We start from the raw sequence: 576,716 nt of genomic DNA, 5'->3' as shown, positions 1-576,716 counted from the left end.
CACATATTGTAGGAATGAGAAAAGAGTGAACGGCCAGAGATCCTGATACTGGATATGAATCCCTAGTGTTGTTGGAGGAACCTTTGCTCAAGGCTCTGGACCTTTACAGCCTTGAATAAACAGTTGAGGGAAGGGTTGTGAGCAGGTGTTCCTCTTTTCCCAAAAATATTGTTGTTAGAGGGGGATTCCTTGTTCAAATAACACTCGTTAATTCAGGTTGATTTGAGTGAAAGTAGTTCTTTTTTATTCACCACATTATTGTATTCATTCACTAGTTTTGGTTTTTCGTAAAGAAAATTTTTAGGGAAAGTGAACAGCCGACACATTTTTCGCCCTATATGGCTGGTAGAGCCAGGGCTTTCTCAAGGCTAGTTTATACATTCTAACATCATGGTATCAGCGATGAGTCCGTACATTTTCAAGTTAGTAATGGAACATTGTGATTAATATCCAATTGTTGGTATTCATTAGAAAGTCTCTCGTCGGGTCCTGGAAAGGAGGAACACCTGCTCACAACCCTTCCCTCAACATATTGTAGGAATATAGGCGTTGTAGAATACGTACCTGTCAGGCCATTCGGTGGGAGTAGACTCTTAAACAAAGATCCTTTAGCAAAGGAACATGGGTGAGTTTGAAGGAACAGTTTCTCATGCGGATGTTCCCAAAGTAACAAAACTTGTATCAAATAGTCCTTGTATGCGAGTGGGAATTCTCGAAACAAAACATAGTTTCAATTCACTTTGCAATTTCAAGATACTTTCAGATGAGAAAAAAATTGAGCAACCAAGAAGTAAATGCGTGCAAGCAGTCAGGCCTACGAGTGAATTTAGGCTAATATAAGCAAGAATATAAAATACTGGAATATACATTTTCATTGGGAAATATAACATTCAGATATTGATTTCGTCTTATTAGCATCTAGAAAGCAAGTTAATTTCATTGTAAATAGCATGTGTAATTATAACGTATTACTGCATTTTCAAAGTCCCAATGTATAAAATACTTCCAAAATCGTAATATCTAATATAGTTTTAGGTGAATTACATTAGTACATATATGAAGATCATGGGCAGTAATTAAATCTTATCAGTTGGCTCCTCCTTTGCCTCACCTTGCTTGCACATATTCCTTACACCTAAAACAGAGATTTGTGGCACTTAGGCTGGGTGAGTGGTATTTTTTTGAAACACATACCTCCCTGGTGGTGTACTTCAGGCGAGGTTGTGTGTAGGGGCTGTGGAAAATCAGACAAATCTCTGGTGCACGTGGTATGCCTCTGCCCAGCACTGATGGACTTGCGCAGATCAAAGCTGAGGCCCGAGAGGAATACTATGTGAAGGGTCCGGAGACCTGGTGGGTGTTGTGTGGTTACTGCTTACTAAGTCAGTGTGTACCAAAAATGTAAGAAAGAAAAATTTCTTTCTAGAGTCCCCTCACTCACCGGGGTTGCCCCACGGTGACATGCTTCATCATTGGGGCCATCCCAGTTCTCTACGAAAAGGGGCGTGCTGCGACAAGGCGACTACGCTGGAGCACTGGTTCTGTGAGATGACTATGTGTGGTGCTAGTGTGGTGATGGTGGAGTGGGTGTGAAATTAAAAATACCGTGCTAGTGGGCCTCAACAATTTATTTTGCTCCTAGTGTGGTATAAAAATTAAAAAGGGGTAACACTGTGTTCTAACTTTTACTGAGCTAGATCAGTGTTAAGGTCGACATGTTTCAAGCTCCCCCAAGCTCTTCCTCAGGACCATACAGGGTCCAGCCCTGTATTGCCACTCCTGTTTTCAAATGAAAAAGTATAATAATAAATACTAATTATTTATATTAATAATAAACGCTGTTGATAAAAAAACATGCGTGTAGTTGTACATACGGTTGGTATTGTACTCGTAATGCTGTAAAAGAGAAGAACAGTTGTTTAATGGTAGACACCCCCTCCCGAAAAAGGGGGGAACAACTCACATGCATCTCACTTCCTCTAGGGCGTGAGTGTGCCCTGGGCACCATACTGGTGCGTGCTGGTTTTCAAACCGGTGTAGAAAAATAAAGCACTGTGAATCAAGTGGTTTAGTGATTTTACACACAAGACAAACAGACTTAATGTGACTACTGACAAGACACACAACACATACACACAAATAAATAGCATGGCTGATGGTTATATTTACATAAACGAGTGTTTTTTAACACCCCATGGTCTTAGGCAAGGGCAGGAACGCCTCGTGGAAACATTGCTGAAAAAGGAGTTTCAAGGTTAGAGTTAGACGGGCTCCCTTACTATGTTGCCTTTTAGAATTGCTGGTATCCCTGCAACCTAGCCTCGTTGTATACTTACTTCCTATCGGCAGACCCGCTCGGTAATACCTGATGCTTCCTCACCCGACCGCATACTAAAGAAAAACGGGCTCCCGGTGTGTTTTGAAGGCGCGAGCTTCCGGGTTGCACTGAAGTGTCTGTACACTAGAGCGCTTGCTTGTGGCGGCCATCTTGGGAGGATGTCATCGCGCTTAGCGCGAGTGATCAAGAGTTTTCAGTATTACTTTGGTATTATACCGATTTAGAAGGTGTAAAGCAATTTACAATGATGCTGGATATGGGGGTATATTTATAAGACAATTTAGAACCCAGGTATTAGGACTCGGAAAACTGTTGTTTTTGCAAAATAAGATTAACATAAATTCAGAAAACGGATTAGGGACATTGGGCTGACAGGCTATGTTGCCTAATGGCAGTGGTTAGTAAATGTAGAAGGTCTTATTTATGGTTCGTGGGACACTATCTCGGAGTGTTGGATTGGTTTCAGTTTTACAGTTCATTTCGTATTAGCAACTGGCCTAAGGGCGAAAAGCCCCCCACGGGATTTCATCATTAAGCCCAAGGGTGTCTGTACGCAGACGGAACACCCATCTTTGCTCTTTCTCATGGAGGATTCGTTCCAGGTTGTCTTTGTTTTTGACTGCCTCTATGACCACCCAGGTCAAGTCGTTAGGTGTATGGTTCTGTTCAATGAAGTGGGTGGTCATTCTTGTTGTGGCTCTTTTGCACCTGATGTTACTTCTGTGTTCTACTATGCGGGTACTGACCTTTCTCGTGGTCATACCCACATAGTGTAAATTGCATGTGCAAGTTATCAAATACACCACTCCACTGGTATTGCAATTGGAAAATCCCTTAAGCTCCCATTTCGTAGTGTTGTTGAAGGTTATAGTTTTGGTTGGGGAAGTCAAATGACAGACACTACAATTGTTGCATGGGAAATGACCATTAGGTAATGGTTGGGATCTTACTGTCTGGGTTATCGATGTAGGACGGGTATGTACCAAATAATCTTTCAAGTTTTTACCCCGCCTATGGCTGAACATTGGGGTTGGTATGTTCAGGCCGCCGCTATTGAGTATTGGCCAATGTTTTTTGATTATTTTGGACACACTGTCAGAAACTTGATTGAATGTAGTGATACAGATGGGTTTTTTGTTCTCAGGTTGTGTTCTTTCCTTGGGTTCTAATAGGGCTTCCCTATTGTTGTTGGCCGCCCGCTTCTTAGCCTCTTTGATCAATTTATTAGGGTATTTTCTGTTTCTCAGCTTGTTGCTCAAGTCCTCCGCTTGGGTTAGGTAGTCAGATTTTTTACTGCAATTCCTGCGTAAACGGAGGAATTGCCCAAACGGGAGGTTTTGTTTGAGATGACGAGGATGGAAACTATCAAAGGTTAAGAGGCAATTACGTGCTGTCTCTTTGAAGTGGGTTGTTGTCATCAGTCTGCCTGACTCAGCATGAATGTTTAGATCCAAGAAAACTAGATCAGTCTTGCTCATTGAGCAAGTGAACTTCAGGAATGGGTCCTGTGTGTTGAGCCAAGTTAGAAAAGTCCGTGCGTCTTCTTCCGTGCCTTCCCATATCAACAGAATATCGTCGATATAGCGTTTCCAATGCAGGATTCGGTGTCTGTGGGGATTTCTCTCATTCAGTATTTTGTTTTTCTCCAGTTGATGGACGTACAGTCCGGCTATGCTCGGCGCAAATGTACTGCCCATACTGGTCCCGTGTTGTTGTTTGTATAGGGTTGATTCGAAACGGAAGAAGTTCTCACACAGTGCTAATTGGCAGCATTCCAGTACTACATGGCGGGGGGTGTGGAATTCCCACTCGCTCTCGTAAAGTACTTCCTCCAGAATCTGTAATATCTCTCTGTGTGGTAAGCTGGTATATAGACTTTCGACATCCAGACTTATCAGAAGACTGGATGTCGCGTCAAAAGTTAGATTTTGTAAGAGGCACAGTACGTCCTTAGTGTCCCTCAGATAGGTATCTGTTTTTTGCACTAAGGGTCTGAGGAAAGCATCCGCGAATTGTGAGAGAGGCTCTAAGATTGAACCTATCCCCGAGACTATAGGCCTCCCTGGTGGATTGTCTAGTCTCTTGTGGATTTTGGGGATGGTGTAAAAGTATGGTACTGTTGGCTTCTTATTTGTTAGGAACTCAATTTCTTTCTTACTTAGCCAATCGTTGGCTTGACATTCCTCTGTTAGATATGCAATTGAGATTCTCAATCGTTCTGTAGGGTCTTCATCCAGTATGGCATAGTTCCGTGTGTCTCCTAGTAGGCGGAGGCACTCATTTCTGTAATCCGTGGTATTCTGTAGTACAATTGCACCGCCTTTGTCGGCTGGCTTGATGGTAATGAGGTTGTTCTTTGACAGTTCTTGCAATGCTGATTGTTCAGCTTTGCTAGTATTATGAAATACTTTGATTGTGCGTGGGTCTAACTCCTGTGCCTCTCTCATGATCGCTTTTTCAAAAGTTAATACTTCCACCGGTAGGCTGTGTGCTGGAGGGACAAAATTCGATTTTTTATGCAGTCCTGTGTCACTCTTTGTTCGTTCTGTAGGATCTTTGTCTTGGAAGAATACCTGCAATTTGACTTTTCTCAGGAACTCCTTTAGTTCAACACACAGTTTGAACTTATCTGTGGTAGGGGTGGGAACAAATCCTAAACCCTTATTCAGCACTTGGTTCTGTGTGGCTGTGAGGCTTAGTGATGATAGATTTACCACTAAATCGGGTTGGTGCTCGTGGTTGCTTCCGGGGGGCCTTTGCTCCGTGTATGACGTGTTGTTGTCACCACTGGTTCTGCCCATTGTACTCCCTGGCTGGGTTTGTTTTTTGCTCTCTGCGTCTGACGGCCTCTCCCTAAAAAAGGTTTCCTTTGGTTGCCTTGGTTTCCTTGGTCATTTCCCCAATTCTGATAGTTGGGTTGATTGTACATTGGTGGGCCATAGAAAAAAGGCGGGGGAGGAGGGCAGAAATTATTATATGGGTCCTGGACATTGGCCACATTGGTGCTTGGTTGCCTCTATTCCCTCTTGTGTTGCCTCTTCCTCTTCTGGGTCTTCTGTTGGGGGTGGTGTTATAATTGCTTGATCCCCCAGAGCTACTTGATCCTGTGTCAGAGCCATCACTGTCGGTGTTGTATCCAGGGTTTCTGTTGCTGGTTCTGTAATCGTCCCTGATATAGGGATATACTTTATCATGAGCAAAAGATTTCTTGTCTTTAGACAGTTTTATGTATTTTGAATCCTTTAGGCTGATTTCAAATTCAGACATGGTTTTGTTGAGTTCATTTAGTCTTTTTGTGAGTTCAGCTGGAGTCTGGAAAGACTTGAGGCGGATCTCCATGGAATGGATCTCTTCCTTCAGGGAGTCTACTAATCTGGTTGCGGTTTTTATAATTAGGACCAGCCAGTCTCTGGTACAGTGCCAGGATATTTGTGACCAATCTAGTTTAAATTGTTTATCATGCTGGAAAATGAAAGGTTCATTCCTGACTATAAGGCCTCTTGGTGCTGCGTTGGCTTGTAAATATTCCGCTATCATGACACCATGGATCAGTGTTTTTATCTGAGTTCTTTTTAATTCGGTCAGTTCGTCCCAACATTGGCTTGCATCACTGTTTTCTCTTGTGGGTGCCCCTGCATGTGGTAGCATGGAGGCAATAGCTCTATCAACTTCATCTTCCGAGAATGATAATCCTGTGTTCTGTGCCATGGTTTCTTTTTAGTGAGAATTATTGTGTGTGTGATGTCTAGTCACTTGATCAACCAGGTGTGTACCTTTCAGTTGACCTTATCTTTAAGAAAAGACTCCCGCAGCCCGTGGCTGCTTGATGCATAAACAAAAAATAGAGGGAGAAGGAGGTTAAACCCAACCAGGTCGGCCTCCAGTCAGTATTTGCAATACAGGAACCCTATGTGAAGGGTCCGGAGACCTGGTGGGTGTTGTGTGGTTACTGCTTAATTTTTATACCACACTACGAGCAAAATAAATTGTTGAGGCCCACTAGCACGGTATTTTTAATTTCACACCCACTCCACCATCACCACACTAGCACCACACATAGTCATCTCACAGAACCAGTGCTCCAGCGTAGTCGCCTTGTCGCAGCACGCCCCTTTTCGTAGAGAACTGGGATGGCCCCAATGATGAAGCATGTCACCGTGGGGCAACCCCGGTGAGTGAGGGGACTCTAGAAAGAAATTTTTCTTTCTTACATTTTTCGTACACACTGACTTAGTAAGCAGTAACCACACAACACCCACCAGGTCTCAGGACCCTTCACATAGGGTTCCTGTATTGCAAATACTGACTGGAGGCTGACCTGGTTGGGTTTAACCTCCTTCTCCCTCTATTTTTTGTTTATGCATCAAGCAGCCACGGGCTGCGGGAGTCTTTTCTTAAAGATAAGGTCAACTGAAAGGTACACACCTGGTTGATCAAGTGACTAGACATCACACACACAATAATTCTCACTAAAAAGAAACCATGGCACAGAACACAGGATTATCATTCTCGGAAGATGAAGTTGATAGAGCTATTGCCTCCATGCTGCCACATGCAGGGGCACCCACAGGAGAAAACAGTGATGCAAGCCAATGTTGGAACGAACTGACCGAATTAAAAAGAACTCAGATAAAAACACTGATCCATGGTGTCATGATGGCGGAATATTTACAAGCCAACGCAGCACCAAGAGGCCTTATAGTCAGGAATGAACCTTTCATTTTCCAGCATGATAAACAATTTAAACTAGATTGGTCACAAATATCCTGGCACTGTACCAGAGACTGGCTGGTCCTAATTATAAAAACCGCAACCAGATTAGTAGACTCCCTGAAGGAAGAGATCCATTCCATGGAGATCCGCCTCAAGTCTTTCCAGACTCCAGCTGAACTCACAAAAAGACTAAATGAACTCAACAAAACCATGTCTGAATTTGAAATCAGCCTAAAGGATTCAAAATACATAAAACTGTCTAAAGACAAGAAATCTTTTGCTCATGATAAAGTATATCCCTATATCAGGGACGATTACAGAACCAGCAACAGAAACCCTGGATACAACACCGACAGTGATGGCTCTGACACAGGATCAAGTAGCTCTGGGGGATCAAGCAATTATAACACCACCCCCAACAGAAGACCCAGAAGAGGAAGAGGCAACACAAGAGGGAATAGAGGCAACCAAGCACCAATGTGGCCAATGTACCAGGACCCATATAATAATTTCTGCCCTCCTCCCCCGCCTTTTTTCTATGGCCCACCAATGTACAATCAACCCAACTATCAGAATTGGGGAAATGACCAAGGAAACCAAGGCAACCAAAGGAAACCTTTTTTAGGGAGAGGCCGTCAGACGCAGAGAGCAAAAAACAAACCCAGCCAGGGAGTACAATGGGCAGAACCAGTGGTGACAACAACACGTCATACACGGAGCAAAGGCCCCCCGGAAGCAACCACGAGCACCAACCCGATTTAGTGGTAAATCTATCATCACTAAGCCTCACAGCCACACAGAACCAAGTGCTGAATAAGGGTTTAGGATTTGTTCCCACCCCTACCACAGATAAGTTCAAACTGTGTGTTGAACTAAAGGAGTTCCTGAGAAAAGTCAAATTGCAGGTATTCTTCCAAGACAAAGATCCTACAGAACGAACAAAGAGTGACACAGGACTGCATAAAAAATCGAATTTTGTCCCTCCAGCACACAGCCTACCGGTGGAAGTATTAACTTTTGAAAAAGCGATCATGAGAGAGGCACAGGAGTTAGACCCACGCACAATCAAAGTATTTCATAATACTAGCAAAGCTGAACAATCAGCATTGCAAGAACTGTCAAAGAACAACCTCATTACCATCAAGCCAGCCGACAAAGGCGGTGCAATTGTACTACAGAATACCACGGATTACAGAAATGAGTGCCTCCGCCTACTAGGAGACACACGGAACTATGCCATACTGGATGAAGACCCTACAGAACGATTGAGAATCTCAATTGCATATCTAACAGAGGAATGTCAAGCCAACGATTGGCTAAGTAAGAAAGAAATTGAGTTCCTAACAAATAAGAAGCCAACAGTACCATACTTTTACACCATCCCCAAAATCCACAAGAGACTAGACAATCCACCAGGGAGGCCTATAGTCTCGGGGATAGGTTCAATCTTAGAGCCTCTCTCACAATTCGCGGATGCTTTCCTTAGACCCTTAGTGCAAAAAACAGATACCTATCTGAGGGACACTAAGGACGTACTGTGCCTCTTACAAAATCTAACTTTTGACGCGACATCCAGTCTTCTGATAAGTCTGGATGTCGAAAGTCTATATACCAGCTTACCACACAGAGAGACATTACAGATTCTGGAGGAAGTACTTTACGAGAGCGAGTGGGAATTCCACACCCCCCGCCATGTAGTACTGGAATGCTGCCAATTAGCACTGTGTGAGAACTTCTTCCGTTTCGAATCAACCCTATACAAACAACAACACGGGACCAGTATGGGCAGTACATTTGCGCCGAGCATAGCCGGACTGTACGTCCATCAACTGGAGAAAAACAAAATACTGAATGAGAGAAATCCCCACAGACACCGAATCCTGCATTGGAAACGCTATATCGACGATATTCTGTTGATATGGGAAGGCACGGAAGAAGACGCACGGACTTTTCTAACTTGGCTCAACACACAGGACCCATTCCTGAAGTTCACTTGCTCAATGAGCAAGACTGATCTAGTTTTCTTGGATCTAAACATTCATGCTGAGTCAGGCAGACTGATGACAACAACCCACTTCAAAGAGACAGCACGTAATTGCCTCTTAACCTTTGATAGTTTCCATCCTCGTCATCTCAAACAAAACCTCCCGTTTGGGCAATTCCTCCGTTTACGCAGGAATTGCAGTAAAAAATCTGACTACCTAACCCAAGCGGAGGACTTGAGCAACAAGCTGAGAAACAGAAAATACCCTAATAAATTGATCAAAGAGGCTAAGAAGCGGGCGGCCAACAACAATAGGGAAGCCCTATTAGAACCCAAGGAAAGAACACAACCTGAGAACAAAAAACCCATCTGTATCACTACATTCAATCAAGTTTCTGACAGTGTGTCCAAAATAATCAAAAAACATTGGCCAATACTCAATAGCGGCGGCCTGAACATACCAACCCCAATGTTCAGCCATAGGCGGGGTAAAAACTTGAAAGATTATTTGGTACATACCCGTCCTACATCGATAACCCAGACAGTAAGATCCCAACCATTACCTAATGGTCATTTCCCATGCAACAATTGTAGTGTCTGTCATTTGACTTCCCCAACCAAAACTATAACCTTCAACAACACTACGAAATGGGAGCTTAAGGGATTTTCCAATTGCAATACCAGTGGAGTGGTGTATTTGATAACTTGCACATGCAATTTACACTATGTGGGTATGACCACGAGAAAGGTCAGTACCCGCATAGTAGAACACAGAAGTAACATCAGGTGCAAAAGAGCCACAACAAGAATGACCACCCACTTCATTGAACAGAACCATACACCTAACGACTTGACCTGGGTGGTCATAGAGGCAGTCAAAAACAAAGACAACCTGGAACGAATCCTCCATGAGAAAGAGCAAAGATGGGTGTTCCGTCTGCGTACAGACACCCTTGGGCTTAATGATGAAATCCCGTGGGGGGCTTTTCGCCCTTAGGCCAGTTGCTAATACGAAATGAACTGTAAAACTGAAACCAATCCAACACTCCGAGATAGTGTCCCACGAACCATAAATAAGACCTTCTACATTTACTAACCACTGCCATTAGGCAACATAGCCTGTCAGCCCAATGTCCCTAATCCGTTTTCTGAATTTATGTTAATCTTATTTTGCAAAAACAACAGTTTTCCGAGTCCTAATACCTGGGTTCTAAATTGTCTTATAAATATACCCCCATATCCAGCATCATTGTAAATTGCTTTACACCTTCTAAATCGGTATAATACCAAAGTAATACTGAAAACTCTTGATCACTCGCGCTAAGCGCGATGACATCCTCCCAAGATGGCCGCCACAAGCAAGCGCTCTAGTGTACAGACACTTCAGTGCAACCCGGAAGCTCGCGCCTTCAAAACACACCGGGAGCCCGTTTTTCTTTAGTATGCGGTCGGGTGAGGAAGCATCAGGTATTACCGAGCGGGTCTGCCGATAGGAAGTAAGTATACAACGAGGCTAGGTTGCAGGGATACCAGCAATTCTAAAAGGCAACATAGTAAGGGAGCCCGTCTAACTCTAACCTTGAAACTCCTTTTTCAGCAATGTTTCCACGAGGCGTTCCTGCCCTTGCCTAAGACCATGGGGTGTTAAAAAACACTCGTTTATGTAAATATAACCATCAGCCATGCTATTTATTTGTGTGTATGTGTTGTGTGTCTTGTCAGTAGTCACATTAAGTCTGTTTGTCTTGTGTGTAAAATCACTAAACCACTTGATTCACAGTGCTTTATTTTTCTACACCGGTTTGAAAACCAGCACGCACCAGTATGGTGCCCAGGGCACACTCACGCCCTAGAGGAAGTGAGATGCATGTGAGTTGTTCCCCCCTTTTTCGGGAGGGGGTGTCTACCATTAAACAACTGTTCTTCTCTTTTACAGCATTACGAGTACAATACCAACCGTATGTACAACTACACGCATGTTTTTTTATCAACAGCGTTTATTATTAATATAAATAATTAGTATTTATTATTATACTTTTTCATTTGAAAACAGGAGTGGCAATACAGGGCTGGACCCTGTATGGTCCTGAGGAAGAGCTTGGGGGAGCTTGAAACATGTCGACCTTAACACTGATCTAGCTCAGTAAAAGTTAGAACACAGTGTTACCCCTTTTTAATTTTTATACCACACTAGGAGCAAAATAAATTGTTGAGGCCCACTAGCACGGTATTTTTAATTTCACACCCACTCCACCATCACCACACTAGCACCACACATAGTCATCTCACAGAACCAGTGCTCCAGCGTAGTCGCCTTGTCGCAGCACGCCCCTTTTCGTAGAGAACTGGGATGGCCCCAATGATGAAGCATGTCACCGTGGGGCAACCCCGGTGAGTGAGGGGACTCTAGAAAGAAATTTTTCTTTCTTACATTTTTGGTACACACTGACTTAGTAAGCAGTAACCACACAACACCCACCAGGTCTCCGGACCCTTCACATAGGGTTCCTGTATTGCAAATACTGACTGGAGGCCGACCTGGTTGGGTTTAACCTCCTTCTCCCTCTATTTTTTGTTTATGCCCGAGAGGAATAAACTGGGAGTCCGGACCTGTAGGCAGGGTTTCATCACGGCCTTAAATCCAGAGAACACGGATCTAAACATTAGCTTTACGATCTTTATCCACATGGCATTTCATAAATTCAAGCAACCCATTAGCATTAATAAAATCACTTCAAAATGAGGTAACCGCCACAGGTGGTTGTAACAATTGGATCATAAAAGAAGTAGCTGCTGTCTCTACCTGTAAGCTTGGCAGTCTCCAACTAAGTTTACTACAAGGACCTAGGCTAAAAATAAAAAACTGCCTCGGACTGATTTCTGCTACTGATTAACACCATTGTAGGTGCATTAATGATCTGTTCTGTAGAGTGCCAGCTGCAGCCCCCTGCGTGGAAACATTCTGTACGTCTTTGATCTGCCTAGAGGTCTTTTTAGGTCTCGCCTGTCAATGCGCTTGCGCATTGAGCTTGCGAGAATATAGGGGCTTATCCAGAGGTTAACCAAACTGGCGATTTCATCCAGTGCCCGTGAAAAGCAAGCTCAATGCGCAAGCGCATTGACATAAAGCGCGTGCACATCAAAGCCAGCCATCTGTTCCCCAGATCCTCCCTCCTCCCCTAATTATTCACGGCCGGCCGTACTTTCACTTTCACGGCCGCCAGGCCGTGTCTCGCGTTTTATTTTAACTTTTTTTTTTTTACTTGTTCCCCTAGTTTTGGTGATCACAAAGGGACACAATTCAACTAAATTTTAAGAGTCATGCGTTGTGACTTACGTATAACATAGTTTGCCACTCTGCTTGTCGTTGTCAGCTCGAGGCGTTGACGTCGCGTGACTCATGAAATGTATGGGCTGTGCATTTAATGTGAGCTTCACTTCACCCCGGTCCCCCTGCACCTCACTCTCTCCCTCCCCTCTCTCTCCCCGCCCACAGCCTTACTCTCATTTCTCCTCCCCCTCCCACCCCTGCTGTTGCTGCCCACGGCCTCCAAAGGGAGTGGTAAGAACACAATTCAACTAAATGTTAAGAGTCATGCGTTGTGACTTACGTATAACATAGTTTGCCACTCTGCTTGTCGTTGTCAGCTCGAGGCATTGACGTTGCGTGACTCATGGAATGTATGGGCTGTGCATTTAATGTGAGCTTCACTTCTCCCCGGTCCGCCCGCACCGTAGGTCCTTATGGCGTGTCATATGACCTGTAAGGCTGTCTGTAACACCGAGGAGGTGTTGTTTCTCCCTCTCCCCATCTCCCCCTCTGCCTGCTCTCTCTCTCCCTCTTGCCCTCCCCTCTCTCTCCCCGCCCACAGCCTTACTCGCATTTCTCCTCCCCTCACACCCCTGCTGTTGCTGCCCACGGCCTCCCCATCCGCAGATAACTTTCTCTCGTGCTCTTTTAAACTTGTTTCGTTTTCGCCTTACTCGCATTTCTCCTCCCCCTCCCACCCCTGCTGTTGCTGGCCACGGCCTCCCCATCCGCAGATAACTTTCTCTCGTGCTCTTTTAAACTAGTTTTGTTTTCGCTACAGTTTCCCCAGCATTTGGACACTTCTTTTCATGATGAGTCCAAGCAGCCTTTCTTCCTTCCGATATCGAGTGTACTTTTAAAGCGAACCGTGGTGGGTGTACATAATTGTTAAAAAACATAGGAACCATTTGGCCGAACATTCACAAACGTGCACTTCAAGATTTCATGCTGCTGAGGTCGATTACATGCTACGGTGACCAGGGATCCCACTTTTTCACGATCTAGGCCACTTTTTCACTTGGTGTATGGCCTATTTCAGGGACATTTTAACTCCAGTCCTCTGTTTGACAGAGGGGCAATTACATAATGTTGGAAGTGTTGCTTCCTTAAAGTGGAGTAATGTGTCTGTGATTTTTTTTAATTATGCATCAAGCTGCTAAACCAAACGTGCCTTCCTGGTATTTCATGGTGCTGGAGTCGATAACATGGTTCTCACTCTCTCCTCCTCTATCCCTCTCCCTGCTCTCCTCTCTCTCTCTCTCTCTCCCTCTCTCACTCCAATCCCTCTCCTCTCCCTCCTTCCCTCTCGCCCTCCCTCTCTCTCCCCCCTCACTCTCTCACTCTCCCTCTCTCCATCTACCTCTCTCTCTTTCCCTCACTTCCCTTTCTCCTCTCTCACCCTCTCCCTCTCTCTCTCCCCTCTCCCCCTCTCTCTCCTCTCTCCCTCTCTTTACCTTCCTCCTGCTCTCCTTTTTCTCCCTCTCCCCCTCTGCCTGCTCTCCTCTCTCTCTCCCTCTCTCCCTCCCCTCTCTCTCCCCTCCGTCCTTCGCTCTCGTCCTCCCCCTCTCTTCTTACCCTCCCTCTCTCCCTTTACCCTCTCTCCCTTTCCCTCAATTCCCTCTCCCTCTCTCCCTTTCCCTCTCTTCCCTCTCCTCTCTCCCCGTCTCTCTCTCCTCTCTCCCCCTCTCTCTCTCCTCTCTCCCCCTCTCTCTCCTCTCTTTCTCTATTTACCCTCTCCCTCTCCCTGCTCTCCTTGTTCCCACTCTCCCCATCTCCCACTCAGCAGCACCACCACAGCATCACTCAGCACCACCACAGCATCACTCAGCACCACCACAGCATCACTCAGCACCACCACAGCACCACTCAGCACCACCACAGCACCACTTAGCACCACCACAGCACCACTCAGTGCCACCACAGAACCACCACAGCACCACACTGCACCACCACAGCACCACTCTGCACCACCACAGCACCACTCTGCACCACCACAGCAGCACTCTGCACCATCACAGCACCACTCAGCACCACCACAGCATCACTCAGCAACACCACAGCATCACTCAGCACCACCCCAGCATCACTCAGCACCACTCACCATCACCACATCATCACTCAGCATCACCCCAGCATCACTCAGCACCACCACAGCACCACTCAGCATCACCACATCATCACTCAGCGCCACCCCAGCATCACTCAGCACCACCACATTATCACTCAGCACCACCACATTATCACTCAGCTCCACCCCAGCATCACTCAGCTCCACCCCAGCATCACTCAGTGCCACCCAGTGTCATGTCGTGACTCTAATAATGACAGACAAGTATATATTATTTGCAGGAGCTTTATTACTTGCTTCCTCTCGTGTCCCTGTCCCTACTCTAACTAACCCTTTCCTGTTATTACTCCTCCCCTTCCCCCAGCCCCGAAACTCCTCCCATCCCAACTACTAGAACGTGTACAACATCACATCTCCCCCTTTGTTAACAAAAGAACTTGAGCTACTTCTAGTCCATTTCCTCAATCAGTCTCTTTGGCTTGAGTATGTCTCTTCGTGGTCTGAGACGTATTTCAACATCTGTAGGCGCATTTAACTGTGACCTGTCAAGTCTCAGAGTCGGACTTGGTTGACTTAGTCCGCCAACATCTCGTTGTGCTGTGTCTCTCTCAAGTGTTTCTTTCATGCTTGGTGTGCATTTCTGAAAATGAGACACATTTCGGGTAATCCTTCTCTGCTCAGACTCGGCGGTGATCATGGTGCCTTTATGCTGAGTAACAATTAGAGGTTCGTCCTTGAACCGACAATCCGTTTTCTTGGTCTGCTCTTGTTTGACCACTACACAATCTCCGGTCTGAAGGGAGGGAGACTTGGCGCGCTGTCTGGTGTCCGCATATGTTTTCATCCTGCTCTTCTCCGCATGGTCAGCCCCTGCTGTTTCTCGATGGGTGCGTGTTGGGGACACCGGTGCCAGAGCCCCTTCCCACGTCGGGATCCTTGTCCTGATGGGTCGCCCTAGCATGAGTGTGGCAGGGCATTTTCCGGTGGTGGTGTGCGGAGTGGTTCGATACGCTCGTAGTACTTCGTTCAAAGCTATTTGTAAGTCTTTCTTTTCTAATGTGGCCTGTTGAAAGGTCTTTTTCAGGGTGGCCATGAACCTCTCAATGGTGCCATTGGCTTGGGGCCACAACGGTGTAACCTTTCTATGTTGAAAATTGAGATGCTTCGCAAATTCACTGAATTCATGGCTATTGAAAGGAGGACCATTGTCTGTTTTGAGTTCCTTGGGAACGCCCCATGCGGCAAAGACTTTGTCCAACACAGCAATTGTGCTGACGGCATTGGTGGAAGACACAAACTGAGCTATCGGGAATCTTGAGTATTCGTCCATGATAGCCACCACATACCGGCCTGATTGGAGGGGTCCATAGAAGTCCATGGCAAGTTCCTGCCATACCCCTTCAGGCAATGGAGTCATTTGAAGAGGAGCTGGAGGCTCTCCTGACTTCACCAGTTGACATTGGGGACAGTCTTTCAAGGTGAGCTCAACCATTTGATCAAGTTGCGGGAACCAGACTCTCTCCCTTAATGCTCTCTTTGTGGCAACCACTCCCCGATGACCTTCATGCGCAAGGTTGACCACTCCTTGACGTAGCTGCCTCAGGATGACAATCCGATGGTCCCTCAGCAGGAGCCCCTCTGAGGTGGTTGACAACTCGTCACTGACATGTCGGAAAGCTTGTATTTCCTGACGTATTCGTGAGTCACTCGTTTCGTCCTCGCTCTCATGTCTCCAGCGATGTGTGCGCAGTCGGCGCATTACCTTCTGAAGGATGTTGTCCTGCGCCGTCGCATCCTTGATTGCTTCTAGTGGGACTGCCGGTGGTCGGGCTACACCTACCACAAAGTGTATATATTCCTCAGCCATCGATGGATGTGATTCATGAGATGCTTGGGGGTGTCTGGACATGTAGTCCGCCGGATTCTCACCTTTCCCGGGTTTGTGAATGATGGTGAATGTGTACTCCTGCAATCTCAGACCCCATCTTTCAATGCGGGGCGGCATCTTGGCTTTGGGATTGCCGAAGATGGTGACCAGGGCCTGGTGATCCGTGATCATGGTGAAGTGTTTGCCAAAGATGAACACATGGAAATGTTCACATGCCCACACGACCGCAAGGCTCTCCTTCTCGGGCTGAGAATAAGCCTTCTCAGTGTCGGAGAGGCTGCGGCTGGCGTATGCCACAATGTGACGTCGCTCAGTGTCGTTGTCATATTGAGCTAAAATGGCACCCAGACCTACGGGACTGGCATCCACCGTTATCTCTGTCTTCCTTTTGGTGTTGAAATAGGCCAGATTGTTCGCTGATTCCACCGCTTGCTTAGTTTCTTGGAAAGCCCGCTCGCACTGGGGGCTCCACACAAACGGTTGTCCCTGTTTCGTAAGGGCACGAAGGGGGTGACTGATTGTTGCATAGTCCTTGATGTATCTGGAGCAATAGCTGGCCATGCCCAGGAATGATCTGACATCGCTGACATCTTGAGGGCTCTTGTTGGTGTTGAGCGCAGTTACTTTCTCGGGGTCGGGCTTCATTCCAGCCCCTGAAAACACGTGACCAAAAAACTTGAGCGTGGACTGATGGAATTCACACTTGTCTTTGTTCAACGTTAGATTCGATTCCAGGAGAGCATGGCACACTCGATCCAGGGCTCTATCGTGTTCTTGTGTGTTTGATCCATACACCAGGATGTCGTCACTGTAGTTTAGGGAATTCGGGATATGCCTGATGGTTTGACGTATCACCTCTTGAAAGATTTCCGCTGCGGAAGAGATTCCGAAGCTCAGTCTTTTGTAGCGAAATAGACCCAGATGGGTTGCAAATGTTGTAATGTATCTTGATTTTTCGTGCAACTCCAACTGATGGTATCCCTTGTTGAGATCTAGCTTTGAGAATACCCTGGCTCCATTCAATGCCGCTATCATGTCGCTCAGGTGAGGCCCTGGATGCCGCTCCCGTTCTATGGCTGTGTTGGGAAGCCTCATGTCCACACACAACCGTACTTTATCAGGGGTACCCTTTTTGGGGACAATTACAACTGGTGACACCCATGGTGTGGGACCGTCCGTTTTTTCGATAATGTCCGCTTGAAGCAGTTCCTGAATCTCGTCCTCTACTGCCTGCTAAAGGTGGAAAGGTACTCGCCTTGGGTGTTGAGCAATGGGTCGCACTTGGTCGTTTATGTGTAGGCGAATCAGGCACTTGTTCATCTTGCCGAGTCCGCTGAACAGCTTGGGAAACTTTCGGACAATGTCTGGATTGTCATGTACCCGGTATAGTATTTCAACCAGTCTGTGTCTCTCCGCCGTGGGAAAACTGAGGAGGCAATCAGCCTCCGGTCCCTCAATGACGTGGATATAAGCCTGTACTGCTGTGGACTCATGTTTGAGCGTCGTTGCAAACTTGCCCAGACAGGGAAGTGGTTTTTTCGCCATCCAGGTGAACACTCTGACGTGTGCGGGAGGCGGTCTCATCTTGTTGTATTCGGTCACGGGCATGTAGTTCAATGATGCCCCACTGTCAAGTACAAATTTGGTGGCATGAGTCCCCACTTCGATATCCAGCGGAGGATATTTTTTTAGTTGATCCGGGTCAGCCACCATACATATATATTCATCCGTGTATGTCGTCTCTCGAGAATTCGACCTCGATTCCCTCGACAGTGACCTTCTGGTCCATTGAGATCTGTGAGATTCTCTGCTGGAATGTGACGAGCCAGAAGACGACAGTGCTATGTCTTGCACAGCCTTCGCGTGGTGTCGCTTTTCGTCTGTTCGAGATCTGGTTTTCTCACTCTTTCTCTCCATGCTGTACACTCCACACATGGCTTCGAAATGGTTCATGCGCCCACATTTTCGGCACTGTTGGCCCATTGCTGGACAGGTGTCTGTGTGTGGGAAATCGTACCCACATCGGTAACATTTCCTTGGACGTTCTGGCTTCTTGGTGTAACTCGATCTCTTTTCTCTCCTTCTTGATTCGTGGTGTCGATGACTCCGGTGGGTGTGTCTAGATGCCGGACGAGACCTCCTCTGATGGTCGCTTGATCTTCTCTGAGGGCCAGAGCTTTGAGTCCAGTATGCTTGCTCTTTTTTCTCGCCCCGCCCTGTCTCCATGGTTTTTGCGTGCTCTTCTGCCTGGTCGTATACTCTCGTCATTTCCTCAATATCGTCGAGATCGTGGCTCTTTCTTAGCAATCGCCTGCGGAGGGTCTCTGAATGACAGCCTTCGATGACTCTCAGTCGGATGGCATCTTCCGTTGAAAATGAGTCAAAATTGCAATACTGCGACAGTCGGCGCAGTCGTGAGATGAAGGTGCTCATCATTTCATCTTTGTCTTGACGTGCCTGATGAAACACGTACCTCTCATAGTCCACATTTCTTTTGTGCACAAACTTCCTGTTGAGTGCATCACGTACTTTATCATAAATTCCTTTGTCATCCGTCGGTAATTCTTTGATTACCTTCCCGATCTCTTTGCCAACAAGATTGCGGAGTGCAATTAGTTTGTCTCTGTCTCCTGTGACTTTCGACCCTTCTAGGTAATCTTCAAAATCCTCCAGCCACTCCTGCCATCTCGGACCCATACTTCCGCCCGCCACCAGGGTCAATGGTTCCGGGGGGCGTAGATGTGAGACGATGGGCGCGACAGGGGCAGCCGCAGCCGCTGCTGCACCACCTCCGTTCCGGGTGGGTGAATTCGACATGGCTGGGCTGAAATGCTAACGACGCACTTGTATTTTGAATAGCGCTCGCTTTTGCAATGCTCACTGCTTGTTTCTGCAATTCTCACTTTTCTTTCCCCCTTTTTTTTTCACTTGCACTCGCCAATGCTTGTCTTGCACTTGTCAATACTTGTCCTGTACACTCACCAGTGCTTGTTTGGCAACTATCACTATTTGTCCTTGCACTCACCAGTGCTTGTTTTGCATCTATCAATGCTTGTTTTTGCCTTTTCAATGCTTGTTTTAGCCTCAAACTTGGGATGCCGGACTTCAAAATGGCCGCTCATGCACTTCACAGGGATGTCCTTCACAACCGCCTGACTCTAAGATGGCCGCCACATATCACCCACGAGGCTTGAATCTTCATTCATTCTGCAGCTCACTCGGTCTCATTGGACACTAACCGAGGATCTCTTCTCCAAACAGCAGGAATTGTGCAGCTCAGCTCCCACTTCCAGGCCACTTTCACCATCCAGGTAGGCCAGGGGCGAGCTCCGGTTTCTTCCGTCTGCCGCGTGCCGTTCCTCACGCATCTGGGGTGAGACCCGATGTCAGTAAAGTCGGCGCTTTCTTCCGGTGCCTCCGCGGGGGTCCCTTGCTTCTCCGGACGCTCCCCACTCCTTCAGGGCACTTCAGGAGGACTGAGGTGGGCTCTCAGTTCCTTCTCTCTTGGCACAGTCGTCAGGGCGCACTCGCGACTTTCTTTTGGCGCGAAGGAATGCGTCGGGTGCCAGAGAGGCAGCGCTGCACTCACGCTTTTCTGGATGGGCTCTACACGATCGCCTGATCGTGGAGCAGTTCATTCACCGCTGGCCTAGGGCTGTAGGCGGCGGCTTCGTCGGGGCACACGTGTCCTGCAGACAAAATTTCTTTTCTTCGTGGTGCCTAGGGACAGGACGCTTCTTCTGGGGTTCTGGGGTGATTATCTTCACATCCAATCCTCGTCGCCAGTTGTCATGTCGTGACTCTAATAATGACAGACAAGTATATATTATTTGTAGGAGCTTTATTACTTGCTTCCTCTCGTGTCCCTGTCCCTACTCTAACTAACCCTTTCCTGTTATTACTCCTCCTCTTCCCCCAACCCCGAAACTCCTCCCATCCCAACTACTAGAACGTGTACAACATCACACCCAGCATCACTCAGCACCACCACAGCATCACTCAGCGCAACCACAGCATCACTCAGCGTAACAACAGCATCACTCAGCGCACCCACAGCATAACTCAGCGTAACCACAGCAACACTCAGCACCACCACAGCATCACTGGTTCAAATATGTTCTTTCAATGTTTCAAGCAGTTTTCAAGCTTTCAAGCTGTATTACAAATCACAAAAAGATGTTAATATTTCACTTCTGTTCTTGGATTTTCGTCACAATAAAAAACACTGAACATAATCTTCACAAAAGTTATTTACAAAAGTTTAATCTATTGACATTACAAATTAAATAAATTATTTAACTATTAATTATTCTAAAAAATTAAAAGCCATTGTTATTTGTAATATCAATACATCTAAGTCACGTAAATACAAAACATGTTGCATTACAAATGCTATAGGTGTCACATTTGCGAAAGTTATAACTATTGGCATTGTAAATGACAAAGCTATTAATTTAGCTATTTTAAAAAACAACACATAAATTTAAAAAAATTCATTTCTAAGACCAATAGCTCAAACTTTCCTAATGCGAGACCTATTGCATTTCCAATGCTAGTTTACCATTTTTTTGTAGACCTAATTAACAGATTGGCCAGTCGGCTGTAAGTGTTGCCGCAATTCAACTCTCTATGGTCTTGCTGGACTGTATCCACGTATGCACTTTAGAGTACCTCTGATTCTGCTCTTAAAATATGGCTACCTCGTTTTGTGAAAGCATTTATCACCAAGTGTATACTTTAATATATAAATGTTATATTTCTTGCCAGTGATGAGAGCAGCGAAGCGTCAACTGCTTAATTACTGTTTCCTCACTACTGTAATGACCTTTACATTATATATACCTTTACGGTATATTATCAGCTGCTGCCTGTCGCTGAGCTCCGTTTCAACTACAAAAGCACTCTTAATAGGACTCCTTTTTTATTTAACTCCTAATGTACGTTAGCTGCTGGAGATCGTGTATTGCTTACTTGCACATGGTTTTAACGACAAGTGCATCCTTTTTTTATTTTAATTTGCATTTGCATTGTGACCGTTATCATCTAAAAGGCTGTAAGACGCAAGTCATATTTTCTGGTCCTTCTCTTTTATTTTATATAATTATATCTGTATGGTTAGTCTAGCAAACTGACATAAGAGAGAGACCCTGTATTGAGTATGATTATTTGCACATGGATTGTCCTTGCGGGTAGACATCCCTTTGCTTTTAACCAATTATGGCTAGTGCACCTAGTAATTAGAATTTCATATAAAAAGTTCTAACCATGCAGCCATGTATAAATCTATGTGTAACTATTTATTTTGTGTTGTTATGCATTGCACGCTGCTTTTAAGATCCTGGAGATTAAATAAAGCTTATTATTATTTTTATTATTGTTATTATTATATGAAGATCATTCTATGAGAATTCAAGATCCGTAGAGTTAATTAGGAATGTGCAGCACCATTTTCTCTTTCCTCACTCGAAGCACCTTTTCTCATATGCAAAAGAAAGGGTTTAGAATGAAACTCTCCAATAAACATTCATAGTGTTATCTAGTTTTCATTTAGTTTTTTTGTTTTTTTCACATAAATTATTAATTACTAAGGATGGTTAATAAAATCTCTATAACACGAGAATCATCATATTCACATTTCCTATTACATGAATCCACCAGTGCAAGTTTGTAAAACCTGAACCTATGTTGTTCAAACTACTAATTGCGTCTAGTCTACACTCTTCTGCATGCTTCTACGATGCAGTAACTATTCCCGAGATTTTCCTCATATTGTCTCTAAAGTGCATTTTGTACATGCTTATCAAAATGTCTTTAATAGGTGTCAAAATCGATTTAGCAGTTTTTCAACTGCATCAGTGCCACGGCGCCTTGATTTTACAACACTTCTCATTACTCTTTGCTGGGTCACAACATTGTGTGCCTGTGCCCCAGACAGTAGCCAAACACTTCTTGGATTTTTTCTAACATTTAAAAAAAATACAAAAATCTTCTGGCTCCATGCTTGGGCACGAGCACACAACTCTTCCATTTCAGAATGCTTCTCATGTACATAGACGCATTCTGAGACAAAGGAACTGTGTGTAATGAACCAGGAAGTGGACATTGGACTTAAGGGACTAGGAAGAAACAATCCTATTCCCTCTGCTTTCAGTCCTCTCCTCCCAGGTTATTTCTTTTGTCGGTGGGGAGGGAGGGGTAGTAGGCGAGAGGGTGGGAGGAGCCGAGCTGCTCTATGGCACCCTTTCTCCCTTCTCCCTCTCCCCACCTCATGGTAAACTCTTTCAAAAAATATCCAACAGCAGTAGGAATATGTACATCATAGGGCATAGTGGCAATTTGTTTCTTAAAAACTTGGTGCTGGCTCAATGAAGAGCAAGAAAAATAATCCTGTCTATGGTTTGGGTAAATAAAGATTGCATCAAGAAGGTGCCCGGACTGGTGTGTGGGTTGGCTGTTTGACAAGTTGAGTTTGTGCACCTTAAAGCCATACAGCCTCAATATTTCAATTTATGTATTTCATTTATTTAGCATTTGCCATTCACAAAACCCAAGCGTAATTGTAAAGAAAAGGAAAAAGAAAATTAATAATGACCACTGTTATCTAAAACCCCTGAATAATCAAATATAATGAGAAAGTCAGTCTGACAAAAATTAAGCCCTTGAATGCTTGTTGCTTGGTCACCAACATTCAGAACATGGGGCCAGATGTAGGAAGGCTATTACCGGTTGGTAACAGGCATTTCTGATGTAGGTGGCAAATTTACCAATTCGGTATTTACTGAATCATCATTTACCGATTCGGTATTTACCGAATCGGTAAATGACATGTAGGAAGCACTTTAAAGAGTGCTCCTGTGCTTTAAGGATTCGTTATTTACCACCAACTATTAGTTGGTGGTAAATAGCGAATACCTTTGAAAATGCAAATTTGTGCATTTGCAACTGTGCCATGTGACAGAAGCATGTATGTGTGCCACATGTGCACACAAGCACTATTCGGGGGTGCAACAGGGTGTCAAAGTGACACCCTGCCATCCTTGACCCTTTCCCTATTTTACCGAATCGATATTTACCGATTCGGTAATTGACATTCATTCCTATGGGCCTGCAGGCCCATAGGAATGAATGGCAATTACCTTACCGATTCGTTAAATACCGAATCTTAACGATTCGGTAATTTTTACCGAATAATTACCTACATAGGATTTACCGATTCTAAAATACAGAATCGGTAAAATTCGGTATTTTAGAATCGGTAAATCCTATTTACTTACATCTAGCCCCATGGTGAGGTACAATAAGAACAATGCTTTTTAATGATTACCCTAAAGTGAATTTCATGTCGTCTTTGTTCCCACCAACAATATTTAACACATTTTTTTAAATGGTAGACTTGAAAATCTCAATATGTATCTGAAATGGCAAAAAAGCAAAAATCACCCAAAATAAACTATAGTTGAAAAACGAACCTTGCCAATTTTCATGGGTACCAAACAGCTTTTTTGATTCAACAGTGCACACAGTGGTTCAAGGAGATAATGTCCCCTCCTTGGCTAGTAATTGAAAGATACCTAGTACTTCCACTATGACTATATTCAGTCCTCAAAATGAAATCAAAACAACTCACTCCAAGAACATAATTTCTGATACAAACACGCTTTATTACAGCTGCTTAAGGGAGTTTCAAATACAATGTCAGAACACACTCTAGCTTTTATATGGTACAGAGAACACATCTGAACATTCTGCACTTATCTAAGCCTTTGGAAAAACTCTCCCTTTCTCGTTATTTGGCCTCTAAGATTTATAAACTTCACTCATCTACTACATCTTGTCTTGAAGTAAAATTAAAAAAAATGAATTAATCTTAACTTGCCATTGTCCTACAATCTTCAGCAAACAAACAATGGAATAACATTTGGAAACATGCGAGCTGAGCTAAGTCTATCCCTATTCTATTACAGTGTTGATACTGTATCATTCACAGGGCTTACTGGTTCCATAGAGATGGTTTTAGTTATCTATTTTACCATCAGACACATCTTCGAACTGCCATCAGTCAAAATATGATCTGTACTGTATGATGTATGGATGTAAGTTAATCCCCACATTGGGTGGGAGATTCACTCATACCTGGAAATGTTCTTCAATCTCTACATACCAGTTTACTTCTTTACAACATTTTTACCTGGCTTTCTTCTAACTTTAGGTATAAAAATATGATTGGAAGGAAGTAGACTGCCTACTGTTTAAATCTAGTACATCTTCTCTCGGGTGGTTGATGACACAATTATCAATAACTCAAATCTCTGGGGATAAAAATTGAAAAACTGTAGACCTCTACATAGAAAAGACCAAACCACCTTGAAATACGACAGCTGATATAATTCCCATGTAAACAGTGACTGAATATTTTATTCCAAGGTGGAAATAACACGTTCCCTACTAATACATTTCCTTTATTCGTAGGGATTTGGGGGCATATTACCAACAAGTAGCGATATTTATCGCTAAATAGGCTTAGCGACGATTTTTTTATCGCTGAGCATCACCGGAATTTATCGCTGAGATAACGTGCTATTAGCAACGTTTATCTCCAAAGCGATACATTTTCCGGCGATAGCTCCGAAATGCGTGAATATCGCTGAGAATACAGCGATATTCACGCATTAGCAACGAAATGCTCTTAGCCATGTTATCCACCTCCCATTGGATAACATGACTAAGAACTGGTCTGGGCAGGTGTTAGTATTTGGAGATATTCGCGCTTAGCGCGAATATTTCCATCGCTACGCCTGCCTTGCTAATAGGCAATAGCGATGTTAGCGACTGTTTTCAGTCGCTAACAGTTTGGGTACGCCCACTTTGCATGTCATTAGCGATAAATATCGCTAACATGCAAAGCGGGCCCCAAACCGCTCGCTATCACCTAAAAGCTGTCGCTAACTGCTGTTAGCGGCAGCTTGCTAATAGGGCGATAGAATTATCGCCGCTTAGCTGCCGAAAACAGACGCTAAAGCGGCGGAAATTCCCTATCGCCACCCTTCATAATATGCCCCATGGTTTGGCAACAGGCAGGCGGGGATGACCTAGGTAAAATGGCAGCATTTGTCTCTTAATAAATGTGTGAATACAGGAGAAGTATTACCAGCACTGCTGATACAAGCCAAATCCACCCTGCATTAGAGTGCTCCAAAAAAAGGAGAAAACACTGCAGGCATTAGATCATTAGGCCTCGTTTATGAGCATGGTACATTTGTTTAATTAGGCAGAGAACGTAGGAGCCCGCTAAAAGGATGTTGACCCAAATGGACTTTGAATCCAGCTGGAATATGTTGACTTATCTATATGGGTAGTTGAACCATTGCAGTTCTACCACTACCCCTCTGGTCTCAACCATATGTAAGATTCCCTACGAATAAAGGAAACACCTTTGGGTAAAACCTTATTATATTTTTATCTTACCGAACCTCTGCTTTAAGCCAATAAATACTTGTCTAAGAACTCCCGTCAAAGGTTAAGTCCACCAGAGTGGTATATACCAACTCTGGTGTGGTTAGGTCGCCTATGATTAAGCATGTCACAATAAGTAGTTGGTGAGGAGACCTTTCCAGACTCTCAATTTTCCTGCTGGAAAACATATTTTCCACCTTAGAATAAATGTTTTTCTGCCTAGGCATTACTAGTGTGAATATGTTTTTTTTTTTAATTGTTTTTATTGTTGCTCTGTTGCTTCAGTCACATGCACTACATCAATACTACAATTTCCAGCATTATTACAGTGCTTACAAGACAGTTTGAAAAAGACATCGCAATTTTCAATTTTCTTTGTATCCATTGAACACTAAACTTTGCGAAAACTCCTATCCCCCCTCCCTCCCCAGCACTTACGTAACAAACAATTCTCATTCTTACAGGTAACGACCTTCAAATTAGATTAGTATTATTGGTACATTTGTCAGCCTCCCTGTTTTATCAATGCATTCGTTGCTAAATCGATTAGTTTCTGCTGCATCCTGTCCTGTGAGAGATCTTCAATTGCTCTTCACATTACCAACATCCCAGCATTACACGTTGACAAGGCTGAGTTGCCGAGACAGAAAAAACAGCCACTACAGTGTGTTATCATTCAATGTATGTCGGGGTGTTTAATTCGAAGTCCAGCAATATCGAGTTCCAGTCTAGTGAGATATGCGTTTTCCTGAGCCCCCTACGTTCCTCTAGATGTAGTTCTAGTCCTTCTGCCTTTCCCCATCGGAGCACCTCCCCATGCCAGATGGCGGTATCTGGCGGTCTAGCTGACTTCCATTTCATTGCTAACGCTCTTTTCGCCAGCAACAAAGCCATATCCACGAATCTAGTGGCAACACTCCTCTTTTTTTCTGTGTGACCTAGACCTAAAATGCCATACAACGTGGTCTCATACGGTCTGCCCGGTGCCACTGTTGCCAGGGCCTTCCGTACCGTCTCCCAATAGTATCCAATTTTAGGACATTCCCAGAACATATGCAAGAGACCTGCGTCATCTGCGTCGCACCAGGGGCAACTACTCGGTACTGCCGGGAACATCGCATGCAGCCTGTGTGGTGTTAGGTATGCTCTGTGAATTATCATTAACTGGATGTATTCGAACTTCGGGTTCCGCGCTACTTTCTTGGGGTACTGTAGCAACTTTTTCCACTCCGTGTCCCTGAGTGCTCTGCCCACATCGGTTTCCCAGCGGGCCCGAAGGGGCTGCAAGGTCACCGCTCTGTCCACCCGTATCCCGCTCGTCAGCCACTTTGTCAGGCGACTGCCCGATCCCATTAGGTATTGCATCGTGAGCAGTGCGTTCGTGGCTGGTTCTGTTCCGTCTCTCGCCCAGTGTGTGGAAATGTAGTGAGTCAACTGTGCGTGCATGAGGAATAGCCCTCTCGGGGTGTGATGCAATCTAAGGAAGTCTGCATGTGTCATTAGGCTACCCTCCGAGAAAAAATCCCCTACTTGTACCACCCCGGCATCATGCCACTTTTGTAGTTTACGCTTTGTGAGCATGCCGGACCCCAATGGGATTCCCAGTAATGGTATCGTGGGTGCGTAAGTAGAACTTCTATTGGCATATCTCACCGCCGCTATCCACAGTTTAAGCGCCAGTCGGAGCAGGGGAGGGGCAGTGTCCGGAGTCCTAGCGCCACGGAAGCAACAAGCTGTGTATATCTCCTCTTGCTCTATCAGAGTCTGTCATATTAAGTTCATGACGGTTACGACCCGCCAGCCTATAGGCCAGCCATTGGAGTTGGCACACATATGCATATGCGGTCAAGTCTGGGACACCCATTCCGCCCCTGTCCGTCGGCAACTGCAGTTTGGCTAGGCTGATGCGCCGCCTGCCCATGCCCCATATCAACTCCGACAGTGCCGAGTTTAGGGCTTTAAAGAAAGGGGTGGGTATCTGCAGAGGTATGTTGGTGAAATAATACAACAATCTGGGCAGGACCACCATTTTCGAAATCGTCACTCTGCCTGCCACAGAGAGCGGTAGTGTGGTCCAGAAGCGGATCTGTGCCCTTAAGGTGGTAAGGGCCCTGCCCAGGTTACCCTCTATCATGTCCTGTGGCCATCTGTAGATCTGTAGACCAAGATATTTGAATGTCACGGGCTCAACCCTGAAGCTATGCGGTGGAAACTGCAAGTACGGGTTACCTTGAGACTCTTGGAAACAGCACCCATAGGATTTATTTTCGTTGATCGTGAGGCCTGATAAGTCCCTAAAATCTTGAAATATTTCTGGAAGTGGAGTCAGTGGGTTTGTTACGTCGTTGAGGAATAGCAATATGTCATCCGCATAAGCGGAGACGACATGCTGGGTGTGCAGACAGGAGTTCGAATCTTTACCAGAAGGGGTTCTAACGCTATGATGAAGAGCAGGGGCGACAGGGGGCAGCCCTGCCTAGTACCCTTCTGAATGTCAAACTGCTCCGATATACATGCATTAGTTCTGGCACGCGCTGTGGGGCCAGAATAAAGTAATTTAATCCATGCTACGTATGCAGGCGGGACGCCGAACCTGTCCAGTACTGAGAACATGTAGTCCCACCTCAGCGAGTCAAAGGCCTGTCTAAGGTCCAGGGAGATACACCCTTCCTTTCCCCCGGTTCCAGCAACTGACATCATTAGTTGACTCAGTCTACGTAAGTTTAGTGCCGTACTCCTCCCTGGCACGAATCCACATTGGCCTGGGTGTATGATCTCTGCAATGTATTGAGACAGTTTGGACGCTAACAGTTTACTGAGGATTTTGTAATCTGTATTTAGTAAGGACAGTGGCCTATAGTTCTCCAGCAGTAAGGCGTCCCTACCTGGCTTCAGAAGGGATACTATCATCGCCTGTAACGTTGATCCCGGCAGTGCGTTGCTTGCCAGCGCCTCAGCATATAACGTGTGTAGTCTCGGAGCTAGGGTGTCAATGTATGTTAGGTAGAATTCCGCCGGCAGTCCATCGGCCCCAGGGGACTTGTTTCGTGGCAGTGCCTTAATGGCTTGTCTAATTTCTGGGATCGTGATGGGTTTCAAGAGTTCGGTCTGTTGTGCAGGTGTTAATTGTGGGAGTTGTATGTCTGAAAGAAAGAAGTTCAGTTTCTGTTCCTCAATGGGGGTGTGCGGGCCATACAACGTAGCGTAATATGCCTTAAAGACAGTGTTGATATCCAGTTGAGATTGTGTTATCCGCCCATCCGTGTCCCTTATCTCCGTTATTGGGGCGTACTCAGGAGTATTACGTGTTAATCGCGCCAATAGTGGACCCGCTCTGTACGCCTGTGTGTGCTGTCGACATGTATATTCCCTATAGTCAATCACACGTAGCTCCTCTAGTAGTTCCGCGTGCCTGATCCGTGCTTCTTGGAGTTGGGTGAGATTGCCACCCGTGCCCGCCGCTTCGGTCTCCAACCCTGCCAGACCACCCTCCACTGCTCTAAGTTGGTCTAGAATCTCATGCCTAACCCCCACTCTCTTTCCCATTGCAACCCTCGAATAGTTACTTTAAACGCGTCCCATTCTATTTGCCTATTGCTAGCCGTGTTTTCGTTATCAGTGAAATACTGGGTAGTGGCATCCTGCAAAGCTGAGCGAAAGACCGAGTCTTCCAGTAAGCCGGGCGTCAAGCGCCACGTCGGGATCGGGGTGGGTAGCCTTCTCCAACGTACAGTCAGTTCCACTGGGTTGTGGTCTGACAGAGTTTTCTCCATATGTAATACTGTCGTTATGGCCTCAGACAATGGACGGGAACAGAAAATGCAGTCTATCCTAGTATGTAGGCTGTGAGGTGGGGAATAAAACGTGTATTCTCTGTTGGTAGCATTCATTATCCTCCATGTGTCTACCAGGTCCCACCCCTTTGCCCAAGCCGCCAATGCCTCCGCCTGTCTTCTACTTTCTGTGGCGTGTAGTGGGGGGTGCGACCTATCTAGCGTGAGATCCAACACCGCATTGCAGTCTCCACCCACCACCCAATTTTGCGCTACCCAACCTGATAAAACCCCACTTACATCTTGGAAGAACTGGGATTGTTCCGAATTAGGCGCATAAATACAGCCCAGGACTATACACAGGCCGTCTAGTACCCCTCTCAGGAACACAAATCTCCCATCCCTGTCAATCTTTTGTTCTAATACTCTGAAGGGGACATTATTCCTTATCCAAATAGGGGCACCCCTAGAGAACGCTGAGTATTCTGTGGCATATAACTGACCCTTCCATTTTCGTAACATTTTGTCACCCTCCCCTTTATTCAGGTGAGTTTCTTGTAGAAACGCTATGGACACTCGTCGCCTGTTCAGTTGTGCCAGAACCCTGTGCCTCTTATGTACTGAACCCAACCCTCTCACATTCCATGTGCAGATTTTATAATTATTAGGGGTCGACATTGGGAAGAATGCATTCCACTATGGACGTTGCCCTGCTTCTCAACAATTCTGACATATTCCAATATAATGTAAGTGCATAACTTGTACTGATCTCCCCAACTATAAGGTCCCCCTCTCTAAACTGTAAAGGACCAAACCATCGCACCCAACTGGGGTACAAACTGACCATAGTGGTGCCTATGCCTGGGGGGGTGTGCCCAGCCGATGTCCTGTAGTGGTTGTCCACTTAAAGTCTCACCTTCGTAACATCCCAAAAGCAACATATGACTCAATAACGGTTCCCACCCTCCAAGTAGGCAGGTCGAATTTGGGCTACTTTACCAAACTGCATTCCCAGAGTCAAAGTTCACATGTCTGCTGCCATCTGAGCCGTTATGTGCGGGAACAGTTGTACACTTGTGTCCGTGTCCGATGCAGCGGTGCGTGAGCTGGACTGGCTATTTGTCACCACATCACAGATCGCATCATGTTCTGCCAGCGCATCTGATGTCAGAACTGCTCCTTTATGGGAGGACCCTGCGGCCCCCTGGTCTCGCCTACTAGGGCGAGGGTGTCCCATGTCTACCTCCATTGGTTGGTCCGTGTGCAGCTGTAGCGTGTCCCGACCGTGCTCATCTTGTTCCCGCAGGCCATCTTCTCTGGACTGGGGTGGCGTGAGTGATATCTCCATCCACTCTGAGGCATCCTTCGGAGTGTCAAAGAAAAAGGTCTTGTGGTCATGGACAACTCTTAAGTCTCGCTGGGAAAAAAAGAGAGTATTGTATGTTCCGTTCCCTCAGCGACCGTTTCACCTCCCAAAAGGATGCACGGGCCCTCTGCACTGCTTGGGTGAAATCCGGGTAGATGGAAATTGTCCTGTTTTCATATTTCAACGGGGCTTTCTCCCTTGCGGCTTTCAGTATTATATCCCGGTCTCTGTAGTGCAGATGTTTTGCTATTAGTGGACGAGGGGGCGCCCCCGGCTTCGGTGGTTGGGGTGGTACTCTGTGCGCCCTTTCTATGCTATACATCGGGGTGAGTTCCTCTGGGTTTACAATCTTCTTCAGCCAGTCTCCACAAAGCCGGTCGGGTTAGTCCCCTCACTTCGTTCCGGCACACCTATAATGAATATATTATTGCGCCGGGAGCGCCCCTCGGTGTCATCCACCCTGTCCCTTAAGCCTTTGATTTGTTTCTCCAGTACTTCCAGTTGGGTGGAGTGGGCCGTCTGTTGGGGGATCAGGTCATCAAGTGCGAGTTTATGTTCGGCCACTTTTTTGGATAACTTTTTGTGGTCGTCTTTCAGTAGTGAGAGTCCTGTGGACATCGAGTCTATTCTGGATTCAAGGGCTTCTCTTGTGGCCCTAATTTCGGTTAGTATAAGGTCCAGTTTGGCGTCCTGTGCTCCCACTCCCGTCGGTGGGATGATGTCTTCGGCGGAGGAGGCCAAAGGATCCTCTGACCCAGAGGAGGGGGCCATTGCGCGGCGGGGGCCATTGCGCACCATTGCGCGGTGTCTCCGCTCGTTCCACGTATAATATCTCAACTCCGCGTGCGATCACTAGTTCCCGGCGGGCGACTCTGCCGTGTTCTCACCCGGTGGTACCTGGTGTTAGGACAGTCGCAACACGCGGCTCAAGACCCCCACCGTCGCCTCTGCTGTCGTGTGCAGCAAGCCCAGGGTCGTCCAGGGTTGGTAAAATTTCGATGATCAGGAGTGAGTAACCACCACCGCCTCCGGAGAGTGTGAGCAGGCTCGCAGTGGTCACTGTAGCAGTACAGGTCTCTCCCGTTCCGAGAGGGTAGGTGGTCCACTCTCCTCCTAAACCAGTCCAGTGTATGGGCAGCACCCAGGGCGGACACCGGGCGCCAGACACAATGTATGCGGCGAATGCAAGCGTTGTCCGGGGGTGCCCCTCAGGTTTCTATTCACTCGCATTCAGTCTCAATGCAACTGCGCCAACTCTTAATGGCCGCCTTCGCCGTCCGTGGGCGTGCCCCCGCCCAACAGGTTCCCTCTGTGTTGCCGCCTCCGTCGGCACCCAAGGCTCCCCCCACGAGGCCGCCCGACTGCACCCAATCCACCACACAGTGTGTCCCCGTTGTGCTGCCGTCCGGGTAGCGTGTGGGAAGGGGGGAGTTGCGCCCCGACTCACCGTCGATGTACGGCTCAGGGTGCCGGGCGCTATCACCTCTACGTCGGGTCACTGGAAGGCAGCGCAGTCGTTCTCCCCGGGCTCGCAGACACCTGGTGACGAGGGGCGAGGGACACAAACCCCATGGGGCGGCAACGGCAACCTCCGACGGAGGCCTCGCGGGAAGCGGCGGGCGCGCCTTCTCGCCCGCTGGGCACAGCTCACTTCCGGCCCGTCCCTGTTCGCACTGTGGGCCGGGGTCGGCGTCCTGCGCACAGGCCCCGCATACGTCTCAGGACGGCGTCGAGCATAAACGATCTCCGGACCTCAGATCTTCTCACCGCTCTCGCCGACAGGTGTTCCTTGCCCAGTATGCACAGGGGAGAGGGTACTGAGTTCGAGTTTTGATAAATGCCAGAAATGGGGGTTTTTAGACGGAGCGAGCTCGGCTCACGTCTTACATGGACGGCTGCTAGCCACGCCCCCCTACTAGTGTGAATATGTTAAAATAATGATTATATGACTGGGTAGTATCCTCCCTCTCTGCCCTTTTGCATAGAAATAATATTGTGTACTATGAGAATAACTCAACAAGATGAATTTTGAATTTTATGTTAGCCCCTTTTCTGGTACACTTCTTCCCCTTCATCTATGCCCCATTCTTCTCTATTTAAATCTCCCAATTCTATACAAGTAACCTACATGGATATTTTATCTTCAAAAGAAAAGTCACATTTGGTGTGACAGTACATTTGTGTCAGTAATTACACCCATGATTCGGGGCTTGCAGTCTTGTCATTCAATTTGAATGCAATAATGCTCTTCTTCAGTTTTGTTGACTCTGTATTCTCTTTGTAAAAAAACTCAATAAAACTATTTGAAGAAAACTATTGAAACCCTTAAACATTACAATGAGATAGGCAGAAAGAAAAGAAATAGTCTTAAAGAGAGAAGAGCAGAGGGCGTAGCCTTGAAGAGGGGTCAGGAAAGAAAAATACATATGGAGAGGGAGCAAGTACGAAGTAGCAATTCGTAAAATTTGAATGTGTTTGTCTGTTAAGGCTATGGAATCTTTGTGCTCATGTTTCATAGTTGAGTCTGGTTTAAGAAGCCCAATGTGAGAAGTAGGTAGGGCAACAAGTACTGTTTTCACCATCGCGTTCCACCCACCTGTTTGATGTCTTTATTTAACATTCCCCTTTGTCTACATCTGTCAAGACCGCCAGGCTTGGCCAGCAACCTATCTGTTTTATTCTCTTTGTACCTCATTTTGTTTGCCTTATTTTTGGTTGTTTCTTTCATAAGTCAATTAGGAAGGCAATTACTCTCCCTGTGATGTCCTGGATTCGGTCTGGCAATAGGTAAATCATCATCTCATGCCGTTTTTGTGCTACCAGCGATTCTTAATAGCTGCTTTAATTTATTTTACCAAGAAATCTTGTAAAGTGAGCACAGAAGAATGATGTGCTTCAGTGATTTTGTCATCCACATTTTAAGGTGTGTTTCTTGCTCTTAGCTGTGTTCTGAATTCCCGTGTCTGCCTTAAAGAAAAAGAAATTATGCATGTCAGAAAATGTGTTTGTTAGACCAATCGAAAAAGCTCTGGTATCCTCAAGGGATGTCTTTGTCAATGGTATCACATGGTGTTGAGCAGTCTAACAATATCAAGGTGACCTTGGTGCATCGACCACATATCTACAAATTCTGATTCTGTCTTGGTTAAAGAGTACTAAGCAGATTACATTTCCACCTTTGGTAAGAACGGTGGTGGTTTAACTTTAAGAGAGGGACATTCATTTTCCTCTTGCTGCCTACAATACTGCACGCACTCAAGCTCGTTTGCTGCTCCTCCCCGGTCCACCGCAGCATTAGACCGTTTGAGTGGAGGGAGAGCAGCACGACTTCTGGTTCAGAGGCTGTTGGCGGTATAGCGGCCCCAATCCCTCTATGAAACCGGATGTCCGGCAAGACGCGCAGCTGACGCGCGCAGCGGGCGTGCCGGCAGCGCACCAAAGGCAAGCCCGTCGGCACCAATCCGCGCCCGACCGGGCCCAGGGGCCAGAACCCCTGTAGGTTTGGAACCCCTGATGAGAATCAAGTATTCAGCAGAGGACTTACATAGATGGTCTAAGCCTATCCAAACAAAATGTAAACACAATATCAACGTAGATAGGAAATCACTGAAGTGTGATTATTGTAACTATAACATATCAAGCAGGAACCACTCCAAGAAACAGGAGGAAAAATAGTTTTTAATGTCTGTCCATGATTAAACACAAACATGAGATTTGTGATATCTTAAGGGAAAAAAAGCCAGATACGCTGTTTTTAACTGAGACCTGGCTAAATGAAAGCTCTGACCCTGATATTTTAGACACACTCCCGGAGGGATGCGAGATACAAAGACAGGACAGAGTGGAACAAAGAGGAGGGGGAATTTTAATAATTCATAAATCCTCTTTGAAATGCAGCGTAAGTGATGCAAATATAGAACACTGCGAAACACTCCTCTTCAGACTCTCAGTGGCGGATAACATAATCATAGTAGGCTTCCTAATTTACCGACCACCGGGCCCAGTTGCCAAATTTATAGTGAGTTTAGGAGAAAAAAGTTTCTCAACAAACTCAACTATCCCCAGGAAGTTCCACAGGGATCAATCCTAAGTCCCACACTATTTAATCTATACATGGGACCACTGGCAGAGTTAGTGGAAAATAATAATGTTACCATTGTATCGTACGCTGATGATACTCAGCTGATTGTGACACTATTCCAAAGTAGTGAACAAGCAGCGGGAAACAACCTTTACAACGCAACTTTTACAACGCACAACCATTACAAAGAAACTTTTACAACGCAACATCCATTACATTGCATGCCATGACAACGCAACCATAACAACGCATGACACTACAACTCATACCACTACAACGCCTGTCATTACAACGCATACCATTAGAACGCATAACATTACAACACATAGTACCCTTACACTATCCAACACTTACCCTACTGTTGCACCGCCCTGGAGTTAGAATAGTAATTTTTACCCCTACACTATCCAACACTTACCCTACTGTTGCACCCCCCTGGAGTTAGAATAGTAATTTTTACCCCTACACTATCCAATACTTACCAAACATGCGTTGTAAAGGTAGTATGCGTTGTAATCGAATGTGTTGTAAAGGTAGTTTAAAAAAATTCTTGTAATGGCATGCGTTGTAATGGAATGCGTTGTAATGGATGTTGCGTTGTAAAAAATGCATTGTAAAGGTATGCGTTGTAAAAGTATGGGTTGTAACGTCATACATCCACAGGCAGCGCCCAATTTTGCCAGGTGTTTAGAAGGGATAGCAGAATGGCTGTCCAATCACTGCCTAAAGCTGAACGGAAATAAAACAGAGGTAATGAAAGTGGGCAAAGCACCAAATATATGGTCCATTGCATGGTGGCCGGAAACACTACAGTACCAACTCCCAAAACGGAAGTAAAAAATTTGGGAGTATCTTTCGACCCTAAATTGTCCTTCGACGCCCAAACACAGAAAGTAGTGGGTAAATGCTTTGGTACTTTAAAAATTCTGAGAAAAATTCTGGACTTGCTACCAACCAAGGAAAGGAAAACCATAGTACATGCCCTGGTAACTTCTCAACTGGACTATGGGAACATCCTCTATTTGGGAGCACCAAAAAAGGGCTAGCCAAATAACAGCTGGTACCAATAGCAGCAGCCAGGCTGGTTCTGAGTCTCCCCAGAAGAGCTTCGACAAAGAAAGCCCTAGCAGACTTACATTGGCTGCCGGTGGAGAAAAGAGTACTATTCAAGTCAATGTACAATTGCCATAACATTTTAGCAAAAAAAGGACCGCAATACTTGCACCCTTTAATAACACAATATATTCCTGGCCGGAATCTGTGATCTAAAGGAAGGGCATTGGTGACTGTTCCAAGAATACATAGTGCACGAACGGGGGCGCAGTCCTTCAGATACCTTGCGGCCAAGTCCTGAAACAGGCTCCTGAAAGCCCTAAGAATGGAACCATGTGAATTGAAATTCCTAAAAACATGGTTATTCCCTCCAGTACCCTAATGGACAGTGTTTTGGGTTCTCGTGTAACTCAGGGATGTTCCTCTGTATGTCTTATACGAGTAAGTCCGTCTAGCGCGGAGACACGCCAGTGGCGTAACGATGTGCTATAGAAATGGATAAATAAATATATTCCTTTTCTATCATGGTGATCATTGTGGCCAGCTCTACATTTTGAATTACAATCAGACCTTAAGGCAAATGGGAAAGGTGGAGGACTGGCAAGTTCAAGTTCGGACATTTGTATAGCGCACTACTCACACATAGGGTCTCAAGGCGCTTGGGGAAGGGGTTCATTATTTGTCAAATAGCCAAGTTTTAAGTTCTTTTCTGAAGGAGATGTGGTTTTGAGTAAGGCGGAGGTGGGTGGGGAGTGAGTTCCAGGTCTTGGCAGCTAGGAAGGAGAAGGATCTGCCACCCATGGTGGATTTTCAGATGCGCGGGACTGCGGCGAGGGCTTGATTTGACGATCTTAGTTGGCGGGTGGGTGTGTAGAAGGCCAGTCGAGTGTTGAGGCATTCGGGTCCTAGATTGTAGAGTGCCTTGTGTGCGTGGGTGAGAAGACGGAACGTAATTCTCTTGTTGACGGGAAGCCAGTGGAGGTCTTTTAGGTGACCGGTGATGTGATCTTGGCGAGGGATGTCCAATATGAGTCTCGCTGATGCGTTTTGGATGCGTTGGAGTTTTTTCTGTAGTTTTGCTGTGATTCCGGCGTATAGTGTGTGACCATAATCCAGTCGACTCGTGACCAGTGCGTGGGTGACAGTCTTTCTAGTCTCGAGGGGGATCCAGCGGAAGATCTTTTTGAGAATGCGGAGTACGTTGAAGCAGGAGGATGAGACTGCGTTGACTTGTCTGGACAACGAGAGAGAGGAGTCTAGGATGAAGCCAAGGTTACGTGCGTGGTCTGTGGGTGTGGGTGCTGTGCCCAGGGCGGAAGGCCACCAAGAGTCGTCCCAGGCAGAGGGGGAGGATCCTAGAATGAGCACCTCCGTTAAGTCTGAGTTAAGTTTTAGGCGGCTATGTTTCATCCATTCGGCTACTTCTTTCATGCCTTCGTGAAGATTGGTTTTGGCGGTGTTAGGGTCTTTGGTGAGGGAAAGGATTAACTGGGTGTCGTCGGCGTAAGAGATGATGTTAAGGTTGTGTTGGCGCGCGATGGATGCGATTGGGCTCATGTAAACGTTGAAGAGGGTGGGACTGAGTGATGATCCTTGTAGTACTCCACAGATGACTTCAGTGGCCTCTGAGTTGAATGGGGGAAGTCGGACTCTTTGAGTTCTCCCGGCGAGGAATGAGATGATCCAGCTCAAGGCTTTACCTTGTATGCCGATGTTGCTGAGGCGTTGTATAAGGGTGCTGTGGCAGACTGTGTCGAAAGTGGCGGAGAGGTCGAGTAGAATGAGGGCTGCTGTTTCTCCGTTATCCAGTAGTGTTCGGATGTCGTCTGTCGCTGCAATGAGGGCGGTTTCGGTGCTGTGTTTGGCTCGAAAGCCGGACTGTGAGGGGTCGAGGGAGTTGTTGGATTCAAGGAAGGCGGCGAGCTGGCTGTTGACGGCTTTCTCAATAACTTTGGCGGGGAAAGGGAGGAGGGATATGGGTCGGTAGTTTTTAAGTTCAGAGGGGTCTGCTGTGGGTTTTTTCAAGAGGGCGCTGAGTTTGGCGTGTTTCCAGCTTGCTGGGAAGGTGGCAGAGTTGAACGAGCAGTTGATGACATCACGGAGATGGGGTGCGATGATGGAGTCAGCTTTGTTGAAGATGTGGTGGGGGCAGGGGTCGGTTGGTGAGCCAGAGTGGATTGAGTTCATTAGGCGGATGGTGTCTTCAGTAGTGATTGGGTTCCAGGCGCTGAGGTTGTTAGTTGGCGGTGTGGGATCTGGGGGGGGTGGGGAGGGTTGATCGCTGGGAGTGTTCTTGAAGCTGTTGTGAATGTCTGCAATTTTGTTGTAGAAGAAGGAGGATAATGCATCGCAGAGGTCTTGGGAGGGAGTGATGTCGTTAGATGCTGCGGTGGGGTTGGTGAATTCCTTGACGATGTTGAAAAGTTCCTTGCTGTTGTGGGTGTTGTTGTCTAGACGATCCTTGAATGCTGATTTCCTGGCGAATCGAATCAGTTGGTGGTGTTTGCGGGTGGCTGCCTTGAGGGTGGCCATGTTGTCGGTGGTTGGGTTTTTTCTCCATGTTTTCTCCAGGGTGCGGCATAGCTTCTTGGATTTTTTAAGGTCATCATTGAACCAGGGAGCCTTTTTGCTGGCTGATTTGGTCTGGAGCTTTTTCAGGGGTGCTAATTCGTCAGCACTGTGGGTGATCCATTGCTTGAGATTGGTGGCTGCTTCATTTGGGTCCAATGAGGGGGTAGGAGGGTTTTGGTTGAGTGATGTGAGGAGTTGGTCGGAGGTGATTTTGTTCCAGTTTCTCAGAGGAATACGTTGTGGGTGGTTGTGGGTCAGGGAGGTTTTGTAGCTGAAGTGAACACAACTGTGGTCCGTCCAATGGAGAGCTGTGGTGCGATCGAAGGAAATGTGCTTGCTGGAGGTGAAGATGGGGCCAAGCGTGTGTCCGGCTAAATGGGTGGGGGTGTCCACAAGTTGTTTGAGTCCGAGATTGGCCAGGTTGTCCAGAAGGGTGGAGGTGTTGCTGTCGTGTTTGTTTTCAAGGTGGTAGTTGAGGTCTACAATTTGCTACCTACGAGACACCACAACCACAACAGAGCCGCCTACCTGGCTGCCGGCGAGCTGCGCTCCTGTCTGAAAACCTTTCCTATGGGATCTGCATAGTTTTATCTTCAGGAAATGTGTTTGGAAGGATTGTGGCGGAGGAATTCTCCCAATCATGGTCACAGGCCATCCCTAGGCCAGAGCAATGTGTAAGGATGTCAACCCGGAGTCTAACTTGTGTTCAGAGAGATAGACTCCATTCAGTGCATGGCTGCACACAACCCTGAAAAGGGCACCTAAACAGATAATAGCCCTACCCCTCTCAGCTACCAACGGAACACAATTGAAGAGAAAACAAGCAAATTAGAGTGACAATAAAATAAGCCAATGATAATCAATGGGGAGGTAAGCTCTGGGGAAGGCCCAAGAATGGTTTTGTAGCCGTGCTGTCTGGTAGGCTTGACCTAAAAAATGACTATATCTAATTTTTGGTCTCTTTTCATATTTTTTCAACTGGAAAAAAGAGGCTGAATAGAGTTCGAAACCCCTTTTCTCATCTTTTAAGATGTCGGTTAGAGAGGTAGTCCCCCACAGCATTTTTTAAGGCATGAAAAAGTACTTAGTTTTTAAACTAAACGTAATTTTAGCTTCCGCTTTGATATGTTATTATTTATTACAGTGTAGAAAAACAGCCAATCTCTTAACGAATACCCAGGCTGTTTGGCGCAAGACGCCTCTAATTCCCAATATCGATAGTTACCAAAATAAAGAGGCAGGCGCTGGAAACTGGAAAGCAAGAACAGGTTTATTTGCTCTAGAGGAGAACACGTCAGGTCTGACACAAGGGATGTCTTCAAGAGGTGTTCTAACAACTTCTCTGCTGCTCCCCTTTTTATACAATTTACAGTGACTTTATTGGTGGTCAAACATCCTAGGAATTCCTGCCTCCAGCCGGTTCCCACACAGACCCACCAGCTGTTGTTCCCCCTCCCAAATCTAGCAGATGATTGCCATCTTGCAGCTGGACATTCCGACAGGACATAAAAGTGTGTGGGATCGGTCAGGTTATGCAAGTGATAAGATCAAGCATTTCTGTTCGTGCAACAAGTATTGCTGTGTGGGGGCAATTAAGTACGTTCGCAAGGCTTGGTTTACAGCCTGGGACCGGATCAAGTGGCCAGGTGCAGTTGGGGGGTTATCAGAAGGCCTTGCTCATGTGCAGGGGATGAAAGGACAAATGTGTTTTAGGGTGGGAAGTGGCTCCTGGGCTTTGTCAGGCTGACCAGGTTTTATGACCTCAGTGCATTTGGTCATGCTGAATCAGGGCACCGGGGATGGTTGCGAGGTCAGGGTGAATCATAGGTGACTCGTAAAGCGCGAGATGGCCGCGGCACCTAAAATATATGCCGTTTACGTGCGGACTGTGGCTCTTGTTAGGCAAGATGGCGCCGGTGATGTTCATGATTGTTGATTATGTTTTAACAGTCGCCCCTTTGAACATTCCCAAGACATCTTGCTAGTCTATTTTCGATCAGTGTCATATATTGCTACAGTCTTAGGGCTCAAAGGGTTCAGACATAGGGAACACAAGGGCGGTGTGCAGTTGGGCTGTCCATTGCGGTCTTTGGTGGCAATAACCTTATGCAGTCAATGTGACAGGCGAGGAGGCAGTGCATACAGAATGACATTTGTCGTATCATACGTTTAGACCTGGAGATGGGCATAATTCTTAGACGATGCAGTAAGTTCATTCAAATACAAACATGTTATCATACAAATTGTTCTGGTAGGATAAGGACCATTAAGTGCATTATTTTAGGTCTAGACTCCATGGGGATCCAAACTAGAAAGCATATTCATGTGGACAACTGGTATTCTACAATTATACTTATTCATATACAGTAAAAGCGACCGATGTAAGGTTTCAAAGGAAAATCGTTTTCTTGTCCAATTGGAGCATAATCAATACAAAGTGATTGGGAGAGAAATTCAACCTAATATAAGTGATGGTCAGGGAGTGATAATGTTCAAAGGCTTTTCTTTCCAGTGTCTTTTTACAGCGAGCCATCACTGGTAGGCTCCCATTGTTCTCTTCTTTTGTTGGCACTGTTGAGCACCGGCAGTGGAGCCATGCGTCCGGTTCGGATCCAGATTCCATGTTGCAGGGCGAGGTCGTTCTTTGTTCTCGGACCACAGTCCTTTTTGCCCTGTTCCCTAACTAATCTATCATAGGTACCTTAGACAGGGTACCCGCACCCTATTCTTAATCCGTGAAGTCCATCCCTACTAACCTACTCTATCTTCGGGCGGTGCTTCTTATCAAGTCAATTATGAAAAACTCCATATGAAAAGGGGGGTGTGTTTGGGAGGTCGAGGGAAGAGAGGGCGGAGTGGGGTCAGATCCGAAATGGACCAAGGGGGGTAGAAATTCCACGCAAGTGGGCACATCAATTAGGCTCAATGGGCTAGGACTTCCGGCACAGGTGGATCAACCGGTTAGAGGCTTCTGGACAGCCCTTCTTTCTTTCATTTTCCATGTTGGGAATGGTGCCTCGTCCAGCATCTCTTTGCTCTGCGGATTCACCTTGGTCGTGGTCATAGGTGTTCCATGATCTGCAGCCAGGCTGTGCGTCACGTCCGGCCCCTCTCCTCCGACGACTGCATGATATCTTTAAATATGTATAAAACAATTTTTAGAGAACTGGCAGGGGAAGACGTTTACACAATTCAAGTTCTCTCCCAATCCCAGGTAGCCGGGGAAACATTTATCGGTTACTTAAAAATGACGATAGCGTGGATGTTCTTTAATCCTTACATCGGTGCATATCATTAACTCATAAACCATTACTGTGGTGCAGGTCTGCGAGCATTTTTATGAATTTCCACTATAATTTCTATCTTTGGTGTCCATTCCTTTTACATTCGTGATTGTGGCAAGAAATCTAATATCTATCAATTATATGGTCTTTCAAATTTAAACCGGTTCTTCCGGCAGAGACTCGTCGTTATAAACTAACTCCTGTTGAGCTATATTTTTCTCCAAGGTCTGTTAACTACAAAAAGTGTGATGTGCTATTATCATGGGCATATAGGTACCCTTCCTAGCTATTGTTTACCATAAAGTACACAGACTAAGCATCGTTCCATCCTGTCAATGTTCCTTTTAGCTAAAGATTTTGGTACTCATTCAGCAGGGCTTACAACAACATTCCTTTCACTTTGGTTCGAATCATTTTTTATAAACATTATTCTTTTTTCTGCATCATCCTTTACAACCTAGCTACTTCATTAGTTAATGAGGGACTTGCGATGTCTATACAACTTATATCTAGGGCGACCAGAATCTTAAAGTAAAAACAACTAGGGACATTTCACAAAATTGGGAGTAGAACTACGATCTTACTGCAAGCTACGAGTGCGTTCCTTAGCAGAGAGCTACAGAACGGTCAGTAAGAACTTACATAAATTGCGAATTTTAAACCTGGCGGCTTGCTTGTCAATTAAATATTTTCTGGAAACAACAGCTAACTTCTACCAGTTTTAGTCAATTTATCTTTAAAAACCGGGACATGAGCTACATTTCTTAAAATTTTCTGGGACAGCTGGTACAAAACTGGGACCATTCTGGAAAAACGGGGATGTTTTAGTCACTCTACTTATGTGCAATGGGCGTGGTAATATGAACGATGAAGGTTGTGTCACTAAGGCACTAAAACAAAAGCCACTGACATATAGCTCCCTTTGAAGGGCCAGATTAGGGGACATCAGTCGTCTTACTTGTCCTTTCATTCTCAGCCAATTAAGTTACATTATTTTACAGAAAGGAGAGGTAGTAATATGGCAAAATAAGATACTTTGTTCATGTCAATTTGTTCAAACACTATCGTGTTTAAAGCCAATTAGACGTGTACCGTGAGGTACAGTGTCGTCATTTATTAAAAAAGTGAGCTCTCAGAGAGAGAGAGAGAGAGCGTTGTGCACAACAATAGGCTATTCAGTACACGTACAACATAGAACAGTACAGGACGATTTACATATAAAATACACAAGCCGAGGAAAAACATAAATGCATAGTTTAAATACACACAAATATCGAATAGGACGCGACAGTACATGCATCAAGTACAAAAACCGAAGACAAAACACAGAGTTATTTTGGACAAAAGGACTTTTTCAAGTACGTTGCGTATTTCAAAATTTTACTTAATTTTACTCGGGGGTCAGGCTCCTTCTTTCCCTTCTTCCTAATAGTCGATAATTTTAGCAGGTGACCTATTTTGAAAATACTTATTCCCTTTAATTGGTCGGACACTAGCCCAGTCGTACTGATACTCACAGTGGGGTCCCCCAACATCTAGCAACGATGGTCCAAGCTGAGGTAAAGGAGGGATGCCAGTCAGACGTGCAACGGTACCGTTCTTATCTTTCTATGTGGATGGGAGAAGAAGGGGTAAATATAAAACATGACAATATCTCTAACTTCTGGGTGGGGGAGGATTTGGATGAATTTCAACCCAGGGGACTCTTCATTTCTCTATTTGGTCAGTACATAAATCAGCTCACTTGTGCGCATTATTTTGGTCTATAAAGGGTGGGGTGGTGTTCCTGGAAAACGGTCACATACTTGGGATATCGGTTGGAGTCGGCCTGTTGTACTGCAATAGTCCTTCAAGCTCCTGGTGTAGGCTACCCTCCCATTCACTGGCTTCAGAGAGAGACTCGTTTCTAAGTAAGGAATGTGCTATATTTCAAAAATGCCATTTGTTACTGTGCATTTTGGCACCATATTCAGGCTTATTTTTCTCATCCCATTGACTGCTCGATCAACACCTCAGTCATACAAAAAGCATTCTCTTATCGACCCAGGCGCACATGATACATACGTATTCATACCATACACATCATGGCACACACGCATTCATACCATACAAATCAGGACACACATGCATTCATACCATACAAATTTTTCACGCCCCCAGAGATAGCCTCTGCATACAACATACCATCTTACAGTACTAGCCTATTTTTCACGTGGAATACGGTGCATTTAGGCCTTCTCCATTCTTCAGCTGAAACTCCGATGTAACCAAAAGAAAAAGAAAAGAGGGGGAGGGGGCAGCATTCAAAGCACATCAGTGCGCGTGATAACGAAAATATTTTTACTTACCATATATCTGACTTATCTCTTGGGATGCAGTCCTTGGCATCTCGGCATTGAAGCCCAGGATAGCTGTTAGTGCGGCAAAGATAACCAATGGTAGGACGCTCACTACATAGATCGTTCAAGTGCGGTATTACGGACCGTGTGTAGGAAAGAGTCAGAGGCAGGAGGTACTCAGTATATGGTGGGGGGTGATGGATCAATGTTTTCATTGAAGAAAAACGATCTACAGTGGCCTGGGGCCATTCCTATGCGTGGAGCACAGAAACTATAGGAGGTAGCGAGTTTCACTGGGTGCATTCGTGCTTTCAATGGTATGCATTTTTGCTACACGGTAAGACCACTAACAGACTTGTCTAATGTCTGCATGGAGATCAGTTTTGCGGGCGGGTGGAGGACACAGCGCAGTTCTAGTTCGATAACGCGGGAGCACAGTTGTGCCAGAAAATCACAGATTCGTAATTGCCAAAGCTGGCAGACCTATTCATGGGGTCCATTAACACGGACTAGGCCATGCCTGAAATCTATAACACACAAAAGAAACTGTGCCTTTCTAAAAACCGGTAATATGCATTTGTGCCCGACTGCCAAAATACAGTGCCTAGAAATGTTTTTCATATATAATCTAAACAGATGATTGTTGCGTTAGGAGATTACAAAAAGGCTAAAACAAAGCAGGACTTTTCCTAAAAATGTTCATTCTAATCATATAACTTGTGCAAGGACATCAAACGCTAACAATTAAAACAAGCTTTCTTGCGATGTTTTTCGAGCCCTGGCTTTTGGCCATGCAGGCAAATATATTTAGAGAAGATTTCTCTCTCCTTTTTACTTTTTTTTTTTTTTTTAATATATTTTTATTGCAGACAATAGAAAAGTTACATGTAATCACTTTTTACATTTCCAAGCATAGTGGCTGCCAATTACCCCTCTTCCAGAATCTCGTTACACAGCCCGTGTGCCCACATCCCGGAGATCGGACGGCGTTAACCACAAGAAAATAAAGGGCTCAAAGTAAGAGTCGATCGCAGCCGTCTAGTGGAAATATCTCAAGTCCGCTTTTCTATTTATGAACAACCCCTCTTCGGAAAACTCCCCCCCTCCCAACAACTCCCCGCTCTTTAGCAACTTTAGGAGACCATCATGTGGTACTGAAAATTTTGGACCTGTGTCATAAACATCGTCGTATCATGACGATTTTGATATCAGCAGACCGAGAATGGCTAGTACACTATGCACAAGCATTTTCGTCATATTCAAATGACAGAATCACCCTGAAATCAGAGTTTTCGTCCTGAACCCTCGAGTTCCATTTTGTGAACGGCAGCCATTTTGTGATTGCCCTCACATAGGCAGATGACCTAGGCCAAGCGAGTCTTAAGGACACGCACACCTTCTTTGACTTCTGTGTGACCTGGGCAAGCTGACTCCACTGCCCGAAGCCAAACCTGTTCGACCAGTTCCTTTCCCAGTAGCTGATCAAGATTAAGCATTAAGGCACAGGAGATCGTAAACCTTTATTGCACACAACTATGTCTTATCTTACTCACACCTGTCTCTGCTCTGGGGATGTGCCGGGTTTTTATTATGGGTTTCTGCAGCTTGTGTAAGAAGGAATGTTGGGTTTTTGCATGTTTGCAAAAGCTAGAACTGCCCCTTACTTTTTGTACTGAGTCATGTAACGCTAAAAACATATAAAAGGCCTCTGTCCTCTGTGTTCCTCAGACTACCTCATTCACTTGCTACGGCTTCTGGGTGACGTGGCCTCACTATGTTAAATTTAATAAAGATGTCTTTTCATATTACAGCTTCTGTGCCAAGTTTTTGTTATATCAGTAAGTATTCCCTGAAAACGAAATTTTCAAGTTCTTCAGTTGGCGCCCAACGTGGGGCTCATCAGAGAAGTGGCTTTCTGTGGGAGTGATCGTGCCAGGAGACTGAAATAAACTGAGGAGGACAGAACAGGATTCTACTAAGAAGGTACTCTGTGCACCGGGATTCTGGAGATTCTTTGATTCTGCAGCCCAGTATATTTCTGATCTTCCTGATTTTTGATCCTCCACATGATGTCACTCCTGACTGATAACCTTTTTGGCGTGAGTATTCTTAAAAAGACCATTAGGTCATGTAGAACTTGACAGTTAGAATCTGGATAACATTTTGATTAGTAAAAGTAAGAGTTAAGTATAAGTGGGTCACTCCCAGTCCTTTGTTCTTTGCTTCCTTAGTCTGGTTCTTAGTTTGATTTGTCCTTAGTTTTATTTGAAGATTGCAATTTTCGAAAACCGAGGGTCTTGTATATTTACGAGTGTATCGATAGAGATAGCCCCTTGAAGTTTGAAGCTAGATTAGTGAGCTATAAGATGCCTGATCTTAGCGAATTTGGAGATTTGTGTTGGCCAACTTTGTATACGTTTGCATTAGCCGGCTTCCCCTAAAGGGGATATCTAAATAGGTTTAGATTTTAAAAAAAACATATTTCTTCCTTGGTGATTTTGTATCCCCAGGGAATTAAAATATGACATAATACAAAACAAGGATCCTTTGTTCTGCGCAATTTTATGAATGGAGATATGCAGAACGATTTTGGTGTTCTGCCAGCCAAAGTTAGTGAATTAAGTGTATTGTGGCTTCGTGCACATACAGCAGTCTGTTGGGCTGTGTTTTTTGCAGTCGTTTGGAACCCTATTGAGACGTGTTTCTTGTAAATATGACTTACAGCTAGTATTTACAAATGGCTTTGTTTTCGTCCTCAATCAATCAATCAAAGCATTTGTATAGCGCGCTACTCACCCGGAGGGTCTCAAGGCGCTTGGGGAGGGGGGGTCCGCTACTGCTCGAACAGCCAGGTCTTGAGCTGCTTCCTGAAGGCGAGGTGGTCCTGGGTCAGGCGGAGGTGGGTCGGGAGGGAGTTCCAGGTCTTGGCGGCGAGGTAGGAGAAGGACCTTCCCCCTGTGGTGACTCTTCGGATGCGGGGGACGGCGGTGAGAGCGTGGCGGGTCGATCGGAGCTGGCGTTTGGGAGCGTAGAAATTGAGGCGGCTGTTGAGGTATCCTGGTCCTTGGTTGTGCAGGGCTTTGTGTGCGTGGGTGAGGAGACGGAAGGTGATTCTCTTGTTGACCGGGAGCCAGTGCAGGTCTCGCAGGTGTCCGGAGATGTGGTTGCGACGGGGGATGTCCAGGGTGAGCCTTGCTGAGGCGTTCTGGATCCGCTGGAGTCTCTTCTGGAGTTTGGCGGTGGTTCCGGCGTAGAGGGCGTTGCCGTAGTCCAGTCGGCTGGTGACAAGGGCCTGGGTGACCGTCTTCCTGGTCTCGGTGGGGATCCACCGGAAGATCTTGCGTAGCATGCGTAGGATGTTGAAGCATGACGAGGAGACGGCGTTGACTTGTCTGGTCATGGAGAGGGATGAGTCCAGGATGAAGCCCAGGTTGCATGCGTGGTCTGTTGGTTTGAGTGCGCTGCCCAGGGCGGGGGGCCACCAGGAGTCGTCCCAGGCGGAGGGTGAGGATCCCAGGATGAGGACTTCCGTCTTGTCCGAGTTCAGTTTCAGGCGGCTGTTCTTCATCCATTCGGCTACCTCCTTCATCCCTTCATGTAGGTTGGCTCTGGCGGTGGCGGGGTCGTTGGTGAGGGAGAGTATCAGCTGGGTGTCGTCGGCGTAGGAGATGATGTTGAGGTTGTGCTGTCGTGCGATGGCTGCGAGGGGACTCATGTAGACGTTGAAGAGGGTTGGGCTGAGCGAGGAGCCTTGAGGAACGCCGCAGATGACTTCGGTGGCTTCTGATCTGAACGGTGGGAGGCGGACTCTCTGTGTCCTTCCGGCGAGGAAGGAGATGGTCCACTGCAGCGCCTTCTCCCGGATTCCGACGTTGCTGAGGCGCTGTACTAGGGTACGGTGGCAGACGGTGTCGAAGGCTGCGGAGAGGTCTAGGAGGATGAGGGCCGCTGTTTCTCCGTTGTCGAGCAGGGCTCGGATGTCATCGGTGGCTGCGATCAGGGCGGTCTCTGTGCTGTGGTTGGTTCTGAAGCCAGACTGCGAGAGGTCGAGGGATCCGTTCGTCTCGAGGAAGGCGGCCAGCTGCTTGTTGACGGTCTTCTCGATGACTTTTGCGGGGAACGGGAGCAGCGAGATGGGTCGGTAGTTCTTGAGGTCGGAGGGGTCGGCTGATGGCTTCTTTAGTAGGGCGCTGAGTTCGGCGTGCTTCCAGCTCTCCGGGAAGGTAGCGGTGTCGAAGGAGGTGTTGATGATGTCCCGCAGGTGGGGTGCGATGACAGCGTCGGCCTTGTTGAAGACGTGGTGAGGGCAGGGGTCTGTCGGAGATCCGGAGTGGATGGTGTTCATCGTGCGCATGGTGTCTTCGGTGCTGATCGGGGTCCAGACGCGGAGGGTGGTGGTGGGGGGCGGTGGTTCGGTCGTGGCGAGCGTCGGTTGAGTGCTGAAGCTGTTGTGTATGTCCGTGATCTTGTCATGGAAGTATGAGGCGAGGGAGTTGCAGAGGTCTTGCGAAGGGGTGATGTCGTTGTTTCCGGCGTTGGGGTTGGAGAGCTCTTTGACGATGTTGAAGAGTTCCTTGCTGTTGTGTGCGTTGTTGTCCAGTCGTTCCTTGAATGCAGTTTTCTTGGTGGTGTGGATCAGTTGGTGGTGTTTTCGGGTGGCGAGCTTGAGGGTAGTCATGTTGTCCGATGTTGGTTCTCTGCGCCAGGCTTTCTCAAGGGCTCTGCAGTTCTTCTTCGAGTTCTTGAGTTCGTCGGTGAACCATGGGGCTTTTTTGCTGCCGGGTCTGTTAGGCGGGGTCCTCAGAGGGGCGAGGTCGTCTGCGCAGTCGCTGATCCACATCGTGAGGTTGGTGGCCGCTTGGCTGGGGTTCGCTGCGCTGGTGGGTGGGTTCCTGCTCAGGGAAGTTGCGAGTTGATCGGCTGTGATCTTGTTCCAGATTCTGCGTGCAACCTGTTGCTGGTGGTGGTGGATCATGGTCCTTTTGAAGCTGAAGTGGACGCAGCTGTGGTCCGTCCAGTGGAGTCCGGTGGCGTGGCTGAAGGCGATGTCCTTGCTGGAGGAGAAGACGGGGTCGAGAGTGTGTCCGGCGTAGTGGGTGGGGGTGGTCACCAGTTGCTTGAGTCCGAGGTTGGCGAGGTTGTCCAGCAGGGTGGTGGTGTTGCGGTCGTTGTTGTTCTCCAGGTGGAAGTTGAGGTCCCCAAGGAGGATGTAGTCAGCGGAGAGGAGGGCGTGCGGGCTGACGAAGTCGGCGATGTCCTCGCTGAATTGTGTGCGTGGTCCCGGGGGTCTGTAGATGAGGGTGCCTCTGAGGGTGGTCCTGGGGTTGAAGTGGATCTGGAAGTGCAGGTGCTCGGCAGGTGCGAGGGTGTCGTCGGTGTTGGTCGTGATGCGGATGGAGTTCCTGTGGATGATGGCAATGCCTCCTCCGGTCTGGTTGACGCGGTCCCTCCGGATGATCTTGTAGCCGTCCGGGATGGCGATGGCGATATCGGGCGCTGAGGAGGCGTTCATCCAGGTTTCCGTGAGGAAGGCGATGTCTGGGGCTGTGGTGTCGAGCAGGTTCCAGAGCTCGACGGCGTGTCTGTGGACCGAGCGGGTATTGAGCAGGATGCAATTCAGGTGGCTGTTGCTGATGTTCGTCGAGGTCTTGGGCACTGCTGGAGTGGTGCAGGTCCGGATGCAGGCGAACTTGCAGGCGTTGCAGCAGAAGGGTCCGCGGGTGCGTCTCGGGGTGGCTCGGTAGCAGCCCGGGAGTCTGCCGGCGTTGAGTGCGTAGAGGTCGGTGGCGGCGTAGGTCCGGCGGGAGGGCTGGTGGCTGCGGGGGCCAGGGGTCCTGGCACTGGGCGCGGTCCAGGCGTGGACGGGCGCAGACGGGCTTACCTTTGGCGCACCTTCGGCACTCAATCGGTGCTCCCGCTGCGCGGTCGCTCTGGGGGCGTCATAAGAAGGGTGCCGGTAGGGAGGGTCTGCGGGGAGGCGGGAGCGGGTTAGCCAATCGGCTGGCGGGGGGGGCGGGGCCGCGGGCTGGCAGCGGCGGGAAAAAACGGGTGCGGGCGGCCCTGCGGCGGCTGGGGCGCTGGAGGAGGGAGGAGGGAGCAGGCGGCGGCGGCAGGTAGGCACAGGAGCAGGTAGGTGCTGGAGCGGGAGGCAGGAAGAGCGTGGGGGCGACCAGGCCGGTAGAGGCTCTGTGGTCGCTCCCTAGGTGGAGTTTGGGTCCCCTTAAGAAGGGTGCCGGTAGGGAGGGTCTGCGGGGAGGCAAGAGCGGGTTAGCCAATCGGCTGGCGGGGGGGGCGGGGCCGCGGGCTGGCAGCGGCGGGAAAAAACGGGTGCGGGCGGCCCTGCGGTGGCTGGGGCGCTGGAGGAGGGAGGAGGGAGCAGGCGGCGTCGGCGGCAGGTAGGCACAGGAGCAGGTAGGTGCTGGAGCGGGAGGCAGGAAGAGCGTGGGGGCGACCAGGCCGGTAGAGGCTCTGTGGTGTCGTTTTGTGGGTTCAATGGTTCAATGTCTGTTTCAATGTCTATGTGGTTTTTCTCATTAGTGTAACTTCAGTAATAGCTACAGCGCTGTATTGTGTGTCCTGAGTGTTCGAATCCTTTCTCTTTATGTCTGCAATGAGCTCTCAATGTGTGTTTGTGGGTTTCTTGATGTTTTCAGTCTGTAAAGTAAAATGTCAGATTAATTAATATTAAGTAGAAATTAAATAACACTCCAGCAATTTACTATGTCACATGATAAAATCGCTATGTGTTGCTATTTAATTTACAGACTAAGCAAAAACGCATATGTGCAAACTGTTAAATGCTTAAAATAGATAAGTTAAAATTCACATTCACTAGGAATATGAAGGGCCTCAAAAATAATTGTGTCTTTTGTAGCAAAACGAATTTGTAGCGTTTTTTTTACTTACATGCATTACAGTACATGTAAAAGGCAAACACTTCAGCTAAAGTGAATCTTTGCTCGATTTAAATGCATCTTATTGCATGCGCATTTTTAAAAAAAAAATGTTTTAACTTGAAATGTCTGTTTTCAGTAAGACTGAAAGCGTGCTCAGGGTTCAGTTTCAGCCCTGTGCAGGGCCTTTCCTGCCTTAAGGCAGCAGATGTTGTTTTTTGAAGGCCATAAATAGCATTGGAATGTTTATTTAGACCAGGACTTAGCCGTTAGTTAATCACAGTTGGCCTTTTTCATTTCAGAATAGTGTTTTAGAGGGTTACAAAAATACGGTTCATCACTTTGTATCACTGGAAGACATTCCAAATACGGTTTTCCTCTCTTAAAGCATCTTTTTCAAAGTATATTTTTGGTTCTGTTGAAAATACTGATTGCCCTTTAAAAATGGCGCGACAAATGTCATGTTTTAAGTTAGGCTTTTGTGCTTAGGCGCATAAATGAATGCATCTAAAAATGATAGGCAAGGGATGCAGCTTACCTTTACATGTGGAATTATCATAAAAACAGATAATTGGTTTCATTGAACGAAAAATTATTAATTATGCAAAAATTATTTGAGAAAAAAAAGAAGTGCTTTTTAAAATCGTTTTTTGATATTTATAAAGCTTAATACTCATACTATGACCTCCTAGTATTAAAATTTGATTTAAGTTATGTGTTACGGTGTAATTAGGTAATTTGCATGTTGGTTTTCACTTGGCGCAGGCGTAAAAACTCATTTTTTCAAAGGAATTAGATGTGATATGCTTAATGTCCAGTCTTTGCAATGTGTAAAGAACATTCTGAGGATGATTAATAAGTAATATAATTGTAGGATTTTTATTTTTAAGTGCCCCAAAGATAAAAGTCGAAATTGAGTCAAATGGGTTTTTAACACAGATTCTTGTCATTTACCATAGCTTGAAAGTGTCTCTGGCTTCAGTAAATGCATACATTTGTGCATAATACAAACTTGTGGGTTGTTATTGAGGTTGTTTTTCATAGCTCAGTGAGCCAATGTGCCCGGTGCAGAGGTTTGTGTTTAATATCAGGGTTGAAGGTTCTAACTTTAGCGGGGCCCATTCAGACGTTCATCAATGTTAGGTTTCTAAAATGAGTACCATTGTATAGGGTGGTAGCAAACATTTGTTCTAAAAACTGGTATGTGTGAATCCTTCACACAGTAAATGTAGTAGGCCTTCTGTCCTTGTCAGCCTCGAAATGAACAGAAACTGTGGGCTAGGAGAACAGGCTGCTCGAGTTGCGTTAAGATGCTATCTTTAGTTTTCCTGTAAACAATGGAGGAGGCTGTCATGTTGACATTGTGACCTTTTATATTCGAGCCTTGTCTCTGTGTAATGCAGAATAACCTTGCTAAACAGGCCTCTGAAAGGTGGAATTTCTGGTTTAAAGTTAAAGACTTAATTCCAAAGGGAAATATAAAAAGGTTTCTTGAAAGGTTTCTTTAAAAGTCCCAACATCATGACATTTGTATTTCTGCTCTAAAAAAATAATGTCTGCTAGTACAGAAAACGAAGTGTTGCATTACGTCTTAGACAAAAAAATAAGATGCAGCCTTTTACTAAAATTTTGAAGCCTACATGAATAAGTAAGAACGATTTGCCAATTAAGATTTTTTTTTTTTTATCGTGGAGATTGTGGCACAAGGCTAGGTGTCAGGGAAAGGATTTTACCTCTAAAAGTTAAAAAGGCTTCATGTTGCAAGGTGACTGACAAGATGGTAACAGTTAAGTAATGGAAATTTATTTTTGTGTTTGTTAATGTGTATCATGTTTTGTCTTCTGCTTAAAGTTACAATTGATGTCTGTTTATTATCAGAAATGTCTCTCTTTTGTGTGCTGTGTATTTTTTTCTCTTTTCGCTTCTGCTCACAGATCATTCATGGATTGCTCTGGGGGACTTTAAGCCTAACAAGACACGTGAGTTTGGTTGGTTGAAATGAGATGGTTTTTTTTGCGCAACTCCTTTGAAAAGAAATGTCCATGCGTTTTTCATGTTTGTGTATTTTGTTCTATCATGAATTGTTCTTGCTGGTCCTGTGTGTCCGAAAGTTGTATTTGACAGCAGATACCCACTATTGGTGATCTACTGTCAAAAAGGAGGGTATCTTTACACGGTATTATGCGTCACCGCTCATTTATATATGCTATTGTTTTACAGCGAGTATATCTGATGGCTTGACGTCCGTTTTGTGCATTTTTGCATGTTTTATGTTGCTTTCCTTAAGAAATTAGTACAAATTCACCCGTGTTGTTGTGAGGGGACATGTATGATGATACGTGTCGCAGTTGGGTAAAATTTTCGCTGATACTAAAATTCACAGATATGATTTTTTTTTTTTTCATATTGTGAACCAGACAGACAACACTTCACCAGTGTATGTCAAATTTGGCTATAAGTATTGAAGAAAAATAAACAGCAAATTGTGTCATTTGTAGTCACGATACTGCCCTTTCCTGTAAGGAACAGGCAGCCCTAAAATTATATATCCTGATTGGACGTAAGGATAAATTATAGATTTGTGACTCTTGTACATGGTGACCTAATTTCTATATCACATTAATCAGTTTTATTCTGCTTCCTAAGTGGCCTTCCTATGGCTCTGGACCGTAAAAGAAACCAGGTTTCATTTTTTCCTGAAGAAGGAACTGGAACATTAGCTGAGATTACCGTATCTGGTGCAGAGGGCCAGCGGTAGAGTTAAAATTGTAAACTATTGTGATTTTTTTTTGTGTATCACCCATACTCTTGGTATTGTGTCACATGCCTGACTATCACCCAAGCACATCAGGCCTAGTTATTGGGGATTTTAGATGTGTCCTATTCTCTTTTCCGTATTCCTTTCACCAGTCAGCTTTTATTATTATTAGTGTATTGTTCAGGTTCGCACTTTCAGATTGCAGTAATGTACCATGGACCCCCATTTTATGTATAATTCCCTGTTGCATACCTAGACTGGTTTCTAAGAATTTTCTTTAGGCCTATTCTGATGTTTTTCCAGTCTGACTGTTAGGACTGTTAGGACTGATTAACTGACTCAATACTATGGTAAGATAAGCTTTCCACCTCAATAGGAGACACATTACGTTTTTTGAATATGACAAATTCAATGCCTATTCTAAATTGGTTTTTAGTTCCTTTTTTTACTGCTTTAATTTTTGATGGACCAGATGTATTATAAATAATGGAAATACCAGGACTCTCTAGTTCTTGTCTTTTGTTTCCACATCTTGATAATTAGCTTTTGTATTGCATAGTCCACCTGATGCACAATTAGTAAAAGAAAGTATCTACATGTCCCTGATAATATGTATGTGATCTCTCTTTTGAGATGTGCTAGATGAGGAATTTAGGAACCCCTATATGAAATCATTGAGATAAAATGTGTTTACCCAATTAGAAGATGCCACTATGTGTGAGGACATCCATTCAGATAGAATTCCCATGTCGCTATGATGATGAAAGATATGCTCTCACACGGAAACCCAATTGAAGAGCCTAGAGGCACTGTTTTGCCTATTGCCTTTGAGAATGACAGTGTATTTCAACACAGAATTGTCCCATGGCGTGTGGCCACTCCTTTGAAGATCGCAGGCCACCTGTTTGCAGTCCCCTTGTTGTACAATGAACTGTTTAAAGCATCGCACTTGCTTCATCAGAAGGCGTTCAACATCAGAAAAGAAGAAGGAGCTGGTTTTGCCACTGTCCCTTGAGATTTCAGTGCAAAAGAGCGCCTGTCATGTGCTGGTTAACCTCTGACAGTGTGCAGTCCCTTGAGATTTCAGTGCAAAAGAGCGCCTGTCATGTGCTGGTTAACCTCTGACCGTGTGCAGTCCCTTGAGCCCCTTGGCCTGAGTTTTGGCCACGCACCCCTTTTTCCCTTGCTTCAACGGAAGTGCAGTGCACCGGAGGATCCAAGAGTGGAAAAAGGCACTCAATTCTGGTGCCCATGAAAGAGCGGCCTGAGCGTCCTCTGACACTGAATGATGTCTGTTGGAGTCTGAGAATGGTCCCGGGTCTGCACGAGATGATCTGTGCCCATTGACCAATGAAGAGCAGAATATCTGTAGTGTCTGCCGCAGAGGAGAGATACGGTGCACTGCCTTGAGACACTGAGACTTTGTGAATGAGCTATGAGTGTTTGCCAGGAGGGCACTCCAACAGATACTGAGCATCAGAGCATGGGAGGCCTGAATCCAAAGGCCCATGCAACAACGGGAGCAGACTTGATTGGACAATAGAAGCCTGCCAGAGAGGCTTTTTGAACAGACTCTGGGCATAATTGGTTTCACAAGAGGTTTCCGTGTGATTGTATAGACTAAGTGTTAGGAGAATAATTTTATTGTTCAACTGGCATTATTTTTAAGTAGTATTCTGTTTAGTAAAAGCAGAATAAAGTCCATTTCCTGTGGAAGAGTATCCCCTTTTTCACCTCAGAGCATTAATGAGGGTCACCACTGTTTCACTTATAATAAATTACAGAAAATGCATAGGAAGACCTACAATGTTACTAGATAATTTTAGGATTTACCTTTTGCTTAGGGTTGTGAAAAATTCTGATTTCATTTGTAATAGCGGTCACTACTTTGTCTATATGTTCTTAATGATGTGTTTTCTAGTGTTTTTTAAACATGGCATTGTCTTTTATGGGGTGGATTGTTTTTGCTGCCCAATTCACATCTGAACCCACCTCCCAACCTATGTCTCTTCCTACTTCTACTTCTTTGCATTCTTTCCAGATTTTACCTGAACATGGACTAGTTAGGAGGTCAGAGTTTACTGATAATTCCTTTTGTACAGTTTCTGCATCGACACCAGTTAGTAGTGAACATCACTAATTGTTGGGTGTGTGGTCTTATTCCACATACTACAGATAGAGGCATTCCCTATTTGGTCCTGCCATATATGGCCTTTGTGCTACTGCGTGTGTAAGGAGACCTGTCCCGAGAGAGTCGCTAAGTAATAGGATTATGCTTCAGCAACATCTTGATGATTTGATAAATATAGACCTGGACTCAGACTAGCGTGAGTATAGCTTATTGCCTATGTGAGGGCAAAAGGAGCGTCTGTGGTACTGAAAATTTTGGACCTGTGTCATAAACATCGTCGTATCATGACGATTTTGATATCAGCAGACCGAGAATGGCTAGTACACTATGCACAAGCATTTTCGTCATATTCAAATGACAGAGTCACCCTGAAATCAGAGTTTTCGTCCTGAACCCTCGGGTACCATTTTGTGAACGGCAGCCATTTTGTGATTGCCCTCACATAGGCAGATGACCTAGGCCAAGCGAGTCTTAAGGACACACACACCTTCTTTGACTTCTGTGTGACCTGGGCAAGCTGACTCCACTGCCCGAAGCCAAACCTGTTCGACCAGTTCCTTTCCCAGTAGCTGATCAAGATTAAGCATTAAGGCACAGGAGATCGTAAACCTTTATTGCACACAACTATGTCTTATCTTACTCACACCTGTCTCTGCTCCCTTCTTTATGGCCTGTTTACGATGGGGATGTGCCGGGTTTTTATTATGGGTTTCTGCAGCTTGTGTAAGAAGGAATGTTGGGTTTTTGCATGTTTGCAAAAGCTAGAACTGCCCCTTACTTTTTGTACTGAGTCATGTAACGCTAAATACATATAAAAGGCCTCTGTCCTCTGTGTTCCTCAGACTACCTCATTCACTTGCTACGGCTTCTGGGTGACGTGGCCTCACTATGTTAAATTTAATAAAGATGTCTTTTCATATTACTGCTTCTGTGCCAAGTTTTTGTTATATTAGTAAGTATTCCCTGAGAACGAAATTTTCAAGTTCTTCAATCATAAGCAACTGGATGCGCCTTAATGCAGCTTGCCCTGGCACTTCGCCCCCTAATCTTGCGTGCCCTTCAGTGGGCGGCTATGCCCGATATGAAACTCCCTACCCCCGGTCAAGTGGAACAACCTTCGTAACACTTCTTAAGAGTGTCCCTCGTCGATCTCATAAGGTCATGTGTCGTGGTCTAAGGGTTCCTTCTACAATGTGCATTAGGGGCGGTGCTATACTATTTATAGTCCCTTAGTGCTCTCGGTGGGGCTTCCCCACCCCCATCCCCCCTCCCCAACTTCCCACCACTTCTGCGTGCCATCTTGGTCGGTCTTCTAGAGCTATGTGCCAGGAGCGGTACGTGTTTCTGAGTGTGATGTGTCCTGGGTGTGTCGGAGGGGTTCTCCGTCATTATTCTGTTCCTCCTCCTCGCCGTGCGTCTCAAGGTCCCTTAGGGCTTGTACTAACACCTCCCACGCTGTCGCCCCGTCTAGTGCTTTGTCATCCTGCCGCCTACGCGCCATCTGATATCTAAAGGAGCTTTCGCACGCAGCCCATTTTAAGAATTCGTTCATCCAACGTCTGTAAGAAGGACCAGCTCTTGCCTTCCAGTGTCGAGTGATTTCGCGTTTGGCTAAAATTAGACCCATGTCAATAATTTTACTGGTGTTCTTGTGTTTGGGGGTATGAGGGAACCAATGTAGGACACAGATAGCCATGTCAAACTGCAACTGTCTCTCCGTCACCTCATTCAGTGTGTCTCCTATCGTCTTCCAATAGTCGCCCAGCATTGGACAAGTCCATAGCATGTGGTCCAGTTCGACCGCCTCTCTAGTGCATCTAGGACATGCGGCCTCACTCGCTCCAAAATATCTACGGATTTTCCCTGGGGTTAAATATGCTCTATGTAAGATGAAAAAGTGCACTAGTTGGAAGCGTGCATTCCTAGTACTCTTGCGGGCTCGTCGCACTATCTGCGCCCACGCTGTATCCGGGATCTCCCTTCCTATATCTGCTTCCCATTTGGTTTTCAACCCGGTCAGAGGTGGCAAGTTTTCTCGGAGCATTCTAGCATAGAGACATGTGACCGCCTTGTAAGTCCCCGCCGCCATCATGGCATATTGGCAGGCCATAGATGTCGCGGGTTCCAGTAATCCCTCCTGCCAGTGCGCTTGTATGGCTCTAGTGATTGCAGCATGCAATAAGAATCCCCCTTGGTAGGTCAAACCTGTCTTGGAGCGATTGATAAGGCAGAAGCGCCCCGTCCTCGTACAGATCCCCCACCACATGTAGACCCGCCTCTTCCCAGACCTGTAGCTGTGACCAGTCCCCACCATGCGGCAACGCCGTCACCATTCCAATAGGTATTTCCGGCGCGTACGGGTGACGCACTCCTGCCAGCCGTTGGGATCTGTTCCAGCAAAGACGGAACGTTTGTTCCTCCATGGTTAGGTCTCTCACGTCTAGCTTCTGTTGTAGTGTTATGTATGGCAATACATGGCGTGGTGTACCTCCCTCCCTCTCCTGTTCCGGGCCTCTGAACACTCTCGCCACTTCCTGTGTAAAGAGCTGCAATTGGGCTGCCAAGTAGTAGAGTTCAAAGTCCGGGACTGCAAGTCCCCCCTCATCTCTCGGTCGGAGGAGCGTGTTCTGGGCGACCCTGCATCTCCCTGTGCTCCAAAGATACGAGGATATCTGCAATTTTAATGCCTTGAACAGGGAACAAGGTATCCACACAGGCAGGGTACGAAAATAGTACAGAAGTCTCGGCAATGCCACCATTTTCAAGAGGGAGATCCGGCCCATCAATGACAGTGGCAGAGTCGCCCAAAAGGCCATACTGCCCTTCAGTGTCCGTATACAACGACCCACATTGCCTTCCAACATGTCCGCTGGTGTGTGGTATATGTATACCCCGAGATATTTCAAACAGGTAGGTTCCCATTTTATCAACGGGTGGCCATCTGGCCTAACCTCCCCCTGCCGTACTGGAAACATACATGTTTTGGACCAATTGACTTGAAGGCCTGAGAGCTCTCCAAAACTTTGAAGTAGTCTTTCCGCCCCAGTCAGAGCCGCCTCCGCATTCTCAAGAAATATTAAGAGATCATCTGCATAAAGGGATATAAGGTGTCGCCCATCCCTGTCGTCCAGCTCTCTATAATGTCTCCCTGTCCTGATCTCGCTAGCAAGTGGTTCCATAGCGAGGGCAAACAAGAGGGGCGATAACGAGCATCCCTGCCTCGTCCCGCAGGCTACATTATGCACGTTTAAAGCTCTGTAAAGCCACATTACTTACATGTTCGACAGGTTTAAGATAAAAATTAACAAAAGTGAAGGCATTAGACCAAGCTGCTGCCTTGAGGATATCTGAAATAGAACCACCACTCCAAAAAACCTTGCTGGCCATAGCCCCTCGAGAAGAGTGAGCACCAAATTTGGATAAGTCAATGCCAGCTTCAAGCATAACAGTTCTCACCCATCTCGAAATTGTAGCAGAAGAGACTGCCGAAAGGGTTTAACATACGAAATCAGTAGCTGATTTTCATTTAAAGGTCTTAGAACACTCATCTTTTGCTCATATGCTTTGATACAGTTAACAACACAAAGTTTGGGACAATCCAAAAAGTAAGGATAAAAATATTTTCAGACATAGTTTTAGTTCTTTTCCAAATTTTAAACAACACACCATCAGGAGAATACATTTTAATACAAATTTCTAAAGCCTTAACATCAGAAACACGTCTAAAAGAAATCAGACAAAGGAGTGTAGCTAATTTAATAGACAGTTGTTTCCTGGAAAGGTTATCAGGCCATGAGGTAAAAAGATAAAAAACAAGGTTAACATTCCATAAAGAATTATACTTAGCCTTAGGAGGACGTTTGAGTCTTATACCTTTCATAACTCTACGAACTAGAGGATCAGTGCCAATAGAAAAATCATTTGATAGAGAGTGACCTGCAGAAATTGCCGATCTGTAACAATTAACTGTTCTATAAGAAAGTCCAGACCTAAAAAGATCTGCAAGAAAATGTGCTACTTCTACAGGAGGTCTGGGAAAGACATGGCTTGGTAGTTCGGACTGGACTGTTCCCATGAGGCACAGGGTCAGAGCTGATTTGCATATAGCCAGTGTCTAACCCAGGGTGGTGTGGAGTGCAAAAAAACGATGGATTTAGGCCCAGATCCTTGTACTGGGGTGAATGTATGACATTGTTCTACATTCTGTCCATCAACGGTGTTTTTTGCAATTTCACCCTGAGTGTGCTGGGGATGCTCAGACGTGAGTCCCAGGCTCTCCACACCACTGGAGTCAAGCTATCCAGGCTGATGAAGGCTGTTAGCCAGAAACCGGTCCTTGGATGCTTGATTCCGGTCTGGGAAAGACATGGCTTGGTAGTTCGGACTGGACTGTTCCCATGAGGCACAGAGTCAGAGCTGATTTGCATATAGCCAGTGTCTAACCCAGGGTGGTGTGGAGTGCAAAAAAACGATGGATTTAGGCCCAGATCCTTGTACTGGGGTGAATGTATGACATTGTTCTACATTCTGTCCATCAACTGTGTTTTTTGCAATTTCACCCTGAGTGTGCTGGGGATGCTCAGACGTGAGTCCCAGGCTCTCCACACCACTGGAGTCAAGCTATCCAGGCTGATGAAGGCTGGTAGCCAGAAACCGGTCCTTGGATGCTTGATTCCGGTCTGGGAAAGACATGGCTTGGTAGTTCGGACTGGACTGTTCCCATGAGGCACAGGGTCAGAGCTGATTTGCATATAGCCAGTGTCTAACCCAGGGTGGTGTGGAGTGCAAAAAAACGATGGATTTAGGCCCAGATCCTTGTACTGGGGTGAATGTATGACATTGTTCTACATTCTGTCCATCAACTGTGTTTTTTGCAATTTCACCCTGAGTGTGCTGGGGATGCTCAGACGTGAGTCCCAGGCTCTCCACACCACTGGAGTCAAGCTATCCAGGCTGATGAAGGCTGTTAGCCAGAAACCGCTCCTTGGATGCTTGATTCCGGTCTGGGAAAGACATGGCTTGGTAGTTCGGACTGGACTGTTCCCATGAGGCACAGGGTCAGAGCTGATTTGCATATAGCCAGTGTCTAACCCAGGGTGGTGTGGAGTGAAAAAAACGATGGATTTAGGCCCAGATCCTTGTACTGGGATGAATGTATGACATTGTTCTACATTCTGTCCATCAACTGTGTTTTTTGCAATTTCACCCTGAGTGTGCTGGGGATGCTCAGACGTGAGTCCCAGGCTCTCCACACCACTGGAGTCAAGCTATCCAGGCTGATGAAGGCTGTTAGCCAGAAACCGGTCCTTGGATGCTTGATTCCCGTCTGGGAAAGACATGGCTTGGTAGTTCGGTCTGGACTGTTCCCATGAGGCACAGGGTCAGAGCTGATTTGCATATAGCCAGTGTCTAACCCAGGGTGGTGTGGAGTGCAAAAAAACGATGGATTTAGGCCCAGATCCTTGTACTGGGGTGAATGTATGACATTGTTCTACATTCTGTCCATCAACTGTGTTTTTTGCAATTTCACCCTGAGGGTGCTGGGGATGCTCAGACGTGAGTCCCAGGCTCTCCACACCACTGGAGTCAAGCTATCCAGGCTGATGAAGGCTGTTAGCCAGAAACATGTCCTTGGATGCTTGATTCCGGTCTGGGAAAGACATGGCTTGGTAGTTCGGACTGGACTGTTCCCATGAGGCACAGGGTCAGAGCTGATTTGCATATAGCCAGTGTCTAACCCAGGGTGGTGTGGAGTGCAAAAAAACGATGGATTTAGGCCCAGATCCTTGTACTGGGGTGAATGTATGACATTGTTCTACATTCTGTCCATCAACTGTGTTTTATGCAATTTCACCCTGAGTGTGCTGGGGATGCTCAGACGTGAGTCCCAGGCTCTCCACACCACTGGAGTCAAGCTATCCAGGCTGATGAAGGCTGTTAGCCAGAAACCGGTCCTTGGATGCTTGATTCCGGTCTGGGAAAGACATGGCTTGGTAGTTCGGACTGGACTGTTCCCATGAGGCACAGGGTCAGAGCTGATTTGCATATAGCCAGTGTCTAACCCAGGGTGGTGTGGAGTGCAAAAAAACGATGGATTTAGGCCCAGATCCTTGTACTGGGGTGAATGTATAACATTGTTCTACATTCTGTCCATCAACTGTGTTTTTTGCAATTTCACCCTGAGTGTGCTGGGGATGCTCAGACGTGAGTCCCAGGCTCTCCACACCACTGGAGTCAAGCTATCCAGGCTGATGAAGGCTGTTAGCCAGAAACCGGTCCTTGGATGCTTGATTCCGGTCTGGGAAAGACATGGCTTGGTAATTCGGACTGGACTGTTCCCATGAGGCACAGGGTCAGAGCTGATTTGCATATAGCCAGTGTCTAACCCAGGGTGGTGTGGAGTGCAAAAAAACGATGGATTTAGGCCCAGATCCTTGTACTGGGGTGAATGTATGACATTGTTCTACATTCTGTCCATCAACTGTGTTTTTTGCAATTTCACCCTGAGTGTGCTGGGGATGCTCAGACGTGAGTCCCAGGCTCTCCACACCACTGGAGTCAAGCTATCCAGGCTGATGAAGGCTGTTAGCCAGAAACCGGTCCTTGGATGCTTGATTCCGGTCTGGGAAAGACATGGCTTGGTAGTTCGGACTGGACTGTTCCCATGAGGCACAGGGTCAGAGCTGATTTGCATATAGCCAGTGTCTAACCCAGGGTGGTGTGGAGTGCAAAAAAACGATGGATTTAGGCCCAGATCCTTGTACTGGGGTGAATGTATGACATTGTTCTACATTCTGTCCATCAACTGTGTTTTTTGCAATTTCACCCTGAGTGTGCTGGGGATGCTCAGACGTGAGTCCCAGGCTCTCCACACCACTGGAGTCAAGCTATCCAGGCTGATGAAGGCTGTTAGCCAGAACCCGGTCCTTGGATGGTTGATTCCGGTCTGGGAAAGACATGGCTTGGTAGTTCGGACTGGACTGTTCCCATGAGGCACAGGGTCAGAGCTGATTTGCATATAGCCAGTGTCTAACCCAGGGTGGTGTGGAGTGCAAATAAACGATGGATTTAGGCCCAGATCCTTGTACTGGGGTGAATGTATGACATTGTTCTACATTCTGTCCATCAACTGTGTTTTTTGCAATTTCACCCTGAGTGTGCTGGGGATGCTCAGACGTGAGTCCCAGGCTCTCCACACCACTGGAGTCAAGCTATCCAGGCTGATGAAGGCTGTTAGCCAGAAACCGGTCCTTGGATGCTTGATTCCGGTCTGGGAAAGACATGGCTTGGTAGTTCGGACTGGACTGTTCCCATGAGGCACAGGGTCAGAGCTGATTTGCATATAGCCAGTGTCTAACCCAGGGTGGTGTGGAGTGCAAAAAAACGATGGATTTAGGCCCAGATCCTTGTACTGGGGTGAATGTATGACATTGTTCTACATTCTGTCCATCAACTGTGTTTTTTGCAATTTCACCCTGAGTGTGCTGGGGATGCTCAGACGTGAGTCCCAGGCTCTCCACACCACTGGAGTCAAGCTATCCAGGCTGATGAAGGCTGTTAGCCAGAAACCGGTCCTTGGATGCTTGATTCCCGTCTGGGAAAGACATGGCTTGGTAGTTCGGACTGGACTGTTCCCATGAGGCACAGGGTCAGAGCTGATTTGCATATAGCCAGTGTCTAACCCAGGGTGGTGTGGAGTGCAAAAAAACGATGGATTTAGGCCCAGATCCTTGTACTGGGGTGAATGTATGACATTGTTCTACATTCTGTCCATCAACTGTGTTTTTTGCAATTTCACCCTGAGGGTGCTGGGGATGCTCAGACGTGAGTCCCAGGCTCTCCACACCACTGGAGTCAAGCTATCCAGGCTGATGAAGGCTGTTAGCCAGAAACATGTCCTTGGATGCTTGATTCCGGTCTGGGAAAGACATGGCTTGGTAGTTCGGACTGGACTGTTCCCATGAGGCACAGGGTCAGAGCTGATTTGCATATAGCCAGTGTCTAACCCAGGGTGGTGTGGAGTGCAAAAAAACGATGGATTTAGGCCCAGATCCTTGTACTGGCGTGAATGTATGACATTGTTCTACATTCTGTCCATCAACTGTGTTTTATGCAATTTCACCCTGAGTGTGCTGGGGATGCTCAGACGTGAGTCCCAGGCTCTCCACACCACTGGAGTCAAGCTATCCAGGCTGATGAAGGCTGTTAGCCAGAAACCGGTCCTTGGATGCTTGATTCCGGTCTGGGAAAGACATGGCTTGGTAGTTCGGACTGGACTGTTCCCATGAGGCACAGGGTCAGAGCTGATTTGCATATAGCCAGTGTCTAACCCAGGGTGGTGTGGAGTGCAAAAAAACGATGGATTTAGGCCCAGATCCTTGTACTGGGGTGAATGTATAACATTGTTCTACATTCTGTCCATCAACTGTGTTTTTTGCAATTTCACCCTGAGTGTGCTGGGGATGCTCAGACGTGAGTCCCAGGCTCTCCACACCACTGGAGTCAAGCTATCCAGGCTGATGAAGGCTGTTAGCCAGAAACCGGTCCTTGGATGCTTGATTCCGGTCTGGGAAAGACATGGCTTGGTAGTTCGGACTGGACTGTTCCCATGAGGCACAGGGTCAGAGCTGATTTGCATATAGCCAGTGTCTAACCCAGGGTGGTGTGGAGTGCAAAAAAACGATGGATTTAGGCCCAGATCCTTGTACTGGGGTGAATGTATGACATTGTTCTACATTCTGTCCATCAACTGTGTTTTTTGCAATTTCATCCTGAGTGTGCTGGGGATGCTCAGACGTGAGTCCCAGGCTCTCCACACCACTGGAGTCAAGCTATCCAGGCTGATGAAGGCTGTTAGCCAGAAACCGGTCCTTGGATGCTTGATTCCGGTCTGGGAAAGACATGGCTTGGTAGTTCGGACTGGACTGTTCCCATGAGGCACAGGGTCAGAGCTGATTTGCATATAGCCAGTGTCTAACCCAGGGTGGTGTGGAGTGCAAAAAAACGATGGATTTAGGCCCAGATCCTTGTACTGGGGTGAATGTATGACATTGTTCTACATTCTGTCCATCAACTGTGTTTTTTGCAATTTCACCCTGAGTGTGCTGGGGATGCTCAGACGTGAGTCCCAGGCTCTCCACACCACTGGAGTCAAGCTATCCAGGCTGATGAAGGCTGTTAGCCAGAACCCGGTCCTTGGATGGTTGATTCCGGTCTGGGAAAGACATGGCTTGGTAGTTCGGACTGGACTGTTCCCATGAGGCACAGGGTCAGAGCTGATTTGCATATAGCCAGTGTCTAACCCAGGGTGGTGTGGAGTGCAAATAAACGATGGATTTAGGCCCAGATCCTTGTACTGGGGTGAATGTATGACATTGTTCTACATTCTGTCCATCAACTGTGTTTTTTGCAATTTCACCCTGAGTGTGCTGGGGATGCTCAGACGTGAGTCCCAGGCTCTCCACACCACTGGAGTCAAGCTATCCAGGCTGATGAAGGCTGTTAGCCAGAAACCGGTCCTTGGATGCTTGATTCCGGTCTGGGAAAGACATGGCTTGGTAGTTCGGACTGGACTGTTCCCATGAGGCACAGGGTCAGAGCTGATTTGCATATAGCCAGTGTCTAACCCAGGGTGGTGTGGAGTGCAAAAAAACGATGGATTTAGGCCCAGATCCTTGTACTGGGGTGAATGTATGACATTGTTCTACATTCTGTCCATCAACTGTGTTTTTTGCAATTTCACCCTGAGTGTGCTGGGGATGCTCAGACGTGAGTCCCAGGCTCTCCACACCACTGGAGTCAAGCTATCCAGGCTGATGAAGGCTGTTAGCCAGAAACCGGTCCTTGGATGCTTGATTCCGGTCTGGGAAAGACATGGCTTGGTAGTTCGGACTGGACTGTTCCCATGAGGCACAGGGTCAGAGCTGATTTGCATATAGCCAGTGTCTAACCCAGGGTGGTGTGGAGTGCAAAAAAACGATGGATTTAGGCCCAGATCCTTGTACTGGGATGAATGTATGACATTGTTCTACATTCTGTCCATCAACTGTGTTTTTTGCAATTTCACCCTGAATGTGCTGGGGATGCTCAGACGTGAGTCCCAGGCTCTCCACACCACTGGAGTCAAGCTATCCAGGCTGATGAAGGCTGTTAGCCAGAAACCGGTCCTTGGATGCTTGATTCCGGTCTGGGAAAGACATGGCTTGGTAGTTCGGACTGGACTGTTCCCATGAGGCACAGGGTCAGAGCTGATTTGCATATAGCCAGTGTCTAACCCAGGGTGGTGTGGAGTGCAAAAAAACGATGGATTTAGGCCCAGATCCTTGTACTGGGGTGAATGTATAACATTGTTCTACATTCTGTCCATCAACTGTGTTTTTTGCAATTTCACCCTGAGTGTGCTGGGGATGCTCAGACGTGAGTCCCAGGCTCTCCACACCACTGGAGTCAAGCTATCCAGGCTGATGAAGGCTGTTAGCCAGAAACCGGTCCTTGGATGCTTGATTCCGGTCTGGGAAAGACATGGCTTGGTAGTTCGGACTGGACTGTTCCCATGAGGCACAGGGTCAGAGCTGATTTGCATATAGCCAGTGTCTAACCCAGGGTGGTGTGGAGTGCAAAAAAACGACGGATTTAGGCCCAGATCCTTGTACTGGGGTGAATGTATGACATTGTTCTACATTCTGTCCATCAACTGTGTTTTTTGCAATTTCACCCTGAGTGTGCTGGGGATGCTCAGACGTGAGTCCCAGGCTCTCCACACCACTGGAGTCAAGCTATCCAGGCTGATGAAGGCTGTTAGCCAGAAACCGGTCCTTGGATGCTTGATTCCGGTCTGGGAAAGACATGGCTTGGTAGTTCGGACTGGACTGTTCCCATGAGGCACAGGGTCAGAGCTGATTTGCATATAGCCAGTGTCTAACCCAGGGTGGTGTGGAGTGCAAAAAAACGATGGATTTAGGCCCAGATCCTTGTACTGGGGTGAATGTATGACATTGTTCTACATTCTGTCCATCAACTGTGTTTTTTGCAATTTCACCCTGAGTGTGCTGGGGATGCTCAGACGTGAGTCCCAGGCTCTCCACACCACTGGAGTCAAGCTATCCAGGCTGATGAAGGCTGTTAGCCAGAAACCGGTCCTTGGATGCTTGATTCCGGTCTGGGAAAGACATGGCTTGGTAGTTCGGACTGGACTGTTCCCATGAGGCACAGGGTCAGAGCTGATTTGCATATAGCCAGTGTCTAACCCAGGGTGGTGTGGAGTGCAAAAAAACGATGGATTTAGGCCCAGATTCTTGTACTGGGGTGAATGTATAACATTGTTCTACATTCTGTCCATCAACTGTGTTTTTTGCAATTTCACCCTGAGTGTGCTGGGGATGCTCAGACGTGAGTCCCAGGCTCTCCACACCACTGGAGTCAAGCTATCCAGGCTGATGAAGGCTGTTAGCCAGAAACCGGTCCTTGGATGCTTGATTCCGGTCTGGGAAAGACATGGCTTGGTAGTTCGGACTGGACTGTTCCCATGAGGCACAGGGTCAGAGCTGATTTGCATATAGCCAGTGTCTAACCCAGGGTGGTGTGGAGTGCAAAAAAACGATGGATTTAGGCCCAGATCCTTGTACTGGGGTGAATGTATGACATTGTTCTACATTCTGTCCATCAACTGTGTTTTTTGCAATTTCACCCTGAGTGTGCTGGGGATGCTCAGACGTGAGTCCCAGGCTCTCCACACCACTGGAGTCAAGCTATCCAGGCTGATGAAGGGTGTTAGCCAGAAACCGGTCCTTGGATGGTTGATTCCGGTCTGGGAAAGACATGGCTTGGTAGTTCGGACTGGACTGTTCCCATGAGGCACAGGGTCAGAGCTGATTTGCATATAGCCAGTGTCTAACCCAGGGTGGTGTGGAGTGCAAAAAAACGATGGATTTAGGCCCAGATTCTTGTACTGGGGTGAATGTATAACATTGTTCTACATTCTGTCCATCAACTGTGTTTTTTGCAATTTCACCCTGAGTGTGCTGGGGATGCTCAGACGTGAGTCCCAGGCTCTCCACACCACTGGAGTCAAGCTATCCAGGCTGATGAAGGCTGTTAGCCAGAAACCGGTCCTTGGATGCTTGATTCCGGTCTGGGAAAGACATGGCTTGGTAGTTCGGACTGGACTGTTCCCATGAGGCACAGGGTCAGAGCTGATTTGCATATAGCCAGTGTCTAACCCAGGGTGGTGTGGAGTGCAAAAAAACGATGGATTTAGGCCCAGATCCTTGTACTGGGGTGAATGTATGACATTGTTCTACATTCTGTCCATCAACTGTGTTTTTTGCAATTTCACCCTGAGTGTGCTGGGGATGCTCAGACGTGAGTCCCAGGCTCTCCACACCACTGGAGTCAAGCTATCCAGGCTGATGAAGGGTGTTAGCCAGAAACCGGTCCTTGGATGGTTGATTCCGGTCTGGGAAAGACATGGCTTGGTAGTTCGGACTGGACTGTTCCCATGAGGCACAGGGTCAGAGCTGATTTGCATATAGCCAGTGTCTAACCCAGGGTGGTGTGGAGTGCAAAAAAACGATGGATTTAGGCCCAGATCCTTGTACTGGGGTGAATGTATGACATTGTTCTACATTCTGTCCATCAACTGTGTTTTTTGCAATTTCACCCTGAGTGTGCTGGGGATGCTCAGACGTGAGTCCCAGGCTCTCCACACCACTGGAGTCAAGCTATCCAGGCTGATGAAGGCTGTTAGCCAGAAACCGGTCCTTGGATGCTTGATTCCGGTCTGGGAAAGACATGGCTTGGTAGTTCGGACTGGACTGTTCCCATGAGGCATAGGGTCAGAGCTGATTTGCATATAGCCAGTGTCTAACCCAGGGTGGTGTGGAGTGCAAAAAAACGATGGATTTATGCCCAGATCCTTGTACTGGGGTGAATGTATGACATTGTTCTACATTCTGTCCATCAACTGTGTTTTTTGCAATTTCACCCTGAGTGTGCTGGGGATGCTCAGACGTGAGTCCCAGGCTCTCCACACCACTGGAGTCAAGCTATCCAGGCTGATGAAGGCTGTTAGCCAGAAACCGGTCCTTGGATGCTTGATTCCGGTCTGGGAAAGACATGGCTTGGTAGTTCGGACTGGACTGTTCCCATGAGGCACAGGGTCAGAGCTGATTTGCATATAGCCAGTGTCTAACCCAGGGTGGTGTGGAGTGCAAAAAAACGATGGATTTAGGCCCAGATCCTTGTACTGGGGTGAATGTATGACATTGTTCTACATTCTGTCCATCAACTGTGTTTTTTGCAATTTCACCCTGAGTGTGCTGGGGATGCTCAGACGTGAGTCCCAGGCTCTCCACACCACTGGAGTCAAGCTATCCAGTCTGATGAAGGCTGTTAGCCAGAAACCGGTCCTTGGATGCTTGATTCCGGTCTGGGAAAGACATGGCTTGGTAGTTCGGACTGGACTGTTCCCATGAGGCACAGGGTCAGAGCTGATTTGCATATAGCCAGTGTCTAACCCAGGGTGGTGTGGAGTGCAAAAAAACGATGGATTTAGGCCCAGATCCTTGTACTGGGGTGAATGTATGACATTGTTCTACATTCTGTCCATCAACTGTGTTTTTTGCAATTTCACCCTGAGTGTGCTGGGGATGCTCAGACGTGAGTCCCAGGCTCTCCACACCACTGGAGTCAAGCTATCCAGTCTGATGAAGGCTGTTAGCCAGAAACCGGTCCTTGGATGCTTGATTCCGGTCTGGGAAAGACATGGCTTGGTAGTTCGGACTGGACTGTTCCCATGAGGCACAGGGTCAGAGCTGATTTGCATATAGCCAGTGTCTAACCCAGGGTGGTGTGGAGTGCAAAAAAACGATGGATTTAGGCCCAGATCCTTGTACTGGGGTGAATGTATGACATTGTTCTACATTCTGTCCATCAACTGTGTTTTTTGCAATTTCACCCTGAGTGTGCTGGGGATGCTCAGACGTGAGTCCCAGGCTCTCCACACCACTGGAGTCAAGCTATCCAGGCTGATGAAGGCTGTTAGCCAGAAACCGGTCCTTGGATGCTTGATTCCGGTCTGGGAAAGACATGGCTTGGTAGTTCGGACTGGACTGTTCCCATGAGGCACAGGGTCAGAGCTGATTTGCATATAGCCAGTGTCTAACCCAGGGTGGTGTGGAGTGCAAAAAAACGATGGATTTAGGCCCAGATCCTTGTACTGGGGTGAATGTATGACATTGTTCTACATTCTGTCCATCAACTGTGTTTTTTGCAATTTCACCCTGAGTGTGCTGGGGATGCTCAGACGTGAGTCCCAGGCTCTCCACACCACTGGAGTCAAGCTATCCAGGCTGATGAAGGCTGTTAGCCAGAACCCGGTCCTTGGATGGTTGATTCCGGTCTGGGAAAGACATGGCTTGGTAGTTCGGACTGGACTGTTCCCATGAGGCACAGGGTCAGAGCTGATTTGCATATAGCCAGTGTCTAACCCAGGGTGGTGTGGAGTGCAGATAAACGATGGATTTAGGCCCAGATCCTTGTACTGGGGTGAATGTATGACATTGTTCTACATTCTGTCCATCAACTGTGTTTTTTGCAATTTCACCCTGAGTGTGCTGGGGATGCTCAGACGTGAGTCCCAGGCTCTCCACACCACTGGAGTCAAGCTATCCAGGCTGATGAAGGCTGTTAGCCAGAAACCGGTCCTTGGATGCTTGATTCCGGTCTGGGAAAGACATGGCTTGGTAGTTCGGACTGGACTGTTCCCATGAGGCACAGGGTCAGAGCTGATTTGCATATAGCCAGTGTCTAACCCAGGGTGGTGTGGAGTGCAAAAAAACGATGGATTTAGGCCCAGATCCTTGTACTGGGGTGAATGTATGACATTGTTCTACATTCTGTCCATCAACTGTGTTTTTTGCAATTTCACCCTGAGTGTGCTGGGGATGCTCAGACGTGAGTCCCAGGCTCTCCACACCACTGGAGTCAAGCTATCCAGGCTGATGAAGGCTGTTAGCCAGAAACCGGTCCTTGGATGCTTGATTCCGGTCTGGGAAAGACATGGCTTGGTAGTTCGGACTGGACTGTTCCCATGAGGCACAGGGTCAGAGCTGATTTGCATATAGCCAGTGTCTAACCCAGGGTGGTGTGGAGTGCAAAAAAACGATGGATTTAGGCCCAGATCCTTGTACTGGGGTGAATGTATGACATTGTTCTACATTCTGTCCATCAACTGTGTTTTTTGCAATTTCACCCTGAATGTGCTGGGGATGCTCAGACGTGAGTCCCAGGCTCTCCACACCACTGGAGTCAAGCTATCCAGGCTGATGAAGGCTGTTAGCCAGAAACCGGTCCTTGGATGCTTGATTCCGGTCTGGGAAAGATATGGCTTGGTAGTTCGGACTGGACTGTTCCCATGAGGCACAGGGTCAGAGCTGATTTGCATATAGCCAGTGTCTAACCCAGGGTGGTGTGGAGTGCAAAAAAACGATGGATTTAGGCCCAGATCCTTGTACTGGGGTGAATGTATAACATTGTTCTACATTCTGTCCATCAACTGTGTTTTTTGCAATTTCACCCTGAGTGTGCTGGGGATGCTCAGACGTGAGTCCCAGGCTCTCCACACCACTGGAGTCAAGCTATCCAGGCTGATGAAGGCTGTTAGCCAGAACCCGGTCCTTGGATGGTTGATTCCGGTCTGGGAAAGACATGGCTTGGTAGTTCGGACTGGACTGTTCCCATGAGGCACAGGGTCAGAGCTGATTTGCATATAGCCAGTGTCTAACCCAGGGTGGTGTGGAGTGCAAATAAACAATGGATTTAGGCCCAGATCCTTGTACTGGGGTGAATGTATGACATTGTTCTACATTCTGTCCATCAACTGTGTTTTTTGCAATTTCACCCTGAGTGTGCTGGGGATGCTCAGACGTGAGTCCCAGGCTCTCCACACCACTGGAGTCAAGCTATCCAGGCTGATGAAGGCTGTTAGCCAGAAACCGGTCCTTGGATGCTTGATTCCGGTCTGGGAAAGACATGGCTTGGTAGTTCGGACTGGACTGTTCCCATGAGGCACAGGGTCAGAGCTGATTTGCATATAGCCAGTGTCTAACCCAGGGTGGTGTGGAGTGCAAAAAAACGATGGATTTAGGCCCAGATCCTTGTACTGGGGTGAATGTATGACATTGTTCTACATTCTGTCCATCAACTGTGTTTTTTGCAATTTCACCCTGAGTGTGCTGGGGATGCTCAGACGTGAGTCCCAGGCTCTCCACACCACTGGAGTCAAGCTATCCAGGCTGATGAAGGCTGTTAGCCAGAAACCGGTCCTTGGATGCTTGATTCCGGTCTGGGAAAGACATGGCTTGGTAGTTCGGACTGGACTGTTCCCATGAGGCACAGGGTCAGAGCTGATTTGTATATAGCCAGTGTCTAACCCAGGGTGGTGTGGAGTGCAAAAAAACGATGGATTTAGGCCCAGATCCTTGTACTGGGGTGAATGTATGACATTGTTCTACATTCTGTCCATCAACTGTGTTTTTTGCAATTTCACCCTGAGTGTGCTGGGGATGCTCAGACGTGAGTCCCAGGCTCTCCACACCACTGGAGTCAAGCTATCCAGGCTGATGAAGGCTGTTAGCCAGAAACCAGTCCTTGGATGCTTGATTCCGGTCTGGGAAAGACATGGCTTGGTAGTTCGGACTGGACTGTTGCCATGAGGCACAGGGTCAGAGCTGATTTGCATATAGCCAGTGTCTAACCCAGGGTGGTGTGGAGTGCAAAAAAACGATGGATTTAGGCCCAGATCCTTGTACTGGGGTGAATGTATGACATTGTTCTACATTCTGTCCATCAACTGTGTTTTTTGCAATTTCACCCTGAGTGTGCTGGGGATGCTCAGACGTGAGTCCCAGGCTCTCCACACCACTGGAGTCAAGCTATCCAGGCTGATGAAGGCTGTTAGCCAGAAACCGGTACTTGGATGCTTGATTCCGGTCTGGGAAAGACATGGCTTGGTAGTTCGGACTGGACTGTTCCCATGAGGCACAGGGTCAGAGCTGATTTGCATATAGCCAGTGTCTAACCCAGGGTGGTGTGGAGTGCAAAAAAAAGATGGATTTAGGCCCAGATCCTTGTACTGGGGTGAATGTATGACATTGTTCTACATTCTGTCCATCAACTGTGCTTTTTGCAATTTCACCCTGAGTGTGCTGGGGATGCTCAGACGTGAGTCCCAGGCTCTCCACACCACTGGAGTCAAGCTATCCAGGCTGATGAAGGCTGTTAGCCAGAAACCGGTCCTTGGATGCTTGATTCCGGTCTGGGAAAGACATGGCTTGGTAGTTCGGACTGGACTGTTCCCATGAGGCACAGGGTCAGAGCTGATTTGCATATAGCCAGTGTCTAACCCAGGGTGGTGTGGAGTGCAAAAAAACGATGGATTTAGGCCCAGATCCTTGTACTGGGGTGAATGTATGACATTGTTCTACATTCTGTCCATCAACTGTGTTTTTTGCAATTTCACCCTGAGTATGCTGGGGATGCTCAGACGTGAGTCCCAGGCTCTCCACACCACTGGAGTCAAGCTATCCAGGCTGATGAAGGCTGTTAGCCAGAAACCGATCCTTGGATGCTTGATTCCGGTCTGGGAAAGACATGGCTTGGTAGTTCGGACTGGACTGTTCCCATGAGGCACAGGGTCAGAGCTGATTTGCATATAGCCAGTGTCTAACCCAGGGTGGTGTGGAGTGCAAAAAAACGATGGATTTAGGCCCAGATCCTTGTACTGGGGTGAATGTATGACATTGTTCTACATTCTGTCCATCAACTGTGTTTTTTGCAATTTCACCCTGAGTGTGCTGGGGATGCTCAGACGTGAGTCCCAGGCTCTCCACACCACTGGAGTCAAGCTATCCAGGCTGATGAAGGCTGTTAGCCAGAAACCGGTCCTTGGATGCTTGATTCCGGTCTGGGAAAGACATGGCTTGGTAGTTCGGACTGGACTGTTCCCATGAGGCACAGGGTCAGAGCTGATTTGTATATAGCCAGTGTCTAACCCAGGGTGGTGTGGAGTGCAAAAAAACGATGGATTTAGGCCCAGATCCTTGTACTGGGGTGAATGTATGACATTGTTCTACATTCTGTCCATCAACTGTGTTTTTTGCAATTTCACCCTGAGTGTGCTGGGGATGCTCAGACGTGAGTCCCAGGCTCTCCACACCACTGGAGTCAAGCTATCCAGGCTGATGAAGGCTGTTAGCCAGAAACCAGTCCTTGGATGCTTGATTCCGGTCTGGGAAAGACATGGCTTGGTAGTTCGGACTGGACTGTTGCCATGAGGCACAGGGTCAGAGCTGATTTGCATATAGCCAGTGTCTAACCCAGGGTGGTGTGGAGTGCAAAAAAACGATGGATTTAGGCCCAGATCCTTGTACTGGGGTGAATGTATGACATTGTTCTACATTCTGTCCATCAACTGTGTTTTTTGCAATTTCACCCTGAGTGTGCTGGGGATGCTCAGACGTGAGTCCCAGGCTCTCCACACCACTGGAGTCAAGCTATCCAGGCTGATGAAGGCTGTTAGCCAGAAACCGGTCCTTGGATGCTTGATTCCGGTCTGGGAAAGACATGGCTTGGTAGTTCGGACTGGACTGTTCCCATGAGGCACAGGGTCAGAGCTGATTTGCATATAGCCAGTGTCTAACCCAGGGTGGTGTGGAGTGCAAAAAAACGATGGATTTAGGCCCAGATCCTTGTACTGGGGTGAATGTATGACATTGTTCTACATTCTGTCCATCAACTGTGTTTTTTGCAATTTCACCCTGAATGTGCTGGGGATGCTCAGACGTGAGTCCCAGGCTCTCCACACCACTGGAGTCAAGCTATCCAGGCTGATGAAGGCTGTTAGCCAGAAACCGGTCCTTGGATGCTTGATTCCGGTCTGGGAAAGATATGGCTTGGTAGTTCGGACTGGACTGTTCCCATGAGGCACAGGGTCAGAGCTGATTTGCATATAGCCAGTGTCTAACCCAGGGTGGTGTGGAGTGCAAAAAAACGATGGATTTAGGCCCAGATCCTTGTACTGGGGTGAATGTATAACATTGTTCTACATTCTGTCCATCAACTGTGTTTTTTGCAATTTCACCCTGAGTGTGCTGGGGATGCTCAGACGTGAGTCCCAGGCTCTCCACACCACTGGAGTCAAGCTATCCAGGCTGATGAAGGCTGTTAGCCAGAACCCGGTCCTTGGATGGTTGATTCCGGTCTGGGAAAGACATGGCTTGGTAGTTCGGACTGGACTGTTCCCATGAGGCACAGGGTCAGAGCTGATTTGCATATAGCCAGTGTCTAACCCAGGGTGGTGTGGAGTGCAAATAAACAATGGATTTAGGCCCAGATCCTTGTACTGGGGTGAATGTATGACATTGTTCTACATTCTGTCCATCAACTGTGTTTTTTGCAATTTCACCCTGAGTGTGCTGGGGATGCTCAGACGTGAGTCCCAGGCTCTCCACACCACTGGAGTCAAGCTATCCAGGCTGATGAAGGCTGTTAGCCAGAAACCGGTCCTTGGATGCTTGATTCCGGTCTGGGAAAGACATGGCTTGGTAGTTCGGACTGGACTGTTCCCATGAGGCACAGGGTCAGAGCTGATTTGCATATAGCCAGTGTCTAACCCAGGGTGGTGTGGAGTGCAAAAAAACGATGGATTTAGGCCCAGATCCTTGTACTGGGGTGAATGTATGACATTGTTCTACATTCTGTCCATCAACTGTGTTTTTTGCAATTTCACCCTGAGTGTGCTGGGGATGCTCAGACGTGAGTCCCAGGCTCTCCACACCACTGGAGTCAAGCTATCCAGGCTGATGAAGGCTGTTAGCCAGAAACCGGTCCTTGGATGCTTGATTCCGGTCTGGGAAAGACATGGCTTGGTAGTTCGGACTGGACTGTTCCCATGAGGCACAGGGTCAGAGCTGATTTGTATATAGCCAGTGTCTAACCCAGGGTGGTGTGGAGTGCAAAAAAACGATGGATTTAGGCCCAGATCCTTGTACTGGGGTGAATGTATGACATTGTTCTACATTCTGTCCATCAACTGTGTTTTTTGCAATTTCACCCTGAGTGTGCTGGGGATGCTCAGACGTGAGTCCCAGGCTCTCCACACCACTGGAGTCAAGCTATCCAGGCTGATGAAGGCTGTTAGCCAGAAACCAGTCCTTGGATGCTTGATTCCGGTCTGGGAAAGACATGGCTTGGTAGTTCGGACTGGACTGTTGCCATGAGGCACAGGGTCAGAGCTGATTTGCATATAGCCAGTGTCTAACCCAGGGTGGTGTGGAGTGCAAAAAAACGATGGATTTAGGCCCAGATCCTTGTACTGGGGTGAATGTATGACATTGTTCTACATTCTGTCCATCAACTGTGTTTTTTGCAATTTCACCCTGAGTGTGCTGGGGATGCTCAGACGTGAGTCCCAGGCTCTCCACACCACTGGAGTCAAGCTATCCAGGCTGATGAAGGCTGTTAGCCAGAAACCGGTACTTGGATGCTTGATTCCGGTCTGGGAAAGACATGGCTTGGTAGTTCGGACTGGACTGTTCCCATGAGGCACAGGGTCAGAGCTGATTTGCATATAGCCAGTGTCTAACCCAGGGTGGTGTGGAGTGCAAAAAAAAGATGGATTTAGGCCCAGATCCTTGTACTGGGGTGAATGTATGACATTGTTCTACATTCTGTCCATCAACTGTGCTTTTTGCAATTTCACCCTGAGTGTGCTGGGGATGCTCAGACGTGAGTCCCAGGCTCTCCACACCACTGGAGTCAAGCTATCCAGGCTGATGAAGGCTGTTAGCCAGAAACCGGTCCTTGGATGCTTGATTCCGGTCTGGGAAAGACATGGCTTGGTAGTTCGGACTGGACTGTTCCCATGAGGCACAGGGTCAGAGCTGATTTGCATATAGCCAGTGTCTAACCCAGGGTGGTGTGGAGTGCAAAAAAACGATGGATTTAGGCCCAGATCCTTGTACTGGGGTGAATGTATGACATTGTTCTACATTCTGTCCATCAACTGTGTTTTTTGCAATTTCACCCTGAGTATGCTGGGGATGCTCAGACGTGAGTCCCAGGCTCTCCACACCACTGGAGTCAAGCTATCCAGGCTGATGAAGGCTGTTAGCCAGAAACCGATCCTTGGATGCTTGATTCCGGTCTGGGAAAGACATGGCTTGGTAGTTCGGACTGGACTGTTCCCATGAGGCACAGGGTCAGAGCTGATTTGCATATAGCCAGTGTCTAACCCAGGGTGGTGTGGAGTGCAAAAAAACGATGGATTTAGGCCCAGATCCTTGTACTGGGGTGAATGTATGACATTGTTCTACATTCTGTCCATCAACTGTGTTTTTTGCAATTTCACCCTGAGTGTGCTGGGGATGCTCAGACGTGAGTCCCAGGCTCTCCACACCACTGGAGTCAAGCTATCCAGGCTGATGAAGGCTGTTAGCCAGAAACCGGTCCTTGGATGCTTGATTCCGGTCTGGGAAAGACATGGCTTGGTAGTTCGGACTGGACTGTTCCCATGAGGCACAGGGTCAGAGCTGATTTGCATATAGCCAGTGTCTAACCCAGGGTGGTGTGGAGTGCAAAAAAACGATGGATTTAGGCCCAGATCCTTGTACTGGGGTGAATGTATGACATTGTTCTACATTCTGTCCATCAACTGTGTTTTTTGCAATTTCACCCTGAGTGTGCTGGGGATGCTCAGACGTGAGTCCCAGGCTCTCCACACCACTGGAGTCAAGCTATCCAGGCTGATGAAGGCTGTTAGCCAGAAACCGGTCCTTGGATGCTTGATTCCGGTCTGGGAAAGACATGGCTTGGTAGTTCGGACTGGACTGTTCCCATGAGGCACAGGGTCAGAGCTGATTTGCATATAGCCAGTGTCTAACCCAGGGTGGTGTGGAGTGCAAAAAAACGATGGATTTAGGCCCAGATCCTTGTACTGGGGTGAATGTATGACATTGTTCTACATTCTGTCCATCAACTGTGTTTTTTGCAATTTCACCCTGAGTGTGCTGGGGATGCTCAGACGTGAGTCCCAGGCTCTCCACACCACTGGAGTCAAGCTATCCAGGCTGATGAAGGCTGTTAGCCAGAAACCGGTCCTTGGATGCTTGATTCCGGTCTGGGAAAGACATGGCTTGGTAGTTCGGACTGGACTGTTCCCATGAGGCACAGGGTCAGAGCTGATTTGCATATAGCCAGTGTCTAACCCAGGGTGGTGTGGAGTGCAAATAAACGATGGATTTAGGCCCAGATCCTTGTACTGGGGTGAATGTATGACATTGTTCTACATTCTGTCCATCAACTGTGTTTTTTGCAATTTCACCCTGAGTGTGCTGGGGATGCTCAGACGTGAGTCCCAGGCTCTCCACACCACTGGAGTCAAGCTATCCAGGCTGATGAAGGCTGTTAGCCAGAAACCGGTCCTTGGATGCTTGATTCCGGTCTGGGAAAGACATGGCTTGGTAGTTCGGACTGGACTGTTCCCATGAGGCACAGGGTCAGAGCTGATTTGCATATAGCCAGTGTCTAACCCAGGGTGGTGTGGAGTGCAAATAAACGATGGATTTAGGCCCAGATCCTTGTACTGGGGTGAATGTATGACATTGTTCTACATTCTGTCCATCAACTGTGTTTTTTGCAATTTCACCCTGAGTGTGCTGGGGATGCTCAGACGTGAGTCCCAGGCTCTCCACACCACTGGAGTCAAGCTATCCAGGCTGATGAAGGCTGTTAGCCAGAAACCGGTCCTTGGATGCTTGATTCCGGTCTGGGAAAGACATGGCTTGGTAGTTCGGACTGGACTGTTCCCATGAGGCACAGGGTCAGAGCTGATTTGCATATAGCCAGTGTCTAACCCAGGGTGGTGTGGAGTGCAAAAAAACGATGGATTTAGGCCCAGATCCTTGTACTGGGGTGAATGTATGACATTGTTCTACATTCTGTCCATCAACTGTGTTTTTTGCAATTTCACCCTGAGTGTGCTGGGGATGCTCAGACGTGAGTCCCAGGCTCTCCACACCACTGGAGTCAAGCTATCCAGGCTGATGAAGGCTGTTAGCCAGAAACCGGTCCTTGGATGCTTGATTCCGGTCTGGGAAAGACATGGCTTGGTAGTTCGGACTGGACTGTTCCCATGAGGCACAGGGTCAGAGCTGATTTGCATATAGCCAGTGTCTAACCCAGGGTGGTGTGGAGTGCAAAAAAACGATGGATTTAGGCCCAGATCCTTGTACTGGGGTGAATGTATGACATTGTTCTACATTCTGTCCATCAACTGTGTTTTTTGCAATTTCACCCTGAATGTGCTGGGGATGCTCAGACGTGAGTCCCAGGCTCTCCACACCACTGGAGTCAAGCTATCCAGGCTGATGAAGGCTGTTAGCCAGAAACCGGTCCTTGGATGCTTGATTCCGGTCTGGGAAAGACATGGCTTGGTAGTTCGGACTGGACTGTTCCCATGAGGCACAGGGTCAGAGCTGATTTGCATATAGCCAGTGTCTAACCCAGGGTGGTGTGGAGTGCAAAAAAACGATGGATTTAGGCCCAGATCCTTGTACTGGGGTGAATGTATAACATTGTTCTACATTCTGTCCATCAACTGTGTTTTTTGCAATTTCACCCTGAGTGTGCTGGGGATGCTCAGACGTGAGTCCCAGGCTCTCCACACCACTGGAGTCAAGCTATCCAGGCTGATGAAGGCTGTTAGCCAGAAACCGGTCCTTGGATGCTTGATTCCGGTCTGGGAAAGACATGGCTTGGTAGTTCGGACTGGACTGTTCCCATGAGGCACAGGGTCAGAGCTGATTTGCATATAGCCAGTGTCTAACCCAGGGTGGTGTGGAGTGCAAAAAAACGATGGATTTAGGCCCAGATCCTTGTACTGGGGTGAATGTATGACATTGTTCTACATTCTGTCCATCAACTGTGTTTTTTGCAATTTCACCCTGAGTGTGCTGGGGATGCTCAGACGTGAGTCCCAGGCTCTCCACACCACTGGAGTCAAGCTATCCCGGCTGATGAAGGCTGTTAGCCAGAAACCGGTCCTTGGATGCTTGATTCCGGTCTGGGAAAGACATGGCTTGGTAGTTCGGACTGGACTGTTCCCATGAGGCACAGGGTCAGAGCTGATTTGCATATAGCCAGTGTCTAACCCAGGGTGGTGTGGAGTGCAAAAAAACGATGGATTTAGGCCCAGATCCTTGTACTGGGGTGAATGTATGACATTGTTCTACATTCTGTCCATCAACTGTGTTTTTTGCAATTTCACCCTGAGTGTGCTGGGGATGCTCAGACGTGAGTCCCAGGCTCTCCACACCACTGGCGTCAAGCTATCCAGGCTGATGAAGGCTGTTAGCCAGAAACCGGTCCTTGGATGCTTGATTCCGGTCTGGGAAAGACATGGCTTGGTAGTTCGGACTGGACTGTTCCCATGAGGCACAGGGTCAGAGCTGATTTGCATATAGCCAGTGTCTAACCCAGGGTGGTGTGGAGTGCAAAAAAACGATGGATTTAGGCCCAGATCCTTGTACTGGGGTGAATGTATGACATTGTTCTACATTCTGTCCATCAACTGTGTTTTTTGCAATTTCACCCTGAGTGTGCTGGGGATGCTCAGACGTGAGTCCCAGGCTCTCCACACCACTGGAGTCAAGCTATCCAGGCTGATGAAGGCTGTTAGCCAGAAACCGGTCCTTGGATGCTTGATTCCGGTCTGGGAAAGACATGGCTTGGTAGTTCGGACTGGACTGTTCCCATGAGGCACAGGGTCAGAGCTGATTTGCATATAGCCAGTGTCTAACCCAGGGTGGTGTGGAGTGCAAAAAAACGATGGATTTAGGCCCAGATCCTTGTACTGGGGTGAATGTATGACATTGTTCTACATTCTGTCCATCAACTGTGTTTTTTGCAATTTCACCCTGAGTGTGTGGGGATGCTCAGACGTGAGTCCCAGGCTCTCCACACCACTGAAGTCAAGCTATCCAGGCTGATGAAGGCTGTTAGCCAGAAACCGGTCCTTGGATGCTTGATTCCGGTCTTGGAAAGACATGGCTTGGTAGTTCGGACTGGACTGTTCCCATGAGGCACAGGGTCAGAGCTGATTTGCATATAGCCAGTGTCTAACCCAGGGTGGTGTGGAGTGCAAAAAAACGATGGATTTAGGCCCAGATCCTTGTACTGGGGTGAATGTATGACATTGTTCTACATTCTGTCCATCAACTGTGTTTTTTGCAATTTCACCCTGAGTGTGCTGGGGATGCTCAGACGTGAGTCCCAGGCTCTCCACACCACTGGAGTCAAGCTATCCAGGCTGATGAAGGCTGTTAGCCAGAAACCGGTCCTTGGATGCTTGATTCCGGTCTGGGAAAGACATGGCTTGGTAGTTCGGACTGGACTGTTCCCATGAGGCACAGGGTCAGAGCTTATTTGCATATAGCCAGTGTCTAACCCAGGGTGGTGTGGAGTGCAAAAAAACGATGGATTTAGGCCCAGATCCTTGTACTGGGGTGAATGTATGACATTGTTCTACATTCTGTCCATCAACTGTGTTTTTTGCAATTTCACCCTGAGTGTGCTGGGGATGCTCAGACGTGAGTCCCAGGCTCTCCACACCACTGGAGTCAAGCTATCCAGGCTGATGAAGGCTGTTAGCCAGAAACCGGTCCTTGGATGCTTGATTCCGGTCTGGGAAAGACATGGCTTGGTAGTTCGGACTGGACTGTTCCCATGAGGCACAGGGTCAGAGCTGATTTGCATATAGCCAGTGTCTAACCCAGGGTGGTGTGGAGTGCAAAAAAACGATGGATTTAGGCCCAGATCCTTGTACTGGGGTGAATGTATGACATTGTTCTACATTCTGTCCATCAACTGTGTTTTTTGCAATTTCACCCTGAGTGTGCTGGGGATGCTCAGACGTGAGTCCCAGGCTCTCCACACCACTGGAGTCAAGTTATCCAGGCTGATGAAGGCTGTTAGCCAGAAACCGGTCCTTGGATGCTTGATTCCGGTCTGGGAAAGACATGGCTTGGTAGTTCGGACTGGACTGTTCCCATGAGGCACAGGGTCAGAGCTGATTTGCATATAGCCAGTGTCTAACCCAGGGTGGTGTGGAGTGCAAATAAACGATGGATTTAGGCCCAGATTCTTGTACTGGGGTGAATGTATGACATTGTTCTACATTCTGTCCATCAACTGTGTTTTTTGCAATTTCACCCTGAGTGTGCTGGGGATGCTCAGACGTGAGTCCCAGGCTCTCCACACCACTGGAGTCAAGCTATCCAGGCTGATGAAGGCTGTTAGCCAGAAACCGGTCCTTGGATGCTTGATTCCGGTCTGGGAAAGACATGGCTTGGTAGTTCGGACTGGACTGTTCCCATGAGGCACAGGGTCAGAGCTGATTTGCATATAGCCAGTGTCTAACCCAGGGTGGTGTGGAGTGCAAAAAAACGATGGATTTAGGCCCAGATCCTTGTACTGGGGTGAATGTATGACATTGTTCTACATTCTGTCCATCAACTGTGTTTTTTGCAATTTCACCCTGAGTGTGCTGGGGATGCTCAGACGTGAGTCCCAGGCTCTCCACACCACTGGAGTCAAGCTATCCAGGCTGATGAAGGCTGTTAGCCAGAAACCGGTCCTTGGATGCTTGATTCCGGTCTGGGAAAGACATGGCTTGGTAGTTCGGACTGGACTGTTCCCATGAGGCACAGGGTCAGAGCTGATTTGCATATAGCCAGTGTCTAACCCAGGGTGGTGTGGAGTGCAAAAAAACGATGGATTTAGGCCCAGATCCTTGTACTGGGGTGAATGTATGACATTGTTCTACATTCTGTCCATCAACTGTGTTTTTTGCAATTTCACCCTGAATGTGCTGGGGATGCTCAGACGTGAGTCCCAGGCTCTCCACACCACTGGAGTCAAGCTATCCAGGCTGATGAAGGCTGTTAGCCAGAAACCGGTCCTTGGATGCTTGATTCCGGTCTTGGAAAGACATGGCTTGGTAGTTCGGACTGGACTGTTCCCATGAGGCACAGGGTCAGAGCTGATTTGCATATAGCCAGTGTCTAACCCAGGGTGGTGTGGAGTGCAAAAAAACGATGGATTTAGGCCCAGATCCTTGTACTGGGGTGAATGTATAACATTGTTCTACATTCTGTCCATCAACTGTGTTTTTTGCAATTTCACCCTGAGTGTGCTGGGGATGCTCAGACGTGAGTCCCAGGCTCTCCACACCACTGGAGTCAAGCTATCCAGGCTGATGAAGGCTGTTAGCCAGAAACCGGTCCTTGGATGCTTGATTCCGGTCTGGGAAAGACATGGCTTGGTAGTTCGGACTGGACTGTTCCCATGAGGCACAGGGTCAGAGCTGATTTGCATATAGCCAGTGTCTAACCCAGGGTGGTGTGGAGTGCAAATAAACGATGGATTTAGGCCCAGATTCTTGTACTGGGGTGAATGTATGACATTGTTCTACATTCTGTCCATCAACTGTGTTTTTTGCAATTTCACCCTGAGTGTGCTGGGGATGCTCAGACGTGAGTCCCAGGCTCTCCACACCACTGGAGTCAAGCTATCCAGGCTGATGAAGGCTGTTAGCCAGAAACCGGTCCTTGGATGCTTGATTCCGGTCTGGGAAAGACATGGCTTGGTAGTTCGGACTGGACTGTTCCCATGAGGCACAGGGTCAGAGCTGATTTGCATATAGCCAGTGTCTAACCCAGGGTGGTGTGGAGTGCAAAAAAACGATGGATTTAGGCCCAGATCCTTGTACTGGGGTGAATGTATGACATTGTTCTACATTCTGTCCATCAACTGTGTTTTTTGCAATTTCACCCTGAGTGTGCTGGGGATGCTCAGACGTGAGTCCCAGGCTCTCCACACCACTGGAGTCAAGCTATCCAGGCTGATGAAGGCTGTTAGCCAGAAACCGGTCCTTGGATGCTTGATTCCGGTCTGGGAAAGACATGGCTTGGTAGTTCGGACTGGACTGTTCCCATGAGGCACAGGGTCAGAGCTGATTTGCATATAGCCAGTGTCTAACCCAGGGTGGTGTGGAGTGCAAAAAAACGATGGATTTAGGCCCAGATCCTTGTACTGGGGTGAATGTATGACATTGTTCTACATTCTGTCCATCAACTGTGTTTTTTGCAATTTCACCCTGAATGTGCTGGGGATGCTCAGACGTGAGTCCCAGGCTCTCCACACCACTGGAGTCAAGCTATCCAGGCTGATGAAGGCTGTTAGCCAGAAACCGGTCCTTGGATGCTTGATTCCGGTCTTGGAAAGACATGGCTTGGTAGTTCGGACTGGACTGTTCCCATGAGGCACAGGGTCAGAGCTGATTTGCATATAGCCAGTGTCTAACCCAGGGTGGTGTGGAGTGCAAAAAAACGATGGATTTAGGCCCAGATCCTTGTACTGGGGTGAATGTATAACATTGTTCTACATTCTGTCCATCAACTGTGTTTTTTGCAATTTCACCCTGAGTGTGCTGGGGATGCTCAGACGTGAGTCCCAGGCTCTCCACACCACTGGAGTCAAGCTATCCAGGCTGATAAAGGCTGTTAGCCAGAAACCGGTCCTTGGATGCTTGATTCCGGTCTGGGAAAGACATGGCTTGGTAGTTCGGACTGGACTGTTCCCATGAGGCACAGGGTCAGAGCTGATTTGCATATAGCCAGTGTCTAACCCAGGGTTGTGTGGAGTGCAAAAAAACGATGGATTTAGGCCCAGATCCTTGTACTGGGGTGAATGTATGACATTGTTCTACATTCTGTCCATCAACTGTGTTTTTTGCAATTTCACCCTGAGTGTGCTGGGGATGCTCAGACGTGAGTCCCAGGCTCTCCACACCACTGGAGTCAAGCTATCCAGGCTGATGAAGGCTGTTAGCCAGAAACCGGTCCTTGGATGCTTGATTCCGGTCTGGCAAAGACATGGCTTGGTAGTTCGGACTGGACTGTTCCCATGAGGCACAGGGTCAGAGCTGATTTGCATATAGCCAGTGTCTAACCCAGGGTGGTGTGGAGTGCAAAAAAACGATGGATTTAGGCCCAGATCCTTGTACTGGGGTGAATGTATGACATTGTTCTACATTCTGTCCATCAACTGTGTTTTTTGCAATTTCACCCTGAGTGTGCTGGGGATGCTCAGACGTGAGTCCCAGGCTCTCCACACCACTGGAGTCAAGCTATCCAGGCTGATGAAGGCTGTTAGCCAGAAACCGGTCCTTGGATGCTTGATTCCGGTCTGGGAAAGACATGGCTTGGTAGTTCGGACTGGACTGTTCCCATGAGGCACAGGGTCAGAGCTGATTTGCATATAGCCAGTGTCTAACCCAGGGTGGTGTGGAGTGCAAAAAAACGATGGATTTAGGCCCAGATCCTTGTACTGGGGTGAATGTATGACATTGTTCTACATTCTGTGCATCAACTGTGTTTTTTGCAATTTCACCCTGAGTGTGCTGGGGATGCTCAGACGTGAGTCCCAGGCTCTCCACACCACTGGAGTCAAGCTATCCAGGCTGATGAAGGCTGTTAGCCAGAAACCGGTCCTTGGATGCTTGATTCCGGTCTGGGAAAGACATGGCTTGGTAGTTCGGACTGGACTGTTCCCATGAGGCACAGGGTCAGAGCTGATTTGCATATAGCCAGTGTCTAACCCAGGGTGGTGTGGAGTGCAAAAAAACGATGGATTTAGGCCCAGATCCTTGTACTGGGGTGAATGTATGACATTGTTCTACATTCTGTCCATCAACTGTGTTTTTTGCAATTTCACCCTGAGTGTGCTGGGGATGCTCAGACGTGAGTCCCAGGCTCTCCACACCACTGAAGTCAAGCTATCCAGGCTGATGAAGGCTGTTAGCCAGAAACCGGTCCTTGGATGCTTGATTCCGGTCTTGGAAAGACATGGCTTGGTAGTTCGGACTGGACTGTTCCCATGAGGCACAGGGTCAGAGCTGATTTGCATATAGCCAGTGTCTAACCCAGGGTGGTGTGGAGTGCAAAAAAAACGATGGATTTAGGCCCAGATCCTTGTACTGGGGTGAATGTATGACATTGTTCTACATTCTGTCCATCAACTGTGTTTTTTGCAATTTCACCCTGAGTGTGCTGGGGATGCTCAGACGTGAGTCCCAGGCTCTCCACACCACTGGAGTCAAGCTATCCAGGCTGATGAAGGCTGTTAGCCAGAAACCGGTCCTTGGATGCTTGATTCCGGTCTGGGAAAGACATGGCTTGGTAGTTCGGACTGGACTGTTCCCATGAGGCACAGGGTCAGAGCTTATTTGCATATAGCCAGTGTCTAACCCAGGGTGGTGTGGAGTGCAAAAAAACGATGGATTTAGGCCCAGATCCTTGTACTGGGGTGAGTGTATGACATTGTTCTACATTCTGTCCATCAACTGTGTTTTTTGCAATTTCACCCTGAGTGTGCTGGGGATGCTCAGACGTGAGTCCCAGGCTCTCCACACCACTGGAGTCAAGCTATCCAGGCTGATGAAGGCTGTTAGCCAGAAACCGGTCCTTGGATGCTTGATTCCGGTCTTGGAAAGACATGGCTTGGTAGTTCGGACTGGACTGTTCCCATGAGGCACAGGGTCAGAGCTGATTTGCATATAGCCAGTGTCTAACCCAGGGTGGTGTGGAGTGCAAAAAAACGATGGATTTAGGCCCAGATCCTTGTACTGGGGTGAATGTATAACATTGTTCTACATTCTGTCCATCAACTGTGTTTTTTGCAATTTCACCCTGAGTGTGCTGGGGATGCTCAGACGTGAGTCCCAGGCTCTCCACACCACTGGAGTCAAGCTATCCAGGCTGATGAAGGCTGTTAGCCAGAAACCGGTCCTTGGATGCTTGATTCCGGTCTGGGAAAGACATGGCTTGGTAGTTCGGACTGGACTGTTCCCATGAGGCACAGGGTCAGAGCTGATTTGCATATAGCCAGTGTCTAACCCAGGGTTGTGTGGAGTGCAAAAAAACGATGGATTTAGGCCCAGATCCTTGTACTGGGGTGAATGTATGACATTGTTCTACATTCTGTCCATCAACTGTGTTTTTTGCAATTTCACCCTGAGTGTGCTGGGGATGCTCAGACGTGAGTCCCAGGCTCTCGACACCACTGGAGTCAAGCTATCCAGGCTGATGAAGGCTGTTAGCCAGAAACCGGTCCTTGGATGCTTGATTCCGGTCTGGCAAAGACATGGCTTGGTAGTTCGGACTGGACTGTTCCCATGAGGCACAGGGTCAGAGCTGATTTGCATATAGCCAGTGTCTAACCCAGGGTGGTGTGGAGTGCAAAAAAACGATGGATTTAGGCCCAGATCCTTGTACTGGGGTGAATGTATGACATTGTTCTACATTCTGTCCATCAACTGTGTTTTTTGCAATTTCACCCTGAGTGTGCTGGGGATGCTCAGACGTGAGTCCCAGGCTCTCCACACCACTGGAGTCAAGCTATCCAGGCTGATGAAGGCTGTTAGCCAGAAACCGGTCCTTGGATGCTTGATTCCGGTCTGGGAAAGACATGGCTTGGTAGTTCGGACTGGACTGTTCCCATGAGGCACAGGGTCAGAGCTGATTTGCATATAGCCAGTGTCTAACCCAGGGTGGTGTGGAGTGCAAAAAAACGATGGATTTAGGCCCAGATCCTTGTACTGGGGTGAATGTATGACATTGTTCTACATTCTGTGCATCAACTGTGTTTTTTGCAATTTCACCCTGAGTGTGCTGGGGATGCTCAGACGTGAGTCCCAGGCTCTCCACACCACTGGAGTCAAGCTATCCAGGCTGATGAAGGCTGTTAGCCAGAAACCGGTCCTTGGATGCTTGATTCCGGTCTGGGAAAGACATGGCTTGGTAGTTCGGACTGGACTGTTCCCATGAGGCACAGGGTCAGAGCTGATTTGCATATAGCCAGTGTCTAACCCAGGGTGGTGTGGAGTGCAAAAAAACGATGGATTTAGGCCCAGATCCTTGTACTGGGGTGAATGTATGACATTGTTCTACATTCTGTCCATCAACTGTGTTTTTTGCAATTTCACCCTGAGTGTGCTGGGGATGCTCAGACGTGAGTCCCAGGCTCTCCACACCACTGAAGTCAAGCTATCCAGGCTGATGAAGGCTGTTAGCCAGAAACCGGTCCTTGGATGCTTGATTCCGGTCTTGGAAAGACATGGCTTGGTAGTTCGGACTGGACTGTTCCCATGAGGCACAGGGTCAGAGCTGATTTGCATATAGCCAGTGTCTAACCCAGGGTGGTGTGGAGTGCAAAAAAAACGATGGATTTAGGCCCAGATCCTTGTACTGGGGTGAATGTATGACATTGTTCTACATTCTGTCCATCAACTGTGTTTTTTGCAATTTCACCCTGAGTGTGCTGGGGATGCTCAGACGTGAGTCCCAGGCTCTCCACACCACTGGAGTCAAGCTATCCAGGCTGATGAAGGCTGTTAGCCAGAAACCGGTCCTTGGATGCTTGATTCCGGTCTGGGAAAGACATGGCTTGGTAGTTCGGACTGGACTGTTCCCATGAGGCACAGGGTCAGAGCTTATTTGCATATAGCCAGTGTCTAACCCAGGGTGGTGTGGAGTGCAAAAAAACGATGGATTTAGGCCCAGATCCTTGTACTGGGGTGAGTGTATGACATTGTTCTACATTCTGTCCATCAACTGTGTTTTTTGCAATTTCACCCTGAGTGTGCTGGGGATGCTCAGACGCGAGTCCCAGGCTCTCCACACCACTGGAGTCAAGCTATCCAGGCTGATGAAGGCTGTTAGCCAGAAACCGGTCCTTGGATGCTTGATTCCGGTCTGGGAAAGACATGGCTTGGTAGTTCGGACTGGACTGTTCCCATGAGGCACAGGGTCAGAGCTGATTTGCATATAGCCAGTGTCTAACCCAGGGTGGTGTGGAGTGCAAAAAAACGATGGATTTAGGCCCAGATCCTTGTACTGGGGTGAATGTATAACATTGTTCTACATTCTGTCCATCAACTGTGTTTTTTGCAATTTCACCCTGAGTGTGCTGGGGATGCTCAGACGTGAGTCCCAGGCTCTCCACACCACTGGAGTCAAGCTATCCAGGCTGATGAAGGCTGTTAGCCAGAAACCGGTCCTTGGATGCTTGATTCCGGTCTGGGAAAGACATGGCTTGGTAGTTCGGACTGGACTGTTCCCATGAGGCACAGGGTCAGAGCTGATTTGCATATAGCCAGTGTCTAACCCAGGGTGGTGTGGAGTGCAAAAAAAAGATGGATTTAGGCCCAGATCCTTGTACTGGGGTGAATGTATGACATTGTTCTACATTCTGTCCATCAACTGTGCTTTTTGCAATTTCACCCTGAGTGTGCTGGGGATGCTCAGACGTGAGTCCCAGGCTCTCCACACCACTGGAGTCAAGCTATCCAGGCTGATGAAGGCTGTTAGCCAGAAACCGGTCCTTGGATGCTTGATTCCGGTCTGGGAAAGACATGGCTTGGTAGTTCGGACTGGACTGTTCCCATGAGGCACAGGGTCAGAGCTGATTTGCATATAGCCAGTGTCTAACCCAGGGTGGTGTGGAGTGCAAAAAAACGATGGATTTAGGCCCAGATCCTTGTACTGGGGTGAATGTATGACATTGTTCTACATTCTGTCCATCAACTGTGTTTTTTGCAATTTCACCCTGAGTATGCTGGGGATGCTCAGACGTGAGTCCCAGGCTCTCCACACCACTGGAGTCAAGCTATCCAGGCTGATGAAGGCTGTTAGCCAGAAACCGGTCCTTGGATGCTTGATTCCGGTCTGGGAAAGACATGGCTTGGTAGTTCGGACTGGACTGTTCCCATGAGGCACAGGGTCAGAGCTGATTTGCATATAGCCAGTGTCTAACCCAGGGTGGTGTGGAGTGCAAAAAAATGATGGATTTAGGCCCAGATCCTTGTACTGGGGTGAATGTATGACATTGTTCTACATTCTGTCCATCAACTGTGTTTTTTGCAATTTCACCCTGAGTGTGCTGGGGATGCTCAGACGTGAGTCCCAGGCTCTCCACACCACTGGAGTCAAGCTATCCATGCTGATGAAGGCTGTTAGCCAGAAACCGGTCCTTGGATGCTTGATTCCGGTCTGGGAAAGACATGGCTTGGTAGTTCGGACTGGACTGTTCCCATGAGGCACAGGGTCAGAGCTGATTTGCATATAGCCAGTGTCTAACCCAGGGTGGTGTGGAGTGCAAAAAAACGATGGATTTAGGCCCAGATCCTTGTACTGGGGTGAATGTATGACATTGTTCTACATTCTGTCCATCAACTGTGTTTTTTGCAATTTCACCCTGAGTGTGCTGGGGATGCTCAGACGTGAGTCCCAGGCTCTCCACACCACTGGAGTCAAGCTATCCAGGCTGATGAAGGCTGTTAGCCAGAAACCGGTCCTTGGATGCTTGATTCCGGTCTGGGAAAGACATGGCTTGGTAGTTCGGACTGGACTGTTCCCATGAGGCACAGGGTCAGAGCTGATTTGCATATAGCCAGTGTCTAACCCAGGGTGGTGTGGAGTGCAAAAAAACGATGGATTTAGGCCCAGATCCTTGTACTGGGGTGAATGTATGACATTGTTCTACATTCTGTCCATCAACTGTGTTTTTTGCAATTTCACCCTGAGTGTGTTGGGGATGCTCAGACGTGAGTCCCAGGCTCTCCACACCACTGGAGTCAAGCTATCCAGGCTGATGAAGGCTGTTAGCCAGAAACCGGTCCTTGGATGCTTGATTCCGGTCTGGGAAAGACATGGCTTGGTAGTTCGGACTGGACTGTTCCCATGAGGCACAGGGTCAGAGCTGATTTGCATATAGCCAGTGTCTAACCCAGGGTGGTGTGGAGTGCAAAAAAAAGATGGATTTAGGCCCAGATCCTTGTACTGGGGTGAATGTATGACATTGTTCTACATTCTGTCCATCAACTGTGTTTTTTGCAATTTCACCCTGAGTGTGCTGGGGATGCTCAGACGTGAGTCCCAGGCTCTCCACACTACTGGAGTCAAGCTATCCAGGCTGATGAAGGCTGTTAGCCAGAAACCGGTCCTTGGATGCTTGATTCCGGTCTGGGAAAGACATGGCTTGGTAGTTCGGACTGGACTGTTCCCATGAGGCACAGGGTCAGAGCTGATTTGCATATAGCCAGTGTCTAACCCAGGGTGGTGTGGAGTGCAAAAAAACGATGGATTTAGGCCCAGATCCTTGTACTGGGGTGAATGTATGACATTGTTCTACATTCTGTCCATCAACTGTGTTTTTTGCAATTTCACCCTGAGTGTGCTGGGGATGCTCAGACGTGAGTCCCAGGCTCTCCACACCACTGGAGTCAAGCTAGCCAGGCTGATGAAGGCTGTTAGCCAGAAACCGGTCCTTGGATGCTTGATTCCGGTCTGGGAAAGACATGGCTTGGTAGTTCGGACTGGACTGTTCCCATGAGGCACAGGGTCAGAGCTGATTTGCATATAGCCAGTGTCTAACCCAGGGTGGTGTGGAGTGCAAAAAAACGATGGATTTAGGCCCAGATCCTTGTACTGGGGTGAATGTATGACATTGTTCTACATTCTGTCCATCAACTGTGTTTTTTGCAATTTCACCCTGAGTGTGCTGGGGATGCTCAGACGTGAGTCCCAGGCTCTCCACAACACTGGAGTCAAGCTATCCAGGCTGATGAAGGCTGTTAGCCAGAAACCGGTCCTTGGATGCTTGATTCCGGTCTGGGAAAGACATGGCTTGGTAGTTCGGACTGGACTGTTCCCATGAGGCACAGGGTCAGAGCTGATTTGCATATAGCCAGTGTCTAACCCAGGGTGGTGTGGAGTGCAAAAAAACGATGGATTTAGGCCCAGATCCTTGTACTGGGGTGAATGTATGACATTGTTCTACATTCTGTCCATCAACTGTGTTTTTTGCAATTTCACCCTGAGTGTGCTGGGGATGCTCAGACGTGAGTCCCAGGCTCTCCACACCACTGGAGTCAAGCTATCCAGGCTGATGAAGGCTGTTAGCCAGAAACCGGTCCTTGGATACTTGATACCGGTCTGGAAAAGACATGGCTTGGTAGTTCGGACTGGACTGTTCCCATGAGGCACAGGGTCAGAGCTGATTTGCATATAGCCAGTGTCTAACCCAGGGTGGTGTGGAGTGCAAAAAAACGATGGATTTAGGCCCAGATCCTTGTACTGGGGTGAATGTATGACATTGTTCTACATTCTGTCCATCAACTGTGTTTTTTGCAATTTCACCCTGAGTGTGCTGGGGATGCTCAGACGTGAGTCCCAGGCTCTCCACACCACTGAAGTCAAGCTATCCAGGCTGATGAAGGCTGTTAGCCAGAAACCGGTCCTTGGATGCTTGATTCCGGTCTTGGAAAGACATGGCTTGGTAGTTCGGACTGGACTGTTCCCATGAGGCACAGGGTCAGAGCTGATTTGCATATAGCCAGTGTCTAACCCAGGGTGGTGTGGAGTGCAAAAAAACGATGGATTTAGGCCCAGATCCTTGTACTGGGGTGAATGTATGACATTGTTCTACATTCTGTCCATCAACTGTGTTTTTTGCAATTTCACCCTGAGTGTGCTGGGGATGCTCAGACGTGAGTCCCAGGCTCTCCACACCACTGGAGTCAAGCTATCCAGGCTGATGAAGGCTGTTAGCCAGAAACCGGTCCTTGGATGCTTGATTCCGGTCTGGGAAAGACATGGCTTGGTAGTTCGGACTGGACTGTTCCCATGAGGCACAGGGTCAGAGCTTATTTGCATATAGCCAGTGTCTAACCCAGGGTGGTGTGGAGTGCAAAAAAACGATGGATTTAGGCCCAGATCCTTGTACTGGGGTGAATGTATGACATTGTTCTACATTCTGTCCATCAACTGTGTTTTTTGCAATTTCACCCTGAGTGTGTTGGGGATGCTCAGACGTGAGTCCCAGGCTCTCCACACCACTGGAGTCAAGCTATCCAGGCTGATGAAGGCTGTTAGCCAGAAACCGGTCCTTGGATGCTTGATTCCGGTCTGGGAAAGACATGGCTTGGTAGTTCGGACTGGACTGTTCCCATGAGGCACAGGGTCAGAGCTGATTTGCATATAGCCAGTGTCTAACCCAGGGTGGTGTGGAGTGCAAAAAAACGATGGATTTAGGCCCAGATCCTTGTACTGGGGTGAATGTATAACATTGTTCTACATTCTGTCCATCAACTGTGTTTTTTGCAATTTCACCCTGAGTGTGCTGGGGATGCTCAGACGTGAGTCCCAGGCTCTCCACACCACTGGAGTCAAGCTATCCAGGCTGATGAAGGCTGTTAGCCAGAAACCGGTCCTTGGATGCTTGATTCCGGTCTGGGAAAGACATGGCTTGGTAGTTCGGACTGGACTGTTCCCATGAGGCACAGGGTCAGAGCTGATTTGCATATAGCCAGTGTCTAACCCAGGGTGATGTGGAGTGCAAAAAAAAGATGGATTTAGGCCCAGATCCTTGTACTGGGGTGAATGTATGACATTGTTCTACATTCTGTCCATCAACTGTGTTTTTTGCAATTTCACCCTGAGTGTGCTGGGGATGCTCAGACGTGAGTCCCAGGCTCTCCACACTACTGGAGTCAAGCTATCCAGGCTGATGAAGGCTGTTAGCCAGAAACCGGTCCTTGGATGCTTGATTCCGGTCTGGGAAAGACATGGCTTGGTAGTTCGGACTGGACTGTTCCCATGAGGCACAGGGTCAGAGCTGATTTGCATATAGCCAGTGTCTAACCCAGGGTGGTGTGGAGTGCAAAAAAACGATGGATTTAGGCCCAGATCCTTGTACTGGGGTGAATGTATGACATTGTTCTACATTCTGTCCATCAACTGTGTTTTTTGCAATTTCACCCTGAGTATGCTGGGGATGCTCAGACGTGAGTCCCAGGCTCTCCACACCACTGGAGTCAAGCTATCCAGGCTGATGAAGGCTGTTAGCCAGAAACCGGTCCTTGGATGCTTGATTCCGGTCTGGGAAAGACATGGCTTGGTAGTTCGGACTGGACTGTTCCCATGAGGCACAGGGTCAGAGCTGATTTGCATATAGCCAGTGTCTAACCCAGGGTGGTGTGGAGTGCAAAAAAACGATGGATTTAGGCCCAGATCCTTGTACTGGGGTGAATGTATGACATTGTTCTACATTCTGTCCATCAACTGTGTTTTTTGCAATTTCACCCTGAGTGTGCTGGGGATGCTCAGACGTGAGTCCCAGGCTCTCCACACCACTGGAGTCAAGCTATCCAGGCTGATGAAGGCTGTTAGCCAGAAACCGGTCCTTGGATGCTTGATTCCGGTCTGGGAAAGACATGGCTTGGTAGTTCGGACTGGACTGTTCCCATGAGGCACAGGGTCAGAGCTGATTTGCATATAGCCAGTGTCTAACCCAGGGTGGTGTGGAGTGCAAAAAAAAGATGGATTTAGGCCCAGATCCTTGTACTGGGGTGAATGTATGACATTGTTCTACATTCTGTCCATCAACTGTGTTTTTTGCAATTTCACCCTGAGTGTGCTGGGGATGCTCAGACGTGAGTCCCAGGCTCTCCACACCACTGGAGTCAAGCTATCCAGGCTGATGAAGGCTGTTAGCCAGAAACCGGTCCTTGGATGCTTGATTCCGGTCTGGGAAAGACATGGCTTGGTAGTTCGGACTGGACTGTTCCCATGAGGCACAGGGTCAGAGCTGATTTGCATATAGCCAGTGTCTAACCCAGGGTGGTGTGGAGTGCAAAAAAACGATGGATTTAGGCCCAGAACCTTGTACTGGGGTGAATGTATGACATTGTTCTACATTCTGTCCATCAACTGTGTTTTTTGCAATTTCACCCTGAGTGTGCTGGGGATGCTCAGACGTGAGTCCCAGGCTCTCCACACCACTGGAGTCAAGCTATCCAGGCTGATGAAGGCTGTTAGCCAGAAACCGGTCCTTGGATGCTTGATTCCGGTCTGGGAAAGACATGGCTTGGTAGTTCGGACTGGACTGTTCCCATGAGGCACAGGGTCAGAGCTGATTTGCATATAGCCAGTGTCTAACCCAGGGTGGTGTGGAGTGCAAAAAAACGATGGATTTAGGCCCAGATCCTTGTACTGGGGTGAATGTATGACATTGTTCTACATTCTGTCCATCAACTGTGTTTTTTGCAATTTCACCCTGAGTGTGCTGGGGATGCTCAGACGTGAGTCCCAGGCTCTCCACACCACTGGAGTCAAGCTATCCAGGCTGATGAAGGCTGTTAGCCAGAAACCGGTCCTTGGATGCTTGATTCCGGTCTGGGAAAGACATGGCTTGGTAGTTCGGACTGGACTGTTCCCATGAGGCACAGGGTCAGAGCTGATTTGCATATAGCCAGTGTCTAACCCAGGGTGGTGTGGAGTGCAAAAAAACGATGGATTTAGGCCCAGATCCTTGTACTGGGGTGAATGTATGACATTGTTCTACATTCTGTCCATCAACTGTGTTTTTTGCAATTTCACCCTGAGTGTGCTGGGGATGCTCAGACGTGAGTCCCAGGCTCTCCACACCACTGGAGTCAAGCTATCCAGGCTGATGAAGGCTGTTAGCCAGAAACCGGTCCTTGGATGCTTGATTCCGGTCTGGGAAAGACATGGCTTGGTAGTTCGGACTGGACTGTTCCCATGAGGCACAGGGTCAGAGCTGATTTGCATATAGCCAGTGTCTAACCCAGGGTGGTGTGGAGTGCAAAAAAACGATGGATTTAGGCCCAGATCCTTGTACTGGGGTGAATGTATGACATTGTTCTACATTCTGTCCATCAACTGTGTTTTTTGCAATTTCACCCTGAGTATGCTGGGGATGCTCAGACGTGAGTCCCAGGCTCTCCACACCACTGGAGTCAAGCTATCCAGGCTGATGAAGGCTGTTAGCCAGAAACCGGTCCTTGGATGCTTGATTCCGGTCTGGGAAAGACATGGCTTGGTAGTTCGGACTGGACTGTTCCCATGAGGCACAGGGTCAGAGCTGATTTGCATATAGCCAGTGTCTAACCCAGGGTGGTGTGGAGTGCAAAAAAACGATGGATTTAGGCCCAGATCCTTGTACTGGGGTGAATGTATGACATTGTTCTACATTCTGTCCATCAACTGTGTTTTTTGCAATTTCACCCTGAGTGTGCTGGGGATGCTCAGACGTGAGTCCCAGGCTCTCCACACCACTGGAGTCAAGCTATCCAGGCTGATGAAGGCTGTTAGCCAGAAACCGGTCCTTGGATGCTTGATTCCGGTCTGGGAAAGACATGGCTTGGTAGTTCGGACTGGACTGTTCCCATGAGGCACAGGGTCAGAGCTGATTTGCATATAGCCAGTGTCTAACCCAGGGTGGTGTGGAGTGCAAAAAAAAGATGGATTTAGGCCCAGATCCTTGTACTGGGGTGAATGTATGACATTGTTCTACATTCTGTCCATCAACTGTGTTTTTTGCAATTTCACCCTGAGTGTGCTGGGGATGCTCAGACGTGAGTCCCAGGCTCTCCACACCACTGGAGTCAAGCTATCCAGGCTGATGAAGGCTGTTAGCCAGAAACCGGTCCTTGGATGCTTGATTCCGGTCTGGGAAAGACATGGCTTGGTAGTTCGGACTGGACTGTTCCCATGAGGCACAGGGTCAGAGCTGATTTGCATATAGCCAGTGTCTAACCCAGGGTGGTGTGGAGTGCAAAAAAACGATGGATTTAGGCCCAGAACCTTGTACTGGGGTGAATGTATGACATTGTTCTACATTCTGTCCATCAACTGTGTTTTTTGCAATTTCACCCTGAGTGTGCTGGGGATGCTCAGACGTGAGTCCCAGGCTCTCCACACCACTGGAGTCAAGCTATCCAGGCTGATGAAGGCTGTTAGCCAGAAACCGGTCCTTGGATGCTTGATTCCGGTCTGGGAAAGACATGGCTTGGTAGTTCGGACTGGACTGTTCCCATGAGGCACAGGGTCAGAGCTGATTTGCATATAGCCAGTGTCTAACCCAGGGTGGTGTGGAGTGCAAAAAAACGATGGATTTAGGCCCAGATCCTTGTACTGGGGTGAATGTATGACATTGTTCTACATTCTGTCCATCAACTGTGTTTTTTGCAATTTCACCCTGAGTGTGCTGGGGATGCTCAGACGTGAGTCCCAGGCTCTCCACACCACTGGAGTCAAGCTATCCAGGCTGATGAAGGCTGTTAGCCAGAAACCGGTCCTTGGATGCTTGATTCCGGTCTGGGAAAGACATGGCTTGGTAGTTCGGACTGGACTGTTCCCATGAGGCACAGGGTCAGAGCTGATTTGCATATAGCCAGTGTCTAACCCAGGGTGGTGTGGAGTGCAAAAAAACGATGGATTTAGGCCCAGATCCTTGTACTGGGGTGAATGTATGACATTGTTCTACATTCTGTCCATCAACTGTGTTTTTTGCAATTTCACCCTGAGTGTGCTGGGGATGCTCAGACGTGAGTCCCAGGCTCTCCACACCACTGGAGTCAAGCTATCCAGGCTGATGAAGGCTGTTAGCCAGAAACCGGTCCTTGGATGCTTGATTCCGGTCTGGGAAAGACATGGCTTGGTAGTTCGGACTGGACTGTTCCCATGAGGCACAGGGTCAGAGCTGATTTGCATATAGCCAGTGTCTAACCCAGGGTGGTGTGGAGTGCAAAAAAACGATGGATTTAGGCCCAGATCCTTGTACTGGGGTGAATGTATGACATTGTTCTACATTCTGTCCATCAACTGTGTTTTTTGCAATTTCACCCTGAGTATGCTGGGGATGCTCAGACGTGAGTCCCAGGCTCTCCACACCACTGGAGTCAAGCTATCCAGGCTGATGAAGGCTGTTAGCCAGAAACCGGTCCTTGGATGCTTGATTCCGGTCTGGGAAAGACATGGCTTGGTAGTTCGGACTGGACTGTTCCCATGAGGCACAGGGTCAGAGCTGATTTGCATATAGCCAGTGTCTAACCCAGGGTGGTGTGGAGTGCAAAAAAACGATGGATTTAGGCCCAGATCCTTGTACTGGGGTGAATGTATGACATTGTTCTACATTCTGTCCATCAACTGTGTTTTTTGCAATTTCACCCTGAGTGTGCTGGGGATGCTCAGACGTGAGTCCCAGGCTCTCCACACCACTGGAGTCAAGCTATCCAGGCTGATGAAGGCTGTTAGCCAGAAACCGGTCCTTGGATGCTTGATTCCGGTCTGGGAAAGACATGGCTTGGTAGTTCGGACTGGACTGTTCCCATGAGGCACAGGGTCAGAGCTGATTTGCATATAGCCAGTGTCTAACCCAGGGTGGTGTGGAGTGCAAAAAAAAGATGGATTTAGGCCCAGATCCTTGTACTGGGGTGAATGTATGACATTGTTCTACATTCTGTCCATCAACTGTGTTTTTTGCAATTTCACCCTGAGTGTGCTGGGGATGCTCAGACGTGAGTCCCAGGCTCTCCACACCACTGGAGTCAAGCTATCCAGGCTGATGAAGGCTGTTAGCCAGAAACCGGTCCTTGGATGCTTGATTCCGGTCTGGGAAAGACATGGCTTGGTAGTTCGGACTGGACTGTTCCCATGAGGCACAGGGTCAGAGCTGATTTGCATATAGCCAGTGTCTAACCCAGGGTGGTGTGGAGTGCAAAAAAACGATGGATTTAGGCCCAGAACCTTGTACTGGGGTGAATGTATGACATTGTTCTACATTCTGTCCATCAACTGTGTTTTTTGCAATTTCACCCTGAGTGTGCTGGGGATGCTCAGACGTGAGTCCCAGGCTCTCCACACCACTGGAGTCAAGCTATCCAGGCTGATGAAGGCTGTTAGCCAGAAACCGGTCCTTGGATGCTTGATTCCGGTCTGGGAAAGACATGGCTTGGTAGTTCGGACTGGACTGTTCCCATGAGGCACAGGGTCAGAGCTGATTTGCATATAGCCAGTGTCTAACCCAGGGTGGTGTGGAGTGCAAAAAAACGATGGATTTAGGCCCAGATCCTTGTACTGGGGTGAATGTATGACATTGTTCTACATTCTGTCCATCAACTGTGTTTTTTGCAATTTCACCCTGAGTGTGCTGGGGATGCTCAGACGTGAGTCCCAGGCTCTCCACACCACTGGAGTCAAGCTATCCAGGCTGATGAAGGCTGTTAGCCAGAAACCGGTCCTTGGATGCTTGATTCCGGTCTGGGAAAGACATGGCTTGGTAGTTCGGACTGGACTGTTCCCATGAGGCACAGGGTCAGAGCTGATTTGCATATAGCCAGTGTCTAACCCAGGGTGGTGTGGAGTGCAAAAAAACGATGGATTTAGGCCCAGATCCTTGTACTGGGGTGAATGTATGACATTGTTCTACATTCTGTCCATCAACTGTGTTTTTTGCAATTTCACCCTGAGTGTGCTGGGGATGCTCAGACGTGAGTCCCAGGCTCTCCACACCACTGGAGTCAAGCTATCCAGGCTGATGAAGGCTGTTAGCCAGAAACCGGTCCTTGGATGCTTGATTCCGGTCTGGGAAAGACATGGCTTGGTAGTTCGGACTGGACTGTTCCCATGAGGCACAGGGTCAGAGCTGATTTGCATATAGCCAGTGTCTAACCCAGGGTGGTGTGGAGTGCAAAAAAACGATGGATTTAGGCCCAGAACCTTGTACTGGGGTGAATGTATGACATTGTTCTACATTCTGTCCATCAACTGTGTTTTTTGCAATTTCACCCTGAGTGTGCTGGGGATGCTCAGACGTGAGTCCCAGGCTCTCCACACCACTGGAGTCAAGCTATCCAGGCTGATGAAGGCTGTTAGCCAGAAACCGGTCCTTGGATGCTTGATTCCGGTCTGGGAAAGACATGGCTTGGTAGTTCGGACTGGACTGTTCCCATGAGGCACAGGGTCAGAGCTGATTTGCATATAGCCAGTGTCTAACCCAGGGTGGTGTGGAGTGCAAAAAAACGATGGATTTAGGCCCAGATCCTTGTACTGGGGTGAATGTATGACATTGTTCTACATTCTGTCCATCAACTGTGTTTTTTGCAACTTCTACAGGAGGAGCAGCCACGGGATCCAAATCCCGTTCCAAGCACCAACTACACCACTTTTTCCAGGAACCAATATATCTTCTCCTTGTTCCCGGAGCCCATGTCTCATCCAAAAGATCTTTAGCCTCTCCTGAAAGGCCAGAGTATCTTCCCGAACCCCTGAAATCTTCCAGACAAGAAGGTCCATTTTGTCTTCTAAGAGAAGAGGATGAAATTCTCCGTCGGGACCCTGAAGAAGAACCAAACTCCCGGGGATAAGGCGAGGAAAGTCTATTATTAATTCCATCACCCCTGGGAACCAAATCTGAGAACTCCAAAAGGGAGTAATTAGAACAGTTTGGCAAAGCTCTCTTCGAACTTTCAAGAGAACTCTCTGAATTAGGGCAAAGGGAGGGAAGGCATAGGAGATCAGGGACTTCCAAGGTTGGAGAAGACCGTCCACTGCTAAGGCTAAGGGGTCCGGCCTCCAACTGAAGAAACGATCTACCTGAAAGGTAAGTCTGCTTGCAAAAAGGTCTACTTCGAAAGGACCCCACAGCATTGAAATTTTCTGGAACACTGAAGGATTCAGTGTCCAGTCGCTGGAGTCTCTCAGAAACCTCAAATTCCAGTCCGCCCTCGTGTTTAGAAGACCCAGAATAACCTCGGCTCTCAGAGAAATCTTGTGATCCCAGCAGAAATACCAAATCTTCTCTGCAAGATCCGCTAGAGGTTTCGACCTTGCTCCCCCTAGCCGATTGATATAAGTAACGGCTGAGAAATTGTCTAGCTTGATCAGGACCACATTGTTTTGGAGGATAGACTTGAAGCTCATCAGGGCATTCAAGCACGCTAACATCTCTAGAGAATTTTTGTGAAGGGTTAGCTCTTCTCTCGACCATTTCCCCCCAGTTTCTACCTCTCCAAGTCTGGCAACCCAACCAAGATTGCTCGCGTCGGATTCCAAGACAAAACTTGGGGAATTCCCGAAAATTGCCTTTCCATTCCAACTGTCTGAGTTGTTTCGCCACCATAGAAGGTCCTCTCGAGCATCTTGGGACAGGGGAACTACGTCCGAGTACCAAAGACCCCTCCTCAGACCTGAAGCTTTGAGTCTCTGTAAGGCCCTGTAGTGAAGAGGGCCTGGAGAAATAGCTTGAATGGATGAAGATAAAAGACCCACTATTCTTGCTAATTCTCTCAAACTTACCTGGTCCTTGGATAAGACATAAGAAACTTCCTTCTTTATTTTTGTTAGTTTCTTTTTGGGAAGTTGTAACTGGGTTAGGGTTGTGTCCGCCGGGAAACCTAGAAATTCTAGATTCTGTGAAGGCGTCGTAATAGACTTTTCCATGTTGATAATAAAGCCAAGACTCTCCAAGAGACTCACAGTCCAGTCCATGTGGGACAGGAGTTCCTCCTTGTTCTGGGACATCAATAAGATGTCGTCTAGATAGATAATAAGGCGAACCCCTCTTCTTCTTAAAGCGGCGACTACAGGCCTGAGCACCTTGGTGAAACACCAAGGAGCCGAAGATAGGCCGAAAGGGACACATTGGAACTGGTAAGTTACATTCCTCTAAACGAACCTCAGGAACTTCTGAGAAAAGGAATCCATAGGGATTGTAAAGTAAGCGTCCTTGAGATCCAATTTTATGAGCCAATCTCCTTTCTGAAGAAGATCCCTCAGGAGGTGTATACCCTCCATTTTGAAATGGCGATAAACAAGAAAAGAATTCAGTTCCTTCAGGTTTATTACAGGACGCCAACAACCATTTTCCTTTTTCTTCACTAAGAAGATTGTACTCACAAAACCCTGACCAGAATTTTGGACGATGCGGATCGCACCTTTCTCTAACATTTGATTCACCTCTGCATCTACCAAAACTGACTGTTCTTGGTCTTGTGAAAGCTCCCTGGGTTGGTTGGCCTGAAAAGGAATCAATATGAAATCTATCTTGAATCCCCTCACAGTCTCCAAAACCCAAGCATCGTTTGTTATAGAAGGCCAAACGTGACTGAAGAGGGAGAGTCTTCCCCCTACATTTGGAAGGGAAGAACCAAGAGGAGGAAACCTTACCTTGTCCTCGGTACTGGAATCTTCCACGACCGGTACCACCTTTGTTACGATTGTTCCGGCCTCTTTGGGGAAAGAAATTGCCGTATCCCCGGTAGTTCCTTGAGTAGCCACGTTGATTCTGTTGGTAATAGGATCTGTTATAACCACGGCCGACAGCCGATCCTCCCCTGCCGACCCTTCCAAAAAATCTTCCGCCAAACATGTGTCTCATATTTGTCTGTGCTTTGTTAAAAGCTGCAACGGTGGATACATATTTGCCAAGAGTTAATAAAGGCCTCTCCGAAGAGAAGACCATTGGGAACCCCTTGCACATCTTTGTTTGCCAAATCCCCTAACTTGGGATTCATACGCATTAGAATCGCTCTCCTCCTCTCCGAGGTAAGGTTAGCGTTAGCGTTACCCAAAAGGCAGATGGCACGCTGGCTCCACCCTCTAAGAACTTCAGTGTCAACTGGAGTGCCATGCATAGAGACCTCTTCAGCCATGTCAAGGATCCTAGCCAAAGGACCGAGGGTATCCAAAAGCTTATCCTGACACTGCTTAAGGCAGCGTTCCAGGCCTTTGCGAGGATCTCTCCCAGTTTTAAACAAAAAGGTCAAAAGTTCAGGATCAAGATTAGGAGCTGATCCCGCTTTGTTATCCAAAAAGGGTTTTGGGCATTCAGACTTCATAAGGTTACGCGAATCTTGTTCAAGTGGTTTGCCAATCCAGGCTTTTATAAACTGAGAGACGTGGTCCAAAGGCCACCAATCTGAACCTCTAGGATGGGTGATCTTAGAGGGATTAAACATTTCATTCCCCGATGGGTCTTTAATAGTGTTGAAATTAGTAGAAGATTGAGCCAGGTCCTCATCAAGGAGGTCGTCCTCAAACTTTTCTTGAGGATCAAATATATACTCATCAACCTCCTCTTCCAAATCCAATGGGGATAAGTAATCATCATCATCATTGACAAGGTCAATTGTGCCGCGATGGACACCTAATCTCTGCGTGCCGCAAGGGACACCTGTGCTCTTTGCGCCATTAAGGCCGCTTGATCTTTTTGTGCCGCTCGGGACACCAGCATCACTAGTAGCGCAAAGGCTACCAACAGATAAAACTATCAGACGTTCCCCATGGAAGATTTTGAGGTTCAATATGTTTAGATTTTTTAACAGCCTTACCGCCCTTAGAGGGGAGTGGGTCCACCTCATCATCATCCGATGAAAAGAGCGTTGGCTCATTAGGAGTGGCCCTTTTCCTCTTATTAAGAGCAGCTTCGATAGCTTCTTTAAGGGAAGACTTCAAATGACTCTCAAAGAGACCCATAAGGGAGGCTTGAGTAAGGGGGGGATCATTAACAGAGGAATCTCCCTGTGACATAATGCAACAAAGGGATGCCAAGTAAATAAACAATAAATAAAGGCAATCTCTCCAAAAATAATCTGTCCCCCTTTTTTCTTTATTTAACTTATAATCAAGTATTCCTTAATAAAAGGAAATCCGCTGAAAAACGTTACTTAAAATAAACAAATCTAAGGGTTCAAGGCCCAAAAGGTCAGAAATGCGAGGGTAGGCAGCCGAAATCGTTACACGGAGGCAGAAGACAGGCAGTTGGAAGAGCGCTGAGAGGGAGCGCGAGGACGAGTCCCGAGCTCTTTTTACCTTCAAATTTTTGCTTTGCGGGTCACGGCAAAAGCAAAAAGGAGTCATTTTGGCCAAGCGGGTCACCTCCGTGTAACGGGAGGGACCCGGAAGTAGACCGCATAAGACGGAGCGGGTCTGAGTCAGGAGACGCTCGGAGCCCGCCAAAGAATCACCGTCTGGCGTGAGAAATGGAAATATACTGAAAAAAGACTCGAGGTGAGAAGGGAAAAGGGTAGCGCCAGATAATAGAAAGAAAGGGAGAGAGAAGGACCCAACCGAAAATTGGAAGGCGTCTCTTGTAAGATAATGAAAAAAACTAACCTTATTATAATATAGAAATACACATTTGCAAAATACAAAGATGTCAGATTTTCTTTTAAGGTAAAAACAAACGACAAGAAACTATAAAAGGCTATGAAAAAGCACATTATTCTTGATAAAAAAAGTAAGTCATGAGAGACAAGAAGAAGTTGTACTTAACTGTCCGTGGGCAGCGAATAAAAGAGGAAGATTGCTGGTCGTCATGGTGCTTTATTGTTGCTATGGAATGTTTCTTTATGATGTTTATTGTTACACTTTAAAGGGCTGCATGTCCTGGGAGCAATAAAAGTTATTGCATAATGTAGCCTCCAGTCTTGTAATGAAATCAGCCTCCCCACTCGCACCCTCGCCACCGCCGAGGTACATAATACTCTCGTCCATTGTATATACTCCTCCCCGAGCCCGAAGCGCTTCAAAACATTATATAAGTAGTCCCATTCCAAGCTATCAAAAGCTTTTTCTATGTCGACGGACAGGATTAATGGTAACTGTGCCTCAGGGTCATCGTCGCTCATAAGACGTGTGAGTCGTCGAATATTCGAGGTGGTGTTGCGCGTAGGTATAAAACCCGACTGATTTTTGTGGACCAACGAGGTCATATACGGCAGTAGGCGGGCTGCCAATATACTACTAAGAATTTTGTAATCAGTCGTCAACATGGACAACGGCCTATACGAACCCGTGCTGCTACTGTCCCTTCCTGGCTTCAACAACGGGACCACCAGCGCTTCTCTCATTGATTGGGATTTAGCCTCCCTATACACTACCAACAATCGTGGTGCCAATAAATCTACATATTTACCATAAAATTCTATCGGCAGACCATCCATCCCTGGTGTTTTATTGCGGGCCATGTGCTTTATAGCGGTTCAAATCTCCCCTAGCTCTATATCCTTCCCTAGGTCTTTCGCTTGCTCGTGGTCTATTTGTGGTAAATCCAGCTCGCTCAAAAAGGCGTCTAGAGCCGGGTCTCCGTTCACCAGCATGTTTTTATAGAGCTTCTCGTAGTAGCGAGTGAAGCCCTGTAGTATTTCGGCCTGAGTATGCACCATTTTATCCCCGTCTGTCTTCAAAGCCAGGAAGGGGGAATGTCGCCGTGTGGGGTTGGCCAACTACGCTAGCAGTGTGCTCGCTTTATCACCTTCTGCATGTACCCTCACCGAGTAGGCCTTGTAGTCGAAGCTACGGAGTCTCTCTACTTCGACAGCCACTGCCTCCCGAGCTGTGTCAACTCTCTCTTTTAATTCAGGGTGCCCAGGTCTTGCTAATTCTACGTCTCTCAGGTTTTTCTCCGCTTTATCGAGGTCTCCCAGGAGAACCTTCCGTACCCCCGCCTGCTTCCCGATACAGAGCCCTCTAATGACGACCTTGAAGGCGTCCCACTCATTGGCCCTGGATGCGGTGGTGCCAGCATTATCTGCAAAATAGTGCGTAATTCCCTCCTCTAGCAATGTATGAAAGAGCGGGTCATCTAAGGCGTCAGGGCGTAATTTCCAAGTGGGAACACATGGAGTCTCAGACATCCAGTCTAAAGTGATCAAAAGGGGGTTGTGATCCGAAATGGTCCTGGCGAGATACTCAGCGCGCACCACAGATGGAATCACCAGCGGAGAGCACAGCATTGCATCCAGCCAAACATGCAGCTCATGTACACTAGAAAAAAAGGAGTAGTCCCGGTCTGTCAGGTGTCGCACACGCCAAGCGTCGTCCAGAGTCCAGTGTGCCTGCCATTCTAGTCTACCCTTGGCCAGCCGATGTACCAGGGAGTCATCAAGCGGTGGGTGAGATCTGTCCAGCGAGACGTCTGTCACCGAGTTGAAGTCCCCTCTAACCACTACAGGGCCCGTCAGGAAGTGTGCAAGTGTCCCCGATAATTTACCCAAGAAAGCCAGTTGTTCTGTATTGGGTGCATATATGCTGCATAGTGTAATATCACGGCCCCGCAGTTTACCCGCAACAGCCACAAACCTGCCCTCAGGGTCAATCACCTGTCGTGCGATCTGGAATGGTACTCCAGCTCTCGCCCAGATCAGTGTCCCTCTAGCAAATGCAGAATAGGTGGTATTGAACACTTGACCTCGCCATCTACGCTGCAGCGCTAGCCCCTCAGCCGCTGTCAGGTAAGTTTCTTGAAGAAAAGCAATCTGGACTCCTCTACAAGTTAAATAAGAGTGGACCTTGTGTCTCCTCGCCATCGTATGGAGCCCCCTCACGTTCCAGGTTATACATTTCAAATTATCAATTTCAGCCATTGTCCCACTCCAACTCACAGTTGTCCAAACCGGCCGTTGACTCCGCTTCAGTGGTGGAACCCGCCCAACAATTCCCCTGCTGCCCCTCCCCTTCCATCCCCCAAACAAATATCAGCATTCGCCTCAAAGGAACTTTCCCAACAATTACCCCCCTCCCCACCCCCAGAACAGGACCTAACAGCAACCCATCAGACCCCGTCCAAACTGCCACCATACAACTCTAGCTCCCATCTATCCTGCAGTCGCTGCTGCAGGGGCCTTAAGGGCCGTAAGGGGATGGTCCTAAACCGACAGGCAGCTGGGCCAGCCCGTAACCCTCGCCCCTAAATCCCCCATAAAGAGCTTGCGGCAGTCCCGTTCGTGCTAACAACCCCATCTATTCCACTCCCAACACCCGTAAACAGTTACATCAAGGACAAAGTTCCAAGGTCTCACGTGTCAAGCATCTAGGATGTCTTCCGCTGACTTGGGCGTCACCTTCGGACCCTTGGCACCATGCGTCTCCGATAAGTCCGTCTCCGAGCCTGTATGATTGCCCTCGGATTCTGTGCCGTGTTTCAACAGAGGCGGGCTAGCGCCCAAGAGCGCCACCACTGCTTGCAGTGCCGCCTTCCGTTCTTGCCCCGCCTCCATCTGCGGAGTCTCTGTGATTTTCGCACCTGTGTTGGCCTCCGTGTTTCCTCTTCCTGACGGTGCGTGCGGTCAGTTCCCGCTTGTAGGTTTCAATCCAGGACCAGGCCTCTTCTGGTGAATGGAAAAAGCGAGCCGTGCCGTCCAGTTCGACTCGCAATATGGCCGGGAAGAGCAGGGAGTATTGTATTCCTTCATCTCGGAGTGCTCGCTTAACAGAGAGGAAGGAGGCTCGGAGCCTCTGTGTTTCATAGGTATAGTCAGGAAACAAAGTCAGAGCTCTCCTCTCCAGTGTTTGTATCCGAACTAGGGCAGCGTCCACCTTTACTTCTAGGGCTGAGTGAGCGGGAGTCAACTCCTGTAGTGCGACCTCATTCTGCTTGACCCTATCCGTTAGCTTGGCATGATCTGCTCGGAGCAGCCCCTACCCAGATGCCACTTGCCCAATGTCCTGCTGTAATGCGTCTCTTGTTGCCGCAATGGCCTCCAGTATGTGGTCTTGCAGTTGCTGGAGATCTGTGGGCCCAGACGTGGAACTCTCCTGCGCCTCTGTGGTCGTGGTGGTATCCACTTTCCCCTTAGGCTTTCCCATGATGCAGGGCTCCCCACAACCTCAACGTATCGTAAGTGCCGCCTGGGGCAGTACCAGGCCAAGGGTGCAGGACGGGATCCCCGCGCCCACCGCACAACCTGTGGGGCACTGCCAAATGTCGTTCCACTGCGCAACTCCGATATCGGTGACCGCCACACCTCCCAAGCGCCAGCTTCCTCCAACCTCGTGGCCCAAGCTGCAGCTCCCAACTCGGGACTTCTTCGCAGCAGGCTAAGGCCTCTATCCCCTCCGCTCCCAAGAAGGAGGCCCCCAGTGCTAGCATGCGAGTCCCAGTCGTCCACCTGCACGCGGCACTGCGTACTGCGATGGGCTCACTCCCTGCGCATGAAAACCACCAGCGGGACAAGAGATACCTCTAGTTTGGCGTGCTGGTGGCCCCCAGTGTCTCCAATCTCCCCGCACCTCAACCTGGCTGCCCGTTGTCTGGCCCGTCCTCCAGTCTGTCAGGGGGCCACTCTCTTTTGCGACCACAGCAGTGCTCCACTTCCACCGGGGGAGGTCGCAGGAATTCACTTAACTCCCTCTGGCAGGCCCCTATTGAGTCGAGCCCAGGACGTACTTCTCCTAAATGGGACCGTTGGCAATTGGCGCTCCAGCCCACCAGTCTATTGGCCTCAGTGTGACATGGGGCTCAGCTCAGACACTCTCCTGCCCCTTGTTATGAGAAAGCAAGTGCCTCTTGGTAGGCGGTCAGCCTTCTCCCAGTGTCATTGGCCCCCACTCAGCGCCAGCATACCACACCGACCTCTGCATCCTCAGCAGGCCACACTCCTACCGCCAGGCCATCCGCCGGTACCAGGTCTCCACTCCCTCACGGCCGCGTCGCTCCACCTCACCCGCACGGATGTATGACGTTACAACGCACACTTTTACAACGCATACCTTTACAACGCATTTTTTACACCGCACCATCCATTACAACGCACACTTTTACAACGCATACCATTACAACGAATTCTTAAAAAATACCTTTACAACGCATTCCACTACAACACATACTACATTTACAACGCATACCATTACAACGCATTACATTACATTACAAATAAGGTAAGTGTTGGATAGTTTAGGGTTAAAATTACTATTCTAACTCCAGGGGGTGCAACAGTAGGGAAAATATTGGATAATGTAGGGGTTAAAATTACTATTCTAACTCCAGGGGGTGCAACAGTAGGGTAAGTATTGGATGATAAGTTTTGCGTTGTAATGGTATGCGTTGTAATGACTGCGTTGTAATGGTATGCGTTGTAGTGGTATGCGTTGTAGTGTCATGCGTTGTAATGACTGCGTTGTAAATGTATGTGTTGTAATGGATGTTGCGTTGTAAAAGTTTCGTTGTAATGGTAGTGCGTTGTAAAAGTTGCGTTGTAAACGTTACATACCCACCCGCACACCGCGGGGCTCAGCTCCCTGGCTCTTCGCTTGTCTCCCCTCTCTGTCGGCCGGCAGCCGTTTCGCCTCTCTACGAAGTCCACCAAGCAGGGAGGTGGCGCACACTGGGAATCGGCCGTGGAGGGGTCGTGGTGTTCTCCCGCCTCGTAGCGCAGCCCGCACTTCCGAAGTATGCGGCGGTCCCGCTCTCCGTTGCCGAACCGCAGCAGAGCCTCCGCACATCCGCTAGGGTCGCCGACTCCGGGAGTCCGATCAGCCCGTGGGAGCCATTTTGCTTCTTCGCCGGCCCCAGGTTGCTCCGATCACGCACCTCCGTTTGCACGCTTGCGGAGTGTCCCCGCTCACTCCAGACAGTGCCGCCACAGTCCTGGTCCCTGTCGCTGTCTAGGCTGTCGCATCCGAAGGGTCAGCCGCTTCAATATACAGGATAACAGGGGGATCCGGCGCAGAACTCCGAGCTCGCGCCGCCATTCCCATCGGCAATCAAGCCACGCCACTCTCTCTCCTTTTTACTTAATACGTTTATAACTTACTTCTGCCTAATGTTAGACTGGATGGCATTCCTTTGGTGAGGCTTAGGAGCATTTGAAAAACTCCTCTGAAACACGTGGTGTGCAAAATAAAGATTAGGATGTTTTAGGACTCCAAGAACCAGAATGCACCTGGGGTTCATAGCTAACCAATTTCGGGCTAATGTACTTCTTTGGGGACCTTACAACAAAAATTCCAAATTTGAAAAAGTCGCTCTTTTGCTCCTCCGAGGGAGCTGATAAGTAAAAAGAGGTTCGATCTACTATCCCCCTCATAGATATATCTAAATGTCAGGATCTTTACCGATTGCTTATGTTGGAAGAGTGCAAAATACAACAGATCTTGACTATTCTTTTGACATTGTTTCTGCGTACTGTATCTTTTTAACTTTTTAGAATCGAGTTACTTCATTTTACTGGCCATTTAAATTCGAGTTTCTTCTTTGCGTGTTTGTTCCACAATGAGTCATGCATTATGGGACAAATACCATACTTTTTATTCGACAAACAATTCAAGCTAAAACAACCATTTTCCAATAACTTCAGAAAAGACAGGCATGATGGATAGTCGGTCAAAACAAAGCTCTCAATTAATCCTAAATTCAGACAAGAAGTCTGCATTACCTGTCCTTTACTATTTGCAAATAGTAACCATTATTTAAAAACTACCAATCAATCAATATTTACGATGCTAATTCCATGTTTCTTGTGAAGGGCTATTCCTAGCGTTTCTATTTTAGCGGGGTCAAAAGATCCCATCAGTGGCCTACTGATTTTCTCGATTTTTCCTAGTGAGTTTTATGCCATAGTTTGCTAAATGCTACAGCGATTAATCTGTATTTCACATACATGTCCTTTTTATTAGGGGTGCCCTCCGGTGGAGCCGGATGACCGACCTCTAATAAACGGTCCAGGTTGAACCAATTACCAATCAGTGGGGAGAAGATAGTCATGACGTATAATCGGACAAATGAAGATCTCAAACAATTGTGGACAAAGGTCCGCACTACCTATCCTTCGCTGTCTGCAAAGAGAGAGAATATTCCTATTCTTTGTTGTTTGAAAGCAGGGAATACCTCAAAGAGAACCAACGTACCAAATAGCTAACGAGCTAAACGAACCAATAAAGTGTAATACTAGTATTCAATCCAAACAATTCCAATACAAACAATCAATCAATCAATCAGATGAATAAACCATCCTACCAATCAGACGTAAAAAGGTCCTACTTAACCTTACCCGGACTATGTGGACAGTTCTTCGCCTTCCCCTTCCAGCGCCGATCGTCCTCTTACTCCAATTTTACCGCAGCACTCCTGTGGGATTCCAGTCAGGACCGCAGGTCACTCGAGAGAGGTCCGTTCGGAACCGGTGAAGTTCGGATGATCGGCTGCCCAGATGAGGGTCTCTTTCAGGCAGGTGCACTTTCCCGATCGTTGCAGATGTTCACTCCGTCGTTAGGACCTCTCTCACCGGACCCACATGTCTCTGATGGGCCCCACGTTGGGACGCCAATTGTAGAAAAACAGCCAATCTCTTAACGAATACCCAGGCTGTTTGGCGCAAGACGCCTCTAATTCCCAATATCGATAGTTACCAAAATAAAGAGGCAGGCGCTGGGAACTGGAAAGCAAGAACAGGTTTATTTGCTCTAGAGGAGAACACGTCAGGTCTGACACAAGGGATGTCTTCAAGAGGTGTTCTAACAACTTCTCTGTTGCTCCCCTTTTTATACAATTTACAGTGACTTTATTGGTGGTCAAACATCCTAGGAATTCCTGCCTCCAGCCGGTTCCCACACAGACCCACCAGCTGTCGTTCCCCCTCCCAAATCTTACAGACAATTGCGATCTTGCAGCTGGACATTCCGACAGGACATAAAAGTGTGTGGGATCGGTCAGAGCTAAAGGTTATGCAAGTGATAAGATCAAGCATTTCTGTTCGTGCAACAAGTCTTGCTGTGTGGGGGCAATAAAGTACGTCCGCAAGGCTTGGTTTCCAGCCTGGGACCGGATCAAGTGGTCAGGTGCAGTTGGGGGTTATCTGAAGGCCTTGCTCATGTGCAGGGGATGAAAGTACAAATGTGTTTTAGGGTGGGAAGTGGCTCCAGGGCTTTGTCAGGCTGATAAGGTTTTATGACCTCAGTGCATTTGGTCATGCTGAATCAGGGCACCGGGGATGGTTGCGAGGTCAGGGTGAATCATAGGTGACTCGTAAAGCGCGAGATGGCCGCGGCACCTAAAATGGATGCCGTTTACGTGCGGACGGTGGCTCTTGTAAGGCAAGATGGCGCCGGTGATGTTCATGCTTGTCGATTATGTTTTAACAACAGTCAAGACTTAAGAGTGGATCACAGTTTTCTTGACAGTTGAAAAAAGGAGCAGAAGGGGAGTGCCCTGGGAAGACACTTCAGGCTGTGTTTTCAACCAATCACAGAGTTAAAGCACAGGCTGAGTTAAGGGTCACCTTCTCCCCTAAGCCGGCGTGCAAGGTGATACTATATTTTTAAGGTTATTTAACCACAAATATATTTAGCCATCTACTAGCCTTTGCCACAATACAAACCAAGATTAGCAACCACATGGCGATGGCTACTAAGCGGTCACAATTCCAGACCTTTAACATCCTATCCTCACTTCAGTGCCCAAACATTAGCCATGCTGAGTCCACATCCAGTCCTCAGTGCTAATTAAATTCCTGTCTATGCCCTGCCACAGCCCTGCTGCTTCCGCCCTCTCTTTACCATCGCTGGATATCCTGTACCCACGTAGGACTGTGCAAGCATGCAGTTTTCCCTGCAAGGGATATTGCATACAACACACCAAATACTAAGCCTGAGGTTCTAGCACCCTAAAACTATGAGGAGGTTAAGACCATTTCAGGGACTGTACAGATTCACTGAGTTTATATACTGTCTGTCTATTTGGATGTACCACTCTTAATGTTTTCAATTTTTCATTTCAGATCTTTTTATTCACAAGAAAGTGGAGAAAAACATTTAAATAGATTCAAGTTATTCCTTGTGAGGGTAAAATGCACAAGAGAGAGACAGACTGTAATATAATAGTAGTCTTATCCTGGTATATAATAAAAGATTTTTTTTGTTTAGATGGATTACGTCATCTGATAATCCTGCCAAAGTTGTTTTAAAACGTATCTCTCTCTTCAGTTATTAGAGAAGTTATCCCATGGTATATATTTATGGATCTATGAGTCAAACCTGTAGGTGTAGACCCTACCACACATTTATGTATCAGCCATACAAATGGTCATTGATTAGAAAAGTTGAAGATCGTAAAGAAACACATAGGAAATAGCCCAGGAGGAAGAAGGGAGATTTAGGACAGTAAAAAAGAAAGAAAGTAGTAAACATCCTAGACCCCAGTCCAGAGGAACCGCATAGGCTTGAACCATGTTTTATGCTGTACTCAAGTACTAAAAATAAGGTTGTCTCTGTGAGTCTTCTGGATCTCTAAGGTATTCTTTACGAATTGATAACACAATTATAAAGGTGTGGGACGAAAACAAGTTACTTACCTGTAACTGTAGTTCTCCAGTATTGGAAGCTTTCATAGATTCACATGCCTCAATTATTCCCCGTCCTCGACACGGGAGTCTCCGGTACATAAAAAAGCAATGCTTAGTAGTATAGCAAACTGAAAAGAGGCCTAGGCCCATTTCCCTTTTGCAACCGATAGCCTTTGTTATGTAAAAAAGGCCCAAACTTTTCCCTGAACCAATCAGCTCTCCTCAGCCTCTAGAACACTCCTGATGGAATCTCTTGCCCCTTAGATTTTCGCGCACTTGTGTATACCAAACACTTTTCGTGCCAAATCCAAGGTGAGCCTCTTAGGAGGGGAGGGTGGGTGCATGTGAATCTATGAAAGCTTCCAATACTGGAGAACTACAGTTACAGGTAAGTAACTTGTTTTCTTACTCCAGTATTGGAACTTTCATAGATTCACATGCCTGAATTAGAATAGTGAGCAGTGACATTACAAAGCACATTTGTTTCTTACATTTCATCACCCTGTAATACAGCATGTACATTATCAAGCTTAGTACCATACCATAAATGTGTCTTTGTAAATAAGAGAAAAGGATGGAGGGATGCAAAAAAGGCTCACCGTTACTGGATGATATTTCTCAGTACCGCTTCTCCCACAGCCGCATCAGTCTCTGCGGCTGCTTCCAAGCAGTAGTGCCTGGTGAATGAGTGCGTAGATGCCCAGGTCGCTGCTCTGCAGATATCCTGTATAGGCACTCCTGCAAATAACACCGTGGATGTGGACACTACTCTCGTCGAATGTGCACGAACTTGTGCATTTAGAGGTTTCCCAGCAGCCTGATGACAGTAGACAATTGCACTGGAAATCCATCTAGCAATCCCCTGTTTTGATAAAGGAAAACCTTTCCTGGGTGCACTGAAAGCAACAAAGAGTTGTGAAGATTTGCGAAAACCTCTGGTCTCTTTTAGATAGAATTTGAGACATCTTTAAACGTCCAGCGAATGCAAAACTCTTTCCACCGCTGTTGTCGGTTGAGGAAAGAAACGTTTCAACACCAATGGTTCATTCAAATGAAAGTCAGTTGGCACTTTAGGAATAAATCTCGGATTAGTCCTAAGAATCATTCTGTCCTCCTTGAACTGCAAGAAAGGATCTCGAATTGTGAGAGCTTGTAGTTCTCCTACCCTCCTAGCGGAAGTTAGGGCGAGGAGAAGCGCCACCTTCCATGAAAGGAATTTAAGGTCCGCCCTGTGTATGGGCTTGAAAGGTTGTTTCATCAATTGTGACAGTACTATGTTGAGATTCCAGAGCAGTGGTGGAGGTTTAATTGGAGGGAAAACTCTGAATAATCCTTTCATAAATTGTTTGATGATCCTAGCCGACCATAAGGAAGGGCCTGAGGCAGATCTCCTGTATCGGGATATTGCGGCTAAATGCACCTTTAGAGAAGCGTGAGCTGATCCAGACTTGGCTAACAGAAAGATGTATGGTAAGATTTCATGAGGTGCCGCTGTCAGAGGATGGGTTTTATTCCGTTGACACCAGAGACAAAACCTCTTCCACTTCATCCTATAGGTTTTGTTTGTGCTCTCTGCCCTAGCCTTTGTTAGGATGTTTCTACACTCTGTTGAAATATTCAGATGCTGGAATTCACAGTGCTCAGGAGAAAGGCTGCCAAGTGCATGGATTTCGGGTCCGGATAGAGCACTTGTCCATGGGACATTTTCAGAAGTGATGGCATCGGTTGCAGGCGAATCGGTCGAGCCTCCGACATCAGTAGAAGTTCCGCGAACCAGTGTTGCCTGGGCCACCATGGAGCTATCAGGATCAGCCTGCACGGTTCCTTCTTTATCTTCCTCAGCACTCGCGGCAGGAGGGGAATCGGAGGAAAATCGTAGGCAAAGACGTCGGACCATGCCATCGAAAACGCATTCCCCCAGGATCCCCACTGGGGAAGCCAGCTTGTGAAGAACTGGCATTTCTTGTTCTCCCTTGTGGCGAAGAGGTCCATCGTTGGTTTTCCCCATGTTTGGAAAATGTTGTCCAGGACTCCCCGGTCCAACTCCCACTCGTGGCAGGAAGATTTGAGCCTGCTGAGAGTATCTGCTTTGGTGTTCTGATCCCCTGGTAGATGTTCTGCTGAAATGAATATTCTTTGTTGTAGAGCCCATTCCCATATTTTCTGTGCTTCCTGAGAGAGGGAGAGAGATCTTGTTCCTCCCTGTTTGTTTAGGTAGTGCATCGCAGTCGTGTTGTCTGTCCTTATCAACACTGACGAACCTCTGATCCTTGGTAGGAAAGCCAGCAACGTGAGGCGCACTGCCCTGAGTTCCAGCAAGTTTATGTGCAACTGCTGCTCGTGCAACTTCCATCGACCGCTGACCTGCAGGTCTTGCAGAAATACTCCCCACCCTTCTAGGGACGCATCTGTAGTCACTACCAATGGGGCTGAAGCCTTGAGGAATGAGAGTCCTTGAGAGATATTTTGTCTTTGTGTCCACCATGCCGCCGCCTGCAGCATGACCGGTGTTACTTGGACCACATCTTCGAAGGATCCCTCTGCTTGACGCCATTCTAGGTCGCGCTGCTCTTGCAATGGTCGCATCCTTAATCTGCAGTGAGGCACAAGGGGGATGCAAGATGACATTATCTCCAGCAACGATTTGTATCTGAGTACTGAAAGATATTTTCGTTTTAGAAACTTCTGGAAGTGAGACGCCATCTTTAGCTGTCTTTTTTTGGAGGCAAACGCTTTGTTTCTCTCTGTGTCTAAGATTGCTCCCAGAAAAGTGATCCGTTTCCTTGGTTGAAGGGATGATTTTTCCTCGTGTAGAGTCAACCCCAGCTTGGTGAACAAGTCTGTGCAAGCCCACGTTGACGCTCTGGCTGGTGCTTCTGTTGGTGCCTTGACTAACCAGTCGTCTAGGTAAGGAAATACCCGATGTTTTTGTTCCCTTAAAACAGCCGCCACTGGAGCCAGGCATTTTGTGAACACTCTTGGGGCTGATTTGAGGCCAAATTGCAGTACCTTGAATTGGTAATGTTCTCCGGCCACCATGAACCGAAGGTACTGCCTGTGTGAAGGATGGATGGGGGCGTGAAAGTACGCATTCTGTAGGTCTAAGGTGGTCATATGATCCCCCGGGTTTAAAAGTAGAAGGATGTCCTGCAGAGAAATCATCCGGAAAGACTGCTTTTTGAGATAGGTGTTTAGGGATCTGAGATCCAGAATGGGATCCCATTGGAGAATGATCTTCCTGACTAGAAAAAATCGGGAGTAAAATCCTTCTCATTTTTGGGAATTCGGCACCGGTTCTATTGGTCCCTTTCGGAGCATTGTCCGAATTTCCTTACGGATTTGATGCAGATGATTGACCTTGTGATGCATCGGTGGCGTACAAGGGGGTGCTTGAAGAAATTCTAGAGTGTGGCCAAATCGAATAATGTTGAGGACCCATCGGTCCGTGGTTATTACTTGCCAATTTTGAAGAAACCTAGCAATCTTTCCACCCAGGGGAACATGCGATCTCAGTATATCCGACGTGGTCATCATTCGAAGGCTGTCATTGTCGTCGGGCGTTGTCTTTCCCCTGACGACCTCCTTTACCTTTTTGGAGTAGATTTAGTATAATCTCCTGACTGTCGCTGTGTATAATGCTGACGGTAGGGCTGAGAAGTGGTGGGATAAGATGAATATCTCCCTTGTTGATATCCTCCTCTGTAAGAAGATTGGCCTCTACCTTTAGAGCCTTGAAAAGGAACCCTCCTGTATTGCAGAGTTCCTAAAGCTTTAGCAGTATCAGTGTCCTTCTTGATACTCTGCAGCGCGTCATCAACGTGCTTGCCAAATTAGTCTTCGCCGTTGAAAGGAAGATCCAAAATCTTATTCTGGACCTCCGGTCTAAATGCCGTTGCTCGTAACCATCCTTGCCTGCGCAGCACCGCTGTTCCTCCTAGAGATCTGAAAGCTGTAGTCGCTATATCCATAGTGCAGTCTATGACTTTAGCCGAAGTCCTCTCCCCCTCCTGAAGAATCTTTCTGGCTTCTTGCCTTTCCGCTTCCGGCACACGATCAATATATGGTGACAGGTCACACCACATTTGCCTCTCGTACTTTCCCAGGATGGCCAGAGCATTAGCAGCCTTTACCAACAGAGCTGACATCGAGGAAAATCTCTTCCCTGCGTTGTCCATCCTTCTTCCTTCTCTGTCCGGGGGTGTCTTAATTGGAGCCGACGGGTTTCTTGACTGTTGCTGCGCCGCTTGTGTAATCACCGAGTCCGGTTTGGGGTGACCCAAAAGATAGGCCGGAGCATCTGCAGGCGATTTATACTTTTTATCCAGTCTTGCGAGTACTTGAGTCACTGTAGCTGGTGATTCCATAACCTTTAGGCCTTCCTCCCAAATATGACTTACAACCGGCAAAGACCGAACAGATCTCCGATAGGTTTCTTTAAAGTCCTATGAGAAACATTCAGCCTCATCATCCGTCATGGAAAGTGTGAATCTTTTAGTGGCCCTTTCCATCAGGTTATGTAACCCCCCAATGTCCTCTGGTGGGGAATCTACAGGTTTCGGTGAAAGGGACGAAGGTGAAGGAATGAGGTAATCGTCCCACTCCTTGCTAGGATCCGTAATCTCCCCATCCTCATGTTCATCATCAGTAGTGTCAGGATCCCACTGAGGTCTTGGAGGTGGAGAATTAGGCAGAGGCTCTGGTAATATCTCTCGCCTACGCACCGGCGTAACCAGGTACAGAGTGTGGTGGAGGTGTAACGTCAGGAATTTCCCTAGAGGCTTGAGGTGCAGAATATCTTTTTCTATAATCCTCCAGCATGGATTGAAGATCCTTCAATAAAGAAGATGCGTGTTGTTCCTGCTGGTGGTGCTGTTGGGGATGATTCTGAAAATCCTCATACTCATCTTGTGAGTCCTCCTCTTGGTACTTCACCCTCAGTTGAGATGGGCTACTAGCATATCCAAAAGGGCCACCATCATCTTCTTCCTCCGAATCTTCCTCCTCAGAAGGTGTGAAGGAGCCAATGGCGACGTACTTCTGGCGTTATCTCTCTTTTCCAGGCCAAAAAACGCTTCTCCGGGGCTTTTCCGCTCGTCGCCGAGATCGATGTCGACGGGGTTGACGAAATCATAACCGTCTACACTACCGTCGACGTTGTCGTCACCGTCGTCATCGTTGTCGTCGACGGTCCCATGGTCCGCGTAGTCATGGTTGGCAATGACTTCGTCGACAAAGGACTCCTCGTCGATATCGTCGTCGACGGTGTAAGAGCTGACGGCGATACAGCTTTAAACTCAGCCTTTACCTCAGGTTTCGATGCTGTCTTCGTTGACGATGATGCTCTCCTCGTCGACGATGCAGATTTTTTTTTACCTCAGAAGGTGTAGAAGATGATTTTTTAATGGTGATTTTGACCCTGGGGGGAGATTTTGAAGGCTCTGAGGTAGTTTTCTTTACCTGTTTCTCCTCTGAAGCATGACCCTTCTTCTCCTTAGCTTTACCTGAAGGAGATTTTGAGGGACTGCGGCCCGAAGACCCTGGTGTGGTCTTTTTAGGGGTCTTCTCAGGTCTCTCACCTGAGGTATGAGCCTGCGGAGATCTGCTCCTTTTTTGAGATCTACTGGATGAGGCCGACTCCTCCTCACTGTCACTTGAGAGGATCTCCTTCCTGGCCTTCACCTTCTGGAGCCAGAGTAGAAGCCTTCCTTCACGATCCCTCAAGGTCTTATTGGAGAAAGTGCGACAAATCTTACAATCCTTTACTTGATGATCTGGGTAAAGGCAATATATACAGTCTTCAGGGGGAGTGTCTGTATAAAGCCTTTTCTTAGAGCAGGTGGCACAAGCTCTAAATAAACTTTTCTTCTCCTTGTCTGCCATGGTAGAAGAAAGAGAGAAGCTTCCAATAACTCAATCTGGAAAAAGATAACCTCAAATCCCAGCCAAAGTGAGTAGATAATGAAGATTTTGAGCAGAGCTCAAAGGAGACTCCATAGCACAACGTGCAGTAGAAAATCTGAGGGGCAAGAGGTTCTCTCAGGAGTGTTCTAGAGGGTGAGGAGAGCTGATTGGTTCAGGAAAACGTTTGGGCCTTTTTTATATAACAAAGGCTATGGGTTGCAAAAGGGAAATGGGCCTAGGCCTCTTTTCAGTTTGCTATACTGCTAAGCATTGCTTTTTTATGTACCGGAGACTCCCGTCTCGACAACGGGGAAAAATTCAGGCATGTGAATCTATGAAAGTTCCAATACTGGAGTAAGTATTATTGTTTTCAACACAACCAACAAGGTAATTCCTCTTAACCTTAATTAACATTTATTCTTCTTATTTAACAAGAGAAATTCTTTCAACACAAATTACATTAAATCATATTACAAAAAAAGTCATAATGTACAATTTATCACAAATGGTTCACAAGATCACAGATTCCATGTAATCTTTAAACAGCATACTTCTTGTTATTCATAGTTCATAAGAAAACAGAACATGTACAGCCAACATGTGTCTTACGGAGAACTTCAATTATATAACATAACTGCAAAATGTCAAAACTCTATTAAAAGTCACAGTGACATCATAATAAATGATGAAATTAAAATTTTGAAATAAACCATTGAAGCTGGCCTGATATAAGATGTCCACTAATGTAAGTGGGCACCTTGCACAAGTCCAGACAACCCTTATGGTGATTTAAGAGGTCTTAGACAGCTTTAGAAAGCTCTCTAAGTGGTAGCTGTGGAGAGAAGCATTCAGGCTTAATCCAGAAGGACTGTAAAGCAACTTGTTCTACCAGAATGCAATCTTATAGTATAAATGATGTGAAAAAGAACCGCACAAAGTATTTATAAAAATAGGTATTTATTTTATTATACTCTCTAACACATAGAAATATCTCCTACCAAGAGATATACACAATGCACACAATACTTCAGCAAAGAAACACAGTAATGGCCCCGGGGGGACCAAACCATATACTAAGAAAGTGCAAACCCCCCGACTCGAGTCAAGACAGTGTCGGGAGGACGTAGAAGTGCTGGGACCCCAAGGAATTACCCAAGGGGAATAGATTGGGACCCTACGGAGAGCGTGTGCAGTGTGGGAACATGACCACGTGCTCCGTACAACTCTATGTGTAAGTCGTGGTTGGATTTTTAAAGATTAAGGACCCTTCCCAGTGGACCCAGAAGAAACCCCGTGGAAGACAGAAAGTTGGAGAGCCACCGCACCCATGGATGCCCTAGTACCCACGTACAACCAGAAAGCCGGTGCATATGTGTGGAGTGGTGTCGAAAACCACAGTTGAACCCAATGGAGAACTTCAGGAAAGTGCCGCTGCTGGATGAGGAGAAAGTGTCCGGTGGAATATGAAGATGGATTCTGGATGAGAAGTACCTGCAAGCTGAGGGGCCAGAGTCTATGTCACTCAGGAGTGACCAGGAGACTTGGAAGACGAATGCCCTCCGATGTCGGGTGTTGCAGGATGGATGACGATGACCTTGACTCTGCAGCTTTGAGCACCAGGTGATGCTGAGGAGGACCAGGAGCCATGCACGAGCTGTCCCAAGAAGGATGTCGAGTGCTGAGGGGTCGGTGTCTGGCGGGAGCACCAAAAAGCCTTGGCAAAGGAAAGCAAAGCAGGACTCAAAGAAGGAGCAACGTCGGGACCAGCAAGGTCCAGGGGACTCACCAAAGGCAGGAGTGTCAGGGCAGGCCCGATCAATCAGGGGAGCCTAATAGAAACAAAGGTGATCCTCAAATGGACCCACAGGCAGAAGGCACTGGAGTTTCGAGAGGGCTTTAGCAGCTCACCAAAAGATGCAGGCCACCATGCATACAATGTGGTGTGGCTGAAGATTCTGGTCACTGGAGATGTTCGAGGTTGGGGCTACTTGGAGCCCGAAGATCTTCTTGGAACGAAGTCAACAAGCCTTTGCAACTGCAAGTTGGCGCGGTGCACAGGGGGTTGGTTATTGCAATCCTCATGAGGGATACTGGCCTAAACTTGGTGAGAGGGCAGGGCATGCCTCGGGGGCTGTGGAAAACCACCACCTGTGTTGCAGAACCTTTCGGAGTCCGGAGGAGTGTAGGATCAGCAGACCGGTCGACTTAGTTGCGGTGCCTGTGAATGCAGGGTAGTGACTCCTTCACTTCAAGGGAGATTTCTCCAAGTGTCTTTGATGCTTCACAGGTCTTGGAAGGTTCCTGTATGATGCACAGGCACAGACAATGCAGCAGACTGGAAGGGAGACGAAGTCAGGCCCAAATGAAGTCCAGCGAAGTCCAGAGTGCCCAGACGGTAGAAGAGCAGTGGTGCCTGATCTGAATCTTATCCCATGACAAATCTAGGGACCTACACCCAGGTAAACCCTTAAGTACCCTAGGGAAAGGGTTGGGAATATTTAGGGGACCCTCCCCGGGGAGGGTCTGGACAGGGAGGAGGTTACTCCCAGGTCCTTTGTCCTGTTTTGCCCAAGAGCGGGAGCCAGCGGCTCTCAGAACTGGTTTGAACTGGACTATGCACAGGGACTCCATATGTGCCCCTCATGCAGCACACCCACCCCATCCCAATATACTAACACCTGTCTGGGAGGTGGTCACAGGATACCTATTATTCTGCCTTCCCCTGATTGAGCTTAGCTCAGCAGCAGGAGGGCAGAATCGTATCTCTGGGCGGCAGCAACCATTTTGTACTGTCTGGTTCAAGAAGGTTGGTACCGGAAACACTGAGAGCCTAACGGAGGGCTCTTCCAGTACTTGGAATCACACTTCCCACACTGTTTACAGGGGGTATGATTCCAACATGTTTGATACCAAACATGATAGGATTCGTTGCAGCCGTTTTCGAGATGGTCATCATGTAATTACATCATAGAATATGGCCGCTTCACTGACAACCCGGGAGAATGGACTCGTAGGCTGTAGGGGTGTCCTGCTCATGCAGGGACACCCTCTCACTTAGAACCAAGCACCCTGACTTCAGGATTGGAAAGGCCTGCTATAGGGATGACTTATAGGTTTTAAGTGCAGTGACCCTAGATATAGGAAACCTATATCTTTAGCACGTGGTGCTAGCACCAACTTACACAGGCTGCAATGGCAGGCCTTTAGATCCACTTTGAATGGTCGCTCATGGGTGGCATAATACATGCTTCAGCCCATGGGAGACCTCTGGGGTACCTATGCCCTGGGTACCTTAGTATCATATACGAGGGACTTAGAAGGGTACCCCAGTATCCAATCTGGGATGTACCTAAGTACTGAACACAACAGTTTAGAGAGAAAGCAGATAGACTGGGGTCCTGATTAGCAGGATCCCAGTCAGACTCATTAAAATACAGCTTAGCACCAGGCAAAAAGTGGGGGTAACCATGCAGAAGGATCCTACCTTCCTACAACCATATCGAAAGAGTACTCTATTATATTGAATATTTGTATGTCCTCTCAACATAATTCTAACATGAAAGGATTTACTCCTCAAAAGACAGAAAAGAGACTAAGTAATAGGACAACCTAGATAAGAGAGGAATATACACACTGATATTAAGGTCAATTAACCTAAACTGCTTACCTCTAAAATTGTCTTTGATAGTATAATTGTCCATTATTAATAAACATTGATTAGAAGGTCAACTGGGCCATCCCCAGTAAGATTTCTGATGATATCTCCACATCACTGGTTACAGTTCACCCCATACAAACATTGTAAAATCTACAGATCAAACATCACAAGAATTCCATAACCATCGCTCAGGGTCAGTTGTTTAAGATCCCAACATTGACAAATATTCATTACAAATTGGGGTATGTCATCCAGAGCTGTAACTCTGGGTGAAATACCTCAAGTTGAAATTCAAAGTGTGTCGGGTCTCAAAACTCAAGACCTGATAATTACGGGCCCAGAGATACCAGGCATGGCAAAGTTTCTGCAGGGTAGGTGGGGGCTATGGGAAGCAGCATAGTTCGGCCCTAGCCCCCCCCCCTCTGCAACATGTCAGGGGGAGGAGAAAATGTTCACCCTTGCCAGGCACAAGAGTACCCTTCATGCCTGGCATGCACCGCACTGCCCGACCCCCAGCAGCACTCCCATTGCCACTTTCCACCTGCTCAAAGTAGGGGGAACATGTCTACCTGCTCAAAGTAGGTGGAAAGTGTCAGCACTGTTTTCACCAAAATAAGGAAACACTGCCTTGCAAAGCATCCTGTAACTCTGGGTCCGAGTAGTTATTCCTCATTTTAGGTGGGAAATCTCGATGGCCAGACTTTGGTGAGGAGAAACCGGTCAGACGTGGAGATTTCAGACCCCCCCCCCCCCCCCCCCCCTCTCCATACCTCTTCACCAAAATCTGGGCCACTAATAAAATTAACTTAAGTGTTCTCTAAAAATATAGGGGGCAGAACAAGTTTCCTGGAGGTTTTGCACTTTGTACATAAAGGTCTAATTTATCCTGTAACCAGACCTGTCAACTCTAAAGGTGCCACTGTTTGTTGCACTATATTGGCTCCCTTCACACGGTCACCCAGTGAGGAGCCAATATCACATGGTGGCAGGAAAGACTAACTGAATCACTATAAACAGTTGATTTGCAGATCTTTTTCGGAGGCTTTGAACTGCTGATGTCCATTTAGGGGTGGGAAAAAAAACCCAGAACGTTGGCACCAGCCTCAGCAAGCTTTTTTTCTTTTTTTTGGAGGAAGAAGTTTGGAGGCGGGAAGGGGACAAAAGTGCCTTTTATGTTCTTTTCAGCATGAGTACCCACCCCCTCCAAGCCCCAGCCCCCTCCTCACATGATAACATTTTTGTTTTAGTTGGCATGTCTGCATTGCTTGTCTCTATTAATGTAAAAAATGGATTTGCTGATCAGATCGAACGCAGTTTTCAGGCATAGCCAACCTATGACACAGCAATGGATGAAAGTCTGTTTACAGTTTTTCTGTGTCAGGGAACTGATTACAATAATTCTGCCAAAAGGATGCCCAACAGAGATAGGTCCATTTCATCCTATAATTGGTGTTGTGTGTTTACATAAGCTTCCAGACTGGCTCATTGCAGAATGATGTCAATGTTATGGCATGACACGGAGGCTAACATTATGTAACTCTCCTTTATTGCCAGATCACAAAAGCAACAATTGAAGAACTTCAAGGAAACATGCTAAGCCACTATAAAGTCCCCTCAACCAAAGCCATCTTCCGTCTTTGGTCCTGCTGCTCACAAGATAAGTACCTCTTAATTTCCTTTGGGTTACTTGTGTCTTATGTACTTTATTATACTATATATTTTATGTTGTATTCTAATGGGGCTGGGTTTCCTTGCCACACTCTTATGCCTTCTTTCAGACTATTGAGGCTAAAAAGATGACCCCGTAAAACTGGACTGGCTTTACTTAAAAAGCCCTTTCTTTCCCCCCCGCCCCCCCCCCCCCCCCCCCACCCAGACCTAACAAACACCGACGGACCCCCTTTAATCCCTACCAGCTTTTCCTGAAGGACCGGCTTTACTTCATGAGGCCTAAACAGAAGAGGATTGGCTTCACTTCAAAAGCTGCTCCCGCATTGCCTTGGAGACATGTCTTCAGACCGTGAGCTCTGACTGATGGCTCCGGCGGTCTTGCTTCATCTGCTCCGTTCCGGCTAGACTCCTGATGGGGCAGCGGGGATGCGTGGTGAATCTGCTACCCCCTCTTCCTGCTACTGCTGTGTAGCATGTAACGGCTGCACCGTCAAAAAAATAAAATAAGGGGAAAGAAAACAAAGCTGGGCCTACGTCTTTAGCAGAAAGGCCATGAGCAAATGGTCACACACAACAAATACATGCGTGACCACCATCTTAACAATTGGGTTAACACAATCCAAACTAGCACGACTGCCATTTTAGATGATTGGTCACCATATCTAAGCAACAGTGACAGTTGGGACTTGCAGTTTTTTCTCCACACAACGCCGAACTGCCGATCAGCTGACACCATATTCGTTAACCAGAAATACTTGTTTAACAAACCCACCATAGAACCATGGCTGTGCCAACCTCAGAGCTAAATTTAGTAGAGAATTTTGAACAACTGGTAAATAAGGCCCTAGACAAAGTAATAGGGTTCCTTGATGATACCATTAATAAAAAACTAGAAACCTAGAAAGGATGGCCCACGACGAGCACACATCACCCCAAAGGGTTAGAAGGGGCAATTCAGGCCCCAAGAAAGAGGGCTGCAGGAGGAACCCTACAAAAAAGGGCCAAGAAGACAAAGACTATCCAAGGGGACCCCTCATGCTTTCTGGGCGGTGACAAGAATGGTGCCTAGGGCGCCACAGATGGGCAAGAAACAAGCCTGAGCTTCCCATCCCCATCAATAGTGATGAGGCACTTGAACCAGAAATTGAACTTTCATTCGATACAGATATGGAGGAGGTGGAAGTAAAAAGAATGGGAAGCTCCGACAAGGCATGTAAGGCCACAGGATCTAAGATGTGCTTGTAGATCCATTCGGAGATGATATGTTTGACCCTCTCCAAATCAAATGCCCCTTATCACCTGAGTGGGCACCCTCACAACATGTTGCGGACTACCTTTCTTTCTGGTTCAGAAAGGAAATTCCCAAAGAAGTGGGATCCAGGTTACATTCCGAATGCCCACACTACTCCCTTCCTGACAAGGTGGCCATGACTCCTGAGCTAGATCCCAAGGTGGTAGCATTCATAGCTAAGGGCATCAAGAAAAGGAATTGACAAAGGTCTGAAATCCTGCCAAGACCACCTTCTAAACATCATAGTGCCACTAACAAAAATATTTAAATGGCAATAGTAGCCTACCTTGGTGAGACCCCAATCGATCCCAAAGAACTACATCAATGGGTCCAAAGGACAATCTGCCTCTTAGGGTATGCAAACACTGCAATCTCCACAGAGAGAAGAAAGGGCATTTTACTAAAGATAGCCCTCAAACTAGTATAACTAACCAATAAGGATGGGGCCTATCTCCCAAGGACTCCTCTTCAGAGAAGACTTTACAAGAGAAATGGCCAAATACGTAGGAGCATTTAGCAGTCCAAAGGGAAATCAAAAAAGTGTTCCCAGAAAGGGTTTTTATCAGGGCAAGGAGAACGCGGGGTTGGCTCCTCAGCCATGGCCAAACCTCAACAATACCCTTCCTGGGCAATGGCACCAGATTATCTCAATCAACCTTTACCCCCAAAGACAACAAAACTGTGGAAGATCTTCCAGGGGTGAACAGAGACAGAGAGGATTCTCCACAGGTAAGAATCTCGAAAGATCCATCAGATACCCATATAAAGGTGGGAGGCAGACTGGCCCAATTCTCTGGGAACTGGAATCTAGTGACGCATGAGCCCTGAGTTCTGAGTACAGTCAGGGGATACAAGATAGAGTTCCTGAATACCCCTACCCAAGTGACGAGACCACGAGAGATGTCTTTCTCACAGGTAGACAAGAACCTAGTGCCCCAGGAAGTATGGATTTAATAGCATAGGGGGCAATTAGAGAGAGCTCAGAGTTAGGTTTTGTCAGCAATATCTTCCTCATGGAGAATGACAGAGGGTTGAGACCAGTAATAAACCTAAAAGACCTAAACAAATGGGTAACATACCACCATTTGAAAATGGAAGTGATCCACCTTATAAGGGACATACTGAGAAAAGGGGACTGGTTGGCAAGACTAGACCTAAAGGATGCCTACTTCACTGCTCCAATTTAGTGTCCACACCAAAGATTTCTTCAATTCACTTGGTAGCGAAAACTCTGGGAGTTTTACACTCTCCCCTTTGGACTGTCGTCGGCCCCGTGGTGCCTCACCAAAGTCCTATGACCTGTAGGGGCCGGGCTCAGGGAGGGAGCAGTAAGACTGATAATATATCTGGATGATATCCTATTAATGGCTCAATCCAAACTGGTGGTCTCCCGCCACACATTCCTTACCGTACGCTTATTAGAACATCTAGGATTTATAATAAACAAGAAAAAATCATGTCTAGTTCCGAACCAAAAGACACAATTCCTGGGCTTTATTGTAGACACAGTAAGAGCAGAACTACAACTCCCAGGAGAGAAGGTAAGGAAAAGTTTGCAAAGAACTGAGAAAAATAGTAGCAAAAAAGGAATTCCCTTTAAGGTTTCTAGCAAGGAACCTGGGTCTCTTGTTGTCCACAATCCAAGCCATTTTCCCATCCCTTATACTACCAAGCTCTCCAGAGACTCAAAGCAAGGACACTGAGAACAACACAATCGTACTCCCAGATGATAAGAACTCCTATGGTAGCCGAAAAATGCTGAGGCATGGAATGGCAGAGCCATTTTTGGAGAGGAACCAGAGTTAATAATAGAATCAGATGTGAGTTTAGAAGGTTGGGGTGCAAGATGTGGCAACTCATCAACAGGAGGTCTCTGGACAGATAAAGAGAAGGAATTGCACATCAACTGCTTAGAATTACAAGCAGGTTCATTTGTAGTTTGTTGCTTCACCCAGAATTCAATGAAATACGGTGTGATGCTACGCATGGATAATGTGTCAGCAGTGAAGTATGTCAACAAGTTCGGAGGGCCTCACTCCAAGGGACTTACAAATCTAGCGAAGGGTTTCTGGGGATATTGCTTGAGCAAAGGACTTTCGGTTATAAAGGAAACACATTCCTGGTTTAAGCAATTTTGTGGCGGGCTGGTTCTATAGGAATATCAAGGACTCCATCAACTGTTGACTAGACAGAGGGATATTTCTGACTATCCAAGCCAAATAGAGTCCCTTCAGGACAGACCTCTTTACGGACAGACTGAACACACAGTTGAAGAAATTCTTCAGCCTGCGGCTGGACCCTCAAGCTCGAGGGGAAGACGCATCCCTCCAAGACTGGATGGCTTTAACACCTTATGCTTTCCCTCCATTTTCCATGCTACCATGACTACTTCTGCATGCATGACAGTGCAGAGAGAGTCTGGTAGTAATAACACCCCTTTGGAGATCACAGGCCTGGTTCCCAATCCTTCTGGAAATGACCATAGACTTCCCCATCCTAATACCATCATTCAGGGAAATTCTCTTAAACCAAGAAGGAGAGTTACACCCCCTCTCCAAACATGGACTACTGGTACTGATGGCCAGGAAGAATTCAGGAGACAGTGGTAAATCCCATGCCTTTCGCCAGATACTTTCAGACTCATATCTGAATTGTGGGCTTCTGGAACAAGGAATGCTTATTGACTGGCTTGGAACAAATGGGCTCGTTGGTGTTTTCAACGACATTAAAATCCTGTTTCAACTGATCCAGTACATGTTGTAAACTACCTGTCAGAACTATTTACATCAGGCCTAAGTTACAGAACAGTTAACGTTTATAGATCAGCAATAGCTCCTTATTGGACGGTATCTCTGTGGATTTAAACTTATTGACTAAGAAAATAATGAGAAGTATACGGGTACTAAACCCACCAACTGCAAAATTGCCTGCCTTATGGGACGTTAAAGATGTTTTACGGGTTGTAACTTCCTGGGGCGACAACTCAAAACTGTCTCTCAAACGTATCTCTTATAAACTTATAGTACTACTCTGCCTGGTGTCTTTTAGGCAGGCTTCAGACGTTAAAGCCTTAGATGTCACTAGCAGGGCTTATCAATCTGAGGGAGCTTGCTTCTACCTCAAAAAGACAACCAAGACTATGTCATCTTCTATTTTCTATCCTTCTTTCCATCGAATGAAAGACTTTGCGTTGTGAAATGCTTGAAAGAGTATGAAAAGAGAACTGAAAGCTTGAGAAGAAATGCAACACAATTAGTAATATCCCATAAATGGCCTCATGAGGCCGTTTCTTCACCTACACTAGCGAGAATGGTGAAAGAAGTTATGAGCGAGAGTCCTTTGGATGTCTCTATTTTCAGGGCACACTCTCTTAGGGGTGCATCAGCTTCCAAGGCTTTTATCTTGGCAGAGGTCTGCAGGATATTCTTAGAGCTGCAGACTGGTCGAAGGAAATATGTTTAAAAACTGTTATTTCAGACTAATTACGAACACGATTGATAATGTGTTAGATACACTTTGAACTTGTATAATGTTAGCATCTGTGTCAAGCCATAAAATGTAGATTTTTCACAACCTGTTGGGCGGAAAATCTGGATTTTATTAAAGACACGGAGGCTAAGATTATCCATTCACATAACATTGTTGCCCACCCCAGTGACATTAAAGGGACTAGCTAATTGTTCTTGTTTATTCTTCTTTCAGAATAAGAAGTCTCCTCTGGTTGGTTTTGTTACAAGGAACCGTTTTCCACTGAAGTTTAAGTTTCTCTGGAGTTATCTTGCTCGCAGGTCCAAAGAAGGAAGGCAACGCATGAGGGGACTTTATAGTGGTCTAGAATGTTTCTTTGAAGTTCTATATTCTTCAATTGCTGCTGCTGGGAGCTGACAATAAAGGAGATGTGCATAACCTTAGTCTCGGTGTCTTTAATAAAATCCAGATTTTCTGCCAAACAGGTTGTAAAAAATCTAGATTTGTGACCCAAACATTTCAATCAATATTTTGAGCTACCTATTTAATGTTTAAGCAATCATACAATATGTGAAGTAAACAACCCTACATCTCGTTCCCGTGCCAACATGAATCACTTTGTAGGTTGCACAATTTGTACATTTTGCTTACGGCCCAAGGATCACTATGTATAATTAAGAATCTGGTTTGTGAGATATTAGTTGAAACCTTTGATTTAAATGATGAGACGAGTGTATTTGACCATGTATATTTTTCCAGTTTCATTTAGTTTATTTCTGTTTACCAGTGCTCCCTTAATTTATATATTAGACAGTGGTTGGGCAATTTTACCATATTGTAAATTGAGGACACCCCTTATCTTTCTTGATCAATGGGCAGAGACGTTTGAATAAATCTACTGAAGTTTTTGACCATGAGTATTTAAATAGAGAGCTTTTAGGTTTGATACAGTTGTAGAATTCAATGTTTTAAAGATTTTTGAAGACATGATTTTATTTGTTCCATTTCAATGTATCAATCACCCTGTTTTCTTCTTATGCAGTGCAACTAGGGTTCGCTATGTTTTAATTGCTTGTTCCATCCATTGGGCTTCCATCGCATTTAATAGGTTATCTTCCCCACTCCTGGTATTTGGCATGTCCCTTTACGTGTGAGCAGGTGCATTGAATGAATTATACCATCATTTGGATAGATTTGTGTGTGTCTGTTCCATTGATTACAGTTGTCTGGTGGGTGCTGGCCGGTGAAATGGGCGAACACTCGTGGGAAGTTACCACAAAATTCTCTGATACCTCCAACTAAGTACCAAAGTCTGTTGAAGTGACTTACAAGGTCATTTAGGCCCACCCAGTCAGCGGAAGATATAGCCTCTGCACTTCTGACAGGAGACCTCCCTTCCCACCAGGCTGGCGATGCAGTGAACTATGATGAGCAGGCACCATACTTGTTGCACCTGCTTGGTAAGGGTTTTAGAAGCCTATTTGTCGAAAGACACAAAGGGCAGCAAGTCACCTTGCTGTGCCAGGCTGCGTGACAGGGTAAGGGCGGGATGCACCATATTTAACATAGTACGGCACATTCCTGCTGGCACACAATGTGCTGCCTAGCGCCAACACAGTTACTCTTGCATCATGGTGCAACGGTGCCTGCGTTGTAACAGGATAGGTTTTGTGCAGGAAGAGGCACCGTCCTGCATAAAAACAATCCTGAGGCATTTTCCTCTTTCTATGTGTGCTGCAGAATGTAGCACACATAGAAAGAGGAGAAAACAAGGATAAATAAACGTATTTCTCCTTGTTATGCCCCACCTGGGAGGCATACCAGTTTTGATGCATTCCCAGGTTTACCAGCAATGGTAAATCTGGGAATGCGTCTAAATCCATGGGTGTTGCGTGGGAACACCCAGGCACCACCCATGGAACGCCTCCCTGAGGCTGTGTAATGCAGCGCAGTGATTTGCGATGCATTAGGATGCTCTGGATTAATAAAGCCACACAAGGTGGCCTTGCGTGACTTGATGAATTGCACTTAAGGGTTGCGTTGCACTTGCACCCTGTTGCGTGGTACGAAAGCGACGCAACCCTTTAATAAATATGGCCCTTAGTTTTCAAGAAACAAACTTCCAAAGCGCAAGTTTGTTTCTTGAAAACAAAAGCTATGGCCCCAACTCCCTGATCTTTGGGTCACTATTTGATTACCCTGCCCAGGAGAGGGAATGTACAATGTGAAAGCCAGTGCCCCCACTGTAGCTGTGGTCATTGGCCATAACATTACACTCATGGTAACTGTGTTTCCATTCAGCCAATAATATTCTTGTCATCTTGTCCCAACTGCTAGGGTATGCTTTTCAACCAAAACCAGAGTGTGACATGCACTGACATGAAATGGAGAGTGTTTAAAATATTATAAATGTTTCATATCGCTTGATGACCTATAGTCAAAAGCTTGCTACAAAAACACAATAGGAAAAAGAGGCCTCAGCCTAGAAAAAGCCCTATTAAATAATGATGTACCTAGCTGTCCTTTCATGGGGTTACAACCTCATAATACAGGGAATATTTTTAGGATACATGGTGGTTTCCCTTCCTTAGGTTGAAATTTGAAGATCCAATTCAAAGTTAAAAGGCCTGAGTGCAAAATGATGTTCACAAACTGCTAGTTAAACATTAACCTGGGCCTATGTTGGCCTAGTATGAAAGAATAGTTATATTAATTAGTATGCGCATCCTCAAACTAATGCACCTCTAAAATCCTAAATCCATTTTTACTGGACAAAATAATCAAATTCAACTATGATCATGTTACTAAATGTAACACATTTTAAAGCATGTCAGATTAATCTCCATAAAACAGGGACCAATCTATTTAAATAGTCTACACAACAAAGCTTAAATATGTAAAATCGGGTGATTAATTAATGAGTAGTAATTCTCAACATGTAAAGTAGTTGGTTAGAAAAGGAAAGCTGAGTTAAACCTGCCCCCCATCACAAAGTTCCTGCCCCAAGACACTTTCTCTCCTAATGAAAACCACTTTGTAACATTCTATAAATGCCCTATTGGGAGCACAGAGAGGCAGGCAATAACCCAGAGAACACGTGAGGGAGAGCAGAGGCAGACACCACACTAAAATGAAATCCGAACCATTCACAACTAGAGAACACGACGCCTGAGGAAGGCTGTTCTAGAGTCACTGAACCAGTCGCAGCTGGCATGGCTCACCGGTAGGGGCTAGGAGTGGGGGTTGCGCGGGGGTGGGTGGGCAAGGGGGGAACGCGGTAAGTCACATGGAGGTTAATAAAAAACTTACCTTGAGGCTGGGTCCTGCGTCTTCTCGGCTCCTGCTCTCCTGCCTCCGACAGGAACAGGAAGCAGGCAGTCAGGCTCCCTCCCCGAAGCTAATCGCAACGCTGCAAGCAGTGTTGTGATTGGTCAGGACGGAACCCAGCCAGGGGCTTATGGGGTGGGCATGTTCTCCATGCAGGCTGCATTGCAGCCTGCATGGAGAAGGGAAAAGTGTGCATGAGTGGTTTGGGCGGCCCAACAGTCTTTGGGAACTCAGGAGTGGGCACACCACTCCTACCCTACCCTGCTCGGAGAGCAGAGCAGTCCCAATGCAAACATAAAATGGTAATAATTAAAAGTTATTACCATTTTATGTTTCTGCTTCTCGCACTGCGAGAAAGCAGTGAACGGCGCTTCAACGCCATAGCGGAGGAGCTGCCCCTGCATTGAACCACCCCTGCTTACTTTGGATTAATTGCGTTTTCCGTTGTTCCCTTACAACAGCTTTGTAATAATGATATTTACTTTTGTATTTGCATTCTCCCAAGCATCCATGAGAGACTGCACAAGAAAACTATACCTATATACTTACCTCTACCTACCTATTTATGGTTGTCCTTGGTTCAACGTTCGAATTCCACCCTCCATCTTTTCCTCAGCTTAACCGTCTCCTTGAGTCAGTTGCTCCTGGCCATTAGATGGCCCAGGTGCGCTGGTCGTGGGCACCCTGTGGCTTTATTAAACTTCATTTTAAACCATTTATTTGTGTGGATTTCCTCTTACAAGCTTTAAGTCGAGCAGTCTCCGTCACCATATTTGGATTTTTGGAATGGAGAAGGTGCTGTGACTAGAACACCTACTACAACTAACTTGATGGTAATCAGGAGCCTTTTCTAACCAAGTTCCCTCTCATGTCATCATCAGCCCTCCAAAGCCGCGATTCTCCACCCATTTTACAGTTTGCAGAAGTTTAATGGGGACACGTGGTCATCACTCTAGATAACACTGGACCCAGTCTAAGTGTTGGGGCGATATAGGAGTGGATTTATTATTTCTCTCATCTTCAGAGAGGGCAAATCATCTATACTAATATAATAAAGAGAGAGCCCAAACCTTTGAGGCGGGTAATCTCAGGAACCACAGCACCAATCACAACACCCAATACAGCGTTGGAAAGGGCAGTTGCAGCAGAAGGACATAGGCTATGCAGACGCCCACCATATACATTTAAAAGGTAAAAGAACCGTGCCAGCAAAGTAGTCCCTTGTGGGCATGTCTGCGATGTGCTGTGGGTGTGACAAACGCTGGGGGCGTGTGGTACGTTCCGCCCTTCATGCCATGTCTCATATCATGTGCTAATCCCACCCTGCTCCCTTTAAATACCCCTGCACCCCATAATCATAATCCACCCGTACTCCTTAAAATACCCCAATACCCTTAAACACTAACCCATCTTAATCCTATAAATATACCCTGTACCCCAAAACCCAAACCTATCCCTAAACCCTAAAAACACCCCTGTACCCCAAAACCCAAACCTAGCCCTGAACCCTATAAATACCCCTGTACCTCAAAACCCAAACCTACCCCTGAACCCTAAAAATACCCCTGTACCCCAAAACCTAGCCCTGAACCCTAAAAAAAACCCTGTACCCCAAAACCCAAACCTACCACTGAACCCTCAAATACCCCTGTATCCCAAAACCCAAACCTAGCCCTGAACCCTAAAAATACCCCTGTACCCCAAAACCCAAATCTATCCCCAAAACCCTAAAACTACCCCTGTACCCCATAACCCAAAACTATATCTGAACCCTTAAAATACCCAAACACCCCAAAATATATACCTCAGTACCCCAAAACATATACCCCTATACCCATACTTACCTTATCCAAAGATTTTAAAAAAAGAAACATGCTTTTACCATTCATGTATTTACAACGAATTTCGTTGTAAATGTATGCGTGGTAAAAGCATATAAAATGTAATGCCATGCATTATAATGGCATTGCGGAGTCATGGTACTTTCGTAATGAAAATATGCGGAGTGAGGGTATGCGGAAAGAAAATTGCGCAATCATGGGTGTTTACCCTCCCCGGGTAAGTACATTGGTGGCACAGTGGCTCACATCTCCAGCAACATACTCATATTTTTTCACCACCCATTTGAAAAATGCACAGGTCTCTCTCATTGATGGCCAGCACCGACATACACTTTTAGACACACTGCCCGCCACAAGTTCTAGAATTGCGAACTTTAGAGCTGGGGAGCTACGTTCGAATCTCGGCCTCAGCTCAACATCCTGTGATTCCAGGCAAATCGCTTTGTCTCCCCGTGCCTACCACAAATGAATGTGTTCTTCTGTAATGTAAATTGTGCTCATGCCATGTTGTCGAATTTGCGATATATAATATTGCAAGGAAAAATAAAGTAGGGAAACTCGAGTTCACACACTACTGAACACGCACTCTTAAGTGCATCAGCAGTGCACTGTGAATCGGAGCGTTTCACAGTCCTGTCACAGATAAGAAATGCTATCAAAACGAAATCCTACAAAACAATATACTACTGACCGGCAGCAATTCATACCCGGACAACGTCGGGACGGGCTGCTAGTTTAATGATAACTTAAGTGCCCTCTCAAGCTAGAGGGCATGGATTTTAGACTATTAAAACCTTCCAAAAGCATTTGTAAAACTCGAATGTAATTTTTTTCAGTCACTGTTCTAACTAGTCCTGCAACCTATTTGAAGGCTAAACAATGAACCCTTTGATAAGCATTCATACACATTCATAAACATTCAAAATTGACTTCCCAGTCTCCAGTCCATACTGATCCTCTAAGAGTTAGGCCCAACATTCTATCACTACTACCACATTCCGGGTACTATATTTTCTAGAAACAACATCCTACCAATACTCTATTCCACACATTACAGTTTCTAGGTGTGAGAAAGTGCCCTCTTTCTGCATGGTATGCCTCCACTTTTTGCTGAATTGCTGATGCTCTTTGACTCATTGGGCCCTGGGCTCTTGCTAATCAGGTACCCAGGGACTATGTTCCTTCCCTAAAATTGCATTGAAGACTAAATCCAATTGGTGGACCCACCCCAGGGAAGGAACTCGTTGGTCCCTGCCCTTTACCTACCTGTAACACCACTATAACTAGTATTTAGGGGGCACCCTGAACTTTGCTTCCTCAGATCCAGAAACAACAAGAAGAAAAGAAGAAGGACCAAGCAGCTGTGCAGCCAGCTAACAGGAGGAATACGCCCACTGATTTGGTCCCAGCCCTTCAGGCCTGTCTCCCCCCTCGAATCTGCTCCTGCAAAATCCCGGTGTATCCTGCAGCCAGCAACCTCGAAAACCCAATAGGACCTGCCTGCCTTCACTTCAAAAGACTGCTTCTCCCGTAAACACCGGATTTGTTCAACTGCAACCTCTGGCAGCAGCCGGAAACCGCAAATCCAGTTCACTCTGCACCTGCCGAACCCGGCCCGAGTTCGAGTGGAAAAACACCACAAGGAGGTCACCCCGGCGATCCAGAACCGAGATACGGCAACGCCTGACCTGCCTCAAGCCTCCAGCCGACGTCTGCAGCCTAAGTACAGAAGGCACCCCTAACCTCGACCAGAAGCTGGTAAGAAGATATGATCCCCAAAAGGTCCCCCTGCACCCGACGCCCCACGGCCTTATGTGCCCAAGCCAACAGTGATTAACCAACCCTTAAATTCCCAACTTAACTCTCATAGTGGTGGTCGCACCCAGAAGTCCTTCGTCTGCCTGCCTGCAGTGAATTTACAAATTGGAGGTTCTCCATTGAAAACAACGAGGCACCCGACGTCGAAACAGCACTCTGCACCCGGCCGCCTCTGTGCCGCTGAGGGTGCACCTTTTGTGCTACTTTGTTTCCCCATATGCCCTGACCTAAACCCTAGTAGCTTTGCTCCCACAACCCAGTGGCCTGCTTGCCAGCAGCCACCAATCGGAGGCCCCCTCTCCCCCATTGGATAACATTGGGCCTCAACACTCTGCACTCGGCCGCTTTAGTGCCGCTGAGGGTGTAACAAGAGTGCATCACTGACCTTAACGGACCCCTGAGTCTAACCCCAGAACCTTAACTCTAACAGTCGATAACTTACCTGTGAACCAATAACCTGTTTTTCCTCCATAGGATAACATTGACAATTTTCTTCCAAAAAGTTTTTATGTGTGAAGCTTTGAAATCTAAAAATATTCTTTAAAAATCGCACGAATAACCAACACGTATTTACTTATCTGTTTGCAGGAAATGTCCCAGTGCTGAATCCAGGTATGCAGCACTGAGTTCGAAAAGTAACGTAAAAAGTAACTTACCTGTAATTTACTGAAAAAGCCTATTCATTTCAATGTACTGTATTTGCTAAGTATTGCAACCTACTGCATCCCCTGTAAATCAAACAAAGTGCAATTCCTATTGCATTTTCAAACTGTTCTACAATCAGCAACTTATTACTGTAAAGTATGTAATGCTAACCTGTGCCAGGCTTGCCTGGTTCTAAAAATAAAACAACAGTATATTTTTTACACAAAAACAATTGGTCTAGAGTTCAGTTCTTGAGTGTGTGAATTCATTTGCTGACTGAGTGTGTACATCAAATGCTTAACACTGTCCTCTGATACTGCCTTACTGCTCGACCACTCTACCACAAATAGAGAGTAAGGTTCTATCTAACTCTAACCTCTGCCTACCTCTGGGATAACCTGGACTCCATACACACGATACCTCATTTTGGTGTAGTACATATAGAGCCAGTTTCCTACACTAGTTACTGTATTCTATTGTTACTAGAGTCCGAAACTGCTTTTTCAGGTACTATCATTCTAAAATTAATCTATTCCAGGCAACACAATTTCTAGGTATTAGAGTCTATTACTACTCTATTTCAGTCACTACATTTTCCACATTTTACTGATATTTTATTATAAACAACATGAGCATGTTGGAATGGAAATGTCCCCTGCATGGTAAATAAGTCCTGAGTGCATGTCTACATGTAAAACTGTTTCCAGACTTGCATTTTGGCCTTGGTGTAAAGTAGTCTAAAGTGAGAGCAGAGGCCTAGGCCTGTCTATGACAACGCGAGATCCCGGCCCTGTCCTGAGACCTACTGGAGGTCACCAGTCATACCCCATGGTAGAGAGCGGACGACAGTCCCTTTCCTGGGTGTATAAAGGAAGCAGTGGTGGCAATGTACCATGTTTTGTGATTTATTCTGTAACCATACCTTTTTCTATATGTTAGTGAGAGGGAGGTCTACAGGCCCCTCTCAGGTAAAGTTCCACGTGAAATCAAGAACTTGGCACTGACATCTTGTTTACATGTCACGTGCATGTGCGTCCAGTGAGCGTGTGATACATGTATTGTAGCAGGACTCTGTGTATGAGAGTCTGTGTACTAAAGCCAGTGGCATCCATTTTGGATGATGTGTTGTCTAATCAAGGCCCAGGTCTCCCCGTGCTGCTGCCCTGCTCCTGCTCCTGTCTTCTCTTTGATTTTCCCCTGCTTTTTGAGTGCCTTCTCCTTGCTTTCTCTTGCTTGTTCCCTGTTTTTTGAGTGCCTTCTCCTTGCCTTCTCCTAATCTTCACTGCTTTCTCTTGCTTTCCCCCTATTTTTTGAATGCCTTCTTGCTTTTCCTCGTTTTCACTGCCTTCTCCTTGTTCCCCCCTGCTTTTTGAGTGCCTTCTCCTTGCTATTCTATTATTTTCACTGCTTTCTCCTTGTTTTTTCCCTCATTTTTTGAGAGCCTTCTCCTTGCCTTACCCTCGTTTTAATTTCTTTCTCCTTGTTTGTCACCCGTTTTGTGAGTGCCTTCTCCTTGTTTTTATTGCTTTCTCCTTGTTTTTTTCCCTCATTGCAGCTCCTGCCTGCCGCCTTAATCCCACCTCCGCCTAACCACACCCACTGCTTTCTGCACCCCTCCCTCCTCCCAGGACATACTCAATGGAGGCCGCAGTGCAATCCCATTTAGAAGCCCCAAGTCCAGCTCTCACTGTGCTGGTGATTCGCTCTTTCCTTCTCCTTGCTTTTTCCCATTTTTTGAGAGCCTTCCGGAAATCCGAGTCGAATTCCTTTCTGACCGAGCCCATCGGAATGGCTCAGTCGGAAAGGAATCCGGCATGCACATTTCGATGCGGGCGGAATGCCGCTGGCCGCGCGACGCGAAGGGGAGCTAAGCGAGACAGCATCTTAGTCCCACATTCCGCGCGAACAAACGGTGCACGCAGCTCTGGGCCGCCCCCTTTCAGGCGCGTCCAATGGGCGCGGGCCACCAGGTGGGAGGGGCAGCCCTTAAGGGGTTTAAGTTCAGCGCGGCAGCGAGGCTCGGTCTTTCCTGCCGTCGCGTTCCTGGCTGCTCTGCGCCGTCGCGTTCCTGGCTGCTCTGCGCTGTTCGTCGGTTTAAAGAAGGTATGTGGTCACTACTAGGCCTCCCCCCGGCCCCGTCCCTGGGCATGACCAGGTCGATGGGGCCCAGTGGTGCGACCACGGGAGGGGTTGGTAGTGGCGGGCCGGGATCTGATTGAGCGGCGGGATGGTATGACCGGCAGGATAGGATGTTTGATCCGTTTTCTTGTCTTTCGGGCCTTGGTAGTGGCGGGCCGGGATCTGATTGAGCGGCGGGATGGTATGACCGGCAGGATAGGATGTTTGATCCGTTTTCTTGTCTTTCGGGCCTTGGCCTAGACTGCACCGGGGAGGGTGCTTTGGATAGGATGTTTGATCCGTTTTCTTGTCTTTCGGGCCTTGACCTAGACTGCACCGGGGAGGGTGCTTTGGATGGTGCTTTCTGTTCCGGTGCAGACGGGGGGGGCCGTTGTGTGTTTCGGCCGTCTTCGCGGCCGCGTGTGTTGGGCTTTGTGTTGTGGGCGATCTTGCCGCCCTGGGCCCTGCCCGCGTGGCTGCGTTGGCTGACGGGGCGGCTCTGTCCGTCTGTACTCGGGGTGGGGGGTGCGGTTCGGGCTGGCCCCCCGGGTGTGGCGGGGTCGGGGCTGGGCCTCTTTGGGACGGCTGGGGCCGTTTTCTAGGGTCGCGCCTCGTGGGTAGGAGCACTTAACGGCGGCACAAATTGCAGAGGGGCCATGGGTTCGAGCCCCACAGGGGGCGAAAAGCGAATAATTTGCCAAGCGAGTAAAAGCTCGAGTCGGGTGAACAGGCGAGGCAGGTTCGGGTACCGACTCCTCCGGGGGTCGTGCTCTCACGGTTAAGGGATTCCGGGTGTAAGGTAATGTCTGGTATCGGCTTACGAACCTGAGGCCGTCGATGGTGTTGACTTCCGGTCTCGCAGTCGCCATCTTAATGACTGTTAGCCGACATGTTTCGAAGGACAGAAATTGTGACTAATCCTCACATTAGATTGCCGGTAATGTGGTAAGATAGACGGTTTAGGCTGGGGTCGGATCCAGGATGTGAATAATATATATTTAATCGTCGATTAAATCTGAAAATAAGAGATTCGGAATGCTTGGTTTATGTTTCAAATATGTTTAAATATCATGTCTCAAGCCCCAACACCCTTCCGCGGTCTCACACCCACCGTCACCACGAGACCACGATGTAAGCACCATATAACCTATAATATATATTTAATCGTTGATTAAATCTGAAGATAAGAGATTCGGAATGTTTAGTTTATGGTTCGGGTATGTTTAAATGTCATGTCTCAAAGCCCCAACACCCTTCCGCGGTCTCACACCCACCGTCACCGCGAGACCACGATGTAAGCATCATAGCACCCCGGTGTGTTCCTTCTATGTAGTATCTACTTCGAGCCATGAGCTCTGCCCCGTGACAAGCGGTTCCATAACGAGAAACAGCAAATGAAGTTCCTAGATCATTGGGTCCCTTAACAAGGTTGATAAAGTCAATTGCTGAAAATAATAACAGATCCAGGCGTTGTGCCAACGGCTGGTCGCGTCCAGGGAGACGAGTGTAGAGCGGGGTCGGGTAGTGATCGTGAAAGCGGGTGCGCGGGTTCGGGAATAATTACAAAGGGCTGTCCAAAGCGCGTCGCGAAGCAGGGTGTAATGGCAACTGCCGCGAGTACCCGCCGCCATTGCCGACCACGAGGCGGGTCAAGTGGCAGTGTGCAGTTAAGGGCTGGATTAGCAGCTCGGGGGGGGTTCAGTCTATTCGGTAATTTTCAAAGCATTTGAAAACAAGAAATTGACACAGTATTACTATTTGTTGTTGATACACTTGCAGCTTGTACATACATGCAATGCCAATGCGTTGATTGGAACGAGTGTAGTATATCCGAAAAGTCTCACACGGTTCGATCCCCGGCTCCGGCAGCAGACTGCCCAGCACCACGTGACTCCGGGCAACAGCCCGCCCAATCTCCCCGACGGCCCCCCCCCAGCGCCCAGAGACCCCCATGGGCCTGGAAGGTTTGCACGAGGCTTTCCCCAATTAGTTGACTCTTGGAGCTATTCACCATTACATTGGTTTAGTGTTTTACGTTCCAAGTGTGTCACGGGTTAACTTCTTTCACTCAGTCGGGAGGAAGGCTGGCAATAAGTGGAAGCCTGAAATTAATGCTCCGAAGGCATTTTGTCAATTTTGTTGTGCCGGGCATTGAGGGGAGACCTGGCTATTGATAAACTTAAGAGGTATTTGCATCTGTGGTGTTACCTCTGATAAACTTAAGAGGCATTTGCATCTGTGGTGTTACCTCTGGGCATATTAGTCACATTAATGGGACTTTTCCATGCAGCTTTTCTGCTTCTTGAATTTGCACACTGTCTTGTGTACAAACATGTCAGCTCTTCGCTGGCTCCTCGTAAATGTCTGGCGCCACGTAAACGACGAGCTCTTCCCGAACTGGAATAATTATATTTTCGTTTGTCCATAATATACAGAAGTATTGACGGTGCAGATTAAATTTCCATGCTTCGAAAATCAAAATTAAGCAAGGTTCGTATTGTAATGGTCGAGCCCTTGGAAGGGTTTGTAAGAGCGTGTGGCCTGGTGGCGAGCAGGTCCTCATCGCTTTAAAGAGGGAAGTGTATTCTGGCTGCAAGGCAGCACAGTGCCAGCAGGAGGGAAAGCGGTGATCCTGGCTTTAATGGCTATGGCCCATGGAAAGAAGTAGTGTCTGGAGTCCCATGGCTCTGGACGCCCAACGTTCCAGCCAATATGTACCCAGAGTCGTCTACGCCAGAAATGTGTATAAGACTTTCAGGCGCCTCTAGATTAAGCCTTCGGGAATAGAGCAGACAATTGGAGCACTTTCCTACCAAGGGAACAACAGTGCCCTCTTTATTTTACATTCGAAGTAACGAGAACTAGCTAGATGAAGGGAGTATAGCGGCCAGATCGGTTGACCGCGAACTGGGCAACCGAGTGCGAGTCTCTGCTGGGACGCCATCGTCCTGCTGTTCTGGACAAATCACTTAATATCCCGCGAATAACAAAATAAATGCGTCCTTGTCCAAATAAAGCGCATCGGGACTTTCGCGTGTTGTAGCTCTCAGAGAACACGGTGCTACCCTCACTACCATCAATGCACCCAGTTTCGGTAATATAGCATATAATTTTCACTGGCAGCCAAAGGAGAACGCGGAACGTAGTGCCTCTGTGGGCATCCTAGAAGCACGGAGCGACATTTAGGGGCAAAAATGACTCGTGCAATCCAGCAGGTGAAATGCTTTCAGTTGCCACAAGCATTTGCAATGCAATAGGCCTCGCATCAAGAGAGTCTGAGCTAGTGGAAATTAAATGACACAATTTTATCATGTGGTAGTTTTGAAAGGAGCGAGATTAATAGCTGGGTGGCCCACGGGGTTAGGGAGTCACAGGGCCAGCGGGATCGGAGGTCACACTAAAGTTGTTGGCGCATAGGTGCATATGCCGGTGAATAACAGTGTTTGTTCTTTCAGGTACCTCACGGTAGCAGCCACTAGGGGGGAAAGGACTGGCAGCGGCTGAATTTTAAGGAGTAGCAGGTAATGCACGTATTGCATACGTCGGTTGAGAGCGGGGCATCGTGTGGCGTGGTGGACTGGCTAAGATTGGTTTGTCCACAAATAACACAGTGTTGTATTACAGATTCCGTTAAGGACCGAGGGTTGGGACAGGCAGCGGCTGCCTTGAAGGAGCAGCACATTGCCAGGATCACGGGCAGGGATTGTCACCGGCTATCTTTGAGGGAGCAGCAGGTAATACGGGGTTGCATAGGTCGGCAGGGAATGATGCAGCGTGTAACGCGGGTTCTTTTGCAGGTGTGCTGGCAGGGAATACGTTCCAGCAAAATGGGTTGTTAAACTCGTGTACTTTCTCATCCATAGGGACCCGGAAGGGCAGAAGCATTCGCGATGAGTTCCCACGGCGCTGCGTTGCCGCAGGATGGGCTATGGGCTGAATTCTTGGCGATCGCGCAGGCTAAGGGGCCAGCTTGGGCACAAGGCTTCATCGAGGGGCGCCGGCTCGATGAGGCTGGCAGTCCTGCGACCCCTGAGGACGCCCCGGGCACTTCAGGAGAGGGAGAGGGGACTCGTCGGTCCACCCGCAAACGGAAGGGCACACGGAAGGAATTCCCGGCCGCGCCAGCACGCTGTAATAAAACGAAACAATCCGCTCCAGCCGGGCCGCCAGTTGAGACTGTGGCCGTACCTACCGTGGTACATGAGACAGTGGCAGGAATGACGGACTTAGCCCAAATGGGTAAGACAATGGACGATATGTTGGGGTTGATGAATATATTTCAGAAGCGTTTAGACACCATGGCGGCTGCACAGGAAGGGTTGGTCCCTCTGCCAGGGTCGGCATCAAGGGATCCGGTGAGTCAAGTATGGGCTCAGTCAGGGCCGCCATCGTTAGCAGGGTCACCGCTACTGGTCGGGCCATCAGTATTGCCACCCGCCAACGGTGCCTATGCTCCTACCACGCAGAGTGCCCCACCAGCTAGCCAGCAGAGCACGGCAAATAATGTTCCCCAAACGGTCGCCCCGATTCTCACGGTCACCCCGCAGATTGTTAACACGTTTAATTCACAGAATGTATCAGCAGTTGCCCAGCTGACTGGTACTCCCGCTGTTCACCAAAGTATGGCCCCCATCTGCCCCCTAACGGTGGCCCCTCAGATCGTCAACGCCCTTAATTCACAGGGCGTGTCAGCAGTCAGCCAGCAAAGCGTGGCTCCCGTTGTTCCCCAGAGTGTGCCCCCCATTATTCCTTTAGGTACCCCACAAGTCCTATCCCAGACCGCCGCTCCTGGCACACAGGCAGCGGGCCTGGCACCGGCTGCGGAGGGAGCAGCGGGAGGCGCAGGGAATGGTACAGGTGGGCCAGTGGCTGGGGTCCCTTCAGTTCTGGCAGGAGAAGGGCAGCCAGTGGGCGTAGGGAAACAGGGCATCAAAGCGAAAGGGGGATGCTCCTTGGCCAGGCAGGTGCCTCAAGCGGCAAAGGAAGGTATATGGAGAAGGGAGTACATCGACATCCTGACCTTATTAATGCACGATAATGCGGGGGCTGACACAAGGAGGATGGGTAAGAAGGAGGAGGACAAGGTTCGGTTTCAGCGATGGCCGGAAAAGACCATTGAGAACTGGACTGAGGCATTCAATATATTGGCAGCTATCGTAGTGCAGAAGGACCCGGCTCAGAGTGAGGCCCTGATGGAGTATGCAAACTCCATTCAACAAGGTGCAAGGGAATCCAGAGGGATGGGTTGGTTTTCATACGACCAGGAATTCAGAAAGACCATGGCTAGCTGCCCGGAAATAGGGTGGGACCACACTAACATTCAGCTCTGGTTCAAACACATGTGTAGGACTGGGAACAGCAAGAGGGACGCACCTCATAGGACACAGAGCGAGGGTAGTGATGCTAAACGGTGGGAGCAGGATCAAAAGTGGGAACAGTACCCAAGACGGTCCTTCCAACAGCCCTTTCGGGGGGGGCGGGGAGGGGTCAGGGAGCGGGTACAAGACGCTTCAACTCAGGGACATGTAGACTTTTTAATAATGGGGCATGTACCTGGGGGAGGGCGTGCAAGTTCGCCCACGAGTGCAGCAAGTGTGGTTCCCAACATGCAGCAATCTCCTGCACCGGCGGCCAACATCCACCCCCCACAACAGCGCAAGGAACAGAGGGTGTCCGGCAATAGGTTACTGGAAGGGCAGACTGGACAGACTGAGCAGGACAACGAGACAATTGGCAGATTCCCTTGGCAACACAGAGAGCAGGCAGGACACATCAGGGGCCTACCGTCCAGCGAAGATCAGGGCAAGGGTCAATCGGACAGCTACGATCCAACAACCAACGACGCATTCTCCCAGCAGGGAGGCGGGACGGAGCATTCCAAGGGTCCATCCCCCATAGTGCTGCAGAACATTCTACCTCTGCTCAGGGTGTATCCACTCGTAAAAGAGCGGGAGATATTGGTCGACGGATTTGTGGACGGCTTTAAGATCCCTTACAAAGGCCCCCTGGGTCCCAGGGACGCCCGGAATTTGAGGTCAGCTAGGGAATTACATCAGGTGGTCAGTGACAAGATCAGGAAGGAGGTTGACCTGGGGAGGGTGGCTGGGCCTTTTCCTTCTCCCCCGCTACAGAATTTCTTAGTTTCCCCGCTAGGCGTGGTCCCAAAAAAGCAGCAAGGGTCATACAGACTGATACACCACCTGTCGTATCCAGAGGGCAATTCAGTAAATCATTGGTTGGAGGAAGGGGCGTGTTCAGTCTCATATTGCTCGCTGGACATGGCCATTGATCTGATTAGGAGAACAGGCAAGGGAGCGTGGCTGGCCAAGGCAGACATCGAGTCAGCGTTCCGCCTCCTACCCGTTCACCCAGACAGTCAGCACTTGTTGGGTTTCAGGTGGGAGGGGGCATTCTTTTTCGATCGCTGCATGCCAATGGGTTGCGCGGTCTCATGTGCTTTCTTCGAGGCATTCAGCTCCTTCCTGCAGTGGGCCCTCACAACCAGGCATGGCATTTCACAAGTCACTCACTATTTGGACGACTTCCTGTTCTTCGGCAGGGACGGTTCTCAGGAATGCGCCGATGCCTTGCTGGCCTTTGAGGCCCTGTCTGAGCATTTGGGAGTTCCTTTGGCACCAGGGAAAACTGAAGGGCCCGCGCAGGTGCTCACATTCCTGGGCATAGAACTCGATACAGTTAAAGGTGAATCCAGACTTCCAGTAGAAAAAGTGTGTGAACTGCGAAGGGACATCAGTGCAATTATTGGAAAGGGCAGCGCAACGCTGGAAGTAGTGCAGAGCCTGTTGGGAAAATTGAACTTCGCTGCAAGGGTCATTCCGGCTGGCAAAGTGTTTTCCCGCAGGTTGGCGAAGGCCACGGCTAGTGTAAAGAAGAAGCATCACCTGGTACGTCTGGGACCGGGACTGAGATCAGACTTGTGCATGTGGTACGAATTTTTAAAGAATTTCAATGGTACAGTAATATGGAGGGCCCCCTGGGAAAGCAGCCAGGGCCTGTGTCTCTTTTCTGATGCCTCCGGTAGAGTAGGTTTCGGGGTGATCTTTAGAGAGAAGTGGTGTGCAATGAAGTGGCCGAATGCTTGGCGCAAGAAAGGTGTGACGGCAAATATCACGGTCCTGGAGCTGTTTCCCATTGTTGTGGCACTGCACCTATGGCCAGAAGGATTGGGCAACAGGAAGGTGGTGTTCTGGTCTGACAACCTAGCTGTGGTCCAGGCAATCAATGGTTCGACTGCTAACTGCCCGCTAGTTTTAAGTCTGCTGAGAGAACTGGTCAGGGCTGGGCTGCGTAACAACATTGAGTTCAGGGCTAGACATGTCGAAGGTGTCAAGAATGTGGCAGCTGACGCTCTCTCTCGCTTTCAGCTGTCACGATTCCGGGAGGCATGGCCGCAGGCAGGGGAGGACTATGGCGACTACTTCGGTGGGGGAACGGCTGAAGAGGATGGGCCAACGTTCTCTGGCCCAGTCAACTAGGAGAAGATATGAGGCCCAACTGACAACTTTCCAAGCAGTGATACAGTCCTTGGGAGCAGCAACTTTGAGTTCAAGGGAACAAGTGGAGGGTTTTGTAGTTTGGGCTAGGGAGACGGGCAAGTCCCACTCTTGGGTGTCCAGCCACCTGGCAGCGCTCAAACACGAGACACGTTTAAATGGCGAGCAGGACACAACTGGGGAGTTCAGGATAAGGGCTGCACTGAAGGGGTGGGCCCGGGACGAAGTCAGGTCCCCAGACAAGAGAGCAGGGATAGAGTTCCCCGCCCTGCAGCGCATGGTAGACACGCTGCCGTCTGTCACAAATTCAGCTTTTGAGACGCAGCTTTTTGCAATAGCCTTCTGTTTGGCGTTCTTTGGTGCCTTTCGGGCCAGCGAGCTGGTGGCGAAATCCAAATTGGACAAGTCAGGGAGGGCGCTAGACATGATAGACGTTTGTGCCAGGGATTCATTAGTTCTGTGGCTGCGCAAGTCCAAAACGGATCAGGCTGGCAAAGGTGTGGCCATAACTTTGCATTCATTCGAGGACCCTAGATACTGCCCAGTCACCTTAGTTAGGGAATACCTGAAAATAAGGCCCTTGCTAGCGGGCACCTTCTTAATTCACGCTGATGGCACGCCACTAACACAATTCCAATTTGAGCGAGTGATGGCAAAGGTGTTGGTCAAATCAGGCTTGTCGCAGACAGAGGGAGGCCGAAAATTTTCAAGCCATTCGTTTAGAATAGGGGCAGCCACGGCTGCATATAGGGCTGGGATGGGCGAGGAAGGTGTCAAGAGAGTGGGGAGGTGGTCATCCTCTTGCTACCAGCGATATGTTCGCCCTTGAAGATGCCTGGAGCCTAGAAGGCCCAGGGCGGTAGGTCAACGGGGCCCTGCAAAGCCAAAATTCAGCGTGTACAGTTAAAGTTAAGTTTTGTTTCTGTGCAGTGTTCAGTTATAAAGAAAGGACTAATGCCAGCGGTGGTACAGTTTATGTTAAGTTTGCTTGTGTGCAGTGCTCAGTTATAAATAAAAGAGTAATGCCAACGGTGTCTTTTCTTGCAGCTGACTGTTGCGTATGGGTGATGGGCCATTCGTATGTTACAAGGCTGGAACAGTGGGCGTCTTACAGGAAATGGGATGCAGCCTTAACAAGGACACGAATTTTATGGCTGGGTTTCCCGGGTATGAGATGGGGCCAGCTGAGGCGCAGGATTGACCAATGTTTAACAGCGCAGGGTGGGCCTCCCAACATCCTCATCATCCACCTGGGCGGGAATGATCTGGTCACGATGGGGAGGAGAGCGTTAGTAGATGCCATTCAGAGGGACACAATTGCCATAACGAACAAATTGGGTGCCACTGAGCTAATATGGTCGGAGATCATTCCCCGGAGGGCCTGGAAGGGAGCGCGATCAGCTGTTGCCCCAGAGCAAGGCAGGAAGAGGGTCAATAGGGCTATGCAAAAATTCATGGAAAGGAGAGGTCTGGGGTTCATCAGGCATGCGTTGATACAGGAAAGGACTGTGGGTTATTACGAAAAGGACGGGGTACACTTGTCTGGGCTGGGTATGGATGTCTTTCTCCTAGACTTAGAAGAGTGCCTAACAGCAGCAGGGTGCCAGTGATCTTGCTGACTGGGCGAGACACAGAAAGATACAAGTGATGAGAGCAGTAACGGGAAGTAGGAGGTGGTGGGGGGCTCTGTCATCGACGGGGGCCTCCTCCAGAGCTGTGGCGGAGTACAGGGCGATCTGGAAGCAGATGGACAGTAGGGGTACCTCTGCGGCAGAAGGACACAGTCAATACCTCTGCCGGGCACAGTAGGGGTGCCTGAGCCAAGAACCAGGAGCCGAGGGGGTTCCAGGAAACAGCGTCGGCGCCCCGTTAGTCCTTCGGGCGGTCGGGGGGCCTGAACCGATCGGGGGTGTGCCTCATCGCTCCGCCCTGACAGGGGGGGCGGGAGTGAACGAAAGAAAGTGATAATGGACTGCACCGTCAGAGCATCGACTCGCCGTGCAAGAATGGCTCATTAGGCATGCGGGTCAGCGAGGGGCTGCTGCATTGGATCGCCTGTAAGATGACCCACCTTATTTCCACTTGTTGTGCAAAATAAACCTGCACCACTGCTTTCCCACTAATTTGCCTCATGAGTTTCCTTGGTATGTAAGTGTTATGGGGCACAGAGTGGAGTAAGCGCTGGGAGTGTGGGCACTATGCCGCTGGCCGCGCGACGCGAAGGGGAGCTAAGCGAGACAGCATCTTAGTCCCACATTCCGCGCGAACAAACGGTGCACGCAGCTCTGGGCCGCCCCCTTTCAGGCGCGTCCAATGGGCGCGGGCCACCAGGTGGGAGGGGCGGCCCTTAAGGGGTTTAAGTTCAGCGCGGCAGCGAGGCTCGGTCTTTCCTGCCGTCGCGTTCCTGGCTGCTCTGCGCTGTTTCCTCCCTGGCCCAGACCCAGCGGCAGAGCGGCAGGCATGTTTTGAACTGTTAACGGTCTGTTTTGTGTTGCAGGCGGAGTCACAGGGCGATCTGGAAGCAGATGGACAGTAGGGGTACCTCTGCGGCAGAAGGACACAGTCAATACCTCTGCCGGGCACAGTAGGGGTGCCTGAGCCAAGAACCAGGAGCCGAGGGGGTTCCAGGAAACAGCGTCGGCGCCCCGTTAGTCCTTCGGGCGGTCGGGGGGCCTGAACCGATCGGGGGTGTGCCTCATCGCTCCGCCCTGACAGGGGGGGCGGGAGTGAACGAAAGAAAGTGATAATGGACTGCACCGTCAGAGCATCGACTCGCCGTGCAAGAATGGCTCATTAGGCATGCGGGTCAGCGAGGGGCTGCTGCATTGGATCGCCTGTAAGATGACCCACCTTATTTCCACTTGTTGTGCAAAAAAACCTGCACCACTGCTTTCCCACTAATTTGCCTCATGAGTTTCCTTGGTATGTAAGTGTTATGGGGCGCAGAGTGGAGTAAGCGCTGGGAGTGTGGGCACTAGGGCTCTAAACATTGTTCGTAACCCTTCTGACCGGATTCAGAATCGGCCCCATAGAATGGAAAATTGTGCCAAAGCCCTTAGAAAGGAAGAAGTTGGAAAAAAAATCACACGGGGAGACTTTTGCAAACAGAGTAAAACTCTGGATCATATTGATGTTAGCTTAAAGCCTGGGGCTGGAAAAGACTTGTTGGTTCCCAAGACAAATCTAGAGAAGAAAACCAAGCACACCAGCTGTCCGTTGTTATAATTTCTATCATATCAAGAGCCCAAATACAACACCTTCCTAAGAGACAAATTAAAAAGTCGAATCAATAATTGAAAAGGAGGTGCATTCTTCTACAACGGATGCCAATGGCAACACATTACATTTCAAGCAAAGGGCATAATGTATCCAATGAAGCAAGCAGATCCCTGTTTAAATCTTTGTCCTACAAGATATTCTCTGTTCCTAAAACATTATCTTGTGATTGTCTCTCTAACCCGACCATAAAGGATAATTTGCATGTCAGTTAATACACTGGAAACACATATGAAACACTGGCCAGCTCAAAGAGGACTTCAGACCCGCAACGGGAAGAATCTGAGAAAGTGGTTGAAAGTGGGAAATTAACTGACCCAGACACCGAAAGTGGGATTTTTGCTCAATTTCCTACTTCAAATGAATGGTCAATATATTATATAAATAGTCCATTTAAATTACGACATTATTTTGCTGATTATCCCACTGAATAAAAACCAATTCAGAAGTTTAATTCTATAATGACACCACCCCAAAGAACAATGAGTGGTCGAAGTAAAAATATAATTGAATGGATAAAAGTTTATACCATGAATAAATCCATTCCTCCAGGTGTGTTTGAGGAAATCAAAAACCGATAATAGGTCTATATTATTGCGAATTATTCATTACAAGACATTGGTAGTTAGCCAACATTGACCCAAAAGCCGTTTTCCAGCAGCTAAAGGGTGGGAACCTCAAAAACATTGAAATTCAATCACTTGTGATAACAGTAACACAAACTTAAGTGAGAAACAGTTTGACTTCAAAATCTAATACCGGATTACTGACACAAATGGAAATCTTACAGCGATCACCACCTTGAAATAGAAATATATTTTCAAAACAATCCCCCGATGTGACATTGGCAGCTGCTGACAAAAATCTCGGCTCAACTGCCTTACTGAAACATCATCTTGTGATCTTGCTAGAACAATATGATTGAAAATCTTGTTGTGAAGAGAACGGTTATATTTCAGAGAAACCCTGCTCCTAATGAGCCTCTGCTAGCGCCAAAAGACCCACAGATGTGAGAAACTGCCACTCTTGCAAAATATCATGATGCTCAGGGTCAATATAATGCTCAAATAAAAATAAATGCCAACATTAATTTGCCTTACATTGATATTAACCAAAGAAAGGAGTTTTAGGAGCAAAAGAAAGTTATTATGTCTATGAAAAAAGGCTGCCTACAGCATCCCCTTTGGCAAAACCAAACTGTAAACTTTATATACTTTGGGCTCATTGCATAATATTATTAAGTGGTATAACTGTTTTGGGAACTTTATCCTTTTTGACCTGTAACTTCAATGGTCTGGTGGTGTTGGCTTCCACCCACATCTCAATCAATCAATCAATCATTGGCACTTATAGAGCGCGCTACCTACCCGTAGGGTCTCAAGGCGCTGGGGGGGGGGGGGGGGGGGGGTGCCGCTACTGCTCGAACAGCCAGGTCTTCAGCTTCTTCCTGAAGGAGAGGTGGTCTTGGGTCAGGCGCAGGTCGGTCGGGAGGGAGTTCCAGGTCTTGGCGGCCAGGTAGGAGAAGGACCTTCCTCCTGTAGTCGCTCTTCGGATGCGGGGGACGGCGGCGAGGGCATGGTTGGCTGATCGGAGGTGGCGTTTGGGAGCGTAGAAGTTGACTCGGCTGTTGAGGTAGCTCGGGCCTTGGTCGTGTAGGGCTTTGTGTGCGTGGGTGAGGAGGCGGAAGGTGATTCTTTTGTTGACGGGGAGCCAGTGAAGGTCTCTCAGATGTCCGGAGATGTGGCTGGTTCGTGGGATGTCGAGGATGAGTCTGGCTGAGGCGTTCTGGATCCGCTGGAGTCTCTTCTGGAGCTTGGCGGTGGTCCCGGCGTAGAGGGCGTTGCCGTAGTCCAGTCGGCTGGTGACGAGGGCCTGGGTGACGGTCTTCCTGGTCTCGGTGGGGATCCACCAGAAGATCTTCCGTAGCATGCGTAGGATGTTGAAGCACGCCGAGGAGACGTTGTTGACTTGCCTGGTCATGGAGAGGGAGGAGTCCAGGATGAAGCCCAGGTTGCGTGCATGGTCTGTCGGTTTGGGTGCGGTGCCCAGGGCGGGGGGCCACCAGGAGTCGTCCCAGGCGGAGGGTGAGGAGCCCAGGATGAGGACCTCCGTCTTGTCTGAGTTCAGTTTCAGGCGGCTGGTCGTCATCCACTCGGCTACCTCTTTCATCCCTTCGTGCAGGTTGGCTCTGGCGGCGGCGGGGTCGTTCGTCAGGGAGAGGATCAGCTGGGTATCGTCGGCGTAGGAGATTATGCTGAGGTTGTGTTTGCGTACGATGGCCGCGAGGGGGCTCATGTAGACGTTGAAGAGGGTGGGGCTCAGAGATGATCCTTGGGGGACGCCGCAGATGACTTCGGAGGCCTCTGACTTGTACGGTGGTAGGCGGACTCTCTGTGTTCTTCCGTCGAGGAAGGAGATGATCCATTCCAGTGCCTTCCCCTGGATTCCGGCGTTGTTGAGACGCTGCACTAGGGTGCGGTGGCAGACCGTGTCGAAAGCCGCGGAGAGGTCTAGGAGGATGAGGGCCGCTGTTTCTCCATTGTCCATCAGGGTTCGGATGTCATCGGTGGCGGCGATGAGGGCGGTCTCGGTGCTGTGATTGGCTCGGAAGCCGGACTGTGAGGGGTCGAGGGATCCGTTCGTCTCGAGGAAGGCGGCCATCTGCTTGTTGACGGTCTTCTCGATGACTTTGGCTGGAAACGGGAGGAGCGAGATGGGGCGGTAATTCTTGAGGTCGGTGGGGTCCGCTGTTGGTTTCTTGAGTAGAGCGCTGAGTTCGGCGTGCTTCCAGCTCTCCGGGAAGATGGTGGTGTCGAAGGATGTGTTGATGATGTCTCGCAGGTGGGGTGCGATGACAGCGTCGGCCTTGTTGAAGACGTGGTGAGGGCAGGGGTCGGTCGGTGATCCGGAGTGGATGGAGTTCATCGTGCGGATGGTGTCTTCGGTGCTGATCGGGGTCCAGGCGTGGAGGGTGGTGGTGGGGGGTAGTTGTTCGGTCCTGGTGTGCGTTGGTTGGTTGTTGAAGCTGTTGTGTATGTCCGCGATCTTGTTGTGGAAGTATGAAGCGAGGGAGTTGCAGAGGTCTTGCGATGGGGTGATGTCGTTGTTTCCTGCCCTGGGGTTGGAAAGCTCTTTCACGATGTTGAAGAGTTCTTTGCAGTTGTGTGCGTTGTTGTCCAACCGGTCCTTGAATGCTGTTTTCTTGGCGGCGCGGATCAGCTGGTGGTGTTTCCGGGTGGCAAGTTTGAAGGCGGTCCTGTTGTCTGGTGTCGGTTCCCTTCTCCAGACTTTCTCGAGGGCTCGGCAGTTCTTCTTGGAGCTCTTGAGTTCGTCGGTGAACCATGGGGCCTTCTTGCTGCCGGGTCTGCTAGGCGGGGTCCTCAGTGGGGCGAGTTCGTCCGCGCAGTTGCTGATCCACTTCGTGAGGTTGTCGGCGGCCTGGCTGGGGTTCGCTGAGCTGGCAGGAGGGTGCTGGCTCAGGGAGGTGGCGAGCTGGTCTGCCGTGATCTTGTTCCAGCTTCTGCGGGCGGCCTGTTGCTGGTGTTGGTGGGTCGTTGTTCTCTTGAAGGTGAAGTGGACGCAGCTGTGGTCCGTCCATTGAAGCTCTGTGGCGTGGCTGAAGTCGATGTCTGTGCTGGAAGAGAAGACTGCGTCGAGTGTGTGTCCGGCGAGGTGGGTGGGGGTGGACACCAGTTGCTTGAGTCCCAGGTTGGCGAGGTTGTCGAGCAGGGTGCTGGTGTTGCGGTCGTTGTTGTTCTCCAGGTGGAAGTTGAGGTCCCCGAGGAGGATGTAGTCGGCGGAGGGGAGGGCATGCGGGCTGACGAAGTCGGCGATGTCCTCGCTGAATTGCGTGCGTGGTCCAGGGGGTCGGTAGATCAGGGTGCCTCTGAGGGTGGTGTTCGGGTTGGTGTGGATCTGGAAATGCAGGTGTTCGGCGCTGGTCAGAGTGTTGTCGATGCTGGTCGTAAGACGGATGGTGCTCCTGTGGATGATGGCGATGCCTCCTCCCATCTGGTTGGCGTTTCGGTCCCTCCGGACGATCTTGTAGCCCTCTGGGATGGCGATGGCGATGTCAGGAGCTGACGAGGCATTCATCCAGGTCTCCGTGAGGAAGGCAACGTCAGGGGCTGTGGTGTCTAGGAGGTTCCAGAGTTCGATGGCGTGTCTGTGGACGGAGCGGGTGTTGAGCAGGATGCACTTGAGGTGGGTGCTGCTGGTGTTCGACTTGGCGGGTGCTGGTGCGGGGCAGGTCCGGGTGCAGGTGAACTTGCAGGCGTGGCAGCTGAAAGGTCCGTGGGTGCGTCGTGGAGTGGCTTGGTGGCAGTCTGGAAGTCGGCCGGTGTTGAGTGCGATGAGGGTTGCGGCGGAGTACGTCAGGCGGGTAGGTCGGGGTCTTCGTGGGCCAGGGGTCCTGGCCCTGGGCGCGGTCCAGGCGCGGACGGGCGCAGACGGGCTTACCTTTGGCGCGCCTTCGGCGCACAATCGGCGCGCCCGCTGCTCGTGACCGCTGCGCGTTCGCACGGTCGCCATTTAAGGCGAAGTGCGCGGGTGGGCGGAGCAGCTGGGAGGCGGGAGCGGGGAGGGAACAGAAGAGAAAAGGGGCGGGGCCAATGGCGGTGGCGGGAAGCGAGAGCGGAGGGCGGCGAGGTAGGCGGGCAATCAGGAAGGAAACTGGACACGGCACAGAGGATGCAAATTAAATTAACAGGCACAAATGGAGGGCAAAACGAAGGAAACAGAAGGAAAAACGGAGTTACGGCAGAAGGAAATGCAGGCACAAATTATGGCCAAAACAAAGAAAAACAGCTAAATAAACGAGCAGACGGCAAAAATAAACAAGCACAAATATCAGGCAAAACAACTGGAAAACCAGAGGGGAGCGACCACGGCGTCAGCGAGGCCGGCGGCGAGGCAGAGGGCAGGCAGAGGGAGACACACGCAGCAGCTGGTGGCCGTGCGGCGCGGGGGTGTCTCACCCTGCTCAGCCTGTGTAGAGTGTCTCAGAAGAGCTGGGGTGATCAGCAATAGGTGGGAGCAAGTGCCCTCTACCTCCCTCTCCAGATTAGTTGACATTACAGCGGCGGCTCCTCCGCTATGGCGGAGGAGCATCGCCTCACCTGCCAAAAAAATGACAACTAAAATTATAATAAACCCTTGTTCATTATCGTTTTTTGTTGTTGCTCTCAGTCAATCAATCAGGGTTTGGTGAAGAGCAACTACTGACCCGTTAGGGTCTCAAGGCGCTGGTGGACAGGGATGGGTGGGGCTCGGTAGTGTGCTGAGGTCATCCAAAGGACCAGGGGCCATATGTATCAACATTCCGTTTTGCGATTCCTAAATAGCGATTTTTAAGGAATCGCTATTTAGAAATAGCAAAATGGTATGTATGTAGAAATCAGCTTCCTTTTAGCGATTTCCTAAAATTGCTTAATGGCGATTAGCAAATTGCTAATCGCAATTAAGGAATAATTTCCCATTCATTTCTATGGGCCAGGAGGCCCATAGGAATGAAGGGGAAATTTGCGAATCGCAATTTGCTAATCGCAAATTGTGAATATTTTCAAGGGTGCAGGGGTGTCCAAAGGACACCCTGTTGCACCCTGAAATCGGCATGGATGCACATGTGGCGCACATACATGCCCTAAGGGCATGTGTGTGCGTCACATGGCACTTAGAAAATTGAGAAAATATGCATTTTGAAAGGAATTCGCAACTTACCACCAACTAGAAGTTGGTGGTAAATTGCGATTCCTTAAGGCCAATTTGCTTATTTTTTTGGCTTCTTACATTGCATTTAAGGAATCGCAAAATTTGCGATTCCTTAAATACAATCGCAAGATAAGGAATCGCATTTTTTGCGATTCCTTATTTTTCATGCACATTTGCTTGCTGCATACCATTAGTCCAAATTGCATTCGAAACGCGACGCGTTTGCGAAGTCAATTTGGCTTGATACATACGGCCCCAGGTCTTGATGTCCTTCCTGAACTTGGGCAATGTGGGAGATTGCCAGCGGTGTATGGGTAGGGTGTTCCAACTTTAGCTGCGAAGGAGGCGAAGGACTTTCCTCCCATTCTAGTCTTGTTGATACGAGGGACAGTAGCCATAGAAAGCTGGGCTGATCGCAGGTGTCTTTTACGTGCGTGGAAGTAGAGGCAACAGTTTAGGTATGCGGGTCCGGTGTTCTGTAGGCATCAGAAGCCTTCCGAGGTCCCGGACACCTAATATGCAAATGAAGTCTCCATCTTACCAACATTTATTTGTAATTTCAGGGCATATTCAGTATTTCATTTGAGATCTTGTAACCTGTGTTTCTTCTTTGATACAAAGATGATTTACTGCTGTTATTGGTGTGGTAGTGTGAAATTTTAGTTCACAGAGCAGATAAAAAAAGCTTTATAAAGATAAATAGAAATGTACTGCCCGCAATTGTTTTTTAATGTTCTTGGAAATGAAGTAATATGGTACAATAAGATTATATGGTTGTTATAATTCACATATGCCAATGTTATAAAACACTGAACTGCAACACAGACTAGCGCAAATTATTGACAGACTCAAAGGCAACAAAAAACAAAATAAATCAAGTTATATTTTACATTGAAATGCACACTTCTTCTCAGATCAAAGCAAAATTGCATAATTTGAGGGTTTTTTTCCAAGGCTCTATGGGTATCCATACTTTTTGAAAATAGTAACCCCCAGATTCATCAAAGTCCCGTTTTGCAAGTCCTTAATAGCGATTTTTAAGGAATCGCTATTAAAGACTCGCAAAACGGGATGCATGTAGAAATCGCAATTATTTTTGCGATTTCTACTGCTTCCTTATTTGCGATTCGCTAATTGCTAATCGCAAATAAGGAATGGCTTTCCCATTCATTCCTATGGGCCCAAAGGCCCATAGGAATGAATGGGGAGTAATTCCTTATTTGCGATTAGCAATTAGCCAATCACAAATAAGGAAGCGATTTCAAGGGTGCCAGGGTGTCCGAAGGACACCCTGTTGCACCCCTGAAATGCTAATGTACACTGGTGTTGTGCACACACATGTCCAAAGGACATGTGTGTGTATAACATACAACTTAGAAATATTCACTAAAGTGCATATTTCTAAGTTTTCGCTATTTACCACGTAGTTTGACTTCGCGGTAAATAGTGAAGTGAAGTGAAGTGAAGGGGTTTTGTAGAGCGCGGCTGTTGCCCGAAGGCGTCCAAGCGCTGGTAGTGGAAAAGAAAAACAGATTCTGAGGGGGGGGGAGGAAGCAGGGAAGGATTAGTTTCTGAATAGGAGAGTTTTGAGTTCTTTGCGGAATAGCGGCCCCAGATTGCGAATTCGCAATCTTGGAATGGTTCATGCATTGCATTTAAGGAATCGCAAATTGCGATTCCTTAAATGCCATCGCAATTTGAGAAATCGCAAATATTTGCGATTTCTTAAATTGCGATTGCATGAACCCTTGATGCATCCCAAATGCTATTTTTGCGGGCGCAAACGGCCAAATTTTGCGATTCGCACCGTTTGCGCTCGCAAAAATGCTTGATGAATCTACCTGTAAGTCTCTTCCAGTTTTGAACCTATCCAGTCTCAGTATCCCGACTCCCCTATTTCTTGTAGTTTATTCTTGCCCCCACCACTTAAGAGTTAGGGTAGAGGTGTTTTAATGGGCCGTACAGTTTAGCAAGATATTCTGGCCTTTGTCCCTGGGAGCCATGGCACAAGTCAGGATGCACAAGGGTACACGGCGTCCACCCACCATCTTTACGGGGGGATGCCGTCCACCCTGCCAAGAAGTTGAGCTTCACAGAAATATGCAGAACTTGTCCCAGTGTCACTTTCAGACACCGGGACATGTTCAGCAGCGCCTGCACGTTGTATGATTTCCATTCCCAGCAGCAAAATGCAGGAACCAGTTTTTTTTTATTATCACCTCTTGCTGTATCCTGAATGGACGCGGCCTGGACCCTCGCACTTAAATGATAATGCAAGGGAAAGGAAACAAAAGCACACAGCTTGTTATCGCTTCACAGGTACTTAAGAGACGCATAATTTTCACTTTGTTCAGTTCCTGTGTATAAGTGAAAGCACTGTAAGAATGTCAGCTGTGTTAGTTTGTCCCAGTATTTACACAAATAACAATTTAAATAGCATTATCTTATTTATTTGATAGCGCTACTCATCCCAATGCAAGGTGTCAGAGCACTTTACATAACATAAGCATTATACATTGACAAAAAAGTAAGTTTGTAAATCAATGTACAAGGTATGTTACATGAGACAATGATGGTTACAAGATATAGGAGTAAAATGTCCATCATAGCTCACTGTGCTATATTAGAAGGATTTCTGTGTTCAAAGCAGTAACTTACCTAGCTTCCTAAAATAAAAATCTCTCATCTGACTGTTACATGATCTGCTTTGCAGGAGACACATTAACCTTCTGCACTACTTTGATTCAAATCTGGGACTACACAAAACACAGATCTCTCCAACAAAAGCGTTAACCTCCAGAGTTATATCACCATTATTTTTATCCCCTGAAATGTACTGGGCACCTCTGAAGCACACGTGTTAAACCATTAAATATTTTAAAATGCAGACTTTGAAACCAATTAATCAGAACAGATCTACTATCATGCTTCTCCTTGTTGCCAATTTCTTTGTGGGAAGGTTTAAAAAAAATGTATTAGTTGAGGCCCAGATTTTGCATGGGATTGAGCCACTTTTTGATACAACTCCGATGCAAAATCTAATTTCTTAAATATCATAGTGTGCTTAAATGTATTCATGATAAAGCTGATAAACATGTGTGAGGTCTTCATATCTGATGTGGCATGCACCATGATGTCACTGGCATACTGCCTAACTTGGTTAGTCCCCCCACTTCTTTTTTTTAAGACTTGTGCCCTGCTGCGAGCTGATTCTCAAACTGTTGTTGAGTGGTCAGCTATCCCAGTGTTGAGATTGTTTAAATCCCATAATATTTTCCTAATCCTAGAAGTAACGTACTCTTCTTTGTTTCTGCATATACTGGGATTTCGAAATGGATTTTTTGGTGAAACCAAAATATGGGGCCTTAAAATACTGTAGTCTTGACTTCACAGCACCTAGGATTAGAGGCAGTACATGCCTCTCCTAGAAGAGGGGACATATTTAAGAAAAACTATACAGATTAAAATATGCTTCATTTCAATGTAATTGAGCGGCTGTTCAAATTTTACTACTCTTCGCGGATGATGCCCATATTTCTAGCACTAGACATGGAGGTTGTCCTAGAAAAACAGACCACTGCCACAGTGATGTTTCTGAGGTTGTGCATCTCATGAGAAGGCCCCTCATTGGTCTTATAATCATCATGACATAACCAAAGCCTTCGTACATTGTGGCACCACCTTTAAACAGCTACTTAACCTTGACTGAAAGATCCATATTTACTAACATCTGATGCAAAGCAACGCAGCAAGACAATTTGCTGCGCTGCATCAAATGGAGAGAGCAGGAAGGCGCCATACTTACTAAGATATGGCACATTTCTGCTCTCTGTCTGCACTTGCGCACAGAGTGCAGCCAAGCGCAAACGCAGGCACTCTTGCGCCAAGGTGGAAGGTAGTGCCTACATTACAGACAGGATTGTTTTTGTGCAGGAAAGGACACCTTCTTCCAGGGCTAAATCCAAGAGATGGAAGCCATTAAAAGGCATGTCCAAAAGCGATCCTTGGACATCCCCAGAAAAGCCAGTTGTCCTCGGCTAGGTGCCGTAAGGGCAATGTCAAGGAAACCGCTCTGCCCAGTGAGTCGGTGGTGTCCAGTCCACTTCGGATCATGAACTTAGCAGCGTCCCTCCCGTTGGCAACTGCCTGGGAGAATACTGCCTGGGCATAACCTCTAGGACAGTTGGCAGCACCTGTACAACCGTATTCCACAGAGCATGGGAATAGCGCCCCAAAATGCACATGGTATTGACGGACCGCAGTGCCAGGATGGCGGAAGAAAACCTCTTCTTGTCTAAGTTGTCCAGACTTTTAGATTCCAGATCCAATGATACGGTTGGGATTGCGCCAGGATTTACATGGGAAGTGGAGGCTTGGACCATCAGGCTTTCTGGGGGATGTATGACGTTACAACGCATGCTTTTACATCGCATGCCTTTACAACACGGTTTTTACATCGCATACCATTACAACGCATAGCGCTTTTGGGTGTTGGATAGTGAATAGTTTAATTTACTATTCCAACTCCAGTCCCCGTGGACACTAGGGAAGATTATTGGATAGTAAATTAACCTATTCCCTATCCTAGAGCGCCCCCCCCAGCGCAATGCGTTGTAATGGTTTGCGTTGTAATGACCGTGTTGTAATGGTAGTGCGTTGTAAAAGTTTCATTGTAAGTGATGTTTCCCCTTTCTGGGGTAGGGAGCTGGGTGAGGAGGGGTGGTGGTGGAGGGCAACCGTCCAGTTCACAGGAGCCCCTTGTTAGGCCAGGCCCAAGTCCCAAGCACGATGTCAGTAAGAGCTTCATTAATCGGGAGAAGTGGTTCTGAGGGGGACACTCTTGATTGAAGCACTTCTGTCATGATGTTTCACTTAACAGCCACTGCCGGCAACCTAAGCTCCAGGACCTCTGCCCCCTTCCTCACCACCATTACAAATGATGCTCCCTCCTCTGTAGTCATAATAGGGGGAGAAAGCATGCCAGCGTCTGGAGAGATATCCAGCCTGCTGACATCGAACAAGTACTCGCACCAGTCTATGTTTGTGACATAAGGCTGGTATTCCTTAGGGTCCAATAACCCCTCCCACTCATCACTGAGTTGTAGCCCATAAGAATAGGACCCAGAAGGCATGGCTCCAGTCAGTAACGAGTCGGCGTAGGATGATGCTCCTCCAGCTCCATGTCCGAGTTAGGGATCAGAATGGGGACTGCACCACAGGTAGCATCAACATCATTTCCTACTATCATATCAATGCAATGTATTACCTGCGGGAATCTATATATTATAAGATGAGCATTCAAGTTCATTGTCTCCACAGAAGGTTGAGTAGTAACAGACCAGTTTCTCTCTGATATATGGTTTAATTCATTTAACCTATTAACTGTGGTTAGCTATGAAGGCAGGGGTCTGATTGTTACTAGCTTGCAGTGTGAGTAGTGTCCTGTTTGAGATGGGTTGAGTGTGAGAGCCGTTTAGTGTTCAGGTGGATGACTTCCGATTCAATTACACCACTACAAAGCCTGCACCAGCATGAAACTCACGAGGCCCTCACTCCTATTCGACTATGGCACGGGTTTGGCATTGAGGTCTTGGGAAATCTCTTTGAGGATGGGTCATTGTTCTTTGTTGATGTCCTTGTGGAAAATTACAGGGTACTCCCGGGGCACTTCATAGTCTATAGTGCACTTCGGCATGTGCTACATCGTTATTGGCAAATAACCACTCATGAACTGCCAATGCACAAAGTTCACCAGTCAAGTCACTTTCTGGGCAAAATTAGCTGGATTGTCTTCTCTCCTGCATCACACACATTGGCGCTCCTTGACGCACTGCGAGCCAAATGGGAAGTGGAACTTGAAAGAATGCTCAGCAATGCTGAATGGAATTGTGTTCTAGCTCATCAGTACCTAAGTGGGAATGCCCAACTGAAACGTATCCAATTTTATGTGTTGCACAGAGCCTACCTGACCCCAAGGAAAATGAATGCCCTCTTTCCAGGAGTCAACTATGTCTGCCCTCGCTGTCATTTCACAGGCACCAGCCTATATCACAATCAAGAAGCGACTGGGCAACCTTACCTACATAGATGAGAGGTCAGTGCTCTAGGCCTTTTTACGTGCTCCAATTCAGACTGTGCCCTTTCTCGTTTCCTCAACCTAGCACTTGTCCTTGCGACCTGCTCAGTAATGCCATCTAGAAAGCTTGGGTGCCACCAGATTTTGGTGCTTGTCGACAGGGACTTATTTTGTGACCGGATACAGAGAGTGCGCTACTCTGTCACAAAAAAATTCTGGGACCCCGGAAATACCCATTGCCAATAAGCTGATATACCCACCTAGAGGCATTTCAAGCTCAACACGATGACAAGTTCCCACCATAAACTATCATGCTAGGACTACTGCCTAAAAGGACAATAGCTACTGACATCATTCCGCAACTAGGTTCTGTTTCCTTACTCTGCTTGCCACACTTAGCAGGGGCTAGCAGATGCTGTGCCCCTTTATCAACATGCACAGCGCTTGCGGCGATTGTCCAGATAAATTAGATTCTTATCCCAACTGACAAGCCGAACAGATTTTGACTGTCATGTATGACACCTGCTACTGTTCCGAGTGGATTTATCTCATTGCCCTGCTCCTTCACCTGTGCCGCTCCTTCATACCCACCACGCCCATTGCACGCCATTACAATATACCTCAATTGTCTTATCGCCGTCCTTCTTCTTAGTTTTTTTAGTTCTCATTGTTGGCTGTTTGCATCACAACTCTCTCTTACTTGCCTAGGTGATGTCACACTTTATGCATTCCTTATTTCTTTGTGCTGCAGCATATGTTGCCTGTACACTGTATTGTAATGCACATTGGAAAAATAGGTGTTTGAGTGGATGACTCCGTAATCGTCTCTATGAGTCAATGGGTGTGTGTGAATGACTGGAGGTAGGCGTCTGAGAGATTAAATGACTTTAGGGAAGTCAGTGTTTTGGTGTAGCCTGATTGCCTTTGGGTGATGAATTATGCATGTTATGGGACAGGTGTGGCTAGTTGTACAGTGGTCAGTAGTGCAGATGGCCAATATGTGAGTTTTCTTTGTTTGTGTGCAAAGCCTAGCATTTATGAGTGGCTGCTTGAACGTGTTTGAGGGTGGTTGGCTGTTTGTGGGTGGTTTATCATAAGTGATTTTATATGAGTGGGTGACATAACTGGTTTACAGTAGGTGGTTGTAAAGGCTGTATAGGGATGGTTGGCTGTGTGAGAGCAGATCTTGTGTTAGGTACTGAATACATGTAGCATGTTTAGGGATTGAGTGGTTGACAGAGGTATGCAATACATGGCTCTGTTTCGTGTGTGTGTATTGGGTAAAATTATTAGTCTTAAGGCAATAAAGTATTAACGGAAGCAGGGACATTTTCATGCCAGGTTTATTTAAACCAGTCTGATGTGGCCACTGTTAGGGCAAGTAGCAGAGCTTCCTCCTTTGGCTCAACCGCATGTCCAAGTTTCGTAGCTGTTGGAGGAATCCATCATTTGGTCGGATGTACCTCTCTCTGGTCACTAAACATATGGCCTCCATCAAGGTTCGATTGCGATAGATCATTAAGTAGGCAAGAACGATGGTGGAGTTACGGCTTAATCCAATATCACAGCAGTGTACCAGCACCTTGCCTGGAAGAGAATAAAGAGTTGGCTCAGTCTGATGTTCGTGTACATAAGAGACAGAAACAGGAGAACAACTGTTTGAAGAGAGCTAAAGGAGAGTTAAGAGAAGACAGTAAAGGGGAAGCAAAGGAGATGTGAGAGCGGAAGTAGAGCAAAGAGAGGCAGGAGGACACTTGAAGAGAGCCAACCCTAGCTCGAAAAAAAAGAGACATCTTCTTCAACCTCATCAATGCACTCAACATGGTACAGCATGCCACACAACCAACATACTTCAAAGGCCACATCCTTAACTTTGTCTTCTCAACATCACCAATATTCCAATGCAACCCACCCATAACCCTGGACTTGACCAACCCCCTTGCCATCCCTATTGCGATGCTTAAGGACCTACCAAGAAACTAAGGTCAACACAAAAGAGAAGACCAACCCTTCAGATCCTTCAAAGACTTCTTCATAGACAACCTAATGCTTAACCTCATCTCTCCCACGCATTCAACTTCATGTCCCACTCTAACACTCTTTGGAACAACTTCAACAGTTTTTTAGAATGCTACATGAACATCCACGCCTCCCAATTATAAAATGCAAGAACAAGCCAAAGCTTTCAGCAACCTGGTAATCTAAAGACCTTGCTGACAAGGAAAGATCCATTGGCAGATAGGAAGAAAATGGAAAATAAAACAGATATCCCAAGGAGCTTTTGATACTGAAGACCCTCCGTTCAATATGCAGACAGCTCATCACATTAGTCAAAGCAAGGTAGTATACGTGGAATACAGTTCAAGATAATGGAGAACTGCATCTACCTCCTGCGTGACCCACCTATTCTTCACTCCACAGAGAAGTGAAATGCTATCAATCTCTACTTCTGTTAAAAATCCATAAGGTATGAAAGCACATCAATGACATCCAGCCTGCTGGATTTTTGACACCCACTTCTTCCCATAGAATCCTGCAATGGTCAGCCTTACAAACGCTATCTCTTCCATATCTCACTGGTATAGTCGAGTACCTCAAAGCTACTTCTTATGAAGATGTTTTACCATTGCCATTCATCAAAGCTCTCTCTGAAGATGCTATCTTACCCCCCCCCTACTTATCATAGTTAATGCCTCCCTCACTCAAAGCATCTTCCCAGAAGCAGGCCAAACCGTTCCACTACTAAACAAAGCTACACTATGCCAACTACCAGCCCATCACTCACTTACTATTCCTCTGCAAGATCATTGAAAAGAGTGTATTCAGCACCAATACTTCATTAGTGTAACTACCTCCAGCACAACTACCAGCCTGGTTTCAGAGTGCACTGCAGCATGGAGACAGTTACCTTACATACTGAGTTCAAGACTCACCTCTTTAAAGAACACACTACATGGCTGTATATCAACCATTCACAACCCAGCTTTCTCTCCTCTTTCTCATTGAATTTATGCTTGTCTTTGTCTATATTCCATGTTAACTCAGCTGTGTTTTGGCTAGGTTCATGCTAAAGAAATACCATAAACAAACATACATACATACATAGATACATACATACATACATACATAGATCAAAGGGCAATGGGCCAGGGAGTTGAAGGGATGGGCAAAGTGGACACGAAAGTAAAGGCTACAGAAAAGGGGAAGTTAATATACAGAGCAAAGCAAAATGGAACTGAAAGTGAAGGGGGAGTAAAACTGGAGAGAAAAGGGTGGGGTAGGTAAAAACACCAGAGAGAAGAGGGCAGAGCAATTGTATAAAAGAATAAAGAGGAAGAGAGGAGGGAGACAAACGGTAGAAGCATGCATACGGAAGCAAGCTAAGTGACTGAAAAATAGGTTGAGAGCAAGAGGGAGGAAAGGACAGAAGACTAAAAAAATGAAAAATAAAAAAATAAAAAGAATGTGCAAAAGGGGGTAAATAGAGCAAATGATGATGTGAAGGAGAGGCCAAGAGTAGAGAAACATTACCAAGTTGGAATAGTGAACAAGATCAAGTTGGAGCAAGTAGGACAGGATGAGAGAGCGATCGCGAAGCAGACAGTGAAAAGGAGAAAGACAGACAGAGCAGTAGGAGAAATTAAAAGAATGTGGTCTTGGGACAAAAGGTCATGGAATGCTATAAGGCACAGAGAAAAAGGAACATGCATTGGCAACGCCAATAGGTCTCGCCTATGCTAAAGCTATTGGGTTTGCCAGTATGTTTAAAGCCATGTTGTACACTGGCGTGGCTGCTGCTCAGCACAGCAAAAAGTTCTTGGGGTAAAAAAGAGTGGGGTGGAGTGGCGTAAAGTGGAGTGTTATGGAGTGGCGTAGAGTAGTGGAGAGTAGAGTTGAGTGGCCCGCGGTGTCATGGAGTGTTGCAGAGTGTCTTGGAGGGAGTAGAGTGTTGTAGAGTGGTAGGGCGTAGCGTGGAGTAAAGTTGAGTGGGTAGAGTGAAGAAGAGTGTTGTGGAGTGGTGAACAGCAGCATGGAGGTGCATAGAGAGTGTTGTGTAAAGTCGGGTAGAGGGTTGCAGAGTTGAGTGACGTAGAGCAGAGAAAATGTTCGTTAAGTAGAGTGATACAGAGTGGAGTAGTGTAGGAGAGTGCAATGGGATAGAGTGGAGTAGAGTGTTGTAAAGTTGAGTGGCGCGGGTATCATAAAGTGGAGTGGAGTAGTGAGTGAGTAGTAGAATAGTGTGGAGTAATGGAGTGGTATAAATGTAGTTGCGTACAGTTGCAGAGTGAAGTAGTGTTGCAGAGTGGCGTACAGTGGAATAGAGTTTAATGGAGTAGAGCATCGTAGAGTGGAGTATGGTAGAGTGTAGAGTTATAGAGTAGGGTACAATGGCCTGGATTGAAGTGGCATAAATTACAGTGGTGCAGAGTAGAGTGGTGTCGAGTGCATTGGCATATAGTGCAGTGATGGAGTGTAGAGTGACATACAGTAGAGTGGTCCAGAGTTGAGTGCAGTGAGTGCAGTGGCGTAGAGTAGATTGTTTCAGAATACAGTGAAGTGACATAGTGTGTGGTGGGTTCGGGGTAGGGTGGAGTGGTACAGCGTAGAATGTGGAGGTTTACAGTACAGTGACGTAGAGTTTAGTGATGCAGAGTAGAGTGCAGTGGCGTGGAGTGCAGTGGTGCAGAATAGAGTAGAGTGGCGCGGAGTGATGCAGAGTGCACTGGTGTAGAGAGCAGTACAGTGGAGTGTCATGGAGTGGTGTGGAGTCTTGTGGAGTGTCTTGGAGGGAGTAGAGTGCAGTAGAGTTGAGTGGCGTACAGTGAAGTAGAGTGTTGTGGAGTGGTGTACAGTAGAGTGGAGTTGCGTAGAGGGTGTTGTGTAGAGTGGAGTAGAGTGTTGTAGAGTAAAGAGCCGTAGAGCAGAGTTAATTGTCATAGAGTGGAGTAGTGTAGGAATGGAATGGCATAGAATGGAGTAGAGCGTTGTAAAGTCAATTGGCATAGTGTCATAGAGTGGAGTGGGACAGAGTGAAGAAGAGTGGTGTGGAGTGGTGTGTCACAGATTAGAGTGGAGTAATGGAGTGGTATAAAGGTAGTTGCGCAGAGAGTGGTGGAGTGAAGTAGCGTTGCAGCGTGGCATAGAGTGGAGTATAGCGTTGTAAACCGGAGTGGTATTGATTGGAGTAGTGGGTCATAGAGTGGAGTAAAGTTTAATAGAGTGGAGCATCGTAGAATGGAATACGGTAGAGTGTAGTGTCATAGGGTGGAGTAGAGTGGCCTGGAGTGAAGTGGTGCAGAGTAAATTGGCATAGAGTGCATTGGTTTTGAGTACAGTGGTCTAGAGTGCATTGGCGTAGAATGCAGTGATGGAGAGTAGCATGGCGTACAGTAGAGTGGTGCAGAGTAGAGTGCAGTGGTGTAGAGTAGACAGTTTCAGAGTACAGCGAAGTGGCGTAGAGTCGGTTCAGAGTGGAGTGGTACAGGGTAGAATGCAGTGATGAGGAGTAGAGTGGAGTAGAGGTTAGTGGCACAGAGTAGAGTGCAGTGGCGTGGAGTGCAGTGCAGTGGTGCAGAATAGATTAGAGTGCTGTGGAGTGATGCAGAGTGTAGGGGTGTAGAGTATATTGGTGTAGAGTGCAGTACAGTGGCGTAAAGTTGAGTGGCATAGAGTGCAGTGGCATTGAGTAGAGTGGTGCAGAGTAGAGTGGTGCAGAGTATAGAAGACCAGAGTAAAGTAGAGTGGCATAGAGTTGAGTGATGTAGAGTGCAATGGTGTAGAGTGGCATAGCATATAGTGGCACAAAGTGCAGTGGTGCAGAGTAGAGAGGGTGTCTGGCAGAGTAGAGTGGCACAGAGTGCAGTAGAAGAGAGTCGCGCAGAGTAGGGTGGCGCAAAGTCGAGTGGTGCAGAGAGCAGTGACGTAGATCACTTGGGTGCAGAGTAGATAGAGTGGCATAGAGTGCAGTGACTTAGAGCGCAATGGTGTAGAGTGGCATAGCGTGCAGTGGCTTAGAGTGCAATGGTGTAGAGTAGAGTAGTGTGTAGTGCAGTGGTGGAGAGTGCAATGTTGTAGAGTGGCACAGAGTAGAGTGTGCAAAGAACAGTGCAATAAAGTACAGTAGTGCAGAGTAGAATAGAGTGGCTTAGCCTGCAGGTGCATGGGGTGCAGGGGCATAGAGAGTTGCAGGATAGAATATAGTGACATTGAGTGCAGTGATGCAGAGTAGCTGGCGTAAAGTGCAGAGTGCACCGCCTTTACAGACAACACATCTTCATTGAAATGATCATTACATTTGCACAGACATACAGTTTTACTGTTGTGCAGATTCCAAATGATAACATGAGGAAATGTCATCACCTAGTGGATTGATTGTTTTGATTGGATTAAAATATTTGTTTCCACCACACTTCAGGACTACCAGAAAATTTGCTTCATTTGTGTTTTTCTAATTATGATATATTCTGAAATATCTGAAAACTTCATTTACAAACATTTACATTTCGTTGTATGCTAGGAAAAAAATAACACTGTACAGCCTTCCTCAAGCACTCCTCCATGAGCCAGCATGATTGTCACATAAATCTTCCTACTTTGAAGTCAGAGAAAGAAAAGTAAACACTAAGCTCCCTGGAAGACAGTGTCTGACATTTAACCTCTGTCTTTGTATGCACAGCAAATGTGGCACTATGAGAACAAGATTTAAAGGTTGTTTTCAGAAATCCAGTACTGGAGGATGAATACAGTAAATACAGTTTGGGCAAGGCAAGGGATAAACTCAAGCTGGACAGCCTAAAACAAACCGAGCCAGCAAAAGAAGACCGCGTCGCGCCTTTCTTTTTTTAAAACTTTCAACCATGCGCCACAGCAGCCGCGCTAATGTAAACATGGCTTCAAAAACATTGTAGAGCTATTAGTCCTTGCCAAAATATATATGTGTAGGTGTGTGGTGTGCGTGTGTGTCTGTGTGTGTGTGCGCATCCACTCCGGATCACCGACCGACCCCTGCCCTCACCACGTCTTCAACAAGGCCGACGCTGTTATCGCACCTCACCTGCGAGACATCATCAACACATCCTTCGACACCGCCACCTTCCCTGAGAGCTGGAAGCACGCCGAACTCAGCGCTCTACTCAAGAAACCCACAGCGGACCCCACCGAACTCAAGAATTACCGCCCCATCTCGCTCCTACCGTTTCCAGCCAAAGTCATCGAGAAGACCGTCAACAAGCAGATGGCCGCCTTCCTCGAGACGAATGGATCCCTCGACCCCTCACAGTCCGGCTTCCGAGCCAATCACAGCACCGAGACCGCCCTCATAGCCGCCACCGATGACATCCGAGCCCTGATGGACAACGGAGAAACAGTGGCCCTCATCCTCCTAGACCTCTCCGCGGCATTCGACACTGTCTGCCACCGCACCCTAGTACAGCGCCTCAGCAACGTCGGAATCCAGGACAAGGCGCTGGAATGGATCATCTCCTTCCTCGACGGAAGAACACAGAGAGTCCGCCTACCACCGTACAAGTCAGCGGCCACCGAAGTCATCTGCGGCGTCCCCCAAGGATCCTCACTGAGCCCCACCCTCTTCAACGTCTACATGAGCCCCCTCGCGGCCATCGCACGCCAACACAACCTCAACATCATCTCCTACGCCGACGACACCCAGCTGATCCTCTCCCTGACCAACGACCCCGCCGCCGCCAGAGCCAACCTGCACGAAGGGATGAAAGAGGTAGCCGAGTGGATGACGACCAGCCGCCTGAAACTGAACTCGGACAAGACGGAGGTCCTCATCCTGGGCTCTTCACCCTCCGCCTGGGACGACTCCTGGTGGCCCCCCGCCCTGGGCACCGCACCCAAACCGACAGACCATGCACGCAACCTGGGCTTCATCCTGGACTCCTCCCTCTCCATGACCAGGCAAGTCAACAACGTCTCCTCGGCGTGCTTCAACATCCTACGCATGCTACGGAAGATCTTCTGGTGGATCCCCACCGAGACCAGGAAGACCGTCACCCAGGCCCTCGTCACCAGCCGACTGGACTACGGCAACGCCCTCTACGCCGGTACCACCGCCAAGCTCCAGAAGAGACTCCAGCGGATCCAGAACGCCTCAGCCAGACTCATCCTCGACATCCCACGAACCAGCCACATCTCCGGACATCTGAGAGACCTTCACTGGCTCCCCGTCAACAAAAGAATCACCTTCCGCCTCCTCACCCACGCACACAAAGCCCTACACGACCAAGGCCCAAGCTACCTCAACAGCCGAATCAACTTCTACGCTCCCAAACGCCACCTCCGATCAGCCAACCACGCCCTCGCCGCCGTCCCCCGCATCCGAAGAGCGACTACAGGAGGAAGGTCCTTCTCCTACCTGGCCGCCAAGACCTGGAACTCCCTCCCGACCGACCTGCGCCTGACCCAAGACCATCTCTCCTTCAGGAAGAAGCTGAAGACCTGGCTGTTCGAGCAGTAGCGGCACCCCCCCCTCCCCCAGCGCCTTGAGACCCTACGGGTATGTAGTGCGCTCTATAAATGTCATTGATTGATTGATTGATGTGTAGCTTTGCTTTTGTGTGCGTTTGACTTTAGCTCTTGATAGGGTTTTACACATTTTTGGCCCAAGGCTTAGACTGGAATACATTGAACTACTATATTCTGAGTTCTCGCAGGCCATTTTCATTGAGATCAAGAATCCTCATTCATTTGCATTTTGTAAGAGAGGACTGCTTCTGGCAAAGGATGCAAGCACGTCGGCAGTGCCCTCTCCAGAGGTGACTGCCTGATCTTACCAAGGAGGTCAGACCACACACGCAGCTTCTCTTATTGCTAATACTTGGGGAACAACTTGGCCCAATCTCACCAGATCGGACATGGCTCCTCCAACCGTACCCATCTTTTGCTTCTTTATGATGCAATTGTAAATAGCTCCGTTGGTTGGAAGTATCTACTTTAAATTCATAACTATTTAAATGAGAAGACATTTTTTTGTAGTCTAAATATAATACTGAACATACCACAAAGATACTTCAAGTCATAAATATGTTTCATTCATATGTTTCGTTCGGTGAGTGCGGTGGATGCGCCGGGATGCCCCTGGGTAAGCTGAGCGCGTTACAAGTTTCATATAATAATAATAATAATAATAATAATAATGAGTATGGCTGTCATACAAACCATAAACAAAACAACCAGTTAATCGGTGACTGATGTGACAATTTCATTGGTTTATTAACTGTAACCCATTAAGTTGGTGGCTCCTAGTATTACAATAATATAGATACTATGATTATTTTTACATGACCTGATATTTCCTACTATTGACTCTATCAAGGATTGGAGGAGTCACCGGTTTCTATTTTGAAACAACTTAGTGAGTCGCTTTTCGGCCAACCCTGTTTTTTCACCTTGTAATATCACTTGGTGCAGACACACCCCTCTAATACCCCCCCTTTTTTTGTATTCAGGGTGTCCTAGCGTGGTTCATTTAATTCTGAAGAAGACCCTATGTGATGCCCCCTTTCAATAATGCAGACACCAGGGTCGAAACGTTGATGTGAAACCTACTCATGTCCTTAGTCACTGTAACCATGAATAGTTGATATTGCGGGTTACTTATGCACTTTATAATTTGATGGAGATTTTTTCATTGTTTGGTTATTTATGTATTGATGTAGTGTTTGTCAGTTCACGACTGTCACATCGCTCACTATATGTTACATCAGTCACCAATTAACTGGTTCTTTTGTTTATGTTTTGTATGACAGCCATACTCACCAAATGAAACATATGAATGAAACATATTTATGACTTGAAGTATGTTTGTGGTGTGTCCAGTACTATTATTAGACTACAAAAAAACAAATGTCTTCTCATTTAAATTGCTATGAATTTAAAGTAATTACTTCCACCCAACAGAACTTTTTGTAGACTATATCAACAATACCCAGCTTCCGAGGGACACAGGATCACCCCTTTCACTTTAATAGCAATTTTAAATAGCAGCACATAGTATTCCTGCTGGAACATAACACTAAAATGCTGATTCTGTTGATGAACCACTGGCTAATACTTGTTATTTTAGCTAACCTACAATGGAATGCTTAACTGCAGACAGACAACATGTACAAAAACAGAAGACCAACATCTGTAGAGGAGCCTGACATAGGGGCCATAAGATAAAATCTTAGCAAGGCACTGACGGCTTTAACGTGCTGCCTGCACTAACTCCAACAAGGTTGGGGCAGTAAATACTCTCAAACAATTAACACTCTGTCCTACTTACATACGTAGTACATATCGTTCACATACACATTACATGTAATGGGACACTCCTCACCCCTTGTGGCTTTGCAACTTGCAATGTAAACATTGTGTTTCCTTACAATATTTGTTCCCTTCCTCCCCTTAACTTGGTCCTCGCGTTTCTAATGTGCACTCCATTTGAGCTACTTCACAGCTATTCCTTGCAACTCCCCACCCTCACAACAGTGTTCCTTGTAGCTATAACATCAGCGCGGTGTGAGTAAGCTTCAATCTCTTTGTGTGAACCCACCGTACACCAACAAACTAGTTCTGTGGACCTAGGCATCCTTTTTGGCTAAAGGTGTGGTGTGACGCCATTCCACATTGGAAAAAACCCTGCCGGCATTCTATGTTCCGCCTGACCTGTCTAAGGAGAAAGATAGACTCAATCACTTGGACCTCAAAACAGCACTGATCTTTTACGTCTATCATACTGAAGAAGACCGGGTGGACAATCAGCCCTTTGTGGCATTCTCTGGAGAGAAAAAGGTAAGGCAGATGGGATCCATGTCCCACTGGATCGTGCTCTGCATTTAGCACTACTATGCACTGGCCATAAGGCAGCCTCTTGAAAGAATGTGTGCTCATTCTACTAGGGACGAAGCTGCTACCATTGCATTAGCACATAGCGTTCCTTTACTGTACATCTGGGAGGCCGCTACATGGGCATCTTTCCATACGTTGGAAACACAATATTTCCTGGATAGTCAGGTTTACAGAGAAGGAAATTTTACCAACTCGGTCCTGCAGCAAGTTTTGGTTTGAATCCATCCACAGACCCACCTTTAATTAAGTACTGCTTTGGTATTTGTTAAAAAAAAGGGGGAGAAATCTGTGGATAGAAATCTCTATAGAAGAACAAATGACATACCTTCTGTAACGTTCTTTCTAGTAGACTCTATCTGGCCACAGATTCCTCACCTACCCTCCTGTTTTCCCTGTTCTGTGATTGGACTCTATCCATTAATAACATCTTAAATCCAGGAAGCTGCACCATGGTCACACCTATTTGTTTTTGAGGCTCTGGGCATGGGGGCGTGACAAGTCTCAAAACCAATTCACACCAGTGTGCGGGAGGCACCAATATAGGCTCCGCAGGTCAATTCTCTGGCGGGATAGCATCTGTGCGGAACAACACAGTGCCACCTACCAGTGCACATAGGAACTGCAGAAACGTTTCCGGATACAGTTTGACGCCTGGGGAATATTCAAAAGACGAGGAATCAGCTGAGAGATACAGTCTCTACCAGCAGGTAAGTAATTTGTTCCTTACACACACATTTAGTTTATGGTTGAGAAAAACACAGATCAAATACCCATTATAGACTCACACAGATTTCCCAGTCACCATAAATCACACACAACACATATTGCACACTCACAAACATCCCAATACACCTTACACAACAAATACCACCAATTAGCAATTACAAACAAAACACATGCACAGGTTGCCCACAGCACAGACCACATCACAAAAATCACTCACGCAGCTGATTACATACAAAACAGACACACACATGCTCTAACAGCCACAACATGAACACTGCTTTTACCCAGGGCCACTGAAATTATGTGAATCTGCAAATGTGCAGTTTTTGGCAAAATTACGGATCAGATGCATTTACAACATAATCCATCATCTGCTGCATAATTTGCAGATTTTCACCGAAAAATTGTTCCCAGCACAAACGGATAAAAAGTTACAAAAAATGTGGCAAAAATGTGGCAATGCATATTTGTGCAGCTGAAGGCACTTCGCAAAGGCTAAATGTTTACCTTTTAGTTGCATATTGCTGTAAATTGGGTGGTGAACTAATACTAATAAGTTGAAACTTTGTCCAGACAGTGTTAGCATGTGTAAAAATTCAAAACAATGAATTGATACTATCACAAAATGTGTGCATTATGCTGTAAAATGTGAATGATATTGCTGCATTATTTAGTAAACCCTGCAGCACAATTTGGTCCTCCCTTGGCTCACAATGCCAGTGGACCTGCTTGTATGACGGAGGCACGCATGGCTGAACCACGCGTGCCTCTACTACGCAGCCCCAAAAACAAATGCATCTAAACAATGCAGTCCTTTACGACACATGCCTTTACCACGCATGTCTTTACCCCTTAATTTTACGGTAAAGAGATGTGTAGTAAAGTTCGCACCCCAGCCTCCCCACCCTGAGTCCTAAAATCGTCGCCCCTGCCCTATAACCAGACACTGCCGAACCCTAAAAACTACCCTAATCCTAAAACCTTAAACTATCCCGATTCGCCCTGCCCTGAGCCCTAAAACTTCCCCTGCCCTGAAAACTGTTCCTCCCCCCGTCCTGAGCCCTAAAACTCTACCCCATACCTTAAAATCTACCCCAACTGAGCCCTAAAAACAGCTCGCCTGCCCTGAAAACTGCCCCCTGAGCCCTAAAACTCTGCCCCCTACCTTAAAACGTACCCTATCTCCAGCCCCGACCTGAGCCCTAAAACCGGCCCCCTCCCTTAAAACCTCCCCGCCCCAGTCCAACATACCTCGCCACGTCCCTGTCCTTCATGCATGTCCTCCCTTCCGCTTGCTCTCCCCGTCCACTTAGTAAGCTACAACGCCCACTGCCTTAACCCCGCATGTGGGTGGTTCAAGCATGTGCGTGGTTAACGCAAGTGTTATTCAGGTTTCCGTGAAACGGAATGCATTCTTGAATCCGCGTTGTAGAGGCCTTTCCTAGTGGACCTTCATATACCACAGGTTACATATACATACCACAGAATAAACAGATAACAAGCCGCCTATATCCATCATACCTAGCACACAACATGGTACATTAATACACCTAACCCACTATCTCATGATACAAACAATGGCCCACCTCCAATTTTGCACAAAGTGCATAGCTAGGGTTGCCAGCCACCTACTCACATTTTAAGATTCAGCAAAGTACCGAACTTGAACTTAATTTGTAACATCTGTGTTGGTTTTTAACATGACATTACCCCCTCATGGGTCCTCCCCGTCCCAGTCCTAACAACGTGAGGCAGTCCTGCCTCCACCCAGCCAATCACAACGCCAGTTATTCAAAGGTTACATAAGCCCCTCCCACCTACCGCCATGCCTGTTTTTTTTCTGCTCCGACGGCGGTCGGAACGCTGGTGCTCCCGGTTCCTGTTTCTGTTTCTGTTTTTCTTCAGGACGGTGCCGTGAGTGTTTCATTTGCAGTTTTATGCTTCTGCGTTATTTTTCTGTTTGAATTTCACGGGATTATTTCATTTGCAGTTTTTTACTTCTGCATTGTTTCCTGTGGGTTTTTCTCTCTGCGCAGCCGCTCCGGTCCCCCGGTCTGCTGCGCTCCTGTTCTGGGGTCGGGGACTCTCCCCGTTCATGTGCTGGGCTGGGGCGGGGAGTTTTCGTGGTGTCCTGGCCCCGGGTCGTTCTGGCGCTGTGGTTCTAGTACAGCGTCCGGCCCCCACGGTCATGGTCTTTTGACCTGGGGCTGTGGGTGGAGACTACAGGCTGCCCTTGTAATTTTCACCGGTCTCACGTTGTGTGTTTTGGTGATTGGGGGCAGTGTTGCTTGGAGGTTGCTGGGCACTTCCTTTATTGTGTGGTGAGTTCCTGTTTGGTTCGATTGCTCGGGTTCACTCACCATGTGTGAAGGGTCGTCTTCACCTGTGCCTGCCTGGGCTGTTTCCATGCGGCATAGTTTCCTGGTTCTGCAGGTGGATGAAATTTTTGCAGATTCTGGGGCTGCGCTGACTACTGTAAAGGGCTACTGGTGTTCGCGAGATCTTCCTGCCTATGCTGTCCAATTACCTGGGTTGATATAGTTTCAATCTGTGCTTTTACACACTTGTTGGTATTGGCTGCCCAGTTTGCGCTGCCTGGGCCTACGATGTGGCCCTGGATCCCTGGATGTTGTGGGGTTCTCCGCACGGTTTGTTTACTCTGTGGTGGTTGACCTTTTCCTTCCATGTTGTCCTGTTGGATATCTTGTCTGATGCATGGCTTGCGGCAGTTGCGCAGGGTTTTTCCTCGTTTTCTGGGATGGCGGTTTCGCCTGGCGGACTTTGTCACTCACTTTCCTGCATTTCCATGTGTTGCTTCTTCTTTTGGGCTGCGTGCTGGCTCTTGTTCGGCCTGTACTTCACTGTTCCTTCTCATGGGTTGTGTGGAGTTTGGCTGTTTGCGGGCCTTCCTTCCTGTCTTGGCTTGATGGGTTGCGTCTTCTCCTCGGCTGACGTGGTGCGGGCGTCTTGGTCCACTGTCTGTTTTTCTGTGGCTCCTTGGCTTTTTGGCTCCCTCTACTGACAGTCTGTGTGGTGGTGCTCTGTTTCCTCTCGGCCCTTTCGTGGTCGGGGGTGGGGGAGGCTGTGTTCCGTTTGGTTCCCGGCCTCTGTTGCGCCTACGGCTCCCCCTGGGTGTTGGTCGTCCGGGGCTTTGGGTATTGTTGTGCCCTGGGAGGGGGGTCTCTGTGACCTGATGGTTGCGGTTGCGTCTTTTTCTTTGGGTCTGTGTCCCACTCCTGGTGTTCATCTGGCAGTGGGTTCCCCGTCTCCGTTGCTGTTTTTGTTTCGGTTTTGGGGGCTCGGATCCGTTGTTCCTGGCTTGTTGGTCCGGTCTGCTTTCCGACTGGTGGGTCCTGTCGGTCTTTGCTCTTGGTTTCCGGATTCCTTTCCGGACTGTCCCCCTTTTTGGGCTGTTTTCACGGTTGCTCCGTGGTCCTTTGACCCGTGTTGCATTTGCCTTCTTCTTTGGACGTCGGTCTCTTTTTGTCTCTGGGCGTTGTTGTGCTGGTTCCGGTGGCGGAGCGGGGCCAGGGTTCCTATTCCTCTTTGTTCTTGGTCCTGGCGCCCGTTGGTTCCTTTCTGCACGGTCTGTGCCCGGGGCTTTATGCCTTTGGTGCCGCTGGTCGGTTGTTCCCCTTGCGGTCTGTCATTCCCCTCTTCCTGTTTTGGGTGTTGTCTGTTTTTCACGTTCCATCCGTCTGGCTGGTCCGCGGTTCCTGCGGTTTGCTGTGGATGGGTTCATTTCTCTGTTTCGGGTGTTGCCTTTCGGCCTCTCTCCTGCTCCCCAGGTTTTTTCCGCGATGCTGGCTCCTGCTGTGCAGGTTTTTTGCTAGTTGGCGGTTCCGCTCTGCTTGCATCTGTTGTTCTATGTTATGCAGGGTCAGGTCTGGTCCATTCCTGGGTGGGTGACCGCCTGGGGGGGGGCTGTTGGCTTTAACCTATGTGGCTTTTGTCCGGTTTTGCTTCCACCCTCCTTGTGGCTGTTCTGGCGATGGTGGCGTTGTGGCCTTGCTCCGGTTTCTGGGGTTCGTTGTGGTTCTGGCCATTTTTCTTCTGGTTCCTATTCGGGGCCTTCGGTTTCTCGGGGCCTGTTCGTCTCTTTGCAAGGGGCTGTTTTCGCCCTCCGGCTCCGTTCTCTTCCCTGTTGGCTCTTTTGTGGGTCCTGCTGGATTGCCCTTCTGCCCTTTGGGGTTGGTTGCGGTTCCTGGAGGTGGTGGCTGCCTCCGCGGCTGTGGTTCCTTGGGTTTGCCTGTTCCTCCTGTCCTTGGTGTTTCTTCTGATTGGCTCCTTGGGTCCTTTTTCGTGCAGGTTAAATGGCTCTGGTTCCTCTCTCCCCTGTTCTGGTTCCTACTTTGGCCTGGTGGCTTTGCTCTCCCGACCTGGTGTTTGGGGTGCGTTTTCAGCTCCCTTCTCTCCTCTTGTTGTCCTTGGACGCCTGTCCTTGGGGTTGGGCGCCACGTTGGGGTCCTTGGTGGCCGCCGAGTTTTTTGATTCGTGCTGGCCTTCCCGTGGCTATTTGCTGCTTGGGCCTTCTTGGGGGGACCAGTTGGTTGTCTCTGTTCCTGCTGGCTTCCATGTGTTGTTCCCACAACGCTATGGCTCATTGGTGTGTCTGATGCCTCTGGTAGTTCGGGCTCCCGCGGCTCTCTCTGGGCCGTGTCTCCTCTGTGGGCTTTGGGTTTGTATTCGGGTCTGTCTGCATTTTCGTTCGTAGACGCTGCTTGGGCCGTTTCCTCCTGTCCTCTGTTTTGTGCCCTCTGTGCTCGCTTCGGCGGTGCATTTCTTTGTTTAGTTCGATTTGGTGTGGATTTGATTGGCCCCTGCTCATTTCTTTGGCCTTCGGGCTTTCTGTGTGCCTTCCCTCCTATTTCTCCTCCTGCATATTCGGGGGATGTAAGGGGGTGTGTGTAGGTGTCTGTATCATTGGCCTCTCTGTCTTTGTTTCCGCTCCTGCTGCTGCTGGCGGGGGTCGGGTTTGGCCGGACTTCATTGTCTCCGGCTCTGCTTTTTGGTCCACAGCTGGTTTTTGCCCTGATGTCACTTGCTTCTGACGGCCTGGCTCTTGTGCGGCTGTGGTTGGCGTCTTTGGGCTGTTCCTCTGTGGTGGCTCGTGGCATCGCGTTGTCACGTCGGCCTTCGACCCTTGGGTGCTGTGGTCGTCTTTGGGGTTCTTTTTTCTCTTTGTGTTCTTCCCATTGGGTAGTTCCTGTGCTGGGGGATCCTGCCTCTGTGTTGGATTTTCTCGGGACTATTTTTTTTACGGGGCCTTGCCCCTTCCGCTTTGTCTTCTCTGTGGGCGGCGGTTCGTGCTTGTCGGGGTCTTGGAGCCTCCTTTGTGGTTTTTGCCCCTTTTGGTGAGTCGGTTTCTTCTAGGCTTTCGGCTTCGTCGGCCGGTCTCTCCTGTGATCGTACCTTCTTGGGTTTTTGCCTGCTGTTTGGGGGGGGTCTGATGTTGCCCCCTTTTGGGCTCTTGCTGGTAGCTGACTTGTTCTGGTTGTCTGTCACTGTGGCTTTTTTGCTGGCCATCACCTCTGCTCGTTGGTTGGGTGTGTTTGGTGCTTTGGGTGCTCTGCTCGTTTCTTTTCCCTGTTGGGAGTTCCTGCCGGATTGGGTTGGTTTGTGGCTTGTTCCGGCCTTTTTGCCTGTGGGTTCTTCCCGTTTCCTTTGGCAGCTGGAGGTGTTTCTTCCTGTTTTACCTGCTGGGGGGTCCCTTGTTCCCCCTTCCTTGGTGGTTCGCTGGGCTCTCCGGTTTTTCCCACCTTCGTTCCCTGGTGTTTTTCCGTTTTCTCCTGCCCTGTTTGTCTCCTGTGGAGGCCTGGCTTGGGGGTTATGGGTTTCCGGTTCTGAGGTTAGGCAGTGGGTTCGTCTGGCGGTCTGCCTGCCTTTTCGGTCCTTTGGGTCTGCCTCCTCCATCTCTGGTGCTGGGTCGTTAGACACGTTCTGTGCCTGCTTCCTGGGCTGGGGCGGCTGGAGTTTTCTGTCCGGGAGTTTGTTGGGCGGCCACCCGCTGTCCCGTCTCGTATTTATGCTGCCTTCTTGGCTTGTTGTTTTACATGCCTCTGCTGGCTGTTTTTCTGTTGGCATCTTGGACGTTGCTGTTCATTGATCTTTACTGATTTGTACTCTGCATGGATCCCTGGTGTCCTGCGTTTTTTGGTTGGTTCTCTGCTTGTGAGTTCCTCACGTTGTTAGGACTGGGACGGGGAGGACCCATGAGGGGGTAATGTCTTATTACTTACCGGTAATCTTCATTACCCCGATTGGGGTCCTCCCCGTCCCAGTCCTGTACCCTCCCGCCCTCCCGCTGTGTTTGTGTCGGAGTCTTGTTGATAACAGGCATGGCGGTAGGTGGGAGGGGCTTATGTAACCTTTGAATAACTGGCGTTGTGATTGGCTGGGTGGAGGCAGGACTGCCTCACGTTGTTAGGACTGGGACGGGGAGGACCCCAATCGGGGTAATGAAGATTACCGGTAAGTAATAAGACATTTCTACTTTCGTTTATTTTAATTATCAGTCAGGGGTCATTAGGGTAGCTGTAAAATGCACCTTAAATTGTTTTTTCCTAACATTTACTGCTTAAAGTATGCATTGATAAGGGAGGGGGGGGGATACTAGCTTTAGAGATTTTTTTAATTGTTGCACCGGCAGGGCATTAGAAGACCGTCAGGGGGCAACCCTAACATAGCAGACCAGGCACATTTTGAAATAGCATCCGCCCTTAAAAATAACCATACCCAACCCAATGGCATCCCTCCTCCGACGCACACACACCACTAAACAGGGCAGCTCATGCTTTCTGGCATCAGAAAGGGTTTCCGATCTGGAACTTTGAGAGGTTGGGATTTTTTCCACCATTTTTTAGCCCAAGAAAAGAAAAGAAAACATGCATTGTTTACATTTTTAAATGAAAGCTCCCACCAATCACCAGAGACTTCCCTGGGCCAGCTGTTACAACCCTTACTGGTTTAAGGGACCGGCAAGTTGTTTCCGGGTACATAATTCGTGGCTCTATTAACTGAAGTTGGCAAGAGAAGGCCAAACTAACCTTTGTGGCGCTTTTCTGACGGAGGCTTTAAGTTCTACATGCAGCACACTTCACATAACTATAGCTGTTAGGTAGGAATGCTTCATCTATCATCGATCATGTGCTGATTTCTTCTAGTGTCTGCAATCTAAGCGCTACTCAGAGGGTAGGCCAGCTAGCGCTGAGCGATCGCAACTGTATCATAATGACAGTTTTCCTGTGGGGTAGAAGGGTTGTAGTCCACCCAAGTACCATAGTTAATATGGCCCCCAAAAGACCTAGCGGAGTTCGTATTAAATGTGATGGACTAAAAGCCACTAAATTTTTATTTGAAATTGTTTTAAAATGTGGTGAAAGGGGGCGTGGCCAAGATGTCGACCGGGATGGACGTCGGCGTGTGAGGCTCCCGACCTAGTCCCCCGCCCTGACCACTTATTAGCCCTGAATCCCCCAACGCAACCCCCGGACCGAGAGCGACTGCTGCCTGGAGCTTCGGGGGCCAACCCTCGTGGTCACTTTTGGCCGGCAGAGACCGAAAAGCAGCCCGAGCGGGATCCCCCCCTCGGCAGAGACGGGACCCCCATTTGCAGCGCGGACAAGACGGACGCCACCCGAGAGTAACTGCGGCTCCCTGTTGACGGGGGACGCAGGACACCAGCGGGTGAATACCCGGAACAGCCGGCGGGCATCGGCGAAAGACCCAGCAGCCAGTAACTCGCCCAACGCCAAAAGAGGGTGATTGCGAGTGACAGGCCACCACCACCGGGCTAGCAAGAAAATCAAGCCCCCGGCTTTTGGGCCTGGTGCCGGGGCTCGCTTGCGGACGGCGCCTCCCCGCCCCACGCAACATCCTACAGACCTGGTGAGTGCGACGGCTGGGAAGGCAATACGCACTGCAGCAGCGCTTGGTGCCGGAGGACCGGGGAGGGCACACTGAGAGGAGCTTTGGGGTCGCACCTGGCCGCACGTTCTGCACAACTCGAGCCCCCGGCTTGTGGGCCTGGCATTGGGGCCTGGGAACACAAGGAAGTGCGCACCCCTCACTGAGCACCGAGGGCAAGGTACACTCAGCAGCAGGGACGGCGAAGATAGGAGCACTGGTACCCGGTACCCCTACTGTCAGCCGCTGAGGCCCGGTGAACGCGCCCACGGATGGGGCGGGAGGACGAATCCGACAGCGACAGGCGAGAACGACGAGCCCCAGGTTTGCTGGGATTGCACCGGGGCCTGGGAGTGCAAGGCGGCAGGCGCCCTCCGCAACGCAAGGGGGAACCGAGAATCGACAACTTCTGAGGTGCCACCCCAGGGTGTGGAGCAGAACGAGGCGGGCGGCACCCGGGGCCCGGGGAGAGACCGGCTGAGGAAGCCCGTGGATAGGGCGGGAGGCCCCGCTCATCAACACGCTACAGGCCTCGGGCCTGGGCCCCTACGGGAGGGGCGTGGGGAGCAGCCTGCGCCCATCCTTGAATCCGGACCGGAGAGCTGGGGCCTAACCACAGGTGCCGCTGGAGCACACCACACAGGCTCTGTCTCCTCTGGACCCAGGGGCCGACCCGAGACTCTCTGCGGACAGTGCACACCGGCATCATGGCCACGGGGCAGTGCAGAACGGGGCGCACAATTACGGACATGTTAGGGAAGGGCGCCCTTAAAGGAGAAAAGAGCCCTACACCCTCGGGGGCGCCGAAGACTGCCACGGGACCAGATGACGAGAGTGCCCCCATCACTAAATCCTTCCTGGAGACTCTTTTTAACACATTGCGAGAGGACTTCCAGACACTGAAACAGGACATGGCCGGGGAGTTCAGAGAGGTGGATGGCCTAGGAGAACGGGTGGCCGCGGTGGAAGATTCAGACCATTCCAGAAGTGAGGAGGTGGAGCAGTTGCAACAGGAGGTGGTGCGCCTCAAAGAACACCAGGTAGACTTGCAAGCGCATGCGGAGGACCTTGAAAATCGGTCCCGGAGAAACAGCGTAAGGGTCCGAGGCGTACCACTTAAGGCGGAAGGGACGGATGTCACTCTCTTCTTGCAGGGCCAATTTAGGGACATCCTGTGGGAAGGAGAAGAATTCGACATACGCATCGACAGGGCGCACAGAGTAGGCCTGGCACGCCGAGCGCCTGCTCCCCCCGGTCATCTTGGCGTTCCTTCCAGACTTTCCCTTAAAGGAGCGTATACTACAGGAAGCCCAGAAGCAGCAGCCCCTCCGCTACCAAGACCACCCGGTGGCACTGTTCCAAGATCTCTCGGCCATCACTCTCCAGAAAAGAAAACCCTTTAAACCAGCCACTACCTTTTTGCGAGAAAAAGGAATCCCCTACTAGTGAGGCCATCCCTTTCGGCTAATCTTCAAATGGAATGGGGCCCTGCAACAGCTCCGATCCCTGCAGGACACATGCACATTACTGGGATTACACCTAGACGAGGACTCCAAGAAGGACGATCCCTCAGAGCGACCCTCGCTCAAATCTTCGCCATGAACCTCTGACGATGGCTGGCAACGAGTGGGGCGTTGGCACGGGCCTAAGAGGTCTCTTAAGCCGGACCCACAACTGATGGCGCAGGAACCGGCAGCGGCCATCCAGGAGGTATCCAGAGACACAGCGACATCGGAATAGACGCCTGGAATACGTATAATGCCCTGGCGCATCAGGTCCGGCTGAACTGTATACGGGGGTCCATTTGCTTCCGGATCAGCAGGTCGGGGGGACAGGGGGGGGGGCGACGGGACCGCCGTTGCCACACACTCCTCCACGTGAAGACTCTGTGGGCCTGAACTGTGTTTGGATAGGCCTAGGACTATGGTGAAGTTGGGTTCCCAGTTGGGGTTGGGGCTGGGGGGCAGAGGGCGGGGAGGGGGGGACCACAGTTGGGGTGTGGGGGGGGTTGGGGGTGGGATTGCAGGAGGGATCCAGTGTGCCGGGGGGTTATGTGGGGTTGGGATGCTCATTGAGTCGTCATCGGATCCGACAGTGGGATTGCATTCACATAGCACATAGATCACCTGACCTCCTATGATGGACTCCAGTTTGAAGGTATTAACCCATAATGTGAAGGGCTTGAACAACCCTGTTAAGCAGAGGGCTGTGATCTCGTACCTGGAGAATTCCGGGGCCGACATTTGTTTATTACAGGAAACCCATCTCCTGCCTAAAGACTGGCACAGGATGCGCTCACGTGCCTTTCCCCAGCAGTTTTTTTCTTCTCTCCCGGCGAAAAAGGCAGGGGTGGCTATTCTGGTGTCCGGGCGCTTTCGGGGCAGCGTGGGAGATAAGATGGGGGAGATCAAAGGCAGGCTGTTAGCATACACCTTTTTAGTGGGGGGCCAGCGCTTCACGATCGTCTCCCTCTACGCCCCAATTCAGGACAGGAAACCTTTTTAAAGGTCGCCATTTCCGAATCACTTCAATCCTCTACTTCCCTCTTGCTCATTGGGGGGGACCTCAATCTAGTGATGGACACAAATATGGACAGGTCGGGGCACCGCTATGGGGACACCGGCGCCATTACAGCCGCCGGTAAGGAATGGCTACATGAGAGGGATCTGGTAGATCTATGGAGGGCTACACATCCCAACACACCGCACTTTACGTTTTACTCCCACGTACATCGCACATATGCCAGGTTGGATCACTACTTGGGCTCCTCTGAACTACTTGCCACCCTCAGAGACGTGAGCATTGTCCCAGCGGCCTTGTCTGATCACGACGCGGTTGAATTGACACTCCGGGTCCCAAGGTCCTCCCGCCCCCCTGGATCGTGGCGATTGCACGAAACCCTCTTACAACGACCGGGCGTCACCAAGCAGCTTCACGCGTGCCTCACTGAGTATCTGGCTATTAATGACATCCCCGAGACATCGGTGTCGGCTCTTTGGGGGGTCTTGAAAGCGGTGGCCCGCGGCAAACTTATTGCGATTGTAGCGGCAGAGGCCAAGGTCCCCAAAGCAAAAAGGGATGAACTCACTGCTCAGGTCTCTGAACTGGAGAGGGTTCATAGCCGCACCGGTGCTCCGCGGGTCTGGAGACAGCTGAAGGCCGCCAGAGCCCAGTTAGCTAGCCTAGATACAGATAGGGCGGAATTCGCTGCTCTTCGCCTCCGTCATACCTATTACGTTGGGGGGAACAAAACTGGCCACTTACTTGCTAGCGCCCTCAAGGCGAAAACCCAACGTTCCAAAATCTCTAGCCTCACGGAGGACTCTGGTTTAGATATCACTGGGGAGACCCAGGTTGCGGAGGCGTTCCGGACCTTCTACGCCACTTTATATAAAGCCGACTCTGTATCGTCGGAGGACGTTGACGCCTATTTGGATTCGGCGGAGATCACGGAGCTATCTCAAGCTAACACGGACGCCCTAGATGCCCCTATCCGCCTGGATGAGGTACTCGCTGCTATCTCCCGCCTTCGCCTTTTCAAATCCTCGGGGCCTGACGGCTTCTCGGCCGGGTTTTACAAAACCTTCCATCAGCTTTTGGCTCCTGTCCTCACCAGACTCTTCAATTCCTTCGAGGGCCCCAGTTCCATCCCACCAGAAACCCACACACTGCTCTGCGTTCCGACCTATATCTTTACTTAATCTGGACCTAAAACTCTTTACGGGTGTCCTAGCGGCGCGTCTTGGTCCATGTTTGCCCGGGATCTTGGAACCCGACCAATCGGGCTTTGTTCCGAATCGCCAATGCAGCGATAACACTAAGCGGATACTCCATTTGATTGACAAGGCTCACTTCCAAAACTCGGACTCTGCACTGCTGGCTGTTGACGCTGAGAAAGCGTTCGACCGGGTCGACTGGACTTACCTACAACGAGTCCTACGGCGCTTTCGGTTAGGGGACCGCCTTCAGTCCTGGATCGCGAGCTGCTACTACCGTCCTCAGGCTCGGGTCCGCCTAGGCGGCCTACGTTCGGACCCTTTTGAGATCCAGCGTGGCATGAGGCAGGGGTGCCCTCTCTTTCCTCTCCTGTTCGCCCTGTACGTAGAGCCCCTTGCGCAAAAGATTTGCGACAACCCTGCTATCCACGGCATTACCTTTGGCCGGGAGCCTCATGTGATCGGCCTTTACGCCGACGACATCATAGCCGCTCTGGATCGTCTGGACCGCTCTGTTCCGCCTTCCTGGTGGAGTTAGAATCTTTTGGAGCTGTCTACGGCTTCAAAATCAACCGGGGGGAATCCCTCATATTGCCACTGGGCAAAAATGCACAACCACGGGCAGATACACCCGCTTATGGGGGAGGTTTATTGTCTTACCTCGTCTACAGAGTCGAAGGTCACTCTCAACTATGCAACCCTTACCTCCCAAATTCTAACCGACCTTGCGCGTTGGTCCAAACAACCCCTTTCCCTGCTAGGAAGTGTTGCGGCAGTGAAGATGTCGGCTCTGCCCAAAATTCTGTACATTTTTCAGACCCTCCCGGTGTTCCCTCCGGCTGGCACCATCGCGCGTCTACAAACTGCCCTCCACCATTTTATCTGGGAAGGTAAGCGAGCACGCTTACATAATAGACTAGCATACAGGACCACGGATGAAGGGGGCCTTGGGATCCCCAACCTTTTGCAGTACTTCCAGGCCTCACAACTCCGATACCTGGTGGAGTGGTACAGGCCGGAATCCGAGAAGCGATGGTTATTTCAGGACAGCGCGATGGCCCAGACATCCCTCTGGAAAATTCCGTTCCTCCCCCGGCAGCATCGGCCGCGCTACCTCTTGCAATCCCCCATCACTCGCACCGTCATGCAGGTCTGGAACGCGGTCGCTGTCAAGAGGGGGTTGACGACCTTCCCCTCCCCACTTACCCCTCTCTTGGACAACCGGGAGTTTCCACCAGGCACTGTCCCTCATGCATTTCCGCAATGGCGTGGTATCAACTGCCTCTCCGCCGGTCACCTTTTTGACCTACAGGGCTTTCTCCCTCTCTCGGACATAATTCAGGGCTATGACGTTGTCTCCCCCCACTTATTTCAGTACTTCCAATTTCGGCATTGGCTCACACACCCAGCCATCGCCCCCCTAGTTGGTAGACCTATGACGGACTTTGAGAAGTGGCTGGTGACAAAAGACTCGGATAGGCATCTTATCTCAGACCTCTACAAAATGCTCACGCCCCCAGCCATCTCGGGCAAGACAGCAGGCCAGAAACGTTGGGAGGTGGAACTGGGGAGGGCCCTATCACCTAAGGAATGGAGTTATGTATATTATAGAGCCTCTCAGACCACTCGCAACACCGCAGGTAGGGAAGCAGCAACGAAGTTGGCCATGTACTGGCATCTCACTCCGGTCCGGTTTAACAAGAGCAACCCGACGCGTAGTGCGCTGTGCTGGAGGGCTTGCGGGGAAAGGGGCACCTTGACTCACCTCCTCTGGGAATGCTGTGAAATCCAGGACTATTGGAAGACGGTCCTGGATGACATTGATTCTACCTTTGATACTGAAATCCCTAGATTCCCAGCTTACACCATATTAGGCCTACCTAACGCACTCACCTTTCCCCTAAAGTCCCCCAGGGGTCGTCAAATGGGAATAGCCATGCAAGCTGCAACACAACATGTTCTGTCCCTCTGGGGCTCGACTACCAGGCCCACTCACACGGGATGGCTGCACAAAATCTGGTTCACCCTGGGGATGGAACGTATCCAAGCCACGCTTACACATTCCACAACTGCATATCGGAAGGTCTGGCTCCCGCTGCTTTCCCTCCTGTCCAAAGAATTTAACGAGATTACATGCCCCAGGTATCTTCGCTTGCTGCGACTCACAGAGCCTACACATGACCCTTCATGATCCCATGGATAACTGCGATACTCATTCTGTGAACTCATCCATGATCGTTTTACGAGTTTGGCACACTGGGTGGGGTGGGGAGGGTGGGGGAGGCTGGGATCGGGGGGTAATTCTGGGTTTTGTTCCTACAATTCTGTTACCTCACTACACTTGACATTTGCAGCCTTGGCACTATACCTTTGTTATGGCAACTGAATCTAGCCTGCTATTTGCTCTGTAGAGAAGACGTACTTATCTGTATCGACTGCCTTCTATGCCTGATGCATTTCTTTTGTACTGTAGTGCCTACTGTTGCTCTTAACATCAATAAAACAAATTTGAAATTAAAATGTGGTAAAGAAGATGCTAGCAACCAAGATGGCCGCATAAGCTCCCGGCTCCGTCGACCTCCGTCGCTGTCGGACCTCATCAATCCTGACCTCCCGCCCGACTCCCGGGTGTCTGAATCGTTGCTGAGCCCAGGGGGGCAATCCCGGAGTTTTTCTCGCTCTGATTGATGAAGTTACACCGTCTTTCATTTTTGGGCCTTCTCCAGTGTGTAAGCCGGGGCCTCGAGTACTGACCCAGCCGGGTTTCAGTTGAACAACATCGGCCGCGAGTACCTGGCGGAGTCCGGTCTCATCGGAGTGAAACTTATTCTTCGATCCTGGTGGTGGTTTCTGGTCCCGGCGAATACTAGACAGATGGCGACGAGACGTGTTTGCTGCGGTGGGTGGGGGGACAGGTCCCGGGGACCCTGTTGCGTCCCTCGGGGTCTGCGGGTGGGGCTCCCGCTTGCAGCAACAGTGTAAAGAGCGCCAAGCCAACAAGTCGCCCGTCGCCTCCGTCCATCCCGCTCCTGTTTGTTTCCCCGGAGTAGCAGGCCTCCGGGGTTGCGGACCTGCTCTGTTATCGTGCAAGCAGCGATGGATCGGGCGATGTGTGGACCATCCCTGGGGACCGTAATGGCCGCCATCGGGGCTCTTCACTTGCAAATGGAGGCTATCTTCTACAAGTTGGCCGTAAGCATCGAGACTGTGTGTTTGAGACCGGACTCCAGCACTGTGTTAGACCTGCAACATACGGTGACCCCCGCGAAGCTTGATCTAACTTGAGAGGAGAACCCCGAACATAATCAAGACCTGGTGCCATTTGTCTATGCACGAGTGCAGCGGTACGTTGCCGGAGCCCTTGAACAACTAGCACGATCGGCAGAGTCATCGCCCGTGCAGGACTCATTTTTTCCTTCGCTTCTGGAGACTTCCTTTCATACTTTTCGGACTGACTTTCGTGTATCTGGTAGACTTCGAGACTTAACATTTTTTACCCTTTCAGGCAGTATAGGTCTTCTTTTTTTACAATGTTTTGACTCTTTTGCTACTATGTCGGTCCTACCGGATGGGGTTTGTGCGATGGATCGTAAGGGCCAGGGCTGAATTTGACTGTCTGAGTTCGGTACAGTGACTATCTTTTGGCTCTGCTGGGTGGTGTCTGTGAGCGTAGGGGCCAGATGGAAGTCTGATTGTCTGGGTTTGGTATAATGGCTATGTCTGATAAGGGATTTGTTGCCTCTTTTGTGCCGGGGGTTGGGCGGGAAGGTCTTCTCTTTTTCTGTGACTCCCCTATCTGTTTGCTTATTAGTCTGCTTTAATTCACTTGTACAACGGTAGGGGCTGTCTGCTTTTGGCGGGGGGAGGGGAGTCCGGGAGCTCGTATTGTATTGTATGACATTTCCTCCTCCATCTTTTCCCTTCCTTGGGGTTTAGTTTAGTGGGCGACAGGCACGCTGCTAGTGGGGTTAGGTCGTAGCCATCTGCAGGGGTGCAGTGTGGGGGGCTAAGGGGGGGTCTTTTTTATTTTTCCTTTATTATGTTCTATGGACTTTCTTTTTCCCTTTTCCCTTCTTCACAAGAGATGTGGCATATTATCCTGCGCCGCTTAGTTCCTCACATCTGGGTGTCGAATGTTAGATTTTCATATCCTCTCTTCTGGGTGGGCGGGCTCCAATGATGTTTGCTTAAGGTTATCTGTACCGTATTGTTTTGCCCCAGCTCTACGCTGGCATTGTTGACTGTCAGATGCCTATAATTATTGTGTATTTCCTCAAGTCATTTGCCCGTTCGCCATTACAATATGTTCCTCCACATGACACCCGATATGTACATTTCTTCTCTTGTGTTATAATTAATAAAAATATACATAAAAAAAAAAAAATGTGGTGAAGAGATTTCCAATTGTCTTAATGATGTTGTTAGTCCCACTTAGCGGATCATTAATTTTACTAGTATTAATTCTATTATTAACAGGATCTTAACCCTTCTCCATCAGGCAAAAAAAAGACAACTTAGAGGTTGGCTTGACCACACGTGTGCACTGTAGCGGTCTAGCTTATATCTGCCGTTTGGCCTACCACTCGTCCTCAAAACGGACAACGGTCCCCCATTCCAAGGCAGTGAATTCAAGGACTTTTTGACTCGACTAGGAGTCAAACATCACAGCATCACTCCTCAGTGGCCACAGGCCAATGGTGAGGCAGAACTATTCATGCGGACGGCAAATAAGGTCCTGTGTATAGCCGTGGCTGAGCAAACCAACCCGGAAGTCGCTCTACAACAGTTCTTGAGAGAATACCGCAGCACACCTCATTGTATGACCCAGAGATCCCCATGATCGCTCATCCTGTCAGGGCCGTGGCGTGACACACTACCCATGACTGACAACTGGAGGCTGGAACCATATGACCCTATCGACATCCAAACAAGAAGACAAGCAACCAACGACAAAGCGAGCCAACGACGGAAAGCACGAGCCCGGGTGCTGGTGCCAGGATGCTCGGTGTTGATACGAAATCGTCGGAGCGGAGGAAAGTTCCGAACTCCTTATGAACCAGAACTGTGGACCATAAGATCGACCAGAGGGACAGCCATTACAGTGGAGCAAGAAGGAGAGGTGATAACAAGAAACATCTCATGGTACAAAAGGGTCCCAACAATGGACAATACCAGCCAGGAGCCAGAGCAGTCAGGGACCAGGGAGCCCATGACCGATGTATTGGAAGCCAACCTCGGCGAGGATCCTACTCTAAGCCCCACGACGTCGACACCGTCTGTGACTCCCAGTCCAAGAGTATCAGCGGGTGACAGAGAGAACCAGTCAGTCCCAAGGGAAAGCAGGAAGGTCGTCAGCAATGGTACAACCTCAGGCCGAATCCCAGACCCAACTGAAAGTTTGATGATTTTGCATGCTAGTTGCCATGAACTCTTTTTGTTCAAAGAACTAACTTGGGATGGGATGTAGCGGTCAAGCTTTATCCGCCATAGGAGAGACCCCGGAAGCACACACACACTATGTATCACTCTCTGGCCAGGCGTGGCCAGAGAGCTTAAATAAAGGGGCCGGAGTCGCTCGGGACGTCCGGTCGACACTGTGCACATGTGTGTCTGTGTAATTTATTGCCATGCACTGATGAGAGGTTTCTGGCGATCCCGTGGGCCTTGCCTGCCCCACGACACTGGCGACGAGAGTGGGATAAGCGAAATACCAGCTGAAGTGACACACACCCCCAAGCGACGAAACAGGAGAAGGCTGGACCGGCAGAAAAGAAGAGAAAATCCATACCGGGTAAGCGAGGATGAACCAAGCGCCCCGGCGTCTGTTCTTGCCCCAGACAACTGCCACCCGCGTACACCTGCGCTGGAGCTCCCCGAGTGCACTCCGGTTGAGCCCGCGCTAGGTGAAAACACACACGCATACGTGGCACCACGAATCCGCCGAGAAAGCCCCGCAACAGCTCCGGCGAAGCACACGTCGAGGAGGAAGACGCGCGCATGCGCAGGAGGTGCTCAGCCACCACAGCCTGCCAGGATCTCCCTGCACGAGCGCGGAGCCACTCTGTGATCACTGAGCCCCCAGTGTTTTAAGCTCACAAACGCAGTGTCAGCGCCACGCAGGAGGGGGGAATAGAGAGACAATAAAAAGCTTAAGAAACCAACAAGCATTGGCTGAATCCAGCACAAGAAACCAACAAGCATTGGCAGAATCAACTTGGCCAGTAAACAAACACTGGCAAAGCCAAGCAGATAGGTCCCGACCACAACAAAGTGAGACAGGGCCTGATAAAGGTTAGCACAGAGAACACTGGCAACTCCTAGTGCCACATAAGAGGAACAGACCCAAGAAAACCCAGCAAGCATGGCACAGGCAGTACATGTGTCAGGGTTCAGTCAGACCAACCTGAACTAGAAGAGCTACGTGATAGAACCGAGCAATGGTGGATTAAGCTGCACCGCCGGCCCAACAACCGCACCACTGCATCTCATACACTCCCAAGTCAGCGCGCTCCCTCCATTTAGCGAACGTATCGATCCCGCTAAAGCATCGCCCAGATGGAATGTGTGGATTGGCCGCCTCGACAACTACTTCATTGCAACGAGGGAGACTGACGGAGCTGTCAAGAGATCGCTGCTACTACATTTTACGGGGGACAAAATATACCAGCTGTTCGCACATCTGCCAAAACACGGGAGTGCCGACAGACTACGACGCCGCAGTCAGAGCCCTAAACGCTCACTTTGACCCCAACTCAATCCTGATTATGAACGCTTCAAACTCAGACAAGCCCGTCAGAGAGAAGGGGAGTCTATGGACGCATTCCACGCATGTCTCAGAGAGCTAGCTAGTACATGCAAAAAAGATGATCAAGCCAAGGAGGTAAGAGCACAAGCCATCCAAGGGTGCCGCAACAAAACCCTGCGGACCCTCATCCTCCGACAGCCTCGCATCTCACTAGAAGACATACTGATCCTAGCCCGGTCACACGAGCTGTCTGATGCCAGAGCGACCGCCATGGAAGCCGCTCTCAACCAACCAGCAGAACAGACAGCCACGATCAAGACGGAGCGAGTGGACGCCATCTGTATGTCGTCTCGCGGTGGGCGAGGGAGATGACCCACCAGAACTACACGGCGGACTCGGTGTGGATACTGTGGCAAGGAGGAACACCCTCAAGAAGACTGCCCGGTCAGAGGAAAAACCTGCACAAAGTGTGGCATCCCCAACCACTTTGCAAGCATATGTAGAGGAGGCATGCGAAATAAAGGAAACCCAGGAAGGAGAACACCGTCGGGGTCTGTCCGACATCTCACCCTAGAAGAACCCACCTCCTCAAGACCAGCAGGAACCACAACACGCCACAACCAGCGTCTGGAAGACTCATCAACAGAAGAAGACGAAGAGTGCTATCTCATATCATTCGCAAGCGACCTCAAACGGAGACGTCAACCACAACCCAAGTGTGCCATCGAGATTGCCGGGTCCCCAGTGATGGCGCATATCGACACAGGAGCAACAGTAAACGTCATGGGGTCCCAACACTATAAACAGCTCAATCCAAGGCCAACACTCACCCCCTCAAGAATCAGAATTCTCACGTACGGAAGCCAGACACCACTTCCCTTGAAGGGAAAAATGTCCGCCCAGGTGAAATTAGAAAACCAAGAAGTCACGACGACATTCCACGTAGTCGACAGGGAGGCAGACATACTAGTCGGAAGTCACACAGCAGAAGATCTAAGCCTGGTCGCCTTCGCAAATGCAGCAAAACTACTCCAAACAGATGACATCCTAGACCTCTTTCCACAGTTGTTCACAGGATTGGGAAGTATGAAATGACAACCAGTTAAATTGCACATAGACACTGCAGTGCAGCCCGTCACACTAAGGCATAGAAGAATACCATTTCACCTAAGGTCGCTAGTAGAGCAGGAACTCCAAAAACTGGAACAACAAGGGGTGATTGAGAAAGTAACAGGGCCGACGCCCTGGGTGTCTCCCATGGTTATTGCTGAAAAACCGAAGCAACCCGGGAAAATCCAAATCTGCATCAATATGAGGATGCCCAACCAGGCCATAAAGAGGGAGAGAAACCTCACACCAACAGTTGACGACATCCTAGCTGACCTTAATGGCTCCCAATGGTTTTCAAAACTGGACTTAAACACTGGTTATCACCAGTTGAAACTTGCAGAGGAAAGCAGATACATTACAACGTTTTCGACACACCTGGGGCTGCCGCGATACAAACGATTGAACTTTGGCATATCATCCGCAGCTGAAATATTCAAAAATGCGGTAAGGGAGATTTTGTCAGGGCTCCAAGGTGTTATCAACGTCAGTGATGACATCCTCATTCACTTGCTTAGATCAATAAGAGAGAGAGGACTAGATAGGCTAGACCGAATCCCCTGGATTATATATGCAAATATCAATAAGGACTAGCTAGTTAAGAGGGATATAAGATACTCAGATAGGTACGTCAAAGAACAACAAAGGATAAGGAAAAACACTGTTTTCCTTATAAAGCCCTCACCCACCGACCTAGTCGGTGGCATGCTTCATCATCGGGCCCACCACAGTGGCACCGAATGTGCCCCGGGTGTGCTTCAACGCCAGGTGACTGCGGAGCTGGTATGTTGCTGAGTGTGCAGTGAGAAGGGTGAAAAAGGTGAAGTTTTTAAAAAGCTATACAAGAAATCCCAGCACCCGAGGGTTGTTTATTTTTAATGAACTGGGCTTCTGTTAGCGGTTAAAAAGGCAAGAAGACGTAGAATGGAGTACTAGTTATGACCTCCAACATCTAGTGCGGTCTACATGTTTCAGCCAGTGCCTTGTGAATTTTAAGCTGGCTTTCCTCAGGACCATTTGATATGTGAAAAAGTGCAATTAAAGTAAAGGAGAACTTAATTTTAAGTGGTTGTGTGGTCTTTTGGCTATGTGTGGCGCACGCTAAGGCGCTGTAGCTGTTAGAGGGGATTCCCTCAAGCTTGACTACATATAACACATAGGACAAGGACAAGACGTACATGGTAGAGTCATTTTAGTATGGTATGATGTTATACCACAGGGTGCCGGCTTATAAGGTGGTGTACGACCTATAATCGGCTATGGTGAGCTCATGCCACGTGCATGGAGCTGGTGAGGGTTTTAGTGAAATGGTTAGTGCTTGGTGGTGGGCTAAAGAGCGTATTTACAAGGTGAGGTACAGGTAAGTGTAATGTTGGGTCCTCACTCTGTTTTATCTTGTAAAAAGCTTCAAGCGTCGCCTGGCAGAGAAAGAGACCCTGTTGGGATAAAAGATTGTTCAACATATGTCCAACCTGTAGGGAAAAAGGTGGTTGCTTACTCCGTTTGTAGCTGAAGTGGTTCTATATTACTCACGAGTAGTTCGCTCTGGTTCCTCCTTGGACCTATTCGTCCTTCCGCGGCGCCCGTTATGAGGGAGAGGGGCCGTCTGGTCTCTTATTTATACTTCCTATTCCGTTTATTTTCACCTGTGTACGGTAAAAAGAGAGGGAGGGATGCGCGCTGATCGCCATGTCATTGTGGTTCTGTACGCGCATGTGCTAGGGAGTAGTGCGCGGTATTGCGCATGCACGAGTATGTAGCGCATGCGTATGGGTGCTGGTTCAGAAGCTGATGGGTTTTCGTGGAGTGAGCATGCGCGGGTGTGTCGCGCATGCGCACTGATACAGACTGAAGTCGATGTGTTGGCTAAGGTGTGGGCAGGTCGCTCACAAGGATTTTGTGGGGTCATGAGGGGTTATCTGCATGACGTGCCCGACGTGTGGGTGGCCTAAAGTTGGGATAGTGGTGGCCACCAGAGGTGATTATGGGGAACCTGGTCAGATAATTACTCATGGGGGTAACTACTCATAAGTGCACCGAAGTGCATAGGGGACACACAGTAGGGGGGCACCCATTAGAGGTGCTCCCATAAGGGGAGAGGGGAGCGAAGACGGGGACGCTCATGCAGAGATACCCTGGCACAGATATCGTAGTTTCGCACAGCATGTAGAGTTTACATACCTAAAGAATTCCATGGTATGGCGTCGTTGAGACCATGGATATGTGTGGATAAGCGGTATATCCACCGTTGTTCTTTTTGTAGGAGAAGTTTTTCATTGGTAGTGTTGTCAAATTTTTAAATGACAGTCCAGGAGAAGTCATTGGGGGTGTGGTTGTGAGTTAGAAAGTGGTCTGTGAGCTTGCTAATGTTTTTGCCACATCTTATCGTACTTCTGTGTTCTGTCATTCTTGTCCGGACTTTTCGGGTGGTCATGCCAATGTATCTTAGGCCACATCGGCAGGTTATCAAATACACCAGGTTTGTGGAGTTGCAGTTTGTAAACTGCCGTTGTGTCCAGATCTTTCCAGGTTCTAGGTTCAATGTTTTGGAAGCTGATGTCAGATGGCACACACTACAATTATTGCAGGATTGGTGGCCAGTGACTTTGGGTAGGCCCCATGCGTTGACAATGGTGTTATCTCTGCTACTTGTCTTTGGCCGGGGTCTAGTGTTTACTAGTTGGTCTCTGAGGTTGGTGGATCTTTTATAGGCAAAACGTGGTTTTTCCCATTTCCTAGTGCCAGAGTTGATAATCTTTCAGTTACGTTGTATGATGTTAGCTACCTGGTTGGACGCAGTGTTATAGGTAGTCACACAGGTCAGGGTCGGTTCTTCTTGTGGTTTCTCAAATGTTTCCAAGAGTGCCTCTCTGTTCTGGTTCCTTGCTCTTTTGCAAGTTTTATTTATTATCCTTAACGGGTAGCCACGATCCTTAAGCTTGTCCGTTAGGTCGTTGGCTTGCAATTTGTAATCCTGGATGTTGCTGCAATTACGTCTAATGCGTAAGAATTGCCCGTAAGGTAAATTTTCCCTTAGGTGTCTGGGATGAAAGCTGTCAAACCTTAGTAGGGAATTCCTTGCTCTGGGTTTATAGAAGGTGGTAGTAATGAGACCTCCATTCTTCGGTTTGATGTTCAAGTCAAGGAAGGCTAGTTCAGTGGAACTGCTGGTGCTTGTGAAACGTAAGAAGGAATCTTGATGGTTGATCCAGAGCATGAAGTTATCCAGTTGTTCTTGGTTGCCTTCCCATATAAGGAGGATGTCATCGATGTATCGACGCCACATTTTGATGTTAGCTGAGAAAGGATTGGAGCGTTGTTGTATGTAGGTATGCTCAAAGTGTGCCACGTACAACCCTGCCACGCTGGGGGCAAAAACATTGCCCATGGAAGTTCCATTGGTCTGCAGGTAGTAGGTCCCTTCGTATTCGAAGTAGTTCTCTTTGAGGGCCAAAGTGGCGCAGTCCAAGATGAAACTGCGGGGGGTGTTGTATTCCCATGGGCCTGCCATGAGGACATCGTGCAGTACCTTGAGTGTTGCATCTTGTGGCAAGCTGGTGTAAAGGCTCTCTATGTCTAATCCTACTAGTAATTCAGAGGTGGGGTTGAAGTTGATGTCTTGGATTACACTTAGGAGGTGTTTGGTGTCCTTGATATAAGAAGGAGTTTTCTGAACCAAAGGGTTGAGGAAGAAGTCACAAAACCGTGACAGGGGTTCAAGTAGTGACTTTATTAACCTGTCACGGTTTTGTGCCTTTTTAACCGCTAACAGAAGCCCAGTTCATTAAAAATAAACAACCCTCGGGTGCTGGGATTTCTTGTATAGCTTTTTAAAAACTTCACCTTTTTCACCCCTCTCACTGCACACTCAGCAACATACCAGCTCCGCAGTCACCTGGCGTTGAAGCACACCCGGGGCACATTCGGTGCCACTGTGGTGGGCCCGATGATGAAGCATGCCACCGACTAGGTCGGTGGGTGAGGGCTTTATAAGGAAAACAGTGTTTTTCCTTATCCTTTGTTGTTCTTTGACGTACCTATCTGAGTATCTTATATCCCTCTTAACTAGCTAGTCCTTATTGATATTTGCATCCTCATTCACTTGGCAACAATTGAAGATCATCACCGTTGACTCCGAGCCACCCTCCAGCGGTTGGCCGAACATGGAGTAACCCTCCACAAAGAAAAATGCCAATTTTTCCGCAATACAATTGATTTCTTTGGCTACGTATTGAGACAGGAGGGTGTCAAAGTAGACCCCAGAAAATCCCAAGCGATCCAACGCGCCCCTGCACCGACCAGCGTCTATGAGGTGAGGAGCTTTCTGGGTATGGCGACATACTGCGGAAGATTTATTCCAAATCTTGCCACAATCGTGGAACCACTACGGAACCTAACCAAGAAAGAAACCACCTGGCGGTGGATACAAGAGGAGGAGGCAGCGTTTGGACAAGTAAAATCCTCCCTACTGAAGAGCACAACTATGGCCTACTTCAACACCGCTCGGTCAACAGAACTGTTAGTAGACGCAAGTCCGGTAGGCATAGGAGCCCTGCTCAATCAAGAAACTGAGCCAGGTACCTGGGTGCCCCTTGCATTCGCGAGCAAAGCACTGACAGCAACTGAAACTCGCTACTCGAAGATAGAAGTGGGCGTGCAACCACTTTCATTTATACGTTAGTGGACAGCTGTTTAAATGTAAATGTAAATGTACCGATATTTATAGAGCGCACAGCTACTTCCCGAAGGTAGTGTCCCGGCGCTGTACGTATACCGCTTAGGAACCCTTCCTGGTTTTCCCAGTGAGTGTCCACTCCTGGGCACCCCCAGGGTGAAACCAGGCATCCCATCGCTTTTGGGGCTGTTGTGGAGATTAAGCAAGCTATTGCCCAGAGTCACAGAGTGGGACCCATGATTAGAATAGGCACCGAGGCGAAAATTATCGGATCCGAGGAAATTGAGCCCAAGACCCGCCGAGGCGGGTATTGAACCCTGGTCCCGGGCCAGGCCTCTGCATCAGGGTCTGCCGCTCTAACCATTTGAGCCACACTTCTCCAAGTAGTCACGTATCATCAGCCCCTCCTCCCACTATTCAAGGGGACCACACCTCATCCGCCTCCCCGAATTGAGAGGTGGGCAATTCAATTGCAACCATACCAGATGGAGCTGGTGTACTGAACAGGTGCAAAAAACCCCGCCGACTTCCTGTCGCGCCATCCCGCACGTCCTGCGGAAACGAACTCTGACCAAGAGACAAGAACAGAGGAATTTGTCAACATGATCTCCCAGTGGTCATGCCCACGAGCTCTCTCCATGAAGGAGATCAAGGCCCACATGGACTCAGACCCGGTCCTCAAGCGAGTGGCTGATGCTCTGAAGGATGGATTGTGGGAAGGTTTCCTCAGAAACATCCAAGGTTGGAGTGAACCCGACAGGACCTGACTAGGAAAGTTTTGGAAAGTCCGGGATGAGCTCAGCGCTGCAGAGAATGGTATCATACTGAGAGGGTCACGCATCCCACAAAGCCTCCAGGATAGAGCAACGACCCCCACGGAAGAGAGTCACCAAGGCACCGGGAGAATGAATTCGAGAATGAGGGAAAAGGTATGGTTCGCTGGTCTAGAAGAATGCGTGGATGCCATTGTGCGCAACTGCAGAGCCTGTCAACTCACTAGCAACTCAGAAGCCCCAGCGCCAATTATAACTGAAGACCCTGCTCCATCACCTTGGTCATGGGTGAGCCTTGACTTCGGGAGCTTCCCAGACGGGAGAGTGATGGCTGTTCTAATTGATAGCTACACCAAGAATCCCATCGTAGAAGTTCTGTCATCCACCGCATTCATCCACTTACAGCCTGTACTAGAAAAATCGTTTTCGCTGTTTGGCCTACCACTCATCCTCAAAACGGACAACGGTCCCCCATTCCAAGGCAGTGAATTCAAGGACTTTTTGACTCGACTAGGAGTCAGACATCACCGCATCACCCCTCAGTGGCCACAGGCTAATGGTGAGGCAGAACTATTCATGCGGATGGCAAATAAGGTCCTGTGTATAGCCGTGGCTGAGCAAACCGATCCGGAAGTCGCTCTACAACACTTCTTGAGAGAATACCGCAGTACACCTCACTGTACGACCCAGAGATCCTCATGGTCGCTCATGCTGTCAGGGCTGCGGCGTGACACACTACCTATGGCTGACAACTGGAGGCTGGAACCATATGACCCTATCGACATCCAAGCAAGAAGACAAGCAACCAACGACAAAGCAAGCCAATGACGGAAAGCACGAGCCCGGGTGCGGGTGCCAGGATGCTCGGTGTTGATACGAAATCGTAGGAGCGGAGGAAAGTTCCGAACTCCTTATGAACCAGGACTGTGGACCATAAGGTCGACCAGAGGGACAGCCATTACAGTGGAGCAAGAAGGAGAGGTGATAATAAAAAACATCTCATGGTACAAAAGGGTCCCGACAATGGACAATACCAGCCAGGAGCCAGAGCAGTCAGGGACCAGAGAGCCCATGACCGATGTGTTGGAAGCCAACCTCGGCAAGGATCCTACTCTAAGCGCCATGACGTCGACACCATCTGTGACTCCCAGTCCAAGAGTATCAGTGGGTGACAGAGAACCAGTCAGTCCCAAGGGAAAGCAGGAAGGTCGTCAGCAATGGTACAACCTCAGGCCGAATCCCAGACCCAACCGAAAGTTTGCTGATTTCGCATGCTAGTTGCCATGAACACTTTTTGTTCGAAGAACTAACTTGGGATATATCCGCCGTAGGAGAGACCCCGGAAGCACACACACACTATGTATCACTCTCTGGCCAGGCGTGACCAGAGAGCTTAAATAAAAGGGCCGGAGTCGCTCGGTACTTCCGGCTGACACTGTGCACATGTGTGTCTGTGTAATTTATTGCCATGCACTGCTGAGAGGTTTCTGGCGATCCCCGTGGGCCGTGCCTGCCCCACGACATACACTAGCCTCAAATCAACTGAAACAGGCCTTACTTTGGCAACCCAGAGAAAATGCTCTGATAAAAACCCTCCGGTTTAATGATAAAATGACCATTTTGGCAAGGAAAAGGGAATTACTGGAAGGAGCATGGGGTAAGCTATCTGTGGCTGCAGAAACTACTAATACTAAATTATTTTGGGAAACGGTTAACTCGCCTTTTTTAAAGAGTGATTCGTTCCCTGAGTTTTTATCCCACGTTACATGTGAAGCTTGGGTAGCTCACTTTTCAAGCATTTTTAATCCACCACACCATGAAGCAGGGAACATTCTGAGCATAACACAGAGTAGTTGTCCACCTTACCATTAAATATTACAATTGAAGACATACAGATGGGCCTGAAGGGAAGCTGGGGGGTGAAGCTCCGGGTCCAGACGGGGTCCCATTAGAAGTTTACAAAGCTGCAAACGATTTATGGGGGCCCATTCTCATTAGGGTATTCAACACAGCTGTGACAGAGCATATAACCCCTTCATGGGGCAATTCTGTTATCATCTCCATTTACAAGAAGGGTAATAAGTCAGAAGTAAAAAACTATCGCCCCACATCGCTCCTAGACTCCTCAGTTAAGATGATGAGTAAAGTCCTTTTAATAAGATTAGAAGAGTGGGCAAACGAAAAGAAAATACTTTCCCCAGCACAATGTGGCTTTAGGAAAGGGGTGGGAAATATATATCCGTGTATAAATCTGGACTTGTAAATAGGCAAATATACCTATGCCAAAGAAGGGAGATTGTACCTATGCTTCGCAGATCTTAGAAGCGCATTCTACCTTGTCGACCACTCAATTATTTGTCCGACTCTGCTTAGCCTTGGTGCACCTAAACCAATTATATGTTTTCTTGCGCCAAACTTTGATGTGAAAAGAGGCATTCATCAGGGCTGTGTCCTCGCTCCACTCCTCTTCTCATTGCTTATCAATGAGGTGGACAAGGTTCTGCAGCTGGTACAAGCTGATGCCCCTCAAATCTCTGGGAGCCCTATCCCAGTGCTGCTTTACATAGACGACGCTGTATTACTATCCAGGACCTTAGTGGGCCTACGGAGAATAATTAACAGCTTTGGGGATTTCATCAACGCTAGGAAACTGGTCATCAAGAAAACAAAAACATACACTATGGTATGCAGGCTTAAATTAAAGAAATGCAGAACTTTTTGTATTGATAATACTCCTGCAGATACTGTCAACACGTTTTGCTACCTGGGAGTAACTTTTTCAGGTAATGGAAACTGGTTATATAAAATAGCTAATGTTCAATTTAAGATGAACAAGAGTGCACATGGGTTTTTTAGATTTGCGAAAAAATTAGTTAACCCGCCAATTAAGGATTTGTTAGCAATTTATAAGGCTAGATCTTCTGCCACAGCCATTTATGGTGCACGGGTTTGAGGCTACCACTCCAGTCAGGTAATGCAGGGTGAAGAAAATGTCTTCTTAAATCGTCTTAAAAGTTTACCTACCTCTGCATCCACTGAGATAATACACCGGGAAGTAGGATTACAGTACCTAGCAGATTTGATCTCATTGCGACCGTTGGTGCTATGGAGGTCCATCTGGACTAAAGATGAGACTAATTTTACCAAGTCAGTTATTATGGATGGTCTATCTCTGGATAAAACCATGTGTATTCCTTGGCTAAGATATATCAGTAATACATATAGCAAGCTGTTTAATCTATCAATTCAGTTGAATCCTGTACAGGTGACTACCCTAACCAAACAGGCAATTGAGGATGTTTTTATGAACCATAAAACAGAATCTCGTATGAGAGTGGTAGGGGAAAAATTGACTTTTCAATTTTACCAATCAATCGAGCCTAAAATGGGTTTTCAAAACTATTTGATTCAGGTTACAACGCCAACACATTGTTTTGTATTGCCCAGACTTAGACTTGGAATTGTACACCATCTAGTCGCTTTCCCTGTAATGATATCCTGCCTCCAGATTCGACCACTTGTCCATGTGACGGGCAGTCCAAGCAAAGCACAGTTCACTGCATGCTATTTTGTGATTTTTATTGGAATTTTGGGCATTACTATTTAAAATTGCTATTTTTAAAACAAAATGTGAGAACACATAAAGTTGCAATGAAATTATTAGCTGATCTGGATGATCCCGGGGTCTGTTTTAATGTTGCCTTATTTATTCCAAAAGCTATAAACGTGAGGAAAAGTATTGCTCCCTAAAAGCTAGTATGTATCTGACAAGGACCCGTTTTTATGTAATTTGCTGCTAAAACCTTTTAAAATTACTGTTTTTTTATCCATACATTTTAATATTGTAACTGTACATACCGAATAAAGCTTATATTGAATTGAATTGAACTACAGCTGTTATTTTGTTTTTTTTCCCTTCAAATCAACGACTCCAACGAAATTAACAACCACACATGGGCAGATTTTGTTTTGTTCTGTAGGAAAGGGTGGGGAGGTGGGTGAACACCTTTTAGATGAGGATAGAATAAACAATATACTGTTTTTACCTTAATATTTTAAAACTCACGCCCAGGACTAACAAGAACTGCAATGCAAAAAGGAACTCTGCGGAAGGAGAAGGGAGGGAGTAACAATTGATGGGGCAACAAGCAAAGGGGAAGGAGGGAGAAAGTACTGGATGCAATGAGAAGCAAAACAACGAGAGTGATAATGAAGCCCCCCAATAGCAAGTAATTGGCGAGCTCTGAGCCCTTTTTCTTTTGTTAACAAAACATTGTCACAAACAACAGCACATGCACTATCTCAGATGCAACCTAAAAACAAAATTAAAAATGAAAATAAAGTTTGACAAAGTTATTTGTAGTTCTACAAGAAACACTTGTTCCACAGTTGAAAACAATACAATCAATACAAATGAACCAAATGGTTATTTTAGCCATTAGTTATAATAAATCATATATAAAGGACTTTTTTTTAAAAGCTGTTATTTTTTGACAGTGCAGTGGGTGTTTGTGAGAAATATGCTCAGTGCTCTCATCAAAGTGATACATGTGAACAAATTCAGTCATCAAAGTAGTATATCTTAAAAACAAGAACAACACACCCCATTTATATATACTATAATCTATGTATGGTCTGTAGTGGTAGTAGACAATGTTTCAAACCCTCATGAAGGTAGGGGGACCATCATCAGGACTCATAAGTTAAAGAGGAGCCCGAAACAAGGAGGACGAAGGAGAGCTATGGGGATGAGTGGCAGCCGTCCCTGAATCTTGGTAGATCGAATAAACAGATAACAATATTGTAACTGTGATGTCTATCCCACAGGAGTATGGCTTTCAGATTTTCCAGAAGAAAAATTATAATGGGCGGGGAATACTGCTCATTCCTTAATGAAAGAGCTAAAGTGGGGTTCCAAACTTCCTTTCTGGGTTCTCCAGGAAGGGAGAAAGAAAGCCAGCATATACGTGCACAGAAATCTTGCACAGTGTGTTGCAGAGCGTGCGAGCACGGAGTGCTTCGCAGCACTCAGTAAATAAATACATAAAAAGCGGATTCCCAAAGAATGGTCTGTGGACAGCAGGTCTGCACTTATCAGGAAATTGACATGTTTTATAATACAACATTTTCTGACTTATGTCTTTTATGAACAGAATTGACCAGATGTACAAAAGAACCAATCTCAAAGCCAATGCAGTACGTATTGGCAGACTTTGGGATCACAGAATCATATTTCGTAATGTAGAAAAGTGACACTGCTAGTCAAAATTGCTTTGCAACTTGCATTGCAAACATTGGGTTTCCTTGCAAGTCCTCAAGGGTGATAATGGAGCCTTTGCACTCAATACAACTCTTAAAAAAGTGTATCAATGGTCTGCAATTGCTGCAACTGTTGAAAACATTGTAGGGCTACCAACTGCTGAGGGAAGTTCCTTAACCAAACAAGCTTTCTGCCAATCCTTACAAATAGACTGAGCTTTGACAGACCAGTATATGGGGCACTGCACCAACAATTGACTGGTTACCCTGGTCTTCTAATAATATTGGTGCTACTGATGGTAGCCATCCTGCAGTTGCTGACCAAAATGCCATCCCTAGCCAGAACCCGCTACTGCCAACAAACTCTGAACATGGTCTTTCCACTGCTGTCGACTAAGTGACATGATAAGTCAAGTGCTATTGACAGAGATGTGCAAAGTCAATTATCCACTGCGGACCGTGACACCATATTTGATCAGTCTGCCAGTGATGACTAAGAAACAGCATGTAGTTATTCCATCAATAATGACAAAGATCCGCAGTAACCCATCTACCACTTTAAATGTACACATGGCTAATGCTTACAAAAATACCCTTCTCTCTTTGGCTGCCAGCTATGTATAAATCTGACTAGATTTCCTTGCAAGGTGTTTTAGCTTACGTTATAAGAACATTGGTTGGGTTCCCACCTGGAAGCCGTTGCTATCCAACACCAAACATGCCCATGGATAAGGATGAGTAGGTGAATCTGCTAGCACCAGCTTCTAAACTGGTTTAGGGAGCATGTTCTTTTGACAAAATACACTGTCATGGGTATTACTGCTTCAGTCATCAAAGTAGTGTATCTTAAAAACAAGAACAACACATCCCATTTATATATACTATAATCTATGTACGGTCCGTAGTGGTAGTCGACAATGTTTCAATCCCTCAAGAAGATGGGGGGACCATCATAAGGACTCCTAAGTTAAAGAAGAGCCCGAAACAAGGAGGAAGAAGGAGAGCTATGGGGAAGAATGGCAGCCGTCCCTGAACCTTGGTAGGTCGAATAAACAGATAACAATATTGTAACTGTGATGTCTGTCCCACAGCAGTATGGCTTTCAGATTTTCCAGAAGAAACATTATTATGGGCGGGAAATACTGCTGATTCCTTGATGTCAGAGCTAAAGTGGGGTTCCAAAAGTCCTTTCTGGATTCTCCAGGAAGTGAGAAAGAAATCCATCATATACGTGCACAGAAATCACGCACACTGTATTGCAGAGCGTTTGCAGCACTCAGTAAATAAATACATAAAAAGGGGATTCCCAAAGAATGATCTGTGGACAGCAGGTCTGCACTAATCAGGAAATTGACATGTTTTATAATACAGCATTTCTGACCTATGTCTTTTATGAACAGAATTGACTCGATGTACAAAGCTGTTTTGCTATCTCAAAGCCAATCTCTAAACCAATGTAGCACGTATTGGTAGACTTTGGTATCACAAAAACATATTTCGTATTATACAAAAGTGACAATGGCTTTGCAACTTGCATTGTGCAGATTGTGTTTCCATGCAAGCCACCAAGAATGATAATGCACATTACTCCTCAATGCAACTCTTAAAGAAATGTATCTATGATCTGCAATTGCTGTAACTGTTGAAAACAGTGTATGGCTATCAACTGCTGAGGTCAGTTCCTTAACCAAACAAGCTTTCTGCCAATCCTTACAAATAGACTGAGCTGTGACAGACCAGTATATGGGGCACTGCACAAACAATTGACTGGTTACCCTGGTCTTCTAATAACCTTGGTGCTACTGGTGGTAGTCTTCCTGCAGTTGTTGACCAAAATGCCAGCCTTACCCAGACCCCACTATTGCCTACAGACTCTGAACATGGTCTTTCCACTGCTGTTGACTAAGTGACATGATAAGTCAAGTGCTATTGACAGAGAGGTGCAATGCCAATTATCCACTGCTGACCGTGACACCATATTTGGTCAGTCTGCCAGTAATGACCAAGAAACAGCATATAGTCATTCCATAAATAATGACCAAGATCCGCAGGAACCCATCTACCACCTTTAATGTACACATAGCTAATACATACAAAAATACCCTTCCCTCTTTGGCTGCCAGCTATGTATAAATCTGACTAGATTTCCTTGCAAGGTATCTTGGCTTACGTTAAAAGAACATGGGGTGGATGTCGACCTGGAAGCCATTGCTATCCGACACCAAACATGCTCATGGATAAGGGTGATGTGGTGCATTTGCTAGCACCAGCTTCTACACTGGTTTAGGGAGCATGTTGTTTGACAAAATACACTCTCAATGGTATTACTGCTCCAGTTCCCGGATCCTTATAAGGTGGACCTTATAGGACTTATCACAACCTCCTATGACGAATATAAAGGAAAATGCCTCCATCAAAAATAACACCATATATCGGTGTATGAGCTAAATTAACACCTTTTAGCCACATCTCTACACGTCTCTGCCTAATTTTCCATTACCTCTGTCAGTAGCTCGAATGTATTTCTATGTGTTTAGTTCACTCCCCAGTCTCCTTCAATTCCTCATCCTTCTCTCCTTATTTAGCCTCTCCCTTTCAACTCATGTCTCCATCTCTACCTTCAGGCACATTCACTGGTTTCTAAATGAACCTATGTGTGTTGCTATCTCTTCGGTCTTTGTGTCTAGCTCTGGCTTTGAGCCCGTGTTCTAACACTGCCTTCATTTTGCTAACAATGGCCTTCCCACATTACATCTGTCTATTCTCGGAACAGCATGTCTATTATATCAAAATGAGAACATATTTACCCTATCAAAATGACAATGATGTGTGAAGGATTTGCTCAAGGTGTACTGAGTTCTCTGCCCAACTACTAGTAACAGGTTGCTATAGAGACCGTTGATTGAAATGTACTTTTTAAGATGCTTTTGTTGACAGATAGCTCTGAAACAGTAACACAACTAATATATTCATAAAAATTATTTAAAAGCCATATATTTTCGATGTAATGGATGTACATGCATACCCATAGACCTCTTGTCATTAAATAGAATCACTGGAAAAGTGCAACAGCATATTCAATACATTTTAAGCCAGATTCCATACCTAGTAGATATATTTTCCTTTGAAATCAGCAAAATGTGAATTTGGTAATCTGATGACAATCACACTTGTAAGATTTAAGCATAATTGATTAAGGATGTTTTTATCAAAGCACTTTCAGCATAAATGATGATAAACTCTGAGGGTACAGTGCTTATTTCAATTTGATAAAATCTATAACTTGCTTTAGCGCCTTGGCGGAATCCCTGTAGAACACTGTTATGTAGGTCTTCAGAAAACAGAGATAGCAAATGTTCATATAAGCATCAAATAGAAGTCCTTCAACGTTAACTTTTTTTAACCCTGTTTTTTATGTGTTTGTTATAAAAATAAATATAGCGCTTTGAGCTGCCTTCGGAGGAGGAATTCTGCAGGACTGCTTTGGGTGTCTCCTCTGGCTCCCCAGTGGATCCCCTTCCACATAAAATCTGGAAGGAATTTGCCTTAGAACTTTTTCCCAGACTTCGGCAGATCTGCAATCAATCACTATCCAGTGGGGTTGTACCACCCGGCTGGAAACAGGTCGTGGTTACGCCACTTTTGAAGAAGGTCTCTTGACCCAACCTGTCTGGGAAGTTATCGGCCCTTTTCTCTCATACCCTACCCAGTGAAGATCCTTGAACGATTGATCAGCAAATCTCTGTCACAATTTCTAGAACTTAACAACAAGTTGGCGGATGTACAATTTGGCTTCCGCCCGGAACATGGAACAGAGACTGCTCTGGTTACCGTGATGGATCATCTTCATCTATTGGCAGACAGGGGACAATCAGCAATACTTATTTTGTTTGACCTGTCTGCCGCTTTCGACACAGTTAACCATGGCATCTTGCTAACCCGTCTAGAGGAGGTAGGAATAGTGGGTATTGCCCTGAATCGGTTTTGATCCTATCTTTCCGGCAGGGGTCGGGCAGTGGCTCTTCCTCCGTTTCAATCTGCCTTTTTCAACATCTGGCATGGTTGAACTGCCCCGGTAGTTCACTTTAGGGCCTATAGCATGAATTACAGGATTAAGGTGGAGGTTGCTGGGGTAACCAAGAGCTGCAGCCGTCTCATCCTCAGCTAGACCCATTCCCAAAATCATAGGACAAAAATGTCATCAAAATGCACCATCAAATGGATTTTTTTAAAACTAATTACACCTTATTCGTGGACTTGTGTAGATAACAGGATGAACAGGGAAGATATGGCAAAGGAATTAAAACTATGAGCAGAGACACTGGGGGCCTAAAATTGATCCCTCCTTTCTCACTCGGGATGTTGTCCCTGGCCCAGACTGCATTGAGCATCTAGTGCCGAGTGTACACTGCCTTCCACAGTGGGTGGCTCGGGTAGCAGAGGCCAGCACAAGCGTGGCACCTGCCAAGTGCCCTGCGCAGGCCTACGAAGGGGAGCTCTGTGACTTGGGTGCTGAGGTAGAACATCCTGAGGCAGTGCCATCAATGACTCTATATTTTACACTACCAGGGTTCTGCAGCTACTAAAAATGGTCACTCGCTATTCAAACTGGTCTTCTCCCCATCATGCACAGACCCACTGCCCAGCATGTGGATGTTGAGCTGGGAGGCGCACACAAGTGAGTCCGCAATCTTGGGTTGGCCCCTCTTGAACTTAAGTCTGGAAATTGTAGGGGAATGGAGACGGTCATAGAGCATTATGTAGAGGTGGAAAGGAATTGGACACCTGATACCACCCCGACCCTGCATTACCAACTTGATTTAGATCAGAAACCTGAGGGAAATCTCACATTGCAAGTGCGGCAGACGGATGGATGGCGTCTGAAAGCCTGCCCTATTTAGGGGATCCCTTTTGGATACATTGGGATTTATGCTAGCTAGGAACACCACGCAAGCCCTCAGACAACTACATTTATACCTGTTACACAGGAGGGAAAAAACAAAAAACAGCAGTTATTGTTTAAGAGCAGTAGGTCTGATCCATGCCAGATTTGCAGTATAACCGCTATATAAATGAATTCCATTTACATGCAGTTGACGTACAATCATGATATTTCTGACAAATGTGTATGAATCTGGCCATCCTGGACCAACATTGGATACCCCTGCCACAGATACAAAAGAAGGTCAACTCCTTTAGTAGGGACTTGCTATCTGCTATTCTGTTGCCAGGGTTAGGCTTTGGATCACCATTCGGTAACAGCTGTATGTACAAAAAGATATCTGTCACACTATGAAGAAGGACGAGACGCAGCTGCCCCCCTGACTACCCCACTGTGTGCCACTCAAACAGAGAGGGCCCCTGAAATCGAATGAAGGTAGAGAAGCAGGGGGAAAGAACACAGACTACTGCACAATAATTCTCTATCTGTATTTATCAAAAGGCGCTATAAGTCGCAAATGGATAAACTCCCAGAAAGCTGGCTTATAGACAAATGCAAACACAACAATGATGGACAGAATGTGGATCAATGTCACACATTCACCCCAGTCCAAAGATCTGGGCCCAAATCCATCGTTTTTCCACTCCACACCACGCTGGGTTAGACAATGGCGATATGCAAATCAGCGCTGACCCTGTGCCCCATGGGAACAGTCCAGTCCGAACTACAAAAGCCATGTCCTTCCCAGAACGGAAACAAGCATCCGAGGACCGGCCCGGTTTCGAGGTAACACCTCTCATCAGCCCGGCTAGCTTGATTCCAGTGGTGTGGAGTGCCTGGGACTCACGTCTGAGCATCCCCAGTACACTTAGAGCGGTACCTGCAAACACAACAATGATGGACAGAATGTGGATCAATGTCACACATTCACCCCAGTCCAAAGATCTGGGCCCAAATCCATCGTTTTTCCACTCCACACCACCCTGGGTTAGACAATGGCGATATGCAAATCAGCGCTGACCCTGTGCCCCATGGGAACAGTCCAGTCCGAACTACAAAAGCCATGTCCTTCCCAGAACGGAAACAAGCATCCGAGGACCGGCCCGGTTTCGAGGTAACACCTCTCATCAGCCCGGCTAGCTTGATTCCAGTGGTGTGGAGTGCCTGGGACTCACGTCTGAGCATCCCCAGTACACTTAGAGCGGTACCTGCAAACACAACAATGATGGACAGAATGTGGATCAATGTCACACATTCACCCCAGTCCAAAGATCTGGGCCCAAATCCATCGTTTTTCCACTCCACACCACCCTGGGTTAGACAATGGCGATATGCAAATCAGCGCTGACCCTGTGCCCCATGGGAACAGTCCAGTCCGAACTACAAAAGCCATGTCCTTCCCAGAACGGAAACAAGCATCCGAGGACCGGCCCGGTTTCGAGGTAACACCTCTCATCAGCCCGGCTAGCTTGATTCCAGTGGTGTGGAGTGCCTGGGACTCACGTCTGAGCATCCCCAGTACACTTAGAGCGGTACCTGCAAACACAACAATGATGGACAGAATGTGGATCAATGTCACACATTCACCCCAGTCCAAAGATCTGGGCCCAAATCCATCGTTTTTCCACTCCACACCACCCTGGGTTAGACAATGGCGATATGCAAATCAGCGCTGACCCTGTGCCCCATGGGAACAGTCCAGTCCGAACTACAAAAGCCATGTCCTTCCCAGAACGGAAACAAGCATCCGAGGACCGGCCTGGTTTCGAGGTAACACCTCTCATCAGCCCGGCTAGCTTAATTCCAGTGGTGTGGAGTGCCTGGGACTCACGTCTGAGCATCCCCAGTACACTTAGAGCGGTACCTGCAAACACAACAATGATGGACAGAATGTGGATCAATGTCACACATTCACCCCAGTCCAAAGATCTGGGCCCAAATCCATCGTTTTTCCACTCCACACCACCCTGGGTTAGACAATGGCGATATGCAAATCAGCGCTGACCCTGTGCCCCATGGGAACAGTCCAGTCCGAACTACAAAAGCCATGCCCTTCCCAGAACGGAAACAAGCATCCGAGGACCGGCCCGGTTTCGAGGTAACACCTCTCATCAGCCCGGCTAGCTTGATTCCAGTGGTGTGGAGTGCCTGGGACTCACGTCTGAGCATCCCCAGTACACTTAGAGCGGTACCTGCAAACACAACAATGATGGACAGAATGTGGATCAATGTCACACATTCACCCCAGTCCAAAGATCTGGGCCCAAATCCATCGTTTTTCCACTCCACACCACCCTGGGTTAGACAATGGCGATATGCAAATCAGCGCTGACCCTGTGCCCCATGGGAACAGTCCAGTCCGAACTACAAAAGCCATGTCCTTCCCAGAACGGAAACAAGCATCCGAGGACCGGCCCGGGTTCGAGGTAACACCTCTCATCAGCCCGGCTAGCTTGATTCCAGTGGTGTGGAGTGCCTGGGACTCACGTCTGAGCATCCCCTGTACACTTAGAGCGGTACCTGCAAACACAACAATGATGGACAGAATGTGGATCAATGTCACACATTCACCCCAGTCCAAAGATCTGGGCCCAAATCCATCGTTTATCCACTCCACACCACCCTGGGTTAGACAATGGCGATATGCAAATCAGCGCTGACCCTGTGCCCCATGGGAACAGTCCAGTCCGAACTACAAAAGCCATGTCCTTCCCAGAACGGAAACAAGCATCCGAGGACCGGCCCGGTTTCGAGGTAACACCTCTCATCAGCCCGGCTAGCTTGATTCCAGTGGTGTGGAGTGCCTGGGACTCACGTCTGAGCATCCCCAGTACACTTAGAGCGGTACCTGCAAACACAACAATGATGGACAGAATGTGGATCAATGTCACACATTCACCCCAGTCCAAAGATCTGGGCCCAAATCCATCGTTTTTCCACTCCACACCACCCTGGGTTAGACAATGGCGATATGCAAATCAGCGCTGACCCTGTGCCCCATGGGAACAGTCCAGTCCGAACTACAAAAGCCATGTCCTTCCCAGAACGGAAACAAGCATCCGAGGACCGGCCCGGTTTCGAGGTAACACCTCTCATCAGCCCGGCTAGCTTGATTTCAGTGGTGTGGAGTGCCTGGGACTCACGTCTGAGCATCCCCAGTACACTTAGAGCGGTACCTGCAAACACAACAATGATGGACAGAATGTGGATCAATGTCACACATTCACCCCAGTCCAAAGATCTGGGCCCAAATCCATCGTTTTTCCACTCCACACCACCCTGGGTTAGACAATGGCGATATGCAAATCAGCGCTGACCCTGTGCCCCATGGGAACAGTCCAGTCCGAACTACAAAAGCCATGTCCTTCCCAGAACGGAAACAAGCATCCGAGGACCGGCCCGGTTTCGAGGTAACACCTCTCATCAGCCCGGCTAGCTTGATTCCAGTGGTGTGGAGTGCCTGGGACTCACGTCTGAGCATCCCCAGTACACTTAGAGCGGTACCTGCAAACACAACAATGATGGACAGAATGTGGATCAATGTCACACATTCACCCCAGTCCAAAGATCTGGGCCCAAATCCATCGTTTTTCCACTCCACACCACCCTGGGTTAGACAATGGCGATATGCAAATCAGCGCTGACCCTGTGCCCCATGGGAACAGTCCAGTCCGAACTACAAAAGCCATGTCCTTCCCAGAACGGAAACAAGCATCCGAGGACCGGCCCGGTTTCGAGGTAACACCTCATCAGCCCGGCTAGCTTGATTCCAGTGGTGTGGAGTGCCTGGGACTCACGTCTGAGCATCCCCAGTACACTTAGAGCGGTACCTGCAAACACAACAATGATGGACAGAATGTGGATCAATGTCACACATTCACCCCAGTCCAAAGATCTGGGCCCAAATCCATCGTTTTTCCACTCCACACCACCCTGGGTTAGACAATGGCAATATGCAAATCAGCGCTGACCCTGTGCCCCATGGGAACAGTCCAGTCCGAACTACAAAAGCCATGTCCTTCCCAGAACGGAAACAAGCATCCGAGGACCGGCCCGGTTTCGAGGTAACACCTCTCATCAGCCCGGCTAGCTTGATTCCAGTGGTGTGGAGTGCCTGGGACTCACGTCTGAGCATCCCCAGTACACTTAGAGCGGTACCTGCAAACACAACAATGATGGACAGAATGTGGATCAATGTCACACATTCACCCCAGTCCAAAGATCTGGGCCCAAATCCATCGTTTTTCCACTCCACACCACCCTGGGTTAGACAATGGCGATATGCAAATCAGCGCTGACCCTGTGCCCCATGGGAACAGTCCAGTCCGAACTACAAAAGCCATGTCCTTCCCAGAACGGAAACAAGCATCCGAGGACCGGACCGGTTTCGAGGTAACACCTCTCATCAGCCCGGCTAGCTTGATTCCAGTGGTGTGGAGTGCCTGGGACTCACGTCTGAGCATCCCCAGTACACTTAGAGCGGTACCTGCAAACACAACAATGATGGACAGAATGTGGATCAATGTCACACATTCACCCCAGTCCAAAGATCTGGGCCCAAATCCATCGTTTTTCCACTCCACACCACCCTGGGTTAGACAATGGCGATATGCAAATCAGCGCTGACCCTGTGCCCCATGGGAACAGTCCAGTCCGAACTACAAAAGCCATGTCCTTCCCAGAACGGAAACAAGCATCCGAGGATTGGCCCGGTTTCGAGGTAACACCTCTCATCAGCCCGGCTAGCTTGATTCCAGTGGTGTGGAGTGCCTGGGACTCACGTCTGAGCATCCCCAGTACACTTAGAGCGGTACCTGCAAACACAACAATGATGGACAGAATGTGGATCAATGTCACACATTCACCCCAGTCCAAAGATCTGGGCCCAAATCCATCGTTTTTCCACTCCACACCACCCTGGGTTAGACAATGGCGATATGCAAATCAGCGCTGACCCTGTGCCCCATGGGAACAGTCCAGTCCGAACTACAAAAGCCATGTCCTTCCCAGAACGGAAACAAGCATCCGAGGACCGGCCCGGTTTCGAGGTAACACCTCTCATCAGCCCGGCTAGCTTGATTCCAGTGGTGTGGAGTGCCTGGGACTCACGTCTGAGCATCCCCAGTACACTTAGAGCGGTACCTGCAAACACAACAATGATGGACAGAATGTGGATCAATGACACACATTCACCCCAGTGCAAAGATCTGGGCCCAAATCCATCGTTTTTCCACTCCACACCACCCTGGGTTAGACAATGGCGATATGCAAATCAGCGCTGACCCTGTGCCCCATGGGAACAGTCCAGTCCGAACTACAAAAGCCATGTCCTTCCCAGAACGGAAACAAGCATCCGAGGACCGGCCCGGTTTCGAGGTAACACCTCTCATCAGCCCGGCTAGCTTGATTCCAGTGGTGTGGAGTGCCTGGGACTCACGTCTGAGCATCCCCAGTACACTTAGAGCGGTACCTGCAAACACAACAATGATGGACAGAATGTGGATCAATGTCACACATTCACCCCAGTCCAAAGATCTGGGCCCAAATCCATCGTTTTTCCACTCCACACCACCCTGGGTTAGACAATGGCGATATGCAAATCAGCGCTGACCCTGTGCCCCATGGGAACAGTCCAGTCCGAACTACAAAAGCCATGTCCTTCCCAGAACGGAAACAAGCATCCGAGGACCGGCCCGGTTTCGAGGTAACACCTCTCATCAGCCCGGCTAGCTTGATTCCAGTGGTGTGGAGTGCCTGGGACTCACGTCTGAGCATCCCCAGTACACTTAGAGCGGTACCTGCAAACACAACAATGATGGACAGAATGTGGATCAATGTCACACATTCACCCCAGTCCAAAGATCTGGGCCCAAATCCATCGTTTTTCCACTCCACACCACCCTGGGTTAGACAATGGCGATATGCAAATCAGCGCTGACCCTGTGCCCCATGGGAACAGTCCAGTCCGAACTACAAAAGCCATGTCCTTCCCAGAACGGAAACAAGCATCCGAGGACCGGCCCGGTTTCGAGGTAACACCTCATCAGCCCGGCTAGCTTGATTCCAGTGGTGTGGAGTGCCTGGGACTCACGTCTGAGCATCCCCAGTACACTTAGAGCGGTACCTGCAAACACAACAATGATGGACAGAATGTGGATCAATGTCACACATTCACCCCAGTCCAAAGATCTGGGCCCAAATCCATCGTTTTTCCACTCCACACCACCCTGGGTTAGACAATGGCAATATGCAAATCAGCGCTGACCCTGTGCCCCATGGGAACAGTCCAGTCCGAACTACAAAAGCCATATCCTTCCCAGAACGGAAACAAGCATCCGAGGACCGGCCCGGTTTCGAGGTAACACCTCTCATCAGCCCGGCTAGCTTGATTCCAGTGGTGTGGAGTGCCTGGGACTCACGTCTGAGCATCCCCAGTACACTTAGAGCGGTACCTGCAAACACAACAATGATGGACAGAATGTGGATCAATGTCACACATTCACCCCAGTCCAAAGATCTGGGCCCAAATCCATCGTTTTTCCACTCCACACCACCCTGGGTTAGACAATGGCGATATGCAAATCAGCGCTGACCCTGTGCCCCATGGGAACAGTCCAGTCCGAACTACAAAAGCCATGTCCTTCCCAGAACGGAAACAAGCATCCGAGGACCGGACCGGTTTCGAGGTAACACCTCTCATCAGCCCGGCTAGCTTGATTCCAGTGGTGTGGAGTGCCTGGGACTCACGTCTGAGCATCCCCAGTACACTTAGAGCGGTACCTGCAAACACAACAATGATGGACAGAATGTGGATCAATGTCACACATTCACCCCAGTCCAAAGATCTGGGCCCAAATCCATCGTTTTTCCACTCCACACCACCCTGGGTTAGACAATGGCGATATGCAAATCAGCGCTGACCCTGTGCCCCATGGGAACAGTCCAGTCCGAACTACAAAAGCCATGTCCTTCCCAGAACGGAAACAAGCATCCGAGGACCGGCCCGGTTTCGAGGTAACACCTCTCATCAGCCCGGCTAGCTTGATTCCAGTGGTGTGGAGTGCCTGGGACTCACGTCTGAGCATCCCCAGTACACTTAGAGCGGTACCTGCAAACACAACAATGATGGACAGAATGTGGATCAATGTCACACATTCACCCCAGTCCAAAGATCTGGGCCCAAATCCATCGTTTTTCCACTCCACACCACCCTGGGTTAGACAATGGCGATATGCAAATCAGCGCTGACCCTGTGCCCCATGGGAACAGTCCAGTCCGAACTACAAAAGCCATGTCCTTCCCAGAACGGAAACAAGCATCCGAGGACCGGCCCGGTTTCGAGGTAACACCTCTCATCAGCCCGGCTAGCTTGATTCCAGTGGTGTGGAGTGCCTGGGACTCACGTCTGAGCATCCCCAGTACACTTAGAGCGGTACCTGCAAACACAACAATGATGGACAGAATGTGGATCAATGACACACATTCACCCCAGTGCAAAGATCTGGGCCCAAATCCATCGTTTTTCCACTCCACACCACCCTGGGTTAGACAATGGCGATATGCAAATCAGCGCTGACCCTGTGCCCCATGGGAACAGTCCAGTCCGAACTACAAAAGCCATGTCCTTCCCAGAACGGAAACAAGCATCCGAGGACCGGCCCGGTTTCGAGGTAACACCTCTCATCAGCCCGGCTAGCTTGATTCCAGTGGTGTGGAGTGCCTGGGACTCACGTCTGAGCATCCCCAGTACACTTAGAGCGGTACCTGCAAACACAACAATGATGGACAGAATGTGGATCAATGTCACACATTCACCCCAGTCCAAAGATCTGGGCCCAAATCCATCGTTTTTCCACTCCACACCACCCTGGGTTAGACAATGGCGATATGCAAATCAGCGCTGACCCTGTGCCCCATGGGAACAGTCCAGTCCGAACTACAAAAGCCATGTCCTTCCCAGAACGGAAACAAGCATCCGAGGACCGGCCCGGTTTCGAGGTAACACCTCTCATCAGCCCGGCTAGCTTGATTTCAGTGGTGTGGAGTGCCTGGGACTCACGTCTGAGCATCCCCAGTACACTTAGAGCGGTACCTGCAAACACAACAATGATGGACAGAATGTGGATCAATGTCACACATTCACCCCAGTCCAAAGATCTGGGCCCAAATCCATCGTTTTTCCACTCCACACCACCCTGGGTTAGACAATGGCGATATGCAAATCAGCGCTGACCCTGTGCCCCATGGGAACAGTCCAGTCCGAACTACAAAAGCCATGTCCTTCCCAGAACGGAAACAAGCATCCGAGGACCGGCCCGGTTTCGAGGTAACACCTCTCATCAGCCCGGCTAGCTTGATTCCAGTGGTGTGGAGTGCCTGGGACTCACGTCTGAGCATCCCCAGTACACTTAGAGCGGTACCTGCAAACACAACAATGATGGACAGAATGTGGATCAATGTCACACATTCACCCCAGTCCAAAGATCTGGGCCCAAATCCATCGTTTTTCCACTCCACACCACCCTGGGTTAGACAATGGCGATATGCAAATCAGCGCTGACCCTGTGCCCCATGGGAACAGTCCAGTCCGAACTACAAAAGCCATGTCCTTCCCAGAACGGAAACAAGCATCCGAGGACCGGCCCGGTTTCGAGGTAACACCTCTCATCAGCCCGGCTAGCTTGATTCCAGTGGTGTGGAGTGCCTGGGACTCACGTCTGAGCATCCCCAGTACACTTAGAGCGGTACCTGCAAACACAACAATGATGGACAGAATGTGGATCAATGTCACACATTCACCCCAGTCCAAAGATCTGGGCCCAAATCCATCGTTTTACCACTCCACACCACCCTGGGTTAGACAATGGCGATATGCAAATCAGCGCTGACCCTGTGCCCCATGGGAACAGTCCAGTCCGAACTACAAAAGCCATGTCCTTCCCAGAACGGAAACAAGCATCCGAGGACCGGCCCGGTTTCGAGGTAACACCTCATCAGCCCGGCTAGCTTGATTCCAGTGGTGTGGAGTGCCTGGGACTCACGTCTGAGCATCCCCAGTACACTTAGAGCGGTACCTGCAAACACAACAATGATGGACAGAATGTGGATCAATGTCACACATTCACCCCAGTCCAAAGATCTGGGCCCAAATCCATCGTTTTTCCACTCCACACCACCCTGGGTTAGACAATGGCAATATGCAAATCAGCGCTGACCCTGTGCCCCATGGGAACAGTCCAGTCCGAACTACAAAAGCCATGTCCTTCCCAGAACGGAAACAAGCATCCGAGGACCGGCCCGGTTTCGAGGTAACACCTCTCATCAGCCCGGCTAGCTTGATTCCAGTGGTGTGGAGTGCCTGGGACTCACGTCTGAGCATCCCCAGTACACTTAGAGCGGTACCTGCAAACACAACAATGATGGACAGAATGTGGATCAATGTCACACATTCACCCCAGTCCAAAGATCTGGGCCCAAATCCATCGTTTTTCCACTCCACACCACCCTGGGTTAGACAATGGCGATATGCAAATCAGCGCTGACCCTGTGCCCCATGGGAACAGTCCAGTCCGAACTACAAAAGCCATGTCCTTCCCAGAACGGAAACAAGCATCCGAGGACCGGACCGGTTTCGAGGTAACACCTCATCAGCCCGGCTAGCTTGATTCCAGTGGTGTGGAGTGCCTGGGACTCACGTCTGAGCATCCCCAGTACACTTAGAGCGGTACCTGCAAACACAACAATGATGGACAGAATGTGGATCAATGTCACACATTCACCCCAGTCCAAAGATCTGGGCCCAAATCCATCGTTTTTCCACTCCACACCACCCTGGGTTAGACAATGGCAATATGCAAATCAGCGCTGACCCTGTGCCCCATGGGAACAGTCCAGTCCGAACTACAAAAGCCATATCCTTCCCAGAACGGAAACAAGCATCCGAGGACCGGCCCGGTTTCGAGGTAACACCTCTCATCAGCCCGGCTAGCTTGATTCCAGTGGTGTGGAGTGCCTGGGACTCACGTCTGAGCATCCCCAGTACACTTAGAGCGGTACCTGCAAACACAACAATGATGGACAGAATGTGGATCAATGTCACACATTCACCCCAGTCCAAAGATCTGGGCCCAAATCCATCGTTTTTCCACTCCACACCACCCTGGGTTAGACAATGGCGATATGCAAATCAGCGCTGACCCTGTGCCCCATGGGAACAGTCCAGTCCGAACTACAAAAGCCATGTCCTTCCCAGAACGGAAACAAGCATCCGAGGACCGGACCGGTTTCGAGGTAACACCTCTCATCAGCCCGGCTAGCTTGATTCCAGTGGTGTGGAGTGCCTGGGACTCACGTCTGAGCATCCCCAGTACACTTAGAGCGGTACCTGCAAACACAACAATGATGGACAGAATGTGGATCAATGTCACACATTCACCCCAGTCCAAAGATCTGGGCCCAAATCCATCGTTTTTCCACTCCACACCACCCTGGGTTAGACAATGGCGATATGCAAATCAGCGCTGACCCTGTGCCCCATGGGAACAGTCCAGTCCGAACTACAAAAGCCATGTCCTTCCCAGAACGGAAACAAGCATCCGAGGACCGGCCCGGTTTCGAGGTAACACCTCTCATCAGCCCGGCTAGCTTGATTCCAGTGGTGTGGAGTGCCTGGGACTCACGTCTGAGCATCCCCAGTACACTTAGAGCGGTACCTGCAAACACAACAATGATGGACAGAATGTGGATCAATGTCACACATTCACCCCAGTCCAAAGATCTGGGCCCAAATCCATCGTTTTTCCACTCCACACCACCCTGGGTTAGACAATGGCGATATGCAAATCAGCGCTGACCCTGTGCCCCATGGGAACAGTCCAGTCCGAACTACAAAAGCCATGTCCTTCCCAGAACGGAAACAAGCATCCGAGGACCGGCCCGGTTTCGAGGTAACACCTCTCATCAGCCCGGCTAGCTTGATTCCAGTGGTGTGGAGTGCCTGGGACTCACGTCTGAGCATCCCCAGTACACTTAGAGCGGTACCTGCAAACACAACAATGATGGACAGAATGTGGATCAATGACACACATTCACCCCAGTGCAAAGATCTGGGCCCAAATCCATCGTTTTTCCACTCCACACCACCCTGGGTTAGACAATGGCGATATGCAAATCAGCGCTGACCCTGTGCCCCATGGGAACAGTCCAGTCCGAACTACAAAAGCCATGTCCTTCCCAGAACGGAAACAAGCATCCGAGGACCGGCCCGGTTTCGAGGTAACACCTCTCATCAGCCCGGCTAGCTTGATTCCAGTGGTGTGGAGTGCCTGGGACTCACGTCTGAGCATCCCCAGTACACTTAGAGCGGTACCTGCAAACACAACAATGATGGACAGAATGTGGATCAATGTCACACATTCACCCCAGTCCAAAGATCTGGGCCCAAATCCATCGTTTTTCCACTCCACACCACCCTGGGTTAGACAATGGCGATATGCAAATCAGCGCTGACCCTGTGCCCCATGGGAACAGTCCAGTCCGAACTACAAAAGCCATGTCCTTCCCAGAACGGAAACAAGCATCCGAGGACCGGCCCGGTTTCGAGGTAACACCTCTCATCAGCCCGGCTAGCTTGATTTCAGTGGTGTGGAGTGCCTGGGACTCACGTCTGAGCATCCCCAGTACACTTAGAGCGGTACCTGCAAACACAACAATGATGGACAGAATGTGGATCAATGTCACACATTCACCCCAGTCCAAAGATCTGGGCCCAAATCCATCGTTTTTCCACTCCACACCACCCTGGGTTAGACAATGGCGATATGCAAATCAGCGCTGACCCTGTGCCCCATGGGAACAGTCCAGTCCGAACTACAAAAGCCATGTCCTTCCCAGAACGGAAACAAGCATCCGAGGACCGGCCCGGTTTCGAGGTAACACCTCTCATCAGCCCGGCTAGCTTGATTCCAGTGGTGTGGAGTGCCTGGGACTCACGTCTGAGCATCCCCAGTACACTTAGAGCGGTACCTGCAAACACAACAATGATGGACAGAATGTGGATCAATGTCACACATTCACCCCAGTCCAAAGATCTGGGCCCAAATCCATCGTTTTTCCACTCCACACCACCCTGGGTTAGACAATGGCGATATGCAAATCAGCGCTGACCCTGTGCCCCATGGGAACAGTCCAGTCCGAACTACAAAAGCCATGTCCTTCCCAGAACGGAAACAAGCATCCGAGGACCGGCCCGGTTTCGAGGTAACACCTCTCATCAGCCCGGCTAGCTTGATTCCAGTGGTGTGGAGTGCCTGGGACTCACGTCTGAGCATCCCCAGTACACTTAGAGCGGTACCTGCAAACACAACAATGATGGACAGAATGTGGATCAATGTCACACATTCACCCCAGTCCAAAGATCTGGGCCCAAATCCATCGTTTTTCCACTCCACACCACCCTGGGTTAGACAATGGCGATATGCAAATCAGCGCTGACCCTGTGCCCCATGGGAACAGTCCAGTCCGAACTACAAAAGCCATGTCCTTCCCAGAACGGAAACAAGCATCCGAGGACCGGCCCGGTTTCGAGGTAACACCTCTCATCAGCCCGGCTAGCTTGATTCCAGTGGTGTGGAGTGCCTGGGACTCACGTCTGAGCATCCCCAGTACACTTAGAGCGGTACCTGCAAACACAACAATGATGGACAGAATGTGGATCAATGTCACACATTCACCCCAGTCCAAAGATCTGGGCCCAAATCCATCGTTTTTCCACTCCACACCACCCTGGGTTAGACAATGGCGATATGCAAATCAGCGCTGACCCTGTGCCCCATGGGAACAGTCCAGTCCGAACTACAAAAGCCATGTCCTTCCCAGAACGGAAACAAGCATCCGAGGACCGGCCCGGTTTCGAGGTAACACCTCTCATCAGCCCGGCTAGCTTGATTCCAGTGGTGTGGAGTGCCTGGGACTCACGTCTGAGCATCCCCAGTACACTTAGAGCGGTACCTGCAAACACAACAATGATGGACAGAATGTGGATCAATGTCACACATTCACCCCAGTCCAAAGATCTGGGCCCAAATCCATCGTTTTACCACTCCACACCACCCTGGGTTAGACAATGGCGATATGCAAATCAGCGCTGACCCTGTGCCCCATGGGAACAGTCCAGTCCGAACTACAAAAGCCATGTCCTTCCCAGAACGGAAACAAGCATCCGAGGACCGGCCCGGTTTCGAGGTAACACCTCATCAGCCCGGCTAGCTTGATTCCAGTGGTGTGGAGTGCCTGGGACTCACGTCTGAGCATCCCCAGTACACTTAGAGCGGTACCTGCAAACACAACAATGATGGACAGAATGTGGATCAATGTCACACATTCACCCCAGTCCAAAGATCTGGGCCCAAATCCATCGTTTTTCCACTCCACACCACCCTGGGTTAGACAATGGCAATATGCAAATCAGCGCTGACCCTGTGCCCCATGGGAACAGTCCAGTCCGAACTACAAAAGCCATGTCCTTCCCAGAACGGAAACAAGCATCCGAGGACCGGCCCGGTTTCGAGGTAACACCTCTCATCAGCCCGGCTAGCTTGATTCCAGTGGTGTGGAGTGCCTGGGACTCACGTCTGAGCATCCCCAGTACACTTAGAGCGGTACCTGCAAACACAACAATGATGGACAGAATGTGGATCAATGTCACACATTCACCCCAGTCCAAAGATCTGGGCCCAAATCCATCGTTTTTCCACTCCACACCACCCTGGGTTAGACAATGGCGATATGCAAATCAGCGCTGACCCTGTGCCCCATGGGAACAGTCCAGTCCGAACTACAAAAGCCATGTCCTTCCCAGAACGGAAACAAGCATCCGAGGACCGGACCGGTTTCGAGGTAACACCTCATCAGCCCGGCTAGCTTGATTCCAGTGGTGTGGAGTGCCTGGGACTCACGTCTGAGCATCCCCAGTACACTTAGAGCGGTACCTGCAAACACAACAATGATGGACAGAATGTGGATCAATGTCACACATTCACCCCAGTCCAAAGATCTGGGCCCAAATCCATCGTTTTTCCACTCCACACCACCCTGGGTTAGACAATGGCAATATGCAAATCAGCGCTGACCCTGTGCCCCATGGGAACAGTCCAGTCCGAACTACAAAAGCCATATCCTTCCCAGAACGGAAACAAGCATCCGAGGACCGGCCCGGTTTCGAGGTAACACCTCTCATCAGCCCGGCTAGCTTGATTCCAGTGGTGTGGAGTGCCTGGGACTCACGTCTGAGCATCCCCAGTACACTTAGAGCGGTACCTGCAAACACAACAATGATGGACAGAATGTGGATCAATGTCACACATTCACCCCAGTCCAAAGATCTGGGCCCAAATCCATCGTTTTTCCACTCCACACCACCCTGGGTTAGACAATGGCGATATGCAAATCAGCGCTGACCCTGTGCCCCATGGGAACAGTCCAGTCCGAACTACAAAAGCCATGTCCTTCCCAGAACGGAAACAAGCATCCGAGGACCGGACCGGTTTCGAGGTAACACCTCTCATCAGCCCGGCTAGCTTGATTCCAGTGGTGTGGAGTGCCTGGGACTCACGTCTGAGCATCCCCAGTACACTTAGAGCGGTACCTGCAAACACAACAATGATGGACAGAATGTGGATCAATGTCACACATTCACCCCAGTCCAAAGATCTGGGCCCAAATCCATCGTTTTTCCACTCCACACCACCCTGGGTTAGACAATGGCGATATGCAAATCAGCGCTGACCCTGTGCCCCATGGGAACAGTCCAGTCCGAACTACAAAAGCCATGTCCTTCCCAGAACGGAAACAAGCATCCGAGGACCGGCCCGGTTTCGAGGTAACACCTCTCATCAGCCCGGCTAGCTTGATTCCAGTGGTGTGGAGTGCCTGGGACTCACGTCTGAGCATCCCCAGTACACTTAGAGCGGTACCTGCAAACACAACAATGATGGACAGAATGTGGATCAATGTCACACATTCACCCCAGTCCAAAGATCTGGGCCCAAATCCATCGTTTTTCCACTCCACACCACCCTGGGTTAGACAATGGCGATATGCAAATCAGCGCTGACCCTGTGCCCCATGGGAACAGTCCAGTCCGAACTACAAAAGCCATGTCCTTCCCAGAACGGAAACAAGCATCCGAGGACCGGCCCGGTTTCGAGGTAACACCTCTCATCAGCCCGGCTAGCTTGATTCCAGTGGTGTGGAGTGCCTGGGACTCACGTCTGAGCATCCCCAGTACACTTAGAGCGGTACCTGCAAACACAACAATGATGGACAGAATGTGGATCAATGACACACATTCACCCCAGTGCAAAGATCTGGGCCCAAATCCATCGTTTTTCCACTCCACACCACCCTGGGTTAGACAATGGCGATATGCAAATCAGCGCTGACCCTGTGCCCCATGGGAACAGTCCAGTCCGAACTACAAAAGCCATGTCCTTCCCAGAACGGAAACAAGCATCCGAGGACCGGCCCGGTTTCGAGGTAACACCTCTCATCAGCCCGGCTAGCTTGATTCCAGTGGTGTGGAGTGCCTGGGACTCACGTCTGAGCATCCCCAGTACACTTAGAGCGGTACCTGCAAACACAACAATGATGGACAGAATGTGGATCAATGTCACACATTCACCCCAGTCCAAAGATCTGGGCCCAAATCCATCGTTTTTCCACTCCACACCACCCTGGGTTAGACAATGGCGATATGCAAATCAGCGCTGACCCTGTGCCCCATGGGAACAGTCCAGTCCGAACTACAAAAGCCATGTCCTTCCCAGAACGGAAACAAGCATCCGAGGACCGGCCCGGTTTCGAGGTAACACCTCTCATCAGCCCGGCTAGCTTGATTTCAGTGGTGTGGAGTGCCTGGGACTCACGTCTGAGCATCCCCAGTACACTTAGAGCGGTACCTGCAAACACAACAATGATGGACAGAATGTGGATCAATGTCACACATTCACCCCAGTCCAAAGATCTGGGCCCAAATCCATCGTTTTTCCACTCCACACCACCCTGGGTTAGACAATGGCGATATGCAAATCAGCGCTGACCCTGTGCCCCATGGGAACAGTCCAGTCCGAACTACAAAAGCCATGTCCTTCCCAGAACGGAAACAAGCATCCGAGGACCGGCCCGGTTTCGAGGTAACACCTCTCATCAGCCCGGCTAGCTTGATTCCAGTGGTGTGGAGTGCCTGGGACTCACGTCTGAGCATCCCCAGTACACTTAGAGCGGTACCTGCAAACACAACAATGATGGACAGAATGTGGATCAATGTCACACATTCACCCCAGTCCAAAGATCTGGGCCCAAATCCATCGTTTTTCCACTCCACACCACCCTGGGTTAGACAATGGCGATATGCAAATCAGCGCTGACCCTGTGCCCCATGGGAACAGTCCAGTCCGAACTACAAAAGCCATGTCCTTCCCAGAACGGAAACAAGCATCCGAGGACCGGCCCGGTTTCGAGGTAACACCTCTCATCAGCCCGGCTAGCTTGATTCCAGTGGTGTGGAGTGCCTGGGACTCACGTCTGAGCATCCCCAGTACACTTAGAGCGGTACCTGCAAACACAACAATGATGGACAGAATGTGGATCAATGTCACACATTCACCCCAGTCCAAAGATCTGGGCCCAAATCCATCGTTTTACCACTCCACACCACCCTGGGTTAGACAATGGCGATATGCAAATCAGCGCTGACCCTGTGCCCCATGGGAACAGTCCAGTCCGAACTACAAAAGCCATGTCCTTCCCAGAACGGAAACAAGCATCCGAGGACCGGCCCGGTTTCGAGGTAACACCTCATCAGCCCGGCTAGCTTGATTCCAGTGGTGTGGAGTGCCTGGGACTCACGTCTGAGCATCCCCAGTACACTTAGAGCGGTACCTGCAAACACAACAATGATGGACAGAATGTGGATCAATGTCACACATTCACCCCAGTCCAAAGATCTGGGCCCAAATCCATCGTTTTTCCACTCCACACCACCCTGGGTTAGACAATGGCAATATGCAAATCAGCGCTGACCCTGTGCCCCATGGGAACAGTCCAGTCCGAACTACAAAAGCCATGTCCTTCCCAGAACGGAAACAAGCATCCGAGGACCGGCCCGGTTTCGAGGTAACACCTCTCATCAGCCCGGCTAGCTTGATTCCAGTGGTGTGGAGTGCCTGGGACTCACGTCTGAGCATCCCCAGTACACTTAGAGCGGTACCTGCAAACACAACAATGATGGACAGAATGTGGATCAATGTCACACATTCACCCCAGTCCAAAGATCTGGGCCCAAATCCATCGTTTTTCCACTCCACACCACCCTGGGTTAGACAATGGCGATATGCAAATCAGCGCTGACCCTGTGCCCCATGGGAACAGTCCAGTCCGAACTACAAAAGCCATGTCCTTCCCAGAACGGAAACAAGCATCCGAGGACCGGACCGGTTTCGAGGTAACACCTCTCATCAGCCCGGCTAGCTTGATTCCAGTGGTGTGGAGTGCCTGGGACTCACGTCTGAGCATCCCCAGTACACTTAGAGCGGTACCTGCAAACACAACAATGATGGACAGAATGTGGATCAATGTCACACATTCACCCCAGTCCAAAGATCTGGGCCCAAATCCATCGTTTTTCCACTCCACACCACCCTGGGTTAGACAATGGCAATATGCAAATCAGCGCTGACCCTGTGCCCCATGGGAACAGTCCAGTCCGAACTACAAAAGCCATGTCCTTCCCAGAACGGAAACAAGCATCCGAGGACCGGCCCGGTTTCGAGGTAACACCTCTCATCAGCCCGGCTAGCTTGATTCCAGTGGTGTGGAGTGCCTGGGACTCACGTCTGAGCATCCCCAGTACACTTAGAGCGGTACCTGCAAACACAACAATGATGGACAGAATGTGGATCAATGTCACACATTCACCCCAGTCCAAAGATCTGGGCCCAAATCCATCGTTTTTCCACTCCACACCACCCTGGGTTAGACAATGGCGATATGCAAATCAGCGCTGACCCTGTGCCCCATGGGAACAGTCCAGTCCGAACTACAAAAGCCATGTCCTTCCCAGAACGGAAACAAGCATCCGAGGACCGGCCTGGTTTCGAGGTAACACCTCTCATCAGCCCGGCTAGCTTAATTCCAGTGGTGTGGAGTGCCTGGGACTCACGTCTGAGCATCCCCAGTACACTTAGAGCGGTACCTGCAAACACAACAATGATGGACAGAATGTGGATCAATGTCACACATTCACCCCAGTCCAAAGATCTGGGCCCAAATCCATCGTTTTTCCACTCCACACCACCCTGGGTTAGACAATGGCGATATGCAAATCAGCGCTGACCCTGTGCCCCATGGGAACAGTCCAGTCCGAACTACAAAAGCCATGTCCTTCCCAGAACGGAAACAAGCATCCGAGGACCGGCCCGGTTTCGAGGTAACACCTCTCATCAGCCCGGCTAGCTTGATTCCAGTGGTGTGGAGTGCCTGGGACTCACGTCTGAGCATCCCCAGTACACTTAGAGCGGTACCTGCAAACACAACAATGATGGACAGAATGTGGATCAATGTCACACATTCACCCCAGTCCAAAGATCTGGGCCCAAATCCATCGTTTTTCCACTCCACACCACCCTGGGTTAGACAATGGCGATATGCAAATCAGCGCTGACCCTGTGCCCCATGGGAACAGTCCAGTCCGAACTACAAAAGCCATGTCCTTCCCAGAACGGAAACAAGCATCCGAGGACCGGCCCGGTTTCGAGGTAACACCTCATCAGCCCGGCTAGCTTGATTCCAGTGGTGTGGAGTGCCTGGGACTCACGTCTGAGCATCCCCAGTACACTTAGAGCGGTACCTGCAAACACAACAATGATGGACAGAATGTGGATCAATGTCACACATTCACCCCAGTCCAAAGATCTGGGCCCAAATCCATCGTTTTTCCACTCCACACCACCCTGGGTTAGACAATGGCAATATGCAAATCAGCGCTGACCCTGTGCCCCATGGGAACAGTCCAGTCCGAACTACAAAAGCCATGTCCTTCCCAGAACGGAAACAAGCATACGAGGACCGGCCCGGTTTCGAGGTAACACCTCTCATCAGCCCGGCTAGCTTGATTCCAGTGGTGTGGAGTGCCTGGGACTCACGTCTGAGCATCCCCAGTACACTTAGAGCGGTACCTGCAAACACAACAATGATGGACAGAATGTGGATCAATGTCACACATTCACCCCAGTCCAAAGATCTGGGCCCAAATCCATCGTTTTTCCACTCCACACCACCCTGGGTTAGACAATGGCGATATGCAAATCAGCGCTGACCCTGTGCCCCATGGGAACAGTCCAGTCCGAACTACAAAAGCCATGTCCTTCCCAGAACGGAAACAAGCATCCGAGGACCGGACCGGTTTCGAGGTAACACCTCTCATCAGCCCGGCTAGCTTGATTCCAGTGGTGTGGAGTGCCTGGGACTCACGTCTGAGCATCCCCAGTACACTTAGAGCGGTACCTGCAAACACAACAATGATGGACAGAATGTGGATCAATGTCACACATTCACCCCAGTCCAAAGATCTGGGCCCAAATCCATCGTTTTTCCACTCCACACCACCCTGGGTTAGACAATGGCGATATGCAAATCAGCGCTGACCCTGTGCCCCATGGGAACAGTCCAGTCCGAACTACAAAAGCCATGTCCTTCCCAGAACGGAAACAAGCATCCGAGGACCGGCCCGGTTTCGAGGTAACACCTCTCATCAGCCCGGCTAGCTTGATTCCAGTGGTGTGGAGTGCCTGGGACTCACGTCTGAGCATCCCCAGTACACTTAGAGCGGTACCTGCAAACACAACAATGATGGACAGAATGTGGATCAATGTCACACATTCACCCCAGTCCAAAGATCTGGGCCCAAATCCATCGTTTTTCCACTCCACACCACCCTGGGTTAGACAATGGCGATATGCAAATCAGCGCTGACCCTGTGCCCCATGGGAACAGTCCAGTCCGAACTACAAAAGCCATGTCCTTCCCAGAACGGAAACAAGCATCCGAGGACCGGCCCGGTTTCGAGGTAACACCTCTCATCAGCCCGGCTAGCTTGATTCCAGTGGTGTGGAGTGCCTGGGACTCACGTCTGAGCATCCCCAGTACACTTAGAGCGGTACCTGCAAACACAACAATGATGGACAGAATGTGGATCAATGACACACATTCACCCCAGTGCAAAGATCTGGGCCCAAATCCATCGTTTTTCCACTCCACACCACCCTGGGTTAGACAATGGCGATATGCAAATCAGCGCTGACCCTGTGCCCCATGGGAACAGTCCAGTCCGAACTACAAAAGCCATGTCCTTCCCAGAACGGAAACAAGCATCCGAGGACCGGCCCGGTTTCGAGGTAACACCTCTCATCAGCCCGGCTAGCTTGATTCCAGTGGTGTGGAGTGCCTGGGACTCACGTCTGAGCATCCCCAGTACACTTAGAGCGGTACCTGCAAACACAACAATGATGGACAGAGGCAAGCCACAGTCAAAAGTTCAAAACATATCAAAATTTATTAATAATCAATTTACGTAGTAATATTATAAATAGTCAATTAACGATTAAATAAATAACATCCCGACAACACACTCATTCAGCCATTCATACCAACAGACTCATAACCACACATTCTCATCCATCCTAAAGCTCAGGAATCATACTCACAGCAGCAAGGGCAATACTTGAATAAGTGGACCACAATTGTCGAAGACAACAGTAACATGAATAACACAATTTTTGTATACAAAAATCCTTCTTTGTGTTTTATAGCATGTGTGCCATCAGATTGGCATTCAAAATTAAACACTGAAAAGAAACAAATTTGAATGATAGATTTTATATGGTCCACAGAAGATTTTATATACAATGCTGACGTGCGTTTCGGTGTGCGACCTATAGAAGGTCTCACCTTCCTCAGGGCGGGTATATCCGAGAAAGAGCTTGTGGGATGTACCTAAAATAGACAAAATTTTTAAAGGATACAGAATATGCAGAAATGTGCAATATGGTAAAATAAATTACATTGGAAGAAATGCATAAAGTTAAATATATAGGAATTCATAAGGATGAAGACTGTATCTTATTTTAATACAAGTAATACAATAATAAGATGAAAGGAGGATAAAATAATTCCGTTGTGAATAAAACAATAAGCTATTTGATTGAAAAACTCTAATGACTTATGGTGAGTAAAAAGTAATTTTAAAGCAAAAAAGATCAAGAACTTGATATAAGGTGAAGCATAAAATTGCAAACGAATAAGTGAGAGAAACACAGAAAATGTGGGTAGAAAGAAAACGTAGAATAATAAAGGAGAGGTATAAATGCAGTAAAATATAAAAGAATAGAACGTATAGTATAGAAAATGATATAGGGAAATTAACCAAAGATTAAAAGGAAGAAATTGGAGGAAATAAGATAAGAGCGGATTTAGAACAGGTTTTCAGTGTTGGTATGTAAATGCATGACAGTAAACGTGAGAAAAGAAGAAAATTAGAAGCGAGAGTTAAATAGAAAGAGAGAACAAGTTATGATACAGTGTAATCCACTATAGAGTGACCGGAATAGTCGATCACAGAAGGATTATTCAATTGTAGAAAGGGGGCCCAAATTTGATTAAATGATTGTGTCTTATCTTGCAAATTGTAGATAACTCTTTCATAAGAGGCAGTTTGAACCATAGCCACCATCCAAGATTCCGAAGAGGGTGGAGTCGAAGATTTCCATTGCCGTAGTATGCATATTTTAGCTGTGGTTAGAGCGATATATAAAAAACAACATTGTGGTTTGGAAAGGTGTGGTAAAGTTCGTAAATCATGCAGAAGAATGATGGCTGGTGTTAACTGTAAATCTAAAGGCAGAGTGTGTTGTAAAACCTGACCTATGTAGGACCAATAGGATTGGATAATAGGGCAAGAACAGAGGATATGGACTATGTCACAACCAGAAATATCACATCTCCAACAATTAGTATGAGGAGGAAGTCCAGCTTCATGCAGTTATGCAGTTTTGAGAGAGACCAATGCCAGTCATGTAAAATCTTGAATAAGCAAAATTTATGTCGTGCTTCTCTGACTCCTCTGGTTAAAGTTTCCAAAAGAGTAAGTCAGTCTTCATCGTTGTATGTAAGTGAAAGGCGTTTTTGCCATTTGAGACGAAGAGCACATGATAAGGGTTGGGAGAATAAATGAGATGTGAATATTTTATATAAACCAGAAATGACCCCTTTATGAGTCCCCCAAGTAAATAGATAGAATAGGATTGGTGACGTTTGGAGAGACCATGGGCATGCCCACAAGGCTTTGGTAAGACAGAGATGAAGTTGAGTATAATTCATGAATTGATGCGATGGAAGAAGAAATTCATCAGCTAATTGGGTAAAGGGTTTAAGCTCACCAGTATGTATAAGTTGATCTAAAGTAGAAATACCAGCCTGTTTCCATTGGGGCCAGGAAATGTTTTTTCCCTTGACACGTATGGCAGTATTGTTCCATATTGGAGCTTTAATATGAATACGTGGGTTACACAACCTAAGAGGCGATGAGCTCTCGGCCACGTTTTACGCATTGAAGCCAATAGTGGGTTGCGAGGGTCTTGGCGACTAGTACCTGTGGTATAAAGAATTGAGAGACCAGGTTCAACGGATAGTAAATGACGCTCTACGTGCACCCATTGTGGTGTATGAGAATTATCATGCAGCATGTATATGATGTGGGATAATTGTAAAGCCAACTGGTAGTGTTCTATGGATGGGAGACTTAGACCTCCATGAGAATGATGTACTTTCAGTTTTTGTATAGCTAGACAGGGTTTAAAAGAGCCCCAGATAAAGGATTTAATTTTAGAATCTATAAGGCGTTGGGAAGATAAAGGTATGTGAAGGAGAAGCATACCAAGAGTATAGAGGAAACGCGGAAGTGTGACCATCTTTACAGCTTGAACCGGTCCCCACATAGATAATCCTAATATTTTCCATTTGTCAACATTCTGCTGCATCTGTGTGATCAGAGGACCGAGATTATCTGCAACCATTCCAATCGTTCCCTTGTTTACTAGGATACCAAGGTATTTTAGTTGTGAGGGTTTCCAGTGGAAGGGAAAGTCCTGAATGGCTGATTTGGAGTACTATCGGATATTGAAAGTTTTTCACTCTTATCCCAGTTAATTTTATAACCAGAGAAAGAGGAGAATTCTTCTATGATTTGAAGCAGGGAGGGCAGAGAACGTGGTAAATCAGTAATAGTGAGTAATATGTCATCAGCATACAGGTAAATGTTTTAGTTCCCCACCGGAAGAGAGATACCTACAATATCAATTGATTGACGAATTGCTGCTCTTAAAGGTTCTAAAGCAAGAAGGAATAAAAGTGGGGATAGGGGACAACTTTGACGTGTTCCTCTAGAAATTGGAAAGGGGTCTTAAAGGAAACCTCCACAATTCACTTGAGCGGTAGGGTGTTGGTATAATAACTGTACTTTTTGTATAAATAGGGACCCTAAACCAAATTTTTCCAATATATGAAAAAGATAAGGCCATTCCACTCGATCAAATGCCTTTTCGGCATCAAGAGACAGAGCCAATGCATCATTCTGAAGAGATTTGGTGGAGTGTAGCGTATGTGCCAAGGTACGCAGATGGTTTCTAGAGGAACGTCCAGGTACAAATCCCACTTGGGTATGATGAATTAAAGAAGGCAAGACTTTACGTAAGCGAGATGCGAGGATACTAGCTAGTATTTTGATATTGCATCTAAGAAAAGATATGGGTCTATAGCTACTACATATTAATGGATCTTTGCCCGGTTTAGGGAGGACTGCAATGATCGCTTTATTAGATATACAGTCTAGGGAGGTTGTGTTGGTTGCTTCCTGAAAAGCAGTATAGAGACTGTCAATTATTTGTTCACCTGACAAGCGCTAGAATTGTGCAGGGAAACCATCTTCCCCTGGGGCTTTGTGATGTGGGAGCTTAGTAATTGCTTGTGAAATTTCTTCTTTAGTAATTTCCCCTTCAAGAAGTGCTCTGTCTTCGTCAGACAGAAAAGGGAGATTTACTTGGAAAAGAAAAGAAAACATTTTGTTGTGGTCTATTTGTGCATCCGGGGTATATAATGATTGATAGTAAGAAGCAAATTCATTGACAATATCCTGTGGACGTGTTAATATATTTCCCCCAGATGTTTTAATGGCTGGAATAGCCATTGCAACCTCACGTTGTCCCAATTGGGCCGCTGGGAGTCGCCCTGCCTTTTTCCCCTTGTTCATAATGACGTACTTTCATCTTTTGTAAAGCATACTCAGCTTTGGATGTAAAAAATCTGTTCAATGCCATACGTGCCTGCTCTAGGGACTTGCGATGTTGTAAGAGAGGTATTTTAATATATAAGTAAACGTTTCAATATCCTGTTCTAACTCTTTCTGTCGCGTAGCATTTTGTCTATTGGCCTGTGCCGCATCTTTCATAAATTGACCCCTGATGGTAGCTTTGGCAGCACCCCATAGGGTTCTGCTTGAATGCACAGATCCGTGATTAAGGGAAAGATATGTTTGAAGATGTGTTTGAATCTGTGTTCTACCGAGAGGAGTTTTATAGCGTTGAATATTCATTCTCCAAGGTATGCTTCCCGGTGTTGTCAGGCCTGTCTGAAGGGATAACAAAACTGGAGAATGAGCAGAGATTGATGCTTCTAAGATTTGAGATTCATGGACTAACTGAACAACTCTTTGTAAGATTAAGAAATAATCCAGTCTGGAGAAGGTACCATGAGTGGGAGAAGGAAAGGAATATTCAGTAGCAGTTGGATGTGAAAGGCTCCAATGATCAATCAGACCATGATCTTCAATAATCTCGCCCATAGGAGCTCTGTCCGCTGCATTATTCTTGTCAAGAGGACCTGTTTTGTCGAGCACTGGGTCTCTGACTACGTTCCAATCCCCACCTATCAGGTATTGGGAAGCACCAATCTCGGATAAAATGCAATTTAACTGAAGAAGAAATTATTTTTTTGTACCAGTTGGGGCATAAACGGAACCTATGCAAAGATGTGTATCGCCGATACGCAATTTGACACCGACCCATGCTTTTACCTTTTAAAACAAGTCTTTGAAGCAGGGGGCCGCTGAGGCTGTAAATGCTGAATGCCGCTGATGATCACTGGGAGGGTTGGGGCAGAGAGCTCGACCAACAATGCCTCCGTCTGTTTAACGAAGGAAAACACAATAAATGCAGGATCCGCCCATATGGGGTAAATAACTAATTTACCAAAGGAAAAATAAATAAAAGATCATGGTCCTGCCAAAACTCACCTGTTTGGAGTGCAGGACGATGAAAACAGGAGCCGGTCAAAGTGCCTGATGGCAGACACGCCGCTCACGAGGCTACGAGGTGTTTAAATAACGAGCACTATCAGAGGGGGCAGGATGAAAGAGTAACTATGGGGCCACGCCTACTGACGTACTGTCTGGTTGACGATATAATAGATAAACAAGGGCTCCTCAGAAAAGTGCATGTTCCCCTTATTTGAAACAGAGGACAAACACTGCGGACAAAACTGCCAGCAGGCAGATAGTACCAAATAGAGCAATTTTAAAGGGGATTAGACAGAAACATTATACAACTATAAATGCAGCGTAACCAAAGAGAAAGGAATGGGTGACTACCAGACAACAAGAAAACAGATAAGGAATAATACAAAGGGCAAGAATTCATTCCGTGACGGATGAGGACAAGAGCGGGCACAGGGAAATGGCTTCCTAACATATGACAGAATTCCAGAAAAAGCATATTCATCCCACTGTGGGTGGGGCCCCACTCCACAGGCACTATATCACTCTGGTGATGGCATTCATTGAGTCCCTTTTCTTTTGTGTTGAGGGTATAAATCCAAAAGACCTCTCTTTTCTTGTGTATAGCGCTTACATCTGACCCATTAGGGGCATAAATCTTCTCAAATATGGTTCAGCGAAGGTCAACCTCAGTAGGTTGGACTTCAATCCAGTGATTCACCAGGGGGGCAACACATATGCCTAACCTTATGTTGGATTTGTGTTCCTCCATACGGATTCTACATTCCCTGCCCACTTCTCCAATGTATGCTAGGTCGCAGGGACAGAGGATCGTGTAGATGATATTGGCTGATCGACAGTTAGTTTGTCTTTACGGGGTACCGTACGGTTGTTAATACAAATCTGGTCATTCACAATAGCATTTGGACAGGCTTGGCAAGTCCCACATTGGTGGTTGCCATGGATCAGAAAATGTCCTGTAATGGACTTCTGGATGAAGCGATTTTCTGAGGGCCTCTTCGCCTTCACTAAGAAATGTTTTAAGTTCTTATTCCTTTTGAAGGCAAAAATAGGTCTATGGATCATTTGTGGTTGCTGGGCCAAATTCAAGATGTGCCATTGAGAGTTAACTATTTGGCGTAACTTGTGGTCGTAGTTTGAATATTTGATGACACAGACCAATCGGTCAGTCTGTTCCTTGTTTCTGGGTTGAAACATAGTTTCGCTGTCCTAATACTTAGCTCTCTCTAGGGCATTCTTAATGATTCTAGCAGAGTATCCCCTCAGGGTTAGTTTCTTTTTCAAAGTTTCGGCATGTGCCAGATAGTTTTTGATAGTAGTACAATTTCTACGGAGAAGCAGAAATTGACTGAATGAAATACCATCCTTATGGCACCTAGGATGGAAGCTGCTATAATGCAGCAACGTGTTTCTTGCCGTAGACTTAGTATAAGTGAGACCGATAGTTTAAGATCAATCCAAACATCAAGGAATTCCAATTTGAGGTTACTCATATGAGCAGTAAACTTCTAATTTGTACATTGATCCATAAATTGAATTCCTCCAAAGTTTCCTGGTCACCCTTCCAGACGTAATTTTTTTTTGTCTATGAAGCGTGACCAGTGACACACATTTTTGCTGAAGGGGGCCAGTTCGTTGTAGATGTTAAGGTTCTCGAAGTGGCCCATATAGAGGCATGCCACACTGGGGGCGCACGCAGCCCCCATACTAACTCCTTTCACTGGCTGGTAAAAATCAGCATCAAATTCAAGGAACTTCTCACCAAGAACAATGCTGAGACATTGGAGGATAAACTGTACATTATTACAGCCGTTCTCCGCTTCCAAGTATTCTTCAATCACCCTAAGTGCTCCAGATTGAGGGATGTTTGTGTACAAGGACTCCAGGTCCATAGTCACCAACATCTCCCTGTTCTGATCGTATGGGAGGTCTTCATTTTTTGATATAAAACGGTCAGTGTCCTTCACATACGAGGGAAGTCTTGCCACCAACGGTTGCAAAAATCGTTCCACGTATTTGGATAGTGGTTCGGTGGCGGCCCCTATGGTGGAAACAATGGTTCTCAGAGGGGGATTGATCTCATCTTTGTGTGTCTTTGGCACACCATAGATGACAGGTATACGAGTGTTACAAGGGGTGAGAAACTCTGCTTCTTTCTGGCAGGTGTCACCACTTTCCATGGCTGCTTCCACAATACTTAGGATTCTTATTTTCAAGTTGGGTTCTGGGTTAGAGAGAATCTTTATATAATGGCTTTACGAGCTAAGAAGATCATGCATCTTGCTAACATAAGTATCTGTGTCAAATAGAACAATACCTCCCCCTTTGTCACACGGTTTGATTGTAGGATCTTTATTGTTTTTCAACGTGTGGAGGGCCATGTTCTCCTCCTTGGTGGTATTAAAAGGGGGTTTAGGTACATATTTGATGGCTTTTTGTACTCTGGTCATACCAGCCTTTTCAAATATTTCAACCTTGGTGCCTACCATGTCCAACTCAGGGGTGAAATCAGAGAGGGGTTTTAAACCAGATAGGTTTTTGTCACTGTTGGTATCATGGCTATCTTGGAAGAACTTCTTGTGTCTGATTCTGCGGAAAAACACATGTAGGTCTCTCATGAGTTCAGAATTTGGTAAGGGTGGTCGATGGAACAAAAGGGAATCCTTTTGAAAGGAGGGTCTCTGAGGCAGGATCAATGGTACAGGAAGAGAGATTAAACACCGGGATGGAGTCTATTTTCGCCAATACTGTTGGTTCTGTGTTTGAATATATTTCTGTGGCTGCTCCTGTTCCACATAAAAATCTCTTTGATGTTGATTTCGGAACCTAGGGCAATAATTGCCCCGGCGGCTGCCTAAAAAACAATTGTTTGCTGGAGGCCTCTCAAAGTCCTGTCTAGATTGATAACTCCGAGTTGAGGGTCCTTCGCCCTCAGAATCAGTTGTGTCAGAAAAAGTAGTGTCCCTTCTAGTGCCCCAGTTGCTGGCATGAGCACCCTCTTGATTCCCGCTATTGGTGGAATAGAAGTTTTCAGTGAGGTAGGGATATGTTTTATCCTGCAAAAAGAGAGGTATGTCCTTTCTAAGTTTCTCTGTTTTTCTTTTCAACAGGTAATCACTGAAGGAATCTAACTCCAACAAGATTTCCCCGAGTTTCCTTTTGCCCTCTTCTAGGCTATTGGTTTGTTTTAATTTTTCTTCTAGTTCCTGGATTTCTTTGTTCAAAACACTGACCACCTCCCTGGCTGTTTCAATAATGAGCATCATCCAGTCCCTGGAAAATCTATTTTAAATGAGCGTCCATTTTTCCAGGAACTGTCTGATCTCGGTGAATAAGCCCGGGATGTTTCTCACGCTCAATCCAATAGGGATGGTACCGGCTTTGAGATATTCAAGCATGAAATTGGCATGCGATTCGGTACGTTTAGATTTCTTTTTTAGGTTAAACAGTTTTGTCCATTCCTCATTAAGTCCCTTGGATAAGGTAAATGGTCTATCGTTACCTGGAACTTGGCCTAACAGTCGGACAAAATCTTCTTCAGAGAAGCCAAACGTCTTGATGCTTTTCATCTGTGGAGATCAACGTTAATCCAAAAAAGGGGGAGGAAACGATACAACAAATCTTAGAGACAAGAGTTTAGACACCCCATAATAAGAAAATCAAAAAAGGTGAAAGGGTACACAGGTCCCCATAGGATATCTATGCAACAAGGTTTCCCCACAGCTCAGGGCTGTGTCAGCAATACCACTCAAACAGAGAGGGCCCCTGAAATCGGATGAAGTTAGAGAAGCAGGGGAAAAGAACACAGACTACTAGTACAAATATTCTCTACCTGTATTTATCAAAAAGTGCTATAAGTCGCAAATGGATAGACTCCCAGAAAGCTGGCCTATAGACAAAGGCATGCCACAGTGCAAAGGTCAAAACATATCAAAATGTATTAATAATCAATTTACGTAGTAATATTATAAATAGTCAATTAACGATTAAATAAATAACATCCCAACAGCACACTAATTCAGCCATTCATTCCAACAGACTCATAACTATACATTTTCGTCCGTCCTAAAGCTCAGGAATCCAATCATACTCACAGCAGCAAGGGCAATACTTGAATAAGTGGACCACAATTGTCGAAGACAACAGTAACATTAATAACACAATTTTTGTATACAAAAATCATTTTTTGTGATTTATAGCTTGTGTGCCATCAGATTGGCATTCAAAATTAAACACTGAAAATAAACAAATTTGAATGATAGATTTTATATGGTCCACAGAAGATTTTATATACAATGCTGACATGTGTTTCAGTGTGCGACCTATAGAAGGCCTCACCTTCCTCAGGGCGGGTATGTCCGAGAAAGAGCTCGTGGGATGTACCTAAAATAGACAAACATTTTGAAGGATACAGAATATGCAAAATATGCAGACAATGGGATGGTATATATATACAATCATGATTATGTTGATAAAGTGCATGCTCATTTAGTCAAAAAAACGGCTTCGCTTCAGGGTAAATATAAATGCTAAAAACAGATTTGCGGGACCGGTGTGCACAAGAAAGATTAAATAGATGTGAAAAGATCACAGACCCAATCACCCAATAAATAAACATAAATTATAGATAATAGATAAAAAGATGAAAGATATAGAACTAATGAAGACAAGGTGGAGTCCGGAGTGTTTAGTATGTCCTAGTGTGACCTCTATAACTACAAACACAAAAGGTGAGCAGCGAACATGGTATGAGACCAAGATAGAAAGATTAAATAGGTTCACTTGAATGACAAGTGAAAGAAAAAATGTATGTAGCTACATGGACTTTAAGCCAGAGAGACTGATCAAAGCAGATAGCGGGCTTGATATCTAAAGGAAAGAAGACAATCCAGCAGATACCTGATAGGTACAAAACAACACAAATAGGGCAGAATCAGTGTTGCAAGTGATTGCAATTGAAGCATGTAGCGAAATATGAAGGTAGCGCGAGTTCTTACTGATGCAGGCAGGCAGGGCTGTCTGTCTCTGACTGTCTGCGTTGGTCCCGCACCGGCGCCGGCCGTAGAGCGGCACGAGGACCCGAGGGCCCGGCGGCTGCACAGCACACTGCATGCATGTCATGGCCATTCAGAGCCAATCTCCCAGCCCGGACGCAGCGCTGGCAATTGGTCAATCATGCTGCAGCTGGCCTCCCGCCGGGGTAACGAGGGTTACAAATATATGCGCAGACACTCGACATGACTCTAAGTCTCATTCGAGTTCCCCGCCGCTTTCAACCACCTGACTTTCTCCAGGACGCGACAGGAGGCAGAGGTCACATCCGGATAATCCCCTCCCCCACGGTGTCACAGCCACTAGCAAGCAACCACTGCTCAGGGCAGGCCCCGCCCCGGGTCTCGGTAATTCGTCCGTCTCTGAGTGAAGTCAGTGATTTACAGCCGCGCCGCGAGCGCGAAACATGCAGCCAGGCAGCAGGTGCAAATTTGTAACATTGTCTCGTAGCACTCTCCGCCAGAGGCTTCTGAGCTGCAGACTAAACTTTAACTATCTGCTGCCAAGTCTGCGAGGAGCAGCAGAGCCGGCACACTGTGTCACAGATGCCAGCGGCGCAAGGTAGCACATGGGCCTAGCCAGTTCCAGCATGGCATTCAAAATGCGTGACAATGCATTTCAGTGCGGTGTTGCGGAACACCACACTGAAATGCGTTAGAGTCACGCGTGATGCGTGATAATTGGCTGGCCTGCTGTGAATAAATGAAAAGAACAGCCAAAAGCAATTCAAGAAGACATGGCTGGGGGAACTGATGCAGGGTGTCTGATGACTTCCCCTAATAAGTTCAACAAGCATTGGCATAGCCAATAGGTCTCGCTTTTGGGACCTTATAAGTATTTAGTTATGCAGCACAATATCCTTGGTGCAACAATATCAACCGTTGCATGGCTAAACACTTATAAGGTCCCAAACACGAGACCTATTGGCTATGCCATGTGACCCCTCTAATAAAACCATAATTTGCCGAGGTAAAATATTCTCAAATACGTTCTGCTTGTTTGGGCCCATAACAACACCGCTGCACACCCTTTGCATTACAACCATAAAACGAGCTAGCACGAGAATGAAAACAAACCTAGCAGGCAAGTCTCCGGTTTCCAGCAGCCATGTTATTCTGAAGTGTCTTATCTGTATCACTGCAAGACCGGAGCTCTGATGTACACATGCTCAGCCGCGTCCCACAACCTGTGCAACCACGCACAGTCTCTCCACCCTGAGAGCAATTCCTAGCATGCAGGCATGTGCCAAATGATCCATGCATTGCACGCACCTTCAAGCTGCATCCCAGGCTGTGGACACACTTGAGGGGCCACGCATCCCCCACAGAAACAAAGCGGGCAGGGAAAGTGGGTCTCGATGGTTCTGGTTGGGCGGGGCACTCGTCAGGGTAAGACTTCACCGCCCCGCCACCTCGCGCCCCGAGCCCCTTAAAACCGAAACAACAGTTTGTAGGTGAAACTGGACTGAGGCAGCGATCCCACTGAAAAGCCGCAGCAAGTCCTGCTCCCAAAAGCCCTACTGATGCTCAGCATCCCACATGGCATGTGCCACCCGTTCAATCCTAAATCCGGTGATCTCAGCCAGTCGGTGCAGGCTGAGACCAACCACCTCCAAACTTGTGTGTGTTGAAAACAGCGCCCGCCCACCGGTGCTGCGCAGCAGCGAAAGCACAGACACTCTGCAAAAACTACAAGCCCAAGTGCAGACTCCACAGCCAACAAGCAATTCAGTAAAGGCATCATAACACCATATGACCAACCCAGCCGCAGAAAACCAGTCATCGGAAAGAAAGTGGGCGGCGGACACTGGGTTGAATTCATGCCCGAAACCCGTGCCAACCCGGCAGAGCCCCGCCTCTAGCCCCCGCGACAAACAAGCGCCCAAACCGCCCCCGGATGTTACGCCCAGACTGGCATGTCCCCGGGCGGGGGGAACCGTTGGCGCCACCCACAAACAACGCCCCTGCTGTGCCACGGATGGCCGCACATCACATCAAAAGCAATATGCGGAAGAAAGGTAATGGCTAACCACGCCCCGCTGCTCACAAGCCCAATCCGACACACGCGACTCGCTAGACCAGGCGGACACAGCATGTCCCCTGGGGAACCAATAGGCCACCCGATGAGCCCACCTATGCCGAAGCACAGGCAAACCTAGCACGTCACTGCGACAAACGCCCCTATGAGGGGTGGCCACACACCAGGAGCCTCGCCCCTCCCTACCAGCCCCAAACCCAGGCAATGGCCGGTTGGCTGCCAAACTCAATTCAAGGTTGTCGGTGGTGCGTGATAAGCGCTCACCGCAGCAAAGGGCTCCCGGACCCGACCAGACGGTGTAGTACCAAACAGCTGCAAGGGTAGCGGACAGCCAGGGAAAGAGCCGCTACCGTAAGCCCCCTGGAGCTGCCCTGCCCCCTCCCCCCCCAAGGCGGCCGCAGCCACAGCAATGGTCGGGCTAGCAGCTTTGCCCCCGAAGGGGTGGGGAGGAGGAATGCACTCACTGCACAGCTCAGAACAGCTCCAGGAGGTCGACGTCCAAACGGGGTCAGGGGTGAGGAGAAAGAGCACTGGAGGCTGAAATGATAAGTAAGGGAGCAAACCGAGTGACAAGTGACATTATCTGGCCCAAATGGGATACGATCTGGTTAGCATTGGCAAGCATGGTCGCCAAGAGAAACATAGCCAGACTGTGGGGTAGTGATGTGCTGCCAACTGTGGAAGAGTGGGGACACGATTTAGACTGGTGCCAAAGGGCTGAAGAGTGATATATAAGAGCAGGGGGTGTCCCAAGAAGTGGGAAAAGATATGGGGGAGCGTGGAGAAGGTATAGGGGAGAGGTGATGGATACCCAAACTGTTTCTATGCCTAACTGATGTTGTGTAGGGGTTTGGGCCTTATTGTGCAGACCATGCTGTTCGCATTGAATTTTGTATATCTCTCTGTTGCATGTATGTTCACCATCCATCGATTGCTGCATGATGTGTAACTGTCATAAGAGCCTGTTATTTTAATAAAAAGATTTAAAAAAAAAAAAAAAAGGGAGCAAACCAAGAAGACAGAGAATAAGAGAGATGAAGGGTCAGAGAAATTAAAATAATGAAGAAAGAAATCAGTCCAAAATTCAATCAAAACAAGGAAACACTCCGGCAGTGAACCTCAGCGTGACTGGAGTAGAGAAAGCGAAAGCAGGGAAAAACAGACACACACAGCGTTTCCCTTGTGGGAGCGAGCAAGGGCATCATCCGTTTGAAAGTTAATTACAAACAGATGGTTTCAAAGCTCGCTCCCGCAAGGGAATCGCCAAACGTGCACGTGTTGCCATTGAAAGCACTGCAATGCGTGCGCGTTTTTGGCCTAAAAAGCTAATTGATTCCAGGAGGTCTTCTCCTATGCAGTGCACGCGCGTGCTAAAAACCGAGTAACGGAATCTGCAGGAGGAAAGGACAATGGATAATTTAATGAGTGCAGGCTCTAGGAGACAGTATTCTCGTAAGTCGGCAGCAGAAAAAAGGAACGTAGCGCGAAGAGATGACAAGTCAGAACACTGCGCTTAATGCCGAACAATCTGCAGTGGGAAAGGACAATCGATCATTTAATCAGTACAGGCTCCAGGAAACAATATTCTCGTGTGACAGTAGCAGAAAAATGGTACAAGGCGCGACAAAACGCTGCGCTTAATGCCGACCCATGCTTTTACCTTTTAGAGCAAGTCTTTGAAGCAGGGGGGCCGCTGAGGCTGTAAATGCTGAATGCCGCCAATAATCACTGGGCGGGTGGGGGCAGAGAGCTCGACCAACAATGCCTTCGTCTGTTTAACGAAGGAAAACACAATAAATGCAGGTTCCGAGCATACGGGACAAATGACTAATTTACCGAAGGAAAAATAAATAAAAGATCATGGTCCTATCAAAACTCACCTGTTTGGAGTGCAGGACGATGAAAACAGAAGCCGTTTAAAGTGCCTGATGGCAGCCACGCCGCTCACGAGGCTACGAGGTGTTTAAATAACGAGAACTATCACTGTGTGCCTCAGGGACTGAGCCAGTCTCAGTATTGTGCAGATAGAGGGATGAGGAGTGGGGAATCCAAATTGGTGACTAATTGATGGCTAGTCAATACGCGTCCTTTATTTTGTTTAAATATCTTTATTTTCATTTTTTGAAGGCTACAAACAGGGGTTAATACATATGCAGCCATGAGTTAGGTTTGTGGTAAGAAACATTTGATTGAGGCAGCAATATATCAAGAGTGCAAATCTTTGGCCTTGTCCGTTTGCTCTGCAAAGGGGTCATAGCTGTAGGGTGGACGAGGCAGTATTATGGGTGTGGAAGACCTCAGACTGGCTCAGATATGTATAAGGGGGGATTTGGGGTTTGAACTGGGGTTGCAAAATCTCCAAGTGTATCGAGTTATGTGCCTGAGCTATTAATTCACTGTGCGGTTGCCGTAAGAGTGCTGGTTATTGGCCCTTCACCCAGGTGGGGAGCACGTGTGTTGTTGCGCAATGGTAATAAAAGTGTAGAGGAATCGCGAGAGGGCCTTCCAGCGCCTGGTGAGCAGGCATTTGGCAATAATCAAGCCTGTCAACCCGCGTCCTTGTACCTCTGGTCTATCATTGTGGCAGATGGTTACATATCAACTCAAATGGACTCTACGCGGAGAGGAAGAGTGCCTGCATTAATCTCTGGGAGGATAGCTGTAGTGCAAATGGTGACATTACCTACAGTACTTCTTATTTTCACAAATTCTCACTTTTTATGGTCTCCGTTAGTTCTTTAGGCCCTTCCCACCACATCTGGGAAGTACCTCTGGACAGGCACGACTCTTCGAGTTGAACTGAGTGCCCGCAGCTCACGTATGAATGGGGATTGCTGGCAGACTCCTGAAGATATGGTAGATGCATGCACCTTGGAATGCTAAAATCCAACTGAATGCTTTTGTGGACAGACACACATGCACAAACATTGTTTGGTCTATATATTAAAACCCCCCTAAAGCCATATTTAGCAGGTGAATCTAATCAAGGCACCAATGGTTTGGGATGTGCGCACATACACTCTTCTACACTACAGAATATTGTGATGGAGCTTTCAATTATTGTTTTAACTGAAAGAGACAAGCAATGGTGTGATGAAAATTCAAATTACAAAGGATCTTATTTATTTCAGGCTCTGAGACATTTTGAAGGGATCTCATATTTCCAATTTGAAAATGGAGAAAAGGTGCTCTTTTTTTGTAGTGGAGTGTCTGTGGCCCCAGATGATCTAATTCTCTCTCTCACTTCAGTTTTTTCCTAGCTCCCCTGTGTTTCCTACAGAATTCCCACTAGCTCACTCTAGTTCTCTAGCAGCAGAGTGATAAGGGTGTAGTATGTGTCTGGTAGTGCGTTTTGGAGCAAAATGCTCCAAATATATTACTAAGGGATGCCACGTAGCGCATTGTAATTTACATACTGCATATTCACCATTGAAATACCTACTAAATTTACACAGACATATAGGTTTAATTTTAAAACTATACAGTGCAAAAATGATAATGTGTGGAAAACGGATTTCACTTAATATTGTAAAATGTGCGCATCACCCAGTAAAGTCTTAATTCGTTTTGATCATATTCAAATCATTGTTTCCATCATAATTAAAAAAATTCAATATGTCTACTTTGTGCTTTCCTTGCTGCTAATATATTGTGTACAGTTCATTTACAGGTATTTAAATTTGTTCTGTGTTAGAAAAAATGTTGTCCTGCTGCCTTTGCTTTGACATTCACATAGCTGCCAAGGTTTCAGATTGCTATGTGTGACATTTTCATAATTTCAGTGTAACTATGAGTGACATTTCAACGACTATGAGTGACACTTTCTCACAAGCAAAATGAAGCAATGAAGACGAGGGAAACATATAAATATGAGAAATTACACCCATTGGTCTTTAGGATCATGTGTTCAAACTTGCGTAGTTAAGCTAAACGGGCGTGGACCAGACTAGTGACGAAAAACTCTAATAAAATTATTTAACAGGCAAGTGACTTTCTCCATCAAGGATCTGGAAAAAACATCCATGTATCCACCAGGACTGCCTCAACACTGCTCCAATTTAGGAAAGAGTTGTAGACGCACCTTTTTAAAGAACACGAAAGCACAATGCAGTAATATTACACATCTCCTCACAGAACCCAGGTACTTCTCCGATCACTCGCTGACTGTATTCCTACCTTTGACCCGGTACAGCGCTCCACTTGCCTTGGTTTGTGCTATTATAATAGCATATACTTATAATCTCCCTTCACAGACATTGCACTTTAGAGTACACTACATGCACAGGTGCAAGAATGCAAACGTTTTGCTTAGTCATGAATGGCAACTACTAACTAAAATGTTACAAGCAGAGAAGCGATGTTAAATACAATAATCAAAGAAAACGTTATCTTTTTATTTAAAAAGTTCTACTGCAGATCTGCATAACAATGTTGAAGTTATTTTAATGTAGTAATGTATCTAATCATGGCAGCATTGTCAACGCACGCTTAAAGAAATGAAAAAATGTAAGTACTCTTGTGCCTTAAAAAATATCTGCTACTCTACGGGTGAGAATCGGACCACTGCAGATACACCCCTGCCTGTGATTGTTTCTCTTAGCTTTCTCGGTTTCTATTATTCTTGTACCCGAGCTCGGTCCTAACAGTGCACCTGCCTAGAGGCCCTCGCTCCCTTAGCTCCAGAAGTGCCTAAAGGCCCTCGCTCTCTGTGCCATGATTTGGGTGTAAATGTCAGAAAATCCTCCGTTTCTCTGCAGTCAGAACACTGCTGAGATGTTGAAAGGTTGCTGGTTTCCCCTGCGGTGCTCTAGCGTGCCCTCTAACAGATGGATAGCGCCTCGTTGACAGGAGATGATGGGCTGACGTCCCAGTAACGGAGATTTTGGTACGGGAGTGAGGGGAAAGAAGGAGGGAATACAAGATTTATTTATTTACGTACACGTTTATATAGCGAGAACATTTATGTAATTAAATGGATGGTTACAGACAGTTACAAAGCGCTACAATAAAAAAACAAGCATTTACAATGCAACGGTCTCGCCTTTGCAAAAGTTAGCGCTTTTGGCATTGTAAATGACAAATGTTTTATTTATGTGTTGGTTTTGGAAACAGATAAATAAATGGCATTGTCATGAGCAGTAGAGAGTGAGTAGTAGAGAGTGAGTAGTAGAGAGAGTAGTAGAGAGTAATAGTGAGTAGTAGAGAGAGTAGTAGTGAGTAGTAGAGAGTGAGTAGAGAGTAGTAAGTGAGTAGTAGAGTGTGTAGTAGAGAGTAGTGAGTGTGTAGTAGAGAGTAGTGAGTGTGTAGTAGAGACTAGTGAGTGTGTAGTAGAGAGTGTGTAGTAGAGAGTGTGTAGTAGAGAGTGTGTAGTAGAGAGTGTGTAGTAGAGAGTGTGTAGTAGAGAGTGAGCAGTAGAGACTAGTGAGTGTGTAGTAGAGTGGTGAGTGTGTAGTAGAGTGGTGAGTGTGTAGTAGAGTGTGTAGTAGAGTGTGTAGGAGAATGTGTAGTAGGGAGTGTAGTAGAGTGTGTAGTAGAGAGTGTGTAGTAGAGAGTAGTGAGTGTGTAGTAGAGAGTGTGTAATACAGAATGTGAAGTAGAGAGATTGAAGTAGAGAGATTGAAGTAGAGAGATTGAAGTAGAGAGATTGAAGTAGAGAGATTGAGGTAGAGAGATTGAATTAGAGAGATTGAGGTAGAGAGATTGAAGTAGAGAGTGTGGAGTAGAGAGTGTGGAGTAGAGAGTGGAGAGTCTGTAGTAGAGTGTAGTAGAAAGTAGTGAGTGTGTAGTAGAGTAGTAGAGAATGTGTAGTAGAGTAGTAGAGAGTAGTAGAGGGTGTGTAGTAGAGTGTGTAGTAGAGCGTGTGTGTAGCAGAGTGTGTAGTAGAGTGTAGTAGAGTGTGTAGTGTAGAGTGTGTAGTAGAGAGTGTGTAGTAGAGAGTGTGTAATGTAGAGTATGTAATGTAGAGTGTGTAATGTAGAGTGTGTAATGTAGAGTGTGTAATGTAGAGTGTGTAGTAGAGTGTGTAGTAGAGTGTGTAGTAGAGTGTGTAGTAGAGTGTGTAGTAGAGTGTGTAGTAGAGTGTGTAGTAGAGAGTGTAGTAAGTAGTGACTGTAGTAGATAGTGTGTAGTAGAGAGTGTCTAGTATAGAGTGTGTCGAAGAGAGTAGTGGCTGTAGTAGTGAGTGTGTAGTGAGTGTGTAGTAGAGTGTGTAGTAGAGAGTAGTGACTGTAGTAGAGAGTGTGTAGTAGTGTGTAGTAGAGAGTAGTGACTGTAGTAGAGTGTGTAGTACAGTGTGTAGTAGAGAGTTGTGACTGTAGTAGATAGTGTGTAGTAGAGAGTGTCTAGTATAGAGTGTGTCGAAAAGAGTAGTGGCTGTAGTAGTGAGTGTGTAGTGAGTGTGTAGTAGAGAGTAGTGACTGTAGTAGAGAGTGGGTAGTAGTGTGTAGTAGAGAGTAGTGACTGTAGTAGAGTGTGTAGTACAGTGTGTAGTAGAGAGTAGCGACTGTAGTAGAGAGTGTGTAGTAGAGTGTGTAGTAGAGAGTGTGTAGTAGAGTGTGTAGTAGAGAGTAGAGTGCGTAGCAGAGAGTAGTGACTGTAGTAGAGAGTGTGTAGTAGAGTGTGTAGTAGAGAGTGTGTAGTAGAGTGTAGTAGAGAGTAGAGTGCGTAGCAGAGAGTAGTGACTGTAGTAGAGAGTGTGTAGCAGAATGTGTAGTAGAGAGTAGTGACTGTAGTAGGGAGTGTGTAGTAGAGAGTAGTGACTGTAGTAGAGAGTGTGTAGTAGAGAGTGTGTAGTAGAGAGTGTGCAGTGATTTGAGTTTTACATCAAATTAAAAACGGGAACGGAACAAACTCATCCTATACATTATTGTGGTAGGTGCCCACGCATATAGGGTTAAATGATGCGTTAGATGCCACAGGTCCCACCAACACGCTTCCTTTATGATAGGAGAATGCCCAACATCGCGGAGATTTGCTCTCTGCTCTTCCCGGATATTTGTATTTTCAAATGTATAATGTTATCCTGCTAAACGAAGACGATGCTCAAACTATAAAAGAAGAGGGTTTCACAGATATGTTAGTCCTTCCGGGCAAACGAAATGACCCAAAGAAAGATCAAGTGACAGTTTAGAGCTCCAAGTGAGTCTTAATAAAATCAGTGTCTGGAACGCATAGCATCAAAAAACGAGCGGGGCATCAAACTGCAGTGTCATTCAATCAAAGCTTCAAGGCTTCTGAGCGCTAGCCGAGAATTATTTTTTGTGAAGCACTAATCACTGTGGAAGGTGCCCCTGCTATCCCAGATGTGAGAAGTCAGTCTGATATGAAAATAAGCAGTATTTGGAATGAATGTATTTGGCAGGGGGAAGGTGGGGCGGCGCAAGACCGTACTGACGAGTGAACAGGAGCCATTTTGTACCGAGTGATTCTGCCTGTGTGCATGTAGACAAACCAGGCAGCAGCATGAGCATGTGATTCGGTAAAATAACAAGCATTTACAATGCAATGGTTTTGCCTTTGTTAAAGTTAGAGCTATTGGCATTGCTCTTGACACTCTGAAGCTCCACTCTGCACTCTGAAGCTCCACTCTGCACTCTGAAGCTCCACTCTGAAGCTCCACTCTGAAGCTCCACTCTGAAGCTCCACTCTGAAGCTCCACTCTGAAGCTCCACTCTGAAGCTCCACTCTGAAGCTCCACTCTGAAGCTCCACTCTGAAGCTCCACTCTCCACTCTGAATCTCCACTCTGAATCTCCACTCTCCACTCTGAAGCTCCACTCTGAAGCTCCACTCCGAATCTGCACTCTGAATCTGCACTCTGCACTCCGAAGCTCCACTCCGAAGCTCCACTCCGAAGCTCCACTCTGAAGCTCCACTCTGAAGCTCCACTCTGAAGCTCCACTCTGAAGCTCCACTCTGAAGCTCCACTCTGCACTCTGAAGCTCCACTCTGAAGCTCCACTCTGCACTCTGAAGCTCCACTCTGCACTCTGAAGCCCCACTCTGAAGCTCCACTCTGCACTCTGAAGCTCCACTCCGAAGCTCCACTCCGAAGCTCCACTCTGAAGCTCCACTCTGAAGCTCCACTCTGAAGCTCCACTCTGAAGCTCCACTCTGAAGCTCCACTCTGAAGCTGCACTCTGAAGCTCCACTCTGAAGCTCCACTCTGCACTCTGAAGCTCCACTCTGCACTCTGAAGCTCCACTCTGAAGCTCCACTCCACTCTGAAGCTCCACTCCGAAGCTCCACTCCGAAGCTCCACTCCGAAGCTCCACTCTGAAGCTCCACTCTGAAGCTCCACTCTGAAGCTCCACTCTGAAGCTCCACTCTGAAGCTCCACTCTGAAGCTCCACTCTGAAGCTGCACTCTGAAGCTCCACTCTGCACTCTGAAGCTCCACTCTGCACTCTGAAGCTCCACTCTGAAGCTCCACTCTGAAGCTCCACTCTGCACTCTGAAGCTCCACTCTGAAGCTCCACTCTGAAGCTCCACTCTGAAGCTCCACTCTGCACTCTGAAGCTCCACTCTGCACTCTGAAGCTCCACTCTGCACTCTGAAGCTCCACTCTGCACTCTGAAGCTCCACTCTGAAGCTCCACTCTGAAGCTCCACTCTGAAGCTCCACTCTGAAGCTCCACTCTGAAGCTCCACTCTGAAGCTCCACTCTGAAGCTCCACTCTGAAGCTTCACTCTGCACTCTGAAGCTCCACTCTGAAGCTCCACTCTGAAGCTCCACTCTGAAGCTCCACTCTGAAGCTCCACTCTGCACTCTGAAGCTCCACTCTGAAGCTCCACTCTGAAGCTCCACTCTGCACTCTGAAGCTCCACTCTGAAGCTCCACTCTGAAGCTCCACTCTGCACTCTGAAGCTCCACTCTGAAGCTCCACTCTGAAGCTCCACTCTGCACTCTGAAGCTCCACTCTGCACTCTGAAGCTCCACTCTGCACTCTGAAGCTCCACTCTGCACTCTGAAGCTCCACTCTGAAGCTCCACTCTGAAGCTCCACTCTGAAGCTCCACTCTGAAGCTCCACTCTGAAGCTCCACTCTGAAGCTTCACTCTGCACTCTGAAGCTCCACTCTGAAGCTCCACTCTGAAGCTCCACTCTGAAGCTCCACTCTGAAGCTCCACTCTGCACTCTGAAGCTCCACTCTGAAGCTCCACTCTGAAGCTCCACTCTGCACTCTGAAGCTCCACTCTGAAGCTCCACTCTGAAGCTCCACTCTGAAGCTCCACTCTGAAGCTCCACTCTGAAGCTCCACTCTGAAGCTCCACTCTGCACTCTGAAGCTCCACTCTGAAGCTCCACTCTGCACTCTGAAGCTCCACTCTGAAGCTCCACTCTGAAGCTCCACTCTGCACTCTGAAGCTCCACTCTGAAGCTCCACTCTGAAGCTCCACTCTGAAGCTCCACTCTGAAGCTCCACTCTGAAGCTCCACTCTGCACTCTGAAGCTCCACTCTGAAGCTCCACTCTGAAGCTCCACTCTGCACTCTGAAGCTCCACTCTGAAGCTCCACTCTGAAGCTCCACTCTGCACTCTGAAGCTCCACTCGGAAGCTCCACTCTGAAGCTCCACTCGGAAGCTCCACTCGGAAGCTCCACTCGGAAGCTCCACTCGGAAGCTCCACTCGGAAGGGGCAAAGATCGGAGCATCACGGAACTAAAACAAATATAAACAAGGCAGTGAGTGCAGCACCGCCTTAGCAGTGGGATAGCAGCCTTGATAACATCGGAGCAGCCCCTGCGCCCGGCCTCAAAACAATAAAGGCAACTCTAGAATGCAGATTTACCTGTATCCCGCAAGTGATGTACGCAGATGGGAAAGAAACAAATAGCAACCTTGGAGAGCTGGCGGGGCAGGCAAACACAGCATCGGGAGACGCAATATAAATAAAATAACAGCTAGTATCAAATTATACAAAAGCCCAACGTAACGAATTGCTCAAAAAAGTCAAACATCATGTGTACATGAAGACGCAATATAAATTAAAAAAAAAAAACAGCCACCAACAGATTAAAGAAAAGCCCCTCCATAGCGGATCGGTAAATAAACTCCAAACGCATCTGTTTATGCAGCATCACACAACCATCGGGAGACGCAATATAAATAAAATAACAGCTAGTATCAAATTATACAAAAGCCCAACGTAACGAATTGCTCAAAAAAGTCAAACATCATGTGTACATGAAGACGCAATATAAATAAAAAAAAAAAAACAGCCACCAACAGATTAAAGAAAAGCCCCTCCATAGCGGATCGGTAAATAAACTCCAAACGCATCTGTTTATGCAGCATCACACAACCCACATGCCCGTAATATTAAACAAACAAGTGATAGCCGCAAACCTTATCATTTAAATTAGTTAAAAAGCCGTTGTCCGAGCACCCGTGAATTGCCTGAGAGCTGGGGTACAAGCCTTCGCCAATGCAGAACGGGCACAGAGAGGCAGCCTGCTGTGGCGGAGCGCAAAATGATGCCCCCCCTGCAGAATGCGAAGAGGCCCCGAGGCTCTTGAGTATAAAGCATGCCTCGCAGATATGTAATGAGCTTGGGCTGAATAGGATCCCCCCGAAAGGCTGCAGGGTTTCTGCATGTTAGCCCCTAAAGAGCGGTAACATTATTAAAGCCGGTTTATGAGGTAATGGACAAAGTAAATGACTTCAACTAAAAAGGGTGTAAAAAAGGGCCGTGTCTTGATTTCGAGTGCTCGATCGGTTTATGAATTATGTGATGACTCGGTTCAGATATGGGGTCCAGGATCAGTACATATCCAAACGCCTTACGCTATCGGCTTGGATAGAAAGTATTGTAACCAAACTCGAGGGGACTTCAGAAGTACAGTGCCATAAAATTCAGCCATCAATGTTTAAAACTAAATAAAAAGGTAGCGTCCCAAAAAAATAAATAAATAAATAGCGCCTTCGGGTAAAGTCCGCGCTATATAAAAATGCATAAATAACTAACTAAATACATACCGCAAATCACTGCCGTCACTCTGCCGGCCTGCGACCAGGAAGTCAGGCAGGCCGGCGCGTCAACAGGAAACAGGAAGTAGGAGGGCGGGAGCCTACCCCGCCTCCCACGGAAGAGCCGCGATTGGACGGAGCCGCCGTGTTTGGAGCACCGGAGCAGGCAGGAGCCTACCCTGCGCCCCGGTGCAGAAGGAGGTAAGAAGAGTCCTGCTGCCGGGCCCTGCAGCTGAGGAGAGCCGCCGCACGAAGGAAGCCGGTGAGTGCGTTGCTGAGCGGGGAAGGGGGAGGCGGGGGGCGCGGGGAAGGGGGAGGCGGGGGGCGCGGGGAAGGGGGGGGCGCGGGGAAAGCATGTGCGGGCGGGCGGGCTTTGTATGTATGTGTGCGTGCGTGTGACTGTGGGGGAGGGGGGTGTGTGTGTGTGAGCGAGTGTCTGTGTGCCTGTATGTGTGTGCCTGCGTGTGCATGCGCTCGCCTGTGTGTGCGTGCGTGCATGCAGAGGGGTGGGGGCTGCCTGCCTGCGTCTGTAAAAGCAAGGGCTGTGAGTTACTCTGCGCATGCGCGGGGGCAAGCCTGTTCATTCCAAGCCAGCCTCAGCCAGCCTCGGGAAAAACGAAAGTAATAAAAAAGCGAAACTGACACTGCCACTGCAGACAATGCTGCGCGCTCCCGAGGTGAAATCCGGCACTGAAAACGCTCGTAACACTTTGGTGTCCACTCTCCTAAAAACGGATCACATTAGTTGTCGAGCTGACAGCATTCATGCTTCGCATGAATGCTAACGTCAGCTCGACCTAATTATCAAAAGAAGTAGGTTATACCTCAGGAATGTACATTAGTGAAACAATTGCTAATTACAACAGTGAGCTAGTGTCTTTCAATGCCAAGGGCGAGTGAGACCGTAATACAAGTAACTATTATCTGAAACAACCTATCTGGTACTTAGTGTGACACTCTTACTTGTGGAACATTGCAGTGCAGTCGCGGTACGGGCTAGCCAGCCGCGACGACTTCCCCCTGCGCCATGAGCAGAGGCCGCGGTCCAGTACTCGAGTCAAGGACTGGAGCAGGCCTCGCGTTTTATCACGGCCTTGGTTCTGCTCAGCTGCACTCTCTGCTGCGCTACAGGCATCAGTGCCTGTTGCGGCACCATCACTGACTTTGGCAGCGGACGGGTGATGCCGTTGTAATTCAGGCCACAAGTCACGATCATGTCTGCTTCAGGCCGAATCCCGAGCTGACAGGGCGCCATTGAGGACACAGAGAAAAAAAGGCCTTACCAGAAAGAACTTCCTAGTCTGGGAGACTGAGGATGTGGCTCACGGCTAGACTGCAGACTTTGGAGCCAGGCGATGCTGTCCGACGGTGTCTGCTCTCAGCTCAGTTGGGGAGTACGAACACGGAAGACAGCACAACACCATTCAAGTCCCCCGCCGCTTCTCTGTGACCGACCAACTTCCTTCATGTTCAGGACGTGAGGTCACACCCATCCCCTCCCCCCCAGCACCTGGCAGCCAGTACAGCTGTGAGTGACGCACTCAGCCGATGCCGCGGGCGGGAATCAATTGCAATGAAGGCAGGAAGCAGGGCAGAGATTGTAACCTTGTAGCAAGCACTCACACTCTCTGAGCACGATCTTTAACTGTTTACTCTCTGTCTAAGCCTGCTAGCAAGTCTGCGGAGGAGCAGCAGCCGGCTCACACAATCATAGGCGCCGGCGAGCGTGCTAGTGTCAGAGTGCGGTCAGCTGCATTAGAATGCGTGACAATGCATTTCAGTGCGGTGTTGCGGAACACCCCACTGAAATGCGTTAGAGTCACGCCTGTTGCGTGATACTTGGCAGGGCTGCACTCACTGTACCCCTGAAAGATTGTTACAGAGTGTACTTTACAAAAACCTCTCACTTTGCATTCAGAGACAGAAAAGTGAACACCAATATGACTTTTAAAAGAAGAAGCAGCAATTTGTCAGAAGACACAGCCTGACATATGGCCCGTGTCTTTGAACGGAATGCAAATGCCACAAGATAAAAGCTACTTTTAAAGGCATCTTTATTGCTCATTCACTTTCTTAGCTCTAGCATGGTTATTTTGTGGGTGCTGCAGCACCCCCACACCCCTACATCCAGCGCCTATGTCTACGTCTAGCTCCCCCAGTATTTTCTGTTAGTCTGGTGTTAGCTCTCCCTTCAATCCGTTTCTAAACGTTTCTTCAGTCTCTCTCTCACTCTCTATTTCTCACTCTGTCTGGATCCTCCATTGGCTTTTTTAACTTGCCTTTCTTTCCATGCAGTGGATCATAAATAAGGCTCCCTGTTTTCCGTTTTTACTGATTTTTACAGATAAATACTGACAGAAAACATTTATTTTCTTGTCTGTTTTTATTTTTTAATGGTGATATAAACGGAAATTGGGTTACTTTTTGAGTAATTCTAAATACTGTCTGCCATGACTGACAGGCCAATGGCTGTGTGGATTGATAGGTAAGGGGGCTAAAAAAGAAAGGAATTTTAGTAAAGGGTTTTAGCAGCAGTAGATGTGCACAAGGTTGATACTGAAATTGGCATATTTACTTAATAGTGAATTAATTTATCTTCTGCCGGTGTTTACAGCATTGAAACCTAGTAGGCGTTCAAGCATGAGCGCATATTTACTGGTTAAATAAATGTGGAAATATACTAATTTCAGCTTCATTTTTCCACAAAACCCAAAATAAATATGGATACAGATAAAATTAGCAAAAAATAAATATGGGCAAATACAGACGACAATGTCAAAAAAATAAATACCATAAAACCGGGAGCCCTAATCATAAACACCTCTTCCATGTCAATCACTGAATACCATTGATCCACTTTAAACTTACCTCCTGGTGTCTTTAGTGCCTGGTCAATAAATTTGGAAGTTTCACAGAAGTATTGGCTGATGTCAAATGATGGAAGATCAACTGCCTGCACACCATAGTAAGAAATAGGCATGCATGGATTGCTATAGGGTCCGCTGCGATTATCAGCTACATTCAAGACATGGGTGATTCCCATGCACTGGAGATAGTTTAAGTCACGGGCTGCAGATCTGTTGAAATAACATAATGTTAGCGTCTATCTATCTATCTATCTATCTATCTATCTATCTATTTTCAAGCTTTGAGCAATTTGGACCACATTTGGGCCTTAGGGGAAACAGTGTTCACAAGTGAACTGCAGAGTGGTCAAACACATCAAAAGCTATAAGCGGGAAGGTGTAAAACATGCCACTTTTACATTTAACATGGGTTTGCCCATAGCAGACTTTTGCAGTGCCAGGTAAGTTCTCAGCTGCAGAACCATTATGCAAGCTGTAACTTCATAAACATCAAAGAAGGAAGCTGAAAAAACATACAGTTGAAAGGAGGTGAAGGTTGATTGGCAGGGGTAAGTGTGGGGATCCATATTAGCTAAAGCACAAAACTACAAATTAGATATCTTCAAGTTCAGATACTACCTTCACCTAATCTCCCTCTTGCCCCATCGTGCTAACACAACCTTAAGTCCTATCACCGCATAAAATCTTGGCAACACCAAAAAGAGTTCACATAGAAAATAAGACAAAACACAAGATACAAAAGTTTGAAATACATCTATAATAAGTACGCACAGAGGGAAATCAATTATCGAAGGAAAGCAACATAAAACACTAAGATACAACACCCTAAATACAATTGCACACTGTAATCCTAGGTGTATGTCAAATTGTATGTAACTCATACCCTTGCAATACACTGTTAATGGAAAACAACTTGTCACCCACAGAAAACCTCGTTTTTTTTGTTTAAATGTATTTAATAATTTTAAATGTAATAACAGGCGTTACACATGTGCATGCTCAATGATAAACACATTTGGATCACATAGGCTTCCTTTAGTTCGAGAGGAGTGAAAGCAGCAACTCTTAACATAGCCACTTGCACTGTGTGCCTATGATGCCGGCAGCATCCATTTCTGTGTGCAACATGTGGAGTGTAGTCTAGGAAGGGTGGGTGGGCAGGGAAGTGAGGAACAGGGGAGGGAAAGATGGTGAGCAGGTATGTACAGTGCTAACTGTTACCCAGCTAAGTACTCTGCTGCCCCCTATTGCCTGCGCTCTGCTCATTCTTTGTGATTTGCTTGTGGCCTTTGTACGGCAAAGCCTCCACCTTTCCTATCGGAGGTAATGTATTCTGGATGTGTACATGGATTGTTTAGGGTATTAGGTCGCCTGAAGTTCTATTTAATAGGTCATATAGGCGCCCTCATGACAAGATGCCAGTTGTCAGTATATGTGCCTCACCAGTGCCCAGGGTAATCTCCTGGGGTTCTTCATTTGCTTGCCAGGTGGTGAGGCGATCCAGTAGAATCGTGTCCCATGCCACTGCCATCGGGAGCCTGCGTAACCCCAGGGTATCCTCACAGTGCAGAGTGACCCTCCCCGCCTGTGCCAAGTTCACCAGTGAATGAAACTAAGCTTTCTTGGGCGTGGTTCCGGACACTGCCAGCGTCTGGTGGGGAAACAACCTTTACAACGCAGTCATTACATCGCACTACCTTTACATAGCAGTCATTACATCGCAACATCCTTTACATCGCCTGTCATTACAACACAGCCATTACACTGCATGTCACTACAACACATGTCATTACAATGCATGTCACTACAACGCAGGCATTACATCGCAAGTCATTACAACGCATACCATTACAACGCATAGTGCCTTTACACTATCCGACACTTACGCTACTGTTGCACTCACTGGAGTTAGAATAGTAATTTTTACCCCTACACTATCCAACACTTACCCTATTGCTGCACTCACTGGAGTTAGAATAGTAATTATTACCCCTATACTATCCAACACTTACCTTAAATGCAATGTAATGGTATGCATTGTAATGGTATGCGTTGTAAAGGTATAATGCGATGTAATGGAATGCGTTGTAAAGGTAGTTTCTGAAAATGCGATGTAATGGCATGCTATGTAAAATAATGCGTTGTAAAGGATGTTGCGATTAAAAACTGCGTTGTAAAGGCATGCATTGCAAATTTATGCATTGTAACGTCATACATTCGTCTAGTGATTCAGCGCTTAGCTAGAATCAACCCCAGGTTTATGAATCTGAATGTTACTGTATACTTTTTGGATCTGTGTTAGAGGCCCAGAAGGCATACTTCCCAAGTACATTCTACTACGTAGCCAGTGCACTGTGACAGGTGAGTGATAATAGCCTACCAGTAGGAGGTAAGTGCAGTACAGGTCCACAGCATATGTAGTAGGTTCTCGTTTACCCGCCCACACTTGGGGCAGTGAGTGTCAGTGCATGTGAAGTATTTGTTTATTTTGGCTGGTGTCAGGATGTCAGTGGGTGCTAATTGCCCGTCACAATATATGTCTCCCAGTGTCTGTATCCCTGCTTCACCCAGACAGAGAGTTCCGCTGCAGTGATGGCGCACTGCCCTCTTGGCGTACCCTGTATAGGTAGGGGAGGCGCATATGGGATTGTGCTGCTTGTGAGGCATAAGCTGCCGTGAAAGCATCTGTAGGCCACTGCTAGCATTAGCTGGGTGGGTGTTGTCCCTTTCCTTCCTGGTTAGGATAATCATATGATTAGTGTGTGCGCCCTGGTAGTTGTGTGGCAGTGTCCACTAAGTAGAGTCCGCCAACCAACTGCGTTATCCACTGAAGTTAAGCTGCCAGGTAGTAGTGTTCCATATTAGGTACAGTAAGCCCTTCCTGATCTGTTGGCAAGTATAGCTTAGTTAATGCCACCCTGCATCGTGAACCATGCCATATGAATTCTCACATATTACGTTCAAATGACTGAAACATTAGGGGCTTGCTATAGAATGGCAGGTTGATGAAGTAATATAATAGTCGTGGGAGGACCACCATTGTTAGAAGCACGATACGACCCATGACTGTGAGAGGGAGAGTGCGCCAAAAGGCCATCTGTGATTTAATTGCACTAATCGCCTGCATGAGGTTCCATTATAGTAGATCTTCAGGTTGGTGGTAAATCCTGACACCCAGGTAGCGAAATACAGGTGGTTGCCATTGCACCCCAGTGCCACTGACCACTATTGCTGGGTCAGGGGTGGCCGCTGCAAATGGGTTTAGACATGATTTTGCCCAATTTACTCGTAGGCCAGATAGGGATGCAAAGTCAGGTAGTGTCTTCGCTATGGCCTTGCACGCCTCCCTTATGTCTCGGAGATATATCAACAAATCCTCAGCATAAAGAGATACTATGTGTGCTATCCCCTATGGAGATTCCCCATGTTTCACCCACCGTGACGAAGGGTTTCGGCTAGTAGTGCTATGGCCAGGGAGAACAGCAATGGGGACAGCGGACATCCTTGCCTGGTACCACGCCCAATTCTGACACATAAGGACCTGTTTTTACCCTGGCGGTGGCAAGGGTTTATAATAGTTTGATAAGAGGTAGGAAGTGGGTGCTCAGTCCATACTTGGATAGGGCGGCGAACAGGAACTCCCACTCCAGCATATAAAATACTTTCTCCAGGTCAAGCACCAGAAAACCTAAATGCGGCCAGCAGTCTACTGAATATTTAGCTACTCGAAGAAGCGCCGTAGGTTCAAGGATGTACTACGAGCTGGCACAAACCATTTAGGTCAGCATGCACCAACAGAGACACCAGGGGAGCCAGTCAATCTGCTAATATTTTGGGCAGGATCTTGTAATCAGTGTTTAAAGGTGCTAATAGGCGATAAGAGCCCAGCAATCCAGGATTCCTGTCGGGTTTAGTCAACGACAAGAGCACCGACTCGTAGAGTGACGCCGGGAGGATGGACGCCTCCAGTGAGTTACCGTACAGTGTCAGTAAGTGCAGGGCCACGACTGATGCAAATGCCTTGTAGTATTCGGCTGGTATCTCGTCCGGTCCAGGCGCCTTATTCGTAGCTAGTGCCTTTATGGCTGCCTGGACCTGTAAAAGCGCGATCGACTTGTCCAGCTCTGCTTTCAGCAACGGGGCCACAGCTGGCAGGGAGAGAGGGGAAACAAAGGGGTCCAGTGTCTCTGGGTCTATGTTAATAACAGACTTGTATAGTTTAGTATAATGTTTAGCAAACTCTTGATGTATTTCTTGCTTGGGGGTTAATAAGGGTTCTGACATAGAGCGCAGTGAGAGGATCGGTCGTTGAGTTTGCTCCTGTCTAATCATCCAGGCCAGCAGACGACCTGCTCTCTCTGTCGCTGCATTCAGACATCGTAGCATTTTCCATCACTTCCGAGTGCTCACACCTTGATTTGTCTAGCTTATGCTTGTCGGCTGGGTTCAGCACTGTGCCAGACTCTAGGTGGAGAAGCCAGTTTTCGAAGGCATGCTATCTCCCGGTCCAATTGCCGGCGAATGCCCCAGCTGAGTCCCAGGCATTGTCCTCTCACTACTGTTTTAAATGTGTCCCATTCTATCCCTTTATCGGTGATCGAGTCTGTATTAGTTGAAAAAAAAGTGTCAATAGTTGTGCCCAGAGATGTTTGGAAGAGTGTGTCCTTTAGCGCCGGGGATTAATACTGCTGCTCCCACAAACGGTCGATGGGGACATGAAGTTCATGAGGGTAGGAATAAAAGGAATAGACCCACGGCTGTGGGTTCAGTGCCCTCCTCAAGTCCATTAAGCACCAGTGGTGTAACTAGTCTCCTAAGGCCCTGTGTCACGACATGTCTATATAGTGAGAGGGATATTGTAGGCGCCCTTCCCTTTCGCCGGTCTTACATGAGCCACAGGGCCTAGGCCGCCATGGAGGCAAGGGGGGCTCCCCAACGCTGTTTCCCCTCCACAGCAGCTTCAAAGAGGGGCACTTTCTATGCGTGTGCCACCATCCGGTGTTGGACAGCAGTATGGTTCCATCAGTAGGTCCGGCTCATAGCCGAGGCCATGGGCCTGATAAGATCCCCGGGCCCGACAACGTCACACTGCCCCTTGTCTCACCTGGTCTGTATTGGCGGTCCCCAGTCCCGGGTCAGGCCACCATGGACTGCGGGTCTTCCTGCGTGTAATCAGGTGCAGGCTCTGTGATGTTCTAGTGCCCGCCTTGCGGGACTCACTGCAGGGCACGCCTCTCACCTCTGCTCTCGTTCAGGCGTCATCTTCGTCCGACTCATATGTGTGGGTCGGTCTCTGCTCAGGCCTTACGGGGATTCATGGTTCGCCTCAGTCATGCTGCGTAGGTCTGAAGTCTGCAGCCCCAGGCCCCACTACTGGATCCACACCTCCTCTGCGCCTCAGACGTCTCGGTCTCAGCCGCCTGCTCGGAGCCTGAAACCTCGCCCCTGTGTTGCATGGGGAGGGATCGCTGCTGGGAGGGCATTGTATCTGACTTCTGGGTCACTTGCCCTGCGCAATCTTCAGCGGAATCGCAGCCTGCCCGTCATGTGGGCCCGAGAGCTGGTTGTCGCTTTTCTTCCGGTGGCCGGCTCTGCAGCAGCTCGCCAGAGTGCAGCATGCATGTGACTCGGTCAATCATGGAGATGGCGATGTGGGCTGAGTTATTGTGGAGGATAACAGGGAGAGATGCGGAGCATCACTAGAGTGCGTTCGCCATCTTGGCTGGCTAGCAATGCCCCCCTCGTCACACACAGAATACCTCATTACACAAATTGTACAATCTCATAAATTTCACATGATGCACATGGATAGAAACCAAAATTTGAATGAGAAAGTATAACACTTCGACAACATACAATGCACAAAGTACTATCACACACTGGTACTTTAACACAATACTAATATGTTCCCAACTGAAACAATAGTCCCACATTAACATTCCTATGCTACACTTACTACTTCTATTCATTATGACACCATCCACTTGCTCTCACAATTATATACATTTTTACACACTCCTAAACGTAGTCACTCAGTCATTCCTTCCCAGCTCAATAGCACCTTCCAAAATTGACAGCGGAAATAGTAGGGGTCAAATTAGTACAGCTGGGATTGTAGATTAGGTGAAACTAGCTTCTCAATGTATTACTTTCTGTTCTCTTTAGGTTGTGTGCTGTTGACTCTCCCCCATCAACCTTAGCTTCACGCGAACATTAGTGCTTTTCCAGGATTTTCTCATAGTTTTCTCATAACTTCTCTCACCATAATTTTATTGGGGCAGAATAGCGATAGAGTGTTGTTAGTAGGATCTTTGAATCATTTTTTTTTTTGGACGAGGGGAAATGATGGAGCGTTTCAAGCTGTTGTGATATACTTCATTTAGCAGGGAGGTGTCCATTATGTTTATAATATCAATAATGAGTGAGGGTGTGAATTGTTTCATATAAGTAGTTAGACACACTTCCATTCGCAAGTTGGAGTTTTTAGCTGAATGGCCAGTTTTAAAAGCACCTCATTGTCTAACAGTATGAATTAAGTGAAAGTGCACTGACATGGAGGAAAGAAGATGGATGAGTAGTGAGATGGTATTATGTTTTTGGAGAGGGGGACTCAAATCTTGTTTTTTACTGCATTGAAGAAATCAAGCAGGTCTTCACAATGATGCTGTAATTTCTGAGGACACTGAGGTCTAGAACTGCGTTGATTCTCCGGTCTCCTTGTATTTTGAAATTCTTTGTATTATTATTATTATTATAGTTTTATAGAGCACATAGCTACTCAACAGAGTTTACCCTCACTAACCGTGTGCGGTAAAGCATCAGAAAGGTACGGCAGAATTTGATATAGAAGAACCAGAAGTTTCAGAAAAACACTCAAGGACTGACACGTTCTCATACAAATGGGTAGTGCGTTCCACAGTTTAGGACCCAGATAAGAGAAAGATCGGTCCTTCCTGTCGAGTCCTCCTGATTCTGGGTACCTCACAGAAATTACTATAGCTTGATTGGTGAGAATGGCTGGCACGTTGTGTGCCACCAATAATCTTAAATACTGTGGGCCTGAGTTGGACATAGCTTTGTGCATACAGCACAGTGCTTTTGTTAGAAATTGAGTTTCTGGTTGGCACAAGCATACACCCTGTCCAAGAAGGAACCATCACTCTAGTCAGGGTAAGCTAGATACACACTAACAGATAATCTGTGCTCACCCTCAGATAGCTTGGCACAGAGCAGTCAGGGTTATCCAAAGAGGCAATGTGTAGAGTATTTGTGCAACACACACACACACACACACATTAACACAATGTTTTTGAGCTGCACTGTCTGTTGAAAAAATGTCGTCAGGCAGCAGCTGCGAAGGCTTCAAAAAGTGATGCGGGGGCGTGGCCAAGGCGGCGAGTATGGCGGACGCAGCCTAAACGAGCTCCGTCCCGCCGGCGAAATATCCTGGTGTTTATCCTGCGTTGCCCCGACCCAAAGACGCCCAGGCTGGGTGGCTGACTGTATACAGTGAAGGGGGAGCCCCGGTGGCGATTTAGGCGCCCTCAACACATCCATCCTGACGACCTGAGCCCTGAGACGGTGCGGCCTGCGCCGCGCGCTGAAGCCGGGACCTAAAGTTTTGCAAAGTCCGGCCGGAAGTGCGGTGGCGCTGAGGTCGGCGGAGTGAGGTGTGCCTGCTCCCGATCTCGGACACGGACAACTTGGAGCCGGAGGCCCCAGTCGAGAGCCGGCGCACAGAGGAGGACTGCGGAGGGGCCCCGGCGCCGCCCTGGACTTGAAGTGACAGCGGCTGCGGGGTAAGCGGCCATAGCTTGGCGAGCGGCCTTGGGGGGGAGGAGACACTCCAGCTGAGGTGGGCTGTCTCCGGTCGGCGGTCGAGTCGGACCGCAGGAGCCCAGTGGCCTCGGGGTCTTGGGGGGCTACTGACTTCCTTCCCCCCCCACCCCGCCTCTCATCCATCTCCCCCTTCCCCAGGCGGGGGATTGAATACTGAGGCGAGGAGCGTTGCGGCTGTGTGTGGCGGCTGGGTTCGGTCGGTGGACCGCGGCAATATTCTAGCGGGGGCCCGCGTTCGGCGGCTACGTCGAGCCGCAGAGTGAGACCCCCTCCCCATCGAAACTGGGCAGTGCATGGCCGGCAGCTAGGCTCCGACAGTGGCTTGGGCGACGACACTGGGACGGATAGAGGGGAGATCGGATTGTCTCCCGTGGGCCCTGAGGTGTGCGGTGTGGACTCCTGATGAGAATCGAATGACGCTGCGACAGCTACTGGCTCCTGACTAGAGGCTGGGTGTGTGTCCGACGCTGGGGGACAAGGTGCAGGCGCCAATAATTGGGGGTGTCGCCGTGGCCTAGTGAGACGTCGATCTACTGCGAGTGAGCGCGCCGGCCCCCTAGGAAGCTCAAGTGTGCTCCCCCCCAGACCTCGAAGGAGCGGAGGAGATCTGATCGGTGTTCCTCGTCTGTGGAGGGGGGGTGCTTACCTGACACCCCCACGGCCTGCCTGAGCTCTTCACTAGCGCCCAAGGTTCAACATGACGAGGGGCGGTACCAGCGGCGGCACCACGAAACAGGGCACGATGGACAAATTCGCGGGGCCGGGCGGTGGTGCAGGGGCCTCCGGAGGTCAACAGGGATCGGGACCGGATAATGCGGCGCTTATGGCAGCTATTACACAATCGAGGGACATGCTGGACGCAAAAATTGGGGCAGTCGGGGCCGATCTGACCTTGCTCCGACAGGATTTGCGTAATGCTGTCGCCCGCATCACTGAAACTGAAACCAGAATCACGGGGGTGGAAGATGATGTGGTGATCCTCAAGAAGAAGGTGGCCGCCATGGAAGGGATTCAAAAAGGACTTGCACTCCGGGTTGAGGATGCGGAAGGACGGGCCTGGAGGAACAACCTGCGGTTCGTGGGATTTCCGGAGGACAGTGAAAAAGGCAACATGGAGGCTTTCCTGACCCAGTGGCTGGAGGGGTGGCTTCCCCCGGAGTCCCTCTCGCGCTGCTTTGTCGTGGAGCGGGCACATCGCGCACTTCTTCCGAAGCCGCCGGTGGGGGCTCGCCCCCGACCAGTGATTGCCAAACTGCTCAATTATCATGATCGGGACACTATCTTGCGACAAGCCCGCGCCAAAGAACCTCTAATGTACGAGAACCACAAAATACTGATATTCCCGGACTACACTAAGCTAGTGCAGCAGCAACGACAGTCCTTCACTGCAGCTAAAGCGCGACTGCGAGAACTCAAAATCCAGTATGCCCTGCTTTATCCGGCCCGCCTACGGGTGGTGTTCCAGTCCCGGACCCAGTTCTTTAGTTCTCCGGAGGAGGTCCTTGCATGGACAGATGAGACGGTTCGAGTTAAAGTACATACCCCTCCGGGACGTGATTCTGACTAGTCATCCACGGCGGGACCCCCAAGGACTCCCCGACGATCACGGAGTAGGAGCAACTGGAGATCGCGCTCTCAGAAGCGCCCACCTCCTTGGGAGGTGGCGACAGAGGACACTGAAGCAGCTGACTCTCAAATCCTGAAGCCCTGAGGCCTTATGTTACTTTGAGACCGTCTGGCGCAGAGGCCCCCAGTGGCTGTTGAGGGACCGTGATGGTGCCGGGGGCGATAATGCTTCTTGAGACACACCACCTGAACTTTTGCTTAACAGTGAATGTATGTAGGTGGGACATGGGTCGGGGGACGCCTGAGAGAGGGCGGGTATACCCCCGAAGTTCGCTTAGTAAGTTGGGTTAGGGGTAGGCTAGGATCAGGTGGGTAGTTGGTGGGGATCCATTGGCGTAGTGGGTCTCTGACCTCCCGTTGGAGGATGGGGATCATCTGCACCGCGACAGGTACTTCAATGTTGCTGAGGTATGGGGTGGGGGATGGAGGGGGAGTTGTGGGCATAGTTTGGGGCGAGGGTTGGGGGGAGGGCGGTCGGGGGGACCGTGGGGGCGGGGTTTGGGGGGGAGTTGGGGGGGTTGGGGTAGTTAGCATTAGCACGGTGTCCATTCAAGTCCGGTTGAACTTATATGTCTGTGTGTGGCCTCTGACACCCAGTACCCTGAAACATTGGCCTGTGGATGGCGGTTGATATACACGAGACGGGCCTTCCGCGGGCATCTCTGCGGATTATGAGCTGGAATGTGAGGGGGATGCTTGATAAAGTTAAGAGGGGCGCAGTCTTGCGGCTAGGGAAGAGGGAGAAAGCGGATGTGCTGCTCTTACAAGAGACGCACCTCCTGGGAACCAAAACCCTTAGCTTACAAAGGTATGGCTATCAATAGGTATATCATGCATGCTTTGTGAGAGGGTCTCGGGAGGTCGCAGTTCTGATACATCGTAGGGTGTCCTATATACATGAGACGCAATGGATAGATGCCCATGGCAGATTTGCTTTCATTAAGGGAATGGTGGGGGATGAACCCATGGTATTTGGCAGTGTGTATGCTCCGCCCCCGCTGCAAGAGGCCCTTATAGAAAGGCTGTTTGATATTTGGGCTGAAATCCCAAATGTGTTGACGATTGTGGGTGGTGACTGGAATGATGTGATGAATGGGCGGATGGATCGCTGTAGACCCGGAGGGGGTCTGGTTGCGGACACTCCCACTAAATTGAGCAGTTTGGTGCGGGGAATGGGTTGGATAGACACATGGCGATACCAGCATACTCATAGCCGTGAATACACTTATGTCTCTGCAGTCCATAAATCCTTTTCTAGAATCGACTACCTGTTCATTCCTCAACCCTGGATTGGGAGGGTGAATTCTACGCCCATACTCCCGCGTGGCCTGTCGGATCATTCCCCAATAACGATAGACTTGCTAATGGATAGGAGGCGGCAGCCTTTTCCATGGCGCCTCTCCACGTGGCATTTGCAACAAGACAGCTACCAGTCGCATATGAGAGAGGCCATAGCTCACTACTGGGATGACAACGATAGGCCCGAAACTGATGCCATGACCCTGTGGGAGGCCCTGAAACCTGTGCTTCGAGGTGTAGATATTGCCTGGTGTGCTGCAGACCGTAGGACCCGCAGGGGGGACATAGAGGAGGCAGCGGATCGGATGCGCAATTTAGAGGCGGAGTGTGATTCGGGGGGGAATGTGGATGCTGTAGGGCACGTGCTACAATTGCAGCAGTCATACACCTCTCTATTACTAGATGAGGCTCGTCAACTATGGCTGGCTACGCAAAGTAGGATATACCAATGGGGGGATAAATCCAGCACAATGCTTTATAGGCTCTGCCAAGGTGCTTTCCAGGCACAGTCCTTACCGGGACTCCAGGATGAGGCAGGGGATCCTGTGACTGCCCCCGAGGTCCTGGCTACTAGCTTTGTGCATTACTATGCGGCCCAATACACCCCCCGGGAGCCTCTTCCAGTAGAGGAGGTCGATAAATTCCTTGCGGACCTTCCACCCAGGGCGCTTTCAGATGAAGGCCGTGCTCGGCTTGAACTCCCGCTGTCGGCAGAGGAGCTGGGAGCGGCGCTGGGGGGGAACTGAACGCTGGTAAGGCCCCCGGGCCCAACGGCTTCCCGTGCAAGTTCATGAAAACGTTTCATCTCCAGCTGGGGATGCGCTATAAAAAGGCAATAGAGGCGGCCAGAGAATGTGGGCGCCTACCGGCAGACTGGCAACACGCTGAGGTTGTGGTCTTCTGTAAACCTGGGAGGCCCCTGGAACGTCATGAATCATACAGACCGATTTCGCTTCTGAATGTTGAGGCGAAAATTCTGGCAAAGGCCTTAGCTAATCGTCTCCTCCCATATATTTCAGACTTAGTCCACCCGGACCAGGCCGGGTTTATGCCCCACAGGGCAACGAGACACAACATCAGACGCGCGCAGTTGGTGGTGGAGGCAGCGCGGGCAGCTGAGATTCCGGCGGCACTTCTCCTTGCCGATATTGATAGAGCTTTCGACTCGCTGAGTTGGATATATCTCCGAGCGCTCCTGTCTCGCCTAAACCTTGGATTGCATTTCCTTTCGTACCTACAGCTACTGTACACGGATCTGACGGCATCTGTGAGAGTGGCGGGAGCAGACTCCAGCCCCTTCCCTATAGGTCGAGGCACCCGGCAGGGCTGCCCCCTTTCACCCTATTTATTTGCCCTGGCCATGGAGCCGCTGGCGGCGTGGGTGCGGTTGGACGCACAGCTGCGAGGCGTTGAGTGGGAGGCGGGCCGTCTGATAGAATCGCGCTCTATGCCGATGACATTCTTTTCTTCCTAACGGACCTAAATAGATCGGGGCCCAGGGTTCTTGAAATAATGCGAATATTTGGCGAAGTGTCTGGTCTCCACTTAAACGTACGGAAATCTAAGCTGTGGGTGCTGGGTCAGTGTGGTGGCATAGGTTCCTGGGCATCGGCACTACAAGAGGCGGCGGGTGGCATTAAGTACCTGGGCGTTTTTCTGACAGATGTGCCCGGAGTCTCCTGGACCCGCAATGTGCTACCTGTTTGGGACAAAGTACGTTCAAATATGAAAACATGGTCCAGGATGCCCTTGAATATCTATGGCCGCTCGGCCATATTCAAGATGGTGGCTCTCCCTCGTATTCTTTATCAACTACAAAACCATCCGTATCCTATTTCGCCGCAGTGGTTTAGACAGGTAAACTCGGCGTTGAGCCAGTTCCTATGGGCCGGTGGGGTGGCAAGGGTGGCGCTCCGCATCTGCTTCCTCTCCACTTATTGTGGGGGTCTGGCCACATCAGACGTCCTGTCTTATTACCAAGCGTCTCATCTCTTAGTCCTAAATGAGTGGTGGTATGGGACCGGGGTGACCCGGCCTATGCCCTGGAGAGATAACTGATGGACCCAGACACGCTGCACACTATTTTGTACTCGGCGGCCATCAGAAAGAGGCTCCCGATGGTTACCCAGGTGGTCTTCCAGGTGTGGCGTGGAGCTCTCCGCCGAATGGGGTGGTGGAACACGCTGACGAGGGAAACCCCGTTGTGGCACAATGGGAGGCTTCCGGCACTGGCGTCCTTACGGGGATTCAGTGGCTGGGATGCGATTGGTATTTCGGCGTTGGGACACGTCATGAATGGCACGACCCTTAAATCATTTCAAACATTAAGAGAAGAATATGATATGCCCCGTACTCAGTTTTTTAAATACCTACAGCTCCGACACGCCTTGTCCCCCGCTCTGGTTGGCTTGGAATCCTTGCCTGAGTTCAGTCCCCTGGAAGCAAAGGTATTTATGGGGGAATTAGAAACTAAGAAAATATCTAATATATATCAAACACTCGTTACACATTGTTCCTCTCCCCTCGATAAGTTGCGTTCCGTATGGGAGGGAGATGTAGGGGACTTGGAAGAGGAGGACTGGAGAGAAGCCCCGGAGGCCCCAAGGGGGGCGGCAGTAGCAGTGCGCTTGCGCTTTATACAATTTAAGTACTTGCATAGGGCCTACTATACTAGGGACCGCCTGTGGCGGGCTGGTCTGATAGCCTCCCCTGATTGCTTGCGGTGTGGCTGCGCGGTTGGCACCTTTCTGCACACGGTGTGGGCGTGTGATAGATTGCTGAGGTTCTGGACCGGTGTGTGGGATGGTCTGACTGAGGTGTTGGGCTGGGACCTCCCCCATTCACCGAAGCTGGGCCTTCTCCATGTTATGGAACAAGTGGGAGGGAATATCTATAAACGCCATCTGCTGCTCTTGGGCCTTACAGTGGCTAAAAGAGATATAGCTTGGGCCTGGAAGGACACCAGGGCCCCCTTGGTAGAGGTATGGAAGAGGGGCATGGACTTTTACATGGGGCTGGAACGCCCGGTTTTTGAGGCCAGGGGCTGCCCCAGAAAACATTTTAAAATATGGAAGAGATGGGCGGATTAGAGGTCTGTGGCTGGAACCACCAGCGCCACGGGATGTTGATGCACAACATTTGCTTGTTGACTCTGGGTGAAACGATACACACATAGATGATGATTTAACTATGCTCTTTACTTTGGACCATGTGCCGGGATGGGGGTGGGTACCGGGCGGGGGGATATAAGGGAGGGAGTTGGGGGGTATGGAGTTCGGGGTAAGACATCTGTATCAAAATGTTGATTGAATAATTGGTATGTGATGGATATCTATTTGCACACTGCTCCCCTGGCTTCTGGAGAACAGTGCCCACTTTGTATTCTTTCAACAACAAGAAAATCTAATAAGAATTTTGTTCTGAAAAAAAAAAGGGATGCGTCGGTTACGATCAGCGTAAAGTCATCGATGCATGGATTCTGCTGGATCAGCACAGAAAAAGGCACAATAAAGGGCCCAGGACTAAATTGCTCCCACTTGGCAAGGCAGGACTTAGAGATGGCAAAGTCCAGATGCTGTTGCAGGGTTGTAGGAAGTCTTTGATGGCCCTGAGACTTCAGAACAGGGGCAAGCCATCAAGCCCTTGGAGTCACTCTGGATTCAAGTGCGATGGGTTCAGCTCTTTTCCTCAGCAGTGAGAAGGGTAGCAAGCAGCTCTCAACAGGCAGCACACCAGAGCAGAAAAGCAGTTCTTCTAGAGCAGCAGTCCATCTGAGTGGCAGTCCTTGTAGCAGCACAGCAGTCCTTCTTCCTGACAGGTCCAGTAGTGTACTGTCTTGGTATGGTCAGAGGCCTGGTACTCATACCCAGTTGTGCCTTTGAAGTGGGGGTGACCTCAACAAAAGGTCTCTGAAGTGCATACATGTCCTTTCTTCCCAGCCCTGACTCTGGACTATCAGCAGGGGGTAATCAGCCCTTTGTGTGAAAAACAGGACATGGTCTATTCAGGTGTAAGTGTCAGGTCCCCCCTCCCTTCTTGCTCACTAGGAGCCATCAGAATGCAGATGAGCATTCAGATACACCTAACCTTCCTGTATTTGTGGCTGTTTAGAGGAAAGGTACAAAGTGTAGCTGTTACCCACCTCAGACGTGTATTGGAGACAGGCTGCAGACACACAGAGTAGTAATAGCAGTGAAATATCCACTTTTCTAAAAGTGGCCTTTCTAAAACAGTAATGTTAAATCCAGCTTTACCAGTAAAGAGGATTTAATACGTTATTAATCCTGTCATCCTAAGAGCGACCTGACGATGCCCAGAGAGCCCCTCTGACTGGTGATGTAAAAAGAACAATTGATGGACAGAATTCAGAACAATGTCATATATTCAACCCAGTATTGAGATCTGGGCCTAAATCCATTGTTTTTTCGCTCACCATGCCATTCCAGTTTGAACCCAGCCATATGCAAATCAGTGGTGATGTGGCACTGACTACAACAGAGTGGCCGGGAGCTGCAAAAGATGTGGAACCATGTAGCACCGCCATGGAGACGATGGGCCGGGCACCCTCCAAGATGGTGTACCGTCCTGCCTGACCTTCCCTGGAGAGCTGCGGCTGGCCTGCTCCTCCTGGGAGTGAGGGGTCCGGTTGAAGCGGAGTACATCCACTGAATGTCCTATTGCTAAAAGCAGTGTGGCATCTCTCTAGCCTGTTTCTTTGCCTGCTGCCACAGGATCCCCACAGGACAGAGCAGGCAACGCTGCTGTGAAGCGCAGCAAGGTGTTGCTTGAGGCCATGGAGAAAAGCAGCTGCTGGGTGCCGCATGTGACCGGCAGTGGCCGGGCACAGCCCCGCGAGAAGTATGACGGCGGAATCGGCAGGTTCTGAACACTGTTGCATCTTCCGAAAAGACTGGCAAAAGCAGGTGAGGTACCCGACCAAAGTTGAGCCGGCGGCTGTCAGGAGGCACGAGGTGGTGTTCGGGAGCGGGCGGAGCAGCGGCTGCTGTGTGCTGCGTGTGACCGGTTCCGCCGGGTACGGCCCAACAAGAGTGACAGCGGAATTGGCAGGCCCTGAGCACTGATGTGCCTTCCAAAAAAAACTGGCATTGAGGAGGTGAGGCACCAGACCAAGATGGAGCCGGAGGCCCGAGGTGCTGACTATGGCCCAGAGCGGCGATCGTGACTTTAAAACAGTAACAAAGCGGCCTACCCTGATAAGTGTGGGAAACATCCCTGAAGCTGAAAGGAGTGACTGTCAGAGCTCCTGCAACCCCCTCCCCCGCATTCTTCCATTTGTTTTTCTCAATAACCTGTGACAGAGGCCCGGGTGCAAAGGAGGGGGAGGACTGATTGGAGAGAACCAGGAGTGAAGGCCCATGTAGGGCCTGGAAGAGAGGACCATGCCTGGCCAAAGAGCTGCACCACTGGGTTGATATTGGGTCCTGTGGGGAAGGGGCAGCTCTGGTCGCTCGAAGTGCTGCATGTGGAGACGTGTACTGATCCCCAGCCTATAAGAACTAAGTGACTGATCACTACTGCGTGGCCAAGACGGGCTTTCTTGATCTGAAGGAGGACACTGGGCCAGACTATTACAGAGGGAATGGAATAAGTATGGGGAGAGGCCTTTGAATGCTTCCTCATCCACCTACCCTGTGTCATCACCTTGAGCTGAGCAGTCAGCCGAAACAAGGGGCACCAAGAGGCCAACAGGCTACTAAAAGGGAACAGCCAGGCGCTCCTCTGCAAGACTCCATCACCTGACAACAGAGCCTGACGACGGGCAGCCGAGCCAGGCGGTCCAGACCCCATGACCCCCCCGCCCCCGGCTGTTAGGCCCCCTGCGAATGATAGGACTGCCTTGCCCGACGCCTGGTGCTTGATGGTCAGGTAGATTGGCCGTGCAGGAGGACGTGCCAGGCTGCGTCTGAAGATGATGTCTACAAATGATGATGGCCAAATGCAAGGATCCCAGACCCCCTAAACAGGGGAAGATGGACTGCTTCAAGAAAGAGCTGACACCCCAGGTGGAGACCGTGGAAGCAGCACAACCTCCATCTGATAAGGCTGTGTGACTCCAGGCGATACAAAACTCCAGAGAGGCGCTCGAAGGAAAGATAGGGGAGGTTCGCTCAGAAGTTACACTCCTATGTCAAGACCTGCTCAAGGGTCAGAACGGGCGACGGAGGCAGAAACCCACATCCCAGAGGTGGAGGACGTGGCAAAGGACCTCCAGAAAGGGGTGATGGACTTCCAAAGTACCACTGCAGACATAATATGGCTACTGGAGGATGCAGAAAACAGGGCCCCGGAGAAATAATCTTCGCTTTGTGGGTTTCCCGGAGAGAGTGCAGGGGACCCACGTACCTGCGTTCCTGGTGACATGGCTTAAGGCTATAATTCCATCAAATAATTCTCTGCATGCTTCATCATAGAGTGGGCACACTGCACATTGGGAGCACAACCTCCCCGGGAGCCTCGCCCAGACCAATCATTGCAAAGTTCCTCAACTTTTTTGGATAGAGACATGATCCTACAAGAAATGTGCCACAAAAGAGAGGTCAGACATAGAAATTCCACAATCATTATTGTCCCAGACTATAGCTGTGAGGTCTAAAGACAACGTCGAACATTTGACTCCATTAAAGCCAAACTTAGGGCCCTTTGCATACATGTTTCTTTTCGCTGCAAAGTTGAATGTCATTTATCTAGAGAAAACGCACTTCTTCCACACCCCTGAAGATGCATGTGCCTGGGTGGAGGAGAGACCTGTACTCCGCCTCTCAAAAGAACCTACAATGGAACGATGTCAAGAACAACCCACGGAGACAAGACCCCAGGCTTCATTGAGAAATAAACGTAGAACTGAACGTAGAAAGCGACGTGCTCGAAGAGGAACGCCATACACCCTAAGAAAAGCAACTCAAGACCAGAGACGTATTGCTGACGAAGATGGCGAATGGCCTGTGACTGCACGAGGGGCCAACTCTACGGATAATGAGAAAACAGCAATGCCCCTGCGCTATACAATATAGATATGTAATTTTTTAGTGTTAAGAGTATCAGTACTGTCAATAGAAAAGCATTGGAGCACCACCAATATCATTCAACATTTGAACATTTGGCGAACAGGTTTGACAAAATAGAGGTTTCAATAGGTTCCGTTGTTGGTGTGATAGTTCTGTTTATTGTTCCTATATAAGGGCCAACACGTGTTTCATCGCAGGGAAACAGACTGCGAATCTTCAGGGCCTCATAGTTGAAGGGCGTAACCACATCGGTTTAGTGTGTAGTATGGAATCCTGTGTCCGGAGTTTCCAATAAATATGTCTCGATGGTTACAAAATAATATATGAACCGGGAGGAGAATAAACAGGTTACTTCAGATGGCAACGCTGTATCTTACGAGGCAAGGCGGGTGCACCTCCTCATTGTTGGTCTCCCTCTTGTATTTCCCGGCGCCGTTTCCAAAGACGGTGATAATGACACTGACTCGGAGGACACCGGGATGTCCTCGGGACCAAAAACCCTACACCGATTGGCTGCTGAGATAGCAAGCAGCTCTGGTACAGGATGGAGGGGCAGGGGCACAGTCGGCGTGAGTGAACTGCCGGACCCGGATCCATCAGACCTAAGAACTGCACCCTGATATAGTGATGCTTCAGGAAACACATCTCCAGGGTACACAGTGTATATTTCCTGGCCATGGCGCATACATGTTGTTGGCACATGCCGTATATACTAGGGGGTCAAAGGGAATGACCATACTGATGAAGAAGTACCCCCCCTTTAAGACGACACATCTCATGCAGAATCCCATTGGCAGATATGTAGGAGTCACCGGGCAATGGGGCAGAAGAGAGGTGACCCTGATATGCGCATATGCACCGCCCAGACTCCAGGCATCCACTCTGAGCAAGATCACGGGCATTCTGCTTGAGACACCCTCAACCCTTCACATAATAGGGGGTGCCTTCAACGACGTAATGAACCCATCACTCAACTGTTCGGGGTGCATGGAGAATCTTTGGCCACCACTCTGTTGTCACGATTCACTTGCACTCTCGGTCTAGTCAACGTAGGCAACTGGAACATCCCCAAGAAAAGCAATTTCTCCTACTATTCTGATGCACACAAAGTGTGCTTCAGGCTAGACTGTTTTTGTTCCTGGGGATAAACTAAATGAGATAAGATGGGCTGATTATTTGGTATGGGGTCTCTCTGACCACTCCTTGCTCATAGTACGAATAGGAATGCAGGGTCCTTGTTGCAAACCAGGATGGCGTCTCTACGCCTGGGACTTGAGGGCCTTCCTTGAGAATGAGAACTCAGTCCCTTCTGGGCCAAGATGGCGTCTGAGTAAGACCTCAGTCACCTCCGCCTCTCCACAAACCCTCGACGAGAGCCGATGTCGAGTCCGGTCCAGAATGCGCACTGATCTTGACTTCTGTCCCGATGGACCGATTGGCGTGAAGGTGAACAAACACCGAGCAAGAGGAGAGCCTCCATTAAGGCTGAGCGAAGCAAAGATTTCTGTACGCGCTGGGAGGCTTTGGCCCGGCTTCTGCTCACGGCGGTCTCCGGTTGGGGAAGCCTCGACGGGGGCCTACTGGGGTCTCCTAACAACGGAGACGTCCGACTCGCTCAGGCTCAGTGCGTGAAAACCATGGCAGCGAGAGGAGCGCGGTGCAAGACGCGCTCAACGATGCACCCGAACACAGCCTCAGCGTGGCGTGAAACTGACCAGAAATTTGACACAGAACTGAGGAAGTCGGATAAAAGTGCTGGTAAGAAGAGTAAGAACTCGAATGTAAAAATATATGAGACATGTGGAGTAAGCAGCTCAACTACAGGGAAAACGCAGACTGTTATTACGAGTCTGTTGTCCACGAAGGGTATGAATGCCAAGGAGGGGGGGCAGAATATTGTTTCAACAAATATCTCTTTGCCCGGAGAAGTTCAAATGGCCTTACAGGAGAGCATCCCTGATCCAAATAATGAGCAAGTGTCATGGGGACCAAACTGTGAGAATACCATATTGAGCACACAGGAGACACTCGTAAATGCTCAGCAAGAGAGTGAGGAAAAGTGTAATGGTAAAGAAATCGATATATCACAGGCTACGATAAGACTGAAGGATAAGACTGAGGCGGAAAAAACTGAAATTACAGCAGAAGAGATAAGTAATTCAGGTACGAGCCAAGAAATGAGGCAACCTCCCCCTGCTATCGAAGAAGGCATGCAGGAAAATACAGAGATGGGCTACCTTTCCCCAGACCTTATGGAGAACTTTTTTTCGCTGAATGAGGAATCCGGCGAATCTGATGTCATGGATTCAAACAGTGGCAGTAGCGAACATGATTGTGCTGACACCTCGACAAGTAATTGTAGTCAACAAGGGGTGAGAAGAGCACCCAGGAAGTTGAAGAAACTTTCAGAAGGGAAAAAGAACATGCATAAGCGGAATGGGGGAGATGCGGAGGGTGAGCTTGGATGGGATTACTCTGACACGCAGCCGCTTTCTCTGTTGGGGTCGCATGGTATGGAGAGGATGGCCAAGAATTCGCAAAGGGGCATGGTGGGACATAAAGACCCGGAGTAGTCACCTGAACCCACATTATCCTTGATCCTACAATCTCTTAGATCGTTCCAGAACGAGGTGAAAACGGAGAATCGACAAGCCCGAGTAGCTGCAAAAAAATACAAGGCTCAGTGCGTAAAATCGGGAAGACATACACTGAAAATGCTGAAAGAATGAGTATGGTGGAAAACCGGATGGAAGCCCTAGAAACCACAGTGGATGCCCTAAAAACGCAGGCAACCTCACAAGAGAGCTCTGTGAAAGACATCATGTGGAAGCTTGAAGAGGCAGAAAACCACCAACGTCGCAGTAATTTAAGGATCCTAAGGATCGCGGAGAATAGAGAAGGCAGCGACATTTGAGCATTTACAATTAACCTACTGAAAAATGTGTTTCTAGAACTAACCCAATGGGATTGGGATAAAGAAATTCAACACGTGCACAGATTCCCGATGACAATTTCAAAGCACCCTCAGGGCAATCAATCATATCCAAGAGTTATATTAATTTACTTTGGTAACTTTCTGCTCCGACAGGCCGTATATGATCTGGTAAGACCTAATAAAACAAAAGTGGGAAAACTTTTCATTTTTTGCAAAACCCGACTTCGCTCACGCCACAGTGGAGAGACGATGGAGGCTCAGGCAGTTGATTACACCATTCAAAAAAGCAGGAGCATTGGCTTTTCTCGCAAGGACGAACTTTGTTTTTCACGTCGGAAATACAAGCGGAAAAGGCACTAAAGGAAATTACAGCAGGGAAATATGGGACATCTGGGACATCAGAGAATAACCGCTAGATACCCTTGCTGGAGGTGTATTATTTACAATTGTGTGTATATTAGTTTCTTCACTTTCTTAATCAATTGGGTCAAGATCGGGGGTTTGGGGGGTGGAGAGTGGGTGAGGTTTGTTTAGACGCTCTCACACAGGCTCAGGATTGAGCCTGATGGCCTAGATAATGGTGGGGGTTGAGAAAGGGGGAAGGCAAGGAAGGGGGGGGGGGTTTCAGAAACAAGGTGAACACAAAAGGTGCAGAGAGGAGGGGTCAATGGGAATATAGAAATATTAAACAAGGGCAAGTGCTGAATAAATTATGGGAGACAATCATGGATAGGTATGCACGGGTTGAATAAGCATTTTCATGGCTAGGTTGAAAATTCTGACTGCCAATATATGTGGCCTTAATGATGTAAAGAAAAGACAGAGAGTAGCTGTTGGATTACAGATGACCAGGGCTAAAATCATATGTTTACAAGAGACACACATCGAGGGCTCAAAACAATATTTGCTTAATACATTAGGGTATAGACTTATTACTGCTACAACACAAGGGGCAGAAACCAGGGGGTGGCTATCCTGGCAAAAGAGGGCGGTCTGCAATTTATGCGATCTCCTGCTGATAAATTTGGACAGTGGGCAATCACAGAATGTCATTATGATAATGGGGAAAGTAAAATGACTTTATGTACAATCTATGGTAATGTCAGCGATGGCCTGGGTGTATTGATTGCCATTTCTAATGAACTGGTTCACTGGCCTCTTCCATTGATAGTGTGTGGGGGTTATAATCTAAACCTGCCAGGCGACTGGTTGTCAGCTCCAGGCTTTAAATACCAGGGCAGGAAGCCAAAAGTCTTCCAGGCTCTGGAAAATATGTGCTTATTGCACAGATTTATCAACGGCTGGCAGATAGAGCATTCAGGGGATCCTGGATTTACGTATTTTTCTTTTCCACATTCTATGCATGCGAGGTTAGATTATATGTTCGTCTCTAGCTCCTTAAGATCTGTCATCACAATGGAAAAACTGCCCAGAGTGTTATCTGACCACAATCCTCTTGTGTTTAATCTAGAATGTGGGGTAATGAAATCCAATGTGAAGATATGGACGTTTGAAAGATCACTGTTAATTAATGAGGAATATTGTCCCCATATGAGGAGATGGATACCAGGGTTTTCAAAGGATAATTTAGGTAGCACAACAATAGACGTGCTCTGGGACGCTCTAAAGGCTGGCATCAGAGGGGAGACATTACAATTTTCTCTCAGTTCTAATAAAGAGGCTAAACAAACAAGCATTTGCAATGCAAAAGGTCTCGCATTAGGAAAGTTTGAGCTATTGGTATTGTAAATGATGAATATTTTATTTATGTGTTGGTTTTGAAAATAGTGAAATGAATAGCTTTTTCATTTACAATGCCAATAGTTATAACTTTTGCAAATGTGACACCTATAGCATTTGTAATGCAATATGTGTTGTATTTACGTGACTTACATGTATTGATATTACAAATAACAATGGCTTTTAAATATTTTTATAATTAATACTTAAATAAAAGTTATTGTAATTTATAATGGCAATAGCTTAAACTTTTGTAAATAACTTTTGTGAAGATTATGTTCAGTGTATTTTATTGTGACGAAAATCCAAGAACAGAAGTGAAATATTAACATCTTTTTGTGACATTTGTAATAAAGCTTGAAACATTGAGAGAACATATTTGAACCAGTTGTTGTTGAATGGTTGCACAGATTGATGCTGTGGTGGTGCTGAGTGATGTTGTGGTGGCGACGAGTGATGCTGTGGCGTTCAGTGATGCTGTGGTAGCGCATAGAGATGTTGTGGTGCCCCTGAGTGATGCTGTGGTGGTAATGAGTGATGCTGTGGTGATGCGATAGATAGAGTGAGTGCGATAGATAGATAGAGTGAGTGCGATAGATAGATAGATAGATAGATAGATAGATAGAGGGAGGGCGTTAGATAGAGTGCGATAGATAGATAGAAAGAGTGAGGGCGATCGATAGATAGATAGAGTGATGGCGATAGAGTGAGTGCGATAGATAGATAGATAGAGTGAGGGAAATAGATAGATAGAGGGCGATAGATAGATAGAGAGGGCGATAGATAGATAGATAGAGTGAGTGCGATAGATAGAGTGAGGGCGATAGATAGATATAGTGAGGGCGATAGATAAATAGAGTGAGGGCGATAGATAAATAGAGTGAGGGCGATAGATAGATAGAGTGAGGGCGATAGATAGAGAGAGTGAGGGTGATAGATAGATAGAGTGAGGGCGATAGATAGAGTGAGGGCGATAGATGGAGGAGAGCGATAGATAGAGTGAGGGTGACAGATAGAGTGAGGGCAATAGATAGATAGAGTGAGGGCGATAGATAGATAGAGTGAGGGCAATAGATAGACTGAGGGCGATAGATGGAGGAGGGCGATAGATAGAGTGAGGGCGACAGATAGAGTGAGGGCAATAGATAGATAGAGTGAGGGCGATAGATAGATAGAGTGAGGGCAATAGATAGATAGAGTGAGGGCAATAGATAGAGTGTGGGCGATAGATAGATAGATAGAGAGTTAGATAGAGTGAGGGCGATAGATAGATACATAGATTGATAGATAGATAGATAGATAGATAGATAGATAGATTGATAGATAGATAGAGGGTGATAGATAGATAGAGAGATAGAGTGAGGGCGATAGATAGATAGAGTGAGGGCAATAGATAGATAGATAGAGTGAGGGCGATAGATAGATAGATAGATAGATAGATAGATAGATAGATAGATAGATAGATAGATAGATAGATAGATAGATAGAGTGAGGGCGATAGATAGAGAGATAGAGTGAGGGCGATAGCTAGATAGAGTGAGGGCCATAGATAGATAGAGTGAGGGCGATAGGTAGATAGAGAGATAGAGTGAGGGCTATAGATAGATAGATAGATAGATAGATAGATAGAAAGATAGATAGATAGAGGGCGATAGATAGATAGAGTGAGCTGCACATTGTAAAGGTACGACCCAGTAAGTGTAGTTGTGTAGGGCAGGGATGGGAAAGGGAGACTTGGAGGTGTGTTTGTGGAGAGACAAGAACATACCTCGCTTATGTGAGTTTGTAAGTAAAGGACAAGGCTTAAACAAGCATAGTTTGTATTCCGGGACAGGCTGAAAGGGCATTGGTACAGAGCAGAATACCATGAATGCTAAAAGTAAACTCCAGGAAGACAGGCAGCCTCTAATGGATGAGACAATGTAAGTAGAGTCAGTGGTGGCAAAAGGGGTGAAAGGACATGAAGGGGAGCTGTGGAGCTTTAATGTGGAACAGAAAGAAGGAAGGGCACACGGGGGGTTTAGAGAACAAATAGTGAGCTTATGGTTGTTTACAAGTAGCAGGATGCAAAAAAACACAACTTGTGCAGATTGTGATGAAAGCCCACGGGAGAGAAACTACTGTCCCTGGAGCCACCACCTGCTGCACTAACAGAAGTTACAATCATAGAAAATGCTGGGGTAAAGGTTAGGGATGGGAAAGGGCTATGTAGAAATAAAGCAATAATCTGGGATTAATGGGTTTGTGTAGGTAGGTCACTGTGAACGGCACCTGCTGCACAAATGATAGATACTGTCTAGTAAATCCAGTGTAGGACCGGGGATAAAGGATAGTGTTAGTGGTGGCTGGGAATTGAAGAATGTTGACAGGTAGTCGAGGTGTAACTACAGTGCTGGTAGCATACTTAACAACGGAGCCAAGTACACAATGTGTGGAAGTGCGTAGTGGAGTGGACAGTGTACGATGCCTTCAGTGCCAGGAAGGAACAGGCTCCTTGGTTCCTGCTTAAAATTTAAAATGAAGCAATAATCTGTGTTTAATATGTCCCTGATTCCTCAGTTTCCTGATGCCACTGCACATGCTGCATGAATAAAAAGTGTTCCTCTCTCTGGAAGTGTGGGTGTAAAGGATATGGATAGAAGATGGAGGGGCATGCGGGGTACTCTTAAATGAGTAATGGTGGGGAGTAGTTCTTGCTACAGAAGCACATGTATGTGTAATTTGTAGGTTAAAATCCAAGCAGGCACAACATATTTTAACAATCAGGGACAATTGCCATGAGGCTGAGTGACGCCCGACAAGTAAGGGGCAGGAGGTGAGCCTGTGAAAGGCAAGAGGTGTCGTGGGGCTGTGTCGAGAAGAGAAATTCTACACGAGTACAAAAGGAACAGTAAAGAATTTCCGATTTTTTTCTTGAGATGAATGTTTTTGTTAAGAGCGCAAGTGTACCCCGGACGCGGACAGTACAGGACAGCGCCTGAAAATAAGGAAGCCACACCCAAAGCACCAGAAGACGTGCGAGGCAAGCACCCAAGTGTGAAGAAGAAAAGTGCGACACGCAAGTGGAAAAGCGACAACGCCAAAGAATCAAATGAACCGCAAGGAACAAAGCTACACTGAAGATGTATCACGACGGTACCAAGTGAAGCAAGAACTTGCCACTACACTGCACACTGACGTGCACCGGAAGAGTAACGCAAAGTTACCCCGCAGCCAAAAGAAGGTGAAACAACCAAGCAAGGTCAACGCCCCAAGAAGCTAAAGAACCTCACCGGAAGCGAGCACGAGAAATGCATCCACTGGAGAAGGTCCATGGAGCGGTGAAGTTAACCCTCCAGAAAAGCAGAGCACACAAAGAGCGCAGGAGAAACTGCGCCAACGCTAAAAGCACTGCAGCAGAACCAATAGCGATCCCAACGGTCGCGGATAGCAAGAAGACTCACGAAGAGCAAGCTGTCCACCCCATCTGGTAGCAAAGAAGATCGCCCAGGAAAAGGATGATCCGACAAGCCAGAGGGGCGCCCAAACAAAAGCCGATCACCCAAAATGATCGCCAGAAATGAAAGAAGAAATTCTGCCAAGTCAGGATGAATATGTCCTGCCAGAAGACGTCCATAAACCGAGAGATCAGAAGACCCGGAGAAACGGACGCAACACCAAGAGTAACTAGAAGTAATTCGGAGACAAGAGAGAAGATCGTAATGACCGGTCCAGTCACCGAAGAGTGGAGAGAAGACAGTGTCCTAAAGACAGGACAAGACCAGAAGAAAACAGGCGGAGTGCACGCTGCTTGAAGAAGCCTGGTCAGCAAGACAAAGGAAGAAAGGTGACCACACTGTGTCGTGAAAAGGAGAAGAGTGGCACGATGCCATGAAGAAGAGAACTGAAGAAGTCATGTGGCACGACGCCATCATCAACAACTTCTGGAAAAGGTGAAGAGAGGTGTAACAAGTCCACACACCTACAAGAAGAAGAAGAGGTGACACACTACAACATCGTGTACAGTGACCCGCACGTCCTGGAGAACACTGATAGCACCAAGAACAGAACAGGCACCTATTCACAAGACCCCGACGACCCGTGGACGGTAGGAGAGCACAGGCCGGACCATTGGCAACACCCACCTTTGGGATCGAGCGGAAGTCTGGAAGCTGAGGGAGCTCAGATGTCCTGAACAAGGAGAACTGACCAATCCACACCAGCCCGTGGAGATCCAAGGGGCAAAGGCCTCAGGGACACCGGTGGCAGAGGGTCCCAACACGAGAGATGAGTCCATCGCCGTCTAACCTGCATGTCCCGGGAAGATGAGGAACTTGTGCGCAAAGGCAAGAGTCAACAACTACCCTTCAGGTGGAGCTACGGACTTTGTGAGGTAGTACCCCATCGACTCCTCCATTCACACGCAGACTGGAGTTGGAGCAACGCTGTGGAATAATACCCGGCCCAGTGGAAACCTGGTAAAAGGGCCTCCGGTGATATCTCGTGGCAGGAGTACACCCGCGAGAGGGGCGTCCTAGTGAGAAGAATGTCCTTCGAACACTCCACCCTTTGAATAGAGAAGCCAAGCTGCCTACAGTGAAGAAACCGACGGACCAGCTGAAGACAACCCCATCCAAGTCTAACTTCTGGTCATCCTGTTTGACATCATCCTCAAAAGTAAGATCTCCGTGGACTGACCACCACACGTCCACGGCGCAAGCAAAGAAGAACACGCCCATTGAGAACCAGGACGTCGAGCCAAGAAGAAATAAAGTCTCAGCAGCAATTTCCATCACCGTCATCAAGCAAGCAGCTGAAGAGACTCACTGTAAATTTGTAATTACTGTATATTTATGTACTTCCTCCCACAGGCTCGGACTTTTTGCTTTTCCTTAATTTTTATTAAAGTTTGGGAGGAATGTAGTGTCCTAGCTGACACTGTTAAGGGTTAACAATGTAAGCCTACACTAAACACCCACCCACCACTGATGTCACGAGGCACGTGACATCAGTCAATAAAAGGAGCCGAGCGCACGTGCTCGAGGCTCACTAACCCACGTACCACTGGTGTCCATGTGTCGCAGTTCTTCTACCATGTGGGCCTAGGGCCCCACACTACTACAAAGCTCTTCACAATTTAGCAAAGTAGATTAATTAATCAGAAGGTTTAGTTGTCATTGCTCATTTTAAAGTTGTTAATGTGTTTAATGCCGATCATGGCATCTAACCTCATAGCAGTTCCAGTTTAATTTAGAATTGTGCAGGGACACGTCTGTCTGAAAGGTGTTTATTTTTCAAACACTTCATTGCATGACTCAGACTGGTTTCATCATATCCCACATCAAATCTCTTTCCAGTGTATTTCTTTTTGACAGATACTGTCAGATGAAAGCCGCTAAAGCATTGGTTTTCATAGCGGCTTTCTTTATACAGCTTATATTATGGTACTATTTCCACAGTAACGGTAATGTGCCTTACATGGTGAAAGGCCGTGAGTAACGTAGTGGTAACGTAGACGGTACTGTATTGCGGGCACATTATGTAAACATTGTTAAAACAACTTGAAAGATCGTGAGAACCAGCTAGACATCAATGGGTTTGAATAGTTGAAGAACACCAGTGTATTGTAGATTGCGCTGATATTTTTTACCCTCGGCCAGCACAGTAGACAATAAACACAGTGCAAATTGATGGTGGACTCTCAGAGGCATTGGCGGTCCACATAAAGGAAAAGGGCGAGGCATTTCACAGTGCTAGTCCCTTCCAGACATTAATTGCTTCTAAAGCCAGGGCAGCGCCATCGCCAGCGCACTTCCCTACAGTGAAACAGAAAAGGGGGGGCCAATCGGCCCCCACGCACGCATGGCGGGGCCCGGCCCCTCCCATATCTCCCCGGTCCCTTCGTGGCGGCTTGCCCCCGCCCTTGCCCCGGAAGTAGTTGTGCACTTCCGGGCCAGGGGGCGGGGCCGCGGCTACGAAGGAGTTTAAGAGCCTGGGGAGCGCGGGAAGCGGCCTCTTCGTGCCCGCGCTTCCCCGGCTCGCTCCTCGCCCCACCGTGGGGCAGTGTAATTTTCTCCATTTTTCTTTCAGGCGGCGTGCTGATTTCACGTGGAGCGGTGGAGGATCGGTGGATCCCGGTTGCGATGGAGGAATGGCCTGAGGCTGCGGGCGAGTCTCTTATTTCGTGTCTCCGGTCCAAGATGAAGGAGCAGCGTCGTCATTGGGGAGCCGCACTTGAAGATAAAGGAGCAATTTGGCCATGTCAAAGTTAAGTTGCTTAATGTGTGCTGTCGGCAAAATGTTATTCCGTGGCCCCTTTGTTTTCTTGGGCATAGAGCGGGATTGTTGCAGTGCCGGTGCCCTTGTCGTGCAGGGATGCTTTGATCCCAGTGGGACTTGGGTGTTCGTGTGTGGCTTTCAAACATGTGTTGGGTGCGCTGTTGGTTGGTGACTGGCTTGATTTGGATTGCAATGCTCGTGATGACCGAGCCAGCATTTTTGTGTTCACTGCTCCGATTGCCCCGCACCATGTGATTCTGAGCGATAACTTGCTTAATCTTCCCGTCGGCGCCTAGAGACCCGTACGGGTGATTGCTTGCATTGATTTCCCGTTTTGCATATTTGTGTTCCTGGTTTGAAGCCTTCGGGCCGGTAATCTATTAACACTTCCCCCACTGTATCATTATTTTATAGTGTAAGAGGAGTCAAGTGGCTTTCCTGCCCCCTTTTCCGTACAAGCAACGTGTCTGACAGAATGAGGGCTTAAAAGGCGCTAGGTTAAGGCTGCAGTTGACTCCCTCCGCTTTCTACTCGGACCTCAGCCAATATGTATCCGCTTATAGCCTCTTGTGAAAGTAATTGCGCCGGAACAGTCCTCTTATAGATCACCTGGGAGACTTGAAATGAAAGATAAAGATGTAATGTAACTGGTGATTGCCACGTCTTAATGGAAAATACTTCGGACGGTAAAATAATGAACACACAATTTTAACAATACCATGCATCAGGAACGGCGCTGTGGCTTAGTTGGTAATAAAGCCCGAGCAGTCCTCTTGTAGGTCACCTGGGGGACGTGAAATAAAAGGGAAAGATGTAATGTAACTGGTGCTATGTAAGGCGCTCTGATTCAGGATTCATGTTCACGCTATACGAACCGGGGATGCGGGTTTGAGCCTTGGTATCGACGCTAAACATCCTGTGAGTCATTGCAAAAATCACTTAATCTCCTAAAATGAAGGTGTCTTTATGTAATGTAAGGCGCTCTGATTCAGGATGCATGTTCGCGCTATATAAAGCCTTAGCTGCCAGGGTTTCAGATTGCTATGTGTGACGTTTTAAACATTGTTCTTTCCACCCCCAGCCATGAGTCAGGCCGTTCTCACAGCAGCCCCCACCGCAGGCGGGGCTGGGCACGCAGAGCAGCCCTGGAAAATGTTGTAATGGGCGCTGCACACGGAAAAGAAAACATTGCTGCACATGGGAACACATTACTCTGGGGGCTCACTGGCGTGTGGGGGAGGGGGCCAGAGGGGGGTGGCTACCCCTCTGTAACGTTTCCCTTTTGTGTTTAGACTCGTGTATCTGTTTTGCATCTTATATAACTCCATGTACTCTGAAGTCCTTGTGTAATGTAACTGGTTCTATTGTGAAGCGCTCTGACACCAATGGATGAAGAACAGCGCTATATAAAAACGCATAAATAATTTTTATGTCACTCTGGAAACTGTCCCTGGTGTTAATGATGCCAGTCCGGATTTTTGTGGCTCATAACACTGCACTTATAATTGTTTAAAACCGAATTGTCTCTGCAAGGGCCCGGTGCGCCGCACAAACATCATTTCCATGCGCAGGCAGAACTGTCAGGCAGAGGCGAACTAACATGCATTTTCTTTACAGCACTAGGTTCATGCTTTCAATGGTGCAACAGGTGCAGTGACACAGGGGCCCAAAGTTCTAGGAACCCCGCCAAACACCTAATATTGCTATATTTTGCTACTGAACAGGCAATTACGAGTACTGGTAGCTTGCAGAAAACAGGGCATGAGTTGAATGGTGCAGTAGGTGCAGTGGCGCCAAGTCAAAAGTTGTCAGAATTCCTCTAAACAGTTAATGTTGCTATTACATAGGTAGTGGTGTTCCTATACGTTCCTATAAGTTAAAAAAAAAAACAGTTTCTGTACTAAATACGAAAGTTAAATTAATCCGACAAGTGTGTTCATTCTGCTCTCTTGAGACGCGAGCGTAGCTACCCCTTTTGGATCAATTCACGGAACATGCGGTGCAAAGTTTCAGGATGCGGCGCATATTGCACAATAATGTATCCAAAGAACACATAATGTAGTCTTCTGCTGCGGCACAACTTCACCGGCTACCACAGCACAGTGGGTTATATAAAGTAAAACAATGGTTAGGTGTAGCCTTTGGTATGAGTCATCCGGTAGGCAATGATAAACATCTTGCATACACGTAATGCTCAAAGAGTGTGATGCAAAAGCACTGCCTATAGCCCTTGATGAGAAATGCAGTGTGATGTTTAATGTCTTCTTCTTCTATCAGTATCCTTACATTGCTAGGATTCTTACCCTTTAACTATTGAGATCCTGTAGCGCTTTGGTGTGTGATATCACCGAGATTATAATAGATTGAGTCAAGGAGGACCATTGAAATATTAAGTTCTCCGCCTTCCTCATGCGGGTGTAAGAGGGGGGTTGGGCAGATATATACTATGAGGTTGATCTATGGGTTAGGGACTGTCATTTAGCCCCCCCCCCCTCTTCTCATCAGTATGGAATAGCATTCTGCTGCGGAGTGTTAGTTTATTGGATTTTAGAAACAACAACAGCAGCAAGTCCCTCGTTTTGTTTTCTTGCTCCGTCTACTAGATGGGACGGGCCCAGAGCTCAGGATGGCTCTTGTATTGATAGTTGAATGTTGCTCATTCCTATGGTGGGTGCGTCACATGGTTATCTCATGAACATCCAACTCTTCTCTTTTGAACTCTATGCATTACTGAATGCAACGTATCTTAGGTGGCGATGACTTCCAGGGCTTGGCCACTGGGACCAAAAAAGTGAGTCCTCAAGTGGATTTCTTATTGAAACCTGAGTGGGAATCTGATGCGTTACCACTGTTTTTGTACGCATTGCTTACATTTTATTTGTAGTGTTCCTCCTTTTCCTTGAGATGATTTGTAGACGGTTCAGAAGGCCTTAAACATTGATCCAGCCGGATCAGGGAGCCAAATTATGTGAGCATAGTGTGGGAAGGTTGCCTGACATATGCAGCCCACTATTCTAGGGGGCACATTGCACCAGTCCAAACGACCCTTATTGATGGCAGGTTAAAGACAACCTTATTAGAAAGCTATCGTTGGGGTAGCTGTGGAGAGTAGCCTACATGGTTAAGGCTGGTAGGGAGGTAAAGCAGCTTGTTTTACCAGTCTAAAATCTCACGAGTAAGGAAATGAAAGTTGTACCACACCAGGTGGACATAAATATAGGTATTTATTCTAAACACATCCCTCTGGTCCCGTTAGGAGGCTATGAGGCAAAGAATTACAGTCAGTAAACTTATTTAACACGCAGTAACTTAGCACATAATACGTTGTGCCCTAGGGGCGTACCGGACCATATATCAAGAAAGTGGTATACGGACCACGGCAGGCATGCTGACAAGGCTTGCAGCCTTTAGAACGGCGGGGGCCAACAGGAAGCACTCAAGGTAGTGACACATGGGGACCCACGCGAAGGAAAAGCCTTTATCTCACAGGTCATCTCATGTTAGTACTAAGATCAATGACTTCAACCGATCTGATAGTTTCAGCAAGCGTGGAACTTCCCCACGCTAATGACCGATTGCTTGGGATCCTGATAATCCTACACACCCTGGCCCCGGATGTCACACCTTAAAAGGTGTCCAAGAGCCTAGTTGCGGCATCACATAATTCTGGGGCTGCTTGTGATCATGTCCGGTTGGCTGGGATGGTATTTACCAGAAGCCAAAGTGGGGAGCTAAAAAGGCTCTTGTGCCATTTTACAGCCTGGCATAGTTAGGGCTGTTCTAATCCTTTTGGGTAAAGACTTTGATGCTGCACTGTCAAACAGACTGTCCTTTTTCACACATAGATCCTATGCATAAAGACGTGGGTAGAAAACCAGGATTAAGAGGCAATGTCCTCGTCTGCAGCACAATTTTCTTTTAGTAACAATGAATGTGAAAATAGGAAGCCAATTTTACAGCCTAGCATGGTTAGGGCGGTGCTGACCCTATGCTTAAAGATTTAGATGCTGCACTGGCAAACAGACTGTCCCTTTCAAACCTAGATCCTATCGCCTAAAGACGTGAGTAGAAAACCAGGAATAGGAGGTGATGTCCTGGTCTGCAGCAGAATTTTAGTAACCATGAATGTGCCGTGGCACCGCACTTCACACTGTGTATCGTCCTTAAGGAGTCATGAGGGCGCTATTGTAATCACGGTGGACCCCATGCACTGGGTCACTGTACTGCACACTGGATATTATTCTCTAATGAAGGTCATTCTACAGGGCACTCTACGTAACACTAATCCAAACACACTACATGGGACACAAACTGAGGCTATGCTTAACACTTACAGTTGGAAGTGTTAATGAGTATGCATCTGGCGTCTTATCTAAAACTTAGCAAGTGATGGCAATGTAAGACTAGCACGTGTACAGCAGTTATCGCCAGAAACACTAATGGTTTGTGTTTATCTTTTCCATTTATGTATGGCCGGGTCCATGGTGGATATCTGGAGTGCTCCACATCACAACAGCGGCAACAGGTGGACAGCCCAAGGGATGCTTACGTCAGGTAGAGGATGGCAAGCAACAACGCAAGTGTGATGAGCGAGCGATCAAAGACGCAGGAGGTGCCAGCACAGGGTTGATTGTTTGGTGTGTAAACCCTAGATTGGGCTGGCCGCAGTAATGTAGCGGGATGTTGCGTCACATAAAATGGCAGTATTTTTCTTAACAGGAAATTGTATTTCTACAGTAACGGCGCCTGCGCTCGCAGGGCCACCAGTGTCAGCATGGTATATTCATAGGTTACCAATTGGTAGGGCCAACGATAGGGATGGAGCAGTGCACAAGGGTGTGCATTGCTAGCCTTGGCAACCCCAGGAATAATAGGCCTATGCAACGCCTCATCACCCCTGGTCGGAAGTGGGGACTTCCATAGTAAAGTAGTAGACATACACTTAACATTTCCCAGAGCGTAGTGGCCAGGTGTGGGTGGTTAGCAGACTTCACGATACGCCAGTGGGAGGTGTACACTGATAGTACCAGGATACCCCCGGTCACAGCAACTACAGGGACACCAATGATGGGGTCTGTCCGTCCAGAGCGGGGAAGGAGAGGTACCCGATAGGCACGCCCCCCACCCTCAGTCATTATCTGACATGCGGGTAACAACGATTGGGGTTTTTTAATAGGGCAAAGGGGGTTCTGGTGGAAGGGATAATCACACTAACAAGCAAGTTAGCAAAATATAAAACACAGACTGCACCATAGGGGGGCTCAGTTGTTTCCCAGGCTGCAGGAAAAGGGGGGGTGGACTTGGTGAGTGCGCAGAGTCAATCGGTGAAGAATCACTCGCTAAAGAGGATCAACACTTGGATTGAGAAATTATTTCAGACACCTCAATTGCAGTATATCCCACTGGGGTGCATCTGAGAGGGACAATGTAGACTAGCAGTCGGCTGATAATGGAGAGTTGGCAATTGTTGGAGGGGTGGTCTCTACGCACAGGGTAGGGGTCAATGTGACAGAATCAGGGAATCCCCTATGGATAGGGAACAAACTAGCAGGGGTAGAGGGTTTTTTGAAGGAAGGTATGACCTTTCAGTGTAGGCGGTTGGCGGGGGCCAGATAGTCGGTCAACTATGCTGGCCTGTGGCGGTAAGGTCATAATCGGTGAGCAGCAATTTAAGGTCCTTAGGGGGGGCGGTCCCATTCACGAAAGGGGCCGCCCAGGGGGAGGGGCCACTGGTCTCTCCCAGAACTTCAGGGGCAGGATATCCATCGCTTAGAAGGGTGCGGGGGAGGGAGTCTACGCTTTCCTCAGGCTGGTAGCCACCCCTCACATACACTATGACGTCATCAAGGTGCGCGAGTGTAAGGGCCCTCCTGTTATGGTTAAATGGAGTTCAGGGAGCGCACGTGGGTGAAACGTGCCCTGGGTTGCGCATGCGCATCTCGAACGTGAGAGCGTAGCTGTAAAAGGATCTGACACCGGTTAGCGACCTTGCCGTACGACTTAATTATTAGAATGCACCGTTATTTTTCAGGATGTTAGATTCGGTTAGGAAACACGCTGTACTAGCTACTTGTTAAGGTTAGCCCATCATACCATGTCAAAATGGATGTTAATATAATGTTCTGAACGTTGCATTTAATAATTGTGTAAATGTTTTATTTTATTAAAATTTTCAATTTTGTTTCATATTTTAATAAATACGGCCAGGGGGTCCCTGACCCCCTGCCTTCCAAAGACTCATGTGTTGACTGGTTGAATTAAGTAATGTAGTCTGTGTATTAAGGAGGGGGTTGGCCGGTAGTCCCAGACCATGCGTTCATCCAAGCATGGAAGACCCCGGGCGTCCGGTAATTAGCGCGTAACCACAATCCTGCAAGCACCAGTTGTTATTACAGTGATTAATTCTTCAAGAGAAAAGAAAATCAAAGTAAAAAAAAGTTGCCGGTATAAATTAAAATGGTAACAAATAAAAACCAAAACACAATGCAGTTTGTAAGCATCTGCCTAAATGTGATGAATAACGTATTAAATGTAATGAGGTTTTTGCATGCTTTTTCAGCTAACAAATGCCATAGCATTCCAATAAAGCAAAATGCCCTGTCGTCTTTAATAATCTATTAAAGCAATATACTGTCAGATGAAAGCCGCTAAAGCACGTCTGCAGGGCGGGCCTGGTGTTAACCACACGCAATATCTGAATATTGCAAAGACTTGCTGAAAATGTACCGAATGTTTTGCCCTCACCGGAAACCCCTCTGCAAGCAAGAAGCAACAGACGGCTGTTCGTAGCAGTATCGCGCACGAGAGGAAGCGCATAGAAGCCTCGAGTGTCCTGTGAGGGAAAGACACAGCACCTCCAGGAGTTATCAGGGTTCAGACAATTTAATGTTCGGAGAGCTCCAGAATCGCGGCGGTCTTCGGCCGCAGTCATTTATTGGAGGGTATGGTGAGGTTACACTGTTAAATGTAGGAGTGTGCACTACTACAAATAATAAGAAAGTGATGTAGCGAGCTCTGAGCGATTAAAACCAGTAACAGCAGCAAAGCCAGAACATACATGGGCTGATTAGCAGAAGCAGTGGCAGCAATAAGAGAGCAAACGATACTAAAGACACATGTAATGGTGGATATAAGCGAGTCCCTTATCAAAAAGAGAAGAACGAGGGGGAGTGCGCGGCGGCAAGATGGCCGCGTCCCGAAGAGGCTCCACGGAATGGCGCATTTCTTTTCCTGAAGGACCCGCAAAACGGCCGATAATCTGCCTCCGCCTAGACATTGTGATGACGGAAACTGCCTAGCCCAGTGCGTTGTGCTTTCCGACCACCGGCGCCCGATGTAAGCAGGGCCGGACTGGCTATCAGGCAGTTGTGTGTGCTGCCGTGCTGGGGGCTAATTTCGTTGCTGGGGACCTGCGTGTGCAAAACGAAATTCGTTTTTCAAATCGCACGCAGGTCCCCATCAACGAAATAAGCCCCCACCACAGAGAAATTAGCCCCTAGCTCGGCAGCACACACAACTGCCCGGTAGCTAGTCCGGTCCTGGATGTAAGGTGCGTTTTTTAGGCAATTCCTTCTTCTTCATGGTGGCAAATACATCGCGGCCACCATTTTAAATGACCGCGACTGCGCAAATATTTCTCTCTTCACGAAAATGAAGCTCCCTGCACTACAAGCTTTGTATGCTGCCAATTAACTGATGTGGCTCAGTTTTTACTGCCCTCATTATTTTTTCATGACGCAGCCGAGTTTTCCACACATTTTTTACATGTCTTCCTAATAACTGACAGTTCCTCAAATATTTCCACAGTTTGTTTGGAGCATAGTGTGGATTTTCCCCTGAATTGTCACGTATTTGGCCTTATCCACATATAAAGAGCTTGCAGCACATCAAGTATGCAGTTTATTGTGATATCTCCTCCTTTAGGCTGCAGTTTCACTTCATATTCGTGGCAATTTTCATTCCTCATGGCATAGTAGGCTTTTTTTTCTTTTTTTTTTTTTCTTCACAAATACACTCTCTAAATAATATCCAGCTAATACTGACTTTCTTCTGAGGATTATTTACTTTTTTTTCCCCCTCACTGTTTTTATGCTAATTTTTGCTGCTTCAGCTTATATCTCACAATTTGCCTCAATACCTCAATACCTCGTCCTAATCCTGTGACTCATATTGCTCTTCCATGATGGATACCACGCAATCCAACAAAGCGCATGGCCCTTCTGGAGCTACCTCTGGAGTTCGAAAGGATCTCTCTGCTAACGCTAGCAAACGTCTGAAGAAAGACCCTTCTTCACCAACTAAATCCCCTCTACCTATCACGCTGGAGGATCTAATGGATGAACTACGTCTTATCCGCCCATTTATTTCGGACACTACTACCACTCTTCAAAGAATTGAAGATAAGTGTTCTGGCTTGGATGCAAGACTATCTGATGTTGAACAAAAAGTGAGTGATGCCAAGGATGTTTTTGCAAAAGTTGACTCTCTCACCAGGGAAGTTAACCTCCTGAAAAAATCCACAGAGGATTTGGAAAATCGAAATCGTCGCAATAATCTATGAATTTATGGTATTCCTGAGGGGTCTGAAGGGTCCGACATGATTCTTTTCCTGAAATCTCAAGTTCTTCAAATAGTTGGACTTCCAAAACCTGTTGACTTTAATATCCAGAGAGCTCACAGATTGGGTCCTCGCTCTACATCTCCAACTGCCAAATCAAGAGGTATCATTGCCTACTTTTTGCTGTATTCGGACTTGATGTCAATTCTGAACGCGGCCAAGCAACACAAACAAATGTTCTGGTCAGGTCACAGGATTTTTTTCAGCCAAGATGTATCCAAACAAACAGCTACACGACCCAAGGAGTTCTTGGATCTGATACCAGCTCTAAAGTCTATGAACGCTCGCTATGGCCTCATACATCCCTGCTTCTTTAAAGTTACCTACAAGAAGAGGACTTTTTCATTTGATGACCCCCGCAGATCTCCGGAAGTTCATCCACACCCATCGGGAAGAGCAGATGGAACTAACTAAACATTAACAGTTTTCTTTTTGATTGTCTAGGTTCCTTATGTCTTAACCTTCGGGTTAACGAGTGTATTTTTTATAATACTTTAATGTTTTCCTGTTTTTTTTGTTTGTTTCAGATCCTTCTGTTATTATGGTCACGGTACACTGTGTGTCTTTCATATATGTGCTTGCCATTTGCACCCAATGGACGTCTACCCATGTTTCCTGGTAAGCCTCCCTTTCTTTTTGTTCATTTGGTTGTCATTAACATTTATATTGTCCTCCCAGTTTACTCATCTTTTCTACCTTGTCTAGTTTTGATTCTTTCCTTCATATTACCCCATAGCATTTTGCCGTTTCCGCTTCACTCCTCTCCTAGTGATGTGGCTGTCTTGTTCTCTTTTCCCCGCCCCTCCTCCCTTTTTATTGTTGATGCTCTATCACCTGATTACTATGACCAAAGCCTCTCAGCTTTCCCTCATCTCCTCTTTCCTTAATCCTCTGGGAGATCTTGCTCCCAATCAGACTTTACCTTCCTTTTTCTCTCTCCTCTTCAGTTGTAATATTCTTTCTTCCCTTCATTTTCTCTTCTTAGGCAACGGTTTCTTTAATTACTGGTTTCTATTCCTTTCTCTTTTCTTGGTACACTGCTTTTCTGTTTCCTTTCGCTTTCTTGTTGCTGTTTGGACATCTCTCAGGTGGTGGTCACAATGCTTTTTTCTCTCTCATAGTGATGTATTGCTCTTCTTTTTCTCTTTAACTGTTTCGTCTATTGTATCCTCCTTCTTTCCCTCTTTATCTTAGCTGTTCTGTGCCTTTTTTCTTATTCTTTCTTCATCTCTTCACATGAATAGTCTGCGTATTATTTCATGGAATGTTAAGGGTCTTCGAAACCCTGTCAAAAAGCAACACATTTTATCTCATTTAGCTCGTTTGAAATGTAAAGTAGCTTTGTTACAGGAAACCCACCTTTCTCTGCAGGATATATCTTCGCTACGTAAACAATGGGTTGGAGAAGTCTTTTACTCCCCAGCTGTTAACAACAAAAATGGTGTTGTTATTTTATTTCATAAATCGTTATCTGTCCAAGTTCAAAAGGAAATTTCCGATTCTAATGGTAGATAGTTGTTTTTAGATAGCATTGTTAACAATATTCACCTTTCCTTTTGTAATGTTTATGGTCCTAATGGTGTTGATTTATCCTTCTGGAATGAGTTTTCCTCCCTTCTTTCTTCACAAGCCGCTGAAGACTTGATTGTAGGTGGAGATTGTAATCAGTTTATGGATCCCTTTATAGACCGAAAATCCCAAGCACGATACGTCCCCAATAAAATGCAAAAATCATTTCACAATTCCATTTCCTCTAGAGGCCTGGTTGATTCATGGAGAATATCTCACCCTGATTCCTTTGAATTTTCTTTTTTTCTCCAGTACACTCATCACTTTCCCGTATTGACTATATTTTCCTTTCACAGCATGCATTCCAATTTATGACTCACTCTGAAATAGGTTCCATTCTCATCTCGGATCACGCCCCTGTCATCTTAGATATGGATTATCCTTCTCCCTCTCCCGCCTCGCGCCGCTGGCGCTTCAACAAGGCACTACTTCTTGATCCACTCCTCACCACCCATTTCACACATTTTATGGATGAATTTTTTTGTAATAATTTGAATACTATTACAGATTTTCACTTTCTTTGGGATACTTTTAAGGCCGCAGCCCGCGGCTGTATCATAGATTTTGTTTCCCGTAAAAAGAAAGAAGCATTTAAACGCGCGTCTCTTATTCTTAAACAGATTAAGGATCTTGAACACCTCTACTTTACAACTAATTCACCTGACTCTTTATCCTCCCTAATCAAAGCTAAACTGCAATACAATAAACACTCCTGGGATTCTGCCTCAAATCACCTTCTTAAATTTAATGCCAAAATATACGGTGGTCGCCATAAAGTTGGCAAATCGCTTTCTAACTATCTTAAAATTAAAAAACAGAAATCTAAAATTATTGTCATTAAAGACCCTCAGGGAGTCTCTCATTCCTCTGATGCTAAGATTCTCGATTGTTTTGTCAAATATTACTCCTCCCTTTATACGCCCGAATCTAACCCCTCCCCTGAGCAAATTAATTCCTTTTTTCAATCTATCCCTAAATCCCCTAATACTACCGTTGACTTTTCCTCCCTTGATGTTCCAATCTTGGAGAGGGAAATCGTTGATGCACTTTCTCTTTTGCCCAAAGACAAAACCCCTGGCCCGGATGGTTTTTCTGTCCGCTTTTTCCTCCATTTTAAATCTGTTTTAATCTCTCATTTACTTACTTTAATTAATCATTTTCTCGCTAATGGTGAATCCAAAGGTTCCTTCACACAGGCAATGCTTTGCCTTCTCCCTAAAAAAGATAAAGACCCCTACCTCTGTAAGAATTATAGGCCCATCTCTCTCATAAATACAGATTGTAAAATATATGCAAAAATTCTAGCTATCCGTATTAATAAAGTTATTCCCGATTTAGTAAATATATACCAATCTGGCTTTGTTAAAGGTAGATCTATAACTGATAACTCATGAACCCTTCTGAATATTATACATTTAGCTGCAAAGGTGAATTCCCCCATTGCTGCAATCACATTAGATGCCGAAAAGGCTTTTGATCGAGTCAGTCCACCTATTCTTAATTATATCAAGCTATTATATTCCGAACCAAAAACCTCTATTTGGGTCAACGGCGTACAATCAGATTACTTCCCCCTCCATTGAGGAACCAGACAAGGATGTCCTCTTTCTCCACTCCTCTTTATCCTAGCCTTAGAACCTCTTTTGGAAAAAATAAGAAATTATTCCTCTTACTCTGGATTTCAATATAAAGATGTAGAAATTAAATTCACAGCTTATGCGGATGATATTTTGCTTTATATCTCTAACCCCACTGTTTCAATACCTGCTCTTTTCTCCTTACTTGCTGATTATTCCATGGTTTCCGGCTATAAACTTAATATTGATAAATCTGAAGTACTCCCCCTTAACAAGCTTTGCCTCCCTCATATGTTTGAAGGCTCAGGCTTCAAATGGATCTCTGGATCTATTAAATGTCTAGGTATTCTTTACGCTAATACTATCAGAGAAACCATCAAAATGAACCTCTCTGATATACTTCAGAAACTCTCTTCACTTATAGAACGTTGGTCTCCATTGTTCCTCTCTTGGTGGGGCAGATTAGCGACTATCAAAATGATGTTGCTCCCTATTATAAACTTTTATCTTTCTATGCTTCCTATCTCTCTTTCTCATCACTTTTTAAAGTCCATTAATCGTCTTTTAACGAAATTTTTATGGAACAATCGCAAAGCCAGAATCTCCCTTTTTCGTCTTCAACAACCCAAGAATCTAGGTGGCGTTAACTTTCCCAATATCTCCCGTTTTCACTCTGCATTTACACTTAAACAGATTTGGCCATTCCTTACTGATTCGTCCCAGTTCCCTCTAACAGCCTGGAGTTCTATAGAACTTGCTCAACTTGCTCCTTTCTCCTTCCTAACATCTATCCGTCTATCTCAACCCCCTGCAAGATTTATTTCTCCTGTTTTTAAGCATTCAAAAGCACTAGCGCTTTCTCTTTTCCGTTCTTTCCTCTCTCCCTCTGCCCTTCATTCAATGACCCCGATCTGGTATAACAAATTTCTTAAGATCAATAACAAAGCACTCTTCTGGAAAGAATGGATTGACAAAGGCATTTTTACCTATGATCACCTGCTCAAAGACAAATCCTTACGATCTTTCCAAGATCTGCGTGACTCTTTTAACCTCTCCACCAAACACTCTAACCACTTCCTTTTCCTTACACCTACCCTGTCTTCCACCATCTGTGTGGACATTCCTCTCTCTGACGCTACACTTCCCCTTTTTCTCCCACCAGACTTTACTATCCCCTTTAGAGCCTCGGCCATTTACAAGCTTCTCTCTCATATCCCTGCTGAAAGGCCCAAATCTAAATTAGAACTCTTATGGGAAGCGGATTTGGCCCAAGAATTTTCCTTAGCAATTTGGGATGTTCTCTGGTCTAAAATACACACAATCTCCCGCTCTGCTAGTACTACACAGACTTTCTATTTTTTTCTACAATAGATTGTTCTTAACACCCTCAGACCTTTACAAATTTAAATTACTAGACTCCAAAAAATATTGGTCCTGTCCCTGTGATCTCTGTGATTTTCTTCATATGTTTTTTTACTGCTCTGTGGTCAAAGCTTTAAGGTCCCGTATTTGGTCTACACTTAATAATATTTTGTCTACTGATATCCCCTTCATTATTGTACATATTTTTCTGGGTGGTTCCTCTCCCGTTTGGAATGTTCAACATAATGTCCGCAAATTTATTGACCTTTTCATAGCTATTTCTTTTCAGATTATTACTACTAATTGGAAATACACTTCAAAAATTGCATATAATGCTTGGTGGAATTTGCTTTGTCACCATCACAGACTTGATCGTGCCTATGCTACAAATGTACCACTTTTAATCAAAAGAGATTTGTTATGGTTGCCTTTAACTGATTATCTCTCTAGATACACCCTTTGAGTTGTTTCTTGTTTCTTTATTATCTCTTCTCTTCTGGTTATTCGATACATATAATTGTAGATTTTGTATTTACAGTTGCCTTTTTCCCTTTCTCTTTTCCCCTCTCATTTTCCCCCTAATGAAAATTTTCCTATAAAAGCTACGTTTCTTGGTATAGTTATATGCCCCTTTTTTGGGGTTATTAGTCTAGTTATTATTGTATCTCAACTGTTTTCTAGCTCTTTTTATACCATTTACTCCTGTAATGATGTTTTACGTGGTTTTATCTTCATTCAATAAAGCTTTTTAAACACAAAAAAAAGAGAAGAACGAAAATGAGGCCGGAAGGAAATATCATAAAAAAAGAAGACATAACAATGAGCTGCAGAAAAGAAACGAAGATTAGAATACCTGCCATCTTCAAATCCTCCTCACAGTAACAGGGTAACTACCACATCATTGCTTCCACTACAAAGAGATCAACAACTCACAAATCCTTTCGCGCACTGCTTGACGTCAATGACAAGCACAAACACTTAATTCGCATTAAGACTATATAACTTCGAAAGGAGAGTTCCATCAGCAACAGAAACAAACAGAAGAGACTATTTTAAACTATTGAGCCAATATCCACCATTATCAATTATATTACCAATGGACTGATTATGGTCCGCCCACCACGCGGGACCAACACTTGCTCTTTCTTGTATAGATGGGATACAACATACTTGCAATGCTGCAGTTAGTGGTGACAAGACCAGCACTCTATGCATGCTTTGTGGAGAAGCGGTTACTGGGCATGCAGCATAGCATGTTCACGACATTCAAATGCGCCAGTGCTGTCTTCAGTGCTGTGCTGCGTTTGGAGGTGCGGCGTCGAGTGCTGAAGGTGGAAGTGCTATGCGTTTGGGCCTGCGATGTCACCCTCGGGATTGCTTGTGCCACTGTCAAGCTGCCCCACTGGCGGTGGCCACGGCAGGTCCTTGATTACTTTGATTTCAACTGGTTGATGTCAGCAGATGACATACAGTTCTGTATTCCATGCTGCGGTTTGGTGCTCTGTGTGTGCTTTTTTACCTGCGTGTGACCTGAGGGAACTCTGCTTATTGCAGCCGATGCCAGGTCGGTTTTCAGAAGGTGCCAGTGAACAAAGCAACAAGTGATCACGATCACAAAACAAGCTTCAGTAAAGGTCTGGGTAACAATATGAAGGCCAGGAGGGGCAGAGGTAAAAACTGATTGAGATGGCGAGAAGTGCGAGTAGAGAACGAGAAGGTTTTCCCTGGTTGGGGAATAATAGGTGTAAAATTTTGGTAGGAATTTTTCTTAGCAGGGAGGAGAGCACATCCTTAGAGGGAGCGTTCATATATAAAATGATCTGATTGATGTCTGCGTACGTCACAGGATATTGTGGGAGGGGAGGGGGGGCATGCGTCAAGTGTTGCCAGGTCTGATGTTATGCGGGTAGAGAAGGGACGCCACGCCTGGCAGGAGGGCAAAACTTGCTACCTACTGAAGAGCGAGGGATAGTAACAAATGAAGGGTCATGAAGATGATCTGATAAGAGCTGAATTAATGTTTCATTTAATGGCTGAGCAAGAGAGGAGCTTCAGTGAGAAAGAGATGTGGAAAGATGGATTCTTAAGAGGTGCAAAAAGTTGTGGGAAAAGAGGGGAGGAAATTGGATACGTTTCGGTCAAATGCATACTTCTTTTCACGTATTTCCCTGAGTGAGATTGTAGCATTGGAAGACGAAAGAAACGCTGTTGTGTTTCTATCTAGGACCCTAATTCGATATTCCTGATTTATGCCCTTATGTGGTTATAATAAATAATATCCTTATCAAGGCATCAGAATCATATCCATATTAGTTCGTCCTTGTCCAGGTTGCAATGATCCAAATGAATCCCTAATTCATGTGATCTTGTTTTGTCCTGCTTATTCTGTTAGCAGAAAAAAATGGATCATACAGCTATGTGTGAACCTAGGAGTCAGGAACTATATAGAGTATTTTAGAATTTTAGAAACCGATACTAATGCACTAATAGTTACTGCTATTGCTAAATTTTTGTTTTCAATGTGGTTAATTAGACGGAGATTGATTCGGAAGTAGCAACCTACCTTAATGTAGGTAGACAGTTTTGTCTCAGTAATAACTAGCCTTCTACCGTGTTTTAAATTTTTAATCCATGTATTTTATTGTCTTAGTGTTTTTATCGTCACCCTATAAACCACATGCTAACTGATTTACTGCAAATATCTAAAATGAGATGTAACTGTGTATTAGTTTATTGCTGTAAATGTATTTTTCTATTTTTGATGTACTTTTATGGTTCATAAACAAACCGAAATAAAGTTAAAATGATGATGATCATATCCATATTTAGTAATAGCCCATGCAGTCCAAATACGGCAAGGCTACTCCCCAAGACTCCTAGAAAGTACAACGCGTTCTTTAAACAAACCAAGCCTCCAGCAGCCCGGGAATTCCCCCTGCTTTTGTTTTGATTTGCACAAGAACTCCTGGAGTCCAGAAAGAACTGTTAGTTCTTAGTGACGTCTTATGTCCAACCTTACGTCAAACCCGGCACCTTTCAGGTATAAATATACCAACGTTGCCTTAAGCAAACACACGGTGGTTTGGAGCAGAGCGGCCATCTACTTGCCCGGAAGCCCAGCTGATGAGAGAGCCGAAGGAAGCCGCCCCTCCCTTTTTGACGCACTGAGAAAGACGCTGTCTTTTTCTCCAGCCGAGAAAATCCAGCTCCGGTGTTTCCAGTCACCCTTGTGGGTTGCTGGGATATCGAGTCCTGAGAGAGAGAGATACCAGACCTCCTTCATTCTAAGAACCAAGGTACGGAGCTGACTAAACCCTTAAGAGAATTCTTGATTCAGATCCTTGGCCAAAAACCCAACTTAACTTAAAACTGCAACTTACTTACTCCTTCCCACGTATTAGGCTTAGGTCAGGTACACCGGGGTAGGCGTAGATTAGAAGCACCAGTTGAGTACGTTAGTCAATGTTTTTATATATGTATATATTTTATCCATTTCAAGTATCATATGGCTAAGAAACCATATCAATGCTTTTACAGTATTATTTCATAATACTCCTTTTACTGTACGCACTTTACTTTATGATAAGTATTGCAATTGTGGCAATTAATTTCTCTTGCATGAGAAAGAAGACTGCTCAATAAATAACACCTTTTATTGAAAACGCCCGTCTCTCAATTTCTCTGCACTCTGGTGAAACTAAGTACGCACGATTGACTGAGTGAAATAGTTGTCTATTGTTTTCACACGACTCTAGAGATACACTCTTTATTCTGTGGGAGCAAAGTTGTCATGTTTATGCGGTTGTCAGAAGCTAATCCCTTCTTGTCTAAATCAGGAGAGTTAACTCTTTCCTGAACATTCGAGAAAGTTTCTAGTGACCTCTGAGCTAGCTGGCAAAACTAATTAAGTCTAATATAGTCAGTAGAAACCTAGTCGACCTCAATCCTACGTCTACACTGCTGTTTATATTATTCCAATGCGCAGAGCCTATTGGGAATCTAGGAACTACACTACATGGCGCCCAACGTTTGGTAAGGCGATAATCTAACGCAAGACATTAGAGTAACTCAGTCGTGTTTTTTCACACAGACCCCTTTTCCCGTAAAAACTCCAATAGACGTCTGGAGTGGGTAAAAGGTTAATATCCGCCGGAACTTAGTAGGAAGAGATTCCTATGTATTAGTTTTTGGTTTAGTCAACGTTGAAGGATACAGTGTTCCAAAATATTGTGCACCTAATCTTTGTTTCCCTTGAAACTTGATCTGCAACAAAACTTTCAGTCAGTAAATGGCGGAAAGTGACGATGAAAGGGAGAGAGCTAGAATAGCAGCTCAACTCCTAACGGATGACACAAGTCTCCAAGATGAAGACCCGAATGCTATAATCATTCCGGTAAATGTAAGAAGAACTATAACTAAAAAACTTATAGAAAATGGAGTATCATCACGAGGTGGTACAGTCATATTCGCAGTAGAGGCCCATGAATATCGGCAGACAGAGGTATTCTATTCATGGAAAAAAATTTCCAGCAGCACACGCTGTGACACACGAATTCCACTATTACAAACTAGGGGAACCTCCGGATGAATACGCTCCTTTCGAGGACGTTGAAATCCCACTAACTTACCAAGAGCACCTGCTCTGGTTTAATGGCGCCCTAAAACATCAAAATCACATCAGCAGGCTCGGTCCACTAGGTAGACCAGGAGCCACGTGGCCGGTTCTAGCCAGCTACACACCACATCCAGACATTGAAACAGTGTCAGACCAGGAACTTTTAGCTCATCTAAAACTACTAATAAAAATACATAGACAATTGGTGCAATATGTAATGCGGCCTTCAACAGTCCAACCAGCAATAAAAATTCCACAGACCACCCCTTACCAGGGGAACACAAATAAAATCACACCACAGAATATACAATCAGCCATTGGCAAAATACCCGCAAAACGGGAACAAATTCCATTCTGGTTAGCACAAAAAATCACTCAAATAGAGGCAGTATTTCCTGATACTACGCCTACTGAGAAACACAGAATTCTGACCATCTGTCTTCCAATGGGGATCACACCACATGTGGAAGACTGTGACACTTGGGGCACAGTCTTTGCTTCAATCTACACAAAAACACATGGTGTTCCGTCCATGGTGGTTATACCAGACGTACTAAGACAGATTCAAAATGAATACGGTCCAGAACCTGCTTTAACTCTGGGTATGAAATTACTGAAAGACTTCAAGCAGGTCTCGGCTATATTATTAGCCAACATAAAAGGAGAAGCAGCATCTGTGGCGATCTGCCAGAAATTGAAAGAAACAGATATAGCAGAACAACCTTTTGAACTTGCCAGAATCATAGAAAAATACTATGAAGAACTAGTTAGAGACAGTTTGGGTGGGAAACCAGTAAAACCCCAACTAACTGAAAAAGCTGAAAAAACATTTATTAAAAATAATTTAAACACTCCAAAAAAGAGTTGGGATGGAAATAAACAATCCACTCCCAGAGAAAAACGTTTCCAATCCAGAGGAAGGTCTCCTTAATGGAGAGAAAGATCTCCGGACCGAGGACACGAATCTCCCCAGAGGGAGCCCTCTGAGAAAAGATACAACCTTAGAGATAGGGATAAATTAAGAAAACCCGACAGATATCAAGATATTGATACACGTCCCTCCCGATCTTTTCAGACTTCCTCACAGAAATCGGAAAGAAGAGGACGGTCAGAACACAAAGAAGAGCACACCAAGTCCAAAGACAAGGAACCTGCTCATCAAAGTAAAAAATTACAATTTCCAAAGAAGAAGGTAGCTAGTATTAAAATAAGACATGCCGAGGATTCTGAGGACACAACTGAAAAACGGAGAGTGGGCCCAGACAATGCTAGACAGCGCAGCAGAAGTAACCATAGTTCGCAAGATCTTGATGAATCTTCTGGAGACAGTGGACACGAATGAATACATTCAAGTGGAAACTGCAGACACCAGAGTTAGCAAACCCCATAAATTATATGAAATAACATTAGGTATAGAGAGGGACAAGACTAGGAAAGTAAGGGGTCTCTTTTGGGAGAACCTTTCGAAAGGCTATGACATCCTGTTAGCTGAGAAAGACTGGCCACCAGAGTTTGTCAGGGAGTGCCCTCATGGCGAAGAAATGATTATGCCAGCCTTCTCAAATCACATTCCAATTCATAAAAAATACACATTAGCAAGAAAATGGGCAGTAGCCCAAGCCCCTGCATTATATAAAAATCATGTAGGATGGGATGAGGATTCTCCTCCTCACAAAATCCAGTTAAAAAATCAACCCACTGCACAAAGGCAGTACCCAGTTAAGCAAGAAGCTAAAAAGCAAATCAGGGAGATCTTAGATCAACTTTAACATCAGGGGGTGATTGAAACATGCACCTCAATAATGAACAATCTTTTGTTTCCTGTCTCCAAGCCAGACGATTCATATCGTCTAGTTTTGGACTACAGACACTTAAACTCCTGTTGTAAAACATTTGAAGTACAGAACTCACACAGTGCAGCACTAATGAATAACATCATGCGCAAAAAATATAAAACGACATTAGATATCTTTAATGGATTCTTTTGTCAAAACATTGCACCTGAAAGCAGGTATTTGACCGCTTTCTCAATAATGGGGTCGCAAAAACACTTCTGTCGACTCCCACAGGGATTCAAGAATAGCCCAGGATTATTCTCAGCAAGGGTAACAGAGTTACTACAAATGTATGATGATGAGGCATTATCTTATGTCGATGACATCTATCTCACAGATGATGACCTGGAGACTCACTTGAAAAGAGTGAACACCATAATACTTGGGTTCGCAGCTGAGGGTTACAAATTCAACTTTAAAAAGTCACGAATTGCCCATCTAACTGTCCTGTTTTTAGGATATGAACTATCAAGTGAAGGCAAAAGCCTAGCAGACAAATTCTTAGAGAAATGTGCTGTATTCCAAGCACCAAAAACGCTGAAGAATTTACAATCAATACTAGGTTTCCTGAATTTCGGAAGAACATACATTCTAAATTATGCAGAGAGGGTTAAACCTCTCTATGAATTAATAAAACCTGATTTCAAACCAATCAATTGGACTCAGAAACACACAGAAATGTTAAGATCATTGCAAACAGACATGTTAGCTAAAACTAAATTGCAAACTCGCGAAAACGTACGCAACCTTGTAATCCGAGTCATCCCAGGAAGATGCGGATTCACGTACCTAACCTCTAATGAGGGAGAAACTGTACCAATAGCTTACAAATCACATTTGTACACACAAGCTGAAATGAAATTCAGTTCTACTGAAAAAATTCTAATAGCGGCTCAAACTGCTGTAGCAAAAGAAAGAGCCCAAGCCCAAGGCAAAAGCATATCTCTTAACAGCAGAATCAGCCCTTGAGGCATTAACAAGCCCACGCAATCTAACTGCAGTGGCATTAGATCCAAAATGGATACAATGGGAAAATTATCTTGCTGCAGAAGACGTGAAATACTATTTTGACGCGAAAATGAAAAAACTAGAAAATCTAGAATATGAAGATTATCCTCTGCCAATCGAAATTCTGCCTCTCGAACAGTACACATTCGTAATCTACATGGACAGATTTGCACAACACTACGATGTAGAGGAAAAATCCTACAACGCAGCGTGCGCGATTGTTAAAGGTCGCTGGCGCTTTGGTAAATTCAGACCAATAATCACCAAAACTAAATCACTCAGAAACTGTTCAGCTCAGCGAGCTGAAATAAGATCTTTAAAGATGGCGCTTGAAAATGCCGATCGTGAATTCCCGACACTAATAGTGTGCGATTCGCATTTCTGCGTCAAGTCTTACAATAATGACATGCAGAACTGGATTCAAAACGGTTACAAAGATGACATGGGTGCCACAATAAAGCATAAGAAGCTCTGGGAACAAGTAGTTCTTTTGCAGAAAGAACTACAAAAGATCATGTGATACATACACTGAGTCATCAACGTGATGGCGTTCACATTGCAGGAAATTCATTGGCTCACAGAGCCACAGCGGAAGCGGTCCTACCGGCTTCGGTAGCCACAAAAAAGCGTTCTAAAAAACATATAAACGGAGAAACCAAGCTGGCGGTAAAAGCCTCATTAAAAGGCGACTATGCAGCATTACCTCTAGGCTATCCACTCAATTATACATGATGCAAACTCCGTTCCTTTTGCTCAAATCCCTGGAGTGGGGGACAGAGTAATTCCAAACACGAACCGGAGAGTCTTATTAATAGCAGACGCACATATGGGAGAGGGTCTGAGGCACCAAGAGATCGTGAAATCTCTAAAAAAAATTACAATCAGAATACTGGTGGCCGGGGAGGAGCCTGCAACATTACAAATTTGCAAAGGATTGTCCAAGCTGCAACCGACATCGCAGTCGTGAACCGGACCAGACTACTGCCAGGACACCTCTATTAGAAAGCATAAGTCTATCTATACGCAAAAATCCAGCAGGAGAAACGCGATCCCATAAATATTAAGACTAGATTCGCTTAAAATGCAGACACCAGCACTCGGCTGACCCCAGAACTGTTATAAAAGATTTGCGAGTCTTTATCGGCAAATACGCAATTGACATGCTACATTCTGACCAGGGTCCTGCGTTTAGCTCTAGGGCTTACAAGGAGGCCATGGCCAGCATGGGCATTGCATTGCAGTACTCTTCTCCAATCCATCCCGAGGGAAATGCGGTAGTGGAAAGAAAAAACCGGGACATAAAGCAATCTATAACGGCGAGGGTATTAGGTTCGGGTGATGGGTGGGTCAAACATTTAACAAGTGTCCAACGTAGTCTTAACAATCTGCCAAGAAATTCTCTAAAAGGTCTCACTCCCTACGAACTATTGTTCGGTACTAGAATGCATATCCAGGACTTAGATAGTCACACTTCAGAGGTAGAAGAAAAAGCCTTTGATATCAAAGACCGTTTGGCTGTTTTACAGGACTTAAATGAAACAAGAAGAAGTTTGAGTAATATAAAGCTAAAGCCAACAGCCACTGAAGAAAAAACACCTGTCCCAGCAAGACCTGTCTGGATTCCAAAGATTGGGGATCTGGTCAGAGAAAAGATCGCGGTGAAGAAGGAATTTGGGCCTTCTTACAGAAAAGCAGTACCTGTCTTAGCTGTCAGCGGAACAAGATCAGTAGTACTCCCGCCCCTTGCTGGTAAAAAGGAGAACCGAGTTGTATCCATCGACCTGGTAAAACGACAATCATGTGGCCAATAATAAGTAGTAGGCCCAGTGGACTCCCAAGAAATAGCAGAAGACCAAATCTTGCTACAATCCAAGAGGTTCAAACTGAGAGACTAATCACATTTGATAAACCTGCAGTGAATAAAAAAGGACTACGCAACAAAGCCATGGAACTTGTGCCTCTTGAAACCCAAATTGCAACAGTTCGTCTAGAAACACCTGTCTACAATGATGTAGCCTCAGACTATGCTAATGAAACAAAGAAAGATGCAAAGACTAATGAAAATCCGGAAGCAATTCCAACAATTGACAGAACTGCATCTGGCTACTTCATCAATTTCGATGACTTTTCTGAAGATCCAAGCGAACATGAAGAAACACCAGCAACAATAACTTTCAAAGACAAAGTAACTGAACTCTTTCATCAACTCAAATAAACCCATCTGATTTCACCATGGATTGAATTTTGGATTGTGTTAGGTGTACTTTTCCTCCTGCTTTGGCTCATCATGGTTTTATGTTTGGGTAGATTCATTGATGGAACATATAGTACAATGGACACAGCAAGTCAGAACATCAACTTGGTCCTAAAGCCTCACACATCCTCTCACATCACAAAAAGAGAACTGTCATCAGTGAACATCACAGCCAATCCAATACCCGGTGAGGTAGCATGGGACAAAACGGATTATGAAATCTATGGCCCGATTGAACTCTTGAAATATCCACATCAATTTAAGGTTTCCTTAAGTGACTTTGTGACACCAAGTACTTTCTCTGAGGATTGGGACTTTGAAAATATTAATAATATGATGTCAGATTTAGTAATGTCAGCTAAATTTACAGAAAATGATTACTTGCAGGGTTCATCAAATTATGAAGAAATGTATTGTTATAATCATTACGGGCATCACTATTTGCATAAATCTGCTCAACCTAGAAATGTTTTAAATTATAATCAATGGGAACATTGTGCAACACCGCCTAAAGGCAGCTCGAAAACATTTTATGAGAAATTCCCATACTTCTCAGGGTTTAACACAAGTGATGCAGAAACATTTTATTTTAGAATGTTAAATAAGACAGGAATGAAAACAATGTTGATAAATACTAAATTGATTTATTCTGAACCATTTTATGAAAAAATGACTACATTTGATTTTGAATTCTGGAAAAACAACATTGAAACAAAAACCATCTGGGGTACAAAAGACTGGCAGGTCCAAGGTTTAGAAGCATTATTTAGAGCCTGCATGATCCCAGAACAATTAATATTCCTGAATGACACCATTCATCAAACAACCTGTCTTGGTCTAGCCAAGATAAAAGACTTAAATAACCCGTCTATTCCAAAGCCCATACCTGATAGTAATAGCACTACAGATGTGGAGATAGACGTATCCCATATTTTACACCAAAACAGAACAAATCCTGATTGGAACAAATAGTTGATCTGGCCCACAGACACAAATAACTGTCAAGATAGATTCCTGGACAAAACACAGGGGTTTAAACAGACCAGGCCAGACCCTAGATACTCCCAGAGACAACATCCAGGGATAGTTACAACATACAGTGTAGGGAAACTATCCCTTGAGTGGCTACAAAAATCCACACTGACTGAAATTAAGCAACACTTGACTTTACTTAAAGACGGTGCTGACTTGCGTGATTTCATACTGGGACCACGCAAACAGCGTCAAAAACGTTTCATATACTCCGGTATATACGCTGCTTACAACGAGGCTTGGAAAGTAACACAAATTGAAACAGCTGGAAAAATACGAGAAATTGATCGTATTAATTTGGAAAAATCACTTTCTGTAGTGGACAATAGGTTAACAACTCTGTCCTCCAGAATATATTCACTGGACAGCATTGTATCATCTGCTATTGATATAATAGAGCAGGACTTACCAATGTTACAACATGGTCAGTCCCAATTACGTTCTATTGTACAGCTTGGCAAAATCTGCGTTCAGGCTACGTGCCATGGCGTTTAATCAACACAACGTCATTATTTTCTATCTTTAACCTTACTGGCACAAAAAGGAGCAGACTATACGATTCTGAGCATTGAAAAACTTGAGAGATTACCATTGACAATGTCAGAGAGACCTGTCATTGAATGGATAACACATGGTACGATTACAATCCCAATAACAACTTTCCAGTTTAAGTTTTGCCAAAAATATATACCAGCAGGTCTGTATGAAAGGTTGGGTAAAGGATACATCAAGTCAACATGGAAATTACCTTATACACACAAATGTTATAGTGAAGGAAAAAAAGAGGTATTTCTTAGTGGTAACAATTGTAAAAAATTACTAAGTGGTACACTCCTGTGTCAAGGTATTAACTTGCATGGAGCCTGCGAAGGGTCTTCAAATAACCATTCATGCCACCTGCACGGCACTCCTGCAGCACAGTTAGAGCCATTTTTCAGACAGCTTTCCAACGGCAGCTACATTCTAATAAGTGACCACAGCTGTTGTGGCATGGTGCCAGGAAAAGCCTATCTCGTGAGCGTTAGTTCCATGGTCGCTTGCTGTATGCAAGTATTGTATCCAAACAGTAATCCAGACATGGAGGCGGCAATATGGCCTTCTTTGAATATCTCTTCTATTCGAATTGATACTTTAAGCAGAATGAAGTCCATTCTTTTACAGACAACTGTGCCTTTAACCTCGTCCAAAGAGACGTATAAACTGCAAGTTGCAAGGACAGCGGCAGAGATACATTCCCTATTATCAACAAATTGCCCCGTGCATTTCGTAGAAATGTTAGGTCAAATTTTAAACATGTCTGATACCAGTGGCATCGCACATGTATTTAAGACAATTTTTTCGGGACTGTTAGCACCCTTTGAAACAGTTCTGGGCATTATCCCGAATTTTGTGCATTCATTATTTGGCGGTCTCTCTCTTCTTTTGGGACTCGTAGGAGGAATTTTATTTTTGATCCTTCTGCTCCGATAAGGCAAACCAAGCCACAGACAAGACTCCAGCAACGATGGGAGAAACTATCCTAACTATACGCTACCGGGACCGCATCACTAAAGTCCTCGGATTTGCCCGGCTAAGAGATCTAAGTACAACCTGGTTTCTTTCATTCAGACCAATCTGGCAAGATTGCATCTTACCTGTGCTTCGATGTATGCTATGCGGAGAAGAATGCATGTTGGACGTCTGTCTTACACTACCATCAGCAGTACCAATGGATATCGATACTTTGCTAGGTCCGGTAACGACTCATGATGACGGCATTCGTTGAGACTTCACCACTACGAGTAGGTGGCGGTGAAGTACGAGAGGAAAGCAGCACCAAACAGGTACAACCTTCAGTGAGCATTGCTGATCCTGACATCGATGATAGCAATCATTCTCACATATGCACAATTTCAGCATTTTCGAACTTGGTCGAACTTTCACCTGATGTTGTAGACCAATTTTTTGCAAGCCTGTCTGAAATGATGTTCTCCCCTGAACAAAAAGAATAACTTTTTAAAACAACGAGCACACAGCGTTCCCTGAACTCTGAATTCGGCCTTCAGTTTTTGATAAACACAGCTACTGAAAACAATAGGAACTATTTTTTCCCCTGAGAGCGAAATTATTTTTTTTCACTTCCAAAATATTTACCCTTTTTCTGGCACAAAGTACACTGCTTAAAGTAGAACTATTAGAGAACAGAGCTTCTATTTTAGGAACTCTAGAGACAATATTTTACCTCAGCCTCTAGCACATGTACAGCATTTGTATAAATATATGATGGAATGGTCTCGACCTTCTTTTCTGTATACAGAGCCATTTCATGTGTAATTTTCGCAATTCATTCAGCTAATATATATATATGCATTTAACTGAATGATGACACTGCTTGAAAAGCGTACAGTACCAATACTCATTTTCGTGTATTTACCATATACCATTTCAAATGCGAATTTTGTATTTTGGGGTGGGTTGTTAAACACACATGCATCGTTATATGTTTAATATTGCTTAGTTTTTAGTAATGATGGACATTAATTTGTGGAGTGGGTGTTGTGTTTCTATCTAGGACCCTAATTCGATATTCCCGATTTATGCCCTTATGTGGTTATAATAAATAATATCCTTGTAAAGGCATAAGAATCATATCCATATTTAGTAATAGCCCATGCAGTCCAAATACGGCAAGGCTACTCCCCAAGACTCCTAGAAAGTACAACGCGTTCTTTAAACAAACCAAGCCTCCAGCAGCCCGGGAATTCCCCCTGCTTTTGTTTTGATTTGCACAAGAACTCCTGGAGTCCAGAAAGAACTGTTAGTTCTTAGTGACGTCTTATGTCCAACCTTACGTCAAACCTGGCACCTTTCAGGTATAAATATACCAACGTTGCCTTAAGCAAACACACGGTGGTTTGGAGCAGAGCGGCCATCTACTTGCCCGGAAGCCCAGCTGATGCGAGAGCCGAAGAAAGCCGCCCCTCCCTTTTTGACGCACTGAGAAAGACGCTGTCTTTTTCTCCAGCCAAGAAAATCCAGCTCCGGTGTTTCCAGTCACCCTTGTGGGTTGCTGGGATATCAAGTCCTAAGAGAGAGAGATACCAGACCTCCTTCATTCTAAGAACCAAGGTACGGTGCTGACTAAACCCTTAAGAGAATTCTTGATTCAGATCCTTGGCAAAAAACCCAACTTAACTTAAAACTGCAACTTACTTACTCCTTCCCACGTATTAGGCTTAGGTCAGGTACACCGGGGTAGGCGTAGATTAGAAGCACCAGTTGAGTATGTTAGTCAATGTTTTTATGTATGTATATATTTTATCCATTTTAAAGTATCATATGGCTAAGAAACCATATCAATGCTTTTACAGTATTATTTCATAATACTCCTTTTACTGTACGCACTTTACTTTATGATAAGTATTGCAATTGTGGCAATTCATTTCTCTTGCATGAGAAAGAAGACTGCTTGATAAATAACACCTTTTATTGAAAACGCCCGTCTTTCTATTTCTCTGCACTCTGGTGAAACTAAGTACGCACGATTGACTGAGTGAAATAGTTGTCTATTGTTTTCACACGACTCTAGAGATACACTCTTTATTCTGAGGGAGCAAAGTTGTCATGCTTATGCGGTTGTCAGAAGCTAATCCCTTCTTGTCTAAATCAGGAGAGTTACCTCTTTCCTGACCATTCAAGAAAGTTTCTAGTGACCTCTGAGCTAGCTGGCAAAACGAATTAAGTCTAATATAGTCAGTAGAGACCTAGTCAACCTCAGTCCTACGTCTACACTGCTGTTTATATTATTCCAATGCGCAGAGCCTATTGGGAATATAGGAACTACACTACACTACTAAGGGGCGACGCAGAATCCATCAGAAGGTAATTACAGATGACAGCAAGGGAAAGAGGGCTAGAGTGCATCAATGTGTTTGTCTCACTGTAGGAAACTGTGTGCGAGCAGAACTGCTGAGCAGCATGCAAGAACAAAACTGAAATAGGGTCTAAAAGTTAACAAGCTCTTGGCATTGCTGTGGCGGGGGGGCGGCGGGGGAGCATCAGCCTTTGAAGTCTGATGCAGAGGCACAGACAAATGGTGGTGCGCGATGTGCACGCGGGGGGGAGGGGCGGGGGAGCGGCAGCCTTTGAAGTCTGATGCCGAGGCACAGGCAAATGGTGGTGTGTGACGTGGCTGGCGATGGCGTGCACGCGCATAGATCACATGAACTGTATTCAATCAGCAGTTTGGTAGAGTTTTTGAACTGCTTACTATAATCTCGCCTATCTATCTCTGCGGGATAGAAGAGCCCAGACCTAAAAATGGCTGTTCTACAGCGAAATCTGGGCAAAGCAGAAGGAGAACTGATAAAGGCCGTTCAGAAGGGGCGAGCAACAGATATTGAATTAAGCCGGATGGCGAACGCCAAAAATGTTATTATCGATATTTTATCGGAAAAAGTTGTAGCTAAGGCAACATCGCATAAAGAGAAAATATATGGATTAAATAAACAGGTGGGTCACAATTGGCGGTTCGTACCCGAGAAGAAAATTCAGCTAATGTTATAAGAGAAATTAAGGATCCGGAATTTGGGCAAAAGACTGAATCTAATGACATAAGAGCTGCGTTTCACCGATTCTATCAGGCATTATATGAAGAGGTAGAGATTGGACTGGAAAAAGCTGAGGCATACTTAAACCTAAACACATCAGTAAGATTTGAGGAAGAGGATCAAGAAAGTCTAGATAATTCTCCATATTGGGAGGAGATTCTTCTCTCTATGAATAACCTAGCTACAGGGAAAGAAGCGGGTATGGATGGAATTCCAACGGAGTTTTATGTTAAATTTGCTTCCCAACTAAAAGAAACAATGAAGGAGTTATTTGTTCATATCTTTCAGTGGGGAAGGCCACCAGCCTCATGATCCTCAGCCAAGATTGTTGTTTTCTTTAAAAAAAACAAAGATCCTACAGAACTCTGGTCTTATCGCCCTATTACGCTGATAAACGGGGATTCTAAAATGTATTCTAAACTGTTAGCTAGCCGACTGGCACTAATTATATTTAAAATTGTATCTGCCCGCCAACACGGGTTTATTCCAAAGAGATCTACAATTGATCACGTCCAAAGGGTGATCTCTCTTTTTAATTTCACGGAGGCGGCAGGAGACCCTATGGCACTTATATTACTCGATGCCGAAAAAGCTTTAGATAGAGTCTCCTGGAAATACCTATGGGGTATGATGCTGAATAGAGGGATCAGGGAGAGATTCAATAAAGCAGGGCAAATGCTATATGTTGACTTATCAGCTAGAGTGTTGATAAATGGGTTATTATCAGAAAAATAAGTATTACTAGGGGGACGAGACAGGGGTGTCCCTGCTCTCCTCTTCTATTCGCGATCTATATCGACCCGTTCATTCGTAGACTAGAGAACAACATCTTAATTCCGCCAATATGGGCACGAGAGCATTCGACAAAAACATTGGTGTATGCGGATGATATTGCCCTAGTTACTAGCGATCCCATCAAGGTGATAAATGCAATAGAAAAGGAGGCTATAAGCTTTGGAGAAGTATCCGGATATAAATTAAACCAAGGTAAAACCCAGATTATTCTTAATCATAAAATTAAGATGAGTGATGACAGAGTCATGGAGAAAGCCACATACCTAGGTTTTAGCATAACAGCAAAAGTGGAAAATATTGTAACTAATAATGTGGAACCCTTAATACAACACACACAAAAAAGAATTGGTCTGGTTAAATAATCTACATCAAACTATTGTGGGCAGATGCAATGTGATAAAAATGCTCTTTCTACCTAGATTTTTATATATTATTTTAGAACAATTTGTTTGGAATTCCCACCCAGTTGTTTAAATCTATAGAATCTATGTTTTCCAGGTTTATATGGGGATATAAGAGGCCACGTAGAGCCCTCAGATATATTACTCTATCTATAGAGAGGGGGGGACTGCCAATGCCCAATTTTAAACTGTATTATTGGGCTACTACCTTGAGATACTGCATGGAACTAATCTCTACAGGGATGAATAGTAGAGTAAATGGCAATATCCCCACACCACACAAACTTCTTTTGGGTACGGGTTATAGAGGTTGCCTTTGGCGACACGTTAATGATAGATATTTCAAGAAGGTTAGATTTTAGACCATCTCCGGCATATACAAGGTCTGGAGCAATGTACAAAAACTGCTGGGCCTTGGGCGATACTCCCACTATACACCACTATATAAGAATGAAGACCTCCCAGAGATTTTCCGGGATAGTTGTATGAATAGGTGGATACATGCAGGGATTGTACAGCTTGGCTGTTTTTATACGTCGAGTGGGCTGAAAACATTTGATGAACTACGTAATGATTATAAACTTAGCCATAGGGACTTTTTAATATTTTTGCAGGTTAGGGATTTTCTGACAAAGAAAGTGGGGGGGGGGAATAGGATAACATTTCAGGCAGTTCAAATTATGGAGAGTTTGCTTAAAAAATCTACATTAACTATCGGGGAAATCTATGAGTCTATGAATTCTCAGTATCCAGATGATATGGAGAAACAGATGGCTAAGTGGCAGGTTAAACTTGGAGTTTTGCCCCAAACTCCCCACCAATCCTTTGAGCTATCTCAGACGTGCTTAATGTCAATTAATCTACAAGCCCAATTCTATAAAACCTTTTTCTCACTGTATTACACCCCGAATAAAATAGCCAAATGGGGAACTGGAAAAGGAACAACATGTCCACGATGTGCACTATTCGAGGGTGATATTGTACACATGTTCACCTCATGCGATGCATTAACAAATCTGATCCTCGAAATATCAGGTTTTTTATCAGAAATATTTAAAATAGGAGTGATCATCACTACGGAGGAAATACTGTTGGGTTATGTTAGGCGGCCAAAACAGATGCAAGGGCTAATTTTCGTGGCAATGGCTGTGTTAAGGTTGTGCATTGCTTCGGCATGGCTAGACCCAAACCCACCAGTATTCCTGCAATGGAGAGCCCGCTTATTGGCAACATGCAGCCTAGAGTTGGCTATCTATAAAAGAAAAGGGCATAATAAAGCAAAAAAGGCATGATTATTTGAGAGCCATTACTGCAATGGATACAAAGCCACACCGGGGACAGATAGTTGCTTTTGATAAGACCCGTTGTATGATGAGGAATGTCAGCCCAGAGTTCAACACGTAATATAAGATTGGTTTATAAAGTATATTTGATGAATTGCTCTGCACCTCTTAATCTTACATTTTGTTTTCTTAATGTTGATGAACTCTGTAAGTAAATAGTTTTTTCTGTTTGGGTATGGGTAAAGTCTGAAAAGGGTGGGGGCGGGGTTAGGGGTGGGGGGAAGACGGATATGTAAAAAATCAATAAAGATATTTTTTTTAAAAAAGAGAGAACCCAGTCCCTTCTAGGGTGGTGGTGTGGGAGGCCTACAAGACTGTGCTGCGTGATAGGGCCCAAAGTTGTATTGCATGGTAAAAGAAAGAAAGGGCCAAATCACTAGAAGACTTCGAACACCAGATACTAGGTATTGAAAGTCAGGCAATTCATGATTCAGATTCCAAGTTAGTCCGACAACTCAACACCCTGAGACAGGAATACAGAGACATAGCTATGGACAACGCTAGGAAGCGGAGATTGGCGACGCTCCATGGCCTCTATGAGGTTGAAGATAAGACGGGGAAACTACTGGCCTGGATCAGTAAAAAAGAGCAACAGGCTAAATGGGTGCGAGAGATTATAGAAAGTCAGAATATCACTTAACCTACAGATACCCATATCGCCAGGGCATTTGTCGATTACTGTTGGGACTTCTATATGACCCGTCCTCTAAGTGCGAGCACAGAAATAGAGAGCTACTTGGTGAAGATTCAGACCCCAGTGCTGGGAAAAGAGTAGGCGCGAGAGCTAGAGGCTGACATAACCCTGGCAGAAATACAAGGGGCAGTGGCGAGGTTGTGACATGGGAAGACCCCAGGCCCTAATGGGCTACCAGCTGAACTGTATGAACGTTGTGTAGACCTCCTGTGCTCCCACCTGTTGCGTTTTTTCGAGGACACGCATAAAGAGGGCATCCTACCCCCAGACTTAAGGTCAGCAATGATAGTAGTAATACATAAAGAAGGTAAACCGAGAAACAGGTGCAATTCATACCGTCCTATTTCCCTACTGAACACTGAAGTAAAGATATTAGCAACAACCTTAGCAGCCCGTTTCCTTAAATATATCGCATCTCTCATCCATGAAGACCAGTCAGGCTTCATGCCTGGACATGCCACTGGACTAAATCTTCGTGGGTCCCACAACTGGTTCATTGAATGAAGGATTGGAACGCACCACACATATTTCTATCGTTGGACGCCGAAAGTGTTCAACACTGTACATTGGCCATTTCTAGAGTGCACATTGGCCAAATTTGGTATATTTCCCAAGTTCCACAACTGGATAGCACTACTTTATTATATGCCAATTGCCACGGTTTGAGCGAATGGGAAAATATCTGCACCCTTTCCCATTGGACGGGGGACAAGACAGGGATGCCCCCTTTCGCACCTTCTCTTCGCGCTCAATCATGAGTCTTTTGCTTGCGGTATCCAGCATCACCCAGAAATCCAAGGTTTTAGGACAACTCTCATCAGTGAAGAGGTAGAAAAGATTTCCCTCTACACTGATGACATCCTTCTATATGTCACGAACCCTGGCACCACCAGCCCCGTTCTGTTTGATAACAAAGAGGGGTATGGATACAGGATAAAGTGGAACAAGTCCATGCTTTACTGCCCCAGTGGACCCCAGGCATGGTTGCCACTACCTGGAAACCTTATGATTGTGCTGAAGGGTTTTCAGTATCGGGGAATTTGTATCGCCCCTGACAGAGAAAGATGTAGACATCACAGTCTGGGGAAGGTCCTACAGAACCATAAAAAAGATGCAGAGAGATGGAGAAACCTGCCTCTCTCTTTGCTCAGGAAAGTCGCCATCTTTAAAATGATTACCCTGCCTCAATTGCTCTACACACTCTAAAACACATAGCACTCACTCCATCTGACACTGTTCACCAGGCTGGAGAGCGACCGTAGATCCTTATTGTGCCTCAGTGGGTATCGCAGAATTGCGATGAAGACACTACAGCGCCGCCCCTACAATGGCGAGATTGTGTTACCAGGTATAGAGGCATATTACTGGACCGCTCATCTCGTTCCCATAAATGAATGTGCGCATTTGTCGTGAGACCATCCTACATATTGACTAGAAAGCGAATCGATGGCACCCCATACGCATCTACACTACTTTTGCGGTGAAAAGAGTACTTCCCAATTACTGACCGGCAACACAAGCTACCCTAGAGGTATGGGACAGAGTGACAGAGGCTATTGAGTGGACAAGCCGGGTCACAAAGGCCACGCCGATCTGGGAAGGGGAATGGTTCAGGGAACTGCGCAAATTAAAGGGATTTGAGTCCTGGGATCGCTTGGGCAACTCCACGATAGGGGATATCCAGGAAAGGGTTGCACTTAAACCTTGGCCCATAATTAGTCTGGAATATGGCCTGTACAGATCCCAGTTTAATAAGTATGCACAGTTACATCATGTGTGGACATACCGTGCACAGACCTACCTGAATACGATCGCTTGGGCAACTCCTACCTGAATACGCTCTACTAGAGGAGAGATTACTACCAGAGGAGCTCGTAGAGAAGGCAGTCTCCCTCATGTATAAAACCACAAATAACAACATGCCAGAAAAATTAAGCGGGCAACAGAAAAGGTGGGAGAAGGACATAGGGCCCTTAGCAGATATAGATCTTGTCAGGAGACTGAAATCTACTGAGGAGGACAGGACAGGACTCTTCTAAGGAGGTACTCTGTGCACGGAGATTCTGGGGATTCTTTGTCTCTGCAGCCCAGTATATTTCTGATCTTCCTGATTTTGATCCTCCACATGATGTCACTCCTGACTGAGAACCTTTTTGGCGTGAGTATTCTAAAAAAGACCGTTAGGTCATTTAGAACTTTCCAGTTAGATTGTGTGCAACCTTTTGATTTGTAAGAGTAAGGTAGTTTAGTAATGCTTACTGTAGCTTTGGAATTTTGGAATTTGTGTTGGCCAACTTTGGATATGTATGGATTTGATATGCAAATTGCAATTTGTGTAGGCAGGTAATGAGGAGATTTTTCTCTATCTGATTTTGTTGAACGGTGCACGTACGAAGAGTACCTTAAGCACTACTTTGATTATAATATTTGCATATTCTGCAATATTTTTGGCATGCCTGTTTTCAAGCTCACATCGAAGAATGTGTTGCTTTTTTGAAAGGTACCATAGCGTGATGTGAAGTAAATTAGCCTGCTCCCCTAGAGGGAATATCTAAATAGGTTTAGGTATAAAAACATATTTCTTCCTTGGTGATTTTGTATCCCCAGGGAATTAAAATATGACAAAATACAAACAAGGATCCTTTGTTCTGTGCAATTTTATGAATGAAGATATGCAGAGTGATTTTTGGTGTTCTGCCAGCCAAAGCTAGTGAATTGAGTGTATTTTGGCTTCTTGGACATACAGCAGTCTGTTGGGCTGTTTTTGCAGTCTTTTGGAACACTGTTGAGAAGCGCTTCTTGTAAATAAGACTTACAACTAGTATTTACAAATGGTTTGGTTTAAGTACAGTCTGTGGGCTGTTCTTTGTTTCAGTCCTAAGTGTTGATCTGTGGGTTAAATGTGTGTTTAAATGTCTATGTGGTTTTCCCATTAGTGCAACTTCTGTAAGTAAATAGCAATGGCGCTATTTATGAAATGAATGGCTGAAGCGCGCCGTATTCTGTTTGACCCCTTTCTGTTTATGTCTGAAATGAGCTCAATGTGTGTGTGTGTGGTTTTTCTTGATGTTTTCAGTCTGTTAAGCAAAATGTCAGTTAATTAATATTAAGTAGAAATTAAATAAAAATCCAGAAATGAATCATATGATATGCTACAATAGCTATATGCTGCTATTTAATTCCTCACTACAGACTACTCGTGTAGTCTGTAGTGAGGAAGAGGTATCCAAAGGACTTATGAGGGTAAAATCAGGCTCCCCGCATGACCCCTGGCCTACCGCAATTGCCAAACTAGCTCCCTCTACCATTGCCTCGGTTCTTACCCCCCTGTTCATTATCATGCTGGACAAGGGGTAATTTCCCCTACGTTGGAAACAGGCCTCCATCCTACCCCTCCTAAAAAAAACAATTTGGACCCAACAGACTTAAATAACTTTCGTCCCATCGCCAGACTACCCCTCCCAGCCAAAATCATGGAGGGCATACTAAATAGACAGCTTAGTTCCTTCCTGAGATCAGGAGAGAGATTGGACTCCTCACAACATGGATTCAGGGCGGGACATAGCACAGAATCGGCACTGATCAAATCAGCCGAAGATATAAGAAGGGTACTGGATATGGGGGGCAGAGCCGCCCTGATCCTGCTGGACTTATCCGCGGCCCTCGATACGGTCCACCATAAAATATTAGTGGACCGTTTGAGGGCCAGTGGGATTCAGGGAAAGGCTCTCGACATCCTTCACGCCTTCCTATCCGGCAGAACTCAGTCGGTGGCCTTGGGGGACTTCGATTCCGAGCCATTTGTGCTCCCTTGCGGAGTCCCTCAGGGTCTTCCCTGAGCCCGACTCTTTTTAATGCTTATGTCTCCACCTTGGCGCCAGTGATTAGATCCTTCGGATTCAATCTCACATCCTACGCTGACGACACACAGATTGTGGTATCACTGCGTCAAGGAGAATTGGATAGTACAGCAGACCCGTTCAGAAGCTGCATGCGGGAGGTGAGCAAGTGGATGGCAGGAAACTGCCTGAAGCTCAATTCTGCAAAAACAGAAGTGCTGCTGTTTGGTTCATGTGAGAACTTCTGGTCCCCTCGTTGGTGGCCCGAAGAAATGAGGGCTCCCCCTTCTCCAGTCTCGAAAGTATAAAAAATTTGGGGGTCGTGATGGACGACTCCTTGTCCTTCAGGCCACAAATCAACGCACTGTCCTCGGCCACCCATTACATTCTTAAAACTATTCGGAAAGTTATGCCATTTCTCCCGGTGGAACACAAGAAGACAGTAGTAACCGGACTGGTGATGTCCCGGTTAGACTACTGCAATGGTCTGCTGCTGAATGCTCAGCAGGGACTTTTAAATAAACTTCAAATCCTGCAGAATGCAGCAGCACGCCTGATCACAGGCACCCCCATGTTCACCTCAGTAGCTCGAGACCATGCAAAACTACACTGGTTGCCTGTTCGGAAAAGAATCACTTTTAAGTCACTCTGCGTGATTTTTAAGGCTCTTCACGGCCTGGGCCCTCAATGTATGACCCCTCTCTTCCAGTGGTACAAACCAGTCCGAGCTTTAAGATCAGCCGAACAGGGCCTGGCAGTAGTCCCCAGAGTAAGAAAAGCCCGTTGGGGAGGCAGAAGTCTTTCCGTGGGAGCCGCCAAGGCATGGAATTTGTTGCCTCCGAATCTCAGACAGATCCCTGACTTGCTCACATTCAGAAGGGCCCTTAAAACCTGGCTTTTCTCACACTAACTCTCATTCCCACGCCCACTCAGCACCAGGACACCTTCGGGTAACAGTGTGCTCTAAAAATGTCCAGAATAAATAGATATTTGAGGCACTTAAAAATAAATATCCTAAGTCGAAATTGGGTAAAAACGACTATTCAAACAGCATTCTTGCCATTTACAATAGCTTTAAAGTGCCTTAGGCTTCAGTAAATGCATACATTTAGGTATAATACAAATTTGCAGGTTGTTCCCATTTGGAGTTGCTTTTATTGGCTCAGTGAGCCAGTGTGCCCGGTGCACAGGTTTGAGTTTAATATCAGGGTTGAAGGTTCTAACTCTAGCTGGACCTACTGAGACGTTCATTCATTTAAGGTTGATGAACTGAGTACTGTTGCATAGGGTAGTAACACACATTTGTTCTAAAGCTAGTATGTTATGTTATTATGTTCGGCGAATTATTCACAGTAACTGTTTTAATAATCTAAGAATAGAAATAAATTGTAGCCCCTAACAGAAATAATATATATAACATGTGTTTTTAAATAGGGTTAATTATTGCAGGTTAGAAAGAGTTAGGAAGGCTTTTTGTCTTTGACAGCTTCAGGGTGAGGAGAGAGAGAGGGCTGAGGACGCGAGGCAGATTTTGACCTTGAGGTCAGTAAGGTGGGAGTTAGGAGTGAGTGTAAACAGATGGAGAAATCATTGCTTGGAAAAGCAGGGCCTCAAAAGGGGTGATACATTCGTATTTCTGCTTTTGAAAAATAGTGTCCATGTAGTTGCCTTAATTTAAGATGGTTAGTTACAGTTGATATTTTGTGTGTTATGTGAAGTATCAGCAGTATGTTGAAACAAGATGAGTTTTTGTATGACTCCTTTAAAAAAAAAAAAATTTTGTGTGTTTTTCATGTTTTTGCATTTTGTCCTTCTATGAATTGTTCCTGCTGGTCCTGTGTGTCAGAAGCGACATAGTAAGTTGTATTTGACAGCCGATCACCACTGAGGTGACCTGCTGTCAAAAGGAGGGTGAGGAAAGTAAAAGAAAGTGTAATTTTGATTTTTAAGCCTGACAAATTAAGCAGGCCCGAATATTGGGTTTTGGGCTGCAGGTTCACAGTGCATAAAGTACATGACATGGTGTTGTGTGTCACCGTTTATTTATATATGCTATTATAATTTGTCTATGCTTTTTGTGCTTGGTATACAGCAAGTATATCTGATGGCTTGACATGTGCGTTTTTTTATGCATGTTTTTGTTTTATGTTGTTGCTTCTGATACTATTACAAGTTCTCCTGTGTTGTGAAGGGATGGTCATGACGATGCATATCGCTGCGCAACAGTTGGTTGGACTTAGTCTGATACTAAATTTCACAGATAATGATATTTCATGCTGTGAACATGAGAGGCAACACTTCACCAGTGCATGTCTATTTGGCTATAATGGTATTGAAGGAAAATAAAAAGAGATATACAGGATCAAAGTGTGTCACCTGCAGTTAGTCACGTTACTGCCCCTTCCCTTAAGGAACAGGCAGCCCTAAATGTATGCATCCTGATTGGACGTAAGGATAAATTATAGATCTGTGACTCTTGTACATGGTGACCTAATTTCTATATTACATTAGTCAGTTTTGTTCTGCTTCCTAAGTAGTGTATGGCTTTGTTCCTTAAAGGAAACCAGGTTTCATTTTTCCCTGAAGAAGGAACTGGAAACCCCGAGGCTCTACATCCTACATGCCACAGTATCACATTATGTACGAACTACATGGGCCCCACACCGCGTAAAACCCGTACAGCACGACCTAGTACACCTACTTTATTACATGGGGACCGGGGGACACTTGGTACGGTGGCTCTACACTGGGGTCAGGGAACACGCTGCCATATCCTTCAACCCGCTCAGAGACACCTGGGCACTAGACACGGGGGAGGAACTGACGGACGGGGCCTGGAAGATCATCCTAGAAAACCCGCGAAAGGTGTCCCGGAATGTTAAGTTCAAATTTATACAAGCTATGGTACTACACAGAGCATACCTCACCCCACAAAGGCTTCATAGGATGTTCCCGGATTCACCCCACTGCTGTCCCCGGTGCAGGGCTGACGAAACCGGTCTTCTTCACATGTTATGGGCGTGCCCACGTCTACGACATTATTGGAGGGGCGTCTGCCACGCTCTCCGTACGATCACGGCCCTGCAGGTGCCGGAGGAGGCGCTGTATTGCCTGATAGGCCACCGGAAAACGCCCCAAACAACATAAGACCCAGTTGAGGCTCCTTGACTTATCCTTGCTGCTGGCTGTCAGAGTTCTAACGATGAGATGGAAGTCCGCCAGACCTCCAGGCCTGGAGACATGGAGAGCGGATGTGCTGAAGTGGGGCATGGCTGAGGGGTCTGTTCTGCGCAGAGAGGAAGCGAAGGGGCTAAGAAAATACCCAATCGCACAGGACTGGGAGTGGATGTTATTGGAGGTGGACGAAATGGAGTGGGCACCATCACAAGCGAATGGCTCTCAGCTGTGAAAATGTGAAAAAGGGGTCTGGAGCTTTCATGCACCGAATAGGTCCAGAAAGCGCGCAGGTTAGTCAGCTGAGAATGAATAAGTTAGCCAAGTTGAGGCTGGTATTAATGCCAAGACAAGTTGCTAGGTACACGAAGGTTCCAGGAGACGTACGAGAAGGGGTGGGAGGAGTTGGGTGGGATGGGGACACATGTTTAGACCAAATGTCGAGACTACTGTTGTGTATCTGAGACACATAACACGAGGTTGGACGGGAGGTCATATCATGAGTGTATAATGTTTGCTAGGTCTACAAAATGAGACTGTACGATATCCGGCATGTCTCAGATATGTCATGACATGACACTTGGAGATTTACTTTTGGAGTCTGCAGTTATTGGTTGAGGGAGAAAACTGTGAAAAGACTGTACACTGTGGAATATGTGGATCTGTATACTATGATATGTCAAGCGGTCGCTAATAAAGAATAAAAAAAAAAAAGAAGGAACTGGAACATTAGCTGAGATTACCGTATATGGTGTAGCGGCCAGCGGTAGAGTTAAAATGTCTGTACTATTTTGACTTTTGTGTATCACCCATACTCTTGGTATTGTGTTACAAACTTGACTATCACCCGGTTTGTTTTCTTTTGCCGCTTCTCCCCTGATTGATGTCGCATTGTGCCTAGTTATTGGGGATTTTAGCTGTGTCCTAGTCCCATTTCTCTTTTTCCGTATTCCTTTCGCCAGTCAGCCCTTTTATTATTGTTGGTGTATTGTTCAGGTTCACACTTCCAGATTGCAGTAATGTACCAGGGACCCCCATATTATGTATAATTCCCTTGTGTATGACCAGACTGGTTTTTAAGAATTTTCTTTAGGCCTACTTCGATGTTTTCCAGTCTGACTGTCAGGGTAGTGATGGACTGGTTAACTGACTCGATACTATAATAAGACAAGTTTTCCACCTCAATAGGAGATACCTTACATTTATTTTTTTGAACATGACAAATTTTCAATGACTATTTTAATTTGGTTTTTACCCTTTTGTTCCTGCTTCTTTAATTTTCGGTGGGATCAGATGTGTTCTAAATCATGGAAATTCTAGGACTCTCTAGTTCTTGTCTTCTGTTTCCACATTTTGATCATTAGCTTTTGTACTGCATAGTGCACCTGATGCACAATTATTAAAGGGAGGTAGCTACATGTCCCTGATAATCTGTATCATGTGATTTCTCTTTTGAGGTGTTCTAGATAAGGAATTTAGGAACACCTAGACGTAATCATTGAAAAACAAAAATGTTTACCCCATTAGACAATGCCACCATGTGTGAGGACATCCATTCAGATAGAATTCCCATGTAACTATCTACCCTTAGATGGCAGGGGATAATGAAGGGTACCCAATTGAAGAGATTAGAAGTATTGCCTTTGAGGATGACAGTGTATTCTAGACCAGAATTGTCCCATGGCGTATGGCCACTCCCTCGCAGATTGCAGGCCACCTGCTTGCAGTCCCATTGTTAAATACAATGAACTGTTTTTCTACTAAATTGAAGGAAACTAACAACTGTGTCACATTTCCTACGTCACTAGGTCTGCGGTATCAAGTCATAATAACCTGCAGAACATTGATTTAAGCCTAATTCCCATCAGTGACAGCTACAGATGAGGGCCGGACGTCTTGGCCCTACAGTCCCAACACCCAGAAAGTAGCAAGGCTGGACAACGATCGCCAGAGCGCCATCAATGGTATCTCCAAAGCATCGTACTTGCTCCATCAGACGGCGTTGGACATCACAAAACCAGAGTTTCCGTGCAAAAGAGCGAAAGAGAAGGATCCCTGTTGTTGATGGCAGGGCTGGTTTGAGGCTTCAGTTTTCTACCTGTCATGTGCTGGTAACCTCTGACAGTGTGCAGTCCCTTGAGCCCCTTGGCCAGAGTTTTGGCCACATCCCCCCTTTTCTTTGCTCCAACGGAAGGGCAGTGCACCGGAGGATCCAAGATTGGCAAAAGGCACTACATTGTGGTACCCATGATGAAAGGAAAAATTAAATGAAAGAGCAGCCCAAGCGTCCTCTGACACTAAATAACGAGTGTTGGAGCCTGAAAGTGTTGCTGAGTGTGAAAGTCTGTTGCTCTGTCCCGATTAATAGTACTTGGGTCTGCACGAGATGATCTGTGCCCACGACCAATGAAGAGCACAATATCTGTAGTGTCTGCCGCAGAGGAGAGACACTGGTGCACTGCATTGAGACATTGAGACTTTCGAGTGAGCTGTGAGTGTTTGCCAGGAGGGCACTCCAACGGATACTGAGAAGCATCAAGAGGCCCAATGCGACAATGGAAGCAGATTTGATGGACGATAGAAGCCTACCAGAGAGGTTTAGAACGGACTTTGGGTATAGTTGTGGTTGTACAAGTGTTTCCAGTGCCACTGTATGAAGTGAGTGTTGGATATGTTCATCCAAAATGGTCCTGAAGTAGTGTTCTGTCTGTACTCTGTTAAAGGATATTCCCATTTCACCTAGCAATGAATTAGGATTTGCCTGCGTAATGGTAAAAGGAGGTCTGAGGTAATTCAGTTTCAACTCCATTTTGTATTTCGTCGCCATTTTGTGTTGCCCTCACTCAGGCAGCTGGGTAAAACGAGTGTTTTTGCCCTTTGTACTGCCACGTGTTAAATAACCTCCCCTTCCTTGTTGTGAAGCCAATTCCAGGAACTAGCCAAACTGACTAATCCTTGTCTAGACTGACTAATCCTTGTCCCAACTATCTGTTGGCCTTCGGTATTCCTTCCCCGCATTATCCTATTTTGCAAGTTGTCCTTTGAAGCACACAAACATATCCTGCCATTACTGATTGACCTATAGGTGCTGTCATTGATTGACTTATGGGGTTGGGCAAAAACACGACTCAAGGGGGACGTTCTGGTTACATGATGCCTTGTTTTGAATGTTTTCCTATTGGCTAATATTTGGCAGATCTTGCATGTCCATATTAGGCATTTTGCATGCTTGCATGAGCTAGGACTGCCCCTTACTTTTATGCTGAGTTTGTAACCCTCACATATATAAGACCCCAGTGTTCTGTACTCTTGAGACTGCCTCATTCAGTTGCTAAGGCGTCTGTGTGAAGTAGTCTCACTCATTTGAGTTTAATAAAGATGTTGTTTTATATTTCAGCTTCTGTTTCAACTTCTTCTTTGTGTTAGTGAGACCCCTGAGAAGGAAGATTGATTTCTTCACTACCTAGGGCCTACTTTAGGGGTAAAAGGGGAGTTTACGGCTTGGCAAATAGTTTTAAATGCCAAATCGAAGTGGTAGTAAACAACAACAAAAAGAATCAGCAAAAAGAGGAGGTAAGCAGCAACATGTTTAGGGGAAGATCAACCAACCTAAGGATGACAGGTCTAACAGCTTTAAACTGGATTCACTTTTCCACAGGGAGCCAGTGGACATCTAGAAGAAGACTGGACATGGAAGAATTTTTGGGGAGATAGAATAATAATCTAGCAGCAGCCGCCTGGACGATCTGCAGACGTTTGAGTGAGGCCTTGGAGACCCCAAGGTAAAGAATGTTGTCAAGTACATTTGAGATAGAATCAGGGTCTGAATTACTGTTTGTTGGGCAGCGTCAGGCAGTAATGAAAGTATTTTTCTAAGGCACGTTAAAAACAGGGGGAGGCTACCTTTGAAATTTGATGATTCATTGAGACCTCATCATCAAGCCAGAAACCCAGGTTCGTTACCACAGAGACAGGGACTGGAGGAGTACCAAGGATGCATGGCTAGTGGCGAGGTCCCCAAAGATGAGGGTTGTTGCCCACTAACAGAACCTCTTTGTTGTCTCCACTTAAATTAAAGGAATTGTTACTCATCTAGGCAGTCACCTTCAAAAGGCAAGTGTTTTGGGTGTCCAGACTGCGATGAAGCTTAGGTGAAAGGGAAAAGATGATCTGGGTATCATCTGCCTAAGGGAAAAGACAAAGATCACAGCTTTCCTCAATCTCCGCCAGGGGACGTATATTAATGTTGAATAGTATAAGGCTAATAGCCGACCCCTGGGGTACACCTGAAGGAAGAGAAAGGAAGCTGGAGGTATGGTGTGCGGCAAAAGACCTGATAGGTCTGATCCTGTAAAAATGAGTCTAGCCATGTCAAGGCCAAGTCTAAAACACTCATAGCCTCCAGTCTTTGTTGAAGTAGCTGGTGCGATACTGTGTTGAATGACACCAGTAGAATTAGTGCTGCTGTGCCACCTCTATCAAGTTGGAGTCCGAGCTGCTCTGTGACTCCCAGCAAGGTAGATTCCGTGCTGTGATCAGCCCTAAAACTAGACTGAGAAGGGTGAAGAAGATCCTTTGTTTCAACAAACAACTACATTTGTTGATTCATGTGCTTTTCGAGGATTTTAGAGAATAATGGTAGAAGCAAAATTGGTCTATAATTAAACCAATTAAGAGGGTCAAGATGTGGCTTCTTAAGTAGGGGCCTAATCATAGCATATTTCTACACTTCAGGGGGACTTGACAATCAATAAGTGAAGAATTGAGAAGAGAAATCACCATTTACAGAAGGTCAGGCCACAGTTTGCTCACACAGGAGGGTAAGACTGGGTCTAAAGGTGAACCTGATTTTATAGAGTTCAGCAAAGTGAAAAAAGCAGGAGCATTGATGGGTGAAAATGTACCTGAAGAGCAGTCGGAGCAGTATCCAGATGGAGTTCCACAGCCGCCGTGCAAATAATTCTGTTTTCTGATTGTATCTGGTGTTGGGAACTCAGAGACGTAGACGTTAAAGAAGTCTGAATGTCTGGCACTTTTTTTGCCAAAGAAACCAGCAAGTCCTTTGCATTGCAACTGTGCAAGAGAAGAGCAAGGAGGAATCCTTGCCGGGCCTGATAGATGTTTGACCATTCTGAATAGCGTTTTTGGACAGATGTGAGCCATAGTTTTTCCAGAATAGAAAGTAGCTCAGGTGGAGCAGTAGGCCTTGTGAAATTCTTCCAGGGCTAATCTATATTTTCTTTTATCTTCCTCACCATAAGATTTGCGCCAAATCCTTTGAAGGTGTTTGCAGTGCTTTTTGACCCGGTATACTGCTTCTGTGTTGACGAATTCCTGGAATGATTTAAGGGATTGAGCGGGGTGCTGGACACCCAGATCTGGCAGTGGTGCAGCCCCGCAAGCTCGTTGTGTGTGGCACACAGAGTGAGGCAAAGGGGACAGCGGTGCCTGGTAGGGACTGCCTGGAGACCTTACTGGCAGGAAAGCTAATGCCCTCCTCTCTAGTGTGTGGAAGCAACATGAGTCCTGGGTTTGTGCTGAGGAGCTAGACACATCTAGTGGCCTCACATATTGTGAGGCAGACTGAGGCGTGATACACCTCTGTGAGGGGAAACTCGACTGTCATGCACAGAGCTGAAACCCGAACACATAATATCAATAGGGCACTCCCACTAATAGATTACTGAAGGGTACAGCTACAGCTAATAAGGATAGGTACACCAATCTCCAACCTTCACAGAAAATGAAGAACTGCAATGGGGACCCCTCTGCCACTTTTGCCTCTTGAGGCTGGGGTACTGTAGAGGCGTCTCGTGGCGGAGTATCCTTCAAACCTGGTCAATGAGGGCACCACAAAGGGCAACACTGCTAAATCTGCAATGTCTGGGGCTCTGTGTGAGGCAGGGGGCACCTCAGAGGCGGCATGCATGATCTTACCTACTGCTCGCTACACCTAATGGAGTTGTGCTTTAAGACCAAACTTGTGCTTCACTGAACCAGATGTGTGCTGACGCACATGAAAATGGGGCTACAATGAGAATCCACATCAGATGATAGTGCCCTGGGATAGATGGGGTGGAAGCAAGACTCTGGGGACAACTTGTCTTCCACAGAAGTCATACTTCTGGCAATAGGAAACACCATAATAACCGTGCAATCAAAAATAGGCTAGATCAGAATGAACGTGGGCTTGCCAAAGAAGGCCGTGCCAAATGATGTGGGCTGGGTAATGAAAGCATAAAGATGTGTCTCAGAGATCAAAGATGACACAAGGACACTACACAGTGCTGGTGAGAGGATAGCCACAACACTCCCTAAACTGGAAGACAGGCGGAAGATATAGAGGGATGCATGTGGGGAAATATTCTTCAGAGCATAGGCATACCAAAGGGTGTGGAGGGCAAGAAATTCTTGAAAGACAGGCTCAGCATGCCAATCACGGGTGAAGAGCACTCCCTGTGCATCTTGGTCAAATGGGCTCACAGATAACTGATGCAAAGACCGCCAGCGGGGAGCCCACACCAAGCCACTTTATTGAACGATTCCCCAACCACAAAGACAGAGATGACTTCCTGAAAGCAGACATGTTAAGTGGCAAATTACTCTTGAGTCAGCAAATTTAGCTAGATTGGTTAAAAAACAAAGAAAATAGTTTGAGGAAGTTAAAATGAAACTGACTGTGATGTGGCTGAAATATATGTTCTTCTTGCCTGTCTGACTTAGAGGTGCTGGACACAATTTCCATTCTCTTTGACACCCCTAATGCGGCGTAGGACTGGGTACCAGAACGTAAAATCCTACCATGATTGACAAGGGGGGCCCTCACACAGAATCCAGAAATGGTGGCAGCCAGCATGTACTGTATCACAGCACAATCTGAGGCGGAGGGCATGGAACTAGAGGAGGATTCAGCAATGAATGGCACTCGAGTTGAACACCCCCCGCACTGGTACACCCGAGAACTCTGCATTGCGGCGTGTGCTCCAGTATCATAGCTAAAGTGCGTAAGTAGGCTGCACACTTGCAGGACTGGCAAGGAAATCTACCCAAAACATTATCAAGAATGCCACATGATTGCTACAACTAGAGGGGCTAAAAGAACCAGATTGTGAAGTTTGACAGTTAATCTATGGTTCCCGGGGAAAGAGACAGACCATTTATACACTGGGGATGTGTATAGTTTGGAGATCATTGTATGAAAGAGTGGGGAGGGTGTGGGATGGATGTTCAGTTGTCCTAAAGGTTTATGAGTTCAGTTTGTGACCTAGGTACCCTAGGCTGATTGGGTTGAAGACACAAATAGTTCCTTAGGACAGACACCCATAATAGATTATTTGGGAATTCTGAAGCGAGCAGTTGAAAATCATGTTGTTAAATGTTAATGGCTTTTGGGGTAGGATCAAAAGTGGGGTGGCGACCTATTATTTCAAATGCTCAGGACCTAACCTAGTCCTTCTTCAGGAAACTCACTTGTTTTGCAACAACACTGGAAGAGGGACATACAGTCCCTTGATACATACTGGTTTTACCAATAGCACAACAGTAGCTGGAATCCTTACAAAAAAAGTCCCGCTTCCATCACCCACTGGTCAGGGAACAATGGGTTTACCTAAAAGTGTATGGGTATATACGGGACATACGGCAGGCTTTTGGAAACGCCTCCCTCCCTGAACATAACAAGAGGAGACTGCAACAACGTTATGCAACCAGCTAGAGAGAGGCAGACTAACATTTCTGCTAGCGCAAGTAATCCACACTGTTGTCCGAATGAGTGCGGTTCTGGGATTGACTAATGCGAAGCAGCTAATGCATGTCAGTGATTGGCAATGCAACTTTTTCTCTGGGGCAAATGGTTTGTTTTCAAGATTAGATATTTTTTTTATCCCAACGGTTGAGAACCCTGAATAGTGAGGGTTGACTACCTGGTGACATGAATCTCAGACCACTTTCAGCCATTATTGATAATAGGTGCAGCACCCAGGCAATACAACACCACCTGTAGACTGCATGCATGGGAACTCAAACATACAGAGATGGTCATAGTGCTAAATTTCAGAGTGGGGTATATTGAGCTATTTGTAGCCATAATTTGTTATTTGCAGACATAAATTCGTGAATCGAGACCATTGACTGCGTTTCCTGCTTACAGGCACGTCTCTTAGGCTATGAATATTCACAAAGGGGCAATGCTAGGCCCACTTCTCTGCACCACAAAGTATTGCATTTGCACAATTTTGCACAGTGAACAGTATATATGGCCATCCAGGCCCATTTGATCTCTTACGCTGTGCCCAGGTAAAGGTTCGGCCAGACTTCGTCAGCCTTGTTCTGACAGCAGTGCGCTCGCTTCTTCAGCTCAACAATGAGTTCATTGAGAGATGGTGTTCCGCACCCCAGGCCTGATCTTTCACTCATGCACACAGTCTGGTTGCGGCAGCTGGTACACTCCTGCCCACTCATGCAGTTGTCTTGCTTGGCACAAGCCATGATGACCTAGAAAAAAACATGTACTGCTGTTAAATATTCAACTGATCAGGTTAAGATTGTTGCATTCTAAGAATTTTGAACACTGAAGCCAGTACCGCCTCCTTTGGGGCAGTAGGTGGTAGAACTTTCTGCAGTCCACACCCATTCTTTTTTCACATGCAAAACATGTAGTACTGTCCAACCCACTTCACTCCAGCTAGCAAAACAAGCATTTGCAATGCAATAGGTCTCGCATTTATGCAAGTTTGAGCTATTGACATTGTAAATGACAATGCCTTTATTTTTGTTTTTAAAATAGATAAATAAAAGGCATTGTCATTTACAATAACAATAGCTTAAACTCACATACATGCGAGACCTATTGCATTGCAAATGCTTGTTACCTGTGTCGCTAGAGTGGTGCCTACCGGCCAACTCATATAAAGTTCACCTGCTGTGTACGTAACTCACACTTGGCCTACATGGTGAAGGTGTGTAATGCCAGTCGGCGCATGGTACTGGTGTGTGCATTCTGGGATGTATGTGTTCCTGTGTATAGTACATAACATGAAGGCATGGCGGTTTCATTTTGGAATCCCAGGGCCTGGAAAGACTAGAGGAGGTGAGGACTACAACCCCCAGAGAGAGGAGGATTACAAACATTCCTGAGGGCTGGAGATGGAACATACACACCGGAAAAAGGGAAGGAGAGCATCCTCATGCACAGTAAAGGTCTCCAATTCCAGGAAGATTCCTTCATCGTTCAGCCGGGGATCATTGTAAAGCTAGATGGTGGGTCTGATAAAGTTGCCACTGTAGGACCAGTCATAAACATTGACTCAAAGAGATCGTAGAGTCTGTAGGAGAGAGACATGGGGTGGAGCAAGCCAAATAGGGGCAGAGTGGCACATAATTCCTGTCATTAGAAGAATGTGTTTTAATCTGCAACTTTAACCTCCCAAATACAACACAGGAATCAAACCATGACCGGATCTTTCTTCAATCTCTTTCAAAATCCCAACATCAAAAGGTTTGACGCGTTGCTAACCAACACAAAAGGGAATCATCCTGGACTTTATATGCAGGGGTACGTACGTCAGCCACGATTTCCAACTGGAACAAACATACTCATATCTTCTCTAATCAAAACCTTACAGAGAAGACAACCGAAACAGTCCAAGTCCCAGATCCAATAATAAAAAAACCTACCCATGAAAACACTCCAAATTGCTGTGGCCAAAACATTTTACTGTGATAAACTTCCTTATCTCGAAAGTCAAGCACACCTTCATGATAACAGCTGACACTCACACACCCAGAGTCAAAGCCAGTTTATCTAATGTCATGCAACACTAGAACTCACAGACCACATACATGTTATAAGACTTCTGGAGAAGCATCAGTCTCGGTTGCTGCTGCATAATTTCGACAACCCTGAACAACCTTTATTCATCCTGCAAGTATCTCATCACAGATACCACAGCTATCCACTACAACACCATCAACAGAGAAATATCAGTCGCAGCAAACTCTTCAAAATCAATCACTACATGGATGCCACCACCAAATCCGATCAAAATTTGACAAAGAAAGGAGTCACTACCATCAACTTTTTCAAGGAGAAGATTGACTGAATTAACATAGCACAGACTTATCAGCCATCTCTACAAACGTTCCGCCACTGGACAACCAACAGTGGAGTAGATCCACTTCTTTCTGCTCTTCATTGAGGATCTCTGCAACCTTCTCATCTCACTTAAGATCTACATCATATTTCATCATACAACTGTCTGTCCCAAGGGTGTGGCCACACTGTCATGGAGTGAGCACGATTTCTACCTTAGCTCCTGACAACGCCAACATGCAATACCCTAATCCTGCAACAAACAGTTACAGGACCTACCTCTGGAGCAGCAGCCTACTGTTAGAGACAGAGGTCGTAATTGTGGGCAGTGCTCAATCAAGCCCCAGGATTGATGTCTCATTCTGCCAGTGGATCTGAAAAAGAGCATGCTAGAGCAGTGCACAACTTTGCTCAGCACACGGGTTGAGTGGAGAGTGCCAGTTTCAGAGGTAAAGAAGGAAAGCAGATGGGCCACAAACAGTTCCACTGACAAGCGAACAGCTGCCTGCAGGGAGGATGTCCTGGCCCAGATAACCCTATGGTGGCATTCCTCTACCTACTAACAGATCCATTTAGGAGGAAGAGTGACTGACGACCAACCACCATGGCAGGGATGGTTCTCATTTGGCTCCCCTTCAATTATGAGCGGAGGAAAATGGGACATTGCAAGATGGAGGAACCTGAAAAGACTGAGCTGGATGCACACATCAGCAGCGCCCCAAGAATTGGCAGAAAAACTGCAGAAACACTAAAACACTAATAATGGTGGTACTGACTCATTAAAACTAGAAGTGCAGAACTATCTACCAAACTATCAGGTTTGGGGGGGCCTGAGCTAGGGGAATCCTTAAACTGCTCTATCAGTCTGCCCAGGTAGTGCAACACTCTTCAATACCGCAAAGGGAATGAGTGGCATATTACTATGGGGAAACTAAAGTCCACCAATACAGAAACTGATACAACAGCTCCGTATTATGGCACTAATGGAGTGAGCGACCTTCTCCCTGTAGCAGACTTCTGAACCTGAGCACTTGGATTCCAACGAGGGCAAGTTGAACCACATCCTTCTAGCCAATACAAGAGGCAAGAAATATGATGGAAGATAGATACACTTGCAATCAAAGTCAATCATCTGACGGCTGATAGAAGAACGTTGTGAGAAAGAGTCGCAGAAACATAATTTTAACTAACTGAAGTGACTCAGATACAATCTACAAGAAAGTGAGATTCTTAAAATGCATTATGTTGGTTGCAGGGGGATGCTTAACATCCAAATTGGAGACTACCGAAGAAAACTGTGGACCTTTCAATGGAACTATTCTCGGATGAGGGTTTGTGAAAATGTTAAACCTCGAAATAAATCAAAACTTTTCAGTCGGAAGGCCTTGATTACCCCGGCCAAACTGGTCATTTGACCACACCCGATTATATCAACACTGTCAAACTATTGAGAGCTATCTTAAAAAAGGCAAGGCAAATGGGCTTTTCATGCATGACAACGCCACAGGACACATATCCCCAAACTACTTTCTTGCAGGGCAAAACGACTGGAACAACTTCCTTGAAGTGAAAAGAAGATTGCAAGACCTATGGCTCAAGTAAACTGGGCACTAAAGTTCATGTTTCTGTTCCCAGCAAAACTGAACGTAATAACAGGCTGGAGTTCCCACTTTTTCACAGATGGAATTGCAGCGAACTAAAAGATAGATAACCACACCAACACTCGTGTGGGTAAGTGGACACGAGCAATGGGGGGCCAATGGACAAGGTGCAAGAGTAAGGTACACCGCAAGACACCATAAAAAGCCAAACATGCTCAGGGGATAGCTAGAAAGGCGGTGGCGCTGAAGAACATGTAGCAAGAACACCTGAAAATATCTAGAGATGCCAGAGTGGAACAAAAGGAAAATACAGATGAAGTGGACTCTGAGGCAGAGCTATCATGCGCTAGACCAACAGTTACTCAGTGGACACGAGAATGCCTCAATTGATTAAGACAGTCCAGCGAACTAACCAAGCACTGTGCGTGCAGTACCCTCATCCGAGGCCGCGTTGCTCATCAACTATATGATGGCAGAGACATCTGGGTTGAAAACAATTCTGGGGCCAAGGGTGCATCCATGGGCTAAAATCGGTGAGCTGAGACCATTAGCTGAAGGCCTGGAAACCTTCCTTCTTTTCTTCACTTCTACCCATATAATATAAGACTTAAAAGTTGTCATGCTGTCTTGAGACTGGGAAACTAACAACTGTGGGGATAAAATGGGCAGGGAAATATTTTGTATGGGCATGGTTCCGTCCCAGACCAGGAGACTAGGCAATCTCAAGCATGCAATTACATAAAGTCACAAGTGTTGTCTCAATGAAAGAAAGTCAACGCAATGTTGCTGGTACATCTATGCACGTCGGGTACAACAGTGTCTGTCGAGAGTTAGGGTGCCTGGTGCATGTGCAGTGTGGGTGCCAGAGTTTACTTGTGGGACAGTTTTGCCATACATGGGGGGCGGCGTCAGCACTGGCCCTGGACACTGCCAAAGTGTTGGTGAGTGAGATGGATGAATACATTACTGTTCAGGAAGGCCTTTGACCCCTGAGTACCTGCATTGTGTCTCTCCCCCAAACACCCTCTTCAGCATGCCCCCCTCCCTGTCCTTGCGCAAGATGATGCCCCCTTCCCCATCCACTGCTCTTCGAAGAGGCCTTGGCGAGATGTTGGCACATTAAAAAAAAAGCCTCGTTTCACAGAGGACTCCGGTTGAAAGTTTCCATAGGGGAAAGTGAGCATCGCCAGGCACACGGAGCAGTAGCACGGGAGGACGGGGGCTAGAGAGCAGGGGCAGGACCTTTCAACCATAGAGAAAGGGTATAGGCGAGGAGGAACAACGAGGTAAAAGAATACGAGCAAACTGCAGAAAGAAACACACACAGGCAGGTCCTGGCAAGCACACATCGATTCGGAAGGAAACGCGCCCAGTGAAAGATCAAGAAGCTCTGGACTGAGTCCTGCTGCTGAAATACTTTCGTCCAAAAGAAACCCCTGTGGAAGAAAGCAGCGCTGGAGGGCACACCTGGGCGACTCGACTGCAGCATATGATAACGACCCCCTCTTCCCTTTCGGAGTCTTGAAAAATGAAAGGGAGGCCTGGTTCTCAGACATCTGAGGATTGTGTCTCGTAACAGTATATAACAACCCGCTTCCCTTTCAGGAGCAAACAGAGCATTGCAGATTACAAAGCCAGAGTTATTGTTTCCGCTCCTTTTTCTTAGTGACACGCTATTATTAAACACCCCTTCCCCCACCCGCGAGCCAAGCAAGTCCGCAAGAAAAAAAACAAGTCAAACAAGTCAAGATGCCAAATACATTCCACTTAGAAGGTAAAAGCAAGTAGAAAAAGGCCTTACTGTGTCTTCGAAAAAGTGCAGATTTCTGAGGGGTGGTTTAGCTACTATCCTTTAAACCATCTAAAGGGGGTCCTGTGCCCTCTAATCAGAATTCGACATTCGTACCTTTAATAGTTAAAATCAGAGTATTTCCAAGAACCGCTTGGGTTATCACTTACTCCACGTCACCCCCTCAGCGAATTCCTTATTCCCGTGAAATAATTTAGGCAGGTGCTACAAACGCCCATGACTTTGATCTGACCATCATGTAATCCCTTTCACTACTCCTTCCAGAACAAAACCAACCATGCCAGAATTGAGAGGGAGGGAAATGATCAAACACGGAAAGATGTATATGGTGACTTTTTGTTTCAAGCTATCCATTCCTCCAGTGGCCTTGCAAATCAGGATCCCAGATCCTCCTAAATAAATATATTGATACCTTACAAGACGCGCTTGATGAGGCTGCTCCTAGACTGCGCGGGAAATCAATACAAGGAAGAACTACAACCTCTGGTTTATCCCTGAAGTAAATATTACAAGGAGAGAAGTATGGAGCCTTGGATGCAAGCAGTACACGTAGGCGGCAAAACGAAAGTGGCACGTGTTTAATCGCAATTAAAAAACACCTGTAAAAAAACAAATTTCACTGACTATATTCTTCATCTTCCCATCATCACCGCCACAGCCCGGCTCGGACAGGAAGCCAGGCAACCTGTGTTGGGATGGGGCGGGGCCGCAAAAAGACAGGAAGCAGACGGGAGCCTACCCCGCGCTCCTGTGTCCATGAAGTCAGCGTGTGAGCTAGCGGGGCTCCCGTGCTCGTGCAGAGCCCCGCCTGCTGCCGAGACTGACCCGCTGCCGAGGGAGAGAGGGACACGGGCAAAGAGCCCGTGGGGGGGAGGGAGGGATGTGTGTGTGTGTGTGTCTGTGTGTGGGTGTGTGCGTGTGTCTGTGTGCGCGCGTGTCTGTGTGTGTGCACTTGTGTCTGAGTGTGTGCGCGTGTGTCTGTCTATGTGTGTGTGTGTGCGCGTGTGTCTGTGTGTGTGTGCGTGCGCGCGTCCTGATCCATTGTTCACTGTGAACAGCATGCTGGAATCGGAGCGCGTGTTCACGCGCGCGACCTGATCCGATTCCGGCATGCTGCGCGTGCTCATCTCCTGTCTCCTGGGAAGCAGAGTCGACAGCTATAGGCTCGCAGGCGAGACAGCGCTTTCGCACTGTAATTGCCAGGTGCGAGACCTAAACAAGGGTGTGCTTCTAAAGTGGCAGGAAATATCTTCTCACATCCCCTAACTCTTTGAGATAACCTTCAGTGGCAAAAGTGCCATACAAAGCATTCATTTATATAACATCTTGATTTAGCAGAAACGTCTCATGAATTGTAACCTGTCACATTTAGATAAATGACCATTAGCATGCATTGCTTTAAGACTGGGGCCAGCTTATTTCCAGGAGCCCATCATTTTGACACATAAGTGGCAATAAAATATTTGTCAAAGCCTAAGTTCAAACGATTTTTTAAATAGGGAAGTCATGATGAATTTTTTTCTCAACAAATGTTATTGTTTTCACAAACAAACACAACCACTGTGCACCTGTTCGTATCACAGTAAACCACAATATACATATTCGGAACTTAGTTATTCCCCACATCCAACCCATGGTATTCCTACAATTTGCCCCATATATCCTCATGTTTCAGTTGGCAGCCCCAAGCTGTTTAGATGAGCCGCTCTTGCTAAGAGCATCAGTCTACCCCGCCCACCACTCTGCCACAGTAGGTGGGTTTGTGGACCTCCATTTACGTGCAATATTTCGTTTGGCAACCAGTTTTGCTACTCCCCAAAAAATGCACTCCAATTTCGGTCTTCCCACATCCTCCATCAACTCCAATAAGACGAAACTAGCAGAAAGTTCCTGCAGCAGGTCCAAGACTGTCGAGGGTTCTTGCCCTTTTTTAGGTCTCGCCTACGCAGTGCGCATGCGCTGCATAGCAAAAAGACCTTTAGCAATGGATTCTGGTTTTCACTCAAAAACGTGCACGCATTGCATTGCTTTGAATGCAACGTGTGCACGTTTGGCGATTCTCTTGCGGGAGCGAGCTTTAACATATGGTCCCTGCTCGCTCCCACAAGGGAAACAGCCGCAGGCCCCCTCCTCTCTCCCCTCCCCCTGCTGCCTCCTCCTCTCCCATCTCGTTTTACATTTTTTTTTTTAACTTTTAGCGTGAGGCGCTTGCTGGGTCTTTTTAGGATCCATTTTACAGGGAAGCAACTAAATGAAAGAAGGAAAGAGATGTTGTGAACCGGTTCTTCAAATCACGGTTTTCAGTAAGTGAGGAGTGAGGCACGCACTAGTTGTTCCTTTGTGGTTGCTAGGATGAAGCACAATAGGGCACCCATCGGCCTGAATCAGTGCACCGTGTTTCTTTAATTGCATTTGCATATCTATGCTCGAGTAGGCAATTTGTTCACGGCCGTGTGGCCGTGCTTGTTTTGTTTGTAGTAAAAGCTACATTTTTTTATTGAAAACTGCAAATGAAACAGAAAATGGTGGACGTGCTGTACAATCGCTTAATTCGAGTGGCTCTTAAAATGTACAGCTGTGTTTATCTGATCCAATATATGCTGAAAAACTATCCAATATACGTAGGCATGACTGCCTTTTTCAGGCAGAATAGTAAAAATGTCTCTTTAGGAGGTAATATTGCCTTGCTCAATGCATTTGGAGATGCATCGATTCTTCCATACCTGGCATTGCTGCTATGAAATGGTGAAAAAGCTGCCTCCAGTTAAATTTAGTGCTTTCAGCACCCTCATAAAATAATGCAAGCCCCACGGATGCATGGAAACAGAATTGTGACTGCTGTATCATTTTATGTGTTTACTTTGGCGATACCGGTCTGACATGTCCTGCCAATAATGCACGCTGTGTTTTATGAGTCGCCTTGTCCAGCGTATGTGATTGCAGATGGCAGCTTGCACGGTGCCCTCCGCCCTCTCAACCCATCCATGCTGCCCTGGTGGCTTATAAACCATCGTGCAGCGTGGGCGCCTTCCGAGGTCTTCGATAAATCCTGGAGTTTTGAAGAGGCCATAAAGCGGGGCTTGACCTTTGACCCCCATGGTTTATGTTCTAATCAGGCACCGGGTGGCAGATTTATTCAATAATCAATACAGCCCTGTCCGTTTGGTGCATAGATCTTTCAGGAAGCAGAGGCAGTGGGGGTGGATGCGGGATGGTGGCCGGGGCGCAGAGGGAGAGTGAGCGGGGATCAGAGGATGTGTTACAACAGTGAGTGGTAATTACCGACAGACCCTCGTATTCATTTAGTACGTGAATAGTGGTGTTTTAGGATTAGTGCGCGCCCAGGGGAGTACTCCAGGGATGCTGCCCCCTACGTCCATTCACAACTGGCGGCAAACTCTAGATTAGCGACAGGGCAGTAGGACAGCTGCTAGGGGCCTCTCGACTCCATTCAAACCTGCGGTAGCGGACTCAGGGCTTTAAGTGGAATGAAAACAAGCACTGGCATAGCCAATAGGTCTTGCCTTTCGGACCTTAAGTATTTAGTTATGCAGCACAATATCCTTACTGCAACAACATTAACTGCTGCATGGCTAAACATTTATAAGGTCCCAAAGGCGAGACCTATTGGCTATGCCAATGCTTGTTCTGCCAGTAGGGGATAAACACAGGGCAGGACCAGGCCACTTGGAAAAAGTCTGTATCCGGGCAGGAACATTGGAAGCATTTGGCCTGGGGAATCTTGCCAGCTTGGTGAAGCAGTGGGGAGTGGGGAGGAGTTCATGTAAGTTAGGTGCAAGTAGTTACGTTGGATCAATCTAAGACGTGTGGAAATAACTAACTCTCAGGGGCATTCTTGCCTTTTCCCACTCAGCATCTTCAAGTTCACCAACCCAAGACTCCCATTTCAGTTTCAATCTGGGGAACTGATCCAGGCAAATAATGACTAGGGATCGGTAAATCTGTGAGATAGCACTGTTGTGAAGCTTACCTGTCAACAGTTTGGCTTAGAGAGGGCTGAAGTCCGGAAAGTCCATGTCTGGGGGAATGTTAGCTGAGAGTGTGTGTCGCTATTGAAGGTTTTAAGAAACTGAGCACAGGACAGTTGATATTGCTCCTGAATCTCCCAAAATTTCGATACATGGGTACCCACCCAGACGTCTCCGAGATGGGCAATTCCTATCCTGTCCCACCTTGCATATCCTTCTAGCTTTGCGGTGTGGCACATAGAAGATGAGAGGCAACACATATGCAAAGAAGCATAATTTAACATCAAATCAACTATCAAACTCTTTTCAAAAATCATCCATAGAGTCCAGTGTTCCTTGAATGTTCTTTTTGATTTCTTCTCTTTCAATCTTGAAAGTATAACAAGCAGACGCAACCAATGCGTTTCGCCCTGGACAAGGGCTTCTTCAGGGTAAAAAGAGTCTTGAGCGGGTAGCACTGTAATTTATAAGCAGCATGGTCATACTACAGTCCCAAATCCTCGCTACCCACTTCTTGCATTCAATCCAATGTTACAGAAGGTAAACAGCATTTAGCGAACCATCATGTGTTTTGGTTAGCACAAATAGATAATTAATTCCTGAATCAGTAAACCCAGCCAGGTAAGTATTTTGTTCTGCAACACCGTCTGGCCCGCGGTGTCTTTGTCTACACATGCGAAACGCGTTGGTTGCGTCTGCTTGTTATACTTTCAAGATTGAAAGAGAAGAAATAATAAAGAACATTCAAGCAACACTGGACTCTATGGATGATTTTGGAAAAGATTTTGATAGTTGATTTGCTGTGAAATTGTTCTTCTTTACTTATGTGTTACCTCTCATCTTGTATGTTCATTATGTATGATTCATGACCATTTGGCAGCTGGCCATTTGAGGAGGGCAATACTAGTGCTCAGAAATGTATTTGTGACTATATTTGGTGGTGCAGTGAATCAGCCTACCTAGCTACCACCATTTCTTTAGCTTTGTGGTATGATGCCACAATTTGCATGGCTAGAGAATGGTCATCCTTGTCAGCTTGCAGTAACAACCCATCAGGCGGAGTGCCACTCTCCAATTTAGTAATATCGTGCAGGTGATCTCCAAGAGGGATCAGGGTAGGGGCCCAAAAGAGCATACACATCATCTGGTCAAGGCAAAGCAAAGTCTGCTCAGTGCGGTATGTCTGATCATCCCACCGCCCATTAAGCCAGTCATTTACCACAACCAACTTTGAGGCCATGTAATAATACTATAGGTCTACCATGCCCAGTGGTTAATTTGTGTTGTCGAGGCTGCCGTTGACAAGAGATTTGCGATTAAAGGGCCTGCATCTGTGGTACTTCCCACAGCAATGGTTCAGATGTGGGCTTGATGTGGAGTCCTTGTGTCAGGAGAATCCTTGCAGCAGAGGCGATGCGTCAGTTTCTCTCGGCATTTTGCCGAATAACATATGAGACGGGTTAATTCTGCTGGGTCCACAGATGGGCTGGCAGAGCACCTTCAGTCCACTTCCAAGGGTCCGGGACTGGGTGGTCCCACATGGCAGTGTAGCACTCACAGATGGCAGAATTCAGGTGCTGGATTCAAGGTTGCTGGGGCCTTTTGTCCCAGAGTCTCTAGTCAGAATGCCAGCCAACTAGCCCTTGGAGTCACTTTGGGGTCCTCCAACCCAGCAAGTTACGGACCTTCCAGGCAAATCTAAGCTCCCTATTGTGTGCGGCTGCCTAGAAGGAATACACAGCCCAACTGTTAGCTGCACCCAGCCATGTGCCCAAGAGCCGGCTACAGGCACTAAATAGCTAAGGGAGGAAAATACCACATTTCTTAAAGTGGCATTATCACAATTGTATTTTAAAATCTGACGTATGGGGCGTGGTCAAGATGGTGGACGGGTGAGACGTGTTTCCAAGTCTCTCTGCTACCTGTAGTGGACCCACCCCACGATGCCTCCCACGACGCCTCCCTGCTAGATTGACGGCGGCATTCTGGGGCCACAAGAGCAATTGATGGGTGTCGCTCCAGACCCTTGGAGTGGATCAGCGGCACTGCAAACACTAAGGCCTACACATGAACGGCCGCGGTGCATGTTCACCGCCTGGAGGCTAGCGATTGGAACCTGGGACATCCAACTCGCCGGCCTACCCCGCTTCTCCTCGTGATGTCTGGCTGAGACTCTGATGATCCACGTCTGTATCGCACTGCTGCCCTCTGGTGCCTGAAGAGAGGACCCAGTGGGCAGAGGAGGGAGAGGGACCCCCACCCACGCAGGCCCGATGACGGCTAGCGAAGCACTCCGGACGTGGGGTCACCTGGCAGAGGACAGTGAGAATGCCTGTGGGAAGACCTGAGGCATTCTCTGACGTCGGAGGGTGCCGGCAGCCACAGCAGGGCCACACACACGCTCCCTGACCCACGGCAGGGCGGTCCTACCCGGCGGAGGAGAGGAGGGTGCAGACGACGGTTGTATGACATTACAACGCATGCTAATACATTGCATGCCATTACATCGTGTTTTTTACAACGCAAGTCATTACAACGACATCCCTTTTAGATGGGGCTCACACCCAGGCCCTCTCAATAATCTGTGGCCTGCAGTTCACTGGTCATCCTGCCCTCTTGGATCCATGTCTCCTAAATGACAAAGCCGCAATGCATTGAATCTTAGAGGAGGGGAGCAAGGCTCATTGCCCCCTGACGATATAGGGGGTCCAGTAACAGGCGCAGACCCAGCAAGCCTGCCATATACGGTTCTCTGGAACACTGGGAGGAACGCCCAGTTTGGTTTTCACCCCATTCCACCACTACAAACAAGGTCCCCCCCATTCATCCGAACCTTACCAGTCCCACTTAGGACGGATACAGTTGGAGACATACTACCTATGGAGGGAAAGTGTCTTCAGTGGTTTCTGTGACCGCCGAGCCTACTGCAACGACTCCTGCAGACCCATTAATCAATGAGCCGGTGAAGGTCAGCAACAAGGCCTATCATGGTCACCAAAACTGAAAAGGTGAACCCTGATAGGTGGCCTTCACTTAACTCTCTGGAACGGCAGAATCACGCTAGAGGGGCCTTTTAGGTTCCCGAGAATACCTACCTGGGCCGCTCCTTGGACTATTGCTCACCTCCCAACATTGCGTCTGCAAAAGGAAAGAAAGAAAGCACTCTTAAAGACATGCTTCTCAAAACTACAGGGGCCCAGGCGAACAAAGCCACATCGATGGTGTCCGCAGAAGGCCCAATGGCACAGGTACACCAGATGAAAATGTCACTCGCCCCTATCCGAAGTAGCTGTTTGCAGCATTGCACAAAGAACTTCAGTCCCTCAAGAAGGAGCTCACACAGGAGCTCAAGGACACCCGGTGAGACCTGGACGGACTCAGGGAAAGGATCGCCACACTGTAGGATCATGAGACAAGCAGGGAGGAGGAGACAGAACAACTGCAACAAGAAATACTCCACTTGAGAGAGCAACACTTGGACCTCCAAGCACACAAGGAAAACCTAGAGAACAGATCACGCTGTAACAATATCTGCATAAGAGGCGTATCATCCGAATCAGAGGGATCAGACATCTCCGTATTCATGAAAGAGCTCTTTAGATCAATCATGGAGGCCCCCCCAGAGGAGGACTTTAAACTGGATGGAAAACACAGAGTAGGCCCTAAACGTTCGCCTAACGCACCACCACCTTACCTGTGTGCATGATTTCCACGTGAAGGAAAGTATCATCTAACGGGCGAGAGAGAAACACCCACTGCAACATCAGGGCTACCTTACAGTTCTATATCAAGATATGACCTTCCAAAATCGCAAAGCCTTTCGCCCATTCACTACATACCTCCGTGCAACGGGAGTACGTTATATTGGGGGCACCCTTTCCGCTTAATCTTCCTGCACCAAATCAGATCGCTGGAAGAGGCACGCCGAATCCTGGACCTGACAGACCAGCCTCAACAACACACGCAGTGAGATGCACAAGACTCCGACACGAGGGGGCAACCGAGGATGGAGAAACACAAGAGCACTACCAGCTGAACACGGGCCGGATCCTGAAACCACAGCAAGAGAGAAACAAGCTGTCATTGACACTCTGTCCCAGGACTCTTCAAGACCGGCATCTCCCTAACAACTGTATTGAGCAAAACAGTTCATGGCTAGCATTGTTCCCATGTTGTGGTGCTCCTCTTTTATTAGCGACCCCTATCTTGCTACAACACACTTTGCTCTGGGTTGGGATGGGCCGGGTGGAGGGACGCATCCACGACCCCACTTCGAGAACACTCCATGGACCCAGGGGAATGTACTCTGATATAACCTATTTTAGACTCTATTTATTATTGTTTATCGCCGTAAGTTTGGAAAGTTTATTGTATTTGTTGGTTGGACCCGGGAACTACCTATACAAACTTCTGACGTTGTTACCCCCAATGACAGAATCCACTGTCCACCTGCCCATACACTTGCTCGGACGCCTAAAAGAGACCCGGGTAGCAACAGCCCCATCACTATTCAATGTCAGATAGATTAACAATCCTCACCTTGAATGTTAAAAGTCTTAATCACTCTTTGAAATAGAGCTCCATATTATCGTATAGGGAACAGTCCGAGCCCCAAATCTGTCACACCTCCTTCCTAGGAATGAACACAGACTCCGCTCCAAATGCTTCCCCCAACAATACTTTTCATCCCTCCCAAACAAAACTGCAGGAGTTGCTATTCTGATCTCCCGGCATTTCAGGGGCATGGTACTCTCCAAAGAGGCCGAGATAAAGGGGAGGATGTTGGCCTATTCACTACAAATTAGCCCTAGACCTATCACAATCGCCACCCTATACGCACCCAATGAGGGACGGGAACCTTTTTTTCGGAGGGCTCTGGCGGAGGTACTAGGGTCCCAGACTTGATCACTCATAGTGGGGGAGAACTCAATCTTGTCTTTGATAATGATCTTGATAGATCGGCTCAAAGACATGGCCAGACAGGTGCCTTTCCAAAGGAGGAGTACAATGGTTTAAAAGCACAGGGTAATAGACATCTGGAGACATACCCAGACTCCGACCAGAGACTACACATACTGCGCATTCGCACATAAAACTCTTGGTCTCAACGGATTTCGCTACAAGGGTGCAGGGAGTTACTATCATGCCCCGATCCCTGTCATATCAAGTGGCGGTAGAAGTCACAACAGAGACCCCATGATACAGCCCATACTACAGAACCTGGCATATGCAGCATAGTCTCTTGCAACGCCCTGGAAATATAAAACAGATCTCCAAAGCTACTGACAATTACTTGGCCATAAACGACAACCTGGGCATAGCCATCTCCATGCTGTGGGATGCCCTAAAGGCCGTGATTAGGGGGGGTTGACTGCCATATTGGCGGCCGAAAATAAAAACCGCCGGGACAAGAGGGCGTGTCTTTCCCTTCAGGTCACAGAACTTAAACGCATCCACAAACGGACCAGAGCCTCCAGAGTCTGGAGACAGTTAGAAGCTGCCAGAGCTCAACTGGCTGGTTTAGACACTGACAGAGCGGAATATGCGGCACTCCCTCTTAAGCACCGATTCTATATAGGAAGAGACAGGTGCGGGCATCTACTGGCCAACAGATTGAAGACCCAACGGCAGGAGCATCGAATCCAGGAGGTCATGGACTCTCCGGGTCAGACACAGAAAGAGGATCCTCAAATAGGGGAGACATTTCGAGAATACTATTAGGAACTCAAGAAGGCACAGAACCTACCAACCGAGAATATTTCTGCCTACCTCAGGGACGCACATATACCCACCCTAACCCCAAAACAGAGAGACAACCTAGATCGTCCTATTCAAACTGAAGAAGTCACCTTCTGCATAGCCCGCCAAAAAGTATCCAAATCCCCCAACCCGGACAGCTTCCCAGCCATCTTTTATTAGTCCTTTTGGCAAACTCTAACACCTCTTCTCACCCGACTTTTTAATGCCTTCGGGAGCTCGGCAGTCCTTCCTCCCTCCATGCAGATGACATCCATAGTGGTGATCCCCAAACCTGGGAAGGACAAAGTACAATGCCCTTTGTATAGGCCGATCTCCCTGTTAAACATGGACCTCAAAATTTTTACGGAAATCTTAGCGGCCCTCCTTAGCCGGCGCCCCCCGGGACTTATTGACCCAGACCAAGCAGGATTCGTCACACAACGTCAATGCGGTGATAACACGTGCAGGGTTCTCCGCCTCATAGACCATGAAAGGATGCTCCTGACAGTTGATGCCGATAAGCCATTCGATAGAGTGCAGCGGCCCTACCTTGAGGCCACATTGGAACACTTCAGCCTTGGAAACAAGTTCCGAGGCTGGATCCTCAGTGCTTATGACCGCCCCACAGCTGTAATACGGGTCAATGGCCATATGCCCACCTCCTTCCCAATAAACAGCTCATAGCCTACAGAGTTTGATCCAACCCAGCGATAACAGGGATCAAATTCGGCGGTGACTATCACGCGGTCAGTCTGTACACAGATGACATACTGGCAACCCAGTCCCCATCCACCTCCCTACCGGCATTCCTCAAAGAACTAGAGACATTGGGCCAGGCAGCCGGCTTTAAAACGAACATTCATAAATTCCAGGCTCTAAGCCTAACCTTGTCACACCACATGCTTGAGTCCTTCCAGCAAACATTTCCTCTCTAATGGGCCCCTGTCACACCTCTCCTATCTAGGACTCCAAATCCAAATCCCTCCCAAGAACTCGACTACGGTAGCTTTCAACTATCACGCCCTGATTCGCCAAGTACGCTCTGACCTTAATTTTTGGCGGCACCATTCTTTTTCCTGGCTCGGAAGGATCGCAGCAATAAAAATGATGACCCTACCCCGGATTTTATACTTTATCTGGGCAGACAAACGACCTTGTCTTCGCAGAGCTCTAGCCTATCGTACTCCACTCGAAGGTGGCTTGGGGGTCCCAGACCTGACACAATATTACCAGGACACCCAATTAAGAATCTTTGTTGAGTAATCCTGTGCGGAGTCTGAGAAACACTGGCTGTTCATAGAAAGTGCCCTGGCGGGACAACCCCTGTGGAAGATTCCCTTCCGCCCTAAAAATGCTCAACCCCTCCAATCTGTATCGGTATTTAATCACTAAACCAGTACTAACTATTTGGGACTAACTGGTGACCCGGAAGGACCTTACCTCCTTTCCTGTCCCTCTGACTCCCATAGTAGGGCATCCCGATTTCATACCGGCCCTGAATGACCCAGCATTCCATCACTGGAACCAACCAGGATGTAGATCAGTCGGACACATGTTTGAGGGCCCCATTCCGTTTGAGTCCTTCCGTGCAGAATACAGAATCCCTGAAAGCGAATGCTGGCACTATACACAGATACGCCACTGGGTGATGCAACCATCAGTTCGCCCAGGGGTGCAACGTCACTTCACCCCCTTTGAACGCTGGCTGCTTTCAAACTCTACGAACTCACGCCTCATCACACTCACAGAGTCTTAAGTCCAGCGAACACACCTATCAAATCCCCAGGTCAACTCCGCTGGGAATGGAAGATTGGGCGGGTGCTGACCTTGAAAGAATGGGAAGACATTTGCTACCGCACTCTGCATACAGCCCGTAGTATAACAGGGATCGAAACAACGACAAAGATCATAACATATTGGTACCTTACTCCCATCAGAATACACAAGTATGCACCATACAGATCCCCAGACTGCTGGCGCCAATGCGGCTCCCCCGGCACATTATCACACATACTATGGGACTGCCCGAAATTAGCGCCAAACTGGATACAGGTCCTTAATGATAATGATACATACCTTGAAACAGAGCTCCTGAGATTCACTGCTTACATCCTTCTAGGTCTCCTCAACGCTCTTACCTTCCCATTAAAATCCTACAGAGGCAGACAGATTGGGCTCATGCTCATGGCATCGCTACAGAACATACTGTTGCACTAGGGCACATGGCACATCCCAACATACCAAGGATGGCTCCATATATTGTGGTATATATCATGGGGATGGAGCGAGTTACCCTCAACCAGGGATGTGGAATTCCTATAGCTCGATGCCCAGGACATACTGTTTGCGGTCAAGGGCAACAAGTTTTCATGTGAATTTTGTCCTTGGGACAAGTAGGCCCAACCCACTACAGCACAAACCCTTTGGCTGCCAGTTTACAGTATCACATTATGGATCAGGGTAAGGCATTGCCTGCAGTTAAGGTAATATTTAAGTCCACGTGTTAATGCTGTTCAAACTTGTATTTATGGTTCATTAATGCAAAGGCTTTATTACTAGCGGGAGCACTCTAAGTAAATGTTGTCAGCTCAGACTGCACTACTGACAGTGGTTCCAGTATAAAAATGTATGCACGTGTTTTCAATATTTTGCTACATGAGGCTATGTATAATGCTTCCAGAATGTTCTCTGGTTAGATGCAAATATTTGCAGAAGCTTGAAAGCAAGATTGATGATTCTTTGCTTTCAAAATAAAATGTTCACAAAAAAATGCAAAAACATTTGACTAAACTACTGTAAAATTTTAGGTACCATTTCTTTGCAGCATCATTTAGCAAAATGTGTTAATGTATGCTGGAATTTCCCAAAAATATTCATAATGGAAAATCTGTGTAACTGGTTTTAACGAGATTTTGGGGGGAACAACCAAACAAGCATTGGCAAAGCCAGTAGGTCTGAAATTGTTGGTCAGCCTTTTGGTTTTGTCAATGCGTGACTTGTTTATGGCATGGTTTATGTAAACGCTTACTGGTGTGGGAGCTTCCGGGCCCTCACCATTATAACAAACACTGGTAAAAGCAAAAATTGTTTTGGTCTCAAAAAGCACACATTGCCACAGTAGCTCCTGGCACTGACTGTGTCGACATGCTCTTTGTGAAAGACCAGAATGCGCTGTCACTCACAGTGAAGCTAGCCGATAGAGAGAAAGACAGAATTGTAATAAACACAAAAGTTCATGGTTAACGCCAGATATAATTAGGGGCCCAATTATTAAATAAAGTCTCAAAGGTGCACCCATGTCCTTGCATTAAGTGCAAACATACAGCTTTCGTGAATTCACAAGACTTTACAGAAGTAGGCCTAGAAATAGTACTCATCGAACATATTTGTGAACTGCATTTTAGCATGAGAAAATATGCAGGTGTAGATTTGCTCATGCGAAAATCTGAGTGTTTGCACGTTCACTTTCCCTACGACCACCTTTTTCCCAACCCTGGAAGAAGATTTATGTCTGCCATTGAGAGGAGTACATTTCCAACCTTTCTCAGTATGGGAAAAGATTAGAGAAGTGTTGTTGAAAACCCTTAAAACATTCAAGTTAGTAGGTTTGCTTAGACTCAAAAGGACATTCCAACAGTGGAACTGTTGCTTACCATTACCTTCAGCCCCAGTATGTAGATCGACGGCAACATAAGAGAATTGCCAGTATTCAAACCCTACTATGGAAGGAGCCCTGGCATAATCACACAGGCTATTTCAGAGCTCTTATATAATGAGATTGTGGCCATATATTTGTCACCGCATTACATGGCACAAAAGGGACAAGTAGATTTTGTTACAGGACAAGTAGATCGATGAAGCAATCTGCCCCATGGACAAGTAGATATTTTATTAAATTCCACACCCCTGGACTCACACTGCTGAGCCAAAGCTCAGCATTCCCCAAGATTTGGAAACCACTTCTGAACCTCTTGACGTCAGAATCCCGCAAACTTACCTGCCCCAAGTACCTACACCTTCTGCGCCTGTCGGAAGCTCCTAAAGTTACCATTTAAAGGCCCTGAATCGCGACATGACTGGGTAGGAGAGTCACATATTCTTTACCTGTTCGTACAAGGTAGACCGAATCCGGGTTAGGGAGGGGGGGAGTTATCGGATGTTTATAGAAATGTATGCAACGCAACCTGTGACCTACGGGCTATTAAGCCATTGTTACATGCTATGATGGAATTTCTAATAAAGAAATTTAAACTATAAAATCTGACTTTACCATGAGAGAGGACTTTTCATTACAGTTTCAAAGACACCAAACATGAACTTGTTACCTACTCCAATTTGGAAAATATCACTTATTAAGTAATAAGGTAACTCTGATGTTAGCCCAAGAAAGAAGTAGGCCTTGCAGTAGTGAAAAACAACCAGGACATGGAAAACGTAAAAGTAAATGTCCAACTTTTTAAATTCCCTACACCCTGCCCTCTGGGCTGTCCAGGGCCAACCGTAGGGATGACTTATATGTCTGTATTAAAAAGGAAGGTTTGGCCCTGGCAAAAGATTTTGCCAGGTCGAAATGACAGCTTACAACTGTGCACACAGGCTGCAATAACAGACCTGAGACATGTTTAAAGGGCTACTTAAGTGGGGGTTACAGTCAGTGCTGTAGCCCACAAGTAGTATTTAATTTACAGGCCATGTGTACATGTAGTACCACTGTACTAGAGACTTACAAGTACATTAATTTTGCCAGATGGGGATAAACCAATGTTACCATGTTCTAAGGGGTGAGCAAATGCACTTTAGCACTTGTTATCAGTGGTAAAGTGCACAGAGTCCTAAGGCCAGCAAAAACAAGATCAGCCAAAATAAGGGGAGATTGACAAAAAGTTTGGGGGAAGACCACCCCAAGGCTGACAGGTCTAAAACAACCCAATACTGCACAGTGCAACTGATCATAGTGAGTTAGCATGACTCTCAAATGGGTTTGGGCACACGCTCTCCCCCTAATGGCAGTTTTAGAGATTTTGCCAAAGAGGAACCAATTAGAGCACACTTTTTCAAATGTAAGGCTACGCACTTTTGAAAACTAGACCCTGGCATGCGATCTAGCTTTAATAACTGTCCCATAGCTTGCTGCCCACTGTGGTCTCTTTGAGCCCATAAGACTCTGATATGCAGCTTAGAAGGGTTCACAACTAAGTTCCAGAGCAGAAAACAGTGACAGGCAGGAAGTGGCCAGCCTTGATTGCCTATATCCACTGTTGTGGAGAACACATACACAGAACAGGCATTGGAAATGCTCTGCAGCACGTGAGGCCATAGGTTAAGGCACATTCCACTTATGTAAATGTAGTTGAGCTTATATAGCGCACAGCTACCCGCAGTGGGTTTCCCGGCGCTTGCTTAGGGAACCCTTCCTGGTATTCCCCTGTGAGGTAGCAGGGTATCCACAAGGTGAAAGTCAGGCATCCCGCCACGAGGGGCCGTTGTGGAGATTAAGCAAGCTATTGCCCAGAGTCGCAGAGTGTGAACCCGTGAGTCGAGGAGGCACCGGGGTGAGAATTATCGAGTCCGTGGAATTTTTAGCCCAAGACCCGCCGAGGCGGGGAATTGAACCCTGGTCCAGGACCGATCTCAGCTTCCGGGTCTGCTGCCTCTAACCCCTGAGCCACACTTCTCCACTTCATTCCACTTATACATAGACAGCTCTGATTAAAGCACTTTCAACCACACCCATTTTTCAGGCAAGTACCGGAGGCTGAGGGATGGTGAAAATAATATATGTACTTCTAGAACAGATAACTTTGTGGTGTTTGAGAGATGTAAACACCTTTGTACAAATGCCAAAAGCAGTGGTTTAATAGGCTGTTACTGTCAGGTACTGAGTACCTGCACTTCTTTATTTTGAGACGAAGACTAATTGAACTTCTCAACAGAGGTGCAATACATTTAACTAGACTAGAGAGTACCAGCACTTCAAGTTCTCAGAAGCAAGTAGGTACTAAGGCAGGGTGACCAGATGTCCCAGATTTCCATGGACAGTCCTAGCTTTCAGAGGACTGTCCCAGTATATGCAAGTAAAAGAGGACAATGTAAGGGTCCACACCCATAGATAACATACCCTGCCAATATTTGCCTTGATTAACTTAACCAAACTCAGAGGAGAGGTCCATAAACCCTAAATGAATAGAGCTGTGGCGAGCAATTGTATATTTACTCAGGAACATATAAAGATTTAAATACTGGTCCACTGTTGACCTCCCAGACCGAAAGCCATCATGCACTTTTGAGAGAATATAATTTTTCTCAGTGCACTTCCCCAGTCTATCCAGAAGCATTTGTCCAACTACTTTCAAGACGGAGCTGAGCAGTGAGATGAGCCTATGGCATGCTTGGTTATCCCTGTCCCCCTTTTCGAAGACGGGGACAATGATAGAAGATGCCCATGACTGTGGAAGTCTCTCCCTAACCGCAACATTAACAAGAGAGTTCAAACCTGGAGCCCCTACCTTGGCGTCACAGATATACATATCAGGGGGGATACCATCGGGTCTAGGGGCCTTACTCCTGATTAAACCTGCCATACCCTATGATATAGGGAACAAGCATTTGCAATGCAATAGGTCTCGCATTTACGAGCGTTTGAGCTATTGGCATTGATGACAATGCCCTTTATTTATGTGTTGTTTTTAAAACAGATAAATAAAAAGCATTGTCATTTACAATGCCAATAGCTTAAATTCTCGCAAATGCAAGACCTATTGCATTGCAAATGCGTTTGGTGCCCCTGCTATAAAGATTTATTTTAAAGCGTTATAAGAGAGTGTGTCCTGCCTGCAACAGCAAGCAGGACATAGCTATTTGAGAAAATAGTAGGAGGCTGTAAATAAAGCCTACCGAGTAACAACACACGTAGCAGGTGGTGTCCTCAGGGGCGATTACAAAATAAGACAAAGCAGTACTAAGAGAGGGACTACAAAGCCTAATGACCAATTAAAAACATGGTTTACAGTGGACAATGACACAAGTCAATGAAAAATATGGGCAGAGAGTGGGCGGAGCTTCAAGTCCATACCTGAATACAGCATGCCTTGCAGAGCAGCGCATGTACTGCTCAGGCTCGACCTAAAAACAGTATTTGATGCCCACATGCGTCAGCTAAGAAGGTTATAGGAGCAATTGGCTCTCCACTTGCTTACAATTGACAGTACCGATTTTAAACTTTAAAGAGAGGTTTATCTTGCACAGAGGCACCACATAAGAAATAACCCATCACTAATCTCCTAAGCAAGCAACAATACTGGCATCCCACCAAAACCAACTTCAAAAGGAGAAGCCAACAAGAGGAGATCACTTCACTTCCCATCATTCATCTGCACAGAAAGTGACATCACTTCCTGCCTTCTCCTTAGTTCAGTCAACTCCCCTGGGCACCCCAGCAAAGCGCGGACTCAGACAAAAGCACTGACTGTGCCAGAAACCCCTGTGCGTCACCCAGCCCTGCATACCATCAACTCCCACACCGAGATACAGACAAGCCAGACACTTGATTAGCATTGGCGCTACACATACACAACCTTGTACACGCCCCACTGACTACTGCACACACCTCTTTAACTACAGAACACACATTCCAACTCATGCTCATTAACTCTCACTCAGCATACTCCATGCACCAGACGGGGCAGACTGCATCAGCTATGACAAGCTTGACACCCTCCTCATCACAAAAACATGGCGCACACCCACATCATCACACATCCTAGCAACCATCTCCACACAGGCTACAGCAGCCGTCGTGTGGACTGTGCACAAAAGAAGGGAGGAGGTTTCGCTATCATCCGTAAATCATCCTGGTCCTGCACCTTATGGAATTAACACCCAACGCCAAAGCCTCCTTGGGCGTATAAGATCATAATTGATAAATTCTCGGGTGGTGTCACCACCTAATCTTTCAGACACACCCACACCACCCTCTTAGACAACTTCACCTTCCCAGAAAACCAAAGCTCAAAAACACAAGAGACACCCTCACCTACCTCATCAACACAGTCAACATGATACAACACATCGCTCAACCAACACGCTTCAAACGCCACAACTATGACCTCGTCTTCTCAACCGCACCAGCAATCTAACACAAACCACCATGCTCCGGACCAGACCACCTCACCATCTCTATCTCCCTTCTCAGCATCTATCAACAACAGAATGCCTGGTCTGCTGTGGTTTCTACATCCTGGTGCAAGAGAGCGCCTCGTGGCAGCAGAGTTCAAACGCACAGGCACCTGGGGAGGATGTGGCCTAACACCCAGAGGGGACGACTTCGGAGCGGAGAATTGGGTAGGTTCGAGTCTCGGCAATGACTCTAAACCAGGGGTCTCCAACCTTTTCTGTAGTGAGAGCTACTTCTTCTCAAGGAAAGGCTTCCTGAGCTACTAGTAAACTTTATAACTGTAAAATAGTGACCACGCTATGACCACCCTAAGCAGGATTATTAGTAATTACCACCCAAGTATTCCTGGTGCGGTTACCATCAGAAATGCAAGGAAAACATTCATCAATATAAAATGCCTCCACCTGACTTATGAAGTAACATTCAAATCTTGACATGTCCTATGGCACAAAGTATATAAATACTGCAGTAGGTCTCCCCAGCTCAGCTTGAATTATTATTCATCAGTTTCTGAAAGTGCACTTCTTTCAATGAAATACCACTTTCCACTGTGGGCAAACAGACTCAATTTAACAGAAGAAAATCCATTCTTGAAAACAAAAACTGCCTTTAAAATATAATTTTTCAGATTTTAGGCAATGCACAGTCCCAAAACATCAGCTTTTCATTTTCATCAAGTACTCCTATGTACAAATGCCTCATATGGACAGACTACTTTGAATACCCAGGTATTAGTCTTGTGCCACAGATGCTCACACAAACAAATGATGGACGAAATGCTGAATGAATCATACATTCACCCCCAGTCAAGAGATCTGGGTTAAAGCCATCGCTCTTTTGCTCACCATGCCGCCCCAGTTTAGACCCAGCCATATGCAAATCAGTCTTGACCCTGTGCCTCATGGGAACAGTCCAGACCGAACTGCCAAGCCAGGTCCTACCTGGACCAGAAACAAGCATCCTGGGACTGGTTTCAGGGTATGTCACCCTTCATCAGCCAGGCTAGCTTGAATCCAGTGGCACAGTGAGCAAGGGACCCACGTCTGGGCATACCCCTCCCACTTAGGGTGAAAAGTGCTATGCAAACAAATGATGGACGAAATGCTGAATGAATCATACTTTCACCCCCAGTCAAGAGATCTGGGTTAAATCCATCGTTCTTTTGCTCACCATACCAGCCCAGTTTAGACCCAGCCATATGCAAATCAGTCTTGACCCTGTGCCTAATGGGAACAGTCCAGACCGAACTGCCAAGCCAGGTCCTCCCGGGACCAGAAACACGGGTGTCTGTATTATGCAAATAGTGCCCACCATTATACTAGGGCCACAGTTGGTCCAAGGCTTGAAACCAAATGAGGGTCAAGGCAGAGACCATATATCAGTCATGACCATTATTACGCCAGAATATGTAAATGTAGGCCAGTCATTCTCCCAGTATGTAAATGATGGCTGCCAGTATACCACAACTAGACCAAAAATACCCCAAATAGTCCAGGATTACCTTTATTATGCCATTGGCACTAATATGCCTGGAATGGGCACAATTATGTTAGAGATAACACCCTTATGATGGTGGCTAGCATAGACATTTGGTGGTCCTTGACACCAGGCGTAGCCTTCAAGAAGCAATAGTGTTTATTAGGGACGCACATAAATGCTGATGAGTCTCTTCATTTTCTCTGGTCTGAATCATGTCCTGTTCTCCTCAGGTCTTGAGCTGGTTATACATCTAACTGACACATTTTCACTCTGACTCCTGCAGTCCCACACTTTGGTGGGTCAGCACTCATTAGTGCTCAAGCTACTACTGTCGTACTTCTTTTATGGTCCACTAGTCACACAAATGTTGTGAGTGATAAAGCAGGGATACAAGATGGTCAATATCCTTGTGGCTTAGTTATATTGAGATTAGATACAGACTGTCAAGTGCAGGCCCTATAGGCCGATACTTTGTGTGTTTGAGTGTTTAGTATAAGTTACTGTCATAGGTTTGGCTGGCTGTCACTCTTCTTTAATAGGCGCCTACTCTACGAATTTGATTCTGGGCTTGGCTTCATCTCTGAGAGCTACTTTGAAGGTACTGGCGAGCTACCAGTTGCTCCCGAGCTACTTGTTGGAGACCCCTGCTCTAAACATCATGTGATTCAGGCCAAATCACCTATTCCCCCCGCTGAGCAAAGATGAATGTGTCCTTGTGTAACACAACTGGTGCTCATGTAAAGCGCTCCGATACCCTCGGGTCGAGGTTGCGCTATAGAAAACTGTAAATGTAGCACCAAGAAGCAGGAGCAGACAGCGCGTCTCCTGCCAGCCTCATAGACGTGCGCTCTGTCCAGTTTGTAACGTGTCCCAGCAGGAGGCGCTCTGCAGCCCTGACCTCTGCCCTCCATCACCAGGGACGGTCACCAGGGAGGTGGGGGGCACTCACTCTATTCTTCAAGGGTGGGCAGTGGCAGGGGCGCCGGACAGTGCTCTCATGCCCACAGCCCCAGTTCTTGCCCTCATCGCTTGGTTAACGGCTGGTCTGCAGTGGTTTCTACATCCTGGTGCAAGAGAGCACCTCGCGGCAGCAGAGTTCAACCGCACAGGCACCTGGGGAGGATGTGGCCTAACACCCAGAGCGAACGACTTCAGAGCGGAGGTTCGGGTAGGTTCGAGTCTCGGCAATGACTCTAAACATCCTGTGATTCTGGCCAAATCACCTATCCCCCCCCCTGCCGAGCAAAGATGAATGTGTCCTCGTGTAACACAACTGGTGCTCATGTAAAGTGCTCCGATACCCTCGGGTCGAGGTCGCGCTATAGAAAACTGCAAATGTAGCACCAAGAAGCAGGAGCAGACAGCGCTTGTCCTGCTAGCCTCATAGACGTGCGCTCTGTCCAGTGTGAGGGAGAGAGGGGGGCACACAGCTCATGTGCCCCTACAGCTCTCACTCAGTTGTGTGCCCTTAAAATCACAAACGTATCAAGCATTGACAAACCCAACAGGCGGGCTTTCGTTGCTTCTCTTTGTGTAATGCAAGCAGGTGCCAGAAAATAAATCAAATCAAATGCAGGTGTCTAAACTTGACTGCCGCACGCTTGCAGTAAACATGTTTACATTATAAAACATTCACTGAGGCGGCTGCTTTACTAGTGGGGTTTTGGAATAGCAAGCCCTTCAGTTGCACGGGACATTGTACGATTATTTGAGAAGGAGACGAGAATAAATCAACACCAAACCCTCCAATCACAAGCGCTCTGATCACAGAGACCTCTGACGGGTCACTCACGGTACTTACTGCAGAAGCTTTAAAACAAGTGATCACCATGACGTAGACTTTTTTCTTTTTTTGCCGTCCCACTTGGACGGCCTGGCCTGCTTTCCTTCTGAAGTAAAAGGTTTGTTATCTTTATGGGGCCATATGTATGGCCCCATAAAGATAAGAAACCTTTTATGGCAGAAGGAAGGCAGACGAACCTGTCCAAGTGGGACGGCTCAAAAAGAGAAAAGTCCACGTCACCAAAAGCTCTTTCCCATTAGCATAAACAGTGACGCCGGCCAATGGGAAAGAGGGGCGGGGCTTAAAGCCCGATACTGAAGCTCCTTCTAAATCATAAAATCTCGCCAGCGAGACTGCGCATGTGCGCAGCCCACGCAGGCTCGACCTAAACATGAGATACATTATACACGGACCACACAGATCTAAGGCCTAAGAGTTCCATGCTAATTTTTCAGGTTAGAGACAGTTTTAGGCCACTTAAAGAACACAGGCTTCTGCACACAAGAGTAGAGGCTTAGGAGAACAATATGTCTAGCAGAGATAAACAGGTCACATTGTGTGTTAGAAGGTCAAGAAACAGGTCAGGAAACATATTGCGGTCAGTAAGTTGAGCTACTACATAAAACTTAGATCACATCTCCCTGCAGACTCAGGAAACCATCAGTGCTTAAGCCGTTCTGGATGCGTTGCAGCCGTCTCAGGAGCTTGTTTAATGTTTCTGCATAGAGGGCATTTCCGTAGTCCAGCCTGCTGGTGACGAGGGCCTGGGTTACTGTTCTTCTTGTTTCGGTGGGGATCCACTTGAAGATCCTGCGGAGCATTCATAGGGTGTTGAAGCAGGATGAGGATATGGCGTTGACCTGTTTAGTCATGGAGAGGGTGGAGTCAAGGATGACCCCCAGGTTGCGTGCGTGGTTAGTGGGTGTCGGGGCTGTTCCCAGTGATGTCCGCCACCAGGAGTCATCTCATGCTGAGAGGTTGGAGCCGAGGATGAGGACCTCCGTCTTGTCCGAGTTCAGCTTCAGTCGGTTGTTCCTCATCCATTCTGCGACGGCCTTCATTCCTTCCTGGAGGTTGGTTTTGGCGGTGTGAGGGTCTTTGGTGAGGGAGATGATCAGCTGGGTGTCGTCGGCGTTGGAGATGATGTTGAGGTAATGCTGACGGGTGACGGAGGCGAGGGGTGCCATGTATATGTTGAACAGCGTTGGGCTGGGGGAGGAGCCCTGGGGTACGCCGCAGGTGATCTTGGTGGCGGTGGAGCTGAAGGGGGGAGGCGGACGCTCTGTGTTCTGCCGGCGAGGAAGGATGTGGTCCTGTCCAGGGCCTTCTCTTGTAGGTGTCTTCATTCCTTCATGGAGGTTGGTTTTGGCGGTGTGAGGGTCTTTGGTGAGGGAGATGATCAGCTGGGCGGCGTCGGCGTAGGAGATGATGTTGAGGTAATGCTGACGGGTTGACGGAGGCGAAGGTTGCCATGTTTATGTTGAACAGCGTTGGGCTGGGGGAGGAACCCTGGGGTACGCCGCAGGTGATCTGGGTGGCGGTGGAGCTGAAGGGGGGGAGGCGGACGCTCTGTGTTCTGCCGGCGAGGAAGAAGGTGGTCCAGTCCAGGGCCTTCTCTTGTAGGTGTGTTCGTAGTGTGCGGTGGCAGTCCGTGTCGAAGGCGGCTGACAGGTCCAGGAGTATGAGGGCTGCTGTTTCCCCGTTGTCGAACAGGGTCCTGATGTCGTCGGTGGCGGCGATGAGGGCGGTTTCGGTGCTGTGGTTGCTGCGGAAGCCTGATTGGGATGGGTCCAGGATGTTGTTGTCCTTGAGGTAGCGGGTCAGTTGTTTGTTGACTATTTTCTCTATGACCTTTGCCGGGGACGGGAGCAGGGAGATGGGACGGAGGTTCTTGAGGTCCTTGGGGTCCGCCTTGGGTTTCTTGAGTAAGGCGTTGATCTCAGCGTGCTTTCAGCTCTCGGGGAAGGTTGCTGTCTCAAAGGAGGTGTTGATGACTTTCCGGAGATGGGGTGCGATAATTGTGCTGGCTTTGTTGAAGACGTGGTGTGGGCATGGGTCAGACGGGGATCCAGAGTGGACGAAGTTCATGGTCTTGATGGCTTCATCGTCGTTGATGTTGGACCATGCGATCAGGCGGCCGGTGGTTGTAGCGGTGGGGGTCTCGATGGTTGGCGGTGTGGTCGTGGCGTTGAAGCTATCGTGGATCTCTGCGATCTTGCGGTGGAAGTAGGTGGCCAGTGAGTCGCACAGGTCCAGCGAAGGGGGGGAAGTCGTTGGTGTTGGAGCTGGGGTTGGGGAGTTCCTTCACTATGCTGAAAAGCTCTTTTCTGTTGTGTGCGTTGTTATCCTGGCGGTCCTCTTGGCGGTTCTTATGAGTTGATGGTGTCTGCGGGTGGCGTTCTTGAGGGTCGTGTGGTTGTCTGCTGATCGTTCGTGGAGCCAGTTCTTCTCCAGTTTCCGGCATGTACGCTTGGAGGTCTTCAGTGAACCAGATGGCTTACTTGCTGGTGTGGTTGTTGGAGGGTGTCTTGAGCGGGCCGAGGGTGTTGGCGCAGTCGTTGATCCACTGAAGAGGTTTATGGCGGCGGTGTCGGGTTCGGTGGGGTCAGCTGGTGGGCTCTGGGCGAGGGCGGTGGCTAGCTGCTCTTCGGTGACTTTACCCCAGCAGCGACGGGGCATCTGTTGGGTGCGGCGATGTGCGGTGGGCTTCTTGAAGGTGAAGTGGATGCAGCGGTGGTCGGTCCTGTGGGGTTCGGTGGTGTGGTTGAAGGAGACGTGGGGGCTTGTGGAGAAGATGGGGTCTAGCGTGTGGCTGGCGGCGTGGGTGGGTGTTGTCACAAGCTGTCTGAGTCCGAGGTCTGAGTCCGAGGTTGGCGAGGTTGTCGATCAGGGTGGTGGAGATGACGTTGTTGTTGTTGTTCTCGAGGTGGAAGTTCAGGTCCCCAAGGAGGATGTAGTCAGTGGAGGCGAGGGCGTGGTTGCTGATGAGGTCAGCGATGGAGTCGCTGAACTGTGGTCTGGGTCCGGGGGGTCTGTAGATGAGGGTTCCTCTGAGGGTGGTGTTGGGGTCGGTGTGAATCTGGAAGTGCAGGTGTTCGGTGGTGCTGAGGGTGTCGTTGGTGTTGGTTGTCAGGACCCGACAATCGGATTCACAGATATGTGGCTCTGTAGCAGCCCAAGCTGATCTCATTATCCCTGTCTGTTGTGCTTGGACAGAAAAGGTCCGACACTGGAGAGACAAGATGGCCGCCACAGTGGCCGTGATGATGTGAGGTCAGCGCTCTAGTCTTTATGTCACTTTGGTTCTGAAGGGTATGAGCAGAGCGCGAGCGCTAGAGACTACGCACTTCACCAGAACCATAGACTGAAGAGGACCTACGTTACAGTGCTGGTGGAAATTTCCTTAAGCCTTAGTTTAATAGACTGTTGCAGTACTCCATTCGCTTTTAGTGCGAGTGTTGAGGAAAACGAGTTACGGCGCGTTAATTCAAGCGCGTGACTCACTTCCCCTGATTCCGCGTCAGAGTGAACGCTTATGAGATAACGAGTGTACCAACGTTATTGGCAGAGTTTTGAGGTAGCCGAAAACGACGCTCAAGAAGGAGTTGGCGTCATTGCCTCCGTCTGAGGAGAAAACCATAGACCGTGCAACGCACCAAGAATCAGAAGCTAAATAATAGTGTTTGGCCAAACTGAAGATATTAACATCGTAGTTCTTCACAAAGTTTGGCTGAAAGGACTCTCTGTAAATAGTATCCAAGGTAAACAAGAAGGATTGTAAAGACTATCGAAAGGCTTGTAGTGGGAGACAGAATTTCTTAAGAAAACAAGAAATCGCATAGATACTACCAAGCCATAGATCTCGACAGAAGCTGAAGTAATCCTGTAAGCAGAAAGAAAGGAGAACGTTTCAGTCAGGAGAAAAATACATTATCACAATAAATACCAGAACCCCAATAAAGAACCTCTCCTCTAGTTAGTGAAGTAAGTGTTATCAAGATTACCTAATAAGATTGGCCAACAGGGTAGTAGTAGCAAGGCAATAATATTTAACTATGTTTTGAACCCAAACAGTGACAACTAACTAGAAGAGAGAGCAGTTACACATCATTCCTAAGAAGAGAAGCCAGGTCCAGAGATATGGGTGGGTTAACATATTTACAGTAGAAATAGTAAGTCTAGAGTTAAGGAGAGTAGGGAATTAATGGTGTGTTGATTTTTCCAGGTTTCCGATATACAGACACTCCAGAAAGAAGTAGTCTGAGGAAGTAGTCTTCTCTGTTTATTATTTTATCCACACCCCCTTCCCTGGAGATAATGTAGGGAGGTTCTGTTATAGACCTGCTGGCATTGTTTTTAGGGATTTGGGTATTAGCATCTCTGCTCCTGTGCAAGACATCGAGAAGATATAAGGTACATTACTTGGAGCCCTGACATTGGTTGAGATGCTGAGGGTGTTCTTGTGGACGATGGCAATTCCACCTCCTGTTCCGTTGATGCAGTCTCTTCTGCGGGTGATCTTGTATCCTTCCGGGATGGCTATGGCGATGTCTGGTGCTGAGGCGGGGGTCAGCCAGGTCTCCGTCAGGAAGGCGACGTCTGGGGCGGTTGAGTCGAGGAGGTCCCAGATTTTGCCGGCCTGTTTGCGGGCCGAGCGGGTGTTGAGGAGGTTGCACCTCAGGTGGTTGGGTTCGTTGGTTGGTGGTTGCGCCGGTCGGATACGGGTGAATCTGCAGTTCCGGCAGGTGAAGGGGCCTTGGGTGCGCTTCGGGGTGGCCCGGTAGCATGTGTGTTCTCGCTCGGGGTTAAGTGCGTGGAGGGTGCTGGCGTCGTAGTGTAGTCGGGTGTCGTGGTGTCTTCGGGGTCCAGGGGTTCTGGCGCTGGGCACGGTCCAGGCGCGGATGGTCTTGCCTTTGGCGCGCCAGCAGCGCGGCCGCATAGCGGCCGCCATATATAGGGATGTGGGAGGGAGGGGCAGCTGAGAGGTGGGAGCGGGGCAGAGAATGGGAGCGCGGGGGGCAGGGCCGCAGGGGTGCAGCTGCGGGAAGAACGGGACAGAGAGAAGCCGAAGGCTGAAGGGGCGGGGCAGGGGCGCTATAAGCGACGCAGGGCAACAGAGGCAGTGAGAAATAAAATACAAATACAAATGGCATAGTTACAGAGAATAAAATAAAATGAAAATGGCGCAGTGCAGACTAGAGCGCAGAACAGGCGCAAAAGCACAGAGCAGTCATACCAGCGGGGGGTGGGGGGGAGCGGCGAACTCCTGAGACGGCAGCAGCTGGCTCAGAAGCAGGAGCACACAGGCGGAGCTGTGCGGTGTGGGGGGCGGCCTTACCTGCAAGCAGGGTCAAGGGTTTAATGTGGTATGCTTTTTGAAAGCCGCTATGAGATTGAGAAAAACCTGTGATTGATTTTCAACCTGTCTGATAATGGATTTTTTTCTGAGCTGGGAATGTTTTTAGGCATCATTTTTTGTATCTAATTGTGTTCATATCATTGTATTTTATGCATGTATGCTCTGCATATTTTAACCATGGCCTCTGTTGCTGTATCTTGTTTTTATGGTTTCTATACAAAGAACCAGATAAAGCTTACTTTGATTTGAGTGACTGTCCCGTAACTTCTTTGACTTTTTAACAGAGTTCCAGTCAACCTGCATAACAGAATGTAAACTATACTTTTTCTTTCAAGAGGTACCTCTAAAGCCTAAAATTATTAAGTTATTATAAGCACTGATAACAGCCCCCTCCCGAATACCTGGACCAGCTTCTTACTCAGCAGAGGCAACGAGGAGAGAAGGAGCGACCTCAACAGCCAGGGCCGGAAAGGACTACAGCTTAAGGAAAGCATTACAAAGTGTCCTGCACTGACACAAAGGGAACGTGGTGCCGCTATAGCTCTAGGCACGCGGCGCTGCGTACGGACGTGATGACGCATCAGCGAGATTTAACCGAGATGACCACGTCAGTTCGCGCTACCCCTATGAGAAGGCCGCGAAAACTGCCTTCCTCCTGTAGAGTCCTAGCATGAACACGGTCTAGTGTTCAAGAGTGTTTGTATTACACTTTACACCCACCCACCACAGACGTCATGGTGTCACATGACGCTGGCAATAAAAGGGGCCGAGCGCACGTGCTCGAGGCCATTCCCACTACCCCTAACTGGTGTCTGTGTGCATGTCATTGCTGCTGTCCACCATGCGGGCCTAGGGCCCTTCCCAACACTACACTGGCGACGAGGCCGGTAGTGTAGCCCATGCGTGCCACTACCCTGTGCTCATTTACGAGAAAAAGGGGAAGAGAGCTGCCCGCCTAGAGGGCATCCCCTGCAGCAGGGCTCAGCGCGCCGGGAAGCCGGTGAGCACGTCGGAGCCCCGCAGTGACCGGGGACCCCACAGCAAGCCGACCGGAGCCCACCCGCGTCGACCGCCACCACCGAGTGCCACCAAGAAAGAGCGGACCGCCCAGTGCCCACCTGCGACGGCCGCGAGGCTGAAGACCCCCACCGGAGAGGTGCACGGGCCGGGCGGAGCCCACCCGCCGCGACCGCGACGGAGCATCTGGCCCGCCGGCCGAAGGTGAGCCCCAGGGGCGAAGTGCCCGCCATGAACTGTGCCAATAAATAAGCAGGACCAGCGGAGCCCACCCGCGGCCTGCCCGAGTCGTCCCCCGCCGCGTGTGTGCTTAGAAGCGGCGGGGCACAGAGACTACAGACTGCGTGAAATAAAGTGCGGCCGGACCCGCAATCACCAAAAACAACGAGGGGGAGGGAGCGGAGTAGCTAACCGCCTCCCGACCCCCCTCGCAACGTGATCCGGGCCAGCGGAGCCCACCCGAGGCCCGCCGGTAGCGCCCCCCCAAAGGAAGACTTTGCAGCGCCAGCGGAGCCCACCCGCGGCCCGCCGGTGGCTCCCCAACAAAGACAGTACAGGCCGTGCCAGCGGAGCCCACCCGCGGCCTGCCGACGGCACCCCCGAGAGGAAAGAAACTGCAGAGCCAACGGAGCCTACCCGCGGCCTGCGACATACATGGCAGGTCTCCGCCGCGCAGCGTGTGCAGGTTGAAGCTGCTGCGGCGGGAGACCGGGGAAAGTGAAGCCTGCCGCACCGGACAATCACCAGCGTCTACATAGGCAGAGCCGGCGGAGCCTACCCGCGGCCTGCCTCAAGCACCCCGTCCCGAGGTGAGTGAACAGAGGGCAACGCGGAGCTCACCCGCCTGGGGAAGCATCAGCATTTCCCCCCCCCCGCCCGCGCACCGACTGCGAGACGCCGCCGTGGGCGGGGAGGACCCAGGGAAAGTGACTGGCGTTTTTCTGTGCCCTGAAACGGGCACCACGCACCCGCCAAGGAACTGCTTGAAGCGGAGCCTACCCGCTCAGCACACCACACATCGCCGGCAACTCCCCAGCAGTGCCTCACTCACACGCACAGACACTCCTATGTGCCCCATCTCTAAATGGAAAGTGCCGGTGCACCCGGCAAGCTTCAGAACATTTTGCATTTCTGCCCCCATAAGTGAAAAGGAAGAGACTCACCGGGAGGACAGTTTGAAGGACAGTTTGAAGCAGGTTCCCAGCAGCAGCTCCAGCCCCCTGTGCACTGAGACAGTAGAGTGCACATCAGGGGAAGACAAGACAGGCTGCTAACAAATCCAGCAACACTGCCACCCAGTGGCCAAAAGCAAAAGTACACCTACATCAACAAGAACTAAAACAAGCATTGCACAACGCAAGAGAAATCAGCAGCAGCAAGAAAGCATCCAAACTCCCGCAGCAAGAAAGCATCTAAAACTCCCGCAGCAAGAAAGTGCGCAACAGCGCAGAAGACACCCACACACACCAGCAAGGAGTCGGCAGCTGGCACTTCCAACGCGACGTGGGAAGAGGCGCGAACGTCTCACTTAACATCCAAGCACTGACGTCTGGAGGAAAAGACTGCCAAGCACTGGAAGAACGTCCAGGGAAAAGACTGCCGCGATCAAAGGACGGAGAGAGCAGCGACGCCTTGTGGCCACAGGCGCTCACCGCAGCATCAACTACTCCCGCCAACGGTCCAAAGCATCAAGTACCTGACGACAGCCAAAGCAGCAAGTACCCAACGTCACGCAACAGGCGTCCCAGAACCCTGAACAGTAAGTGCGCAATCAACGCGCCACGTGGCAACGCACAGCCGCCGCAAGCAGAAAGAAGGATGCATGCAGCGCCATCGCGCAGAACAATCTTCGCGGACGACCCCACGACATGGCGCCTCCAAGGAGCCGATCCGCAGAACGATCGCCCATCAAGTGCCGACCCGCGACAGATCCATGGCGCCTCCCAGGAGCCGATCCGCAGAATGATCGCCCATCAAGTGCTGACCCACAACGGGTCCCCTAGGAACTGTTGTAGCGCAAAGTCCGACAGGACGACCGAAAGCAACCTGCCAGGCATCGGCAGAAGTGGACCACCAACCGGTCCAGGACGTTCAACCATGAAAAGGTCTACGGACGTGGACCCCCGAACGTCACCAACAAGCATCAAGAAAAGAAAGCATCAAGAAAAGAAGGTTCGCGACACCAACTCTGGCTGCTGAGGAAGAAGGAGAAAGTGTCCCCGACGGACACAAGACCAGGGGTACACATGCAGAGTGCGCGCACTGCATGGAGGACCCAGGTCAGGAGAGAAGACACAAGATCGGACCAAGTGATGTCGCGATGCAGGAGGAAGAAAAGGAGAGACCTGAGTGGCACCTCTGCCACCGCGAAAAGGAAGGAAGAAAAGAAGAGATCCGTGTGGCACATCTGCCACCGCGAAAAGGAAGGAAGAAAAGAAGAGATCCGTGTGGCACATCTGCCACCGCGAAAAGGAAGGAAGAAAAGAAGAGATCTGAGTGGCACGTCTGCCACTGCGAAAAGGAAGAAAGAAAAGAAGAGATCTGAGTGGCACGTCTGCCACTGTGAAAAGGAAGGAAGAAAAGGAGAGATCTGAGTGGCACGTCTGCCACCGTGAAAAGGAAGGAAGTATATCCATGTGGCCTGTTGCCACAGTTAAGAGTAGAAGGAGAAGTCAGGGCGAAGCAACGTCCCCACAGTGAACCAACTTAGGAAAGAGAGAGGAGTGCAGGAAGACCACTCACACTCCCGAAGAGAAGGGAGGCGACAAGTGCCAGGACAACGGTGCGAGGAACACGAGGCCGGAAGAACCCCAGTGGCAAAGAAGACCAGCTGACAGACGATGTTTCCGCACACCCAGGATCTGCGGAGAGGAGCAAGCGAGACCGTTTGTGACATCCACCTTTGGGGTCACACGGACACTGGACACATGCCAGCCGTGGTGACTCAGGGGCAGAGGCCTCCGGGACGCAGTCCCCGCGACGAGAGACGGTCCTCCGACGCCCATCCGAAAGGTCCGGGGAGGGCGAAGACATCGCAAGCAAAGACAGAAACCAACAGCTACCTCGGGACGAGGCTGCGGAATCTGAGGTGAGGCACATGGTCTGCTACATACCCCCACTGACGGCGGCGCAGGAGCAACCTGATGTGGCACATCCAGCCCAGCGCAAATCCGAGAAAGAGGACCTCAAGGATATCCCGTGGCAGGGGAACACCGACGAGAGGGGTCATCCTAGTGAGAGGGATGCCTTGCAACGGATCTGCCTTTTGCCAAGTAGGACACAGACTACAAGTGAAGCTAAGGCCGGGACCGGAAATCGTGCATTATTCCCCGGCGAACGACAAAAACTCCAACTGCACCCGTCGCCATGGAAGTGAGCAAAAGAAAGACTGTGAGGACAATCTTGTCGCAGAGTCGTCAATAGACTGGTTCCGTCGAGCACCCCCAAACCGGTGCCACTGTGAACTGACGTTCCCCGCAGCAGATTGAACACTATCTGTGATGCCAAGCAGCGGTGGATAAAAGGACTCGGCGGAAGTTGAACACTTTACTGCATCCTGATACAGTTTGTTTTTCCCACAGGTTGATTTCTGTAAGTGGGTTTTTGCGATTAAAAAATGGGAGGGATGTAGAGTCCTAGCATGAACACGGTCTAGTGTTCAAGAGTGTTTGTATTACACTTTACACCCACCCACCACAGACGTCATGGTGTCACATGACGCTGGCAATAAAAGGGGCCGAGCGCACGTGCTCGGGGCCATTCCCACTACCCCTAACTGGTGTCTGTGTGCATGTCATTGCTGCTGTCCACCATGCGGGCCTAGGGCCCTTCCCAACACTACACCTCCGAGGAGTTGGTAGAGGTTGAGATGTGCCCCCGTGGGCCACGTGACTTTTCTCCAAACCGTGATGTGGCGCACAGCCTGTTTGAAAAAGTGGGTGGGTCAGAATGCGCGACAGCCTCTTCACCTGATGTCCTTGTGGCGTATTTCATTAAGGAGTGAAAGCATTTCCTCTCACATTCTCAGAACTCTTGTTTGCTATTAAGAAGTAACAGCCGCCGTTCATTCAAAGCACTGCGCGCCCTGGCACCGTTCTAACGATGGTATTTACTGCCTGACTGACTGTACCTTTCCGACTGACTGATTGAAAAGCACTGCTCGGGAAGAGAGCAAGGCTGCAGTAGTGTGGACAGAAAGAGAAGGCCTTGGAGGCCCCGAATGTAGTGTATTTACACGGGGCACAGGAATAAATGAAGGGCTTGGGGGTGTACCCCAATGCACAAGGAGAACAGGGTAAGAAATTGATCCTTTTTTTAACCACTATTACATTTGTAAAAGAATGATTGCCGGTGCCTAAGCTCTGCTCAGAAACCCGCGTCCAGCGCTATTAAATGTCGGCGCACCGAAGACCGAGACTGCCTAGTCTTGAGTGTACCTGAGCACATGCATGCATGCCACATTTGTCGATAGACACGATGTAGGCAGGAGACTCTCTATATTTAGAGGGCAAATTGACGTAATGTTGGTTGTCATCCTGAAATTGCCTCTGCATTAACCAGAAGTTGAAATATATTCTCCCGATTCATGTTTTATGTCTCCCACTTTCCTCTTCTAAAATGTTGGCATGTATGTACATCAGGCCCAGTTCTAGAAGGTGGGCCTGGCTCTCCCAATATAGCCCATTGGCTCACCCAAGGCCATTCACAAGCAGAAAGCATGTTTTATTATTTTTCTTGATGAAACAATCAAATGTGACTACAGCCTAGCTATCAAAAACTAATTGTGTATCTTTCATGTATACCAATGCCTTAGGCTATTTTAACTGCCTGGGGGCAGAGGTGAGGTCACAGGGGCTAATTACCAATACTGTGAATGTGTACACGGAATCCCCCCACTATATAGACAAGCTCCAGCCACACAGTAATTAAAAGATGAAAACTGTTTTATGTCAGAAGCAGTGTGAAGGATATTTCCATTGCAAGAAAAGTAAGTGAAAATGCCCATACAATCAGGATATTCATCTTATTAGTGTTTTGTTTTCTTTTCTTTCTGCTGTGATGCTATTCCTTACTCATGGCTGGGATCACTGGAATAATGCAGATGGAGAAAACCAAATTATGCAGGAGGGTTGACTAAATTATGTGGGAAAAAAGCAAACTACCTAGTGTAATGGGAAGCATTTTGTGATATTATTATTTCATTATTTTTACACGTTAACACTGTCTTGGCAAAGGTTACACCTAGCTAGTGCAATTGAAAGGTGCTCAGTCAGCCTTTATGAAGGTTCTCCACTTCACTTGCCCCTGCGTGTTTAGTAACTTTTGATCCGTTTGAGACTGAAACATTTTTCCTCTTGGATTATGTGGCAAATTCATAACTATGCGGAATACTCTGTGGCCTCAGAATCACATATTTCCAGTGGCTTTGCTTATGGCACTATATTAAGGAAAATAATTCTGACAATGGCAACGTTTTGACTCTTAAGTGGGACTTTTCTGCAGGCAGCTTGGATGGCTGGCCCTAGAGAACTTCATTACCCACCTCGCAAAGCACCAGGAGGTGCTCCTGCAGTCTTGTGGCTCCAGAGGGGACAGGGCCTTTGCTGAAGCAATGAAAAGCGCCACTGCAAACCTGCTGTCTGGAATGCACATGGGCCCGCCCTGTGCCCGTCAGGTCCAGGAAGAGCCCGAGCAGGGCTCCCTCTCCCTTGTCCCTGTGATGCGGCGCTGTTCATGTTTCAGGCATAACATTACCAGGCCCTTCAGGTTTGTCATTCATTTCGTCATTTTACATTGACTGACATGCTGCTGAGATGGGATAGCATCCCCTGCTCTTTGGCCTCATTGCTAGGGCTGTACCCGGTGTGAGCGACGGGTACCCGGCCCACAGGAATTTGGTTCTTTGGGTGTCCTATAGGCACTGGCTGGGCATTTATTCTGTGAACTAGCCTCTGGTGAGGGCTTTGTGGTTTTTGGATGCAAAGGGTCTTCTTCTGGAACAAAATGGGGAAGAAGTTGGCCTCTACAAACACTAACGATAAACGCCCAAGGACTAGCATAAACAAAGCAGTTGAAGTCCTCGCTGAGGAGATAACCTCTGTGGAAGATGAACTGGCCATGATACATTCTGAGCCCACCATAGTCTCAAGGCAAGGGGTTTCTTCGTTGCCGATTTCTGGCCCTATTGACAGCCCTTCCACTCAGCTTTGTCACTTGACCAATTCCCCAGTTAAGGACTCATTTAGGGCACCACTTGTCATCTTGTCACAAGGCCTGGTCTTCGAGAGACAAAAAAAGGGCTAATCCTCTCTGTGAAGGGGAAAGGTCTAGAGATAAAGAATTGGGAGCCTATAGTAAATTAAAAGTGGGCTGTAAAGCATCTTGGTGCAACAAAAAAGAGACTTTGCTCCCAGAAATATTGACAGTTGCAGACTCATGTGCCCATCTTGACTCTTGTGAAATTGAAATGATTTATCACAAGGGCATCTGATGGCCCGCATTTCCAAGGTAGAAGAGTGTATGAGCAATATGGGTGACTCTGAGGCTGCACTTCGGTGATCTTTAGCCACTTCCATTAACTCCGAAGACTCATTTGATAACTTGGCCAATATCTCCAGTGTACCCCCCTGTGCTCAAGCCAAGGTCCTGTCCACCTCAACTAGGGGTTGGGACCAGGGACCAAGACCCACTGACGCCACTGCTAACCTTTGTCCTTCCTCCCCTGCCTCTTTGGGTGGTTGCATGGGAACGCCCATGCACAACCCTTGGGGGGGATTTAGTAAGATGATGCACCGTGTTTGCGTCACAAAAGTGATGCAAATCTGCGCAAAATCTTTTTTTCCTAATTAACTTTGCAGAGCTGGAAATAATGTAAAAGTATTGCGCTGCTTCATGTTACTTTGCGCCTTGGGGGCATACCAAGGGTGGTGCATGGGTGTTCCCATGCAACCAACCAAGGTTTCTCACACTACATCCTATTTATTAAAAACAGTAGATTGGGTTTAGCGTGAGAAAACTGCGCCCATTTCAACTAGGCGCGAGGAAGGAGAAATGCTTTCATTAAAGCATTTCTCCTTCCTTTTACGACTTTGCATGCGTGCAGCAAAGTGGGGAAAGGTTTACATTGTGCCTAGCATTGTATTTTCTACAGGAAGGGTACCCTTTCTGTACAAAACCTATGCTACACTCATGCACACACCCTAGCACTACAGCGCTAAGGTGTGTGCATGGCGCACGGGAGCTGAAATATGCGCTGGCGCATGGAAAAGGGGAGGAGAGAGCCATATCTTTGAAAATCTGGCGCTCTCCTGCTCCCTTTCTGTCACGCAGCGCAGCCTCGCGAGGAGCTGCGCTGCATTGCGTGCCATTTTTGTAAATCTCCCCCTTTGTACACCACCATGGCGCAAAGTAACACAAATCAGTGCAATGCGCTGCTTCCCATTACTTTCACGTTATTTCCAGCGCTAAATAGGTTTAGCAAAAACACAATGCTAAATCTTAGTAAATCTCCCCTCAAGAGAGCTGAGTGCTGCTGCTTGCTGCCTGACGGCTATTTACTGTCTGTCTGGAAAGGCTGGGAGCAAGGGGGCACAACAGCGGCAGGCTACGTTGGGGTGCTGCAGTAGGCTGAGGTCCTACTGCCTCTTGGTGCCCCGGTATCGCAGAAGCGGCCTGACCAGGCTCGGGTGTGGCTTGCGGCTTGGGGAAGCTCCCCACCCCACCCGCCTGTCAGAACTGCACACATCTGTGCTTACTTGTGATTGCGCATATCCTACATACAACCATACTATCTTACCAAACAGTGCGCAAGTCCTGTTTGGGGGGAGTGTTTCTAATTTGTCTCAACCTCTAGAGTAATAACTTTTATCCAAGGCGTGACAGCGCTGGAGAGAGGAACCGTGATTGTCTGAGCATTTTGAGACAGCGGAAATCTTCATTAAATTACTGCAAACAGCAACGGTACGTGCATGTTAAAACCAGCAGATATCATAGAAAAATTGAGAAATTAAATTATAATCCGCTCTGGAAAACATCTAATAAGAAGGGGGGTGGGAAAAAAGCACCCAAGAGGCCTGGTAAGAAAGATATATTCACCTCTACTGATGGTTAGACAGGAGGCCCTTTGATATGACCTGCACTTGTATCAACACTTTCTACACCACTTTCAGCACCACCATCACCACTCTCCAAGCCTCTATGTTTCAACTGCAGCCCCTCCTTCTAAATATTCAAAGATCACAGATTACTTTAATCAGATTATTCAAACAACTTTAATAGTCGCACTGGGACTACAAGCCTCAACACCCCCAACACCTCAGCAGTATTGACGAGACCCATGGCAATAAAGGAGCACACTATGCTACACTCATTGTGGCAGGTCAGATTCATGCATCCACCACAGATCATCAGGAACACCAAGCCAACCTATTGTTTTATTGTCAGCTTTCTATCCCTCCACCTCCTTACTTTTGTAACCAAACACGGCATCCGGAGGTGAGATCATAAGTAGCAAGCCTTTCAATGAGGCAGGTAGTACGGTATATCAGATGACAAGTCCAATATAACCCAGTTTATGTGCCCAAGTAGCAGATTAGACCAATACCTCAGGTAACTTTGCATGTCACTTGGTTCCTTCTACCCAATTAACCCCTATAAAGCTAAATCTTCTGTCCGGGAAACTACTGCCTATCAGTGCAGACAAGGAAATGCATAGTCACCTTCCCACAGAAGAGGACTGCGGGCTTCAATACTTTCATTTTTCAATTCATTCTGATTTAATGTCCTTATTGGAAGAATTCAACTCGCAATACAAATCATTCAGTAGTCAAACAAAAGAGACGTACCAACTAGAGTGCCCTAATTAGCAATCTGGAGACTATTGCAGCATCCTAGATGTGCAAGTGGATATCTTAAGTGCCCTAGCAACCCACATTTTGGGTATTGACGCTATGAGACACCTGCATTATATCAACATTTTGGTATCTGGTACCGTGTGCAGTACAGAAAAATAAATGTTTCTTGAAAGAAAGGCTTCATTGTTTGGTACTTCGAACTCTTCTTAAGACAATCCCATAAGCTTTAGCCAACACGTGTTTCGTTGTATATGGGGGAGGTCTCCCCACGACATTATCAAGGCTAAAACAATAAAAACAATTAATTGTAGCAACAATATTTACAGACCTTCAATTAGTCCACAAACTCAAATTCTTCAGTAAAGCGCCCTTCAGTGAACATACACTTTCAAAAGCATGAAAAATATTTAGAAATTCAATTTCGTGGAAACCCATGACAATATGGGATTCAGGAAGGGGGGGGGGACACAGAGAGGGGGTGGTTATAACCATATATCCTTATACCCCAAAGAGAACGTATCAGTCCCCCTTGCCTTCGCGCACAATGTATTAATGAAAAAACAATCACATTTCATATCAATAACGAGCATGAATCTTTTGAGTTCCAAATTGTTATGGGACGCCACACCTAACTAGGGTTCAGGAGGTAATCTTGATAGGCCTCCGCCAGTAAATATGCAGCCTTCCAGTGAGATTAAAACATACTCATTGTTCCACCGCAATTTAGCACCAAAGATGGAACTCATAGTGGATACTGCAATGAGAGGGACTTTGCTGCCCTCAGCTCATCAGGATGTAGCTTCAGTCTCGGCCCCAACTGTGCCTGACCTATATCTCTCAACTTCAAGCCCCATGACCCCAGTAACATATTATCAGAGTGCTGCACCAAAACAGCTGCTAGCCTAAATGTACTTGATATGCGAAACACAGACACTACGTTTCTTTGCCTACAGTCAGGAATGAAATTACAAACGAAACCGTCATCTCATCTAACAGGCCTGCCTGGACCATCTCATCATCCCTTATTGTTTAATACCCCCATTGTGCCTGCCCCTTCATGCATAGATCGTACAAAGCCTGAAGCCTCAAGAGTCAGTAACCCCCCCCCCCCCTTTGGGAAGCTTTCATCTGATGTCCACGGTGTGCGGGCCAGCAACATTGGGGAAGTGAAAGAGGTAAATCAGCACTCTGCCTGTACATCCAACGTTCCCACTACTAAGCTGGAGTTTATACTGCATTATGTTTCCTGGGTAAGCACAATGTCCTTATTAGGAGCACAATATTGAAATTGCTGGGGGTGAGTACTAGGCATATTGAAGGCGTACATTTGGAATCTGTAGAGTTTAAGTATAATCCAGCCCCAAACGGCAGCAACATTACTAGCACTATTTGGATCTCACCAAACTTTGCAAATCTAGTCTGGCAACTGAAAGACACATTTTCTATGTGGGGAATTGAGTTGGTACCAGTATTACACCTTTGCTACCCCAGCCCGATACTGCCAGGCAACAGTAATCCAAACAAAATATTGGGTTTCCTGAGAGGATCCATTGGTCTAGATTTCTGCAAATGCCTAACAACATTCTAACAGTGATAAGTAGGCTAACTGAGGGTCAACGTCGAGATGTTATCTCCCATACATGGCAGGCAGAAAGCAACATTACAAACTCAACAGTTTCTCAACTCTCCACACCTATGTGATGTCATGGGGGGGACGTACAATAGTGCCTCTGCTGGCAACTCCAGTGGAAAGGGATCTGGCTCGGTGTTGTCTCTCTGGTCTTCAAATACAGCCAGAGAGCCAGATCAAGCCATTAATAATGGCACTCTCTAAACTTGTCGTAAAACAAGTCAACATTGGTGCTGACATTCATCGGACTCAGAAAGCTGACAACTCCTACAGCCACTATAATGGCAATATAGATATTCCCCCAACGTCAAGGGGTCATGATTTAACCTCTGTTTGTGACATCAAAAGGAATAACACTCCAAAATTTTCCACTCTGGTTTGGAGTGTTGCAGGAATTAAAGCGAAAATTTAGAACCTGATATGTTCAGACTTTGTTAGCTCCTTTATGATATTATGCTTCCAGGAAACATGGACTGTGTCCCCTGTACATATCAATGGCTTCTAAATTTCAAGATCTTTCACTTACCTGCAATCCCCACTACATCAGGCTGTTTGGGGAGGGGGGTATCTATTGATTTACATCTCGACTTTGATCAACGCCAAGCCCTTCTTTTATGCACCCAGGACAATTTGGATCAGGATATCGGCTGGGTATCGTTAATTTTTAAAACAACATCGCCACAGCAGATAAAGGTGGTGTACTAAGATAGACCTTGGTTTAGACTCACTTAGCCCTAGAAGTGAAGTGGTAGTGAATTGGGCCTGTTATTGGGGTGATTTTAATGCTCACTTTTGCCCTCTTGTGCGCAATAATGCTTGTGTTTTATCTGACGAAGGACATGTTATAATTCATTTTGCTAATGATGCATTTGGGGATAAACCGAATCATTTGCTAATAAAATTTAATATGTGTTTTGTTAACAAGTATAAAACTATGAATAGCTCGTTCCCTAGGACCTCTGTGGGTAGGGTGTGGGGTCAGGTATTGATTTTATCTTATCAGCAAATTTAGTAACAAAGGCATGGAGACACTAATTACATAACCTTGTTTTTAGCGATCCCCTCCTCAAAGCCTTGTTTTAGATACTTTCAACTGGTTGGAGCTGGTGTGCCCTCTTAGGAAAGTTACTGGCATTACTGTGCAAAGGAAAAAGGGTGTGTGCTTCAAGCGGGAATATAGCAATATAGTTACCTTTTTAGGTCTCAGCCTGTGACGGCTGCGCAGACATGCAGTCTCGCTGGTGAGGCTTAATGAGATAGAGAAAATATCACTAGCGAGATTAAGCCCCGCCCCTCTTCTCCATTGGCTGGCCTCCTAAATGGTGGCTAGCCATTGGAGAAGAGGTCCTAGTGACGTTCTCCTTTCTCTTTAAGCCCCGTCCTTTTCAGATTGGGTTCCTTGACTTACTGCTGGAGTAAAAGGTTTCTTATCTTCTTTATGGTTCCAGATGGCCCCATAAAGAAGATAAGAAACTTTTTATACCAGCAGGAAGTCCGGGCGCCCAGTCTGAAAAGGACGGGGTTACAGACAAAAGGCTGTGTCATGGCGAGCACTTGTTTGGCATGGTTAGTCGTGTTTTTTACTGAATTGCTCCAATCCACTTTTTTTTAAATTAAATGTTTGCATCTTTGATTCCGAATCCGGCCAGACTCCAGGTGTGGTTCTGGTACTTCTTCGAGAACCACTCCTTCCTGGGTGGTCTCAGGAGTGGTTCTGTCGGGTTAGGACGGGCATCGCAGGGTGGTTGGGTATGACAGGATGTTACTTGTCTCCCTGTGCGGACGCTGGTCTGGTACAGATGAGCCGGGTAATGTTTCATTGGCGTCACACTGTTCAAGCCGGTATCGGATCTGCAGTGCTTGGCGATGCTGCGCAGAGCTCGTATGTTGGGCGCGCGTGTCTGTTTAACCGGGGAGTGACGGCGTGACCCCGCCATGACCCTGCCTGACCCTGCTGCCGGTGCGCATGTCCTGCCTCGGTGGCAGCTGGGACTGGCACTGTGTCGGATTCTTGGCCGGGTGTCGGATCACGTTGACACATTGCCGGGATGTTGAGAACTAAAAGTATTGGCACAAGTAGCCGTCACTGGGCGGACGCCCCTCTGCCCCCCTCCCTCACTCCCCCTCCTTCCCAAAGGGGCAGAATCCGCTGCGGGACGGTGCTGCTGGCAGCCGCGCTCGGTGGCCCAGTCATGCCCGGTGTGGTTAAAACAAATGGAGCAGGAGGGAGGGTGTGGTGTTGCTCTCACAGCCCCTCTCTCGCTCGGCCATTCCTCTCACCTTCCCTCTGTGGAATTGTGTGTGCCCGAGCCCTAGTCTCCGCCCTCAGCCATCACGATCTGGGGGCGGTGGGGCTGTCGAGAGCTGTGAGCCTCGCTCTTTGCATCTCTCACGCTCTCCCTCACCCCACCCGTCACATCCCTGGTGCTGTATTCCTTCTCTAGCATCGACTCTCCTTGGGAATTATGACCCTAGGGCTCAGACCCACCCTTGATACTCTACTGTGCCCTGTTCACCTCAGTCACCACCTGAAGGCGGGTGATCTGAACTTTTCTTTCCCTCACTAAATCTCTTCAATGCATTGGGTGCGCTGGTGCCTCTCCCCCGTCGTCCCCGGGTACTCTTCGCCCATAGTTCTTACATTGGTTGCCCGTGCCACCGTCATCTCTTCTTAATCCATATTGCTATTACTTCCTTCACATAGGTGCACCCTCCTGCCCCTCCTCATCTCTTTGCACCTGGTACCCTGAGCATCTATACACCGTGTCTGAACAGCCCTTTGTCATGGGCACCTCTTCCCTGTCTCTTCCATCCCCTCTTGGCACCTGGGACCCTGAGCATCTATACACCGTGTCGTTCAGCCCTTTGTTATCCGCACCTCTTCCCCGTCTCTTCCATCACCTCTCTGCACCTGGTACCCTGAGCATCTATACACCGTGTCTGTATTGCCCTTTGTCATGGGAACCTCTTCCCCGTCTCTCCCTTCACTTCTTGGCACCTGGTACCCTGAGCATCTATACACCATGTCTGTACAGCCCTTTGTCATGGGCACCTCTTCCCCGTCTCTTCCTTCACCTCTTGGCACCTTGTACCCTGAACATCTACACACTGTGTCTGGACATCCATTTGTCATCTGCACGACTGCACCTCTTCCCCCTCTCTTCATCACCTCTTTTCACCTGGGACCCTGAGCATCTATAGACCTTGTCTGTACATCCCTTTGTCATAAGCACCCCTTCCCCCTCTCTTCCATCACCTCTTGGCGCCTGGTGCACAGAGCACCTCAGCACCCTTTTGCTCCTCGTCTCCTAGCACCACGCTCTCTGGGCAAGCTCTCTCTCCCTCACTCTATCTCCACCTCACTCTCTCTCCTCCTATCACCTGTCCTTCCTCTTAATTGGCTGGTCCTCTGTCTCTTTTTTTAATGGCAGTCTTCCTTTCTCAGTCTGTCCGTGTCACTCACTCTTAGTTCCTGCCTCCCCTACCACTCTTCTCCTCTTAGCCCCTGGCCTGTGTTTGTTCTCCAAGCACACGTTCCTCTCTATGCCCCCCATAACTCCGGGTGAGCGCTCTTTCCCTCTTCATCTGGTACCATGTGCTTTGAGACCTTGTTATTCCCTTGTTTTAAAAAAAAGGGGTAACCCTGTGTCCCTCAGAACCTGGGTAAGCGTGATTAACAAAAGAAATGGTTCTGTCGGGTAGTGGCAAACATTACTTTAAAGGAAGGCTGGAAAAGCTCAAAACACACAAGCAAACCTCTCTGAGAAAACGTTTTTTATAGTAAAAACAGGGAACACAAAACAGCAATTACTTCATTCTGTTTTGGTTGGATGCTTAAAACATGTGATTCGTGACTGTTGTGAGCAAAGTGACTAGTGCATAGCATATAGTGACACTTATATACAAATATATACAGTTGAGGAACGGGGAGGGGGTATTGTCTTTCGTTAGAAGGCCAGTATTACAAAGTTAATATTCCAAGGAAACAGATGGTTAATGTCCAAGTTCCTGGGGGTATCTTGGCCAAGTATGAGCGTCGACGTTTCGACCCTTTAGCGCCCCAATTGGTGGTCGCGGCGGGTCTTTATCAAGACAAGGGGAGGGAGGACCTGAAAAGTAAGGGAGGAGGTGTCAGAGAGGTGTGGATAGATTAGCATCGTCACAAATGACAAAAGTGGAGATTCACTTACAGGTGGGTCTGGAATCCAAAGGGAAGCCCGTCGGTCGACCTGGATGGGAATTAGAACTAGTTTAGGGCCTTGTAGTACTGATCTAAATCGAGAGGTCTAATTTAAAGGTGACTGGTTGAATTTAGCCGTGTGCTGAAAGGCAGTTAAGCTTAGGCAATACTGGGTGTGCTTAGGTGATTTAAACAGGGGGTGCCCAGAGATAGCTATTAGGGGCCGGCAATCTCGATGCCCAGATAGGTTACGCGGGTGAGAGATCTGCGGAGCAGTGGGACCGGTTGCTTACCCTCGGTTCTGCGATCTACGGTAGTAACACTGGCGGTCAGAGCGGTGTCAAAGCGCCATCAGAGCTGTCAGGGTAAAGCTCGATCAGAAAGAATGAGCCCGGGAAACCAGGGACGATAAGTATGCTCGTTGCTGGGCAACGCGGGTCGGCGGTGCTGACGCGCTGCGGCTCACCCAGTCAAAGTAAGGGCGTGGAAAGGAGAGGCGTATGGCTCTTCTTCTCGAGGACGCATAGTACGTCGGTTGCTAGGCAACTCAGGTGCTTCAGTGTAATGCGCCATGATTGGCCCATATACCCTGTCATACGTTACGGGGAACTAGTGGGGGGGACCAACTTTAAACAATTGAAACAGGTTTTCATGATTAACAATTGCAACAATACAGGAAATTCAAATATACATTCGCAAAAACCAACATATGAGTTACATCGTTTAAGGGAGATTTGTAAGTTCAGGAATGAGTGATGGAAAAATGGAAAATCCGAATGGCCACATTTACAGGTAAATCATATAACATAGTTACAGTAGGCCCATTTGCTTGGAAATCTCCTCGTGCTCATTCAATCCCTGACTCACAGAGTTGAGGGTGTGGATCCATTTACACTCCTTTCTATTCAGAGCATTAGACAAAGAGCCACCTCTTGGGTTTGCATTCATTCTCTCCAAGATGCGCCAGCGCATACTGTCAGGATCATGGTTGTGAGTTACAAAGTGGTCCACCATAGGTGCCCCTTGCACTTTGCAACAAATTCTACTCATATGTTGCAGTATGCGTGCCTTCACCTTCTGTGTCGTCTGTCCCACGTAGGGTTTATTACATGAACATAGAACGATGTATATGGCATTGGAGGTGTTACAATTTGTCAGGGAAGGCAATGTATATGTCTTGTTATTGTGAACGAAGGAGGGTCCATCAATGCACAAAGGGCATGCTTTGCAGGTACTGCATTTGAAGTGTCCTTTCATGGGAGGTAGACCCAGATGATCTCTGAGGGTTGCTGGTTTTGGTGGTTCAAGGAAAGCTTTCACTACATCATCCTTTATATTCCTACCCCTCTTGAATGCAAAGAGTGGACTTTCATCGGTATTGAGCTCGGATGCTACCAAGTTCCAGTATTTCTTTATTGTTCTCTTCATGATGTTACTCCTTGAGTGAAAGGTCGTGACACAGACTAGACTGGTAGAGGTGGATTTCTTTACTTTAGGGATTAGTAACTCTTCTCTCGGGCAATACCAGGCTCTTTTCTTGGCACATTTGAGAAGCCCTAATGGGTAGCCACGTTCACGTAGGCGATTTGTTAATGTCTCACACTCTTTAAAGAAATCTGTTTTTTTGGTGCAGTTTCGCCTCATCCGTAGATATTGACCGAATGGCAGGTTGTCACGTAAATTACGTGGATGGTGAGAGTCATACTGCAGTAAGGTGTTTTTCTCCATAGGTTTCCTGTAGAGATCGCATAGTATAAGTCCCTCTTCTGTTTTGAACAATAGATCAAGGAATGCAATGCTCCTTTTGCCATAGCTTATGGTGAATTGAATGTCTTTACATCTTGCATTTAACCAGAGGAGGAAGTCTTTTAAATCAGCTTCCGTGCCTGTCCAAATCATGATCACGTCATCGATATAACGCTTCCATATCGATATCGAATTAATGACTGGGTTTTCTGCTGTATACAGGTGTTGTTCCTCATACTGGTTCATATACAGATTCGCCAAGCTCGGGGCATAAGTCGCACCCATCGCGACTCCTTTGCATTGAAAATAGAACTGTTGTTGGAAGACGAAGTAATTTCGCTTCATGGCGATCTCAAGGAGGTTGATAAGAAAAGTGGTTGGTATCCACTGCGGTGCATGACGTTTATCCAGTATGTCCTGTATGACCTTGATCGCATTGTCTTGGGGTATCGATGTATACAAAGAAGCAACATCTAATGTCACCATGAATTGTGTGGCGGTATCATACGGTTGCCCCTCCAGTAATTGGATGATGTGCATCGAATCCCTCACGTAAGATTTGTTTTCTTGTACCAAGGGTTGCAAAAAGTGGTCAATGAATTGGTTCACGGAGTCTAATATGGATCCACAGCCCGATATGATTGGCCTTCCCGGCGGGTTATTTAACCCCTTATGCACCTTGGGTAAGGTATAGATAGTCGGAATCCGAGGTTCTTTTTTGATTAGGAAGTCTCTTTCTGGTGTACTTAGGAAGCCCTTGTTGACACCATCCTCTGCCAAAGTTTCAATCAATGTTTATATATTTGCAGTGGGATCTCTAGGTGTTGGCTGATAACTCTCTCTTTCAGCAAGTTGACGTTTGATCTCTGTTATATAATCATCCGTATTTTGTAGTACCACCGCTCCCCCTTTATCGGCTGCTTTTACGATGATGCTGGTATTGTTACTGAGCTCTTTTAACGCAAGGTTCTCTTCTTTTGTGATGTTATATTTGATATAGTGTCTTTCTTCAAGACTCATCATCACCTCTTGCATTACTATTTGTTCGAATGCCAATATCCGTTGGCTCATACAATAGGAGCCAGGAGTAAAGGTGGATAGTGGTTTGAATGGAGTCGCTGCTATTTTGGGAGTATAGTCATTCCTGCCAAAGTAGTATTTTAGCCGTACTTTGCGGAAGAATTTCTGTAGTTCCATTTTTGTTGTAAAAGCATCTGGCCTGCTAGTAGGGACAAATGAAAGACCTTTGCTTAGAACACTTCTTTCAGCAGGCGAAATTTGGTGGTTGGACAGATTGATGATGGGATCAGAGAGGGGATGGGTTTCATGGCGCATTACACTGAAGCACCTGAGTTGCCTAGCAACCGACGTACTATGCGTCCTCGAGGAGAAGAGCCATACGCCTCTCCTTTCCACGCCCTTACTTTGATTGGGTGAGTCGCGCGCGTCAGCACCGCCGACCCGCGTTGCCCAGCAACGAGCATACTTATCGTCCCTGGTTTCCCGGGCTCATTCTTTCAGATCGAACTTTACCCTGACAGCTCTGATGGCGCTTTGACACCGCTCTGACCGCCAGCGTTACTACCGTAGATCGCAGAACCGAGGGTAAGCAACCGGTCCCACTGCTCCGCAGATCTCTCACCTGCGTAACCTATCTGGGCATCGAGATTGCCGGCCCCTAATAGCTATCTCTGGGCACCCCCTGTTTAAATCACCTAAGCACACCCAGTATTGCCTAAGCTTAACTGCCTTTCAGCACACGGCTAAATTCAACCAGTCACCTTTAAATTAGACCTCTCGATTTAGATCAGTACTACAAGGCCCTAAACTAGTTCTAATTCCCATCCAGGTCGACCGACGGGCTTCCCTTTGGATTCCAGACCCACCTGTAAGTGAATCTCCACTTTTGTCATTTGTGACGATGCTAATCTATCCACACCTCTCTGACACCTCCTCCCTTACTTTTCAGGTCCTCCCTCCCCTTGTCTTGATAAAGACCCGCCGCGACCACCAATTGGGGCGCTAAAGGGTCGAAACGTCGACGCTCATACTTGGCCAAGATACCCCCAGGAACTTGGACATTAACCATCTGTTTCCTTGGAATATTAACTTTGTAATACTGGCCTTCTAACGAAAGACAATACCCCCTCCCCTTTCCTCAACTGTATATATTTGTATATAAGTGTCACTATATGCTATGCACTAGTCACTTTGCTCACAACAGTCACGAATCACATGTTTTAAGCATCCAACCAAAACGGAATGAAGTAATTGCTGTTTTGTGTTCCCTGTTTTTACTATAAAAAACGTTTTTCTCAGAGAGGTTTGCTTGTGTGTTCTGAGCTTTTCCAGCCTTCCTTTAAAGTAATGTTTGCCACCACCCGACAGAACCATTTCTTTTGTTAATCTTGTTATTCCCTTGGCATTGGATACCCCTGCTCTGTCTCTCACCCCAAGACAGTGGGGGTGATACGCCTCGCCCGCTCTCAGTTTGCCGGTCCCCTGCATTGTGTTGTTTAACAATGCTCCTTTATCTCTTCAGAACATTTGAACGGGTATGCCTCAACTTAATCCGTCAGTGCCGTTTGTGATTGCCCCCCCTCCCCTGCTTCCAGTTTTATGGCCTCAACTCCTGATTTTCACACTTACCCAACCAATGCACCATTCAGTCTTTCCCAGCACCTTTATGCTTTTCAGGAGCTCACACAATCCGGAATACTCAGCCTTGTTTCTCAGCGATTTCATTTACTGGTCTGACCCTTGTTTAACACAGCCGCAAAATAACCCACCTCCACAAGCCGCCCTTTGTCGTTGATCAGGGGCTCTTTTCCACCGTGTTCACTCGCCGCCCGTACAGGGGGGTGTTTTGTTTTGCTTGTTGCAGTGTTTTCACATTGGGCTGCTGCTAGACATGGGCACGTCACTGACTAGAATTGTGCACACTATAAGATGCACAAAAGTGCGCAGAGGGGCACCCTGGCAGCTCTGTAAGTTACATCTGATAGAAATGACCGTGCTCATCTTTGCTCTTTACTTCAAAGGAAGTTGGATTCACAAAGACACGTAGAAGTTCTTAAAGAGCACCCCTCCGCTACTCTCTCGTCCTCATGACGGACGTGGCGTAGTTCTAGCTGCCTCACAGCTAAGAGCACTGTCAGCCTCTGAGCTGGAGTGAGACCTGCTACAAGTAAACCACCCCCGTACCAGAATGGGAGTCCCGGAGTCCTCAGGACGCCTCAGGACTCCTGTGCGTCAGTTGGGCAGTGACTAAAGCGCGGAACCCCCTCTTCTGGGGTGAGCACTGTGAGGGGTATATTAAGTCCTGTTCTCCACGTTTCACTCCAAAAGATTTAGAAATGCGAACGTGTGTTTGTTTTCATTGCTCGGAGCGAGGTGTGACATCAGCAGTCCTCCTGCCACCCTTGGCAGGCCGGGCCTGCTGGTGCGGAGCTGCCAATCTGTCAGAACGCTGAAGCTCGTGGTGTGTTGTTCTACCACCGATGGACTTTTGACGGTTTGCCAATCATTGGGTAATACTAACACAAAAACAAAACTCTTTCACTTGAAGTGGCTTCCCGCTTCTAATCTTACACACATTTTGATGCTGTGTGTATATCTAATTAATTCACACATGTATATCTGTGTGTAGCTCTGTGTGTGTTTTTGTGTGTGTGTGTGGCTCTGTATGTGTGTGTGGCTCTGTGTGTGTGGCTCTGTGTGTGTGGCTCTGTGTGTGTGGCTCTGTGTGTGTGGCTGTGTGTGTGTGTGTGGCTCTGTGTGTGGCTCTGTGTGTGTGTGGCTCTGTGTGTGTGTGGCTCTGTGTGTGTGTGTGGCTCTGTGTGTGTGGCTCTGCGTGTGTGTGTGTGTTTGGCATTGTGTATGTGTGGCGCTGTGTGTGGCTCTGTGTGTGTGGCTCTGTGTGTGTGTGTGGCTCTGTGCGTGGTTGTGTGTGTGTGTGTGTGTGTGTGTGGGTGCAAATGCAATAGGTCTCGAATTTGCGAGAGATTAAGCTATTGGCGTTGTAAATGATAATGCCATTTATGTATCTGTTTTCAAAACCAACACATAATAAAAATGTTGTCATTTACAATGCCCATAGCTCTAACTTTTGCAAAGGCGAGACCGTTGCATTGTAAATGCTTGTTATTTCAACTGTTTAAGGGCAATCGCTCCCTGTTTGAGGTCTGTCTAAATGATGAGGCTGCTGAAGCTAGTAAAAGCAAGCCTTACTCACTCTCTCAGAGGCAGTTGCAAGTCACTATGTAGATAGGTACCCCCAGCAAGAAAAGGGGCTGGTTCGATGCTGCATGCTCAAGGACCCACAAATAGCTGATGATCTTACTTCAAAAGCAGCCCAGGTCGGCCACTGAAGTTACACGCTGCAGGAAGGCTTTTGAAATGGTGATTAAAGCAAGAAAAGACACCCTTAGATTAAAAGCACTAGAGAATCTTCAGTAAGCTGCCTCCCAGAGTGAACAGAAGTCCTTCTGGAGCCTTATCAACCAACCATTCCTCAATTGTGTAGGCCCTGCAATAGAATCTGCTATTACTGGAAGAGTAATCTAGACTTGTGGGCTCCGTTGGTAACCGAAGTCCTCAGAGCTGCTAGCTCCTCCCCTAAGATAATATAATGGTCCAACTCAGGATTTGTTCTGATTTTTGATTTTTAAAAAGGGTAATCCAAGAGGATCCCAGCTGCTATTACCCAATCTCTCTCCTGGACGGTGAAGGTCCTGGGCCATGTCTTACCATCCCCCCTGAAGGCTTGGACTAAGGAGAGCAGCACTCTATCGTACATCCAGTATGGGTTTCGGAGAGAGATGGGGACGGAAGACCAATTCCTTAATCTCTGCCTTTTTCTAAGGAAAAATATTATTGCATTATGGGGGTCACTGCATTTGGGTTTCATGGACGTGTCTAGTGCCTTTAACCGTTTCTCACACTCTAGACTCTGGAGCATCATGGAAGACCTGGGCATTGACAGATCCATCATTAATACCATTAGAGAAATCTATTGTGACTCAGGTGCTGTTTTAACGTTTGGGATGGGTGGGTGCATGCTCCTAGAGCTTCAGGGTGTGCAGGGGCGTCAGGCAAGGCTGTGTCCTCGCGCCTTTTCTATTCTCCCTCTGTATTAACCATCTGGAGAGGAAGCTTATGACTAGGTGACGCAATATTCCCCATATAGGGAAAGGCCCAATAGTGGCGTTAATCTATACAAACAAAGCCGTTATTATGGGTCGCTCACCTGTTGTGCTACAACGGTTCCTGAATGCCTTCGTATCCTTCATGGAGGGGCTCGATATGAGAATCAATATCAGCAAATCTTTTGTAATGTCCTGCGGATACAAGAGGGCTCAGAAACCTACTGTAATGCTGCACGCCTCATGTCATATATATGGACAATTATAGCTATTTAGAGGTCACGTTTAACTGTAGGGGATCACTGCAGCCACAACTGGGAATTAGGAGCAAGGAGTTTTAATGCTGTATTCTCCTTTACGGCTAAGTTAGGTAAAAGATTACTTCCCCATATGCTAGCCATAGTCCATGTAAAATGTGTTGGAGTAGCAACATATTTGACAGGAATTTGGAGTATGCAGGTGGCACCCTCCTACAAATAACGGAAAACCAATTTACACAACGCTTACTGGCCCTGATAGCGTCCGTTGCATCCTTTATTACTCATAGGGAACTAGGGCTTCTACATATTGAAAAGGTCCTTACAACCCACCCAATGTTGGTATGGCATAGATTCTGGACTAACAAGACCCTCTTTGTTAATAGATTGTTAATTGAGGATTGTTTGACCCTGTCCTGAGGACTAGATATTCGATGGTTGAGGGCAATCAGGGACTGCACCACTGCGCTGGGTAGGCAAGATTTGTTTCTAGACCCCCAAGGTGCCTTGCCAATGCTACATACAAAAACATTTCGAGCCATATGTGAACCCCGTTGGGACAAAGAGAGGTGAGCAAGGGTATCAACATTCTCTACTGTGGTATCATATATGCAGCTCACCTCCTCTATGGGCCTTCAGCCATTTCTGTTGCATAATGCATCACATTATCAGCATTTCATATGTCTTAGATTTCGATTAAGTCTTTTTCCGACCCCTGTCACTTTCACCCAATGCAGTGACTGGTCACATGACCCGCCACCTTGCCCATGCGACCAGAAATTTGTACAGAGCATTTTGCATGTCACGTTGTTCTGCTTTTTTTATTCTCAACACAGGTCCACAGTTTTAAAGCCCTTGTGGGTTAAGTACTCCTTGTGCCACAACACTGATTCACTGCACTTTCTTCAATCTGCTTGTTAATAAGAGATTATGTTTATGGTATATACTTTTTTGAGGCTGGTGTAAGGGCGAGGAGATTGCTTGGGTAGCTTAATAATGTGAAGGTGCTTCTCTGCATGTCTGATTCAATATCTTATGTATGAATTCCAGATATCTTGATAGAGCTGTGATGTACCATGCTAACAGAAATCGACTATAAAGACGGAATATGCTACCGACCAAGATCACATTTATATTGTGTGAAGTAAAAATTATCTTGATTATATTTTTCAGACTTGCACCTAAGTTTTATAAACTGGCTGGTAGGCCTCCAAATGGATGCTATTTTATGTACTGTACTTGGTAATAGTATTTTAATTGTATGATGAGTGTATTTTTATCCATGGATTTTTATATGCATTTGTACTATTGTGTGATGTCCGGTTGTATGTTCTTGCACTGCACTTTTATGGTCTATTTTAATATGACCAAATAAAGTTAATTGAACTGAACTGACCGTTAACTAAAAAAAAGCATTGGCAACGTGCTGCCACTGTTCTGACTACTCTCATTCTCCCAAGGTACATGCAGGAGGCTGAGCTCTCTAATATAAAAGAAGAAAGTTAAAGAACGTATACCCCACTTTGGGCACAGGTGACTGTGCTTTTATTCTCTCCCAACATATGCCCTCACTTTGTTACATTATTAAACTGAAACAGGTTGAAGCCAGAGCCACAGGCCCTATGCGATCCTGCAGCATTTTATGCAACCTTATGGATTTGATACATTTGGTACATAATCCATCACCTGCAGCGTAAATTGGCGATTCGAACAAAAACCATCATCAAAAGGATCAAATGTTACTAAAAATGCAGTGATTTGTTGCTGCACTGTGGAAGGTCCTTAACATAGGTGCACTTGTCACTAATGAGGTGAAACCTTTTTCCACAGTGTTAACGTGCAAAAAATGACAAAGTAATGAAATAATACTAACCTGCATTACAAAATTGTAAAATGTAGTCAACCCTGCTGCATAATTTGATCTTCTCCTATTCCAGAAGTCCTGATTATAGCACAGCTGCTCTTTGGGTCCTAGGTTGGGGTAGAGTGAAGCGAAGGTGACGTAGAGATGTGGTAGGGTAGTAGGTGTAAAAAGGAGGAGGTTGAGGCAAGAGGGAGGATAGTGATGGGGAGAGAAATCGGATAAGTTGGAATGACAGAAAAGAGTGAGAGGAAGGCGATGAACAGAGAAAAGTTTGAGGAAGAGAGATTAGAGTGAGGTGGAGAGAGAAAAGTGAGGGGAGGTGGCGAGAGAAGGGTGAGGTGAAAATAGATGGGTGAAGTGTAGTTAGAGTAAAGTCATGCACAGTGAGAGGTTTGCGATGTTAAGAGAGAGAGGTAGTAGAATATGGTGGAAAGAGAGGAAGGGCGAGGTGAAACAAATATGACAGGGAAGTGGAGAAAGTGAAGGGACGTATGGAAGAAAACAGGTGGCTAAGGTGGAGAAAGAATAGGATGATGTAAAAAGACAAGAGAGTGGGGTGAGAGGAAGAAGACAGTGAAGTAAGCGGGTGGCAAGGTGGAGAGAAAGGAGGGTGAAGGCAGAAGAAAGGAGGGTGGCATAGAGAGAAAGGAGGGTGAGGTGGCGAGAGCAGAAGAGATCAAACCTATGGGTTTAAATCTCTAGAAGTTTAGTTAAAACTAGTAGTCAGAACCTGGCAATAGGTATGGTATACATTTCACACACCTACAAGACCACCCTGCAAGCACAGACTCAGCTCTCAGACACTTGGAAGTCCCTGGACGTCCCTGGCAAACTCACTTATCTTTATGGCCTACCCATTCTTCTTCATGGCCCACCCAAATCCTAGAACCGTGTCTGATGTACATGCCAAGATTTTGAACCAAGGAAGTGGGAGATTAAAAAGAAATTTGGGGGGGACTTAATTTTTTCACTTGATGTACGTAGAAGCAAAGGTAAGTTCGGACAGGAGACATCTGTAATTAATTGGCTTAAAAAATCTGGAATTTCCGGCCTGAATCTGTTTTTTTGCATGTATTCCTCATGCCTCTTTGATCCACTACCAGACACACACTGCCCCTTTATCACACTCTTGTAGGTTCCCGCTTTCTCCCTTTGTGATGTTTTTCTGTCTTTCTTATCCTCCTTACAACATTGTGTGTTTTTCCCTCGCTTGCTTTCGGTAAATGTCCGACAAGGAAAAATATGTACGGTCTCTAAAAATGAGTGCCAGTGGGCCCACCAGCAACTACTGGCTCAAAATGAAGCACTGGCTTTTACAGAAAACAGGAGACAACTACAGAGTAAAGGAGGCATCAACAACCTTGGAGTAGATCCATAAAGGAGAGACTTTGAGGTCCACTGTTGGAGAGGATGAGGGAAGTAGCTGTGCTCAAAACAAACAAAAAATACTTCAGGATACCATAAATTGAGGGCCATGCGGTGGCAGCAGAAAATGATAAGTTTATAGGGAGTGTAGCCAACAGGCTGCATTTTGTTAGAACCTTGCTGTTTTTTCAATCTTTTGCTATTTTAAGGTTGCTAAAAAGGTGCCCTTGGGTACTAATAAACATTTATTAGTAAAAGCACACAAGAAGAAGGTCAGTGACGGTGGTGTGTCGTATTATACGGTCTGAGCTTGCAGACCCCAATGGGGTGTGGATATTAAGCTGTGATATTTATATATTGTAACCTGGTATTTCTCTACAATAAAGGAGCAGTACTAGTGTTCCAAGAATTTTGTGGAGAACTGATCCATTTTACACTTAGACTTCGATGTAACAGTGCTGTAAAGAAGTACATTTATCCCCTGATGAAGTCCTCTCGGAGGACGAAACGCGTTGGCCGGGCTATTTCTGTGATGTATTGAAGAATAATAAAGATAATTGTTTTGAGACTTCATACCACGGCTCCCATGTTATTTTGATATTGGAGAAGAGTACATTGATATTGACAACATTGAACTATGTACTTCTCTAAAATACAATTATTGGATTCTTGAGGCACTTCCTTGTGTGTTTTTCCTGTTTTAATGTATTTATGGTTTTGGAGTAGTTTGACCATTAGAGGGTGAGTGCAGCCCACTATTACCTTGTGGAACGAGCACCCGTGCAGTTGTCTTTAGCCAGAGCTACTCTTGCTTTGGGATTATTTGTACAAACATTTATTAGTGTCTGAATGCCAGCTAATATAATTACTCGTTTGGACAGACACAAGTAAGATTCTTACAGTACATGCATATCTTGGAGCAAATGCTGGGGGAGCCTGGGTGGGCAGGACTCGATGTGCGAAAGACCATTGCATTTAGAAATCCCATTAATGATCTGAATGAGAGGTAAGTGGAGAGTTTAAGGTCAGTGAAGGATCAGGATGTAGCGTATAGGAGGAAACCAGAAATCTATACGTGAGTAATATGATTTAAGGACCTATTGTGCATGCACCATTGGGTAATTTAAATATATCACTTCTTAGCAATATTGCAGGAGATTATATATTTGTACATTACTTATCATAGCTGGAAGTAAAATCTGAGAGCAGCTATATTAAGCTAAGTATTCTCTGTAATATTCCATATTTTTTTTTAAACACATTTTTATTGGGTTTTGTTACACATAACATTCAGATTCAATTACGTTTTCTATTCTTCTCCAACATCCAATAAGGCCCCAAAGTCACGTTCTCAGGCAGTAGAGCAGGATGATAGTCAGACCATGTGTGTGAGCTCTCCTGCATATACACCCTAGTGTGCCTTCGCCCAGTAAACTAACTAGATAGCCCATATTCCCTCCCCCCTCCCCGAACCCTCATCTTTGGTGGGTACTGTTAGTGTCCATCAAAGCAGCGTGTGCATACAGGAGCCACTGGGAAGTGCTCAATGTGATGTATCTGTCATGTCTTGGGGGAGTGCGCTGCTCAGAGTGCTTGACCGCCGCCTCGTTATGTGTATCATAATCGCGCAATGCTTGTACTAATGCGTCCCAAGCCTGAGCTGTTTCCAATGCTTTGTCGTTACGTTGTCTCCTTGCAGTGTGAAATCTTAACATACTTTCGCCCTGAGCCCACTTAAGAAACTCGTTTCTCCATCAAGTGCCATGGGGTCCTATCGCTTCCTTCCAGTGTCGCGTAATTTCTCGCTTTGCTAATATGAGCCCCATGTCTATAAACTTACTAGTGACCTTATTCTTGGGGGTATGAGGAACCAGTGTAGGACACTCACAGCCATGTTAAATTCTAAGCCCCTTTCTGTGATCGTGTTCAAAGTGTCTCCCACCTCCCTCCAATACATCTCCAAGATCGGGCATGTCCACAACATATGGCCTAATTCTACGCCTAGTGTCGCACACCTAGGGCACGCTGCAGTGTCTGCGTCAAAATACTTTTTGATCTTTCCTGGCGTCAGGTATGCGCAGTGGAGGATGTAGAAGTGCACTAGCTGGAATCTTGCATTGCGTGTGCTCTTCCAGGCCCTCTGCACTATCTGTGCCCACACTGTCTCAGGTATGTCCTTACCTATATGGGTCTCCCACTTTTCCTTTAGTGACTCTAGGGGAGTGAGTCCTTCATTAATCAATCTGGAGTAGAGGCATGTGACTGCCTTGAAGGTTCCCGCGGCCATCATAGCATACTGGCAAGCCATTGTTGTTCTCTGCTCCGTCAGACCCTCTCTCCAATGCTTCTGTATTGCTTGCATCAGTGCCGCATGCAGTAGGAAGCCCCCCCTAGGTAGGTCGAATCGTTCTCCAGAAGTGTTGGATAGGGCAGTAGAACTCCCTCCTCATATAAGTCCCCCACTACTTGTATACCTGCTTCCTCCCAATCCTGTAGCTGTGACCAATCGCCACCATGTGGTAGTGCCGTCAGCATCCCCAAAGGAATTTCGGGGGCATATGGATGTAACACACCCGCCCTACGCTGTGACCGATTCCAGCAGAGTCTGATCGTTCTTTCTTCTTGTGTTAGATCTCTAAGAACTAATTTCTGATGTAGTGCTATAAAGGAAAGAACATGGCGAGGAATACCTCGGCCCCTGGTATGTTCTGGGCCTCTGAATTCTCGAGCCACCTCTTGTGTGTAGATCTGCAGTTGAGCTACCAAGTAATACAATTCGAAATCGGGGACCGCTAGCCCCTCTCCGTCTTAGGTCGCAGCAGGGTCATTAATGCCACTCTCTGGTGACCTGATCCCCAGAGGAAGGATACAAGCATGGACCTCAAAAGTCGGAAGACAGCAGCAGGTACCCATACTGGCAGCGTCCTGAAGTAATAAAGGAGTCGTGGAAGAGCCACCATTTTCAGTAGTGCTATACGGCCCGCCATGGATAGTGGGAGGGTGGCCCAGAAGGACATGCTGCTCTTCAGGGCTCTTATTCTGCGGCCTATATTGCCTTCCAATAAATCGGTTGGCGTGTGGTAAATGTACACGCCCAGATATTTCAGGCAACTGGGCTCCCAGCGTACTGATGTGGTCGTGGATGGTTGGGTTTTCCCTTGGCGTACAGGGAATAAGCACGTCTTGGCCCAGTTCACTTTCAGGCCTGATATTTCGCCAAAGCTCGTTAGCACGTTTTCAGCTCCCACCAGCGACTCGTCGGGCATCTTCGATAAAGAGCAGGAGATCATCCGCGTATAATGATATGTAGTGGCGCCCAATCCTACTTCGTAATCCTCCATAGTGTTCTCCTGTTCGTATCGACATTGCTAGTGGTTCTACTGCCAGGGCAAACAGCAGTGGCGACAGCGAGCACCCCTGCCTCGTGCCCCTCTCTTTTGGGTATTGCTGTGATATCATCGTGCTCGTTTTCACTCTAGCTACCGCTGAGGTGTAAAGCACAGTCGTCCATCTCATGTAATCCTCACCCACTCCAAAGCGTCTCAGCACCGCGTAGAGGTATTCCCATTCGAGGCTGTCAAATGCCTTTTCTATGTCCACCGATAATATCATTGGGTGTCGAGCCTCAGGGTGGTCTCCTTCCAGCAACCGCAGCAAACGGCGTATGTTCGAGGTCGTGTTTCGTGTTGGTATAAATCCAGCCTGGTCTTCATGCACCAGTGAGGTCATGTGTTCCAAGAGGTGAGACGCTAGGATGCTGCTAAGTATTTTGTAATCAGTGGTTAGCATCGAGAGTGGTCTGTATGAGGCTGTGTCTCCACTTTCCCTTCCTGGTTTCAGTAAGGGTATTATCTGCTCTTCCCGCATGGAGTGTGGTAGTCGCCCCAATTGTTTCGCTTCTCTATAGACCTCTAGCAGTCTTGGCGCCAAAAGGTCAACGTACCTGCCATAGAATTCAATGGGTAGCCCGTCTAATCCAGGGGTTTTGTTATGTGCCATGTGCTTTATGGCGCGTCGTATTTCCTCTAGTTCTATATCTCTGCCCAACGCTCTTGCCTGGTCATGATCTAAATCTGGGAAGTGGAGCCCTCCGAAAAAGGCCTCCATCTCTGGAATGCCGGCTGCCAATTTGCTTTTATATAGTGATTCAGAATATCTCGTGAAGCAATGCATAATTTCAGTCTGGGAGTAGACCTCCTCGCCATCCGTTGTACGCATGGATACTATAGGTGTTCCCCTCTTCGTGGGGTTGGCAAGCCAAGCCAGGAAGGTCCCAGCCTTGTCGCCCTCTGCATGAGTCCTGGCCGTATACGCTTTATAATCGAAGCTACGCAAACGCTCTGTTTCTATGGCTACCGCTTCTTTAGCCTCGCTGACCCTTCCCCGTAGCTCTGGGTGACCAGGTCGTGGAGTTCTGCATCGCGGAGTTTCTTATCCGCCCTATCCAGATCCTGTAGGAGAACTTTTCGCACTCCTACCTGTTGCTCTATGCAAAACCCTCTCAAGACTACCTTGAAGGTGTCCCACTCCGTCGCCCGCGCCTCAGTCGTGCCAGCGTTGTCCACAAAGTACTGCGTTATTCTTTCCCCTAACGCCCCTTGAAAAAGGGGGTCCTCCAATGTCTCAGGGCGCAGCCTCCAAGTGGGGACGCTTGATGCGCTAGGAAACCACTGCACAGCAATTAACAAAGGATTATGATCTGATACCGTCCTTGACAAGTATTCAGTTCTCATGATCATTGGAACTAGGTCTGGGGAGCAAAGCATTGCATCCAGTCACACATGGAGCTCATGCATGCCCGAGAAGTGTGAGTAATCTCGGGTTTGTGGGTGTTGTGCACCCCAGATGTCTATCAGGCCCTATCTCACTTGCCATTCCATTCTACCCTTGGTGATGCGGTGTGTCGGGGAGTCAGCCAGAGGGGGGTGCGACCTATCAAGTGAGATATCCAGTACTGAGTTATAGTCACCTCCCATTAGTAATGGTCCCACCAGAAAGTGAGCTAGGGATCTGGACAACCTCGCCAAAAAAGTCAACTGATCAACGTTGGGTGCATAGACACTACAGAAGGCTATGTCTTTACCCCGCAACCTTCCCGGTATTGCTACAAATCTACCCTCTGGGTCTATGATTTGTTAGGTTAATTGAATTGGGACCCCAGCTCTGATCCATATTAAAGCGCCTCTAGCAAATGCCGAGTAAGTAGTGTTAAATACTTGTCCCCGCCACCTGCGCTGCAATGCTATCCCTTTGGCCTGTGTCAAATGTGTTTCCTGAAGCATCGCAACCTGCACTCCTCTACGCACTAAGTAGGTATGAATTTTGTGTCGCCGTGTCATGGTGTGGAGCCCCCGCACATTCCAGGTTATACATCTCAAGTTAGTTAGATCATCCCTTGTCCCACAATGTCCTGTGCATTCCGCCAAACCCACTTCTTAGTCTCCCCAAGCGTGGGAAAACATCAGCATCGATGATGAGCCCCCCCCCCTAACACCCCGAAATAAACCAACCCCCCCTCCCCCCAGAACAGGACCTAGTAACCTCCATCTAGTTCCCGTCCAAACGTTCCCAATTAACAACATTTGACTAACCCAACAGAAGTCGCTGTGCGTATGCCTTAAGGGCAGTACGGGGGGGTCGGTCGCCAACGGGCAGCCGCCCAAGCACTCTGGAATATTCCATCATGGATAGATTGGGCAATTTAAATGGTGAAGAAACGCAGGCATTGAGATGGCAAATTCGTTTTCAACTGTGTCTCTCAGCTATTTGCAATAGATCCAGAGAATTTCTTCCTTTTGGACATTCAAGTTGAGGGACAAGTTTAGACCTCTAATGTAACGCAGATGATGGATTCTGAAATATTTTCTAGTATTTGAAGTATTTAATACATCCGTAGAACAGGCAATAAAGAATACATCAGAGATTGTGGAAATGCTGCGCTGCCTCAGCATTTTATTGCTCTTATGTAGAGCAGAGAAAAGAGGTGAATGGCTTCCCCTCGCCGCAAGAATCCAATTTAAAATCAGTTTATTTGGCAATAGAACTAAGCATGGGCGTAAAATCCGCTCCGCTCGCGGATTTTTCGGATTTTCGGCAAATCCGCAATCCGCGAACGCTCGCGAATTTGTCGAAAATCCGTGAATCCGCTCGCGGCGGATTTTTTGCTTGGTTGCGGCGCGCGGCGTGGTGCACGGCGTTCACTTTCCGTCATTTTAGCGTTTGCCGAGTTGTTTTTCTTTGCGAGTGACGCGCCATTTTAGATCTTGCTGCGTGTTCCCGCGGGAGTTTGTCGCCCGCGAATACGTACTCGCGGCTTGCCACCTTGCACAGCACACCTCGCGAGAGTTCGCAATTGCGAACATGTAGTTGCGGCGGAAAGGAACAATCTCGCACTTGCGAAATAGAGATTTTGCAATTTCGCACAAGAAAATCACCAGCAAACAGGATAAACCTTCAGAAAATTATGATTTTTATCAGAATCACTCCTCAGGTTGACATTTGCATGGCCTTTTTTTTGCAAGGAGTCCATTTTGGGGGGGGGGGGAGGAAGGAAGTGCCCCACAGTCTCCAACTTCCTGTTCCTGTCCAGCAGGCTCCTCCCAGTGCTTTGTCCATCTCCTGGTCACTTTCATTTGGATCTGGAGCTGGAAGGATTACTTTTTGTGGGTGCTGCTGGATATTTGGATTTGAGGCCTTTTTGACTGTCTTTGGATCACTTTTGGATTAGAAATCAACTTTCACAAGTAAGTTTGTTTGGGGCATTACAGTTGCTGCAAGTACAATTTTGGAACTTTTTCAGAAAATTAAATAAATTATATTGTGGGTAGCCACAGTATCCAGTAGGACCAGGGTTGGTTATGGGTGCATGATACAACTGTTTTGTTGAATTTAAACACCATTGAGGCCATGGATGGGCTGGGATTGTGCAGATTTTATTGTTTTTTGTCGTTTTTTTGGGCCTGCTGGTGTGGCCCTTTGCCCAGGGGTGGTGAGTGTTGCATGGGCCTAGTCTTTCTGTGGGGTGTCTTCTTGAATTTAAACATAATTGAGGCCATGGATGGGCTGGGATTGTGCTTATTTTATTGTTTTTGTCGTTTTTGGGGGGCTGCTGGTGTGGCCTTTTGCTTGCCCAGGGGTGGTGGTGGTGCATGGACTGAGTGTGCCTGTGGTGTTGTCTCACTCTCTTTGATGTAAACATCATGGATGGCATTGGATTGTGGTGATTTCTGGCTGTTTTTCTGTTTTTTGGGGGTGTACTGTTGATGTGGTCTGGCCATGTGGGTGGTGGTGGTGGCCATCTTGAGTGCTGGCTGGTACAGGCAACATGTGCTTGGGGTGTAAGGGGGCCATTTTGAGGAGAGGCAGTGTCTGAGGCCTGCACTTATTTTGCCTACTTTTCATCCCTTATGCCCAGGGGTAGTGAGTGTTGCATGGGCCTAGTGTTTCTGAGGGGTGTCTTCTTGAATTTAAACACCATTGAGGCCATGGATGGGCTGGGATTGTGCAGATTTTATTGTTTTTTGTCGTTTTTTTGGGCCTGCTGGTGTGGCCCTTTGCCCAGGGGTGGTGAGTGTTGCATGGGCCTAGTCTTTCTGTGGGGTGTCTTCTTGAATTTAAACACCATTGAGGCCATGGATGGGCTGGGATTGTGCAGATTTTATTGTTTTTTGTCGTTTTTTTGGGCCTGCTGGTGTGGCCCTTTGCCCAGGGGTGGTGAGTGTTGCATGGGCCTAGTCTTTCTGTGGGGTGTCTTCTTGAATTTAAACATAATTGAGGCCATGGATGGGCTGGGATTGTGCTTATTTTATTGTTTTTTGTCGTTTTTGGGGGGCTGCTGGTGTGGCCTTTTGCTTGCCCAGGGGTGGTGGTGGTGCATGGACTGAGTGTGCCTGTGGTGTTGTCTCACTCTCTTTGATGTAAACATCATGGATGGCATTGGATTGTGGTGATTTCTGGCTGTTTTTCTGTTTTTTGGGGGTGTACTGTTGATGTGGACTGGCCATGTGGGTGGTGGTGGTGGCCATCTTGAGTGCTGGCTGGTACAGGCAACATGTGCTTGGGGTGTAAGGGGGCCATTTTGAGGAGAGGCAGTGTCTGAGGCCTGCACTTATTTTGCCTACTTTTCATCCCTTATGCCCAGGGGTAGTGAGTGTTGCATGGGCCTAGTGTTTCTGAGGGGTGTCTTCTTGAATTTAAACACCATTGAGGCCATGGATGGGCTGGGATTGTGCAGATTTTATTGTTTTTTGTCGTTTTTTTGGGCCTGCTGGTGTGGCCCTTTGCCCAGGGGTGGTGAGTGTTGCATGGGCCTAGTCTTTCTGTGGGGTGTCTTCTTGAATTTAAACACCATTGAGGCCATGGATGGGCTGGGATTGTGCAGATTTTATTGTTTTTTGTCGTTTTTTTGGGCCTGCTGGTGTGGCCCTTTGCCCAGGGGTGGTGAGTGTTGCATGGGCCTAGTCTTTCTGTGGGGTGTCTTCTTGAATTTAAACACCATTGAGGCCATGGATGGGCTGGGATTGTGCAGATTTTATTGTTTTTTGTCGTTTTTTTGGGCCTGCTGGTGTGGCCCTTTGCCCAGGGGTGGTGAGTGTTGCATGGGCCTAGTCTTTCTGTGGGGTGTCTTCTTGAATTTAAACATAATTGAGGCCATGGATGGGCTGGGATTGTGCTTATTTTATTGTTTTTTGTCGTTTTTGGGGGGCTGGTGGTGTGGCCTTTTGCTTGCCCAGGGGTGGTGGTGGTGCATGGACTGAGTGTGCCTGTGGTGTTGTCTCACTCTTTTTGATGTAAACATCATGGATGGCATTGGATTGTGGTGATTTCTGGCAGTTTTTCTGTTTTTTGGGGGTGTACTGTTGATGTGGACTGGCCATGTGGGTGGTGGTGGTGGCCATCTTGAGTGCTGGCTGGTACAGGCAACATGTGCTTGGGGTGTAAGGGGGCCATTTTGAGGAGAGGCAGTGTCTGAGGCCTGCACTTATTTTGCCTACTTTTCATCCCTTATGCCCAGGGGTAGTGAGTGTTGCATGGGCCTAGTGTTTCTGAGGGGTGTCTTCTTGAATTTAAACACCATTGAGGTCATGGATGGACTGGGAATGTGCAGATTTTATTGGTTTTTGTCGTTTTTTTGGGCCTGCTGGTGTGGCCCTTTGCCCAGGGGTGGTGAGTGTTGCATGGGCCTAGTCTTTCTGTGGGGTGTCTTCTTGAATTTAAACACCATTGAGGCCATGGATGGGCTGGGATTGTGCAGATTTTATTGTTTTTTGTCGTTTTTTTGGGCCTGCTGGTGTGGCCCTTTGCCCAGGGGTGGTGAGTGTTGCATGGGCCTAGTCTTTCTGTGGGGTGTCTTCTTGAATTTAAACATAATTGAGGCCATGGATGGGCTGGGATTGTGCTTATTTTATTGTTTTTTGTCGTTTTTGGGGGGCTGCTGGTGTGGCCTTTTGCTTGCCCAGGGGTGGTGGTGGTGCATGGACTGAGTGTGCCTGTGGTGTTGTCTCACTCTCTTTGATGTAAACATCATGGATGGCATTGGATTGTGGTGATTTCTGGCTGTTTTTCTGTTTTTTGGGGGTGTACTGTTGATGTGGACTGGCCATGTGGGTGGTGGTGGTGGCCATCTTGAGTGCTGGCTGGTACAGGCAACATGTGCTTGGGGTGTAAGGGGGCCATTTTGAGGAGAGGCAGTGTCTGAGGCCTGCACTTATTTTGCCTACTTTTCATCCCTTATGCCCAGGGGTAGTGAGTGTTGCATACTTGCATGTCCCTAGTCTTTCTGTGGGGTGTCTTCAATGTAAACATCATGGATGGCATGGGATTGTGCTCATTTTTCTGTGTTTTGTCGATTTTTTGGGGTGTATAACTCAACTGATGTTCCTCTGTCTTCCATTGCTTTTAGGTGCACAAGAAGACTCAATAGAACCACCAGTGCCAGGAAGAAGTCCTGCAGCGGTGTGTGCAGCATAACGTCACGCGACGTCACGTCTGGACACAGAACCCTCTGCAACTCGTGCAACTGCTGCCTGCTGACCTGCTCTGAAGAAGATGGCCCCAAAAAAAGTAACCCGTAGCTCCTCTAGCAAGAAAGGTGCCAGTAAGGAGCAGAAGAAGCAAGTTACCAAGGACACTGGTGTGCCGCCCGCCCCTTTTTTTGTGAGTAAAAAAAAAAGTATGCCTGCAGCAGCTGCAGCGGGATCTGCTGGGGACCAAGCTGGCAGCAGCACCCCCGCTCCATTGGGCTCAGTGCCACCACCACCACCACGCCAACTTAAGTCCAAGCCCTTGAGTGCTGCAGAGGCAGCCAGTATACTTCTTCAATCACCATCGACCAGTGATGTTGGCTCATCGCAAGAAAGCAGCAGCAATGTCCCTCAATCAACACAGGTTGTTGTAGCTCATCTGACGAGTGTTGAACAACCACAGCGGCAACAACAATCACATGTGCAAGTACAAGCCCAAGTACATGTGGAAGGAGAGGCAGCGCAAGGAGATGCGCATGCAGAGGTGCATGGAGGGTCACAACAAGTGCCCACAATAGTTGTTCCTCCCGAAGTAGGGGCACATCAGGAAATCGACAATCAAGGCGAGGTATCATTTGAGGAAGCCACTCCTCCTGATGATCCTTCATTGTCTTCCACAACCCTAGCAAGGAAGAGATCAAGGGTGGTGTCTACATCCTCTTCAAGCACACCTCCTTCTGATGATACGGATCAAACTTGGGAACCAGCACCACAGCCGTCTGAGAGTGAGGCACACCATGATCCAACAAAGGTACTTAAGCGTAAAAGGAAGCTCGTCCAAAGTCTCAGACTTATGGAGTGTGATGAGGCTCAACAAGAAGTGGCGGATACTGCTGCTGATGAAGACTCTGCCAACGACGACCCAGTCATCATAAAGGTCACTGCAGCCCCAGCGGGCATGCAGCAAACAGACATTTTGACCCTAGCCCGAAGAGCTGCTGCGCGTGATGATGATGATGATGATGTTGTCGATGAGGAGGCAGTGGAAACACCACAATCATTGGAGTTAAGTAGTACACCAACTCGTCCCGCTTCCATATTTCTTTCTGGCAAGAAGAGACCTGCGTCAACCTCGACCTTAATTAGTGGCGGTGAAAGTGGAAAACGTACAAAAGTTGGCCAATCCAGATCCTCCACTTCATCTGGCATTAGCTTCATGACCACCACCACCACCAGTATCGCCGCCTCCTCCAGGTCCCACAGACACTTCAAGTCCCCAGTTTGGGACTTCTTTACTGTTTGTCCCAAAAATCCAAGGTTTGCCATTTGTACCCTTTGTAAGCTTGCAGTTAGTCGTGGTAAGCCAGGTAGCAACTATGGTACCGGCGGCCAGAGTGGTCATCTTGACAGAAAGCACGGTGTCCAATGGTTTGCGCACCTAGCTGCGATCAAGAAAGGCCAAAATCAAGGAAACGTTGATGTTTCATCTGATGTTGACGAGCAGGAAGAAGACGTGTCAAACACTTCCCTTACACCCAGTACCCCTCTCAGCAGCACACCCAATGTGAGGCACACTAAGAGTGTTGGAGCGAGTGAGACACCAACGCACAAAAGTTCACCAGCGAGCAAAATTGGGTCAACGAAGTCATTATCAGCCCGTAAATGCTTGGTCCAGGCCAACATTAGAACAATGCTTACTTCAGACGTGCCATATGAACGCAACCACCCACTGACGCGTCTGTATAACACTAAGCTGGCTAAAATGCTAGCTGTGGACCTTCTACCTTTTTCTTTTGTAGAAGCGGTAGGTTTTCTTGAATTAGTTGCAACGCTCTGCCCTAAATGGAAGGTTCCGAGCCGGTTCTATTTTGCCAGAGTTGCGGTTCCAGCACTACATGAAGATGTGCTGCAGGCGATTGGGGCAGCTTTGCAGAAGAGTGCTGTTCACACAATACATCTGACAACAGACATGTGGACCAGTGGCCCAGGCGATGATTACATGTGCATCACTGCACACTGGGTCTCTTTTTCAGGTGTTATAGCAAAGCTAAACGCAGGTGTTGACCCGGACCAAGTTTTCAAAGCTGCTCGGAAACATGCAACACTAGCCATGTTTGCCTTGGAGAAAAGTCACACAGCAGAAAACCTTTTGGAAGAGTTTGACAAAAAGGTGTTGTCAATGCTATCCCCCCTAAAACGCAAGATTGGTTATGTTTCCACGGATAATGGCGCCAATGTAGTTAAGGCCATGTCACAGGGTCACCATGTTAGAGTGCCGTGTTTGGCGCACTGTATCAACCTGGTAGTTCAAAAATTCTTGAGTGATAAAGAGAGTCCAGCGTTCGAGGTAATGGCCACCTGCCGCAAAATGTGCAACCATTTCAGCCATTCTTTTAAGGCCCGGAAGCATCTGCGGAGACTGCTACTTCAACGTGGAATGCCAGTGAAAGCACTCATCCAGGAGGTGGCAACACGTTGGAACTCAACCTTCTACATGCTTGAGCGTCTGCATGAGCAGTATACGGTACTCGATCACTATTTCTTGACAGAGGCTACATCTCAGAAGGAGGACCTGCGGATGAGTAAGGCGCAATGGGCCATAGTTAAAAGCCTGACAGACATGCTTCGTCCTTTTGAGTTCTTCACGCGTGCAGTCAGCCAGGAGGACTGTAATTTGGGAAAAGCTATCCCATTGTTGTGCATACTGGAGCACCAACTGATGGCGGTTTCTTCTGAGTTTGAAAAAGATGAAAAAAAAAAAAACCATTTCATTTTGTCTGAGAAATTATTACATCGCCTACGTGGTGATGAACGTCTTAAAAACATCAACTCAGATCAGCATTACATTTGTGCTACTATTCTGGATCCACGCTACAAAAAGGCGCTGGCAGACAACGCATTCTTTCCTTTCGCTGATGCAGATGTTCAAAAGTACAAACATTGGTTAGCCTGGTCAGCCAAGAGGTTTGAAAAAGAACGGCAGGTTATTGAAGGAGAAGCCAGTACATCAGCATCAGCATCAGCAGGCCATCCGCAGTCACAAGAATCCACTTCTGCACCTGTGGCTGGGGCACAAGTGACCTCTCAGCCGTTAAAGACACCGGCAACTGGATCATCTGCACCACACACAATGACAACACTAACAGTGGCTGGGGAGGAGGATTGGCTAAGTTTGATGGGGTATGGTTCTCTAAAAAATGTCACAGGCACAGCAAAAAGTAAGCAAAGTGGAGGAACAGTTGATGACCTTGAGTCGATGGTGCAGGACTATCTGAATGACTCAACAGTGGTCTTTCTTAATGAGGAGCCATTGCAGTATTGGCATGGCAAAAAACAATTGTGGCCACAGCTCTACAACCTGGCTATAAACTATTTGTCTTGCCCACTCGCAAGTGTGTCTTCTGAACGTGTTTTCAGTGCTGCTGGTGGCATTGTAACTGCCAAACGGAGCCGCCTATCGCCCAAAAATGTGGAGCGGCTGACAATGATCAAGATGAATCAGCACCTCATACCACCAGATTACAAAGTGCGAGAAAGCACGCCACATGAAGACGATGAGGACAGCAACGTAGATGAGGGGATTTTTTCTCTGTTCGGTGCCACTGACCTCATCCAGCCTGAATTCGCAGAGTATGATGACGAAATCTTGTTCTTATTCCCTGACACCGAGCCCTGAAAATGAGACAATCAATCAAGAACTTTCTTTTTCGTCCTTATTCACTTTTATTCCTGTGTGCTTTGTGTCTCTCTTTCTTTGTTTTGCACAGTTAATTTAATTCAAACTTTAATCACCTAATCCCAAAAACAAGACCATCATCAGAACTGTCTTCACTTGTTTGCTTATTGATTTGAAGGTGCCGCAGTCTACATTCCTCAGGTTCACAAGTTCTGAAGAACATGCTCCTCTATCCTCCTCCTCCAGACTGCGATTTCCCTCCAAGCAGAGTGCTGGATTACGCACAATGAAGAAAGACTCAGCACTTGTGGGGGTGTTGTACTTCTTTGCGGGTGAGTTGACGGTTTTGGGCCCATTGCTGTGAAGCTCTAATAATGGACAAAAGTGTTTTGGACCAAATATGAGGTGGAAATTTCTTGCCGTTTTTGCTGACTTGCTTGCCTTTGAGGTGCTCTTTGGCGGGGTTCCGGGGGTTTGTGTGTAATTTTTGGTGTCTGTCGAAGCACTGCTGCGACAGTCTAATCTTGATTGCATTTGCTTTTCAGGAAATCCGTGGTGGAAAACAGGAGTTATGATGATTGATGATGACCTAGCTGCACAGCGCGTTACTTTGGACCGAAGGCCGAGAGATATTGTAAGTATGAGATTTAGCTTTTTCGCTGTTTGGGGGTGTTGTCGGGTGTTTTTTTGCGGGTGGGTTGGCGCCGGCGGGTCTTGCCTGGGGCATTCCTGGGAAGGTCTAATACCGGATACAAGTGTTTTGGACAAAATCCATAAGGAACAGCCTTTTTTTTGCCATTTCTTCAGACATCTTGCTCAATGTAGCGTTTTGGGGGGCTTCCTGCTGTTCGTGGGTGGGTTGCGGCCGGGGTCTCTGTCGAAGCACTGCTGCGACAGTCTAATCTTGATTGCATTTGCTTTTCAGGAAATCCGTGGTGGAAAACAGGAGTTATGATGATTGATGATGATGACGACCTAGCTGCACAGCGCCGCGTTTGGACCGAAGGCCGAGAGACATTGTAAGTATGAGATTTAGCTTTTTCGCTGTTTGGTGGTGTTGTGTCGCGTGTTTTTTTGCGGGTGGGTTGGCGCCGGCGGGTCTTGCCTGGGGCATTCCTGGGAAGGTCTAATACCGGATACAAGTGTTTTGGACAAAATCCATAAGGAACAGCCTTTTTTTTGCCATTTCTTCAGACATCTTGCTCAATGTAGCGTTTTGGGGGGCTTCCTGCTGTTCGTGGGTGGGTTGCGGCCGGGGTCTCTGTCGAAGCACTGCTGCGACAGTCTAATCTTGATTGCATTTGCTTTTCAGGAAATCCGTGGTGGAAAACAGGAGTTATGATGATTGATGATGATGATGACGACCTAGCTGCACAGCGCCGCGTTTGGACCGAAGGCCGAGAGACATTGTAAGTATGAGATTTAGCTTTTTCGCTGTTTGGTGGTGTTGTGTCGGGTGTTTTTTTGCGGGTGGGTTGGCGGGTCTTGCCTGGGGCATTCCTGGGAAGGTCTAATACCGGCTAGAAGTTAGTTGGACAAAATCCATAAGGAAACACCAGTTTTGGCACTTTGTAAGTTAGGGTTCGTTAGGGTTAGCCCTAGCAGCAGGATTGCATGTGTTTAGGGGGGTTCTATTGCAACGCGGTTCTGTTGTTGTAGAGCACTGTTGGAGCGATGCTGGCTATGGATACTTTTGCTTGCAGGCAAGTGGTTTGAATACAATCCACGGTCTGTATTTGGGTCTACTGTTACTTTCAAAGTACGTTTTGTAACCATTTTTCTGCTAGGCATCGTTTTTGGAGATATGATTGGGTTCTTCTACATTTTTGCGACTGGCTTTAGTAAGGGTCTTGGTGGGAGCATTGCTGGGAAGGTCAAATTTTGTTCTAAAACACAGTAGTACAGCCACCTTGAGGGGAAAGATCCGCTATAATATTTTGGCCATACTTATTGATCCTTAAAAAGGTGACTCAGACAGAGCACGCAATTTCAAAAATATTGTACTGTCTATTAGGGAAATCAAAGTGTGACTTTTTGAACCACACAGCGTACATACCTTTTATTTATTTATCAGTGGTATTGTAATAGCACTTCCTGTTTTCCGTTCAATAATTACAGGCCGGGTTTCAGTCAACATCCGCCAGGCAGGCAGTGGACAGGGTGTCTCTTCTGTCAGTGGTCACCACCACATTGATGGACGAAGCGTCAGCTGGAATGGAGGAGTGCCGCCAATAAGAGGAATTGTTTGCTGCATGCAACTTACTTACCAATTTCAACAGGACAACTCCAACAACATACGCAATACAGATACAGTATCCATTGTTGTCTTTTATTCTATGAGTGTGACTGCATGTGCTTACCTTTACTTTGTAACCAAAGATTGTCTGTAAACTCTGTATCTTCAATTATTGTTTGTCCATGCTCTGCTTTTTTTTTCTTCTCTCAACAAAACCTACCCAAAAAGAAACCCCCATTCCCATCCATTTTACAAACCCTAACCCTCTTCCCCCGGGCTGTGTTGTTTTGCTTGATGTCTGACTAAAATGACATCAATAATTCCACACACTTGCTGGGGAGGATAAGGTGATAGCAGCAACAGGCTGGTGAAGGAATACGAGGATATCTTCTAGACTTACTCAGCTTCAGTACTATATCTTCTAGTAGTAGTAGCCAATGTCAAATAAATTCAACGCAAGTACTAGTTATACTTGCAATACTTTACCATTTGTTAGGCTACATTATGGCACTGTTCTAGTGTACTGTCACCTGCTATTTTCTCGATCGTACCGTAACCGTTGTAATGCTACAGTAAGGAGTACAAACAAGGTTTCGTTTTCTTTTTTTCCATAGGCATGCAACTGCCACTGTGTCACACCACTAGTAACACCGCAATGAGGAAATGTCACCCGCCCAGGAATGACAACGTTAATCCCCATTTCACCTGGAGCCAGCCCTGGGCCTAGCCCTAATTTCTAACACAAATTACAGGTAAGATAAGCGTTTGGTGGGAGGTAGTATAATGGAGTATTATTTCGGAGTAGACAAGAGTTTGACGGTTGTACTACTAAAGTCCTACGACTGTTCAGGAAAACAAAGTTACTGTTACACCCCCGCCCCCCACCCACCAGACTGAAAAGCAGTAAAAAACAGGTATGGTCAGATAAAGTAGTTGAAAAATATATTTATTTATCCCTAACAAAATAATCTCCCTCACCCACCCTAACCCCAACGATTGTCTCTGAAACGTCCCAAAACGATCCCAACTCCCAAATCCCACCCCCCAAAAGTCTATAAAAAAAGGGCAAGGGACACTCCACTACTGGAGGGTGCTGGTGCTGGTGCATGATGCGGCATGGGCATCATACTCCTTGCGGAGGGTGGCAAGCTCGGAGCGGAGGCCCTTAACCAAGGTCTTATACCTCAGGACCTCCTGCTCCAGGTTGGACATGCGGACTCGTAGGCGGTGTTGGCGTTCCTTGCAGCTCCTGTGGGGGGCAGCTGGTGTTTTGGGTGCTTGGCGGTGGCGGTCGGCTTTCTTAGCCCGGCTCGGTCCCGCTGGTTTAGTCACGGAGGAGGATGCAGTCGAAGATGTTGCCCCGCTCGACTGCGTGTCCTCCTCCTCCTCCAGGGCCACCAGCCGCCGATACTCGGCGACTGTGGCCTCCAGCCTCCGTTGCCGGGCCAATCTAGCCTGCTCCCTCCTTGTTGTTGATTTGGAAGGAGCAACTATATGAAGAAAGAAAGACATAGTCTGTAACCAATGCTCCTTATTAATAACACAAAGTGATTGAGCCGAAAGTTGGGTCACAGAGTACAAGTAGCAAATTGAAAGCACAGTACATAACTATTGAGGACAGTATCTATGTAACCCTCCCACTTCTGCATCCTTGCTCTAACAGTAGTGGTAGTTTAATGAACTAATTCTACGACCACTATGGACTTCCATTACAGTCGACTATGACAGTACACCAGTCTTATTCTTCTTCTTCTCTCTTGTTTAGGGAAATGGGTACGTTATCTTATGCAAGCCGGCAGAATGACATGGACACAGCACAGTGAAGTTGCACCCGAGAAAAAAAGTTGCACACCATGATGATGGAGACAGACTTGCGTTACTGTACCGGTCCAGTACATGCAGGTGGTGAAGCTATTACTTTTCTATTACGGGTGGCACTGAGAATACTCTGTTACAAGGGCTACTGCTTAATTAATTTACCTTTCACCCTACAGTGCAAATGAGTACTAGAAAAGGAAACTGAAGAAGCTAACTAATTTGATTATCTATCACTTCACATGGGACGTATTTAATGACAGATGAGATGACTTTAGGTGCTTTGCTTAATATTGAGTGAACACAGTGATACACCCACACATGAATGACGTACTACAAGTAAACTAAAGTTATTAAGAGAGGTACGGAGTGTCCACCGTAATAACCAGATATATGCTGTGAATGCAAACGCAATACAAAGTACTGCTACTATTCATGGTAGTATTGGACACATTTACAATTTCTTTTCCTTGCCTTCCCTGCACTGGGACGGACGTGCGGGTGCGGTGGTACATGCTCTTCAAGGTAACACTTACTTCACCTGGCGACCATCTACTCTCTCTAGATACACATTTGCTATGTAAGAGTCAGAGAATACCATGCTCCAGGCATCCATTCATTCAAAGTATACGCACACATACAGTTTCTGTTTCACCCACCCAGGCTGCTGTCCTTCCACCCATCCTTGCTTCATCATTGACCCAGCCATGCACCATACCATATTCTTTCCTTCCCAGCCACCTCTGGGTCCAAGCAAACACATATCGTTCTTCTTTGCCAGCCATCATACAAGTTCGCGTCCCACTTACTTACACCCTTCTTTCGCTTTTCGTTCATCCCATCCATCACGTTCGTCTAAGAACTTATTGGGATTCTTCTCACCAAAAACTTCACAGCTAAGTCGAAGTACATTTCGAGGAGGCTACTACCTGGTTGATTTGTAATTGTAATACACCGGTGCAGAAAGCACACTATGCAGTCTTCAATCTCAATAAGTAAGGAATATATAGCTTACCTGTTTCCGCCACCACCGTTTGATCACCCACAGGAACGGCCACCAGCTCTTCTACCGCCGCATCCTCCCCAGAGGCCTCCGAGTCCAAGTCCAACACATCAGCCACCTCCGCGCTGGCCCCGTCACCAGATGTTACACCTACAAAGTACATTTAAGAAAGTTAGAATACACCACTCACTACTATATAATATTTGGTCTAGGAGAAATGTTAAAAAAACAGAATACAATGTAATAATTTGTGACTGTCTACTCCATAGTAAAAATGTCCCATTTTCCAGGGAAGGCTGTTGTCTTGCTGCACTTTTATGCACAACTGATGAATGCTTGCTTTTGATTTTTAACACGCACCACTTTTTCTCCTAACAGACAGAAGCTTGACTCCTGAGTCCTAAGAACACGACCAGGATCAAGTTCAAAGTAGGTGAGAGTTCGGCTCGACCACAAGAAATGTGTCCAATTAATCGTCAGCACTAACCACTTTTCCGTTTACAGTTAAATAGTTTTATGACAAAGTAGATTTCAATAAATGTGTTTACTTTTAATAAAGCTTTTACACTTAAATAGACTCTGTGGTTTTTGTTCCTCTAGACTAGAGTGGATGAGCTAAAGGTTTTGGAATTTTTGCAAGCATGAGTGCCTCTGACACTTCTTGACTGTGCTGTGACTCCGTACTACTCTCTTGTCCTGCGTACGATAATCTAGAGATCATTGGGGATCTATAATCGGTGACTTCGGGAGCTGAATGACTCTGCCACACTATCTAGTCAGTAAGGAGACAGTGCATAGAGGTATTGCTGAATATAATGGGAGTCCAATGGAATTGCCAAATGTCCAATCTTAGTTAGCTACACAGACAGACTAATAAGAATAGTCTAGTAATACCACAGGGAGTCATCATATTCGAGGCAGGATAAGAATTTATATCCAGTCTACAAGAAGATCAAAGACGATTTAGAAAAAATCGAATGAGGAACGCTAGGAAAAAATAGGTACTGTTTAGTAAAATGTAAACTTACTGGGGCCAGCAAAGGAGCCCTCGCCTGCCCGATCCTGGCCTGCATCCTCAGCACCCTCCTCCTGTGCCCTCTTGCCCTTGGGGGGAGCTGATGTACAACATGAAAGAAAGAAAAACCATAAAACATGGATGAGATTTTTCAACCAAATCAAACATTTCAAAAGAACAATAACAACATATTTTGGAAAAATAGCAAATAGATAGACAACTATTCCACGGGATCTATCTCATGTGGTATACTACGTTATTCGTATTGCCTGATTTGCGGAACGTTGACTTAGAAAGTTCCTATGTAACTCAATAAACAGACTACTAAAGAGGTTTGCCTAGGCCTGGCACTGCAGGCAGTAGTGCACAACACGTGACAGACAAAGTCCATCCTGCTTGCAGATCAGTGAATACTCAAACTATCAATCCACCCGCCACCACCGCCACTATTTCTTCTGATAGCCATGTGACTGTCTAAAGGAAGGACACTGGACTTCAGTCTGTTGGGGCTGATTTATAAGTCCCTTGCGGAAGTTGCGGCTGATTTTCCTCCATTGTTGCGTGCCTTTTCTGACGCAGCGGCAGAACAAAAGACTCGCCATGGTGTTGGTGCGGCGTATATATTAAAAAAAAAAACACATATGGGCATATGGGCGATGCATCACGTTGTAAAGCCCTGCGCCATCAGGGGGCGTTCCGGCGCAAGGGAGGGCGTACCTGCGCAGGAACGAATCCTAAAAGTGGCTGAGGGAAATCTACAAGATGTCAATCAGTCATTTTTATGACAATGATGCATGACTCAAACCCTGCGCGCTTGAAGCCGACGTACGGCTTGATGCAGCATTGGGGAGATAGGGTACCCCAGAGCATTGCTGGAGCTGCGCCATCGTTGGCACGCAACTCCAGCAATGCGCTGCCTTTACGGCACAGATGCGTAAGGCTTCTGTGACGTTTTGGGCCAATGGGTGGTGGTGGCATGGCACACAATTACTGCCGCATCCCTGCTACTTTGCAGGGATGCGCCGGTAATTGAAAATATGACCCTTACTGTCTAGCATTACGCAGTTCTTTTCTTTACAGTACACTGATACATAATTTCTCAGGCCAATGAAATGCTTCTGAACACAACATACAAAACAAAGAAGCATAGTAGCAAGCAAGGCTACTGAGAAGGAGAGCAGTGCACCTGAAAATGAAATGCATAGAAGATTTTGAAATATAATTTACCTCAATGTAATCGGCAGCATTATTGCTCTTGGTAAAGAACAAAGATTTGCAAATAACAGAGCAGGATAAAACAGAGTAGTAAATGTACTACTACTACTACTCACCAAGCCCGGGGACCTCTACGCCGAGCGCGTCCAGCAAGTCCCGCTCCCGGTCCATGACATCGGTCCAGCGGTGGGTGGCCTGGTTATATGTGCGCCGGACCCCAGAGATCTTGTACATGGCCCGGCACACCTTCTCCCACCGCTGGCGGCGCTCCCGGATGCCATAGCCGGTCGCGATCTTGCCGCCTCCCAGGATCGTCTTGGGGAGGCGGCGCTGGACATGGAAGATCAGTGCCGCCACTTCCTCCGCGCTAAAGATCTCCCTCGGGACCACTTGCTCCCCCCTTAAACGCCCGCACGGGAGCCGGGCACGGGGTGCGGGACCCTTCCCCTTCTCAGGGTGCTTCCCGGCTCCCTTTACCATGGTCTGGGCAGAAATAAACTTAAATGATAAAGAAGAAATAGAATAGTGAAGAAGAAAATAAAAGAGTTTAAAAAAGTAGTTTAAAAGTAACTAAAAGCTGCAGAAAACACAAAAATATAGAGCTAGAAAAATAGAGGGTTAGATAATAAGTAAAATTAGATCAAAAAAACTTCAAACAAGCAAAGGATGGCAGAGATTGAGAGAGGATAGAGAAAGCATGCCCAGAACCATAGCAATGAATGAGAAACAAGATGGCCGCGCCCGTTCACGACCGCGTGGGTAAGTTCGCGCGAGATTTTCCTTGCGAGTACGCGCGAACTTGTACTCGCGAGCAGCACACTTTGCGAGATTACACATAGCGGGCGGAAACGGAATTACGTCACGCCAACAAGATGGCCGCGCCCGTGTACGACCGATAGGGTAACTTGGCAAACGAATAGCTAGAAGCGCCTCGCGAACACGCGCAAGATCACGCGAACATACACGTCGCAACAAAAACAATTTTGTATTCGCACGTATTCGCGGCTTCCGAAATCGATCTCGCACGGATTCGCGCCCCAAATAACGCGCGAAATTGCAAAAAAAACGATTTTAGCTAAAATGAAAGCAATGAGCAGGTGCAAAAGTTCAAACTTAACATTAGTAACATTCAAGGTAGTGCTTCCTGATGGGCCCCTCCAGAGTTTGCAACAATTCTATGACCCTGCTATGACCCAAACAGCAGGCTCATAGAATAGCACCATAAAGGTCCTGTAAAAAAAAAAATTCACTGCAACAAAAAGCAAATTACAGATAAGGAAGGAAGCAGGTGCCAGCCAGACTGGAACTTTCAAAATTACTGACACATTAATGAAACACAAATTAATTGATGGCAGTTGAAGAAGGGCAGGTGTGCTAGCTTTTTTCAACCACCATAATCTACAGTAATAAATAAACCTAATAGGTGCCTGTGAGGATGTACTAGAGGGTGGCATGGGTGTCCCAGAGGGTGGCAGTGGTGAAACAGAGGGTGCTGTGAACCTGTGATGATAAACCAGACGTAGAAACAACATAGTCGCGGCCGTTGCAAGCCGAAAAGTAAGTTCGCAATTGCGAACTTGTCCCAAAATCGGCGCGAACACGCGCCAACACAAAAAACGGAAAAATCCGCAAGTCCGCTAGAGTTCGCGGATCTTCGCGGATTGCGAATCCGTAAATACGCAAGTTCGCGGATTGCCAATCCGCAAAATCCGAAATGCCCTACGCTATTTAGTGGACCTATTCACCATATCAGACTGCTGAAGAGATGTAGGAAGTCATAAATCATTCTTCAAACCCCCAAATTTCAAATCTCTACAGTACGAAAATTCTTTCTCTCATGCAGCTCTACCACTGCTTGTAACCCTTTGCCTTCTGACCTCAGAACTACTATCATGCTCACTATCTTCCGGAAGCAGCTCAAACCTGACTTCTTCCTACAGTAGGTATGCCAATTCTGCAATGGATTTCCCGCTCTATTGTAAGCTATCAACATGCCACAAAATGTCTAGTTCTGCGTTTAAAATCCCTTGCCTATCTCAGGCAGATGCATATTATATTTGAAGGAATTTTAATTTAAAGCACCCTCACACATATAAGTTTAAATGCGCTATACAAATGGTAAAAACAAATACATTTATATATTGGCATTAACAAAGTAGAAGGTCCAGTTCCAACGCTGACATTCTTGGGGACCAAACTGTTCTGCCGTGCTATGTAGTTCAGGTTGTCAATTGACAAATTGAACAAGCAATTACAATGCAATAGGTCTTGCAGCATTAAAGTTTGAGTTTTTGGCATTGTATATGACAATGCGTTGTATCCACATTTTTTTAAAACTTTGAATTGGTGTATAAATATTAATTGTAAACGGTCAGTTGTTGCTCATAATATGAAAAGTTGTCAATAATATAGACTGGTAGTTTTGCAGTTATAAGCATATATCGTAAGTATGTGGTTTTATGACAACAAAATGTTATTTGATAGCTGTGCTAAAAGCAAGAGGCTGTAAGTTTATTATTAGTTATGAATATACTTTTCACTTATAGATAAACTTACGGTTTAGTTTGTAAGTAAATATGTAAACATGTTAAGTTTTTGTACTAGTTTTATTTGCAATATATTTTTTGTAAAAACATTACAAATGTTATTGTATATCTTACTAAACTATGAAGGCAAAGAGCCAAATGTAACCCTACCCTTTTCATCATCGCTACGTTAACGTCCTGGTATGTGCTTTGTAACCTCGCGTACAGTTCATGGTCATATGTTTTAATTGCTACATCTAGCGCTCTGCTCTGCCTCGGTGCCAGGTCTACGTTTCGTAAATCCCCGTAAATATGTATCTTATGCAACTAACAAACATTGACAAAGGCAATAGCCTGACTTGTTGTAGGTATAATGATGTTACCTGTTTTATCATATATTTGGATGCATTGACAGAAACAGCAAAATACAAGTCGGGTGGCACACTACGCTATGCACATATTATTTAGCTATTTTAGCTACGTGTTTTTAAGATAAGCCTTTAATAACATTGGCCACGCCCCTTTAAGAGATCCCCCCCCCCCCCCAGTTGTTTCATCTCACTTAAAGCCCTAGAGCAACACATATTTCAACATCTGGAAATCTAAAGAACTCTGTACGTTCAATACAGCTGACGCTTGATGGGTGTGAAGTAATGAACTGAGTTCACCGTTTTTTTTCTCTTTACAGCTGCTTGTCGTTGCAATTAGCCAATTAGCAAACCATCCCCCCTCCCCCCAAAAAATAACCCAACATGTTGGCCAAAACATGCCCTTGGTCGCCTGGAAGTGCTCAATTCTCAGTTGCCCAAAAGGTCCAGAAAAAAAGGCTGGGTATGGAGCCATTATGCATAACAAAGAATTTCCCCAACAACACCAGGGAATACTGGATGGCAAACAAATCAAAATGAATAGCTCCTTGGTAGCATAAAAGCCCAACACCAAATAAATATTTGGATACACACCCACCAACTCTGCAGTTCCGATCCTAGAATATCTGGGACCTATGAACCTTGTCATCCAACAATGAGGTAGACATAGACATTAGTGAGAATAATGTCATTTTCCTCCATTAAATATGCCAATTAACGGAAACTGCATAGCTAGACCACCTCGAAGTCTTTGCCCAAGATGAACCATCCCCCATAGTGGGTCATCACACTGCCCTCCAAAGTCCGGCCAATGAAAACTAAAAAAGGGAGCTAAGCATGCATGCAGAGAGGCGAGTGAGAGACTAGCGCTGCCTGCTCCGTAAGCATTAGAAACAAAAGTGCGTGGCAGAAGTACAGGCTACCTGACTCTTCGCACGCATCCATTCAGTTGTTGGCCTCTCAGCTGAGTCTGGCAACTAGACAAAAAAGTGGAGGTGGGGCGGTTAACTAATGAGGCAGTAAAAAAAAAGTGAGTTCTGAATTAGTGAGACCGTGGCAGAAGTGCAGGCTACCTGACTCTTCGCACGCACCCATTCAGTGGTTGGCTTCTCAGCTGACTCTGAACAATGTTTCTGAAAGACTAGTGTTTACATCGTAATTTTTTTTTTTTTTTTTTTTGAAGACCTTTATTTGCATCATTAGGATAAACATGTACGGGCCTACAACCAATCCGGCCGGCCACAAATCAAAGACAATCAGGAGGCAAAAGAGGCAACACGAGGCCAGGTGGCAGGCAAGCAAACATAATCGAACAATGCTAGAAATGGGATAAGCAGCAATAACGGCCCAACATCAGGATCAATGAGGTCTATTTTATAATGAGGGGACAAGGCTCATGGCTGACTCACAAATACGGAAAAACCCAGAAACAGGATTATACCCATGCCAAAACGAGAGGAGGGGGGGGGGGGGGAAGAGGATGTAAGGGCACGATACGACCATAGCACAAAACAGACTCAAAATGTAGTGGAGAAACATACAAGTGCTACCAAGATCTAATGACCCCCACCCAATAACACGCTAACGGAGGCAAGGGGAACGGAAAAATGTACGAATCAAGCCCACTTCTCACAATACGAGCCTGGGAAAAAGGGGAAAGGGGGGGGGGGGGAAGGGGGGGGGGGGGAAGGGAAGGGGGGGAAAAATAGGAAGGAAACTAGGGGGAGGAAACCAAAAAAGGACAGAAAAAGGGGAGCGAAAGGAAGGGAGAAGAACAAAATAAAGAAAAATAAAAGTGAAACACAATCGTGCGAGACGGGCGCCACCCCGGGCCAAGCAACCCGTGGCTAATAGTACAGAAGAAAGTGGTAGCTGGCGAAAAGAAGGGTATGGCAATCGCAACGAAGCATCGAAACCGAGAAAAGTGGCAAAGCAATAGACCCCAACCCACCCAAGCCTGAGAAGCGAGGACAGAAGCGGCACCGCTATAAAGGGATAGAAAAGGGCCCTAGAACCAAAAGAAAACATCTGAAAGACCCCACCCACCCGTCCCACCCGCACCCCTGCAGAAGGCTACGGCCTACTCTCCAAACAGCGTGCCTGTCGCCCTAATCCGAAACCCGAAATATAGTGAAAGAAAAGTAAAGAAAGAAGACAAAAAGAGAAGGAGATGAAATACAAAACAAAAAATAAAGTGTGAGGGAGGAGCCAGAGGATATGAACAAACACATTCGGCCACGACCCTCCCCGGCCAACAAATGAATAAGTATCAAATCAGTACTACACCTTCACATACAGCAAGAACCACAGGGAGGGGGAGGAGGGAGAGATCGTAACGTTTCCCCGTATCGGGAATACAGACATCAATGCAACAGGCCGGTAGACCAGCAAACTATCATGTCGTGCAACTCACCCCCAACCCTTCCTGATCCCGAAACCAACCCAATCAAGGATAATGTGGAGCGGACCACCCAGCAAAAAATAATCATAACGTAGTCCAGAGTCACGATAATGATATAAATCAGGTAGAGCTTTCGTACGGAGGGAATACAAAAAGTCAATTAAGCAAGTCAATTGTAGCAGTAACGACAAGGCAAGCAAAGGCAAGCCGGAGTCCAGGTGCGCAGATCGACAGTACAAAGGTATCCCTCCAGAACAAAAGTTCGAATCCAACAAAGCGGGAGCAAACAGCGGCCCACCATGAGTCCCAGGCACCCGGGAAGGAGCAGATCTCCGCGGCGTGTGGAAGTCCCCGGAATCCAGGCGACGAGGAAGCAGAGGGTCAAAAGTCACCGGCCCATCCAGCGGCCGAAGAACAACAACAGCAACTCCTGGCGCAGCCGAAGGGGGTGAAGCAATGGCGGCATCAGGACGATAGGGGTGCATGAAAGAGCGGCGGCCCAAAATGGCGGCGAGCCACACGGGGTCAGCAGAGGCACCGGGGGCCAAGACAGCATACAATGACATCAAGGCGTCCAGGACATCTCCGGGCGTGGGCGCTCGAGTACACACCCAGGCCTCTGCACAATCCGGCCGGCAAGGAGCATCGGTGCAGAGCGGAGTGTCCCCCACGTTGTCGGCAGCCATCTTGTGAGTTTCGCCGCCCCACACTCCACCGTGGGCCCCCAAACAGTTCCCAAATGTAGGACTTTACAGACCCCCGGAGGGTCCCAACAACGGCCTCACCGGCACAGGATGGGAGAGCGCCCGATGGGGGGGGATCCTCTCCGAACAGCGGCAGGCCCCACAGGCGAGAGCCAGGCGCGGGGTCCAGGACCGCCGGACAGGACAAAGGCGAAGGGACCCCTTCACACGGTCAGCCCCCAACACAGCTCGTCCCCCTCCAGCCGCACGGCCCAGTCATCGGGCCGGTTCAGGATCTCCGGGGCACACGCACAACGGTTCCCACCAGTGGCTCACTTTCGCGGCCGGGGCCGGCAATCTCTTCTCCGCCGGTCGGGTCCCGAAGGAATCTCTTCTCCGCCGGTCGGGTCCCGCAGGCGAGGTCCCGGTCCCGAGCGCCCGGAGGCCCCAATCTCACCGAGAGCACAGCTGCGGATCCACAGCACCCAGGGGCCTCCGGATCAGACGGTGAGTAAGAGTGGGTGTTCAAAGTTCGAATTCTGTATGGAAGTAGCGTCGCAGTGCAGGATATATGACAGGATAGTCGAAGTTAGCCGGAGGGTCGACGGAGCCGAGCTAAAAGGCGGCCATTACGTCCGCGAGCTAGGCTCCTCCCCTACATCGTAATTTTTAATGCTGACTGTATTGTTCTCGTTATGGCTAAATATATGGCAGTATTAGTGTTTTGGCAATGGCGCCGAATGCACTGTTATGACGTGGAATGCGATCGACTTGTGGATGTCAGTGCAGCCGCTATGTTAAGGCTGTCATCTATACTAACTGGGGGAACCCAATTAACCAACAGGCATCTGGGAAGAGAATACTTAAGGTAATAAATGTGATGCCTACGGAACATTTACATATATATTTTCTGGGAACAGATACCATTCATTATCTTTTCCTCACTAAGGTTATTCTTTATGAAATGAATCAAGAGTATCTTTGATCCTTATTCAACTAGTTAGCAATCCAAAGAAATTGACAAAAATTTAAGAATCAACTTATTGTTTTATATATTTCATTTAATAAACCATTTCTATCTCAAGTAATTATTTGTATATCTTTTGCCACTCTATTTTACACATATATTTAACAACTCAAATTTGTATGTAGAATATACAGAACACATTTTTAAACTAACATCAATATCCTTGAACCTTCTTCAGGGTTCTTTGCCCACAAATAAATCAAAAAAGGATGTTTTCAATCAATTATACAAGAACATTCCTTATAAACCGGTCACCAGAGCAATAATAGGAGCATACGAGGTATGGTCTTTACTTTATGAACCTCTCATAATTTTTGTACTCCCTTCAATTTATTTTATATATTCAAACGTTTCGCAATGGTGCCTTCACAAAAAATGTCGACGCGTTTCAGCCTTTCAAGATTTCAGGCATCATCAGGACTTTAGGGCAAACAAGGTTCTGCCGTCATCTCCTGCAACCATATGTAGTCTCGATATTAAGGTCCTGTATCGATCTCTTGTAGACCATTACCTCCGCCTGCAGAGTCGGAGTTCGCACTCGTCTATGCTCGTTTAAACGCCGGTATTCCTTTAGTGCAGTAGAGTTTACTCTTGGGCCGCCAACACGATCCCAAGTAAGGGGATGTTAAGGCTGGGCAAAGAGCCAAAAGTAACCCTACCCATTTCATAATATCTCAGCATATACATGGCATTTGGAAAATGGCAATCTCAAAGCAGAATGTTAACTATAAACGTAGGGAAGCTTTTACGGCCCATCACTTATGGCATGGCAGTAACCCTCCAGCATTCAGAATACTCGTTCCCCCTAGATCAGACAATATCCTCTCTAGGTTTACCAAGCTCCCTACATCTTTTCCCACTTCCTGGGACAACCCCTGCTTTGATAGAACACCTTTTCTGCCCTCTAGCACCAATCTAGATCGGAGTTCCAGTGGGTTAGCCTGGGCGGATCCGCACTTCACCATGCCCTTGTTATGTTTCACATGGCTACCTCTGCAGCCAGCAACAGCCAGATTCTCTGGTACTGGGGACAGCTTTTCTCCCCGATATAGGGGCCGATTATGATTTCAGTTTTTCCGCATCCCCCGGGCCGGCGGAAGCCACCGCCGGCCCGGAGGATGCGGAAAAATCGCTGCAGAGCCTCCAAAGACCCACCGCCATATTAGGATGGCTGGTGGGTCTGGAATTCCGTCCGCAGCTTTTCCGCCGCGGTCGCCTTCCGACCGCGGCGGAAAAGCTCTAACATGGCTGGCGGTGTCTATCAGACTCCGCCAGCCATATTAGGATGGTGTGACAGACATGCTTTTCCGCGGCGGCTTTTCCGCCGTGGAAAAGCATACGGACTTTCACTTCGGGGGCCCGTTGCGGGCCCCCTGGGTGAAGGGAGGGTGGGGGTGCACATGGGGGGTACCATAGTACCCCCCTGCATTTGCGTGCTCAAAGCAGCAGGCACTGCGCGGTGCCTGCCGCTTTGTGCATGCAAATGCGATGCATGCATTTTTAACCTTGCGGCGGGTGCAGCTTGAAGCTGCACACGCCGCAATGTTAAAGATAGAGGATGTGACCGCCACCGTGGCGGTCACATCCTAATATGCTCGGAGGGAACGCCACAGCCCTTGCGGACGTTCCCTCCTCCTCAGTGGTCGCGGACGGACTCAAGTCCGTCCGCGATCATGATCAGCCCCATAGTTAGCAGTTTCCACAACAGTAACTTTTAAGCATCTATGGGGGGCGTGGCTTGAGGCTCGGCAAAATGGCCGCACTGTAGTGTAGCTCTGCCAGCCACTTTCAGACATCCTGCAGCTATCCTTCCCCAGCTTGGAAAAATCGGTGATCCCTAGCTGGGACTGTACTCCAGACATGAAGAGCTATCTGTGGATGTGCGACGCTACTGAAACCGAGCTGGAAATCGGGCCACTGGAGATCGCGTGGCTGCCGTGTGTAATCAGTTAATGGCGGCCCGCGTCTAACGGCTGTGGTGCTCGGACGCTGTGCCACTCTAAGTCAAGGCGCAGACCAGGCGATTCCGCCAACGGAACACGGAGCGGGCGGGAAGACACCTTGCTTAGACACAGGCGGAGGGGGCATCTGCGGCAGGGACCCAGAGGTGGAGGCAACGATACTGGCGAGAACTCGCCGGGCGCGTCTAACCACGCTAGCGCCCGGTGCCAAGGTGAGGAAAAGGCCGCAGAGTGCCACACTGCCCCTAACCACCGAGACCTAAATCCCGCCGCCTCCCCACCAGCCGCACCTGCGCCAACGGCCCGCGAGACCATAGCGGCGGTCGCTGCCCCTGGGAAACGCAGCGCGGAGTTAGAAGGCCTTGTGGGGGAGGCTGAGCACAAACTGGCGGTGCTCTGCCTGCGACTGTGCCGGGGCTGCTTGGTTCCCCCGTGAAGCGCACCGTGTCCACATATCAGCCGCCCACAGCCACTGCGTGGATCCGCTTGTCCAGACACGGGCGCAAGCTTTAAAAAACGCCTCTCCCAGCCCTCCACCGGTGCGCGCTGGCCGGTACTGCTCTGGCCGCCATTTTGTTCTGCTGGGGTGCTTACAAGGGAATAGTACCAGACGGCCCTTACATCCCCTGTGACAACGCCAAACCCACACAGTGCTTTGAGGGACTTGTTGCGGAGCCCGCGTTGCCGCCCACACCGCCTGCACCATCATAGCCAGACCGAGCTTCGGACCAGCACCCCGCTGGGGTCTCACCCACTCCATCGGCACCGTACTGGCTGTCAGCGGCTTGGGCGCCATTTTATATCGCCGCAGTACTGAGAGTCGGTTGCCGACACCACCGCAAGAGGCTGGGGGTCAGGAAAAAAAACAGGCTGGCGCTGGGGTCCCACAGTGCAGCATCTGCCTCATTGTTGGATTGAACCTGCGACCAAGATCCTAGCGCTAACAAGAACATTCCATAGGGGAGGCTGAAGGCGCTACTTACTAGAGACTACGACACTCTGCTGGGGACATGGGTAAGCCTGATAAGACCCAGCCCCGGCTGACGTTCGACCTGCGAAAAGGGACCAAGCCTGGCCAGACCGCGACGTCAGACTCAGAACTAGATGCGCCAGCGCCAGCAAATCCCCCCACTGCACTTGAGAAATCTCTGGCAGCCATTCAAGTGAGTTTACAGGCCATAGATGGCAAGATAGAGGTGCTGAACGGCAGAATGGACCAATTCTCGTCTAAACTGGATAAACAGGCGACGTGGATTGGGGAGGCTGAACAGCGCATCTCGGATGCGGAGGAGGGGCTCCAACAGGTGGCAGATAAGACCTCCGATATCACCAAGTTTCTAGAAGTCATCCAGGCCAAGAACGAGGACATTGAAGCGCGCTCGTGCCGGAATAACATACGTATTTTGGGCCTGCCAGGATCCACCAATGTGGGGCGCCTAGAGGAGTACGTGGATGGGATGCTTCGCGAAATCTGCGGGAAAGACGAATTATCTCCCCTATTTGAATTGAACGTGCGCACTGATCGCTTGCGGCGCGCCCGCCGCCAGGAACACCCCCGAGGCCCATAATTGCGCAGCTACTTAACTTTAGAGATCAGGACACAGTTCTTCGCACTACCAGATTGAAAGGCTCAATCACCTACCAGGGCAATGCATTATCCTTTTACCCTGATTTCACGGCAAACGTGCAAGCAGCTCGTAAGGAATTCCAGGCCGTTAAGAAACTCCTACAGAAAGAACAGATCCCATATGCGATGCTGTACCCAGCACGTTTACGCGTTGGCACCATGGAAAACGGCAAGATCTTCACCAATCCCAAGCATGCGATGGACCACGCACGGACTCTACGGCGCCAGAGACAGCGCTCACCTACTTCCCAGACATCGGACGTTGATGAATGAACAGTAAGGGGGGTGTAGCGTGACCTCGAGAAGGGCCCGCAATGCTCCAGATGGGGGAGGTGGATGGACGGTAATGCTTTACATGCAATACCTTTGATCTATGCAGTCTCCCGCACTATTCTAACTGTACTACACACTTATCACACTGATATACGAGCTGGGGGGAAACACTAAGTCACCGGTGGCACCACTCCCTACTTCACCTGGGAATGGCTATAGCCAACACGACCCCCGATGGATGATCCCTGATGGGACCTATGTTTACTATTGTTGGGGTTACTGAGGGAGTTATGTGAGGGCCATGTCTTTAGCAGGTTGGGAATGCTGAAGTGGGAGGCGGGTGGGGGGTTTGCATTTGTTTATTATATGCCAAAGTCATTCATTGCACAGATCATTATGCTATACTATTGTGACTGCTGGGGGCACTCCAATGTTGGTAGACCACATGCTATTGTCAGTTTCTGGTACAAGCCACATGACTGGGTCCACGTATAACTGTATCACCTGGAACGTTAGGGGGCTCAACACACCGCAGAAAATTAGGCAAGTGCTGGCGCAACTGGACAGGCACCACGTGCACCTTGCGCTACTGCAGGAAACACACCTAACAAAAGCGTTGGAGGACAGGGTGGCCAGACGCTGGGCATCATATCGATTGGCCTCCTCTTATTCCTCCTACGCTAGGGGGGTCCTTATACTGGTGAAAAAAGGTGTGGCCTTCACGGCTCTTCGCACACACACGGATCAGGAGGGGGTGATGGTGATGGGAAAATTGGGCAATGTGCTGGTGACAATTGTGAATATGTACGGCCCGGTAGTGGATGACACGGCGACCTACTTGAACATGTTCAGGGCGTTACGTGACTGGCCCGAAACGGAAATTATATTAGGCGGGGACCTTAACACATATCTCGATCCCAACACTGACAAATCTAACCCACAGAGCACTAGGATGGTCCGAGTTGCTCAATGTGTGAAAGATGGCATGCTGGAGTTTGAGTTGATGGATGCATGGAGGCACAGAAATGCGGGGGTACTAGCGGGGACACACATCACACCTGCGACCAAAGGCTGGTCCCGCCTGGACTATTCGTTGCTGAGCGAGGGAGCACACACTTGGGTCACGGATGTCCGCAACCTCCCCAGAACGCTACCGGAACATAACCCGGTGGTCCTAACTTTGCACATCCCACACAATCCGCACGAACCATTCACATGGCGATTCAGGGCGGAATCACTCCTAGATCCAATATATGCTGACACCATCAAATGGGCCATAGTGCAATACTTTGAGAACAATGTGGGGTCGGTGGACAGCCAGGAAACGCTGTGGGAGGCCTTCAAGGTCACGATTTGGGGCGCATGCATCAGCACATCCGCGGGTATACTAAGGGACATGAGGGGACGCCTCTCCACAATAGAGACAAAACTGTGTGAGCTAGAAACACAATATGACCACACGCCATCGACTACCCTCCTTGCTGAAATACGTGAACATGTAGACGAATACAACACACTCGCAGAAACTGAGGTGAAGTACCTCTCCAAGAGACACGTAGCTCGGCGATATGGCGAAGGGGGAGACCGGGCAGAACACTGGCGGGTCGTTTGTAGAGCAGGACCTGCCAACCTCCAATAGACCACATTGTAGACCCAGATGGACAGTCTCACTTCTCTCCCACTGCCATAGTAGAGCAATTTCGTACTTTTTATGCCATGTTATACACGTCCACGGGAGGGATGGATGAGCCAGCCATGGATGAATACCTCGACGACGTCGCCTGTGCGTGGCTATCAGACATACACCGCAAGTATCTTAGCCTCCCGATAGCTATAGAGGATGTCACAGACGCCATCAAGACACTTCCAAACGGGAAGGCTCCCGGTCCGGATGGCCTAACCGCAGAATTTTATAAAGCGCATTCCGACATACTAGCTCCCCATCTCTTGGGAGATGTATGCCGAGGCATATGACTCTGGCCGTTTACCCCCCACACTGCGCCAGGCGATGATCATCACTCTGTTAAAAAAAGACAAACCTCTTGATCGCTGCGAATCATACCGCCCCCTATCCCTTATCAATTTAGATGCCAAAATCCTAGCAAAAATTCTCGCCACCAAGCTACAACCCCTCATGCCGCTCCTTGTGTTGCCCGACCAGGCCGGGTTTATTCCCGACTGCTCCGCTTCTCTGAACATGCACACTATCTTCGCCATGCTTCATGTCCTGAATCCTGACCTACATGCCGTCGCGGTCCTATTGGATGCCGCAAAGGCATTTGATTCCATAGAATGGCGGTACATGATGCACATACTGCGAAGAATGGGCTTCCCCTCAGTTTTTCTACGATGGATCCAGATCCTTTATACGGAACCATCCGCGAGGGTCCTAGTGGGTGGGGATACGTCTGAATAATTTGCGGTGGGTAGAGGCACCCGACAGGGGTGCCCTCTCTCCCCGCTAATATTCGTCATTGTGCTAGAGCCGTTGGCTTGTAAAATATGGCAGATGCATAGGGCGGCGGCTCTGAATTTTAATAATCGCCCAGTGGGGATCTTGTTGCACGCAGACGATATGGTCCTGTATGTTCGGGAACCACACGCATACTTGTCCCCTGTCCTGCGGGAATACGTTAAATTTGGCCTGTTTTCCGGATTACACATAAACTGGTATAAATCCGTAATCATCCCCCTGACGGAAATAACTACCCCCCCTACAGTTGAATACCCATTAGTCTGGTCTGCAGACCCTGTCAAGTACTTAGGGGTGTGGATACATAGAGACCCCCAGACAGTGATAACTAAAAATGTTGGTGCTGCATATACGGCCCTGGTCGCGCAGATAGACAGATGGCAGTGTCTCCCGCTATCCTTAGCGGACCGCATTTCCATCATAAAAATGGTGGTACTACCTAAATTTCTATATCTCTTCTGCAATATCCTGATTCCACTTAATTTGCATTTTTTTAAAACACTGCAGACTCAGCTGTTATGGCTTGTGTGGGGCGCAAAACCGCCACGGATAAGCTGGAAAACCTTGTCTTTAACTTACGACAGAGGGGGATTCAACGCACCGGATTTCTATGTATACTACTTGTGCTGTCAGGCTCACTACGCATTCTACTGGTACAAGCCACACGGGTTCATTCCGCATGTCGCGGTTGAAGAGAGAGATGCCCACCCTGTCCCCTGCGCGGCATTCTAACGCACACTCGCCGACATACTCCTAGGGTAGAGATCAACACACTTGACACCACGGTGACAGCATGGCAGGCGATTGGCCGTCGAACGCATAAGCTTCCCCTATACGCGCCTGCTCTACTCATAGAGGGACACGCAGCGCTATTGGTTGCTAGCGACCGGGGTCAGTCAAAGGTCTCAGGGAAGCAGGCATCACACTCATGAGCGACCTATTCCCAGAGGGTACATACATCACACGGGACGACCTAGCGTACATTCAAAACCCCACGCTATTATTCCAATTTACATGCTATAGATTACGGCGCGCAATGAAGGAACACTACACATGCTTCCCAGACGAACCCGAGACTCTGTCCGCTCTACAATTGACCATCACCACACCCACGAAACGTAAGCTGGTCACTAAGTTATACAAGGCCGTACAGAAAGACACGCCACATAGCTCTGCCCCCTGCCTGACACGTTGGAATGCTGACATTGACCCTCACATAACAGAGGAGGAGTGGATGAAAATCTGCTCTATAACGGGACGATTGACGTCCAACAGTAACCTTCGTATTATACACCTCAAATTCCTACATCAAACCTATCACACTCCTCATAGGCTGTGGAAAATCGGACTACGGGCGAATGCCGACTGCAGGAAATGCGGGATGGGGGAGGCGGGCTTTATACATATGGCATGGCAATGCCAACGAGTCTTTCAATACTGGGAGAAAGTGTTAGGTCTGCTTACCGTCATGACGGGGTTGGCTTTAAGCAATACTCCAGCACTGTGCTGCTGGGTCATGGCCCACACCTGAAGGGGATTCTGGGGAGATTTGTACAGCTGGCCCTGCTCCTGGCGAAGAGACGCACCTTGTTCACATGGGACAGTAGACTGTATCCAAAGGCAGACAGATGGCTCAAAGACATGGTGTACTGCCGGGATCAACTGGAAACCTACGCTGAAGAACTGCCATGTGTCTCACGACCAAGGGACATATGGGCTCCTCTGCGGGAATACTTAATGGCCCAAGCCGAGATGGACTCTGACTGACTCTGCCCAAACTAACTAACCTTTGATATAAGATAAATGTATATATGTGATTGGAACGGTAGCGCCGTTGTGCTTTGAAGGGGGAGTGCTCAGCAGGACACACTGATCTATTTGGATAGCATATATTGTAATGATGTTCACGTGATACTGTGAGATCTGACCTTTGGCAATGTTTTTGTTTCTTACGTTTTCTTGGTTGTACGTTAAAGAGTGAGATACTGCTGTAACATGACAAGCAATGATACATGCTTCCTGTATGATCACTATATGCTCAATAAAAAAGTTTTACAAATAAAAAAACTAAAAAACTTTTAAGCATCTATCCTTACTGTTGCAAATAATTGAGAGTAATTCCAAGTGCCCACATGGAAAACTTTTCCTGCAATTAAATATATTTCCAAAAATTAATTACACACATTGCTGATATGATTTTTCATATTCAAGTCCCTGTCCAGGGTGATACTTGGAGATTTGGCTGAGTCTACGATGAGATGAATGCAGTTGAAAACAGTGAGGCGATTCAGCCAAAGGTCTAGGTTGGGTATGTGGTTCGGAGGAGAGATGTGAAGAAATTCAGTTTTTGAGGTGTTGAGTAGGAGATGGTACTCAGTTAACCAATTTTGAGTAGACGTTAGGGTAGTGTTGAGCGAGATTATGTTCTCCGGGGATGAGATTTTCAAATAAAGTTATGTGTTGTCCGCATACATATGGAAGAGAATGTTTGTGGAATTTAGTGAATTAGCTAGTGATTCCAGGTAAGGTTGAACAGGATAGGAAATAGGGCGGACCCTTGGGGGACACCCATGAGTACTGAAGAGGGCTGGGAGAGGGAGTGGTTTGCCTTGATTCTTTGTGATCTGTGTTGGAGGAAGGACGAGAACCATTGTAACACCAGACCAGTGAAACCCATCCTGTTATTCAGAATGGATAGGAGGTTGTCATGATTAACTGCGTTGAATGCAGAGGAAAGGTCAAGGAGGATTAGAAGGCAGAAATCATTTTGGTCAAGCATTTTTAAAATGTCATCCATAAAGTGCGTGAGAGCCGATTCAGTACTGTGCCCTTTCCGAAAGCCGGATTGATGGTGGTCAAGGAGTTGAAAATTCTCTATGTGGGTACAAAGTTCGGATTGTATGCATTTTTCTAGTAGTTTGGCTTGGGTGGAGATGTTGGAGATGGGGCGGAAATTATTGAGGTCAGTTGTATCTGCTTCAGGTTTTTTAATATAGGTGACAACTGAGCTGATTTTGGGCAGTCTGGGATAGTGCCTTGTGATAAAGAAGCGTTTACAATCCTTGTCCAGGTGGGGATGAGTACATTCTTTTTTTTTTTTTTTTTTTTTTTTTGGGTTAAAAACTTTTATTGAGCAATCAGATAAAAAGTACAGAGATGGGCCTACAACCACGCGGGCTGGCCGCTAATTCGTAAAGCACGCATCATACAGTAAACATTAATCTCCGTGGCCAGGCTCAAATCACAGAGTAAATATTGCACCAAGCATATGACAGGACACAACGGTTTTTGTCTTAAACATTAAAATAACAAACTAAAACAAGGCGAATGTAGCAATCACGTCAGCCCAGATGACAGAGGGGAAGTACACTAATCAGGAAGATAAAGGTAAGTCATTGAGACTCGGCAAGGCCGGGGGGGGGGGGCGCAGGGAGGACAGGAAAATCTTAAAAAAAGAATGAAAGATTTCGGGAACGTCAGCCTAGGGAGACAGGGTAACATCGGATATGTCAACCAAGGGAGGGGTACAAATGTCTCCACGATATGCATTCCACTGACCCCAAATTTTAGTCCACGCCCTGGGTCTGCCCCTAGCCACATAGACGGTCTTCTCTCGAAACATGGACCAGTCCATGTTATCCTCCCACACCGAAACGTCCGGAGGTCTGGATGCGCCCCAGAGTTGCGCAATGTCCCGCTTCGCGACCATGTACCCCAAGGTTGCCCATCTGGTCTGGGCCACAGAATAATCGGTGGGTTCCCACACGTTCAACAGGCAGCGTCGGGCCTCAGGCCGCAGGGCAACACCAGTCACGACAGTCATCACATCAAGTACATCAATCCAGTAGGCCGCTACCAACGGGCATTCCCAAAGTATATGCATAAATGTAGCACTCATCCCACAGCCACGCTTACATAAGCCATCCGGGGAAAAACCCATTACAACCAGGCGCGGGCCAGTTACATACACGCGGTGGAGGATCTTAAGTTGTACCAAACGAAGACGGGCGGGAATGGCGACCTCTTTAGGAGAAGAGAGTGCTGACTGCCAATCCTCGTCATCTAATTCCAATCCGTCACCGACCCACAGCTCCCTAAGGCGGACCAACAGGTCGGCGCGACTATGAATCAATTTTTTATAAATAAGGGAGATAGTACTATCAGGCAGGTGTCCATCTAGTATACGATCTTCAAGGGGGGAAGACTCGGGCAGGGTCACACCAGGAGTTAGAACTGAGGCCAGGGCATGCCGGACCTGCAGATACCGAAAAAAACTCTCTATCACTCAAGTCGTATTGTGCCTTAAGGGTCTGGAATGACTTCACGCTACCTTTCGCACAGACATCACCCACCTTACATATCCCAATCATATCCCAGCGGTCGAATCCCTTAGTAGACCAGAGACACCCCAAACGTTCAGAGGCATAAAGCGGCGTCGCCAGTGTCAGTCGATTCTCCCAGCCCAAACTCACATGCGCGGCGCGCCACACGGTGACTGCGATCCTGGACGGGCCCACAAGATGGCGCCCGGCCGTTCTAGAATAAAGCGCTCTATTAAAGTCCCCTCCCAGCAGCTGGAGTCTATCCATCTCAAAGGCCGGATCCCGACCCGGTGAATACATCGCGTGGTTGATGGCAGACAGCTGGGCAGCCCAGTAATATCTCTTGATGTCGGGGAGCGCCATGCCCCCGTCATACCAAGGGATGGTGAGTTTCGCAAGGGCAATACGTGGACGCCCGTCCCAGATCAGTTGTCTTTGAAGACTCTCGATCTCTCGGAAATAGGTAGCGGGAACGTCGTCATAAGAATTCTGAAGTGAGTAGAGGAACCGCGGCAAGGACATCATTTTAAAAAGGGCCGCCCTGCCCAGAGGAGACAGGGGCAGCTTACGCCAACGGGCCACATCTAGTCGCAGTCTAAGAAGCGGGGGAGGAGATTGCGCTCGAATCGGAGTGAGGAGTCCCGCGTAATAAAGATCCCCAAATACTGGAAGCCAGACTGGACCACCTGGATAGGAAATCTGTCCGGCAATGGGGGCAAAACACCCGAAAGAACATACACGCATGACTTAGCCCAATTAATAACTAGGCCCGAGTTAGCTCCAAACGAGGTAAGAACATCAAATAAAACATTTAGAGATTTACGCGGGGAAGTAAGATACAAAAGAATGTCATCCGCGTAAAGTGAGACGCGGTCCTCAAAGTCCGGTGACCAACGGATCCCCTTGAGTGAAGGCTCCCAACGAAGCCACGCAGCTAACGGTTCCAGGGCGAGCGCAAAAAGCAACGGAGACAAGGGGCAACCCTGACGGGTCCCCCTACCAAGGCAGAAGGGGACAGAAACTCTACCGTTCACCACTACCTGCGCTAAGGGTTCAGCGTATAACAACTTCACCCAACCGATAAACTCAGGACCAAAACCAAATTTTTCAAGAGCAGCCCAAAGATAGGGCCACTCCACTGTGTCAAAAGCCATCGAGGCATCCAACGAGGCCAAAATGGCCGGTTCCGTCAGAAGCCCCGCCCTCGCAACAGCACCGTGGAGACGACGTAGGTTAAGAGCCGTGTTGCGATGTGGGATAAATCCGGATTGATCCGGATGAACCAAGTCACTAATGACCGTCAAGAGGCGGGTCGCCAGGAGCTTAGCCAGGACCTTGGGCTCAACGTTTAACAAGGAAATGGGCCTATAAGACGAACAAAGGTCCCGCGGTTTACCATCCTTGGGAATTACGACTATCGTAGCCAGACGCTGATCATACGGGAGAACACCCCGTTCCCGGGACTCCAAAAACATGTCGCGAAGATAGGGCGCCACCTTGTCAGGACGTAGCTTGTACAGTTCAATTGGCAACCCGTTCGGGCCCAAGGCTTTGCCCGAACGGAGTGAGCGAATGGCAGTAGCTATTTCGTCAGTAGTAAAAGGGGACTCCAACGATTTACAGTCTAAATCGGAGACACTGGGCAAAGCTATAGCGCGCAACAGAAGGCGAGAGTCAGCAACATCCCGTCCAGACACAGGGGTATAAACCACACGAAAATACTCAGCAAAACATGCAACTATTCCAATCGGGTCCGTCACTCTCACACCATTCGATGATTGAATCACGGGCACCACACAATTCGCCCTCTCCTTCTTATCCAACCACGCCAATAATTTGCCCGCCTTGTCCCCCACATCATACAGACGACCCTGTTGCTCCCGGAACATCTGTTTGGCCGCATCCGTGACCAAAGACTTATAAGCAAATTATTTCAGACCCAGGGCATGGAGTTTATCAGATGTGACTTCCGACTCTAAGGCAGCCTCCCTTTCAGCAATCTCCCTCTCGAGGTCCACCACCTCCCGATCCCTCGCCCTCTTGGATTCAACAATAAGGGAAAGGGCCTGTCCCCGAATCACTGTCTTAAAGGCCTCCCACAGGGATATCGCAGAGGAAACGGATCCCTCGTTGTCCAAAAAATAGGCATCCAAAGACTTAGTCAAAAGGTTGCGGGTCTCGGGGGAGGTAAGGTACCATGGGTTGATAGGAGCTACCCGGCCCGCCGCCTCCACCCCCATCTCAAAACAGAGCCAGAGCGGAGAATGATCGGAAATGCCCCGGGGGAGGTGTCTAATCTCACGCACCGCCGACGACTGGGCCGCAGGCATCAGGAAATAATCCAGTCTAGACAAACTCCCATGGGCCCCAGAGTGGAAAGTGTATTGAAGCTGAGTAGGATGCATAAGCCTCCAGCAATCCACCAAACCAAACGTGTCCAGAAACCCACACAGCCACTGTTGGGCCGAAGGAGTGTCCCTAGGGGGGTGGCGGTCGTGGAGACCGGAGAACACAGAATTAAAGTCACCTGCAATGAAGAGAGTACTATCAGGGAGGTCCAACAAAACACGGCCCAAATCTGAAAAGGTAGAAGTCTGCAGGCCGGGGGGACATAAACAGCAAATAAGGAGAGGGTACGACCCTCATAACGACCCACGAGGACAGCATAGCGCCCCCGATCATCAAGGATCACATCATCAATAGCTAGGGGGAGGGAAGCCCGAACAAGGATACCCACCCCCCTGGAACCCGTGGTAAACCCCGAATGTGCGGCAAGGCGATAGCCCCACCTATTCATCGCACGACAAGTATTGCCCACCAAATGAGTCTCCTGCAGGAAAACAATATCTGGAGATAAACGTCGTAAACATTTCAATACCACACTCCGCTTAATACGATCCCCCAGACCATTAACATTCCACGAAACAAACCTCAACCTGCTACCCCCATCCCACACAGCAACGCCGAAACCCCTCCTCCCTGAGCATGACAAGAAAACCATCAGTAGCAAGATAAAGTCGCCTTGAGAACATAACACACAAACATCGAACTTCCCAACCACCCACCCCCCAACAATCAAGAAAACACCCCCCACCCTGCACCCCTGCAAAATGCTAAAAAGCCACCCCAACATGCAGTGTGCCTGTCGCCCAAGAACCCCCATTCTACAAAAAGACCCCGGAGGAGGAAAGGCTCTGGCCCACCCGCCACCCCGATCAAGACAGATGACGAGGAAAACACACAAACAGTAGAGGCACTTAGGCATAGAATCCCGGAAGAGTTCACTCTATACGAGGGCCCAGACGTAGACGAATTGTTCAGCTCTCCACACCACCCTCAGCACCACCCGGGTGGGCGTCGGACTCAGTCGCAGGAGGTCGGCCAGGCAGAGAGTCAAGCCAGTCGTTCACAGAATCTGGCCGATCAAAGAAAAAGGTTCGGTCATTGTACTCCACTCGCAGCCTGGTCGGAAACAGCATAGCGTAGCGTAACTCCATGTCCCGAAGACGCTTCTTGACACCACGGAAGCCCATGCGCTGTTTCTGGACCTGTTGAGAAAAGTCCGGATAAAAGTTCACTGTGGTGTTCTCAAAGGCCACCGGACCCTTCACACGTGATGCTTGCAGGATAGCGTCCCGATCTCTATAATGGAAGAGTTTCGCAACAATAGGCCTCGGCGGGGCACCTGGCTTACCCTGGCCCCCCGGAACTCGATGGGCACGCTCTACTGCGAAAAATTTACTCAGTCCAGACGGAGAGAGATGGTTTTGGATCAGGTCCTCAACCAGGAGATCAACAGAGTGAGGTTCTGGATTCTCCGGAACGCCAACCACTCGCACATTACAGCGACGTGCCCTGTTCTCAAAGTCCTCCAGGCGCCGGGTCATGAAATCGTTCACCCTACGGAGATTACCAATCTCCGTCTGTATCTCCGAGACGTCCGTCGTGAGGCTGGATGACTTGAGATCCAATGATTTCACCTTCTCATTGGTTTTCGATAGGTCGGCTCGAATCAAGTTCACATCAATGGCCACTGTGTCGATTTTGTGGGCCAAGGCCTCGTATTGTTGGCCTATCGTCTCCCTCATGCCAGAAATGGCGCCCATGATGTCCTGCAAGGACGGCTCCGTTGATGCGTCCACGATGTGGTCAGCAGCACTTGGACCGGGCAGGGCGGCTCCGGGGGACCCCTTCGAGTGGGTGTAACGGTCCATAACGTTAGATTGGACCGGGCCCCCGCACAGGGGTGTCTTGGTCTTTCGTGTCTCTCGGTCCCCTCTGCCCGCCATGTTGAAAACTGCGTCACAGAGAGATTCACCAGGCTCGATGGAATGGGCACAGGAAATAAGGCTTCGGGATCAAGGAGCCGCCAAAAGTGTACCACCAGGATAGAGCCAATCAGATAGGAGAAAAAGCCAGCCAAAGGCCCGACAGCCGTCTCGTGCCCCGGATCCAGCCCAGGCCAGACTCCCCTGCCAGGTGTCTCAGTCTGAGGAAGAATCGAAACCGAAACTTAAGTGGGGGACCCACAAGTCCAATCCCCCTGCCGCTGTTGTTCAACTCCAAGACGGCCACAGAGCCTCACCCAGTCCCGGGCGTACCTCAAGGGCGGATCCCAAAAGTTCGAATCACCGTAACTCCGGCACCCCGGGTCAGAATCAAATTCCGAAAGTTCCAGGACGATCAGCCCAGCGTCCTCTACACAAATCCTCGTGAAAAGTCAGGATATGTTCAGGATATTATGCCGGGAGTGGCGGGGGTCCGGAGAGCGCTGTGCTCACGCGGCCATCTCGGATGCCCGCCAAGCTCCTCCTCCGATGAGTACATTCTTGATTTCTTTGGAGATGGCTGGGGGCAACGGGTCACTGAGGTGGTTAGATGGGTTGATGTTCTGAAGAATCTTGTTGACGTCTTTTTCTCTGAATAGGGTAAAGGTGCCCCATGACGCGTTGTTCTCAGTGTTCAGGCAGATAGGTTTGTGCTTTCCTAAGAGGTGAAGGGGTGGTGCGGACCCAGAGGATGCCAGTAGAGCCTTCTTAGAGGTGGGATTAATGGTGATGAGTCTTGATTTTTCAGTGAAGAAAGCAGCAAGTTAATCGCAAGAGGGTGGGCTGCCTCTGGCATCAGAGTGGTTTGGACCTACCACTGATTGCTGTTTGACCAATTAAAAAAGTTTCTTAAGTTTCTTGGGGCGGTTTGAAGCTTGATCAAGTTGGTGTCTGAAGTAGTCTGCCTTAGCGCTCTTGATTTGTTTGTTGTCGAAGCTCCTAACGTCTCTAAGGAGTTTTAGTTGTTACAGGGAGGGTTTGGATCTCCAGGAGCGTTCAGCTGCCCTAAGGCTGCGGCGTTCGTGTTTAAATTGTCATTGTACCATGGTTTGGATATTTTTGTTGAGGCATTTTTTTGTTTGAGTGGTGCAATGTCATCCATGATGTTGGAGATGGTCAAGTTGTGGGCGTCAGGGATTAACTGAACCTCAACCAGGTCAGCTTTGGAGGAGAGGGCAGATTTACAATGGGCTCTAGTTCAATTGAGTTTATTGATCTGAGGTCCCTTTTCCAGATTTTTGATTTCGTAGGCTGAGTCTTCCTTTCCTCAACGCCACCACCCTATTAATGTAAAAGAGGATAGAGTGGTGGTTGGACCAGTCGCAAGGAGTATTTTATTATGCGTTGGTTGGTCACAGTGCTGAATCAGTTCTTGATCCTTCAAAAATGCTTTAAGGCAAGTTACCGCGTGGCCATTGGGGTTAGACCAGTGAAGGTTGAATTCACAGAGGAAGATTTAGGACATGGCTGAGTCGACATTGCCGGCGATGACTTCCATTAGTTGCTCGATGAAGGGGCGATTGACTCCAGGGGGTGATAAAAAGTGTGAAGTTTGCAAACCGGCAGGGTATTATTTGAGATGTTGAGACAAAGGTATTCACAGGATGAGGGTGAAGATGACTCCAAGTGAGAAATCGAGAGTGTGTTCATATGACTAATGGCTAGCCCCCTCCCCCCTCCCCCCAGCTTCTGGGCTCTGTCTAGCCTAATTATGTCGTGAGTATGCGGTACTAGGAGGCCTAAGAAAGGTTTGGAGGCGGGTTTTAGCCAAGTTTCAGTGAGAATGATAAGGTCTAAGTCTTTGAGGTCAAAGATGTCGGAGGCGTGTTTCCTGGCTGACCTGCAATTGAGTAGTGGACGTTTAAGTTGTGATGGATTTGTGGGGGAAGGAGTCTGGATGACGTTCAATCTTGTGAGGTTGTCTTTATTTAAGCCTCTAAGATTGTGAGGAGGTTCTCTGTGCAGGTCAGAATGGATGGTTTGGATTTGTCTCGGCGGGATCATGTTGGAGTTGGCCCTAGTAGAGTACGAGTTGTGAAGGTCAATGAGATCATTGGGCGCCAGATAGGTCTCAAATCTTGTGGGGCGGGAGGGCACGTTAGCTAAGTTATTGGTTTGCGAGACGGAGGGGGCTAAAAACTAGCCTATGAGTTCACTAACACTAGGGTGGCTCTGGGCAGTTTAGCAGAGGTGAGGAAGGAGCGGATCACCGGGAAAAGATCGTTTGAGAGGGCTTTCAAGTCATGTAGTTCAGTGGTTAGAAGGTGCAGCTGGAGAGATATATCATCTACGCGCGCAACCAGGTCTGAAATGGGTAAAGGGTGAGTTGGGAAAACGAGCAGAGGAAGGGGGCATCGGTGTAGGTCTGTGGAGTCCACGGAGCAGGGGAGTGGTTCCTTGGGAGGGAGTTGATCATTTGGGGCTAGCTGAGTTCCATGACCTTTGGATATCAAAGTTGGAGCATTTGCGAGGGTGATATGACCATTGAACTGAGGGTCAGGTATGGTTGAGGCAGGAAAAAGTGGGTTTGACCGATCGTGGTCCGTGGACCACCTGCCCGAGGCTATATTGATAAAAACAATGTGTGGGGGGGCTCCTTCCCCCCCATGAAGCCCTGGTGACTGCCACCTCCCTGGAGCTATGTATGTGAAATATGGGGGGGTGGGGCACACGGCCCCCCGTAGCCCCAGGGACCATCACCTCCCGGGGCTATTTAGGTAATTATGCGTGTGGGGCGGGGACCGCCACATACCCAGGGCTATGTTTAAAATAATGTGTGGGCGAGGCTCAAGCACCCCCCACACAGCCCTGGGGACCACTAACTCCCCGAGGCAACTTTCCACGTGGCACCCCTCCTGGAGCCGTAAATGGCACAGGGGACTGCCACACCCACAGGACCGGCTCCAGCAGTGTCCCGGGTTGCCCATCCCAGGACATTGCAGTTTGCTCGCTTTGAAAGCAAGCACACTTTACTTTTTACCACCAGGGAGCTGCGTGTCAGAAGCTCCTCAGGGGTAAAAAGCCATGCCTGCTCCTGCAGGAGGCAGGAGCCTGCTGGGACAGAAGGGGCCTTCAGGCTCCCCTTGCGTTCCCCAACCAGCTGGCCATGCCCCGGGGGATGGGGTCCCCGGTGCCGAATGGACTGTATGGGTAGGGTATATGGGATTTGTTAGACCTGGCATCATTGGCGTGAGTCTCCCTTCCATTTTTGACGGATTGCCTCCTCTGTTTTGATATGTTTTTGCTGGATTTATGCTTTGGGCACTGTGCCACTGCTAATCAGTGCCACAGTGCAAGTGCTCCCTATGTTAAATTAATGTACTAATTGGTTATTCCATGATTGGGTTATTTGATTTATCTGTCAGCCCCTAGTACAGTGCACCATGTGTGCCCAGGGCTTGTAAATCAAATGCTTCTGGTGGGTTTGCAGCACTGGTTGTGCCACCCATAGAGGCAGCTTGTAAAGTGTGTCTCAGGCCTGCCAATGCAAGGCCTGTGTGCAGTCTAGCACTGCCATGTCGACTTGGCCAAGTGCACCCTCTTGCCAGTCCCTAAATCTTCCCTTTGCTTCATGTTAGACACCCCTATGGTAGGCCCAAGGGCAGGGTGCATTGTAAATATAAGGTAGGACACGTTCTGATGTGTGTAGCATGTTCTAATAGTGAATTACAGCCATTTTCGTTTTTCACTATTGAAGGCTACCTGTTCTCATAGGCCATAATGGGCAGTTAGATTATTATATTCTTATAATCCTAACTGACTCAGGGAACATGGTAGAAATTCGAATTTAGCATGCCTGAACTCAGAATAATAAAATATATATTTTTGTAAAGTTGGTTTAATATTCTGTATTTGAAAATACCACTTTTAGAAAGTAGGAATTTTCTTGCCTAACTATCCAGGCCTGCCTCTGCTGGGTTGTGTATTCCTTGTCTGGGTTTGTGAGTGACAGGGCTGGGGGATTCCAGGAGACAGGCTGGGGCAGCCCAGTGGTGAATAGAGAGATCTGCATCTAGATGGGAGGGAGGAGTTGCACCTGGGACCTGAATAGGGCTGGGCCTTCCCTCTACAATGCTGGCTCCACCCCCTGTGGCTTGTCTGATGTCTCTGCCCTGCACTGTGAAAGGAGAGGAGGAATCATGTCAAAAGAGTGCTCCAGAGGTGTATCTTCCCTCCCCTGTGCTGGCTCCACCTCCTGTGGGGCGGCTGATGTCTCTGCCCTGCACATTGAAAAGAAGAAGAGAGCCATGTAAACAAAGTGCTCAGGAACTGGTTTGGACTAGGACTAGAACAAAGGATTTTGGGGTTTAAATATTGGGACCCTGATCCCAATAAATTAGATCACTTCTGGACAAGAAACGTTTTTGCCAAGGAGAAGAACCAAGGAAGCTGCAGGAGTTTTGACTGTCCCTCTGCCAGTGTGCTGTTTGCTGGGTTGGCCTGCAGTGGTTGCTTCATTGCCAAGGGAAAGGAGAAGAAACTTTGTAAGGACTTTCATCTACAGAATATTAATATAAAGGGCTTGAACTGTGCTTGCCTCCTGCTGAAGTCTCAGGGACAAAAGACTTCACCTCCAGCTCTCTCCTGAATTTCCTTGCTGGGAATTCTGACTCCAGACACTTGCGTGCCGCTGGGAGCTGGAAGCGCGACGCATCGAGAAGAAGCGTGTCGCCGCCGCAGCTGAAATCATCGCAACGCCGAGAAGCGTGCCTTCGCCTCATCTCCTTGGAAGCGTGTGTTCATCGAAGCTGTCTGCTGTCGCATCACCGGAGAAGCGTGACGCCATCGTGAGAGTCACCATCGCATCACCAGAGAAGCGTGTCGCAGGGCCTGCCGCGGCTTCAAAGTGCAGAGTCGTCGCAAGGCTGCCAGGGCGTCATCGCATCACCGCATCAAGGGCGCCATCTTCTCGCATCGCAACTGGATCTTCGCATCACATCAATGCGCCATCTTGCGCACTGCAACGGGCCCGCAAGCCAAGAATCTACGCATCACCTCCGCACCGGTAAGGCTCACGATGAGTCCCCTACTCTGCGCAAGCATTGGGGAAGGACGCAACCGGTTCCCCCAGGTCACGGAACCGACACATCTCCCCTTTTGCGAGCCTTTTGTTAACTTTGCGTTACGCATCCACGTACTTTGTTGAGAACTTTATCGCATTTACCAACAACTTGAACTAAGCAACTTTAATCATCTTTTAAGCAATCCTAAGTGTAGTATTGTGGATTTTTGTCGTTTGTGGTCTTGTGTTTAAGTCTATATAAAGAATACTTATTTTTATAAAACCAGTGTTGTGTCCATCTGTAGTGTTTTCACTGTATTACTGTGTATATTCACAAATGCTTAACACACTGCTTCTGAGATAAGCCTGTCTGCTCGTGCCAAGCTACCAAGGGGGTGAGCAGGGGTTATCTAGGAGTGTAATCCCCTTATCCTGACTTAGAAGTAAGGGTCCCTATTTGGACAAAGATGAAGACCATTGCCAACTAGAGACCCCCAGATCTAACAGGATTGTAACCGTGATCAGTTAGTGCCTGGATCATTGCATGAGTGCATAGCTTCTGACTGAACGATTACAATACTGCAAGGAGATTGCCTGAGTGAATTTATAAGTGCTTGGGTATTGGCAGGGTGTTTGGATTAGTACATGGTAGTGGCTGGGTGACTGGAGGACTGCACGGGGGGTGACAGGGTGATTGCTGGACTGCATGGGTACTACCAGGGGAACTGAAGGAGCAAATGAAAGTTTGTAGGTGGTTAGAGGACTGCATGGGTAGTACACAGGGATTGTAGTAGTGCATGTGTTAGTGCCTGGATCATGACATGACTAAATGGGTAGTCACTGGATGATTAGAGTACTGCGAGGAGAGTGCATGGTGAATTTATAAGTACTTGGGTTTTGTCGCAGTGATTGGATAAGGACATAGGACTGGCTGGGTGATTGGAGGACTGCAGACATAGTACCAGGGAGATTACAGGACTGCATAGGTAGTCCTCAATGGATTGCAGCCGTGCATGTGTTAGTGACTGGGTCATTGCATGAGTACATGGGCAGTGACTGGATGATTAGAGTGCTGCAAGGACAGTGCATGGTGATTTTATAACTGCTTGGGTTTTGGCGGGGTGATTGGATGAGTACATAGTGCTGGCAGGGTGATTGGAGGAGTGCATGGGTAGTGACAGAGGGATTTCTAGGGTGCATGCGTACTACCTGGGTAATTAGAGGAGTGAATCAGTAGTGTGTAGGTGGTTAGAGGTCTGCATGGGAAGTGCTTAGGGGATTGTAGCAGTGCATGTGTTAGTGCCGGGGCCGTTCCATGAGGACATGGGTACTGAGTACTGTAAGGAGAGTGCACGGTGAATTTATAAGTGCTTGGGTTTTGGCGGAGTGATTGGATAAGTACATGGTGCTGGGTGGGTGATTGAAGGAGTACATGGGTACTGGCAGGGCTATAGCTGGCCTGCATGGGTAGTGCTCAGGGTATTATAGCAGTGCACGAGCTAGTGCATGGGTCATTGCATGAGTGCATGAGTACTGACTGGATGATTAGAGTACTACAAGGAGAGTGCATGGTGAATTTATAAGTGCTTGGGTTTTGGCGGAGTGATTGGAAAGTACACACATCACATCAGTCCCGCCCCCTCCCTTCACCACTGTGGAAACACGCCCTCTGACAGATTTTAAGTTGGGGGATTAATTCCCCTAGAATCCTGAAGGTCCCTGGGGGCCAACTAGCCCACCAGGTACCTCCGGTAAGTGCCACAGAGCTGCGTTGCAGAGAGGTGGTGCAAGGCCACGTCCCTTTTTACACCTCTCTGCAACGCAGCTCTTTGGCACTTACTGGAGGTACCTGGTGGGCTAGTTAGACCCAAGGGACCTTCAGGATTCAAGGGGACTTAATCCCCCAACTTACAACACGCCAGAGGGCCCATTTGCACAGTGGTGAAGGGAGTGGTGGGGCCTGATGTGACAAGTGTGCAAACGCTCCCCTGGCGCGTTTTAAGTTGGGGGATTAAGTCCTGAGGGTCCCTGGGACCCAACTAGCCCACCAGGAACTTCCAGTAAGCACCACAGGACTGCGTTGCAGAGAGGTGGTCCGAGGCCACGCCCCTTTTCCCCCTCTCTGCAACCCAACTCTGTTGTGCTTACTGAAGGTACCTGGTGGGCTAGTTGACCCCCAGGGGCCCTCATGATACAAGGAGACGTAATCCCCAACTTAAAATAAGCAACGCAGCGCGATTGGACACTTGTCACATCAGGCCCCGCCCCTTGCCTTCACCACTGTGCAAATGCGCCCCGTGGTAAGTTTTAAGTGGGAGATTAAGTCCCCTTAAATCCTGAGGGTCCCTGGGGTCCAACTAGCCCACCAGGTATTTCCAGTAAGCGCCACAGAGTTGCGTTGCAGAGAGGTGTAAAAAAGGGGCATGGCCGTGAACCACCATCCCCCAGGGCCTGACCCCTATGTAGTATATTTTAATTTTTTTTAAATGGAAGGGGTCGTGTGGCCCCCCTCCCAAGGCTATTTTCAGCCCCAGGGACCCATCCCCTGGGGCATGGCCAGTATTTTAATTTTTAATTTTTATATTTGGAGGGGGGGCCGCATGGCCCTGGGGACCTCATCCCCGGGGCCGGCCTTTCCTTGTTTTTTTTATTTTTAGGGTAGGGGGCCGAGGCAAGTTTGCTATGAGAGGGCGGGAGCGTGTCGCAGGGCCTGCCGCGGCTTCAAAGTGCAGAGTCGTCGCAAGGCTGCCAGGGCGTCATCGCATCGCCGCATCAAGGGCGCCATCTTCTTGCATCGCAACTGGATCTTCGCATCACATCAATGCGCCATCTTGCGCACTGCAACGGGCCCGCAAGCCGAGAATCTACGCATCACCTCCGCACCGGTAAGGCTCACGATGAGTCCCTTACTCTGCGCAAGCATTGAGGAAGGACGCAACCGGTTCCCCCAGGTCACGGAACCGACACATCTCCCCTTTTGCGAGCCTTTTGTTTACTTTGCGTTACGCATCCACGTACTTTGTTGAGAACTTTGTCGCATTTACCAACAACTTGAACTAAGCAACTTTAATCATCTTTTAAGCAATCCTAAGTGTAGTATTGTGGATTTTTGTCGTTTGTGGTCTTGTGTTTAAGTCTATATAAAGAATACTTATTTTTATAAAACCAGTGTTGTGTCCATCTGTAGTGTTTTCTTTTTTTTTTTATTAATTTTTTTTTTTTTTTAAACCTTTATTGTATCATAAGGCAAATACAATTGCAGGCCAGCAAGAGCACAGCCGGCCATTATCACAGAGACGGTCAATGCAAATCAATAAGTCAAAACACATACATCCCGCCTCCTCAATTCCACATCAACACCCAGGATACTGTCGCACCATAGTGGTACCAGGATAAGAGATGTTTTTTTTTAAAGTTCAGAGATAGAACAGGATCCGAAGTCATACAAGCTAGTAACACCAGAGGTAGGGGATATCACAAATCAGGATATGCACATTCGGGACCACTGCAGGCGGGGCGCAGGCACTAATGCGCACTAAACAGGATAGACAACAAATATTACATTACGCCCCCCAATGCAGCACATGCCCGCCATACCTAAAAAGGAACTATGATAACATCCCCCATACTGGCTTAAGACATAAGAACATCCGGTAAACCACCTACTACTCGGAATCCCAAAGATAAGAAAAGAAAGAAAAGAAAGAAAAAGCCAAGCAGAGCAAGAGAGAAAAGAGGCCCTAGAAACTGAAAAAGGGAAAGAAAAACAGAGAATACCCCCCACCCTGCACCCCTGCCTCCGGCTACGGCCTCCCCCTCAGCAGAGTGCCTGTCGCCCATTTTATGAAACCCGAGATTTAGAAGAGAGAGAAAGGAAACTACCACCCACCTAGACTAAAAGAGGAACCCAAGCGAGGGAAGGAAAGGAAAGAAATGAAAAACGGAGGGGAGCCCACTAGCAGTCCCCCGGCCTCTCCCTCTGCAAATAACGTATACGGACAGGACGTAAAACACCTCCGCAAAAAGTAGTACAATAGAACAGTGCACTAGGCACAGGAGCAGCCCAGCATGGCAACAAATAAGACAATATGCCACACATCCCCCATAAACCCGCAAGCAGGAAATATCGAGACGGAGGAAACATCATTTATCCTTGTCCTGTCCTGCGCATATCACGATGGCCCACCAAATTGTCGCACTCCAAGTCCGCAATCGTAAGGAATAGGGATATCAGAGTAAACCCAGACAGCAGCCATTCTGTAGTGCTGCGATGCGATCGGACCACATCCGAGCCCGTTTCCTGCCAGCGTGATGAACCCAACCTGACGCAACAACATGACTGCCACATCGCAATCGGCAGAGCAGAGCAGGGAAAGATCGTCACATTGTCAAAACGTGGTTGGAGCAGAACCAGAGATACCAACAGCATGGCGTGGAAAGAAAGTCCATCGCTCGGTTTCGAGCAGGAGCCCACGGATAGTTCTAGATCACGAATGTCACCAACTGGAGATGGCTAAAGAGCCCGTGTCCCGGATTCTAGGATATCAGTGCCGGCGCCATATTGTCGCGTCTGGGTAAGAAGTGAAGCATACCACTGTGCGCCCACGAACCACCCGGGCTCATTAGTTCCGCCACAAGACAACATCATCCAGCTTATCACCCCGTGAACGGGCATCCCGCTCCAAGGTATCGCGAAGTGCAGCTAGGGCAGCAAGGAGATCGCCAAGATGTAGTTCTGCTCCGTGCCCCCGTTCTGTCAAGCTCCCTGCCTCCATAGGATGCAAATCAGGTCGGGACTCGGTTTCACGGATGCAGCACTCTGCTCCCCTCGCTACGTTCCGAGGAAGCACCATTATAGATCGGGGCCGGGGCACGTGCAACAGGGCATCAGGCGTCATGGTATCACCAACAGGGCACCCAAACAGTGGAGACGTAGCCAAAACACAGCCGCCGAGGGAGTCCGCGCTATTAAACGCGGCCGGGCTCAAATTCGGGATTCTCCCGCAATTAGCGGGACGGGTCTCACCACGGTCCCCGGCGGCAAGCGAACAAAGTTCCCAAAAAAGCACAAACGACTCAGGGGAATCAAGAAGGGTCGATCTCTAACTCATGCCCCCAATCAGTTGAGCGAGCGATCCGAAAATCGGCCGGTCCGATTCGATCCGGAGCCGACCGGCCCCACACTGCAGCTGGTGGCCGTTGTTGTTCAATTGATGGCCGGTCCCGCAGTCCAGACGAGTCCCCGGTCTTCAAGCTGCCTCGGGCCGCAAACGCCGCTGTCCGTTTCTCCCCGTGTGGAGGTGGTACAATCCTCGGGGACGCGCCATCGAGTACCGGCGCTGCTCCTGCGCCCGTGTGTGCACTTTTGAATCAGGATATCAGGCAGAAGGCGCCCTCGGGAGGAGATGGTACACGGAGCCGGGGGACTGGGCGGCCATCTTCGACGCCGGCTTGGCTCCTCCTCCTGTAGTGTTTTCACTGTATTACTGTGTATATTCACAAATGCTTAACACACTGCTTCTGAGATAAGCCTGTCTGCTCGTGCCAAGCTACCAAGGGGGTGAGCAGGGGTTATCTAGGAGTGTAATCCGCTTATCCTGACTTAGAAGTAAGGGTCCCTATTTGGACAAAGATGAAGACCATTGCCAACTAGAGACCCCCAGATCTAACAGGATTGTAACCGTGATCAGTTAGTGCCTGGATCACTGCATGAGTGCATAGCTTCTGACTGAACGATTACAATACTGCAAGGAGATTGCCTGAGTGAATTTATAAGTGCTTGGGTATTGGCAGGGTGTTTGGATTAGTACATGGTAGTGGCTGGGTGACTGGAGGACTGCACTGGGGGTGACAGGGTGATTGCTGGACTGCATGGGTACTACCAGGGGAACTGAAGGAGCAAATGAAAGTTTGTAGGTGGTTAGAGGACTGCATGGGTAGTACACAGGGATTGTAGTAGTGCATGTGTTAGTGCCTGGATCATGACATGACTAAATGGGTAGTCACTGGATGATTAGAGTACTGCGAGGAGAGTGCATGGTGAATTTATAAGTACTTGGGTTTTGTCGCAGTGATTGGATAAGGACATAGGACTGGCTGGGTGATTGGAGGACTGCAGACGTAGTACCAGGGAGATTACAGGACTGCATAGGTAGTCCTCAATGGATTGCAGCCGTGCATGTGTTAGTGACTGGGTCATTGCATGGCCAGTATTTTAATTTTTAATTTTTATATTTGGAGGGGGGCCGCATGACCCTGGGGACCTCATCCCCGGGGCCGGCCTTTCCTTGTTTTTTTTATTTTTAGGGTAGGGGGCCGAGGCAAGTTTGCTATGAGAGGGCGGGAGCCATGCTCCCACCCTGCCATAGCAAACAGCAGTGTCCCTAAGGTGGGCAACCCAGGACACTGCAGGAGCCGGCCCTGGGGGTGGCGGTCCCCATTGCCACCAAGGGCTCTAGGAGGGGGGCCGCATGGCTCCCCTCCCTACGAGTGCAAAGCCCCGGGGAGGTGGTGGTCCCCGGGGGCCGCATTTGAATTATTAGTGCCCGGGGGAGGTGGCGGTCCCTGAGGCATGTGGGGGGCTCGAGCCCCAACACACAGGTTTTTTTTTTTTTTTTTAAAAACAAGCCCCAGGGGGTTTCGGTCCCCGGGGCTGCGGGGGGGCTGTGTGCCCCCATGAATATTTTAGAAAACCCTCGGGGTGGCGTTCCCCGGGGCTTGGAGGGGCCTTGGAGGCCCCCACACATTAAAAAGGAAGCCCCACTGGTGGCAGTACCCGGGGTTGCGGGAGGGCTAAGTGCCCTCCCGCATAGTATTTGTTGCATAGCCCCAGGGGGTGGAGGACCCCGGGGCTGCGAGGGCCCGTGTACCCCCGCAAATATCCTAGAGAAGCCCGGGGCAGGGGCAGTGGCGGTCCCCACACATTAAAAATCAAGCCCCAGGGGGTGGCGGTCCCTGGAGCTGTGGAGATCCTTGTGGGCCTCCGCAATTTTGAAATTAGGAATTGGGTAATTCCCCCGGGACCTTGCCCACCGGGGGGCCTCATTTAAATGAATTTTTTAAATAATTTTGGTGGGACGACCCTAGTGCGAATTCCGCCGAAATTAGAAAAAAAAATGCTTTTTTGGGCCAACCTGATCCTTGTGGGACCCCTGATCAGGCCTAGGGGGTCAGGGTCTTTCTAGCTTGCCCCTTTTTCTTCTTTTCACCTTTGTTTCCCTGTTTTTTTGTGATTCGGTTCTACAGAGTCACAAGATGGCTGCCAACACGTCCTGGTTTGGAGTGTTGGCAGCCAATCACAGTGAAGCTTGTGCTCAGGGGGGGGTCGAGACTCCACCGTGTCCCTAGATATCGAAAATTTTATTTTTGAATTTCTCAGCAACTACTGAAAGGATTTAGACCATTTTAAAAAAGGGACGCTTTCTGAACCAAGCACTAACTTTTTGCCAAATTTGGTGTAATTCTGTTCAGCAGTTCAGACTGTAGCCGTGTCTAAAGTTTCCTATGGAAATTAACATGGAGAAACACGTTTTGGTACCCCCCTTTTTTTCTTGGCTTCAGCTTGGCGAATCACCCCGAAACATTCAAGTCAGGAGCTGGCCAGAAGTGGCCACTTTTTTTGAAGATTCAACAACCGGCGCCAAAGTTATTGGGAAAAGGAAAAACGCTTTTCCTATGGAAACTAGGGGCCAGATGTAGGTAGCCCAATACCGGTCGGAAACGGACGAAAATATTGAGCATTTGGGATGTAGGGGACAGAAAATTGTCCGAAGCGGTAAATTTACCGAATCGGTTAAGTTACCGAATCGGTAAACATTCCGAATCGGAAAATTTACCGAATTGGTAAATTTACCGAATCGGTAAAGTTACAGAATCGGTAAACATTCTGAATCGGAAAATTTACCGAATCGGTAATTTTTGCCGATTCGGTAAATTTACCGATTCGGTTAATAAGAAGTGGTAAAATTGAATATTGAGATGTAGGTAAGCTCTTAAATACCGAATTTGCTTGAAATTCGGTATTTAAGAGTCTGTATTTACTATGGATTGAAATCAGGTGGTAACCAGGTGCAGCCTATAAAAAAGGACCCAAATTGCAATACTTTTTTCACAATGGCGGCATTCTATGTCATTGCGAGATGGCTATGGCTACAGGAGGAAGGAGAGAGGGAATGGCAGAGACAGGAGCAGGTCTACAGACAGAGGATCACCTTGTTCATGCTCACAGAGGCAGAGATACTCCAGAGGTACAGGTTGGACCCAGACACCATCTTGGACCTCATCCATCCAGAAAAATAGGAGTCAAGAGGGAAAATACCGGGCTAGGTCGCCCTCCACTCAATTCAAGTACTACAACAAAGACCTAGTCCTCTGGGCAACATTTCTTCAAGACCATTAAACACACATGGATTGTCGGAAGAATCATTCCAAATACACCTCTAATTATAGAGATTGTTGCTGTGTCACAGTCTGTTGCCATGATAAAAAATAACCATACTCTGATTAATATATTACACAACAACACAGGACGTACATTCACTAGAGGGACAACAAAAAATTGTGAAGAAGCTGGAAGTCACCTCACGGGCGCACCACCTATGGGACCCCTGGTTGGTACTCACCAGGATGGCCCTGTTCTCATCATTGGTGACTACCAGCTTAACGTAAACGTGTCCGACACCCAAAGTAACAGTGAATGGTGCAGTGTACATACAACTTATATGTGAACAGGACTAACAACATTCAACATATACCACGAACAATACTGTGCATACAAGATACAAAAAACCCTTTTATTCGCACTTTTCTTGTTGCAAACAGTATACACTTATACGTAAAAAAGAGAGTAGCGAATACTACCTATCGACTCGCACTCTACTTACAGCCGACATGTTTCATTGCCTTGGTTTATATCAGGCAATTTCTTCAGGGCAACCACTATTAAACTGCCACTGCCACTGCCACTGTGTTTTTTTGTGCTGTAAATCAAAGAAAGGAAGAAACTGCGTTTCAGAGGCCATTACATATTGCCTACTGTTCACCCCCTGAGTATTATAAGGTAATGGATAATAGTTACCTAATTGGCCGGTTTGTCTTTCATACCTTGGAAGAGAAACCTCTATCCCAAAAACGAACTACAACTCCCAACAGGTGAGTATGTTCGTATCTCCCTTCAAACGTTTGATCTAGGGCAAAGATAAAAATGTCCCAGGAGACAGCAGATTAAAAGCCGGTTAATCTAATCTCACCATAGTCGTCTTGTAACACCCCATCGAGTCCAGGTCATTTGCTGTTTTTTACCCGTGGAGAATACTCGGTCGGCGTCTTCTCAGCACCGGAGCGCCGAGCGAGTGATTCCTCAGTTCATTTATTTCCTGGACGTCAGCGCCCGTCTGCTCTCATTGGTCGATCCGGTCACATGGCCTGTATTAGTTCGGATCGGAGTTTCTTCACAGGACTTTATTCTTTTCTCTTTTATTTTTTACATATTTTTTACAGAAGCAAACTATTTCTACGTGCTTAACCACATAGCGCCACCTCCACTTTAACAATTGCGAACCTCGCATGTTTTGTCGGGGACGATAGTTTCGGGTGCCATCTTGAGATGGGCTCGTTACAATGTAAATAAATATCGGTCCACTCAAACCCTGCGTACATTTCGATGTTCATTTTATTAAATGGGGTTACCTAGTTCCTTTTCTTGAATGTTCACCCATTGCCCTCTATGAATGGTCGAGGGACGCTCTCACGTTTTTTCTTCCCATAACAACGACTTCCTTGCACTGCATTTGCTGAAATTTGTATGAAATGTAATTTTATTATTCATTTATACACATTTATGTGCTTTTATATGTCTTTTTTATGTGTTTGTAGTATACTTTTATGATTTTAACTAATCGAATAAAGTATTTTTTGACTCTTGACTCTTCCCATAACAACACTGCAACAACAATGCACGTCTCTCTTAGCGGCCATATTGAGACTGGTACACTCAGTATTGTATGGCTAATGGACCATCTGTTTATTACTATTATTGTGGGTGCACCCTCGATAGCTACTGGGACCGGTAGGTCTCCGACGCCCCCACCTTAGATTTCTATTTTGACTAGTTTTACATTTAGTCTTATCACTAAGAATTCAGCACCCTCAAAACGGCTTGAATTCACAATTCACCCTCTCCAGGAAGTTTAAGAGGCACTCAATCTATGTTCATCTGCTGTTGTCTATTTGGGTGAGATATATTGCTAAAAAAAGTAGCAGGTCCAGGACAATTGCATATGAGGTATCATTGTCTCAAGTCAAATTACTACAATCCGTTTTTTCATTAGGAGGCCGTGTATTGAGTATACTGAGCCAAGGAACATAGGGCATATTTATTCAGCGTAGTTTATTCCATTCCAGGAGTTCATTTAATCCTCTTTGTTCGCTTCGTTCCTGGAAAATCCAACGTGCTTCTTTATTTGTCAGCCTTCTTTCTATCGATTGCACATCCCCTACCACTCTTTCCAACACCACCAAGTGAACGTATGTTTATTGCGATGGCAATGTTGTACCAGCTTCGTCGTCAATTTCCCTTGTCGAATCGTGCTTAGGTGTTCCTGGATGCGGAGTTTGATCTTTCGTGTTGTAAGACCAATGTACACTAGGCCACACTCACATCTGAGTCTATAGACTACATTCGTAGTATTACAATTACTGAAATGTTTCAGTGTCCATATTTTTCCAGATTGCAACATGACTGTAGTACATTTGGTTGTAAGGTGGCAAACCGAACAGTTTCCACAGGGGAAGTGCCCGTTCGGTACCGTGGTGGTTTCTGCTTCTTTGTTCTCCAACATTCTGGTATGGACCAATTTATCTTTGAGGTTGTTGGCCCTCCGGAAGGCAAAACGGGGTGGGGGCATTTTGTAGTCTGATGTAGATAGTATCGACCAATGCTTTCTAATCACTTGGCGAATTCTTGTCGCCATGGGGTCATACGTCATGACTACAGGTAAACAATCTGTTTTTTCTTTCCTCTGGGATTCTAGCAAGGCCGCACGCGGAGTACTCAAGGCTCTTTTCCTCGCCTGACGGATGACTCTACGCGGATATTCCCGGTCTTTTAACCTTTCACTTAAGACTTCTGCTTGTTCTTTGTAGGCTTCAGTTGAGGAGCAGTTCCGTCTGTATCGCATAAATTGTCCCACTAGGAGGTTGTCCCTGAGGGCCCTAGGGTGATATGATTGGTAAGACAGAAGTGAGTTTCTATCAGTTGGTTTCTGATGTACACTTGTGGCAAACCTCCCTTCACAGGCTTCAATGTCCAGGTCCAGATAGACAGCACTTGTGTGGTGATACTTCCACGTAAACCGTAGGCTCCTATCCTGTGTGTTTAGCCAATTAAGAAAACACAGAAGAGCGTCTTCCTCTCCAGACCAAATGAGGAGCACGTCGTCGATATAACGCCTCCACAGGCGTATATGATCTTTAAAGGGATTCTCTTCAGACTCAACGACGTGCTCCTCAAACTGTCCAACATAGATGCATGCCACGCTCGGCGCCATCGTAGCACCCATCGACGTCCCCGTCACTTGGAGGAAAAGCTCGTTTTGTAGCCAAAGAAGTTTCTTGTTAGCGCCAATTCGACGCATTGCAGAATAAAACTCTGGGGAGCATCGTAAAACCACTCTTGTTTTCCAAGCGCTCTTGCAATTGCCATGAGTGCAGCTTCCTGGGGGATACAAGAGTAGAGGGATTCGATATCGATGGTCACTATATATTCGGAGACAGGGTCAAAGGCCATCGAGTCCAGAATATTGAGGATGTCTGTGGTGTCCTTAACAAAAGATTTTTGGGTCACCACTGACTCGCGGAGATAGTAGTCCGCGAATTGAGACAAGGGTTCCAATATAGATTGGATACCAGACACAATTGGCCTGCCAGGGGGGGGCCTGGCAGGTTTATGTATCTTCGGTAGGATGTAGAAGGCAGGGGTCCTGGGGGTGGTATTAATCAGGAACTCTGCCTCCTTTGCGCTAATCCATTTTTTCTCTTTCGCAGCCGCGACAAGGGATACAATTATCTCCTTCAATTCTGGAGTAGGATCTCTAGCCAACGATTGGTAATTGGTTCTCACATCTAGTAGTTTTCGTACCTCCACTTCGTAATCGGATGTATTTAGGATTACGATTGCACCGCCCTTATCGGCGTTCTTTATAATTATTTTATCGTTGTTCTGGAGGGACGTGACTGCATCCCAATTCTCTTTTGTCATGTTTTTAAACCCCATTGCTTTGTTCTTATTTTCTATTTCCCTTATCTCATCTAGGACCTTCGCCTCAAAGACTGCAACTTCGGGGCCCATAGTTGCATTCGGGGGGCAGAAGGTAGACGGTTTCCTTAGATTGGAATTGAAGCCCTTAGTTTCTTCAAACGGTTGTTTTATGAAGAATTTCTTTAATTTGATTCTTCGCATTGTTTCGTGGAACTATGTGCGACATTTAAAAGCATCATGCATAGGGGTAGGAACGAAGCCTAATCCTTTATTTAACACCTTCTCTTCTTCGGGTGTTAGAAGATGATCTGATAAATTCACAACAATGCTTTTCATATTGGTTTCTTTCCTCTGCTCCGTGTCATCCGAGGGGACGAAGTTTGCCATTGTGGTTGTGGACGGTTGCCCCGTCCTCTTCCTCTTCCTTGTTGCTGTTGGAAACCCGGACCTTTGTTCGATGCCTGGCCCTGCTCTAAAAAATTCCTCAAGAGTGTGTTCAGATCGGTGTTAGATGAATCAGGTTGATTAAATCTCACTCTGTTTGTACTAGGGCCTGGTTCAGGCTCTTCTTCGCTCGATGTATTTGCGAAAGACCAATTTGTAGGTGTTCTCTTTTGCTGCGGGAACCTGGTACCTCGCCCTTTTCTATTAGCCCCAGTTTGTTGTTGTTGATCTTGGGCTGGCTGATAATACGCGTCTTCAGTGTAGGGAAAAGCCCACTCATGCGTATAGCGTTGGAGATTACGTTGTAGTCCTTTGATTTTTTGTGTGACCATGTATTGTTTATACTCTTCCAGGTCAGTTTTGATTTTCTCAAGATGTTCCTTGGCGTCAGTAAAACTATTATCACGGTTAATAGTTTCTTCTAATTCGACAATTTCCTTTAATACCTCTTCGCTTAGTCTCTGGGCTGTACTTATTATTAGGATCAACCAGTCTCTGGTGCATTTATTTGCGATATAACTCCAATCGCATCGGAATTGTTTATCGTCTAGGAAAATGCGTGGTTCGATTCGCCCCCACCCCGTTTTGCCTTCCGGAGGGCCAACAACCTCAAAGATAAATTGGTCCATACCAGAATGTTGGAGAACAAAGAAGCAGAAACCACCACGGTACCGAACGGGCACTTCCCCTGTGGAAACTGTTCGGTTTGCCACCTTACAACCAAATGTACTACAGTCATGTTGCAATCTGGAAAAATATGGACACTGAAACATTTCAGTAATTGTAATACTACGAATGTAGTCTATAGACTCAGATGTGAGTGTGGCCTAGTGTACATTGGTCTTACAACACGAAAGATCAAACTCCGCATCCAGGAACACCTAAGCACGATTCGACAAGGGAAATTGACGACGAAGCTGGTACAACATTGCCATCGCAATAAACATACGTTCACTTGGGTGGTGTTGGAAAGAGTGGTAGGGGATGTGCAATTGATAGAAAGAAGGCTGACAAATAAAGAAGCACGCTGGATTTTCCAGGAACGAAGCGAAAAAAGAGGATTAAATGAACTCCTGGAATGGAATAAACTACGCTGAATAAATATGCCCTATGTTCCTTGGCTCAGTATACTCAATACACGGCCTCCTAATGAAAAACGGATTGTAGTAATTTGACTTGAGACAATGATACCTCATATGCAATTGTCCTGGACCTGCTACTTTTTTTTGCAATATATCTCACCCAAATAGACAACAGCAGATGAACATAGATTGAATGCCTCTTAAACTTCCTGGTGAGGGTGAATTGTGAATTCAAGCCGTCTTGAGGGTGCTGAATTCTTAGTGATAAGACTAAATGTAAAACTAGCCTAAATAGAAATCTAAGGTGGGGGCGTCGCAGACCTACCGGTCCCAGTAGCTATCGAGGGTGCACCCACAATAATAGTAATAAACAGATGGTCCATTAGCCATACAATACTGAGTGTACCAGTCTCAATATGGCCGCTAAGAGTGACGTGCATTGTTGTTGCAGTGTTGTTATCGGAAGAAAAAACGTGGGAGCGTCCCTCGACCATTCATAGGGGGCAATGGGTGAACATTCAAGAAAAGGAACTAGGTAACCCCCTTTAATAAAATGAACATCGAAATGTACGCAGGGTTTGAGTGGCCCGATATTTATTTACATTGTAACAAGCCCATCTCAAGATGGCACCCGAAACTATCGTCCCCGACAAAACATGCGAGGCTCGCAATTGTTAAAGTGGAGGTGGCGCTATGTGGTTAAGCACGTAGAAATAGTTTGCTTCTGTAAAAAATAAAAGAGAAAAGAATAAAGTCCTGTGAAGAAACTCCGATCCGAACTAATACAGGCCATGTGACCGGATCGACCAATGAGAGCAGACGGGCGCTGACGTCCAGGAAATAAATGAACTGAGGAATCACTCGCTCGGCGCTCCGGTGCTGAGAAGACGCCGACCGAGTATTCTCCACGGGTAAAAAACAGCAAATGACCTGGACTCGATGGGGTGTTACAAGACGACTATGGTGAGATTAGATTAACCGGCTTTTAATCTGCTGTCTCCTGGGACATTTTTATCTTTGCCCTAGATCAAAAGTTTGAAGGGAGATACGAACATACTCACCTGTTGGGAGTTGTAGTTCGTTTTTGGGATAGAGGTTTCTCTTCCAAGGTATGAAAGACAAACCGGCCAATTAGGTAACTATTATCCATCACCTTATAATACTCAGGGGGTGAACAGTAGGCAATATGTAATGGCCTCTGAAACGCAGTTTCTTCCTTTCTTTGATTTACAGCACAAAAAAACACAGTGGCAGTGGCAGTTTAATAGTGGTTGCCCTGAAGAAATTGCCTGATATAAACCAAGGCAATGAAACATGTCGGCTGTAAGTAGAGTGCGAGTCGATAGGTAGTATTCGCTACTCTCTTTTTTACGTATAAGTGTATACTGTTTGCAACAAGAAAAGTGCGAATAAAAGGGTTTTTTGTATCTTGTATGCACAGTATTGTTCGTGGTATATGTTGAATGTTGTTAGTCCTGTTCACATATAAGTTGTATGTACACTGCACCATTCACTGTTACTTTGGGTGTCGGACACGTTTACGTTAAGCTGGTAGTCACCAATGATGAGAACAGGGCCATCCTGGTGAGTACAAACCAGGGGTCCCATTGTTGGTGCGCCCGTGAGGTGACTTCCAGCTTCTTCACAATTTTTTGTTGTCCCTCTAGTGAATGTACGTCCTGTGTTGTTGTGTAATATATTAATCAGAGTATGGCTATTTTTTATCATGGCAACAGACTGTGACACAGCAACAATCTCTATAATTAGAGGTGTATTTGGAATGATTCTTCCGACAATCCATGTGTGTTTAATGGTCTTGAAGAAATGTTGCCCAGAGGACTAGGTCTTTGTTGTAGTACCATCTTGGACCTCATCAGGGACCTCCAACCACTGTTGGAGCACACTACCCCAAGGGAACACGCTATTCCACCCCACATGCAGGTGCTGTGCAGCCTACACCTGCTTGCATCTGGGAGTTACCAGAGTGTGGTTGCTGTGGTAGGTGGGGTGACCCAGAGCAGCCTGTCACGCTTTTTCAGAAAATTTCTGGACGCCATGTTGCAGAGAATGCATTTATACATCAGCTTCCCTGCAACGTACACTGAACTGGTCAGGACCAAGACTGACTTTTATCAGATGGCGCATTTTCCAAATGTCATTGGCTGCATTGATGGTACCCACATCCCAATATGCCCACCTGCTGCCACAGAGTACATTTATAGAAACAGGAAATCCACACACACCATAAATGTACAGGTAATCTGTGATTCCAAATTTATCATCACGGACATAGTTGCCAAGTTTCCCGGGAGTACCCACGACTCCTACATCTTTCAGAACAGTGGCATCTACTCACGGCTGACAGCGGGGGAATTTGGCGAAGGCTACTTGCTAGATAATACACTGTGTGAATCTCCCTTGATACATATTGCAGCTGTATGTGGATATGTGCATGTGAGTAATGTATTTCTATTCTTACAAATAGGAGACAGTGCATATGACCCTTCGGTCCTTCATCCTCACCCCCTACCTCAACCCTTCAACACCCAGCCAGAGGAGGTACAACAGGGCACACAAATCGACCCGGAACATCGTGGAGCGAACCTTTGGACTGTGGAAGAGCAGGTTTCGGTGCCTGCACAAGAGTGGAGGGGCTCGCCAGTACACACCAGTGACCTGCTGCAAAATGATTGCAGCCTGTGCAATGTTGCACAACCTTGCAGTTAAGAAGGGCACTGAAGTGGAATTATCAGATTTTGAGGACCATGATGATGACCAAGCACTGCCTGAGCCACACACAGCTGGACATGCAACACCAACAGATGGCAGACACAGACGGGAAGAGATCACACACAACTTTTTTAAAGTAAGTAAAGAGACACAGACAGGTGGAGTATGCACCCAACGTAGTTTAATGTTGTCACTACACAGGTATTCAAGGCACAAATGTGCAACACAAACTGTGAACTTTCAAAAGTGTATGTCCAGGGTCACTACCCCATAATATTAACTGTTCATTTGCGTCCACGCTTAGCACTGCCAGATGTATGTGGCTCACTGTGTTCGCTGGGCGTTTGGCCTGTAGCCTCACCTTGTCGCCTGCTGCTCCTCCTTGTCTCTACAACAAGGGGGCTTGCCATGCTGCTCCTACTTGTGCTCCCATCAGTCTCTGGCACATCAATAGCAGCAGTTTGTCCTGTTTGAGCATTTATTAGCGCCTCAAGAGCACCGGTCGTTCCGGCTATGCCCCTTGTCACCTCATTGCTGTTTTGCGTCTACACCTCTTGACTGTTTATGCTTCGCCTGCATAGCAGGGATGTGGCTGTGGCCAGGCGGTGAATTGCTTTGTTGTGTTGCTGTGCACGCTGCTTCTCCCTGCGCCTTGATGCTATTTCTGTGTCCAGTTTGGTGAACAGTAGCTGCACCGATTGTGTCATTTCATGTATCCCTGTAGCCATGTTCTTGTTCACTTCCACCAGTTCCCTGATGCCCTTTCCAATTTCTTCCATATTGCTATTCAGGTTGCGCATTTGGCGTTGACCGGACATGATGCCCTTTCCCTGCATCCTCTGGATCTTGACCATGCTCCCCTCCAGACCTTGGAACACACTGGACCCCTCCCCACGTGCACCTACACTCCTTCCTTGGACTCTGCGGCGTCTTGTGCTACTACGGACAACCTCTGCGCTGGACTGCAGTGTGGCAGAGATATCATCTCCAGGCAAGGTGTGTGTGTCTTCCACCTCCATTTCACCGGCAGCTGTCTCCATTTCTATCAGTGGGGGAACGACATGCCTCCTGCTTGGTTGTGCTGCAGGTGTTTCAACATCCAGTGATGCTGGCATATCTGGTGAAGACATTAACAGAGGGGACTGTGAACGTCGTGGGGATGCCTGCAAATCTTGAGTGATTTCAGGGTCTTGGGAAGGTGGCTGGCTACTCGGTACACCTGTGTCCTGTGATGCACTGGGACCTGGCTCCTGACTTTCATCCCTCTCGGGTGCCGTGCCTTCAGTCTCCTGTGACTGCCTTCTGGATGTGTGACCTGTGGACATATGAGCGTATATCAGCTAAGCGCAAATGTCTCACAGCCACTACAATTAAATCTTTTCAAATTGCACAATGTACATGTTGCCTGCCCTTCATTATGTCTGCAAATCATTTGCCTACCTTGGTGGTTGCTGTGCTGTATGACATGGTCTTTCATTAACTGACTACATGTACCATGATGCATTGCTACTGTTTGGTGCTGGCACACCGGGACTGGGGTCACTTAGCTTCAAGGGGTGAGGGAAGGATGAGGGTGTGAGGGGGATTGCTGTGCATGCATCTTACCTTTTCTACTTGCAGCTTTGGCTGAGCTGTATACTTCTCCCAGTCCGCAGACGCTTTCTGGCTCTAATGTTGAGGCCACCATCTCCTCCAGGTCAGTGAGGGGGGGGGGGGGGGTGCTGTGTCCTTTCCTCCACCAGTTTGCGATGCCTGCTTGTGGTGGTCTGCCAATTTTTTTTTTGTGAGGCTCCTCAGGTCATAGAACCTCTTTTTCAAATCCTCTGTGACTCTGGTGGTCACTCCCACAGCATTCACTTTGTCGAGTATATCTAGCCAAATCTTCCTTTTGGCAGATTCAGCCACAGTGAGGGGCTGCCTGCCAAACAGTTTGTGGTGCACCTTCACCACCTCCTCCAAAAGGACCTGTAGCTCCATGCTGCTGAATTTCAGCTTTCTCTTCCTCTCTGTCTGCTCTGTGTCTCTGCTGGTTTCCATTTTACAGGTTTTAAACTGCACAAACTCTTTCTGCTGCTGCTCCCAATCTCTCTGCTCCAACTGCCTCTCCAGAAGCTTCTAATTAGTTGCAGCTGCCTGTGTAGCCACTTTCTGGTAGGTAGGGGGAGGGTGGTAGCACCTGAGTGGCTGTTTTCTTAAGTTTCACTTTTGCTTGCTTTCCGATTCAGTATTTACCGAATCGGTATTTACCGAATCGGTATTTCCCATTCATGAATGGGAAATACCAATTCGTTAAATACCGAATCGGTAAATTCTGAAAGTCTGGTTCCGAATTTTACCGATTCGGTAATAAATACCGAATTTTTTCCTACAACTCATTTACCGATTCATGAATACCGAATCGGTAAAATTCGGTATTTAAGAATCGGTAAATGAGATTTACCGACATCTGGCCCCTAGTCCTTACTATAACTACCTACTGCCGACCGCCAGTAGGATATATATATATATCCTTTCCAAGTCCGCTCTGCACGCGCTGTCTGCGGCCCCGAGGGAGGTGGCACCAATGCCGGCCGAGCACGCCGGTATGCAAAGTTCCAAAAGTCCCAAAATGACGGTGCTCTCAGATCCCAAATCACACACAACTCCGCTGCTACTCCAAGGGTGTTTATTTTCCTAACAACATGTTTCGGCTGCGGACAGCCTTGATCACGTTAGGTTGTGGTCAGTTTCATCGACTAATAAAGTCACAGTGAGTAAACATGAAAACAGGACTTCCACACTGTAGAACGGCACCATTTTGGAACGATAGTATGTGATGTAACTATGTATCCATCCACATTAAACAGGTCACAAACGGGACTACATGGCACATTATACATGTTCAAAATGATGACGAAAAAATCAAATCAAAACATTACAAAATTCATTTCACATTTTGTAAATGTTAAACTGTATATACGCCTGCGCATATGCAAAAGTTAATACATAAATAGAATAGCGCTTTCTCAGAAGGCAGAAAAGAACTCAAACCTGCCCACTATTTCCAAAACTGAAAATCGCCGCCATGATAGTAGTTTCAAGGACGGCATAGAACTACCCAGCTCCCTGCGTGAAAACTCATGAGGTTAATGCAGCTTCCGCAAAGGCCAATGAGTGTAAGAAAAACATTAAATGGCATCGAGTACCATAACCGTCTGCAAGTGCACGCCTATTTGCCAAAATATTAATTGAATAATGCGCCGCCGTAAAGATACTTTAAAGATGGCAAAGAATTATAACTGTACCCATTTAACCAATTACATCACATTGGGTACTGGGTACTTGTACAATACATTATTTAAGGCGGTGTTCTCAGAAAATTTCATACTCTCCCTGGTGTGATGTACCAAGCCAATGCTATGCCTAATGCAAGGAAATTGCATCCTGGGAATAAGTTAGATACACTTCACTGGAGTTTCTATGTTTGTAAAATACACTATTCAGGTCCAGTACTCAAAGAACTGATGCCACTTAGTGTCTCAATGCGACACTATAGAATCTATTTACAAGAGAAATATCAAGGAAGTCCAAGTTCCAATAAACAAAGTCCAGAAAAAGAAGAAGGTTGCCCCCAACTGCGGGGCCTACCGTGCTCTTAAGAAACTGACGTGATGTCAAAAAGAGGGAGTGGCCGTGCTCGTGAATAGTGGTGTTCTAATTTTCCAAACCAGGAAACATCAGGTAAGTGAAGTGATAGCGAAATCCCGTGCTGGGTGCCGAAGGAAAATAAACACCCTTGGAGTAGCAGCGGAGTTGTGTGTGATTTGGGATCTGAGAGCACCGTCATTTTGGGACTTTTGAAAATTATATATATATATATTCACATTCATAAACTCCAACCACTTCCCACACATGGCGAGGAAGGGGAGACAGACCTCTGAATGCAGGCAAGGTGTTTTTTTATTCGTTAACCCAGCTTCAGCATACAAGGATGACGCGTTCGGGCTCGAGAGCCCTCGTTCACATGAAGACTGTAAGAATGCCATTAGCTTTTAAATATTATTGCAATCCCGCCCTAGTCACATGCTCCAATCACATAGTGATAGAACTAAACAACAGACTGCACCACCATACTATCTGTGAAAAATACACTGTCACTGCATCTGGTTTAGTACACTATTTTTCATGATTCTCACTTCGGTCTATCTAAAAATATTAATGCTTAAATACATTTTATGTCATGCGAACTTAAAACATTAAAATATGTTGCAATTATTGATTTCATAACAAGCGGGATTTATGATATTGATACCTCAATATAATATTACTCTGCCAGAGTCTTATATCTATATATACACACACTATTCTTGTGTGAATGTTATCTTGAGGGTACGTTACAATCTTCAGTGTGCAAAAAGGTAATGTAGAATTATCATAGTTTATTGATAGTAGAATGTTCAGAACTTAGATTGCGCTGACTTCATTCTGTACACATCGCTTTGTGTTACTTGTCTTGTGGGCTTATTTACTTGAACAGTAAATATTCAACATTTTAACTTGTTTAATGGTCTATATTTGTGAGAGTCCATCACAAAAATATTTGTGATGAGTTTAAGAAGCTTACCACGCGAGCTGGTTACTAAGGAAGTAGTATTCCAGGCCCACAAAAACACGGTTGGGGAGTTATAACAATTGATTAAAGTCGTACGGAGCTTGTGACAGCATCCTGTTTTTACAAGATCTCATCTTTATTTACTGTTGTGTGGGTAAGTACAATTTATTGGCGCAGCCAAGTTTATTGATATTTTTTTAACTTCGCATACAAACTGCCAGATGTGTGCTATACTAGCCGATAAACACTCGCTGCCCACAAGCTTTCTCTGTTCACCCTACGAGAGGCATTGCCTCTGAGATGTTCATCAGGAGTCATTCAGGCATTTTTTCGTCTTTAAAAAAAGCTCACCATTCAGAACGCATCTCCTGGTGTTTGAGGTGAGCAGCTCGCTGTGGTGATCACGGATGTATTGTGTAACACGTAGCGTGATGACGTTATCACACCAACTTTGCATTTTAGGACAATAGAACGCATACTGCTTTAGCCACCTGCATTCATTTATATTACATGATATTCATATAGAAATGGAGACCAGGCATTAATTCTGATTTACAGAGATTACAAATTCATTTGTAACTGAAACTTTTTAAAAAATCTTTTCTTCAAAATATGTTTCATCCACAATATTTTTTGTCAAGGCAAATTCAATTAATCCAGTGATGAAATGGAAAATTTGACACATAGCTTTTGAAAATTATTTAATTGCCATTGATGTAAAGAAATTTGATTCGGAACGAAAGAAAGCTTTTATGTTTGAACATTTAGGAAATACTGGATAGGGATGCTTGATAACTTACCAGAAGTAGACCACCTTCAGGGCACTTTACGTCATGGGATGTGTGCACAGAAGCTGTTAAGAGAAGAGAGAAACAATTTACAGAAACATTATGGTTGAAAGATATGGATTTTTCATGCAGAAGCAACTTGAACAGGAGAACATTGAAGAGTATATTGCTGCTTTACGCATTGTTACAGCTTCGAGTAAATTTGAAGACATGACTGATGCATACATTAGAGACCACATCGTTAGGTCTCACCTAGCGTTGCAGTGCATGCGCTGCTCGCTCGGCGAGACTTATAGTGAGAGAGGAGACTTCAGAAGGGGACTTAAAGCACCGCCCATCAGCATCATCATCAAACCACTTTATTCGGTTATGTTAAAACCATAAAAGTACAGACACAAGGATACAAACATATAAGTGCAAAAATACAAAATGCAGTGTCAACAGTGTAATGTAATCCGGCGATAACAGTCTATGTGCAAAAGACGCAATACAGTATTGGCAAGTAAAGTGCATTCCAGGACAAAAGTGACAGTGCATCCAAGGAAATTGATATGACTGTCTTAAAAAAGTATCCACCATAAAAAAGTTTAAAAAGATAAAAGCAAATGATCTAAAACCTTGTTAATTATGGGCTATCCTCACGGCTATTCCTCAGTCTAACAGCTGCCATAAGGAAACTGGCTATATAGAAAATCTCATTGGGATCATTTAGTAGCTGTAGATACAATAAGGCTGGCTTTACTTGAATAAAACCCTTTCTTTTTAATAATGGAAATAGAAACCTCTTTCTGATCTCACTATACAAATCACAAAACATTATTAGGTGCCTTGTATCCTGAACTGAAAAGTTATCACAGGCACATGGCCCTAACTCTTTCAGTCTGCACTACCCCTTAGAACTTCCAAGAGAAAGGTGAATTAGATGAAAACGGAAACGTGTTAAAAGTACACGGTGAAAAGGCCTAGTGACAATTTTCAGGTAGGGTTCCAGCATGGACGATGTTTTTAAAAGGTAATGTGCTTTTACCGTTACTTTTGTCAACTCCAATTCTTCCCGTTGTACCGCCCATAGATTTTAAAGCTGTTTTTTCACCCAACTGAGATCCGTTCTTGTAATTTTCTCGGGGTCTTCAAAGAGGTCTTGTTGACCAACTGTTGCCAGTGTTTCCTTTACATAAACAAGCCACCTAATCTTATGTACATGATCCAAAATGAGACAATCCCTGATCAGTCTATGGTTAAGATCTAATTCAGGATTAAGCCATAATTTGAGCCAAAAACTAACTGGAGCCAACCTAAGTGTGTCTGTTATATAGCCCATCCCCAATTCCTGATGGACAGCGTAAGTGGGTGTTGACTGGGGGACCGATAATATTCCCCGTAGAAATTTATTCTCCTCTAACTGTATCCCCTCCATGGGTCTATACCCCCAAATCGAGGAGCCATATGTGGCAATTGCAATACATTTGGATTTATAGCTGTTCAGCATTGCCTCTACAGGTTTGATCCCCAACCGTTTTGAAAACCCATTTACGGCCGTAATTGCCCTCATCGAAAAGAACCCCCAAGTACATAAAGGAAGTTACCCTGGTAACTTCGGAGCCTTCACAATAAAAAAAACCCTACAATTTCGTTTACTCTGGCGGCCTATACTCATCACATGTGATTTGGCTATATTTACCTTTAAATCTAATGATTTCATAAAATGTCCAAATCCCTCAAGCAGCTTCTGTAGGCCGACTGCTGTACGTGATAACAAGACAGCGTCGTCGGCGTACAGAAGCACAGGGCAACGCTCCTGACCGATTTTAGGGACATCTAAGCTGGCTACATCTAAAAACTTACCTAAATTATTAATATAAAGAGTAAAAAGTAATGGGGCTAAAATACAACCTTGTCGACTCCACAACCAGAACTAAAGTGCCTAGTGCAATTCCCATCTTGATCGATCCGTACCCGTGCAGAGAGGTTCTGATGCAGGTCAGCCAAAAAGTGAACGAGAATCTTTTCCATCCCCATCTCTAGAAGGACCATCCAGAGCTTTGACCTGTTTACCAGGTCAAAAGCTGACGATAAATCCATAAACGCCAGCTGGAGTATTCCCCCTTTGGCTGAAGTGTATTTACCAATTAACAGTGATAAATTAAGACACTGGTCTTGAGTCCCCCTACCACTTTTAAAACCGTATTGAAAATTTGATATTACTTTATTCTCATCTAACCATCCCATCAGTTTACCTAAAACCACCCTCCCCAAGACCTTTACAGCTGAATCGATTAAAGAGATTGGTCTGTAACATCGGGCATCTCCTCTGTTGCCCTTTTTAAAAATGGGGACTATAATAGATGTGGCCCAGGAAGGTGGATGGTTCCCCTTTACTGCAGTATTAAAGATTTTAGTCAGAACTTGTGCCCAGAAAACGGGGTGCGTTTTATATAAATCCGCAGGAACACCGTCTGGACCTGGGGCCTTATTACTGGACATAGCCTTAATGGCCAGAACTACTTCATCCTCTTTAAAACTCAAAGACGAGGTTGAATCTCTTGAAACAGCACAGGGGACAAGATCTAAAGATGGGGGAGTCTCATATATAGCCTCAAAATGTGCTAGCCACTGTGCTTCGGTAATATTACATTCTACCACAGTATTACCACTTTCAGAAAAAAATGGCTTATTTACAATTTCCCAAAAACTGCGGCTGTTTTTTAGAACCTCCGCCGACATCAAGGCCTCCCAAGCTTCCTTTCTGATGTCTTTTTTCCTTGCTTTTACAGCTAACTTGTATTCCTTTCTGAGTATGGCCAATGTAGTCCTATTTTGTGGGATCTGTTTAATAGCACTCATTAAAAGGCTAAGTGCCCGAGAACAGGTGCTATCAAACCATTTCTCGGCCATTTGTTGCCCCCTTTTTACCGGGGCCATTAAATTCAGAGATAGTTGTTTACAAATGGCCGTAAAGGCCTCAATAACTGCTGTGCCCTCAGATGTGACATCTAGACATATATCCAACATGGCCTTTGCCGACAAGAGAAGTGTATCTAAAAAAAAATCCGGAATTATCTTTGTCCATTTCAACCTTCTCCCCTGCTCAATGGGTTTGATACTAACCTCCGCTCTTGTGAGACTCATGGGTTGCACCAGGCCACACTCTTTATTTAGTTCCAGAATGACCGGATTATGGTCACTGAAATGTGAATATTTTGCACTATAAGAAGTAACACTAAACAACAGAAGGGGTGATAAGAAAATGTAATCAATCACAGTATTACAACCTCTGGCAGTAAACGTTGGGATCCTGTTAGTTGGTTCAAATGTACTTGGTTCATAGAGATCCACTACTGCTAGGACCTCTTCCAGACATTCCCCCTGTCTGTTATGCTCAAAATGAGGTAAAGCATATACTGTGAACTCACCACTATCCAAACCCCCCTGACAATCCTGCTCACACGGATGTATATTAAAATCACCCAAAAGAATAATCGGGTGATAAGTGGTTTGATTTTCCCTATACTCCTCTAAAAAGGATTTTAAGATCAACAGATGTTCGTTTCCATTCGGACAATCGGCTGAGTTATAAATATTAACTACCAAGAGTTTTATGGTGTTCCGATCCCTCAATTCAACTGCTAAACAGTGGGGTGTTCCTACTTCAACCCTTTTATACAACCACGGCAGTTTAACAGAGAATAACAGAAAGGAACCCCCCTTTGGCTTTACCAGAGGAAACAAATTCCGCTGGCTTGGAAAAAGATGTATAGCCATCCAGCCACCATTCTCCCTCCGTGTCCCAGGTCTCCTGAAGCCCCACAAGATCATACGAGTTAATCAGTTCTAGCCACTTAGGGTCATCTTTTTTAGATCTTAAGCCAGCAATATTCCAGCTCAAGATACCAAACTTGGGCATGTTTAGATTACTTGGCCCACAGGGTTCAGTATTCTCTAGGTGACTGTTCTGATTAGAAATCATAGGGCCAGATGTAGGTTAATCTCATTTACCGATTAATAAATACCGAATTTTACCGATTCGGTATTTATGAATCTGTAAATAAGATGTAGGTAATAATTCGGTATTTTTTACCGAATCGGTAAGATTCGGTATTTACCGATTCTGTAAATACCGAATCGGTATTTGCTATTGAATCCTATGGGCCTTGAAGCCCATAGGAGTCAATAGCAAATACCGAATCGGTATTTACCGAATCGGTAAATATACCGAATTGCAAAGGGGGACAGGGTGTCACTTTGACACCCTGTTGCACCCCTGTAACTGGCTTGTGCGCCATGTGGCACACATACATGCCCTTAGGGCATGTCTGTGTGCCACATGGCACAGGTGTACATGCACAGATGTGCATGTACACAGGGATTCGGTATTTACCATGCAATTGTATTACATGGTTAATACCGAATCCTAAAGGCCTGAAGCACTGTTCAAAGTGCTACCTACATCTGAAAATACAGATTCTGTAATTTTACCGATTGGTAAATTTACCGAATCTGTAAAATTTACAGAATCGGTAAATTTACCGATTCTGTAATTTTACAGATTCGGTAAAATTACCGATTCGGTAAAATTACCGAATCTGTATGTTTTTTGAGCCCCTACATCTCCATAGCCCAATACCGGTCGGAAACGGACGAAAATCTGTATTTTCGTCCGTTTCCGACCGGTATTGGCCTACCTACATCTGGCCCATTGTTTCCAGTCAATCGTTCTCGTCCAGGGTAGTAGGTGGTGGAAAGCTATTTACATTCTGGTTATTTTGACCCGCTGCACTTAACATCCACTGGCTGGGTCCTTCCCCCTGCACATTTACTAGACTCCTTGTCAATTGTGGGCCAGATGATAATCCCCCATTGTTTGTGTTATTTACATATTGACTGAGTCTTGGTAAACTGCCCCCAAAACCTGACTTTTCCCTAGGGGTCCCAGTCTTTTGATTTTTCCCTTTAGTTGGTGGATAGAAAAGGGCCAGGGGAAAACCCTAATGCCCCCCTGAACCCCAAGGTGGGCAGTCCTGCATATCTTCCCTGCTAGATCATCTCTATCAAAATTTACCACTACACAATCGCCCTCAATTTCCTTTGGGTTTTGTCCTACCCAGACTGTACGTCTTGCCATGATAATGTGAGGCGATACTTTGAAGCTATTTTCCCACTGGTTGCAATCTAGCCAATATTTTGCTTTTCTCAATAGATCCGCAGTTGGTTCATGTGTGTTGACTTTCAACGTTGGTACACCCGTGAGAACAACCACTAAGTTATTTGCTTCTGGTGGCAAGAAAAGTCGGCCTACAGTAGGGGGAGGTGTCTTGGTGTTGGTGCTTAGTCCAGGTTTGGGGGCGCTTGATGTTTCTCTAGGTTTTATATTTAAGTGCCCAGCAGTTTCCTTGGACAGAGCTAGCTGAGGTCCCTTACTCTCTTTAACCACACCGCTATTCAATACACCAGCCTTTCTTTGCTCGTTACTATTGCCCCCATTAATCATAGTGCTTTTGGCTACCTCCTTACACCGGGCTAGTGGTTTATCAAGCTGTGGTTTCGTAGCCAAGCAGCAATTGGGCATGTACCACTAAAAAATATAGCTTTATTTACTGTGATAGTAAGAACTTCAATCTTAGATTGCATTCCCTCTATCAGCTTACACAGTTGATTTACTACACTAGACAAAGCAGCACTATCGCCTCTTAAAGGAACCGAAGGCGTAGAGAAATTAGCGCGCCCCCCTTGATGCATATCACTAGTTCCTAGTACAGAATCTGGAGAACATACTTGATTTAAGTGGGCCCCAATGTCAATATCAGGGCTATCAATATTTGCTAACGCGTAAAACCTATTTTGGCAGACTATAGTGGGCTCAATTTCTGGTGGACAAATTGCTCCTGGTTCTAAGTCAGAATTACCATTCTCATTTCTTCTGTGAGTATCATTCACTTTACCAGGAGCACTATTACATTGCTTTCTCCCCAAGGACATATCAGGGACCACTATGGAGCCCTGTTTGCCAGCCCCCCTTGACTCTTCGGGCAATCCCCCCACATTTTCAACAACGTTCCAGTTTAACGGGTCATCTGACATAAGTAGAGTTTCACAGTCTTCCTCCGGCCCTTCAATGCGGCTCATAACACAGTTTTCCCCTGCATGCCTTGGGGCTTTCTTAGACTTCCTTGGCTTTTTGACTTTAATCAAATGTATTTGGGCCCCTTCCATGCTTTATCTTTTCCCCATTGTTCGTAGTAAAATATCAACAGTACCTGTGCAAATCTCGGGGGAGGTTAGGGGGGTGGCCCAGCCCTGCCTCGTCCTGCCCCGGACGGCCACAGACGGCCCACCCTTTGCCCGGGTTTAGCCCGGCGTCGCCCGCGCGCGTCCCGCGAGGCGGGCGACCGGGGGTGTTTATAGAGCCTGTGACGATGAGGGGGGAGGAGCGTCAGTCCCGGTGTTGACCCCGCTGAATCCTGGGCCTCAGAGTCCTTTCCGTGCACCAAACGTTGCGCCGGTTTGCTTAGGCGATGCGTCTCCCGCAAAGCGGGAGGCGCGAGCGGCTGATGAAGCCCCCGGAGATGAGGGGGGAGGAGCGTCAGTCCCGGTGTTGGCCCCGCTGAATCCTGGGCCTCAGAGTCCTTCCCGTGCACCAAACGTTGCGCCCGTTTGCTTAGGCGATGCCTACCATCATTTTCATTAGGTCGCGTCAGCGTTTATGCTAAACGCTGGCTTCCCATTGAAAATTATGCTTTTTGGTCACTGACCTTTCTCCCTTTCGTCCAGCCCATTCGGACTGGCTCGTCTGCCTCACAGCTGTCGTGAAGCAATTTCTTATCTCAACATCAGCCGCATGTTTATTTTTGCATCGTGCTATCACTTAAAGTGAAAGTGAAAGCGCGATGCAAATATAAACAAGCGGCTGCCTTCCTGCAATGGCGAGCGCTTTTAACATTTGTCTCAAGCAGGAAGGGCAGCGATACCCCCTCCCCAATGCAGGGATCCTGCACTCCAGAGGCTGGGAGTAGCCTTGGAACTCTTCCGCCTCTCTTGGAACCCTGCCCGGGAGGGGATGGGGCCTCCGTGAAGTTTTATTTTATTTTTATTTATTTATGCGATTTTATATAGCGCGAACTTTACCCGAAGGTGTCAGAGCGCTTTACATAGGACCCAGTTTCAAACATAAGGACTGACGGTACAAAAAGAATTTGCAAATTGTTGACTTACATAAGAACCAGTTGAAAACATACGGATTGAGGATTACATGCGTTATAGAAAGACTTAGGATGACATGCGTTATAAAAAGTTACAAACAGAAAAAATTGCAAATGTACAAGAGATAAAGTCACACAAGGAGGAGATACAAATGGATAAAATCTAGGCCTATACTAGTGATATCTCTATCTACTTAGGGGGGTTGATACACATGGATATACTCTAAGAGTCACATAGGAATGGTAGAAAGCACAGCGGACTCCTGCATAAACTAGTGATTAGAGTTATCTCTATATACATAGGGAAGGGGTAAGACTGGATATACTCTAAAAGTCACATAGGAAGGGTAGAGAGCAACGCGGACTACTACATATTCTAGTGATTAGAGCTATCTCTATATACATAGGGAAGGGATACACATGGATATATTCTAACAGACACATAGGCGACTAGTCGTTAGAGTTATCTCTATATACATAGGGAGGGGATACACATGGATATACTCTAAAAGTCACATAGGAGACTAGTCATTAGAGTTATCTCTATATACATAGGGAGGGATATGACTGGATATACTCTAAGGGTCACATAGGAATGGTAGAGAGTACAAAGGTCTACTGCATATACTAGTGATTGGAGTTATCCCTATATACATAGGGAGGGGAAATGAATGGATATACTCTAAGAGTCTACAGCATTTACCAGTGATTAGAGTTATTTCAATGAATCACAGAGCAGAGTTCCAAAAGTGTGGATGCAGTCACAGCACAAAGGGAGGGTGGGAGGGATTCAAGGGTAAGGAGAGAAGGGAAAGCAGAAAAGGGAGAAAACATTTGAGGATCATCCACGGGGATAAGGGGTTAAAGGGCGACGGAATGGAAGGAGGGCTAGAGTCCAGAGAAAACTGTCCGAAAACAGCAGCAAAGTGTCGGCCAGGACAGAACAAGAAGTCAAGAAGTCCAGGAGAGAAGGTGGGAGTCCAGGTGGAAGATGAAGCTGGAGGCCAGCTGCAGGCGCGTCGCCAACTTGGAGAGCTTGCGGTCAGCCGGCTCGGTGGGGGTGAGCTTGCGCCAGGTGGTGAAGGCCATGTTGACGCTGTTGGTGCGATATGTTAGCGGGAGGCTCCGCTAGGAAGTCACTGAGTCAGTGCCTGAGCTCCAGAGTCCATGCTTGCTATTCTTCACAACCAAAGCTGACGCTGAGTGTAATGGAGCGGCCGAGGCTGCGAGGAGCAGGGAGAGGCTGCGGGCACGGAGAGCACTGCGCCATCACGGAACCAGCAACAGGCAAAGGCTGCATCGAAAGGTAAGCACAGCTCATGCCGCGGAGAGGCACTTAGCCCTAAAGAATGGATGCTCCTCTAGTAACCACTGATATACACAGACTTTTCACGGTTCACTCAACTTAAACCATTTCACGAAGGTACGGCTGTGTCAGTCCGCATAGCGCTTAAAGCACAGTCAGCGTGCGTGAACTGTATGCATCCAGATGGGAAAATTGAAACCTGAGATGTTGTAATTATTGCCCTCTCATCTAAGGAGCACATATACATGTTTGTATTAATTGCTTCTTTTCCCTTTAGTTTTAATGTTTACAGCTGTAGATTGATTTTCCCCCAAATCATTGGCAACGAGGGAAAAATCTTCAGCCAAGGTGCTCTTGGTAGACTAATTCCCCTTCAGCACACCTGACCGAAAACCTTAGCCAACCGGGGTTCATCTTTAACCAGTCTACGACATAACAACGATCCGCGCACCATGGCTAGCCCTCCTTTCTCAGGGGTTTTAACTCCGAATTGGTTGATTTGTATCTTCATGTGGTGACGAGTATAGGAGAGTAGGGTCTGCTTCCTATGGTTACCCCCACTTTTTGCTGTGATTCTCTGGTTTTTCGACTTGAGTCTGGCTGTGGCCCTGCTAATCAGGACCACAGGCTAGCTGTTTGCTCTCTAAATTGATACCATGTACTTTAGGTACATACCAGATTGGTTACTGGGTTACCCTTGTGAGCCCCTGTATAGTGTACCCTAGGTCCCAGGGCATAGGTGCACCCTAGGCCTACCAGGGGCTGCAGCATGTATTGTGCCACCCCTGGTTTTCCTTCCAAACTGACACCACAGGTCTGTTCACACAGCCTGGGTAAGGTGGTGTAATCACCCCTTACTTAGATATAGTATACCTATATCTATATACCTATATAGACACATATACACCTATAAGCCACTCCTAAGGCAGACCTCGACAATCCTGGAGGTAGAGTGCTTGGTTTCATGTAAGAGGGTGCCCTAGCATGAGCTGAGCCCCTCTGCAGCTTTCGGAACCATCTCCTTATAGCTGTTCTATGATATGCTTACCATATACTCTTAAATGCATTATAATCCTCGCAGTTAATGCTAACTTTGGTTTGGCTTTATCAAAACATGTCGTGTAAGGTGTCAAACACTTTGGAAGCATTCCACCCTTCTAGAGGGAGAAGACATGTAGTTACTGGTAAACCCGGTTAAAGTTAAACAGAGCCTCAGCATCACAAAATGGATGCTGCTGCCACAGACACGAGTCTGCCCTCCTGCTGCTGGACGAAACTCCGGCAGGGGAGGCCTGGACAATAGGTTTCCTGTCCAAGGAGGTGCTGGCACCTCCCCAGACAGGCTTTTGTGTATTGGGGCAGGGAGGACTGCATTCAGTGAATGCTTTCCAGACACACTAGGTGCTCCATGCATTGCCCAGTTCAAACCGGTTGCTGGGGCACTCTGCCCCAGCTCTGGCGCGAAACTGGACAAAGGGAAAGGGGTGTAACCACCCCCTTCCCAGGTCCACCCATAGGAGGGACCTTACAGGTAGTCCAACCCCTAAACTTGGTATAAGTACAGGAGCTGTGTCCCTAGGACTTTAGATTACCCTGGACGAAACTTTGAAACATAAATCCTGGAACTTCGACTTTTCATTTCGACTGGAAGACGGAAAATATCTCCCTTGTGGTCAAGGAGTGACCACCCTGTTCAAACAGGCACCAACATTAACTTTGCCGGTCTGCATTTTCGAGGCTCCCGCCGGATCGCAAAGATTCTGCGACACAGCATACGGACTTCCAGACATTTCTGACGCTGCTCGGCGTTCCCAGCAAAGCTGAGACCCGTGGCGGACACGAGAGTCGTGGGACCGGTACTCCTGGACATCCTGCATTTTGCTAACTGCATCGACTCCCGAGGTATCTCGCAGTTATGCATTGGGGTACGAGAAGCCCCAGCCCCGAGCACCATTTGCACCAAAGCTCAGGGCTCCACACTCCACGAGTGTCTCGTGGGGCCCGCTCTTGCATTTCAGCTCAACGCGTCTTCCCGTTTCCTAGTCCGTTGGCCCCAAGAAGACTTCCTTTTCAATCTAACATGCTTTCCTGGTTGCTCTAGGCTTGCTCCTGCTTCCATACAAAGGAGAAGCGCCACAGACCTTGCTGGTCTGCACCGAAGCCAATCTCGACATCAAGTTAAAGTTAAGGGTTTTGTAGAGCGCTCGTAGACCCAGTGGTTTCTTGGCGCTAAGGAAGGACGTACAGGGGGGCAGAGAGGCAGGCTACTCGGCAAAAATGTGCAGGAAGAGCCAGGTCTAGAACTACCTGCGGAAATGCATATAAGAAGCAGAGATCCTAATGGTAAGGGGTAAAGAGTTCCAGAAGGAAGAGGCCATAAAAGAAAAACTCATGCCACCATGTTTCTTCTTTCTGCAACAGGGAATACACAAGAGGTGTTTGGAAGAGGACCGAAGGTTGCGGGTGGGAATGTAGGCCTTGAGTTTAGCGGCTGTGAAGGCAGGAGCAGTGCCGGCTAAGGCTTTAAAAATCAAGCAGCCGAGTTTAAAACGAGAGCGCTCAAAGAGAGGTAACCAGTGTAATGCCTTTAAAAGTGGGGTGACATGGTGGTGTTTAGGGAATTTGTAGACTAGCCTAGCCACCTGGATCTGAATTAATTGAAGACGGCGAAGCTCGTACGCCGGAATACCGACGTACAGCGCATTTCCGTAATCAAGACGTGATATGACCATGGCTAATAGGATTAGTTTCAATGCCGCACTGGAAAAGAAACGAGCAATTTTACGTATGATACGTAAATTGAGAAAGCAAGATGAGACCACCACACTGACTTGAGAGTCCATGGAGAGATCACTGCTAACTCTGATGCCAAGGCTCTTGACAGAAACTGAGGGGGAAGGTGAAGGTCCGAGGAAAGAAGGCTTAAAAGAAGAGGACCAGGGACTGGAGACACCCCCAGTAAGTACTAACTCGGTCTTATCAGGATTGAGGTGATTGGCACTCATCCAGTCACTGATAAAAATCATAACTGATTGAAAGTTAAGAACAGAGATGGAAGAAGAAGAAATATTGAAAATAAGTTGGAGGTCATCGGCGTAATAAATACCGTGACGTTCAATTTTTGAAGAGCGGAGATGAGAGGAAGGATGTACAGGTTAAAAAGAAGAGGAGAGAGAGAAGACCCTTGGGGACACCACAGGTGATAGGACAGGCAACAGCAGAGAAGCCGGCTAGCTGGACGGCCTGCTGACGATTCTCCAGAAGCGAGGAGACCCAGGCCAGGGAAGAGCCCCAAAGGCCAGCGCCCTTGACACGATTGATCAGAATGGTATGATCGACCGTGTCAAAGGCAGCTGACAGGTCCAGAAGGACCAAGGCCTGGGAAGAATTGGCATCGGCTCCGCATTTGAGTTCATCCAACACAGAGAGGATGACAGACTCAGTAGAATGCGCAGGACAAAAGCCTGCCTGGTGGGGATCTAGAAAATGCATAGTCTCGATGAAGGAGCTAAGGCAGGCTGTCACATGACTCTCCTGGATTTTTCCCAAAAAGGGAAGCAGAGAGATGGGGCGAAAGTTACAGGGAGAGGATGGATCAGCTCCAGCCTTCTTCAAAATGGGAATGATTTTAGCCGTTTAAAAAAAATCGGGGACCGTGCCTAATGAGAGAGAGTTATTAAGAAGTGAGAGAGGGGGTTCAAAACAAACAGAAAAAAACTCTTTTAATATATGAACAGGACAGCTGTCGGAAGGGGAGCCAGATTTAACCTTGTTGAGTAAGGAAAGGAAAGTTTCCCTAGATATGTGAGGGAAGTTTTCCAGACAGCAAGAGTTAGAGGGGAGATCCGGGCATCGGAAGTTGGGAGAGGGAAGGGGAATATTAACTTTAATTGTGCCGATTTTGTCACTAAAGTACTGGTTAAGAGAATTACAGAGCACTTGTGAGGGAAAAGGCTTGAGAGTGGCTCTTGCAGAGGTGGACAAATCATGAACAATCGAAAAAATGCTTATTGGCTGAGAGAAGAATTTTTGACGTAAAGTAATCTGATTTGGCCTGGATAATGGATTTCTTGTAATCATGTAGTAACGTAAGGTACAGAGATTTTAAGGAGGGGCAGTATCTAAGCCTCCAATGACGTTCGGCCTGCCTAAGAGCCAACTTTTTAGATCTTAACTCAGGGGTAACCCATCTGTTGGCATCATGAAGACGACAGGCCCTAAGGCGTTTTAAAGGGGCCGACTGGTCACAGGCTAAAGAAAGCCAGTTATTAATTGCAGTAGCCTGAGAGTGGGGGGAAAGATCAAGTAGATTAGGACATGAAGAAGAGAGGGAGGAGCAGAGAAGAGGTATATCTACTTGTCCCCAATTACGGGCCCAGGTGTTAGAAGGGAGCGAGAGTTTACTAGCCTCCGCAAGTTCAAAGTAAAATGAAATAAAAAAGTGATCAGACCAAGGGCATGAGCTAATGGTGGGGGTAGCAACATGCAAATTGACTGACCAGACCCGGTCCAAGATGTGACCATGAATATGTTTTGGGGAATGCAAATGCTGGGAGAGATTCATGTTACAAAGTAGGTCAGTAAATTCTTTCAAATGAGAATCCTCCTGTGGGTCAGAGGGCCAAAAATTAAAATCACCCAACACCAATAAACGAGAATTATTAACGACCAATGAAGCCAACAATTCCTCGACTGCCTGAAAGAAGAGGGGCATGGACTGCGGTGGGCGATAAAAAAGCTCACATGTTAGAGAAGCAGTGGTGGAAGTGGAACGAACAACGAGAAAATCCACTGCTGCAATAGCAGGAAAGGGCATGGGCAGAAACTGAAATTTGGAATGGATAATTATTGCAACGCCACCTCCAGCTTTTCCCTCCAGACGGTCAGAGCGTAGGATATAATAAGGCTTGAGAATTGCCGCTAATATGTCCGGGGAAGAGTCAGATGAGAGCCATGTTTCAGTAGGAAACAGCATGCCAGGCTTAACAGTGTCCAAGAAGATAAAAAGTTCAAGCTGATGTTTAACTGCCGAGCGAGTATTGAGAAGATAAGCTGACACTGTCGTGGGAGGGAACTGGGTCGAAGAGGGCTGAGAAGGCACAGAGGCCGTGTCATGTGAGGTGGAAGGGATGCAATGGGACTGGAGTTTAAAATGCCAGTACCGTTGATGCGTGAAAGGACATGGCCAGGAAGAGTCCAGTTGCTATGAAATGCGACTAGCTCTTGGGCAGTATACGCAGAAAAAACGAGCATAGTGCCTGGGCCCTAGCCCCGGCCGGCCGCGGACGGGCGCAGACGGGCTTGCCTTTGGCGCGCCTGATTAAGAAGCCGTCATTCTCAGAGTGTCAGGTTAAAAATATCGTGCAAAACCAAGCAAATCACAAATCTAAAATGTTCGTACCCCCATGGTTAGAGCGCGTCCTCTGCGCGTCGCCCAACACATCCGTTTTAAAGGGTGAGAGCGGATAAACAACTAGACCGCTCACCCTTCCGCCGGAAGTGTATGTTTTCCCGGAGCAAAGAGATAGAAAGAATCTCCCTCCACGACAAACGAGCGGAGCTTGCGGTGGAACGGGGAGAGTTAAAACCACTGCAGGTAGGATTTTAAAATTGATTAAGAAGCCGTAATTCTCAGAGTGCCAGTTTAAAAATATCGTGCAAAACCAAGCAAATCACAAATCTAAAATGTTCGTACCCCCATGGTTAGAGCGTGTCCACTGCGCGTCGCCCAACACATCCGTTTTAAAGGGTGAGAGCGGATAAACAACTAGACCGCTCACCCTTCCGCCGGAAGTGTATGTTTTCCAGGAGCAAAGAGATAAAAAGAATCTCCCTCCACGACAAACGAGCGGAGCTTGCAGTGGAACGGGGAGAGTTAAAACCACTGCAGGTAGGATTTTAAAATAGATTAAGAAGCCGTAATTCTGTGTCAGTTTAAAAATATCGTGCAAAACCAAGCAAATCACAAATCTAAAATGTTCGTACCCCCATGGTTAGAGCGCGTCCACTGCGCGTCGCCCAACACATCTGTTTTAAAGGGTGAGAGCGGATAAACAACTAGACCGCTCACCCTTCCACCGGAAGTGTATGTTTTCCAGGAGCAAAGAGATAGAAAGAATATCCCTCCACGACAAACGAGCGGAGGTCGCGGTGGAACGGGGAGAGTTAAACCACTGCAGGTAGGATTTTAAAATTGATTAAGAAGCCGTAATTCTCAGAGTGTCAGGTTAAAAATATTGTGCAAAACCAAGTAAATCACAATTCTAAAATATTCGTACCCCCATGGTTAGAGTTACATCTTGTTTGGATTGCGTTTGCCAAAGGTTGTTGGGTCCAATCAGGATACCGACACCGCAGTCAACTAGATCCTTCATGGGACAGCTCGAATCCAGCTCCTGCTTGTCGTCGACGCCTCCTGGACCTTGTGGCTGAAGAGACAAACTTCACCTTTCCACCTGAAATCACCCAACATCGCCTGGTTCCTTCCTGGTTCCATCCTGGTCACTGGCAAGTGACCCAGACTCTGTCCCTTCTGCTTTCACGTTCTTCAGATCTTCGATCCACCCTTGGATCCACCCGTACACTTTTCCTCTGGTCGCCTGCAGCACTTCTTTGCAGCTCGCCATTGAAATTGATGATGAAACCCAACATCAAAAGACACCTATGCACCCGGCTTCCATGGGTGAGGTAACACAAGTACTCTGGTAGTCTCGAGAGTATTGGTCCTCCTAGTGTCTAAGTCTAAAAGGGTTTCATCATAGTCCATCCGGAAGAATCCTTAAATTGTATAATTGAAACTTGTTTGTTTCCCATAGAAAGTCAATGGTAACCCGCGGCTGTGTTTAGACACTGCACGCGTCTCCCGTGGGCCTCCGGCTTCCTAACCTTTGGTTGTTTAGAGTAGCCCCAGCGATTCCACAGGCCACATGCCTGCTTTCTAACTCTCACGTGGTTCTTATACCACTATTTTAGTATATGGTTTGTGAGGCCCCTAGGGCCAAACGTATACTGTGCAACTTATCGTATGCTAATGAAGTAACTTGTATTGTACTTTTACGTCTGACCTCATAAAGAGTGCAGAGGGGTTGTGTTTAGAATAAATACATATATATTTGATATATACCTTTTGTGGCGTCCTTTCATTTGGTACTCATGGGATTATAATTGGTAAAACAACTTGCTTAATGCGCTCTCTGAAGTCTTCGCCTGATGACTGCTGGTCCATGCTACCACTAGGATAGCTTTCTATAAGGTTAACTTTACAACCATCATTAATAAGGGTCGATTAGACTGGTGAAAGGTGCCCACTAGAACTAGTGGACATCATATGCCAGGCTAACTTCTCACAACAAGGACAGCCCGTACTATCTAATCGGGAGATGCTTCTTAGTTCCACACTGCAAACAACAGAGCACAGTGTAGTCTTCCTGTACTATCCTCCTTAAATCAACCTCCTGAATGTAATTTCGCTTTTGAGTACACTGGTGTCTGGAATACGCACATTTCCCAAGTGGGGCATTTGTTGGATAATGGTTTGCTGGCACCTTACAACATTCAGATCCGTCTAGATTGCGCAGCGATTTCATGTCTATATTGTATTTCCATGATAGTTTATGTTTAAATATGTACCTTGTAGTCCCACTTGTATAAACATGACAGAAGCAGCCAGCAGACGTGCAAAATCAGTTTATTGCGACCATGTCATTAATAATGTTGACAGTTTATAGTGCTTTCCATGGAGCTGCTCAAATCTTGCCGCACCACCGTTTCAGTATTTCTTTGCTGTTCTAGTTCTTACATGGTGCAAATGGCTACAATGGTTCTAATTTGTTTGGCGATCTACTAGTGTGTGCATTGTAGTTATGGTGTGTGAGCAAACGATATAGGGTTTAAAAATGTATATAATGGTATCCTTTGGTTCACTGCATAATAATTTTTGTTTAGACAACGTCACGTCAGTCTTCCACTCCTCTTAACTTTTATAGTGAGCACATTGAGCTTGATAATTAAAACAACCCTCTCAGCATGTGTGCACCTCTTCTCAGTGTGACAATGTCTGGTGTGTCGGCTAGTCTGCCAGACCCAAAGCTTCAGTGTGCCTGTGACTTAGTGTGCCTGCGTGTGTGATCACGTGCTTCGGTGCACCCGTGTGCCTCTATGTATCAGTGTGTCTCTCTTACGAGGTGCGTGTGTTTCTCAGCATGTGCATGCATGTGTGCCAGATTGTAGTGCGGTTTCTATGTATGTCTGTATGCGGGGGTCAACAGGGGATAAAAGACATTGGGCCAGATGTAGGTAGGCTTTTACCGGGTGGTAACGGCCGAATTCGGCCGTTACCACCCGGTAAAAGCAATTTGACATGTAGGTCCCTGTAATTTACAGACTCGGTAAATTTACCGGTAGGTAAATTTACCGAGTATGTAAAATACCGAGTCGGTATCATTACTGATTCCGGACAATTGGTATGTAGGTGGGACTCTTCTGAGTCCCACAAGCAGTACCACATCGGTATTTTACCATCAAATACTACTTGATGGTAAAATACCGTTTCTGGTGTGCATGCACATGTGTGCATGCACACCTATGCCATATGACAGGCAGACCTGCCCTTAGGGCAGGTATGCCTGCCACATGGCACCCGAGCCTCTTTTGGGGGTGCCAGAGGGTGTCAAAGTGACACCCCCTGCACCCTTGTGACAGTCGGTATTTTCCGATGTGGTAAATACCGACCGGTATATGCCCAATCAATCCTATGGGCTTCAAAGCCCATAGGAATGCATGGGCATTAACTGGTCGGTATTTACCACATCGGAAATTACCGACTGTTTCCGATTCGGTAATTGCACATCTGCAATTACCTACATCTCGGTATTTTTATTTTCCGACCTCTTAAATACCGAGTCGGTGTGACTCGGTATTTAAGAGGTCGGTAAATAAAAATTACCTACATCTGGCCCATTGTCATTTACTGCGCCATTACTTGGTTAATGCTTCACGAAGGGGGAAAAAAACAATAAAATTTTCAATGCTAATAGCTCAAAACAATGTCATTGTGAGACCTTTTGCATTGTAAATGCTTGTTTTTTCATTGCCACTCAAAGATACAAGAAAGGTTATTAGCCTCTAGAAATCCAGCTTCAGGGGAAGGTATCGATGTAGCTATAGAAACTGAGTATTCATTATTGTCTGCAAAAGCATTATCATCTGACAAGTCGCCATATGTTTGTAGTGTGCATGATAAAAAAAACATGAAGTTAAGAAAAGCACTGTAATATGTCAGTTTATATTACTGATCTTAGATTTAGCAAAGTTGCTTTAAAGAAGGGCACTATATGTCACAGGCGAGGGCCTAAGTCACATCTTGAAAACATATAGTGAATGTCCAGCAATAGGGAAAAAGTGTCAGCTAATTGGTCATGTTGCTGCTGTATGCAAGACCAGTAGAATGATTAGAAATGCAAGTATTAGTGCAGTGAAAGAGTTTGATGAGGGAATGAGGTCTAATATTGTGCTTAAAGTTGACTCTAAAAAGCATAGTTTTAAGGTTCCTTAGGTATAGCTCATAACGGTGAAGTTGATTTAAATATAATGGCTGATTCAGGTTCACCCATAACCATATTGTCTGATCACACTTTTAACCAACATTGGAGTGATATTAAATTGTTAGAGTCAGATGCCAAACCCAAAGCTTTTGGAGAAATTGATATTACCATATTACTATGTGAGGGTATTTCAATGATATACTCGAATTTAGATGTTGTTCAATTAAAAGAAAAATCTATGTGGCAGAGAACCGAAGAAATATAGTTGGATGGCAGGAACTCAGAAAGTTAGATGTAATACTCAGACCAAGAACAAACAAAAATGTGTTTGCAGAACATATTGGGTATTGAAGGGGTTTAAACATCATATTAAGTTAAAAGATAATGCCTCACTAGTCACTCATAAGGTGAGCAGGTGTTGGGGGAATTTGAGGATGTGCTGGAGGGAATTCAGCATCAGCCTACCCCCCATCACAAATTAGAGAGTGCTCGCAGTCCGGTGGTTTGATTCAAACTATACGAATGCCCTATCTACCTTGCAAAGAGCATGGAGTATGACTCCCAGAGATGTCTTGCTTGTGCAGGCACTTTGTGCCACATATAAGGAAGTAACAGAAAGGAGAATAGATATTTAAAAGAGGAGGCATGGGAGGATTTAAGGCAAGCATTGGAGCTGAAGGTTAGTCAATGGTTTTGGAAGGCGGTGAACACCCCTTTCTTTAAAGATGTGGGGGAGCCCTCTTTGGATGTACATATTGAAGAGGATGGGTGGGTTACATACTTCCAAGATATTTTTGAAACCAATAGAGTTCACAAATCATACTAGTAATTCTCTGGTGGCCTTTGAAGTGGCAGAAGTAGAACGGGCTCTAGCCCAGTCACGATCCCTAAAGGCAGCCGGTCCTGATGGGGTCCTTGTTGATATTGTTTTAAACATTAAGTAGCTTTGGGGTCCCCTATTGACAAATGTTTTTGATAATATTGCCAAAGTGGGTTCGCTTATATCGTGGAAACATTCTATATTTGTCCCAATAGTCAAAAAGGGGGACAGAGTTAACCTGAAAAATTATAGACCCATAGCCCTTATAGATAGTTCTGCTAAACTGTTGAGACGAGTTTTATTAAACCGTTTAGACCTTCCCAACTGAAACGACAACCCACCAGACATTATGAAAGGTTCTGACCGATCTTTCACAGTTGGTCCTAAATCATGTGCTACTTACTGTATTGACATGCACAGCTCTTTCATTGTCTGGAATCACATTATCATTCCCACTGTCCACATTGCCATCTGTTGCACGATCATACTCAGTCAGTCAGAAACCTTTATTCGATTCCAAATGAATCATAAAAGTTCACAAGGAAGACATACAATCATAAAATAAGACAATATTTACAAAAAAAGTATAAATGATGTCTTACGCAGACAATATAACACCCAATTACGTACTTTTACATTGCATATTGTTTCCTTATTATAATTTTTTTAAATAAAACTAAGCACAGAGCTACAAATGGAAACATTTGCTAGGGAATGTAAATAATTAAAACCCTCTCTATGGGAGCGGAAACAATTTTCGTTTAAAATTGGTTTAAGAAAACGCGCCCTGGGGTCTTTATATAATGTGCAAAATAACATAAGGTGCATAGCATTTTGTTGGGCTGTGCTGTTATAAGGACAGGGGGGTAGCCTCTCACACCACCCCACCTGTTTTGGAAAAGCCAAAAGAAAGTGCAGTGTGCCTAAACGGAATCTAGTCATTAAAAACGTGCATTTCCCTGTAAGCTAAAAGACAAATAAAATTGTTGCTGTTTTAAAAAAGGTGGGACCGGTCTGTCTGTGGTCCTAGAAGATATACTCAGCTCAGATCCAAAAGCTTCTTTTATGGACACTTTCATGTTTGGCGGTATACACTCGGGCTTATCATAAAAATCTTCTAACCCTATTTTATAAAAAGTTTGTTTAACATAGCATAACCAGGGTACCGCCATTGCATTTTCTAGATTCATGCAATCTTTTAAGACAAGTCGTGAGAAAATAAGTTCTTCTGAAGACCAGATTTTCCCCCATAAAAACAGGGGTGCCATGTGTATTCTGTCTGTAATATAATCCATGCCCACCTCCGAGTGACAAAATGAGGAAGGCGAACTAGACGAGATGAATAAGAGTCTCTTCAAAAATGTGTTCTCAATTATTTGGATCTGTGTACTCTTTTGATATCCCCACACTCCTGCACCATAAGTTGCTCCTGACAGACATTTTGATTTGTATAGGGTTATCACCTCTACAACAGGCTTATGACCAAGTATGGCCGCAAATCGAAACAGACGCTCAATAACTCTTGAAGCTTGATGCACCCGAGATACTAAAAGTTGGTCCCAATTTAGGTTAGAATTAAAACCATTCCCCAGATAACTAAAGTGGTTTACCTTCTCAATAGCTATCCCATTCACTGTGTATTTTCGTGTTTTCATTAATTTGGGCCCGCATACCATGAAAAAGGATTTCTTATAATTCACCTCCAAGTCTAGTGACGTCATATATTCGGTGAAAGCATCCAAACATCCCTGAAGGCTGTTGGCAGTCAAAGCCATCAGGACCGTATCGTCAGCATATGACAATAAAGGTACTTGGGCACGTGCTATTTTTGGGAAGTCGAAACTGCTCCAGCGCATTTGTATAAACCAAAAATAAAAATGGGGCTAGGATGCAGCCTTGCCGACCCCCTCTGTTGACACAATGGGCTTTGTCTTCTCTCTCCCCCTGAGCCATACCGGATGACTACAGAAGTGGAAGCATGTAGTCTGCGGAGGAGAGTGACAAGTGCTTCCTCGAAGCCCATATCTTCCATCAGCGCCCACAACTTGCTCCTGCATACTGTGTTGAAGGCACTGGACAAGTCCATGAAAGCCAGGTGGATCGACGCTCCCCTGGACTTCCTGTACTTGCCCATGATCATCGACAAGTTGAGGCACTGTTCGACAGTTCCCATTCCTTTCCTAAACCCATATTGAGTATGTGATATTAGTTCAGCATTATCGGCCCATAACTCCAAGCGTGCAAGATTCACCCTCTTCATCACCTTACATGTGGCATCTATAAGGGAAATCTGCCTGTAACAGGTCGGATCGTTTCTATTTCCTTTTTTGAATAAAGGCACTTCCACTGCTTTCTTCCACGATTGTGGGGTCTGGCCAGTTATAACAGCTCTAAAGGCATTTAATAGAACAGGGCCCCAAAATGCCGGGTTTCTTTTAGTCCATTGCATGCTCGTGACGGAACGGTTCCGTCCCGGCCCGCTCGCCGCGCCTGCGCGGTGCGAATTCCGCGCCTGCGCTGAGCGTTCTGTAGAGCAGGCGGGGCGGTGACGGAGCGGTTCCGTCACGAGTACCGGAGCGCAGCGCGGCCCCGCCTCCCCCTTAGCGCTGCGGTGGAGGGGTTAAAGAGGTCCAAAGGTACCCGGTCTGGGCCTGGGGCTTTAGAGGCGATGCCCATTCTAAGAGTCCCCTCCACTTCGCCTAAAGTTAGGGATGCACTTAATTGCCAGGCGGATTCAGGGTTAAAAAATATATCTGGCTGGCTGACCTGTGGGCTAATATCATTTGGGTTAAAAATCTTCGTAAAATGGGATTCCCAGGCTAAACCCATTATATTTGATTCCACGTTCATGCTTACATCTGTGAAGAGTGGACGATTGATCACCTCCCAAAAGGACTTGGAGTCTCTTCTCTAAATCTTCCCAGGCCTGGCGTCTCAATTCTTCTTTTCTATGCTCTATTGTATTTGTGTAATGCCGTCTAACTTCCTTAATCAAGGCCCCATCCCATGGTACTACGCTTAATGCTGTTTTTAAAGCTCTATTTGCCGCTGAGCACTCCGAATCAAACCATTTATGTTCGGGGCTATTCATTTTTTAGGTCTCATCTAAGGCGTTGCTTTAGCAATGCTTTGGCCGAGATATTAAGTAGGGGTCTCGGAAATGCTCCCAAAGGCGGATTGCCTACAGTGCATGTGTGTGGGCTTGTGCAGATCGCACACCATTTGGTTTGCTTGCAGCCAGCATCAGACTTCAAACGCTTCAAAGGAATCCGCTCGGGCGCTCCTACTAACATAAAGTAACAAGTCGTTGTCACAAAGCTTCACAGGAAAGACCAGCGACACCATATGGACAGCAGGCAGCCACAACACATCTTCCCCACTACTCTTTTCCTACCATTTTTTTGTCGCTTTCCAGCCGCTCGACTGGCTTACAAGAAAATCAAGATTCCCAAGTGAACTGCAGTCTTATTTATTATACAAAAAAAAAAAAAGATAGAAACATATCTTGGAAATTGCAATGGGAATAATTTGAGTTTTAGTAACCTAATTTCTTCTCCCATTCGGTTACGCTTCCTGTCCTCTTCTGTTTCATTGTTGCCTTCTCCCCTAACTCTGCCCTCTTTGTTCTCCCGGGTTTTCTATTGAATCTCCTCCACCCATCCTATCTCTTTCTCTTATTCTTCCCCTCTACCTATTCAGATTACTTCTCTCCTTCTTTTCCTCCTCCTTATTCTGTTCTCTATCTGCATCTCAATCCATTCTCCGTTCTTTGCCCTCTCTTCACTTTGAACCTGTCCATTTTGTCCTGCCTCTTCATTCTGCCCCAACACCCCTATTCTGTACACTGTTCTCCTACAACTACATCACGGAACTAGGTGCAACCAAACACCAACAAAACCTCACACACAAGGGCATGTCAAGGACTGCCTCGGGGAAGTTTCACCTAACGTGTATGTCTGAGAGCATGTACATGTTGTTTCTGTGTGTCTGCGAGCCTTCACCAGTGTATGTATATTTGAATGTGTGTATGCGTGACACTACTTTAGTCCACACACACTGCGCCCTGACACTACTTTAGGACACACACACTGCACCCTCACACTACTTTAGGCCACACACACTGTGCCCTCACACTACTTTAGACCACACACACTGCGCCCTCACATCCTGGGCCTCACACTCTGCACCCTCACACACTCTGCACCCTCACACACTGCACCCTCACACACACTGCACCCTCACACACTGCACCCTCACACAAACTGCATCCTCACACACTGCACCCTCACACACTCTGCACCCTCACACACTCTGCACCCTCACACACTCTGCACCCTCACACTCTGCATCCTAACACACTCTGCACCCTCACACACTGCACCCTCACACACAATTACACTCTACTGAATACAACATACACGCTACACAATACCACTCAGTGCCACATGCTACATAATTACACTGCGCTCAACACAACATACACTCTAAATACCACTCCGTGCCACATAATTACACACAACATAATTACACTACTGAATGCAACACACTCTCCACACAATACCACTCAGTGCCACATAATTATATGCTACATAATTACAATGCAACATACACTCCAAACAATACCACTCAGTGCCACAAAATTACACGCCACACAATTACACTGCACTCAATGCAACATACACTCCAAATACCACTCATTGCCACATAATTACACTCCACATAATTACACTACAGTCAATGCAACATACACTCCAAATACCACTCAGTGCCACATAATTACACTGCACTCCATGCAACATACACTCCAAATACCACCCAGTGCCACATAGTTACACGCCACATAATTACACTGCACTCAATGCAACATACACTCCAAATACAACTCAGTGCCACATAATTACACGCCACATAATTACACTGCACTCAATGCAACATACACTCCAAATACTACTCAGTGCTACATAATTACACGCCACATAATTACACTGCACTCAATGCAACGTACACTCCAAATACCACTCAGTGCCACATAATTACCCACCACATAATTACACTGCACTCAATGCAACATACACTCCAAATACCACTCAGTGCCACAAAATTAGACACCACATAATTACACTGCACGCAATGCAACATACACTCCAAACAATACCACTCAGTGCCACATAATTACACGCCACATAATTACACTGCACTCAATGCAACATACACTCCAAACAATACCACTCAGTGCCACATTATTACACGCCACACAATTACACTCTACTGAATACAACATACACTCCACACAATACCACTCAGTGCCACATAATTATATGCTACATTTTCACACTGTGCTCAACGCAGTATACACTCCAAACACCACTCAGTGCCACATAATTACACACCACATAATTACACTCTACTGAATGCAACATACACTCCAAACAATGCCACTCAGTGCCACATAATTACACGCCACACAATTACACTCTACTGAATACAACATACACTCCTCATAATACCATTCAGTGCCACATAATTGTATGCTACAAAATTACACTGCGCTCAACGCAACATACACTCCAAATACCACTCAGTGCCACATAATTATACACCACATAATTACACTGCGCTCAATGCAACATACACTCCAAATACCACTCATTGCCCCATAATTACACTCCACATAATTACACTGCACTCAATACAACATACACTCCAAATACCACTCAGTGCCACATAATTACACGCCACATAATTACACTGCACTCAATGCAACATACACTCCAAATACCACTCAGTGCCACATAATTACACGCCACATAATTACACTGCACTCAATGCAACATACACTCCAAATACCATTCAGTGCCACATAATTACACGCCGCATAATTACACTGCACTCCATGCAACATTCACTTCAAATACCACTCAGTGCCACATAGTTACACGCCACGTAATTCCACTGCACTCAATGCAACATACACTCCAACTACCACTCAGTGCCACATAATTACACGCCACATAATAACACTGCACTCAATGCAACATACACTCCAAATACCACTCAGTGCCACATCGATACATGCTACATAATTACACTGCCCTGAATGCAACATACACTCCAAATACCACTCAGTGCCACATAGTTGCACGCCACATAATTACACTGCACTCAATGCAACATACTCTCCAAAAACTACTCCGTGCCACATAATTACACACCACATATTTACACTCTACTGAATGCCACACACACTCCAAACAATACCACTCAGTGCCAAATAATTACACGCCCCACAATTACACTCTACTGAATACAACATACACTCCATACAATACCACTCAGTGCAACATAATTATATGCCACATAATTATTCTGCACTCAACACAACATACACTCCAAATACCACTCAGTGTCACATAATTACACGCCACATAATTACACTGCACTCAATCCAACATACACTCCAAATACCACTCAGTGCCACATGGTTACACGCCACTTAATTACACTCTATCTATCGATCGCATCACCACAGCATCACTCAGCACCACCACAGCATCACTCAGGGGCACCACAACATCACTATGCGCTAAAACAGCATCACTGAACGCCACAGCATCACTCGTCGCAACCACAACATCACTCAGCGCCACCACAGCATCAATCTGTGCAACCATTCAACAACAACTCGTTCAAATATGTTCTCTCAATGTTTCAAGCTTTATTACAAATGTCACAAAAAGATGTTAATATTTCACTTCTGTTCTTGGATTTTTGTAACAATAAAATACACTGAACATAATCTTCACAAAAGTTATTTACAAAAGATTAAGCTATTGCCATTATAAATTACAATAACTTTTATTTAAGTATTAATTATTTAAAAAAATTAAAAGCAATTGTTATTTGTAATATCAATACATCTAAGTCACGTAAATACAACACATATTGCATTACAAATGCTATAGGTGTCACATTTGCGAAAGTTAAAAGTATTGGCATTGTAAATGACAAAGCTTTTAATTTCGCTATTTTCAAAACCAACTTATAAATAAAAAATGTGTAATTTACAATACCAATAGCTCAAACTTTCCTAATGCGAGACCTATTGCATTGCAAATGCTTGTTTTACTGGTCTCAACAGATTTTTTGCCACATCTTCACATATAATTTCAAAAGTCCCTATAATCGATTCCGGGGGGGGGGGGGATAAATAAGTTAAACAGATCATCACATCAGTTCAGTTAGACTTAATTATATTCTCCTCAAATTTTACATGATCCACAGTATCCCATTTCAACCTTACCTTTTGATTACAGATATATTTTGTAGGACAGTCCACAACCTTTCCCTTCGAGGCCTTAATCTTTAGAGAGGCTGTTAGAGGATTGTGGTCACTGGTAGCATTCGGTTCAACCAGGAAATCATCTAGAAGAACAGAATATCTCCTGGTAACCTACATAAAATCGTACTAGTACTGCCCCCGCCCTGAAATGTCGGAAAATATATCGCCGAGCTGTCCACTAAATTGTTCGCCAGGGATAAGTCGTTAACAAGGATGATTGAGTTTAGTGCCTCCCCTTGAGGAGTATGTTTAAAATGGGCAAGCGGTGAATCATCAAGATCAAACAACCCGCACACTTTGTTACTACTTTGCTTACATAGGGTTCAGTTGAAATCTCCAACCCAGATAATACATAAGGGGAGAATTTTAGTACTATTTTGTCAATTTCTTCTTTTAGTTGATTTATGACCCCGTGCTTTGCTCATCGAAAATGTTATAGTACCAATTGATTAATAATAAGCCTACATCTAACAAATTAAAACACATGATCAGTTGGTACCGAGGTGAATCAATTACCTTTTCGATTACGAGCGCCTCATACCCAACTGAGATAAAGGTTACCAATCCCCCCCTTGCCCTCCCTGACAATGATGGTTCCGCCAAAACATTTAGAGACGAATATCCATCTATATTAACATCCAATCTACTCCATGGTTCCTCGGAACAAATGATATCAAATGTTTTAATGTACTGAACCCAGACCTCATCTGTTAGCTTTGGGATAATCCCTGCTACATTCCAGGCTAGTAGGTGTAGCTGGTGACCATTTCTTTGAGGTTAAGGTACTTGCATGGCTTGTCCATTTGGGCCACTCGGGGTCTGGTCGGATGGAGCAGTAATTAAACCCAAACCTCCCATGCTCTCGCTCATAATATATAACTGGATAGCCAAGTCCTCAATGCCCTGGGTCCCATTTAGGTTTATTGGTTGAAAATTTGGGTCCCTCCGTTGGGCAATGTCACTGACCACAGGGGACTCTCCCGTCTCGGGAATAACAACCGGAGGCAGTCAGTCACAGTCATCTAGACCAGACAATGGGGCATATCTGTTTGTGAGGTTTGGTTAGAAAGTGTACTGTATAACCTCATAGTTATTACAGCGATAATCACCTTTGGGCCTTGCTCCGGGTACAAGATTGTGATGGGGGCTATAAAAGAACCCTAATGGGAGCACAGATATTTTAGCAGGATAAAACCCTTCATTCCTATTTCCCAGGCATTCAAGTATAAACCTGACTATACGCGTGTTATTGAAGTTCGCCACCACACAATCCCCCCCTCCGTTCTTCACAGAATAGCATACCCAAGAACAGCGTCTAGCCATTATAAGGTGGTTACAAATGTCCCAGCCCCAGACCCCCTCTTCTTTCAAGTGTGTATTCACCCAATGCATTCTTTTTGCCACTAAGTGTTCAGTACACTCAGCCTGGCCTTCCTGTAAAATGGGTACATCCCTCAAAACTACAACCAAAGGTGCTGCAGCGGGGGAGAGATTTATTACCCTGGGATCATATCTAGATATACTATTTACCTGCCCATAGTGTCTTACAGTAGGGTTATGGCTGATAGTCCCAGGGACTTGGGTTGGTTGGTTATCTAAGCCTTGCATGCCGTGAGTTCCAGCTGTGCTGCTGATGATCCCACCGTTCGGCCCATCGCCCCCCATCCTCGGCGTGCTCGGGATAAGCTGGGCTGATTCCTCAGACGTATTCCCATGCTCATTTCCTTCGCCTACCATTACCTGGGCTACGGTACCGTTATCAGAGGTAGTTACCTCCCTCCTATTTCTAGTTTGCGACGTAGGTAGTGAAGCAGACGTTTGTGGGATACCAGGTAGCAGGTTTGGATTTGTGGGATAAATTATTACTTTAGACACTAGCTCACTAGATTCATTCATCCCCCCCAATAGTACCATGGCTGATGCATGACTGTACTATGGAGAAGTGTGGCTCAGGGGTTAGAGGCAGCAGACCCGGAAGCTGAGATCGGTCCTGGACCAGGGTTCAATTCCCCGCCTCGGCGGGTCTTGGGCTAAAAATTCCACGGACTCGATAATTCTCGCCCCGGTGCCTCCTCGACTCACGGGTTCACACTCTGGGACTCTGGGCAATAGCTTGCTTAATCTCCACAACTGCCCCTCGCGGCGGGATGCCTGACTTTCACCTTGTGGATACCCTGCTATCTCACAGGGGAATACCAGGAAGGGTTCCCTAAGCAAGCGCCGGGAAACCCACTGCGGGTAGCTGTGCGCTATATAAGCTCAACTACATTTACATTTACATGACTGGACACAGCTAAAAGTTCGAGATTGGTCACTTTCTCCTCTATTGCAGTCAACCTATCAACAATTGGAGAGAAAGATGCCGATATTAGGGCCCCCATTCTGGCCCATAGTCTCTCTTCATTTTCAACCAGCAGGTTTCCAGTAACAGTCACGTTCTGGGCGCCTGCTGTGCAGTTGGTGGGCAATGGCTCCGGTGGAGTTGGGAATGGTAATGACGTCAACCCACCGACTTTATACACCTTTGGCATTATATCATTCTTCCCCGCTTCCTCTTTGCAGCCGGATCTAGCAAAGTTCCAAGTGCTTGGGCTTTATGTTGCATAGTCGGGATTGGTGAACTTAGTAGTGCCTTATCACACGCGATGGAACTATGCAATGGGTCCGCCAGTGGTAGTGAAGAAATTTGGCTGGAGTCCGCTACAGAGTTCAATGAATCTGGGCCAATAATCATGCAGCCTTCAGGTGAGCGATCAAACATTAGGGGACCCAAGTATAACCGTTTATTTTGCTGGGGATCTAGCCATAACCGACGTTCAGTCAAGGCTATTTCGTGGGCTAGTACCGAGGTGGCTCTTACAATGAATTGGTCCAGAGTCCCAACAAAACTTCCACCTGCTGCGGCATTCCGGCCCCTCCCTTCCCGCAAGTTCATGGTTTACACGTTTCTGGAGTTAAATACTCGTGTGGCACCAGCCCAGCTATCAGTAGCTATCAGTAGTACGTTATAAAGACTAACCTTCAAGGGGCAGGCAGCTGAGAGAAGTGGCCCAATCCTGCTTCATCCAGTGGCCAGCGCCCGCGGCTCAGACGTGTCCTCTGTCCTCTGGCCCCTCAGAGTCCAAGAACAATGCGGTGTCAGGCGCTCTCACCACCAACAATGACAGCGCAGCGGCTCACTCACTGCACTCCCACAGGACCACTCAGCTGCCGTTGCAGAGCGCCAAAAACACCACAACGTAAGAAGGCAATGGCACTAGCAGTGGGTCGAAAACAGGTGAGAGCGTACACACAGTCAGACAACCAGGAGGAGGCAGAATTGGAAGAAGTAGAGTAGGAGGTAAGTGCTGGGCCTTCTGCTGCTCTGCTACTCCTTCCTTCCTTCCTCAGACTTCCACGCAGAGGAGCCCTCTGGTGGCCGGTAGTGTCTTGCTTCAAAAGATACAGATTCCTCGTTTTGAATGTTTTCCAATTAAATTCAAACTTTTCTTAAATGGCGGAAGGGACCCAAGGGTGAAAGTTCCAGGCAGGCAGGCGCAACAAGGATGAAAGTTCCAGGCAGGCTGGTGGGCCAACACAGCGGTCTGCGTCGCACACTGCCGTCCGTTTCTGTTTTCGTAGGCCTCCAGACCGCTTCCACAGGGTGGGCGGGCTCGAGCCCACAAGATGAACAAGCTCTTTTCAGGGGCTTTAACGGAAGCGGTGTGCGCAACATTTTCTATATGACACATCCACCAATGGGAGGCTCAAATCAGACTGTGTATTATGGGAAGTGTGGTGCGGAAAGCACATAATCAAGTCCTGTATGGACCCCGCAAGTGGGCCCGTCCTCGAACCCGTGTACGGCTGCTGTTTCACTTCCGTGACCCCCAAGGATGACGGGGTGGTGCATACTCCGCGGCTGGACGGCCGCGTATAAATTGTCGCTCCAAAGTTGTCCACCTTTGAGTAGCACACGAGCAGCAGCTTGATTTATGTGTAGGTGAGGACGGGGATCCGCTTGTAGATGCCGCTCCGTAATGGATCTGCACGACGCGTTTCAAAGCTCCATATGCTTCTCTTCAGGGGCTTTAACGGTAGTGGTGTGCGCAACAGCTAACCCACTTCTCCATTTTCCATATGACACACCCACCAATGGGAGGCTCAAATGAGACTGTGTATTATGGGAAGTGTGGTGCGGAAAGCACATAATCAAGTCCTGTATGGACCCCGCAAGTGGGCCCATCCTCGATCCCGTGTACGGCTGCTGTTTCACTTCCGTGACCCCCAAGGATGACGGGGTGGTGCATACTCCGCAACTGGACGGCCGCGTATAAATTGTCGCTCCAAGGTTGTCCAGCTTTGAGTAGCACACGAGCAGCAGCTTGATTTATGTGTAGGTGAGTACGTCCGCTTGTAGATGCCGCTCCGTAATGGATCTGCCCGACGCATTTCGAAGCTCCATATGCTTCTCTTCAGGGGCTTTAACGGAAGCGGTATGCGCAATAGCTAACCCACTTCTCCATTTTCCATATGACACACCCACCAATGGGAGGCTCAAATGAGACTGTGTATTATGGGAAGTGTGGTGCGGAAAGCACATAATCAAGTCCTGTATGGACCCCGCAAGTGGGCCCGTCCTCGATCCCGTGTACGGCTGCTGTTTCACTTCCGTGACCCCCAAGGATGACGGGGTGGTGCATACTCCGCGGCTGGACGGCCGCGTATAAATTGTCGCTCCAAGGTTGTCCACCTTTGAGTAGCACACGAGCAGCAGCTTGATTTATGTGTTGGTGAGGACGGGGATCCGCTTGTTGATGCCGCTCCGTAATGGATCTGCTCAACGCGTTTCGAAGCTCCATATGCTTCTCTTCAGGGGCTTTAACGGAAGCGGTGTGCGCAACAGCTAACCCACTTCTCTATTTTCCATATGACACACCCACCAATGGGAGGCTCAAATGAGACTGTGTATTATGGGAAGTGTGGTGCTGAAAGAACATAATCAAGTCCTGTATGGACACCGCAAGTGGGCCCGTCCTCGATCCCGTGTACGGCTGCACACTGCTTCCGTTAAAACCCCTGAAGAGAAGCATATGGAGCTTCGAAACGCGTCGGGCAGATCCCGTACGGAGCGGCGTCTACGAGTGGATTCCCGTCCTCACCTATACATAAACCAAGCTGCTGTTCGCGTGCTACTCAAAGGTGGACACCTTCGAGCATTGATATATATATATACGTATGTTGTGTGAAGAGAGTCGTGGTCGACTTCTGCAGCCCGGGGATCGGAGGATCCTAAAGCTCCGGTAAGTTTGCCCGATTCGATTTTCGCGCACACTTAATTACGGGTCACTGCATTGGGCGATCGGGAGCTGGGAGCGGTAATTCTCTTCTCAAATTGAGCCTTGAGACAGAGTGCCAATTCGGCAAGCTTGCAAAATAGTGGGCAGTCTTTAAGAGGAAAATATCGTGCGGATATCGGAAGGCTTTAAATATGAGTGATGATGAAAATGCAGCAAGGGAGCTCGAGGCTGCAAAACTGTTTGAAGATTCTGAACAAACAATTACGAGGAAAGGAGGGGCGGCTGCCCCACCCTCTGTAAATTCGGACTTGAATAAACATCTACAAAGTTATGAAAGGTACAAGAAGAGAGAAATTTCACGTTGGTGGGAGGTAGCATCATTGCGTCGATATTTAGAAGTAGGCCGGATCCCACGGGGGTTGAGAATTATGATCTCACCCTCCTCAGAGAATCCCGATCTTGAATTGCTGGAAGCATGGGCTGAGAACAGTGCGGCCAGTTCAAGGAACATGATGCAAATGCTCCTCAAACATGCTGAAAAGGAACGACTGGAAGTGGTGGAAAAATTGTAAGAACTTACCGAGACCTTGGACAAACATGATGATAAGACTAAAATTGGGAAATTTAAAGCTGATTTGAAAATCAGGTTAGAAAAATACGAGAAACGCATTAAGGACAGGAAGTCCACTAAATTCATAAGAGACCGGATCGAGTATGAATCAGGACGGATATATACTTTTGCTAAAAAGTTTGATATGGCCAGACGCCAAAAAATCTTTAATGGGCAAACAGTCCAACAAACACCAATGCAAAGTGACGCAAGTTCAGAAACTGGCTCAGAACAGGAATCTGATGATGGTAGCCGGAAAGGGCCAAATGATGTAAGATTACCCGTCACGGATGAATTCCGTTTTATGATCATGGAGCAACAGTCCGACCATCGCGTGGGAAAGGGAAGAGGATGGGGAAGGGGCCGAGGAAAAGACGAGAAAGGAGAGGAGGCGAGGGGTACAGGAGGAGCACAAGGTTGGCAAACAAAAAGAACCTTGCGCTCGAACACCAAGAAATAATTACAATAACTGACAAGGACACAACGATTATCAATTTGAGTTCTGTGATGCTGACCCAGGATGATGAGACAATCCTGAAGTTAGGTCTCTCCTACTGTGATACGAACGAATTCAATAATCCAAACAGTAGGATGGACCTTTATAGGTATATCAGAAAATTAAAATTGACAAAATTACATGCAGGACGAACAAACACCCAAGAGTCGGAAGTTGGAACTTTGTCAGATACCCCTTTGACCTTCCTTAGCGTCAATGATATACCAGCTATAACTGATATGATGGAACTAATGGATGATACCTCCCAAATGGAGAAGAATGACAATATTGAAGAAATAAATGATCTACAAGCGAGCGATCACACACCGTTTAGAGCTCCTTCGAAGTTTCTCCCACAGACTATGAAAGATAATGTATATTTGTTTGGGGAGAACATAACAAGGGATCTGAAAAATTTGTATTTCCAGGACAATCAAAGAAAATACAAAATGAATTTAAAAAAGGCACTTTTTCATAAGACAGTGAAAAAATTACAGATGGAAGATGGACTCCTAGTAAAACCTTCCGATAAAGGAGGTAACGTGGTTCTCTGGGGGAAAGAACAATACAAGAAGGAGGCACTGAGTCAGTTGCAAGACTGCAGTTGCTACAGGAGAATAAGCCCCACGAATATGAAAATGTGAAAGTGGAGTTTCATAAAAGACTGGACCACTGGAGAGAAAATGGACTGCTTAGCTGGGACGAGCATTAGTTCATCAAACAAGATAATCCGGTGGTTCCAGTCTTTTACATGTTACCAAAAATCCATAAAAATTCCACTAGTCCACCAGGGAGGCCCATCATTTCATTGTGCGGAAGCCTATTGGAGAACGCATCGCGATATATAGACTATTTTTTTAATCCTATTGTCCGATCACTTCCTTCATACTTCAAGGATTCAACTGACTTTTTGAAATGTATTTATGATATCTGTTGGCATCCTGAAACGATGGTTCTTTTAACGTTAGACATTTCAACATTGTACATAAGACATGTAGATGGGCTGAGGGCGTGTGAGCATTATCTCAATATGAGACCGGCACAACTTGCGTTACAAAATAGAATGATCCTTGAAATTATGGAGTGGTGTCTAACAAAAAATATTTTTCTCTTTGGCAGTGATCTTTACCTCCAGGAGAGGGGGACCGCGATGGGCACCTGTTTTGCCCCCAGTTACGCCAATTTACATCTCGGCTGGTGGGAGGAACAGGTGCTCAGAGGGGGTCCCCTTGATCACTGGACGGAACACATCCTACTATGGGTGAGGTATATCGATGATGTCTTCGTGCTGTGGCAGGGCACCGAGACATCAATCAATCTATTTATCGAGGATCAGAACCAGCATTCACTAAATCTGGAATTCGTGGGGAATTCAAGTAAAAAAACGTTAGATTTCCTCGATATTAGGATTACTCCCACAGATAACAAATTGGAAACTACTGTATTCCGTAAGAAAACTGCAGGGAACTCAATCCTGCATGCTGAAAGCGCCCACCCAACGGCTCTTATAAGAAGTATTCCGTTTGGGGCATATTATAGAGCTAGGCGTACCTGCAGCAGTGATGAGCAATATGACAAGATCGAGATTGAAATGACACAGAGATTCATTCAGAGAGGTTATAAGGAGACGATCCTCAAAGGCACATCCAATAAGGCTAGAAAGCTGTCAAGACAGAATATACTTTTTGAACCATCTAGAACTCAGAAATCGAGAAATTTGGATAAAATGCGTAAAGATCAGGTTTCTTCAAGATTTATTACAACCTTCAATACTAAACATAAAGAAATTAGAGCGATTCTAAGAAAACACTTGTATTTAATAAAGAACGATCCAGTGTTAGGTTCGAAGGTGAAAAAAAACCCTGAAGTTACGTATAAAAAATCCAAATCTTTGAAAGATCTAGTGGTAAAAAGCAAGTTCATAGATAAGAAGAAAAGTAACATTGATTGGCTGAACCCGAAGCCAGGTTTCAAAAAGTGTTCTAAGTGTAAAGCTTGCCAGCATGGAATGAATCGCACAGATTTTAAAACCTCTTTTAACAAAACAGTAACAGTCAGAAGTGCCATCAATTGTAAGAGTGAATGTGTGGTTTATTTACTACAATGCCCATGCCCCAAATTATATATTGGCAGCACAATTCTACCAGTGCACCAGCGAATCTTGCAGCATAGACGTGCAATTGTAAATCAGGATAGATCCTACCCTGTGGCGCGGCACTTTGAGTCGCACCACCAAAGCAACCCCGCAGGCCTCCAATATTCGTGTATTGCAGAGGTCCCATTGAAAAAGAGAGGAGGTAACAGGAAAGGCGAACTCAGAAAATTGGAAACATATTTTATCTTGGAGTTCAATTGCAAAGAGCCACAGGGTTTGAATGTTGACGAGGAGCTATATACATGCTTAACCTGATTGCACGAAGAGTTAATGAAATAGTGGAACAACCTTGAGTATACCGAAACTGCATATCAAAAATATGAATTTGAAATATTTTTAACTGACAAATAGTTATTTTAATTAATCTTGTCTTCACTCCTTTTAATGCTTAGAGGGTAGTATAATAGGTAAAATTGAAATGTAATTGTAAGAATGGAATGAATCAAGTAATGCTGTTCAAATTGTTTTATGCACTGGCACTTTCAAATAATTCTTCTATTGTGCAATATGAGTGGATTGTTTACATAAAGAGTACGGAGTACTATTGTTGGTATTTAAGCATTAGCACTTTTGTAAATGTAACGTATTGAAGCACTAGCACTTTATTCTCTAGTTTTGGATCTTTGTGCATTATATGGAGTATTTGTTTACAGTAAGAGAGTATTATTGTTTACAAATGAGCACTAGCACTTTATGATGAAATAATAAGGTTTTCGTGAATTGAAAATCATTACTAGGAACTATTTTTTCATTCCAATTGGATCAATTTGAAATAATCATGAGGCAAACTAAGTTGAATAATTTCGCAAAGTTGTCTAAGGCCTTAGGAATAAATCAATTGGGGACGAAAATTGCACAGCGGGTGATATGAAATTGTGAATAATTTTATGAATACGAAAATTTTCTTCTTTTGAGGGACTAATGATCTAGGGGCACTTGCCCAGACAATTGTGGAATCCTCATTGATGGAATGGTTGAGAAAAAAATAAGGTTCTTCACGCACTTGCGTGTTATTTAAACTAAGTTTTTATACATGTCTTTTAAAAATGAGATGTAAAATGATAATAAGATGCTCGTATTTATTACCTTGTTATTAGTGTTTGCCCTGAACAGGTAGCATGTTTTCACTGTTACTGTGCAATGATCCCCTTGAATTGCAAGTGTTAAAATGGCCGCTTAATTAGAAGGCAACTTGTGTGCATTTGAATTGTCCTTTTACACTGTTTAGTACCCTTTCTGTGTATTTTTACGAGTGTTGAATGGCAGTACAAACATCGTGATCAAGGGAGCTTGACTCCCGAAACGCGTTGATGAATGTAACTTAAATAAATAAATAAAAAGCCGAAGTTTATGATACCCGCGTATGAGTGCCAGATGATTTCCTTGATGAACAAGAATGGATTTCTCATTTTGAATATATATATATATATATATATATATATTACCTAGTTATAGTTAGGATCGTTTTCCATAGGAAATCTGCAACATTCTATTGGGAATAACTTTGGCGCCGAATGAGGGATCTGCCTGTAATGTTCCTTAACTTTGCCTCGCTGCGCTCCGCTCCTTCCCTGAAAGTTTCGGGGGGATCCGTCAAGCGGGGGCCGAGATAAAAGAGGGGTCCCAAAACGTGTTTTCCCCATGTTAATTTCCATAGGGCGGTTGGACTCACTTTTAGCCCGAACGGCTGAATGGATTTCCACCAAACTTGGCAAAATTGTAGGGACTGGTACCCCGATGTGCCTTTGCTATGTCTCAAGATATATGCTCCAGTGGTTTTTACGAAAATTAACTTTGAAAAAATATATATTGGGCTACATATATGTTAGAGCCCAAATGTAGCCCAATGTAGCCCAATGTAGTCCAAAGATGGCCACCAGAGACAAAAAAAAACCAAATGTAGCCCAAATATCAGCCAGATGTAGCCCAACTATAGCCCAATGACAGAATGTCCCAGAGTGTTCTAAAGAACAACTAGAGCGCTAACAGTCTTACTTATGACAAAAGTATGGCACACCTGAAGTCATCTTGATTGGAATAAAGTGTTAACACTTAAAACATTTAATTTGCAAAGGAACAAAATGAGGGGGTTCATTTTGACATAGAAATTATGATTAGTGCTGAAGAAAGAAAAATTAGGGCACATTTTGAGTGACTTCTCAAATCCTCTTATATTTCATTAAAAAAATTCTGATATGCAGTCTCCCAAGATGGCCACCAGAGACAAAAGAGCCCAAATGTAGCCCAAATATCAGCCAGATGTAGCCCAACTATAGCCCAATGACAGAATGTCCCAGAGTGTTCTAAAGAACAACTAGAGCCCTAACAGTCTTACTTATGACAAAAGTATGGCACACCTGAAGTCATCTTGATTGGAATAAAGTGTTAACACTTAAAACATTTAATTTGCAAAGGAACAAAATGAGGGGGTTCATTTTGACATAGAAATTATGATTAGTGCTGAAGAAAGAAAAATTAGGGCACCTTTTGAGTGACTTCTCAAATCCTCTTATATTTCATTAAAAAAATTCTGATATGCAGTCTCCCAAGATGGCCACCAGAGACAAAAGAGCCCAAATGTAGCCCAAATATCAGCCAGATGTAGCCCAACTATAGCCCAATGACAGAATGTCCCAGAGTGTTCTAAAGAACAACTAGAACGCTAACAGTCTTACTTATGACAAAAGTATGGCACACCTGAAGTCATCTTGATTGGAATAAAGTGGTAACACTTAATACATTTAATTTGAAAAGGAACAAAATGAGGGGTTTCATTTTGCCATAGAAATTTTATATATATATATATTCACTGAAAAAACCATAGGTTACACACCAGTTATAGTTAGGACTTAGCATTTAAAAAACCTTTGAAATTCACTGAAAAAAACATAGGTTTCAGGCCTTATATAGTTAGGAATCAGCATTTAAAAAACCTTTGAAATTCACTGAAAAAAACATAGGTTTCAGGCCTTATATAGTTAGGAATTAGCATTTAAAAAAACCTTTGAAATTCACTGAAAAAACAATAGGTTTCAGGAGTTATATAGTTAGGAATTCGTTTTTAAAAAACCTTTGAAATTCACTCAAAAAACTATAGGTTTTAGTGGTGTTAAAGTTAGCTGGACATTTTACTCATACAAAACCAATGAAATTGCTCCTATATAGTTAGTTGTACTAACTATATTTCGCGCTCCCGCAATCCACTGCTGATGATGTCACATATTAGATCATTCATGACATGGTCAGTGACATCACTGATGACATCTCAAATGACATCACTGATGACATCATCCACGTGACAATCACATACACCTTTTCATACACTATTACAATTTTTCATCACTGTTTGTAAAATACAGAGTATCATATTTAAATCCATTGTCACAGCAATACAAGTATCTAAAAATCCACTCAGTGATTCATAGATGTATACACACATCTAATCACTTACCTATGGATTCACTCATACATGCTGTCAATGAACAATAGAACACTATCAAAAATACGTATACATCTATATCGACATTAAACAACAGCACGCATCCCATTCACATATGAAGTCATCCTACTCACTTATGCAAACAATGGATCATACTTACATATTTACTTAGCAAAACACTTATACAAACACCACTTCTTCTATTCATTTAGATAGTAAGTCATACTTAGTGAATTATAAAATCATTATTACAAGTATACAGTTATCCATACAGTCACTCACACAATCATTGTGTCTTATGTATACTTATTTATATACAACAACTGACACATACACTGCCTTTTATTTTTCTAGTTTGTTGGACCTGTACCTTTGAGAAATATATTTGCTCATCACCACACCCATAAAGAGATTCCCTCACCCAAACTGTTAGAACATGTAGTTTTAACTTCATATATCTACTGAATCAACTATTCACACATCTTTGGACAGTCACACACCCCCCACTGAACCACACACACTTTCACACTCCCTTACAAATACTCAGTTAACTAATCAATAACTAATATAGACTTTCACATAGCTAGTAACCAACTGTAGAATCAGTTTACACAACAACTGACAAAGTGATACAGATATTCACACAGTTTAGTCACTATCCACTATATTTAGTGAGACATTATAAGTTGGTCAAGTAAACAGGCAATTACACTGCTACTAAATCCTCCATCCAAATATTTATTTATATATATCCACTCATTCTTCAATGTAAATTGCTATATATATAATGCATATTTAAATAACGAAGCAAACCACATTCACTGGATGATGTCATCAGTGATGTCATCAGTGATGTCATTTGAGATGTCATCAGTGATGTCACTGACCATGTCATGAATGATCTAATATGTGACATCATCAGCAGTGGATTGCGGGTGCGCGAAATATAGTTAGTACAACTAACTATATAGGAGCAATTTCATTGGTTTTGTATGAGTAAAATGTCCAGCTAACTATAACACCACTAAAACTTATAGTGTTTTGAGTGAATTTCAAAGTTTTTTTTAAAATGAATTCCTAACTATATAACTCCTGAAACCTATGGTTTTTTTCAGTGAATTTTATATATATATATATATATATACATATATATATATATATATATATATATATATATATATATATATATATATATATATATATATATATATATATATATATATATATATATATATATATATATATATATATATATATATGAATTTAAACATGTGAGCTGCATATTATACACAAATACCTCTGCGAACAGATACAAAATCCACCAGTGGAAGAAGATGACAGTATGTCTAGTCTCTATATGGATATAGGGACATCAAGTAATATTTGTCAGGGTGCTGGCATTAGTTTATTTGTAACCTAAAGAACGGCCTATTCATTAGAACTTGAAACAGGTAGGTGGGGACTAAATCAATAACAGAATTTAAAATGACAAGAGACATATACAGGAAAGGGATGACAATGTAAGAGATAAGCGGTACAAAAGGGGGTGGTGATGGACGGAGCATCTGAACCAATCAAACACTCACACCCAGTCAACAGATCTGGGTTTAATCCATCACCGTTCTTTAGCCCACTCTGCCACCCCAGTTCAGACAATGGAAGAGATAAGACAGCACAGGAGGTAAGCCCTTATGTTATGCTTGTCAGGGCAGATGCTGTAAATGGGAGGCAGTAAAGGGCTCACCCTCAACCAGTCCATCAAATGTAAAGTTTGCTGTTATGTTGATGGCCTTTTTCTCCTACGCAGCTTCACCCTTTATGGTTGGACCCTCATTGGTGGTGGGGAAAAAGTGCACTATGCCCTGCTGGCATGAGTTACCTGTAAGCACATTTTCCTTTTCTGTAGACAAACCACAAAGCTGGGTTGTGACATGGGGTTTATTATCTGAAAATAAGAAACAAATGCCCTTTATGCTTTGGGAGGTTTATCTCAGATCCTCAGGGCCCTATGAGAACTTCAACCTGGAACTACCATGGTGTGCCTGACGACTCAGACAGGAAATAAGCTGTTGGACAGGGTGTTGGAGTGTTTGCCCCAAATATGGCAGACCTTCCATCAACGTTTATACTGGTGGACACAGGGCATCTGCAAGTGGGAGTAAAGGGGAAGGGGAACTATCCCCCTAGATCCTGGATTTTACACTTGCACTTTAAAAAAATTTCAAGATTGCGCTGCCGGTATAATACCACAAACGTTTCTTAAATTTTCTTTACCTATGAGCCCCTGAGAAAAATTCTGCCCTTATATACCTCCACTATCCTTTTCAATCCATATAACAGACTAACATGTCCACCACTCAAATGAATGTCATATTTCACTATACTAATTCACCCCTAATCCTTTATGGGTTCCAGAGTAGCGTGCTACTCACCAAAAAAGCACTTCAGCCCCCATGTGGGGTAGCAAGGGCTATATAAATGCAAACTCTTTTCCCTTCCCTATCCCTTAACTATCCTTCTCAATCCAAATAACTGACTAACATTTCCACCACTCAAATTACTTTCCTATTTTCATTATACTAATTCACCACTAATCCTTTATGGGTTCCGAAGTAGCGTGCTACTCGCTGAAAAAGCGCTTCAACACCCCATCAAGGGTAACAAGCGCTATATTAATGCAAACCTTTTTACCCTCTTTTATCCCTCCACTATCCTTCTCAATCCAAATAACTTACTAACATATCCACCACTCAAATTACTTTCATATTTTCACTATACTAATTCACCACTAATCCTTCATGGGTTCCGAAGTAGCGTGCTACTCGCTGAAAAAGCGCTTTGACGCCTAGTCAGGGGTAGTGAGTGCAATATAAATGCAATTACAATACAATTCAATACAATGGGTGGACCTGGCCAAAAGGGTTTCGAGAAAGGCAAAGGCAAAGAAGATAGTAACTCTGCAGTCGGAAAACCTGCCATTCTCAAACTAGTAAAGGAGTTGGTGAGGGAGTAAGTAGGTGGGCAGACATCTTGATACATTTTAGCACTTGTCCTACTAAGGCCCACATTTAAATAAAGATGAGTGTACCTATAAAGAAACAGATGGTTCTCTGATGCCATAGTCCCTTTAAATATGAAATCAATAAAATAAATGTACTCACAATTCTACTTTTAGACATCATGAGTAACAGAAGCCAATTGAAGTGTGCTGGGGAGTGGAAATAGCTACATGGCATATAAAAAAGAATTTCTCCAACCTTCTCCTGACAATGCTTGGAATCTCAAGTGTGTGGTGCTAAGTGAAGTCACTACAGCACTATGAGGTCACCCTCTGTTACCGGTGTCCAAGCACCAGACTGATGGCAAATCAGCTGGGGTCAGTGGTATATTTATGGACTGCTCCTTTCAGCATGGCTGGTGGGCACATATGTTTAACAGATTCAGCAGTCCCACTAACTGAGAGAATTGGTATAGTAGGTGTATAGTAAGCAAGACACCAGTCTTTTTAAAGAGAGGGCACAGTTCAAGGTTTTAATGTTTAACTGGAAATTTAAATCCTTCCAACCAAGTATATGTTGGTTGAAATTAGAATGTGTGTATTTGTAATCTTGTTCAATCAACTATAAATCACTGAAAGTCATTTTCCTGAACCTCAAGTCTGGGGAATCTTGGTTCTACAGTCTAACTTCTGCTCAAATAATCTCACCTCTACTCTTTTAAACCCCAAGTAAATGTGCCAGCCACATTTTCACTTTCATTTCTCTCTTCCAATTTATAGATATGTCGGTATTTTGGTCACATTTAGAGGTAATAGGACTTAATCCAATAAATGTTGAATGTCCTGTGCCTCTCATTCTCAGTACCCCCTCTTCTTTAGAGAACTGTTCCTAATGGTAAGCCTTCTCCAGTTCTGCCATCAGTAACCCCCATTAGGTGGACCGGACACCGACAGATATTGTTTCCAGTGGTACCCCCTTCGGACCAACGCTTTTATTAAAATCATGGATTCCTACACAAACATGTTTATGTTTCCTCACACGCTGGAAGTAAATTCCCAGTACTTTCTGAGACATTAGTTATCAATACCAGGTATAGACCCTTACTTAAGGGGTCTCCAACCCTTTCTCTAGTAAGAGCCACTTATGTTCAATGTAACTCATCCGAAGCTACTAATAATATTAATGCTTCAACAGTGACCACATCAGACAAAATTACCGTAGTGGCCACCACATACAACAGAGGTCTTCAAACTTTTTTACTCTGAGCCCCACCTAAGCAAAATGTTTTGAAGTAGCGCCCCTCTCCAAAACGTTATGGCAAGGATTGGAGGAGCGGGAGGGACATGGCTGCGTGCAGGGAGAGGGTCTATTGAGAAGATTTCAGGAATACTTTTTCTACAGCTTATGTTCCGCACTAAGGGGTCGATTAGGATGGCGGACGGAAATGGGTACTGTCCGCCATGGTCGGGGAAATTTTACTCCCGGCTGCGCCGCGGAGAATCCGCGGTTGCGATTAGGATATTCATGTCACAAAACTCCGACCGCGGCGGACGGATCATAACAAACACCGTCCGCGGTGGACGGGACACATCTAACTCCGTCCGCGGCGGACGGAGCCTAATGAACAGCCACCGCCGCAGACGGGAATGACCGCGGAAAAAGACACATTTACCGCCATACCTGTGAATACTCCGTGTCCGCAATTAGGATAAATCCGCCTGTACCACGGTACGCACAGCCATCCACGTCCGCGGCGGAAAGAATGCAACGATAAACAGTGCATCACTGCGGAAAGCCAACAGGCACAACATCCCTAACGTCAAACAAATGTCAGAAAGTGTACCGCAAGTACAAAGCAAACATACGAACATTGACATCGCCCCCCCCCCCCCGATACACCAACACCAAGCACAAGCCACCATGACATGCCCCAAGTACCCAATAATGCACACTAGTCAACACGCCCACCTACCACCTGGCTGGCAACAACCATTGAGACACGACTATAAAATGACACCCACACACTACCACAATCCTTTGCATCACAGCATTGCTGCTAGCAAGAGGCCCTAATCGATATACAGCTTACTCAAATAGAAGGCACACAACCACCACCCTACCACACCCACCACACAAACACCCACCACACCATTCCTACACATCACACTCCACACACCTGCACCCCCCAACTCACTCAACCCACACACTGAGCACCACACACCATGGCACTCAAAAAAAAACACTAAATTCACGGAGACCGAGTTGAAGGTAATGGTAGATGAAATCATCCGTATTGAGCCCCACATCTTCGAGGCCCAAGTCCAGCAGACGTCCGTGGCGCAAAAGAACCACATGTGGGACAGGATCGTCAGTCGGGTGAATGCGTCAGGGACCGTGCCGAGGACGAAGCATGAAATTCAGAGGCGGTGGCATGACCTGAAGACCCGGGTGAAAGGCATCCGCGCAAAAAACTATGCAAGAGCCAATCATACTGGCGGCGGAACACCCCCGGAGCCCATACCCTACACCGATTGGGAGGAGAAGGTGTTGGTGATACTTCACCCAGAGAGCCTAGACGGACTTGATGAAGGAGAAGAGGCTGGTAAGTACAAACCAAGCACCACGGTCAGTACGACATGGTCAGGCTCACACAACTGAGAAGACACATCTCCTACGCCCCAACCCATGCACGTCGGACACCTACTCACCAACATGTACATGGCTACCAACAAGCCCCCATGTTCACGGGGAGGGTGGTGGTGGTGGAGGGTGGGGTGTGTGAGAGCTCACAACTACAACACCCAACAGTCCCCCACGTTCACGGGGAGGGTGGTGGTGGTGGAGGGTGGGGTGTGTGAGAGGTCAAAACTACAACTCCCAACAGGCCCCCATGTTCACGGGGAGGGTGGTGGTGGTGGAGGGTGGGGTGTGTGAGAGCTCACAACTACAACTCCCAACAGGCCCCCATGTTCACGGGGAGGGTGGTGGTGGTGGAGGGTGGGGTGTGTGAGAGCTCACAACTACAACTCCCAACAGGCCCCCATGTTCACGGGGAGGGTGGTGGTGGTGGAGGGTGGGGTGTGTGAGAGCTCACAACTACAACTCCCAACAGGCCCCCATGTTCACGGGGAGGGTGGTGGTGGTGGAGGGTGGGGTGTGTGAGAGGTCACAACTACAACTCCCAACAGGCCCCCATGTTCACGGGGAGGGTGGTGGTGGTGGAGGGTGGGGTGTGTGAGAGCTCACAACTACAACTCCCAACAGGCCCCCATGTTCACGGGGAGGGTGGTGGTGGTGGAGGGTGGGGTGTGTGCGACAGGACACAGAAATGTGTACAAATCTATATGAACATGTAATGTCCACATTACTGACCAGCTCTATCTTGTCCCTCAGGTGATCGTGAACTGACTGGGGAAACCAGCACCCGGCCGCAAGCCTCGCCTCCCACATACCGGACTCTCTGGGGACGATGACATAGACAGCTCCGGTGCGGAGGATGGAGCGGGCCCAAGCAGACAGCCAGGGTCATCTGGCTCACAGGGACTCCTGGGCCTGACAATCGTCGCATGTGTGACTCCAGCGACACCTGCCTCAGTGATCTGCAGAGTCCCCACCACCACCACCACCACCACCACCAGTACCACCAGTACCACGACTCCTGCCTGTGCCACCCTGCCTAACCCAGCGCACGACGCAGGTCCATCGGCCTCACACCCAAGCAGGGTGAGTGGGCCACAAAGGAGAGAGGCAACGGCACATCAGGCAATCAGGCGACCCACACTCCGCCGCACTGAGGAAGGACACCTACCCCATCCTGTGGCAGAGTCCCTTGAAGCCCTAGCCAGGTGCCAGGCTTCATACGACCGTTCCCAGGAACATGCAGATCGTGCACACCAGGACTCAGTGGACAGCACGAACATGTTGCGGGAAATTTCGGGGTACCTTGGCCAGATAGTGCACATCATGGGCCAGCAGACAACAATGTGGAGGGAATGGATTGGCCGGAACAACCCCATCCCCCCTCCACCAATTGTCGTAGCGCCACCGTCACCTCCACCGCCACCGTCACCTCCGCCTCCACCGCCGCCGCCACCACCACCACCACCTCTGCCCCTGGCGACGGATGTGGCCCATGAACAACCTGCACCCCCAGCTGACTCTGTTCCACCTCAGAGACGGAGGGGCCGCCCGAGGCTGGAAGTGGGTGAGAGCAGTGTTGGAGCACCATCCACACGCTCCAAGAGGGGCCGCCAATGACTTTGTCACTGCCTGTGCCAGACATTCACCCTGCAAAGTATCCTGTCCCACATAGACAATCATTGCCAGTGGTCTGCTGGACTAGCCTGACACCCCCCAATGTGGTGTCAGCACGGACATTTCATCTGCCATTACCTTCAACTCCAACTCCCTCCCCCCCCACTTACTTGTAAATAATCACCAGCACAAATGCACAACCTGTAAATAAATGTCACTTACGCACTCAATGATGTTTTGCCTCCATGTTTATTCACATGATTGCCTTCAGAAACAGACGTAAACAGGTTCAGGGATCCTAGTCGTACATGATCATGGCGCTGCGGGAGTGACCTAGGGAAAATCAGAGACAGCAAACACACGTCAGGAAACAGATTCACACACATCACAACACACTGCACAGCAACATTACACAAACTACACTCATCACAAAAGCATGGGATGAGAGGACACACATCATGGAGACTTGTATGTCCAAAGAAATGAAGACACACATATGCAACCATCACAAACAAGAACACACAGCTGATGCACCCCACATCCACACAACACCAGCAAACATACATAAGGCATTGTCAACTGGCACAAGAGGTAGTTACTCACATTCAAGGGAAGTAGCGATCAATGAGCTGGCGCCTCTGGTCCACACCTTCCTCCTCACCACTATCCTCATCAGTCGACATGGGTGGGATGGGAGGCCGAGGAACTTCTTCGTCTTCAGGGTCCAAGAGCAGTTCAATGTCATTGCGCACGGCCAGGTTGTGGAGCATGCAGCAGGCAATCACGATCCTGCATACTTTTCCTGGTGAGTAAGGCAGGGCCCCTCCGGTCTTATCCAGGCACCGAAACCTAGACTTTAGCAGTCCAAAGGTACGTTCAATCACTCTCCGTGTCCTTCCATGTGCATTATTGTAGCGCATTTCACCCGCAGTTGTTGGATTACGTATGGGACTCAGGAGCCAGGGCCGGTTTGGGTACGCCGAGTCGCCTATGTAGGGGGATGACAGACACAAACACCACAACAAGATATGGTGGGTACCCCATGCCACACAGAGATCACAAGAGTCCCCACTGCACACTCACCAACAAGCCACGCTTGACCGGGTCGCAGATTTGCCATCAGTTGGGGGACAATGCTGCTCCGCATGATGTGGGCGTCATGTGCGGAGCCAGGAAATCTTGCACACACATGGGAGATGATGTTGTTTGCCAGGCACACCACCTGCACGTTCAGCGAATGGAAGTGTTTGCGATTCCTAAAAACCTGCTCACGTGCCCGTGGTGGAATGATAGCGATATGTGTGCCATCAATTGAACCCACAACGTGTGGTATGTGGCCCAGTGCATAGAAGTCTGCTTTGACTGCTGGCAACTCTTCCGGCCGTGGGAAATGGATGTAGTCATTCTTGTACAGCATCATAGCTGTTAAAACATCCCGAAGCACCGTGCTGAACATGGACTGTGACATCCCCCCGGCATATCCAACTGTGTACTGAAAGGTGCCAGTAGCAAAGAAATGTAGTGCCGCCATAACCTTTGCAGTGGGTGTAATAGAACCAGGATACGTCCTACGTGGCTGCAGATGAGGAGACAATTGGGCAACAAGCTCCAACAACCGACGTCGATCCAGCAGGAATTTCCTAATCACCTCCTCGTCAACCATATCCTCCAGCACAGTGTATGGCCGATGCACATTTGGAGCCCTCCTGTGTGGGAGAGAAATGTAACTTGAGTCAACTTACAAACGACGCATACGTGTGCAACTCCATCACATGTAAGCCAACATTAGCAAGAACAAAATTTTTAGGGAGAATGGTCATATGTGTGACATCTCTGATAGTCTATACAATACGGAGTGGCCCTTTAACAAAGTGCAGCCACTTGCAACAGGAAGTGTGTCAACACGTACAACGCAACGTAGTCACATGTGAACCTTACTGACAATACGTGTGTCTTTACCCTAATGTTTAGTAGCCACATCACAGACACACATGCAAGTGCATGCACACAAACGATAATGATACACACACACCATGTCATCATGCACCAATGCCAACACCAATAATGTTGTGCATACGGTAATTACATGCATGGTGACACAACGTCCAAAACACATACACTGAATGCATGTGTACCACCACCATTGTAGTCACCTCGCCAGAACCACACACTGACAACAGATTCATAATTTGGCCATACAGCCGTGATGCACTGTGTAGTTGTGAAGATGTAATAACGTCTGTAGGGTCACACCGGACGTCAACACGTCCAAATGCACATCTGTTGCCCATTGTGTGCCCACCGATGGGCATAGTATGGACACACATGCAATAGTGAATGACATATGAACTTTCCCTATCACGCTCACAACCCTCATGACGCAACTGCAGACAACACATCACGGTGCAGCGTCTGACAAGATAACATAATTGGCGCCGCCATGGCGGTGCACAGCCTCCGCTACTTCCCAATGGCCATACACGGCCAGCGTCCCTCTTCCCATTGGCTGCATGTGCACGGACCGTCACGGGCACACATCGGCAACCGCACGTGCAAGCTTCAGGCACGGATGCTTCAGTTGCAACAATGTTCTATCACTGGCGCCACCATGGCGGTGCACGTACTCAGCAGGGGAGGTGCAGGCCTATACACCCTTTAGATGTACTCAATGGACATGCCAGTTCATGTCCCCTCGTACAGTCACATTGCATCATCCACCGTACACCGGCCGGAGCGGCCGGGCCTAGGACGTCCGTGCCGGCCATGTCCACAACTGCCGTGCCAGGCCATATCCACAACCGCCGTGCCGGCCATGTCCACAACCGCCGTGCCAGGCCCGGCCTGGCACGGCGGTTGTGGACATGGCCGGCACGGCGGTTGTGGACATGGCCTGGCACGGCGGTTGTGGACATGGCCGGCACGGCGGTTGTGGACATGGCCGGGCACGGCGGTTGTGGACATGGCCGGCACGGCGGTTGTGGACATGGCCGGCACGGCGGTTGTGGACATGGCCTGGCACGGCGGTTGTGGACATGGCCGGCACGGCGGTTGTGGACATGGCCGGCACGGCGGTTGTGGACATGGCCGGCACGGCGGTTGTGGACATGGCCCCGCACAGCGGTTGTGGACATGGCCGGCACGGCCGTCTTAGGCCCGGCCGCTCCGGCCGGTGTACGGTGGATGATGCAATGTGACTGTAAGAGGGGACATGAACTGGCATGTCCATTGAGTACATCTAAAGGGTGTATAGGCCTGCACCTCCCCCGCTGAGTACGTGCACCGCCATGGTGGCGCCAGTGATAGAACATTGTTGCAACTGAAGAATCCGTGCCTGAAGCTTGCACGTGCGGTAGCCGATGTGTGCCCGTGACGGTCCGTGCACATGCAGCCAATGGGAAGAGGGCCGCTGGCCGCATATGCCCAATCGAAAGTAGCGGAAGCAGTGCACCGCAACACCAGGGCCAGTCATTGGCCCATTTCACGAACACGCATCCAGGGCTGACCAATTGCTGGCGACGTATGCCACTGACACGTGCTGAGGGCCCTATATATGTGTGTTGTCCAAAAGCACACATCCTACCCTGGGGACCAGTGCTGCCTGTTCACCTCGACCTCCTGCTGCTGCTGAGCTGACCACCCACTGCTGCCTGTGACCATCACCTCGACCTGCTGCTGCTGCTGAGCTGACCACCCACTGCTGCCTGTGACCATCACCTCGACCTGCTGCTGCTGCTGAGCTGACCACCCACTGCTGCCTGTGACCATCACCTCGACCTGCTGCTGCTGCTGAGCTGACCACCCACTGCTGCCTGTGACCATCACCTCGACCTGCTGCTGCTGCTGAGCTGACCACCCACTGCTGCCTGTGACCATCACCTCGACCTGCTGCTGCTGAGCTGACCACCGACTGCTGCTCTAGTGCCATACTCCGTGATCTTGCCATGTCGAGAGGCAAAGAGATCCGGTCTCGTCCCTTCACCGCCGCAGAGCTTGATGTCCTCGTGGACGGTGTGCTCCGCAACTATGGACGCCTCTACGGCGCATCTGGACAGGTGGTAAGTGCAGTGTGGGACATGTTGGTGTGCATGAGGGGGCCAAATAATCCTGCCTACTGCAATCTTAGCTGTGTAGTGTGGGCTCGACATATGTTCCGGATTGTGCATGGCTGCTGACAGATACGTATTGCCCCTATCTGTGTGACAGGCCAACTGTCCACTGACTTACACCCTTTTGTCTCCCATCATGGTAGGTCAAGCTGCACCTTCGCAAGGACGTGTGGAGGAGCATTGCACGTGAAGTAGGGGCATTGGGGGTGTGCAACAGACGACATACACACTGCCACAAACGCTGGGACGACATTTCCAGGCTGAGCAAGAATGTAGCGGAAGTGACACTGGGGATGATTCCAAGGACGCCACGTCTGGCCCGACGCTCCATGACCCCTCTCATGCACCGTATCATTGCAGTGACGCATCCTGAACTGTCCGAACGTCTGAGTGTCGATCAACAGCGAACTAGCGGTGAGCATACTGTCTGTGTAGGAAACTTGTGAGTGCAATGCATGTATTGGTGCACAGACACAGTATTGAGTTCCGTGGTGCGTATGTATCTTTGTGATGCCATGTTGGTCCCATTGGGTGGGTGTCATTTGACATCCAGGTCCGCCATGTTGACACGCCACTTGCTTAGTAGTTGAGTGTTGAAGCACATGCCCTAGTGGTCCGTGGCCCCATGGCAGGAAATGTGTGCAGATGTACGTGCTCCTACCCTGTCCGCATGCTGTACATGTGTCACGGCCACCAACGCTTATGTAATGTGAGGATGACTGGTAGAGGTGGGCCGTGTGCAGGATGGGTGCTACAAGAACTTTGTCAGCTATGGAATTTGGGAATCCTTGTCCTTCTGTACGTGAGTGTGCCCATGACTTACACCTCTTTTATGTGCATTTCAGCTATGACAGAGGACACTCAGCCACAGACGGAGGAGATTAGTCGAGGAAATGAGTCCGGGTCAGACTTCGCACACACGCAGACTGACACAGAGGAGGGCAGCGACGGAGAGGGGGACAGGACCGTCCCTGAGGACTTGCAAGTGGAGACACCATCTTCTGAAAATCTTGGTGAGCCAGCACTGTTGTCACAGACTGGGAGTGGGCAATCAACACCTTCTGTCGGGACACAGCACACAGGGCCCACACTTCCGCCAACTGCACCATGTACTGTTCGTGCCCGCAGGAGTAGGGGGAGCAGAGTGGCGTTCGGTGCAGGCACCGCTGCCCCTGCCACGGTGAGCCAAAATGCACTGTGTGCTGAGGCCGTTGATCTGCTGCGACAGCTGTGTGTGGGGCAGACCAATATGACAAATGCTTTCCAAGACCATGATAGGAAGTTGGGGCAGGTGGTGGCATTCATGGAAGGGATGCATGGCGATCTTGCTGGTCTACACAGGACAGTGCAGTCATTGGCAAGCAGTGTGTCGTCTGCAATAGTACAGTCGCATGGACAGGGTGCTACTTCTGTTTCCCCATCTACACCACTGGATGTCTCAGGGGGTAGTGATTATTCTGAGCAGGACTCAAATACAGGTTATTGCACTAGAAGCAGCGTCAGACAGCACGTCAGGGCACGCAGGGCACAGACCCCATCCCCTAGGTCAGCAAAATCTGTTCACGAAGACAACGTCAGATACACTGGAGTACACACACAGGATCCACAAGTGTTGTTGGGGGACATGCCTTCAGGAGCTACACAGGCATTCAACACAAAAGGTACTCCCAAGGCAAGGGATACTCACAAGTCCATGGACAGTCCCTTGGACAAGGCCACTCAAAAGACAAAGGCACCTCAAAAGAGCAGGGAAAGTCCCAAGGGCAGGCCCACAACAGAGGAAAGGGCCACTCCCAAGGACACGGACAAGGACAGTCAAAAGACAAAGGCACCTCCTAAGAGCAGGGAGACTCCCAAGGGCAGGCCCACAACAGAGGAAAGGGACCCTCCCAAGGACACGGACAAGGACAGTCAAAAGACAAAGGCACCTCCTAAGAGCAGGGAGACTCCCAAGGGCAGGCCCACAACAGAGGAAAGGGCCACTCCCAAGGACACGGACAAGGACAGTCAAAAGACAAAGGCACCTCCTAAGAGCAGGGAGACTCCCAAGGGCAGGCCCACAACAGAGGAAAGGGACCCTCCCAAGGACAAGGACAGTCAAAAGACAAAGGCACTTCCTAAGAGCAGGGAGACTCCCAAGGGCAGGCCCACAACAGAGGAAAGGGCCACTCCCAAGGACACGGACAAGGACAGTCAAAAGACAAAGGCACCTCCTAAGAGCAGGGAGACTCCCAAGGGCAGGCCCACGACAGAGGAAAGGGACCCTCCCAAGGACAGGGACAGTCAAAAGACAAAGGCACCTCCTAAGAGCAGGGAGACTCCCAAGGGCAGGCCCACAACAGAGGAAAGGGACCCTCCCAAGGACAAGGACAGTCAAAAGACAAAGGCACCTCCTAAGAGCAGGGAGACTCCCAAGGGCAGGCCCACAACAGAGGAAAGGGCCACTCCCAAGGACACGGACAAGGACAGTCAAAAGACAAAGGCACCTCCTAAGAGCAGGGAGACTCCCAAGGACAGGCACACAACAGAGCAAGGTCCATCTCCCAAGGCCAGGGACACACACAGAGAGCAGGTGTCTACTGGAGACAGGTACACCACAGACGACAAGTCTGCTGGCAGGAACAGGGCGCCGAGCAGGGCACAGGCAAAATCCAGAGACAACACTCCACCTAAGGATAAGGCACATCCTACGGACAAGGCTTCTACCATGGACAATGGCGCAATCAAGGACAGGCATACTTCACCCCTGGCTGCACTGAGGCTGATGTTTTCGACTGAACGCCAAACCGATGTTTCCGCGGCGGAGTCCCCCCATACCTCCACTCCCATCCAGGCCAGTCAGAAGCAGAGGAGGGAGTCCCATGTTGTTGCATCCCCCATTACACATGATTCTGAGTCCAGACGGCAGGCACACAGCAAACGACAAGCAGGCTCCAGCACGTCCCCAGAAACCCGATCCCCGGCTGCAGATGCTCCACCTATGGTGGGTGATATTTGTTTAGAGTCACCACCACTTGCCAGTCCTGTCCTGTCCAGGGTGCACTCACATATCCCAAAGAAACGCAGACACACACCATTGACACCTGCCCACCCCGATGTCGCTCAAGGTCAGCTATCCCCAGCTCCCAGGGCCACCCTGCCTCCTGGCCCATACAGCCCTGTGGCTCATCATTTCAGTGGTCCCAGTGGCGCAGGTGCAGTTGACTCTCAGGTATCAGATAGTGGCACTGTGTCTGTTGTTTGCTGTCATGCATCATGTAGTGGCACAGTCTCAGTTGTGCCCTCTCCTGTTGCAGGTCCTGGCAGTGTATCTGGGTCTATGGCTCACGTGTCAGTGAGTAGATCTGTGTTACACACTCCTGTTTCTGGTGCTGGCAGTCTGTCTGGGTCAGTGGCTCACGTGTCAGTGACTACATCTGTGGCTGTGTCCCACATTCCTGTTGCTGGTGCTGGCAGTGTGTCTGGGTCTGTGGCCCATGTGTCTGTCACTCGGGCTGTGCCTGTGTCTCACACTCCTGTTGCTGGTGCTGGCAGTGTGTCTGGGTCCGTGGCCCATGTGTCTGTCACTCGGGCTGTGGCTGTGTCTCACATTCCTGTTGCTGGTGCTGGCAGTGTGTCTGGGTCTGTGGCCCATGTGTGTGTCACTCGGGCTGTGGCTGTGTCTCACACTCCTGTTGCTGGTGCTGGCAGTGTGTCCGAGGCAGGTAGTTCACGCAGTCCACCTGATTCTGTGATGTGAGGTGCTGATCACTTCACTCACATGTTATTTCACATGGTGTGTCCATTGTCCATTGAGAACTGCGTTGCACTCTTGTGGTCCCTGGGACGGGTTGGTTGGGACACGTACTTGTGCTGCCTCTGATGTACCTGCTCTGTACTCCACAATGCCCTGTTGATGTTCTGATACTGCATTCTGCCCTCTGATGTGCTGCCTCTGATGTACCTGCTCTGTTGTCCACAATGCCCTGTTGATGCTCTGATACTGCATTCTGCCCTCTCACGTGCTGCCTCTGATGTACCTGCTCTGTACTCCACAATGCCCTGTTGATGTTCTGATACTGCATTCTGCCCTCTGATGTGCTGCCTCTGATGTATCTGCTCTGTTGTCCACAATGCCCTGTTGATGCTCTGATACTGCATTCTGCCCTCTGATGTGCTGCCTCTGATGTACCTGCTCTGTACTCCACAATGCCCTGTTGAAGTTCTGATACTGCATTCTGCCCTCTGATGTGCTGCCTCTGATGTTCATGCTCTGGTGCCCACTTTGCCCATGCTCACGCATACACTGTGATTATACCCCTATTATGTGCAATAAAAGGAACTCTATCATGTCTCGTGGTTTGTCGTTGTCATTCATGTTTGGGTACTACAAATGTGTATTTCTATTTGCTTCTCATCAGTGGTTTCGGTAACATGACACTCCCCCTCCCTACGTCACGACCCTTGCAGGTATTCCCCTCCATGCAGCCAATGGTTTGTGCCTTACCTGCGCCGGCGTCGATGGTGGGCCAAGACTAGGACGTGGTGGATCGCGAAGAGCATCGGGAAAGCGTGTAGCGCTGGGTCCATGGTGGCGAGCAGCTTGTGGTGGGTCTCTCTGCTATGTATCTTTTCTTCGCTGTGGGGAATCCGCCGTGTTCAGACAGGTTGTTTTTCCGCATCGGTTTTATGTGTATTTTCCGCCATCTTGATTTGGGGGACGGTCTTAGACGTCAGTACGTACGGCGGAGCCTCCGGATGTGTTCCGTCCGCCGTGTGGTCGTGTGTAGTTCGGCGGCGGTGCGTGCTTTTCCGTCGCGGACGGAAATTTGACACGTTTTCCTATCCTGATATGGCGGACGGAGTGTCCGCGGCAGGCGGACCCGGAAAAGGCATTTTCCGCGTACTCCAGGGCCGTGGTGGCTCTTCCGTCCGCCATCCTATTGAGCCCCTAAATACGAGAATTATAAAACAGCAAATGCATAAAAAAAAACAGATATTATCCCAAGCAAACTGCTCCCCATAATTGGGGTGTTGTGAGCCCCTCACACTCTTTGACCCCAATGCAACTACACCTGCTGCACTAATGATAGCTGCAGTCCTGAGTAGCAGGCTATCTATTCCTCATCTTTTACCTCTTCCCCACCATGACGGATCATCACCTCGGTCCTAATGCTTGAAAGGAAAATAAGCTCTGATGCCCCTTTGTAGGTCTTATCTGAGCCAGCGCGCATGCGCTGCTCTGCGAGGCTTCTAGTAAGGGCTTCCAACTCGGACCACACGCTTGTACATGTGATTTATTTTTTCTCACATGCTATTGGTTTTTGCATGCGTCTTTCTCAGAAAGGCAGCACATAAATGGCCAAAGGCGGGTGCATGTCCCGCCTTCTTTCTCCCCTGGCCTAGGGAGCTCGGGAGCGAGCAGCGGCCGCGTACTGTGCCTGCTGCATTCTTTAAATTCTTTGCAGTGCGCACGCGCACCACTCGCAGTCTTTTTTTTCTTGTGCTGTGCGTCCTCCGTTTGGAGAAACTCTCCCCACGGCTCTTCGTATCATGCCTCTTTTCTCCATGTCTCTTTTCGCGTCTCACTCGCAGGTTTGTTCTGTCCATCTAGAGCTCCTCCTTTGCCTGACTTCCATCTTCCTCTGCCTTCCCTTTCCTGTACTGTACTGTCTCCTGTAGAAGAAATGGAAGTTCCTTTCTAGGTCTTAGTCTAGCAAACGGTGCAGAGTCCCTGCGGTTTTAACTCTTACATATTATGGGGAAGTCACACACAGAATCACACAAGCAAATCCTGATAGGAATTGTCCCCCTACGCACAGCGTTATGGATACCCAACCAGGGTATAGAAAGTTGATAGGAACAAAACTTTGTTGTTAGTCCATCATTAATTTTATTTCATCAATGATTGTAAATTTCAAAAGTTCATTTTCAAGAAATCGATGCAAAAGATAAATCCAAAATGCTTATGAGTGTATCCCTATGCATTTCAAGCTGTCCATAATCCCTTCTTCAGGGGATAAGTCTAAAAAAAGAAACAAATAAACGGACTGAGTGTGGGTGTATCTCCACAAATTACATCATGTCAATGGTGCTCGTTAGTATCCCGTCTATCAGACATTCTTGGTGATCGTGAGGGATCAGGGTGAAATTAACTTTAAAAAGCGTGTAAATGAACCGGTTTCGTGTTACAGAATAAGAAAATGTCCAATGCAGGTAATAAAGTGCAGGGTAAAATTGTGATAGCCGCGAGTGTTTAAATAAAACGAATTGAAAAAATTGTGATATACGGCATATTAAAAAATAGTGCACCGAGATAATCTTGAAACGTGTTGATTCACCAAATCCAGAAACCAGGTGTGATGAAAGAGGGTCATGAGCGTGTTAGCAGCATTCGTACTTACGGAAAGCATTTTCGGAGGTTAATCACGAGCCGCGGTTCGCGTGCCAAAAAGCGTGCATCAGTGTGAGTGTTGGGCTTGAGTAAACGTGTGACGTTACTCAGCTGAAAAAATAAACAAGGGACTGATCATCAAAAAAGTTGGCGGCCATATTGTAGTAGTAAAAGTGAACGAGTAAAGTATATGTGTATAGCGTGCACGTTATAATGGGAGCTGAGTAATGACAACAAAGAAGATCAATGAAAAAATGTGATACAACTAATGATTGACAGTCAATGGTAATGGAGTAAAACATGTGTGAGGGAGACAAAAGAAGACATGATGGTTAATGTGCAAAAGTACTGTTACATATGCAAATTATAAGTAGCAAAGAAATTCCATTCTGTCATTTAACCCTGTGGGTTGCATCGTGCACAAGTATCTGATCCAAAAGTTCTCTCTTTGGAGTAGCTTGTCTTTCATGTTCATGGTTTCAGTTGGTTGTACGTTTTCGAGTACGGTAAATTTCAATTGTGCAACATTGTGTCTGTTTGCTGAAAAATGTGCAGCTATGGTGGATTTCATGTTGCTGGTCCGAATGTTGCTTTTATGCTCAAGAATTCTTGTTTTGATTTTGCGTTCTGTGTGACCGACATAACAAAGGCCACAGGGGCACTTCAGTAGATAGATAACGTTGTTCCAATACCATGGCTGGGTCTTCCTGCCCTTCTGGGCCAACTTCTAAAATAGAAGAGTTATCTAAAACCCTAGAGGAACTCAACTCAGAGATTGATACCATCAAAAGTGAGTTGACAAACTCTATGGAAACATTGGATTACACTAAAATGTTGGAAGATCTTAATAATCAACTCGACAAATACACCCAGGACATTCAGGAACGCAAAATACGGAAATACAAGAGAGACACCATAGATTACAAGCTCCGCGAGGTGTACACTTGGGCAGAAGTGTACGCCCGCCGACGCCAACCTAAAGCATACAATCCTTATTCTGCCACTGATACCTCTTCCTCTGATAGTGAAACACGCACTCAGAAACAATCATCACAACCTGCACCTACTGTTGAAACGAGCACTACTACAGAGACCGCGGTCTCTTTTTTAGAAGTTGGCCCAGAAGGGCAGGAAGACCCAGGCGGGGTAAAAACAGTAGAAAAAACAAAAGAACTAGAGAGAAAAGACAGGAAGGGAAAGAAGAAATAACAGAATTCGACAACTTGGTGATAAATATTTCCTATCATGAACTTTCAAACCTTGAGTTAAGAACTTTACAAAAAGGCCAATCATTTGTACCAACGACCAGTTCCAATACCTTGGAACTAGAAATCAGTTTCTTCAAATTAATGCGCAACATCCGACTACGACACTACTTCGAGAACTTGATACCGGTCATTACTCAACCAGATGAGATCCTGTTAGGCTTGCGCCCACGGAGTACATTCATGGCACCTGCCAGCCACAAAATCATCGACACATTTGAGAATCTAGTTAAACAGGATATCACATCTTTGAACTTTCGACCTAAACTCAAACACAACAATCTTACTAATGAAGAACGGAGTGTATTACAAAAACTAGCAGAAAACCCGAACATCACTTGCCAGAACGCCGACAAGGGCGGTGCACTGGCTATCATGGACAGGACATTCTATGAACTCCAAGTCTCCAACCATGTCACTGACATTAACACTTACGCTCCGTTGGCATATGATCCAACCAACGAGTTTAAAGGCTACCTTGAAACCATTCTTCAAGCCATTGAATCTAACATCATCACAGAGAAAACTAAAAGGTTTTTAACACAAACCAATCCTAGAACCCCTTCGTTGTACATGCTACCCAAGGTTCACAAGGACCTTCAAAATCCTCCTTTCAGACCCATTGTGTCCACCAGGGGCAGCATCCACGAACCTGTAGGCAAACTGTTGGACAAACATTTACAACCTTTAGTCACTGCCACTCCGACCTATCTTCGTGACACTACAGACTTTTTGAAAAAACTGGATGACTCATTGCTGGACACGAACACAGAACACTGGCTGTGTACTGTTGACATTAAGGCGTTATATACATCCATTCCACACGATTTGGGGATAGAAGCCATAGAATCAGCCATACTACACTCGGACATTAAAACTGAACTACAACCTTTTCTCATGGAACTGCTTGGATTCACTTTGTATCAAAGTTACTTCAAGTGGCAAGACATGTGCTACCTTCAGCTTAGCGGAACTTCAATGGGCAATTGTGCTGCCCCGGTCTATGCCAACCTCTTTATGCACCATTTCGAGCAACGGAACAATCTCAACCAGCCACTCTGGAAACAGCATGGGAAACTTTTTCTAAGATACATTGACGATAATTTTATGCTTTGGTCTGGACCTCAGCTCAAACTACTTGAATTTTTGCATTTATTAAATTCCATTAATGATCGCATTCAATTTACCTGGACATATGATCAAAACACCATTAACTTTTTGGATGTACAAGTCCTGCTGACTGACAACAAATTCAGAACTACCCTTTATCGAAAGGAAACTGACCGTAACAGCAGCCTTCATTATTCTAGTTTTCACCGACCCAGCCTGAAGAACAATCTTCCTTTGTCTCAACTCATGAGGGTAAAAAGAATCATATCCGACTCTACAGATTGTAACACCCACATGGCAACCATGTGTCAAAGATTTCAAGACCGAGGTTATCCTGAAGAAGTTCTTACTACGGCCAAAGACAAATGTGATCATTTGAACAGAGAACAGTTGCTTTCACCAAACATCAAAACTGAGAGCAAACGCATGATTGTGGTTTCTAAATATTCTACACTCAGCACCAAATATCGCAAAATCATCATGAAACATTGGCAACTTCTTAGCAGAGAACCAGATTTCCAAGGTCTATTTGAACAACCACCCATCTTTTCTTACACTCGTGGACCCAACCTCAAAGAACTATTAACTCATCCCAAAAGTGACAAATTTTCAGACACGTACAAAGGATTAAAACCCTGCTATAACTGCAGCAACTGCAACAATATTATCAAAGGAAACATCTTACACCATCCCATGAAGGGTAATGCAATTAAATTGAGAGTCAATGCTACATGCAATACTAACAACGTTATCTATCTACTGAAGTGCCCCTGTGGCCTTTGTTATGTCGGTCACACAGAACGCAAAACCAGAACAAGAATTCTTGAGCATAAAAGCAACATTCGGACCAGCAACATGAAATCCACCATAGCTGCACATTTTTCAGAAAACAGACACAATGTTGCACAATTGAAATTTACCGTACTCGAAAACGTACAACCAACTGAAACCATGAACATGAAAGACAAGCTACTCCAAAGAGAGAACTTTTGGATCAGATACTCGTGCACGATGCAACCCACAGGGTTAAATGACAGAATGGAATTTCTTTGCTACTTATAATTTGCATATGTAACAGTACTTTTGTTAACCATCATGTCTTCTTTTGTCTCCCTCACACATGTTTTACTCCATTACCATTGACTGTCAATCATTAATTGTATCACATTTTTTCATTGATCTTCCTTGTTGTCATTACTCAGCTCCCATTATAACGTGCACGCTATACACATATACTTTACTCGTTCACTTTTACTACTACAATATGGCCGCCAACTTTTTCGACGATCAGTCCCTTGTTTATTTTTTCAGCAGAGTAACGTCACACGTTTACTCAAGCCCAACACTCACATTGATGCACGCTTTTTGGCAGGCGAACCGCGACTCGTGATTAACCTCCGAAAATGCATTCCGTAAGTACGAATGCTGCTAACACGCTCACGACCCTCTTTCATCACACCTGGTTTCTGGATTTGGTGAATCAACACGTTTCAAGATTATCTCGGTGCACTATTTTTTAATATGCCGTATATCACGATTTTTTCAATTCGTTTTATTTAAACACTCGCGGCTATCACACTTTTACCCTGCACTTTATTACCTGCACGTGACGTTTTCTTATTCTGTAACACGAAACCGGTTCATTTACACGCTTTTTAAAGTTAATTTCACCCTGATCCCTCACGATCACCAAGAATGTCTGATAGACGTGATACTAACGGGCACCATTGACATGATGTAATTTGTGGAGATACACCCACACTCAGTCCGTTTATTTGTTTCTTTTTTTAGACTTATCCCCTGAAGAAGGGCTTATGGACAGCCCGAAATGCATAGGGATACACTCATAAGCATTTTGGATTTATCTTTTGCATCGATTTCTTGAAAATGAACTTTTGAAATTTACAATCATTGATGAAATAAAATTAATGATGGACTAACAACAACGTTTTGTTCCTATCAACTTTCTATACCCTGGTTGGGTATCCATAACGCTGTGCGTAGGGGGACAATTCCTATCAGGATTTGCTTGTGTGATTCTTCTTCCAAACGCCCTGTGGTTCAGACAGCGAAGCCCCAGCAGCACGCGACAGCTTTACAACTCTTCAACCTTTGTTGGTGCGTGTCTTACCTCTATTGTTGAAGTCACACACAGAGACAGACACAGGTCCGACACGAACTTCATTCACCCTGCGTGCGTGTGTCATCCGATACAGGAACTCCGCTGTCTCCAGGTAACCTTTTTTCCAGGTTCTGTGTCCTCATACTGAATTACAGCAGCACAGAAGCGGCGGAGCTGCGGTGGGAGCCGGATGAATTACTGCTTGGAAATGTATCCTGGTGCAAGCGTACTAGTTCGGGCCCGCTATAAATCTAGAAAGATTCACGGGGTTTATGATCAGAATTCCGGAAAGAACCTCGTACTCCATGGCTTGGAACTTACAAGAATTAATTACGGCGACATGTCTATGCTATATGAAATGACATATGTTATCTCGCTGGTGCCGTCATGAAATCTATTACCATTCTCAATCTCGGCTCATTACATTTCTGTCATATCGTATAGAATGGACAATTGGGAGAATCCCGCTAGTCTTTAAATAGTTGGTAACTGATAGGTGGTGTTGAATACATAGTATGCATTGACCAGGTCCATATGGAATAATCGTCCTCACAAGATTAACATCCATGCGACCAGGGTCCCAGGCTCAGCTGTGTAACAGCATCCCCCACTCTGCTTCATTCCGCCTCACTCGCCTCACTGTGCCTTTGCTCTCCCTTTCATCCATTTGGACCTCAGCTCAGTTAATGGACACAACTAGACCGTCATGGATGGGAAGGTTCTGCGGAAGTAACGCGCACAGTGCAGTTCTACCCAGGTTACTATTCATTCCCCGGGGACGGTGGGGCTCCTCCTTTCACCCACTTCTCACACTTCTTTATTATAACTTTCAGCATACTGCAGAATTCTGTACAACACAGCTTAAAAAAAAACACAAAGTCAATATATCTGCCTAAGCACTTATTAGTTCCCATAGGTGAGATCTATTGGCTATGCCAATGCTTGTTTAAAGGTAGACAGTCATACCTGTGATGCAGTGGGCCCCTCAAATCCCTGGGCCCCAGTCCTGCTGCATCTGCTTCCTTAATGATAACACGCAATGGCCACCTAACAGTTGGCAGCAGCAGCAGCTTCACTAATAAATGTCCCTTTAAAAAAAAAAAGAAAACTTATATTGTCCCCTTCTTTGGGATATCTCTCTGAAGAAGCTGTCTCTGGCCATTTGTAAACATAAAATGAGTCCCCATACAGTGCTCCCTGTTCTGGGCCTTCTCTTTGACAATATCCATGAATCTCTCTTCTTTCCTCTGTCTCCTAGACCATTACTGCGAGAAGATTAAGGCTCTGCATCCAAATGCACCCCTGCTGGCATTCTACCTGCCACCCCAAGGACTCAGCTTTCACAAAAAATCTGGCCCTGAATGGTTACTACTGACTTTGAGGTGCCTCTGCCTGAAAGCGAAGGGTGTGGTGGTAGTGCAGAAAGTTAAAAAGGAAACCATCCTTCCTACTGTTGTAATAATGACTTACATATTCACAGTGCTTTCTACCACAGGCTGGACCTCATAGCACTATAAACAGGGCCACTGGAATTATGCGGCAGGAGAAGGCCAAATCATGCAGCAGAGTTGACTAAATTCTGCAGCAAGCAAAGGCGAATTATGCTGCATATTTTTTATATCATTACTGCATAATTGTGCCATTTTTACACTAGTTAACACTGTCCTGGCATTTATTACCCCTCATAAGTACCACAGTAACACCCACATATAGCAATTAGCAACAGAAAGGTGACCAGTCAACCTTTAGAAAGGGCCTTGCACTGCAAGTTATGTGTTGCTTCATTTTTAGTAACTTTTTGACTGTTTGAGCTAGAAACTATTTTTTTTTTAATCTGCAAATTATGCAGCAATTGATAGATTATGTGGCAAATAGTTGTGGCCGGCATGACTCGCGGATTGGGGGTATTTAATTTTAATTATTAAAAAATATTTATCTTACCTTAGACGGCCCGATCCGGTCCCGCGTCGCCTCTCCTTCTCTGCTCATTGCAGGAAGCAGGAAGCCTCCCCTAATCCATTCACATCGTTGCAATGACAGCTTTGTGATTGGTAGAGACAGGGCCCAGCCAGGCGCCTATAGGGAGGTTATTTTCTCCAAATATCGAGTGCATGCATCCTACATTGTAGAAAATGGCAGTGTGTGAATGACTGGTTTGGTTGGCCCCAGACGGCCGACCAAACAGTCAGGGCCCGCAACATTGGGCTAGCCACTCCTCCCCTGCCCTCTTGCAGGAGCCCAAACCAAACCCTTCTGCTTTCATGCAGTGCGAGAAGCAATGGGGCGACGCTCCTCCGGCCCTGGTGGCAAATGCAGGAAATCCATAACTATGTACTGTGAGTGCAGGGTGAGCGTAAAAGTGAAGGGTGAGAATGAGTAGTGAGTTGTCTGAATGCAGAGTGCATTCCCAGACACTTGAAGTAAATCAACATGTTATTGACGGCGGCGTAAGGGTTCAGATATAAGTTAAATTATTGCTATTATGGCATTAATCAGGGATCGAGGGTGGATAAAATAAATGATGTGTTGATCCTGCAACAAACTTCCAGTCTTATGATTAGGTTTGCCAGCTCATTATTTTGATGTCGTAGACGGTACAAAAATAAACACTCACCTAAAGCCGTATTTTCAGCACTAGTCTGTGCGTATTTCAAACAGCGAATATAAATAGAAAGCACTTTTAATTGTGTTCTAGGGCAGCCTGAATGATTCCTTACTGATAATTACAGAGAACAAAGACAGGAAAGTCAGATTACAAATGAATACATACTTTTTTATTTATAACCCTATTTTGTGTCAAAACAAGGTCTTTGCAGGCTCTTTAAACAAAACATGGCTGGCATTTTTCTTCTGGCAACCCTACTTAATATTCCTTTTAATGAAATGCATTATCACACTAGTAAATATAAAATATAAATGTATGGAATAGGAAGAGTGGGTGCCCAGGGGTTACTGGAACCACAAGAAAACGAAGCCTCAGTTACCAGTTTACAAAGTTATGTAAATATGCAAATGGTCTTTAAAGACCTGTGAAAAACGTGGGCGTGCCGGAGAGAAGTCTCTTGATACTGCCCATCCAAGGCCCACAGCAGCAAACTCACTTCAATGGATTCCGTGTAAATGAAGACAGCCTGGAAATGCAGCAAATAAACATCGCAGCACTTCCATGCCATCTTCATTTACACGTACTTGCAGAGGCATTTGCGCCCCCCTGGGGACCCATTCCTGCCTCCACAAGGGGGCGTGCCCTACAGTTTAAGACCTCTGATATACAAGCTGTGATCACCTCAGTGCATCAGGCATGATAGCCAGTACTAGTGTAAAAGATGCTTTGTCAATTCGGAATGCCTCTGCATGCGTAATGCATAACAACCGTAGTTGCAATGCCCCCAATACCAAGGTAATAACATTAGCAATAAATGCCACATGATTTATCACTCAAATATCAGCTTTCGAACATTGGTTTATGAGCTCCGAAAATACACAAGCTGTCTTAAAGGCACAGTCTAAATTTTAGTCTACATATATTAATTCAGCCAAGCAAAAGCTTCCACTTCAGTAGGCTTGGCTGCACACTGGAGAGCTACCTCTAAGAAGCTGGAGAGCTACCAGTAGCTCACAAGCTACTTGTTGGAGAAGCGTGCTTTAGAGAGACTATCTACAGGACTCACCTAAGTGCTGGCACTTCCACCTTCACGCATGGGTGACTTTTTGCACCCTGCTCTAGGAAAAGTGTTCTGTTGGTTTAGACGTATGTATGAGGAGCATGGATACTGGACCTTTATTAGCTCCAGGTCCCCCCCCCTTCTTTTTGTGATATAAATAGAGCAAGGCGGTTCAGCCGAGGGACCTTATCTCTATAATTATTTTTTTCTCCTCCGTTTTTCCTTTTTCACTGACACACGAGACAGTATTATGTTGATGGTGGGATTTACTTCTGGACTGCGCTTCGGCACACCGACTATGGCGAAACTCCTGAATATTAAACAACCCTCCCCCTCTTCCCATTCCCCCTTCCCTGTTGGTCGTGGTGTTGAGGGCTTTTAGAGGGGTAATCATAGTGATTGTATCACTTCCCCCTCAGCCTTCCGCCTCATTTTCTTCTTTTTGATAGGATAAAGTTTAGTAAACTACCAGGTGCAGGCACCAGTAATCTAGCTCACTGTTTTCCCCCGTATAGCACAGGGGGCTGTCAAGCAACATTAATGTGGGAAAGGCATTTGCGTGGGATGGCCACGTGAATGCAGTGATTGGGCATCCCGGTTGAGTGAGTGCAACAATGTGTCGCTGGCAGACCCGTATAGTGGATTAATAAGCGTCACTTTGTTGACCCTTAGGATCCCCGTGACTAGGTTACTGCCATGTATTTAACTAAAGCGTAGGTATTAGGGAGTAGTTGTCCCTATGAATGCACATGCTCAGTGCGCCTCTGCTCCTGTGCACGCGCACTATGTATGAACTTTTGAAGAGATCCCTGAAACGACATACGCATTAGTATTGCGTTCTTCCATTAGTTGCTCTTAACCGGCAGACGCGCGGACGGGGTAGGTCGTGAGGAGGCAGTACCCGGCGAAATTGTAAGTAGTTTCTCAGAGGGAATTGCACATTACATATGGGTGCTTAGATTGTACGCTGTCCGCATGCCTGCACATTCTTAGTACTCCTTATAATTTTTACAGCCCAGCTACATGCGGGCGTCCATTGCTCCTGCTAGTGGAGGGATCTGCCTTACAGTGCTAGGTAAGCACTTCGTAAAGAATCATTAAACGTATTTGGTACACCATTAGGTGTCTGGAGTTTTTAGGCACAGCGCCCGGTGTGGAAGCAGGTAAGGTATTTGTGATAACCATATGGCAGGGTTGACGCTTGCGCCTGTTCCCAGTATTAACACCCCACAGCATGAACCAGGGCTTCACTGAGAATCTTCGAATTGATAGATCTACATGTCTTGTGTGTCTGTCTTATTTTCATGGTTTATGTAATTGATGTGCACACAGCAGTTGCACACGATGAGACATCAAGTTGTTACTGATGCTCATCTCTGTGGTTTACCTTGTTTCTCCTTTTCCTAGGCATTGATCAGGAGTGGTTCTCATCATGCAGCCGTAGCCACACCTTGGGTATACAGGTTATTGGCCCACCCTGATCGTTTGAGAGGGTATTTTAACTCTTGATTGTTTCACGTGCACATTATATTTGACTATTTGGTCCTGAAGAAGCACCAACGACCCTTAGGGTGACGCAGGCGCAAAACACGTTGACCTATGACCCTTGACCCCCGGGCATAGTGTGCCTGCAGGGCAAGATTTTATTCAGCAGTTTTGTCTGCTTAGGGTATACAACTCAGATATTCGCTGCATGTCTACCCTTTATTAACCTTTTTTCACTTGGCACGCACTTATTTTACCCTCAATGGACCCACACCCCACACACCCGCATGCACCATCCGGCAGTCCTAAAAAGATCTCCGATAAAGAGACCCTTCGGGGGACCCATAGGGAATTGCAGCGCCGGCCCTACGAGAAGCAAACACCCGATGATGAAGCATGACACTTCTTGGGGTGTGTGAGGGCATCAGAGGACAAATAAGTGGTCTTCCACTGCACGTGTGGGTCCTCTTTACCTAGGAATTCCTAATTATTCTTTTTCCTCCCTTTTTTTCCCTTCTTTTCTTTTTAATATGTACGGGTGACTTTTTGCACCCCCACGCATGGGTGACTTTTTGCACCCTGCTCTAGGAACAGTGTTCTCCTGTTGGTTTAGACGTATGTATGGGGAGCATGGACACTGGACCTTTATTAGCTCCTGGTCCCCCCCTTCTTTTTTGTGATATAAATAGAGCACAGTGGGTCAGCCGTGCTCCTTATCTCTATTATTTTATTCTTTCTCCTCTGTTTTTCCCTTTTCACAGACACGCGAGACAGTATTATGTTGATGGTGGTATTTACTTCTGGACTGCGCCTCGGCACACCTACTAAGGCGAAATTACTGAATATTAAACAACCCTCCCCCTCTTTCTCCCCATCCCCCTTCCCTGTTGGTCATGGTGCTGAGGGCTTGTAGAGGGGGTAACCATAATGATTGTATCACTTTCCCCCCTCAGCCTTCCGCCTCGCTTTTCTTCTTTTTAGAATCAAACATTTTATTGTGCGGTTAAAACATCTTAGAACACAGCCCAGCTGCCTACATCGACACCCCGGCAGAGCGGATTCATACAGTGAGCGAACACAGCGTTTTGGGTCTACATCCCGGAGGTAGACCCCGCATAGCGTCCGCTTTTAGAAGAGAAGAATCAAAAGAACAGAAAAAACAGGGCCCCCCATCCATCCCAACCCCGCACCCACCAACAAGACCCCCCCCTCCCACCCCCCACCCCCTCCGTGTCAGCTTAACCAAGTAGCATGTGTCCTCCAGGGGTCAGCCTCCCTCTGCGTGGCTGAAGCCAGTAGGCCTTTTAGGTGCGCGTCGAGGCGCCTACAGGTTCCAGGGGTATAATTTGTAGTATTTGCAAGTACTTTGCAAGTACTTTGGGCATGTCACCTCCCGAAGATCCTCAGACAAGAGCTGCAAAAACGGTGCCCAAACGGTAGCATATTCAGAACCCTTCCCATCCATACCCAAGGAAAGGCAAGGGTGTGCCACATCCTCTGAATCCAGTCCCGAGTATCAGGTACCGCCGGAGAGCCCCATTGTGCTAAAAAGACTTGCCGCGCCGCCAATAGAGCCAGCGCAATTTGTTTGCCCCTAAGGGAGCGCAGGGGAAAAAATTTAGGGTGGGGTAGCCCTAGCAGAGTATGTTCGGGCAGTCGGGGCAGTGTGATTTGAAAAGCACCATCCAGCTCATCAAGGACTGTCGCCCAATAGCGTTCCAGCTTCGGGCAGCGCCACAACAGGTGCACCAGGTTCCCAGACATCCCGCATCCCCTCCAACAAAGGCCTGACTTTGCTTTGTCCCACATCTTGATGCGCGCTGGAGTATAATACCAATAGGTCGCTGTTTTGTAGGCCGATTCAGTCCCTGCAGTGTTAGAGGTCTTGTGATGCGCTCGGTAGAACACATGCTCTCATTCTTTGATCGATAGGGGGCGCCCTAATTCCGTCTCCCAACGCACCTGCGCCTTTGTACGTTGCTTCCGGGGGCAGCGCAAAATCATCGCATAGAGTTCCGAGATAAGACTACGGTTATCCTTTTTACAAACCAGCCATCGTTCAAAGGCCGTTAGCGACCTCGACATGAGGGCTATATTAGCCGAGCGAGTCACCCAATGCGCCACTTGCGCGTGGTAGAACGCATCCTCTGGGTACAACGGAAAATAGTCCGACCGCAGCGTCGAAAACGGGACCAGCCCTTCCAGATCGAAGAGCATGCCTACCCTCTTGCAACCTTTCTACCTCCTGCGGTGGAAGACCGGCGACGAACAGCCTGGGGGGAAGTCAGGGTTATCAACTATTGGTGTCATTGGGGAGGGGAAGGAAGTAAATCCCTTACGTAGAGCCAGCTGGTCCCATGCTTTTAGCTCGGAGATGTCACAGGGTAGGAATACAATCCCCACGCTCTGCATTTGCGCGGCAGCCACAGCTCCCGCCAGATATTACATCCGGCCACTGTCTGGTCCATAAAGAGCCAATGTTTACTGGACATAGGCCTGTTCCATTCCACTATGTACATAAGACAGGATGCCTGGAAATATGCAGATAGTAGAGGGAAACCCAGGCCGCCCACCGCCTTCTGGGAGGCGGTCACTGTGAACGCAAAGCGCGGTCGCTTGTTATTCCACATGAACTTGTTAAGCAGACTCTGAAGTCGCCTCAACATGCCCTGTGGTGGAGTGAGGGGCAACATCTGAAAGAGGTAGAGTATGCGGGGGAGCACTGTCATTTTAATCGCGGCCAATCTGCCAAACCATGCCAACTTAAGGCGTGACCAATCGGATAGGGTCTTAGCAACCTGCTCAGCTAGTAAGGCATAGTTCAGGGAAAGGGTTTTGGTAAGGGTTGGGGCTAATCGTATACCCAGATATGTGATGTCCGAGTGCACCCTTTGAAAGGCAAAGTCCCTCTGCAGGGCCGCTACGTCAGAGTCCGGTATCGAGATATTGAGGATCTGCGACTTAGAGAAATTAACTTTAAACCCCGCCGCTGCGTGGAAGGCAAGGAGCTCCGCGACAAGTACCGTAGGGAAGAGTAAGGGTCAGTCAACGCTAAAATAACATTGTCCGCATAAAGGCTGATTTTATGGACATCAGCCCCAAAGCGGATACCCAAGATATCAGCATAGGCACGAACGCGCTGGGCGAAGGGTTCCATGTAGAGCGCAAAAAGTAGTGGGGAGAGGGGACACCCTGTCGCGTTCCTCTAGTAATGGGAAAAGGGACAGACCTACATCCATTCACCCTCACCACCGCTTTGGTAGCTGTATAGAGGCACTGGACCCATCTCAAAAAGTTATCGCCTATACCAAAGGCTTTTAGCACCGCAAACATATAGCCCCAGTCCACACGGTCGAAGGCTTTCTCCGTCTATGGACAGTAGGAAAGCCTGAGCCTTAGAGCGGTGGACCAAGTCCAGCAGATGGAGTAATCTCTTGGTGTTATCCCCCCCCTGCCTGGTTGGTATAAACCCTGCCTGGTCAGGTTCAATCACTCCATCCATTAACGGGCTAAGCCGCGCCGCCAAAACTCCCGCAAACAACTTGGCATCAATGTTGAGGAGCGAGATCGGCCTATAAGAGCCGCAGTCCGCAGGATCCTTCCCAGGCTTGAGAATGACCGTTATGGCCGCCTCAGTCATGGAGGGAGTGACCACCCCAGTGTCAAGGAAGGAATTGACGAGAAGAGTCAAAAACTGAGCTAGCTCCTTACAGTATGTCTTATAAAATATGGCTGAGAACCCGTCTGGTCCTGGCGACTTAGCCAATTTGAGCCGGGAGATGGCTGATATAACCTCTTCTATGCGGATCTCCGAGTCTAACGCCTCAGCCGCTTCTGGATGCAGGGGAGTGATACTAGATGATGCTAGATAGTCCGTTACGTTCTCACTCATTACCCCTTTCCCTCATATATAAGGACTGATATAAGTGGCGGAAGGTGTCAAGAATGGCTGCTTCAGTGTTGTGGGTCGTCGCTTGGCGATCCCTGATCTCAGTGATGGCATAGGTTTGCGCACGCAGCCGGTGTGCAAGCATCCTACCCCCTTTGTCTCCACAGAGATAGAATTTGTGACGCAAGCGCAATAATGCATATGCCGCTCTGTCAAGATCCAGGTGTTTGAGCATGCACCTCTTTGTCTCTAACTATCTCCATACCCGTGGGGCCCCCGTCCTCTTATGGATTGCCTCCAAACCGTGTACCTCCCCCTCCAGTTCCTTACGTTTCTCCCTGCGCAACTTAGCAAATGTGGCCGCAAGCGCTATGAAATCCCCCCTAACCACCAACTTCAGGGCCTCCCAGATTGACGCCAAGGATGTGTCCCCCACCTGATTTTCGGCGAGGTAGTGAGTGATAGTGTCACGAATCTTCGTCACCACATCGTCTGAATGCAACATGGAGTATCTAAGCCACCAACCGGCCGACGGCGGTCGGGCGCCACAGAACGAAACCTTTACTGATATAAGTGCGTGGTCAAAAAGAGAGCGTGGTGTAACGTCTGCATCAGATAAGTGGGGTAGAAAGGCAGATGTAGCTAAGAAGTGGTCAAGGCGCGCATATGTCTTATGTGCTGCTGAGTAATATGTGAAGTCTCGCTCCTGAGGGTGCTGGACGCGCCACACATCGTGCAACCCTCCCTCGGTCAGCCACTTCTTCCCTTCCTGCGACGAGGCGCCAGCCTGGTTCGAGCGCTGTTCCGATCTATCCAACCCCCCTCCATCCCAAGATTAAAGTCCCCCCACTAAGATCAACGTATCCGGGGACGCCGGACCTCCGCGAGGGCAGCACGGAGGAAGGGTTCTTGCTGGACGTTTGGGGCATACATAGACCCTATTGTGAAGGTCACCTCTCCCCATTGAACCCGGACCGCCAAGAACCTCCCACTAATATCTACCACTTGGGATAGCACCTTACAGTGCATACGGCTACTAAACAGCAACGCCACCCCATTTTTAGGTCTCGGCTAAGCGCGCGGAAGCGCGTTCTTGCCGAGAACCTATTGTCGCCGTGTCTGCTTCCCAGGAGACAATCCTGGCCGCGCGCATCGCCTTGGAGGCGATTTCAAACTGGCAAGCGCCGCGCTCGCCGTGGCTGTCTCCTGGGAAGCGCAAACATACACAGGCACACCTCCCCCTGCACGCATGCGCACACACACACGAGGGCACATACACGCACGCACACAGAGACACTCCCCCCCTGCCGTCACACACAGAGACACACACACAGGAGCGCACATACACGCACACATACAGAGACACCCACGCCGTCGCACACATACACACACACACACACACACGCACACACACACACACACAAGCGCCCCCCAAGGCCCACTTACCGCCAATCCGGTGTTCTGTCGCCTCCGCGGGGCTCTCCCTCAGGCATGGGAGCCCCGCGTCACCACTGCTCCTCGGACCAGGAACTCCGTGGGCGCGGGCTTCGCGCACAAGACGGAAGTCCCGCCCCCACGCTAGGTTTCGTTTTCGAGTGCGCGCGCACATATTGCAGTCATTGGCCATTTCAAGAAGGGCTCGCTCTCCTGTTCAGCATCTCTGTCGCTCTGCTTTCGTATCTTATCACGGTAAAGTAAAGTAATGTTCAGCACAGATTATATGTATATGTCAGGGGACCTCCACACTGATTGTCGGATCGCAACACACAGAAATTTAGGTTAAATATTATGCCTATGCCTTTGTAAGCATTTTTATTATTTTGGCAGCAAGCGCTTTGCCTAAAGTTTTGTCAGAATATCTCCACAGGATCCGCGTGGTTTTGTATTGCGCCTAGAGTGCGTGCTTGCAGAACGCCGCGCTTTGACAAATTGTGCAGAACTCAAAAGCTCACATGGAGAAGTGTGGCTCACTGGTTAGAGGAGGCAGACCTGGAAGCAGAGGTCAGCCCGGGACCAGGGTTCAATTCCCGGCTCGGCGGGGTCTTGAGTCCTAAAATGTCCATGGACTCGACAATTCTCGCTCCGGTGCCTACTCGATTCACGGGTTCACACTCTGCGACTCTGGGCAATAGCTTGCTTAATCTCCACAACGGCCCCTCGTGGCGGGATGCCTGGCTTTCACCTTGCGGATACCCTGCCGGGGTTATCTCACTGGGGAATACCAGGACGGGTTCCCTAAGCAAGCGCTTAGAAACCGCTTGGTGATTTGCGCTATATAAATTCCTGTACATTTACATTTACATTTACATGGTTTCACTATAAATGAGACACCGCGACAACGAGAGCCGGTGACCTGAAACATTCCGAGGGTGACAGAGCGCCGATCAGATGGGTGTGGTTTGTGTATTATTTCTGGGGTGCAATAAGGGACGCTGAAGTATTGAGAACACCACCGTGCCTCTTTTCTGGGGTGAAATCTCCAGATAAAGTCCTGCAGGTGGCTGTATGGGGTACCGGGGATCGCAAGGAACGACTCTGAGTGTCCATTAGTGCAGCAAGTGCAGTAATACCGCGACCCAGAGGCCTGAGGGCTCCGACTGAACTCTGAGTATTGATCTATCTTATGGTTCAAACAGCAGTCGGGGACATTTCCTCTCTTGCACCAGGGCCCATGACACCCGGCCACGCCCCCAGCTGTAGGGGGGTCTGTCCTGTGTTGGTAACTGCAGGGTGGTGTGTAGCGGTCTACAGGAGATATCTCTGTTTTGGGGTGCAACCTCCTGACAGCATGCACTGCAGTTGACTGTGCTGTGTAGACAAATTGGGGGTAATGTCTGTTCTGAGTATTAGTGGCTTCAAGGTGGTGGTGCAGTGTGCACGAGGACCTGTGGCTTCAAGGTGGTGGTGCTTTGTGCACAAGGACCAGTTGATTCAAGGTGGAGGTGCTGTGTGCGCGAGGACCTGTGGCTTCAAGGTGGTGGTGCTTTGTGCACAAGGACCAGTTGATTCAAGGTGGAGGTGCTGTGTGCACGAGGAACAGATGCATCATGGTGGTGGTGCTGTGTGCACGAGAACCAGTGACTTCAAGGTGGCGGTGCTGTGTGCGCGAGGACCAGATGCTTCATGGTGGTGGTGCTGTGTGCACGAGAACCAGTGACTTCAAGGTGGCGGTGCTGTGTGCACGAGGACCAGAGACTTAAAGGTGGTGGTGGTGGTGCTGTGTGCACGTGGAATGGTGGCTTGAAGCTGGTAGTGCTGTGCGCACGATGAACGGTGGCTTAAAGGGTGGTAATGTGAGAGCTTCATACACCAATACAGACTTTGCTAAAAATGTAATGCAACACATTGTCATATACAATGCCAATAACTCAAACTTTAATGCTGCGAGACCTATTGCATTGCAAATGCTTGTTCTTGTTTGGGCCCGAGGACCAGAGCTGTCCTGCATGCGTCGGACGTCTTTAGTGAGCAGATGCGTTTCTTGTAAGAGGCACACATCACTATCGGAATTCTCTAAAAGGGACATGATTGCAGCACGCTTCACCGGACTATTTAGGCCACGAACATTCAGGCTCACCACTTTCAGTACTCTAGACATCTCGTTTCAGACAAAGGAGACAGGCTAGGACGCATGCGGTGTCCAGACCAAGAAAGCAGACCTGAGGACGTACATACTGTCTGTAACTGTTCTCAATACCGCCAGACTGTGGGCCTAACGCTCCTACTACCCTCAGTTCCAAACGCGACACAGCCATAACTGGTGTAGCACAATACAGCTAAGGACCTCTCTGGACCGCACCTGAATACAATGCACCCCAAATGCACCCTCCAATTTCTCCTGCCCTCCCCCCCTAGCTGACGCGGATCCTCCCCCCAACCCCCTCTCCAACCCCCCCAGCCCCCCCACTCCAAAACAACCCCAAGAACTCAGAGTTAAACAATACAAGATAAGAGCGCACAAGACAGTTCGTGAAACAGGCCTTAAAGGCAGAGGGACATGGCGCCCTCCTTAAGTCAACCAGTTCCTGTTACAGGACTCACCACCGGACAGGGACAGAGAAACCCCAGCCATTTCCCTCCTGTGGGTGGTCCCCTCCGGCAACAGCTATCAGCCCTCTTATGGGCCTCAGAACGTGTCCGTGCCTCCAGTGCCCACTGCAGCCTCCGTTACTAGGGCCACCGAGGCGACCGCAGCCCCTCTTTCTTGCAAACTCGCAGACAGGTCAGGTTTAGCAGCTGGAACCGGCTTACCAACTCTCTGCCATTCATCGGAGCGCCGTCTTCGTCTGCTGGGAGAACCACCGTCGCCAGAGGAGGGAGCGTTCCTTTCCAACCCCAGGATGTCCATCGCCGCCTCCAAGGAACGAACTTGGATCAGTTTATTCTTCCACCTGAAGACTAGCCTAAATGGATGCCACCAGGAATAGGGCACGCCTTGCTCCCGCAGGTAGGTAGTCACTGGTTTAAATTCCCTCCGCTTCGCCAGAGTAGAGGCTGCTAGGTCCTGAAAGAGCAGAGGACGATGGTCACGGAACTGAAGGGGGTTGAAATCACGTACCTTCCGTAAGATCCGTTCCTTAAGCTGAAAGTCATGCACGCAAACTAATATATCAGGGGGAGGAGCTTTAGGGCCCCTTGGCAGCCCGACTCTATGCACTCAGTCCATCCGTATGTCCTGTAGGTCGTCTTCATTCAAGATATGTTTGAAAAGAGCTTCCACATAGTCCCATAGGTCGGATCCCTCCCCCTTCCACGGCACCGCCCGGATCCTAATGTTGTTGCGGCGGGATCTATTCTCTAAGTCCTCGGCATGGGCTTGCAGGTCCAGGTTCTGTTCTGTCAGGCGGAGCACGTCCTGCTGGAGCCGATGTATGTCCTCCGCTGTACTCAGGTCATGCCCCTCCAGCGTCGCCACTTGCTCTCCCACTCCATCCACGTCCCGCCGCACCTCACGGAGATCCGACGCAAGCTGGGAGGGCAAGTCTGCGATGTCCTCTTTGATTGCCGCGAACATCTCTTTCATGAAGGCCTTGGTGGCAGTCTCCGCATTCTCGTCTCGTCGCGGAGACTTATCCGACACTGGTGAGGGAGGCCGCGTCGCCATCTTCGGCATTACATCTTTTCCAGGTTTGTCTTTCTTCAGCCTGGTCGTAGCCATGTCTCTCTCCACGTAGGCCCGCAGGCAAGCCACCAGGACGAAGAAGGGAGCGTCCACAAGAGGTTAGTGTTCCGCACCTGTCTCACGCAGCCTTCAAGGATCTCCGCAGCTTTCAAAGATCTCAGCCTCCTCCTTACCGCTGCTACCAGACAGCCCCGCAGCCTTGCGTTATTCTCAGCCCTTCAAGGCCTGTGCCGTCCACTCTCCCACGCACACCTGCAAGGCTGTGGAGGGGCCTCGCCGAGGGGAGAGCGGGGAAGATCCTCAAAGTTTGGGCCCTCTGCCTCGGGGCCCAGTCGTCTTAGGTCGCGGCGTCAGGGGTGCGGGGGAGGGGCGCAGCTGCTCATACCAGACCTCTCTCAGGCCACTTGCCACCACCAGTCTGTCTGACGGACCCAGCACCGACCGCCGATATGCGGCCCGCAGCCCCGACACCCCCGGGGACCCCCGCCTCTCTCCACACCTCGGCTGCCGTGCTGGGCTACATGTAGGAGACCCAGTTCTCAGTCCGTAGCTTGCGGTTGTGCCTCACTGGGCTCCAGCTCCCCCCGTTGCACCACACACCCCAGGTACACTTCACGCTCATGAGCGGGGAAGGCCAAACACAGCTCTCCACCCCACCGGCACCTCGGGGTCACCAGCCACCACTCAGCTCTCGCTAGGCCGCACACCAGCCTCCTCCGATCTGCGTGGTTGCTTCAGCGTATCTCACACAGCCCAGGGCACCGCCGCAGCTACACCGGGTGCCCCAACGTTACTGTTCCAGCCGTAGCTCCAATGTAGGCTAGTGTCGCTGCCCCAGGGAATTCTGGGTTTGCTCCCAGCTCCGCTCAACTCAAGACCTCATACTCAGGTACCTCCGATCCCCCGGATGGGCCACCAGGCCAAGCAGGCAGCCCGGGGACGCCCCCAGCTGCACGGGACACCGTTGATCAAGCCGGAGCGTGCACTCACCGCACCGCGATTTCTCCGCAGGACGCCTCGGCTGCGGGACTCAGGTTGCCCCCTGGTCTCCTCGTAGGTTAAGGCCTCGCCGCTTAACTCCGCAGATCTTCGGGTCGGACCCGTGACATGGGGCCCCAGCCTCCTGTTGAGTAGTACCTGGGCACCGGGCACCACAATTCCGCCGCCACTCCGGTTGCTCCAACGCTCTTGCTCTGAGCGCGACCCCAATGCGGACCAGTGTCGCCGTTTCAGGGGGATCAGGCCTCGCTCCCGACTTCGCTCACCTCCAGGCCTCACATCCAGGCACTTCCGATCTCCCGGGCGGGCCGCTCGGCCAAGCAGGCAGCTCGGGGGTGCCCCAGCAGCACGGGGCACAGTTGATCAGGCTGCCGCGTGCACTCATCACACCACAACTTCTCCCCAGGCCGCCACGACAGCGGGACCCAGGCCACTCCCTGGCCTCCTCGTGGGTGAATTTTTGCAAACAGAGGTTCTGATGTGTGCAACAAACATTAACAAATCATAACAATAATAAAATGAAAAAAATATAAGAGAAAGGTATTTTGGCCCATGAAAGAATGATTGAGAAAAAGATGTACGTGTAATTATAGAAAAATACAAAATTTATTTAGATTTAAAAGATCATATAAAGCTCAGATTTGTTGTCTGTATAACGGAAACATTGTGAAACATATACAAAACCAGACAAGTGGCAAACACATAGAGGTTACATAAACAAAAGGGTTCTAAAAACCATACAAGAACTCCTGTACACAGAACAATGTGTCCTCCTTAATTTGTGGCCACAGTAGCGTTGACGGCGTTTCGACCGTTGTCATAAGTACATGGTCATCCTCAGGACAATACGTTAACTGAGCTTATCAACATCCAATTTCAGCGTTGTAAAATCGCATATAAGTAAAAGCTAGGAAGTGCTAGCAGCATACAATTTAAAATAGCCAACCGCTATAAACTCCGTTTCCAAATTCGACTAGCCGCATGAATGTGCGTCAGGAACTGAATTCCAACGTAGTATTTTAAAGAGAACTGAATAAAAATAGTCGCCACAAATCCATCAATGTAGTGGCACCCAAACAAATATGACTTAAGTTCGGGCTCGTCGTGATCTCATGGAGCAGCAATTCCTCGTGGGTGAAGGCCGCTCTGCCTGTCTCCACAGACCTCCGGGTCAGACCCGCGAAATGGGGCCCCAGACCCCTGTAGAAAAGCACCTGGGCACCGGGCACCGCAATTCCGTTCTCAGATGGGCAACTTAGAGGGCGCTAAACAACGCGGTGAACTTTGTGGCGCCGGAGGGACTAAAAAGCACGTCCTACTCCGCCGCCATCTTGACCACGCCCCCCCCCTTTTTCTTCTTTTTGATAGGATAAAGTTTAGTAATCTACCAGGTGCAGGCGGTTCAGCCTAGGGACCTTATCTCTATTATTTTCTTCTTTCTAATCACACGCACTATGTATAAACTTTTGAAGAGATCCCGGAAACGGCATACGCCCTTCCCCTGACCCCTACGAGGTATTTGTTTTGCTCATTACCGGCAGACGGATGGACGGGGTAGGTTGTGAGGAAGCAGTACCCGTGCGAAATTGCAAGTAGTTTCTGAGAGGGAATTGCACATTACATATGGGTGCTTAGATTGTGCGCTGTCCTCGTGCCTGCACATTCTTACTACTCCTTGTCATTTTTACAGCCGGCTATGTGCGGCCGTCTATTGCTCCTGCTAGTGGAGGGATCTGCCTTACAGTGCTAAGTAAATGTATGGCATTGTTCTACATTCTGTCCATCAACTGTGTTTTTGGCAATTTTCACCCCGAGTGGGCTGGTTATGCTCAGACGTGAGTCCCAGGCTCTCCACACCACTGGAGTCAAGCTATCCAGGCTGATGAAGGCTGATAGCCAGAAACCGGTCCTTGGATGCTTGATTCCGGTCTGGGAAAGACATGGCTTGGTAGTTCGGACTGGACTGTTCCCATGAGGCACAGGGTCAGAGCTGATGTGCATATATCCGGTGTCTAACCCAGGGTGGTGTGGAGTGCAAAAAAACGATGGATTTGGGCCCAGATCCTTGTACTGGGGTGAATGTATGACATTGTTCTACATTCTGTCCATCATCTGTGTTTTTTGCAATTGTCACCCCGAGTGGGCTGGGTATGCTCAGACGTGAGTTCCAGGCTCTCCACACCACTGGAGTCAAGCTATCCAGGCTGATGAAGGCTGATAGCCAGAAACCGGTCCTTGGATGCTTGATTCCGGTCTGGGAAAGACATGGCTTGGTAGTTCGGACTGGACTGGTCCCATGAGGCACAGGGTCAGAGCTGATTTGCATATCGCCAGTGTCTAACCCAGGGTGGTGTGGAGTGCAAAAAAACGATGGATTTAGGCCCAGATCCTTGTACTGGGGTGAATGTATGACATTGTTCTACATTCTGTCCATCAACTGTGTTTTTTGCAATTTTTACAGTGCTAGGTAAGCACTTTGTAAAGAACCATTAAACGGATTTGGTACACCATTAGGTATCTGGAGTTTTTAGGCACAGCGCCCATTGTGGAAGCAGGTAGGGTATTTGTGATAACCATACGACAGGGCTGACGCTTGCGCCTGGTCCCTGTATTAACACCTTTTGTGATACAGCATCAACCAGGGCTTCACTGAGAATCTTCAAATTGATAGATCTACATGTCTCGTGTGTCTTGTCTTATTTTCATGGTTTATGTAATTGATGTGCACACAGCAGTGGCACACGATGAGACATCAAGTTGTTACTGATGCTCATACCTGTGGTTTACCTTGTTTTTCGTTTTCCTAGGCATTGATCAGGAGCGGTTCTCATCATGCAGCTGTAGCCACACCTTGGGTATACAGGTTACTGGCCCACCGTGATCGTTTGAGAGGGTATTTTAATTCATGATTGTTTCACGTACACATTATATTTTACTATTTGGTCCTGAAGAAGCGCCAACGACCCTTAGGGCGACGCAGGCGCGAAACATGTTGACCTATCACCCTTGATCCCCGGGCATATTGTGCCTCTAGGGCAAGATTTTATTCAGCAGTTTTGTCTGCTAAGGGTATACAACTCAGATATTCGCTGCATGTCTACCCTTTATTGACCTTTTTTCACTTGGCACACACTTTTTTTACCCTCAATGGACCCACACCCCACACTCCCGCATGCACCATCCGGCAGTCCTAAAAAGATCTCCGATAACGAGACCCTTTGGGGGACCCATAGGGAATTGCAGCGCCGGCCCTATTAGGAGCAAAAGCCCGATGATGAAGCAGGACACCTCTTGGGGTGTGTGAGGGCATCAGAGGACAAATAAGGGGTCTTTCACTGTACGTGTGGGTCCTCTTTACCTAGGAATTCATAATTCTTCTTTTTCCTCCCTTTTTCTTTCCTTCTTTTCTTTTTAATATGTACCGGTGACTTTTTGCACCCTCACGCATGGGTGACTTTTTGAACCCTGCTCTAGGAACAGTGTTCTCCTCTTGGTTTAGACGTATGTATGAGGAGCATGGACACTGGACCTTTATTAGCTCCTGCCCCCCCCTCCATTTCTTTTTGTGATATAAATAGAGCAGGGTGGATCAGCCGAGGGACCTTATCTCTATTATTTTCTTCTTTCTCCTCTGTTTTCCTTTTTCACAGACACACAAGACAGTATTATGTTGATGGTGGGATTTATTTCTGGACTGCGCCTCGGCACACTGACTATGGCGAAACTCCTGAATATTAAACAACCCTCCCCTCTTTCTCCCCATCCCCCTTCCCTGTTGGTTATGGTGTTGAGGGCTTGTAGAGGGGGTAATCATAGTAATTATATCACTTTCCCCCTCAGCCTTCCGCCTCGCTTTTCTTCTTTTTGATAGGATAAGGTTGAGTAATCTACCAGGTGCAGGCACCAGCAATCTAGCTCACTGTTCCCCCCCCCGTATAGCATAGGGGGCTGTCAAGGAACATTAATGTGGGAAAGGCATTTGCGTGGGATGGCCACGTGAAAGCAGTGATTGAGCATCCATCGTGAGTGAGTGCAACGATATGTCGCTGGCAGACCCGTATTGTGGGTTAATAAGCGTCGCTTTGTTGACCCTTAGGATCCCCGTGACTAGCTTACTGCCATGTATTTAACTAAAGCGCAGGTATTGGGGAGTAGTTGTCCCTATGCTCAATGCGCCTCTGCTCCTGGGCACGTGCACTATATATGAACTTTTATAGAGATCCCGGAAACGGCATACACCCTTCTCCTGACCCCTACGTGGTATTAGAATCGAGTTCTGCCATTAGTTGCTCATTACCGGCAGACGCGTGGACGGGGTAGGTTGTGAGGAGGCAGTACCCGGGCGAAATTGTAAGTAGTTTCTGAGAGGGAATTGCACATTACATATGGATGATTAGATTGTACGCTGTCGTCGTGCCTGCACATTCTTACTACTCCTTATCATTTTTACAGCCCGGCTACATGCGGGCGTCCATTGCTCCTGCTAGTGGAGGTATCTGCCTTACAATGCTAGGTAAGCACTTCGTAAGGAACCATTAAACGTATTTGGTACACTATTAGGTGTCTGGAGTTTTTAGGCACAGCGCCCATTGTGGAAGCAGGTAGGGTATTTGTGATAACCATATGACAGGACTGACGCTTGCGCCTGTTCCCTGTATTAACACCTTTGGTGATACAGCATGAAACAGGGCTTCACTGAGAATCTTCGAATTGATAGATCTACATGTCTCGTGTGTCTGTATTATTTTCATGGTTTATGTAATTGATGTGCACACAGCAGTGGCACGCGATGAGACATCAAGTTGTTACTGATGCTCATATCTGTGGTTTACCTTGTTTTTCCTTTTCCTAGGCATTGATCAGGAGCGCTTCTCATCATGCAGCTGTAGCCACACCTTGGATATACAGGTTACTGGCCCGGCCTGGTCGTTTGAGAGGGTATTTTAATTCATGATTGTTTCACGTACACATTATATTTTACTATTTGGTCCTGAAGAAGCGCCAACGACCCTTAGGGCGACGCAGGCGCGAAACTTGTTGACCTATCACCCTTGATCCCCGGGCATATTGTGCCTCTAGGGCAAGATTTTATTCAGCAGTTTTGTCTGCTAAGGGTATACAACTCAGATATTCGCTGAATGTCTACCCTTTATTAACCTTTTTTCACTTGGCACGCACTTTTTTTACCCTTAATGGACCCACACCCCACACTCCCGCATGCACCATCCGGCAGTCCTAAAAAGATCTCCGATAAAGAGACCCTTTGGGGGACCCATAGGGAATTGCAGCGCCGGCCCTATTAGGAGCAAAAGCCCGATGATGAAGCAGGACACCTCTTGGGGTGTGTGAGGGCATCAGAGGACAAATAAGGGGTCTTTCACTGTACGTGTGGGTCCTCTTTACCTAGGAATTCATAATTCTTCTTTTTCTTCCCTTTTTCTTTCCTTCTTTTCTTTTTAATATGTACCGGTGACTTTTTGCACCCTCACGCATGGGTAACTTTTTGCACCCTGCTCTAGGAACAGTGTTCTCCTGTTGGTTTAGACGTATGTATGAGGAGCATGGACACTGGACCTTTATTAGCTCCTGCCCCCCCCTCCATTTCTTTTTGTGATATAAATAGAGCACGGTGGATCAGCCGAGGGACCTTATCTCTATTATTTTCTTCTTTCTCCTCTGTTTTCCCTTTTTCACAGACACACAAGACAGTATTATGTTGATGGTGGGATTTATTTCTGGACTGCGCCTCGGCACACTGACTATGGCGAAACTCCTGAATAATAAACAACCCTCCCCTCTTTCTCCCCATCCCCCTTCCCTGTTGGTTGTGGTGTTGAGGGCTTGTAGAGGGGGTAATCATAGTAATTGTATCACTTTCCCCCTCAGCCTTCCGCCTCGCTTTTCTTCTTTTTGATAGGATAAAGTTGAGTAATCTACCAGGTGCAGGCACCAGCAATCTAGCTCACTGTTCCCCCCCCCGAATAGCATAGGGGGCTGTCAAGGAACATTAATATGGGAAAGGCATTTGCGTGGGATGGCCACGTGAATGCAGTGATTGGGCATCCATCGTGAGTGAGTGCAACGATGTGTCGCTGGCAGACCCGTATTGTGAGTTAATAAGCGTCGCTTTGTTGACCCTTAAGATCCCCGTGACTAGCTTACTGCCATGTATTTAACTAAAGCGCAGGTATTGGGGAGTAGTTGTCCCTATGCTCAATGCGCCTCTGCTCCTGCGCACGTGCACTATATATGAACTTTTATAGAGATCCCGGAAACGGCATACACCCTTCTCCTGACCCCTACGTGGTATTAGAATCGAGTTCTGCCATTAGTTGCTCATTACCGGCAGACGCGTGGACGGGGTAGGTTGTGAGGAGGCAGTACCCGGGCGAAATTGTAAGTAGTTTCTGAGAGGGAATTGCACATTACATGTGGGTGCTTAGATTGTACGCTGTCCTCGTGCCTGCACATTCTTACTACTCCTTATCATTTTTACAGCCCGGCTACATGCGGGCGTCCATTGCTCCTGCTAGTGGAGGGATCTGACTTACAGTGCTAGGTAAGCACTTCGTAAGGAACCATTAAACGTATTTGGTACACCATTAGGTGTCTGGTGTTTTTAGGCACAGCGCCCATTGTGGAAGCAGGTAGGGTATTTGTGATAACCATATGACAGGACTGACGCTTGCGCCTGTTCCCTGTATTAACACCTTTGGTGATACAGCATGAAACAGGGCTTCACTGAGAATCTTCGAATTGATAGATCTACATGTCTCGTGTGTCTGTCTTATTTTCATGGTTTATGTAATTGATGTGCACACAGCAGTGGCACGCGATAAGACATCAAGTTGTTACTGATGCTCATATCTGTGGTTTACCTTGTTTTTCCTTTTCCTAGGCATTGATCAGGAGCGCTTCTCATCATGCAGCTGTAGCCACACCTTGGATATACAGGTTACTGGCCCGCCCTGATCGTTTGAGAGGGTATTTTAATTCATGATTGTTTCACGTACACATTATATTTTACTATTTGGTCCTGAAGAAGCGCCAACGACCCTTAGGGCGACGCAGGCGCGAAACATGTTGACCTATCACCCTTGATCCCCGGGCATATTGTGCCTCTAGGGCAAGATTTTATTCAGCAGTTTTGTCTGCTAAGGGTATACAACTCAGATATTCGCTGAATGTCTACCCTTTATTAACCTTTTTTCACTTGGCACGCACTTTTTTTACCCTTAATGGACCCACACCCCACACTCCCGCATGCACCATCCGGCAGTCCTAAAAAGATCTCCGATAAAGAGACCCTTTGGGGGACCCGTAGGGAATTGCAGCGCCGGCCCTATTAGGAGCAAAAGCCCGATGATGAAGCAGGACACCTCTTGGGGTGTGTGAGGGCATCAGAGGACAAATAAGGGGTCTTTCACTGTACGTGTGGGTCCTCTTTACCTAGGAATTCATAATTCTTCTTTTTCTTCCCTTTTTCTTTCCTTCTTTTCTTTTTAATATGTACCGGTGACTTTTTGCACCCTCACGCATGGGTAACTTTTTGCACCCTGCTCTAGGAACAGTGTTCTCCTGTTGGTTTAGACGTATGTATGAGGAGCATGGACACTGGACCTTTATTAGCTCCTGCCCCCCCCCCCCTCCATTTCTTTTTGTGATATAGAGTACGGTGGATCAGCAGAGGGACCTTATCTCTATTATTTTCTTCTTTCTCCTCTGTTTTTCCTTTTTCACAGACACACAAGACAGTATTATGTTGATGGTGGGATTTATTTCTGGACTGCGCCTCGGCACACTGACTATGGCGAAACTCCTGAATAATAAACAACCCTCCCCTCTTTCTCCCCATCCCCCTTCCCTGTTGGTTGTGGTGTTGAGGGCTTGTAGAGGGGGTAATCATATTAATTGTATCACTTTCCCCCTCAGCCTTCCGCCTCGCTTTTCTTCTTTTTGATAGGATAAAGTTGAGTAATCTACCAGGTGCAGGCACCAGCAATCTAGCTCACTGTCCCCCCCCCCCGAATAGCATAGGGGACTGTCAAGGAACATTAATATGGGAAAGGCATTTGCGTGGGATGGCCACGTGAATGCAGTGATTGGGCATCCATCGTGAGTGAGTGCAACGATGTGTCGCTGGCAGACCCGTATTGTTGGTTAATAAGCGTCGCTTTGTTGACCCTTAAGATCCCCGTGACTAGCTTACTGCCATGTATTTAACTAAGGCGCAGGCATTGGGGAGTAGTTGTCCCTATGCTCAATGCGCCTCTGCTCCTGCGCACGTGCACTATATATGAACTTTTATAGAGATCCCGGAAACGGCATACACCCTTCTCCTGACCCCTACGTGGTATTAGAATCGAGTTCTGCCATTAGTTGCTCATTACCGGCAGACGCGTGGACGGGGTAGGTTGTGAGGAGGCAGTACCCGGGCGAAATTGTAAGTAGTTTCTGAGAGGGAATTGCACATTACATGTGGGTGCTTAGATTGTACGCTGTCCTCGTGCCTGCACATTCTTACTACTCCTTATCATTTTTACAGCCCGGCTACATGCAGGCGTCCATTGCTCCTGCTAGTGGAGGGATCTGCCTTACAGTGCTAGGTAAGCACTTCGTAAGGAACCATTAAACGTATTTGGTACACCATTAGGTGTCTGGTGTTTTTAGGCACAGCGCCCATTGTGGAAGCAGGTAGGGTATTTGTGATAACCATATGACAGGACTGACGCTTGCGCCTGTTCCCTGTATTAACACCTTTGGTGATACAGCATGAACCAGGGCTTCACTGAGAATCTTCGAATTGATAGATCTACATGTCTCGTGTGTCTGTCTTATTTTGTGTCTATCTTATTTTCATGGTTCATGTAATTGATGTGCACACAGTAGTGGCACATGATGAGACATCAAGTTGTTACTGATGCTCATATCTGTGGTTTACCTTGTTTTTCCTTTTCAGGAGCGGTTCTCATCATGCAGCTGTAGCCACACCTTGGGTATACAGGTTACTGGCCCGCCCTGATCGTTTGAGAGGGTATTTTAATTCATGCTTGTTTCACGTACACATTATATTTTACTATTTGGCCCTGAAGAAGCGCCAACGACCCTTAGGGCGACGCAGGCGCGAAACATGTTGACCTATCACCCTTGACCCCCGGGCATAGTGTGCCTCTAGGGCAAGATTTTATTCAGCAGTTTTGTCTGCTAAGGGTATACAACTCAGATATTCGCTGAATGTCTACCCTTTATTAACCTTTTTTCCCTTGGCACACACTTTTTTCACCCTCAATGGTCCCACACCCCTCACACCCGAATGCACCATCCGACAGTCCTAAAAAGATCCATATAAAGAGACCCTTTGGGAGACCCGTAGGGAATTGCAGCACCGACCCTACGAGGAGCAAACGCCCGATGATGAAGCATGACCCCTCCTGGGGTGTGTGAGGGCATCAAAGGACAAATAAGTGGTCTACCACTGCACATGTGGGTCCTCTTTACCTAGGAATTCCTAATTCTTTTTTCTCCCTTTTTCTTTTTGCACCCTCACGCATGGGTGACTTTTTGCACCCTGCTCTAGGAACAGTGTTCTCCTGTTGGTTTAACCTTTCACCATCCCGCCATTGCATGGTAGTAATGCTGCAATGGTTTCTGTTTTTGTGAAGCCTGTCACAATGCACACAAGCATTTTTCAGGGAAAATGTCTGGCAAGTAGTAGGTAACGTCAATTTTGGAGGGCCAGCTTTAGGGCAACTAGTTGTTAGGTCACCTACCTTTACTATAGCTTTTATATTATTATTATTATTTTTTTTTAATATATTTTTATTGCAGGAAGTTAATGCAATCACAACGTTGGCACCTGTATCTTATTACAATCCAGTGTAGGTGGGATCTACACAACCTCTATACACGGCCATTCAGCCCACAACCCGGGGGTCGGGCGGCGTGTGCCATACTCTTGCAGTGTGTATCCCTCCGTTCTCGTAGTACATCACAGGTAGTTTAATAAATCTCTTCTGCTTTGTCAAAACACCCCAAACAAAATACCCTCCCTCCCTCCACCTGTCTCACCCCCCAGAGGAATAAAATGTTGTTCATCATGATGTATTGTTCTAGCGCTTGATGGAAGCGAAGGTCACCCCTCGTCCTCTATCCCCCACCCTCCACCCCTCTCTTCATCGGTAGTGTATCTTGTGGTCGATTATCATGTGATATATTGGCCGTAGTTCACCATAGGTGACGCCGGTCCATTATGGCGCGTTATTGGGATCCAGGCTGTCCCTCATCTGTATCGTCTGAGTCAGTATGTGCGTTATGGTCGCGCAGGGCCTGCACTATCGTTTCCCAAGCTTGCGCTGCCTCTAGTGCCCGTTCATCTTGTCGTCGCCTCGCCTGCTGGAATCGCAGCGTGCTCTCACTCCCCGCCCACTTAAGCAGTTCATTGCGCCATTTAGTGTCCGATGGACCAACCCGCGCTTTCCAGTGTCTGGTGATTACCCGTTTAGCTAACAGCAATCCTAAATCGATGAATTTACTAGTAATTTTATTTTTAGGGGTATGCGGAAACCAGTGTAGAATCCCTACAGCCGCTTCCATCTGTACCGATCTTCCAGTCACTGCGGACAGCGTGTCCCCTACAATTGACCAATAGGAGGTCAGCATAGAACAAGACCACAGCATGTGAAGAAGGTCCGCTCTGGTTGCCCTACATCTAGGACAGGCTGCCGTCTCCAGACCAAAGTATTGCTGTAGCTTCACCGGAGTCAGATAGGCTCTATGTAACACATAGAAGTGGACCAACTGGAATATAGCTTTTATATTATGATACTAGTGACATAGCGAGTGCCTTCTGATTACCAACATATATATTTACAGCTAAACCTTTCCCCTTTACACCCAATGCTAAAACTGGGCCTTAGAACTCTGGAGTAGCTTTCGTAAAGTGAAAAACTTCTCCAGCCGTATTTATTAACAAATATTTCAATAAGTAAAATACATATAGAATAAAGTCAGAACACAACAAACAGCAAACTTGAAAACATTTTTGAACATATAATCATGTCATTCAGTACAAAGCTGAAGAATATCTTTAGCACTATGACACAAAGTAATTTAAACAGTGTAACTCACATCCACCAATCCCTTCTCATGCGAGTTGATCAATTAAATTTAGCTGATTGTGATTCATCACTAGGTTCCCATGTTATCGTTGAACCCTCATCTGAAGCCACCAAAAATTAATGTCCCAGCAAGATCCCAACTCGCACCTCCAGGGCAAGGGACAAAGGGCCTGCTCAGTTGTGAAACCTCAGATTTCAAAATAACGAAAATTCTTCCCCAGAAACTCCCAGGGAGTGCCCCTGCCACCTGTGGGGAAGATGGGCTAGGCAACCGAGCCACAACTGTTCCCCTGGCGGAGCCCACATCCTCCACAGCCCCAAAGGCCGGAAATTTGGAGGGCCAGGTAAATGAAAGTCTAGTATGACCTGCGGTAGTGTAGGAGTCGAACATCAATATTTGAATGCACCCCAATAGTTTGATCCACGAAATTGTAAATCAGGGGGGTCAGCTTCTGCACTCTTCATCTTGCGATAAGAGTCACCACTAAGTATGGGCGAAATTTGCGAATTCGCGATACGCGAATTCGTGCGAAAACAACTTCGCGTTCTTTATAATCCGCGAATTCGTGCGAATTTGAGAATTATTTTTTTTTGCATGTCGCGGGGCGCTTTACGTGTTCGCGGGCTGCTTTCAGCACGCCGACCGCGAAGTTACCCATGCGGTCGTACATGGGCGCAGCCATCTTGTTTGCGTTGCGTATTTTTGTTTCCGGGCACTAGTTGCATTCTCGCGTTGTGCGCGGGGCGCGATTACGTGGTTGCGTGCATTTTTGCGTGCTCGCGGGGGAAATATCGCGCGATTGTACCCACGCTGTCCTCAATGGGCGTGGCCATCTTGTTTTTCATTGCTATGGTTCTGGGCATGCTTTTTCAATCCTTCCCTAATATTTGCAATCCTTTGTTTCTTTGAAATTTTTTTGGGTCTTTTTTACCCATTATCGATCCCTCTCTTTCTCTACATCTATATTTTGTGTTTTTTTCTACTTTTGTTATTTTAAAACTACTTTTTTAACTCTTTTCTTTTATTTACTTTTTCTCTAGTCTCTTTCTATTATTTCCATTCCTGTCCAGGACCATGGCAAAGGGAGCTGGGAAGAACAAGGGGAAGGGTCCCGCACCCCGTACCCGGTTCCCTTGCGGGCGATTAAGGGGGGAGCAAGTAGTAGCCTGGGAGATCTTCAGCGAGGTGGAAATGGCCACACTGATTTTCTACGTCCAGCGCCACCTCCCCAAGACCGTGGCAGCAGGGGGCAGGCCCGGTTCAGGGTATGGCCTCCGGGAGCGTCGCCAGCACTGGGATAATGTGTGCCGGGCCATGCGTAGAGAGTCGGGGGTCCGGCGCACCTACCATCAGGCGACGCACCGGTGGGATGACCTCCTTGACCGGGAGCAGGACCTGCTCCACCTGCTAGGCGTGGGGATCCCTGGCCTTGGTGAGTAGCTATTTATTAACTACTTTGTTTTCTTCTGCTCTGTGTTATATTGCTAATATATGTTTTTCCCGAAGAGCAAGAATGCTGACGATTCGATTACATTGCAGGTAAATTAATGTCAAAATAGCTTCTGTGATTGCAGGTGCTCGCTTATTCAGTGGCGTTGCTCCAATGCTTACTTGTTTTCAACTTTATGCTCCTTTGAGCAGAACTGCGTAATGCTAGAGAGACTAGAGACTCAAGTCTAGTCCTTCCTTTGTACTCCTGCTGCCACTAAGAAGAGATAGTGGTGGATTGATAGGTTGAGTATATTATGACTTGTTATTTAGTAGTAGGACCTTTTTTTATTGGTCTGCAATCATAATGTCGGACTGTGTCTGTCACGTCGCGTGCTGCTGAGTGCTGGCAGTCGTAGTAGAACCTTTTTGTTGTTGGTTTAGTTAGTGATTTGCATAACTTTCCAAGTAGAAGGTCTGCGAATCCAGCAATACTGTACTATCTATCCTAGTTGACCAGATCAGATAGGTCAATCAATACATGTAGTGCAATTGTTGGTAATTTGTTTCCCCAAGATAATTTTAGATTGTGGTCAAAGAAATCAAATTTTTCCAAAAAACAATCATCCATGTTTGTGTTTATTTCATGATCATCAGCACCTCCCAGGTGCAAGAAGACCACACCTGAGACTCCGGCGGAACAAGGTGGGCGGGATCGGTCCTCTGCAGGCTCTTCTGCTGACCCCAGTAAGATGTTCTGTTGTTAATATTAATAATTATACTTCCCTAACTTTTACAGCTCCTATTCATTCCAAATTGTTTCCTAATTCTATTTTTTTACAAAACAGTTTTTGATCTTCTTGTAGACTGTTTCTACATTCTTATCCTGTCTCTACCATCACTCTCTGTGCTACTACTATTTACATTATGAGTCGGTCTTTGTAGGTAGCTAAGCTTGCCCAGTCTGCAAACTGTGTTAAACAAAACTCTGATCCGGCAATAGCTCTAGAGGCACTGAGTGCAGTCCTCTGGGTTGCCCTTGCTTTGTATTCCAGTCTTCTTAATGTTAGTGCTTTGACAATTTCCAACAACAAAATGTCAGTGTCCACCAAGAATAAGCTAGTAGTTGGCTTTTTGATTTGATAGTAGCACATACCATACCGCTAGTGTTTCAGAAGTTGAACCCCCAATCCCCTGACCGACTATCTAGTGTGTCTGACCAATGATTATACGACCCAGAAGAACAGAAGAAGACTACCGAGTCCCGACCTATCAGAATCACGGAAGCATGCTTGCAAAGTGCAGTAGTGCAACTGCAAACCCTTCCGCTCACTCACTCGTGAACCAAAACCACACAGTGTTTTTTAGTTTTAAAGTTTTATTTTCAAATAAGAAATAAAAAAACAATTTCTTTATTTTTAATAGCGCAGTATTCCCAGCGAGCAGTGGTGATAGATGACGTTAAAGTTTAAACACCCTTCCCTAGTATATACTTCAACTTAACACATCTAAATATTAATAGTAACTATGCAAGACTCGGGAGCCCTCACCTTGTTGGAACTTCAAGTCCTCCTGGTGGTGACGAGGAGTAGGTGGTTCTGTCTGTAATTAGAAAAATGTTGCACGTTAAAAAGCAAGCATTCATCAGTTGTGCCAAAAAGTGTTGCATGATATGGCTAAGCATATAAGTTAACACCCTTTCGAAAACCGTGACTTTTTGTCAGTCCCAATCATTAAAAATTGTTTAAGTATTAACATTTTCTCTTCCATTACGAGACGAAATAGGGGGTGGTGTATGGCATCTAAAATATGACATGTTTTTTCTAGGCGTCATCACATCATCGGATGCGGCACTTCCCACCACCAGTGCCGGGGCCAGCAGCGCGGAGGGGTCCACTCCAGGGGCGGATGCGGCGGCGCCACAAGTGCCACCAGGAGGAGCTGCTGCGGGGGATGGCTCAGCAGCGGCGGACGGTGGTACGTTATTATACTCCTTACTTATTGACATTTTAGAGTAGGCTCGCAAAGGGGTGTATGATGTACTGTCAAGTAGACAGTACACTAGTAGAAGTACACTGTACTGTTATGAACAGTTACTAATTTAGAACTACATTTTTGCCAATCACGGAGAAGACAGTCACCCTTGACTTAGCCATAGCATTAGCGACTGTAGTTCTCGAGTAAGCAATGGCCCCCTCTATTTGACTTCAACTCAGCTGTGAAACTTTTATCGTGAAGCCAAGTCACATCAGATGAACTTGAGGGATGTGATGAACTAAAAGGGAAAGAAGGGTAATGTAATATAAAAAAAATTCTAAAGCGCACTAACACCAAGCGGTTTCATGGCGCTGATACAGAAGAACCGAGGGAACAGGAGAAGGGTGGTTATGCATATGCTTGAGAAAATAGAAGTGTTTTCAGAAGAGTTCTGAAGTGGGGATAGAGCACGGTGGTTCTCAACTCCTTGGGGAGAGAATTCCAAAGGCGAGGGGCAAGGAAGGAGAACCTCAAACCGCCATGCCTTTTCCGTTTATAGGTGGGAATTGAGAGCAGGCGTTGATGGGAGGACCGAAGGTCCCGGAGAGGGACATAAGGCTTAATCCTTTTGGAGATAAAGGCAGGACCTAGGCCCATAAGGGCCCTGAAGGTGGTACAGCCCAACTTAAATTCAACACGCTTGGCTGCTGGGAGCCAATGAAGGCTCTTCATCAGAGGTTTGAGGTGTTGAGACTTAGGTTGGTGGAAGATAAGCCTTGCTGCCTGGTTTTGAACTAACTGCAGGCGGTGGAGTTGATATGCTGGGATGCCAGCATAGAGGGCATTAGCATATTCAATGCGGGAGATGATCATGGCAAGCATAACAAGGATAAGAGCCTCTCTGGTTAGGAACCTGCAGATCTTTCGGATGCTTCGCAGATGGAAAAAACAAGGGGAGACGACCGCATTGATTTGTGGTTTCAGGGAAAGGTCGTTGCTGATGATGACGCCCAGGCTCTTAACGTGGTTGACTGGAAGGGGAGGGGTTCCCAATAACTGAGGCCAGAAGCTGGGATTCCAGGGATTAAGAAGTCCCCCTGTGAGGACAAGCTCGGTCTTGTCCGGATTGAGCTTTAATTGACTGGAATACATCCAGTTACTGAAGGCGATCATCGTGGATTGAAAGTTGCTAGTGGCAGTGGGGGAGGAATCTATATTAAATATTAACTGGAGGTCGTCCACGTAGTTGAAAGCTCTAACCGGATAGTTCCTCAGAGACACCATCAGGGATTGCATGTACAAGTTGAAGAGGAGGGGTGATAGGGCCGAGCCCTGAGGGACCCCACAGGTCAGTGTTATGTTTTTTGCCACAAAATTGTCTAGTCTAACAGCCTGGGAACGGCTGTGTAGAAAAGAAGTGATCCACTTCAGGGCTACACCCCCGATGCCAGCGTTTATGACACGGTCGATCAGGAGCCCATGATCGACCGTGTCAAATGCCGCCAATAGGTCTAGGAGCACCAGGGCCTGCGTGATGTTCTGGTCAGCCCCTCTTCTTAGTTCGTCCATGACCGCCAAGATAACTGATTCCGTAGAATGGGCAGGCCTGAACCCCGCTTGTTGGGGGTCAAGGAAGTTGGATTGTTCAATGAACGAACTAAGGTGAGTTGTGACATGTGCTTCCAGGATTTTACTGAGGTAAGGGAGTGAGGAAGAATGAGCGAGTCGTAACATTTATGACTGTAAAGAATGATACGTGTTTTTGAATGCATGCAGAGATGGCTAATAGGAAGGCATCAGATGCATGGCTGCTTGAAGCAAGGATGGTAGGAGGAGAAAGAAAAGATGACTGCCTGTGTGGGTGAATCAGAAAATGCATGTGTGGTGTGCATTGGAATATATCATTTGGGTTAGAAAGTGAAATACAAGTGAAGACGGTGGTTTATCAAATAAAATGAAAAGGGTGTTAGTTGGTTGTTGAGAAAAAGTAAAGTTAGTACAGTTGAGACATTAAGAAGAATGATAGTTCTCTTCCAGGGGATCCTCATCAATAGTCATAAGCATTAGAATATTCCCGCCGATGCGCGGGACCCCGGAAATAATATATTATATGTGCCCCACATATATATACTCATATATATATATATATATATATATATATAAATATATATATATATATATATATATATATATATATACATATATATATATATATATACATATATATATATATATATATATATATATATATATATATATATATATATATATATATATATATATATATATATATTAAAAAAAAAGCAATTGCAGCCAAATAAACAGTAGAGCTGAATTATGCTGTAAAGAATTTCCACCATACATGAACATTTGCATTAGAAACATGAGAAACAACACCAAAGATTGTTTAGAAACTGTTTTAATGCTTAGAAAGCAGTAGAAATTCTTATAACTCACTGAAAGCATAGAAAGCTCCCAGGCTGCATTGCAAACACACAGTCTAAAAAGACTTGAAAGCTAACCTGTAGCTGCATGCAACAAAAAACTGACACCGTGCCTTTAAGGCACTCATGACCCCCAGTATCCCATCATGCCTCAGGGGTGACAGTTGGTTCAGTTGTTCTTTCCGGCTCCTTCAGGAAGGACCCTGGTAACACAGCTCCACTCATTTCTGGCTTTTCTGACAGAAATTTGCTTATATTTTCTATCCTTTGGACTTACTTTGACTTTTAACATCTTGTCAAGTAAGGTTTCTGTCTTTTTAGACATTTTTTGTGTGGCATTTTTCTTTTAAAATGCCCTCTCTTTTTGACAACTGTCCTTCTTGTGGCAACAAGAAGGCAAAATCAGACAGTCATGATGTCTGTATACTTTGCTTGCCTGATCATCATGATCCTAAGGACTGTCCACATTGCAAACGCCTGTTTGAGAGAACTCTCAAGGACAGAGAAAGAAACCGCATTTATGGACTGGCCCAAAGGTCCTCCAGAGGAAGATCTCCAGTGAAGAAGGGCACCAAGAGGGCCAGAAGTCCTTCTAAAGGCAAGTCTTCACACCCTTCAACTTCAACGTCGGGCTCGGCGCTGAAGAAACATCTCTCTGGGAGTTTTCCAACTGAAAAACGACTGTCGACAGCGGGCTCGCCGCCGAGAAGAAGATCAGGTTCGTCACCGACGTCGAGGATGCCAGCTCCGTCGACGAAATCCCCTCCGCCGTTGTCAACCAGGCGACGATCGGCGTTGAGGGAGGTCACGCCTCCACCTTCGTCAACAGGGCGGCGTTCGGCGTCGAGGCCAGTGACTCCTCCGCCGTCGTCAACCGTGCGGCGATCGGCGTCGAGGACCAAGACCCCTCCGCCGTCGCCAACCCTGCGACGATCGGCGTCGAGGGGCGGCACGCCTCCACCGTCGTCATCTCAACGTCGATCGGTGTCGAGAAGTGTGACTCCCCCGCCGACGTCAGGGCGACGTCTGGCATGGAGGACCAAGACCCCTCCGCCGTCGACAACCAGGCGTCGATCGGCGTCAAGGAGGCGATCTCCGTCGAGGTCTCGTCGACGTTCGGGGTCGAGGATGTCCAGAGTTCCTCCGCCGTCGTCACGTAGACACTCGACGTCGAGAGACAAAGCTCCGTCGTCGGCAAGTCAGCGCTGTTCGACGTTGAGAGACCGCCGTTCTTTGCATCACTCATCGGCGATGAGTGAGAGATCGACGTCGAGACACTCGGCGATTCTTGTTACAGAATCGGCTTCGCGTCACTCATCTTCTCAGTCTTCAGGTTCCTCCAGATCATCTAGTCCTGTCCGTAAATCTCCTCCACGCCGGTCAGAGGTTTCGGCTCATGGGGTGAGGCTATCCCCTAAATGGTATGCACCACTGCAGAATTGGAAGGAATCAGGGGCTACGGAACGCCTTCGGCAGTACGTCAGCCCGGAACATAGATCTCCGCTGCAAAGGCTGGTTGCAGAGGTAGACAGTCAGTCCTCCCAGGCAACAGGCAGCCCGTTCACCTGAAAGGAGACCAGATAGATCTCGTTCTCCAAGAAGAGAGGAACGTCAGAGAAGATCTCGTTCTCCAAGAAGAGAAGAACGTTCCAGAAGATCGCGCGAGAGGCGACGCAGTTCCCATCGCAGGAGTAGAACTCCTTCCACCTCTTCTACCTCCTCTACCCGATCTTCCAGAAGAGATTACTCTCCTACTCTCACAGATAGCCCTATCTCCAGAGTCTCTCCAGTGGACAACATCAATACTTATCTAGATGTTCTGCAGAGAGGGGCTCAGAAATTAAATATTGAGATGGCTGTCCCACAAGTGACTACCACAGTAATTTTTGAGACATTACACCAAAAATCTTCTTCCCGTCCGTTACTTCCTTTAGTCCCGGGGCTCATGGAACCAGTCAAGAACGTTTTCCTCACCCCTGCGACCATCAGAGCAGTGCCGGCTCGTATACAAAAGAAATACAAGCCTGCTGATTCAGACCCAATCTTTGTCAAATCTGATCCACCGGCAGATTCTGTGATTGTGGCAGCAGCTCGGAAGACCCATGCAGTCGCTCCTTCATCTTCTGTCCCGCCAGATAAGGACAGTAAGACACAGGACTCATAGGGTCGCAAAGTTTGTAATGCTGCTGCTTCTGCCCTGAAGGTATCCAGTGCGTCTGCGCTGCTGGGAAGATATGACAGAGCCTTATGGGACTCGATGGAGCGCTTCAAAGCCAAGCTCCCGAAGGAGGACCAAAAGGACTTTGAAGAGACACTAACGGAAGGCTGTCTGGTGGCTAATCAAATGATAAGCACCGCGGCGGACAGTGCAGTGTTGGCGGCACACTCTTATTCCCATGGAGTATGTGCCAGAAGGTCTTCATGGTTACGCTTGACAGGCCTGAAACCTGATGCTCAACAACGCATCTTGAATCTTCCTTTCTCTGGGTTCTCTCTGTTCGGGGAACACGCGGATGAGGAAATGACCCGGATGAAGACCGAACTGGACACGATAAAAGCGGTCGGTTTGGAGAAGAAGAAGGAATTTAAATGACGCTTCAAATCCAACAGGGGCAGAGGGGCTCAACAGAGGGTTCAAACCCCTCAGTGGTCCCAGAACAAAAATCAGGGAAAAAACAAATTTCGAGGAGGCACATCCAACCGGGGTAGAGGAGGTCATCAGCAGTCCTCTTCTACACCAAATGGAGGAAAAGTCTGAGCAGTGGCTTCCTCTGGCGCCGTTGCCCACTCCAGTGGGAGGAAGTGCTTCGCAACATCTGGCAGAGTGGGTCAGCATCACAAAAGATCGTTGGGTGCTGAATATACTGCGCAACGGATATGCACTACGTTTCCGTGCGATCCCAAAACCCATACCTCCGAAAAAGTCTTGTCCGTACCAACTAAATCTTCTCCGAAGAGAGGTCAAGACTCTTCTTCAAAGAAGAGCGATCGAGGAAGTGCCTCCCTCTCAAAGGGGAAAAGGAGTCTACTCCAGATACTTTCTTGTCCCCAAAAAAGATCAGGAGGACAAGTTCAGACCCATCTTGGACCTTCGCCTTCTAAACAAGGTGGTAGTCAAAGAAAAGTTCCGCATGTTGGCTCTTCACCAAATATGTCCACATCTCCAAGTCGGAGATTGGATGTGTTCGGTGGATTTGCAAGATGCATACTTTCATATTCCAATCGCCCTTCGCCATCGGAAATACCTGAGATTTGTGGTAGGAAGCAAGCACTACCAGTACAAAGTGCTGCCCTTCGGGCTCAAGTCAGCACCACGAATCTTCACCAAATGCATGGCAGTGGTTGGGGCTTATTTACACAGGAAGGGGCTCTTCGTCTATCCATACCTGGACGACTGGCTCCTGAAAGGCCCATCTCCCGACAGGTACTCAGCGACTTTCAACTGTGCCTACGACAGTTACACAAGCTAGGCCTCCATGTGAACATGGAAAAGTCTGTCCAACGACTGACCCAGAGCATCCACTACCTGGGCGCAGTTCTGTACACAAGTTTGGGAAAAGCGTTTCCTTCGGAGGAGAGACTATCATCTATGAAACAGAAGTGCAGGACTCTCCTCCAGTCTCGACATCCAACAGTCAGACAGGTAGCTTCCCTGCTGGGCTCCATGGTGTCCTGTATTTTTCTGATTCCAAACGCCAGACTGAGAATGCGGCCTCTGCAGCAGGCTCTAGAGGACCAGTGGGACCAAACGACAGGGAATTGGGAGGATCGAATCAATTTGTCCCAGACAGCGAAGACTTCCATCCTATGGTGGACTCGCCCGCAGAATGTGTTGCTGGGAGTACCGTTTCACCAACCTCTTCCAACACTGGAGCTGGAGCTTCGGGCAGTTCATCTAGCTCTCAAGGCTTTTCTTCCAGCTATAAACACCGACTCAGTCCTAGTTCAGACGGACAATACCACCACCATGTTCTATCTGAACAAACAAGGAGGCACACGATCTCGCCCTCTCTACCTGGAGGCTCAGGCAATCTGGCACTGGCTTCTGGCTCGGGGCCTATCGGTAGTGGCAGTACACCTTCCAGGCGAATTAAACACCAAGGCAGACACACTCAGCAGGCACTTCGAAGATCAGCCAGACTAGGTGCTAAACGACGAAGTAGTAGAAGAACTTTTTCGTTGTTGGGTCGTCCAATCATAGACTTGTTTGCAGACGACGAAAACGCAAAATGCCACGCCTTCGCATCCAGATTCCATCGACCAGGGACACAGGGGAATGCTCTCCTGATGGATTGGTCAGGAACATTTGCTTACGCATTTCCTCCCCTGGCTCTGATTCCAAAGGGCGTGTCCAAGCTCCTCAGGCCGGACATGGAGATGATCTTGATAGCTCCGGATTGGCCACGGCAGTGGTGGTACCGGACCCTCTGCATCTGTCTGTGTGTCCACACAGACGACTTCCTTGCAGACCGGACCTGTTGAGCAAGATGAACGGGAGGATACTACATCCCAACCTTCCATCACTGAACCTGACGGCATGGCTCCTGAAGTCCTGCAATATGGGCATCTGAACCTACCTCCTGAATGTATGCACATTTTAAAAGAAGCTAAGAGGCCATCCACGAGAGCGTCATATGCGTTCAAGTGGAAGAGGTTTTTCATATGGTGTAAAGATCGTCACCTAGATCCTATAAAAGGGCAGGAAGAAGTCATCCTTCCATATCTCCTTTCCTTGGCTACTTCTGGTTGAAATATGCTTCCATTAGAGTGCATATGTCAGCCATAGTAGGGTACAGAAAATCACCTAACCAGATCTCTTTCTTTCAGGTTCCGGTGGTCAAGGACTTCCTCCAGGGGTTGAAAAAAGTCTACCCCCCTGTGCGAAATCCTTCTCCTCCTTGGGAATTGAACCTGGTTTTATCCAGGTTAATGTCACCTCCTTTCGAACCCATCCACAAGGCCTCTTTGTAACATCTCTCTTGGAAAGCAGCCTTTTTAGTGGCGATTACGTCAGCGCGCAGAGTAAGTGAGATACAAGCGCTCTGTACAAAGGAACCATATACTATTTTCCACCGCAATAGAGTAGTCCTGAGGGCTCATCCATCCTTCTTGCCTAAGGTGGTTTCTGATTTTCATATAAATCAGTACATTTCCCTCCCTTCGTTTTTTCCAAATCCTACGACCCCAGCCGAGCGGTCACTGCACTCCTTGGATCTTAAGAGAGTGCTCAAGTTTTATTTGGAAAAGACCAAGGGTATCAGGAAGATGGATCAGCTGTTTGTGAACTATGGTTCAATGAGAACAGGCTTTCCAGCGGCCAAGAGATCCATCTCCAGATGGATTGTCTCTTGCATTAAATTGGCCTATCAGCTTGCAGGCAGGCCTTTATTGGTGTTTCCCAAAGCGCATTCTACTAGAGGGAAAGCAGCCACAGTAGCTTTCTTACATGACGTTCCCATGTCAGAGATATGCAAGGCTGCACCCTGGAAATCAGTTCATACCTTTACGAGGCATTACTGCCTAGAATCTGATTCCAGGGCTGATACTCAAGTAGGACAAGCCTCCTTGAGGAATCTGTTTGGGTAGCCTATGGCCTGCTCAGGCTTGTTGATGAGATTACTGTCTTGTTATTCCTTTGCCCGCAGGGATGAGGTGAGGCTCGCTATTCTATTCTAATGCTTATGACTATTGATGAGGATCCCCTGGAAGAGAAGGATTAGTTACTTACCTGTAATCCTAGTTCTCTTCCAGGGGTATCCTCATCAAAGTCATAAGCAACCCTCCCGCCTCCCCGGGCAAAGGACATTCGTTAATAAGGAGATATTGTTAACCTATTTGTTACGTGGTTTTTTCAGTCTCCGAAAAGAACAACTGACCCAACTGTCACCCCTGAGGCATGATGGGAAACTGGGGGTCATGAGTGCCTTAAAGGCACAGTGTCAGTTTTTTGTTGCATGCAGCTACAGGTTAGCTTTTCAGTCTTTTTAGACTGTGTGATTGCAATGCAGCCTGGTAGCTTTCTATGCTTTCAGTGAGTTATAAGAATTTCTACTGCTTTCTAAGCATTAACACAGTTTCTAAACAATCTTTGGTGTTGTTTCTCATGTTTCTAATGCAAATGTTCATGTATGGTGGAAATTCTTTACAGCATAATTCAGCTCTACTGTTTATTTGGCTGCAATTGCTTATTTATATATATATATATATATATATATATGAGTATATATATGTGGGGCACATATAATATATTGTTTTCGGGGTCCCGCGCATGGGCGGTAATATTCTAATGCTTATGACTTTGATGAGGATACCCCTGGAAGAGAACTAGGATTACAGGTATGTAACTAATCCACGTTTAATTTGGAAGCATGGATGGTATCTTCTTCCTCATAGATAGCAGAGGTGTATGTAGAGCAGACACTAAGTGGATGAAGAGTGTTACTTTGTTTGAACAGCATGTCCGTGCCGAAGTAGCAAAGCAGAGGAAATCCAAATACTAGAAGCTGTGATTGTTCAGAAATTCTCCCTTCACTAACAGTACAGTAGTTTACTTTGCAAGCACAGCATATATTGTGTATGTATTGTATAGTTGACATTATATCAAGTCAAGTCCCTTCCTCCGGCAATTATGGGTACCACACTCACTCCCTATGTTAATAATTTTCTTTCAGCTGTGTCAATCATGGGTGGACTATCGCTGTTGTTCACTCAATCTATCACAACAAAGCACCTAAAGTCATCCATCATATAAGCAAAGATCATGTGATCGGCTGGATACATGATCAGAAATGAATAATCTTTATTTTCCTTTTTTAGTACTGAAGGCCCGGGGGGGGGCGGGGCAGTGCGAAATATAAAGTACATTGAGCAGTAGCCCTTGATGTAACCGAGTATGGCCAGTGCCACCCCTATAGAAAAGTAAGAGCTTCCCTATCCCCATCTGCATGTACTGTTTAAAGTAATGCGAGTCTGCGTCATCATGGCTTGTGTCTGTTTTTCTTGGGTGCAAGCTGACTGAGCTGGCATTATGCCGGCTACCACAAGTTCACGTACAAGTAATTTCTTTCGCAAAACTAGAGAAAAAAAGAAGAAGACTGGTGTACTCTCTTACTCTCTGACTATGTAGTGAGTCCATAGTGCTGCTAGTAGAATTGCTGAAACTCCCACTAATGTTACAGGCCTACAAAGACGGCGGAAAGATACATGTCAAAATGTTATACTGTGCTTGCAAGTTGCTAGTGTTACTGTGAGACAACTTTCTGTTGAATTATTTTGTGTTATTGTTAGAGTATTGGTTACAGTATTTTTCTTTTTTTCTTCATATAGGTGCTCCAGAAAAGCTCACCAGAAAGGAGATGGCTGTCCGGGCCAGGGCCCGGAAGCTGGAGGCCATTTGTGCAGAATATCGCCGGCTGTGGGCTCGGGAACAGGAGGAGGAGGCGTCAACAGCTGCATCCTCCTCCAGTGCCCCCAGGTCCACCAGCCAGCAGCCTCCAGTACAGCGCCGTGGTCCGACAGCCTCCCGCCGCCGCCGCCGCTCAGCTGCAACAAAACCAGCAGCTGCCTCCCCCAGAGCCTGGATGGCACGCCTGCTCCGGCTACGCCGCCGAGTGGACTACCTGGAGCGCACGGTGGAGAAGCAGAAGCACCAGCTCCAGGACCTCCGCAGAGAGCTGCGGGACCACCTGTCCACAGGACACCGCCGGAAGTGACTGTGTCCCTTGCCCCTTTTTAAAGACTGTTGGGGGGGGGTGGGGCGGGGGAATTGGGAGTTGGGGATTCTAAGGGACTTTTTGCGGGAAATTGAAATGGACATTTGTTGGGGTTAGGGAGGGGGGTGGTTTGGGTCTTTGGACTAGTTTATTTTTGTTAGGCTAAATATATATTTATTTATTTTACATACTTCAACATAGTGTACGCGTTCATATTACTTTGTGGGGTCGTGGCCGGGGGTTACTGCACGTTTGGTTTCCTCAAACTTACCAGCATGAATTATCTAAAACGTCCAAAAATGTACAAAAGTGCCACTAACAGAGTTAGTGACTTCAATTGGCCTACTAGTACTTTACTAGTACTACTGTCAGTCTCTCCTCTCCGCTGAGTCCTAGCCCATTATTCTACTTCCCCAAAATGCTTATCTTACCTGTGATTCGTGTTTGAGAATAGAGCTAGGCACAGCGCTGGCTGCATGGCAAATGGCGATTACGGTTGCCCATGAAATCCATCCAGGACAGAAATTCCATTGTTGTGGTGGTAGTAGGAGTGGTAACACACTAGCAGTAGGAGCATATGAAAAGGAAAAAAAAGAGACATTGAGTGGCCTTAGAGGAGTATTGGAAGGAACAGTATATTTGTAGCCTAAGCAATGCTGAATATAAGTATGGGGGAAAAAAATTGCATGAATAATTATGGCTACAACAAGAACAGTGACACAGCAGCGTAACAAGTCTTGACATGTAGGAGGATGATGTTGACGATGGATCCAATCGATGGTGGGCATGAAATTCAGAATTTATTTGAAAATACTCATTGTTTTTTTTAAGCAGAATTTCAATATCCTAGAATTCATCTAGCTGCCTTAAAATTGATTTGAGGAGGTTGCTTGCACCTTATCCTCCCCAGCAAGTGTGTGGAATTATTGCTGTCATTTAGTCACACCTCAATGAAAACCACACAGGCCGGGAGAAGAGGGTTAGGGTTTGAAAATTGGATGGGAATGGAGTTTTTTGGGAAAGTTTTGTGGAGAGAGGGAAACAAAACACAGCATGGACAAACAACAAATGAAGAAAAACAAATCTTTGGATATGAAGATATCCATAAATCTTTTAAGGGACATAAAGGAAGTGCATGCTTGAAGTTGTTTGCTAAATGGATGGTTCGGTTACTGAAAAGTAGTACTAACTACAACTTACTAAGTAGCACTAAACTATTAGGCAGTACAGGACTGCTGTAATTACGCAATTTCACTCAGAGAGAGAATGACTTAGTAGTACATTACATTAGTTTTAAAAATAGCAAAGAAAGTCATGAAATAGCTGTAGGGATCAATTTGAAGCAGAGAGGCGCACTCATAGAAGTTCACAACAATAAGTTATTTAAAAGGTAAGGAGAAGTGAAGAGGGTACTGTAACTGTATGTTGTTGTTGTCCTGTTCAATTTGGGAAGTTGCATGCATCCAGCCATTCCTCTTATTCGCGGTACTCCTCCATTCCATCTGACGCTCCGTCGATCAATCTTGGTGACCAGACACACTGTCCACTGCCTGCGTGGCGGATGCGGAATTGCGGATTGATGTTGTTCCCATGGTACAAGGTAAAAGCCGGCCTGCAATTGTTGATGGAAAAACAGGAAGGGATATTAAAACAGCACTGAGAAAAAATATAAGGTACATTGTGTAGTGCAAAAATAACACTTTCAGAGGCGACAGTATTACATACAGGCATCATTTCTAAAGTGCGTACTATGAGTCTCCTTTACAAGAATAGTAATTAATCAGAGCCAGACAGCCAGTGTTGTCCACCACTGCATGCCATCTCATCATTCATTACCTGTTCCACTTGTCATCATCTTATTCTTAAGTGAGGGGCCACAGGGCAGCCTCTCGTGTCAATTTCAGACGGTGCAGTCAGCATAGTGAGTCATTCCAGTCCCACTTCTTTTGAGGGGACTCGTGTACGGACTGAAGCAACAGTTTCTAGATTCTGGGTAATCCTGCCATCTGCCTTGAGGGAAATGGATAGGGGGAGTCTGGAGGAGGAGGATAGAGGAGCATGACTGAGTTGTGAACTTCAAGAATGCAGACAGCGGCACCTTCAAATGGAAAATAAGACGAAGACAGTGCTGCTGGTGGATTTGTTGTGATTAAAGTTTTGTTGTGCTAAAAGTTGCAAATCAAAGAAAGACACACAGAAATAAAAGTCAAAAAGGACGGAAGAAAACAGAAAGTACGTTTTTCAAGCCTAGTTGTCAGGGAAGTAGAGCTCGTCCTGAAACTCTGTGAATTGAACATGGAGTAGGTCAGCTAACAGAGAAGAGCTTCCGTCACCTAAGTCGGTGTCCTCTTCTTCCTGCGTGGATTCACGTATTTTGTAATCTGGTGGTATGAAGTGCTGATACATCTTGATCATTGTTAACCTCTCCACATTTTTGGGCGAGAGGCGGGACCTTTTTGAAGTGACAATGGCACAAGCAGCACTGAAAACTCGTTCCGAAGACACGCTTGCGAGTGGGCTAGAGAAATAATTTATAGCCAGCCTGCTGAGCAGTGGCCAGTGAGGCCTTTTCCCAGACCAATACACCAATGGGTCACGATCAATGTAGACCTCTGTGGATCATCCAGATAGGCCTACACCATCCACTCAAGGGCCTCCCTGGGTGGTGCTCCACTTTGCGTCAACACTGGAGCGAGCAAACCCTTGCAGAGTTATCCAATCCGCTTCCGACAATATTATGGCTGGGCCTGGTGCAGGTGATGATGACGAGGATACTGTTGCTGCTGTCGGTAACGGCTGTGAGGGAAAGTGACTGCCTTTGGCCACAGAAGTGGACCTTGACGCCGGATGGCCTGCTGCTTCAGTAGTACTTGTGGTGTTTCCTTCAATTTCATGCCGCTCTTTTTTCGAACCGAGTGGCTGACACATCTAGCCAATGTTTGTACTTTGAAACATCTTCTTCATCAAAAGGAATGAATACTTTGCTGGTCAGTGCCTTTTTGTACCGTGGATCCAGAATAGTGGCAAAAATGTAATGTTGTTCTGAATGTATTTTTTTATGCCTCATTGACAAGTAGGCGGCTTAATAAGCTCTCCGCCAACCGATATGTTTGTGAACATCAGCTCGGAACGTTGTACGGGTGACTTTTTGGACCCCCACGCATGGGTGACTTTTTGCACCCTGCTCTAGGACAGTGTTCTCCTGTTGGTTTAGACGTATGTATGGGGAGCATGGACACTGGACCTTTATTAGCTCCTGGTCCCCCCCTTCTTTTTTGTGATATAAATAGAGCACAGCGGGTCAGCCGTGCTCCTTATCTCTATTATTTTATTCTTTCTCCTCTGTTTTCCCCTTTTCACAGACAGGCGAGACAGTATTATGCTGATGGTGGAATTTACTTCTGGACTGCGCCTCGGCACACCTACTATGGCGAAATTACTGAATATTAAACAACCCTCCCCCTCTTTCTCCCCATCCCCCTTCCCTGTTGGTCATGGTGCTGAGGGCTTGTAGAGGGAGTAACCATAATGATTGTATCACTTTCCCCCCTCAGCCTTCCGCCTCGCTTTTCTTCTTTTTAGAATCAAACATTTTATTGTGCGGTTAAAACATCTTAGAACACAGCCCAGCTGCCTACATCGACACGCTGGCAGGGCGGATTCATACAGTGAGAAAACACAGCGTTTTGGGTCCACATCCCGGAGGTAGACCCCGCATAGCGTCCGCTTTTAGAAGAGAAGAATCAAAAGAATAGAAAAAACAGGGCCCCCCATCCATCCCAACCCCGCACCCACCAACAAGACCCAAATTTTAGGGTGGGGTAGCCCTAGCAGAGTATGTTCGGGCAGTCGGGCAGTGTGATTTGAAAAGCAGCATCCAGCTCATCAAGGACTGTCGCCCAATAGCGTTCCAGCTTCGGGCAGTGCCACAACAGGTGCACCAGGTTCCCGGACATCCCGCATCCCCTCCAACAAAGGCCTGACTTTGCTTTGTCCCACATCTTGATGCGCGCTGGAGTATAATACCAATAGGTCGCTGTTTTGTAGGCCGATTCAGTCCCTGCAGTGTTAGAGGTCGTGTGATACGCTCGGTAGAACACATGCTCCCATTCTTTGATCGATAGGGGGCGCCCTAATTCCATCTCCCAACGCACCTGCGCCTTTGTACGTTGCTTCCGGGGGCTGCGCAAAATCATCGCATAGAGTTCCGAGATAAGACTACGGTCATCCTTTTTACAAACCAGTCATCGTTCAAAGGCCGTTAGCGACCTCGACATGAGGGCTATATTAGCCGAGCGAGTCACCCAATGCGCCACTTGCGCGTGGTAGAACGCATCCTCTGGGTCCAACGGAAAATAGTCCGAACGCAGCGTCGAAAACGGGACCAGCCCTTCCAGATCGAAGAGCATGCCTACCCTCTTGCAACCTTTCTACCTCCAGCGGTGGAAGACCGGCGACGAACAGCCTGGGGGGAAGTCAGGGCTATCCACTATTGGTGTCATTGGGGAGGGGAAGGAAGTCAATCCCTTACGTAGAGCCAGCTGGTCCCATGCTTTTAGCTCGGAGATGTCACAGGGGAGGAATACAATCCCCACGCTCTGCATTTGCGCGGCAGCCACAGCTCCTGCCAGATAAAACATCCGGCCACTGTCTGGTCCATAAAGAGCCAATGTTTACTGGACATAGGCCTGTTCCTTTCCACTATGTACATAAGACAGGATGCCTGGAAATATGCAGATAGTAGAGGGAAACCCAGGCCGCCCACCGCCTTCTGGGAGGCGGTCACCGTGAACGCAAAGCGCTGTCGCTTGTTATTCCACATGAACTTGTTAAGCAGACTCTGAAGTCGCCTCAACATGCCCTGTGGTGGAGTGAGGGGCAACATCTGAAAGAGGTAGAGTATGCGGGGGAGCACTGTCATTTTAATCGCGGCCAATCTGCCACACCATGCCAACTTAAGGCGTGACCAATCGGATAGGGTCTTAGCAACCTGCTCAGCTAGTAAGGCATAGTTCAGGGAAAGGGTTTTGGTAAGGGTTGGGGCTAATCGTATACCCAGATATGTGATGTCCAAGTGCACCCATTGAAAGGCAAAGTCCCTCTGCAGGGCCGCTACGTCAGAGTCCGGTATCGGGATATTGAGGATCTGCGACTTAGAGAAATTAACTTTAAACCCCGCCGCTGCGTGGAAGGCAAGGAGCTCCGCGGACAAGTACCGTAGGGAAGAGTAAGGGTCAGTCAACGCTAAAATAACATTGTCCGCATAAAGGCTGATTTTATGGACATCAGCCCCAAAGCGGATACCCAAGATATCAGCGTAGGCACGAACGCGCTGGGCGAAGGGTTCCATGTAGAGCGCAAAAAGTAGCAGGGAGAGGGGACACCCTGTCGCGTTCCTCTAGTAATGGAAAAGGGACAGACCTACATCCATTCACCCTCACCACCGCTTTGGTAGCTGTATAGAGGCACTGGACCCATCTCAAAAAGTTATCGCCTATACCAAAGGCTTTTAGTACCGCAAACATATAGCCCCAGTCCACACGGTCGAAGGCTTTCTCCGTCTATGGACAGTAGGAAAGCCTGAGCCTTAGAGCGGTGGACCAAGTCCAGCAGATGGAGTAATCTCTTGGTGTTATCCCCCCCTGCCTGGTTGGTATAAACCCTGCCTGGTCAGGTTCAATCACTCCATCCATTAACGGGCTAAGCCGCGCCGCCAAAACTCCCGCAAACAACTTGGCATCAATGTTGAGGAGCGAGATCGGCCAATAAGAGCCGCAGTCCGCAGGATCCTTCCCAGGCTTGAGAATGACCGTTATGGCCGCCTCAGTCATGGAGGGAGTGACCACCCCAGTGTCAAGAAAGGAATTGACGAGACGAGTCAAAAACTGAGCTAGCTCCTTACAGTATGTCTTATAAAATATGGCTGAGAACCCGTCTGGTCCTGGCGAGTTAGCCAATTTGAGCCGGGAGATGGCTGATATAACCTCTTCTATGCGGATCTCGGAGTCTAACGCCTCGGCCGCTTCTGGATGCAGGGGAGTGATACTAGATGATGCTAGATAGTCCGTTACGTTCTCACGCGTTACCCCTTCCCTCATATATAAGGACTGATAAAAGTGGCGGAAGGTGTGGCGGAAGGTGTCGAGAATGGCTGCGTCAGTGTTGTGGGTCGTCGCTTGGCGATCCCTGATCTCAGTGATGGCATAGGTTTGCGCACGCAGCCGGTGTGCAAGCATCCTACCCCCTTTGTCTCCACAGAGATAGAATTTGTGACGCAAGCGCAATAATGCATATGCCGCTCTGTCAAGATCCAGGTGTTTGAGCATGCGCCTCTTTGTCTCTAATTATCTCCATACCCGTGGGGCCCCCGTCCTCTTATGGATCGCCTCCAAACCGTGTACCTCCCCCTCCAGTTCCTCACGTTTCTCCCTGCGCAACTTAGCAAATGTGGCCGCAAGCGCTATGAAATCCCCCCTAACCACCAACTACAGGGCCTCCCAGATTGACGCCACGGATGTGTCCCCCAACTGATTTTCGGCGAGGTAGTGAGTGATAGTGTCACGAATCTTCGTCACCACATCGTCTGAATGCAACATGGAGTATCTAAGCCGCCAACCGGCCGACGGCGGTCGGGCGCCACAGAACGAAACCTTTACTGATATAAGTGCGTGGTCAAAATGAGAGCGTGGTGTAATGTCTGCATCAGATAAGTGGGGTAGAAAGGCAGATGTAGCTAAGAAGTGGTCAAGGCGCGCATATGTCTTATGTGCTGCTGAGTAATATGTGAAGTCTCGCTCCTGAGGGTGCTGGATGCGCCACACATCGCGCAACCCTCCCTCGGTCAGCCACTTCTTCCCTTCCTGCGACCAGGCGCCAGCCTGGTTCGAGCGCTGTTCCGATCTATCCAACCCCCCTCCATCACAAGATTAAAGTCCCCCCCACTAAGATCAACGTATCCGGGGACGCCAGGACCTGCGCAAGGGCAGCACGGAGGAAGGGTTCTTGCTGGACGTTTGGGGCATACATAGACCCTATTGTGAAGGTCGCCTCTCCACATTGAACCCGGACCGCCAAGAACCTCCCACTAATATCTACCACTTGGGATAGCACCTTACAGTGCATACGGCTACTAAACAGCAACGCCACCCCATTTTTAGGTCTCGCCTAAGCGCGCGGAAGCGCGTTCTCGCCGAGAACCTATTGTCGCCGTGTCTGCTTCCCAGGAGACAATCCTGGCCGTGCGCATCGCCTTGGAGGCGAATTGAAACCGGCACGCGCCGCGCTCGCCGTGGCTGTCTCCTGGGAAGCGCAAACATACACAGGCACACCTCCCCCTGCACGCATGCGCACACACACACGAGGGCACATACACGCACGCACACAGAGACACTCCCCCCCCCGACCCCCCGCCGTCGCACACAGAGACACACACACAGGAGCGCACATACACGCACACATACAGAGACACCCCCGCCGTCGCACACATACACACACACACACGCGCACACACACACACACAAGCGGCCCCAAGGCCCACTTACCGCCAATCCGGTGTTCTGTCGCCTCCGCGGGGCTCTCCCTCAGGCATGGGAGCCCCGCGTCACCACTGCTCCTCGGACCAGGAACTCCGTGGGCGCGGGCTTTGCGCACAAGACGGAAGTCCCGCCCCCACGCTAGGTTTCGTTTTCGAGTGCGCGCGCACATATTGCAGTCATTGGCCATTTTAAGAAGGGCTCGCTCTCCTGTTTAGCAGCTCTGTCGCTCTGCTTTAGTATCTTATCACGGTAAAGTAAAGTAATGTTCAGCACAGATTATATGTATATGCTAGGGGACCTCCACACTGATTGCCGGATCGCAACACACAGGAATTTAAGTTAAATATTATGCCTCTGCCTTTGTAAGCATTTTTATTATTTTGGCAGCAAGCGCTTTGCCTAAAGTTTTGTCAGAATATCTCCACAGGATCCGCGTGGTTTTGTATTGCGCCTAGAGTGCGTGCTTGCAGAACGCCGCGCTTTGACAAATTGTGCAGAACTCAAAAGCTCACATGGTTTCACTATAAATGAGACACCGCGACAACGAGAGCCGGTGACCTGAAACATTCCGAGGGTGACAGAGCGCCGATCAGATGGGTGTGGTTTGTATATTATTTCTGGGGTGCAATAAGGGACGCTGGAGTATTGAGAACACCACCGTGCCTCTTTTCTGGGGTGAAATCTCCAGATAAAGTCCTGCAGGTGGCTGTATGGGGTACCGGGGATCACAAGGAACGACTCTGAGTGTCCATTAGTGCAGCAGGTGCAGTAATACCGCGACCCAGAGGCCTGAGGGCTCCGACTGAACCCTGAGTATTGATCTATCTTATGGTTCAAACAGCAGCCAGGGGGACATTTCCTCTCTTGCACCAGGGCCCATGACACCCGGCCACGCCCCCAGCTGTAGGGGGGTCTGTCCTGTGTTGGTGACTGCAGGGTGGTGTGTAGCGGGCTACAGGAGATATCTCTGTTTTGGGGTGCAACCTCCTGACAGCATGCACTGCAGTTGACTGTGGTGTGTAGATAATTTAGGGGTAATGTCTGTTCTGAGTATTAGTGGCTTCAATGTGGTGGTGCAGTGTGCACGAGGACCTGTGGCTTCAAGGTGGTGGTGCTTTGTGCACAAGGACCAGTTGATTCAAGGTGGAGGTGCTGTGTGCGCGAGGACCTGTGGCTTCAAGGTGGTGGTGCTTTGTGCACAAGGACCAGTTGATTCAAGGTGGAGGTGCTGTGTGTGCGAGGAACAGATGCATCATGGTGGTGATGTGTGCACGAGAACCAGTGACTTCAAGGTGGCGGTGCTGTGTGCGCAGGGACCAGATGCTTCATGGTGGTGGTGCTGTGTGCACAAGAACCAGTGACTTCAAGGTGGCGGTGCTGTGTGCACGAGGACCAGAGACTTAAAGGTGGTGGTGGTGGTGCTGTGTGCACGTGGAATGGTGGCTTGAAGGTGGTAGTGCTGTGCGCACGATGAACGGTGGCTTAAAGGGTGGTGATGTGAGAGCTTCATACACCAATACAGACTTTGCTAAAATGTAATGCAACACATTGTCATATACAATGCCAATAACTCAAACTTTAATGCTGCGAGACCTATTGCATTGCAAATGCTTGTTCTTGTTTGGGCCCAAGGACCAGAGCTGCAAGGGATAACGCTTGTCCTGCATGCGTCGGACGTCTTTAGTGAGCAGATGCGTTTCTTGAAAGAGGCACACATCACTATCGGAATTCTCTAAAAGGGACATGATTGCAGACTATTTAGGCCACGAACATTCAGGCTCACCACTTTCAGTACTCTAGACATCTCGTTTCAGACAAAGGAGACAGGCTAGGACGCATGCCGTGTCCAGACCAAGAAAGCAGACCTGAGGCCGTACATGCTGTCTGCAACTGTTCTTAATACCGCCAGACTGTGGGCCTAACGCTCCTCCTACCCTCAGTTCCAAACGCGACACAGCCATAACTGGTGTAGCACAATACAGCTAAGGACCTCTCTGGACCGCACCTGAATACAATGCACCCCGAATGCATCCTCCAATTTCTCCTGCCTTCCCCCCCTAGCTGACGCGGATCCTCCCCCCAACCCCCTCTCCAACCCCCCCAACCCCCACACCCCACTCCAAAACAACCCCAAGAACTCAGAGTAAAACAATACAAGAAAAGAGCACACAAGACAGTTCGTGAAACAGGCCTTAAAGGCAGGGGGACATGGCGCCCTCCTTAAGTCAACCAGTTCCTGTTACAGGACTCACCACCGGACAGGGACAGAGAAACCCCAGCCATTTACCTCCTGTGGGTGGGCCCCTCCGGCAACAGCTATCAGCCCTCTTAGGGCCTCACAACCTGTCCGTGCCTCCAGTGCCCACTGCAGCCTCCGTTACTAGGGCCACCGAGGCGACCGCAGCCCCTCTTTCTTGCAAACTCGCAGACAGGTAAGGTATAGCAGCTGGAACAGGCTTACCAACTCTCTGCCATTCATCGGAGCGCCATCTTTGTCTGCTGGGAGAACCACCGTCGCCAGAGGAGGGAGCGTTCCTTTCCAACCCCAGGATGTCCATGGCCGCCTCCAAGGAACGAACTTGGATCAGTTTATTCTTCCACCTGAAGACTAGCCTAAATGGGTGCCACCAGGAATAGGGCACGCCTTGCTCCCGCAGGTAGGTAGTCACTGATTTAAATTCCCTCCGCTTCACCAGAGTAGAGGCTGCTAGGTCCTGAAAGAGCAGAGGACGATGGTCAAGGAACTGAAGGGGGTTGAAATCGCGTACCTTCCGTAAGATCCGTTCCTTAAGCTGAAAGTCATGCACGCAAACTAATATATCAGGGGGAGGAGCTTTAGGGCCCCTTGGCAGCCCGACTCTATGCACTCGGTCCATCCGTATGTCCTGTAGGTCGTCTTCATTCAAGATATGTTTGAAAAGAGCTTCCACATAGTCCCATAGGTCGGATCCCTCCCCCTTCCACGGCACCGCCCGGATCCTAATGTTGTTGCGGCGGGATCTATTCTCTAAGTCCTCGGCATGGGCTTGCAGGTCCAGGTTCTGTTCTGTCAGGCGGAGCACGTCCTGCTGGAGCCGATGTATGTCCTCCGCTGTACTCAGGTCATGCTCCTCCAGCGTCGCCACTTGCTCTCCCACTCCATCCACGTCCCGCCGCACCTCACGGAGACCCGACGCAAGCTAGGAGGGCAAGTCTGCGATGTCCTCTTTGATTGCCGCGAACATCTCTTTCATGAAGGCCTTGGTGGCAGTCTTATCCGACACTGGTGAAAGGCCGCGTCGCCATCTTCGGCATTACATCTTTTCCAGGTTTGTCTTTCTTCAGCCTGGTCGAAGCCATGTCTCTCTCCCCGTAGGCCCGCAGGCAAGCCACCAGGACGAAGAAGGGAGCGTCCACAAGAGGTTAGTGTTCCTCACCTGCCTCACGCAACCGGAGGCACCCCACCGCCGCAGCCTTCAAGGATCTCCTCAGCTTTCAAAGATCTCAGCCTCCTCCTTACCGCTGCTACCAGACAGCCCCGCAGCCTTGCGTTATTCTCAGCCCTTCAAGGCCTGTGCCGTCCACTCTCCCACGCACACCTGCAAGGCTGTGGAGGGGCCTCGCCGAGGGGAGAGCGGGGAAGATCTTCAAAGTTTGGGCCCTCTGCTTCGGGGCCCAGTCGTCTTAGGTCGCGGCGTCAGGGGTGCGGGGGAGGGGCGCAGCTGTTCATACCAGGCCTCTCTCAGGCCACTGACGGACCCAGCACCGACTGCCGATATGCTGCCCGCAGCTCGACACCCCCGGGGACCCCCGCCTCTCTCCACACCTTGGCTGCCGCGCTGGGCTACATGTAGGAGACCAGTTCTCAGTCCGTAGCTTGCGGTTGTGCCTCCCGGGGCACCAGCTCCCCCCGTTGCACCACACACCCCGGGTACACTTCACGCTCCTGAGCGGGGAAGGCCAAACACAGCTCTCCACCCCACCGGCACCTCGGGGTCACCAGCCACCACTCAGCTCTCGCTAGGCCGCACACCAGCCTCCTCCGATCTGCGTGGTTGCCTCAGCGTATCTCGCACAGCCCAGGGCACCGCCGCAGCTACTCCGGGTGCCCCAACGTTACTGTTCCGGCCGTAGCTCCAAAGTAGGCTAGTGTCGCTGCCCCAGGGAATTCTGGCCTCGCTCCCAGCTCCGCTCAACTCAAGACCTCATACTCAGGTACCTCCGATCCCCCGGACGGGCCGCCAGGCCAAGCAGGCAGCCCGGTGACGCCCCCAGCTGCACGGGACACCGTTGATCAGGCCGGAGCGTGCACTCACCGGACCGCGATTTCTCCGCAGGACGCCTCGGCCGCGGGACTCAGGTCGCCCCCCGGTCTCCTCGTGGGTTAAGGCCTCACCGCTTAACTCCGCAGATCTTCGGGTCGGACCCGTGACATGGGGCTCCAGCCTCCTGTTGAGTAGTACCTGGGCACCGGGCACCACAATTCCGCCGCCACTCCGGTTGCTCCAACGCTCTTGCTCTGAGCGAGACCCCAATGCGGACCAGTGTCGCCGTTTCAGGGGGATCAGGCCTCGCTCCCGACTTCGCTCACCTCCAGGCCTCACATCCAGGCACTTCCGATCTCCCGGGCGGGCCGCTCGGCCAAGCAGGCAGCTCGGGGGTGCCCCCAGCAGCACGGGGCACAGTCGATCAGGCTGCCGCGTGCACTCATCACACCACAACTTCTCCCCAGGCCGCCCGACAGCGGGACCCAGGCCACTCCCCGGCCTCCTCGTGGGTGAAGGCCGCTCCGCCTGTCTCCGCATCAGACCCGCGAAATGGGGCCCAAGACCCCTGTAGAAAAGCACCTGGGCACCGGGCACCGCAATTCTGTTCTCAGATGGGCACCTTAGAGGGCGCTAAACAACGCGTGAACTTTGCGGCGCCGGAGGGACTGGAAAGCACGTCCTACTCCGCCGCCATCTTGGCCACGCCCCCCCCTTTTCTTCTTTTTGATAGGATAAAGTTTATTAATCTACCAGGTGCATGCGGTTCAGCCTAGGGACCTTATCTCTATTATTTTCTTCTTTCTCCTCACATGCACTATGTATAAACTTTTGAAGAGATCCCGGAAACGGCATACGCTCTTCCCCTGACCCCTACGTGGTATTGGTTTTGCTCATTACCGGCAGACGCATGGACGGGGTGGGTTGTGAGGAAGCAGTACCCGTGCGAAATTGCAAGTAGTTTCTGAGAGGGAATTGCACATTACATATGGGTGCTTAGATTGTGCGCTGTCCTCGTGCCTGCACATTCTTACTACTCCTTATCATTTTTACAGCCGGCTACGTGCGGCCGTCCATTGCTCCTGCTAGTGGAGGGATCTGCCTTACAGTGCTAGGTAAATGTATGACATTGTTCTACATTCTGTCCATCAACTGTGTTTTTTGCAATTTTCACCCCGAGTGGGCTGGGTATGCTCAGACGTGAGTCCCAGGCTCTCCACACCACTGGAGTCAAGCTATCCAGGCTGCTGAAGGCTGATAGCCAGAAACCGGTCCTTGGATGCTTGATTCCGGTCTGGGAAAGACATGGCTTGGTAGTTCAGACTGGACTGTTCCCATGAGGCACAGGGTCAGAGCTGATTTGCATATAGCCAGTGTCTAACCCAGGGTGGTGTGGAGTGCAAAAAAACGATGGATTCAGGCCCAGATCCTTGTACTGGGGTGAATGTATGACATTGTTCTACATTCTGTCCATCAACTGTGTTTTTTGCAATTTTCACCCAGAGTGGGCTGGGTATGCTCAGACGTGAGTCCCAGGCTCTCCACACCACTGGAGTCAAGCTATCCAGGCTGATGAAGGCTGATAGCCAGAAACCGGTACTTGGATGCTTGATTCCGGTCTGGGGAAGACATGGCTTGGTAGTTCGGACTGGACTGTTCCCATGAGGCACAGGGTCAGAGCTGATTTGCATATAGCCAGTGTCTAACCCAGGGTGGTGTGGAGTTCAAAAAAACGATGGATTTAGGCCCAGATCCTTGTACTGGGGTGAATGTATGACATTGTTCTACATTCTGTCCATCAACTGTGTTTTTTGCAATTTTTACAGTGCTAGGTAAGCACTTTGTAAAGAACCATTAAACGGATTTGGTACACCATTAGGTGTCTGGAGTTTTTAGGCACAGCGCCCATTGTGGAAGCAGGTAGGGTATTTGTGATAACCATACGACAGGGCTGACGCTTGCGCCTGGTCCCTGTATTAACACCTTTTGTGATACAGCATCAACCAAGGCTTCACTGAGAATCTTCAAATTGATAGATCTACATGTCTCGTGTGTCTTGTCATATTTTCATGGTTTATGTAATTGATGTGCACACAGCAGTGGCACACGATGAGACATCAAGTTGTTACTGATGCTCATATCTGTGGTTTACCTTGTTTTTCCTTTTCCTAGGCATTGATCAGGAGCGGTTCTCATCATGCAGCTGTAGCCACACCTTGGGTATACAGGTTACTGGCCCACCCTGATCGTTTGAGAGGGTATTTTAATTCATGATTGTTTCACGTACATATTATATTTTACTATTTGGTCCTGAAGAAGCTCCATCGACCCTTAGGGTGACGCAGGCGCAAAACATGTTGACCTATGACCCTTGACCCCCAGGCATAGTTTGCCTGCAGGGCAAGATTTTATTCAGCAGTTTTGTCTGCTAAGGGTATACAACTCAGATATTCACTGCATGTCTACCCTTTATTAACCTTTTTTCACTTGGCACGCACTTTTTTTACCCTCAATGGACCCACACCCCACACTCCCGCATGCACCATCCGGCAGTCCTAAAAAGATCTCCGATAAAGAGACCCTTTGGGGGACCCATAGGGAATTGCAGCGCCAGCCCTATTAGGAGCAAAAGCCTGATGATGAAGCAGGACACCTCTTGGGGTGTGTGAGGGCATCAGAGGACAAATAAGGGGTCTTCCACTGCACGTGTGGGTCCTCTTTACCTAGGAATTCCTAATTCTTCTTTTTTCTCCCTTTTTCTTTCCTTCTTTTCTTTTTAATATGTACCGGTGACTTTTTGCACCCTCACGCATGGGTGACTTTTTGCACCTTGCTCTAGGAACAGTGTTCTCCTGTTGGTTTAGACGTATGTGTGAGAAGCATGGACACTGGACCTTTATTAGCTCCTGCCCCCCCCCCCTCCATTTCTTTTTGTGATATAAATAGAGCACGGTGGATCAGCCGAGGGACCTTATCTCTATTATTTTCTTCTTTCTCCTCTGTTTTTCCTTTTTCACAGACACACAAGACAGTATTATGTTGATGGTGGGATTTATTTCTGGACTGCGCCTCGGCACACTGACTATGGCGAAACTCCTGAATATTAAACAACCCTCCCCTCTTTCTCCCCATCCCCCTTCCCTGTTGGTCGTGGTGTTGAGGGCTTGTAGAGGGGTAATCATAGTAATTGTATCACTTTCCCCCTCAGCCTTCCGCCTCGCTTTTCTTCTTTTTGATAGGATAAAGTTGAGTAATCTACCAGGTGCAGGCACCAGCAATCTAGCGCATTGTTCCCCCCCCGTATAGCATAGGGGGCTGTCAAGGAACATTAATGTGGGAAAGGCATTTGCGTGGGATGGCCACGTGAATGCAGTGATTGGGCATCCATCGTGAGTGAGTGCAACAATGTGTCGCTGGCAGACCCGTATTGTGGGTTAATAAGCGTCGCTTTGTTGACCCTTAGGATCCCTGTGACTAGCTTACTGCCATGTATTTAACTAAAGCGCAGGTATTGGGGAGTAGTTGTCCCTATGCTCAATGCGCCTCTCCTCCTGCGCACACGCACTATATATGAACTTTTATAGAGATCTCGGAAACGGCATACACCCTTCTCCTGACCCCTACGTGGTATTAGAATCGAGTTCTGCCATTAGTTGCTTATTACCGGCAGACGCGTGGACGGGGTAGGTTGTGAGGAGGCAGTACCCGGGAGAAATTGTAAGTAGTTTCTGAGAGGGAATTGCACATTACATATGGGTGCTTAGATTGTACGCTGTCCTCGTGCCTGCACATTCTTACTACTTCTTATCATTTTTACAGCCCGGCTACATGCGGGCGTCCATTGCTCCTGCTAGTGGAGGGATCTGCCTTACAGTGCTAGGTAAGAACTTCGTAAGGAACCATTAAACGTATTTGGTACACCATTAGGTGTCTGGAGTTTTTAGGCACAGCACCCATTGTGGAAGCAGGTAGGGTATTTGTGATAACCATATGACAGGACTGACGCTTGCGCCTTTTCCCTGTATTAACACCTTTGGTGATACAGCATGAACCAGGGCTTCACTGAGAATCTTCAAATTGATAGATCTACATGTCTCGTGTGCCTGTCTTATTTTGTGTCTGTCTTATTTTCATGGTTCATGTAATTGATGTGCACACAGCAGTGGCACGTGATGAGACATCAAGTTGTTACTGATGCTCATATCTGTGGTTTACCTTGTTTTTCCTTTTCAGGAGCGGTTCTCATCATGCAGCTGTAGCCACACCTTGGGTAAACAGGTTACTGGCCCGCCCTGATCGTTTGAGAGGGTATTTTAATTCATGATTGTTTCACGTACACATTATATTTTACTATTTGGTCCTGAAGAAGCACCAACGTCCCTCAGGGCAACGCAGGCGCGAAACATGTTGACCTATCACCCTTGACCCCCGGGCATAGTGTGCCTCTAGGGCAAGATTTTATTCAGCAGTTTTGTCTGCTAAGGGTATACAACTCAGATATTCGCTGAATGTCTACCCTTTATTAACCTTTTTTCACTTGGCACACACTTTTTTCACCCTCAATGGTCCCACACCCCTCACACCCGAATGCACCATCCGACAGTCCTAAAAAGATCCATTTAAAGAGACCCTTTGGGGGACCCGTAGGGAATTGCAGCACCGACCCTACGAGGAGCAAACGCCCGATGATGAAGCATGACCCCTCCTGGGGTGTGTGAGGGCATCAAAGGACAAATAAGTGGTCTACCACTGCACGTGTGGGTCCTCTTTACCTAGGAATTCATAATTCTTCTTTTTTCTCCCTTTTTCTTTTTGCACCCTCACGCATGGGTGACTTTTTGCACCCTGCTCTAGGAACAGTGTTCTCCTGTTGGTTTAGACTTCCACCATCCCGCCATTGCATGGTAGTAATGCTGCAATGGTTTCTGTTTTTGTGAAGCCTGTCACAATGCACACAAGCATTTTTCAGGGAAAATGTCTGGCAAGTAGTAGGTAACGTCAATTTTGGAGGGCCAGCTTTAGGGCAACTAGTTGCTAGGTCACCTACCTTTACTATAGCTTTCATATTATGATACTAGTGACATAGCTAGTGCCTTCTGATTACCAACATATATATTTACAGCCTAACCTTTCCCCTTTACACCCAATGCTAAAACTGAGCCTTAGAACTCTGGAGTAGCTTTCGTAAAGTGAAAAACGTCTCCAGCCGTATTTATTAACAAATATTTCCATAAGTAAAATACATATAGAATAAAGTCAGAGCACAACAAACAGCAAACTTGAAAACATTTTTGAACATATAATCATGTCATTCAGTACAAAGCTGAAGAATATCTTTAGATTATGACACAAAGTAATTTAAACAGTGTAACTCACATCCACCAATCCCTTCTCATGCGAGTTGATCAATTAAATTTAGCTGATTGTGATTCATCACTAGGTTCCCATGTTATAGTTGAACCCTCATCTGAAGCCACCAAAAATTAATGTCCCAGCAAGATCCCAACTCGCACCTCCAGGGCAAGGGACAAAGGGCCTGCTCAGTTGTGAAACCTCAGATTTCAACATAATGAAAATTCTTCCCCAGAAACTCCCAGGGAGTGCCCCTGCCACCTGTGGGGAAGATGGGCTAGGCAACCGAGCCACAACTGTTCCCCTGGCAGAGACCACATCCTCCACAGCCCCAAAGGCCGGAAATTTGGAGGGCCAGGTAAATGTAAGTCTAGTATGACCTGCGGTAGTGTAGGATTCGAACATCAATATTTGAATGCACCCCAATAGTTTGATCCACGAAATTGTAAATCAGGCGGCTAAGCTCCTGCACTCTTCATCTTGCGATAAGAGTCACCACTAAGTATGGGCGCAATTTGCGAATTCACGGTACGCGAATTCGTGCGAAAGCAACTTTGCGTTCCGCATAATCCGCGAATTCATGCAAATCTGAGAATAATTTTTTTTTGCATGTCGCGGGGCGCTTTGCGTGTTCGCGGGCCGCTTTCAGCACGCCGACCGCGAAGTTACCCATGCGGTCGTACATGGGTGCGGCCATCTTGTTTGCGTTGCGTATTTTTGTTTCCGGGCACTAGTTGAATTCTCGCGTTGTGCGCGGGGCGCGATTACGTGGTTGCGTGCTCGCGGGGGAAATATCGCTCGATCGTACCCACGCGGTCCTAAATGGGCGTGGCCATCTTGTTTTTCATTCATTGCTATGGTTCTGGGCATGCTTTTTCATTCCTTCCCTAATCTTTGCAATCCTTTGTTTCTTTGAAATTTTTTGGGTCTTTTTTACCCATTATCTATCCCTCTCTTTTTCTACATCTATATTTTGTGTTTTTTTCTACTTTTGGTTACTTTAAAACTACTTTTTTAACTCTTTTCTTTTCTTTACTTTTTCTCTAGTCTCTCTATTATTTCCATTCCTGTCCAGGACCATGGCAAAGGGAGCCGGGAAGAACAAGGGGAAGTGTCCCGCACCCCGTACCCGGCTCCCTTGCGGGCGATTAAGGGGAGAAAGTAGTAGCCCGGGAGATCTTCAGCGCGGTGGAGATGGCCGCACTGATTTTCTACGTCCAGCGCCACCTCCCCAAGACCGTGGCAGCAGGGGGCAGGCCCGGTTCAGGGTATGGCCTCCGGGAGCGTCGCCAGCTCTGGGATAATATTTGCCGGCTGTGCGTAGAGAGTCGGGGGTCCGGCGCACCTACCATCAGGCGACGCACCGGTGGGATGACCTCCTTGACCGGGAGCAGGACCTGCTCCACCTGCTAGGCGTGGAGTTCCCTGGCCTTGGTGAGTAGCTATTTAATAACTACTTTGTTTTCTTCTGCTCTGTGTTATATTGCTAATATATGTTTTTCCCGAAGAGCAAGAATGCTGCAGATTCGATTACATTGCAGGTAAATTAATGTTAAAATAGCTTCTGTGATTGCAGGTGCTCGCTTGTTCAGTGGCGTTGCTCCAATGCTTACTTGTTTTCAACTTTGTGCTCCTTTGAGCAGAACTGCGTAATGC

At 47.5% G+C, this 576,716-nt stretch overlaps 1 protein-coding gene across 1 annotated transcript; it reads right to left on the bottom strand.

Moving 5' to 3' along the window:
- Positions 1 to 162,692: 162,692 nt before the first annotated feature.
- On the bottom strand, positions 162,693 to 457,300 carry LOC144754655 (dual specificity protein phosphatase 13A-like). Its single transcript, XM_078642731.1, has 5 exons — positions 457,243 to 457,300; positions 386,521 to 386,618; positions 330,083 to 330,291; positions 254,374 to 254,582; positions 162,693 to 162,937 (listed from the first exon to the last, which is right to left on the bottom strand). The coding sequence occupies exons 2-5, from the start codon at positions 386,524 to 386,526 to the stop codon at positions 162,723 to 162,725; spliced, it is 639 nt and encodes a 212-aa protein (XP_078498857.1). The 5' UTR covers positions 386,527 to 386,618; positions 457,243 to 457,300; the 3' UTR covers positions 162,693 to 162,722.
- Positions 457,301 to 576,716: the final 119,416 nt, after the last annotated feature.

This window comes from Lissotriton helveticus, chromosome 5_1 (assembly GCF_964261635.1).
Source record: "Lissotriton helveticus chromosome 5_1, aLisHel1.1, whole genome shotgun sequence".
NCBI lineage: Eukaryota > Metazoa > Chordata > Amphibia > Caudata > Salamandridae > Lissotriton > Lissotriton helveticus.
The sequence above is the reverse complement of the archived record's forward strand: the minus strand, read 5'-3'. Positions and strand labels throughout refer to the sequence as shown.

What these genes read in the sequence shown, in the direction of transcription:
- LOC144754655 (XM_078642731.1), bottom strand. An exon ending in AACCTTTACCTGGGCACAGC is followed by an intron (nt 254,583 to 330,082) that starts GTAAGAGATCAA and finishes TTATTTCAACAG; the next exon opens with ATCTGCAGCCCGTGACTTAA. An exon ending in GGCACTAAAGACACCAGGAG is followed by an intron (nt 162,938 to 254,373) that starts GTAAGTTTAAAG and finishes ATTCTCTTCCAG; the next exon opens with GCAAGGTGCTGGTACACTGC.